The sequence below is a fragment of the Macaca thibetana genome, chromosome 10 (assembly GCF_024542745.1).
Source record: "Macaca thibetana thibetana isolate TM-01 chromosome 10, ASM2454274v1, whole genome shotgun sequence".
NCBI lineage: Eukaryota > Metazoa > Chordata > Mammalia > Primates > Cercopithecidae > Macaca > Macaca thibetana.
In genome coordinates this window covers 51,623,028-52,110,614 of record NC_065587.1, presented here as the reverse complement: position 1 = coordinate 52,110,614, position 487,587 = coordinate 51,623,028, and the positions used below count along the sequence as shown (strand labels likewise).

The following is a 487,587-nucleotide window of genomic DNA, read 5'->3' as shown; positions in this document are numbered from 1 at the left end:
GACTCTTTCTCAAAAAAAAAAAAAAAAAAAAAGGTTTGTTTACACAAAACAACATTTTGTGTTCATATTTACATATTGATAACAACAGATCACTATCATTTTTGGTATGGGCATATGTAGATATAAGCATTAATGAATTTCCTACTTTTTATCCAGTTATGGTTGTAAAACCTATTAGTGATGAAACTTCAGCCAAGACCGAAGTTTATCTCGTAAAAACCAAGACCGGGCTGGGCGCAGTGGCTCACGTCTGTAAACCCAGCACTTTGGGTGGCTGAGGTGAGTGGATCACTTGAGGTCATGAGTTGGAGACCAGCCTGGTCAACATGATGAAACCCTGTCTCTACTAAAAATAAAAAAATTAGCTGAACATGGTGGCATACACCTGTAATCCCAACTACTCGAGAGGCTGAGGCATGAGAATCACTTGAACCTGGGAGGCGGAGTTTGTAGTGAGCTGAGATCACGCCATTGCACTCCACCCTGGGCAACACAGCAAGACTGTGTCTCAAAAAACAAAAAAAGTAAAAACAAAACTGGAGGTTGTCAGTCTAGGGTGGCATTAGGGACTTTCATTTCCTTCCAGAGGACATTCTGCTATTCACAGGGTAGAAGCCTAATCCTCAAGGTTAAGGTGACAAGAATAGCTCCAACCATCATATGCTTATTCCAGGAAACAGGTCAAAGGATGGAACAACTAAGAAATGACAGTAAAGATACGTGTCAGTCCATCTGTGTTGCTATAAAGGAATTCCTAAGGCTGGGTTCTTTATAGAAGAGAGGTTTAATTGGCTCAGAGTTCTGCAGGCTGTACAAGCAAGACACCAGCATCTGCTCCTGGGGAGGCCTCAGGAAGCTTCCAATCATGGCAGAAGGTGAAAGGGAAGCAGGTATGTCACATGGTGAGAGAAAGAACAAGAGAGGGAGGAGGACGTGCCAGGCCCTTTAAACAACCAGACCTCCCATAAACTCAGAGCAAGAACTCAGTCATTGCCATTGGGACGGCACCAAGCCATTGTGAGAGGGATCTGCCCACATCACCAAAACGCCTCCCACCAGGCCCCACCTCCAACATCAGGGATCACATTTCAACATGAGATTTGGAGGGGACCAACATCCAAACCATATCAAGACAGAAGTTATAGAAGGGGGTTTCCAAAAATACCACCCAACACTTTTATTACCTCCCATTGGCCAGAACCTGGTCACATGGCCACAACTCACTGCAAGGAAGCCTGGGAAAATGTAGCCTGTGCCCACCCACTAGGAGAGGGGAGCACCAGTGCCAGGGTCCGGGACCACCAGTGGGCATTCATGCTTCCTACTTCTTTCTTTTCATAAAAATCCTTAGAGATCCATCTTTGCATATTCTTCTGACTATTTTCTAGGGATAAATGCCTATAAATGAAATTTGAGCCCAAAAGTTACGCACTTTTTTTTTTTTTTTTTTTTGAGACTGAGTCTCGCTCTGTCGCCCAGGCTGGAGTGCAGTGGCGCTATCTCGGTTCACTGCAAGCTCCGCCTCCCGGGTTTATGCCATTCTCCTGCCTCAGCCTCCCGAGTAGCTGGGACTACAGGTGCCCGCCACCTCGCCCGGCTAATTTTTTTGTATTTTTAGTAGAGACGGGGTTTCATTGTGTTAGCCAGGATGGTCTCGATCTCCTGACCTCGTGATCCGCCCGTCTCGGCCTCCCAAAGTGCTGGGATTACAGGCTTGAGCCACCGCGCCCGGCCAAAGTTACGCACTTTCATTGGCCAGTTGCCAAATTGCCCTCTAGAAAGGTTGTACCAATGAACTCACCAAGAGGTGCGGTTCTGTTTCATGAAATGTTTCTCCACCCCACGTTTCCTTTTAATCCACATCCTTTGGCCTTTATTAGGCTTACACATCTCTTCAGAATCCCCGCTTCCTACATCATAATCTTGGTATTTAACACATGTTTTTCCTTCAGGTTATTACTGATATCAGATTTATCTGACTATGCATGAACCCAGCCACAGCTTTAGGGAAAGGGATGTACCTTTCAGCGGTGAAGAGAATACAAATTAATAATCCTCAGAGATTTTGAAACTGAAGTGGGCAGGGAAGGGTGGAAAGAACCGATCTCATTCTATGAAGAGCACGGAGGGATTTTCACAGCGCATGTGGTGCTGAGTACAGCAGACCAGGCTCCCAGGGGCACCCAGAGAGCAGCGTTTCCTCAACAGAAGAGGAGTGAGCACTGCACAGAGTTGCAGAAAGGGAATCCCGGACAGGGGTAACAGTACATGCAAAGGCCCCATGGCGGGCCCTGGCTTGGCCTGCTGGAGGAGCGGAAAGGAAGCCAGTGTGTCTGGAGTAGAGGGGACCGACTTGTCCAGGTTTGCCCAAAACTTTCCTGGTTTTAACACTAGAAATCCCATGTCCCAGGAAACTCTGAGTCTCAGCCAAGCTGGGATGCTTTGCCTGGAACTGCCCCTGTTATAAAACTGAACGGTCTGTGCCTCACAACCCCCCTCAGTCCTGAGAAAGCTAAGGCAGTGGGTCACCCTAGACTGGAGCAACGTGCATGACGGTGGGAAGAGTCAGTGACTCTCTTTCATGTCCTCTCTCCCCTCGACCTCAGGAGTCACCCAGGTGGGCACTGGCATCCAGGATGAAAACTTCCCAGCATCCCTTGCAGCAAGCAGTGGCCACGTGACCAGGCAGTGGCCAATGCACATGAGGCCAGTGCACTGCAACTGCCTTTACAGGAAGGGAGGTTTGTGTCCTCTTGTTCTCTTCTCCCCTCCCTGCTGGCTGGTGGTAGATAGGATGGACACTGTGGGGAAGCTACACCCTAAGGAAGCCAGAGCAGCAAGATGGAAGTAGCCTAAGACCCTGAAACATGCACAGAGAAGAATCACCCGACTGGCTTGGACTTTCATGTGAAAGGAATGAACCTCTGTTTCAGTAAAGCCACCGTGATTCAGGGTCCTTGTCACATTCACTGAGGCTGTAACATAATTGTTAGAAAGAACAGGAGGGGAGATGGAGTCGGAGAGGCAGGGAGAGGTCAGATCACATCAGGCGTGTAGGCCAAGGCGGAGGAAGAAACAGGAGACACAGGACTCAAGGACCACACCTGCTCCCAGGCGAAGGGAGTTTGCTGTGGGTGCCCCTCCCTGTCCGTGTGTCCAGTGTGTGGATATTCTTTATACCTTACCCGTATTGTACAAATACTTTTTTCTATTCAATATTTAGAAGACATTGCATTAAATAGCAAGATGGCAGATGAACATCAGGAAGGAACATTAGGAACATCCACGGTGTTCCATCCAGGAACCTTCACCATGGAAACCCTTGTGCTCATGGGCCTGGTCTCAAGACGCAGTCAGCTGTTGGGGATCAGAGGCCGCACTCATCGTAGCAGAGAGGCAGGACCAGCTGGGAGAGGGTCCTTCTGTGACACCGACGGCATCACCGGGCTGTGGGAAGTGACTCAGCTGCCAGAACTCACACAATATCATTCTGCACCAGAACCTCATGGGAAAAATGGTAAGTTCTCAGTTTCTCCATTAATAGCACCTCTCAGATGAATCTCTGTCCTCCATCGCTTCTCCATGAAACAACATTTTATAGCTTTGCTTGGGTCTATTTTTCAATGTATTTTTTATTTTACTAACTGTTTGAAAGATATATATTGTGTGTGTGTGATTTTGTCTCTGCCAGTCAAGATAGTCATGGTTTAATTATTGTTATTATTATTACCAACATCCTTTAGTTTCTTTAAGCTTTTCAATTCCTAAGGCTATCAATCAGGATCTTTCTGCCTCATGAGACAGAAAACAAATCCAAACTGTGTAAGAGGAAAAAGAACACTCATCACTAGCATTTAGAAGTTCCCAAGCTTAGCTTGCTTGGGGTACAGCTTCATCTACAGTTTCCAGGGTCATCCTGTAACTCTCTCTCTCTACTTCCCCAACTTTGGCTCCATGTTTAGCTCCATGACCCTCAGACTTAAACAGCAGCACTGGCTCCTCCCCAGATCTCCAGTTCCCTGACCCTCAAACTCCAACTCCAGCACCAGCTCCACCCGGGTCTCCAGCTCCACCATCCTCAAATTCCAAGAGCAGCACCAGCTCCCGCGTGGATCTCCAGCTCAATGACTCTCAGACTTGGGAGGCAGCACCGGTTCCCCACCAAGACTCCAGCTCCACAACACTCAAACTAGAACAGCAGCACCGGCTACTCCCTGGCTCTCCAGCTCCCTCAAACTTCAACGATAGCACTGGCTGTTCCCCGGGACCACCAGCTCCACAACCCTCAACTTACACGGCGGTAGCACCAGCTCCTCCCTAGGTCTCCAGCTCCACGACCATCAAACTTGAACTGCAACACCAGCTCCTCCTCGGCCTCCAGCTCCACAATCCTCAAGCAACAACAGCAACACCTGCGCCTCCCTGAATCTCCAGCTCAACAACTCTCAGACTTGAGAGGCAGCACCGGCACCTCAAAGGCTCCAGCTCCACGACCCTCAGATTTGAACAGCAGTAGCACCACCTCCTGTCTGGGTCTCCAGCTTCACGATCCTTAAACTTGAACAGCAGGACGGCCGCCTCCCTGGGTTTCCAGCTCCACGACCCTAAAACATGAATGACAGAACTGGGTCACCCCCAGGGCTCCAGCTCCAAGACCCACAGATTTAAACGGCAGCCCCGGCTCTTCCGGGGCTCTCCAACTCCACGGCCCTCAGACTAGATCAGCAGCACCGGCTGCTCCCTGGGTCTCCAGCTCCACAATCCTCAGACATGAACAATAGCACTGGCTCCTCCTTGGGTCTCCAGCTTCACTACCCTCAGACTAGACCAGCAACACTTGGGTCCTCCCTGGGTCTCCAGCTCTACAACCCTCAGACGTGAACAGCAGCAGCACCGGCTCCTCCCCCTGTCTCCAGTTCCACCAACCTCAAACTACAACAGCAGTACCAGCCTCTTCCCAGGTCTCCAGATCCACGACCCTCAAAATACAATGTCATGACGGGATGCTTCCTGGGCCTCCTGCTCCCAAACCCTCAAACTTCAAGTGAGACACCGAATCCTCCCCACAGTTAAACAGCAGCACAGGCTCTTCCCCAAAGCTCCTGATCCACGACCCTCTGACTGAAATGGTGGTAGCACCGACTCCTCCCTAGGTCTCCAGTTCCACGACCCACAAACTACATAGCAGCACTGGCTCTTCCCCAAATCTCAGGCTCCATGACCATCAGACTTAAAAAGCCGTAGTGCGGGCTTCTCCTTGGGTCTCCAGCTCTACAACCCTGAGACATGAACAGCAGCAGCACCACCTCCTCCCCCTATCTCCAGTTCCACGAACCTCAAACTACAATAGCAGTACCAGCCTCTCCCCAGGTCTCCAGATCCACGACCCTCAAAATACAATGGCATGACTGGCTCCTCCCTGGGTCTCCTGCTCCCAAACCCTCAAACTTCAACTGACACACCAGACCCTCCCGACAGTTAAACAGCAGCACCGGCTGTTCCCCAAAGCTTCAGATTCATGACCCTCTGACTTAAATGGCAGTAGCACCGACTCCTCCCAAGGTCTCCAGTTCCACGACAATCAAACTACGCAGCAGCGCCGGCTCCTCCCCAGGTCTACAGCTCCACCACCCTCACACTAGACACCGAGACTACCTCCTCCCCGCTCTCCAGGTGCACGACCCTCAGACTTGAACAGCAGCAGCGGCTCCTCCCTGTACCTCAAGCCCCATGACCCTCAGACTTTAACAAGAGGAACACCGGCTCCCCAGCAGGGCTCCAGCTTCAGGACCCACAGATTTAAACAGCAGTACCGGCTCTTCCTGAGACCTCCAGCTCCACTACCCTCAAACTAGAATACAGCATCAGCTCCTCCTTGGGTCTCCAGCTTCACGACCCTCAGACTAGAACAGTAACACCGGTTCCTCCCTGGATCTCCAGCTCAATGACTCTCAGACTTGAAAGGCAGCACCGGCTCCTCACAAAGGTTCTGGCTCCAAGACCCTCAAACTAGAATAGCAGCAGCTGCTGTCCTTGGGTCTCCAGCTCCACAACCCTGACTCTTCCCCGAGTCTCCAGCTCCTCAAGTCTGAGAGTTGTAGAGCTGGAGACCCAGGGAGGAGTCAGTGCTGCTGTTCTAGTGTGAGGGTCGTGGATCTGGAGACCCAGGGTGGAGCCAGTGCTGCTGTTCTAGTGTGAGGGTCGTGGAGCTGGAAGACCCTGGGAGGAGCTGCTGCTGCTGTTCTAGTGTGAGGGTCGTGGAGCTGGAAGACCCTGGGAGGAGTTGCTGCTGCTGTCCTAGTTTGAAGGTCATGGAGCTGGAGAACCAGGGAGGAGCCATTTGAATAGCAGCGCCGTCTCCTCCCCAGGTCTCAGGCTCCATGACCCTCAGACTTAAAGAGCCGTAGTACGGGCTTCTCCCTGGGTCTCCAGCTCTACAGCCCTCAGACATGAACAGCAGCAATACCAGCTCCTCCCCCTATCTCCAGTTCCATGAACCTCAAACTACAACAGCAGTACCGGCCTCTCCCCAGGTCTCCAGATACACGACCCTCAAAATAAAATGGCATCACCGGCTCCTCCCTGGTTCTCCAGCTCCCAAACCTTCAAACTTCAACTGACACACCGGATCCTCCCCAAAGTTAAACAGCAGCACAGGCTCTTCCCCAAAGCTCCAGATCCACGACCCCCTGACTTAAATGGTGGTAACACCAGCTGCTCCCTAAGTCTCCAGTTCCACGACCTTCAAACTACACAGCAGCACCGGCTCCTCCCCAGGTCTACAGCTCCACCACCCTCACACTAGACACCGAGACTACCTCCTCCCCGCGCTCCAGCTACACGACCCTTAGACTTGAACAGCAGCAGCGGCTCCTCCCTGTACCTCAAGCCCCATGACCCTCAGACCTGAACAACAGCAGTAACAGCTCCCTCCGGTGTCTCCAGCTCCACAACCCTCAGCCTTAAACAACAGCAGCACCAGCTTCCCCTCCCCCGGTGTCTCCAGCTCCACCACCCTCATACTAGAACAGCACCAGTCAGTCCTACCTGTGTCTCTGGCTCCATGATCCTCAAACTACAACAGCAACACCGGCTCCTCCCTGGATCTCCAGCTCAACAACTCTCAGACTTGAGGGGCGGCACCGGCAACTCCCCAAGGCTCCAGCTCCACGACCCTCAGATTTGAACAGCAGTAGCACCACCTCCTATCCACGTCTCCAGCTTCATGACCCTTAAACTAGAAAAGCAGCATCGCTGCCTCCCTGGGTTTTCAGCTCCAAGAACCTAAGACACGAATGGCAGAACCGGCTCCCCCCCAGAGCTCCAGCTCCAGGACCCACAGATTTCAATGCGAGCACCAGCTCCTCCCGGGATCTCTACCTCCACTACTCTCAAACTAGAACAGCAGCACCAGCTCCTCCCCCTGTCTCCACTTCCACGACCCTCAAACTACAACAGCAGTACCAGACTCTCCCCAGGTCTCCAGATACACGACCCTCACAATACAATGGCATGACCGGCTCCTCCCTGGTTCTCCAGCTCCCAAACCCTCAAACTTCAACTGACACACTGGATCCTCCCCACAGTTAAACAGCAGCACGGGCTGTTCCCCAAAACTCCAGATCCACGACCTTCTGACTTAAATGGCGGTAGCACTGGTTCCTCCCTAGGTCTCCAGTTCCATGACCCTCAAACTCCACAGCAGCACCAACTCCTCCCCAGGTCTACAGCTCCACCACCCTCACACTAGACACCGAGACTACCTCCTCCCCGCGCTCCAGCTACATGACCCTCAGACTTGAATAGCAGCAGCGGCTCCTCCCTGTACCTCAAGCCCCATGACCCTCAGACAACAGCAACACCATCTGCCCCCCAGGGCTCCAGCTCCAGAACCCACAGATTTAAACAGCAGCACCAGCTCCTCTCTGGTTCTCCAGCTCCACAAGCCTCAGGCATGAACAACAGCACCCGCTCCTCCCTGTGTCTCCATATTCACTGCCCTGACTAGAACAGCAACACAGGTTCCTCCCTGGATCTCCAACTCAATGACTCTCAGACTTGAAAGGAAGCACCAGCTCCTCCGTGGGTCTCCGGAACCACAACACTCAAAACAACATGGATCCTCCCTGGGTCTGCAGCTCCACCAACCTCAAACTAGAACAAGACCCTTCCTCCTGGGGTCGCCAGCTACCAGACCCTCTTACTACAACAACATTGCTCCTGCCTGGGTCTGCAGCTCCACGACCCTCAAACCAGAACATGACCTCTCCTCCCTGGGTCGCCAGCTCCCAGACCCTCTTACTACAACAACATTGCTCCTCCCTGGGTTTATAGCTCCACGACCCTCAAACTAGAAGAAGACCTCTCCTCCCTGGGTCGCCAGCTCCCAGAACCTCTTACTACAACAACATTGCTCCTCCTGGGGTCTGTAGCTCCACGACCCTTAAACTAGAACATGACCTCTCCTCCCTGAGTCGCCAGGTTCCAGACCCTCAAACTGCAACAACATTGCTCCTGCCTGGGTCTGCAGCTCCACGACCCTCAAACTAGAACATGACCTCTCCTCCATGGGTCGCCAGCTTCCAGACCCTCAAACTTCAACAACATTGCTCCTGCCTGGGTCTGGAGCTCCACGACCCTCAAACTAGAACATGACCTCTTCTTCCTGGGTCACCAGGTTCCCAAACCTCTTACGACAACAACATTGCTCCTCCCTGGGTCTGTAGCTCCACGAACCTCAAGCTAGAACATAACTTCTCCTCCCTGGGTCGCCAGGTTCCAGACCCTCAAACATCAACAACATTGCTCCTGCCTGCGTCTGGAGCTCCACGACCCTCAAACTAAAATAAGATTTCTCCTCCCTGGGTTGCCAGCTCCCAGACCCTCTTGCTACAACAACATTGCTCCTGCCTGGGTCTGGAGCTCCAGGACCCTCAAACTAGAAGAAGACCTCTCCTCCCTGGGTCGCCAGCTTCCAGACCCTCGAAGTTCAACAACATTACTCCTGCCTGGGTCTGCAGCTCCACGACCGTCAAACTAGAACACGACTTCTTCTTCCTGGGTCACCAGGTTCCCAACCTCTTACTACAACAACATTGCTCCTCCCTGGGTCTGTAGTTCCACGACCCTCAAACTACAATAAGACCTCTCCTCCCTGGGTCGACAGCTTCCAGACCCTCGAGCTTTAACAACATTGCTCCTGCCTGGGTCTGTATCTCCTCGACCCTCAAACTAGAACAAGATTTCTCCTCCCTGGGTCGCCAGCTCCCGGACCCTCTTACTACAACAACATTGCTCCTCCCTGGGTCTGCAGCTCCACGACCCTCAAACAAGAACAAGACCTCTCCTCCCTGGGTCACCAGGTTCCAGACCCTCAAACTTCAACAACATTGCTCCTGCCTGGGTCTGGAGCTCCACGACCCTCAAACTAGAAGAAGACCTCTCCTCCATGGGTCGCCAGCTTCCAGATCCTCGAAGTTCAACAACATTGCTCCTGCCTGGGTCTGCATCTCCACGACCCTCAAACTAGAACAAGATTTCTCCTCCCTGGGTCGCCAGCTCCCGGACCCTCTTACTACAACAACATTGAGCCTCCCTGGGTCTGCAGCTCCACGATCCTCAAACTAGAACATGACCTCTCCTCCTTGGGTCGCCAGGTTCCAGACCCTCGAATTTCAACAGCATTGCTCCTGCCTGGGTCTGTATCTCCACGACCCTCAAACTAGAATAAGATTTCTCCTCCCTGGGTCGCCAGCTCCCGGACCCTCTTACTACAGCAACATTGCTCCTCCCTGGGTCTGTAGCTCCATGACCCTCAAACAAGAACAAGACCTCTCCTCCCTCGGTCTCCAGCTTCCCAACCCTCGAACTTCAACAATATTGCTTCTCCCTGGGTCTGCAACTCCACGACCCTCAAACGACAGCAAGACCTCTCCTCCCTGGGTCGCCAGGTTCCAGATCCTCGACCTTCAACAACATTGCTCCTGCCTGGGTCTGCAGCTCCACGACCCTCAAACAAGAACAAGACCTCTCCTCCCTTGGTCTCCAGCTTCCCAACCCTCGAACTTCAACAATATTGCTTCTCCCTGGGTCTGCAACTCCATGACCCTCAAACGAGAACAAGACCTCTGCTCCCTCGGTTGCCAGGTTCCAGACCCTCAAACTTCAACAACATTGCTCCTCCCTGGGTCTGGAGCTCCACGACCCTCAAGCTAGAACATGACTTCTCCCTGGGTCGCCAGGTTCCAGACCCTTAAACTTCAACAACATTGCTCCTGCCTGGGTCTGGAGCTCCACGACCCTCAAACTAAAATAAGATTTCTCCTCCCTGGGTCGCCAGCTCCCAGACCCTCTTGCTACAACAACATTGCTCCTTCCTGGGTCTGGAGCTCCACGACTCTCAAAGTCGAACATGACCTCTCCTCCCTGGGTAGCCAGGTTCCAGACCCTAAAACTTCAACAACATTGTTCCTGCCTGGGTCTGTATCTCCCCGACCCTCAAACTAGAGCAAGATTTCTCCTCCCTGGGTCACCAGCTCCCAGACCCTCTTACTACAACAACATTGCTCCTCCCTGGGTCTGCAGCTCCATGACCCTCAAACAAGAACAAGACCTCTTCTCCCTGGGTCACCAGGTTCCAGACCTTCAAACTTCAACAACATTGCTCCTGCCTGGGTCTGGAGCTCCACGACCCTCAAACTAGAACATGACCTCTCCTCCCTGAGTCGCCAGGTTCCAGACCCTCAAACTTCAACAACATTGCTCCTGCCTGGGTCTGGAGCTCCACGACCCTCAAACTAGAACATGACCTCTCCTCCCTGGGTCGCCAGGTTCCAGACCCTCGAACTTCAACAGCATTGCTCCTTCCTGGGTCTACAGCTCCATGACCCTTACCCTAGAACAGCAGCACCAGCTCCTTCCCGGACCTCCAGCTCAATGACTCTCAGACTGCAAAGGTAGCACCGGTTCCACCCCCGGCTGCAGGTCCAACACAATCAGATTTGAGCAGTGGCAACACCAGCTCCTGTCTGTCTCTTCCGCGTCATGATCCTTAAATTAGAACAGCAGCACCAGCTCCTGTGGGATCTTCAGCTCCACGACCCTAAGGCATCAGTGGCAGCACCGGCTCCTCCCGTGGGCTCCAGCTCCAGGACCCTCAGACCGGAACAAAAATACCAGCTCCTCCCCATGCCTCCGGCTCCTTGACCCTCATAAACCATCCCTTCTCCTGAAATGTAGCAGTCAGGAAAACTGCAGAGGAAGTAAATAAATAAATGTTTTCCTTTCAAATTGATGTTTCTTTTCTGTTCACGCAAGTCAGGAAATTTTCTACTTTCCATCAACCTTGCAGTCTACTTATATTCAATTGTAAGATGGAAATCCAGCATTTGAAATGACCTTTAAAAACTTAGTTGTTCTTTTTTACCATGATCTTATCTCACCGCTCTAGAAACCATCTTTCACTTTGCCTGTGCAGAAGTCTTATGAACATTCGAACTATGAATTTACCTGGTTGAGATTCCTAGAATACACATTATCCCCAAATGTTCCTGCCCTCCTTAAAATCTTCTAACATGTTCCCCTCACCCAAGAATAAATGCCAGGTCCCACCACAGTCCACAGTGCCCAGCACGGCCCTGCCCTCTGCCCTGGCCTTATGGTCTCCCGTCTGCAGTTTCTTTCCTGCCGGACAGGCCTCTGTCACTTCCTCAAACCACATGGACTCAGGCCTGACTCCAGGCCTTTCCCCCTGCTGTGCCCTCTGCGTGGAGTGCCTTTCCCCGGCTCTCCATCCTCCCCTCAACCCGCTCCGCTCCAGCCTGCTGGCCGCCCCTCAGGTCAATGAACACACGATGTCCTCCCACCATAGGCCTTTGCACATGCTGTTCTCTGTGCCTGAAACACTTTCCCCCAACCATCTGGGTTCACTTTTCTAATTACCATTCATCCTTGGAGTCTCCACTGAAACTTCACCCCCCGCCTGCCCCCATCACTTGGACTTCACCTTGGTTAGGTTGAAAACCCCCATCTCCTGACTCCAGGAAGCTAGATGTTATCCCGGCACTTGGAAGTTTCCCATAGCAACGTTTTGCACACTCGTAATTTATTCTATTAGGTTGGTGCAGAAGTCATCGCAGTTTTTGCCATTAGTTTTAATGAACTGCGGTGCCGGCTCCTCCCCGCTTTTGATGGCCATTACCTTTAATGGCAAAAACCGGGATTACTGCTGCACCAACCCAATAGAATAATTTATATTTACTCATTCATCATCTGTCTTCCCCTCTAGAAAGTAAGCTCCATGAGAATAGGGATCAAATCTACTCTGATCACTCCACCTTCCTAGCACATCGTCAATAATTATTTACCGACCGACTGATAGAGAAATATCTTCATTGTTGCTGGGATGAACCACATAACATGATGCGCCCTTTGAAAGTCAATGTCATGGACACTTAGCATTTGCTTTTCACTCCTGCACACGTGGCTTGGTGGGGCTTAGGCTGATGTAGTCTGGGCTTGACTCCAGGCTGAGGGTTGAAACTCTGCGTCCTCCACATGCCTCTCATCCTGCAACTGGAGCTGAAGTTCCCTGGGGCACGCTCATCTCGTGGGAAAAATCAGGAGCATTAGAGGGCAGGCCTGGCAGTGCCGACACATTCTAGGCTTCTGCCTGTGCCGTGTCTATGAAAATCCTCTTGGCATAAGCACATCACCCAGCCACCAGCAATACATATGGGATGGATAAGTCTATCCACCCTCCCCCGGACCCCGGTAAGGATGTGGATGTGTCAGACTCTTACAGGTGGAGTGAAATATTGAGGCCCAACATTAAATCACCTACAGCAAGAAGTGTCGGCCTCTGTGTCCCCACGCTGGAATCATGCTTCGCCAGCGGGTTTACCTGAGATGACTCCCCTTTGCTGTGGTGTCTGCAGGTTTAGGCCAATGCTGTTCCCTGTGGAGGACAGAGAAGCCTCAGTTGGCCTCCGACTGTTGGCAGGAACAAGATATTAGGTTGGCACAAAACAACCACAAGCTCCAGGTAGCCCGTGCCCAGTGAGACAGGAGAGGGGCAGGAAGAACTGTGGGAGCTCAGGGAGGCTCCCATCCCCAGCCTCTCCTAGCTTGCCCCCATCTCTGCTTTCTTGTTTTTCTTTTTCTTTTTTTTTTTTCTTGAGACAGTGTCTGACTCTGTCACACAGGCCGGAGTGCAATGGCGTGATCTTGACTTACTGCAACCTCCGCATCCCAGGCTCAAGTAATCCTCCCACCTCAGCCTCCCCAATGGCTGAGATCACAGGCACATGCTATCATACCCAGCTACATTTTTTTAGACGCAGGATTTTGCCATGTTGCCTGGTCTCGAACGCCTGGGCTCAAGCAACCTGCCTACCTCGACCTCCCTGAGGACAGGGATTACAGACATGAGTCACTGAGTCCAGCCTGCTTTATTTTTTTTACAGTACTTGGAAAGTTCTAATGTGCTAAGTACACATGTATTTTCTTTCTTTTTTGTCTTCCCTAGAATAGGAGCTTAACCTGGGCAGGTTTTTTGTTTATCTCATTTATCACCCTACCCCAGTGGCTGGAACAGTGTCTGGTACATGAATGGTGTGTTCTAAATAAATATTTTTAACAAATAAATAAATGAAATATCCTACAAGAGAAAGCTAGTATTTGGAACTCACCCATCAATAGAACCAAAAAGCCAAAGACCTTTAGCCTGTCCCGACCTCTGAATGCACCCAACCCCACAGGAACCAGCAGAGGAAAAACAGGAACAAAGGTAGGGAAAAGAGCAGGTGGTTTCCCCCACAACTAAGGACCCCCAGGCTTAGGCTGAATTTGAACTGGAAAAGGAAATTCTAGGAACTGGGTGTGAGGTTAAAGTTTAGACTTGTCTGGCATGGATTTTGTAACACCTAAACATGAACTATTCCATTCATTTTTTGTTTTTGTTTTTTTGAGACAGAGTCTTGCTCTGTCTTCCAGACTGGAGTGCAGTTGTGTGATCTCAGCTCACTGCAACCTCCGCCTCCCAGGTTCAAGCGATTCTCCTGCCTCAGCCTCCTGAGTAGCTGGGATTATAGGCGTGTGTCAGCACGCCCAGGTAATTCTTGTGTTTTCAGTAGAGACGGGGTTTCTCCATGTTGACCAGGCTGGTCTCGAACTCCTGACCTCAAGTAATCTGCCCACCTCAGCTTCCAAAAGTGCTGGGATTACAGGCATGAGCCACCGGGCCCTGCCATATTCCATTCATTATTAACAAGTCTGTTATGATAAATCAAAGTGACCAAAATCCTAGGGAAACTTCCCCAGATGTCATCAAGAAGCAGAGACCAGAGGCCTATCAGCAGGATGGGGACTAGGATGAGGCAGGGGAGGGAGGCGCTCATCTCTGGATTATCAGGGTCCAGCAAGTGAGGCATAAAGTTTAAGGGGGCACCAAAAAATTCACTGATCAGGCCGGGCGCGGTGGCTCACGACTGTAATCCCAGCACTTTGGGAGGCTGAGGCCGGCAGATCATGAGGTCAGGAGATTGAGACCATCCTGGCTAACAGTTGAAACCCCATCTCTATGAAAAATACGAAAAATTAGCCGGGCATGGTGGTGTGCGCCTGTAGTCCCAGCTACTTGGGAGGCTGAGGCAAGAGAATCACTTGAACCCGGGAAGCAGAGGCTCCAGTGAGCCGAGATCGCACCACTGTACTCCAGCCTGGGCGACAGAGTTAGACTCCATCTCAAAAAAAAAAAAAAAAAAAAAAAAAAAAAAAGAGAAAACATCCTTAGTTATAGGACCTCAGGCCTCCTCACAGACACAATCAAGGAACTTATTTACTTAAAACACAGCCCTGTGTAGGTGTAGGATGAAGAATGATTCTTATTTTCAACTTTATTCTCTTTCTCTGTTGCTTGGCGTCTCTGGCCATGAGCCCGTCATTTCTGTAATCAGAGCACAGAATGTGGAGAGGGGAAGGACAGGCCGCCTGACAATGTGGTCCTGTTTTTCCTGGACCAGCCTTTGTGTGAGGACCTGTGCCCAGTGGGCAGATTCAGGCCCCTGAGGAAAGAGGAGGAGCCAGGTAGTGGAACATTTGAGGTGACGGCCCTTCCCCAGCTGCCCAGGGCCCGCTTGGCACCGATGGTCATTCCCAGCATGTTGGGTTGGCCCTCGGGGATCTGGTCAGGACTCTCGGGGCCATCAGGGTCTGGCAGACCCAGGTCTGGGTGTGAAGACACTTGGGGCATCTCAGACGCCCTCTCCGGCCACTCGCACACCCAGCACTGAGAGGCCACAGCACGTCTGCCCACGCCTCTGTCCTTGTTCACTTGGCAGCTGACCAGTCATCGTGGACACTGACCGTTGCTCGAGTGTAGGGTCCCCAAGTTCCTGCTGGGCCAGCAATTGTGCCCCTTGGGCTGCTGTATCTTGGGGTGCCAGCGCAGGGTCTCCACAGGGATAGAGAGAGTATCTCTGCACCAACCAGTGGGGACACAGCTGTGTTTTAGTACAAACACCTGGGCCAGCTGGACAACACAGCCCGGGCCCAGCAGCTCTGATTTGCCTGAATCCCAGAGTTGGCATGGTGGGGTCATTCATTCCAGCCAAACCAGAGAGCATGTCCTTGGGCAGGACGAGGAGTGCTCAGAGCAGGTGAATGGAGCTCTGCAGGGAATGGCATCTCCTCCGAGAAGTGAGGGCCCTGAAATCAATCCAGGGACACTCTCTGAGCACCCCCAGGGTGCACACCCGGCCTCAGGGAGCAGGGAAATGTCAGCCAGCAAGGACAGGTCTGTGCTCTGTGGATGGGCCAGAAAGAGGGGGTGCAGCAAGGGAATCACAATCACAGAGGAGAAAACGGCCAGAGTCACAGCCTGGTTTGTCCCCTTCTCACTGGGTGCTGCCAGGAGTCCAGTCCCAGCCAGCGACTCCCGAGCACAGGTATCAAAATGAACTGAGACCCTCTAATCACGTCCTGGTGTCTTGAGATCGCCTCCCACCCACCGCCCCCACCGCGGGGCCCTGCACTGGCTTCTCCAAGAAGAAACTGGGAGGCTGAGGGGCTGACCTGCGGGGAGACCTTTCACTCAGTCCCCGTGAACCTGCTGAAGGTTTCACTTATCCTTAAAAACATGCCTCTTTGCATGTCTGACTCTCTGTAAGGAGCATGTGTTACTTTGCTAAAGAAGGAAAACATCACTCCAGACCACCTGTGTGTTTAGCAAACACCAATTCCCAGCCCAGAGCAGTGGGTTTGCTGCTGCTGCAAAAAGCCAAGGCTCAAAACCCACGTGGAGCCTTCAGAGGCCGCCTGGCCCCCGCTCACCCTTCAGAATGCACTCACCGGTGTGTCTGGGGCTGTTTCTTCTTGGTGTCTGCTGTCAGGAAAGAGAAGACGCGGGGACACCAGTTGGGAGTTTAATCCCATCAGACCCAATCCTCGGTTCTCTGTGCCCCTCACGTCACCCCATCGAGACGCCACTGGGGCTGAATGAACCACGAGCTGCTGCCCTGAGCAGAGAGTCAGATCCCTCCTTGATCAGATGGTTGAAGCCGCGCATGCCCTCTAGGGCCCTGCATAGGGGTGGGGAGTCACGCCTCGGTTTCATCTCACAGCAGGGATGACCCCTCACTGGGCAGCCCAGCTCAGACCTCAAGGGAAACAGGCCCGGGGGAAGGTGGGTGGAAGGACGGGGCCCCTGGTGGGAGGACTCACAGGTGAGAGACCCCACCCACTCGGGCGATTCACACCCAGGGTCTTTGGGGCCCACAGAGGAAACAGTTCACAGTGAACACAGGTCCAGCTAGTCAGGGTCACAATTATCTGCAGCAGGGACAACCATCCACTCCCAAAAGATGGGTTCAGTAAGGCAGAAAGTTTAACTCAAGATGAATTTTTAGTGAAAATGATTTCTGTAATCATGTTTTATTTACCTGTATTTAAAGATTAAAGTTTCAATATGGCACCTTAATTCCTTAAGGAAGAGAAAGAATGCGTATCTTGGGGTAATGGGGACCGGCAGCTCCATGAGTCAAAGCTTTCTGTGGCTCGATCTAGTTCAGGGTCTGAGTGTACGTTTAACGTGCCTGCAAAAGCCTCTGGTAAGCAGGGAGCCATGTTACAGGCAGCAGAGCCCCAGGGCTTGCCGCAGCTGATGGAGATTTCAGGGAGCAGGTTCGAGCTCCTCGTGAGGCGGAATGAGAGGAAGGCTCTCCCCGTCTCCTGAGTCAGGCTGGACTCAAAGGGGAGAGAATATTGTTTAAATGAAATAAAACACTGTCATTGCAATAAAATGTGACCATTCTCTTCCCTTTCCTTTTCTTTTTTTCCATTTTTTTTTTTTTTTTTTTTGGACACAGTTTCTTGTTCTGTCACCCACCCAGGCTGAATTACAGGGGCATGATCTTGACTCACTGCAGCCTCAACCTTCCAGGCTCAAGTGATCCTCCTGCCTCCTCAGTAGCTGGGACCACAGCCATGTGCCACCACATCTGGCTTTTTTTTTTTTTTGTAGACATGAGGTCTCGCCACATTCCCCAGGCTGATCTCAAACTCCTGGGCTCAAACAGTCTGCCCACCTCTGCCTCCCAAAGTGCTGGGATTACAGGAGTCAGCCACCACGCCTGGCTCCCTTCTCTTTCTATCTCACCTGACAGTGTCTCTGCATCCCCATCTCTTAGCACTCTCCCGACTTCTTAGATACCCTGGCCTCATCTCTGGCCTCATCTCTGGCCTTTGCACTTGCTGTTCCCTCCACCTAGCATGCTGTTCCCTCAAATCACCCATGGCAGCCCCATCTTATTCTTCAGGACTCAGCCCACATGTCACCTCTTCAGAGAGGCCCTCCCAGACCACCCAAAACAAGACAGTAGCTCCACCCCCATGACTCTACCTCATCGCCCAATCTGTGTCCTGTATTCTATTTTTCACAATCTGAATGATGTTTATGTGCTGACCTGTATGCTGTCCATCCTCAGAGACTGGAACTTCCTGAGAGCGTCATGAGATCAGATGGCTCTTACTCACTGCTGTGTCCCAGACACCAGCACAGTGGCCTGTGTTTAAAGGCGGTCTGTCAATATTTGTTAAGTGACTGGACAGATACGGAAGTGAACGGTTACACTGACAGTTTTTACAGGGGGATGTGTTGCTTTGCCTTGGACTCGTTCCATTGTTCTCGTATATAACCTGGGCCTGACCAGAAAGAAGTGGTGCCTGGACATGACAAAAAACTTTCACATGATCTGTCGGACAATAAACCACATAAGTACCCCTTCTCTATCCGTTACTCTATACCTTCATGGATAAATCACTAGACCTCATGTGGGTGCAGGAATTTTGAAATATATTTTTAAAGAAATTGCTAATGTAGACAGGGATCCTAAAATATAGAGAGACATATAGATAGTTACCTGGGCCCTGCACACTCTACACATGACTTTGCAATCCATCCTTCGAGGAATTCTGCAGTGAAGACAGCCCTTCAGAACTGCGATGAATTGAGTCAAGGGGCTGGACCTTTACACCCCTGTGTTTACTACCAGTCTTTGGAGATGGATGGACCCCAGGGTGACTGGGCAAAGCAGCTCCTGTTGGCCAGGGGCATTTTCTGGGGCGGGTCTCAGCTGTGAGCTCACAGCAGGCAACCCCCTGGCAGTGGGGCATGCATGCCTGCTCCTGAAAGGGGATGTAGGGGACACATTCCAGCATCTCGTCCAAGCCACGAGTCTTTCTCACCGAGGCCATTGTGCAAAAGCTTCCTGACAGGCCTCCCGTCTTCCACTCTTGCCCCATTTCCCTATTTTCCACACAGCAGCCAGAGGAAGCCTGTGAAACCGAGGTCGGGTCCTGTGCTTCCTCTGCTCAGAACCCTCCGTGGCTCCCACGTACTCAGAGTAAAACCTCGAGCTTCATGACAACCATGAGACCCGCAACTTCTGCCCCCAAAGCTTCTCTGGCCTCACCTCCCGCTGCTCCTCTCCTCGCTCGGCCGCAGCTGTGGCTCCCTCCCCGGTTTTCCTGGAACACGCCAGCGCACCTGCGGCCGGCTTTGGACTCACTGCTCTTTTGCCTGGAAGGCCCTACCCTCAATGTCATCCTGGCCCACAGCCTCAGCTCCTCCGGTCTTGGCTCAAATGGTGGCTTTTCAGCGGGGTCTTCCCTGACCATCCTACTGAAAATCACCAACCACCCTCCATAGGGGGCTGAACAAGGGCCCCCCATATGTGTCCACATTCAAACCCCTGGGACCTGTGGGTATGTCCATTGCAAAGAGGCTTTGCTGATGTAGTTAAGTAAAGGATCTTGAGATAGAAAGATGACTCTAGATGACCTGGGTGGGCCCAGTGTAATCACAGCGTTCCTTATAGGAGTGGGGCAGGAGGGTCTGAGTCAGAGGAGCTGTGACAGGGCAGAGACTGGAATCATGTGCTTGAGGATGGAGGAAGGGGCCACGAGCCCAGAATACGAGGGGCTTAAAGGAAAATACAGGCCGGACCAGCACTTTGGGAGGCTGAGGCGGGTGGATCACTTGAGGTCAGGAGTTTGAGACCAGCTGGGCAAACATGGTGAAACCCCATCTCTACTAGTAATACAAAAAAAAAAAAAAAAAAAAAAAGCCAGACGTGGTGGTGCGCATCTGTAGTCCCAGCTACTTGGGAAGCTGAGGTAGGAGAATCACTTGAACCCAGGAGGCTGAGGCTGCAGTGAGCCAAGACTGTACCACTGCACCCCAGCCTGGGTGACAGAGCGAGACCCCATCTCTAAAAAAAAGGAAAGAAACAAAGACAGAGAGGAAAAAAAAAGGAAGGGAGGGAGGAAGGAAGGAAGGGGAAGTGAAGGGAAGGAAGGAGGAAGGGAGGGAGGGAGGAGAGGGGAGGGGAAGAGAGGGAAGGGGAGGGAGAAAGAAAGAAAGAGAGGGAGAGAAGAAAGAAGGAAAGAAAGAAAGAAAAAAGAAAGAAAGAAAGGAAGAAAAAAGAAAGAGGAGAGGAGGGGAAGGGAGGGAAGGCAAAGGAAGGGAAGGGAAGGAGGGAAGGGGAATGAAAGGGAGTGAGAAAGAGAAGGGAGAAAGAAAGAGGGGAAGAGAGGAAGGAAAGAAAGGAAAGGAAAGGAAGAGAAGGGAAGGGAAGGGAGAAAGAAAGAAAGAGAGAAAAAGAAAGAAAGAAGAAAGAAAGAAAGGCAGAGAGGAGGGGAGGAAATAGAAGTGAAGGGAAGGGAAGCGAAGAAGGGAAGGGGAAGGAAAGGGAGGAGAAAGAGAAGGGAGAAAGAAAGAGAGGAAGGGAGTAAGGAAGGAAAGAAAGGAAAGGAAGGGAAGGGAGGGAAGGAAGGAAGAAAGGAAGGAAAGAAGGAAGGAAGGAAGGAAGGAAGGAAGAAAGAAAGAAAGAAAGAAAGAAAGAAAGAAAGAAAGAAAGAAAGAAAGAGAAAAAAAGAGGGAGGGAGGAAATACAGACACTGAAAATGCAAAGAATCCTGCCCTCAGCGCTTCCAGCAGGAGCCAGCCCTGCTGACCCCTTGACTTAGCCCAGTGAAATTGAGGGCAGACTCCTGACCTCCAGAGCTAGGAGAGAGTCCATCTGTGTTGTTCGAAGTTATCAAGTTGGAGGTGATTTGTCACAGCAACCACAGGAAGCTAACGCACCCTCCCACATACCTGGAGCTTCCTATCCCCAAGCCTGCTGAATGTCTCCCCATAGCGTGGATTAGCAGCTGACATGCGTACCTTTCACTGATTTGTTTATCCCTCTCCACTTACTGAATGTCCGCTTCATAAAAGCAGGAATTTTGTTTGTTGCGAGATCCCCTGCACCTAGCACAGTGCCTGGCAGATAGCAGATGCTCAGCAAACACCCTCTGCAATGCTGCACCTGAGTCCTGAGGAGGGAGGAGGAGCAGATCCTGGGGTGAGCCAGGGGACAGAGCTCCCAGCGGAGGCAGCGGCAAGGGTAGAGTCTGAGTCACAGTCAATCCCATCCTTCCAGATGGCCGCTGTAGGACCCATGGATAAACTTCCATCTAGCCCGGCCTCCACAGAGAATTCCCTTCAACTGAAGCCATGGAAGCTGGGAACTCACTTAAGAGCCCTACAGTGAGACATTAAGAGCATAGACCCTGAAGCCAGGCTGCCTACGTTCAAATCTCAGCTCTGCCACTCACTAGCTGAGTGACTCTGGGCTAGTTAATTAACCTCTCTGTGCCAATTTCCTCATCTATAGAATAAGGATAATGAGAGTGCCCATCTCATAGGGCTATCGTGAGGATTGAAACAGCTAATGCATTTAGCACAGTGCCTGGCACACGGTACACATGGTCTACTGTTCCTATTTGGGTGGAAAAGTCCAGCAAGTTGCAAAGATTGCTAAAAAGCAACGAGAGTATACCAGGGTGTCTTAACTGACAAGCAAAGGGTGTGATTAAAAGACAAGCCAGGTTGGCAGCAGAACATCAGCTTTCTTCGTGCCTGAGCCATAGATGAGGAATTAAAACGTAGCCTGGCAACGCTTTGAGAAAAATTAATCACCCCTGCTATCTACCTGCCCCTGCTCATCCCATTTAACCTGCACTCTCCTGAACCCCACCCTACCCCAAAGGGATCCTGGAGCCTCCTGTTGCACAGGCCTGGCTGTGATATCGACAACACACCCCAGCTCGGCCCAGTGAGTTGTTTTCCAGCCTCATCTGTCCAGACACAGCCCCGTAAAGAGAGGGCCGAATGCAGAGCCAAGGCTGTGTTGACTGCAGAAGAGACGGAAGGAAATAGATGGGGTGGGGGTTGGTGCATCGTGTGGGTCTCACATGTGGCTTCCCTCCAGCAAGTCCCCTGCACTCCCCGCCAGATGTAAGGAGGGAGGGAGGGGTGAAAGTGGGGTTTCCCCCAGAGGCAGCAGAGCTGGGGAAGGGCCTGGGCTGCAGGGACCTGTGTACAGGGCATGAGATGTCACCGGGGGCTTCCTACACGAGACGTAGTGAGTCATCAGGGTGCAGGGTGGAGGCTCTGAAGGAAGAGCCCAGGGGAATACGGGAAAGAGGTGACATGAGAATCCATCGGCCACCACCCCAGTCCTCCCTCCTCTGTCCAGGAGCAGGGCCAGGGCCCAGAAGACAGGGGGAGCTTTCTGCAGGAGGGACACCCGCCCTGAGAGGAACCCGGGTTGTCATAGCCGCACAGACACTGCAAGCCAGGAGCAGTGGCCACACCCATGGGGCAGGGGCATCAGAAGGGGGCAGAAACAGAGGCTTGTCCCCCGAGGGCTGTGAGCATGTGTTTGAGGTGACCGAGGGGAGACAAAGCAAGTGACAGAGACGCCTTCTCGTCAGCAGTGGTTCCCTCCGCAGGTCTCCGGGGACAGTGGGTCCAGGGGACAGGAACACTGGGGGGCTGTCACGGGTGCCGCATCAGGATGTCCCCTTCTGCCCTGAGCAGCAGGCAGTCCCCTCGAGGACTCCACATCATCAGCCTCTGGCCCGAGGGCTTCCCAGCGCCTCCCTTTCTCTGTTTTGGGTGACTTGGGCAGGCACTGGCATCTACATCTGGCACTCCTGGCCCCTGGTGGGTGTGACCTGGGCCCTCTCATCAGACACGCTTCAATCCCGTCCCACACAGCCCAGGGCCAGGCCCTGGCACCTCATGCACAGCCTCGGACGACGCACCCGGGATCCAGGCACTGAGACTCTGCACGTGGCCCCATCCCAGTGTCTCAGAAGGAAATGAGGCTTGAATTTCTCCTGGGACAGCTTGGCGCTGCATCCTCCCTGCAGTAACCATCATTTAATAAGGCCAGAAGAAGTGGAGAAGGCGCAGCTGATGGGGCCGCCATGTGTTCAAAAGCAGCCCCCACCCATGCACAAGCAGCCCTCAGAGGTACCAAGGCAGCTCCAACCAGCAGGTAAAACGGCGGCTGGAATGTGCAGAGCCAGCCCAGATCACAGCCTGGATCTCAATCTGCAAGAAAGAACTTTCCGGGTTGAGCAGCTGTCACAAGTCCCAGCGACTTGGCATTTTCTCCTGGAGGCTGTTCTCAGAGCCAGACCGGGGGCGGGGGCTCCCCCTTGGCATCTATGGGCCCCGCAGTCTGCACCGAGCTTGGAGTCACCAGGCTGATTTCACGGACGTTTACGGAGCCTGCAGGAGACCATAGCTTAGTGCGTCCCCTGCTAATTAAAGGACAGCGGCCAGTTGTTCCCCGTCAGAGATTACAAAGGATGATTTGCTTTGGACCCAGGGAGCGGATGGGAGCGTATCAGATGCCAAAACCTGGTGCCTGCCACCTGGCATTCTTTGGAAGTGACCCTTTGAGGAGCAGTGGCCATTGTCGGGAGATGGGTATTGGGGAGCCTCCCTCTCAGCTCTGGGGACTCAACTCTGCCCACGTAGGGCAGGAGGACGATGTCCTGAAGCTATGCCTGTCCTTGTCCAAGGAGGGTTGGGGGCTTTGCATGGGGGTGTGTGAATGCCTGCAGGCCTGGGGGTCAGGGGACCTGTGCAGGGCTGGAAGAGGGTGTCTCGGCCACAGGACCAGCCCTGCTTCAGCCAGTGAAGCCATGTGTCGAAATACGGCCCAGCATTGCTCAACCTTCCAGCAGCCAGGACAACCTGGGTTTGAGTCCCTGCTACAGATAAAAGAACTGAATTCGACCATTTGTCTCCAGCCATTCTCAGCCTCTGCCTCTCTCCCCAGCCCCTCCACCCCTGTGTTCAAGGAAGGCAGAGCCCAGAACCTGTCGTGTGGGGCCTTGGGCTTTCCACGGCCTGATCGGTGCTAGTTTCTGGGGAGCCCTTTTTGGGGGAAACTTTCAGATTCTCTCGAACGCCTCATACCCGGACTGCAATCCCCCATTCCACCAGCAATTTCAGGACCATGTGAGAAATTTCATCAAATTTGCAAGTGTGTTGTTCCTCCTTTTACCCCCACTCTGTCCGTGAGATGCTCTAATTCACCAGATGTCATGTGTCTTTGGGATTCATATTCTATGTTAAGTCCTTTGAAAGCAATCAACAGCTGTAATGCAATTACTATTGGCTGCATCTTTCATGCTCTTTTGCCCCAAACCTCATCCTGTGTGCCAAACTCACCACACACACACACACACACACACACGCCCCACAACAGATGCCAGTTTTGTGCCTCGCTGCCTCACATAACATGGGCGCATTGAGTAGTGAACAGCTGATGTGCATGAACTAACGTGGGAGGTCGTGTGGGCCCTGAAGCTTTCACACTCACAAACCGGCGTCCGGCTGGGTTGTCATGGAGATCAGGGGGAGGGACACCGGGGCTCCCCCCAGGACTCTGGGCCTCCTCTGATAAGCAGGTCACATGGGGATCTGGGGGGAGGCACGGGCACGAACTGCATATTAAATACACCCGACTCACCGTGTCTGTGAGTGCGTGGGCGTGTGTGGGTGTGGGAGTGAGCATGTGTGTGAGTGCACATATAAGTGTGGCTATGTGTGTTAGTGTGTGCATATGAGTGTGTCTGTGTGAGTGTGTATGTATCAGTGTGCATATATGCGTGGGCATTGTATGTACACATACGCATGAGTGTATCTGTGTGTGAGCACATGGATGCGTGAGTGTGTGTGGGCATGTGTATCTGTGTGTGTGTATGTGTGTTAGTTTGTATGCACATGTGTTCAGGTCCCACACGGGATGAAAACTGAATGGCTCTAAAGATCTACTGGACACATTTTGGATCCTAACAGAGCTCTTAAGCTCCAATGGGTCACTGAATGGACAATGAATGTTTCTGAGTCCAGGCGGCGCTGACTCAGCAATGCAGGAAGGCAGCTCCTGGAGTTCCAGGAATGACCTGCACCCCTTTTCTCTCCCTCACAGTCACCTGCCCCTCCCCACGTCCCTTCCTCTCCCTCTCTCTGTTTGCCTTCCGAACCTCTGCCTTTCCCGGTCTCATTTCTCACACGTTCATCACTTCATCCTGCGGTTCAATTCCCCTCCACCCCTCATCGTGGACTGTGGGATGAGACAGCCACAGCCTTATCCTTGATGTAACCAAAACTCTTGGCACCAGCTTAGGCCTGTTTCTCAGTCTTATAAACTGGTCTCAAATCAGGGACATGTAAGGTTCTGAGGAAAATAATCACCACTACGTGATTATCCTCTGTGTTACCATGAGGCCGTAAGACAGAGATTCTGTAACGTTTTAATGCAACCCCCCGTAAGAAACACATTGCAAACTGCCACCCAGCACACACGCACATCCATTTATACAGAAACGCAACACGTTTCCCCAAACAACACTCACCCTCGCTGCACACAGCGCACTCTGATATCTCCTGACCTAGTCTATTCTGGTCTATTCCAGATTTTCAATGCCGGGCTCGACACTCTAAATTGATTTCAAGACCCACTAATGGATCACAGCCTGCGATTTGATAAACTCCATGCTAAAACACATCCTGTTGTGAGGTGTTCAACCCAGAGGCCATGTATCCTGCAACAAGTGGGGCTGGGGGGAGGAGGGGAGGCAGGATTAACGCCTGAGGCGTGCCTCCTCCTTCTCCTCCCCTGTATTTTTGGTAGAGACAGGGGGTTTTCTCCATATTGGTCAGGCTGGTCTTGAACTCCCAACCTCAGGTGATCCACCCACCTCGGCCTCCCAGAGTGCTGGGATTGCAGGTGTGAGCCACTGCGCCTGGCTCCCCAGTAGGTAGGTTTTCAGCACTTTCTCCCCTCCCTTCTCCCATTTAGCCATCCCCAGTGTCCACCATTGCCATGTTTATGTTTATGTGTAGCCAATGTTTAGCTCCCACTTATATGTGAGAGCATGTGGTATTTGGTTTTCTGCTCCTATGTTAAATCACTTAGGATAATGACCTCCAGCTGCATCCATGTTGCTGCAAAGGACATGGTTTCCTTCTGTTTCAAGGCTGCATACTATTCCATGGTATAGATGTACCATAACAAATGTCTATTTCTGTTCCCTGAGTCTTTTGGGCCCCATGTAGAAGGGTCTGCAGGAAAGTTAACCAGCAACAGTGTCAGGACTGGGGAAGGGCAAAACTCACAGGGATGTTGGTGGGGGGAAGCTCTGGAAGGCCCCACCTTCAGCTGGGCCCGGGGCTCAGGCTGAAAGAGAAAAATGGAGTGGATCCTGGAAGGCTTGGCAGTGGAGAGGACGAGACATTGCTACATCACTGTAAGAAGGTGATCAATGCTTGACCCGGCTCAAAGTGTTTTGTGCCAGGGTTATGTTCTGAGATATAGGAGGGTTAACTAAGCTGTGGCTGTGGATTAGTTATCTACTGCTTTGTAAATAATTACTTCCAAAACTTAGTGACTTAAAACAACAAACATTTATTATTTCATATGTTTCTGAGGGTCAGGATTCTGGGAGCAGCTGAGCTCCCAGAATCTGTCACGAGGTTGAGGGAAGTTGTTGGCTGGGGCTGCAGTCTTCTAAGACTTGTAAGAGCTCGAGGCAGATGGGCCTCCAGGATAATTTCCGTGGCTACTGGGAGGAAGCTTTGGTCCCTCACCACATGGGCCTCTCCACCACATGGCTTCCGAGAGAGAGAGAGAGAGAGAGAGAGAGAGAGAGAGAGGACCAAGATGGAAGTGGCTGCCTTTATAAGCTACTATTGGAAGTGGCACATCATCACTTCTCCCAAATGCTGTTGGTCACCCCCACCAAATATGGTACTACATGGTGGGGGACGGCCGAGTTCCTGAAAGAGGGGCTCACTGGAGGCCAGCTACCAGAGGCTGGATGTCTCTTGCTGATTCAGTCTTTTATTCAAATACTGGCCTGGTGCAGTGGCTCATGCTTATAATCCCAGTACTTTGGGAGGCTGAGGCACAGGGTGGCGGAGGTGGTGGGGTATAAACAATCCACATCCCCAGCTTAGTTAACCCTCCTATATCTCAGAACATAACCCTGGCCCCAAACACGCTGAGCCGGGTCAAGCATTTATCACCTCCTTACAGTGATCTGGCAATGTCTTGAGGTCAGCAGTTCGAGACCAGCCTGGCCAACATGGCGAAACCCCGTCTCTACTAAAAACATAAAAATGAGCCAGGCATGGTGGCGTGTACCTGTAATCCCAGCTACTTGGGAGGCTGAGGTAGGAGAATGGCTTGAACCCAGGAGGCAGAGATTGCAGTGAGCTGAGATTGTGCCACTGAACTCCAGCCTGGGTGACAGAGCAACTCAGTGTCAAAAACAAAAACAAAACAAAAACAAAAAAACCCCAAAAAAACCCAACAAAAACCCCCCAAAAAGTACGTAGTGAGCTCCTGCCACAAGCCAAGCATCGCTCTGGTCTCTGAGAAGTCAACAGGAAAGTAGGCAGTGTCCCTGCCTCGTGGAGTTCCCGCTGGAGGAGTGAAAGAGACAGACCAGATACGCATAAATGTCTAATATCTTTTGCTGGCTCTAAGATGTGCATTTTTCTGCATCTTTAACATCTCTAAAATTGGCATCTATCTTATGAGTCGATGCTGTCATGGCATATTTGACGGTGTTTTAAATCTTCTTCTCTTCAGGGTGGGACAGGAAAACCTCACGAAAAAGAAGAGCCAGGGAGAGTTAAGGAAGAGACTGTTCAGCGACCATGAGCGGTGGGGCTGGGTTGTAGGGACCAAGGTTGGCGTGCTGCCCCTGGGACTAGCTCCAGCCTCCCAAGGCCTGAAAGGGCAAGAGGAGAAGGTAGTGTATCAGAACCTGTTTGAATGTGAGCCAGGGGAAGGGGCTGCAGAAGCTGTGGGTGTTGAGAATTTTCTGATCAGTTGGAAGGGATGTGAGGGAGAAAGGAGTCGAGAGCAAATCCAAGGTCACTTCTCACTGTTCCTATGGAGATGCTCCAAACGTGGGACTGATGAGCTGTGATGAATTTATAATTATGAGTATGTTGGCGGATGCCGCAAGCTTCCAGGCCTTCTCTAGAATGTTCTCATGGTGAAAAACAAAGCTTGAGCGAGACCCACACTCATGATGTTCACCCCTCAACCCATGAAATGTGTGCTGCAATAGCCCACAGGTATCAGTGGAGTCATCCCGTGGCCGTGTATGTGCTGGGAGGTGATCAAGCTGCTTGCTACAAACCCAAAGATGTCGGTTTTGGGGGAAATCAGAGTTGAGACAGAAAGATGGAGTCTATAAGGATGAATGAGCCTGAGCAGGGTGTCTAGTACCCTGTCCACAGAGGGAGGAGGGCCTTGTGGTTCCTCCAGCCCCTGGCTGGTGATATAACATCACCCAGACCCCACTGTGGTCGGTCAGTTCAGGAGGAGGCAGGGCCACAGGTGAGCCTGTACAGAGGAGCAGGTTCCATGAGACTCAGAGAAAGGAGTTCAGGGAGGTCTACCAGGAGGAGCTAATATGTGAGCTGGGCTGAGAAGGGAAGGTGGGAGAGTGAGGAAGGAGGTCCCAGGAGGAGAGAACAGGACCAGGACATGCAAAGGTGCAGCCGGCAAGGCCAGAGGGACAGGATCTGAGACCCAATCCAGGATGATGGGACTGTCTAGAGCAGCAGTGCCCAACTTTTTGGCACCAGGGACCAGTTTCATGGAGGACAATTTTTCCATGGTCTGGGGTGGGGATGGGGATGGTTTCAGGATGATTCAAGCACATTACATTTATTGTGCACTTTATTTCTATGATTATTACATTGTAACATGTAATGAAATAATTATTCAACTCACCATAATGCAGAATCAAAGGGAACCCTACACTTGTTTTCCTGCAACTGGACGGTATCGTCTGGGGGTGATGGGAGACAGTGGCAGATCATCAGGCATTAGATTTTCATAAGGAGCTGGCAACCTAGATACCCCACATGCACAGTTCACAACAGGGTTTGCCCTCCTATGAGAATCTAGTGCTGCTGCTGCTGCTGTGACAGGAGGCAGAGCTCAGGCGTTCACCTCCTGCTGTGCAGCTTGGCTCCTAACAGTCCACAAATCAGTAGTGGTTTGTGACCTGGGGGTTGCAGACCCCTGGTCTAGAGCCATTTATATCCATTAGGGCCCTTTGGCTGCAAGTGGCAGACCCCTAACTCAATCCAAACAGGACCTTCGTGCCTGGCTCTGTGTGGAGTTCTCAGACACAGGAGGAGTTGGGGACCAGGAGTAGAAAGGACAAGTCTGGGGCCACACCAGGAAGTCTCAGCAGCAGGAACTGGGGGGCAGCCTGTGCAGACCTTGGCATCCACGACATGGTTGGTCTTTGCATTTGAGGGAGAAGAACCCACAGGACCATGGCAGCTTCATGATGCTACACATGAGGAGCTGAATTCCAAGGTCATGCAGTGTGTCCACTGTCACACGACCAGCAGGTGCAGAGGGAGGGTGCCTATCCCAGCCCACAGGCTCCCAGGCTCAGATTTTCCTACTGCAACAGAGCTCTCAAATCTCAGACATTCCCGAACTGCTGTCATAATTTTTATCATCTGCATTATACAATCTCTTCTAATATTAATTTTTAAAAATTTGTATGTTTCATATGCTAGTTTTATTTTTGTCTAATGTCCAAGTACTCTTATACTATTAAAATAAGCAGCACAGGCTGGGTATGGTGGCTCATGCCTGTAATTCCAGCACTTTGGGAGGCTAAGGCAGGAGGATCACTTGAGGCCAAGAGTTTGAGACCAGTCTGGGCAGTGAGGCCCCATCTCCATTAAACAAACAAACAAACAAACAAACAAACAAACAAAAACAGAAAAAAGCAGCATTCATTTGTGAAAGACCCAAATCATCTTTGGAGGTATGCGTACCTTGTTTTGGGAAACCTTGTATCATAACTAATGCTCCTTTCTATCTGGGGGAGGATGTAGACTGATTATTTGTAGTCACTTTTAGCAAAGAACCCTTGCTGTTCACTGGAATCATTTGCAGAAGAATAGGGGTGGCTCTGCCGGGAGAGAAGCATGGGGACCACCCGTCCTCATTGGCTCAGAACTGAGAGGTTTCCTGGGATATGGGACTATCGGTGCTACAACTGGAGAGTTCCAGGCGATCCTGGAGAGTCGGTGACCCCGGAGAGGAAGATGGAGGATCATAGTCCAGCCCACCTAGTTTCCCAGCCCTCACTATGTGGCACATATGAGGATGCTTCCTTGTACCCCGATACATGAATGAAGGGGGCCTGTGTCAGGAAAGCAGAAGCTGCAGCCCGAGGTCAGTGTGTGATGAGTGCTGTGGGTGGGCACCTCCACCCGGTCCGCTTGCGGAGCTGCAAAGGCCGGAAAGCTGAAACCTGCATTTCCCAGGCTCTTGGACGTGGAGGAGTTGAGACCCCCGCTTCAGTGAGTGCCTCTAGCAGGGGGCACAGTGGGAAGGGTTGAGTCTTCTGTATCAGGGTTCCAGGACACGGCCATTCAGTTTGTGGGTTTGCTCCCGGGATTTGGGAGCTGATTGGGGGAAAATCTGACCACAAGGTGGCAGTAGCACACACTCGCCTCACTGGGCAGTACTTTGACAGGTTTGCAAGCAGGAAAGGTCCCTCGCAGCAGAAGCCAGGGAGGGCAAGGGAACTCTGGGGGCAGGAGCTTGTGTGACGAAGTGATGTCGCTCAGCACCGTAGCCCAGGGAGTCTCTGGGTCAGGGTGCTCCCAAGGGCAGAGAACATTTGGGGGCCCTATAATGACAAAGCTTTCTATCTTTTATGCATGAGTAAGAGCTGTCACGTGAGGTTTTGCAGGATAGGCAAAGCAGCCAGGCTCTAAATGGCTAAAAATCACTTTGGGTTATTTTAAAAATAATCAGGTGTGTAAAAATTCGAGTTTGGCACCAGTGGGCTTTCGAGGTAATGGGGCTGAGTTTGCTGTGAAGAAAGAAATGGGCCGGGTACAGTGGCTCCAGCCAGTAATCCCAGCCCTTTGGGAGGCTGAGGTGGGCAGATCACCAGAGGTCAGGAGTTTGAGACCAGCCTGGCCACCATGGTGAAACCCTGTCTCTACTAAAAATGCAAAAACTGGCCGGGCATGGTGGCATGCACCTGTAGTCCCAGCTACTTGGGAGGCTGAGGCAGGAAAATTGCTTGAACCTGGGAGGCGGAGGTTGCAGTGAGCCAAGATTACACCACTGCACTCCAGCCTGGGCAACAGGGTGAGACTCTGTCAAAAAAAAAAAAAAAAGAAAAAGAAAGAAAGAAAAAAAAAAGAAAAGAAAGAAAGAAAGAAAGAAAGAAAGAAAGAAAGAAAGAAAGAAAGAAAGAAAGAGAAAGAAAGAAAGAAATGGACAGCCCAGGGGCCAATCCTCAGAGGCTATCATTGGCTCCTCTGTGTAGGTTGGGGGTGCATTTTGGAGGCAGTTGCTTCTTGATCCTTGATGTGTCCTTAACTCAGCAGTTCCTACCCCTGCTCCCTCAACCCCACAGCCCATTTCTCTGGAGTGCCTGGCTATGTGGTTTGTTTATGTCCCTGGCAGATCAGTTCTGGGGTCCTATTCTGGGTGTCACTTCTGAGGACCCAGACTGCAGCCTGTGCCCCTGCCCTTCTCATGATTTCAAGGGGATCCTAGTCCCCTGTATTCAATCCCTTTCTGCCTAACATGGCTAATGTGGTTCCTGGTATCTGGAACTCAACCCTCCTGAGACAAATAATGTCTGACATTCAGTCTTGGCGCCAAGGAGACAGCGACCAGCACCAGGGGCTCTGGAGGGCTTGAGGGGGGCTGGCCTCCACTCAGCTCCTGCCAAGTAGGGTTGGCCAGTGTCTAGAGTTTCAGTGAAAGAGATTCTTATGTAAAATAATTTGAGTCTTGAATGTTGGCTCATTTAACAAAAACAAACACAAAAGAGAGAGGGCCAAATGAAACATGTCTGTTGGTGAGGGCACTAATCTGCAAGGGCCGTTATAACCTGGTACCCTGGACTGGGCCCTTTGACAGCAGAAACATATCGTTCTGTAGTTCTGGAGGCCAGGAGTCTGAGATGAAGGTGGCAGTGGGGTTGGTTCCTTCTGAGGACTGTGAGGGAATGTTGTGTTCCACGCCTCTCTTCTTGGCTTGTAGGTGGGCCATCTTCTCCTTGCATCTTTCCTCTATGTGTGTTTCTGTGCCCAAGTTTGTTTTCTTTCTTTCTTTCTTTCTTTCTTTCTTTCTTTCTTTCTTTCTTTCTTTCTTTCTTTCTTTCTTTCTTTCTTTCTTTCTTTCTTTCTTTCTTTCTTTCTTTCTTTCTTTCTTTTCTTTTCTCTCTTTCTCTTTTCCTTCCTTCCTTCCTTCCTTCCTTCCTTCCTTCCTTCCTTCCTTCCTTCCTTCCTTCCTTCCTTCCTTCTCTCTCTCTCTTTCTTTCTTCTTTCTTTTCTTTCTTTCTTCTTTCTCTTTCTTTCTTCTTTTTTTTTAATGAGGTCACTGGTCATATTCTATAAAGGCCCACCCTAATCACCTCATTTTACTTTTTTTTGTTTGACTTTTATTTTTTTTTGACAATCTCACTCTGTTGTCCAGGCTGGAGTGCAATGGCATGATCTCGGCTCACTGCGACTTCTGCCTCCCAGGTTCAAGCGATTCTCCAGGCTCAACCTCCTGAGTAGCTGGGATTACAGGTGCGCACCACCACGTCCAGCTAATTTTTTGTATTTTTAGTAGAGACAGGGTTTAACCAAGTTGGCCAGGCAGGTCTCAAACACCTCAGGTGATCCGCCTGCCTCGGCCTCCTAAAGTTCGGGGATTACAGGCGTGAGCCACGGTGCCCGGCCTTCATTTTACTTTGATTACCTCTGCAAAGAAGGTTACATTCTGAGGTACTGGAGGTTAGGATTCCAAGAAAGGAATATTGAAAGGGACACAGTTCAACCCAGGACAGTGAGACATGTGGAAAGGGCCCCAGGTCACGGCTGCTGGAGGATCCGGGGCTAATGAGCAGCTAAAGGAAAGAAGGGCTGGAGAAGAGTAGATTCCCACAGGCCTGGGTGCCCTCCCATTTAGGAAGCCTGCCCCAGAAGTGCCTATGTGGGAGCCTTGAAATGCACCTTTCTGACCCAGGCCAACGGCTGTGCTATTGTGATGATGTGTGAACCGGAAAACACCCACTGGTGTGCCAGTGACACAGCTCACAGACCCGAGACCGTCCTCTCCTCCCATAAGTGAGTCAGCGAGTTTCAGGATCAGAGCAACGGGACAGGTGACAGGTCAGGGATGTCCCCTCTGCACAGTTCCCAGGGTGTCCAGGGCGGATTAGCTGGGCAGCGAGATCACAGAGCAACCAGGCCCTAAACTGCTCCAATGAGGAGGCAGGACTTTTCCTCCCTGCCCTTTTCAAACTTGCTGTGGTGGATTCCTTTTTTTAGTTTGGGGAAGATTGATGATTTCATTATTTGTGGCACTCAGCAATAAATCCCAGAGTCGCAGCTAAAGTGAGCTCTTTCCCCTCGCTGCATTTTCCGCTCTGTTATTCATCATGTTTAATCATTCACTTACCTCAGACCGCTGCCGGCCTTGGGGAGGGCAGGGTATTATGGACTTGGGACAGTTTTACACTTCAGAGGCTGAGGGGAGGGGACTGCGTTAGGAAGGAACAGGGCTGGGGTGGGTGGGTCATGGCTCAGGGTGGGCGGGAGCCAATGAGGCTTCAACAGAGGCGACAGAATGATCAAGAAAGGGAAGTGACAGCAAAACCCTCCTGGGACCTCAAAGGCTGGACCTGTTTGCCAAGAAAATCTCTCATAAAAGGGGTGAGACTTAATGCCAAAAAGAAAAGGAGAGAAACGGCCGAAGGGTTCTCTGCCAAGGGAATGTTGAAGAATTTAATTCAAGATGAAATGTGCTCTTGTTTGTGTACAATTAATTTTCTCCCCAAATGAAAGGTTTTGTCTGTCACTCAAGTGTTTCAATAGCAACCGCGTAATTAAGGTAGCATGTGCCTCTTCAGTTTGGGAAGCGGCTGTTTGTGTTAACATGTTGGGGAAGGACACATTGCTTGGACTGGTTCCTGGGTCTAAGAAGGTAAAAAACAAAACAAAACAAAACAAAACAAAACACACAAAGAATGGAAGAAAACACCTCCAAACACAGCCTTGGCTCCCGCGGGGTTGATGTCATCCGGAAAATGTGAGCAGGACTTTCCCTGAGAACCAAGAGGCCTGGGCTTCCTGGGATGGTAGGCTGTGAGGAGAAGAACTAAAGACAGTTTCCAGAAACTCTAAAAACGGAGTCATGAATTCAAATGCCTGCGGGGGCCAGGTAGGAGGTGTGTGTCCTGGAAGGGGTTGGCTGTAGTGTTTCAACACAAGTGTGTTTTGTTTGCATAGCACTACACGGGTGTGAATACTTTAGTTCCACCAAGGAGTATGCACTCTCATTTGTGCTGAAATTTATGGATCTCTTAACTTTCGTGGGTTTCTTTTTTTTTTTTTTTTTTTTTTTTTTGCTTTTAATAAAGAGATGGTGTATTACTTTTCTACTGCTGTGTAACAAATTGCCGCAAATTTAGGGGTTTAACACAGCAACCATGTCTTATCTCACAGGTTTTCCAACATGATGTGACTGGGTTCTCCTCTGAGGGTCTGACCAGGCTAACATCAGGGTATCCGCCAGGCTGTGGTTCTTATCTGGGACTCAGGTCCTCTTTCAAGTTCCTTGGTGGTTGGTAGAATTCATTTCCTTCCCATGTTTTCCATGTGGTCCTCCCTATGTTCAAGCTGGCTATGGGGGGTGGAGTCCTACTCATGCTTTGAATCTCTCTGCCTTCCCTGTTGGCTTTTGAGGGTTCACATGATTATCCTGAGCCCACCTGGATAATCCAGGATAATCTTCCTATTTTAAGGTCAGCTGACTATTTAATCTTAATCACATCTACAGAATCCCCTTTGTTCTGCAATATAACATCATAATGAAAGTCCCATCTGGTGGTGGAGGTTATGGAGACCAACTCAATGTCGAGAAGTGAAAAACCTGGTTAAAAAGAGACGAGAGATCTGAACAGACATTTTACCAAAGAAGATATCTGAGTGGCAGCCGAGTACATGAAAAGATGCTCAACGTCTTTGTTGATGCAAAGTAAAATCACCATGCGATGCCACGACACACCCAGTAGAACTGCTAAATCGAGAGAGACTGACAAGACCAAGTGTAGGCAAACATTTGGAGCAGACGGAACCCTCCTACGTGATGGGTGGCCGTTCCAATGGTATCACCGCTGTGTCAAAACAGCTCCCAGTTTCTTACAAAGTTAAACACATACTTACTGTTTGACCCAGTGATCTCACTCCTCGCTATTTATCCAAAACAAATGAAAACATATGTCCACACATAGCAGCTTTATTCATCACAAAACAACACAAAGGCGTATCACCCGGCGAGTGGGTAAACACACCAGTGTATGCGGTTACAATGGAGTATGATACTACTCAACAGCAATGCAAAAGAAATGATTTACCGCTAAAAGCAGCAGGAATGGAGTTCAAAAGTATGATGCAGCCGGTCCCAGTGTGCTGTGGCTCCACGTGGCCTGTAGTCCCAGGTCCGTGCCCCACATTGCCTGCCTGCCATGGAGCCTGACCCTAAGGGCTCTACTGCCCCCGGCCTCACTGCCATCCCCGAGGGCTGGTTCCACCAGACGTGCAGCCTGTGGTCCGGGCAGGCCTTGTCTCTGCTCCACGACCAGCACTCGCACTACCAGAACCTCCTTGTCTTCTGCAGTAAAACCTACAGCAATGCGCTGGTGTTGGATGGCATCATTCCGGGCACAGAGAGGGACGAGTTCTTCTGCCAGGAGATGGTAGCCATCCTGCCTCTCTGCAGCCACCCCAACCCACGAAAGCCACTCCAACCACGACCACTGCGGGCAGAGATGCGTGTCTTGCACAAAGTGGGGAAGCACCTCTGCCTGGAGTCTGTGGTCCAGTGTAACATTGACAAGGACGTCATCCAAGTCTCTCAGAAGTTCCTGCCAGGCACGGCCAGTTGCTACTCTAGTTCAAAGCTGACCCTTCATGTGGGTGACCGTTTTGAGTTCATGAAGCAGAACTAGGATGCCTTCGACGTTATCACTGACTTCTCAGACGTTATCACTGACTTCTCAGAGTTCATGAAGCAGAACTAGGATGCCTTCGACGTTATCACTGACTTCTCAGACCACATGGGCCCAGCCGAAACCCTCTTCAAGGAAGCCTATTGTCAGCGGATGAAGGTGGCCCTGGTGGAGGACGGCATTCTCTGCTGCCAGAGAGCGCGTCAGTGGCTGCACCTTCACCTCATAAGGAGATGCAGCAGTTCTGCCAGTTGCCGTGGTGGGCTACACCGACTGCATGGTCCCCATCTACCCCTGCGGCCAGACGGGCTTCATGCTGTGCAGCAGAACATGAGCACCCATGTCTGGGAGCCCGTGCAGCACCCGACACATCAGCAGGTGGGGCAGATGCAGCTGAAATGCCACAGCCAGACGCGCACCGCACAGCCTTTGTGCCGCCTGAATTTGCCTGCAAGGCCCTGAATGGTGTGAGCTGAGCCCCACTGCCACCACCAACACCACCTGGGACCTCGGACAAGGGAGTCTCCAGGGTGCATGGGTGCCTCCAGCCCTGGGCCAGACTTACCGCCGGCTCTCACCGATCAACCGAGTATTACAGGCCTCAGAATGCTGCCCGGCCTGCCCTGCTGGGTGGACTGTCTGTCTGTGTGTCTCTGTTGCTCTGTGTGGCATTCAGCCTCCAAGCCTATACCAGCTGTGCACAGCGCTGTCTCTCTCACTTCTGTTACCCTCTTCACTCACCAAACACATGTATTAACAACAACAACAACAACAAAATAGTATGTTTAGGAAGAAGCCAGGCACAATGTAGATTCCATTTGCATGCAATTCTAGAAAATTCAAAACAAAATTGACAAAGAGTACTGGTTGCCAGGGGCTGATAGTGGAGAGAAGAGATTGACTGCCAAGGGGCGAGAGAGAACATTTTTGGGATGAGGGAACATTCTGGATTACGATTGTTATGGTGGTTATTTATATGACTGCATACAATTGTCAAAACTCAACAAAATGTTCACTTAAAATTGGTGGCTTTTATTATATGCAAATTATACCCCCGTAGAACTGACATTATATCATTACTCTAATGGAAAAATCAGTGCTCCCTGCCAAAATTTCAGGCAGCTGTAAAAAGAAATGCATATATGTGGCTGGGTGCAGTGGCTCACTCCTGTAATCCCCACACTTTGGGAGGCCGGGGTGGGTGGATCACTTTGAGCTCAGGAGTTAGAAACTAGCCTGGGAAACATGTCAAAACCCCATCTCTACAAAAAATACAAAAATCAGTCAGGCATAGTGGCTTGTGCCTGTCGTTGCAGCTACTTGGGAGGCTAAGGCTGGAGGATTGCTTGAGCCTGGGAAGTGAAGGTTGAAGTGAGCTGAGATCTGAAGAGCCCCCTATTGCCCCCCATTGATGCCAAAGCTGTATAGATTGTGACTATGGAGGTATTTTTACGCATTGTAGAATCAGCTTAGTATGTGAAATGGTAGATGTTATTCGAGGGTGCGAGTCTAAACCCACAATTGGAGGTTTGTTCAGTGAGAAGTGATTGTACACATGGTCTGTCAAATGGGACCACACTTTGTGCCTCCAGGACTTCGCACATACTGTTCCCTCTGCTGGGATTGCTCTTCCTGCGGCTCTTTGACCAGTCAGTTTCTTCTCTTTCTTGGGATTTTGGCATCAAAGCAGTCTCAGAAAAGCCCTCCCTGACCACCAGCCATGCTAATGCAGCCCCCGCCACAATTACTCTCTGCCTCAAAGCTATGCTCATATTTTCTCGAAGTCTCTTCCTAACTAGCTTGTTTATTGATTTAACTTTTTTTTTTTTTTTTCCCCCAGAGACAGCATCTCACTCTATTTTCCAGTCTGGAGTACAGTGGTGTGATCACAGCTCATTGCAACCCTGAACTCCTGGCCTTAATAAAGGGATCCTCTCACCTCAGCCTTCTGAGTAGTTAGAACTACACACGTGGTTGTTTTTTTTAATCTAAAATTTTTTTTAATTTATTTTTTGTAGAGATGGGAGTCTTGCTATGTTGTCCAGACTGGCCTGGAACTCCTGGCCTCAAACAATCTTCCTGCCTTGATTTTTCAAAGCACTGGGATTACAGGTGTGAGCCATTGTGTCTAGCTGCTGATTTAAATTCTTGAGTGTAGATTTTCTTCCCAACCAGACCATGAGCCCCATAAGGTTAAAGCCAGGTCTGGACCATCCCGTGCAGTTTCTCCACAGCCTTGAGTGGGAGCAGTCACAAAGCAGACTGGATCAATTTTCTATTGCAACGTAATAAATTGCCATAAACTTGGCAGCTTAAAACAATGTGCTTTTATGATCTCACAGTTTCTGGGGATGAGAAGTCTGGGCATGGCTTAGTCAGGCCCTCTGATCAAGGTCTCAAAGGCGGCAATCAGAGTGTTGGCTGGGGCTGGGGTCTCATTTGAGGCTTGGCTCCTCTCCTGTGGTGTTGGAAGAATTCATTTCCTTATAGCTATAGAACTCACAGCAGCTTGCTTCTTCAAGGACCCTGGGAGAGCATGTCTCTGGCTTCAAATCTCTTCCTTCAAAAAGCCTGATACTCTCTTTTAAAGAGCTCACTTGATTAGGTCAGGCTCAAATGAGATAATCTCTCTTTGGATGAACTCAGGGTCAACTGATTAGGGACCTTAATTACATCTGCAAAGTTCATCTCTGCCACACAACATAATCTAATCACAGAAGTGAAATCTCATCCCCTCGACAAGTCCCACCTACATGCAAAGAGAGGGTGTTATACCGGATGTGTTCGCTCTGGGGATGGAAATCTTGCGGACCATCTAGAAAATTCTGCCTACAACATGGACTCTCAATACATTTGTTGAATGGATAAAACACCTGCCCTTCCAAATGCCTTCCTTTGTTTCAGATATTTCCTTTGCCAGGAGTTCTTTCCATCTTGCTGCCGACTTTGCTTGTCAAAATCTCCTTTATCCTCTGGCTCAGATTCCCTTCTCATTCATGACTTCCTCACTGTTTCAGGCAGACAAAGGTTAGGATTTACCTTCCTCACTACATATGTGAGGCCAGATGGTTTCTTAGTTGTAACATTCCTATGTAGAGACATACATGTACATTTACATAAAAGGGATCACATGACTCCTGCTGGAGTGTGGACACTTTCTTCTTCTCCGCCCTTCCCCTCACATCTGCCCCTCCATCTCCAAATATAACTTGTATTAAAAAAAAAAAAAACCCAGCATATCCTTCCATGTTTTCCTTTGTATTTCTATAACCCCATAACCCTGCAAAGCTCATTTCTTTCTCTAGAACTCCTTTCTCTTTTTCTCTGTTTCTCTCTCTCTCTCTCTCACACACACAAAGGTATAAAAGGAACTTTTTTTAAGGGAGAATGAGTCATTGTTTTGGAAAAATGGTATTGTATGACATACATTTTTCTGCATCTTGATTTTCTCACTCAATATCTTGTAGGAATATCTTCAAGTCATCTTGTATAGTTCCAAATTAAAGTTAGTTCCTTACAACAGATGTGCATTATGTCACGAAGTTTATATACTCACAAAGTACTTAGCCATTCCCCTAGTAATGGGAATTTGTTTGCTTCTGGTTCTGCACCACTATGAACGACGTTGCAGTAAAAGTATCTTCGTACATTTTGGTACAAATAGGATGGATTTTCAACGGTTCAAGAGCTGGGTGCATACACAGGGTATATGCACTTTTAACAATTTTACTAAATGCTGCCAGATTGCCTTCAGAAGAGATTGCATATTCCACATTTCTACTAGACTGTAGGAAAGTATATTTTCCCCACAGCCCAGCTGCAATAGGATTTATGGCACTTTTACATTTTTGCCAGTGTGCTAGGCATAACTTAGAGTTGAATATGAAATTTCTTGAATGCTGAGGAATTCAAACATCTTTTCTTTTCCTTTACTTTCTTCTTTTCCTTTTTCTTCCTTCCTCCCTCTTTCCCTCCCATCTTTCCTTAATTTTCTTTTTTTAATATTGAGATTTGCTCTTCTGGAAACGGTCTCTTTATAACCTTTGCCTCTTTCTGGTTAGTTTGTAAGAGCTCTCTGCATGTAATAGAAATTAACCCTTTATCTTCTCATTTGCTTTACAATAATTTTGCAGATTTATAGTGTATATGTATATTTTATTTACATAATCTTACAATGTACAAAATTTTAATATTCAAATATGCTTTTTTTTTCTTTTATTGCTTTAGGATTTCCATTCTTGGTTTGTAAGATATCCCTAACCTTTAGATTATATCTGTAGAATCCTAGATTTTCTTGCAAAATTTTAATTTTACTTCATACAATGAAGTCTTCAACTTGTTAGAATTTAGCTTCATAGAAGACATGAGATAGGGATGCATTTTAGTTTCAGCCTTAATTTTCTGGCAAATAGGAAACCAGTTGTTCTGGCATCATTTGCTAAACAAGTTATCCTTTTCCTATGCAAATGAATTCCTGTCTTAAGTTACCTGGTGGTTTCTCGAGAGCTCAGCGAGCATTGTGAATGTTGGGTATAAGTTTTGTTTTCTCTCTAACCAGCTTGAGTGAACAGAACATCCTGGGGTGCCTCTGTTTAGTTTGTTTACTCATTCATTTGACATTAGTTGTCATCTATTATGTAAAAAGTATATGAACAGTATATAAAAAGAAAACAGACATCCCGGGTGTTGTGTGTGCCTCCCTACACCCCCCAAATCCACACTATGGCTTACTAGGCACTGGATTCCAGCTGTGGGTTACATCTGGAGAGCCCCCTATTGCCCCCCACAGATGACCAAAGCTGTATAGATTGTGACTATGAAGATATTTGTTATGCATTGCAGAATCAGCTTAATATGTGAAATGGGCTAAAAAACATGCTCATTCTATGTCCTCAAGGTCTTTTTTGTTGAATACGAGATATAAGAAAAGTATAGGAGGTCTTTGTCAACCAAGAAAAATAGTCCCTTAAAGTCAATTTACTTAAGACAGGGACACCATATTTCAAAATAAAGAGTGGGAAAAGTGACTGAGACTTTATCTTGAATAGTCAAATGAAAAGTTTTAGAGAAAGTGTATTTCTTATCTCTAACAAAATTGATGCTATAATTGCAACGAAGGGAGGCGTTGATTTGGGGCTATCGTTTTCCTATAAATCCCCTGCACTTCATGTTTAATGTTCACAGTTCTATAAAAGAAATTCAGCTTTGCAAAATATTTCATAGCTCATTCATTTCCATGAAGGACTCAATTCTTTTGTACACAAATAATTCTCTTTTTAAGTACCCATCAGGTAGTGTGTCGTTAACTGGTGTAATTGCCATGTCTTCATGTGCCCATGGCTTCATGAGCTGTTCTCACTAATTTCACTTTCATGAAATTCACGAAATCCCATTGTCTTTGCAAGATGTGCATTTCCATTTGGCACTGGTTTTCATCTACTTGCGTTATGTGCACAGATGTTTTCATGTCACCCTCAGGAAGCCTGGCCTCTGAGGACCTGTTGGGGCTGGCACAGGGGAGACAAGTGCAGCTGAGACTGCAGAGGTGGATTTTGGAGATGAATGTGATAAGCAGCCAGTTCATTAGTGAACTCTTGGACTGTGATGGCGTCATCTCTCTATGCTACTTTGTAATAACTGTGGGGACTCCATTCATAAAGATTTGGACCATATGAACGCCTTTATACAAAATCTATAATCTGCAAAATAGGAGATAAATATTGCTGGAACACTCTGGGAGTTCTGAGAGGCGAGTGGTTACGGCTGGGTGGGAGGCTCATGGGGAACTGGTGACGGGGTTTGCAGGAGTGGCAGCAGCCAGCTAAGTGGTTCTTGAGGGATGAGTTGAGTTTGGCTGTGCAGAGGGCATTCTAGCCAAAGGGAACAGCATGAGCAGATGCAGAGAGGAAGACACGAAGAGCAACATACGGGTCTCCTTTCAAGGAAGGATTTGCTGCTGGGCTGCAGTGGCATATGGTCAGCAGACGGTCTCCAGCTGGCAGCTGGAACCGCCTGTACCGTAATCAGCGTCTCCCCCTGCCTGGCCTGACCCCCACTTCCTTTCACAAGTGTTGATCCCTAAAAACAACTCCCACTGAAAACTCCATCTCAGTCTCTGCTTCTGGAAGCCCCAGCCCGAGGCAAGAGCAATGGGTTGGTGTGGGGGCTACCGTGGGGGATCCACATGGTCCAGTTCCAACAGCAGGAGTCCCCACCTGGTTCCAGGTTTTCATCCTTAAGCCCATGCATTCCTCAGATCGAGGGGTTCCACGGTTGATGAAAAGTATCATGTGTCATGTTTTGGGGATTTTGATGTGATTTGCCTGTAACATCAGGAGTAGCCTTTTAATTTTTATTTTTAAATGCTTATTTCTGTGCCCAACCCAGACCTTTAACTGATGTCCAGGTTCATGCATTCAGCTATGGTTGGGCTCTCTCCAACTCAAATAGTCGTGGGTTTCCCTCGCCGCCTCCTCCCTGCATCCCCCACCTCCATGATGGCCCCTCTTCCCGCCCAGGTGCTCAGGCCGGCATGGCCAGCTCCTCTCCTCCCCGACACCCATCCTCTGACCGCTCAGCACCTCTGTCCATCTGCTGTCCACATGGACCGATTCCGGCACTCTGGCCTCCTGTCTTCTCCTGCAGCAGTCCCGGCCTGGCTGCTCTTGGAGGATGATCACACCGCGGCCCTCCCTGGTCTCCCTGCTTAACCTCCACTGTAGTCTATTCTATTCAACGGTTCAGATCAGCCACACCCTGCACCAAGCCCAGGTCTTCAGCCTTGCTCTGTGCAACCACAGCCTTTCCTCGGTCAACCAGTCAACAGGGCCCTGAGCCTCTGGTGCCTTCCACTTGTCGGTCTCTTTCCTGCTTCTCTCCCATGTCCCCTCGCTCTGTTCAAGCCAGAAGCTTCCCGCCTTGGGGTCTTACCCTCTGCCCCGTCTGCCCTGGGATGCTTCTCTCTGGGACATCTGCCAGCTGCACCCTCACTGCCTAGACACCTGCTGCAAGGCCCCCTTCTCCGGGGGCTCCTCTGATGTCCATGAGCAATCACAGCCCCCGACCGCCACCCCCTCCCTTCCCAGGTGCAGTGCACTTCCCTGAAGAGCTTCCTGAAGCCAGGGGTCTCTGTCTGTTTTGTTCTTTGCTGTGGCCAGAGACTACAACTGTGCCTGCAGCACAGTTGGCCCTGCTTAAATATGCGCTGAGTGAGTGACACCTCCTGGGTCTGCCTCTGCAGGCTTCTGAGATGGATATTTGGCATCTTTAAAGAACCCAGATCACCCCTGATTTGGCTGATGCAGACCCCAACTCCTGCTGCTTCTGGGCTGACTCCAAAGCCTGTTGCTGCTGTCTGTGGCCGAGTTGGTGCTCCCAATAGCAGCAGCTCCAGAGAGGGGTTCAGACCGCTGATAAAAGCTCCCATTACACCAGGTGTTTTTTCTGATGCTTCTGTACGGCTACCCTTTGATGTTGCAGTCATGAATCCTGATGGCAGAGCAACGATAATGGTCCCTATTACCCCCGGCGTCTCACTCAATAGAATGACCAAGAGCCCACAAATTGCTCCTGAGTGTACCTCTAGCAACATTTTTCTTTTTTTTGAAACGGTTCCACCTGGTTTGTTCAGGAGAAGAAACAACAGATATGTGTATTTTCATTTCTTCCTTTAGTGGAGGAGTCACAATTGTTTTGGAATTTGTCCAACTGCCCGAGACCCCGGCCACAGACTCTTGACCATCTGCCCCATCCTTGAAAGCAAAGTGTCCATCTCCACATCTCCAGCACCAGCACAGGGCCAGGCAGGAGATAGGGCTCAAAGCAAAGTGTGTCTGTGGGCCACCCGAGTGAGGTTAGATGGGAGCCTGGACCGCTGGCCTGCAGGAGGGCCCGAAGTCTGTGTGAGTCTGCTTCTTTCCCTGAGGGAGGTTCAGCCCCAATGCCGTGGCCAGGATTGCTGCAGAAGGAGCGTCCACCTGGCTCATCGCAGCCTGGAGTGAGGCTTGTAATGTCTCCTCCCCCTTCGTGCTGAGTTTGAGTTAGGTGCTCGGTTAAGGTGCTGGCCATCAGATTTCTCTGCTGTAAAGGATCCCTTTCCCTTTGAAATTGCCAAATAACATGTGTGGTGATATTTTGGGACCTTGTGGACACGCTGTTTGTCAAAATCTTTCCCTCAGTGTTTTGCATCCACTGATGGTCTACATACAATGATTACATTGGAGGTTGCAAATGGTCTTACACATTTACCAGCCGGCCTTCCTCCAGGAAGAACGGTCCCTTCTCTCAGTCACTCTTTTCAGTATGGTTATGGGCTCAGGGATTCTTTTTCACCCCGTGCATTCACAGCCACCGCTGAAACTGTTTTATGTTCTTACATTCCTACATCTGGCCAGTAGGAGCCCCATTCTTCCAGCTTCTATTTTGTGACTTGTTCTGATTGTCCCCCTTTGAGGACTTTCTGATTTTCTGGTACAAGATGAAATCTTAACAACATGTCAATATCATGAGAAACAAACGAGGAGGGTGCACTGTTCTAGGAGATGGGTCATGACAACCAAAGATAATGCATGATCATCCATCGGATCCCAGAATGAGGAAAAACAGTTCTAAATTTGGACTGTATAAGCCAGGGGGGTGTACAATCTTTTGGCTTCCTCGGGCCACACTGGAAGAAGAAGAATTGTCTGGGGCCACACATAAAATACACTAACACTAACAATAGCGGATGAGTTTTTTTAAATTGCCAAAAAAAACTCATAATATTTTAAGAAAGAAATTTGTGTTGGGCTGCATTCAAAGCCATCCTGGGCCACATGTGGCCTGCAGGCCGTGGGCTGGACAAGCTTGGTATAAGCTATATTTCTACATCAACATTACATTATTGGAGGTGAAAATGGTTTGGAGACTCTGTAGATCTTTTTTTTTTTTTTTGCTCTTGTTCACCAGGCTAGAGTGCAATGGTGTGATCTCGGCTCACTGCAACCTCCACCTCCTGGGTTCAAGTGATTCTCCTGCCTCAGCCTCCCAAGTAGCTGGGACTACAGGCATGAGCCACCATGCCCGTCTAATTTTGTATTTTTGGTAGAGGCAGCGTTTCTCCATGCTGGTCAGGCTGGTCTCGAACTCTCAACCTCAGGTGATCCGCCTGCCTTGGCCTCCCAAAGTGCTGGGATTACAGGTGTGAGCTACCGTGCCCAACCTTGTAATACTTTTTTAAAAATTATTTTTAAATTATTTATTTATATGTTTATTTTTTTGAGACAGAGTCTTGCTCTATCGCCCAGGCCAGAGTGCAGGGGCGTGATCTCGGCTCACTGTAAGCTCCACCTCCCGGGTTCACGCCATTCTCCTGCCTCAGCTTCCCAAGTAGCTGGGACTACAGGCGCCTGCCACCATGCCCAGCTAATTTTTTGTATTTTTAGTAGAGACGGGGTTTCACTGTGTTAACCAGGATGGTCTCAATCTCCTGACCTCGTGATCCGCCCGCCTCGGCCTCCCAAAGTGCTGGGATTACAGGCATGAGCCAACGCGCCCGGCCAGATCATTTTGTAAGAACACATACACTGAAGTGTTTAGGTAAGAAATATGTTATTTGTGCCATACTTCTGAGTGGTTTACCCAGAAAACGTGAGTAAAATACACATACATGTTATAAATAATACACACAGAGACGGAAGCCAGCATGCTGCAGTGTTGCCAGCTGCTGACTGAAAAGAAGAGAAGGTGGTATGCGGGCATTCACTGCACTACCATTCAAACTTTTGTTGTTTTTTTTTTTTTGAGATGCAATCTCGCTCTTTAGCCCAGCCAGGCTGCATTGAAGTGGCAGGATCTCGGCTCACTGCAACCTCCATCCCCCCGGGTTCAAGTGATTTTCCTACCTCAGCCTCCTGAGTAGCTGGGATTACAGGCATGAGCCACCACGCCCCAGCTAATTTTGTGTATTTTTAGTAAAGATGGGGTTTTGCCATGTTGGCCAGGCTGGTCTCGAATTCCTGACCTCAGGTGATCTACCCTCCTCGGCCTCCCAAAGTGCTAGTATTACAGGTGGGACCCACCACGCCCGGCCAAAAGTTTTCTATAGCTTTAACATTTCTCCAAATAGTAAGTTGGAGAAAATAAAAATAAAATCAAATAAATCAGACAAGAAACACGTATTGAGGTTGGAGACAAACCTTTGGCCCTTTGACTGCTCTGTAAATACATCTCCTATCACTGCTGCCTGTGTGAGCTATTGAAAGCAGATACTTTTTTTTTTTTTCCCCTGACTGAAGGATAAATGTGGACAGGCTGAAAAGCAATTGTCTCTCTGTCACTCAGGAGAAGGATAATAAGGCAAAGAGGAGGGAGGAAGGAAAGGAGGGAAAGAAAAAAATGAAGGAAAGGTGGGAGGCAGGATGGAAGGAAATGATTTATTGATTAGCATGTCTGAACCAGGCACTGTGTTAGGTACTTGCTTTTACATTATTCATCTCCTTCCAATGACAACCTTTAAGAGACAAGAAAATCAGGGCTAAGAGAAGCCAGAAACCTGTCCCTTGGCCACAAAATAAACACTGGGCATCTCAAATAATGATATTCAGCAAAGAAATATGATTAAGCTAATTAGCCCTAAGGTGATATTGGTGGAAAGCTTCCTGGATATAGAGATTTAAAAAATCCTTGGCTGGGCATGGCGGCTCATGCCTATAATCGCAGCACTTTGGGAGGCCTAGGCTTGAGCCCAGGAGTTTGAGACCAGCCTGGGCAACATAGTGAGACTCTGTCTCAAAATAAGAAAGTAGGCCGGGCGCGGTGGCTCAAGCCTGTAATCCCAGCACTCTGGGAGGCCGAGGCGGGCGGATCACGAGGTCAGGAGATCGAGACCATCCTGGCTAACACGGTGAAACCCCGTCTCTACTAAAAAAATACAAAAAACTAGCCGGACGAGGTGGCGGGTGCCTGTAGTCCCAGCTATTCGGGAGGCTGAGGCAGGAGAATGGCGTAAACCCGGGAGGCGGAGCTTGCAGTGAGCTGAGATCCGGCCACTGCACTCCAGCCCGGGCGACAGAGCGAGACTCCGTCTCAAAAAAAAAAAAAAAAAAGAAAGTTAGCTGGGTGTGGTGCTGTGCAACTGTAGTCCCAGCTACTTGGGAGGCTGAGGTGTTAGGATCACTTGAGCCCAGAAGGTGGAGGCTGCAATGAGCCATGATTGTGTCACAGCACTCCAGCCTGGGTGACTTAGTGAGACCCTGTCTCAAAGTAAAAATAAAAGCAAGAAATAAAAAAACCTGACCAAGGTTTATCTGTTTGTAAAAGGAAGCTTTGTAGCAGGAAGGGTTGTGTCCCTTGAGCTGAAACATGGGTAGGGACAGCCTGGCCCTCTCACCTAAGTTGAACCTTGGCCCAGTGGGAAGGCCTTGGAAAGCAGGTGCTGTCTCCTTTGCTTCTTACACAGTTGGTGGGACATGACCCTGGCAGGACCTTCCCTATCAGGGAGCTCCACCTCTTGCTTGACAGTGAGGAGCAGAAGCCCCTGGGGGACTTGGTGGCTGGGGAGAGCCCTGAGTGGAGGGTGGGGCCGGTCTGGGCACAGCTTCCCCACCCCTGACCAGCCCTTTACAAGGTTCAGAGCTCCACAGGCAAAAACTCAGGGGCTTCCTCTGCAATTTGAAGATGCCCCCGAGAAAGACTCTTAGGCACAGGAAGGCTTTGCCCAGTGCTCTGTTACAATGGAGTCCGCGGCTGGGTGTGGAAATTAGGGTGAGTGGTGGGAATACATTGCCCCTTCCCCAGCCCCAGCCACCCAGGACACCTGCAACTCTGGGAGGGAAGGACACTTTTGCAAACTTAAACAGCACTGACAAGGACTCTTTCTGATTGCTCTCCAGTGAGACATGAGTAAATTAGCTAATTAAGGCAGCTCCACTGAATACATTCTACATGCAGGCAATTTGCTGTTTACTTCCCACACAGACAAAGAAACGAAAATAGGAACTAAATCAACATCTCAGAAAGAAAAAATACCTTTGATGAATGAATTATAATTAAAGATTTCTTGATTATTGAAAGTGTGTGAAATGGTTCTCACCCCAAGGTCAAAAAGTTAATAGCCCCCGTCCGAACCAAAGTGTTCATCATTCATTCAGGAAAGTATTTGTTCAGCACCTGCGATGTGCCAGGCCTGTGGCTGGGCCTGATGATGAAATGGTGGGGAAGGCAGAGCAAAGGAGGATTTTTTTTTTTTTTTGAGACGGAGTCTCGCTCTGTCGCCCAGGCTGGAGTGCAGTGGCCAGATCTCAGCTCACTGCAAGCTCCGCCTCCCGGGTTTACGCCATTCTCCTGCCTCAGCCTCCCGAGTAGCTGGGACTACAGGCGCCCGCAACCTCGCCCGGCTGGTTTTTTGTATTTTTTAGTAGAGACGGGGTTTCACCGTGTTAGCCAGGATGGTCTCGATCTCCTGACCTCGTGATCCGCCCGTCTCGGCCTCCCAAAGTGCTGGGATTACAGGTGTGAGCCACTGCGCCCGGCCGCAAAGGAGGATATTAATCAAATAGTCAAACAGATGAGACAGATCAGAGCCCCTCTGTCCACGTTTCCTGGGGTCTGGCATCTCTTGAGATTCTGGTAACAACAGGCCAGGACACTGTTTGTACAAAGAACACAGACTTGGTAGATGGGACTGGCTGGCCGTTGAAACCTCACAAGGCGATGCCTCTGATGTGTTTTAGATGCTCCTTTCTGAGGCCAGGTCATCCTGGGGTCCTGTCCTCCCCCTGCTCTCACCCTCATGGACAGTTCTGGACCAGGCAGGAATGACTGACCGTCATGCCACAGTGGGGACAGAAGAGATAGGGCCTGGGGCAAAGCGGACAGTCCAGGGAGTTGAGGAGTGTCAGTGGAGGAAGGGAGAAAGTGAGCAGGGTGAATGGAGAAGAGGGTGGGGCCAGATTCCTACCGGCTGAGGTGGGTTTTGTGGTTCTCCCTGACAGCTTGGGACCGAGGTGCATTCCCATGAATGAGCTTTGGAGGCAAGTGGCCAGAGAACTCCCATCCCACCCCGTTCCTGTGTCACAGTGAGGATACCACATGGGTGGGATGTGTTGCCTGAATCGGGGTGTGAAGTACTGACCCTGTTCCTGTGTCACAGTGAGGATACCACATGGGTGGGATGTGTTGCTTGAATCGGGGTGAAGTACTGACCCTGTTCCTGTGTCACAGTGAGGATACCACATGGGTGGGATGTGTTGCCTGAATCCCAGTGAAGTATTGACTGTTCACTGTTTCTTCTTTGTGTGTGCCTGGATGGCAAAGGAGAGGCCTATTTTATTGCCAAGTGTTGCACTTCTCTCCTCTCTGATGAGGGCATTCAGCCAGAATGTGCATTCTCACATGTCTGAGATCCCTGAACTACTTGGTGACCAACTACTCCCAAGAAAATTGCTCCAGTTCTTAGGACAGTCCTTGGACACAGTGACAGTGAGCGTTCAGTAAACATCTGTGGACCCATTGAATGCGTGTCTTAGGACTCAGGCAGGGGCACTGTAGGGGACGGTGCTGTTGGCTTCCCGCTCAGAAGTTAACCAGGGTCAGGCCTGGCTGGTACTTGGATGGGAGACCGCCTGGGACGGTGCTGAGGAGCAGGAGTGGTGTCAGCATAGGGGCTTTGGGATTCAGGGTCCACTTGTAGGGAAGCAGGTGAAGAGGAGGCAGCTGGGGCCTGGATATTGGAGCCCCTGGTTAGGGTGCCCCAAATTTCATAAATTTGATAACAAGTGCCTCCTCTCAAAGTGAGGGCCATGGGTGGGTGTGACTGCAGTGGGTGCTGGTTATAAAAAGTGTAAAAAGCTCTTCTGAGAAAAAAGCGCCCAACAACCCTGATTTGTAGCAATTCCCAGTTTCCCTGGTGTAAATATTCCCACCATGGCTGATTTCAAGCTGCCAAAGATGTAACCACCCATTAGCAAAGCTCCTGAACATTTCACAGTTGGCTCTCAGAGCCGGCTGCCTGCACTCCACTGGGTGTGAGGGACTGTCTGGTGCCTACTGGGGGTCTCACAGTGGATGTGGGGTGGGTGCACCACGGGGCTGTGGGTGAGCCTGTATATCCCCCCGTGCGATGGGCAGCATTCCTTGAATCACCCACAAAGTCCAGCAGTGAGGACCTGGCAGATGTAGACCAATGAACACTGAAGAAGTGGAACCAGCAGGGATGAGGATGAAGCAGGATCTCCCACAGGGAATGGAGACCATGTCAGGAGGAAGAGACGACCCTGTGGAGGCTCTGGAGCCCGTAACGGTTTCTGAAAATGACTCCTTTGATCAGGCTGCAAAACTCAAATTGGGTGGGGGGGGAAGAGGTTGACTGTGGCTACAATTGTATCAGAAGAATTATGTGGAAAAATGAGAACTTGATTCATTCTTTGATTAAGAATTAGGGCACAGGCTGGGCACAGTGGCTCAGGCCTGTAATCTCAGCACTTTGGGAGGCCAAGGTGGGAGGAACATGAGGTCAAGAGATGGAGACCATCCTGGGCAATGTAGTGAAACCCCATCTCTACTGAAAATACAAAAATTAGCTGGGCGTGGTGGCGTGTGCCTGTAGTCCCAGCTACTTGGGAGACTGAGGCAGAAGAATCACTTGAACCCAGGAGGTGGATATTGCAGTGAGCCAAGATCCCACCACTGCATCCCAGCCTGGCGACAGAGTGAGACTGTCTCAAAATGAAACAAAACAAGAATTAGGGCACATTTGCCACTATAACCTAAATATTGTTGAATAGGAGAGAAAAACTTATTTTCACCAATTTAATTTCATATTTTTTGATAAAGCTCTAGTTAAGCTTTTTTCCTTTCTTTCTTTCTCTCTTTCTTTCTTTCTTTCTTTCTTTCTTTCTTTCTTTCTTTCTTTTGGAGCATCCAGTGGGAAGCAGCCCACGCTGGGAAGTGCAGATTTTACTGGAGCTGTAGGTTTTCATGAGGAACTTGGGGGGTCACTCAGGCATCTCCCTGCAAACAGCTGCCTGCCCATGGTGAACATCTAGGGACCAGGTCCCGGGGCTTCTCCTGGCTGCCCTGCCTCCGGTTCAGTCCCAAGAACAAGATGGTGTCACTGACCTTGCTCTCAGACCCCCGCTTCCCACGGCAGAGTTCCTGGCCTGCCTGCAAAGTGCTAACCAGACTGTTGGAATTCCTCAGGGGTGAGCATGAGCCTCTCCCTTTCATCTGTGCCTACCGTGGACGCATTAACTATTTCATGAAGTAACACAAGTAGCATTTGGAGTAAAAAAATTAACTAAAAATAGGTGAAACAATGAAATTCAGTGGCAAGGATGCTCATGAATAATTAAGAGGCTGACACAGGACCGCATTTCAAGGAGATTCTCACTCCTAAGCCTGTCGCTTTTCCCTGCACGGCACAGGCAAGACCGGATTTTCCAGCAGGAAGGTTGTCTTAATTAAATCTTATTTGTCAAGAAGGCAAGATGTATTTGTGTTTCCTCGGGCTCCCGTTGTTACAAACTTTGCAATGTTTTCTCTGAAAAACGCTCCTTTTCTGCTCAAAAGAACTGACTGTTGCTGTTTTTCTCTCTTCCATTGTGAGGAGGAAATGCTACAAGTTCTTTGTCAGGTAATCAATTATCCTCCTTAAAGGATCCCCGAAGTCGTCACTTGAAAATTATGGCTCCTGAAAAATAATAAAATGCCCACTTTAACATATTGTTGCATGTCAGAGTGAGTTTCTCTCCCCTGCAGAGTCATAGAGCCTGTAAATTGCCCGTGGTAATGACCTCTGGCTCCAAATGCAGTCACTGGTCTCTGCACAGTTAGACACTGTCTGTCACTTCCGGGGTTTCACTGTTGACACTGCGTCTCTTTTAGCTTCTAGGAAGCCCTGTAATGATGCTACAATTAGCGAAGCATCCTTCCCTCTCTCCCAACTCCAATTGCTCTAATTTACGTCCCTCGACAATACTCACACCAAGCACACCATCTGTACCACTGTGTGGGGAAGGAAGTTCTCAAGTTCAAGGTCTCAGGGAGATAAACACAATTTTAAGTTCACGGACATTCTCAGCAATCAACATCAACTACCCCACCAAGAAAGCAAGACCTTGGTATTGTTGGTGAGTAGCAGGTAATTGATGAGCTTGTCAGCATGATCTATGGTCCCTGATCTGTATCAATATGAAATGAGAAACCATTTAAGAGGAATCAGGAAAACATGTCAGGCCCCCCACCTCCTCCTCCTACCATTTGACATTGACTCATTCACGTATGAAATTGAGTCTTTGCCGTGGTGAAGTGTTAAAGAACCTGTGTAGTCAAATTACTATCATGAAACCAGTGAGTGGAAACAAGTTATCAAATGTCCCTGGTTCCTCCTCATTCAAACAGGTAGAAGAAAACAAACAGAAAGCTTAGATGCAAATGTGACTTCATGCCCAAGTGTTCATGAGAACCAATATACACCAAGAAAGGGAAAGCTGGGTGGTGCCCCAGATAATTTGGGTGAAAAAGACTTCTATCAGAAAATCAAAGACATCCAGGCACAGCTTGAAGATGCAGTCATAGTCCATCCATCATGTCTTCTTGTGAATGAGCCTCAAGTTTCTTAGCAATACAAGGACACGCTAAGTGTCCCTGTGACATTCAGTGGAAATGTTGAAGCATCACTGAAATTCCTCGAGCCAAGTTGCACCTGTTCAAGTCTGAAGACCTTTTCTGAAAGCTGGGCAGACCACCTTCCCTCACTGGGCTTCAGTTTCCTTATTTAAAACTACACATTCCTCTGGACATTCCTTGTTTCTGCCCAATGCAAGATAAAGGAGAGGTAGCAGAAAAGTTGAACTTGTTTCTGCTGATGTTCCCAGAAGAAAAATCTTCATCTCAGGGCATCCTGAGGTGTGTCCTTGGGAGAATGGATCCTTGATGTTACAAATGAATTGCGTAGGAATCACAGCCTCTAATGGAAAGTTGAACTTTCATCCTCGCCAAAAATCCAAAAAGAGGACTCTGAAGTGCATGTGGAATCTTCATGTGTCTTTTTGCAAGCACATTACTCATTCATTCCCAAGGCATTGGGCTGTTCCACTGTAATTTACAGTTAGCTGGTTAATTGCTTGTGTAGACCCCAACATTCAGATATCCTACTTCCTTGCAAGCAGAGCCCTGATTTTCCTCAGATGTTGGGACGCAATGTGCTGTCTGGCACCGGGGAATGGATTACCATTGGTCTGAGTCCATCATGGGAGTCTCACTTACTTTTAGTAATTGGCTTGGAGGGGACATGTGAGTCAAGGCTAGTCAATGAGATGTAATTTGGGAATCTATTGGTGGGGGCTTCTGGAGTCTCTAATTTAAGGGGATCTGTGAGGAGCAACTCTTTTCTCTCTTCTTTATTCTGGTCGTGGCTCTGAGTGGATGTCATGGCAGGTGAGATGGCAGCCGTCTTGTCTCTATGAGGGCACAAGGCAGAGGAGAAGGCTGGCGCACAGAGGAAGGGAGAGCGGAGCCAGGGGGCATCAGCAGTAAGTCGCCGAGGTGAGCAGCAGGGGACGTGCCTACGTGTGGCTCTCAGACCTTTCCTTATTGCTGCAAGCATTTGCCTCTGATAAGAACCAGCTCTACCCACACTCCACTACTCCATCTGCGAGTCCAGAGGTGCCTGGGAGTCCCTCGGCCTCCATATGAAGCCACCCCTTCCCTGGCCCACACCTCAGTTGACAGGCGCTGATGGGAAGCTCCACAATGCCGCGTGAGCCTGGAAAGATCCCCACCTTCCCGCTCCTAAAGACACACCTTCCCCAGCACATTCCACCCTGAGAGCATGGAATTAATCTCGGGATGCCTTCTATCCCTGCTGAAGTTCATCTCCTCGTGGAGCCTGGGGCTCCTGGGTCATCCTTTATCCCCTGGACTCTCAGCCCTACATGACCCAGTGGGAAATGAGGCCTGAGCCCTCTTTCTCTGGCCCTTCCTGCCCTGTTTCTGTGTCAGTTTCCTTTGTAGCATTGTCACTGTCTGACTCAGTCTTTCCCGGGGATCCCGGAGAAGATCATCTTAGCCCAGGTCTCCTCACCCAGAGCCAAGGCCAACAGAAAGAGTCAGTGCCTTCGTGGCACCATGTCGTTGGGGGAGATGCAGCCCCAGGGGTCCAGGGTGGGGAAATGGGAAGCGAGGTGGGGAGGTTGGGAAGTGATGACTGAGCTGGTGACAGCCTCCCAAAGACCCAGCTGGTCACCAGGTCACGTGGACCATTTCCAGACAAGCTGTGCAGAAATGCTCCCCACAGGATGGCCCATATGAGGATGGTTGGGAGGGGCCGTTTATAGCTAATCTGTCTTTTTTTCTCTCCCTCGAGGGTCCAGGTTTGCTCTTCAGGGAGTCATCTTCTTTTCCTTTCTTTTCTTTCTTTTCTTCTTTTTTTCTTTCTTTCTTTTTTTTTTTTTTTTTTTTTTTTTTTTTGTTGAGACTGAGTCTTGCTCTGTCATCCAGGCTGGAGTGCAATGGCATGATCTCGGCCCACTGTAACCTCTGCCTCCCGGGTTCAAATGATTCTCCTGCCTCAGCCTCCTGAGTAGCTGGGATTACAGGCACCCACCACCATGCCTGACTAATTTTTGTATTTTTAGTAGCGATGGGGTTTCACCATGTTGGGCCAGGCTGGTCTTGAACTCCTGACCTCAAGTGATCCGCTTGCCTCGGCCTCCCAAAGTGCTGGGATTACAGGTGTGAGCCACCACACCTGGCTGCGTCATCTCTTTCTTAACACCAGGGTGCATCACCCAGTCCCTTGGCGGCTGCTGGGGAAGCCAGATCCTGCGCTCATTTTTGTGGCACCTTAGCTGAATCCAGAATTGGTGGAGGATCCAGAATCTTGGGGCGTTGGTCTCAGGCCATGTGTGGTGTAAGGCCTGAAACTGAGGTGCAATATTAAGTATGGCCTTGACGTCTTTGAGCTTCACAGGGCTGCAGAGGCCGGACTACTAGTTCCCTTCCCTCACGGATATGCCCCCAGCTCAGAGGGAAAGGCTCCCTCCTGGCAGATTTCCTGTTAACTGGAGCAGCCACGCTCCACCTGGTCCTCAGCTTAACTGGCTTCACCTCTCTGCCCACAGGAACCAGAGGCACCTCACCCCCTCGTTACTTCAAGGTCTGCCTCCCATAGCCCTTCCTGTTCTCTCTGTTCCCAGGTGCACCCCCTGTGGCTCTGCAGGGCGCGTGTTGTCCTCCCCTGCAGGCTGTATTTGTGACTGACCTGCTGCCCATCTCATCTGTCCAGTGCTGGGTGTTTTGTGCTCGACCATCTCATACTACTTAGGGCGAGGATGCCTCCCTCACCGATGGGGTGAGCAGTAGGTGAGCAGGAGGTAGTCGGAACACAGTGGCGTCCTGTGGACCTGTGCTGAGTCAGTTCCTGCAGCGGAAGGTGGGGAAACCTGAGGTGACATGCTGCATGGGTCTGATACACAGCGGGGTGGTTTGCATCTCATTTGCTTGCCAGTTTTTCTCTAGTGGAAAATATACTTAGTTTTTGTGTTTTTTTTGAGATGGAATCTTGCTCTGTTGCCCAGGCTGGAGTGCAGTGGCATAATCTCAGCTCACTGCAACCTCCACCTCCCGGGTTCAAGCGATTCTCCTGTCTCAGCCTCCTGGGTAACTGGGCCTGTAGGCACCCATGACCACGCCTGGCTAATTTTTTGTATTTTTAGTAGAGACAGGGTTTTATCATGTTGGCCAGGATGGTTTCAATCTCTTGACCTTGTGATCCACTCGCCTCAGCCTCCCAAAGTGCTGGGATTATAGGCGTGAGCCACTGCGCCCAGCTAAAAGTATACTTCTTAAGGGCAGAAATTTGAGGCTGCATTTTCTACTGCCACATCTCAAGCATTTGTAAGATTTCTGGCACATAGTAGGCCTTCAGTAAATATCTATGGAATGAATAAATAAATGAACCAATGCATTCACTGAACAACCCTTGCTGGGAAAATGAAGATGTGATTATTGAGGCTAGGTGTATTATTCAGGGATCTCTGGAGAAACAGAACAGATACGCTGGATGTGGTGGCTCACGCCTGCAATCCCAGCACTTAGGGAGGACAAGGTGGGTGGATCACTTGAGGTCAGGAGTTTGAGACCAGCCTGGCTAACATGGTGAAACCCTGTCTCTACTAAAAATACAAAAATTAGCTGGGCATGGTGGCGCATGCCTGTAGTCCCAGCTACTCGGGAGGCTGAGGCAGGAGAATTGCTTAAACCTGGGAGGTGGAGGTTGCAGTAAGCCGAGATCGTGCCACTGTACTCCAGCCTGGCGACAGAGCGAGACTCCGTTTCAAAAAAAAAAAAAAAACAACAACAGAACAGGTAGAATATATATATTATGGGAATGAGCCTGCATGATTATGGAGGCTGAGAAGTCTTGTGATTTCCTATCTGCAAGATGGAGAACCAGGAAGGCTGGTGGTAGAATTTGGTCCAAGTCCCAGGGTCTGAGAACCAGGAGAACAAGAAGCAGTTATGTCTGCGGTCAGGAGGAGACGCATGTCCCAGCTCAAACAGACAGTGCAAATTGGCCTTTCCTCTATCATTTTGTTCTGTTATTTTATCCAGGTCCTCAATGAATGGCAGGATGTCCACCCACATTAATGAGGGTGGATCTTTCCTACTCAGTCTACTGATTCAAGTGCTCATCTCTTCCAAAAACACCTAGCATAATGTTTTACCAGCTATCTGGGCATCCTGTAGTCTCTTCATGTTGACCTATAAAATTAACCATTACACTAGGTTTTGCAGGATAAGTTGTCAATATTCATTTCTTTTTTGTGATCTTGAAGAAGGCAATGTGGAGGCAGAACCTTCAGTCTTCATTGAACTGCAGCTTCTCCCCCTTCTCTGTTTCTCCCCAAAGTGGACAGGTGGATGGTGAAAATCTTTCTCCTTCCTCCTTTCCCTGTCTCTGCACTAACCCCAGCCTCCTCCCTCTGTCTTGGGAACAGACTTTCATGGCTGCAGCCTTGGGTCAAACATTTTAGCCCATTCCATTTCTTCCACCACTTAAGGTCAATGTTTTAGGGTAGGAACGAGTATGCGGTGCACCTGGTTGCTCTTCTGGGAGCTTTGGGGTAGCCTTAAACAACAGGGAGCCTCTCTGCCGAGCACACTTCCCACGCTGGGCAGCAAATCCTTCTTTGAAGGGGGATCAGTGCAGCACATCTCCATGTCCACCATGGACTGGAGGGTCCCCAGGGAGCTGAGGACACACAGAGGCTTGACTGCCAACCACCTGTGTGCGAACACATCAGAACGCTTTGCAATCTGTTTCTGGTCTATAAAATGGAGAGAACACTGAGTTTCATTGATTCTAAGATGCACATTTTCCCCTGCTGATGAGGTTTTTCTGCTCATGCCTTTCAGGTGCATCTTGTTGCTCATGGGCGAGACCCTCGACTGCACCGCAGTCCGTCGGGCCCTCCAGGTGAGGACATCCCTGGATTCCCCACACTCCTGCTGCCAGAAGACGCGAGACCCCTCCCCTGCCAACTCTTAGAGGAGCCCTCTTCTGAATCTCTGGAATCTTCTCTCTGGGAGAAATCAAGGGGTCTCAGTGAGGTGACCTCGGGTCGTGCATGGAAGCACCCACTCAGCGTAGCTGCAGGGGAGGACGGGAACCTGGGACCAGGACACGGGCCATCTAGAGGAAGTCAGTGGTGGGAGGTGGGTCCAGGCTTAGAAGGGCAGGACCAGACCTGGGAAGCCATCAGGATACGTGGCGGTCACTCTGCCCCTCTCCCCGGAGCCTCACGTGCTCTCCGGCCCATTACTTCATTCTTTTCTTCTTTCTGTCTCCCTGATGACATGGCTGAAAATGGCAGCCCCCATGGTCCCCAAATGTGCATTTCCTTAGTTTAGTGCCTTAAAAAGATTCTGATTGACCCCCGGGTCAGGGGGCTCTGCCCGCTTTAGTCTGTTATGGACAGGAGTCAGGTCAGAGAGGGCAGTGGCAGGCCACGCCTGGGAGGGTGAGGAGGCTGCTGTTTGAGAAGGATGTCAGGGCTGGGCATGTGTTCCCAAGGCCGTCCTTCAAGAGCCCTGGAGATTGTGCCCCTTGCTGGGGAGGATGGTGGCCAGCAACATTCGGACCTTCCCCACCGAATGGCTGAACGGATTAACTCTGCCCCATATGGGGGAAATCTACAAACTACTCTTTTTTTTTCTTTTTTGAAACGGAGTCTCGCTCTTTTGCCCAGGTTGGAGTGCAGTGGCACGATCTCTGCTCACTGCAAGCTCTGCCTCCTGGGTTCATGCCATTCTCCTGCCTCAGCCTCCCAATTAACTGGGACTACAGGTGCCTGCCACCGTGCCTGGCTAATTTTTTATATTTTTAGTAGAGACGGGGTTTCACCATGTTAGCCAGGATGGTCTCAATCTCCTGACCTCGTGGTCCGCCTGCCTCAGCCTCCCAAAGTGCTGGGATTACAGGCGTGAGCCACCGCGCCCGGCCCAAACTACTTTTTAATGAATGGCCTCTTCGGAAACTGCTCTAGGGGGAAAGATGACTTTGGTTCTTGCAGCCAAAGTCTGTTTCCCTTTGCACTAAGATGGATTTGTAATATTCATCATAGCCATTCATTTTACTTTTGTGGAATGAATTCCAGAAGAATTTCTCTTTTACAAGCCCATCAAATATTAGGTGATTTTGAGCAAGAGCTGTCAGAAGCAGTGTGTCAGCCTAAGCCGCAATAATGTGAGAAATTTAAAAAATAATTTGATTATCTTCCTTACCTCTGCCTCCCCAGCGAATGGGATGGCTGTGACAAGTGTGATGGAGATGACTTCAGAGGCAGGGCTCTGTCTTCACAGAGAGAGAGGCCATGCAGCCTGGCTTCTCCCAGTCAGACCACAGCTGTGATTTTTTTGCTCTCCTTTTACACTGAGACACTTTGTTTCTTCATTTCATTTTGATTTTTGAGATATAAATCAAAATCCACACACAATTCACACTTTAACAGTATACAATTCAGTGTTTTTTAGTATTTGCAAGGTTGTGCAACCCTCACCAATATCCAATCCCAGAACATTGTCATTGCCAAAAAGAAACCTTGTACCTATTAGCAGTTATTCCCCAACCGTCCTAGGGAATTACTAATTTATTTTCTGTCTCTATGGACTTGGCTGTTCTGGACATTTCATAAATGGGACCATATATGATGTGATCTTTTGTGTCTGGCTTTTTTCACTTGTTATAATGTTCTCAAGGTTCATTCACATTGTAGCATGAATCAGCATTTCATTCCTTTTTATGGCTGAATAATATTCCATTGCATGAATAACTCTTTTGTTTTGTTTTGTTTTGTTTTATTATGTGTTTTTGAGACAGAGTCTTGCTCTGTCACCCAGGCTGGAGTACAGTGGCATAATCTCAGCTTGTTGCAACCTCCACCTCCTGGGTTCAAGCGATTCTCACGCCTCAGCCTCCTGAGTAGCTGGAATCACAGGCATATGCCACTACACCCTGCTAATTTTTGCACTTTTAGTAGAGACGGGTTTTCACCATGTTGCCCAGGTTGGTCTCAAACTCCTGGCATCAAGTGATCTGCCTACCTTGGCCTCCCAAAGTGCTGGGATTACAGGCGTGGACCACCACACCCAGCCTACTCTTTTGGTTTGAAGTGAGGAACAATTCAAATTACCTTAAACAAACAAACAAAAGAATGTTAGGCCTCACATCACTGAAGAGTTCAGAGGTGTGGTGGGCAGATTCCAAAATGATTCCCAATGACCCTCGTCCTGGTAAAGCCTCTTCCCCTTAAGTGTGGGTGGAGCTTGTGAATAGGCTCCTACTCCTGTGACATCATATGACAACGGGGATTGTGCAGATCTAATTAAGGTTATTAGTCAATTGACTTTGAGCTAATCAGAAGGCAGATTAGCAGGTGGACCTGACCTAATCGCACTAGCTGTTTGAATCTGGGCCTAGAGATCAGAGACAGAAGTTAGGAATTCAAATCACAAGAGTGATTCAAAATGCCATTGGCTTAAAAATGAAGGGGCCTGAACGCCAAAGACTCAGGAGGCCTCTAGGAGACGAGAGTGGTTCCTGGCCAGAAGATGGGAATCTTGGAACCTTAGTCTTTTCATGCTGGCCCAGCAGGAACTTGGGGACCCTACCCTCGAGCAACGGTCAGTGTCCAAGATGACTGGTTAGCCACCAAGTGAACAAGGACAGAGGCGTGGGCAGACGTGCTGTGGCCTCTCAGTGCTGGGTGTGTGAGTGGCCAGAGAGGGCGTCTGAGATGCCCCAGGTGTCTTCACACCCAGACCTGGGTCTGCCAGACCCTGTGGCCCCGAGAGTCCTGACCAGATCCCCGAGGGCCAACCCAACATGCTGGGAATGACCATCGGTGCCAAGCGGGCCCTGGGCAGCTGGGGAAGGGCCATCACCTCCAATGTTCCACTACCTGGCTCCTCCTCTTTCCTCAGGGGCCTGAATCTGCCCACTGGGCACAGGTCCTCACACAAAGGCTGGTCCAGGAAAAACAGGACCACATTGTCAGGCAGCCTGTCTTTCCCCTCTCCACATTCTGTGCTCTGATTACAGAAATGACGGGCTCATGGCCAGAGACGCCAAGCAACAGAGAAAGAGAATAAAGTCAAAAATAAGTATCATTCCCCATCCTACCCCCACACGTGGCTGCGTTTTAAATAACTAAGCTCTTTGATTGTGTCTGTGGGGAGGCCTGAGTTCCTATAACTGAGGCAGATCACTTGAGGTCAGGAGTTAAAGACCAGCCTGGTCAACGTGGTGAAACCCTGTCTCTACTGAAAATACAAAGATTAGCTGGGCCTGGTGATGGGCGCCCATAATCCCACCTATTGAGGAGACTGAGGCAGGAGAATTGCTTGAACCTGGGAGGCGGAGGTTGCAGTGAGCTGAGATCATGCCACTGCACTCCAGCCTGGGAGACAGAGCAAGACTCTGTCTCAAAAAAAACAAAAACAAACTCATGTTTCGGTGTTACAAAATAGCTCATGTTCGGTGTTAGACTTGTCAGGCCAGACAAGTCTAAACTTTAACCTCACACCCAGTTCCTAGATTAGTCCCTTTTCCAGCTCAAGTTCAGCCAAAGCCTCCGGGGTCCTTAGTTGGGGGTGGCACCACCTGCTCCCTGCCCCAGCTTTGTTCCTGTTTTTAATCTACTGGGGCTGGGTGCATTCAGAGGTAGGGACAGGCTAAAGGTCTTCGGGTTGTTGGTTCTGTTGATGGGTGAGTTCCAAATACTAGCTTTCTCTTGTAGGATATTTCATTTATTTGTTAAAAATATTTATTTAGGGCCGGGCGCGGTGGCTCAAGCCTGTAATCCCAGCACTTTGGGAGGCCGAGATGGGCGGATCACGAGGTCAGGAGATCGAGACCATCCTGGCTAACACGGTGAAACCCCCGTCTGTACTAAAAAATACAAAAAACTAGCCGGGCGCGGGGCGGGCGCCTGTAGTCCCAGCTACTCCGGAGGCTGAGGCAGGAGAATGGCGTGAACCCGGGAGGCGGAGCTTGCAGTGAGCTGAGATCTGGCCACTGCACTCCAGCCTGGGCAGCAGAGCAAGACTCCGTCTCAAAAAAAAAAAAAAAAAAATATATATATATATATATATTTATTTATTTAGAAAACACCATTCATGTGCCAGACACTGTTCCAGCCACTGGGGATAGGGTGATAAATGAGATAAACAAAAATACCTGCCCACGTTAAGCTCCTATTCTAGGCAAGAGAAAAAAGAAAGAAAATACATGTGTACTTAGCACATTAGAACGTTCCAAGTACTGTAAAGAGAAAGCAGGCTGGACTTAGTGACTCATGTCTGTAATCTCAGCATTTGGGAGACCGAGGTGGGCAGATAGCTTGAGCCCAGGAGTTTGAGACCAGCCCGGGCAACACAGCAAAACCCTGTCTCTACAAAACAAAAACAAAAAATGTAGCTGGGTGTGGTCGCATGCCCCTGTGGTCTCAACCACTGGGGAGGCTGAGGTGGGAGGATTACTTGAGCCTGGGATGCGGAGGTTGCAGTAAGCCAAGATCACGCCATTGCACTCCGGCCTCTGTGACAGAGTCAGACACTGTCTCAAGAAAAATAAAGAAAAAGAAAAGCAAGAAAGCAGAGATGGGGGCAAGCTAGAGAGGCTGGGGATGGGAGCCTCCCTGAGCTCCCACAGTTCTTCCTGCCCCTCTCCTGTCTCACTGGGCACGGGCCACCTGGAGCTTGTGGTTGTTTTGCACCAACCTAATATCTTGTTCCTGCCAACAGTCGGAGGCCAACTGAGGCTTCTCTGTCCTCCACAGGGAACAGCATTGGCCTAAACCTGCAGACACCACAGCAAAGGGGAGTCAGCTCAGGTAAACCCGCTGGCGAAGCATGATTCCAGCGTGGGGACACAGAGGCCGATACGTCTTGCTGTAGGTGATTTAATGTTGGGCCTCAATATTTCACTCCCCCTGTAAGAGTCTGACACATCCACATCCTTACCACGGTCCAGGGGAGGGTGGATAGGCTTATCCATCCCATATGTATTGCTTGTGGCTGGGTGACTTGCTTATTATGCCAAGAGGATTTTCATAGACACGGCACAGGCAGAAGCCTAGAATATGTCGGCACTGCCAGGCCTGCCCTCTAATGCTCCTGATTTTTCCCACGAGATGAGCGTGCCCCAGGGAACTTTGGCTCCGGCTGCAGGATGAGAGGCATGTGGAGCACACAGAGTTCCAACCCTCAGCCTGGAGTCAAGCCCAGACTACATCAGCCTAAGCCCCGCCAAGCCACGGGTGCAGGGGTGAAAAGCAAATGCTAAGTGTCCATGACATTGACTTTCAAAGGGCGCATCATGTTATGTGGTTCATCCCAGCAACAATGAAGATATTTCTCTATCAGTCGGTCGGTAAATAATTATTGACGATGTGCTAGGAAGGTGGAGTGATCAGAGTATATTTGATCCCTATTCTCATGGAGCTTACTTTCTAGAGGGGAAGACAGATGATGGATGAATAAATATAAATTATTCTATTGGGTTGGTGCAGCAGTAATCCCGGTTTTTGCCATTAAAGGTAATGGCCATCAAAAGCAGGGAGGAGCCGGCACCGCAGTTCATTAAAACTAATGGCAAAAACTGCAATGACTTCTGCACCAACCTAATAGAATAAATTACGAGTGTGCAAAACGTTGCTATGGGAAACTTCCAAGTACCAGGATAACATCTAGCTTCCTGGAGTCAGGAGATGGGGGTTTTCAACCTAACCAAGGTGAAGTCCAAGTGATGGGGGCAGGCGGGGGGTGAAATTTCAGTGGAGACTCCACGGATGAATGGTAGTTAGAAAAGTGAGCCCAGATGGTTGGGGAGAAGTGTTTCAGGCAGAGAGAACAGCATGTGCAAAGGCCTATGGGGGGAGGACATCATGTGTTCATTGACCTGAGGGGCGAGCAGCAGGCTGGAGCAGAGCGGGTTGAGAGGAGGATGGAGAGCCGGGGAAAGGCACTCTACGCAGAGGGCACAGCAGGGGGAAAGGCCAGAGTCAGGCCTGAGCCCGTGTGGTTTGAGGAAGTGAAAGAGACCTGTCTGGCAGGAAAGAAACCGTAGAGGGGAGACCATAAGGCCAGGGCAGAGGGCAGGGCCGTGCTGGGCACTGTGGGCTATGGATGGGACCTGGCATTTATTCTTGGGTGAGGGGAACGTGTTAGAAGATTTTAAGGAGGGCAGGAACATTTGGGGATAATGTGTATTTTAGGAATCTCAACCAAGTAAATTCATAGTTCGAATGTTCATAAGACTTCTGCACAGGCAAAGTGAAAGATGGTTTCTAGAGCTGTGAGATAAGATCATAGTAAAAAAGAACAACTAAGTTTTTAAAGGTCATTTCAAAGGGTGGATTTCCATCTTACAACTGAATATAAGTAGACTGCAAGGTTGATGGAAAGTAGAAAATTTCCTGACTTGCGTGAACAGAAAAGAAACATCAATTTGAAAGGAAAACATTTATTTATTTACTTCCTCTGCAGTTTTCCTGACTGCTACATTTCAGGAGAAGGGATGGTTTATGACGGTCAAGGAGCTGGGGGCATGGGGAGGAGCTGGTGTTTTTGTTCCGGTCTGAGGGTCCTGGAGCTGGAGCCCACGGGAGGAGCCGGTGCTGCCACTGATGCCTTAGGGTCAAGGAGTTGAAGATCCCAGAGGATCTGGTGCTGCTGTTCCAGTTTGAGGATCGTAGAGCTGGAGACCCAGGGAGAAGATGGTGCTGCTGTTCTAACTTAAGGATCATGATGCGGAAGAGCCAGACAGGAGCTGGTGCTGCCACTGCTCAAATCTGATTGTGTTGGAGCTGCAGCCGGGGGTGGAGCTGGTGCTACCTTTGAAGTCTGAGAGTCATTGAGCTGGAGGTCCAGGAAGGAGCTGGTGCTGCTGTACCAGGGTAAGGGTCATGGAGCTGTAGACCCAGGCAGGAGCAATGCTCTTGAAGTTTGAGGGTCTGGAACCTGGTGACCCAGGAAGAAGAGGTCATGTTCTAGTTTGAGGGTCGTGGAACTGCAGACCCAGGCAGGAGCAATGTTGTTGAAGTTTGAGGGTCTGGAACCTGGCGACCTAGGGCAGAGAGGTCTTGTTCTCGTTTGAGGGTCGTGGAGTTGCAGACCGAGGGAGAGGCAAAATTGTTGAAGTTCGAGGGTTAGGAAGCTGGAGACTGAGGGAGGAGAGGTCTTGTTCTTGTCTGAGGGTCATGGAGCTACAGACCCAGGGAGGAGCAATGTTGTTGTAGTAAGAGGGTCTGGAAGCTGTCGACCCAGGGAGGAGAGGTCTTATTGTAGTTTGAGGGTCGTGGAGCTGCAGACCCAGGGAGGAGCAATGTTGTTGTAGTAAGAGGTTGGGAACCTGGTGACCCAGGAAGAAGAGGTCATGTTCTAGTTTGAGGGTCGTGGAGCTGCAGACCCAGGCAGGAGCAATGTTGTTGAATTTCAAGGGTCTGGAACCTGGCGACCCAGGGAGGAGAGGTCTTCTTCTAGTTTGAGGGTCATGGAGCTCCAGACCGAGGCAGGAGCAATGTTGTTGAAGTTTGAGGGTCTGGAACCTGTCGACTCAGGGAGGAGAGGTCATGTTCTAGTTTCAGGGGTTGGAGCTCCAGACCCAGGCAGGAGCAATGTTGTTGAAGTTCGAGGGTCTGGAACCTGGCGACCCAGGGAGGAGAGGTCATGTTCTAGTTTCAGGGTCATGGAGCTCCAGACCCAGGCAGGAGCAATGTTGTTGAAGTTTGAGGGTCTGGAACCTGGCGACTCAGGGAGGAGAGGTCATGTTCTAGTTTCAGGGTCATGGAGCTCCAGACCCAGGCAGGAGCAATGTTGTTGAAGTTTGAGGGTCTGGAACCTGGCGACCCAGAGAGGAGAGGTCATGTTCTAGTTTGAGGGTCGTGGAGCTGCAGACCCAGGCAGGAGCAATGTTGTTGAAGTTTGAGGGTCTGGGAGCTGGCGACCCAGGGAGGAGAGGTATTCTTTTAGTTTGAGGGTCGTGGAGCTGCAGACCCAGGCAGGAGCAATGTTGTTGAAGTTCGAGGGTCTGGAACCTGGCGACCCAGGGAGGAGAGGTCTTGTTCTCGTTTGAGGGTCGTGGAGTTGCAGACCGAGGGAGAGGCAAAATTGTTGAAGTTCGAGGGTTGGGAAGCTGGAGACTGAGGGAGGAGAGGTCTTGTTCTTGTCTGAGGGTCATGGAGCTACAGACCCAGGGAGGAGCAATGTTGTTGTAGTAAGAGGGTCTGGAAGCTGTCGACCCAGGGAGGAGAGGTCTTATTGTAGTTTGAGGGTCGTGGAGCTGCAGACCCAGGGAGGAGCAATGTTGTTGTAGTAAGAGGTTGGGAACCTGGTGACCCAGGAAGAAGAGGTCATGTTCTAGTTTGAGGGTCGTGGAGCTGCAGACCCAGGCAGGAGCAATGTTGTTGAACTTCAAGGGTCTGGAAGCTGGCAACCCATGGAGGAGAAGTCATGTTCTAGTTTGAGGGTCATGGAGCTCCAGACCCAGGGAGGAGCAATGTTGTTGAAGTTTGAGGGTCTGGAACCTGGCGACTCAGGGAGGAGAGGTCATGTTCTAGTTTCAGGGTCATGGAGCTCCAGACCCAGGCAGGAGCAATGTTGTTGAAGTTTGAGGGTCTGGAACCTGGCGACCCAGAGAGGAGAGGTCATGTTCTAGTTTGAGGGTCGTGGAGCTGCAGACCCAGGCAGGAGCAATGTTGTTGAAGTTCGAGGGTCTGGAACCTGGCGACCCAGGGAGGAGAGGTCTTGTTCTCGTTTGAGGGTCGTGGAGTTGCAGACCGAGGGAGAGGCAAAATTGTTGAAGTTCGAGGGTTAGGAAGCTGGAGACTGAGGGAGGAGAGGTCTTGTTCTTGTCTGAGGGTCATGGAGCTACAGACCCAGGGAGGAGCAATGTTGTTGTAGTAAGAGGGTCTGGAAGCTGTCGACGCAGGGAGGAGCGGTCTTATTGTAGTTTGAGGGTCGTGGAGCTGCAGACCCAGCGAGGAGCAATGTTGTTGTAGTAAGAGGTTGGGAACCTGGTGACCCAGGAAGAAGAGGTCATGCTCTAGTTTGAGGGTCGTGGAGCTGCAGACCCAGGCAGGAGCAATGTTGTTGAATTTCAAGGGTCTGGAACCTGGCGACCCAGGGAGGAGAGGTCTTCTTCTAGTTTGAGGGTCATGGAGCTCCAGACCCAGGCAGGAGCAATGTTGTTGAAGTTTGAGGGTCTGGAACCTGTCGACTCAGGGAGGAGAGGTCATGTTCTAGTTTCAGGGGTTAGAGCTCCAGACCCAGGCAGGAGCAATGTTGTTGAAGTTTGAGGGTCTGGGAGCTGGCGACCCAGGGAGGAGAGGTATTCTTTTAGTTTGAGGGTCGTGGAGCTGCAGACCCAGGCAGGAGCAATGTTGTTGAAGTTTGAGGGTCTGGAACCTGGCGACCCAGGGAGGAGAGGTCTTGTTCTCGTTTGAGGGTCGTGGAGTTGCAGACCGAGGGAGAGGCAAAATTGTTGAAGTTCGAGGGTTGGGAAGCTGGAGACTGAGGGAGGAGAGGTCTTGTTCTTGTCTGAGGGTCATGGAGCTACAGACCCAGGGAGGAGCAATGTTGTTGTAGTAAGAGGGTCTGGAAGCTGTCGACCCAGGGAGGAGAGGTCTTATTGTAGTTTGAGGGTCGTGGAGCTGCAGACCCAGGGAGGAGCAATGTTGTTGTAGTAAGAGGTTGGGAACCTGGTGACCCAGGAAGAAGAGGTCATGTTCTAGTTTGAGGGTCGTGGAGCTGCAGACCCAGGCAGGAGCAATGTTGTTGAACTTCAAGGGTCTGGAAGCTGGCAACCCATGGAGGAGAAGTCGTGTTCTAGTTTGAGGGTCATGGAGCTCCAGACCCAGGCAGGAGCAATGTTGTTGAAGTTTGAGGGTCTGGAACCTGGCGACTCAGGGAGGAGAGGTCATGTTCTAGTTTCAGGGTCATGGAGCTCCAGACCCAGGCAGGAGCACTGTTGTTGAAGTTTGAGGGTCTGGAACCTGGCGACCCAGAGAGGAGAGGTCATGTTCTAGTTTGAGGGTCGTGGAGCTGCAGACCCAGGCAGGAGCAATGTTGTTGAAGTTCGAGGGTCTGGAACCTGGCGACCCAGGGAGGAGAGGTCTTGTTCTCGTTTGAGGGTCGTGGAGTTGCAGACCGAGGGAGAGGCAAAATTGTTGAAGTTCGAGGGTTAGGAAGCTGGAGACTGAGGGAGGAGAGGTCTTGTTCTTGTCTGAGGGTCATGGAGCTACAGACCCAGGGAGGAGCAATGTTGTTGTAGTAAGAGGGTCTGGAAGCTGTCGACCCAGGGAGGAGAGGTCTTATTGTAGTTTGAGGGTCGTGGAGCTGCAGACCCAGGGAGGAGCAATGTTGTTGTAGTAAGAGGTTGGGAACCTGGTGACCCAGGAAGAAGAGGTCATGTTCTAGTTTGAGGGTCGTGGAGCTGCAGACCCAGGCAGGAGCAATGTTGTTGAATTTCAAGGGTCTGGAACCTGGCGACCCAGGGAGGAGAGGTCTTCTTCTAGTTTGAGGGTCATGGAGCTCCAGACCCAGGCAGGAGCAATGTTGTTGAAGTTTGAGGGTCTGGAACCTGTCGACTCAGGGAGGAGAGGTCATGTTCTAGTTTCAGGGGTTGGAGCTCCAGACCCAGGCAGGAGCAATGTTGTTGAAGTTTGAGGGTCTGGGAGCTGGCGACCCAGGGAGGAGAGGTATTCTTTTAGTTTGAGGGTCGTGGAGCTGCAGACCCAGGCAGGAGCAATGTTGTTGAAGTTTGAGGGTCTGGAACCTGGCGACCCAGGGAGGAGAGGTCTTGTTCTCATTTGAGGGTCGTGGAGTTGCAGACTGAGGGAGAGGCAAAATTGTTGAAGTTCGAGGGTTGGGAAGCTGGAGACTGAGGGAGGAGAGGTCTTGTTCTTGTCTGAGGGTCATGGAGCTACAGACCCAGGGAGGAGCAATGTTGTTGTAGTAAGAGGGTCTGGAAGCTGTCGACCCAGGGAGGAGAGGTCTTATTGTAGTTTGAGGGTCGTGGAGCTGCAGACCCAGGGAGGAGCAATGTTGTTGTAGTAAGAGGTTGGGAACCTGGTGACCCAGGAAGAAGAGGTCATGTTCTAGTTTGAGGGTCGTGGAGCTGCAGACCCAGGCAGGAGCAATGTTGTTGAACTTCAAGGGTCTGGAAGCTGGCAACCCATGGAGGAGAAGTCATGTTCTAGTTTGAGGGTCATGGAGCTCCAGACCCAGGCAGGAGCAATGTTGTTGAAGTTTGAGGGTCTGGAACCTGGCGACTCAGGGAGGAGAGGTCATGTTCTAGTTTCAGGGTCATGGAGCTCCAGACCCAGGCAGGAGCACTGTTGTTGAAGTTTGAGGGTCTGGAACCTGGCGACCCAGAGAGGAGAGGTCATGTTCTAGTTTGAGGGTCGTGGAGCTGCAGACCCAGGCAGGAGCAATGTTGTTGAAGTTCGAGGGTCTGGAACCTGGCGACCCAGGGAGGAGAGGTCTTGTTCTCGTTTGAGGGTCGTGGAGTTGCAGACCCAGGGAGAGGCAAACAAAATTGTTGAAGTTCGAGGGTTAGGAAGCTGGAGACTGAGGGAGGAGAGGTCTTGTTCTTGTCTGAGGGTCATGGAGCTACAGACCCAGGGAGGAGCAATGTTGTTGTAGTAAGAGGGTCTGGAAGCTGTCGACCCAGGGAGGAGAGGTCTTATTGTAGTTTGAGGGTCGTGGAGCTGCAGACCCAGGGAGGAGCAATGTTGTTGTAGTAAGAGGTTGGGAACCTGGTGACCCAGGAAGAAGAGGTCATGTTCTAGTTTGAGGGTCGTGGAGCTGCAGACCCAGGCAGGAGCAATGTTGTTGAATTTCAAGGGTCTGGAACCTGGCGACCCAGGGAGGAGAGGTCTTCTTCTAGTTTGAGGGTCATGGAGCTCCAGACCCAGGCAGGAGCAATGTTGTTGAAGTTTGAGGGTCTGGAACCTGTCGACTCAGGGAGGAGAGGTCATGTTCTAGTTTCAGGGGTTGGAGCTCCAGACCCAGGCAGGAGCAATGTTGTTGAAGTTTGAGGGTCTGGGAGCTGGCGACCCAGGGAGGAGAGGTATTCTTTTAGTTTGAGGGTCGTGGAGCTGCAGACCCAGGCAGGAGCAATGTTGTTGAAGTTTGAGGGTCTGGAACCTGGCGACCCAGGGAGGAGAGGTCTTGTTCTCATTTGAGGGTCGTGGAGTTGCAGACTGAGGGAGAGGCAAAATTGTTGAAGTTCGAGGGTTGGGAAGCTGGAGACTGAGGGAGGAGAGGTCTTGTTCTTGTCTGAGGGTCATGGAGCTACAGAACCAGGGAGGAGCAATGTTGTTGTAGTAAGAGGGTCTGGAAGCTGTCGACCCAGGGAGGAGAGGTCTTATTGTAGTTTGAGGGTCGTGGAGCTGCAGACCCAGGGAGGAGCAATGTTGTTGTAGTAAGAGGTTGGGAACCTGGTGACCCAGGAAGAAGAGGTCATGTTCTAGTTTGAGGGTCGTGGAGCTGCAGACCCAGGCAGGAGCAATGTTGTTGAACTTCAAGGGTCTGGAAGCTGGCAACCCATGGAGGAGAAGTCGTGTTCTAGTTTGAGGGTCATGGAGCTCCAGACCCAGGCAGGAGCAATGTTGTTGAAGTTTGAGGGTCTGGAACCTGGCGACTCAGGGAGGAGAGGTCATGTTCTAGTTTCAGGGTCATGGAGCTCCAGACCCAGGCAGGAGCACTGTTGTTGAAGTTTGAGGGTCTGGAACCTGGCGACCCAGAGAGGAGAGGTCATGTTCTAGTTTGAGGGTCGTGGAGCTGCAGACCCAGGCAGGAGCAATGTTGTTGAAGTTTGAGGGTCTGGAACCTGGCGACCCAGGGAGGAGAGGTCTTGTTCTCGTTTGAGGGTCGTGGAGTTGCAGACCCAGGGAGAGGCAAAATTGTTGAAGTTCGAGGGTTAGGAAGCTGGAGACTGAGGGAGGAGAGGTCTTGTTCTTGTCTGAGGGTCATGGAGCTACAGACCCAGGGAGGAGCAATGTTGTTGTAGTAAGAGGGTCTGGAAGCTGTCGACCCAGGGAGGAGAGGTCTTATTGTAGTTTGAGGGTCGTGGAGCTGCAGACCCAGGGAGGAGCAATGTTGTTGTAGTAAGAGGGTTGGGAACCTGGTGACCCAGGAAGAAGAGGTCATGTTCTAGTTTGAGGGTCGTGGAGCTGCAGACCCAGGCAGGAGCAATGTTGTTGAACTTCAAGGGTCTGGAAGCTGGCAACCCATGGAGGAGAAGTCGTGTTCTAGTTTGAGGGTCATGGAGCTCCAGACCCAGGCAGGAGCAATGTTGTTGAAGTTTGAGGGTCTGGAACCTGGCGACTCAGGGAGGAGAGGTCATGTTCTAGTTTCAGGGTCATGGAGCTCCAGACCCAGGCAGGAGCACTGTTGTTGAAGTTTGAGGGTCTGGAACCTGGCGACCCAGAGAGGAGAGGTCATGTTCTAGTTTGAGGGTCGTGGAGCTGCAGACCCAGGCAGGAGCAATGTTGTTGAAGTTCGAGGGTCTGGAACCTGGCGACCCAGGGGAGAGGTCTTGTTCTCGTTTGAGGGTCGTGGAGTTGCAGACCCAGGGAGAGGTAAAATTGTTGAAGTTCGAGGGTTAGGAAGCTGGAGACTGAGGGAGGAGAGGTCTTGTTCTTGTCTGAGGGTCATGGAGCTACAGAACCAGGGAGGAGCAATGTTGTTGTAGTAAGAGGGTCTGGAAGCTGTCGACCCAGGGAGGAGAGGTCTTATTGTAGTTTGAGGGTCGTGGAGCTGCAGACCCAGGGAGGAGCAATGTTGTTGTAGTAAGAGGTTGGGAACCTGGTGACCCAGGAAGAAGAGGTCATGTTCTAGTTTGAGGGTCGTGGAGCTGCAGACCCAGGCAGGAGCAATGTTGTTGAATTTCAAGGGTCTGGAACCTGGCGACCCAGGGAGGAGAGGTCTTCTTCTAGTTTGAGGGTCATGGAGCTCCAGACCCAGGCAGGAGCAATGTTGTTGAAGTTTGAGGGTCTGGAACCTGTCGACTCAGGGAGGAGAGGTCATGTTCTAGTTTCAGGGGTTGGAGCTCCAGACCCAGGCAGGAGCAATGTTGTTGAAGTTTGAGGGTCTGGGAGCTGGCGACCCAGGGAGGAGAGGTATTCTTTTAGTTTGAGGGTCGTGGAGCTGCAGACCCAGGCAGGAGCAATGTTGTTGAAGTTTGAGGGTCTGGAACCTGGCGACCCAGGGAGGAGAGGTCTTGTTCTCATTTGAGGGTCGTGGAGTTGCAGACTGAGGGAGAGGCAAAATTGTTGAAGTTCGAGGGTTGGGAAGCTGGAGACTGAGGGAGGAGAGGTCTTGTTCTTGTCTGAGGGTCATGGAGCTACAGACCCAGGGAGGAGCAATGTTGTTGTAGTAAGAGGGTCTGGAAGCTGTCGACCCAGGGAGGAGAGGTCTTATTGTAGTTTGAGGGTCGTGGAGCTGCAGACCCAGGGAGGAGCAATGTTGTTGTAGTAAGAGGTTGGGAACCTGGTGACCCAGGAAGAAGAGGTCATGTTCTAGTTTGAGGGTCGTGGAGCTGCAGACCCAGGCAGGAGCAATGTTGTTGAACTTCAAGGGTCTGGAAGCTGGCAACCCATGGAGGAGAAGTCGTGTTCTAGTTTGAGGGTCATGGAGCTCCAGACCCAGGCAGGAGCAATGTTGTTGAAGTTTGAGGGTCTGGAACCTGGCGACTCAGGGAGGAGAGGTCATGTTCTAGTTTCAGGGTCATGGAGCTCCAGACCCAGGCAGGAGCACTGTTGTTGAAGTTTGAGGGTCTGGAACCTGGCGACCCAGAGAGGAGAGGTCATGTTCTAGTTTGAGGGTCGTGGAGCTGCAGACCCAGGCAGGAGCAATGTTGTTGAAGTTTGAGGGTCTGGAACCTGGCGACCCAGGGAGGAGAGGTCTTGTTCTCGTTTGAGGGTCGTGGAGTTGCAGACCCAGGGAGAGGCAAAATTGTTGAAGTTCGAGGGTTAGGAAGCTGGAGACTGAGGGAGGAGAGGTCTTGTTCTTGTCTGAGGGTCATGGAGCTACAGACCCAGGGAGGAGCAATGTTGTTGTAGTAAGAGGGTCTGGAAGCTGTCGACCCAGGGAGGAGAGGTCTTATTGTAGTTTGAGGGTCGTGGAGCTGCAGACCCAGGGAGGAGCAATGTTGTTGTAGTAAGAGGTTGGGAACCTGGTGACCCAGGAAGAAGAGGTCATGTTCTAGTTTGAGGGTCGTGGAGCTGCAGACCCAGGCAGGAGCAATGTTGTTGAATTTCAAGGGTCTGGAACCTGGCGACCCAGGGAGGAGAGGTCTTCTTCTAGTTTGAGGGTCATGGAGCTCCAGACCCAGGCAGGAGCAATGTTGTTGAAGTTTGAGGGTCTGGAACCTGTCGACTCAGGGAGGAGAGGTCATGTTCTAGTTTCAGGGGTTGGAGCTCCAGACCCAGGCAGGAGCAATGTTGTTGAAGTTTGAGGGTCTGGGACCTGGTGACCCAGGGAGGAGAAATCTTGTTTTAGTTTGAGGGTCGTGGAGCTCCAGACCCAGGCAGGAGCAATGTTGTTGAAGTTCGAGGGTCTGGAACCTGGCGACCCAGGGAGGAGAGGTCATGTTCTAGTTTCAGGGTCATGGAGCTCCAGACCCAGGCAGGAGCAATGTTGTTGAAGTTTGAGGGTCTGGAACCTGGCGACCCAGAGAGGAGAGGTCATGTTCTAGTTTGAGGGTCGTGGAGCTGCAGACCCAGGCAGGAGCAATGTTGTTGAAGTTCGAGGGTCTGGAACCTGGCGACCCAGGGAGGAGAGGTCTTGTTCTCGTTTGAGGGTCGTGGAGTTGCAGACCGAGGGAGAGGCAAAATTGTTGAAGTTCGAGGGTTGGGAAGCTGGAGACTGAGGGAGGAGAGGTCTTGTTCTTGTCTGAGGGTCATGGAGCTACAGACCCAGGGAGGAGCAATGTTGTTGTAGTAAGAGGGTCTGGAAGCTGTCGACCCAGGGAGGAGAGGTCTTATTGTAGTTTGAGGGTCGTGGAGCTGCAGACCCAGGGAGGAGCAATGTTGTTGTAGTAAGAGGTTGGGAACCTGGTGACCCAGGAAGAAGAGGTCATGTTCTAGTTTGAGGGTCGTGGAGCTGCAGACCCAGGCAGGAGCAATGTTGTTGAACTTCAAGGGTCTGGAAGCTGGCAACCCATGGAGGAGAAGTCATGTTCTAGTTTGAGGGTCATGGAGCTCCAGACCCAGGGAGGAGCAATGTTGTTGAAGTTTGAGGGTCTGGAACCTGTCGACTCAGGGAGGCGAGGTCATGTTCTAGTTTCAGGGTCATGGAGCTCCAGACCCAGGCAGGAGCACTGTTGTTGAAGTTTGAGGGTCTGGAACCTGGCGACCCAGAGAGGAGAGGTCATGTTCTAGTTTGAGGGTCGTGGAGCTGCAGACCCAGGCAGGAGCAATGTTGTTGAAGTTCGAGGGTCTGGAACCTGGCGACCCAGGGAGGAGAGGTCTTGTTCTCGTTTGAGGGTCGTGGAGTTGCAGACCGAGGGAGAGGCAAAATTGTTGAAGTTCGAGGGTTAGGAAGCTGGAGACTGAGGGAGGAGAGGTCTTGTTCTTGTCTGAGGGTCATGGAGCTACAGACCCAGGGAGGAGCAATGTTGTTGTAGTAAGAGGGTCTGGAAGCTGTCGACCCAGGGAGGAGAGGTCTTATTGTAGTTTGAGGGTTGTGGAGCTGCAGACCTAGGGAGGAGCAATGTTGTTGTAGTAAGAGGTTGGGAACCTGGTGACCCAGGAAGAAGAGGTCATGTTCTAGTTTGAGGGTCGTGGAGCTGCAGACCCAGGCAGGAGCAATGTTGTTGAACTTCAAGGGTCTGGAACCTGGCGACCCAGGGAGGAGAGGTCATGTTCTAGTTTCAGGGTCATGGAGCTCCAGACCCAGGCAGGAGCAATGTTGTTGAAGTTTGAGGGTCTGGAACCTGGCGACTCAGGGAGGAGAGGTCATGTTCTAGTTTCAGGGTCATGGAGCTCCAGACCCAGGCAGGAGCAATGTTGTTGAAGTTTGAGGGTCTGGAACCTGGCGACCCAGGGAGGAGAGGTCATGTTCTAGTTTGAGGGTCGTGGAGCTGCAGACCCAGGCAGGAGCAATGTTGTTGAAGTTTGAGGGTCTGGAACCTGGCGACCCAGGGAGGAGAGGTCATGTTGTAGTTTGAAGGTCGTGGAGCTGCAGACCCAAGCAGGAGCAATGTTGTTGCAGTTTCAGGGTCTGGAACCTGGTGACCCAGGGAGGAGTGGTCTTGTTCTCCTTTGAAGGTCGTGGAGTTTCAGACCCAGGGAGAAGCAATGTTGTTGAAGTTCGAGGGTTGGGAAGCTGGAGATCCAGGGAGGAGAAGTCTTGTTCTAGTTTCAGGGTCGTGGAGCTGTAGACCCAGGCAGGAGCAATGTTGTTGTAGTAAGAGAGTCTGGAAGCTGTCAACCCAGGGAGGAAAGGTCTTTTTCTCATTTGAGGGTCATGGAGCTGCAGACCCAGGGAGGAGCAATGTTGTAGTTTGAGGGTCTGGAAGCTGGCGACTCAGGGCACAGAGGTCTTGTTCTAGTTTGAGGGTCGTGGAACTGCAGACCCAGGGAGGAGCAATGTTGTTGAAGTTCGAGGTTCTGGAAGCTGACGACCCAGGGAGGAGAAGTCTTGTTCTGGTTTGAGGGTCGTGGAGCTGCAGACCCAGGGAGAAGCAGTGTTGTTGTAGTAAGAGAGTCTGGAAGGTGTCGATCCAGGGAGGAGAGGTCTTCTTCTAGTTTGAGGGTCGTGGAGCTGCAGACCCAGGCAGGAGCAATGTTGTTGAAGTTTGAGGGTCTGGAACCTGGCGACTCAGGGAGGAGAGGTCATGTTCTAGTTTGAGGGTCGTGGAGCTACAGACCCAGGGAGGAGCAATGTTGTTGTAGTAAGAGGGTCTGGGAGCTGGCAACCCAGGGAGGAGAGGTTATGTTGTAGTTTGAGGGTCGTGGAGCTGCACACCCAGGCAGGAGCAATGTTGTTGAAACTCGAGGGTCTGGAACCTGGCGACCCAGGGAGGAGAGGTCTTGTTCTGGTTTGAGGGTCATGGAGCTGCAGACCCAGGGAGGAGCAATGTTGTAGTTTGAGGGTCTGGAAGCTGGCGACCCCGTGAGGAAGGGTCTTGTTCTAGTTTGAGGTTGGTGGAGCTGCAGACCCAGGGAGGATCCGTGTTTTTTTGAGTGTCGTGGTTCCGGAGACCCACAGAGGAGCCGATGCTTCCTTTCAAGTCTGAGAGTCATTGAGCTGGAGATCCAGGGAGGACCCGGTGTTGCTGTTCTGGTGAGGGCAGTGAATATGGAGACTCAGGGAGGAGCGGGTCTGTTGTTCATGACTGAGGCTTGTGGAGCTGGAGAACCAGAGATGAGCTGGTGCTGGTGTTTAAATCTGTGGGTTCTGGAGCTGGAGCCCTGGGGGGCAGATGGTGTTGCTGTTGTTCAAATCTGAGGGTCATGGGGCTTGAGGTACAGAGAGGCGTCGCTGCCTCTGTTCAAGTCTGAGGGTCGTGTAGGGGAGGAGGTAGTCTTGGTGTCTAGTGTGAGGGTGGTGGAGCTGTAGACCTGGGGAGGAGCCGGTGCTGCTGTGGAGTTTGAGGGTCATGGAACTGGAGACCTAGGGAGGAACCAATGCTACCGCCATTTAAGTCAGAAGGTCGTGGATCTGGAGTTTTGGGGAACAGCCCGTGCTGCTGTTTAACTGTGGGGAGGATCCAGTGTGTCAATTGAAGTTTGAGGAGCTGGAGACCCAGGGAGCAGCCGGTGATGCCATTGTATTTTGAGGGTCGTGTATCTGGAGACCTGGGGAGAGTCTGGTACTGCTGTTGTAGTTTGAGGGTCATGGAAGTGGAGACAGGGGGAGGAGCTGGTGCTGCTGTTCTAGTTTGAGAGTAGTGGAGGTAGAGATCCCTGGAGGAGCTGGTGCTCGCATTGAAATCTGTGGGTCCTGGAGCTGGAGCTCTGCGGGGGAGCCAGTTCTGCCATTCGTGTCTTAGGTTCTTGGAGCTGAAAACCCAGGGAGGCAGCGGTGCTGCTTTTCTAGTTTAAGGTTCATGAAGCTGGAGACGTGGATAGGAGGTGGTGCTACTGCTGTTCAAATCTGAGGGTCGTGGAGCTGGAGCCTTGGGGAGTTGCCGGTGCCGCCTCTCAAGTCTGAGAGTTGTTGAGCTGGAGATCCAGGGAGGAGCCGGTGTTGCTGTTGTAGGTTGAGGATCATGGAGCCGGAGACACAGGGAGGACTGGTGCTGTTCTAGTATGAGGGTGGTGGAGCTGGAGATACTGGGGGAGGGGAAGCTGGTGCTGCTGTTGTTTATGGCTGAGGGTTGTGGAGCTGGAGACACCGGAGGGAGCTGTTGTTGCTGTTGTTCAGGTCTGAGGGTCACGGGGCTTGAGGTACAGGGAGGAGCCGCTGCTGCTGTTCAAGTCTAAGGATCGTGTAGCAGAAGAGTAGGGAGGGGGTAGTCTCGGTGTCTAGTGTGAGGGTGGTGGAGCTGTAGACCTGGGGAGGAGCCGGTGCTGCTGTGTAGTTTGAGGGTCGTGGAACTGGAGACTTAGGGAGGAGCTGGTGTTAACGCCATTTAAGTCAGGGGGTCGTGGATCTGGAGCTTTGGGGAATAGCCCGTGTTGCTGTTTAACTGTGGGGAGGATCCGGTGTGTCAGTTGAAGTTTGAGGGTTTGGGAGCTGGAGAACCAGGGAGGAGCCGGTGATGCCATTTTATTTTGAGGGTTGTGTATCTGGAGACCTGGGGAGAGGCCGGTACTGCTGTTGTAGTTTGAGGTTCATGGAACTGGAGAAAGGGGGAGGAGGCGGTGTTGCTGCTCCTCATGTCTGAGGGCTGTAGAGCTGAAGACCCAGGGTGAAGCCCGTACTATGGCTTTTTAAGTCTGAGGGTCATGGAGCCTGAGACCTGGGGAGGAGCCGGCGCTGCTGTTCAAATGGCTCCTCCCCGGTTCTCCAGCTCCATGATCTTCAAACTAGGACAGCAGCAGCAGCTCCTCTCGGGGTCTTCCAGCTCCACGACCCTCATGCTAGAACAGCAGCACCGGCTCCACCCTGAGTCTCCAGATCCACGACCCTCAAACTAGAACAGCAGCGCTGACTCCTCCCTGGGTCTCCAGATCCACGACCCTCAAACTAGAACAGCAGCACTGACTCCTCCCTGGGTCTCCAGCTCTACAACCCTCAGACTTGAGGAGCTGGAGACTCGGGCAACAGTCAGGGCTGCTCTTCTACTTTGAGGGTTGTAGAGCTGGAGACCCAAGGACAGCAGCTGCTGCTTTTCTAGTTTGAGGATCTTGGAGCCAGAACCTTTGTGAGGAGCCGGTGCTGCCTTTCAAGTCTGAGAGTCATTGAGCTGGAGATCCAGGGAGGAACCGGTGTTACTGTTCTAGTGTGAGGGTCGTGGAGCTGGAGACCCAAGGAGGAGCTGGTGCTGTGTTCCAGTTTGAGGGTAGTGGAGCTGGAGGTCTCAGGAAGAGCCGGTGCTGCTGTTTATATCTGTGGGTCCTGAAGCTGGGGCCCTGGGGGGGAGCTGGTGTTGCTCTTGTTCAAGTCTGAGGGTCATGGGGCTTGAGGTACACGGAGGAGCTGCTGCTGCTCTTCAAGTCTGAGGGTCATGTAGCTGGAGCGCGGGGAGGACGTAGTCTCGGTGTCTAGTGTGCGGGTGGTGGAGCTGTAGGCCTGGGGAGGAGCTAGTGCTGCTGTATAGTTTGATTGTCGTGGAACTGGAGACCTTGGGAGGAGCCGGTGCTTTAAGCACTTAAGTCAGAGGGTCGTGGATCTGGAGATTTGGGGAAGAGCCTGTGCTGCTGTTTAACTGTGGGGAGGGTCCGGTGTGTCACTTGAAGTTTGAGGGTTTGGGAGCTGGAGACCCAGGGAGGAGCCGGTCATGCCATTGTATTTTGAGGGTCTTGGAACTGGAGACCTGGGGAGAGGCTGGTACTGCTGTTGTAGTTTGAGGTTCGTGGAACTGGAGACAGGGGGAGGAGCTGGTGCTGCTGCTGTTTGTGTCTGAGGGGAGTGAAGCTGGAGACCCAGGGAGGAGCCGGTGCTATTGTTCATGTCCACGGATTGTGGAGCTGAAGGGAGACCCAGAGGGGAGCCGGTGGTGCTGATCTAGTCTGAGGGCTGTGGAGCTGGAGATCCCGGGAAGAGCCGGCGCTGCCGTTCAAATCTGTGGGTCTCGGAGCTGGTGCCCTAGGGGTGACCTGGTTCTGTCATTCAAGTCTTAGGGTCGTGGAGCTGGAAACCCAGGGAGGCGATGGTGCTGCTGTTCTAGTTTAAGGTTCGTGAAACTGGAGACCTGCACGGGAGGTGGTGCTACCGCTGTTCAAATCTGAGGGTCGTGGAACTGCAGCCTTGGGGAGGTGCTGGTGCTGCCTCTCACGTCTGAGAGTTGTTGAGCTGGAGATTCAGGGAGGCGCAGGTGTTGCTGTTGTTGTTTGCGGATTGTGGAGCTGGAGGCCGAAGAGGAGCTGGTGTTGCGGTTCAAGTTTGATGGTTGTGGAGCTGGAGACCTATGGAGGAGCTGGTGCTACCGCCATGTAAGTTGAGGGTTGTGGAGCTGGTGGTCCTGGGGAACAGCCAGTGCTATCGTTGAAGTTTGAGGGAGCTGGAGAGCCAGGGAGTAGCCGGTGCTGCTGTTCTAGTTTGAGTGTTGTAGAGCTGGAGTCTTGGTGGGGAGCCGGTGCTGCCTCCCAAGTCTGAGAGTCATTGAGCTGGAGATCCACGCGGGAGCTGGTGCTGCTGTTGTAGTTTGAGGATGGTGGAGCTGGAGACCCGGGTGGAGCTGGTGCTGGAGTTGGAGTTTGAGGGTCAGGGAGCTGGAGATCTGGGGAGGAGCCAGTGCTGCTGTTTAAATCTGAGGGTCATGGAGCTAAACATGGAGCCAAAGTTGAGGAAGTAGAGAGAGAGAGTTACAGGATGACCCTGGAAACTAGATTTAGCTGTACCCCAAGCAAGCTAAGCTTGGGAACTTCTAAATGCTAGTGATGAGTGTTCTTTTTCCTCTTACACAGTTTGGATTTATTTTCTGTCTCACGAGGCAGAAAGATCCTGATTAATACCCTTAGGAATTGAAAAGCTTAAAAAAACTAAAAGATGTTGGTAATAATAATACTAGGAATTAAACCATGATTATCCTGACTGGCAGAGGCAAAATCACACACACTATATATATATATACACATACATATCTATATCTATATCTATATCTAATCTTTCAATCAGTTAGTAAAAGAAAAAATACATTGAAAAATAGACCCAAGCAAAGCTATAAAATGTTGTTTCATGGAGAAGCGATGGAGGACAGAGATTCATCTGAGAGGTGCTGTTAATGGAGAAACTGAGAATTTACCATTTTTCCAGTGAGGTTTTGGTGCAGAATGATATTGTGTGAGTTCTGGCAGCTGAGTCACTTCCCACAGCCCGGTGATGCCATTGGTGTCACAGAAGGACCCTCTCCCAGCTGGTCCTGCCTCTCTGCTACGATGAGTGCGGCCTCTGATCCCCAACAGCTGACTGCGTCTTGAGACCAGGCCCATGAGCACAAGGGTTTCCATGGTGAAGGTTCCTGGATGGAACACCGTGGATGTTCCTAATGTTCCTTCCTGATGTTCATCTGCCATCTTGCTATTTAATGCAATGTCTTCTAAATATTGAATAGAAAAAAGTATTTGTACAATACGGGTAAGGTATAAAGAATATCCACACACTGGACACACGGACAGGGAGGGGCACCCACAGCAAACTCCCTTCGCCTGGGAGCAGGTGTGGTCCTTGAGTCCTGTGTCGCCTGTTTCTTCCTCCGCCTTGGCCTACACGCCTGATGTGATCTGACCTCTCCTTGCCTCTCCGACTCCATCTCCCCTCCTGTTCTTTCTAACAATTACCTTACGGCCTCAGTGAATATGACAAGGACCCTGAATCATGGTGGCTTTACTGAGACAGAGGTTCATTCCTTTCACATGAAAGTCCAAGCCAGTTGGGTGATTCTTCTCTGTGCATGTTTCAGGGTCTTGGCTACTTCCATCTTGCTGCTCTGACTTCCTTTGGGTGTAGCTTCCCCACAGTGTCCATCCTATCTATTGCCAGCCAGCAGGGAGGGGAGAAGAGAACAAGAGGACACAAACCTCCCTTCCTGTAAAGGCAGTTGCTGTGCACTGGCCTCATGTGCATTGGCCACTGCCTGGTCACGTGGCCACTGCTTGCTGCAAGGGATGCTGGGAAGTTTTCATCCTGGATGCCAGTGCCCACCTGGGTGACTCCTGAGGTCGAGGGGAGAGAGGACATGAAAGAGAATCACTGACTCTTCCCACCGTCATGCATGTTGCTCCAGTCTAGGGTGACCCACTGCCTCAGCTTTTTCTGGACTGAGGGGGGTTGTGGGGCACAGACCGTTCAGTTTTATAACATGGGCAGTTCCAGGCAAAGCATCCCAGCTTGGCTGAGACTCAGAAGTTTCCTGGGACATGGGGTTTCTAGTGTTAAAACCAGGAAAGTTTTGGGCAAACCTGGACAAGTCGGTCCCCTCTACTCCAGACACACTGGCTTCCTTTCTGCTCCTCCAGCAGGCCAAGCCAGTGCCTGCCGTGGGGCCTTTGCATGTACTGTTACCCCTGTCTGGGATTCCGTTTCCGCAACTCTGTGCAGTGCTCACTCCTCTTCTGTTGAGGAAACGCTGCTCTCTGGGTGCCCCTGGGAGCCTGGTCTGCTGTACTCAGCACCACATGCGCCGTGAAAATCCCTCCGTGCTCTTCATAGAATGAGATCGGTTCTTTCCACCTTCCCTGCCCACTTCAGTTTCAAAGTCTCTGAGGATTATTAGTTTTTATTCTCTTCACCGCTGAAAGAGACATCCCTTTCCCTAAAGCTGTGGCTGGGTTCACGCATAGCCAGGTAAATCTGATATCAGTAATAACCTGAACGAAAATCACGTATTAAATCCCAAGGTTATGATGTAGGAAGCAGGGATTCTGAAGAGATGTGCAAAGGATGTGGATTAAAAGGAAACGTGGGGTGGAGAAACATTTCATGCAATAGAACCCCACCTCTTGTTGAGTTCATTGGTACAACCTTTCCAGAGGGCAATTTGGCAACTGACCAATGAAAGTACATAACTTTTGGTCCCAAATTTCATTTATAGGCATTTATCCCTAGGAAATAGTCAGAAAAATATGGAAAGATGGATCTCTAAGGATTTTCATAAAAAGAAAGAAGTTGGAAGCATGAATGCCCACTGGTGGTCCCGCACCCTGGCACCAGTGCTCCCCTCTCCTAGTGGGTGGGCAGGCTACATTTTCCCAGGCTTCCTTGCAGTGAGTTGTGGTCATGTGACCAGGTTCTGGCCAATGGGAGGTAATAAAATTGTTGGGTGGCATTTTTGGAAACTCCCTTCTATAACCTCTGTCTTGATATGGTTTGGATGTTGGTCCTCTCCAAATCTCATGTTGAAATGTGATCCCTGATGTTGGAGGTGGGGCCTGGTGGGAGGCGTTTTGGTGATGTGGGCAGATCCCTCTCACAATGGCTTGGTGCCGTCCCAATGGCAATGACTGAGTTCTTGCTCTAAGTTTATGGGAGATCTGGTTGTTTAAAGGGCCTGGCACGTCCTCCTCCCTCTCTTGCTCTTTCTCTCACCATGTGATGTACCTGTTTCCCTTTTGCCTTCTGCCATGATTGGAAGCTTCCTGAGGCCTCCCCAGGAGCAGATGCTGGTGTCATACTTGTACAGCCTGCAGAACTGTGAGCCAATTAAACCTCTCTTCTATAAAGAACCCAGCCTCAGGAATTCCTTTATAGCACGCAGATTTTTTAGTAGAGACAGGGTTTCACCATATTGACCAGGCTGGCCTCCAACTCATGACTTCAAGTGAAACACTCGCCTCAGCCTCCCAAAGTGTGGGGATTACTGGCATGAGTCACTGTGTCCAGCCCAGTCTTGGTTTTTATGAGATAAACTTCTATCTTGGCTGAAGTTACATCACTGATAGGTGATACAACCGTAACTGGATAATAAGTAGGAAATTTGTTTAATAATTATATCTACATATGCCCACACCAAAAACTATAGTGATCTGTTGTTATCAATGTGTAAATATGGACACAAAATATTGTTTAGTGTAAACAAAGCTCTTTTTTTTTTTTTTTTTTTTAAGAGAGTCTCACTCTGTTGCCCAGACTGGAGTGCAATGGTGCGATCTCGACTCACTGCAAACTCCACCTCCTAGGTTCAAACAATTCTCCTGCCTCAGCCTTCCGAGTAGCTGAGATTACAGGCACATGCCACCACACCCAGCTAATTTTTGTATTTTAGAGCTGGGGTTTCACCATGTTGTCCAAGCTGGTCTCAAACTCCCGACCTTCAGTGATCCTCCTGTCTTGGACTCCCAAAGTGCTGGGATTACAGTCATGAGCCCCTGCGCCAGGCCCATAAAGCTTTATTATATTTTAATGAAGCAAATATGTGTAAGTGCATAAGTGTGATAATATGCGTGTATTGTCTAACAGGAGCACTACAGAGCAAAATGCGAATGCTGCTTATCTTTGGTGTTGGAGTCACTTGTGATTTAAAAGCTTGTTTTCTTCTATTTTTAAAAACTTTCAAAATGAGCTGTGACTTTGACTATTAGAAAAAATACTATAATAATTGAGAGGAAAGAAAATCCCGCCTCTTGTTGAAACTGACTGGAGCTGGGAGGAATGAGAGATTCCTTTGCAGGTGTCACCTCCCTGCCAGAAAAGTGGCCATGCAGGACCGTCCTACGAGCCAGATGTGCCTCTTTCCCCCATCCCTGTACCTGGTGTGAGGTCACTCAGACAGTGAGTGTCCTTCACAGTCTGACCTGCCAAGGTCAGAGGGAAGCCAAGATCTAGTGACATTCGGAACCCAGGGGAGCTGAACAGCTGTGACTGTGCCTTGGGTGGGTGACCTCTCCCCTTGAAGAGCAAGACATAACTCTAGTGCAATTTCTAAACATTTACAAGAGAGGATTTTTTAACTTTTCACTCCTTTATTCCAACTAGCACATTTGGAAGCATAAAGTGCACAAAGAAGACCTGCTATTTACAATCCTTTCCCCAAGCCAGCGTTAGATTCAAAAGCAGCAGATAAAGCTCACGGCTTTGATGAAAGGGGCAGTCTTTTCATTGGAAACAATTAATATTGCTCCCCGTTCTGGGGAGAATTTAAAGAAAATAATGTGGAGGAGATTTAGCTTGGCATGACACAAACAAATGATTTCAGATCACAAATGTAATCATTTGATCTTGCTTTAAAACCAAACAATTCAGAACAATCTGGCATCACATTCTCTTCTGGGTCTGTGAAACTCTGAATTCTGGGTGAGTCTGAATTCCCAAGGCAGGACTGAGGATAGAAAAGATTTGATGGCAGAACCCTGGTACTGTGGTTATCACATGGTTAAAGATGTAGGCTTGGTTAACCCACCGCACCTGCTTATGTATGAGGCTCACCTGAGAAGGTGATATTGACAAGCCCCTCCTATGGGTCTGAGGGCTCTTCACCAGGAGTGGAGCCCGGGGCCTGCTCCCAGGTGGGGTCAGGTTTGCACCAGAAAGCCCTCTATGCAAACAAAACAAAACAAAACAAAACAAAACAAAAAAAAAAAAAACAAAACAAAACAACAAAAAAATGATTGAACATAAATTAGTTGCCAACATTTACATTTTAGTTATAAAAATCTGTATTTTCGACTGCATTGGAAAGTCAGCCTATCTGGCCAGGCCGGGCTGGGATCTGGTGGATTTCGGTTTCTGGTTAGGGAGGGTATTTGGGGTTTGCCCCTCTAGCATCTGTCCCAGTGTGGAGTGGGGGTGGCCAGGTTCAGTGTGGAGAACTGCAGTGGTGGAGGTCCTTGGCTGTCTCCAGATGGCTGGAGGGACCCTGCCGCCTCCTGCTTGAGGTGGGCTGGGTTCTCTTCTGCCCCCCTTCCCAGCCCACAGCCTCTTGAACTCCACTGAGACCACCCCTATGTGAGGCTGGGAAGGGAAACCTGCCTTCGTAAGTGAAATCAGGTGAAATCGGGCTATGAATGTGTCGGAAACTAAAAGGCCCTGTCACACTTGCGGCTAGGAAGACCATCATCACGGTGGCGTGCAAATGACAGAGATGTGTGGGACAGCGTCTGCCAAGAGACAAGTCAGGTGAGGGCAGGTCATTGTGAAGGAGGGAGGAGGGGTCGTCCCCACAGCAGCAGCGCCATCCCGCAGAGAAATGGCCCTTGGGGAGGGACGCGTTCTGAGGAAGCCCCGTGCTGTGTGGAGTGGGTGGTTTGAGGCCTGAATGCCGGGTACACGGAGCCGTCAGTGTCCCCATGGGAGCAGGGGTGCTCTCAGCCAGGTGATTGGGGTCCTTGGATGCTCAGCCCCTGTGTGTGTGCGAGGGGGTGGTCCTCTGCTCTGTCCCTTCTGAAGGCAGCCGTAAGGGAGGGAGGCCAAAGAGCTCAGCGTCAGACAAGACTGGGTGCAGGTCCCACTTCCTGCCAGCCCAGTGACTCTGAGCCTCAGTTTTCTCATCTGTATAGTGGGGCTAATCCCAGCCATCTATACTGCCTGCCTGCCATGTGCCAGGCCCTTCTTACACATCTTTGATTCCTTGAGGGCAGGGACTTTATTATCCTCTTTTAGAGTTGAGAAAGAAGAGGCACAGAAAGGTTAAACCACTTACCTGGGGTCACACAGCTGCTATTGCAGAGTAAAGTCTCCAGACTCAAATGGAGCACTAAGCCCCGCCATGGGCACCAACAGGTGCTCCAGGAATGTCCAGTGCCATTTATCACCCTCATCACCTGCGGCGAGGGCTCGTCCCATCTTGCAAACCCCATGAGCATGAAGTGAGGGGACATGTGCAGGATTGAGTGTACTGGTGGGTGACGTAAGTAAAGTAATAACCACAGGATGATATTAACAACCCATATTAGTGCTACCAGCAGCCTCATCTGCCTGCTTCTCTGGGCCCAGGATTGTCTGCAAGCTCCCAGGAGCTGGTCCTGAGTGGTTCAGAAGAAAGGTCTGAGGTTATGGGAAGGAGCAGCTTGCCCAGCTCATGGCCCGTTCTGTGCATTGGGAGTCCCTGTCCCCACAGCTGTCCCCCAGGGCCTGCTCCCAGGTAGACTCAAGAGGCCACAGGGCTAAGTGGCTTCAGGCCAGGGTTCTGCTGTGTGCTGTGTGCCTGTGGGAGTGACACCCCCACCCCCAAACTTCCCGCCCTGCCAGCTGCTGGACATACAGCAGCTACAGGGCACAAACCCTGAGACCACGACCTCTGCGGGTCCCATGGTACAGAGCCCCCTCCTCCCTGCCCGACTGAGAAGGAGGGGACGCGCCTCAGGGTGAATCCTGCTCTGAGGTCACTGCAGGATAAATGGCCTCTGGGTCGAACACCTCACAGTGGGATGTGTCTTAGCGTGGAGTTTATCAAATCGCAGGCTGTGATGCATTAGTGGGTCTTGAAATCAATTTAGAGGGTCGGGGCCGGCATTGAAAATCTGCAATAGACCAGAAGAGACTAGGTCAGGAGACATCAAAGCGCACTGTGTGCAGCGAGGGTGAGTGTCGTTTGGGGAAACGTGTTGCGTTTCTGTATAAATGGATGTGCGTGTGTGCTGGGTGGCAGTTTGCAATGGGTTTCTTACGAGGGGGTTGCACTAAAAACGTTAAGAGAATCTCTGTCTTACGGCCTTATGGTAACACAAAGGGGAATCACCTAGTCGTGATTATTTTCCTCAGAACCTTACATGTCCCTGATTTGAGACCGGTTTATAAGACTGAGAAACAGGCCTAAGCTGGTGCCAAGAGTTTTGGTTACGTCAGGGATGAGGCTGTGGCTCTCTCATCCCACAGTCCACGATGAGGGGTGGAGGGGAATTGAACCGCAGGACGAAGTGATGAACGTGTGAGAAATGAGACCGGGAAAGGGAGAGGCTCGGAAAGCAAACAGAGAGGGGGAGAGGAAGGGACGTGGGGAGGGGCGGGTGACTGTGAGGGAGAGAAAAGGGGTGCAGGTCATTCCTGGAACTCCAGGAGCTGCCTTCCTGCATTGCTGAATCAGCGCCGCCTGGACTCAGAAACATTCATTGTCCATTCAGTGACCCCTTGGAGCCTAAGAGCTCTGTTAGGATGTGAAATGTGTCCAGTAGATCTTCAGAGCCATCGAATTTTCATCCCATGTGGTACCTGGACACCTGTGCATGCAAACCAGCACGCTTACACACACACACACACAGATGCACATGCCCACACACACTCACGCATCCATGTGCTCACACACAGATACACTCATGCATATACACTCATGCCCACGCATATATGCACACTGATACATACACACTCACACAGACACACTCATATGCACACACTAACACACATAGCCACACTTATATGTGCACTCACACACATGCTCACTCCACACCCACACACGCCCACGCACACACAGACACGGTGAGTTGGGTGTATTTAATATGCAGTTCGTGCCTGTGACTCCCCTCAGATTCCCATGTGACCTGCTCATCAGAGGAGACCCAGAGTCCTGGGGGGAGCCCTGGTGTCCCTCCACCTGATCTCCATGACAACCCAGCCGGACGCCGGTTTGTGAGTGTGAAAGCTTCAGGGCCCACACGACCTCCCACATGAATTCATGCACATCAGCTGTTCACTACTCAACGCTCCCATGTTATGTGAGGCAGCGAGGCACAAAACTGGCATCTGTTGTGGGGCGTGTGTGTGTGTGTGTGGTGAGCTTGGCACACAGGATGAGGTTTGGGGCAAAAGAGCATGAAAGATGCAGCCAATAGTAATTGGATTACAGCTGTTGATTGCTTTCAAAGGACTTAACATAGAATATGAATCCCAAAGACACATGACATCTGGTGAATTAGAGCATCTCACGGACAGAGTGGGGGTAAAAGGAGAAACAACACACTTGCAAATTTGATGAAATTTCCCACATGGTCCTGAAATTGCTGGTGGAATGGGAGATTGCAGTCCGGGTATGAAGCATTCGAGAGAATCTGAAAGTGTCCCCCAAAGTGCTCCCCAGAAACTAGCACCGATCAGGCTGTGGAAAGCCCAAGGCCCCACATGACAGGTTCTGGGCTCTGCCTTCCTTGAACACAGGGGTGGAGGGGCTGGGGAGAGAGGCAGAGGCTGAGAATGGCTGGAGACAAATGGTCGAATTCGGTTCTTTTATCTGTAGCAGGGACTCAAACCCAGGTTGTCCTGGCTGCTGGAAGATTGAGCAATGCTGGGCCGTATTTCGACACATGGCTTCACTGGCTGAAGCAGGGCTGGTCCTGTGGCCGAGACACCCTCTTCCAACCCTGCACGGGTCCCCTGACCCCCAGGCCTGCAGGCATTCATACACCCCCATGCAAAGCCCCCAACCCTCCTTGGACAAGGACAGGCATAGCTTCAGGACATCGTCCTCCTGCTGTACGTGGGCAGAGTTGAGTCCCCAGAGCTGAGAGGGAGGCTCCCCAATACCCATCTCCAGACAATGGCCACTGCTCCTCAAAGGGTCACTTCCAAAGAATGCCAGGTGGCAGGCACCAGGTTTTGGCGTCTGATACACTCCTATCCGCTCCCTGGGTTCAAAGCAATCATCCTTTGTAATCTCTGACAGGGAACAACTGGCCACTGTCCTTTAATTAGCAGGGGACGCACTAAGCTATGGTCTCCTGCAGGCTCTGTAAACGTCCGTGAAATCAGCCTGGTGACTCCAAGCTCGGTGCAGACTGCGGGGGCCCAGAGAGGCCAAGGGGAGCCCCCGCCCCCCGTCTGGCTCTGAGAACAGCCTCCAGGAGAAAATGCCAAGCCACCAGGACTCATGGCAGCTGCTCAACCCGGAAAGTTCTTTCTTGCAAATTGAGATCCAGGCTGTGATCTGGGCTGGCTCTGCACATTCCAGCCGCCGTTTTACCTGCTGGTTGGAGCTGCCTTGGTACCTCTGAGGGCTGCTTGTGCATGGGTGGGGGCTGCTTTTGAACACATGGCGGCCCCATCAGCTGCGCCTTCTCCACTTCTTCTGGCCTTATTAAATGGTGGTTACTGCAGGGAGGATGCAGCACCAAGCATCCTCTTAGGCAACACCTTGAGATGCGGGGTTTCCAGTGTCCCAGGAGAAATTCAAGCCTCATGTCCCTCTGAGACACTGGGATGGGGCCACGTGCAGAGTCTCAGTGCCTGGATCCCGGGTGCAGCGTCTGAGGCTGTGCATGAGGTGCCAGGGCCTGGCCCTGGGCTGTGTGGGATGGGATTGAAGCGTGTCTGATGAGAGGGCCCAGGTCACACCCACCAGGGGCCAGGAGTGCCAGATGTAGATGCCAGTGCCTGCCCAAGTCACCCAAAACAGAGAAAGGGAGGCGCTGGGAAGCCCTCGGGCCAGAGGCTGATGATGTGGAGTCCTCGAGGGGACTGCCTGCTGCTCAGGGCAGAAGGGGACATCCTGATGCGGCACCCGTGACAGCCCCCCAGTGTTCCTGTCCCCTGGGACCCACTGTCCCCGGAGACCTGCGGAGGGAACCACTGCTGACGAGAAGGCGTCTCTGTCACTTGCTTTGTCTCCCCTCGGTCACCTCAAACACATGCTCACAGCCCTCGGGGGACAAGCCTCTGTTTCTGCCCCGTTCTGATGCCCCTGCCCCATGGGTGTGGCCACGGCTCCTGGCTTGCAGTGTCTGTGCGGCTATGACAACCCGGGTTCCTCTCAGGGCGGATGTCCCTCCTGCAGAAAGCTCCCCCTGTCTCTTGGGCCCTGGCCCTGCTCCTGGACAGAGGAGGGAGGACTGGGGTGGTGGCCGATGGATTCTCATGTCACCTCTTTCCCGTATTCCCCTGGGCTCTTCCTTCAGAGCCTCCACCCTGCACCCTGATGACTCACTGCGTCTCGTGTAGGAAGCCCCCGGTGACATCTCATGCCCTGTACACAGGTCCCTGCAGCCCAGGCCCTTCTCCAGCTCTGCTGCCTCTGGGGGAAACCCCACTTTCACCCCTCCCTCCCTCCTTACATCTGGCGGGGAGTGCAGGGGGCTTGCTGGAGGGAAGCCACATGTGAGACCCACACGATGCACCAACCCCCACCCCATCTATTTCCTTCCGTCTCTTCTGCAGTCAACACAGCCTTGGCTCTGCATTCGGCCCTCTCTTTACGGGGCTGTGTCTGGACAGATGAGGCTGGAAAACAACTCACTGGGCCGAGCTGGGGTGTGTTGTGGATGTCACAGCCAGGCCTGTGCAACAGGAGGCTCCAGGATCCCTTTGGGGTAGGGTGGGGGGCAGGAGAGTGCAGGTTAAATGGGATGGGCAGGGGCAGGCAGGTAGCAGGGGTGATTAATTTTTCTCAAAGCGTTGCCAGGCTACATTTTAATTCCTCATCTATGGCTCAGGCACGAAGAAAGCTGATGTTCTGCTGCCAACCTGGCTTGTCTTTTAATCACACCCTTTGCTTGTCAGTTAAGACACCCTGGTATACTCTCGTTGCTTTTTAACAATCTTTGCAACTTGCTGGACTTTTCCACCCAAATAGGAACAGGAGACCATGTGTACCGTGTGCCAGGCACTGTGCTAAATGCATTAGCTGTTTCAATCCTCACGATAGCCCTATGAGATGGGCACTCTCATTATCCTTATTCTATAGATGAGGGAATTGGCACAGAGAGGTTAATTAACTAGCCCAGAGTCACTCAGCTAGTGAGTGACAGAGCTGAGATTTGAACCTAGGCAGCCTGGCTTCAGGGTCTATGCTCTTAATGTCTCACTGTAGGGCTCTTAAGTGAGTTCCCAGCTTCCATGGCTTCAGTTGAAGGGAGTTCTCTGTGGAGGCCGGGCTAGATGGAAGTTTATCCATGGGTCCTACAGCGGCCATCTGGAAGGATGGGATTGACTGTGACTCAGACTCTGCCCTTGCCGCTGCCTCTGCTGGGAGCTCTGTCTCCTGGCTCACCCCAGGATCTGCTCCTCCTCCCTCCTCAGGACTCAGGTGCAGCATTGCAGAGGGTGTTTGCTGAGCATCTGCTATCTGCCAGGCACTGTGCTAGGTGCAGGGGATCTCGCAACAAACAAAATTCCTGCTTTTATGGAGCAGACATTCAGTAAGTGGAGAGGGATAAACAAATCAGTGAAAGATCCGCATGTCAGCTGCTAATCCACGCTACGGGGAGACATTCAGCAGACTTGGGGATAGGAAGCTCCAGGTATGTGGGAGGGTGCGTTAGCTTCCTGTGGTTGCTGTGACAAATCACCTCCAATTTGATAACTTCGAACAACACAGATGGACTCTCTCCTAGCTCTGGAGGTCAGGAGTCTGCCCTCAATTTCACTGGGCTAAGTCAAGGGGTCAGCAGGGCTGCCTCCTGCTGGAAGTGCTTAGGGCAGGATTGTTTGTGTTTTCAAATGTCTCTTTTTCTTTCTTTCTTTTTCTTTCTTTCTTTCTTTCTTTCTTTCTTTCTTTCTTTCTTTCTTTCTTTCTTTCTTTCTTTCTGTCTGTCTGTCTTTGTTTCTCTCTTTCTTTCTCTCTTTCTTTTTCCTTCCTTCCTTTTTTCCTTCCTTCCTTCTTTCTCTCTCTTTCTCACTTTATTTCTCACTTTCTCTTCCTTCCTTCCTTCCTTTCTGTTCCTTTCCTTTCCTTTCCTTCTTTCTTTCTTGCCTCTCTTTCTTTCCTCTCTCTGTCTCTCATTTTCTTTTCTCTCTCTCTCTCTCTCTCTTTCTCTCTTTCTTTTAAGGCAGACTCTTGCTCTGTCACCCAGGTTGGAGTGCAGTGGTGTGATCTCGGCTCACTGCAACCTCTGCCTTCTGGGTTCAAGTGATTCTCCTGCCTCAGCTTCTCAAGTAGCTGGGACTATGGGCATGCACTAGTACACCCAGCTAATTTTTGTATTTTTTAGTAGAGACGGGGTTTCAGTATATGTTGGCCAGGCTGGTCTCAAACTCCTGACTTAGGGTGATCCGCCTGCCTCGGCCTCCCTAAGTGCTGGGATTAGAGGCATGAGACACCGCACTAGCCTCTATTTTCTTTTAAGCCCCTCATATTCCTGGGCTCGTGGCCCCTTCCTCTATCCTCAAGCACATGATTCCAGTCTCTGCCCTGTCACTATAGCTCCTCTGACTCAGACCCTCCTGCCCCCCTCTTATAAGGACCCCTGAGATTACAAAAAGTCATCTAGAGTCATCTTTCTATCTCAAGATCCTTCACTTAACTACATCTGCAAAGCCCTTTTGCAATGGACATACCCGCAGGTCCCAGGGGTTTGAATGTGGACACATACGGGGGGCCCTTGTTCAGCCCCCTATGGAGGGTGGTTGGTGATTTTCAGTAGGATGGTCAGGGAAGACCCCACTGAAAAGCCACCATTTGAGCCAAGACCGGAGGAGCTGAGGCTGTGGGCCAGGATGACATCGAGGGTGGGACTTTCCAGACAAAAGAATAGTGAGTCCAAAGCCGGCCACAGGTGCGCTGGTGTGTTCCAGGAAAACCAGGGAGGGAGCCACAGCTGCGGCCGAGCGAGGAGAGGAGCAGCGGGAGGTGAGGCCAGAGAAGCTTTGGGGGCAGAAGTTGCGGGTCTCATGGTTGTCATGAAGCTCGGGGTTTTACTCTGAGTACGTGGGAGCCATGGAGGGTTCTGAGCAGAGGAAGCACAGGACCCGACCTCGGTTTCACAGGCTTCCTCTGGCTGCTGTGTGGAAAATAGGGAAATGGGGCAAGAGTGGAAGACGGGAGGCCTGTCGGGAAGCTTTTGCACAATGGCCTCGGTGAGAAAGACTCGTGGCTTGGATGAGATGCTGGGATGTGTCCCCCACATCCCCTTTCAGGAGCAGGCATGCATGCCCCACTGCCAGGGGGTTGCCTGCTGTGAGCTCACAGCTGAGACCCGCCCCAGAAAATGCCCCTGGCCAACAGGCTGCTTTGCCCAGTCACCCTGGGGTTCATCCATCTCCAAAGACTGGTAATAAACACAGGGGTCTAAAGGTCCAGCCCCTTGACTCAATTCATTGCAGTTCTGAAGGGCTGTCTTCACTGCAGACTTCCTCGAAGGATGGATTGCAAAGTCATGTGTAGAGCGTGCAGGGCCCAGGCGACTATCTATATGTCTCTCTATATTTTAGGATCCCTGTCTACATTAGCAATTTCTTTAAAAATATATTTCAAAATTCCTGCACCCACATGAGGTCTAGTGATTTATCCATGAAGGTATAGAGTAACGGATAGAGAAGGGGTACTTATGTGGTTTATTGTCCGACAGATCATGTGAAAGTTTTTTGTCATGTCCAGGCACCACCTCTTCCTGGTCAGGCTCACGTTATACACGAGATCAATGGAAGAAATCAAAGCTAAACACATCCCCCTGTAAAAACTGCCAGTGTAACCGTCCACTTCCGTATCTGTCCAGTCACTTAACAAATATTGACAGACCGCCTTTAAACACAGGCCGCTGTGCTGGTGTCTGGGACACAGCGGTGAGTAAGAGCCATCTGATCTCATGACGCTCTTAGGAAGTTCCAGTCTCTGAGGATGGACAGCATACACGTCAGCACATAAACATCATTCAGATTGGGAAAAATAGAATACAGGACACAGATTGGGAGATGGGGTAAAGTCGTGGGGGTGGAGCTGCTGTCTCATTTTGGGTGGTCTGGGAGGGCCTCTCTGAAGAGGGGACATGTGGGCTGAGTTCTGAAGAATAAGATGGGGCTACCATGGCTGATTTGAGGGAACAGCATTCTAGGTGGAGGGAACAGCAAGTGCAAAGGTCAGAGATCAGGAGGATTAGAAATGAGGCCAGGGTATCTAAGAAGTCGGAAGAGTGCTAAGAGATGGGGATGCAGAGACACTGTCAGGTGAGATAGAAAGTGAAGGGAGCCAGGCATGGTGGCTGACGCCTGTAATCCCAGCACTTTGGGAGTCATAGGTGGGCAGGTTGCTTGAGCCAAGGAGTTTGAGATCAGCCTGGGCAACGTGGCGAGACCTCATATATACAGAAAAAAAAAAAAAGGAGAAAAAAGAAAAGGGAAGAGAATGGTCACATTTTATTGAGATGACTGTGTTTTGTTTCACTTAAACAATTTTCTCTCCCCTTTGAGTCCAGCCTGACTCAGGAGACAGGGAGAGCCTTCCTCTCATTCCGCCTCATGAGGAGCTCGAACCTGCTCCCTGAAATCCCCATCAGCTCCGGCAAGCCCTTGGGCTCTGCTGCCTGTAACACAGAGGCTTTTGCAGGCACGTTAAACGTTCACTCAGACCCTGAACTAGATCGAGCCACAGAAAGCTTTGACTCACGGAGCTGCCGGTCCCCATTACCCCAAGATACGCATTCTTTCTCTTCCTTAAGGAATTAAGGTGCCATATTGAAACTTTAATCTTTAAATACAGGTAAATAAAACATGATTACTCTACAGAAACAGGACCCCGAGGGAAATATGTGTTTAATAGCTCTAGCATTTGGGGCAATAATTTCCACATTCCATTCTGTTTGTATAATGTATTATACTTTCCAAAAATATTTTCTCATGCACCAGTTCATTTGTGCTCATTTAATATGTGGAAGGTATTTACATGTTGCACATATTTATAGCTGTTTTCCCAACCAAGTAAAGAAAAAGAAAAAAGAAAAAGAAAACGCCTGCAGGTCCTCAGTTGCACATACTTTCCGGTCAGTACAATGAACTCACATTTGCATTCTTTCCTTTTCTCTCATTTCATCCTTTTCTTTCTCCATAGCGTGTGTTTTTTAACATTAGCCACAAACCAGTTCTTCTCCTCTCTCTTTCACTCATAAACATGTAGGGGTGGGCCGCTTTTGCTCTTGTCCATCTGACATTCATTCCTCCTTCTAATTGCACTGCCCTAATTTTATTCTCAGCAATGACCCCTCTCCTCTTCAATTCATGTGTGTGAGTTGACTCTACTAAGCCCCCAGCCCTAGATTCGGTCTCATGCCCCAGGCCTGGACAATTAGTGTGTTCTCTCTCTCCACCTCCACCTGCATTCTCTTAGGTCCGAGTGATTCCTGGGTGGCCAATGAAACTTTGGTTTGATTTACTAGAAAGAACACCTGTCTTTTTACAGAACTGGCTTCTGTGAGAGTGTAAGCAGGGCCACAGAGCAGAAACTTCTTGTTTGTGAAGCCACTGCAGAGGAAAATAGAGCCTTGTAGACATCAATCATTTGAGCGACTGGATGCAGCCATGCCTGAAGCCATCACCCTTAGGGCAGGTTTTCTCAACCTTGAGACTACTGACAGTTTGAGCTGGGCATTTCTCTGTTGTAGAGACTGTCCTGAGCATTGCCAGATGTTTAACAACATCCCTGACCTCTACTCACTAGATGCCTGTAGCATGCCACCCTCCCACCTGCCACTCCCATTATGACAACCAAAGATATCTTCAGGTGTTGGTAAATGTCCCTGGGGGGAAATTTCCTCCACTAAGAACCATCGTCCTAGACTGCCCATAAGTTATGCAGGTCAATAATGATCCATTTTGCTTATTTCTTCTTGAGTTTCTGTTCTTGTCTTCAAGGGGCTTTCTGCCCAAAGGAGAGCTGTACCTTTAGGATGGACCTTCCAAAGGAACTTTCTCTGAATTGCCCAGTGTGGACGGTGAGAGGGACACTCTGCATTTGGTCAGGTCCATGAGGGAGAAATGTACCAGAGAGAAAGTTGAGTGTTGAGTGAGCACTTGTTTATGAGGTACTGAAGGATCAGGAGAAGAATTGATCCCCATGGGCTCTCATGCTTAGGGAAGGCATCCTGGAGGAGGTGGTGCATGAACCTTACAGGGTTCATAGGGGTAGTAAAGAGGGAGGAGAGGTTTGTGTATGTGTATGTGTTGGGGGGAACTTGTGAGCATGAAACAGGGTGGAATGGGGTGGGTGGGTTGGCAGGAGGTGCTGAGGAGATCATCTGGCCAAAGCCAAAGAGGGGTGTGTCAGGCAGTCATTTGTGCTGGACTGACAGATGGGTCCAGAGTTGATGCCAAGCTAAGTAAGTTAGAATTTAAACGTCCAAAACATATTTACCACCATCACCATGTGTGGTAGAGGGAATAATGGTCCCTTAAAGATGTTCATGTCCTCATGCCCAGAATCTGTGACTATGTCACACGGTGTGATAAAGGGGACTTTGCAGAGGTGACTAAGTGAGGGGCCTTGGGATGGGGAGATGGTCCTGGATTATCTGGCGGGGACCAGTGTAATCACAGGGCTCCTTATAAGAAGGAGGCAGGAGAACCTGGGTCAGAGGCAATGAGATGATGTGAGCAGGGGAAAAGAGGAGGAGGTATGAGGACGAAAGTGGAAGGGGGAGTGATGTCATTGCTTCCTTTGGAGTGGGAGGAAGGACCATGAGCAGCCTGCCGAAGCCAAAGCAGGCAAGTCAACAGCTTCTCCCCCAGAGCCTCTGGAGGGATGCAGCTCTGTGGACCCCCAGATAATAAATTTGTGTGTGATTTTTCAAGCTACGAACTTTGTGGAAATTTGTTACAGTGGCAATAGATAACTCATATACTGTGCTTGCCCAATTAGCATGCAATTTGTATATTATTACTTGATTTTTTTGTTTGTTTGAATTGACTCTATTTACTTTACTCCAAATGAAGACTTCACCCTCGGTGTTCATATCTGTGAAAACATGGGGTTGATGACTGAGTATACATTTTTCCCCAAAATGAATGGAAATAAATACATGACTTAAACATGACTTTAAAAAACTCATTTGTCCATGTTATGTGTGAAATTATCGAGTGTCTTCCTGTGGTCTGACACATATACTTTGGACTCATTAGTGGGATAAGGAGAGTTGTGGAAGTCTTCTGAACAGGGGAGGGAGGTGATGGAAAGTGCCACAGTCTTAGTAGACTCCATGAAAATGGAGTGCTTTGGGTGTGTTGGCAAAGGGAACTATAGCCGGGGTCGGTGGGAGGGGGGGTTCTAATAGTTAGCAAGAAGACATGAGGTCCAAACTGTGGTGGAGGATGGGAATGAAAAAAGAGCCAATGGGAAACAAAGGAAGAATGATCAGGATCGTTACTGATCATGAACTGACCCAATAGTCCCACAGACAGTTTTTTTTTTTTTTTTTTAAATAAACATGGAAATTGGCGTTTCTGGTCTTAAAGCTTGAAACTTACATGTTTTTTCTGAGTTCCTTCCTCAAGAAAGAATTCCTAGGCCTCTCAAAAGTATCAACGAACTGAAACTCACCAGATCATCACATCCAGACAATGAAATGCATTCAAGATGATTGCTTTTTCGCCCCTCAGTAACTCCCGTTTACTTACACATTGTTACATTTATTCTCTGCTATATAAAAACCCCTAGTTTTAGTTGGTCAGGGAGACAAATTTGAGACTGAGCTCCCATCTCCTTGGCTGTAGCACCTGATTAAAGCCTTCTTCCTTGGCAATACTCATCGTCTCAGTCATTGGCTTTCTGTGTGGCGAGCAGAAGGACCTAGACCAAACCCCTGGTGTTTTGGTAACAGTCAGGTTGCTGAAAGGTCCAAACTAAGCCAGAAGGAATTGCCAAGGAACAACGGGGCTGAAAGTGTCAGGAAGGATTGTCTGATGGCAAGCAACAGAACTCAACTTGGGCTGTACTCACAGAGAGGAGAATTGATCAGTAGGCTATTGGGCAGCTCAGAGAATCAAAAGAAAGGCAAGCAACCAGGTTTAGAAAAAGCATGGGAACCAAAACCATGTTGGGGCATGGAGAGCAGGAAGTCATGGGCAAGCCCCGAAGGGCATCACTGGTGCTCTTTGTTGTTTCTGTAGCCCACGCTGCTTCTCTTAAGATCCGAGGTCCAGAGAGGGTTGGGTCCTCCCAGCTGAGGTCTCATGCTTACTGTTGTTTGGTGAGGGGAGGGGCAGGGCATTTCAATTTACCATCTGCCTCAGACTTCACAACAGGGAAAGTTAATTCTCCAAAACAAAGTCCGAATGTCAAGTACAAGGTGAGGTAAGGCTGAGTCCTGAATGATTTGGTCGATGAAGGAACAACGAGCCCTATTTAGATTCGGCTGGCTTTTGACTTACCTAGAGTAGCCAAGGGTGGTAGTTCTGATATGGTTTGGATATTTGTCCCTGCCCAAATCTCATGTTGAAAATGTAATCCTCAATGCTGGAGGTAGGGCCTGGTGGGAGGTGTTTTGATCATAGGGTTGGACCCCTCATGGTTTGGTGCTATCTTCATGATAGTGAGTTCTCATGGTATCTGGCATTTAAAAGTATGCATCACCTACTCCCCCTGCTCTCTCTCCCTCTTGTTCCTGCTTTTGCCATGTGGCATACAAGCTCCTGCCTGGCCTTCCGCCATGACTGTAAGCTTCCAGAGGCCTCCCAAGAAGCAGATGCTGGTGCTATTGCTTCAGCCTGTAGAACCATGCACCAATTAAATCTTTTTGCTTTATAAATTACCCAGTCTCAAGTATTTGTTTATAACAATGCAATAGCAGCCTAATACAAGCTCCTAGGGCCCTTAGGCAGGTGACACCTAGATACAAGGGCCTGAATGACTGCCATGATTGACGGGACACTCTATGCAGAGGAGCCAGTCCTAGAGTGCAGCGAGCAGTTTTATGGTCTGCAATGATGCTCTGAGGGGCAAGATGGAAAACCTACTGGAACCTGCTTGGTAGTGAGAAACTGTCCCGTGAGCCTCTCAGGGAGAGAGGGAGGTGAGTGGAAGATGCCCAGGGTACCTCATATTCCTGGAGGATCCTGAGACATTCTGCCAAGAGTCCAGTGAGCTGCGGTTCAAGCCTTGCCTGCGTGGCCTATGTTGATATGTGCAAGACCATCAGGGTGCCATGGCAGATTTGTTTCCCTGCATTATTGTGAAAAGAAGGGTAATATGTTTTGGGAGGTTAAAAGAACATTTTTGCCACTATAATAACCAATCCAAAACAACTCCAGGGCTTCAATCATCTGGGAAAATGGTCGGTGGGATTCCTTACTCAAGTATACATTTCTAGACATTCCCACATGTCTGAAGGGTTGGCATTTTGGAGGGCAAATGTCCAAAACTTGTGGCTGGTATTTTGTGTAGATGTAGCAGACGCTTAAGGGCGCTGAGAGTGACAAAGCTGACTTTTACATCAATCTCGGAGCAGCGGAAGGTGGGGCTGAGCAGGATCACAGCTGAATCTGAAATTCTTGCCTGGGAAACCCCCACCCTCTCCTCAGGTGTGTGCCTTGTGTCCACAAGGATGATACTGGGATCCTGGTATTTGGGGGTTTCATCTGAGAGACCCTCACACAAAGAACTTTCTGGCACTCTGCTGCTCTGATGTGGAATAATCCTGAAAGTGCGATGCCAGCCATGCCACAAGTCACAATGAGAACACACAGAGAGAGGGGAAAAGAGAGGGTAAGACAGGTGGTGGGAAGCCAATGGCATGTATCAGTGGCTCACTTGGGATTTAATTCCTGACGTTAGTAAGCTTCAGGAGAGCTGAGACCTGGGCCCAGCTACAAACTCTTAAATCTTCCTTCTTTCCAAGACAGAGCTGTATTAGTTCGTTTTCACACTGCTATAAAGAACTGCGCCTGAGACTGGGTAATTTATAAGGAAAAGAGATTTAATTGATTCACGGTTGTTCCTGGCTGGGGAGGCCTCAGGAGACTTACAGTCATCGTGGAAGGGGAAGGGGAAGTAAGGCACGTCTTACATGGAGGCAGGTGTGTGTCTCTGTGTGTGTGTGTGTGTGTGAGAGAGAGAGAGAGAGAGAGAGAACTTTAAAAACCGTCAGATCTCATGAGAACTCATTCACTATCAGGAAAACAGCATGGGGTAAACTGCCCCCATGATCACATCACCTCCCACCAGGTCTCTCCCTTGACGCATGAGGATTACAATTCAAGATGAGATGTGGATGGGGACACAGAGCCAAACCATATCAAGATCCAAACTCACCATCTTGATGAGGGAAAGGTTGGGGGCCCCTGAATTCCTGTCCTCCGAAGGGGACCCCTAAACTCACCTCACCCTTGGGCTTGAAGTAAATTCTGGAATCGGGCTAAGATTAATCAGTTAAGGTTCTTTCCCTGGGCTTTCTTGAGGGGGGATGCCAAAACTCTGAAAAATCGAGATAAATGTTATTGTAATGGAATAGTTTAAATGTCAAAACCAAAGCAAGAAAATCCACAAAGAACAAAATGTTAAATCTTTCTCTACTAAAAATACAAAAAAATTAGCCGAGCATAGTGGCGGGCGCCTGTAATTCCAGCTACTCGGGAGGCTAAGGCAGAGAATTGCTTGAACCTGGGAGGCAGAAGTTGCAGTGAGCCGAGATCATGTCACTGCACTCCAGCCTGGGTGACAGGTGAGACTCCGTCTCAACAACAACAACAATAACAACCACAAAAAACAACCCCAACAAGCTAATTTGTATCAGAAACAAACCTGTGATGTATTTTCTAAAGCAACTGAACCAGATTTTCACAATATTCAATCATCTGAATAGATACTATGTCTGAGTCATTGAGGGGAATGCCCTACTGAGTTAACAGGAATGATCAAACCTGAATTCCCAAGGCAAACCCTTTTGGGGTTCATAAATCCAGCCACCAGAAATCTTGCAAATTGCCCTCTTTGGGTCGATGCCTGCCCATCTGTCAACTCAGGATCCTCACTCTTTCCTCTGTCCCAAAGGACCCTCCCCTGTGTCTTGCAACACGTTCCAGAAGAGGATGGTATTTCTCAGGTCTGCAGAAACCCAGAGAAGAAAATTCATTTTATGATCTGAAGGGAGATGAAAAGCATATTTTAGCAAGGCATTGCAAATGCATTCCATGCTCATGACAGAAGCATCCAAAATACCTACATTATTTAGAAAGCTGCAGGAGAGGGAAAAAATGAATGCAGAATATGCGAACGATTCATTTTGTTTTTTTAAAAATGCAGCCGAGCCAGAAACAGCTTCACAAATGATCCGAAGACAAAATAAAATCTCTTCTGTTTGCGGAGTCAACACAGTAAAGAGATGATTAAACGAAAGCAAACCTGAGACTTAACTTTAAAGGAATTGAGCATTTTAATTTTTTAAAAGGTGGAAGAAATGCCATAAAAGGATGTCTGAAGGTTAAGGAAACTGTTATTAAAATGAGAATTATGTGCTCTGAGCTGTTCGCAGCTCTGTCCCTGGAGTGTGAAATTAGTGACTGAAGGCAGATTTCACAGGCACTTCGTCGGAGCGTGTTGGTGCGGCAGTGGATTTGTGACGGGGCCTCTCTGCCAAGTCCTGCCCACTTGCAAGCTGCTGTCGTTATTCATGCACAGCACAGATAATCATGAATGTCTGGAGCATTTTGCATTTTTATTGAACGCAGCCTCTCTCCTTCCCAGCCGGAGTGATTCTAGGGCTGTAGATTGCAGGGGAGGAAGCAGCTGTAAGACCAGCATTCCCACCAAGGCCATATTTTCTCTTTTAAGAAAAAAATCCATCCATATGGATTACATTCAGTGGAAATGTTGGAAAATATACAGAAAATAGGAATATGGTTTAAATCTTAAACCTTAAAATAGCTCCAAGGGCAACAAAGAATTCTCTGGGTCTGCGTTTCAGGTCTGAAACAATTGATGCTAATACTGTCCACATTCCCCATCACACCAGTGATTTCGGAGAGTTGGTTTGGGGAAGTTTAACAGAAGAGAGAAAACTCAGGACAGTGAATTTGGAGAAGTTGTTGCATTGCCTCATTATCTCTCTGTCTGTCTCGGTCTCATCCACTTAGTCACACACCGCAACCAAGCAAAAGTGTAAATATTACTTTTCATGCATTTATCTAGGCATCGTTAGGTAAGCAGAACTGAGCAAGGCCCCAAGTAAAGGGACCCTTTGAAGAAACAGCACTTTTGGTTGTTTTGTTGATCAATTTTTTTTGTTTGTTTGTTTTTGTTTTTTTGTTTTTTTTTTGAGACGGAGTCTTGCTCTGTCGCCCAGGCTGGAGTGCAGTGGTGCAATCTCGGCTCACTGCAAGCTCCGCCTCCTGGGTTCACGCCATTCTCTTGCCTCAGCCTCCCGAGTAGCTGGGACTACAGGCACCTGCCACCATGCCGGGCTAATTTTTTGTATTGTTTTAGTAGAGACGGGGTTTCACCGTGTTAGCCAAGATGGTCTGGAACCCCTGACCTCGTGATCTGCCCACCTCGGCCTCCCAAAATGCTGGGATTACAGGCATGAGCCACCACGCCTGGCCTTGTTGATCAATTTTTGGGTGCATTATGCTTTTAAGATAGAACCCCATACCAACCATTAAAAAACGACCTCCTTTTCAAAATGAATATTCTTCCTTGTATGGCTTCTTTGGTTTTGGTAAGGTATTTGGCACCTCCCAAATGTGGTTTGAACTTTGAACACTCTTGTTGAAAATGCGAGAGAAAATAAAAATCAGCTCATAGCTCTCCAAAGCATACTGCAAATGAACTGTGTATCGGGATGTTTTTCGGTACAAATAACAGAAACTCACACGGCAGCCGGCTTAAACAATTACAAAATATGTTGGTTCGTACGATCTATAGGTGATCCAGCAATCCCAAGATGTCTTCACGGATCAGACCCTTTCCATCTCTGCTGCCCTGCTGCTCTGTGTCGACTTCATCCCAAGGATGGACTTCCTTCTGGGTGAAGGAGTAATCGGGCACCCTTTGCAAGCATTTTCAGAAGAGCGAGCAGGGAGTTTCCTAGAAACCACAAACAAACCCATTTTCAAATCTTCCTGACCTCAATCGCATGATACGTGTACTCTTGACCAAATCCCTGTCAATGAAATGAGTGGAATCACCCTTAGAACAGTGTTGTAGCTAGGATGGGAGCAGGATGAACTTTCTTGAGTCCCCGGGATGCAGGGAAAACAGGATTCCTGAAAAGTTAAGGACTTTGTGTGTGTGTGTGTGAGGATGGCATTGAAATGTTGGGTAGGCAGTCAACAGTATTCACCATACCTCATCAGATTCCAAAGGTATCTTGGTCGCCTTGATTAGCACTCTAAATGCGTTCAACGTGTGTATACATGCATGTTCACGTTGTGCTGAATTGGTTAGAATTTCAAATGGATTTGGCATTGTTCTGTATGGACATGGCATCCTCTTAAAGTTCCTCAATTGATCCACAGGGATTAAAACCATTCAACCTATGGGTATATTTGGGCTGGAGAGAATCAAATCTCTGTTCTTCTTGGTTGCTTCTTGGAGCTTCTCTGTAGACTGGCTTCCCTTGCTTTCTGGAAGCCTCTGCCCTCTCTTCACTCTGTCTTGCCTATGATTTGGGCTGAGAATGGCACAGGGAAGCTTCCTCTTCACATGAATTTAAGCCCCAGAATCTACCACTTACTGGACATGGAAGTATTGCCCTATGGCTGGACTACTCACCTACATGTAGTTGGGGGTAAGGGGTCACCTTAATGCACAGATCTTGATTCTACCCCCTCAACTGGGCATGTGACGTAAGTATTATACACACCTCTAAATTGCTCTACTCTAGCTGGGAGCATGTCTTTTTTACTTTTGCCAACCCTAGAGCTGATAGTTGCATACTGGTCATTTAGTAATAACTCACTTAGTGAATAAATGAATGAATATATTGACCCACGTTGTCTAGGACTAGAATGTAAACTTAATGAGAGCAGCAGTCATACTTATTTTTCCTCATTACAGCCCCAGTGCCTAGCACAGTGTGTGGCACCCAGTAGACGTTAACGAAAGTTTTTGGAATAAATAATCTGCAGGGCAGTCAGAGGGTGGAGGTTGAGCACGTGGAATCAAGTCAGAGGGCAGGGTTGAATCCAGACCTCACCACTTTCTGGCTTTGTGACCCCGGGCAAGTTTCCTAAGGTCTCTATGCTACTTTTTTCCCACCTGTAAACTGGGGTAATAAGAACACCAGATTAGAGAATAATTCTGGAAGATTTCACCAGAGAACACTTGTAAGGCACATAACCTATTGCATGGCACATGGTAAGTGCCATAGAATTATTCACTATTATCACTTTCTTCTCCATAGCCCAGCTTCCATGGCTGTAAACTTTTCTCTGTCTTGTTCACTGCTGCATCTTCAGCATGCAGCACAGCACCTGGCATATAGTACATGCTCAGAAAATATTTGTTCAATGAATGAATGGAATTCTGGAGACATGCAAAATGAGGATGTTAAGGATTAGACCAAATAAAATCCACAATTCTAGAATTCTGTGGATTGAAATTCTAGGAGCTACTCAATGAATGTGTTGAGTTGAAAGTATTTCTTTGGTTAAATGGTACCTGTCCCCTCCCCCATTTGTCTGAATGCCCAGGTATTGACCCACTGGGAGCGTTTTTGGAAGGGCACAAAACCTGTACAGGAGCCATTTCTTTCACTTTCTGGCAACTCTCCTGAGAGACCAAGATCTACCCTGTAATATGCTATATCAACCCTTTGCTTTGTCATTCCAGTTGCCATAGGCAGGAAAGAAATGTTCCGTTTTAATTCTGTGGAAGATAAAGCAAAGCAATACCCTGGGATACTTGTAACAGTCCAAAACATTCCTTAAATAAAACATTGGCTCTCAAGAGTACAGGAAATCTTCTACTTTCTTAACATGTGGGAAATCATTTAAAGGCAGCCATCTTGCTGCTTTAATTTTGATTTTCCATTAGCCTTTAATAAGAAGATAATCAGTCACTGCAGACCTTGTCTTCCCTACCCCCATAGGAAATAGTCCTCCTTCCATTCAGAGAGAACAAATATTTATTAGGTTGCAACTATGTACGTGTCAGACACCTTGCTATGCACTGGGGATGGGAATGTGAAAGTAAAGCTAATTCTTTTTTTCAAAGACCCTCAGAATCACACAAAAGCCAAGGTCATGTGTAATGTGTAGCAGATGCTGTTGGTACCCTGCCTGCCTCTCCTGGGAACTCACTGTTCCTATAAATAAATGTCAGTGACATCTACTATGAGTACCTGCGGCTCTCTGCCGAAGAACTTTCTCTGGCTGTTGGAGTGTGCTCAGCCTGTGTGTCGGGCAGGCTGGAGGTGCCAGAGAGTTAATGTCCCAGGGACAGCCCCTAATCAGGGATGGAAGTGAGCTGGTGGCTCAAAATCCCAGTTTCTTTGCCCTTTGAGTGGGATAATTCACCATGTTCCTTACAGCCTTCAGCCTGAATTGCCTATTCTAGAACCTGCCAATTAAGTCACCTTGGATGGCTTCCTTTCTTTTTCACATCTCAATTTCCTATTCCCCTACTGTAGCTTTTATGGCTCCCAAATAAATGACTTTCACTCAAATTTGTCTTCATGCCTGCCTCTGAGAGAACCCTGCATAAGACAATCAGTATGGCTCTTCCTACTCAAGGGACAAAAATCTCAATTCAAAGTTGCTTGAATAAAAGGATTGCTTGAATCATGCTATGATTCACAGGAAAGCCCAGGGGACATATTGGCTTCAGGTATGGCTAGACTGAAGCACTTAATCCTATAAACACTGGGTTTCTCTCCAATTCTGAGGTTTTCTTTCTGCTGTATTTGTTTCTTTCTCAAGTTCTATTCTGTGGTCCCAGGAAGTTTTAGTCTCTTCCTTTGGTTCAAAAGAACTGCCTGAGAATTAGCTTCACATTTTGTCAAAGTATTTTCCAATAGCTCACATAGCAATTCTGAGTTTTGCTCTAAATGTGATTTCCTATCTATTCATTTCTTGTGCATGAATTTTCCTTTATGTCCTTTAGCATATGTATAACAGCTACTATAAAATCTTTGTTTGCCAATTTGAACATATGAGTCATCTTCAGATAAGTCTCTATTCTTATTTTTTTTATGTTGAGGCTTTGTCATATTTTCCTGCAATTTTGCATTATATCCAGAATATTGTGACCAATACAGTAATTCTGGATTCTGTTGTTTTCCTGTGAAAACTGTTGATTTTTTAAGCAAGTGGCTAAAAAGGCTGAACTCAAATTGAAAAGGTCTTGCCTTCCATTACTAAAGGTAAAAGAAAAAAAAAAAGAAAAAGTTTGTGTTTCCTGGAGTGGGAAATAGCTCAAATTTCAGTTCAATTCTGTGGCAGCCTTAGCTGGGCTACTTGTAGTCTGCCTACACATATGTGGTTTAGGGACCAGCTAGACATTTGAAAAGTTTATACATAAAATTTGGGGCTCCCTGTCTCTGATGTCTCCCTGCATTTGTAATCTCCCTCCTCCATTCCAGTGGCTATGGTTTCCCAGAGCCTGGTCCTCTGGATCTTCAAGTGGGTGAGATGACTGATTTTTAGTTGGAGTTTTAGTTGTCCCCCTTTTGCAGACTAAAATCTCCTCTCAGGTGAAACTCTGTCCAAGCATCAACTGCCCTCTCACATCTGTCTGCCTTTCTTCATCCTGCTGCACTTTCAGGTCATTGTTTTTAAAAATTTGTCCAGAGTTTATAGCTGTTGTATGTGAGAGGACTGGCCTGCTAGAGGCTTACTTGGCCGTAAAAGAAGCATAAGTCCTAGTCTCAAGATTCATTCTGATTGGACCAGCTTAGGTCACATGACTACTACTGGACCAATCACTGTAATCAGAGTAATGGTATATACTGACTGGCATGGGCTTCAGGATGTTTTCCATTCTTGAGGCTAAGGGAGGGGCCCCACCAGGTCATGTGAACTGGAAATTGGGAAGGAAAACATCCACAAAAGCTAATAATATTGAAAGAAGAGAATGGATACTGGGCAAGAGACTACAAAGTGCTCAGGATGTGTTTGCAGATGTTTAGAATGTAGTAGTGTGTGTCCAATGCTGGACGTCTGACCACTGCTCTCTTAGGGTCTGAGAGAAGGCACATCTCAGAAGGGGTATCATTCAAATAGGGCCTGGAAGCTCAGATCAGGAGCTGTCAGCCAAGGATCGAGGACAAAGCATGCAGTCTAGGAAAAAGCATGATATTTTCTACCTCAACCTGTCAGGTTCCTTTTAAACATGGCTTCACAGCTCACACTCATGAATCTTCTTTTCATGTTTTTGCTTCACCTAAGACCATGACATTTGATAAAAATAGAAAAGAGAGGAATAAATAAATCTCTGAGGCAGGATGACTCAGAATGACTTCATTGCCTCTCCTCTCAGCTCCATATATTGAAAGGAGGCTGAACAACGCCCTTTGCATTTCCAGATGTGTAGTATTTTGCTGTATCAATTTGTGTTCTCTCCTCTGCGATGACAATTCTTATGATTTATGATAAACAAATTACAACTTAATGTACCAGGTAGGATTACCTGATCCAGATTACTGCCGTGAGTAATGGTGCTCCCAGTCACAGACATCTGAACAGACGTGCATGTACTTTTCTCCCACGTGGTAGTCTGGGGCGATAGCTCAAGGTTGGCATGTTGGCACTAGTTGACCAAGCACCCAGGGACCTGATTTCTTCATTCGGGTTTCCCTGCCAGGTGTGGCTTCTATTCCCAGGAACAGTACATGGTCCAAGACGGCAGCTCCAGTTCCAACCCCAGCCAGCCCCAGACGTGTTGCCCCCAAAGCAACCAGAATGAAGAAGCTATGAAGTCAAAAGGGCTCAAAGCATCAGGTTTCTTTTCAAGGAACATTCCAAGAAGCTGTCACACCTCACTTCCACTTACATCCTATTAACTTTGTTAAATTAAATAAGTAGGAGACCATTAGCCTGAGGCTGTCTCTGTACTTTGAGTTCTTCCATAAAGCTCTGCAAGCTACCTTAGTATATAAACAAACTGAAACCTAATTTAGGAGTATAGATTTTTTGTAACAGATACCCAGATCTCAGCCAATCACCAGTGGCTGAGCTTCAGCCAATCACAAACTGCTGAGCTTCAGCCAATCAGAAGCAGCCAACAGGTCAGCCCATGTCCAAATAAGGCAAATGCCTAGCTGTAATCAATCAAGTTAATTTTGTACTTTATTTACATCTTCTGTCTATAAACACTTGCTCTCCACCTTGCTGAGTTGAGCCCTCAAAACCTCTTGTGGTTCTGAGTGCTGCCTGATTTTTGAATTGTTCTTTGTCCAAATAACCTCTGTTAAATTAACTTTGTCTAAAGTTTTCTTTTTTAATGCCTTCAAAGCCATGTAGAGCTGCAGCATGTTTTTTGGATGGCTTCAATATTAAAAAAGATTTCTGAATACTGCATACTACTGTTGCTGCTGTTGTTGCCACCACTATGACTACTACTGGGATAGTGATTGTTGTGTGCTAGATACACCTCTAAGCACTTAACACGTTGAATCCTCTTAACAACTCCAGCATGTAGATACTATTATTATTCCAAGTTACAGAGGAGGAAATGGGAGCAGGGAGAGGATAGGTAACTTGCCCACAGCCATGCAGCTGGTAAGTGTCAAAGAAAGGATTTAAACCCAAATAGTCTTGTTTTAGACAGTACACTCTAAAACACTACCTGCTATAATTATTGCAAACACTATCTGATTGGAAATTCTTTTGATTTATTTAGGAGTTTTGATCCAGTAGTTTTTTCCCCACAGGTCTTTAATTTAATTAATATAAAACATATTTTGCATATTTTCAGATACACAAAAGTATAGGAGAAAGTGTAAGAAACTTACATTTATTTACCCATTACCCAACTTTAACATGCATGGTAAATCTCATTTCATCTCTATATCACCTTACACTAGTTTATTTTCTTTTGGATTATTTTGAGGCCTAGACCTTGTATCATTTTTATCATAATACTTTAGTATGTGTCTCTAAAAGCGAAAGTCTCCTTATTAAAACACAAATACAATGCCAGTATTTTGCCTACAAGTAATAAGCAATAATTCTTTTAATATTATCAAATATCTAGTCAACGTTCAAATTTTCCTGATTATCTCATAAACTTTTCTTCAGCTGCTTTTTAAAATAAAGATTCAGTGAAGGCCTATGCTTTGTTTCTTCCATCTGTTGTTAGACTGTAACTTTCCTAACATCCTTTGTGTGTGTGTGTGTGTGTGTGTGTGTGTGCATGTGTGTACACTTATTTCATGTTCTGATGAAAACTGTGTGTCTTATAATGCATCCTTCTTCAAAAATTTGGGGGAAAAAACCTGCTCTAGAGAATTTGAACACTGCTTTTTTTTTTTTTTTTTTTTTTTTTCCTATAGCCAATTGGATCACTTCCCCCTTGCAAACTTTTCTGTCTGACTCAGATGTCATGAAAAACCCTGGCCCAGGAGTCCTGTCTGACTCACAGGGACCAGGAAATTCTGCCCCTCTCTAGGGGACAAGGAGGGATTTGTGTGATTTTAGGGAGCAGATGGCACTGTGGAAAATACTACAGGCCTCAACTCTTCCCCTAGTTATAAAGTATGCTGACTCCAAAGTGTGCCCCATCTGCTCTTCCCTTGATTCTAGGGGCAGAAATAATTACATAAAGTAGGGCATTGATCTTTTTGCATTTTTAAAGCCAGAGTCATGTCTGGGAAAGCCAAGGTCTGCCCTATCTGTAATAACCACCTTAAAAATGCAGGAGGGAGGAGGGACGTGCATGGAGTTGAAAAGTGTCGAATGCAGAGCAAGTCAGTAATTATGGCACAGAGTGAGGGCAGTAAATGTGCCTGATTATGCAAATCCAGGTGGAACGTGGATGCCAGTGGTGTTCTCATCTCCAGCTAAGAGGGAGGCTGTCAGGATGAGAGTCCTGGACTGAGGGAGTAGGAGGGAGGGGGCAGGCCAGCAGGGGTAGGAGCCCCGGAAGCTGGATGTGGTCCTGGGTAGGCATAGCCTCAAGCAGTGAGGGCCCTGCATCCAGGGACAGCTAGGTATGGAGGGTGTGCAGGGGCCCCAGATGGAAATAAAGCTCCACCAGCATCTGGTAGGCCATCCAGGTGAGTAGACTGGTGCCCCAGGTAAGAGGCACCTGAGGCTGGGAAGATGCTTCCCAAATTGTGATCTACTTGTCCATGGTGGCTCATGAAATGAGTTAGACAGCAAGAAAAATCTTGCTGTCTGATGGTTATGGGTGTATTTGAATGTTATTTCACTGATACACAGGGGACTGGTGATGGGTGTGAGCTCTGCAGCTTGAATGCCTGGGCTTGAATCCTGACTCTGCCGTGGACTTTTCAGCTGCGTGACTCAGCCCTGCTGTGCCTCAGTTTCCTCACCTGTAACATGCATACAATAATAGACCTACCTCCAAGATCTGTGGGGAGAAATCAATAATGAGCTAGAAAAGTGTCTGACATGTAGCAAGAAGTCGATAGATACCAGTGGCTATTGTTATTGTTCAGAGGGGTAGTTGAGAATTTAGACTCTGGAGTTGGACAATAGGGAGTCAAGTCTCACCTCCCTGGCTTTCTAGCTGTGAGGCCTTGGGTAACCTCTTTGTGCCTCATTGTCATCATCTGTAAAATGGTGACAATAATAGTATCTTCCTCATAGGGCTGTGGTAAAGATTAGACAAGCGACCATATGGAAAGCCCTTAGAGCTATGGGTGGCCCATGGTAAGTGCTCAGTCAATATGCACAGCCATCATTAGTATTACTAGTTCTTAGTAGTAGGCTACATTGTACAAATGATCCAACTTTTATAGTCCATTTGAAAAAAAAACATATTAAGTAATTGTAGAGGTATTATCCAGGAGTGGCAGGGAAACTGTTCTTGTGGTAGGCTGGCTCTGAAGTTTGGGACATAGAAAAGCAGGCATATTTGAAGACCTAGCTGGTAGTTTATATCAAGGATGTAGCTAAAATATTTGTGTGTGAAAGCACCATGTCTCAGTTATCTAGAGCCACACAATAAACAACCACAAACCAGTGGTTCAAAACAACAAAGATTTCATTATCTTTCATGGTTCTGTTGGGTAAATGGGCTCAGCTGGGCAGTTCTTCTGGCTGCATATTTTCAGCTGGTGCTGCAAGCAAGAGAAAGGAAGGAGCTAAGAAGACTGTCAGGGTTGCAGCCACAGTAACTGAAATAGTGACATTTCCATTTGCTGAAATGGGATAGACTGTGAGAAGAATAAGTTTGGGGCCTGAGGTTGAGCAATAGTTCAGCTTTGTTAAGAACATGTTTGAGGAATTCAGTGGGCAGTTGAATATACAAAGAGAGATTTCAGGAAGAAGTAGAGGTAGGACTGAAATATTTTAGAACGCTCAGCATAGAATGAGTACGTATAGGCTTCAGTCAGGATGTGATCGCCTGGGGAGTAGGAGGACTAGGGAAGACACAGATGCGAAAACTGAAGCAAAGGGTGCAAGGACTTGCCTTGTCCACAGACTGGTGTGGAGGAAGCTGCACTTTGAGTTCAGGACGTCTGGGCTCTCCCCCAAATGATGACCGAAAGGCAGTCAGGCCAGGATACCTAAGGATGTCAGAAACTCACGCGCTTCTGAAGAGTCTTCTCAATTAGCAGCAAACCCACAGATGACCTGGTGTCTCTGTGGTCCAGGCCAGGGAGAATGTCTTCAAATACCTCTTATTCCTTCTGGGTGGATGTCTAATCTGATATGAAAATAGAGGCTGGCATGGTGGCTCACACCTATAATCCCAGCACTTTGGGAGGCTGAGGTTGGCAGATCACCTGAGGTCAGGAGTTCGAGACCACCCTGGCCAACATGGTGAAACCCCGTCTCTACTAAAAATACGAAAATTAGCTGGGCATAGTGGCGGGGGCCTGTAATCCCAGCTATTCATGAGGCTGAGGCAGGAGAGTTGCTTGAACCCAGGAGGCGGAGGTGCAGTGAGCCGAGATTGTGCTACTACACTCTAGCCTGGAAGACAGAGTGACACTCTGTCTCAAAAAAAAAAAAAAAAAAAAAAAAGAGAGAGAGAAATAGAATTCCACTTTTTCTTAAACTTTTATGATGTACACCTTATTTATAGAGACAAATATGCCTGGTGGAGGTGGAGATGTGGGTAAGGGTAAGGAGGGCCTGGACAAAGAGGAGATCCAGTAGCAGTGGGGAAGCATGTGGGCCCTGGCTTCCACCTGCCTGGGTCCCAGTCCTGGTACTGCCACCTCTGGGCTATGGACTTTGGGTGGGCCATCTCCCCTCTCTGCTCCTACATTTCCCTATCTCCATCCTGAGCATAATTAATAATACCTGAATCAGATATTTGATGTGAAGACTATATTAGTTTATAAATGATGTTTCCCAAACAGTGGCACATAGAAGGCATCTCTATGCGTATTTTAGGAGCATTATCTTACAAAGCGGGGAGCAAGAGACACTGTCCACAGTTGGACAAAGAAATAAAGATGTTCAAATCCTTAAAATGACCAGGATAACCCAAAATAGAATAATAGTAACTAGACTAACAGAATAGTAGTAACTAACATTTATTGTTTACTACATATCATGCAATCTTCAAATTGGTACTTTCGACATTACGGAGTAGGAATAATTATTGTCCCATTTAATGGTTGTGGAAATAGAGACACAAAGAAATGCAACAGCTCCTCCAAGTTTCTACAGTAGTAAGTGACAGTAGTAAATCTGTGCTGTTTACCTTCACAGAGCCATCTTTCCTACTTCTAAAGTAGGAGGTAAAAATTATGCTGCTGGGAAGAGCCCTCTGCTAAATCCTTCATATGTTACAGCAGCAAGCCAGCATCCGATGTCTACAGCTGGCCAAATGAGAGTGTGGAGCAACTGGAAGTCCCATACATTGATGGTGGGAATGTGAAATGGGATAGCCACTTTGAAAAGTGTTTTGGCAATTAAAAAAAATTAAACATGCATCTCTCCTATCACCCAGCAATTCCACTCCAAGGTATATCTACAAGAGAAACAAAAACATGTCAGTAAGAATATTCATAAGCAGCTTCATCCATCATAGCCCCACACTGGAAATTACCCAAATGTCTACTAACAGGGGAATGAGTGACTAAGCTGTAGTCTGTTCACGCTGTGAAATACTACTCGGCAACAAGAAGGAACACACTAGTGATCCATACAACAGCATGGACAAGGGCTGTTACTTTTGAGATGTCTTGCTTTCAGAAATATAGACATGATTCAGAAACTATCAAAAGTGGTTGGCCCTGGATGTGACGGAAGGTGAGGGGGCAGAGGCCAGAAACAGTTGTTTCTGTTTCTGAGTTTCTGAAACAGAAACTTCCAGCCTTTCTGCACTTCTGGCAATTTGAAAAGCTGCAAGATATTTAATTTCATCATGCTTCCAGGGTCTGTTTCTGCTTTTTAGCCAATTGACTCCCAGCAGAAGTCTAGTTAAATAACTGGCAGCCCCACTTGCTTAAGTTCAGTTTGGACACTTAGGGTCCAACTTGGAGGAGATGAATATCAAATGCATGCAATTACATAACTTGGCCCAAAGTGAAGGAAATGAATTACCTAGGTGACCAGGACTGGGTGGCTGTGGTCCAAGAGTGGTGGGCCAGAGGATCTCATTCCCGAGGAGGGACGAGTCGGGGACATCTCACATGAAAGTGACCTTGAGAATGAAGCCCACATCCGCAGGTCACCTGTGCCCTCTGAGAATGCAGCCATTAGTTTTGACAGTGCCTCAGCCAGGGGCCTATAAATGAACGAAAAAGACTACTAGAGAAAGGTGCTGTTTTACATAAATTGAGGATTGTATGAGAAAATAGTTTCTCATGCTGATTGGCACTGCAGTCTCTGGTGTATTCAAAATGCAAATGAAAACCTTTCCGGAACCAGGACTCGCCACTTCTGGAACACTTCAGACAGTAAATCCTGAACTTCAGAGACAAGAGAAATTAGGGGTTGGTTGCCCGTATTACATAAGAGTTATCACTTTTACAAAGTAGCAGACCTTGGCATGTGATTTGTTTTACAAAAATTCTATTTAGACACCTCCTTCCATCCTCTTATAAGGCCCGCGTGCAGTAGTCAACCTGGCCATTTCCTGTGTCCTGTCCCCCCACTGCCACCCCATACACTCCATGGGGACAGGGATCTTCTCTGGGCCTGTCGTCATTTTGTTCCCACTGCCCAGCACAGGGCTTGCCCCACATTAGGAGCCCAGGATATGTTTCTTGTGTGAACGGTGTTAAAGAAAAAATTATTCCCATGCTTGTTAAAATGATAAGGAAGACTTTATTCGAGACAACTGCAATAGCTGTCAAAATGATTGTAACAGAGAAAAGAGATCGAGCTCAATTCTGAATACGAGAACACGTCAAGGTTTATAACCAAGAAGCAGATTGCAAGGTTGCGGATGGAAATTTACCAAGGAGACATCAAGAGTGGAGGGATTCTTGCTGGACTTGACCAAGTGAGGTTCCGGCTGATGGCAGGCCAGGGTGACCAGATGTCTAGGGTGAGCGTTGAGGGGATGCTTTCTGAACTGCCTTATCAGGATTCTTGCTGAAATAGGGCTAGGCAAGTCTGGCAAGGATGGGGCCAAGGTGAAGGTCTAGTTGAGAAGAAGGCTTAGAGGACCTGGTTAACATTTGGTTAAGGAGAGAGTCTTTGTCAAAGGCTGAATGCAAGGTTTCTTTGCCTCGAACTAGTTCTTTAGGTTTTCAAGATCATCGTTATTAATATTTTAGGTAGAAATTCCACATTCCAGTAAGGCTCAGGCTGCCAGAGTAAAGCAGTTTCAACTGCATTTGATGTCTTGGTCACCCTACCTAAGATGCAGCTTCTAAGAGGAGAGCACAGATTGGCCAGTGCGGGACTTGTCACCTTGATTGGCAGGTCCTCCAGACTGTATCCACAGGGGCAAGCTTTGTTCCCCCAAAGAGAATTGGGATGCTGTTACTGGAGAAACAGAAACACCTGAGGAAACAGTGGTTTCAACCCTACCAGACTAACTCAACAGCCAGCTTTATGACAAATATTATATGAAGCCTGCTTACACTCCTGAAATGAAATTCATAAATAATATGACCTACCTACATACAAAATTGAAGAAATCAGACTATTGTCTTAGCTAAAATATCAAGGAGAAATAAAAAGGAAACTAACTTGTAGAATATTGCTAATAATAACAATAACAAAACAATAGAATTGCACAAAATTAATGCATAATAAATATGTGCTTGGGGACAGATGTGCTACAAGGCGTAAAATATGAGTGAAATATTTGCTTCTACCATTGATGAATACATCTGGACTTAAAAATGCAAGATAATCAAAAGTCATCCTGTCTAAGAAGTACAGAAAATTAAAAGGCAGAGGAGGAGTGAAGAAAACACATTTAATGTGTATTAAAAGATACGTCGAATGCTTTGTGTTCCTATGGAGTTAGATTTGAGGCTCATTTATTATAAATAGAGTTTTTATCTGCGGGAATATCCAGAAAGACATTTAAAAGTCATGGAGGATACAAGATAATTGTTTGTTGTGTGGAATTGTTTTGCGTGGGGTGGTAGTTATAACATCCTGCGCTCCTGTCTACTAAATGCCAGGAGCCCTCGTAAGGAAACCATAGGGAAAATTTTGAAGTTTAATGTGTGTCTTGACTAGCTCATCAACCCTGGTGATCTTTGTCTTTCATTATCTCTAACTAGACTGTTTTCCAGTTCTTTATAGATACATCTATTTGTAGCAAATTCAGAGCAATGCAATTCCTGTCCATAGAGATACACTTTATGTCTAGTCGAGTACAATGCACTCCCTTCCTCCATTATGAAAGAAGCCAGTTTTGCATCTATTAATCAAATGCATTTCAGCATTCCTAATAGCCTATAAATGTGTCTGCTCTTTGAATTTCCTTTTCAATTGGTTTTAAAACCTTTCTACTTCCCTCATCCATTACTGAGTTAAATAAATCTGTTGACACATATTCTTTTGATATTTGTTTGAGTCATGATTTTATCTTTAAAAATTAGCCTTTGATCATTTCAATCATTGTGGAACCAAAAATTCACCCCTCATAATTTCAATACTCCCTAGAAAACAATACTACACCCATGTGAATCAGTGCGTCACACACACACACGGACACACACACACACAGAGAAATGATAAACCTACAGATACCGAATTTATTTTCTCTTCTCTGTATCCTGTGACCTGGTAGTTGACTGAATGCTCTATCACTGCTGTTTTACAAATGTTCTGCTTTGGAATTTTAGGGCTTGAAACTGGAAGCTCAGGAAGGTCACCTGCAGATCATACTTTATTCATAGCCATTTTTCTTTAACCCAAATCCTCAGCTTTTTGACTTTTGTACGAGGAGAGGAAAATCACAATTCCAGAGATGACCAGACACCCTTCAACACTTATATGAAAGGGAATTACATTTTGTGTAATTCTAATCTTCTCAGCCACGGTTGTTTCTTTAGTGTTGTGGGATATTTTTAAGCATCAAAAGGAAGAAGAAGGAAAACATCCAGAGACCACCCCCAAGCCTGAAATCCTGTTAAACCTCACACAAAACCAAAGTCAACAGACCTTGACAGAATCAGCTCATAAACGAACAGACCACAGTGTTAGTGGTGAGATCCTGTGCGGTCCTTCGTAAGCTCAATTCCTGCCATCTGAACAATGGGGGACACGGCAGGTTTCCTATTTTCCAGGTATTCTGGTTGGCTACTTGCAATGGAAGTAACCATTCTTTGATCTTTGGGGTTAGTGCTCATTTTCATAGCTCTGGTCCTTTTACAAGGAAGGAACAGAAATCATCACTCAAGGTAGGCAGCAGAACAGGAAAGAGGCGTGGATGTTTTTTGTGCCCTGTTGGATGAAATTAGCATCCTGACAAAGAAAGGTTTTGCTAATAGATCAGGGGGTCAGGCTAGGGAGGATGAGATCTCCTTCCTAAAATACCTATACCCTGATCAATGTGGGACATATTTCCAATACTGAGAACAGCTTCTAAAGCATTTTTTTCTGAAGGGTTCTATGATATTAGAATACTAATAATTGCTGGCAAATACTCAAAAATACTAAAAATTCCCCCAAAGTGTGGTGCGAATGCACGATGGTGTGTCAGCCACGTGTCAGCTCCCATGTGTTGTGGGTGTGCACCTCTCATGCTCCCTGTTATGCCTCTTGAACCACCTGCTTCCCCTCCTGGCCTCCTTCCCTCCAGCCAACTACCCTGGCCCCTTATTCTTCCTCTAAGTGGCCAAATTCATGCCCATCTTGGGTTGTTTCTGCTCTCTGTTTACCCTTCTGCATTCTCTTTCCCTGGGAGCCAAATTACATGCTTTTCCCTCCCCGTAATGAATTCAGGTTTATTCTCCAATGTCCTCTCTCTCAGGAGGCCTTCCTGACCACCCATCTAAAGTAACTCCTTGGCCAGGTGCAGTGGCTCATGCCTGTAATCCCAGCACTTTTGGAGGCCGGGGTGGGTAGATCACTTGAGGTCAGGAGTTTGAGACCAGCCTAGCCAACATAGTGAAACCCCGTCTCTACTAAAAATACAAGAATTAGCCGAGCGTGGTGGCAGGCACCTGTAATCCCAGCTACTTGGGAGGCTGAGGTAGGAGAATCACCAGAGCCCGGGAGGTGGAGGTTACAGAGAGCTGAGATCACACCACTGCACTCCAGCCTGGGCAACATAGTGTGAACCTATCTCAAAAAAAATAAACAAGTAAGTAAATAAATAAATAAATCCCTCCTCCATCCCTCTTGATCCCATTATCCCACCTTACTTTTTTTTCATAGCACTTTTCATTTGACGTTACAGGTGCTTCTCAAGATACGATGAGGCCACATCCTGACAAAATCATTGTAAGCTGAAAATATATTAAATCAAACAGTTGTTAACTCCAGCCGCTCCTTGAGTTATGATGGAGTTATGTCCTGATAACCCCATCATAAGTAGAAAATATTGTTAATTTGAAAATGCATTTAATACACCTAGTCTACCAAACATCGTAGCTTACTTATCCTAGCCTACCTTAAACATGCTCAGAACACTTTCACACCATTGTAAAGTTGAAAAATCATTAAGTCAAACCATCCTAAGTTGGGGATCGTCCGTATTGCATATCTGTTTTTTGAAGTTGGTTATTGTCTTTCCTCCCATTAGAAGGTCAAGTCCAGGCCAGGCGTGGTGGCTCAAGCCTGTAATCCCAACACTTTGGGAGGCCGAGACGGTTGGATCACGAGGTCAGGAGATCGAGACCATCCTGGCTAACACGGTGAAAGCCCGTCTCTACTAAAAAATACGAAAAACTAGCTGGGCGAGGTGGCGGGCGCCTGTAGTCCCAGCTACTCAGGAGGCTGAGGCAGGAGAATGGCAGAAATCCGGGAGGCAGAGCTTGCAGTGAGCCAAGATTGTGCCACTGCACTCCATCCTGGGTGACAGAGCGAGACTCCGTCTCAAAAAAAAAAAAAAAAAAAAGAAGGTCAAGTCCAAGAGGGTAGGGATTGTGTTTTGTTCACAACCTTGTTTTGCTCCAGTGCTTGGGACAGAAGATGGTGCATAGTAGGACCTCAACCCATATTTACTGACTGAACATGAGTCTGCTTTTCTTTGAAGCACCAGCCTAGACCCGCCTCCTTCTTGATCCTCTTAGGATGCCCATCAGACTCAGTTCCTCTTCCCTCAATGGCCTCATCGTGTGTTTGTGGCCAACACATGCTTTTTGAGGCCTCTGGATGGGAGGTTTTACACTAAGCGGAGACTAGATCTAGGAAGACAACAGAATTCCTGCCTCCCAGAGCTGACATTCTCACAGGGGAAAATGGGTATTAAACATGTGGCTTGTATCTCCATCTAGTTCTTAGATTTCCTTCTACCTCATTTTGTAGTTACTTTGATCATTTGTTCAACAAGCAATTCCTTTGTGTGTGTTTCTCTTACCATTTGAAAAACCTGGGTGAGGCACTAGGGAAACTGAACTATAATAGAGACAAGAGGGATCAATGTTTGGGCTGAGGATGGGAGTGGGACAACAAGGGAGAAATCAGAGAAGGCTTCACAGAAGAAGTGACAGAAATAGAAGGATGAGTAGGAGTTCACCAGAAGTGGGACTGAGAGGGAAAGGCACCTGGGCAGAGGGAGTGGTCTATGTAAAGGTCCACTATGTGGAGGCCAAAGAGCTGCTACTAATGGAAGAGTGCGTCATTTGAAATACCCTAAAAGTGAGCAAACTTTCTAGATGATAACTCAGCTTTTCATGTCCCAGTGCAATGCAACCTGACCTGATCCAACCCACACTGACCCAATCTGATTCAATCCAATCTGCTTCGATCCTTCCAATCCAATCCTGGGGTATCTTTTGAGAGCTGGCCAAGTGCAAAGCATTGTGGAGGATGCAGAGAGGCACAGAGCACACCCCTTGCCCTCAAGGCATTCTGGGTCTTTCCAGGAAGGCTGGTATTTACAGGCAAATAAGAGGAAAGAATCTGATTTGTGTTTAAGGCATCACAGGACGATGGGCAAACACACATGGCTTGGGGATTTGTGCCCAATTCACTTGGTAAGGGAAAAGTAGCAAATCTTATTAGATAGTGGCCAAGTCATCCATTCATTCATTCACTCACTCACCTGACAAGCATGTATTAAGCACCTACACCACATACCTGGCCACATTCTAGGTGTCTGGGAAAGGGAGGTAAACAGGAACGATGAGACCCTTGCTCTCATGGGGCTTACCCTGAAAATTCACCAAAATATAGGTGAACAGCTGAGTAAATAAGACCTTTTCAGAGAGTGCTGTGAAGAAAGTACAGCAGGGCAGTGGACTAGTGGGGTGTGGAGGCAGCAGGATGGGCCCCCCTTCGCTGCAGTATCTGGGGAGAAGCCCCTCTGACCTGTTAGGGCTGAGACTTGGATGTGGAGGACAGGGTGGGCGTGTAAAGTCTGCCAGAGGGCACAGTGAGTTCAAGGCTGGGAGGTGGGGACAGCCACGTGGTTGTATTTTGGGGAACAGAAGGGCCAGAGAAACTGTGGAGCAAGGGACATGGCTTTATTCTAACTGGAGATGCAATGAACTAAATTCCTCATTTTCAACTCACTGCTTGCAGGGCCGTTCTTCCCCTAACTGGAAGACTGTGATATGTAGAAAGCAGTGACAAGGTTTAATTTAATTTAGATTGTTGAAGCCCATCAAATTATTCCATTCCCACCCCCTGGGCCCTTCTCTTTCCTGCCCTTGAATCTCATCTTCCACTTGGTCCTTTGACAGCGACGACTCGCCTTGTGACGTGGAGTCCCTAAGCCATCCAATTTCCTGTGCATTATTAAAATTGTTAAAACACGGAATCCAGGTACAGTTGTTATCTCTTTTATTGATTCATACAGAAAAGAAACAGCCAAAGAAAAGGAAAAAATAATCACGTGACCTTAGATCCATATCAGCTCAGCACAGCTGAACAAAGGCTGGGGAAATTTTCTGGTTGATGTGTGAGATTTCATTCTTGGAACAGTGATGCTTCGAAACAACGATACCACCCATGGCTTTTGTTTATGGAGGGCTCCTAGAGGCTGTCTGGTGCTGAGGGGTCAGGGAGGGAACTGCTTCTGCATAGGACATTATTTGTTTCAGCAGGCATTTAGTGAGCACTTGGTGTGTACCCAGCATGGCTCTAAGCACTTCACAGGTGTGATCTCATTGAATCCGCCTGACGGCCCTTGGAGAAGTGATGTTATTAGCCCCATTTCACAGGTAGGAAAACTGAGGCCTGGAATGGTGAAGTGTTTCCTGTTCCTCACAGAGTGAGTAAGAGATGGAACCTGGATTAGCAGCAGTCTGTTTCACAGCCTGTGCTAGTTGGCTCCCCTGGTTGACTGATGCAGCTGGGTGACCTCGGCCCAGGTGTTTCACCTCCCTGTGTCTCGGGTTTCTTCTCTGGAAAGTGAGGACAATAGTTACACTTTCCCGATGAGGCTGTTGAGAGGATCAGATGGGCGCCAGGAGCCTGGCAAGCGCTGCATAGCTATGAGCTGTATTGCATCTGAAAATCCGCCATTGGAAAAATAAGGCAGACGATCTTCTGTGGGAGCCACAAAAATCAGGATTCCCAGATGCCCCTGCCTCTGCCTATACCTGGGGCTGTAGCTCCAACAGTCACAGTGCACCGTGATCAGCCTCCCAGATATCACGCTGGCCGTTCTCCGTGGGGGGTTCACACTCTCCTAATAAGTGCTTCACTTGCGGCTTCTCTGGAGCGGCTGGTGTGTGCGTGTATTTGTGTGCTTGTATCTGTCCGTGTGTGTATGTGTGTATGTATGGGTGTGTACGTGTGTGTGATTGTGTTTGTGCATGTGCACGTGTGTACCTGGGTTATAGAAGGGGCTCTGGGTTCAGATGGCCTGAGATTTAACCCTACTCATCAGCTACTCATTAGCGCACAACCTCAGGCAAATGACTTAACTCTGTGGTGCTTCTGTGTCCTCCTCCATGCCGTGGTGACGATCATAGCCCCCCCACCTATAGGGTTGATGTGAAGATTAGATGAACTAGTCTGTATGAAGCTCTTAGATGGGGCCTGGCACAGGACTGGTGCTGGACACACGTCATTACCAGCCATGATCCCCGGGTGTCTGCTGCACACCAGCTCCACACAGGACCCTGGGGTGAACGCCATGTAGACCCCTTCCCTTCAGGCAGTGCCAGCCTGGGTGGGGGGGAGTGTTCCAGCCCACTGCTAACTAGCTGGGTGGCCTGGGCCAGCTTCTTCACCTCTCTGTGCCTTCACTCTCCTCTGGAAAGTGGGGACAATAGTCACACTTACCTGAGGATGACATTGAGAGGATTCAACAGGCGCCATGAGCCCAGCAAGGGCTGCATAGCTATTACTGCCATTCCTATCATTGTCATGTCTCTGTTTGTTCTCTGCCCTTGGCCACTTCCCTGTTCCTCTAGTAATCTAGATGCTTTCCTGCCTGGTGGTCCTGCTGCTCCCTCTGCGTGACCCTCACCTCCTCTGGATCTTCATTTAGTGACTTCTGGTCACACATTGCTCCCTTGGGAGGCCTCCCAGCCAGGCCATCTGATGGAGCCATCCAATGGAGCTCTTCGTCCACCACTGGCCACTCTCCAGCCAAAAGTCAGCAAACTACAGCTGGGGGACAAATCCAGTCTGCTGCCTGTTTTTGTCAATAAAGTTTTATTGGGACACAACCATATGGACCTGCCCACGTATCATCTATGGCTGCCTTCAAGGGCTTGGTTGAGTATTTGCGACAGAGACTGTGTAGACCAGAAATCCCAAAGCATTTTCTATCTGATCCCTCTGGCTGCATGGAGGAGATGGGGTGGGTGTTGGATGTTGGATGAGGTTGTAGGGAGACCTTCTGTCCTTGCACAGCATAGAGAATGCTGAGGGTTCCCAGATACTGGGCCTGCAGGCAGAGCGATTATGTCAAGCAAAGCTGAGTCTTAGGGGCCAGGTGGGCCCTGACCATTCCAAGGGTGGTCACATTTCTGGCCCCTAACATTGTTGCCTGAGAAACGGAAGATTTGAGACTCTGGGATTCAGATAAGGGCCCTTCTGCCTCTAAAGTTTTGCGTGTCTGTGCTGCCCATGACTTCACAGAAAGTTTGTTGGCTCCTGTTCTATTCTGCTATCCCATTTGATTTCCATCAACCCTGAGTTGGGTTCCCAGAAACAGACTCTGGGATGAGGATTTGAGAGTAAGGAGTTTATTTGGGAGGTGATTCCAGAAAACCCCACGGGGAGTGGGGCAGTGAGACGGGGGTGTGTGTGTGCTATCATGCCAGTCCCCTGCTTCCCATCGATCGTTGGCAGAAGGCTGCATCTGGGTCTTCAGCTCCCAGCACTTCCCAGGGGCCAAGAGAACCCTCAGCTGGAGCCTGGAGCTCGTGGTCAGATACCTGCCCAGCAAGGACTGGCCGTGTGTGGAGGGCATGTGGGCTGCACCAGCAGCTCTCACACCATCACAGCAACGATTACTTTCCAAAGGCATTTAGTTAAGTGAATTGCGTGTCTATGCCTGTTTCCCTGTCTGATTGGGGCCTCATTACCTGGGCCTTCATGGAGGGTGGGCATCGACGAACACTGGCTGAGGGCAGCAGGGGTGTTTCTCTCCTTCGGTCTCTCTGCCATCACAGGATTCCATGCTGCCCCTGCCCCTGTTTATATCTGATCTTATAAGCAGGACCGATGTCATGATTCCACCTCTCCTTCTGTTCATTTCTGGTTCTTTTTGGTTGAGTAGTTGCAACAGAGTCAACCCTTTCTTCACGGATTTCACCTTTTATACGTGCAAATTGGGAGCGACCCCATGTTCTCCAAGGCTGTGTCTGACCCAGATTTGTAGCACACAAAACTCTTCCAGGCACAGCCACATTCAGCCCAGAAAGCTGAATGCATTGAATGATTCTTCTGGAATAATTCTTCCTCCTCCTCCTCCTTCTTCTTCTTCTTTCGTTTGAGATGGAGTCTTGCTCTGTCACCCAGGCTGGAGTACGGTGGTACAATCTCAGCTCACTGCAATCTCCGCTTCCTGGGCTCAAGCAATTCTCCTACCTCAGCCTCTTGACTACCTGGGACTACAGGTACATGCCACCATACCCAGCTAATTTTTTGTATTTTTTGTAGAGACAGGGTTTTGCCATGTTACCCAGGCTGATCTTGAACTCCTGAACTCAAGCAATTCATCTGCCTCAGCCTTCTGAAGTGTTGGGATTACAGGTGTGGGCCATCCTGCCCAACCTCCTCCTGCTCATTTCTTACCAGGCATGGTGACCTTGCCTGGGATAGTGAATAAGCCAAGACACTGAGCAAGAAACTCAGATGGCAACATCTGGTTTAAGATTTGCCCCTCATGGGTTGTGGGAACTTGGGCAGACACATAAGACTTTAGAGGCAGAAGGGCCCTTATCTGAGTCCCAGAGTCTCAAATCTTCAAATTTTCAGACAGGGACATTGGAGTTTGGAAATGTGACCCACCCATGGAACAGTCAGGGTCTACCTGGCCTCTAAGACTCAGCTTCATTCAACATAATCTCTCTGCCTGCAGGCTCAGTGTCTGGGAAGCTTCAGCATCCTCTATGCTGTGTGAGGACAGAGGATCTCCCTTCAACCCCACCCAACATCCGACACCCACCCCACATCCAACACCCACCCCATCTCCTCCATGCAGCCAGAGCGATCATCCAATGCATCAAACCCTGCTGTCTAAACGCTTCTATGGCATCACCTGGCCCCAAAAATAAAGACGGAAGCTCCTGAATGTGCTGTGTCGGTAGAATTGGGTTTGATTGTGAGCAGCAGAGACCTAGAATGATAGAGGCCAAAATAAGGTAGAAGAAACAGAGAAAAGGCCCCGTGTCTGGGCCCAGTCATCAGGGCAGAGTGTCAAGAGGACAGGCAGAGAGGTAGGCAGGAGCTGCATCTCAGGGGGCTGGTAGGAGGCTGGATTGCACTCTGTGTGTGTGGGATGAAGTCACAGGAGGATTTTGAGCAGGGGAGCCACATGATTTTATTGGCTTTAAAAAGGCGTACTTGTCTTAGTCTCCGTATTAGATTTGTTTCAATGACTACTAGGTTAATATCTCTCCTCCCCCACCTCTACGCCAAATGAACTGTCCATGGCCGTAGGAACCACATCTATGTTTTTCTCAGCTTCTGTATGTATCTATGTATGTCCTGCTTCTAGCACATTGCTTGGCCTATGGCTGATACTCAGTGAATATTTATAAAAGAGAGAAGGGAGGAGAGGAAAGGTGAGTCTCGAGCCAGGGCAACCCTTTCTTCACTGATTTCCCCTTTTATACATGCAAATTGGGAGCAATCCCATGGTCTCCAAGGCTATGTCTGTCCCAGATTTGTAGCACACAAAACTCTTCCAGGCACAGCCACATCAATGCTGAGGTTGACTGTATGTTGAGCAAGAATAAGTAATGACAGGAGTCACGTCGACTGTGATTCAATCATCTAAAAAGACAGGGGCCTTCAGGCATGTGGGTTTGGCACCGTCTGTCACCGCTGAGGAGAGAGGTAACTAGAGGATGATTTATTGCAACCTTTTCTGGTGTGATAAGAGCCAGTTGCTTAAAGGGGAAAACAGATCATCCATGGCTGCTTGCTTAAAGAGTTCAGTGAGTATTTATTCTTCTTTTCAGCCATATAGAAACTTGGAACAACTTTCCTGCGTTCAGCAAACTTTACATCTTCTGCAGACTTCAATTACTCAGTTATCCAATGCTAGCTTACTCAGTGGCTCTCGTTGTACTAATCCTATGTACCCATAGACATACATTTTGAACTGGAATCTTGTAACTTTAAGAAACAGCAGCGTCATTCAATCTTTTCTCAGGATGGCCCATTAGTGGGAGGAGCTACATCCAGGTCCACAGGATATACTGACAGGGGGTATGTATCAGACGTGAGAGTCCCATATTAGTATTTTGGGTAGTAGAGGCTATAGTGTTGGTACCCAGAGGTATTTTCATGTGAACAGCTCTGTGGTAAGATTTGGACCAAGTTCCTGGCTGTGTAACTTTAAGTCTAATTATCTAGCCCTTCTGGGTAGATCTCCTAGTTACCTGCTATGTTTTAGCAAGTTTCTGCCTAAATTTACTGGACAGAGTTCTGTTGTTTGCAACTAAAGCCCTGACTCATACATGGTACAGTTATGTGAAGTTGCCTATGGAGTACCAGAGAGGAAGATGGGAATAAAAGGGGGCACATGCACTAGGACTTAACTAGGACCCTGGAACCGGGAAGCCGGCACAGGAGGTGGGCTATCTGCAATTGATCGTACACGTTTCCTTTTATTTAGTCATTGAGAAAATATTTATTGTGCACAAACTATCCCAGGCACTGTGCTAGGTGCTGGGGGTAAAGTACTGAGCAAGACGAAGGTCCTGGTCTCACTGAGCTTCCATTCTGGTTGGAGAGAGAGCAAGAGATGGAAAATGAATAAATAAGACATTTTCAGATTGTGATAAGTGCTGTGAAGAATGGTTTGATAAAAAGTGATGACTGTGGAAGGCTGCTTTAGCCAGGGTGGTCAGGGAAGGCTTCTGAGGAAGCCAACCTTGGGGATGTGGAGGATCCAGCCATGTTAGGTGCTGGGGAGCACATGTCCTGGTGGGAGAAGCAATGAGTGCAACAGTCTGGAGCAAGAAAGGTCTCCATGTTAAAGGAACGCTAAGGGCCAGATCGTGCAGAGCCTCCTTGGGCACATTAAGGAGTTTGGATTTTATTTCACTACAGTAGGAGGTCATTGCGGAGATTTAAGCAAGGGAGTGACATCAGGATGTGTATTTGTGAAAGCAGAGCTTGAGCCTGTGGGGGTGGCAGGGAGCAGGGGCACCTAACACGAGTGGAGAGCTGCTGTGGAGTGGATGTTTGTCCCCTCCAAACCTCGTGTTGCAATTTGATCCCCAATGTTGGAAGTGGGGCCTATTGGGGGGTGTTTGAGTCATGGTGGCAGATCCATCATGCATAGATTAAGTGCTCCCTCATGGGTGAGGGAGTTCTCACTCTGTTAGTTCCCATGAGAGCTGGTTGCTGAAAAGAGCCTGGAACCTCCCCATCTTGCTCTTGGCTCCTCTCTCGCTATGTGATCTCTGCACACGCCAGCTCCCCTTTACCTTCCACCGTGAGTGGAAGCAGCCTGAGGCCCTCATCAGATGCAGACGTCCAATCTTGAAACTTCCAGCCATCAGAATCATGAGCCAAATATTTTTTCTTTATAAATTACGCAGACTCGGGTATTCCTTTATAGCAACACAAAGCAGACTAAAACAGGAGCTGTTTAGAGACCTAGCATCCAGGGTTTTTACTGGGGCGGCACCCGCTGCTTAGCACGCACCAGGATTCCAGACACATGGAAGGAAAGTAGATGCCCAGCCTAAATCACATTGTTTGCAGCAAGGAGGTTATTGTAATTTTCCGACCAAGAGATAATGAGGGCTTGGGTAAAGGTGGGGGTGATAGGGAAGAGAAAAGTGAGTGGATGAAGAATCTACTTGGGAGGTAGCGCTGTCAGAAAATGCTGATGGATTGGGTGTGGAGTGTGAGAGAAAGTGAGTGCCAGTCTTAGTCAAATAGACACAGATTATCATGGGAGAATCCATTACCATCATTAAGCACTTTAGAGTTCAAGAAATGCTGCTTCATACATCTCTCTCACTTAACCACAGGCAATTCACAGTAGAAAGGATCTTAGGGGACATCCAGTGTAGCTGTCTAGTGTAGCTGTGTACTTTGACAGGTGAGGAAACTGAGACTCAGGGAGGGGAAGTATTTTTTTCAAGATTAGACAGAGAGTTCATTGCAGACACCGGCTTGGAATCTGTGTTCTTTGATTTCCAAGTAAGTGATCTTTCAATATGCCATTTTTATGGGAGGATTGGAAAGATTATAAACAATAGGATGTTAAAGCTGGAAAGGATCTTGTGCTGGTTCTTAAGTTACTGTTTCTCATCCCCAAACTCAGCCTTTTAAATTGCATTCTATAATGCTGAAGCGGAGACTTTACATTTATTCTTTATCAAGTTTGTTTCTTGCTGGGCTCCACCCACTTGGGATAGCAGCCTGGGCCCCATCAGGGGACAGAAACCACACAGCGATTTAAACAGAGAAAACGTTACATAAATAATTATTAAACTATGATAAAAGAATAACTGTAGAATATTTTAAAAAGCATATATGGCTCCCTAGGGCTAAGAGAATGAACCCAAGGAAGGACAAACTTGGAAAAGGGCCCCTTCCTATGAATAGGGTTTAGAGCTCCTTGTAGAAGGTAGTTTGCTGACCCCTGACTTAGCTCATTGGTATACAGGAAGAGCACCTCATGCAGTCACTAATATTCTAAAGTCGGCAATCCCTTCTCTCCATCTGCACTGTTGCCATTTTGGTCCAAGCCATCATCATCTCTCAACTGACTATTGCAGTAGTCTCCTGACTAGGCTCTTGGTTTCTGTCTTGACCCTGTATTAGGTCAGGTTTCCTAGAAGCAGGGCCTTTGACAGAGGGCTTATCCATGTGACTTATTGAGAAGCTGCTCCTGGGAGAAGGGAGTGAGGGTGCAGAATAGGTCAGGAAAAAAAAAGAGCTAAGCAAGGAAGGAGAGTAACTTCAGCCTGGTCCCATAGAAAGCCTGGGAGCATGAATTGTACCCCAGAGTTGGTCCCAGTCTGAGGCAGGGGGCTGGCATTTGCATCTCCATGCTAGTCACTGGCTATGGGCTGCCCTAGGGTGAGCATGGGGGTTGCAGCTTATTGGACAAGGAAGTTCTCATGGCCTAGGGCGGTACTCTGGGGAGGGGGACGCCCGTGAGCCATTTTCAGACACCACTCAAAATGGCTGGGGCAGGCTGGGCGTGGTAGCTCATTTCTATAATCCCAACACTTTGGGAGGCCGAGGTGGGTGGATCACCTGAAGTCAGGAGATTAAGACCAGCCTGGCCAACATGGTCTCTACTAAAAATACAACAAGTTAGCTGGGCGTGGTGGCGGGCACTTATAATCCCAGCTACTTGGGAGGCTGAGGCAGGAGAATCACTTGAACCCAGGGAGTGGAGGTTGCAGTGAGCTGAGATGGCACCATTGCACTCCATATCGGGCAACAAGAGCCAGACTCTGTCAAAACAAAACAAAAAAACAAACATAGTTGCACATGCTCAGTAAAGGGGATCCAAGCAAGGGTCTGATAGCATCCACTCCCACTCCAACAGTCTATTAATAGACAGTAGTCAAGGTGGTCTTCCTCTTCAAGTTCAGGTTCAGGTTCAAAGACAGAATGGGTCAGTCTTGTGATGGGGACTGTTGGATTTGCTGGGCTGCTGTAGGATCTGCCAAGGGACATTAGAAGAAAGGCAGGAAACCACACTGGGGTTAGAATCCCACAGAATTTTATTTCAGCTCTGGCCCTTTCTGGCTGTGAGGTCTCGGGTGATTGTCTTCTCTCTCTGCATGCATTTCATCGCCTACAAATGGGACATCCACATCTGCCAGAGGGACTAGCTCTGGGATCATCCTCCGAAGCCCACCACTGCTGCTGCTGCTGCTTCATGCATTGGCAGTGATTTTGAATGCCTTGCTGGATGTTCACATAGGTTAAAAAGCTACTTGAAATGATTTGAGCCCAGAACTGAATTCCATTTTACTTAGAAATACATTTTTATTTTTACTGTTTTAAACTGAGTTTTACCACACTGTTCCCATGGTGTAAACCACGGGAAGATTGTCCTCAGTTTTTTTCAGGATTTATTGAATGTTGCTCACCAGTTTGAAGAAAATCACCTTATCAACGGCAGAGCCTCTTGTGGTGTCTGAGTTGCCCAGAACAGTACAGCTGTAGTCAGTCTTCATCTGTGGCTTCGTTCACTGCGATTTTGAATCCAAGTTCAAGCCTCTGATGACATTATTACGTTTTCTAGCTTAGTCATATCAGGTGTATTACTCTGTTCTCATGCTGCTATGAAGAAACACCCGAGACTGGGTAATTTATAAAGGAAAGAGGCTTAACTGACTCACAGTTCTGCAGGGCTGGGGATGCCTCAGGAAACTTACAATTATGGCAGAAGGGGAAGCAGGCTTGTCTTCCTTCACATGGTGGCAGCAAGAAGCGCAGAGTGAAGTAGGGGGAAGCACCTTATAAAACCATCAGATTATCCTGAGAACTCACTCACTGTCACGAGAAAAGTATGGAGGTGACCACCCCCATGATTCAGTGACCTCCCCACAGGTCCCTTCCATGACATGTGGATATTATGGGAGCTACAGTTCCACATGAGATTTAGGTGGGGACACAGCCAGACCGTATCACCAGGGCACTTACATGTTGAACGGTGTTTTATTTTATTATAAATTCCTTTCTTTTTCTCTTTATATCCCTCTGGGGAAATTATGTTGATTAAGAAATATGCATGTAGCTAGGTTATATTTTCTATGAATTTCATTTCAGTTGAGTAAAGGGGAAGTGATAAAATATTTGTGTTAAAAGCCTGGCATTGACTGTGATAGAGTTGAGAATCACACATCTGCAAAGAATTAGCTACATCTTCTCTTTCCATAGGGAACCCACAGCCTCACTGAGAGATACCTTGGAGCTCTTTGTTAGTTTGAGTCACATTTTACAAGGAAGGACTTTCTGTCCTCTCCCAACCGCTGTCCTTTGCTAGGACTCCTTAAGAGGGAAAACGCTCCCTCTTAAAGTGTCTGCAGGAGACCTGTGTAATCATTTAGCCCACATCCTGGGCCACATCAGCTCTCCTGAAATAGTCCTACTAGCTGAGTGTGGCTGTCTCACTCCCCTTTGCTGGAGGAACAGACCTGGACTTCTGCCAAATTGAGGTCCCTGCCTGGTGAGTAAGTAATTTGTTTCCTCCATAGGAGACGGAGCGACAATCAAGAAACAAACAAACACATTTTTTTTTTTTTTAAAGGCATAGAAGCTTAGTCATGCAAATCAAGACAGAGGAGAGAGGGTAAAGAAAAGGGCCTTATTCATATTCTGCAACTTCAGCAGGCCCTGGCCCATGGGCTGATTTCTATTAAAACACTCAGCCCAGGGCAGCCAACACTCCGGCTCATTAATAAAGGTTTGTCCCAACCGGAGTAAACACCACCCGTTCCCAGGACACCCAGAAGCAGAAAATTAACAAGAGGTGAACTGGGTCATTAGCTGCGGCACAATATGGGTCATCCTAGATTAATTTAGTCCCCTTCAACTGGAGGCTCAAAGAGAGTGACCGGTTCTCATAGTGGGGGACAGTGACTTAGCAGCGTGTTGAGGTCTCTTGGATACCAGGCCAGGAGCTGTCATTATGATTCATGGCACCTCTGACATCACTCGGTGGTTTTGTGATGCAAAGTTCACATGTCTGAGCACACATAAGGGACTCTGTGAATACGTGTGTATTTGTTGTGTGCATGCCTGCAGAATGGGACACAGAGACTCACTCTATTCATCAGGGATTTGCTTTAATCAGGTAGGTAAGATCCCCAGACACAGAAAGGACTGTCATGTGGGAAGACATTCATTACACTCTAGGTCCCAAGAAGCGGGAGACACGGCATGCTCTGCAGGGCCACACAGGGGACCGGGGAACCCAGGGAACCGTGCTCTGCAGGGCCACACAGGGGACCGGGGAACCCAGGGAACCGTGCTCTGCAGGGCCACACGGGGGACCGGGGAACCCAGGGAACCGTGCTCTGCAGGGCCACACGGGGGACTGGGGAACCCAGGGAACCGTGCTCTGCAGGGCCACGCGGGGGACCTGGGAACCCAGGGAACCGTGCTCTGCAGGGCCATACGGGGAACCGGGGAACCCAGGGAACCGTGCTCTGCAGGGCCACATGGAGGACCGGGGAACCCCGGGAATCGTGCTCTGCAGGGCCACACGGGAAACCTGGGAACCCGGGGAATCGTGCTCTGCAGGGCCACACGGGGGACCGGGGAACCCGGGGAACCGTGCTCTGCAGGGCCACACGGGGGACCGGGGAACCGGGGGAATCGTGCTCTGCAGGGCCACACGGGGAACACTTTCTTTCAAGAGGAAGAGGGAGGAAGTGAGACATAAGTAAGAGACTTTATTGAGGAATGAATGGGCGGGCAGAGTCACCAGGCTTAGGGTGGTTAGTTGAGTCATTCCACCAGACTCTGGGACACAGGGGCTGTCCTAGTTGTCTGGTACCTGGCCCTGGAGAGGGAGAGCCCAATGAAAGAAGTGGTTGGGGTGTGGGCTCTTGATCTGGTTTTTCATTTGCAAGACATGCTCCAGGTGAGTTGCTTCCTGTCTCTTAGGAATTGGCAAGCATGGGAAGAGCATGCTGTCCAGGGTCGGCAAGGCCTGGAAATGTCAGAGCATCAGAATACTGAAAATAAAAGACACGGTCAGTACTCATACATAGACATGACACTCACCTATACACGCATACGCAGACTCACACTGTGAACAGCTGAGTTAAAAATGCCTTCCACTCCTGGAAGCGGGAGTCACATCACTTTCTCCAAAGCATGTCTTATCCTATACAATGGGTGCTTTAAGTGCAAGAATACTCGAGAAACGGCAGGGATAAAGTTAAACAAATCCAAGTGTTATAATTCTGCATTATGCATATGTTTTGACTTTTCATCTTTTATTCAGAGAGTAAGAAAACCAAATAGAGTCAAGGAAGCCCAGCCAACCAGCTCAGTTTCACATGGGCAGAACCAGCAGGCAATTGAAAGGGGAGGGAACCCCCTTGCCAAAGCCGCCTCCCCTTGCACTGGGAAGCCCACTGCAGGCCACCACCTGGGCTGGGAGATTTGTCAGCAGACATTGGCCTGTGACAGTCACACTTCCTGCTCCTCAGTCTGAGATACCCCAACCAGATTGCAGAGACCGGATGGGGAGGGAGCAGCCTCTGCAGAGGCCCACCTGGTTTTCCAGCCCTGGACTTGCAGCCGGGACATCAGGGCTCCCTCCTGCTCCCCCACCCCTCCTGCTCGTGAAGCAAGCCCCTCCTGCCCAGAGGGGAGGCTTCTCTGCCCTGGAAAGATGCTTGGAAACTTGGCGATGCTTCCAGACGTGCAGGCGCCGGGGGCCTGCCCACTCCTCCTCCTCTTCTCCTAGACTCGCTGACCTTCCTTCTGTGTCACAAACAACCAGGTTCATTCCCGACCCAGGGACCCTGTGTGACCGACTGTGCTCCTGCTGGATGCTGTCCCCAGCCCTGTGCATGGCTGCCCCTTCTCACCTTTCAGGGCTCTGCCAGGTGTCACCTCCTGGGTGAGCACCTCCCTGACCACCCTGTCCCCAGGAGTCCCCTCCACCAAGGCACTTTCTAGCATGTCACCCCGTTTCCTCTTCTCAGGATCACTCACCACCATCTGAAATGAACTTGAGCATGTGTTGACTTGGGGAACATCTCTCCCCCTCCTTACCTGTTGTGAGCTCAAGGAAAATCAGGGACCGACCTGACTTATGAACCTGTGTCCCCAGCACCTATAGTGGGTACCCAGCCCACAGGTGCTGGCTGTACATGATGCTGAGGACTCCGAGGGTGAGCCTGGCATCCGAGTCCTGGGCTCAAGTCCTGATACAGCTATTCCCAGGCACCTGACTTTGGGAGAGATGCCTCCTCTCTGGGTCAAGGTTTTTTCCTTTGTGGCATGAACCAATACTCCAGTATCCATCACTCACGACTGCTGGGGCTCAAAGACAAGGTGACATGTGTCAAGGTGCTTGGCCAACTCAGAGAATTGTACAAAGAGAAGTGACCATGTTAAGTTGCTGGCCCACTCCTAGGTAGAAGTCAGGGAGTGGCCTAAGGAAGAGCATGGTGATGGCCCGCCTGGCGGAAGTCTGCAGTGTGTGGGTGTGTGTGTGCAGATGTGTTTGTACATGCATGTTATTAATGTTGTTTAATTGCCATTCAGGCTCCATAAATAGTAGCTAATTCTTCCTATGTGCCGAGCATATACACTCACTTAATTCTTGCAACAACCCTGTGTGGTAGGCACTGCTGTTACCACATCATCCCCCTTCTACAGATAAGGGAACTGAGGCAAGGGAGAAGAAATGACACAATCTCCTGGACCCTCTTGATGCCACTGTGGACAACAGGCCACCTGAACTCACGTTTCCAGGCTCCACTTGGCCATTTCTGTGACTCTAAGTTCCCCAATCAAAGCTTAAATTCATCACGCTGGCGTCCTTTGAGGTTAAAAAAATGATGAATTTTCTGCAACTCACTTCTCTTTCTAGGTTAAATCTATTTTGGTGGGAAGGCTGGGGGTACTGGGAATGTGATATTGATCAATCTAGAATGCGTAGAGGAGCGGACAGCAGCTTTTAATCAAACAAGACTTTCAACCCTGCCACAGACCATCCATTTGCAGGTTCTCCTGGGACATGGACGTGGTGCATGGGGCTGTGTTCACCTGTGGTGGGGACATGTCAGCTCCTTCGGGGCTCCACTCGACCAGACCCAGTTGTCGTGACACTGCAGGCAGGAGAGAGCAGCATGCATCACATGGGGCTGGGGTCTTCTGAACACCCTGAAGGGGCATCTCTGGGTTTCACCTACCTGGACGGTTTCTCTCTGTTTTGCTAGTTCTTAGCGGGCTTCCCTTTGTGAGAAACAAACTTCCTCCACTCTGTTTGTTTGTTTTTTTTGAGACAAGGTCTCACTCTGTCACCCAGGCTGAAGTGCAGTAGCTTGATCAGGGCTCACTGTAACCTCCACCTCCCAGGGCCAAGCAATCCTCTCACCCCCGCCTCTCTAGTAACTGGGATTTCAAGTGTGCACCACCATGCCTGGCTAATTTGGGTTTCGCCATGTTACTCAGGCTGGTCTCAAACTCCTGGGCTCAAGCAATTTGCCCACCTCGGCCTCCCAAAGTGCTGGGATTACAGGCATGAGCCACTGTGCCTGGCCTCCTTCCCCAACTCTTAATCCCCCAGCTCCCCAGCTCCAAGACTGGCAAATGACCCAGACCCAGCCAATCAAACATACTCAGTGATGGCATCAGGAGGTGGGTTCGTGAGTCCAGCTTGTCTGATCTGAGTCAGTCCCTGGACTTCTGCTGGGGAACTGGGGAAGAGGCTTCTCTTTTCTACTGTCCTTGCTGGGCTGATGGGATGATCAGGATCTGCTGGGGCATCTTTGCCACCTCATGAGAACTGTGTGACCCAGAAGGAAGACCACCCAGGAGGATACCAGCCTGAGAAATGGAAAAGATCCCTTCCTGATGACGTCATTTTGCACCAAGATCCAGCTGTGCCTGTAGTCAGATACTGTTGGGCCATTAAGTTTCTGGAGTGAAGATATTCATGTTTTGGCTCATTTGAGTTTGAGTGGGTGTTCTGTCCTTTGTGATCAAGAGCGCTGCCCGATAGAGCTTGCAGTGAGCCGAGATTGTGCCACTGTACTCCAGTCTGGTGACAGAGACTCCATCTCAAAAAAAAAAAAAAAAAAAAAAAAAAAGAGTGCTGCCCGATAGATGACAGTTCCCCCCTTTTGTCTCAGTGACTTTTAGGGCTTTTGGAGGTCTGCTATGGGGGAGCCTAGGCTGTAGGAGGAGATTCATATTTGTCCTGTATTGTTGGGAAACCTTTGACCTAAGACTAGACTGAAATGGCCTCAGGTGCTCTAATCAAATTAAGACCCGGTCCAATCCTTGTGGGCCCCTGAACTAGCAGGAGGTTGTGACCCTCTGGTTGATGGTGGGGTGAGAGCCAGGAGTCTGGATGGGCCAGATGTAGGCAGACTGCAGGATGAGGTTCAAAGGTTACAGCTCGAAATGACATTGAAGATCAAGACCTGCGCTGTCCTCCATGGTAGCCACTGGGCACCTGGGGTTATTTCAGTTTATATCAATTAAAACTAAATAGCTTTAAAAATTCACTTCCTCCATCACACTAGCCACATTTTGAGCACTCCATAGTCACATGTGGCTATTGGCTGCCATACTGGACAGTGCAGACACAGAACATTTTCACCATGTGCAGAAAGTTGTACTCAACAACACGAGACAGACCTATAAAGTTCTGAGTCCAGAAGACGTCAAGTTGGAGACAGGCACTAGCAAGAAAAAGAGAGCAACAATAAGGGGAACTGTGACCAAGAGGCCTCCACTCATTCTTTCCATCCTTCCTTCATTCACCTCTTCACCTCACATTGATTGAGCTCCTATCAGGCACCCTCTATGGCTGCGGGCTCCAGGGAAACACAAGAGAATTAGACAGATGTAGCCTCAGACCACACAGAGCTCACGTTTAGTCTGGGGAGTCAGACACTAAAGGAGGTAAATAAGTCACTAAACGAGACAATTCCAGAAAATAGTAAATGCCAACATGAAAAGAGAGCAGGTAATAGGATAGAGCGTCTTTGGTGGGAGGATCAGGCCTCAAGTTTGGGGAGACATGTCATCTTTGGGCAGCTAAAAACTACAGGGCTCAGAAAACCTCAGACATACAGAAAAGAGAGGAATGTGCTGCTTTATAGCCCACTCCCAGGAAGGCTGGGAAGCCCTGGTCCGGCGGAAGCATGGAATTGGGAAGGGTATCCGACCACAAGGACAGGAAGTGGACAGGGGCCTCCAGGAAGCAGAGAAGAAAGGAAGCGCAGAAGTAGCCACGGGGCCGTCGTGGAGTCTTTTCATGGACAGAAACACAAAGAGGCTGTTAGGAACAGCCACCCCCGGCCAGCCCCGCCTGTGGTCGTGACCTGACACTCATGGTTTGTGAAGGTTGTTTGGTGGGTTCGTGTTTCAGAGGCATTTGGCCTCTCTGCTTTTGGAACCTCCGTGAGTGGACTTTCTCTCGGGGCTCACAGTATTTTACCCCCTTCAAGGAAGTGGCTGGTTGTAGTTTAGCAAACAGCCACTGACATCGCTGCTCCTTCAGCCTCTGCAGACAGAGCTGCAAGATCCTCGAGGCCTTTTTGATCCCCAGAAACAAAGTTCGCAGGAGGCCAGAGCCTTTGGTGGTGGGGAGCGGAGTCAGCAGGGGGAGGGGAGAGGCCCTTAGGAGAGACTGAGCCGTCAGGCCACCGAGGGAACCTGGGCCTGGGATGAGGGACGTCAGCCCTTGGAGCAGCTGCAACAGTAGAGTCTGACCTCCCAGCAAGGAGCTCTGGCTGCACGTTTGTTTTCTTTGAGCAAAACCTCGGAAACAAAGATGCCTACGATGATCTCCGCACATAGGAACTTTCCATTTCTGCCTTACGCAGGGCATACGTGTGTCACTTAGGTGTTAAAACAGACCAAAATGTGTTCTCCCACCCGGAAGTGAGCAAAGCCAACCCCAGCTGCGGTTCCCCGACAGCCCAGTGAATTCATCCAAAGGAAATGGCCCCACGAGGAGGTGGGCGAGGCCCACAGAGGACGGTCGTGGTGGGAAACTCAGCAGGCGGAAATGTTCTCTTGGTTTCTGGGCAGGCTGGAGGTTTCCCAAGGGGCCGGTGAAGTTTCAGCCCTAATAGCTGCAGGATTCTCTCGGGGATAAATGACAAAAGACCTGATGGCTCCGGTGGCTTAGCTGAGAGTGCATTAATAGGCTTCAGCACTCATGCTCGATCTTCAGGCAAGCTGGGTCTGACCCCTGGACACTGTCCCCCCAAGTCTCTGGCCTCCACGTGTCCACCCGCTGCCAGGAGGAGGCCCAGCAGCTCCAGGTGCCCCTGCCTGGTGCCAGCTGCCCACCGAAGCTCTCGCCTCACACTCTCAGGTTCAAATCCAGGGACAAGAGTGGATCCCACAAAGGCCCATGAGAGTCACCCCGAACGGTCAGCTTAGGTCCCTCCTTCGCTGAGCCCATCGTTGTCCAGGGCAAGTGGTGCTGGCTAGGCTAGGTCCAGCTCCCGTGTCCACCCTGGGACCTGAGGTTCAGGGTCAGCTCACCCCAGACACATGGATTGGGCGGGGAGGGTGAGTCCTCACATGCTCACCAGGTTCTGTCATGCGGAAGGGGAAGCGGGGGCAGGAGGAGGCAACAAGACCTGTTCCCTCCTCTAACGGCACTCGTAGGACAGCCCAGCCACACATGCAAAGAATCTTGAAGGCATAGGATGATGTGGTTGGTGTGGAAGAAGGTTCATAAATTCTGGATTTAGCTTTGAGGGCTTCAGCTGACCTGGAATTTATACCTGTGCAGGTGGTTGCTGGGTAGGGTGACCACTACCGTCTCTCTCCATCACCCAGGGCTGTGCTCAGCTCAAAGCCACAGAAGCCCAGGCACGGTGGCATCTCCGGGGGGAAGTTGCCTTATTCCAGATTCATAGGTCCAGGGGCAGAGGGGCCAGGGCAGGTGTGGGGCCGCAGGATACCACCCAGGGCCTGGCTCCTTCTGCCTTTCTGCCGCCATCTTCAGCTGGTGCCTTTACCTCAAGGCCTCCTGTGGTTGCTGGTGCTGCCACGCTCGGCCTCCTGTCTGCCTCCAGATGGGAGAGGAGGAAGCAGGAGGTGAGAGCAGGAAGGGGCTTACATAAGAGACCATACTTTCCCAGAATCCCTAGCAGCTGCCTGTTCTCCCCCTCCACTGGGCTAGAGCTGTGTCACACAGGCTGAGTGGCCAGGGAGCTGGGCACCATCCAGGGAGCGTGTGATCGTCAGGGTCCTGCTGGTAAGAAAAGGGCATGTGGGTAGACATCTGGAGTGCCTGTCATGGTCCAATTAACTGGCTAAAGGGATTTGTGGGTGTGCAGCTGTTTTCAATCAAAAGTACATAATTCACATCTTCCCAAACACAGATTCCTGCTTTTGAGTAATGAAGGCGACCAAACCACATGACCCTGCCTGCAAAGATCCCACCTGGACTCCCAGTTCCTCCAAGGAACCGTCATGTGGTTCAAATTCATTAGAAATTCTCCAAATCTCCACCCTCCTCAGGGTGCAGAGTTGGCTGCTTTTCTGTGTCCCCTGCTGATCACCGCAACTCCTGGGTGCCTCGCCCTGAGAAGCCCCCGCTGTCCTCCGTCTGCAGACAAGCCGAGGTATGAAAGCCTCCTCGCTGGCCCAGGAGCCTGTCATTGTCCTCCAGCAGCTCTAGCCTGGATGCGGTCCCAGAGATAAATCATATCTCTTTAAAAAGTCACGGTGGCCCATTATTTCTGCTTGAAAATACCCCTGGCTCTTCACTGGCGAGCTGGTTGACAGGCCCCGGCTGTTGTGCTCAGCGCTGCATAGAGTCACGTCAGTCTGTCGACTTGTGTAGTGAGCAAGCTGGTAGCTTCAGATGGCGTGCAAATAAAATCCCATCCTGGCATCCAGGACTTGGCGGGGGGTTGCAGAGAGAACCACATCTGCAGAAGAGTTGGTAATATTTTACAGTCCCAGCCTCATGTCCACGTGAAATGCCCTGTTCATGCCGGGCTACAGGGGCAGGAGCAAAAATGATACAATGACAATTCCTGGGCGGTGTTCTGCAATATTCTGCAACACTTTCTCAAGAAAACTCCAATCTTTAAAAATAGACTGAGCACAATTAAACAATCACTATAGATATTTCAACTGCAGGCATACAGTGAATCATCATCTACCCATCACCCAGGTTCAACAGCTCTCAGGGTTTGCCCCCTTCCTTCCAGCTCTTTCTCCTCTTTCTGCCAAGTTATTTTAAAGCAAATCCCAGACCTCAAGTGGACATTTTCTTTTTTCCTTTTTCTTTCTTTTTTTTTTTGAGATAGAGTCTCGTTCTGTCGCCTGTTGCCCATGCTGGAATGCACTGACTTGATCTCGGCTCACTGCAAGCTCCGCCTCTTGGGTTCACGCCATTCTCCGGCCTCAGCCTCCCACGTAGCTGGGACTACAGGTGCCTGCCACCATGCCCAGCTAATTTTTTTTGTATTTTTAGTAGAGACGGGGTTTCACCATGTTAGCCAGGATGGTCTTGATCTCCTGACCTCGTGATCCACCTGCCTCGGCCTCCCAAAGTGCTGGGGTTGCAGGCGTGAGCCACCGTGCCCAGCCGACTTTTTTTGTTTGTTTAAGGTGGAGTCTTACTCTGTTGCCCAGGCTGGAGTGCAGTGGCGCGATCTCGGCTCACTGTAGCCTCTGCCTCCCAGGTTCAAGCAATTCTCCTGCCTCAGCCTCCCGAGTAGCTGGGATTACAGGCACCACCACGCCCGGCTAATTTTTGTATTTTTAGTGGAGACGGAGTTACCATGTTGGCCAGGCTGGTCTCAAACTCCTGACCTCAGGTGATCCACCCGCCTCAGCTTCCCAAAGTGCTGGGATTACAGGCGTGAGCCACTGTGCCTGGCCTTCAATTGGACATTTTCTAACAAAGTTGCAATATCCTAATCAAGTCTAATGTTCAAATTCCCCCAGGTGTTGCACAGATTTTTTTTTCTGGTTGCTTTTCCAGAAATTCAACAAGGACCACATGGCATTTGGTTGTTAATCTCTAACTTCTCTTCGGTTGACAGTGATCCCCTCTCCTTCATTTTACTTTTAATGCCACTGCTTGTTGAATTCCTGGGAGCAGTTGCTCTGTGGGATGCCCCACATCCAGGATTTGTGCGTCTGCTGCCTCATGGTGTCATTTCAATTCCTTCCACAGGCGGATGCCACTGGACATCCTTGCCAAGGTGTGTCAGTTTCAGTTAAACCCAGAATGGGGTGTTGGAGCTCAAAGGAGCCATCGTCAAGCCATTGCTTGAGCAAAGGAAGGTATGGGTTTTTTTTTTCTTCCTGTCGCCCAGGCTGGAGTGCAGTGGCATGATCTCAGCTCACTGCAACCTCGGCCTCCTGGGTTCAAGCGATTCTCCTGCATCAGCCTTTTGAGTAGCTGGGATTACAGGCATGCACCACCACGCTCAGCTAATTTTTGTATTTTCTTAGCAGAGATGGGGATTCACCATGTTGGCCAGGCTGGTCTCAAACTCCTGACCTCGTGATTTGCCCGCCTATGGCCTCTCAAAGTGCTGGGATTTCAGGCGTGAGCCACTGTGCCTGGCCTGTGTTTTAAGATGATTTCCTGGATTCTTGTTGAACTAGCAAGGCAGGTGTTTGCTCCCAGGCCTCACCATCAAATTCCCTAACAGCTCTGCTCTGGGTTGAGTCACTTTAATGAGCTGCCCTGCCTTTCCCAGGTGAGACGTCAATTAGAGTTTGCAGTCCTAATACCAGGGTCACGTTCTCAGCACCTGAAGAAACCCTAATAGTCGAGACAGAATGAATGAAGGACGGATCAATGGGCCAGGTCTACACAAGCACACCCATAAGGCAACCCGAGGGCACGTTATTTTGGTCTGAGTTATCTCCTGGGTCACGGGCATGAGACTAGGAAGGTCAAGGTTCGCTTGTTATCGTTGTGTGCTGGGCTCTGCTGTGGGCGCCTTCTTATTACATCCTCAGAACAGCCTCAGGATGGCTCATGATTTCCTCACTCACAGACAGGGACCTGAGGCTCAGGAAAGATACATTTGCACGAGGTCTCGCATCTTGTAGGTCTGGGTTCAGCCTGGACCCACGGTTTCCATTCTTGCCCTAATCCTCCATTCCCTCCATTCCTTCCCAGCAGCCAATCAGTGGCTGTCCAGACATGCACGCCAGCTGTGTTGTGCCCCCACCATATAAACTCCTCCAATCACTTCCCACTGCTCCCCATGTGAACCCCGGGGGGCTCACCCTGTCCCACAAGGCTTTGCCTGATCCATACCCCGCACCCCTTCCTGCATCCCTGCAACGTGCTTTCTCCACCTCCCCAGTCCTGGAGTCCTCTCTGTTCCCCGGACTTGTCCAGGCCAGGCCTGCCAGGCCTTGGCACCTGCTGTGCGCTTGACCTGGCGTGCTCCTGGTGGCCTTTACTGGGCTAGAGTCTTCTCAGTGCTCAGCCTGAGCTCAAAGTTCACCTCTTCAGAGAGGCCGTCCTTACCTCCCCATCCAATGTGGCCTTTCTTCCCTTCGCTCTTTCAATTCCCACTTCATTTCCTGTAGAGCATTTTCACCCTCTTCACCAATCTTGTTTTTTTATTTCCTTGTTTATTGTGCCTCCTTTACCAGAATGCCCACCCTCTGAGGGCCCAGGCCAGGTCTGTCTGCTCACAGCTCCAGTGCTCAGATAAGTCACTCCATAAATAAATAAATATTTTGCTCAGAAAATTGTGGATACATAAGTGAAACGGGTCTGAATAAATGAATTAAAACCAAAGTAAATGTGAGTCATCTTTCCCAAGTAGTCATATCATAATGTTAACAACCAAAAAAAAAAAAAAAAAAAGAATGAGGGAAGAATAGAACGCCTGCCTGGGGGAAGCTGGGCTGTGTCCCTGGACTTCCATTCCAGCAGGAAGAAGTGAAAACAGACTCCAAGGATTTCCACCGGACAGTGGCATGGCCGGACACTGTTTCTATGTCTGGTCAATGGAGCAGTGCTCCATGTTATGGCTGGCACGGTGCTGCCTGCCCTTCTGGGGGCATGACGACCACTTACTGGCCCTCTTGGGGCACGGGAACCCTTGGCTGTTTATTTTATTTTATTTATTTATTTGTTTGTTTTTGAGATAGAGTTTCACTCACTCTGTTGCCCAGGCTGGAGTGCAGTGGTGTGATCTCAGCTCACTGCAACCTCCAGTTCCTGGGTTCAAGTGATTCTCATGGCTCAGACTTCCAAGTAGCTGGGATTACAGGCCTGCGTCACCACACCTGGCTGATTTGTGTGTTTTTAGTAGAGATGGGGTTTCACCATGTTGCCCAGACTGGTCTCAAACTCCTGGCCTCAAGTGATCCTCCTGCCTCGGCCTCCCAAAGTGCTGGGATTACAGGCATGAGCCACCGCGCCTGGCCCCCTTGCCTGTTTATTATCTCCTTTATTATTAAATTCCAAAGAGCTTTGGATGAATCTCTGTTTTTTTCTCCTCTCTCTATCCCAGAGGATGTTCTCAGGCCTGATGGAGTCACTGAGGGACCCTGAAGAGGGCTCTGAGTAGCCCTGGATGGGAAGGAGACCTCTCCATCCCCAGGCACAGGGAGACCAGCCTGTGCAGTATTTTCCTCTCCTGCATTTCAAGCCAGCTAAAGGCAGCCTTCACTTCCAGCTTCACTTCAGGAGTCCCCATCTCTGAAGCCAGATTCACCTGTGGCGGCTTCTTCCTGGTGACCTGACATCGCTTTCATGATGTTTTTATTCCAGAACCACCTGAGAGAGAAAAGAGAACTGGTTATAAAAAGGAACTGCTTCTCTTAATGACTCTTAAACTCCAGAGTGACCTGCCCAAGGGCAGGGAGCAGTGGGGCCTGGGGCGTTTCTGACAGCAGGGGCCATCCATCACCTGGCCCTGCCTCTGGCTTTGCACTGCCTTCCGCAGACCTCATCACTGCTGTCCTCTGTGGCATTTAATCAATGGCCTTTCTAGGAGTTCTGAGTGATGCTGTCTCTTGTCAGATGAGAATCCACCTGCAGCTGCCTCTGGAAGGAGTGTTCCAAAAGAGGAGGGTCCCAGGTGCTCCCTCTGCTGGGTAGGGGGAGGTCATAGGAGACGCTTTGGCCCCTGGGCAGCCCTTGTGGTTCCTGAAATTCCACAGCAACAACATGGAACCTCCAGGCTCCTCCAGGCTCAGCCCCAGAGGTGGGATGGAAGAGATGCCCAGAGCTCTGGGCTCCTGCAAAACCGAGCTCCCTTGTCTGCTCACAGCCGTGGCTCTGCCATCGCCTACCTGGAACCTGGCAGACTGTTCTTATCTCCCCTCTATCCCTGGTCATGTCAGCAGCCAGGAAGCCCAGGACCCAAGTCCTCCCTCATCCCCACTCTAATCTCCCCCAGCTCTGAGGCATGAAGACCCCCCCAACTCTTCCTGATCCCCTTGACCCCTCTTACTCCCTGAGCCTGGGATCCCCTTACTATCCTCCCTCCACCTTCTTTTCCCCACAGCATGGCTACCTTTGCACACGCTCAGTTTCTTGCTCATTTATTTATTTGAGTTCTAGAACGCATGCTCTGGGCAGCAAGAGCTTTTGTCTGCAGATTTTTATCTCATGTAAAACAGGCCGTGGCTCTGGAGAGGGAGAAGTGCTATGACGGGCCACTGGAGAAGTGGCTCAGGGTCAGAGGCACCTGTGGTGGGGGGACAGTGAAGGCTGCGGGGACGGAAGACCAGAGCTCAAGTGCTGCCTGCCTTTAACTTTCTGGACAGGCCATGGGAAAGGCTAGGCGGGGCTCCGGTTCCAAGTGTGGCGAGGAAGTCACTTGTCACCAGGTTTCCCTGCAATGGAGCCACCCATTAATGCATAATGTCTGCTCCTGCAAGCCTGTGAAATACGTCCCAGGCCAGGGCTTTGAATCCTGAGCGGCAAGGTGATTTCTACGTGCAGAGACCGCTCACGAGGAGGCCCTTCAATGCAAGTGTCCTCCCATAATCTGGGTTTCTCTCCAGTTTCAGTTCCTGAGCAGGTAAGCCAATTTCAAAATAATTTTTTCATAAGGTGATTATGAGGCATGGGTGCCATGGAGGTGTGGCTGATACCTCTGCCCTGGTCGCATCCTGCATCCCTGAAGCTCTGTGCTGTGACTCAGTGAGGTCGCGGTCTCTGTGCCCCCTTCACTGCCCAGTGGATGCAGCCAGGGACATGGTTTTCTCCCTTAGTTTACAATGGGATCAAAGAGGACGTTCAACACTCCTGACTTTAAAGAGACAGATAGAAGCTTTCCTTTTCTTTTTTTTCTTTTTTCTCTTTTCCTGTCCCTTCTCCTTCCCTGTCTCTGGAAAGCTCTACATAAAAGGATGCTCACTAAGGTACTATTTTCTTTTTCTTTCTTTCTTTCTTTCTTTTTTTTTTTTTTGAGATGGAGTTTCACTCTTGTTGCCCAGGCTAGAGTGCAATGGCGCAATCTTGGTTCACTGCAACCTCTGCCTCCCGGGTTCAAGAGAGTCTCCTGCCTCAGTAAAGTGCCATTTTCTAACAGCAAAATGCTGGGAACCATCAAGACGGGGAAATAGGAGAAGAAAGCGTGAGATAATGGTTCAGTAGACTATTACGCAGACATTCAAAATAACTCCATGTAGACCAGGAAGTAGTATGAACTGAAGTGAAAACTGTAAAACAGCATGAAATGCATTTTGTTAAGTAAGAAATAGTATAATGTGATAAGATGTACACCAATCAGGCAGCTAAGTTGAGGCCCTGCTGTGCACCTAACGGCATCCACGTGCTTGAAGACAGTGCTTCTCACACATTAATGTGCTCACAGACCACCTGAGGGGCTTGTTAAAATTGAGACTCCTATTCAGTAGGACCTGGGTGGGCCCTGAAATTCTGTATTTTTTAACAAGCTTCTACGTGATGACTAGGCTGCTGGTTTGCAGACCACACTGAAAGAAGCAAGACCTTAATAATATATTTTGACTTTGAACCTTCATAATAATCCTTAAAACTGAGTAAAACTGGTTCAGAGAAGGTCAGTGACTTCCCTAGATAGTGGCCTCTCAGGTAAGTGACACTGTCATATGAGTGATGTCCTCAGGTGAGTGCTGTCCCCGGAGTCACATGGCAGGGACATGGTGGAGTCAGGATTTGAACACAGATACCCAATTCCAAAGCTCCCAGTCTCAAACACATTGGCTGTAGCTGCAACTACATGAGTGATTTTTCTTTTTCCATAAAGTGTATTTCATCATTGTCTCATTAATTAAAAATTGATTATAAGATTGTAAAAAATTAATAAGATGTTGTCCCCTCCAATAATCTCTGAGGGGGACGATGAAAATCATTTTTTTTTTTTTTTGAGGCGGAGTCTTGCTCTGTCACCCAGCCTGGAGTGCAGTGTAGCAGTGGTGTGATCTCAGCTCACTGCAACCCCCACCTCCTGGGTTGAAGCGATTCTCCCACCTCAGCCTCCCAAGTAACTGGGATTACAGGTGCCCACTAACACACCGGGCTAATTTGTGTATTTTTGTAGAGATGGGGTTTCACAATGTTGGGCAAGCTGGTCTTGAACTCCTGACCTCAAGTGATCCACCTGATTCGGCCTCCCAAAGTGCTGGGATTACAGGTGTGAATCACCATGCCCAACCTGAAAATCACTTTTGTATGACACTGTTCTAAATGGATTGAGGGAAGTAAGTGAATGTGAAAGAGGCTTTGGGGGGCCGGGAGCGGTGGCTCACGCCTGTAATCCCAGCACTTTGGGAGGCCGAGGCAGGTGGATCACGAGGTCAGGAGAACGAGACCATCCTGGCTAACACGGTGAAACCCCATCTCTACTGAAAATACAAAAAATTAGCCAGGTGTGGTGGCGGGCGCCTGTAGTCCCAGCTACTCGGGAGGCTGAGGCAGGAGAATGGCGTGAACCCAGGAGGCGGAGGTTGCAGTGAGCTGAGATCACGCCACTTCACTCCAGCCTGGGCGACAGAGCGAGACTCCGTCTCAAAAAAAAAAAAAAAAAAAAAAGCAAGAGGCTTTGGAAGGACGGCAGATGCTGAGCGTTTATTGCGTAAGTTGTCACTCTCCATGGCTCAGCACAAAACAAAAGATGTTTTACAGCGACCTAAAATTGCAGTTGTTTTTGCCATGAAAATTCAACACAGCATCTTATCTTTGCTGTAAGAGTGACACAGACTTGAAGGGTCTGCTGTTACTGTGATGAACATTTTCAACCAGGTGAGACTCAGAGAGAGAAATCTCACTTGGACAGTGACACAAAGCCCTCCCAAGCTATGCTGTCTGAGTGGCTCCTGCCTTTTGCACCCTTGAACGTGGCCATGCACAGAGAAATCCCAGTTTGGGATGCATCTCTCACAGCCATGCTTCAGGTAATCTGGAGATTGCATGTCAGTCCATGTGTCCTTATCATAATAGAAATTAGAAGAGAAGAAAAACAAAACCTCCAACCTCATGAGAGAGTCTATAGAGAGTAAGGATAGAATAAAAGTAAGTTAATCCATTCTCCATTTCTGCTCCTTTTTAAGATTTTTTGTTGGTATGGAAATATGTGCTTAGAAAAACACTGCAGATCTGTACCCAAGTGATATGATCGAATAAAAACAATTTTTAAAAAGTCATCAAATTTAGCAGAGAAAAGCAAAAATACCAGATAGTCAAAATAGTAAAGTCACTCTCCAATTTACAGTGGGGACTGCATCCAGATATTTGGAACAGAGGAGGTTTTCTCACTGAGTGGTCTGCAATGGCTGATATTTGCCACTTCATTTTGGCTGTGCAGACACAGACTTTGCTTCATTTTGGCTGTGCAGACACAGACTTTGCATTGACAGACGAAGCTCAGGTTGTCTTGTCACAGGTGGTCTCTTAGATCTTGTTAACCTAAAAACAGGAGCAACCAGGGGTAGAGAGTCCATCCCTGTGATCTGGGCTCACGACTTCTTCCCAGGCCTCGCTTTACTCAGGGGTTACACTAAGGGGCTTCACTAGGTGACCTCTAGGGTCTCTCGTCTGACTCTGAAGTTTACATGTAAAGAACCAGGTTGGCTGTGAGAAGGTGTGTATTGCACACAAACAGCCAGCCAGGGCAGGCCTCGGTTTAATAATCTACCCCTTACTATCATGTGACACGAGAGTCAGAATCAAATAGAGAGCTATGGCTGCAGGGAATGGAAAACTCAGTGCAAACAGAGGTGAGCAGGAGGGAGATTCGTGGGCTCAAGCCTTCAAAAATCCCAGAGGTAAACAGCATCAGGAATGATTGGATCAGGTTGTGGTTCAGTTTCCCTGACGTTCTCTTGGTTCTTTCCTCTCTCATGGGTCATGATTTCGGACTGCCTTTTCTTGTGGTAGCAGAGAAGTCTGCAGTGGTTCTAAAAGCTGCATCCCATCCACTTTGTCCAGAGGAAACCATGGGAAAGCCAGGAGCCCAGGCAACATCTTACCTTTCACTGGCCCACCTGGGCCAGGTGCCCATTCTTGAATCAGTCAAGGTCAGAGAGTGGGAAGAGCTGGCTGCATCAGGCCAATCACAGCCCACTGCTGGGGCTGGGGGCAGGGTCGGGGCTACGGGCTACTGGGCTGCGAGATTTGGGGTCGGGTGAAGAAGGGCCTGGTGAATTGTTGCTGTAATCTTCCAACAGGGGCCCAGTGCAGGGAGAAAGTCACTCCATCTTCTTTGGCAAAAGAGAAACAATCATAATCCTCTTCTTCCAACCTTGCCACATTGTCACAAGGATGGAAACAGGTCACCAGAGGCAAAGCTTTGGTAGGAGCAAAGCCCTGCATAACTGTTAGCAGGAGGGGCAGGCACTGCAGCTATTTCTGATCTTGTTATGAAGGTGCCAAAATTTGTTTACTGTAAAGTTGGTTCTTTCAGGATGATGCAGTGCCTACTGTCAAATATCTCAATCAAAAAATTAAAAATTCTGTTACTTTATGGCGAAATCTATATTGCATGAAATTGATTTTTAAATTAAAATTAATTTTCACGACACAAGTAATATATAAATGTATTTCCCTGTAAGAAAACCAAAGACATTAAAGATAAGCTCAAGTCCCCAGTTACCATCCCCAGTCTACCCCCCCCTAAATTCTCAGAAAGGGACATTTGGCCTGAGATTGCCTCCTCTGGAGTGCTCATCAGTGAAGACCCAGCAGATCCCCAGTCAGTGCTCGAATTCCTTTAGGTATGAATGGAGTTGAGTTCATTCTGAGAATGAACCCTGAAGGCCGGGCTGACCTCAGGTGTATGGAGGTCCCTGGGGAATAGCAGATTCTTTCTACCCACGTCCATGCAGGAGCTGTTGGGTGTGACTTGGCTTCGGGGAGGCAGGACGTGTCCTCTTTGCAGAGTGGTGGGAGCTGGCACACACTGGGCACTATTCCCCGTGCCCTGTATCTATGATCCCACTTAGTCCTCACACCAACCCCATGAGATGAGGCACTATTACTAAGCTCCCCATGCTAAAATGGGGAAGCTGAGGCAGAGTGGTCAAGGCACTTGCTCAGGGGGCAGAGCTGGGACTTGAGCCTGGGCAGTTTAGCTCCAGAGACTATGTTCTTAACCACTAGGCCATGTGGGCTCAACCTCTGTTAAATCAGGTTGGGAGGCAAGAGTCCCACGTCAGCGAACTATATATCATCAACACCAGTACCAACACACACATCCACTCATACCCCCGCCCCCCCCACACACAACCACACACACGTGTGCTTGGCTGGAATACTGGGGCAAATCCATGAATGTTTCACAATTCCATCTTCAGATTCCCGGGGCGTCCAGAATTAACCAGCTTAACAAGCCCTTTCTCACTCCGCTTAACCCCACCTGTGAATCTCAATGCCCCTTCACGGCTGACAATGGAAACCCGCAGACAGGACTGGCCAGGCTGAGTGGAAGGGGCAGGGACGTCCCTCCAGGCTCAGGGTTCCACTTGGTGGCGGCTGGACCATCTCTTCTCGGCGTGTGCACACGGCCGAACCTGCTGTCTCTTTCTGAGGGGACACAGCCCCTGTCTAACGTTCCCCGGGCCGCGGTGGCGGGGTCAGGACTGAGCATCTCCCGCGCCCACCTCCACGCTCAGCCCGAGTCGAAGCCTTCGAGGCTCCCCAGTGCCATCTGCACAGGACCCAGGTGCCATCGCCTCCGGGACTCTCAGAAACTCAGGGCGGTCCCCGAGCAGCTCGCATCTCCTGGGGCTGAGCGTCTGCAGATGCTGCAGGAAGGAGGCGACCGGGTGAGGAAAAGGATCAGGAAACAGAGTTTGGCCAAGGCTTTGTCGGAGCCACTGGTCCCATGTGCACGGATCTCTAAGCAGTTCCTGCCTCCCTGAGACAGGGACGGGCCAGGCTTCCCATCGACCTCTCGCTCTCTGGACTTGGGTTGTAAATCGCCCCACAGGGGCAGAAACCACCCAGAAAGCTGGGAGCTGCCCCAGGAGCTTACAACTGGGGTGGGATAATCCGCAGAGTGGTCACCCACTTGCTTGTGGCCCTGGAGTCCCTGTGACCAGCCCTGGACACGTCACCTCAGAGGGAGGGGGCTTTGCCCGCTTCCTTCACCGCTGGGGCCAAGACCTGGAGCTTGGGTACAGAGCAGATCTCAGTAGGTATCTGTTGAGTGATTCGGAGCCCATCTGTCCCAAATACACTATGAGGAGGCCTCCAGGGTGTTAAGAAAGGAGGCGGCTGGGCTGGGGCAGAAATGCAAGAATTCCTGCCTGGGCAGGTTTCATCTGCACGGAAAGAGGAGATTCACTCCCGAAAGCTGTCAGGGTCTACCCTAGCCACAGTGATGCCTGACAGCCTGGAGGTGTGACCAGATTTCGGGGAGCGGGGAGAGGGACACAGTTTTGTTAGGGGCAGGGCCAAAGCAAGGCAGGGGGCAGGGTCATGCAGGGGTGTGGCCAGGATGGGGGTGTGGCCAGAATGAAGGTGGGGCCACCATGGAGAGGGGCCATGGTGGGGGTGGGGCCATGGTGGGGGCTGAGCCTTGCTGCAGGTTGTAGAAAGGCTGAGCCCATATAAAGGATCTGCTAACCCTTGATCTTCCCCAGGTGTCTCATGTTCCCAACACCGATGGTTCATTCCCCCATCTCCCACTGCATCGGCTGCTTTTCATTGAAGTTGTGACAACTGTCATCCTAACTCATTCCTTCGGAAAAGGCTACTGAGAAGGTGCCACCCTGGAGATGCTGCTCAGGAGAATAACCCTGCTGGCGACTGCTTTCACCTTCTGCCCCTGAAAGGGCCTGACTGTGGGGGTCTGAGCTACTCTACGAACATCCTCATATCCGAGGGAATGCAACGTTGAGTAGCAAATAACAAACACCACGACAGGTCAAGAGGGAGACTGCAGAAACAAAGCAAAAGCTTTCTTATTTTAGCACCTATAATGACATTTTGTTCCTGCTTTTGAGCATGTGGCCTATATTTTCATTTTGCACAGGCTCTGAAAATTATGTACTTGGATCTTCAGGGAGAATGTAATAAATCTACTAAGAGTCACCCTCATCCGCTCTGTCCTGCTCTCCTGTGTCTCTCAGAGTCAGCAGAGGGCCTTGTCAGAACAGAGTCCTCCCGCAGTCTTCCCCATCTCTGTAAATGGTGGCTCCACCCTCCCAGCTCTCAGGCCAACACCTGGGAGTCATTCTCCACTCTTCCCTGCCTTCCACACTCCGCTTCTCATCCACCAGCAAGTCCTGGCAGCTCTACCGGCAAGAGATCTGCAGTATTGGACTCCCTCACCTCCTCCACTTTGACGGCATGGCTCCGGTCACCATCACCTCCACCTGGCCTCCCTGTTGGTCTTGCTGCTCCAGCTGTTGCCCCACATCCCCAACCTGTCCTCAGAGAATCCCATTACAAAGGAAGCCAGACCACGTCCTGTCTCCCCTCGAGCCCTCCAATGGCTCCCACTTCCCTTAGGGTAAAAGCTGAAGTCTTCACAGGGTCACCTAAGGCCTGAGATGACCCGTCTCTCTCTCTGCCCCACTGTGACCCATCACCCCTCTGGCCTCATCTTCTAACACCCCCTGGCCCCAGCCACACAGGGCTCCTGGCTGCTTCTCAGCCTCATCCCTCCCCTCGCGTCTCTGGACTCGGTCCTCGCTGTCCCCTCTCCTGCATCGCTCTGCCCCCAGGCCCCAGGCAGCTCCCACACCTCCTTCCAGGGCCCAGAGTTTGCACCAGATGCACACGTTTTCTGCACATTTGAACAAATGAACAAAAGAAGGAATGAGAACATGCATCCTCCGCGGGGAATACTGCTCCCAAGGGGGCCAGCGCTGGTTCCCGGAGGTGAAAAGATTTTTCTCTCATTATGTAAAAATACAGATGTACGCACAGTGCATAAACCATTTTGCAGTATTTCTGTAGTATTAAATTCATGGCGGGGATGAGTAAGGAAAAAAACCTCTATAAAGGTTCCTTAGGGGGTGATCAGGAATTAAAGGTGAGAAACGCCGAACTAGAGGACAGTCCACTGAAATCACAGGCTTCTCTCCCGCACGTTGCCAGGGCACTGGGGAGACTGTGGAAGACAAATCGAGACCCGTGCAAGTGCCTGAAAGAGTCACAGCCATTCTTCCTGGCGCTTAATAGAAGGAATGCCTTGGTGCTTTGGGGAAACCTTTTTTTATTTCCTGCCAAGGGACAGACTTACAAAGGATGATATTTACATTTTCCCGAAGCCTCTAATTTTCCCATTTATCACTTGTCAGAACCTGAGGCCCTTCCTCAGCTGCATGGAATGTTTGCAAACATGTAATGATCCCTTTTACCAAAGAACGTCACAGCCTCCACAAGGAAATGTGTTTGTGTTGCAGAGGCTGCTAATTTAATGCATTAATGTCACTCCGCACCATGGCGGGGTCTCAGGGCATCTCATGTCACCGTGAGAGAGCTGGTCTAAGACACAGGAACCATGGAAACCATCGCGTGCCTGGTTAGTGAGTAGATGCACAGTGGGGCGCCGTTCAGTGCCTTGAGGGTGAATGTGGACTCTAGGAGTGAGGGCCAGGCCTTCTAGAGCTCCACCCACCTTGAGGTCACGGGCCTGGCCCAGGCTTGCTGGACTTGCCCAATGGGGAACTTTCAGGGGGGAATTTAACCAGCTTGAGGGGCAGGCAGAGCAGCCAGAGGCCAAAGGCACCCATGGGGCTCCCCCAGGACCGCTGTGAATCCCTTTCCCCTCCCTCTCTCCCTCAGCGCCTCTGTCCTTCCCACCTGCCCAGCCCAGGTGCTGGCCAAACACCAGCCTCATCCGAAAAGTCCACCTGGGCCCAGGGCAGTGATTCCCAGACCCAGCTGATCCCGCACGGAGCTTTGGGTCCTGCTGGTCCCCGGGTTCTGGTGACAAAGGGACATGCAGGAGGGCAGAGTCCCCTCTGGAGTTTTCATCGTGAGCCGCCCTAGGTGCTGCACACTGCCAGGCTGCCGATTCCACCAGGAGAGTCTCAGGAAATGAAAACTAAGATTTAGGTTGTTAAATTTCAGGAGTCGGGGCTCTTTGAGATTGAAAACACCTGGAGGTTGGGTGCACCATGGAGAAGGGGCTGTGGGGACGTTTCCTCTTGCCAGTGGAATCCGTGATTATTTACCGAGCAGCCTGGAGAAGCCCAGTCTTCACGGAGTGGAAAAGCTGAGCCGGGTTTTCATGCACAAACCGGAAGCCGGTGGTGCCCTCACAGCAGAGCTCCTGACGTCCCTGCCTCGCACGTCCTGCTGGGGCACGGGCCGGGGGAGGGCGGCTGCCTTGGAGACAGTTTATTGTGTGATGAGGAGGAAGACAGGAGAGTACAAGGCCAAAAAGCCCCAACGAATGGCTGTGCCTTAAAAACTAACTTTAAAATGCCCAATTCAGGCAGTTTTCAGGCATTTTACCAAATGAGGCAGTTTTGTTTTGGCTTTTCCCACCATGTGACTGGGTCTGCCTTGCCCTGCCCCACCCCTGCTTGGGCAATCGTGCCCCACCCCCCGCCCCCAGCTGAGCTCAGCAGCCTGGCATGAGGCGAGGTGTCTGTGTGGCTGCTGGTAGCAAACCCACCATTCCGGGGATCAGCGCCTGGGAGTGGCTGTTACCTAACTGGCTTCTGGCCCAGTGACCTGTGGTGCCGCAGGAGCTGCTGTGGGGTCCGGGCAGCAGCAGTGAAGGGCTTTGCTGCTCTCTGCAGTTTCGATGTCGCCCTCATTGTCCATTTCCTCAGCTGATGAAGACCCAGTGGCCTGGTGGACCTGGCTTCCCTCTTTCAGCTCAGGGGGACGTGCATTTTTCCTCCTTTGAGTCGAATTAGCAATGAACTTCCCCTCCCCAGATGGATAGCGTGGCATCGTCAGGGCCCAGCTGCGGCTTTCCGGGCCGATGGGTCTTCGTGCCTTGTCTGATTTGGTTCTGATAAGCACGCGAGGCCGTGCGGTCATTATTCCCACTTTACAGATGAGGAAACACAAGGTAGGGAACCTGCCTGGGGTCACGGGGACGGCTGGATGTAAAACAGACTCCTGTGTGTACAGATTTAAAGGTCGATAAGAAGAGAATTTCAAATCTCAGCCAAAGCGAAGGTCAAGTCACCGCGTCTTAGGGATGTTCCCTTCACTCCCCAGAACGTTCCAACATGGTCAGTGAAGACACTGTGTCCCCCTAACCCTGGGGGAGAAGAGGACGGGCTTAATGCAAAGTAGGTTTCCTCTTTTCCACTGTTGGAGATGCTGGCCCCCCACATCACCATCCCCGCTGCATCTGGTCCACTTCTGGGCCCCATTTGGGTCCCTGGGCCGGGGCTTCCTGTGGCTGAGCCAGGATCACGCAGCGATGTGGGATTGCTCAGGGCGCCCCGTTCACTCCAGAGTGACCCCTGACCCAAAGCCAGTGCTGGGCGATTGCGGAAACCGAAACCAGGGCAGGTCTGAATCAGACCCTGCAGAACAATGAGACCTTTTGTGAGAATGAGGCGGGGGAGGGGCAGAGGGGAGACCAGGAGCTTCCTGACGGGGTCTGCAGCGCAGGCCACAGCGAGCAAATTCAGGGGGTGACCCTCGGAGGTCAGGTCACAGCCGAGCAGCACAGGCGCTGAGCTAAGTGTCCACAAAGGAGACAAACAAAGCGGCCGCTGTGGGAACAGAGTCAGTGTCAGTCAAGGCTGAGTCCAGGAGCTCGGGCCAGCCAGGCGGCCATGGGGGCTTCATGCTGGCTCCCCCAACAGTCAAGAGGGCCATGCACTGAGGAGGATCCTCAGCGTCCCCAGTATTGCTGGTGGGTTCACCTAGTAGTATCGCAGAGGTGATTCCACTAGCTGAGATTTTTCTGATTTTTAGACAGAATCTCGCTCTGTCGCCCAGGCTGGAGTGCAGTGGCGCGATCAGCTCACTGCAACCTCCACCTCCGGGGTTCACGCCATTCTCCTGCCTCAGCCTCCCTAGTAGCTGGGACTACAGGCACCTGCCACCATGCACGGCTAATTTTTTGTATTTTTAGTAGAGATGGGGTTTCACTGTGTTAGTCAGGATGGTCTCAATCTCCTGACCTCGTGATCCACCCGCCTCAGCCTCCCAAAGTGCTGGGATTACAGGCGTGAGCCACCATCCCCGGCCTAGTTGAGATATTTTTATCTAATGGATATTAAAGTGCATAAATAACTATTGATATAAAAATATACTTCCCATATTTATTTGTAAGTAAATTCATCAGACCCCCAAATACCCATGACTTCATGAGCCAGAGGTTTGCTTCTCTCCCATGTGACAGCCTCCGCGTCGGGGGTCCGGGGCTGGTTGGGCGGCTCCCGGGGCTGAGCCTCGACCCGCCCATCTTGGGCTCTGTCATTGACGGAGGCTTTTCTTGTCCAGTTGGTCCAAGGAGGTGCAAGTCACATCAGGCAGGAGGGAAGAGGAGAAGGGAAAGTGGGGCATACCCATGCATTTAAGGGTGCACTGGGAAGGTACACACCAGCTGCAAGGCAGGATGGGAAATTCAGTTTTGGTCTGGGCAGCTAAACTTTGGGATTTCTAATGTTAAATGAAGGGGATGAGGGGTATCAAGAGTCAGCTGGCAGCTTCTGCCCCCTCTATGTGCTCCTGGAAATCATCTACTCTCCTACCACGGGATCCCACCAGGGCATCCCACATTTTGTGAAAATTAGCTGATTAGGAGAGCATCCTTTCTGCACTACTGTGGAGGGGATGGGGGCTTAGGCACGAGCAGTTCCCTAAGTCATGGTTCAGGACCTCCCCCATCTTGGGAGAGCGAAGGCTGTCTATGGTGTCTGCCCACCCCGATGCACACCCACACAGCTTTCCTGCTGCCTGTGCTGAGCCAGGCACTGTGCTTGAGGCGTGCACGGTATTAGACGTGGAGTCAGCGTGGGTGGTGTCCAGACTCCCAAGTCACTCCACGGTGAGAGACTCGCAGGGTTCCAAGGATAAGTCAAAATAATTTGTTTTAGAGGTTGGTCAACTGGTGTCAAAAGCTGGAGAGAGACTCATTCAAGGGCATGGGGCTGTAGGTGATGGAGCCAAGAGCCACCTGGGTCCCTGGGCTCTTTCCAGCGAACACCACCATGACCTCACTGGTCCTGAATGATCCCTTTTTACATTAAAGAGATACATGGTGACCAAATCAAACACCATTGAATCTTTCTGTTCCCTGCACACCTCAGAGACATCCACAAGTTTCCGCACATTATGTCCAAATCCTGAAAGAGGAGGCTTGGCCGGGTGCTGTGGCTCATGCCTGTAATCCTAGCACTCTGGGAGGCTGAGGCGGGTGGATTGAGACTCCGAGTGTTCAAGACCAGCCTGGGCAACACAGCAAAACCCTGTCTCTCCTAAAAAGACAAAAAGTTAGTCGGACGTGGTGGTGAGTGCCTGTAGTCCCTGCTACTTGGGAGGCTGAGGTGGGAGAATCACCTGAGCCCAGGAGGTCAAGGCTACAGTGAACCAAGATCGTACCACTGCACTCCGGCCTGGGAAACCAGAGTGAGACCTGTCTCAAAGAAAAAAAGAAAAGAAAAGAAAGAAAGAGGAAGCCAGGGAAGCTATTCATAGAGCTTTCAAGGTCTAGTGTTATCTAATGTCTGCTAAGCTAGATGAGAAGTTAGCTGTTATACCACCCACCAGCTCCTTTCCTGCTACGCTGTATGGTACATCACTATTTTTAATTGCATCATAATCAACATTTATGTCCTGTGACCAGGGAAATGCTATTCTCTGCAGAGCTAAGTACTGTAATATAGTTGTATTTTTTTCTTATACACTTTTCATTTTTCCTAGAGTTTGTCATTTTCTTGTTCTTTGTTTTTTTTTTTTTTTTTGAGATGGAGTCTCACTGTCGCCAGGTTGGAGTGCAGTGGCACGACCTCCGCTTCCCGGGTTCAAGCAATTCTCCTGCCTCAGCCTCCCGAGTAGCTGGGATTACAGGCGTGACGCCGGCTAATTTTTGTATTTTTAGTAGAGACGGGGTTTCACCATGTTGGCCAGGATGGTCTCGATTTCCTGACCTTGTGATCCGCCCGCCTCAGCCTCCCAAAGCGTTGGGATTACAGGCATGAGCCACTGCGCCCAGCCTTCTTGTTCTTTTTACTTGCAAAATTTACTTAAAGATACTTAATTATTTCTCAATTCTCCGTCGTTGAATCCACTCGTGTTTTTCAAGCTGTTTTGATCACAACCATCATAAGAAATTATTTTACAATGGAACCTGGCGCGCACATGCTCACACACACACACACACACACACACACACACACACACATATATATATGAATATAAAGTTTCACAAAGTAGTACTGACACCTTTTGATATTTTCTACTCAACCCTGTGATGAGTGTTTTAAAGTGCTGGTTGCACCACTGAACTGACGTTAGTTTGAGGAGCTCTGGGCCAGTCCTGCGAGGTCCTGCTCTGTGCACTCTCCTGTAACTGACCAGCTCCCGTCTGGACTCTTCTATCTGCTGCTCTCCTGAGCAGATCAGTTTTTTTGTTTGTTTTGTTTTTTGAGACGGAGTCTCGCTCTGTCACCTAAGCTGGAGTGCACTGGCGCGATCTCAGCTCACTGCAAGCTCCGCCTCCCAGGTTCAAGCAATTCTCCTGTCTCAGCCTCCGGAGTAGCTGGGACTACAGGCAACCGCCACCATGCCCGGCTAATTTCTTTTTCATCTTTTCAGTAGAGATGGGGTTTCACCTTGTTGGTCAGGCTGGTCTCGAACTCCTGACCTCAGATGATCTACCTGCCTTGGTCTCCCAAAGTGCTGGGATTACAGGCGTGAGCCACCCTGATCAGCTTTTTGATAGATCTCGTGTCTTCTTTCATTAATTTTCTGCTTTTTGTGAGTCACTTGCGAATTACTTCTTTATTGACAAAAACAAAATCGTTAGTGACTCTCTAGTATTTTATGTTTTCTTACCATTCCTCCAGTAACAGAAAATACTAGTGAGAAGGAGAAAATTACAATGAAAGGAAGTGGCAGAGCAAATAAGAGATTCGATCTACACACAGTTTTGGTTCTGCGTGAGGCCAGTGATACCCAGATGAAAAGCTAGACGTCCAGCTACGTACATCCCTGGAGATACCCAGATGATGGAGTGGAATGTTCATTGTGGCACTAAGTCAGAGCATCTCATCTAGGCTTTATGGACAGTCTGCACAGGATGTGTCTGTGGGGACTTCTGTGCATCATGGGAGGTTTAGCAGCATCCTTGGCCTCGCCCACCAGATGCCAATAGCATCCCCCTCTCCCAGCTGTGACAATTGCAAACGTATCCAGATGTTGCCAAATGTCCTCTGGGGGGCAAAGTTGCCCCAGCTGGGAGCCACTGCTCTACAGGTTTGGACACTGTGCCTGCAATTCTATGTAGCATCACGGCCTATTGATCATGTGTCAGACGGAGCTTAAATTGGTCGATCACATCCTCAAGCAGCCACTCCAGAGCGTGATTATCTGACACCTGTAATTTACCATCCTGGTTACGTGGGGGGCAAACGTGGAATTATGCACATCAGCAGGCCCAGGGCCTGTTTTCCATGGACTCGGTGTTCCTGCTGAGCACGGCCTTGGTCTCCCCGAGTTATTAAAGACATTGATGCCTCAGAACTGACTCTGCCTCCACTTAATCGGCTCACCAGAAAATTACAATAAAAATCATCTGCCACTTATGAAATTGCCGTTCAAATGGACTATTTCCTGCCACCTGGGGACAGGCTGCTGTTTCTCTTTCAGCATCGGTGTCTGAGATGCTGTCTCTGGGAAAGAACGATCATAGATGTTGTTGAGACGGTCCGTTGGCCAAGCTGTGTCCCTGGATTGAAACCAAAGTCACAACAATGGGTCTGAAACGTACTGAGGAATCTGTTCCAAAGATGGCAAGAGCAATTTCAAACAGTACTGCGAAGGCCCTTTGGGATCAGGACAGGCACTGATCAGCTGAGAGCACAGGCCCTGTGCAGCCACGGCTCCTCCAAGCCAGCACTGCTCACTCCACCTGTGGAATCCCAGCCAGGAAGGCCAGTGTATCTGCGCCAGTGCCTGAAATGTCAGTATCACAAAGCCAGCAGGAGGAGTGACTCACTGGATCTCAGCAAAGATGACATAAAACAGGCCACAAAGCTGGTTCACCACGATGCAGGAGGATTTGTCTGTTTTCTCCTGAGAATGGCTGCTCAGCTCACTCCACACAGCATTTCCATGCTTCATCTGTTAGCCCTGGAACGGGTCCCCTGGGACCCACGGACCTTGGCAAGCTCCACTGTAGGGGACCCTCATGCTGACAGTCAGCTCACCCTTGTGGATGAATCCTGACTCTTCCCTGCATCTGGAGTCATCCCCAAGAACCCGATCACACAGCACACAGGAGGGCTGTGAGCTGAGATGAAATCTGGGCATTGTCTTCATTGTTATTAATTTAATTATCATTCTGTCTGAGCAGTTTCATTTTCAGAGAGTAATTCGATCGCCCTTTTAAGACCTTGATCATCTCGGTGTCATGTTCTTAGAGGGAGGCATCTCTGGAAGAGGTGCTCACTGTGGTGTTCTTTTAGTTAAATTCATCTGTTCCTGCAATAATGTGGATGAAACACCTGCCCTGCAAGCTAAATACACATTTGCTCCTATTCCTGGGACCCAGAGTGGAGTGGAGTTGACCACAGCGTGTGCGTTAGATGCTACTCTTCAGGCAGGTTCACTCCTGAGTCTGCACTCAGGGGACTCCCGCTGTTTCCCATCGTCCTGCTCACACCCACCCGGCTAGCAAGTGTGCATCGGGAGACAGATTTCACAGGTGCTGAGCTGCTGGGTGGGTGAGCCGGGAGATGGTGGAGAGAACACAAAGGCCGGATTTCGTTCGGTTCTTACCTGGAAGATTTGAGGTTGCAGGGAGAGAACTTTCCTTCTCTGCAGTCAGGCAGAGCTCAAGGCCGGTCCTCAGCCTTGTGAGGTCAGCTTTCCAGCTCTGTCTGGCCGCTTCTGCTCATGGAAGTCATGTCAGGACGCCTGTTTGTGTCCGCGGATGAGGGCCTTCCCCTGCCCCCAGCCTCATGAGCATCACCAGCAGCTGATGCTTTCCCGTCCCCCGGGTGAACCTGCTTCCATTTCTCACGGTGCTGAACCAGGAGCAGGGGGAGGCTGTGATCCATGATCTCCCACAAATCCCAGCAGACATGTTTTATAGTTTAAAGTGGTTATACGAGTTCTTCTTTTTGGATATTATTTGTGTGTGATCAGTTTACACGGTGTTTATTGGGTGTTTGTGTTTTTTATAACGTCGGTTTGTGGGATCTGGGAGAAGAAGGGTTTTTAAGAGGAAGATCCTTGGGGAGACAGAACCTTGATGTGGGGAGCTGTGAGCGCTCCACTCAGGGCGGGGAGCACATTCAGGGCGAGCTGGGCAGAGCCTCGGAGGCTTCTGGCTGCCCCTCTCTGGGTGTGGGGCCTGTGGGGAGACTCCATTCAGGGAGGATCTGGCCACTTGAGGCAGGAACAAGTCCAGTAAAGCCTGCGCTGCAGCTGAAGGAATGATCCCTGTTTGTTCTCTAAGAGGCCCCCGCAGGCGGGAGATGTCTTAAATAACCACCCACAGGCAGAGAGTAAAGGGCTCAGTGAAGAAAGAAACTGGAGCTCAGTCCCTTGAGGGCAGAAACGCATCCCCCACACCCGCCCTGAGCTGAGCACGGCCACGCCTGGGCTTTGTGGGAGCCTGACCAGGCCCAGCGCCTGCCCTTTGCTGAGCAGTGAGTAAGGGGAAGTTAGACAGCCGCAGGGACATCCTTGGCCTGACTGGTCCAGCCACCTCACTAGCACGTGGGGTGGACGAAGCTCAGGGAAGCCAAAGGACTTCTCCTGGATCCCTGGGGAATAGGACCGGAGGTCCCAGCTCTTGACTCCCAAGTCAGTGCTCCTGCTATGGCCCAAGGTTGCTCAGCACCTGCCAGGCCTGCGCGGGGCACTTTAGAGTCGTTAGCCCATTTAACCCTGACTGCCACAGACACATGAGGTTGGGAATGTACCCATTCTACAGATGAGGAACCGAGGCTGAGAGAGGCAGGTAGGAGGAGGGGTGAGACCCAAACCCAGCACTGTGACTCCAAGGAGCCCTTAACTTCTATATGCTCATCAGATAAATATTCTATCCTGGGACAATTAGTATTTTCTTAGATTCAAACAGACAAACAAACAGAAACAAAAGAAATGTTAATTGTTGAGGACATGATTCTCTAATCAGACTTTCAAGGAAATTCCCAGAACTTTGCAGGTTAACAATGATGCTACTTGTTACCATTGGCTTCTGCCCCTCCTACCCGGCCCTGACCTAAGTACTTTTTTGGCATTTAGTTGTTTAAACGTCATCACAAAGTTCTAAGATACGATTTGATGCCACATCATTGCCCCTGTGTTAAGGGTGTGGAAACTAAGCTGGGCGAGCAGAAATTGCTTGCTCTAAAACCCTGAACCCATGATTCCGTTTCCTTGGAAATATGCCTGGGATGGGGATTTGGAAACCTGTGGGAGGTTGTGTTATTGAGGGTCATTATTGTCATTCTCCATCTTCCTTCCCTGAATCCATGCCCTGTGTCATGTGACTTTGTAGTTTGTGCCTCTAGAGGTGGAGTCTGTTTCCTTGTCCTGTTGATGTCGGGTTTGCTTGTGTGACTTGCTTTAGCCAATGGGACATTAGCAGGTGTGATGTGGGCAGAGGGGCAGCATATGCTAGCACAGCTGGTCTTGCCTGCTTGTTCTCCTGCCTTCCATTATGAGAGAAATAGGCCTCTGGTTGTCACTGGTCCAAGGAAGATGGGAGACCCTCAGTATAGCAGACCGGGACCCAGCTTTCAGCTTGCAGCCAAGAAAAGCCAGTCCTGGCTCAGATGTGATGAACCCCATCAGACCTGTGGACATGAGAATGAGAAATAAATACTACTGTTTGTAACTGAGTTTGGGGGTGTTTTGTTACACAGCATGATTGTGAGAGTAGCTGACTGATACAAAACTAGAGACCCAACATGCTGCAGCGCTCACTAGCACCCGAATGCACCTGCCCTCAGGGCCATCTTCTCCTGACTCACTGTGCTTTCCAATGCCCTCAGGGCATCTTCATGTCAGATAATGGGTCCTTGCCCACCATGTCATGTTGGCCCCTGTTCCCAAGGGGCAGGCCCAAGTTCTTCTGGTCTAGTTCAATGGAGCAGCACCTCTGTGCATTGGAGGAGCTCTTCCTTGTTTGTTTTGTTTTTCTCTAATCAGACATGCAAGGGTCCACTGAGCTCTTCTAATGCAGAGAAAGCCTGTTTGGCTATCATTATGTCAGTTTCTTTTTGACTTTTGCAAACTAACTGTCACTAAACATTCGTCAGACCTAGAGCTGGTCTTTCCCTGGTGACAATAAAATAGCAGGAGTGTTTGTGTCCTCTTTGGATCACGGTGATATTTCTGTCCACCCTGACATCTTCGCTGGAGAGAATGCAACTGTGTCCCCTCCTGACGACTGTTGGGAAGTTTCTTACTAAATAACCATCAGCATCATTATCATTGTATGTCTTTTGGACAGGAAGAAGGGAGGGCAAAGTTCTGTCTCAGACTCTTAGGAGTCAAGAGGGAAGGGGACGGGAGCTGCTGACCTCCAATGGCTTCCCCAGGGCGCTCTGGCTGGGCTGCTCAGCTGTGTTCTCTCACAGCATATGGTTCACAGCTCCCTAGGACCTCAGTATTATTCTTACCACAGGACAGAAGACGACAGCAAAGCTCAGAGAGACTGTGTAACTAGCTTTAGGATTTAGTTTCAGCCTTAGAGTTAGGCTTTCCCTCTTCCTGATTATAAACTGAAATGATAATAACGATGAGTCAAGGCTTTCTAAACTAAGTATATTCAAGCAATATTATAATAACCAAAAGAAAAACAAGAAAAAAAATTTATTGCCCAGAAATAGAAGATTGTTGAAGGCAGTTATCGTATATCTGTATGAAACACATTGTAACTAATGAAATTTATGCTTTTGAAGACTGATTGATGGCCTAAAGAAATGCACATGGTATAATGTGAATAAAACTCAAGGCAGAATCTGATGAGTAAATTAACAAAACTTCTAAACTAACTAAATTAAACATTTAGAATAAATCCTATTTTATAAACCAAATAGATTTTATATGTGCATTAAAAACATTGGAGTTAGATTTTATTTTTTCTCTATTTTCTAGGAATATTTTATAAACTTTTCAATTAATTTTTTAAATCAGAAAATAAATGAACATCCTTAAAAGTAAAAACATAATAAAAGCATAGAGCAGCCTTGCGGTGTGACGTGTAAATGTCTTATCATATGGGACATTTTTTCATTTCACAAACTCTCCCTTCTTCTTTGGGATGCCCCAGGGCAGGGACCCTGTCTCCTCTCCGTCTTGGTGGCGCCGGGAACATATCAGAGCCCAATAAATAGTTAATAACAACAAATGAGAACTCCTTGAAAGGAGTCCATTCACTTCAGGTGGCCCGCTAACTCCTCAAGGCTTTCTCTTAAGTGCGTTTCATTTGTTTTGATTTTTTTTCAACTTAAATGGATGAAAATTAAAGCCAGGGAGCTGTTGGCATGTGGAGAGCTGGAAAAGAGAAAAATAAATGAGTGCAGTCCCTGCAGGACCAAAGGGTGGGGCCTGGACCTGGGCACCTGCCGTGTCTGAAAGTCCATTTTTTGCCCAGTTGTTCTGTAAGGCACTATGATCTAAAAGTCAGAAAAGAAAATGGATGATGTATGGAACAACATTCAATATTGTTACTACCACATAAGAAAGGTGGATTTAGAGATCAGAGAGAACGGTCCCTGCATTGGAGTCACTTGTTTACAGGAGTGTACTGAACACCCACCCCTGCCAGGCACTGCTCTGGGTGCCAGGACAGGGCAGGGAACAAAACAATGCCCCCTGCCCACCGCCCACTGCGAGGTTACTTTCGAGTCTGGAGGACAAGCAGTAGCAGTTTAACTGGCAACTGCATGATGTGCGGGAGGTGGGGGCTGTTCTAAAGGACGATAGAGGTGAAGGGCAAGGCCGAGTCAGGGGTCAGGAGGCCTCTCTGAGGAGGCGAGCGAGCCCTGGGAAGAGCACCCCAAGCAGAGGCACAGCAGGTGCACAGGCCCCGGGGCAGGAGAGACCTTGGTGATCCTGGCTGAGGAACGGCAGGGAGGCGGGTGTGGCTAGAGCCGCGTGGCCGAGAGGGAGGTGGGAGGCGATGAGGTCACAGGAGAGGGCGTGGAGTGAAGCAGTGAGGGGTGACCCGTGGCCTGTGGTCACTGTATTCAGGTGGGCAGGCTCCGGTGGAGAGCCAGGGCTCTCGGGGTGGTCCTAGGGGCAGCAGCATCAGCACCCCGGGACCCTGCTGGGAAAGCCAGCTCTCAGGCTCTGCTGAGACCTCCCGAATCAGAACCTCAGGGTGGGCCCGGCCATCGGAGTTTTAACAAGGCCTCCAGAGGATTCTGACACTCACTAGAGTCTGAGAGACACAGCAGAGCTCCAACCTGGGCTCCAGTTTTCACCCATGAGACAGGAGGATTCTGGGTGGAAGGGCAGGAGGGGCTGGGGTCTCCCCCAGAAGGAGCGCCCCAGGAGGACGCCACACAGGGTGGACATTCGCTCCTCCTGGGAATGTTCTCTAAGGGTTCCTTGGACAGGAGAGTGGCTCTCTGGGCTGCCTGGCATTGGAGATGCTGGGGGGCGAGTGCCCCAGGAACAGGCCTGCACCCATGACTGAGGGGCAGGGAATAAAAACCCCAGCTTCCCCTGTGTCTGGGTGACTCTGAGGGGCGTCCCGTACACAGATCCCAGGCTGCTCAGCAGGATCGAGTTAGGAAGGGGGTTCCAGGACAGGAACCAGCATGACTAGAGGTGGAAGAACCTTGGCATATGCAAGGCACTGTGTGTAATTCCATGGGGCTGCAATGTAAGCTTGCAGAGAGGAGGGAGAGTGGCGTGAGATGGAAAGTGACTGATGAAATGTATGTCTCCCCAGGAACGTCGGCCACAGATAAGCCCCCAGTGAAGGGACTTAGGAAGCCTCTCCCCCTTGGTGCTCTTTCCCCAGAGAGTCTTCAGAGACTGGAAATGCTTGCCAGAAAGGAAGAGCCACTTTCTGTCCTCCATCATCAGGAGCACAGAAGAGTGAAGCTGGGCCCACGTAGAGAAGCATCTCATGCTGTCTGCGGCAGCTGTAGCGCTCCCCTGGGGCAGGAGACGCTCCAAGGTCAACATGACTTTGAAAAGGGGGTGGGAGAAAAGCCCCCAGGGCTGGCCCTGGACTCACTACCCCGGGGCTCCTAAAGGGCTAAACATGGCTAGATTGTAGTGAGCCTTTCCCAACATGCAAAGAAGCATCCAGGGATAATGTCTAAATACAGATGTGCTATTTCTCTCCTCTTCCTTTTTGAACTTTCCCATCACCCTCAGTGTCCTCACAGCAGCTTCCCCTTGTCCTGTGACAAACCTGGAGCAAGGTGCTTTGGGTGGGAGGCAGAGTGACGTGGGAGACCCTGAGTTCTGCATATCTCTGCCTGTATTTCCCTCCTTCCTTCCTAGTTCAAGGAGGTAAACAGGTGTGGCCACTCCTCCTGGCAGGGACTTTCACAGGACAGGGGCAGGAGCTACTTGAGAAAGATTTAGCTCATTGGAGAGAGGGATGGGGCAGAGAAGGAAAGAGATGGAGGAGAAGATTGTTGAAGAATGGAAAGGTGCAATGTTCCCCAGGTCCTTGGCAGAGGGTGGCTGTGAGGTCCCACACCTGCAATTGGGATTCACTGGATTCCACCTGAGGCTGACCTGCTGACCAGAGATGGGAGCCCAGTTTCCTCTTCTGTAAAATCAGGTGTAGCCCAGTGGCTTTCAACCCTGGCTGTATGTTAGGGACACCTGGGAAGTTTTAAAGATTCCTGACGCCCACATTGGACCCCAGATCTATCAGATCAGAACATCTGGGTTTGGAATCTTTAGTGTCCCTCAGGTGACTCAAATATGCAGCCAAGATGGAGAGCACAGACCTGAGCTAAGTCCTGTTGATGAGAATTTGGAGACCACGAAACACTTAGAGCAGGCAGGATCCTAAGAAATCACCTGCTGCAACTCCCACCTTTCGCAGGGGAAGAAACTGGTGTTCAGAGGCCAGATCATTCACTCAAGGACACACAGCATGTGAGGGGCAGAGCCATTTCCAATATTCCCGCCACCTCTTGACCTCCCTAGAAGACCGGCTGGAAGCTCTCAACTTCACAGGAGAGCTGGGTCTGAGAGGCCCACATGGGATCCCTGATTTCCAGGAAGGAAGCCCAGGCCTCCTGGCGGCTCAGTGAGTCACCCTGCAGCAGTGGCCCTGAAGCCCCTTCTTGAAGAAAAATTCCAGGAGGCTTGAAATGTTCTCCAAGATATAGAAAAGGAAGACGTGCCTGGAAACTGGAGAAGACTGCACAACGGATATAAATATTTGGGTTTTGTGGCTTCTTCCCCCGCAGAAAATAAACATGGCAGAATTGCTTCTCACTGAAAGGGCGTCTGGGTTTCATAAACAGACCATAAAGAGGCAACCAAAGACCCAGACATCCCCAAAGCAGCATCTGTCCCTGCCATCTGCTCTACCTCCATCCTCCTCGGTCTCTCTCTCACCCAGGCTCACAACACAAGGAAGCGCTCTTGCCTTTTGGAAAAAGGACCGTCTTCTCCCCACATACTTGTCTCTTGGCTCCTCCCACAGGTGGAGGGTGAATCTGATTGGTGGGAAGATAAGACTCTGGGCTCCATCCGGTGGGTGGGGCTAATATGCAAACGGTCAAAAGAGGATGCTTTTGGCAGCAACTAACGGAATATGCAACTAAAAGTGGCTTATTTTATTGCTACCTAAAATGGGGTCCATGAACCAGCAATATCAGTTCATTAGAAATACAGAATACTCAAGGTAATACTCAAGGCTTACTGAATCAGAATCTGCTTTTCTTTTTTAAACAAGATTACCCAGGTGATTCATATGCACATTAAAATTTTTAATTACTTAGAGTCAAGTTTATTTTGTTTCAGCTTTCTACCTGGCTAAAAATCTAATTATATATTAATTCCAAAGCCTCCCCAACCCCCACCCCCGCTACGTTTTCCTGTTTGAAAAAAATCACAGTACCAAAAGGAACTGATTTCTAATGTGTAATATATTTTGTTTAATTGCCTTTGTGTAGTTCAGGAAATGGGTTTCCCACATTAATTCATGGATCCACAAAAAATTTAGTGCAATTTGGTTAATTTTAGATTCACACGTGATGGTAAGAAATACGGAAAATCTCACCTGCACTTCACTCATTTCCTCCCAGTAATACCATCTTCCTAATTATAGTAAAGTTTCACAAGCAGAATATTGACTCTGATACAATCCATCTATCTGCCCCAGGTTGCACCAGTTTCATATGCACTAATTAGTGTGTGTTTAGTTATTTGAAAGTTTATTATATGTTTAGATTTGTGTGACCACCACCATTAAGATTCAAAACAGTTCTGGCGGGCGTGGTGGCTCACGCCTATAATCCCAGCACTTTGGGAGGCCGAGGCGGGTAGATCATGAGGTCAGGAGATTGAGACCATCCTGGTTAACATGGTGAAACCCCGTCTCTACTAAAAATACAAAAAAATTAGCCAGGCATGGTGGTGGGCACCTGCAATTCCAGCTACTTGGGAGGCTGAGGCAGGAGAATTGCTTGAACCTGGGAGGTGGAGGTTGCAGTGAGCCGAGATTGCGCCACTGAACTCCAGCCTGGGCTATAGAAGAAGATTCAGCCTCAAATAAATAAATAAATAAATAAATAAATAAATAATAAAATAAATAAAGATATCTAAGTGAGATCATATGGTGCATAACCTTTTGAGATCGGTTTTTTTCACTGAGCTTAATTCTCTGGAGAGCCATCTTGCCGTCACAGGTATTAATAGTTTGCCCCTTTTCATTGCAGAATAGTATTTCATAGTAGAGACGCACCAGTTTATTTAACTCATTCATTAAAGTACATTTGGGTTGTTTTCCAAGTTTTCGCTATTATCAGCAAAGTTGCTAGGATTATTCGTATATAAATTTTTGTCTGAATACAAGTTTTCATTTCTCTGGGACAAATGCCCAAGAGGGCAAATGCTGGGTTATATGGTAAGCACATGTCTAATTTTTGGAAGAAACTGCTGAACTGTTTTCCAGAGCATCTGTGTATCAGCAGTGTTTTGTATGAGCAATACAAGTTTTCTATACCCTTGCCGTCATTTACTGTTATCACTATTTTTTATTTTAGCCACTTTCATGTGGGTATTTAGTGATTTTAATTTGCATTTTCCTTATGGATAATGATGTTGAACATGTTTTTGTGTACTTGCTTGCCATTCATATATCACCACTGGTGAAATAGCTGTTCATGTCTTTTGCCCATTTCCTAAATGGATTTTTTTTTTTTTACTGTTGAGTTTTAATACTTCCTTATATTATTCTAGGTATTAAATCCTTTGTGGGATAAGTGGTTTGAAAATATTTTCTCCCAGTATGTAGCTTGTCTTTTCATCCTCTTCATAAGGCCTTTTGCAGTGCAAAAGTTTTAAATTTCATTGAGGTCCAATTGATCAATTTTTCCTTTTGTGCATTGTGTTTTCTGTGTCAAGTCTAAGAACTCTTTTTCTAGCCCAGAGTCCTGAAGATTTTCTCCTAAGTATTATTTTTTTAAAGTTTTATAGTTTTACGTGTTACATTATGAGTCCAAAATCCATTTTTGAGTTAATTTTTGTATAATGTATGACAGTTAGGGTGTGATCGATTTTTTTGTCTATGGACAAATTTTTTTCTGACACTATTTGTTGAAAAGGCAATTGAACATTAAAGTTCTAGAAGCACTGGCTTAAATTACAGAGGCATTTTGTTTTTTAAACTCACTTAACAAGAAGTCCAGAAAAGGCAACTCCAACTTGGCTTACTCTCCAGTTCTAAGAGGTCTCCGTCTGCGTCTTTGGGATTCTCCGGCCTTCGCCTTGGGGTTTCCGGTGGCTGCCATTGCTCCAGCATCACCAGCCTGTGTCCAAAACGGATGAAAGGAAGGAGAGCTGGGAGATTTTTCTCCTGTGTGGCTTGGGAAATCTTCCCAGAAGGCTCTTGTAAATGTCCCTTAGGTCCCATTAGCTATTAATAGAACTGGATGACAGGCTTATTGTCAAACCAATCACAAGCAAAGGGGAGAGGATTACTGTGCTTGGCCTTGAACCACTGACCAATCATGTTGCTCTGCTTAGGGCTGAAGCAGGGCCACCTTCCTTCAGCACATTGTTTTCTTTTTTTTTCTTTTCTTTTCTTTCTTTCTTTTTTTTTTTTTGAGATGGAGTCTTGCTCTGTCACCCAGGCTGAAGTGCAGTGGTGCGATCTCAGCTCACTGCGAGCTCTGCCTTCCCGGTTCACGCCATTCTCCTGCCTCAGCCTCCCGAGTAGCTGGGACTACAGGCGCCTGCCATCACACCCAGCTAATTTTTGTATTTTTAGTAGAGACGGGGTTTCACCTTGTTGGCCAGGATGGTCTCCATCTCTTGACCTCGTGTTCCGCCCGCCTTGGCCTCCCAAAGTGGTGAGATTACAGGCCTGAGTCACTGAGCCCAGCCGTGTTACCCAGGATGGTCTCGATCTCCTGAGCTCATGATCCGGCCGCCTCCGCCCCTCAAAGTGCTGGGATTAAGAGGCGTGAGCCACCACACCTGGCCCAGCACATTGTTTTCTACTGGAGGGGTGAACAGAAGTGTGGCTCTGTTACCAAGGAAGAAAGGAGAGTGGCTGCTAGTGTCTGCCGTGAACCTGGCTGTCCCTGTGTCCTCTCTCCTGTATGTGTGTGTGTGTGTGCGTGTGTGTGTGTGTGTGTCTTGCAGACATCAGTGCACAACACACCACAGTCCTATAATTCAGTGGACTGTTTATCTGCTCGGCAGACTCCACCGTCCCCACAGTCAGGGTTCAGGCACTAGAAGATATGTGGCAGGAAGGCAGAGGAAGACCCAAGCCACAGACCCCCATCCAACTTTGAGTGCAAGCAACGGAAACCAACTCTGGTTTCCTTGATTTAATTTTTTGAAGACATTTATGGGAAGAAATGGGGTAAGTATGTAGGAAAATTAAACATGAGGAGCCAGATTCAGGGAGCTTGGGGGCATCAGGGCAGCTCCTGGGTCCTCTGTGTGGCCATGATGTTGAATTCACTCATGTGTCACTGTTCACGATTCAGGTCCCCACAGGAGGACAGGACGGTCCTGTCTTGGCTACATGTTACCCCCTGGACTCGGGGAGGGTATTGTCATTTGACTGAAAGTCCCTCCTCACCGCATGGAGAGGGATGGGGAGCTTCTCAGAGGAAGCCCAAGGATTTGCTTAGGATGGGAGAGCAAACCCCGCATGCCCTCCACATATCACCTGCACAAACGCCCCTCCAGCCGAGCCAGCCTGCTCACTGCCCCTCAAACATCCTTCCCTCCCATCCTTGCTTGTGCTGGGACCCCTCCTGGAAGGTTTCCCTCTCCTGCCTGTTCTTCTGACTTTCATGGTCCTTCAAGACTTTAGTTAAGCCACCCTCCTCCTCCAACAAGCACCAGCCATTGCTGCTGCGCTGCTGTGTCGAGGTTTCTGAACCTCAGCATTATTGACCTTTTGGGCTGGGCAATCTCTCCTGTGGGACTCTCCTGCATATTGTAGGATGCCTAGCAGCATCTCTGGCCTCTATTCAGTAAATGCCAGTTACGCCCTTACCTAGTCGTGACAACCAAAACTGTGTCCAGACATTAGCAAGTGTACCTGGAGGGAAAAATTGCCTCTGGTTGAGAGCCACTACTTTTCTGAACCTGAGTCATTAAGATTTACTGCCATAGCAACTTAATTACGTCGTGATGTTTATTTAACTTCCCACTGCTGCTTATTGCTTTGGCAGACTGTAACCAGCCAGAGAGCAGCCAGGTTAACCCCTACCGTGGCCCCATACTAAGTTGTCTCCCGCACTGTGTAGGGATGGCTCAGTGCACAAGGAGCATGGCGGGGTACACATTTGGGCTTGATGGCTTGGAAGCCTCTGCTAGATTGGCAGGCACACAGCTTGGTACCACGTCTGGATGCAACGTCATGTTCCTGAGACAGGATGGTGCTTGTACTGAAGACAGTCTTGCCGGCTGTAGTGAAGAACAGAGTTCTCAGTGGGTCCAGTGGGAACCAAAACCTGCTGTGACCCTCCAATAGTGACAGCCATCCACTCGACCTCTGGGCCCAGGCACGCCTCACAGGAGCTCTCTATAGGCACCGTCTCTCCACAATGAATTAGGTATCAGTGTCTTGTTTTTAGAGATTCGGAAACTGAGGCCAGAGCGTTCTAATGTTCTAAGCACATTCACGGTGAGTAGGAGCAGAGCTGGCTTCTGCCTGAGAAGTCTGAGTCTAGGGTCAGTGCTCATCGCCACGATTCTTATAGGCGACCCAAGCCCACTGTCTCCTTGAGCACCCCTGTGCCCCATGCAGCAAGTAACTTTTAGGAAATGAAGGCGTTTGCCAGTCTTTGCCTGTGTCCAATGTGAACTTATCTCCTATTTAGCACAAAGCCTTTATTAAATTAGAGTTACTGATTTAGTGGATACATTACTCTGTCATCTCGACAGCGATAAGATCTGCATTTTGCTCGCTTCCGGATCACACAGTCTAGCAGAATTCTTGATGCATGGCAGGAACTCATCATTATTTGCTTCATTTAATTGAATTGTATTCTGTTTCTGTGGACACTTCATCACACCTAACAGTGTTTTGCACAAAGTAATTGTTAAAAAAATACTTTTCAAAGGGCTAAATGTTTGATCAATCAATAGGTTTTTAATTGAGTATCCTTACAAGTGACTATCATAAAGCGACTATAAAACTGTTTTTATGACTGTGTGTTGATTACCTGGATTAAATGTTTCTTTAAGCCTCAGAGTGCATGATGATTCAGTTCTTCTGATTTTAAGCTCAGATCTATTCAGTGATGAGATATGCAGGTCTGGAAGCCTCTGAAATTCGTAATGTGGATGCTGGGAATCCATGAGGCTGGTGGCCAATTTTGAAAATTGTTATAGAAATTTATATTCATTAGAAATGATGGCAAGTTCTGGAATGGGATTCTGCAGAGTCAATTTAAAATTTGTTTCAAGGAGATAACTGAGGAAGTAGCAAGCAGAGACACTAACGTGAATGTGACACCCCCGAGAGACAAAACTCAGCTTGATGAATGGAGCCTAGACAGGAAAGGGCTGTGGGCCTGTCCCAGAGGGGCCACCTATTTTCTGACAATTGGCAATGTTATATGTTAACTAGAAATCTGTTATGGGACAAGCAGAAGATTGCCTGCAGCCCTCGGAGAATAAGACAGTTGTCCTCTTGGCTTCTATATAATATGCCTCTAAACAAAGTTTCAGGATTTATCAGTGGTGAGATCCTCGAATATTTAACCAAGCCCCGCTGAGGGCTATGACATGGTAGTGATGGGAAATAGAGCTGGGAGCAGGGGAAGAAAAGCTGAGATGTAGCTTTTACCCTAAGCACATTCTCCTAAAGTGATACCTTTGCGATAATCTGTTTCAATAATATGTTAACATGGGCAGTGTTAAGACAGTAATCAGAAGAATTTAGAGGAAGCATTCTGAAGTATGAAAGTGCAGCTTAAGTGGCCAGAATGTGAGACTCCCAATTGAAGAGTCCAGGGTGAAGAGTCTACGTGGAAGTGTGTTCTCTCACCCGCCCCACCCCGCAAATGGCACAGACTCCATCCAGACCCTCCCCCAGTCCATCGCCCAGGTGTAAGACCAGCCTCTGATTCTGCGACTTACAAGACGGGAGTGTGGGAGTGCAGGAACTATCCTTCTCTCTGGAGGAGGAGGAAGCCTCAGGGCTGCAAAAGCTGCAGGCACATTCTCCTCTGGTGCTCGGCCATGGGATTCATGCTACAGCCTGCATGACTTTCAGAGCCAGAGCTTGGAACAGCTTATCCTATGCTGAGGGTTTCTTTTGCCAAGGGTTGTGTCTCCTGCTGGGAGTGCAAATACATCTACATCACCTTCCAGACAGGGAGGGAGAGGACTAAAAGAATGGCACCAGCAAATCACTTTACGCAGGCAACAAAACCACGAAAATAAACCCTTGAAAATGGACTGAATGACACACCCTCATTGCTGATAAATGCCGTTTTCAGCAGTCTCATCTCTTTGCCAGAGAGGTCAGTCAACTTGGACTCTTGTTATCATCACATTCAACACCAGGTATCTGCTACACTCTGCAACCATTCTCAAGTTCATGTGCCGCTGGCCCAGTAAGGGGGAGCTGAGTTGGTTTGAAAAGCCCTAATTACAAGGCTTAGTGTTTTTCTTTGTAAAGGGGATTTTTGAGTTTAGAAACAAAGTGACTGCAGGTACAAACAGATGCAAAGCTTCAAAAAGTAGTTTATTTTTCATTCTGTGCCTCTATTCACCCAAAGAACGACCCTCCACCTCACTCCACCCCGGCCAAAAACTGTGGCAGGGGAGGTTGGAGAAGTAGCACAATATTTTCTTTAGGCTTGGAGAGTAAAGACCTCCCTAGGTAGCACGTCAATTCCAAATGTTACAGTCTTTCCAGTTGATCTCACCCAGAGTTCTTTGTCTCAGGACCAAGAGAATTAAGGAGCATGGACACAAAGGGTGAGGTTGGAGCAAAAGTTCAATAAGTAAGAGACGAAAGCTCTTTGCCACAGAGACGGGGCATGAAAGAGGGTTGCTGTTTTTACAGTTGAATGCAAAGGCTTTTATAAGAAACTGATGAGGACTGGGCATCTCATTTTTATAAGACTCAAATTTCTGGTAGCTCCACCCCATCCTCCTAATGCACCTGTGGTGCGTTAGCTTGAGTTACTCCATATTGTTTGTTCTTCTTACTGCACATGTGTTAGCGGATGGAATTTTCCATTGTGGGCACGTCTGGGCAAGTCACCTGTGTAGTCTTTCTTATCTGTGCAGGTGTGAGCATGTCTCAGGCAGGTTCCCATGTGCAAGTTCCCTTATCTGTGCCTGTAGCTTATCAGGCTGTTCTTTTGTTTGAAAGAATTCAACTGAGGACCCACCCTAACTACCTGCCTGACTGGTTTCTTCTTTTCTCCTTTCTCACTAATTGCCCTTGGAAACTCATCATAGGAGACCCTCATGGAATATTGAGGTGCAAGGGGCCCTTGGAGTTGCCCTGTTGTTGGGGTGGGTACCTCAGTGAGTGAGGTCCTGCAGGGAGGCTGGGCTATGAGCCCCTGCACTTGGCATCAGGACTCGACTCCTCTGGTCTGTCTGGGGTCCTTCCTGGGCATTACCATGACTTCTGGGCCCTGCTTGTGGCAGAGATCTTTTTATACAGATGACTTTCTTGCTGGACATCATCTCAGCCTTCATTTTTTGTGCAACAGCTTAGAAGCCCCATTAAGAAAAAAACAAAAAAAAAACTTTACTTTTTAGAAGTGGACTAATCCATACCTCAAATTCTCAACCCACATTATGATGGTGGAACTATGGGGGTCTTCAGGAAGTGGATTATTCCCTAGACCTCTCTCTTCCAGAGAAGTGCATGTTGTATGTGTGTGCATATGTCTATGTGCACTGGGGTGTGTGCCTGTGAACATATGTGCTGGGTGTGTGTACATGTGTACATATGTGGAGGCCAGAGCAGCTCCATTTTGGAAGGAAATCCACCATGTTGGCTTCTGATTACTCCCAGTTTCAGGAAGACTTCTAAGATTTCCAGTTTATCTATTGTTCCTTGTGGAAGAGCAGGTACTTATTGTAAATCATGCCCTTAGTTCAAACAACGTTGATGTTATCTTACTTCAATAGTTCTACACATCCCTTCTGAATCACCCCTTCCCTATGGGTTTGCAGGGTAACGGTGTGGCGATCCACCACCTTGTCTCTCCTCCAACCAGGAGACAGACATGGCTTTTGTTTGCACATCCCTATTACACGTTTCTTCCTAAGAAACTGGATTTGTCAGCCTCTCTGTTCGACCTTTCAGCTTCCTTGGTATTTTGAGGGTGGGCTTGGATAGGCCTAGCTGCCATGGAACAGTGTGCTTGTGTGAGCATGTGTGTTTTGCCTCTTCTGTTAGCATGATGGCCCTGGAGGCCAGCTCTCTGCATCCACTTTCTCTGTGAGTCCTGCAGCCCCTATCCTTAGGAGTTAACAGTGTCTGGTTTAACTCAGGAGTATGTGAAGAGAGCTGGAAGCAGAGTCAACGACTTTTTCAAGTCTAGACTGTCCAGACTGACTAAGAAAGGTCAAATATTTCATCATGAAAACATTTGGTGGTCTGAAGATGGGTCCACAGCAGCATCACATTCGCCTCACCACTGTGATTGGTTCACAGGTGATCACATAACCCAGGGTTAAGCCAATGAATGCACAGTTTTCCCCTTAGCCACTGGAATTGGTTCCGAATTGATCTAATCAGAGTGAAGACAGAACTTTCTCAATTGTAATAGACTTATTTTTTAGAGCAGTTTTAGATTAACAGCAAAATGAGCAGAAAGTTTCAGAGGTTTTTCACATATCCCTGGCCCCCTCACCTGTACATCTTCCCCATCAACATCTCACAATAGAGTGACACATTTGTTAAAATTGATGAACCTACATTGACATATCATTATCATCCAAGGACTATAGTTCACATTAGGCTCCATTCTTGGTTTTGTACATTTTATGGGTATGGCTAAATGTACACTGACATATGTTCATCCTTATAATATTATACAGAGTATTTTCACTGCCCTAAAAATCCTTTGTGCTACACCTGTTCATTGCTCCCTTTCCCCAGTCTCTGGCAACCACTAATCTTCTGATCTTCTGTCATAGTTTTGCCTTTTCTAGAATGTTGTATGGTTGGAAACATATAGTACGTGGCCTTTCAGGCTGGTTTCTTTCATTTAGCCATAGGCATTGAGGGTTCCTTCTTGTTTTTTCATGTCTTGATTGCTCATTTCTTTTTAGTGCTGAATAATCTTCCATTATCTGGATTTATCACAGTTTATTTATCCATTTGCCTACTGTAGGGCATCTTGGTTGCTTTTAAGTTTTGACAACTATGAATAAAGTTGCTGTAAATATCCATATGCAGGGTTTTTTTTTGTGGACATGAGTTTTTAACTCATTTGGGTAAATACCAAGTGGCATGACTGCTGCTGGATTGTATGGTAAGAGTAGGTTTAGTTATGCAAGAAATTGACAAATTGTCTTCCACAATAGCTGTACCGTTTTGCATTCCTGCCAGCAGTAAATTAGAGCTCTTATCGCTCCACATCCTCATCAGCATTTGTTGTCAGAGTTTTGGATTTTCTCTATTTTAATAGGTGGTTACTGGTATCTTTTTTTTTTTTTTTTTTTTTTTTAAATAGAGACGAGGCCTCCCTACATTGCCCAGGCTGGTCTCAAACTCCTGGGCTCAAGGGATCTTCCTATCTCGGCCTCCCAAAGTGTTGGAATTACAGGTATGAGCCACCGGGGCCAGTCTCATTGGGGCCAGTCTCGTTGTTTTAATTTGCATTTCCCTAATTACATACTACAGCGGGCATCTTTTTATATGCTTATTTGCCATCTGTACATCTTCTTTGGTGAGGTCTGGGTTAAGATCTTTGACCCATTTTTAGTTGGGCTGTTTTCTTTTCTTTTTTTTTTTTTTTTGAGACAGAGTCTCGCTCTGTTGCCCAGGCTGGAGTGCAGTGGTGTGATCTCGGCTCACTGCAAGCTTCGCCTCCTGGGTTCACGCCATTCTCCTGCCTCAGCCTCCCGAGTAGCTGGGACTACAGGTGCCTGCCACCTCACCCGGCTAGTTTTTTTTTTTTTTTGTATTTCTTAGTAGAGACAGGGTTTCACCGTGTTAGCCAGCATGGTCTCGATCTCCCGACCTCGTGATCCGCCCGTCTCGGCCTCCCAAAGTGCTGGGGTTACAGGCTTGAGCCACTGCGCCCGGCCTGGGTTGTTTTCTTATTGTTTAGTTTTAAGAGTTCTTTTTATATTTGGGATAACAGTCCTTTATCAGATGTGTCTTTTGCAAATATTTTCTCCCAGTCTGGGGCTTGCCTTTTCATTCTTTTGACAGTATCTTTTGCAGAGCATTACATTTCAATTGTAATGGAGTTCAGCTCATCAATTCTTTCTTTCATGGATTATGCCTTCGGTGCATCTATAAAGTCATCACCAAATCCAGGGTCATCTTGATTTTCTCCTATGTTATCTTCTAGGAATTTTATAGTCTGCATTTTATGTTTAGGTCTGTGTTCCATTTTGAGTTACTTTTGTAAAGATGTAAGCTGTGTGACTAGGTTCATTGTTTCATTTTTTAAAAATTTTATTTTATTTTGTTTTTTTTTTTGCACGTAAATGTCCAGTTGTTGGAGTACCATTTGTTGAGGGGTCTTTGCCTCATTTGTATTGGTTTTACTCCTTTGTCAAAGATTAGTTGACTCTATTTATGTGGGTCTATTTCTGGGCTCTCTATTCTGTTTCATTGATCTATCAGTGTGACCAGTACCATACTGTCTTGATTATTGTAGCTTTACAGTAAGTCTTGAGGTCAGGTAGTATCAGTCTTCCAATTTTGTTCTCCTTTACTATGTATACTATGTGTTGGCTATTCCGGGTCTTTCTTTTCTTTTTGAGACGGAGTCTCACTTTTTTGCCCAGGCTAGAGTGTAGTGGTGTGATCTCAGCTCACTGCAACCTCCAACTCCCAGGTTCAAGAGATTCTCCTGCCTCAGCCTCCAGAGTAGCTGGTACTACAGGCGCACACCACCACGCCCAGCTATTTTTTTGTGTGTTTTTAGTAAAGACGAGGTTTCACCATGTTGGTCAGGATGGTCTCGATCTCCTGACGTTGTGATACGCCCACCTTGGTCTCCCAAAATGCTGGGATTACAGGCGTGAGCCACTGCGCCTGGCTATTCGGGGTCTTTTACTTCTCCATAAAAACTTTAGAATCAGTTTGTCAATCACCTCAATATAACTGGCAGGAATTTTGATTGGGATTGCATCGAATCTACTGATCAATTTGGGAAGAGCTGACATCTTGACAATATTGAGTCTTCCTATTCATGAACATGGACTATCTCTCCATTTATTTAATTTAAAAAAATTCTTTTCATCAGAGTTTTGAAGTTTTCCTCATGTGAAACTTGTACATATTTTGTGAGTTTTATAACTGTTTCATTTTGAAGAGTGCTAATGTGAATGGTATTGCATTTTTAATTACAAATTCCACTTTTTCATTGCTGCTATATAGGAAAGTGATTGACTTTTGTATATCAACCTTGTATCTTGCAACCTCACTATAATAATTTATTGGTTCTAGGAGTTATTTTGTTGATTATTTCAGTTTGTCTGTATAGACAATCTATACCATCTATAGGCAAAGATAGTTTTATTTCTTCTTTCCCAATCTATATGCCTTTTATTTCCTTTTCTTATCTTAGCTAGGACTTGCATTATCCAGGACATCCAGTGCAATGTTGAAAAGCAGTGGGGAGAAGGAACATCCTTTTCTTGTTCTTGATCTTAGCGGGAAAGCTAAGTGGAGTTTCTTGGTATTACGTGTGATGTTAACTATGGAATTTTTGTAGATATTTATTAAATTGGGGAAGTTCCTCTCTATTCCTAGTTCACTGAGTTTTTATCATGAATGAGTGTTGAATTTGGTCAAGTGCTTTTTCGGTAGCTACTGATACAATCATGTGATTTTTCTTCTTTAGCCTGTTTATGTGATGGATTACGTTAATTGATTTTGAAGATAAGATTTTGATTCACAGCTGGGAAACAGAAGCTTTTTCCCTTCTGGAAAGTGAGGATGCAAACAGTAGTCTGTGACCACAGTGAAATTCAGAGGGAATGAAGTCACTGGCATTGCAGTCAGAGCAAGAGATGCACAAAGACACAGAGCCAAGACTGGTCAAACCCATCTGAGGCTCTCTACCTCAACTGGAGAAACGCAAATGCTCCCTTTAATGTTTAGTTCAGTTTGATTTTTGCTGTTGTTGTTTGCCACACCAAACGTGCTAACTGATAAATGCCTTACCCCTCAGGTATTTAAGAAGGCGGAGGGGTCGGCGGTGGGGGGGAGCTGAGAAGGTGTCAGGGATGTTCAGAAAGGAATTTTTTCTGTGAGTTGAAGACAGTTCTGTGAAAAGCTGTGTGAACTTCCTTCTAGCTGAATGACGTAACAGATAATACTTGTTCTCTGGAAAATAGATGTGCGCACATGCATGCATGCGTGTGTGTGTGTGTGTGTGTGTGTGTGTGTAGGGTGGGAAAATAATACTTCTTAGAGGAATAAAGAAAGAGCACTAATATGGCTCTTTCAAACCTCGGTGAAGCTAGTGGGAAGAACAGCTCAGGTGCATTTTGAGATCTGAAGGTTCTGTGCACCCGAGTGGGGCCTGAGCACTTGCGGAGAGGATGCTTGGCTTCTCTCTGCAGAACAGGGTGTGCATGGTCTATAGGGAAGCTCCTGGCCTCCTGTTGACCCGAGAAACAACTTGACCAAGGGACAGAGCAGGGAGAGCAAACCCTTCAATACCTCTGCCTGTGTTTAGGCTTGACTTTGAAGAAGCCAGGGTGGAATTCATTACCACAAGCACATCCCCAAGACCAGAAATGCTGCCACAGTCTCCCTGATGAATTCATTGTATTGTCACCATGGCAACCACGACGGGTGGGGTCTGGCCTGGCTGGTGCATGTTTGCAACAGTTCCCTGTTAGGATCCAGGAGCATCCTAAGTCTATGCAATCTTTCCCGCAGCTATCACAAAGTCTTACTCCTCTCAGCAGCAGGTCCAAATTATCCATGCTGTAGGCCTCAATGTTGGCATGAATTCGCAGCATGAAATTCACCAGGAAGCATTCTTTATTTAAAAAAAAAAACACCCAACATTACTATTTAGTTCAGTTCCTCTGTTCTGGCTTCATGAAAGTAAAAATACCCCTTGTTGGAAAAAAGAGAGATGATTTGGTCAGCTCTTGCTGAAGGCCAAATAAAGAGGGATGGATTTCCCCACCTTGGGTCACATGATCTTTGCTAATTTTCTCTCACCCCCATCTAAGGGCACCCTGTAGCTGGACTTCAGCCATCGAATGTGAATAAGATGTACAGTCAGCTGTCTCTATCCATGGGTTTTGTATCTGTGGATTCAACTGACCATGAATAAAAAACATTTGAAAAAAAAATTTAAAAATGCAGATTAAAAAACCAATATGTTGTGCAGAATCTGGATTTAAAAAAACTAAAACAAACAAAAAAGAAAAATTAAAAAGGAAAACAAATTTAAAAAGTCAGTATAGTATAAAAACTATTTACATAGTATTTACATTGTGTTGGGTATCACAACCTAGAAATGACTTAAAGTATAGGGGAAGATACGCATAGGTTATATGCAAACACTATGTCTTTTTATACAAAGGACTTTAGCATCTGTGGATATCTGTGGGTGGGGGCGTGGGTCCTAGAATCAAATCCCCCAAGGATACTGAGGGACATCTATAATTGTCTTTTTATGAGGAACTCATCAATATGCTGCCCTAAGGCCAATTCTACTGACACTATACATGGTAATAGTCACAGGAGTCATGTACCTGTAACTGTGAACAAATATAGATCCACCGAATGGCTAAACTTGAAAGACCACAGATTCAGTAGGAGAATCCCAGTGGGAGCGTCTAAGGGTAAGTTCTATCACTTCTTAAGTGTAAACACAGTACACTTCCATGGACACACATGTGACAACCCTCAAGGGAAGATACAGATCATTTCAGCTAGAAGGCTTCCCCATACCCCTTTTAATTCAAAACATACTGATATGGTTTGGACCTCTGTCCCCATCAAATCTCATGTAGAATTGTAATCCCCAGTGTTGGACATGGGGCCTGGTGGGAGATGAGTGGATCAGGGGGTGGAGTTTTTATGAATGGTTCAGCACCATCCCCCCTTGGTCCTGAGCGAGTTCTCACAAGATCTGGTTGTTTAAAAGTGTGTGGCATCTCGCTCCCTCTCTCTTGCTGCTCCGGCCGTTTGATATGCCAGCTCTCCCTTTGCCTTCTGCCATAATTATGAGATTTCTGAGGCCTCTCCAAAAGCAGAAGCTATTATGCTTCTGGGATAGCCTGTAGAACCATGAGCCAATTAAGCCTCATTTCTTTATAAATTACCCAGCCTCAGGTTCCCTTCCCCTTCCCCTTCCCTTTCCTTCCTTCTTTCTTTTGAACGGAGTCTCGCTCTGTCACCCAGGCTGGAGTGCAGTGGCGCAATCTCGGCTCACTGCAAGCTCCACCTCCCGGGTTCACGCCATTCTCCTGCCTCAGCCTCCCAAGTAGCTGGGACTACAGGCGCCCAGCTAATTTTTTGTATTTTTAGTAGAGACGGGGTTTCACTGTGTTAGCCAGGATGGTCTTGATCTCCTGAGTTTGTGATCCGCCTGCCTCGGCCTCCCAAAGTGCTGTGATTACAGGCATGAGCCACCGTGCCCGGCCTAATATTTTTTTCTATTAGGCATTCAACTGCCAGGGACATGCATACACATGTCTTCTGGTGAATGTACACACTCACTACTCTCAGATAGGTTCCCAGGGTGGAAGGACTGGGTAGTAGGGAAGGTGGATATTTATTTAGCTTTAGTAGAAGTTTCCAGATATTTTTCACACAAGTGAAAAATCACACAAGTGGCTGTAGCAACTTGCATTCCCATCAGCAGCATGGGAGTTACAGTTGTCCTACATCTTTGCTAACACTTGGTATTGTCTGTCTTTTGACATTGTAGCTATTTGGTGGATGTGTGGAAGTATCTCATTATGACTTTAATTTGCATTTTTCTTATGAGTCATGATATGAAAAATATTTTTACATGTTTATTAGATGTTCAGATCTCCTCTTTTGTTAAGGTTTGTTGAAATCCTTTGTTCATTACCTAACTAGGTTGCCGTGTTCTCACTGATTTTTAGCAATTCTTTGTATCTTCTAGATACAAGTCACTGTCAAGTATATAATATTACAAATGTCTTCTTCCTATCTGCGATTTGCCTTTTTACTCCCTTCCACTTTCTTAATGATGCTTTTGATGAATAGAACTTCTGAATTTTAGTGAGTTTGATTTATCATTCTTTTCTTTCATGGTTAGATGAAGAAATTGTTTGCCTACCTCTGCATGCAGTTTGATGGTTTCTGTGAATTAAGTGGTTAAAATGTTGCTGAAACACCAGGGGTTCAGTCTAGGTCCTGCTGCTTGCTACACAGAAAGCCAATCATTGATACAACAAGTATTGTCAGGGAAGAAGGCTTTAATCAGATGCTACAGGAGTATTGTCAGGGAAGAAGTCTTTAATCAGTTGCTGCAACCAAGGAGATGAGAGATCAGTCTCCAATCCATCTCCTTGACTGACTAAAATTACGGATTTATATAGCAGGGACAAAATGTAACCATGTGTGGGAAGACAGGAAATAGGGCAGGGTAAGGAAGAGGAATTGCTCAATAGGAAGCAAGTGATGGCTTAGGCAGACATGATGGGTGACGGGTCTGGCATTTCATTGTCTAAATGCAGTCATCTGGTGAGTTTCAGTTCCTTGTTACTATCTGGCAGGCCTGGTGGTTGGTTTCCTGAGAAAGGAACTCAGATAAGACAAATGTAACTTTCTCGAGCTTTGAGACCAAACTGGGAGGATCAGTTTTTATTTTTATTTAGAAAAACCATAAGCATCAGCTCTACGGGACATTTGGGCTAATTTCAAAAGATAGGCAAGTGGTGCAAACCAGGCCATTAAGAACCTGTTTCCAAAGCTAAATGGCTTCAACAGGAAGCACCAGGATTCAAACCTGGGCTTTCTGGTTCCAAAGAGCACACTCTTACCTGTTGCATTGTGCTGCCTCTTTACTAATCAGGACTCCTTTGGTTGTGAATGATTGAAATATAGCTCTTAGGGTAAAAAGAGAAATTATTGGTTCATGTACAAGATCCAGGATGTTTGGCTTCAGGCATGGATGGATCCAGGCACTCACATGACATTATTAGCATTTGGTCCCTCCCTTCTTCTCATGCCTCTACTTTCCTCCATGTTGGCTTCATCAGTATAAAGGCTCTTTCCTTTTGCAAGCACCAGCTATGGCAATAGTTTCTATTTTTCAAAGATGGCTACAACAATATCCCCTGTCTCATACACTCATTTACAATGCGACCTTGACATTCCTCCTACTGAGAAGTCAGTCTATTTCCTCTCTCTTTCATGCTGGACAGGCTTGTGACTCATTGGAAACCAGTATATAGAGGTGAGAATGATGGTGCACAACTTGCGAGACGAGGTCAGAAAAAGCAGTGCAGCTTTTGCTTTGTTTTTGGGGACACTTGTTTTTGGAAGCCTGAGCTGGCATGTAAGTCCTACTCTCCTGAGGCTGCCATGCTGGGAGGAAGCCCAGACTGTATGAAGAGGCCACATGGAGGTTCTGAGGTTGATAGCCTCAACTGAGGGCCCAGCTGACTGCCAGCAGCAACTACCAGATTGAGTGAAGAGGCTTCTAGATGGTTCCCAGTGTTTGATTTTTTCCTAGCTGAGGCATTGGACATTGTGGTGTAGAGACAAACCACTCTGCTCTGCTCTGTCTGAATTCCTGACCCACGGGACCCATGGAATAATGAAATAGTTATTTTGAGCTCTTTGACTTTGGAACAATTTGTTATGCAGTAAATGGAATATCAGGCGCATCTTCCTTCTGCCCTTTAAGCCCTACCAGAAAGAGGGTCCTCCTGCTAACTGTTCTGAGGCAGGGTAATCCTCGGGCCAGGCTGGGTCACATTCCATCCTAAGGCAATTGCTTAGGATGGCTAGGGAGATGTGGTACACGGATGGACCAGACCTGGGTCATGGGCCCACCAGGAGTGGACCAGCCCTGGGAACTGCCACATGGATTTGGGGAAAGGGAGAGAGGCTTTCCCAAGGAAAAATGGAATTACAAGGAAAAAAGTTGTGGATGGAAGGTGGGAACATGGGCAGGGAGAAACAACAGCTACTCCTTCAGTAGTTTACTATGAGGTCACCGTCTTTTGCTTGTGGAAATGAGAATTGCCTAGCAGTGACTTGTCTGTGTTTTTGGGCAGCTCAGGTGTTATGGGAGCAGGTAGGAGCAGCAAACCCAGGACAGACTTCCAGGAGGGCATGTGGCTGCACTGGCTTCCTGATGATGAGGACTCAGGCATGCAAAACGAGCAGGGAGATGAGTTCCAGGCAGGGGAACGGCATGTGCAAAGGCCTGGAGGCAAAGATGGTGCAGCAAGTTGAAGAACCTGAACGAAGTTCAATGGGGTTTAAGCAGAGTGTTGGGGTAAGGATGATAAGGGAAGAAGGCAGGGGTTGGGGTGGGAGGGGCAGACAGTGCAGGGCCTTCCCAGCCACATGTGGCACTGGGGGTGTCTTTAAATGCAGTGGGAGACCTCAGTGAGATTAGCAGGGATGTGATGTGACAACGGAAGGTCCCTCTGTCCATGGTATGGGGGATGAGGAGGAGGGGCTGCCCAGAGCCAGGGTGGTCTGAGGTGGGTGAGGCCATCATATAGATGAGAAAGGATGGTCACCTGAACTAGCAGGGTGATGGCAGAGGAGGAAGGAATGGAACAGAGCCAAGAGCCATTTAGCAGCCAACTCAGTAGGACTTGGGTTCGAGACAAGAGGGAGAGGGAGAAGACAGGGGATATAAGAGGTGCCCAGGGTTCTGCATGGGCCTGGATGGATGGGGTCACCAGTCACTGAGACAGCAACCCCCAAAAAGCCTACATTTGGGGGTGAACTTATTGGGCTGAGTTGAAGGTACCATGGGACACCCATGTGGACCTGCAGGTCTGAAGCCAGGAGAGTGGTTGGCTGGTGTGGCTAATGAGTCCCCTGTGTGTCTGTGACCCCATGTGTCTGTGGTCTAAGTGGGGGCTGAGACCCTCAGGAGGGGCAGCAGAGCGAGTGAGACGCAGACTCAATGGCAGGACCCCTGCATTTAAGGGCAGAAGAGGAGAACAAGAGTGGCACAGAAAGCCTGGCTGAGCATGGGAACAAAAAGGGTGCCTTCATCCATTTCTGCTACTATGACAACATGCCTGAGACTGGGTGGCTTATAAATAATAGAACTTTATTCATCACAGTTCTGGAGGCTGCGAAGTCCAAGACGAAGACGCTGACAGGTTCAGTGTCCTCTGAGGGCTGCTCTCTGCGTCCACACGGGTAGGAGGGCACCAGTCACATCCAGGAGCTCTGGCCTCATGCTGGAATCACCTCCTGAAGGCCCTGCCTCTCAACACTATCACATTGGTAACTGGGTTTTAACATGAGAATTTTGGGGGACACCTTCAGACAGCAGCAGAGGGGAAGACCAGCAGGAATGACGACCCAGGATCACCCTCTGTGGACACAAAGGAGGGAATGGGTGGGTCCTTAGGGGAAGCACAGGGAGCTCCCCAGGAAAGGCCGCCAGGAGCAGGGCTGGGTAGTCCAGTGTGAGTGCTGGAGTGAGTGTTGGTGAGGTAGGGGTGTGGATATTACGACAGGACATGCAATTTCCTTAAAGGGAGGGACGTGAGCTGGAGCACGGGTTAAGAACTATGTATGCATGGAGGAAACTTGTGCCGTGTCCACAGTCTACAGAGAGACCCGGGCTGCAGGAAGCAAGCTGGGCAGGTCCTCCCAGGCACAGGGAAATCCCCAAAGCTCAGGTTTACTTAGCCCATCCTGTTAAGGCCTGCATCTGAGCACTGTGCCTGCATCATCCCACTGAAACCCTCTCCCACCCCACAATGCAGGTCCATCCTGCAGCCATTTGTGTCCGGAATTGGTGGGTTCTTGATCTCACTGACTTCTAGAATAAAGCCTTGGACCCTCGCAGTGAGTGTTAGTTTTTAAAGATGGTGTCTCCAGAGTTTGTTCCTTCAGACGTCTCTGCAGTTTTTTCCTTCTGGTGGGTTTGTTGTTTCGCTGTCAGGAGTGAAGCTGCAGACCTGCATGTTAAGTGTTACCGCTCTTAAAGATAACGTTTGGAGCTGTTTGTTCTTCCCAATGGGTTCATGGTCTCACTGGCTTCAAAAGTGAGGCTGCAGACTTTCTCATGTAGTGCTACAGCTCTTAAAAACGGTATGGACCCAAACACTCAGCTGCAACAAGATTTATTAACAACAGTTAAAACATAAACCACCCACAGCACAGACCTAGAACTCAAGAGGTTACCACTGCTGACTCCTGTAGCCTGCTTTTATTCCCTCATCTGACCCCACCCACATCCTGCTGATTGGTCAGTTTTACAGAGAGCTGATTGGTGTTTTTTACAGAGAGCTGATTGGTCCATTTTACAGAGAGCTGATTGGACCATTTTGACAGAGTGCTGATTGGTGCGTTTACAATCCCTGAGCCAGACTCAGAGTGCTGATTGGTGCATTTACAATCCTCTCGCTAGACATAAAAGTTCTCCAAGTCCCCACTAGGTTAGCTAGATACAGAGTACTGATTGGTGTATTCACAAACCCTGAACTAGACACAGAGTGCTGATTGGTGTATTTATAAACCCTGAGCTAGACACAGAGTGCTGATTGGTGCGTTCACAATCCTTTAACTAAACACAGAGTGCTGGGTGTAAAAGTTATCGGAGTCCCCACCAGGTTAGGCAGATACAGAGTACTGACTGGTGTATCCACAAACCCCTGAGCTAGAAACTGTGATTGGTGTATTTACAATCCCTTAGCTAGACATAAAGGTTATCCAAGTCCCCACTAGATTCAGGGGCCTAGCTGCCTTCACCTAGTGGATCCCGCTCTGGGGCCGGGGGCGGAACTGCCTGCTAGTCCTGCACCCTGCACCGGTACTCCACAGCCCCTAGGCAGGTGATGGGACCGAGCGCCACAGAGCTGGGGGCCGCGCTCGTCTGGGAGGCTTGGGCCGCACGGGAGCCCACTGCGGTGGGGGGTTGGGGGGTGGTTCTGGCATGGCAGGCTGCAGGTCCTGAGCCCTGCCCCGCCAGGAGGCAGCTGAGGCCCCACGAGAACTCGAGCGCAGCACCGGTGGGTGGCACTGCTGGGGGACCTGGAGCACCCTCCGCAGCTGCTGGCCCAGGTGCTAAGCCCCTCACTGCCCTGGGCCAGCGGTGCGGCCGCTCCAAGTGTGGGGCCTGCCGAGCTGGTGCCCACTCCCCTGGGGAACTCACGCTGGCCTGTGAGTGCCGCAGTGCAGCCCCGGTTCCCGCCCTTGCCTTTCCCTCCACACCTCTGGGCAAGCAGAGGGAGCCGCCTCCGGCCTCTGCCAGCCCAGAGAGGGGCTCCCACAGTGCAGTGGCGGGCTGAAGGGCTCCTCAAGCACCGCCAGAGTGGATGCCAAGGCTGAGGAGGCGCTGAGAGTGAGGGCTGCTAGCACATTGTCACCTCTCAGGGGAGGAGACTGAGGCCAGAGAGGGCAAATAACAACCCCACCGTCACACAGCTTGGAAAGGGCTGAGCCAGGGTTCCAAGGACAGCCTGCATCCCTCCCTGCTGCTCTGTAGCCTGGCTCAGCTGCAGGAGCAGAGCCCCAGGGCAGGTTGTGGTTTGGGGCACCCTGTAGCCTTGTGTGCACAGGGCCAATGAGGCGCAGGACTGGGGATGGGGATGGCCATGTGTGGCATTGTTGGTTTCTGTGGCAGGAACCAGAGTTGTGGCACCCAGGGCTGCCAACTCGGGTTCCTCTCTGCTGATCCCACTTTGGGTCAGGGACTCGGTTCCTGATTGTTTCCTGGGCTCTGGTTTATGCAGTGGCATGATCTCAGCTTGGTGCAAACTCTGCCTCTCAGGTTCAAGTAATTCCGTGCCTCAGCCTCCCAAGTAGCTGGGATTACAGGTGTGCACCACCATGCCCGGCTAATTTTTGTATTTTTAGTAGAGACAGGGTTTCATCATGTTGGCCAGGCTGTTCTTGAACTCCTGACCTCAAGTGATTCAGCCTCCCAAAGTGCTGGGATTATAGGCATGAGCCACCATGCCTGGCCTTGGTGTAGCAGTTTCTTTCAGACCCAGCCCCAGTGGGAAACAGTGACATGCAAGTCAGGGGTTGGGGGCAGAATTAAGGGAACTGGTAAATGATGAAAGCACCTAGGGACCAGCAAGAGAGGGAGCTGCCCAGAGCCCAGAGTTGGAGGGGTGGGTGGAGGAGAGTGCATGGGTAGCCCAGGGAAAGCCCTGCAGGGAAGGTCACACTGCAGGGACAGTAGGGAAGAGGCACCCTGACCTTTCCCCTCCTGCCCTTGACCTCCAGGGAGCCTCTCCTTGGCTGAACCTAACTGGACACCAGAGGGCAGGGAGCTCTGGAAATGTGATTCTCAGGGGCCAGTTCTGCAACAGGGAACCCCAGGCAGAGAAGGGATCCAAGTACTGGGGAAGGAGTTGGGGAACAAGCAGCTGAGGCATCTGTACCTTCTCCAGACACTTGTGCCCCAGGCTGCAGGGGGAAAGTGGAGGAGAACAGAGGAGAAAGTCCCTTCCAGGCCCAGTCCAGGCTTTGGGAGCACAGGGAGAGCGGGTGCCAGCCAGGAGAGGAGAGGGAGCTTTGGAGATCTGGAAAAGCCAGTAGAGAGGAAGAGCTTTAAGGAAGAGCTGAAGGTTTGTGACCATTGAAGTGCAGGGAGGGAAGCAATGGCTGAGGAGCATTGAGTGGGCTCCATGCTCAGCATGAGCTCAACATGGGTATTCTATGTTTTCTCATTTTAATGCATTGTTTTTTTTCCAAGTTCCATACTCTTATTATAAGGTTTAGGTAACATGAGAGAAGCAGGTGGCAAGCACTGGTCTCTCCAGATCTGCTTTCTAATAGAGAGGCTGGCTGGTTCAGGGCTTGACATTTCTGCTCAGATTAGTTTTTGAGATATGATCTAACTGCCTGTTACTTTTCTGGTGGGAGTTGGAAGGTATTTCAAATACTAATATAAGAAGGCCACTTCCTTTCTTCACTGTTGGGATTATAAATCATTTGGAACTCTTTGGGGACAACGCATTTTACAGACACTCTGTCTGGCCAGGTTCAAATTGAATGTTTAAGCTCAAGTTCAAATGTCTCTCATCCTTGACTTTGATGTAAAAACATGTCATATTTCACTCGTGGATTGCATGTGAATAAGCAACATCAGCTCTCAGAGAATGGAACCACAGCGAAAAGGAAGATAGTGGTTGTGTTCATTTTCAAGGGCTGCCGTAACAAATTACCACAGACTGGGTAGCTTAAACAACAGAAATTAATTTCCTTGGCATTCTGGAGGATAGAAGAAGGGTTGATTTCTTCTGAAGTCTTTCTCCTTCATCCTCTGCACGTGTCTGTGTCCTCCTGTCTTCTTTGAGACATTAGTTGTAGTAGTCTGTTCTCACATTGCTGTAAAGAAATACCCGAGACTGGGTAATTTATAAAGAAGAGAGGTTTAATTAGCTCACGGTTCTGCAGGCTGTACAGGAAGCATGATGCTGGCATCTGCTGGGCTTCTGGGGAGTCCTCAGGAAGCTTCCAACCATGGTGGGAGGCAGAGGGGGAGCAGGCATCTCATGTGGGGGCAGGTATAAGAGAGAAGGGGCAGGTGCTACACACTTTTAAATGACAAAATCTCACAAGAACTTGCTCACTATCACAAGAACAGCACCACAGGGATGGTGCTAAACCATCCACGAGAAACACCTCATAATCCAATCACCTCCCACCAAGTCCCACCTCCAACACTGGGGAATACAATTAAACATGAAATTTGGGCAAGATCCAAACCGTGTCACTAGTCTTATTGGATTTGGGCTGGCACAAATGACCTCACTTAAACTTAATTACCTCTTTGAAGACCCTGTCTCTAAATACATCATTCCTAGGTCCTGGGGGTCAGGACTTCACATATGAATTTGGAGGGGAATCCAATCTGGTCCATAAGAGCTACTTTGTTATTAATGAAAGCAAGGCTTTTCCTTCATTTTCAATGATCCCAGCTCATACCCAAATCTGTCATCTCCTGATTCTCAGAGCCATTAATCAAGCTGTCAGTAAGAATTTACCAAGGACTTGTTCTCAGATTCAAAGGATAGTGAATGGCACTAGGACAATTAAAATCAGATACTAAATTCATAGCACATATGGTCTAGCTGGGAAGATAAAAATACTTAATTTTTGTATTAAGTATTTAATTTTTAAAAAACCCTCCCTTTTTATTGCCAGGAAAAACCTACAAGAGAAAAACCATGCTTGGAGAACATCAGAGATTCTTTTGGCTAGCAGAGTTTGTAGTTTTCAGTCTCTTAAGGGATATTTCATGCTGCCCATATACTAGCTCCAGACTCCCATTTTGCTCACATGTAATAGAAAATTAGGCCATTTCTGTTCCAGTGACTCAGCACCATAGAAGTCATCCATCTCAGATTTAAAATTAACTGTAAAATGCAAAAGAGACAACTCAGTATAGGGGGAGTGAAAGAAGTAAGATATTTTGCAAGCTTAAAAACATTTTGGAATGAAAATCATCCTTGTAAAGCTGGAAACTAGAAAAAAATTCTGCCAAGTTTTTTTTTTTTTTTTTTTTTTTTTAAAAAAAAAAATATATGTATCTTGAAACTTTTAAGGAGTATTTTATCAAAGGATCCATTCCCAGCAATGTTATTTTGAGGATCTATTTGATACCAGCTGACATGATTCTATTTAGCATTTCACTGACTTTGAAAATCACAGCACCCAAATTACAGGCTCTAGTTGAAGAAGGGAGTAGGTCTGTGAGCTGAGTTTGATTAATATATTCACTTCTATCCCCATCTCTTTCTTGCCTTTGATAATGGGTGAAACTGCTGCATGAGTTATTCATTTATTTTGGAAGAAAAGAAAAGCAAAATGGGGTGTGGTGGCTCCCAGGTGAGCTGACTCTTCACAATACATCTTCCTTGTGGTCATCCACATTGAAGCAGGTCACTGTACACTGGCCTGGCTTGTGCAGATGACTTGTGAACCTGGCTGGTCTGCTTTAGATGAAAGCATGATGGCGAAGGAGGTCCTGTGGTCCCTCTCACAAATGGTGAGAAAAATTCATCACCAGATGAGTGCAGCCTGAGATGCTTTTGTGAAGGTTGACATCTGCTTGTGATGTGATGTGATGGAATGGGATGTGTTCCTTAATCAGTTTCCACTGAGGGCAGATAAAGAAGGGTTGCATTAGTCTGCTCTTGCATTGCTATAAAAAATACCTGAGACTGGGTAATTTATAAAGAAAAGACGTTTAATTTGCTCACTGTTCTGCAGGCTGTACAGGAAGCATGATGCTGGCATCTACTTGGCTGCTGGGGAGGCCTCAGGAAACTTTCAATCATGGTAGAAGGCAAAGGGGAAGCAGGCACGTCTTACATGGCCAGAGAAGGAGGAAGACGGGGAGGAGCTGCTACACACTTTTAAACAATCAGCTCCCACCAGGCCCCACCTCCAACACTGGGGATTACAATTTGACTTGAAATTTGGGTGGGGACATAAACCCAAACCATATCAAAGGCTCAGTTTTTCAAGAGAGGGATTCGTTTATATGGGGTGTCTTCAAACGGGGACTTCTTTTCCTAAGTAATTCCACATTTGACCCAACTCAGGAATCCCTAATGCTTCCTCTTGAGCTGAAGCAGTGCATTCTCCTAGAGATCTGCATGGTAACCACCTCTTCAACCCCATCCAAGGAAACCCTGACCCAGTGACATGACCTGCACTGTTGGTCTGGAAGGACTCATCTGGGTTCAGGTGTTTCTGTGGTTAAAGTTCTCAAATTAGGATCGTTGGTGATTACCCGTGAATACCTCAATGAGGTTAAAAGCGTAACCAGATGCACCAGGAATGTGAAAGGAATATTTTGTATTTTTTGATGAACTATCCACAGTTAATACTTTTTATCTTCAACCAGTGTTTCCCATGTGAGAAACCAGCACCACCACCTTCATCGATATCACCATGACTTTCGTCGTCATCACCATTGCAACCACCATCATTAATATCACCATCACCTTCACGTAACTACCTCCACAACCACTATTATCAATATCACCATCACCTTCATTATCACCACCACCACAACCACCATCGTAAATATCACCATCACCTTCATCACTACCACCATCATCAATATCACTATCACTTTCATTATCACCACCAGCACCACAACCACCATCAGTATCACCATCACCTTCATCACCATCATCACAACCACCATCATCAATATCACCATCACTTTCATAATCACCACCACAACCACCATCAATATCACCATCACGTTAATCATCACCACAAGTACCATCAATATCACCATCACCACAACCACCATCAATATCGACCATCACTTTCGTCATCACCACCACCACAACCACCATCAATATCACCATCACCTTCATCATTACTGCAACCACCATCATCAATATCGCCATCACTTTCATCATCAATACCACCTTCATCATCACCACCACCATAAATCACCATCATATCAGCCTCACTTTCATCATCACCACCACCACAACCAGCATCAATACCACCTTCCATCATCACCGCCACCATAAATCACCATCATATCACCCTCACTTTCATCATCACCACCACAACCATCATCAATACCACCTTCATCATCACCACCACCATAAATCACCATCATACCACCCTCACTTTCATCATCACCACAACCACAACCACCATCAATATCACCATCCCATTCACCATCACTACCACTGCCGCCACCATCATCAATATCACCCTCAACTTTATTATCACCTCCACCATCAGCAGCAGCTGATTACCTTCATCATCATGGTTTCAGCCACAATCTGAATCAACAGCCATCACCCACAGTTGGAGGAGGTAGGAAAATGCTTTTGTAAAGCACACCTCAAATGAGAAAAAAAAAAAGCTTATTGCTTATAAACTGACCCATGGATTTCTTGGAAATAATTTCTAATTCATTCCAAGATTCTAAGCATGCTAACTTCTTTTTATTATGAAAATGTTGCAGGCTACTTTTAGGGAAGGGCAAGAACACAGGGTCTAAAAATAATCCTAGTTAATGGTGAATTTTGAAATAAATCGATGCTATGCTTGACATATTCTGAATTTTGTATGTTCAAAGTGGATGGGAGAAAAATGAATCACCTGTAGAAGAAACATATGTGAATTCCCAGAGGACTTTTAAAAAGTGAGACCACTTAGATTTGATACAATTTGAGTTGATCCAAATCCTTCCATGTCACAGGGTTTATGAAGCCAAATCAAAAGAGAGGGGAAACATTCATCTGTGTTAATATTCATGCATTCATTATTATTCTCTCTCTTCATAAAGTAGAGAATTTAAAGGTCATTATAAAGCTCTCCCATGAATTATTCTGTCTGGTAAAAGTAGGCAGCTGCTAAGGGGGAAAAAAATAAAACTGGAAAACCCAAGTAGTCCTATGAAAGAAAGAGTGTGTGACTATGTCAGACTGTTTCTTGGGGTGTTTCCTTTGCTCCAATGACCATTAGAAATTCCAATTGAAATGGACTCAATTTAGAACTCATTCATGCCTAACCAAACCACATCTTGCAAACCTGGAAGGTCCCTAAATTGTTTGAGATTGAAGCTATGGGGAGTGTCTTTGCTTGGGTTCTCCCACCAGCAGAGCCTGAGTCAAGGGCTTGTGTTCAGATAGATGATGGAAGCAATCCCAGGAACTGAAGTGGAAGGACTGGGAAAAGTGAAATAGAGAAAGAGAAGAAGCTAATATAAGGATGCATTTTGAGTTAGTTACTGTGTGGCAGTTTTAAAATATGGCTGCAGATGTTTGATGCTCCTCCAATCTAGAGGTGGGTTCTATACCCCCTCTCCTTTCCTGTGACTCTTCCAGCTAGCAAAAGTTACATTATGTGATTTTCCAAGGCTTGGTCATAAAAGATCATTTAGCTTCCACCTTATTTTCTAAAACGCTTGCTGTTGGAATCCTGAGCTACCATGCCTAAAGTCTAACTACCCTGAGTCTGCCATGCTGGGAGGAAGCCCAAGCCACATGAGGAGGCTACATTTAGGCCCTCTGCTGGAGAGTCCTAGCCAAGGCTAATCTGTGAGCCATTGCAGGCAGACATTACACAAGTGAGTGAAGAATTCTGTCATGATTCAAGTCTCTAGTGATTTGAGTCGCTGGCAGAACTTCAACTCTTTCCAGCAGAGGCCTCACACACATTAGGGCTATGTCTTATCTGATTTTCTGATTCATAGAGTCAATGAGCAGAATAAACTGGTTGTAGTTTTATGTCACAAAGTTTTGAGGTGGTTTGCTATGCACCAATAGACAACTGGGAACACGGGTGGACAACTAGGCTCAATCCCCTGGAGACCCTCTCAGGAACCACGTAGAATGTGTCTCCTCGTTGTCTGCTGAGACACCAAGAGGGGAATATTTGAATATTTGCCGCTGACTCCAGACTCCCTCCCTTTCCGACCTGGCAACCTGGCATTGTTTTTATTTATTTTATACTTTGCATGGACTTTTTCTCCAGATATTTGCATGACTGTATCATTTACTCCCTCAGATTGATGTGCAAAGTTTGCCTCCTCAGGGAGCCCTTTTCTGCCTATTCCTGTTAAATTGCATCCTCTCAGCCTTCTCCTTGCTATATTGATCTCCATGGCACTCATCACCCTCTCATAAACTATAACATTTCTTTATTTATTTGAGTTACTTCTTTCTTCTCTTTATGAGAATATAAACTCTATGAGGGCAGTAATGTTTGTCTGCTTGCTCAGTGATGTAGCCATGGCCTTAGAAAGTGCCTGGCATAGAGTAGGTACTCCATATACACACATGGAATGAAACAAACATGAAGTGAGGTGGAGAATACTGGGGTGAGGGAGAGGAAAGCCTGGTGGACAGGGTTGTCAGGGAAGATTTGCTGGAGGAGGTAACAGTTAAGTTTGGCCCAGAAGGATAAGAATAGGCTCATTGGCTGAAGGTGTGGCAGAAAGGGTATCCCAGATGGAGGGAACATCTGTGCACAGAACTTGTCACTCACAAGGAACTTAAAGGAGACCAATGTGGGGTGGTAGGAATGGGGGTGGGGTAGTGACACAACATGAGACTGGAGAGATGGCAGGAGTGACATTGTACAAAGAAAGATGTGGCTCTTTGTAAGAGCTGTGTCATAGGGAGGAGGAAAGCATTTGCCAGTTTCCTAATAGAAGAAAACATCAAGCTTTTTTCTATGCCCAAGTGTACCCAAGACCCCTCCAAGGTTTGCCTGGAGAAGAGGAACAGTGACTCTAGGTCATCCAGGATCCCCTAGGAATGCATACTCAACTTGATCACTTAAATATTCAAATAACATTTTCCAATTATCTTCTTTTTTGAGACACAGTCTTGCTCTGTCACCTAGGCGGGAGTGTAGTGGCGCGATCTCAGCTCATTGTAACTGCTGCCTCCTGGGTTCAAGCGATTCTTCTGCCTCAGCCTCCCGAGTAGCTAGGATTACAGGCACTCACCATCATGCCCAGCTAATTTTTGTATTTTTAGTAGAGATGTGGTTTCACCATGTTGGCCAGGCTGGTCTTGAACTCCTAACCTCAAGTGATCCACCCACCTTGACCTCCCAAAGCGCTGGGATTACAGGCGTGAACCACTGCGCCCAGCCAAATCAACAGAATTTCAAGTCACGTACTTTACAAGTTAAAAATCCCAACTAGCAAAGAAACTTTCAGTTCTTTTTATCCCCTAGCCAAATACCGTGACCTCTTTACAGATCCTAAATGTTTTACTGGAAAAATACAGTGACCTCTTCCAAATGCATGTGGTCAGGGTCCTCTCAAAAGCCTCTACGAAGATGTGGATCCACGATGAGGAGGTCTGCTTGCCCCTCCCGCTCAGCCTTGTTCCTTACCCAAGAGTCTTTCCTCTCCAGGCAAACATTGGAGGGGCCTTGGGTATAGAAGAAAGCTTGAAAGGATGTTTTCTATGAGGTCTTAGAGCTGAAGTCCTCAAACAGTAGACTCCAGCATCCAGACCTTTCCTAGGTTTGGTCTCTGCATTAATCAGGACCGTAGATTACAAGTGATGTTTTACTCTATTAGGAAACTGACGAGTGCTTTCCCCCTTCCTATGACACAGCTCTTACAAAGAGCCACATCGTTCTTTGAAATCTGAGACTGGGGGCTTTTCTACAGCAGCATAAGTTAACTCAGGACTGAACTGTCAGTGTTCCAACCCTTTTGGCCACAGAGACTGGCTCAATGATAGCCAAGGGGTCCAGTCAGAGCCAACGAGACTTAGCTCTCCTATGGAAACTGAGGGATATGAAACTCACACTTCTATGGGGGTTGCTGGGTCTGCCAGAAGCCATGCCACACCACAAAGAGAGGCTGCTCAAGAATGGAGCCCACAGAGGGGAAGGCAGACCCAAGGATGGGGAAGAAGGCTACCTGGACAGAGAACCTGAAGTTAACCATGCCTGAAAGCCTACATTTGGAGTTTTAAAAAGATATGATGAACTAGTAACTGTCCATTTTATTTGAGCCATTTGATTTGATTTCTGCCACCTGTAATCTAGAGTCCTGATGAATGCAGAGACCAAACCTAGAAAAGGTCTAAGATGCGCTGATGGGTGCCAGAGTCGACTGTGTGAGGACTTCAGCTCTAAGGCCTCATAGAGAACATCCTTGTTGATTTAAATGAAATATTGTCTTTTAACTGGGGCTGATTTAGGCTTTCATCTTAATGCTGTTCCCACTTCTGCAGGCCTCAGTTTAGATCACAGTGTGATCCTCTGATGCTGTGTAAGTCCAGGACTGGCTTCCTGTGAATTAGGAGGCTTCCCAGGCTGAACCACACCCAAAACTCATCAGCCTCTTTTTATCATTTCCTGAAAGAAAAAAAAAAAAAAAGGAAACGCAAAAGACACAATAGTTAATATTTGGCAGAAACAGATACACTAAATTAAAATTTAAAACCTTGATTTTTTGGAAACTTCCTATGAATACTGTTTGATTTGGACTTTCCTTTTGTGTCTACACTTCTTCTCATTACAAGTTCAAAACGTTAGCTCTGGTTCATTTTTTATTTCTTCTCAAATATTGGCTTTAATTCCTGGAGGGTCTCATTGTCTACTAAAGACATTTAAACATGATATGTTCAAGGTTACCAAGACACTTTGAATATTTTCTTAAAAATTCTTTTGGTTTTGGCAAGATTTAGAATCCATAAACACACTCTGTTCTGCATTCTTTTACTCACTGTTTACCTATTTCTTTATAAAGTGGTGATTTTCTTTCTGTTTGAGTTATGTTCACGCTCCTCATTCATCTCATAGTTTGCTGTCATAGGGACAAAAAATTTATTTCCAAGGAAAGAATAATTTATATATGTTTCCCCAATGGCCCCTAAATAAGTAAATTCCATCAATGTATATATCTGCTATTAGTGTATGAAATCTTTTATTCAGAGGCATACAAATGAATCTTGGCAATAGAACGTGTATAATACAATCTTGGCATTACCATGTGTATATCATAAGGGAAAGGAAGACGTCAAACATTCGTATCTTTCCCACCAGTGGTTTCCATAAGCTGAAGCCACAAGGACCAGGATCATCATGAGAGAAAGATGAGGCAGGATTTTGGCACAAAATTTCCTGTGGTGGGAATGTTGCTTAGCATGAGTAACAACTTGCTGCTTTGTGTAACTGTGTATGTGGAATACTAAAGGCAACCTTCTGGTATCACTAGTAGAGATATTTGTTTAAATTCTTTTTAGCCTGGGAAAACATGCAATGATCCCACATGAGCCTGAGACTCTTCGCGGAGGCCGACTTTCTAGATTTTGATGGGACGCATCTTGAGGACCTCTTGCCTTGTGGTCGCAACACAGGAGGCAGCATTGATTCTCTGCCTCTGCCTTTGGTTCCTGCAGGGCAGGCAGCTGCCAGTGGCTGGTGGGCGCAGCCCCAGCAGGGTGAGTGCATCGTCTCTAGGCCTCCCCTAAGAGGCAACCTCAACCTGAGCTTCGCTTTGCCAGGTTTCCACTGCTCTGGCTCCATCCAGAACTGACCAGAAACTCGCCAAGGACACCCAGTTCCTCCCACTTGGCAAACCCACTATTTACATCCAGGGCAAGTCCTCCAAAGGCCAGGGTTAAACAGGGATCATCTATCTGGCCAGAAAATAAATCCACCGGCTTCTTCAGTCCACCTCTTTGGAGAAGGGGCCATGGGCGGGAGTCCTAGGAGCACAACTTGCCCTGCGGGCTCATGTGTGACCCAGGAAAGTTCTCTACCTCCTGTGCCTTTTTCCCCCAGCAGGAAGTGGGTTGAGAGAAGCTCTGCCTTCATAGTTCCTGGGAGGCATGAGCTGGTTTCTGCATGCTGAGCATTTCAAACTGGCACACGGTAGGGATACCCATGTCTGAGTTATTGTTACATCGGGGATTATTATAGCCAAAGGGGAGTTTCTAGTGCTGACTTGAGAAAGTTACCAGTGCCCCGATATGGTTTGGACATTTGTCCCCTCCAAATTGCATGTTGAAATGTGATCCCCATTGTTGGAGGTGAGACCTGGTGGAAGGTGTCTGGGTTATGGTGGCAGATCCCTCATGAAAGGCTTGATGCTCTCTCCCTGGTAATCAGTGAGTTCTTGGTCTGTTAGGTCACTGAAGATATGATTATTTAATAGAGCCTGGCACCTCCTCCCCTCCCTCTTGCTCTCTCTCGACATGTGACACGCCTACTTTCTCCCATGATTGGAAGCTTCCTGAGGTCTCACCAGAAGCTGAACAGATGCTCGCGTCATGTTTCCTGTGCAGCCTGCAGAAACGTGGGCCAGTTAAATCTCTCTTCTTTATCAATTACCCAGTCTCAGGTATTCCTTAATAGCAACACAACATGGACTAACACGCCCCCAAAAGGGGGAATGCAGACAAAGTCTTGGTTCTTAGGAGGCTGTTTTTATCCAGCATCAAATAATGTCTCAAAAATTTAAATAAACAAAACTGGCTAAATATTTAAAGTCATCCTGTCCAGAGAACATTTGAAGAAATCAATGAAAATTTGGAGTCTCATCTGGATGTTGAAAGCCCTCTTTCTCCTTTCTCATTTTTTTCTGTCATCATCTCACTCATTCATTCTTCCTTTCTCCAGCTTTCAATCTCTCTCTTTCTTCCTTTCTCTTTCTTTCTAATTGCACTTACAAGATGACTCAGTCTCTAATGAGGGCCCTGGAGTCTCCTGAGAAGTTAGTACAACAGCCCGAGTAGAGTAATGAAGAATGTGTCCTGATTAAGCTGGGTATCTGAAATCTTGACATTTGTATGCAGTTAAATTTATTTCCAGTTTACAGCCTGGGCTTATGGAGGGGGCTGGGGCTAAGAAAGCACAGCCTTGTTCAAATGCAAATGGCAATCTTGAAGGACCCTGTAAGAACACCATTCTCTAACCGTTCTCCCTCCTGTGGTTGAGGTTGCCACCAAGGGTGGTGATGAGCAAGGCGCTCTTTGAAGGAATTGCTCCATTCCTGCCAGTTTCCTTCATAAATCCTGGGCTCAGCTGTACCCAGGCAGCACCAGATCTGGGTCTTATGCTATTCTGCGGTCTGTCTGGGGCTCAGTCCCTGGGTTGGGCCTGGTGTATGGGAACCAGGGTGCTGGTCCCTCCGTACCCACAGTCTCCTGTCCAGAAGGCCCTTGGGAGGGCAGCCTGGAGGCTCAGTCATTGGTGCCTCTCAGGCTTTCAGATCTGGCAACTTTTCAACAAAGCCACCGAAGACACAGTGTCCACTTCCCAGTTGGTGGCGCCACCAAACGCCCGGTTCCTCAAGCCAGTGAGCAGGCGGCATCCTCAGGCCCTCCCTCGTCTTCCAGCTGCCATGGAATCCATTCAATTGAAAATGCACCCCTGTCTGTCCACTCCTCTCCACACCCTGCTGCTATCCCCAAGTCTGCACTTCTGTCCTCACCTGGGTCATTACAACAGCCCTCATGGGCCCTCCTGCTCCCACTCCTCTTCCCACGCCTGAAATCTACTCTCTGCACACACCCAGAGTGAGCTCCTGAAAATGACCACATGACCCTGAGCGGATGTTTCAGCGACTCCCACTGCACTGGAAACAGCAGACTCCACCTCCTCATCACCTCCTACAAGGCCCAGCAGAATCTTGCTGGTTCCCCAGATCACTTCCTGCTACCTCCCATCATTCTCCCATCCCAGCCACACTGGCCTCCAGCTCCTCCTCCTACTCCCCAGTCCTCCTGCCCTGGGGCCTGTGCATCTGCTGCTCCTGTGTCCTGGAATGCTTTTCCCACAGTCGTCCTGTGACCTGCGCCCTCTTGACCTTTGTTCTTCACCCAGGTGTCATGCACTCAGAGAACGCCCCTGACCTTCCCAAGGAAGTCCTCTGCACTCCAACACCATGTCCCTGTGACCTGCACAAAACTGTCACCATCTGGAATTGATTCCCTCTCTTCCTGTGGTGCTATTGTCATTTGCACCCACAGGAATGTCACACGCATGAAGAGTGGAATTTCATCTGTCTGTTCGCTGCTGGATCCCTGCTGTAAGAAAGGGCCTGTGGCAGAGTGAGCTCTGGATGAGGATTTGCTGAGGAATTGAATGCGGGAAAGACTCAGAGAATGGAATGCTGAGAATTCTACAATAAATATTTGAATCCTAGAGTGTTGGAGTCAGGAGAAGCCCTTGGAAGCCATTTAGACAAACCCATTCATTTGCAAAGGGGTAAACTTAGGCTGAGGAGGAAAAAGTGACTTGCTCCACATCCCAAGGCCCGAGGGTCTTCTCCCTGCTCTGATGGGAGATGGACCCGCTTTGTGCTGTTGTGTGTATGAGGGTGATGTGTGGCTAGGGGTGAAAGGGCTGCTTCTGCCCTTTGACTCATTGCCTAGGAAAATAGGGACAAAAGTCACAAATGTTTCAAAATGCGAACAACTAAAGACAACGTCGTTCAGTAGAGACAGAGTGGGTGTTTGGGTTGACAGAGGAACAGAAAAGCTGCCCTGAGGATGAGGAGGGAAGAGGGGGCTTGAGAGTGGGTGAGCCTCAAATGTGACCTTCAACTCCTGGGAGGCGGTAGGCAAGGACACAGCCAAGGCAAAACCCTCAAGAGTGTAATTCACCAACAGAAGCATTCAGTGAGCACCCTCGGGGCCTGAAGGTCTTTCCAAAGGTGAGTCAGAGTGTGTGCTTGGATGCCGATCTGGGGAAAAGAGGAAGCTGGGAAGCTGTCCTGGGCTGAAGCGTGTCCCCGCCAAATTCATGTCCACTGAACTTCAGCCTGTGACTTAGCTGAAAACAGGGTCCTGTCATCTCATACTGTCCTCCGTGGTCACACTGGCGGGAGGCAACCACTCCTCCCTGTTTCCAGAAATCTCCGAGCCCTTCATCAGTCTTCACTTGGGTGAATTGTTCTGTTCTCTAGAGCTCAACTCCAACCGCCCGTTTGCCAAAGGGTGTGCCTGAGAGCTGCTCTGGCAGCTGAGGCTCCTCCCCCTCCTGCTGCAGGTCCAGGGTCTGTGGGTGCACAGAGCGCCAGCCCAACGAGGGCAGGGACTCTGGCTCTTTTGTCCTCTGGTGCGTCCCCAGGACCTAGACCCGGCCTGACATGGAATAGGTGCCGCACTATTCCTGGTGAATTTATTGTTAGAAATTGGCAGGTCCTTGTTATTTGTGTCTGTTTCCTCCAGTCTTGCTGCTGAGCACCTGGTTAACTTCAAACAATAGCAATGTCAGGAGCCTGGCGCTGATGACCCCCAGGAGGAAGGTTGCAGAGGATGATGGGACCAAGGGGGATGGGCAGGAGTCTAAGCAGGCGCTCAGGGAGGCCCCTTTCATCAAGGATGCTGAAGGAATGGGGATCTCATGGATTCTGGGAGAGATGGTCCAAGGCAGAGGGACAGCCAGTGTGGGCCTGGACAGGTGTATGCTGTGTGTCTGAGGGGCAGGGGCCAATGTGGCTGGAGGAAGATGGGCGAGGAGGACCCCGGGGGCTGAGGTCAGAGGGGACGGGACTGGATCTGTGCGTGACCTTGCATGCCACTGAAAGGGCGCCGGCTGTCACTGTCATGACCAGAGCCTCTGGGCAGGTCTTCAAGGTCTTCACAGAGGTCAGGCTGACTGCACTTGCGGATGGATTGAACAGCAGTAGTAAGAGGACAGCATGCATGGATCAGGGAGGACTCCCATTTGAGCTGTGCAGCTGGAAGAAGGGAGGAGCTCCTGACTGAGGAGTGGGAGGTCCGGGAAGAGCAGCCTTGGTGGGGAGAGGTGCCGGCACCTGCAGAGAAACCCCCTGAAAAGAACGGGGCTGAGCCAGCTTTACCCCAGGCTCAGGGCCTTCCTTCACTGTAATTGCCAGGACGGTCCACTGTGCTGTCACTCAGTGAGCGAAACCAGCCTGACTCTGCACCTGTGTCTCGAGGGATAAAGGTCAATGTCACAGCAGACTCCACTCTGACGCTGTCTTCAAGCCAAAACCTTAATATTCAATGAGAAATCTGCATTGATGAAATTTTCATTAAAGAAACATTATCCCTTTCACTCCTCTTGTTATTCGTGGCTTTGAGTATCAGGCTAATTTGGGTTTGATTGCCCCAATGATCTGCAGATTGGAGCATTATTAAACATTTAGATGAGCAACGATGAGCCTGAGCCTCCCCCTCCTCTCCCAGCCGGAGCACAAGGAGCTCTGCTAATGATCACAATGGATTTGGGGCAGATGCAGCAGTTAGAATTATCTATAGTTTGAGCAAGATTTGACCCCTCTGTCTTCAAGGGAAATTAGCTGCTTGACTTACGGAGCACACAATTTAATTGATAAAATGTATGAAAAGAAAATTCCAGCCCTAGAGCCGGTTTTACAACTAACAAGCTGTGCGAATGCCTGAGCAGGCCCCTCTTTCTTTCTGTACCTCCTCTTGCCCCATCCGTAAAGTAAGGAGGGCTGGACCAGGGCAGAGGCTTTAACATGTGGGCTGTGGGCTGAAATCAGCCTGGAGAGGGGCTCTGTCTGGCAAACTGTTTCATTCGTTTGTTTAGTGAGTGTTTTCCTAGCACTCATGATTTTGGGTTCTGTGTGCTTCATGTGTGTTAACTTGTCTGATTTTCCCAGCACCCCTTGAGATAGGCACTCTTATTATTCCCATTTTAGAGATTGGAAAACTCTGACCAAGGGGGGTTAAATACCTTACTATGGGTCACCTGCTAGGCAAGAGTAAGGCAGGGTTTGAACCCAGATGGTCTGGCTCCAGAGCCTATGCTGTAAACTTCTGTGCCAAGCTGTTTTATTATTATTATTACTATTATTATTATTGGAGGCACAATGTTGAAAATGAAATTGTCAGAAATTTTAGTGTGTGTTTTTAATATTAAACATAGCTTATATGTTACAATAATGGAGCTCTCTCAATACTCAGTCCGCCTTCCTACCTTGCCACAGGCAGCTATTACCAACATGCCCTTAGGGTGGAACATGCTCCTCCTGGTCTACCTCAGTCCCTCCAGTCCCAGGGTCTCCCCATCACCATGGCCAAATATAGCTCATCTTGGGTAACTGAATTTACCCTCTTGATCATGCTTGGATTGCTTCACTGTTTGACTTACCTGCCTGGTGCTGCTAGGCATTTGGGAGTTGTTTGAAGGCATCAGAAAGCAACCCAGGCTGCCAGGCTTTGAGGGTCCACAATCCCATGGAAAAGTGAACTGCAAAGAGGTGGTCACTACATTCTCCTTGAAGCTAGTAGCCTTGAATCTCCTTGAGCTAGTAGCCAATTTGCAAGTGCAGAGGGGTTGAGAAAGCAGAAAGTGAATTGCTTAAGCCTAGGAGTTTGAGGCCAGCCCGGGCAACAAGGTGAAACCCCATCTCTATGAAAAATACAAAAAATAGCATAGCATGGTGGCAGGCGTCTGTAATCCCAGCTACTCGGGAGGCTGAGGCAAAAGAATCACTTGAAACTGGGAGGCATGGGGTGCAGTGAGCCGAGATCGCGTCACTGCACTCCAGCCTGGGTGACAGAGTGAGATCTTGTCTCAAAAACCAACACAAAAAACAAATTCTACAGAAGCACTATATGAAAAGATATTAGCTGAGGATTTTCCAAAGCTAGTGAAATATGTGAAGTCAAAGATTCAAGAACTCCTGCATAATAAAAACAAGGAAAGATACACTTCACCACATCGTAGTAAAACTGCCATGAGTGAAAGACAAAGGGAACATCTTAAACGCAGCCAGAGAAAAGCTCTACATTTCTTTCAAAGAAGAAATAATAAGTAAACAGCGAATTTCTCAATAAGATCGATGGAACGGGAAGATAACAGAATGGCATGGATTCAAGTGCTGAAAAAACATAATTGCCTCTCTACAATCTTATACCCATCAAAAATATGCTTCGAAAGTGAAGATGAAATAAAAGCATTTTTAGAGAAGCAAAAATCGAGAGACTTTATTGCCAGCAGATCTGCACTAAAATCAACACCAGAGTTCTTCAGGCAGAAGAAAAATGATTCTAAATGGAAGTGTAGATGTGCAAGAAAGAACGGAGAGCCACAGAAATTTAATACATTGGTAAATTTAGTGAGTACACAAAACAATAGCAAGAATGTCCTGTGGGGCTTACCGTATCTGTAGAATTAGATGATGTGACAGGGATGATGCGTCTATCCAGGAAAAATGTTTAATGGGGTTACCGTGCCCTATGGTTCCCCATTGTCCAGGAAGTGGCAAGATTCTAATTTAGGACAGACCATAATGACTGGAGGAGATATGTTATAATCCCTAGTATTGCAGTGAAAGAACAATGAAGATATTAAGATGAATGAGCTAATTGGAATTGACCAAAGGGAATAATACAAATATTTGTTAAGAAAAAATAAGGCAGAAAAAGAGAGAGAAAGGTGATGCAAATAAAAAACAAATAGTAAGAAACCAGACCTAAATTGTATGAATAACTGCATTAAATAGAAGCAGAAAGACCAGTCTTACTTTTAATCCGTAGAGATAAATGGGTCTGTTTCTCGTCTACTCCAAAATTTTTCAAAGGTAGATGTGTGTATGAATCCCCTGAGGAGCTTTTAAAAATGTTTAATTCTCTGAGCCCGACTTCAGTAGTTCAGGGTTGGGATTTGAGAATCTGCATTTTTCATAAGACTCAGACCATTCCTGGAGAAACAGTGACCTTGCCTATGAAATGGGAGGGATAGGGACGAGGGATAAATTGTTCACAGACTGCTTCAGCTGTTGTGGAGCTTGGAGCTTAGCAAGGGGCTGATACAAAAACACAAGTCAATGCAATACAATAAATTGTGAAAGAACTGTCTTCTAGGAGGGACCTTTGCCCTCCTGCAAATGGCAGATGAGAGGAGTCGGAGGTTTTCTCTCATCTTAATTATTCAGATCTTGGCAACTGAGGAGCAGACCAGCTGGGATTAGGAATCCAAAGCGGGCAGGATCCGTCCACACACTCGTGTGTTTATTTATTTATGCAGCTCCAGCAAAGAAAGTTAAAAACAGGGCTGGCCCGTGGCTGGGAGATGGAGCCTGACACTGCATATGCCTCTGTGAGACTCAGTCTGGTCCTGGATGCCCGACTCCCCGAGGTCTGTCTGTGCACTGGGCCAAGGCCCTACTGGCTACAGAACACAGGCGGTGAGGGTTGCACAGGGAGGGGCTGTGGGTTCAGACGCTGACGCAGCTGGCTGGCCTCCTGCTCCTGGTCTCCCGGAGGCTCCCTGCCCTCAGCAATAGAAGGTAAGACAGGGATCACATCCCAAGGTGAAAGGGGGCTCGTGCCAGCCCTGAAAGTGGTTGGAAGGTCTTTTTGTGGCAGCCAGGAAGGGCTGGCTCTGCTTTTAGATACACAAAGCTGCTTGGATAGGGGCCGTCTCAGGCAGAGGGCCACGAGGGCTGGGGAGGGCAGGTCTGCTCTGCCTTGGGTTGCCCAGGCGACATGCCCAGGCATCTGTGTTTCTCCGGGAGCCTGTCAGGTTTGGGAGCACCCAGTATGGTGGCCCAAGGTCCGAGGTCCAATCTAGGGAGACAATGGTATTGGTGAACCTGGCCATGCTAACTTTGCTTAACTCTCCAAAAAAAAAAAAAAAAAAAGTGTGGTAGGATACGGGTGACTTCTCCCTTTTGTCTTTTTCTGTTTTTACATTGATAGAATGTTTTTGTGTTTTGAACAGTTTAAATTGCACGAAAAGTACAGAATGTTCCTATAAATCCCTCCAATGCCCTGGCCCCTGCCACTTTCCCCTATATTACCATCTTACTAAACATTTGTTACAATTGGTGAGTCAGGGCAGGGAATTTAGGGGTGGATTAGCAGGGAATTTAGGGGTGGATTAGTAACTGCTATAGAGAAAACTAGGGAAGTGGGAAAAGTGCAAAGTCATTACTCATTTTCGAGAAAACAAAAATGAAACAGAACAAAAAATGTGTAAAAGAAAGATGATTAAATTTTAGACCTCATGGCTCAGTTGTGGTTGCTTTTACCCATGGTGGTGTAAACACTGAGCTTTTCTCTTTCTCCAGCTTTCTGGAGGTATAATTGACAAATAAAAATTATATATATTTAAAGTGTGCAAAGTAATGTTTTGATGTATGCTGTGAGATGCATGATATTCATCATGTTGTGAGATGAATACCACAATCAAGCTAATGAACATATCTGTCACCTGACATAGTTGCCTTTTTTTGTGTGGTAAGAATACTTAAGATCTATTCTCTTAGCAATTTCACATGCACAGTATTGAGTGTAAGTATACAATATATTATTCTTAATGAGAGTCACCATGCTGTACATTAGGTCTCTGAAAATTTGTACCCTTTTGATTGTCTCCCCATTTTTAATGTACTTCTATCTTCCTTCCTTCCTTCCTTTCTTTTTTTTTTGAGACTGGGTCTTGCTCTGTTGCCTAGGCTGGAGTGCAGTGGTGTGATCTCAGCTTACTGCAGCCTCAATCTCCCAGGCATGAGCAGTCCTCCCAATTCAGCCTTCTGAGTAGCTGGGACTACAGGCACGTGCCACCACACCCAGCGAATTTTTATTTTTATTTTTTGTAGAGACAGGGCCTGGCCATGCTGCCCAGGATCCTCTATATTTCTTATGTATGTAAAGGCTCGATATGGCTCTTCCAGGAAGATGGGCAAAGGGGAATGTGTGAGGGGCTCTGGTCTGAGAACAAAATCCTCATGATTTTTGCTTCATAGTCTGTAGACAGTAGGTAATGAACTAGAAAAATGAGCAAATAGCAACCTAAACATATTACTCACAAATGTAGAGGTTAATACTCGTAGACCTGCTAAAATTGTTGAAAATGGTTGTTTCTGGAGAGCAGTAGTGGGGGTTGGGGTGGGAAACTGTAGCTTTTCATTATCAGCCATATAATCCTATTTCCCTGTATGACTTTGATAAAAATTATAATTACATTTGAAAGAATAAGTATTTTTGCTGTTGATTTCATATGTAAATAGATGCCTCTGAGCCAGAGTCAGCCCTCACACCTCTCTCTGTCCTTCCCACCCCCAACCTGGTAGCAAATCCTGTCGGTTTCACTTTCAAAACACACGCAGGATGAGTTCACCTCTCAGCGTGCCACCTCTCCCGCTCTGGCCCAACTGCCATCATCTCCCGTTGGATTCTTGCGGGTGCCTCTTCCTGGGTCTCCTTGCTTCTCCCTGGCTGCAGACTGCCTTGCAGATGGTTTACTCCCCATGGAGCCCGGAGGGTCTGCCAGTAGTGGAGTCGTCTCTGCCACTCCTCAGCTCACAGCAGCCTATGGCTTGTCGCCTCTCATGGAGTAAAAGCCAATGATGTTACAAGAATCCACGAGACCCTGGAGGGCCTCACCGTTCCCCTCACGTCTATCGCGGAGCACGATGCTGGTCCATGCCCAAGAGAGACTCTGTTGCCTGGAACACAACAGGAGCTCAGCACAGCCAAGGCTCAGGGCAGAACACTCTTCTCTTCCGACAGAGCAGGTGTTAGGGAAGTGCCTGCTATTATGGTCACTGTGAACATTATTATTCTAGAATATGAGCTCATCGTGAGACTCTTGCTGACTTGTTTGGTGTTTTGTATTGTTTTTTTCTTTTTCTTTTATTTATTTTATTAATTTTTTTTTTTTTTTGGTAGAGATAGGTGTGTGTAGTGGCACGTGTGTGGTGGTTAGCTGGCTGTGGTGGCACGTGCCTGTAGTCCCAGCTACTCTGGAGGCTGAGTTGGGAGGATAACTTGTGCCCAGGAGGTTGAGGCTGAGGTGAGCTAAGATCATGCCACTGCACTACAGCCTGGGCAACAGAGCAAGACCCTGTCTCAAAAAAAAAAAAAGGCCGGGTGTGGTGGCTCACGCCTGTAATCCCAGCACTTTGGGAGGCCGAGGTGGGCAGATCACCTGAGGTCAGGAGTTCGAGACCAGCCTGAGCAACATGAGAAACCCTGTCTCTACTAAAAATACAAAATTAGCCGGGCGTGGTGGTGCATGCCTGTAATCCCAGTTACTCAGGAGGCTGAGACAGGAGAATTGCTTGAACCTGGGAGGCAGAGGTTGTGGTGAGTCAAGATTGCACCATTGTACTCCAGCCTGGGCAACAAGAACGAAACTCTGTTATCAAAAATAAAAAATAAAAAATAAAATAAAAGTACATTAAAAATGGGGAGACAGTCAAAGGGTACACATTTCCAGAGACCTAATATACAGCATGGCGACTCTCATTAAGAATAATAGATCTCCCTATGTTGCCCAGGCTGGTCTCAAACTTCTGGGCTTGGATGATCCTCCCCACTCAGCCTCCCAAAATGCTGGGATTAAAGGTGTGAGCCCCTGTGCCCGGCCTATACTGTTTCGAGTGGCAGCTTTATACACACGAAGCAGGCTACCCCAACTTCTGGTTTCTCATGTATGAGAGAAACACGAAATGATGGAGATTCACTCCTCTTTGTCACCCTAGAGGGTGGAACTGGTGCCTTCAAAGGCTGTCTCCAAGGAACTGGGCTGGGTGGAACTGCCACGAGGGCCAGAGGGGCTCAACAGAAAAGCCCTCCTGCAGCCATGTTCAGCTTGGGGGCCTGGAGAGCCGCTCTGAGGTGCCAGAGCTTGGCTGGCAGGGGGCAGAGACTGGGTCCCACTTGTGTCAGAGGGCTGGCCCCCTGGGGACAAAGAGGTGCTCCCAACATGCTGGCTGGGAGCGCATTCTTATCTGGTGGAGACTGAAGGACCAAGGTGGAAAGCCAAGGAAAATGTTCCAGCTTTCCAGGCTGCATGTCCACCTGCCCATGCTGCTTATCGTCTTTCTTCTTCTTTCCTTATTAGGAAATGTTTTGTTTTAAGTAGAGCCCACTTAGAGCATCACAACTATTTTATATATTTTTCAAATCTCAATTTTATTTTTAATCTCACAATGAATACAAAAAATAGACTTTTATCAAAATTGAAACAATTTGGAAGTATATGGGATAAAAGCATTATCCTTTCCCACAATTTCACTTCCCTACTCAGTATTCATTAATATAAATAGCCTATGTTCTTCTAGATTATTTTCCATGCATGTACCTCTATAAATGTGGGCATGCAAAATATATATGTTAGTTATTCATACAGATAAATATATTTTTTTTCTTTTTTTTTTTTTTTTTTGAGATGGAGTCTCACTTTGTCACTCAGGCTGGAGTGCAATTGCATGATCTTGGCTCACTGCAACCTCTGCCTTCTGGGCTCAAGCAATTCTTCTGCCTCAGCCTCCAGAGTAGCTGGGATTACAGGCACACGCTACCACACCCAGCTAATTTTTGTATTTTTAGTAGAGATGAGGTTTCACTATGTTGGCCAGGTTGCTCTCGAACTCCTGACCTCAAGTGATTGCCTGCCTCGGCCTCTGAAAGTGCTGGGATTACAGTCATGAGCCACCTTGCTTGGCCTGTAAATACCATTCTTCACCTCCCTTTTTCATGTAATAGATGTCTGGGATATAGCCCTCTGCCAGTGCACACTGACCCACCTTATTCCTTTAAATGCCTGCATAGTCTCAGACGGTATGGGTGCACCATATATTATTTAACCATTGTGTTATAGACGAGTAGGTATTTTTCATTTGCTTATGTATTCATTCATTCATTCATTCATTTGCTTTTGCTGTTATAAATATTACTGTAGAGAACATCTTTAAATTTTTAACGACATCCTTTATTATGCAAAAGTTTTAAAGTTTAATGTAGTCAACTGCAAGAGAAAGACACCCCTAACTGATTCAAACAAAAGTAAAATGTATTGATTTATACAACTGAAAAACTCAGAAGTGAGACTTAGGTGGATTCAGGGGATTAAACAAGCCACCAGGATTGTTTATTTCAGCTCCATTCTCCTCCATGACGGAGTCATTCTTGGGCTCTCCAGGAGGTAAGACGACTTCCAGTAGCTCCAGAACCATTTATGTTTTAAGTCCACTTAAAATGATTTGAGCAGAATAATAGAACCTCAGTCTAAAAAGTGGCTTAGTTCCCCCTTTCCCCACCGCCCCCCCCCCCCACATAACAAGAAGCCTGAAGGTAGTTAGCTCAGACAATGACTCAGTAACTCAGAACCTAAGACTCCAGGGAGATTTCTTTGTAATTCCATGATTCATTTTGGTATAGCCCAAAAATGGCTGCCACTTGCTGTGTTCACACAACAGTGTCCAGTGAAGGTAGGAAAGCAAGCCTCTTGTCAGGCACATCTCTCTTTTATCAGACAGGGCAAATGCCCCCCAGAACCCTCAGCCTCCCAACCCCACACCCCAACAGACACTCCATCAGAGTCCACTGGCTGGATTGAATCATGTGACTCTGACTTCCCTGCAAAGGAGGATGGGAAAGCAAGGATCGGGCACTCTCAACCTCTGGATTGGGGAACTAAGGGTGGGGAGCTGTTGGGTGGACATCCAGTAGAGCCTGACCCAGGAAGCATCTCTCCCAGTCACTCCTGCTCCAGAGCCAGGGCTCACTCTGCTTGGATTAATTCCTGTCACATGCTCATCCTGAACTACTTCCAGGTCAGAGGGACTTACCTGCTAATTGGCCAGACCCGGTCACATTTTCTACCCTTAGATCCAAACCTGGAGCTCATCCTGAACCCGGTGATGGGCAACAGGAGAGTGACTGCTTAGTTACCAGGGTCTGGTTACCAGAAGATGGGGCAATGAATGCCAGAAACTTAAATTATGAAATTTGCACTAGAGAAGCCACATGCACATGGAATAATCATTATTGGTGGCCTTGTCAATTTCAGAGCACGAGTTTCTGGCTAATGCTGACTTTTAGTACTTCTTCTCCGTCTTCTCAGCAGTGAATGGTGAGAAGGACTTTTTAATGAGCTCTTTTCCTTTTCCTCCGCACTTCCCTTGTTCTCACCTTCTCCCACCCATGCCATTTGCCTCTCTGGAAATCAGTGTCTTTTAGGTAAGAATTCAGGGAGCTTCAGTTTAGACTAGTGTCACTGTGGGCCAAATTCAGTGCCCGGTAAAGCCACAGGTATCTTTCAAAGTCTCACTTCCAGCCTTTACCTCTTTAGATCCTCCGTAGAGGTAGATGTCCTTGGGAAGCATGAAGACATCTCCCCATCTTCTACTGGTCATTCTACTTCCACCATCCTAAATGCAAGCCTTCCAATCTGATTTCTCTCCCCACGTACCCATTAGCAGCCTCTAAAGAATCAGAGCCACGCGAAGCCTTGAAATCAGTGTGTTCCAGCATGGGCTCAGCTATAAAAACAATTTGAGTGCTCATAGCTTTCAAATGACTTGGCAGTCTGTCTATAAAATGTCCTGTAGCCTGAAAGCGGTGAGAACATGCCTGCATACATTAGTGATCCATTGATTGTTTCTGGAGCTAGGTAACCTTTGTATACGAAAATGAGAGAACAGCTGAGACCTGATCAATCAAACCAGCCATTAAGAATCTTGCCTAGTCCATAGGCCTGCTCCATCTCAGGGGTCCCAGGGAGAAAAATAAAAAGGAAACAGGTTTTAGCCATAAATGTGGGGACTAGGCAGACAGGTCTGGACAAAGGTTGGGAAGGCTGAAGATTTCATTCCACTGGCAGTTAGTGACTTTCCCTAAGCTGCTCCTGGCCTGAATACAGGGGAGCAAAATGCAAAATGACATTGGGGATCTGAGACCAGGGCATTTAGTAGAGATGGAGTTTTGCCATATTGGCCAGGTTGGTCTTGAACTCCTGGCCTGAAGTGATTTGCCTGCCTTGGCTCCCCAAAGTGCTGATGTTACAGCAGTGAGGCACTGTGCTCAGTCTTCCTCTTTAAAACAAAACAAAATGAAACTTTTATTTCAGGTTCAGGGGTACATGTGCAGGTTTTTTAATATAGGTAAACCTGCGTCATGGGGGTTGGTTGTACAGATTATTTCATCACTCAGGTATTAAGCCTGCTACCCATTAGTTATTTTTTCCTGATCCTCTACCTCCTCCAGCCCTCCACACCCAGTGTCTATTGTCTTTATGTGTCCATGTGTTCTCATCATTTAGCTTCCACTTATAAGTGAAAACATGGTATTTGGTTTTCTGTTCCTGCATTAGTTTGCTAGGGATAATGGCATGCAACTCCATCCATGTTCCTGCAAAGGACATGATCTTGTTCTTTTTAATGGCTGCATAGTATTTCATGGTGTATATGTACCACATTTTCATTATCCAATCTGCCATTTATGGGTCCCTGTCTTTGCTGTCATGAATAGTGCTGCAATGAACATACAAGTGCATGTGTCTTTATGACAGAATGATGTGTATTCCTCTGGGTACATACCCAGAACAGACACAAGCTGCCGTAGAATACATGTGGCTGGCTGGGAGCGGTGGCTCATGCCTGTAATCCCAGCACTTTGGGAGGCTGAGGTGGGTAGATTACAAAGTTAGGAGATCGAGACCATCCTGGCTAACATGGTGAAACCCCGTCTTTACTAAAACTACAAAAAAAAAAAAAATTAGCAGGATGTAGTGGCGGGCGCCTGTAGTCCCAGCTGCTCAGGAGGCTGAGGCAGGAGAATGGTGTGAACCGGGGAGGCAGAGGTTGCAGTGAGCTGAGATTGCACCAGTGCACTCCAGCCTGAGGGACAAAGCGAGACTCCATCTCAAAAAAAAAAAAAAAAAAAAAGAATACATGCGGCCAAAAAGCATACGAGAAGACATATGAGAAAGACATACATGCGGCCAAGAAGCATATGAGAAAAAGCTCAATATCATTGATCATTTGAGACATGCAAATCAAAACCACAATGAGATATCATCTCATACCAGTCAGACTGGCTGCTATTAAAAAGTCAGAAACAACAAGTGGTTGGTGGGGTTTCAGAGAAAAAGGAACCCTTATACACTGTTGGTGAGAGTGTAAATTAGTTCAACCATTGTGAAAACCAGTGTAGTGATTCCACAGAGACCTTCCCAGATCTTATAAGGATCCTTGAGATTACATTAGGCCCTTGTGGATAATCCAGGTTAATCTTTCCATTTTAGTATTCTTAATTGTATCTGCAAAGTCCCTTTTGTCATGTAAGATAACACATTCACAGATTCTGTGGATTAGAATGTGGACAGCTTTGGGGGCGCAATTATTCAGTCCACCCCAAAATAATTTACAGCAATCAGAACAGACTAGCTTATGCCACTATAATAAGCATCATGACCGGGCACAGTGGCTCACGCCTGTAATCCCAGCACTTTGGGAGGCTGAGGGGGGAGGATCATGAGGTCAAGAGATCGAGACCATCCTGGCCAACATGGTGAAACCTTGTGTCTACTAAAAATACAAAAATTAGCTGGGCATGGTGGTGCGCGCCTGTAGTCCCAGCTACTCGGGAGGCTGAGACAAGAGAATCACTTGAACCCGAGAGATGGAGGTTGCAGTCAGCTGAGATCACACCACTGCACTCTGGCATGGTGACAGAGTGAGACTCCATCTCAAACAAACAAACAAACAAACAAAAAACAAGCACCTCTCGGCTCACTGCAAGCTCTGCCTCCCAGGTTCATGCCATTCTACTGCCTCAGCCTCCTAAGTACCTGGGACTACAGGTGCCCGCCACTACACCCAGCTAATTTTTTGTATTTTTAGTAGAGACGGGGTTTCACCATGTTAGCCAGGATGGTCTCCATCTCCTGACCTTGTGATCTGCCCGCCTCCGCCTCCCAAAGTGCTGGGATTACAGGCGTGAGCCACCACACCTGGCCCTAAGGTTGTTTTTCACTCATGCTGCATGTGCCTCAGGTAGGTGGGGCTTCTACTCTACGTCAGGCCCACTCAGGGATCCCGTAGAGGGTGACTTTCTCTTCGTGCTCCTGTGACAGCCAAGGCAGGACAAAGGGCAACTGGAAAATCAGGGACTGCCTCTTAAGCTTCTGCCTGGAGGTGACACACAATTTCATTGCTCAATATTAAGTCCCACGATCACGACTACCTTCAGTGCAGGGCAGAGAAGGGCAGTTGCACTGCCACCTGCCCAGAGGGCAGAGAATTGGAACTAGTTCACAAGCATGCTCATGACCACTCACAGCCTAAGTGTCCATCCTTAGAGGAAAGGGGATATGAACTAAGGTGATATGATTTGGCTCTGTGTTCCCATCCAAATCTCACGTCAAATTGTAATCCTCAATGTTGGAAGAGGGGCCTGGTGGGAGGTGACTGAATCATGGGGGCAGACTTCCCTCTTGCTGTTCTTGTGATAGAGCTCTCCTGAGATCTGCTTGTTTAAAAGTGTGTAGCACCTCCTTACTCTCTCTCTCCTGCTGGCCATGTGAAGATATGCCTGCTTCCCCTCTGCCTTCTGCCATGATTGTGAGTTTCCTGAGGCTTCCCCAGAAGCAGAAGCCTGTATAGCCCACAGAACCTTGAGCTGATTAAACCTGTTTTCTTTATAAATTACCCTGTATCAGGTATGCCTTTATAACAGTGTGAGAATGAACTAATACATGGGAGTTAGCTCCAGACATAGACACATACAGACCACAGCAGGTATAAGGGAGAAGGTATCTGTATGCAGCAAGGCAGACAGGTCTCTAGTGCATATGGTTGAGGGGGAAAAAGCAAGATGCTAGACCATATGTGATGTGAGAAGCCGTCTATAGAAACATGTGCATACAAAAATACGGTGTTGTCTTTATAGGCACACAAATAGGTAGAACTGGGGAATCAGGTCTGGACACCACACACTGATATCAACACCATGGGCAGTTATGGAGTGGGGTCAGGCCCAGGAAGGAAATGATAAGGGGAGACTTTGCTCCTGTTTATAGCATTTTGATCTTTTAAAATATTTAAATAATTAAAAAGTTCCTCTGTCTATTATATGGGGAGAATGCATTAGTTATTGTCTGCAATTGTCTTACCAAAGGTAGAATAAAATTACTGTTAAAGATTCCTTAGGTGTGGGAGTGGGGAGAATGGAGGGTGAGCTGGGGAAATCACCCAAGGGAGCTGGAGGCTGAGCTGTTGGAGTCTCAGAATAACAGAACTAAAAACATCCTGGGGCATTACGTTGCTCCATGATTCGTTTGCTTGCATGTCAAGAATGGTACAACTCAGGCCTGAGAAGGAGTGACCTACCCAAGGCCCCAGGGCTAGTTGGGGAGGAGGCTGGGGAGAATGTAGAGCTCCTGACTCCCATTCCAGTGCTCCTCCTCCCACCAGTAGCCAGCCTGGGCTTAGGAGAGGAGCCCAATTCAGTCCCTTCAATTCAGTCCCTTACTCGCTGTGTGTCCTCAGACAGTCACTTCCCCTCTCTGTGCCCAGTTTTATTTTTTCATCTACAATAAGGTAGAGTTGTAAGAATTCCCCGACATCCTCCCATGCCCTGTCCACTGTTAGGGACCAAACTAAATGTAGTTTGTGAGAGCTATTTTGCACAATTTTGTAAAGAATTAAAGTAATTATGTTATTATTAATTAATGTATTAGTATCTAGGTATTAATTATAATAATGAAATGATTATCATCCTTAAAAATTCTATTTTATTATTAATATTAGTGATAGTTTTTAATAACCTACATAAAAGGATAGCATAAGCTTTAAATTAGGATAAAAGTTCTAGGACAAGGCTGGGAGTGGTGGCTCATGCCTGCAATTCCAGCACTTTGGGAGGCCAAGGTGAATGCATCACCTGAGGTCAGGAGTTCGAGACCAGGAGTTTGAGCCAGCCTGGCCAACATGGCAAAATGCTGTCTCTACTAAAATTACAAAAATTAGCCGGGCATGGGGGCAGGTACCTGTAACCTCAGCTACTTGGGAGGCTGAGGCAGGAGAATCACTTGGACATGGGAGGTGGAGGCTGCAGTGAGCTGAGATTGTGCCACTGCACTCCAGCCTGGGCAACAGAGTAAGACTCTGTCTCAAAAAAAAAAAAAAAAAGTCCTAGAACAAGAACACTGACTTCTCTGGTATAAACCATCTTGTTCATAAACCTACCTGTGGCATGACCAGACTCTGAAAGTGAGGGCATTTCCTGAAGAAGCCAACTCCTCATGCCAGGGATCTTCTGAGGTGCCTATGTCTGCAGCATTGGAAACAGCTGAGACTGAGGGGTTCAACAGAGGGCTAAGGTGAATTCTCCTGGACCCTGCAGGTCTCATTGTGGACAGGCTGGTGCCGGATCCTATAGCTGGGAGAGCCTTCTGCCAGCCTCTGACCATGGAGTTAAACCTGGGAGGGGCTCTGTTGTCCAAGATCCATTTTGGGGACTTAAAAATTTCTGTAATTTCATGAACTCTTCCAGGAATAAGTAACATACATGTTTTTCTCTTTCTTCCTCTCTTTTAAAAAGTGCTGCTTGTCCTTTGTCTCCACCTTCCTCCTCTCTTTGCATTTGGGTTTTCAGGAAAAGCTGACCTCTCATGACCTGCAGAACATTTCTTTTCCATTGTCCCGTGAATTTTGCATCATGTGACATTGTCACTGAGCAATGACCCCTAGGATGGCCTCCACGGTGCCTCTGCTTTGGCTGACACTGGGTCCTTAGAGGGCAGTTCACCCCGCCTGGGTCTGGGGTGGGCTGTCAGGGAAACTAGGTCTTCCTGGCACCCCCAAGCTGCCTGGGCATCAACCTTTCAGACTCCTCAGCATTTAGGGCTCAAGGAATGGCCCAGACATCAGTGACTGATGATCACACAAGCCAACAGCAGGAGGGAAAATGATCCTTTCACAGAAGCAAGCCTGTCAGCGGGACAGGGCCGGCCCCTGAGCTCAGGACGCTGGGGCTTTTGCTGTGTGCCACGGGCAAGAGGCGCCCTCTGCGTGCCTGGTTCCCTCCTCTGGAAAGTAGGAGGGTGACAGTACCCACCCCGTGGGGTGGATGAGTGACTTCCCTGGAGCACATGAGTATCCAGCCAGCAGAGCCCTGCGTGAGAAAGTGCCCTGTGCGTGTGTGGCCTGGAAATACCCAAACTGTCTAGTTTCCTGTGGGTTATGGACCCTCCAGAGGCCCCTAAGGCAGTCATGCTTCTTAGGAATGTTGTTCCACTTTACAGACTGGGGAGAGGTCAGGGGCGGGCCTTGTCAAGGTCACACAGCTGGAGAGCGGGCAGCTGGATTTCAACCCAAGTCCCTGACCCAGTTCTGCAGCCCTTGATTTTAACCAAACACACATCCTCTCTGTGGCACCATCACTATCCAAGAAATAGCAGAGTCAGGCGGGGCTAGTTGGACGCCCTCTGATCTATTTATTTTTCAGCGTCTGCTTCATAAACCCTTGGATGTCCACCTGAATTTTCCTTATTGCTGTTAACCTCATCTTCCAATTACGCAAAATGTTTCAAGCAGTTAGCCCCTTGTTGCAGGAGTCTCATCACTGGCTGACGTTTGGCGCTGTGTATCTTGGTCCTGACTGACAGAGGCAGCAAGTGCTCATGTCAGCCTCATTTTCTCCAAAGGGAAAAGGGATCCATGACCAGTCGGGCATTTGGGGGACCCAGGAGCTCCAGTAGCTGCTGAGCAGGCAAAGAAAGGCTGATTAAAAACCCCCACCCCAAGGCTGGGTGCAGTGGCTCACGCCTGTAATTCTAGCACTTTGGGAGGCTGAAGTGTGGATTTCCTGAGCTCAGGAGTTCGAGAACAACCTGGGCAACATGGTGAAACCCCATCTCTACTAAATACAAAAAATTAGCCGGGCCTGGTGGGACGCACCTGTAGTGCCAGCTACTCGGGAGGCTGAGGCACGAGAATTGCTTAAACCCAGGAGGTGGAGGTTGCAGTCAGCTGAGATTGCGCCACTGCACTCCAGTCTGGGCAACAGAGTGAAACTCTGTCTCAAAACACAACAACAAAAGGCACATGCCAAGGTGGAAACTGTGTTTAATTGGTTTGTTTAAAAAGCACAAAGATTGTGAGGTGCTAAAAAAACAGTGTCATGGAACTCTGTGGTTTTGGTGTTTGCTGTACATAGACACCCTGACGTTCACGTGTCACATTTCCCTTGGCATTTCAGCTTCCAGGGAACCCTCTGTTTTGCTTGTTTCCCAGCTAACCCCTCATTCATTCATGCATTAATTCATTCAAGAGGTTACTGAGTGTCTGCGATGTGCCAGGCACTGCTCTTCACTCAAAGTCTAAAGCAGAGGATCCAAAACCAAGGTTCTGATGTTATGGAGCTCATGCTTCGGTCAAGGACAACCAATAAGAAGACAAAGTGTGTCTTGTGTGTATGAGGAGGAGGCTGAAACTGAATGGGAAAGTGAAGCCAGAAATGGGGGTTGGGTGGAAGTGGGGATCCTCAGAGAACGCTGTCATGGAGCAGAGACCCGAAGGCCACAAAGGTGGGAGACAGGCTAATATCTTGGGGAAAGGCAGAGGGAACAGCAATTGCAAAGGCCCTGAGGCAAGAGCATGTTCCAGCAGCAGTGAGGAACCAGTGTGGCCACCGCAGAGTGGAGGGAGATGCATGGACAGAGAAGCCAGAGAGGCAGGGAGGCCAGGCACCCAGAGAGCCTCATGGGCCGCTGTGAGGATCTGGGTTTTATCTTAGTGACTCAGGAGGACTTTGAGGGGCTTTGAACAGAGGGAAGAAATCTTATTTTCTCTAATATTCATTTTCTATTGCTGTGTAATACATGACCACAATCTTAGTAGCTGAACATGACACAGGTTTATTACTGTGTGGTTTCTGTGGGTAAAGGAGTCAAGCATGTTAGAGCTGGCTCTCTGCTCAGGTCCCCACAAGCCTGAAATCCACATGTTAGTTGGCTGCATCCTCATCTAGGGGCTCCTCTTGGGAAAGATCCACTTCCAAACTCCCCCGGGTTGTTGGACAGAATCAGCTTCCTTGGCGCCGAAGGGCCAAAGACCCTGCGTCTTTCTAGCTGTCAGCTCATCACCACACCCAGCCTCTGGCTGTTGCTCCCAGGCCCTCGCCACATGGTCCCCTCCATGGTTCCTTCCCAAAGATCTCAGCTTCTTTCCATAATTTGCCTGATTAGGCAAGGCCCATCCAGACTCTTTCTCCTTTGATTAACTCAAAGTCAGTCGGTTAACAATCTAATCCATGGCATGATATTCCATCATATTTCCAGTTTCTGCCCAGACTGTAAAGGAGGGGAGGAGGAATCCTGGAGCCATCTTGGAATCTTGCCTGTGACTTGTAGTTAGAAAGATTTCTCTGACCATTGTGCTTAGAATAGGATAGGGGAGCAGTGGGGGCAAGTGCAGACTCTGGGAAATCAGAGAGGAGACGGTTTCCTTTTCAGCAGTGATGGGCCACGGCAGTAGCAGTTGTGGCGACAGAAGTGTTTGAAGCGTGGTTGAAGTGGTTGTAAAATGGACTGGATGTTTTTGTAAAATGGGTTGAAGGAGAACAATAAAACCCGATATAGGCTGACTCCAAGCTTTCTGGTCTGAGCACCCTGAATGCTGAGCTGTGGGAGTGTATTGTGTTTATCGAGAAGTGTGCAGATTGCCAAAGGATTCGCTTTGTGTTTACGGAGTTAAAGGTAGACAGGTGCTCCAGGTTTGTGATTTCTAAAAAATAAAAATAACAATACACTATCTATACAGATGAGACTTGTTGTCCCATTAGGATCCCAATTTGTGACTTTCCTCTTTTAGGAGGAGAATACAGAAAAGAAAATGAGATCTGCAACTTGATCAGCATTTGTTTTTTCAGCTGCTGGTTCCTGAAAAAAAATTGTAGCACGCGACAATCAGCGACAATAATTTGTGGAAGAATTACAAATAGGCTAGGAGTTGGCTCGCTTTACTGGTTTTGACTTGAATTAGATGTAAGACAGATGAGTCGAATGAGGTCTGTTTTGCAGCAGAAAGCATTGCAATGTCACATGGGGCCATAAAGGTGCCTAAATTGAGCAGAAACATATGTTCTTCAGAAATTAGCTGTTAGGTACGAGCCTTTCTCTTGTTGATGCTATCGGTATGAAATTCAATATTATCCCAGGGAAAGGAAACAAGGCCACTTAGCTGTTGGATGACAAGCTGTCTTACACTTCATCAAACCCACCCGTTTACTTGTCACGGCTTGTACCGCTCAGGAAGATAAGAGACGTTGTATCTCTGATTTTCCTCATGGTGTGTTTTGGAATAGATGCCGGCTTGATGTGTTGACCACGGTATGCGGGGGCCATTCAATAAAGACAGATCCTTGGCCAAATGTTCTGTATTTTTCCAAATACAAAAGACGAACTAATGAAACCAACACAGTCGTGCTGAACGCCAGCGCCAGGGCTCCCTCCTGCGCTGCCACGTGCTTCCTTCCAGGGAAATGGATCATACGCAGCCATGTGGCCTGTGCTACCTGACGTCTTTGGAAAATTATGCTTTTGTTTTAATTTTATAATAAAAGTTGTTGAGAAGTCACCCTGGCAATCCCCTGCACACCAAGAACAGGTGCTGTCAAGAGTGGATATTGCAGAAACCCTTCCTCTCCCTACAAACCTTCCAGGGCAAGCATGGAGGGAGAGGCTAAGCCTTCTCTTCGTTCCCTCACCACTGTCTTCTTGACTCAAAGATGAGGGGCTTCCATCTCTAAATCTCCCAGGCAAAAATTCTAATAGCTGAGAGACAGAAAGCAGCTCAAATATTAAACCACAGATGGCCTGCCATTTTTGCTTGAGGGGCTGGAATTTTCAGTTAATGCTGGGGGAAGTAAGAAAGTCAAGTCAGTTGCTCTGTCCAGCAATTCATCATTGCTGGGTTTTACTGAACAAAGGCAAACTCTGAAAACATGATCATGATTGAAAGAGGCAGCTGAGCAGGTGGGCTCCACCTGTGGCTCCCTCTCAGCATCTTGTGCTGCCATTGTGTGTTTAGGTATTCATGTCTCTGACTAAGACAGTGAGTTCCTCGAGGAAGGTACTTGTGCCTCCATCACCCTAGAACCCTCCACGCCCAGTACGTGCAGTGCCAGCACCTAGCAGACATTCAGTGTGCATGAGAACCTCTGTCCTGGTCTGAACAGGGGAGTTCCTGTGTGTGCCTGTTTGTTGCCTTAATTATTAATAGCATTTCCTTATGACCTCAACCTATCACTAAACCTCAGTGCTGCTCCCTACCTAAGCAGAGGAACTTCATTGCAAGAATATTGAGTGGCTGAATGAAGAGGTAATTTCTTGCCTCATATGATGAAATAAAAAAAATCAACCAGGAACTGGCTGAGCACACCTGGTTTGCACAGAATGGTCCTCGTCAATGCTGGTTGTTTTGCTATAATTGTGAATGGTGCTGCCTTTCACACTTACACATGGCCTGAGTTGGTGAGTAAGTTATCTGGTCATCTTTGGCATCGTCATCAGGCATAGCAAATCCAGTGGTCATCAGGGCATCTTAGAGTTGGCATACCTCTTGGGGACCAGAGGGATGTAAAAATTGCCCAGGATCTATTTTACTGAGGTAGTCAAACAATGAGTTAGGGTCGGCTGGTTTTCCAGTAGCTTTCAAAAAGCCTGAGATTAACTCAGAAAGAATCAGCTTAGGTCACGTGCCCACCTGCTATAAATTCTTGTTGCTGGGGCAACGCTGATGCTGGTAGGTTTAACCTGGATCATGGGTCCCAGCCCCTGACTCTGGGATGTTTTTCTCCCCACACTACATTGGCTGGGTAGAGGAGGGGACAGTTTTCTAAATGAAAATCAAGTTGCTGCCATAAACTCCCCTCACTAAAAGGCATGTGCTTTTGACATGGGGATTTTTGTCCATTTTGTTCAATGCTGTATTTTGAGCATCTAGAATGATAATACTCAACAATGGAAGCTCCTTAAATATCTGTTGAATGAATAAATACCGAGAAGACAAATAGCAAGTTTTCTTGAGCCAGCCTTCTGTATAAAATAGGATACACTTTATTGCTCCAGATGCTCCCTGAAGCAGTAACAAACTGCAGGTAGGCATGACAACCTCCCTCAAGAGAATCATCCTTTGGTGTCGAAAAACATATTGGAAATCACTGACCGTGACCAATATGGGTCTCTCGTATGCTGATGATACAAACTCTCCGCACATTTCAAGCACTGGGCTCGGTCTGCCATGTTGACAGAATCATGATGCCTGCCTCACAGCAAGGGGAGCTCCTTCCCCCAGTGAAACAGCTCCAGAGGAAGCAAGGGCTTCCACAAGTCAGTTCAGTTCTCTCCTTTTGATGCTGTATTCATCTGTTTTGTGTTTCTGTAAAGGAATACGTGAGACTGGGCAATTTATGCAGAAAAGAGGTTTATTTGGCTCGCATTTTTGCAGACTGTACAAGAAGTACAAGAAGTGCGGCACCAGCGTCTGCTTCTGGTGAGGCCTTAGGAAGCTTTTACTGCTGGTGGAAGGTGAAGGGGAGTCTGGATGTCACATTGTGAGAGAGGGAGCAAGAGAGCAATGGTTGGGGAGGTCCCAGACTCGTTTTAACAACCTGATCGCGGCCGGGCACGGTGGCTCAAGCCTGTAATCCCAGCACTTTGGGAGGCTGAGATGGGTGGATCACGAGGTCAGGAGATCGAGACCATCCTGGCTAACACAGTGAAACCCTGTCTCTATTAAAAAATACAAAAGACTACCTGGGCGAAGTGGCGGGCGCCTGTAGTCCCAGCTACTCGGGAGGCTGAGGCAGGAGAATGGCATGAACCTGGGAGGCGGAGCTTGCAGTGAGCTGAGATCCGGCCGCTGCACTCCAGCCTGGGCGACAGAGCGAGACTCCGTCTCAAAAACAAACAAACAAACAAAAAAACCTGATCGCAAGAGAACTCATTACTGCAGGAGGACACCAAGCCATGTGGTGAGCGATTCGCCTCTGTGATCCAAACAGCTCCCATCAGGCCCCACCTCCAACACTGGGGATCAGATTTTACCATGAGATTTGGAGGGAACAAACATCCAAACTCTATCCGGTATGAAATGCACGGGGTAGGAGCATGTTCTCATCGAGCTCATGTGGATAAACTTGGGTCCCTCCTGTGAGTGTCTCTTAATTGTTTACAGAAGCCTCTCAAGGGCAGGAATTACATCCTCTGTTCTTGGCATGATGCCTGGTAGCCAAAAGGGGCTGAAAACTGTGACTCTGGAGCTGAGAAGGTGAATTCCCCTACCTGGGATCTGACAGTCTCTCAAGAGAGTCACGCCGTGGTCCCATCCCACGGTAAAGACTGTGAGCATATTGGATGAGGGCGAGGGGTGGACAGGGCGGGGGTTGCTGGTATTGGATATTCTGCAAGGCCACCCACCTCCCTTCCTTGGCACATTCCTCCAGCTGCTGCATTCACCAGCCAGGATCCTTTGGTTGTAAGCAGTGGAAGCTAGCTTTGGCCAGCCTTACCAAAACAGGGATCTATGGATAGATGTGGGGTAGCTCTGAGAACACAGAAGGGCTAAGGGACCAGGTGACAGAAGGACTAGACCTGGGTCAAGTCTGAGAAATCTCTTTGAGGCATACATTTTGAGGTGGGGGCTTACTCACTCTTGTTTCTTATGTCAGCCCCCTCAAGGTAAAATTTCCCAGGAGGGAAGTGTGGACTTGGGCCCCACGTTCACTCTCTGGCAGAGCACCTTGGTCATCCATTCCACTGAGATGGTGACCAAGTGGGCATGGGATCCTCGAGGGGAGCCTGAAGTCCAGGGCAGAAGAGTGGGGAATGGGCACTGGCCTGTCCACAGCACCAGAGGCCTGCCCCAGCCTATATGTGCAAGCAATGCATCCTGGAATTCTTATAGCCTGGGATGTGTCTGGCACTTAGTAGGCTTTTTTATTATTAATATTATTATTATTATTATTTGAGATGAAGTATCACTCTGTCGTTCAGGCTATAGTGCTGTGGCTCAGTCTCGGCTCACTGCAACCTCTGCCTCCTGGGTTGAAGCAATTCTCATGCTTCAGCCTCCTAAGTAGCTGGGATTACAGGCATGTGCCACCATGTCTGGCTGATTTTTGTACTTTTATTGGAGAATAGGTTTCATCATGTTGCCCAGGCTGGTCTCAAACTCCTGGCCTCAAGTGACCCACCCACCTCAGTGTCCCAAAGTGTGGGGATTACAGGCGTGAGCCACCACGCCCGGCCCACTTAGTAGGTTTTTTTTTTTTTTTTTTTTTTTTTTGAGACGGGGTCTCATTCTGTCACCCAGGCTGAAGTGCAGTGGCGTGATCTGGGCTCACTGCAAGCTCCACCTCCCGGGTTCATGCCATTCTCCTGCCTCAGCCTCCTGAGTAGTTGGGACTACAGGTGCCCACCACCATGCCCAACTAATTTTTTTTTTTTTTTGTATTTTTAGTAGAGACGGATTTCACCGTGTTAGCCAGAACAGTCTCAATCTCCTGACCTTGTGATCCACCCGCCTAGGCCTCCCAAAGTGCTGGAATAACAGGCATGAACCACCGCGCCTGGCCCACTTAGTGGGTTTTTAAGAAACGTTGAGGCTGCCTAACTTACTTGCACCTCTGACCTCCAAACTTAAGGCAGAGCTGCTTCCTCCTCCCCTCCATCCCACAGCACTTTGTTATTATTTTTAACAACTCCATTATTGAACTTTGTAAGAATTAACTTCAGGGTTTTGTTTCTTTGGGTTAGAATTATGTCTAATTTAATTTTGTCTACATGAGTTCTTGACATAGAATGGAAGCCCAATCAGTGTTTGCTGGGTAAGTGAGTGATTGAACAGGTGTTAAGCCCCAGTCAAACCAATATATTTATCTTTGAGGTATGGGGGAAAAGCTCATATATGTTTAAAAAATACTCAAAGCTTGAAAACAAGCTATAAAGATGATTGAGACACATAGTATGAGGGTGTAGGGCAGTCTAACAAGTCCACGTGGGGGGACCTGAGCCCTTCATGAGATGTGACTTTGTTTGACTTCCTATTTACCATTGATTAGGGCCCAGACATTTTATAACTCTGGAAAGCTAGAGGTTAAGATATAGGAAACTTACAAAGTAGAATGTTTTTCTTTTCTGATGGCACTAAAGATAATCCCCAGGTTATAACGTTATTGACCATTAAGATATTGAAGTGATTGTAGCTAACTCAGCAATTGAATGGCAGCATTTCTTCTTTTGGATTGACTGCATGGAATCCTTGTTCTTATACCTTATTTTGAATCAACTTCGCCATCTTATTAGTTCCATTATTAATGAAATAGATTTGACAAATGCTTACCATCCAGCTTATGAGAGTTATGCTTTTAACATTTGAGAATCATACTTTGATACACACGCACACATTTGGAAAACTAGACACAGTTTCTTCTAAAACAGAATGGTTTTTATTAGGTTAGAATTACAAGTTCATGCCAAAAACACCTTTTTCTGGAATAACATCTGGAATTTATATCGTGACTTTTCTCTACCGATCATTAGCTCCCTTCTTTGTGTTTCTCAACCAGGCAGTTGGAAATTTGAATCTGCTTCTTTTCTTCTTCTTCTTCTTCTTATGCTCCTTTGCCAATTTTTAGCCTGGAAATGGGAAGTGATGTTACTGTGGTCAAGAGCTGAGCTACAATACCTGTGCTGGGAGAATGACTGATAATGGCATTGGTCATGATTTGTGGGCTTCCAGAACCTTTTGAAAACTCTTACATGTCAGAAATTTTTCCCTGATGTGTCTGCACATCCCCAAAAGAAAAGCCAGAAACCTACATTCCCATCTGCCTTACAGCTAGAGAGCAGACATGCGACACGGAGTGCACTGATCAGAGGGGCATGAACTAGACTCTTGTTAAGAAGAGAAGGCTGTGTAAAAGATGGCAACATGCAGAGACCATTCTGCAGAGGGTACTGAAGAGACACACGTGGCTTGCAGAAGCTACAGAGCAGTGGGCGGGGGTGGGGTGAGGAGGCTGTCACACTGTCCCCTTTTGTCTGTGTCAGTGATGTGCCCAGCACCACCAGTAGCTGTGGGTCTGCCTTTTTTCTGTTATATAGCCTCCAAGCCGGATCTCTGACCTTGCAGAGATTCTGGGAGTTGCTGAATAAATTCCTTTTTGGCTTAAACTAGTTAGAGTAGATTCTGCTATTTGCAACTCATAGCCAAGTCTGATCCACAGCATTAATAATGGGGGCACGGGGACCTCAGAGATGCTTGAATCAGAGACAGCTGGGTAGAGGCACAGGAAGTTCACTCTCCTCATTATGTCCTAGAATATCTACAGTTTTTCATAAAACTGAGAAGAGCTTTAGGTTGCCACCAGATTACTTTGCGGACAACTCTTGCAAATGTTCACCCTATTACATAAGCAATATCTCAGCTAGAATTATTCTTGAAGTTCTATCTAGCTCTTTGATTTCCTGATTCTGTGATGTCTCTTAATAATGTATACAATTGAAAGTTATCTAAAGATTGACTAGCATCCCTTTGGAAAAATAACAGTGAAATCTCCAGGGTATAGCATACCCACCAACTGCCTTGTGAGCAGGGATAACAAATTAAACTATATATTCAAAAACTTGATGATCAGGAAATTACTCCTGGGATGAGCTTTATTATTACTGACTTCAAAGAAGTATTTGATGGTACAGTGAAATGAAAATGATGTATTATAATTTGATGTTTTCCATGCAAATGGAAAAGTAGCAGAAATGTCTATCATTCCAGTTCAAGGAAGGGCCTCTCTGGAAAGAGGAGAGATATAGGCACTGTCACATCAGGAGGTGGTTTGTTATGGGTGGTTAAAAAATAGGCATGAAATTTCTTGAGACTTGTTTGCGTTACAAATTCTACAAGTTACAGAGACCCCTAGCCCCCCTCCAAGAAACTTAGGGGTTTATTTTTCCTCATATTAAATAAGTCTAGAGGCAGGTAGTCCAGGGATGGAATGGTAGTTCCATGATAACATCCGGGACCCATGCCCCTTCTGGATTTTCATGACCCTATCTTTATTGTGAGCCCTGTCTTCATGCCCTCAAAATGGCTGCCACAGTTCCAGCCAACATGACAGGCAACGGCAACAGACACCTGTCTGCTGAGTCAACTCCTTTTAAAGCATTTTCCTGGAAGTCCTGCCCAGTAGCTTATGTTGAGTAACCATTTGCTAGGTCTGTGTCACGTGAACATTTGATGCAAGAGAGCCTGAGAAATTTTTTTAGCTGGGAATACAATCTCTCCAAATAACATCAGGGTTCAGTCAATAAGGAAGGAGGAAGGGAAGTCTGGAGCCTCTGACGCACCCAAGTGTCTCTTTGCATAGAGTTTGCTCTAAGACCTGGCAGTGCTTTTGACTTCTCCCTTTCCTCTTTGCCAGTGCTTCCTCTGTCTTCTTTGTTAAAAAAAAAGAAAAATTATCGCTCAACCTCCATCAAAGACAAAAAGCAACATGACATTATTTGGCTCTCTGTCCCCACCCATATCTCAGCTCCATTTGTAATCTCCATGTGTCAATGGAGGGAGGTGATTGGATCATGGGGATGGTTCTCCATGCCTTTCTCTTGATAGTGAGGGGAGTTCTCTTACGATCTGATGGGTTTTTTATAAGACAGTTTTCCCTGCTCTTGCTTGCTGTCTGTCACCTGCTGCCTTGTGAAGAAGGTGCCTGCTTCCTCTTCTGCCATGATTGTAAGTTTCCTGAGGCCTCCCCAGCTATGCAGCACTGTGAGTCAGTTAAATCTCCTTTGAGTATAAATTACCCAGTCTTGGGTAGTATCTTTATAGCAGTGTGAAAACAGACTAATACATGGCACAATCTATTTCTTTCTTACTGCACTTCTTTTTCCTCCTATTCCTTAAATGATTAGATCTAATAGGATCTGTGGCTGGGCACACTAGGTCATGACTATAATCCCAGTGCTTTGGGAGGCTGAGGTGAGATCACTGGAGCCCAGGAGTTTGAGACCAGACTGGATAACATAGCAAGACCCCATCTTGAAAAAAGTAAAATGAAATAAAAATTACAAAAAACAATTAGCCAGGCTTGGTGGTGCATGCCTATAGTCCCAGCTATTCAGGAGGCTAATGCAGGAGGATCCCTTGAACCCAGGAGGTCAAGGTTGCAGTGAACCATAATCATATCACTACACTTCAGTCTGGGTGACAGAGCAAGATGTATCTAATAATAATTATCATAATAATAATTATATTTAAATAAAAAATAAGTAAATAGGATGTGGCTTACAGAGACCCCATAGTCTTCTAAGAGACAGCTGAACAATAATAAATATTGCAAAAGGATTTGAAACTTCAGAGCTCCCAAAGAAAGATGAGCCTCAAAAATCAAGCACCTTCCTTTCTTAAAAATTGCATTTACATATTTTCTGAAATGTGACTTTTTTACATAGGTATTTAATTATATAAATAAACATTTTTGGTCACCTGGATTGAACCAAACATTCTAATGAACTATGCTAAATGGCTGGAATGCCAACAAAATCAAAACTTAATGTTAAATTTTACTTTTAAAAAAACCTCAGGGAATCAGCTTGCTCAAGAATGGAATACGTGTATTTTCTTTAAAGCTTCAACTTTAATGAAGTAGGATCATCCAAAGAGCTTCTGATCCAGGAGATCAATTTTAGAGCCCAAAGCCCAATTTAATCTACATAAGATTTTTAAAAATAATTTTATTTATAAAATGATCCTATGGTAAAATGGACCTCTAGTGGGCATAGAGGCCTATAGATTATAACACATATGTGGATTGGCCTATCCGTCACCAAAATCACGATACAGAACAGCTGCATTACCCTTACAATTTCTTCATGTGGCCCCTTGGTAGTCAATCTTCTCTCCCCAACTGTTGGCAACCACTAATCTGATCCCTAATCCCTATAGTTTTCATTTCGAAAATGTCATTATAAATGGAGTCATAAGTCTGTGACTTGTTAAACTTGATTTTCTTTCTTTTTTTACAAACATTATTTATTATTTATTAATTTTATTGTCTAGCTTTTCTTGCTTAGCATAATGTCTGTGAGATTCATTCAGGTCATGGTGTGTATCATAGTTTGTTTATTTTTGTTGTTGAATAATAGCTGATAATATAGATACACCACAGTTCTGTTTGTTTTTTTATTCATTCACTAATTGATGGAGGTTTGGGCTGCTTCCATTTCTTGGCTATTATGAATAATGCTGCTGTGAACATTCATAGACACATATTTATTTGGACATATGTTTTTATTTCTCTTGGCTTGAAACGGCAGGGTAGGGGGTGGTCTCCTGGAAAATATATGGAGAATATTTTGTTACTAAAAATAATGTTTGTGTGTATGTGTATGTGGGCCAAAATCAACACTTGTCTACTATGCTGAGCCAAGTTTTTTTTTTAATAAAATGAAATTGATTTTGGTGTGTTATACTTGCAGTTTGCCAACCTTTTTACGTATCTTCACAGCTCATTACTTTTTTTGAGACAGGGTCTTGCTCTGTCGCCCAGGCTGGAGTGCAGTGGTGCAATCAGGGCTCACTGCAGATTCAACCTCTTGGGCTCAGGTAATTCTCCTGCCTCAGCTTCCTGAGTAGTTGGAACTACAGGCAGGCACCCCCATGCCCAGCTAATTTTTGTATTATTTTGTAGAGATGAGGTTTTGCCATGTTATCCAGGCTGGACTTGAATTCCTGGGCTCAAGTGATCAGTCTACTTTGACCTCTCCAAAATGCTGGGATTACAAGTGTTAGCCACCGCACCCAGCCCACAGCTCATCCTTTATAGGAATAAAAGCAACTGGAGACTTTTGATTTCGGTAGCTGTGGGTGAGACATGTTGTCCAGCCTCTTGTTACAACATATTTTTCTCCTCTCACTTCTTAATAGATTTAAGACACTCACAATGGGGATGACAATAATTATTGAGCTCAGATAATCCCAAATAGCATCACCACCCAGTCCCACAGGTTCATTCCCACCTGTCACCAGACTACAGTTGACCCTTGAACAATGTGGCCATTAGGGGCATCAATGCCCCCCGCCCCCACAGTCAATCTGTGTATAACTCTGACTTCCCCCAGACTTAACTATTAATAGCCTCCTGCTGACCAGAAGCTTGACTGATGACATATACAGTTGATTAACACATAGTTTGTATGTTATATGTGTTATATACTATATTCTTACAATAAACTAGAGAAAAAATGTTATGAAGAAAATCATAAGAAAGAGAAAATATATTTACTATTCATTAAATGGAGGTGGATCATTATGAAGGTCTCCATCCTCGTCATCTTCATGTTGAGTAGGCTGAGGAAGAAGAGGAAGAGGTGGGGCTGTCTCAGGGGTGGCAGAGGTGGAAGAACTGTGTATAAGTGGAGCCATGCAGTTAAAATCTGTATTGTTCAAGGATCAACTGTATTTCTATTTTTGAGTTGAAATCTCCTTTGACATAACCATTAAAGTATTTTTTGCCAATGTCTGCACTTTTAAATTCTCCTTTCTTTTTCATCAGATTCAGTATTGGAGCAGCAATTCCTGATGTGCTGAAGTCAATAGCCATCTCATTTAACAATTCTGATTCTTTTGCCTGGAGGAAGCTGTGAACTGATCATCTTTGGGATGTAGGTTTAGAGGAAGTCATGAGCCTGTAATGTGTCCATCTGTGGGATATTCTGGTGGAAGATGTTGAGCATATCAATCAGGATGGACAAGGTTAGGTTGCAGTACCAAATAAGACCCAAATCTCTAGGGCTAAACATAACAAATGTTTTTAAAACCACTTACACTTTATGTCCAATGTGGGTTCTTTATGGAGGGCTCCCTTCATCATAGTCACTCTGTGATCCAGTCTGATGGAGATTGCACCATCTCAATGCATGCTCCCAAGACAACCACAGGATAAAAACAGCATAGCCAATCACACTGCAGTTCTTAAATGGTTCTCCTTAGAACTAACACCTGTTAGAAGCTCAGTGGAACTTCCTGACTGGATGTGCCAGGCAAGGTGAGGTGCCCTGGTTCCATGGAGAGGGCACAGAAGCTTCATGTTGAAGACTCTCTGAGACTTTGCACTACGTGTCTCTTCATTTGGCTGGTCCTGATCTGTATGCTGAATAATAAAATTGCAATCATAAGGAAAATAGCACCTGTTGCTTTCTCTCAGATTTCAATGACTGAGAGAGGTCACATGCCTATTCATGACTTGAAGGGGTAGAGGAGTGTATGCATCCTGTGGGCCTGGAAGAAGTAGGAGGCTACGGGTATTTGTGAGCTCTAGCAATGTCTACCAAGAAGGAGAATAGGATGTGGACAGGAAAGAATTGACTTCACAAACAACTTAACTCATGTGATGGTTCTCTCTCTGACTCTTTGAATCTCAGCACATTATTAATCTCCATGTTAATGGATTGAGGTTGGGCTTTTTTTTTTTTTTCAATGTCTCTTTATAATCTTATTTTTGCCTGTACAAAGGCATTAGCATGCATTTTCTGGGCTCTCAGCCAGATGAATCATTTTCTTTTCTGTTTCCCCATCTCCATAGTGCCCTGGTCTTTGCCAGAACTAAACAGTGGTCACAGCCAGGACCTGCACCAGGGGTCTTGAATCACCTTGTCCGGTTCCCAGATGCCCCTCCCACTCTCTGAATGGAGCCCACCCTCAACAAGCACTCCGGCAGGACCAGGTGCCATGAAGACACTGCCACTTGGAATCTGATAAGCAACATTTGGTACCAAGCCCAGATCAGCTTTTCATCACCCTAGACAAGAGATGTGCTTGGGACTCTTCAGTCTCCCCTGAAGCCCTCAGGCAGGTCTCTGTCATTGCTGGGTGGGATTATGGTAACACTCTACCAGCAGCTCCCCACCTGCACCTCAGGCCACATTGGAGAGGGTGAAAAAGCAACATAAAAATGTCAGGTTCCTACTGGGGATTAGGAGACAGTAAACTCTAGCCAAGTTTTATTTTTCCATTCTAAAGGAAGAAGAAGAAAAAAACACAACCTAAAGTATCCCATTTTCCTTAACACACCATAGATGCATGAATTAGAAGAAAAAATGTGTTAAACACCCAAACAAAAAGAAACAATCTGGCCACCAGCCAGGATTACTTTGCCTGAAATGTTTTCCATGACTCTAAGGCCAGCACACACAAGGGTTTCTAAGATCCATTTCTGGTGAGAATAAAAGCTAAATCTGAAAAACAGATGCCCCCTGAAAGTAAGAAACAGGAGAAAATGCAATCTGTCAACTAGCCACAATTTATTCTATCAACTAGCACGAATTTACTCTGACATATTTGCTGAGTAAAATAACCATGTTGACTGATTGTTCTCCTGAAAAAGACAGTTTGAATTCACCCAGCTCCAGCTGAGACTCAAATAGTCATTCTCAACTATTTCCAAATGTAAATATTTTCTGCAAAGAGAATCTCTTACAAAATCTCAATTTGTAAAACTGGCCAGAAACCCAGTTGCTCTGGTTGAAACTGGGGGTGGGTGCTCCATGTGATACCTTAAACATGTTACACCCCCTGAAACCCTCCCCTCAACCCAGGAGCCTCTTTCTCTCTCTCTCTGTCACTCAGGCTGGAGTGCAGTGGAGCGATCACAGCTCACTGCACCCTCAACCTCCAGGGCTCAGGTGATCCTCCCACCCCAGTCTCCTGAGTAGCTGGGAGCATAGGATATACGCTACCATGTCTGGCTAATATTTTGATTTCTTGTAAAGACAGGGTCTCACTATTTGGCCCAGGCTGGTCTCCAACTCCTGGAGTTAAGCAATCCTCCCACCTCAGCTTCCCAAAGTGCTAAGATGGCAGGTGTGAGCCACCACACTGGCCTGAACAAAATTCACATTTGTTAAGAATCTTTGGGGTAGATGGGGACAGTTCTGCTCATTTAAAAACATCTAGAGGAGTTTTGCATTGCCACAATAACTCATGGTGGGTGTCATTTCTAGAATTTAGGGTAAGGGTTCAGGGATGGTAATGTATGACACACAATCCTGTCCAAATGGCCATGTAGCCCCCAGGAGAAAAACAAAACAAAACAAAACAAAACAAACAACAAAACTGGACAGAAGGCTTTACCTGTCTTTCCGAGGCGGGAGCTAAGGGTCACCCCCACTGTGGCCCGCTGCTGCCCCAGCCCCCTATCTCTGTCTTGCATGGTGCTTGCTTCTCCTCCTCTAGAGCCCAAATATACCAAATGCTTCTTGCTCAGCCTCCTTTGCATCCAGAAGCAGCCATGGGACCCAAACCTGACCGACGCAAGGGGAGAGTCAATGTTCCAAGGTGGGAAGAGTCTTCAAGGAAAAATTTTCTTCTGTCATGCTATGGAGGCACAAGGAGAAACTCTCCTTCCTGCCTTTGAAAAGAATTGGTTGAGAACAGCATGCTGGAACCGAAGCAGCCTTTCTGTGAGCATGAGGAGCCATACTTAAGAACAAGCCAACCTGCTAAGGAAGGCAGAGTAGAGAGACAGATATGGTTGAGCTGCATTCATCATCCCCTCTGTTATAGGGGACAATCTACATGATTCTTCAAGTCTGTTAATAAGGTCTTTGGTTGCTGACAGCCAACGCATTTTAATAGATATACTTTTCTCACTTCTATTTATCTGGAAGCGGAGAGAAGAGCTCTGAGGGAATCTTCTTCACAGACGCTGACACTTTGAGTCTCACTGTGGTTTTTCTTGTTGACTTAGGGCGGCATAAATCTTTCCCTCCTTCATGATGCTTGATCTTTTGCCTCTGCCGCAGGCTTGTTATCTGTTTTCTGTAAGTAATGCAGGAGCTTCTGGTTATAAATGACTTGCTAAACTTGAATTCTTAAGAATCATTTATCTGTTAGACCCACCCTAACTCAATCAATACTCAGTGATAGGAGGTGTCATCAATGATTAACTTTAAGATAAAGCAGTTCTTCCCCTGCCCCCCGCCACCAGCAGAGACTTGGGTTTCCCCAGGGAAAAGCAGGCAGGATGGAAAGCTTGTGGGGCATTTCCTGTAGGGCCTTTCTCCTGCCTCCCAGCTCTCCCTGTTCTGCCCCCACCCTGAGCTCTGCTGTACCCCAGAGACATGCCTCCATCGGCCAGCCAGAAGCCCCTGCTGCAGGTGGACAGGTATAGCTCAATCAGCCATCCTGCCTGGGAGATGCTCAGTTATAAAAAGGAAAGAAGGAAAACCAAAAAGGAAGGACTCTCCGATGCTGAAAATTCATACTCGGGACAGGCTGGCGGGGAGATGGGCAGCCTCAGGTCACACTGGCCACTGTGAGAGAGGCCTGGAGTGTTCTGCTGCCCTGAGGTGCAGAGATGCAGACGGGGCAGAGGCACCGGGTGCCCAGCCATGCCTCCCTCTGTAGTCATGAGCTTCTTGACTACAAGAAGCTGCACAGACCTGTGGTTCCACTTGGATCCCAGCACAAAATCGCACCTGACATTGGGTCTCCTGGTTCCGGGCAGCTGGACCTGGTTCCATCCCTGTGGGGAGGCGGCCGCACCCTCAGGTCCTCCCGGGATCCTGACTGATGCTCAATAGACAAATCACCATGTGAGGAAGCGCTGCAGGGAGGAGGGCGTCTCCACTCCCCAAAACCCAGCAAGACAAATCCAAAGGGATCCAGGAGGATGGAGAGGGCAGGAGCCTGCTGCTGAGGAGAACGAGTTGAGCATCCTCATACTTTTGAGGTTATCTAAGAAGATTCATACTCATGTGGGACAGACATCACATCATTTCAGGGCAGAGATGATGCATTGGTCATGGGCCATGCACTTGCTACTTGATTTTTGTTTTCTATTTTTTTGAGAAGCCTTTTAGACATACAGACTAACAAAATGTTAGTTAATAAGCACCTGGGCAGTCATCCCTCCACCATAAGAAATCAGACTTCAGAAGTACATTTGAGGCTTCCTGGGTACCCCTCTACCATTAGATCTCCTGCTGTCTCCCCAGGGCGTAGTCATCTCCTAACTTTGTTTTCTTGCCTTGCTCATGTATATTTTTTCTGAAATTTCTTATAGTCCCAAATATTATATTTACTGGTTGGCATATTTCAAATCTTTATAGTAACATTTTTACTGAAATTTTTAATAGTCCCAAATATTATATTTATTTGTTGGCATATTTCAAATCTTTATAGTAACAGTATTATACTAAAAGCATCCTTTCTATAACTGGCTTAGTTTTATTTAACATAATATCTTTGAGTTTGATTCTTTTATTTTTCTTTCCTTTTTTTTTTTTTTTTTTTTTTGAGATGGAGTCTGGCTCTGTCACCCAGGTTGGAGTGCAGTGGCACGATCTCGGCTCACTGAAACCTCCGCCTCCCGGGTTCAAGCAGTTCTCCTGCCTCAGCCTCCTGAGTAGCTGGGATTACAGGTGCCCACCACCGCGCCCGGCCAATTTTTGTATTTTTTTAGTAGAGATGGGGTTTCGCCATGTTGGCCAGGCTGATCTCAAATTCCTGAGCTCAGGTGATCCCCCCGCCTCTGTCTCCCAAAGTCCTGGGATTACAGGCGTGAGCCACCGCGAATCCATTTTCCCAACACACAAAGGTGAGTATGGAAATAGATGAAAGGATATGGGTCACTTTACAAGATAACAGCCTGGAAGAGGTCACTGTGGGTCACATGCATTCGAATTTGCTGCAATATAAGCTAAGAAAAAAAATAAACTTTTCTTACATAGGAGACTGGGTATTACAAACATCTGTTCTTTAGTCCCTGCACCTCTATCACTTTATTTTAGAAACAGAAAACTCCCGTCTTCACCATTTTCATTTGAAAAATCTCCCCTCTGTATTTCAATTTATATGACTTGCAGTCAGAACTCAAGCCCAAGATCCAGAGCTAAACCAATCAGCATGTAGTTTTTCCAGAGCTAAGCCAATCAGCATGTAGCTTTTCCAGAGCTAAGCTAATCAGCATGCAGCTTTTCCAGAGCTAAGCCAATCAGCATGTAGCTTTTCCAGAGCTAAGCTAATCACCACGTGGTGTGCCCTGGCAACAGCAATTTATCAGGGGTAAGTGAGCACGTGACCTAACGTGACCCAATCAGAATGAGTCTCCGGACTACCCTGGAAGCTTGTGGCCCTTTTCTGAAGGGTTGAAACTTGGATGAGGCTGGAGGTGCCATTCTGCTACTTAGAGCCGCAGAATGAAACTAACACAGCTGACGTTAGCGTCAAGGCATCAGGGAAACTGAGTCAAGTTGAATTGAGTCCAGAATCGACTGTCCCTGAAACCAGCACAATACTTAGATATTTTGTTATTTTGTTTTGGGAGAAAACAAATTCCCTTCTTATTGAAACAAGTCTGGTCTACATTTTCTGTTGCTGGCTACAGAAGGAAGGGGTCCTAACTAATATCCTGGGGTAGAACAGTGCCCAGTTATAGAGCCCCAGTTTCCCCATCACTCATGAGGAGACAGTTGCTCTAAGGAGCTTCAAGGGTGCCAGCAGCACCATTCTAGTGCTCTGGTTCCTGGCGATTCTTCAATATCTTGTCTGAGCATGTAAACTTTGGAACAGACTATCTTGGTTCAAGTCTCAGCATCACCACCACTAGCTCTATCAAGCCCTCCGTGTCTCAGTTGTCTTACTGTAAAATGGAAATAAGTTTAATAAACATTAAAATTGCTGTGAGATGTGAATGTGTTAATATACAGAGAGTGATTCGCATAGTGCCTGGCACATAGCAAGCACTTCATCCATGGCTGCCCTCATTGTTATGTTGTTCTTTATATCGAGGATCCATCCAGCACCTCCTTCCGTTCTGCTGGTTGCCTCCATTCCCTCGTGCCTCACTTGGCCAGTTCTCCACCTTAGGACCTTTGAATTCCTTTCCTCAGTTCAAACTTTCCTGGTTTGTGTCCCAACACTAGTAGGACTTCCCTTTCCAAGGTCACAGGTACCTAATCTGAAGTGTCAACCCAGGTAATAAGTTAGTTTCACCTTCAGACAGGGATAGTGAAACTTTGCTTCTGTGCATCTCACTCTTGTTTATAAATCTCTTTAAAGAATATGAACTTTGTAGTGTATTTATTTTTGGCTACCCAGAATCTATTGTACCATCTTTGGGTAACTGAATCCCAGTTTCCCCTGGGCAACCACCCTCCAATGGCTGGACCAACCCTCTGTGTCACGTGGAGTAAGACCATCAGGCTCTTTTCTTCCACAACTCTGACTGGTCCAGGGATGGGTATGTGACACGTAGGTCCAATGAGATGCAATGAGACTTTTGTTGTGGCTTCTGGGAGTGCCAGAGGCTCTTTTCTACGAGGCTTAGTCTGTCTTGCAGCCACAGCAGGAGATGCTCTCTAAGAATGGCCCTGGGAGGGAAAAAGAGTAGCAGAGGGATCAAGAGACACTCATCAGGAACGGCTGACCTTTGAGCCTCTGGATCCAGCTGTGCCTGAAACTAACAAGCTACTCCTTGCACATTCTACTTATCTGATATTATAAATTTATTTCATTTAAAGCTATTTAACTTAGGTTTTGTTGTTGTTGCATGCAACCAAGAGTGCTGACTGATTCAATCTTCCAATTATATGCTGTTTTTACTTTAAAAGGAGTGTTTGGTGTCTCAGCCTGAAAGGAGCAGTAATGGTAGGATTGAAGGCACACAGCAATCCAGGAAGAAGGCAATGGTACGTAGAGCCCTGAAATCACACCAGATGGCCCGTTACTCCTTAGTCTCTAGATTCAGCTGGTTCTGCAAGAAGAGTTATCAGGCTATCAGTTTTCTCCTTTATTTCTCTTGCAAGCATCCTTCTGTACCTTTAAGACACAGCATCTAAGTAGCTTTGATGCTACTTAGGCCTACAATGGAGAAATTAAGAAAACATTAAAACCAGAACCACTGGAACATGATGATGTGCGGCTTAAAGGTTACCCAGGAGGGGCTGACCTCAATTAGGACGTTGATGCTGGATTTGGTGCTCTGGTTTTCCTCTACTTTAAAAACGGTTGGATCCCTGATCTGCCAAGATGCCAGGGAGATGGAGAAACATTTACGTGCATGGAGGAAAAAATATCTTTTTGGTTACAAAGTGAGAATCACAGTTATTCTACCACCATTAAGCCAGAAAACCATTGTCTAAAATGGAGATTTTTTTTTTCTTTTTTAATGTGTAAATGAACTTCTTGGTTGGTTTAAAGGGACAAAGGTTCCCATCAGCCTTCAGAGCTGGTCATTCATCAGTGGACTGGTAAATGCAGAACGGGGTTCGAGTCTGTGTCTTCTTTAGTGGAACAGTGGGTAATGTCCTTTTGACTCACGAATCAGTTTCCTTCATTCTTCTGGGCTAGTGACCCACTTCCTCCGGCTTCCCTTAGCTGCACCTGGTGTTTCTGTGGGAAAGGCCTTCACACTGACATTCTGGATTGATAGTGAATGTTGATGAACACCAGGCCTGCTTATGCACAAGAGCTTCTGACCTGAGATCAGAGCAGGAAACAGAATTTTAAAGAAATGTCTCAAGAGTCATAGAAGGCAGGAGCCAAGAAGTGATCACTATTGACCTCAAGCTCAAAGATCCATGGGAAGTAGCAAAACTCTACAGGATGAGTGGTGAATCCCTGGGTCCTTGGTCAAAGGTCCTGAAGTCAAATCAGAAGAGAAAAAGCAAATTTGTCCATGTGAGAAATTTATTTCAAAAAGGCAGATCCAAAAATTTGACTTGACAAAGCGTGGTGGGTTTTGTAAATAAAAATAAATGGTTATAAAGAGGAGCTGAATGTGGAATAACTGCATTTCACAGAGTTAACATTTGAAGTTTCAACTGTTTGCAAATGACTCATGGTGCTATTCAGGGTGGGTGAGGTTGTGCTGCAGTAACAAATAAGACCAAAAATATCAGTGGTTTAAATAAGAAGGCTGCATTGCTACCACAGGGTCAGCTGAGACTTCTGTACATTGGGACCCAGGCTTGCAGCACCTCCCTCTTGGCACATCCTTCTATAATCACTGTGGCAGGAGGAAGGTATGGCTTCATAAAGATTGGCTTTTAAAATATTTGCCCAAGAGCGACACTACCATTTCCTCCCACAAGTCGTAGGCAAAGTCAGTTATATGGCTGCGCCTACCATCCAAGATTGTGGGAAAGTGCTTGGAGGGACAGGGGGAAAATTTGGTGAGCAGCAATCACGACCACCATACTCCATGGTATGCAGAAATGTGGAGCAGGGCTGGTGGGTGGACCCAGTCTGCTTGGCGCTGAGCAGGGCTGGCCCACTACTCAGAATGTGGGTGCCAGGAGAGCCTGGGCTTCTCTCTCATCTGCCTTGTATATTTCTCATGACTTGATTCAAATGCAGATTCTTTGTGAAAAATTAGTCCTGATGAGAAAGCCAGTTTCTGGTCATGGAAGTAAAGAGCAAGGGAAAAAGAATTAGAGAGTAAAATACAAAGGACAAAAATGACAAGGTTGTGTAAATGACAGAGTAGTGTAAATATTGACACTTTGCAATAAAACTGTTACATCATCCTTTGAAATGCATCCAATGGAAGCTAAATATCATACCTGATTAATATGCATGATCCTTTAAGATATATTAACAAGCTTTTCTTAATAGTTAGAAATGTGTATCATTTCCTTTCCTCCTTCTACTTCCTCCTGATAATTTTATCTTACTTCGATTTGTTTTTATGCCATCAATTGTTTTACTTTTAAATATACTATGTTTACAATTTCATCTGAACTGAGTTATCATCAGTGTTATTTGTAACACTCAAGTGATCAAAACAACACAAACACACAGTAAATTTTGATAAATAATTATTAAGCATCAAAGCAATATTTTATTAAAAGTAAAGTCTTTAGGAGATGGATGGAGGGGGTTGTAGAGTGTTAATTAAAGGACACTTGTCCCAGACCCCACTCTTACAGGCTGTCCCCTTGTAGAATGTGGGGTGGGGGGATTTGCATGCCTAAAGCAAAGCACTCCGGGAAGTGAAGATGGTACTTTTTTTTCTAAAAAGGAAAAGGGTGATTATGAAAGGGGAGATGGGAAGGAACAGTAAGAGCGTTCTCAGAATGAGCACTGCAGGGCATGAGAACACACTGAGTTTGAGGTCCATACGCAGGTACCCTTGCACGGTGTTTGTAGGCCCTTCGGGAATGAGTTGATCTGAATTCAAAAACCTTTTCTCTGCTCTCTTACTGGCTGCGATTCTGTCCCCTGCTGGCACTGGAATCACTAATATTGTGTAAGGAGCACTGGGTCCTCTCCATAGCATTGCTCACACCCCATCGTGTCTGTTCCTGACAATGCTCCAAGCTACACAGGGCAACTGGTCTCGACCACCACCCCACCATGTTGTAGAGGCAGAGGTGTGTTTTCACTTGCTCATGGACACCCATGCGCTTCCCCAGGCCTCCCTTCTCTCCATGACTCCACGTGCTCACCACCGCCCCTTTCTTTCCCTCCTTCTCTTTTTCCTTCTACTCCCCTCCTGCCATTCCCCTCCTCCCCATCCAGTCTTCTTTCTCCTTGAAATCATTATGTTATTTGCATAAAACTCTTACAAAGAGACCAAAAGTGACATTTCTTTATGGGCCTGGCTTCCAGCCTGTGACAAACAGAGCCGATATCAGGGAAAACAAATTGTTAATGTTATATTGGAATTTCACTGTGGGCACTAGATAAGAGGTAACCAAATACACAAGAGGTCAAAGCGGATGAATTCCATTCCAAAACCACTAAGACTAAAAAGCAGCTGCAAATGAAGTTTGAAATGGACATCCCTGTCCTTAGAGACTTCACAGTGACAAATGGATTAGCCCCAAAGTGGAATACAAACCTGCTTTGCTTTCACAGAAGCGAAGAAGACTAATAAAGGCCGTGTCTCTATCCAGCCCTGAATCAACCAGGGCTCCGTCAACCTCCATTTAATAGCCCGATGCTTCTCAGCTGAGCTTCTTAATTAAGTCACTGTGAGAGCTGGCCCGTAAGAAACACTTAAACACGCCAGGCACAGTGGTTCATGCCTGTAATCCTAGCACTTTAGAAGGCGGAGGCGGGTGGATCACTTGAGGTCAGGAGTTGGAAACCAGCCTGACCAACATGCTGAAGCCCCGTCTCTGCTAAAAATACAAAAAAATTAGCCAGGTGTGGTGGTGGGCACCTGTAATCCCAGCTACTAAGGAGGCTGAGGCGTGAGAATTGCTTGAACTCGGGAGGTGGAGGTTGCAGTGAGCTGAGATCGTGCCACTGCACTCCATCCTGGGTGACAGAGTGAGACTCTGTCTCAAGAAAAAAAAAAAAAAAAAAAAAGATGTAATCCCAGAAGTTTGGGAGGCCGAGGTAGGTGGATCGCAAGGTCAGAAGTTCAAGACCTGTCTGGGCAAGATGGTGAAACCCCATCTCTACTAAAAATACAAAAAAATTAGCCAGGCATGGTGGTGGGCGCCTGCAATCCCAGCTACTTGGGAGGCTGAGGCAAAGAATTGCTTGAACCTGGGAGGTGGAGGTTGCGGTGAGCCGAGATTGTGCCACCACACTCCAGCCTGGGCGACACAGCAAGACTTCATCTCAAAAAAATAAAATAAATAAATAAATAAATAAATAAAAATAAAAATAAAAATAAGAAAAAAGAAACCCTTAAACATCAAGTCCTATTGATTAATTAATGTTTAACCTTCCTTAGTGTAAAAATGTATTTACTGAGTCTATTGTTATTTATTATTTTAATTAATAGTGTTTCCAAGGAATGACTTGGAAAGAAAAGCTTTAGTCCACTCATAACCCCAGGCAGTGTTCTCTCTATATCCTGCCACACAGGGTACTAAGAAAAATATACAAGCAAAGTTATGTAAGAAAATCTCTAGGAAACTGTTTTGCTGCTCCTTATAGGGGACCTGCACTCCAGATAGAAAGTGTGACACTGCAAATTCAGCTTCAAGACCAGTATCCTAACCTTTCTCCCGATACCACATCAGTCAGGAAAGACTGGGCAATGCTCTAATAACAACCCCCAAATTGCAGCCAAATTGCAGAAATCACAGCAACATTTCTTTCTCTTTTTCACCACAAAGCAACTGGGGGTCTAGATGACCCTTGTGGGCAACATCTTCCATGTGAACTCAGCCATCCAGGTGGCCTCTATCCTGCAGTGTCCACCTGGCAGCTCTGGCACCATCACGGTGCAGGTTAGAGAGCCCCAGAAACGCTTCACTCTGAAGTGAAACCTCCATCTTCTTCCATCCACAACAGTTGCCTAGAACATGCCCCATGACCCCACCTAACTTCAAGGGGAGGGAAGGTGATATGGTTTGGATGTGTCCCCACCCAAATCTCACCTTGAATTGTAATAATCCCCATGTGTCAAGGGTGGGCCATGTGGAGAGAATTAAGTCATCAGGGCAGTTTCCCTCATACTGTTCTCATGGTAGTGAATACATCTCTCGAGATCTGATGGTTTTATAAAGGGCAGTTCCCCTGCACAAGCTCTCTTGCCTGCTGTCGTGTAAGATGTGACTTTGCTCCTCATTCACCTTCCGCCATGATTGTGAGGCCTCCCCAGTCATGTGGAACTGTGAGTCCATTAAACCTCTTTCCTTTATAAATTACCCAGTCTCAGGTATGTCTTTATTAGCAGGGTGAGAACAGACTGACACAGGGGGTGTTCTCCTTCTGTTTCCAGAAGGAGGGGAGGAGCAGATATGCGTGAGTACTCAATGTTTCCATCATTCCTCCTTCCAGAACATTGCCACATCTGAGACCCTCCTGCAAAAACTTCTGGAGCCACTAATGCTTTCACAGTATGGAACAAATGTATTACCAAGAAGAAATCAGCCAATTTTTTTCCCTTTCCTTTTACGTAATACAGTGCCAATGTCCTTTTACCTGGAACAGTGCCTGGCACACAGCAGGCATCGTAACTATTTGAATAATTAGTGAATCCATGACTGGCCGAATGAGTGAGGGCCATGCAGTGCCTTTCCCATTATGTCAGTACTCTTCTTGGAATGCTGACTGTGTTTTGTAGAATGCAGCCCTAGGAAGATGGGAGACCCAGGTTCTGGCCCTGTCTCTGCTGCCAGCTCTGTCAGCTTGAACAAGCTCTGAGACCCACCGACACTGTGCATAAAGAAGCATGCGTGTTGTGTAGGTGAGGGGGTTGGAGCTGTTGTGCTCATTGCTTCATGAGGGAAACTAGACAGGGGTAGCACCAGGATGGCGGGCTGGAGCCTGGGGAGGGCAGGTCACAGAGAAGCTCTGTGACATCATCTGGGGTTAGGAACCCAGGAAAAGATTGAACTTCCTATTAGGCAAGGAGAAAATGGGGAGGGTCTGGCTTGATGTCTCTTGGGGAAATCTGGATTACAGAAAATGAAGGAGTATACAAATATGTGAGGCCAGGAAACCAACCAGGAAAACATGACCTGTCTTTGCTGATAATGATTGTCCTATCTGCATAAACTCACATGGATGGAATAAGAATAAAACCAACAACACAATTCCACCAAGACGTGACAGTTTGCAAAGCATTTTAAAATATGAAGCTAACTCTGTTAATGGTACCTTGGATAGATGTTCCAGCTTCAGTCCAAATATCTTACAGATATTTACTTTAGTTCTCATAGCATGATTATCTTCATTTCACAATGGGGAAACCGAGCTAAGTATTTTACCCAAGGTTATACAATTAGTGGCCAAGACAGGATTTGAACCCAGGTATCTGGCTCTAGAAGCCACAAACTGAACTCTGCATCCTATAGCCTCTGCAGAAAACACAATAAAACTCTTCTGGTGATGCCAGTGGCTGGAATTCCACCACTTATACAGAACTACAGGGCTGGAGTTGCTCAGAGGGAATCATGTCTATTTCGAGGAAGTTGAGGGAAAAAATATCTAAATTTTGTTTTGGTCTAGTCTAATCCTACAGTATAAAGACATTTTGTACTGCATTTTAATTATTTTATTTATTCTTTCATGAGCAAAAACTTATTGCACACTTACTGTGTCCCAGGTTCTGTCCTGAGCTTGTGCAGCGCATGCTACCTCATGCAACCTTTGCAGCAACTCTCCCTGCTAGGGGGCACTCTTTCCTGAAGCAGGCAGGGGCCCAGAACAGGCTGTTCCAGGCCTCCTCCATGCCTTATTAAGACAGAGAGAGCATAGAATATTCCTCAAGCAATAAGAAAGAGCAAGGAAATACATGTTCAGTGCAGACATCCACGTGTGTGTCATCTCAGAGGAAGGAACAGGATTATCCGTTCCCTCCAAGGGAAGAAAATATGCCCTTTTCTTTGCTTTTATTGGTTTTAAGGCCTGGGACAGCAGCTCTCCACCTTCTTGGGTCACATTGCCTTTCACTTTGCCAGAGTCAGTTTCCTTTCTGTGACACGAGGATAGAAATAACAAGCATGGCAATGGATTGGCGTGGTATTCCAATGAAATAATCTAACGATGGCCCTTTGTGAAGTGGAATTCATGCATTCATTCATTCATACATTCAACACATTTACTGAAGGCCTATTATGTGCCAAGCTCCTCTTAAAGTCTCTGAGGCCTGAAGAGTGAAGATAGAATAGATGCTAAGGGCAGATTTCTGGAACGAACTGCCTGGGGTCAAATCCTAGCCTCATTACTCACTAACTATGGGAAAGTTAAGTATAACACCTGACCCAAAGGGTTAGTGTCAAGTTTAAAGGAGTTAATATCTGTAAAACATTTAAAATAGTTCCTGGCACAGAGTAAGTTCCAGAAATCCTTTGATAATAAAAAAATTATTTTTGAAATGAACAACTAAGAAAAATTACATTCAGTATTTCTACGTAAGGAGATATGGCTGTATATTTTACCTTAAAAATATCAGAGATGTTAAAATAATAGAATAAGAAATAGAATAATAAACATCTGTATAACTTTTTAAAAAGATTTAAAGCCTGCGTTTTCTAAATGTGAAATAAAATTTTAATTCTTAACAATTAGCCATCAAAAACACACAGATATCTAGAATGCCCTAACTTATTAATGTCTTAATGTATTAGTTCAAATCTCAAAAGCATAAAGCAATAAAATGTATTACCTGCTTAAGTAAACCCTCATATACCTGTGATAGCAGTTCCTCCACCATCAAAATCTGGAAAAAGGAGGAAAGCCTGGAAAACAACAACAACAACTACAACGAAACGCTGCTTCTTAAAGATATCAACCCCAAAGTGACACCTATCACTTCCTTTTTCATGTCACTGGTCACCCCCGTCTTCACTGAGAAGAAAAAGGTTAATTCGACTACACACCTGACTTCACTATTTGATCATCTGATCGTGGACAAGTCACTTAATTTCACTATATTTCAGTTTCCTTGTTTGTTAAATGAAAACAGAAACAGTGCTTTGCTCATGACATTGTCATGAGAGTTAAATGTGATCATACACAAAAATGTTAGCTATAATGACGATGTGATCTACTCGCAGAAAATATAAAGTATTATTTGTGTGTGCATGTCTGTTTCACATGAGTAGTATCATACTACATTTCCAATGCTGATAAAAATGTGTGATCTGACTGAAACAATAACCTCGCGTTTTATTTCAAAGTTACACACTTACACAATACATCCATACATGCGAGTCGCCACTGCGTTTCATTCCCATAAAAAGTTGGATTGCGTCAGAGTTTTATTGCTTTTGGCCCAAGGCCACTTAATGATTGAAAAAAACGGTGGGTTCATGTTTGGTATTTCCTGATGTGGGCAAGGGAGGGGCTGCTCTCGGCAGGGGGGTCTCACCCACGTGCTCACTGGCCCTCGGCAAGCTGATGTCGGAGGCAACAGACACATGGTTTCGGGAGTTCAGATGCTTGAAAGGTGACGCAGCTGGAAACCCAGTCAGGACATCGGAGAGGAAAGCGGAGTGAGTTGGGGTCAGAAGGGGGCATGTGGGACATTTCCAGGAGTTGGAACCGAAGGGGCTGAAAGGGAGGGATGTGGGCAAAGTCAAGCTCTGGAAGCAGAGGCTCAGGGGGTACCCTGTGTTTGTGATTGGGGACAGAGATGGGGCAATGAGGCCCAGCATCCAAAGGCCAACAGGGCTAAGGTGCACAGTGACTTCAGGTTGACTCTGGAGGCCAATGAGGTGTTTGTCTGGATGGACGTTTGGTGGTCAGATTCCTTGTGCCTGCCCAGCCTTCACTCCCACACTTCTGGGGCCATGCTCTGAGCTTGCTCTGGGAACCATGGCTTTGCTGGTCTCAGTCCAGCTCCAGAAATGATCATGTGGCTCCGGCTTGACCAATGAGGCTCCACATCCCGCTGGTCACAATGATTGGCTCAGGAATGGCATGTGACCCAGTCAGACCCAATCAAAGCTCACCCTGGGCCTTGCTAGGGGCCAAGGATGGAAGGTGTAAGACTCCGCCTGGGGAGCCACCTGGGTGGGGGTCACATGCGCCTCAGGGTGATGTCAAAAAGGTTGTGCTGAGATGGAGAGAAAAAGAGTCATAGTCCCTGGATGTGGATATGCTCAAAGCCAACTTGTCATTGGCCTTTTCTTGGCTTGAGGCAATACATTCCTTTCCTTTGTTTAAACTAGTCAGACATGGGTTTTCTGTCACTTACAATCTAATGTCTTCTAAAACAGCTGTCCCCAACCTTTTTTGCACCAGGGACCAGTTTCATGGAAGACAATTTTTCAACGCATGGGGGTTGGAGGGGAGGGATCGTTTCAGGATGAAACTGTTCCACCTCCTGTCATCAGGCATTAGTTAGATTCTCGTAAGGAACCCACAACCTAGACCCCACGAACACGCAGTTCACAACAGGGTGAAGGCTCCTGTGGAAACCTAATGCAGGGATGGCCAGCCTTTGGCTTCCCTGGGCCATATTGAAAGAATTGTCTTGGGCCACACATAGAATACAGTAACATGAATGATAGCTGATGAGCTAAAATTTAAAAAAAAAAAAAAAAATGCAAACAAAAATCTCATAATGTTTTAAGAAGAGTTTACAAATTTGTGTTGGGCGCATTCAGAGCCGTCCTGGGCTGCATGCTGGCTCTGGGCAGTGGGCTGGGCGAGCCTGAATGCCTCTGCTGATCTGGCAGGAGGCGGAGCTCAGGTGGTAATGCTCACTCACCCGCCGCTCACCTCCTGCTGTGTGGCCTGGCTTCTAACAGACCATGGACTGGTATCTGTCTGTGCCCAGGGATTGGGGACCCCGTCCTCAAAGACAGAGTGTGCCTCTTTAAAGATTGCTGTTCTTTCCCTCACAGCGAACCGGTAACACGCTCACTCTGCAAATACATTCAAAAGATGCTTTTGGCCTAAGTAGAACCAATTCTGTTGAATTCCCCAAAATCACATTCCAATTCACTTTTTTTTCCTAAGAAATCCAATGTTAATTTACCCTCGAAGAGCACACACCTCTGGATGAGTCTCCCTGGCGTCTCATACCAAGTGTTCCTTTTGGCAAATGTTCTCACGTAAACTCGTTAATGTCAAAAATAACTAATTGAAACCCTAGGCCGGGCGCGGTGGCTCAAGCCTGTAATCCCAGCACTTTGGAGGGCCGGGCGGATCACGAGGTCAAACAGCCTGGCTAACACGGTGAAACCCCGTCTCTACACAAAAAACAACCTCTGCAGTGCCTGTGGGGAGGCTGAGGCATGATGTGGGGAGGCGATTTTGATGGCAAAAAGACCCAACTAATTGAAACCCTACAATTTGTTTACTTTGAATACATTAAGGTGCTAGTTATCAAATGGAGCTGAACTACCCCTTAAATTCCACGAAAACAAAATCAATAGTTTATTTACCACACACAACCAAAGAAAAAAGAAGGGAGAAAAATGATCTGAGGAATCTTTATTCGAAGTTTTCCTCAGAAAAAAACAATGTAGATAAACTCAGAGTAAATAAGGTATATGGTAACTTGGAGGAATAAACTGACCTCTAGTTCATAATTGTTCATTTCTTGGTTCCTAGCTTATAAATAGTTCAATGGGGCCTTTCTAAAGTCTAAATTTCTTCCTAACCAAGTGATTAGAATAAATGCCCCATGGTCCAACAATTGGGTGCAGTGTGGGTGTTTATATTATTACTTCAACTAATTTTTTTTTTTTTTTTTTTTTTTTAGATGGAGTCTCACTCTGATGCCCAGGCTGGAGTGCAGTGGCATGATCTCGGCTCACTGCAACCTCTACCTGCCGGATTCAAGCAATTCTCCTGACTCAGCCTCCCAAGTAGCTGGGATTATAGGTACCTGCCACCACACTTGGCTAATTTTGTATTTTTAGTAAAGTTGGGGTTTCGCCATGTTGGCCAGGCTGGTCTTGAACTCCCCACCTCAGATGATCCACCCACCTTGGCCTCCCAAAGTGCTGGGATTACAGGTGTGAGCCACCATGTCTGGCTGGTACTTCAACTAGATGTTTAAGATTATTAGTACATTGAGTTCATCAATGCTTGCACTTTGGGGTCCAAGATCAAAATTGGAGCTAATTCAGATTATCACCACCTAAGCTGCTTACTTTTAAAAATTATTATTATTTTTAAATTTGGAATTTCTCACGGTTTCTGCTCCAATTCATAGTTCCTGTGTCTTTAGTGGAAATGTCAGTACCTTACAGGATGACACACACAGTATTATTCCCGGCTGTTGAGACACCAAAAATCTTGATTTACTGTTCCTTCCAGAGGATCCCCAACATGATGTTGACTAAATTCCTTTTCTGCAAGCATCCTGGCAGATGTTCTGGTTAAGACCTTGCACAGTCATGAGCTCATCCTTTTCATGCTCCAACAGCTGTTGAGTGCTGTGTAGCTGCCACCCAAGCATCTGACATGTAAGGGTTGTTCCTGCCCACCTCCTGGTGACAGCTGACAGACTAACTGAGCAGAAACCCTTTATTTTTGCTTCAAAAGATGAGAATTGGATTATAAATTAATGGAAAGGCCCATCTGTGAACATGTTCTTACAATTTCTGAATGTTACAAGTCAGAGAAAAACAAGGACCTGGGAAATACCCAGTATTGGTATTAGTAACTCCTAAGACAGAATTTTCCTGGGGGATGGGGCAGGGAGACTCTATGCACTGATCTCCAAGTCTCAGGGGGAAATAGAACCAGAGGATGGGGCTGGGCTGGAGAGATGGGTCAAGTCAAGGTGGAGAGGATGTGTTGAGATGCTATGGCAGACTGTGGTGGCTCCTCCTCGCCATCTGTTTTCCTTCTTTTTTTATTAGATATTTTACTTGGCATATGGCCATATAGAATAAAAACTCCATTTTCCATTCAGGCTTGCTGGTAGATGTGGCTATGAAGTTCTAGTTGTGGGAATATAAACCTGTTTGTTGTGTCCAGATTCTGAGAGGTATCTTAAGGAGTGAGAACATTCCCTCTGTCCATCTGCCAGCTGGAATGCAGACGCAGGCATCTGATCTGGAGCTGGCACCTTGAGCTATGGGTGAGACACCGGAGCCTGGCTCCTCGATGGCACGGGGGCCGCTGTAGACTGTCCTTCTTTACCTAAGACAGAAGGACACTTTATCTTGTTTAAGGTACTGTCCATTTCAGGGGGAACTCATAACTGAGCAAAATCTCAAATCTCATCTCAGAGGGCATTTCTGAGCTAGAAATCTTGGGGAGATTCAGAAGTGTAATAGGTAGTTCCTGTGTCCAATATGATTAGAAGTCCTGTGTGAAACTTTATAAACTTTGAGCAGGAGGGTGTGGTGCAGACTGGAAGAGGTTTCAGGGTTTTGAGAAAGGTGGTGAAGGGTGAGAGAGTGTGCCACCCCAAATAGGCTACTTCAACTTGAGGATTACTCTGAGCAAAAGGTGCTTGAAAAACAGCAGATGCAAGAAGGGCATTCTGATCTCACATTTTCTTCCTGAAGACAGGAGATAAAAATTCCCATGTGAAAGATGCTCTCTTTGTGCCAGGAGAAAAGAAACATTCTTCGATGGGGAGTCCTAGCCGAGATAATTCTCTACAGACCTTGTTAAAACAACTCTTATCTTTTCAGCCTCCCCACATGAGTGAGCTGCTTTTTCACAACTTACTATTCTCTGTCCAATTCAGTAACTGAGGGACTGACTCTCTCTGCTTCTTTGGCTCTTCATTTCCTTGAGACGGCTCCCATGCCACATAAAACTTGTACTAAATAAATTTGTCTGCTTTTCTCTTCTTAATCTATTTCATGTCGATTTCATTCTAGAGCCCAGCTGGAACCCTAAGAGGTTGAAAGTGGAATTTTGTCCCCTCTACAGTGGACACTCAAAGAACTAGCCAGGACAGGTTGGACGAGGGAGCAGAGAGACCATGGCTCCCTTCCAAAGCTGGGAGAAGGGAGTCGCCACTCTTTCCCAAGCAAGAAGGGAGAATCAAACCATGCCAAGAATGAGGTTTTTGCAAGGAAATCAATGCAGATGAGAACTTGCCAACAGTTAAGATGAATAAATATATCCAACTGCCTGGCCCATGTCAACATGCAACAATTATTTGCTAAAAGAAATAAAAAAGGGGCTGGGCAGGGTGGCTCATGCCTGGAATCCCAGCACTTTGGGAGGCCGAGGCAGGCAGATCACTTGAGGCCAGGAGTTTGAGACCAGCCTGGCCAACATGGTAAAACCCTGTCTCTACTAAAAATACAAAATTTTTATTTTGTGGCACCTATAATCCCAGCTACTCTGGAGGCTGAGACAGGAGAACTGCTTGAACCCGGGAGGCAGAGGTTGCAGTGAGCCAAGATACACCAGTGCACTCCAGCCTGGGTGATAGAGTGGGACTCTGTCAAAAGAAAGAAAGAAAGAAAGAGAGAGGGAGAGGGAGAGAGAGAGAGAGAAAAGAATAAAGAAAGAAAGAGAGAGAGAGAAAGAAAGAAAGAGAGAAAGGAAGGAAGGAAGGAAGGAAGGAAGGAAGGAAGGAAGGAAGAAAGAAAGAAAGAAAGAAAGAAAGAAAGAAAGAAAGAAAAAGAAAGAAAGAAAGAAAGAAAGAAAGAAAAGAAAGAAAGAAAGAAAGAAAGAAAGGAAGAAAAGACAGACTTCATCAACAACAGCCCAGGAAACACAAGAGAATTAGCATGGAATAGTGGCCAAGGACAGGTGCTAGAATCCCAGAGCCTATATCTGTATATCCAGATGTCTCAGGCCAATGCCTAAAAACAGTGTTCAATAAATATCGACTAGTAATATTACTACTGTTATGACAGTTGAGAGTAACTGAGTGTCAACCAGCTGATCTGCTTGCCAATGAGAGGACTCCAGGATCCTTAAGTCACTTCTATTTTTCTCCAATTCCCTGGCAACTTCTTCTCCAAGACTAGATTGATTCAATGCTTCTCCAGGTCCTGGGTTAACCTCAGTGCCCCTTCACCTCCCATTGTGATCACCTTGGTCCACAGCAATCTTTTCCTTCTCCGACAGCACATTAGTACCTTGTCATTGGGCACTTGAAGTAGACATCCTTTGACATCCTCTGTGACTTTTATCTTATTTCATTCCTTGTTTTCCCAGCATGAAATGGGCAAACAAGGCCCTTCAAAAAACAGATCTGACCCTGTTGACTTCTGCAGACACATCTCCTAGCATCTCTTTCAACTTGAAAAATCATGTCTATACTCCAGCATTTCTAAGCTACCAACTAAAATTTTATTTTTATTATTTTTTGAGACAGAGTCTCACTCTGTTGCCCAGGCTGGAGTGCAGTGGCGTGATCTTGGCTCACTGCAAGCTCCGCCTCCCAGGTTCACACCATTCTCCTGCCTCAGCCTCCCGAGTAGCTGAGACTACAGGTGCCTACCACCATGCCCGGCTAATTTTTTTGTATTTTTAGTAGAGACGGGGTTTCACCTTGTTAGCCAGGGTGGTCTCGATCTCCTGACCTTGTGATCTGCCCGCCTCGGCCTCCTAAAGTGCTGGGATTACAGGCGTGAGCCACCGCGCCCGGCCATTACTAACTAAATTTTTTATAAGTTTAAATTTATATTTGGATGTAATTATATATTTATAAATTACATATGTATTATATATTTTTAAGATATTTACTTACGTAAAATAAATAAATAAATGGGTGAAATTTCTAGCATGTTGTAAATACTGGATATTTTAAGAGAAAACTGTAATATAACTTAAAGTATGTCCAACTGAGGCTCAATACCGATGTGATTTGATACCTATCATAAATGATTTTTTAAAAAGTGCACACAGGAGCTTCACATGGTTAGGAACTTTGCATTGTTCTTTTTTCCCCTTGAACTTGTACTCCCCTAGAAGAATTTGATCATAATGTATCATAGTTTTATTCTTGGAAGTTTTTTTTATTGATTACTCTATCACATATCACTGACTGCAACAAAAATATGCTCATACATTTAAATTTAAATTTAAAAAATGTCTCTAAGTCTTTACATTTTAAAATAAGTTTTTTTTTTTAAACTTATCATTATGGATGATCATTCCAGTTGTTTGGAGAGCACAATTGATCAAAGCAGCATAAATACGGCAGAGCACTGGATAAAGAATTATTAATCTGAAAAAAGTAAAATTCTTTGGCTATCCTTCTCTTAGTATGAGAGGTGGGATTTTTTTGCCATTAATGTATATTCATGAATATTACTTGTTATTTTAAGGAGGCGGTTTCATCATCAATTTTATTCACACCCTTTTGGTTTTATTGGCGTAAGCACTGAGCATTTGTTCACATAAACAGGCAGATGGGAAAGGGGGGCCTTCGGTTGGAAGCCATGCACTTGTTTGGACTCCTTCCAGGTTATGTGCCAAAAATCACACAATGATTTATCATAAAAATATTTTCGATAATCTATGAGCTGACATCCCTATTAGGTTCCTCTTCAGTTTCAGTGAAAGTGAAGAGTTGAAAACAATCTGACTGTAAAGGGATGTGGTTCCAGTTATATACCCAGATGGGGTACCCAGTTGTCAGAGGGGTTTGTGTTCTCAATGCCCAGGCTAATATGTCTTTTTTTCTTTTTTGAGACAGAGTCTCGCTCTGTCTCCCAGGCTGGAGTGCAGTGGCTGGATCTCAGCTCACTGCAAGCTCCGCCTCCCGGGTTTATGCCATTCTCATGCCTCAGCCTCCAGAGTAGCTGGAACTACAGGCGCCCGCCACCTCGCCCGGCTAGCTTTTTTTTGTATTTTTTAGTAGAGATGGGGTTTCACCGTGTTAGCCAGGATGGTCTCGATCTCCTGACCTCGTGATCCGCCCATCTCGGCCTCCCAAAGTGCTGGGATTACAGGCTTGAGCCACCGCGCCCGGCCTGCTAATATTTCAAAATGTGTCTTTGCCTGGTGCCCTGAAGGACTTTTCCCAGTGGGGGAAGGCGCCTTTGTAAGATGCAGGCTGGGTGATGGCTTCTGTTTGAGGACGTCTTCCACCATCCACCCTTCCCCATCCTCCTTCTCTCCTGGGAGGCTGGCTGCACGGACCACAGCCATGGGCTCCCTTCCCTGCTGCCTCCAGGTTATGGTCCCTGACAGTGGCTGGAGGTCAGGGCAGGGAAGAATAAAGTTGGGCTCCAACTGTGGGGTGACCCAGGGTGGCTGCATCTCTCTCAGGAAGGTCACAGCTCCTTCACATTATACACAGCCTCTCCTGTCTCCAGATTCTAGAAATCTCTTTCTTCTCTAACTCTGCACAGGGCCCCACTATCCCCAGAGAGCTGCACTATCCTTTGTGGCTTTCTGTACTTCACCCACACCTTTATAAACATTTCCTGTATTAAACTTTCCTCAAATTACCCAATTTGAGTGTGCTTTCTGTTTTGTGTTAGTATCCTGACTGATAAATCCATTTTTTAAAATCATACTTTAAGTTCTGGGGTACATGTGCAGAACGTGCAGGTTTGTTACATAGGTATACACATGCCATGGTTGTTTGCTGCACCCATCAACCCATCATCTACATGTGGTATTTCTCCTAATGCTATCCCTTCCCTACCCCCAACCCCCCGACAGGCTCCATTTGTGATGTTCCCCTCCCCGTGTCCATGTGTTCTCATTGTTCAACTCCCACTTTTAATATAATGAAAGAGGGTATTTGTGAAGGAGGAAGTGAAAAATAGGATACATCTGGGTAGAGGGTCTGGAAATTGATGATCTTAAAACTGTCTATGCCTGTGAACCCTTAAAAATTTGTCATGTAGGCTGGGCGCGGTGGCTCACGCCTGTAATCCCAGCACTTTGGGAGGCCGAGGCGGGCGGATCATGAGGTCAGGAGATAGAGACCATCCTGGTTAACACGGTGAAACTCCGTCTCTACTAAAAATACAAAAATTAGCCAGGCATGGTGGCGGGCGCCTGTAGTCCCAGCTACTCAGGAGACTGAGGCAGGAGAATGGCATAAACCAGGGGGCAGAGCTTGCCGTGAGCTGAGATCGCACCACTGCACTCCAGCCTGGGCAACAGAGCAAGACTCCATCGCAAAAAACAAACAAACAAACAAACAAGCAAAAAAAAAAAAAAAAAAAAAAACCAATTGTCATGTATGGCCAGAGGTGTGAGTACTCCAATGTGATGATGGCTGATCTATGAGTAAGTTCTTTGGTGGTGATTTGTGAGATTTTGGTGCACCCATCTCCCTGGCAGCATACACTGAACCCAATATATAGTCCTTGATCCCTCATTCCCTTCCCACTCTTTTTCCCTGAGTCCCCAAAGTCCACTGTGTCATTCTTATGCCTTTGCATTCTTGTAGCTTACCTCCCACTTATGAGTGAGAACATACAATGTTTGGTTTTCCATTCCTGAGTTACTTCACTTAGAACAATAGTCTGCAGTCCCATCCAGGTTGCTGCAAATGCCATTAATTCATTCCTTTTTATGGCTGAGTGGTATATATACACATAAATATATGTATACACACACTATATATATATCTCTCTCACAGTATATCACAGTTTCTTTATCCACTTATTGACTGACGGGCATTTGGGTTGGTTCCACAGTTTTGCAATTGTGAACTGTGCTGCTGTAAACATGTGTGAGCAAGTATCTTTTTTGTATAATGACATCTTTCCCTCTGGATAGATACCGGGTAGTGGGATTGCTGGATCAAATGGTAGTTCTACTTTTAGTTCTTTAGGGAATCTCCCCCGCTGTTTTCCATAGTGGTTGCACTAGTTTACATTCCACTAGCAGTGTAGAATTGTTCCCTTTTCACCACATCCATGCCATCTATTATTTTTTGATTTTTTGATTTTTTGATTATGAGATGATGGCTGATCTAATGCCTGACCAACCACCCTTTTCCCTTTTCTGTACCGTGGTAAGGACATGGTTGGGAACCAAACAAGCATGAAAGAAAGCTGGCAAATGCCTTTTCACAAATGCCAGATGATACAGGTGAATGCGATACAGCATGGTGTTTGTCCAGCACCTTCCATCCCTACTACTGCCTGGCCACACCAACACTGCCCCCATCTGCAGGGGAAGCAAATGTGCTCCCTTGAGCTCATGGGTGCCGTGGGGGCTGCCTCCAGGAAGCCAAGACCCCATGATTGTCTGCTTGATCTAGCACCAACCACCCTTGAACAAAAGCCCATCTGGTTTAGCCACCAGGTTTTTTTGAGCACTGAGTTAGAAATTCCAGGCAACCTGTTGAGAATTCTTTGTTGCAGCAGCGGGCAACTGATCTACGATAACATGTTAAAAGATAAGGGTCCCCAGGCGATGACAGCAGCTGCAGTTTAAAGTTGAATTTGGAATTACTAAAGCATGTGCTGGATCCACCTGCAGAAGGCAAGTGACGATCTCAAATCTCCCATCCCTGAGTTGGCCAGAACCCCCAAGGTCAATTGCCCAACATGCTCGGTGCCTCTGAGACTTGAAGTTCCTGGCAGATGGCTGTGGGGTGCGCCTGCACTAGCTGTTACTGTGACTCATCCCTCAGGGTATGTCGGATTCTGGCATTTATTTTCATTTATTAATGTTAAAGCAATAGCAATCTCAGAGCCTCTTAGATCATGACCCACCACAACATTAAAGCTGGTCAAGCCACTCTCTAGGGCCAGGGTTTGTGTGACAGTTTAGATTATCATTAAGCAAATATTCACTCCCTCCCCTTCATACTGCAGGTGGAGAACACTTCCCACCCTGCTGATGTTTGGCCATGTGACTTGCTTTAGCCATTTGGAAGTCAGCAGAACTGATGAGAGCAAAGGGATTAAACGTGCAGCTTGGCTCGCTCTTGCTCATGGGAATCTGCTGTGATGAGTGTGTGCTCTCTTTACAACAAGAGCTACTGTCCCTTTATACTGGGTCCAGTGAGCACACGTGTGGAGCAGATCTGAGTCCAATCCACAGCCTGCACCTTACCCAGCACAGCTCCGCCTGGATCGCAGAGCCATGAGCCACCCGTGAATCGGTGCGTGTGAAAATTAGTCCTTATTGTGAACCACGGAGATGGGTTGGCAACAACTGACAAATCACTGAGTTTTCAAATTCTGCTCTCTGGAACTCAATGGAAGTCATTTTCAAAAAATGGTTTCATTCATTCACACATTTATTTATTAATTCACTTGCTTATTCTACAAACACTTTATTGATCACCTTAGGTATTGTGCACTGTTCTAGTGAGACTCATCCATCTCAGCTTATCTGGGCTGTTTTTTGATCTTCCTGAGAGAATGGAGAGGCTGTGTGTGCACATTGGTAAAGTGCTTTGAAAGGAATGAATCCAGCTGATTTCACAGGTTTTCTGCAAGACTGTGTAGCCTTCTCCCAGGCTAGCTGGGGTTGGTGTGGGTGGGAAGAAGTCTTGCTGCTACCTGAACAGACTCAGATACTCCCCTGTCTCTATCTCTGTATTAAATCAGGGGCTGTTGAGGAAGAGGCAGGGGCAAGGCAATGATCATCAGCTCCCGGAGGCGCAGGTCTGTCACATTTTGCCTGGGTTCATTGGCTCAGCCACTTGCTGGTCGACCTTGTTTCTGTTTTCAGATAAACAAAATGAGGCTCTTTTTCTTTCATCACTTTATCCAGTGAACTTAGGAGCAACCAACCAACTTCATTATATTCCTTGGTTCTCCACGGAGGGTCAAAGATATTAGGTATAGAATCATTAAACTCCTTGCCTCTCACGAGCAGTGAATCAGGAGTATCAAATGCATTTATTTGGCAAGGACTATCAGTGCTCTCCATACTATTAGAAGTAGAATCCTTAGCATTTTTGGGTCTAATCATATTAAGCAGCCAACTCCAGAAACCCCCAAATCAACAAAAGAAATCCATCCTTAATATTCTGTTCCTCTAGAATCACTCCTAGTACCAAAATCTGTATGAGTCAGGGTTCTCTAGAGGGATGGAACCAAAAGGATAGATGTATATATAAAGGGAGTTTATTAAGGAGTATTGACTCACACGATCACAAGGTGAAGTCCCACAATAGGCCATCTGCAAGCTGAGGAGCAAGGAAGCCAGTCCCAGTCCCAAAACCTCAGAAGTAGGGAAGCCAACAGTGCAGCCTTCGGTCTGTGGTAGAAGATCCAAGAGTCCCAAAGCTGAAGAACTTGGAGTCCGATGTTCGAGGGCAGGAAGCATCCAGCACAGGAGAAAAATGGGGCCAGAAGACTCGGCCAGTCTAGTCCTTCCACATTCCTCTGCCTGGTTTTATTCTAGCCGAGCTGGCAGCTGATTCGATGGTGCCCACCGAGACTGAGGGTGGGTCTACCTCTCCTAGTTTACTGACTCAAATGTTAATCTCCTTTGGCAACACTTTCATGGACGCACTCAGGAACAATACTTTGCATCCTTCAATCCAAACAAGTTGATACTCAGCCATCACAGAGGGTAACAACAATTTACCCAATTCTTGGCCCAAGGCAGGTGCAGGAGCCGCATTCAGATCTCTCGAATCTCAGTCCCATGTCCTTCTCTTTGCTCCAAGCGCCACTTCCCTGGAGGATTGCTTTTAAGCCCCCATTCCTATCTCTGAAAACAGGGGGCTCTGGCTCAGACATCGTGACCTCATCCTTTCTTCAGCCTATGTTTGCTGAGCTTCCGTGATGTGGCGAGTGCCGGGAATACAGCAGTGAAGAAATGAATTTCCCGTTCTTCAGGATTCGTGGAAGAACACAGATCAGGAATGACACACACTCTATCCGGTGACCATGAGCTCTGTGGGGGAAAGCTAAGTAGAGTAGCTGGGGGGTTCCTTTGTTAAAGGTGTTTGGGGAAGGCCACTCTGAGGACATGACAGCCAAGCACAGACCTGAAGGAAGGGAGGGAGCAAGCCAAGCTTATAAGAGAGTGAAAGGTGCTCCAGGCAAAAGGCACAGCTGCACAAAGACCCCGAGGCAAGACCATGCCTGGCCTGATGAGGAACAGAGTGTTTACTTTCTGGAGTCACCCAGGAGAGCAACATGCTCTGTGTTCATCCTGCACCTTGTTGCAGCCCCAGGACTAAACTCCTTGCATGAAACCCAGTGTGTTTTGAATAAAAATTTAACAAGAGACACCCCATTGTCTTCAGAGTAAATCTTTAGAACCAAGAGTTTGTAGCTGAAGGCAACTAAAGCGGTTCAAAGCAAAGGGCAATTTGACAATGACATGGCTAGATTCACCGTCAGGGCTGAGCAGGACCACCTGCTGGGGCTCCAGGACCACAGACATGACATTACCGGGGTAGGACAAGAGACAGCAGGGGAGGCTGTCGGCCCATCATAGTGCCTCCCTCCCCCCAATAGTCAAACATAAAAAATAGACTTTTTATGACTCCTCCCACCACTCTGTGCTGTGGGCACAAAAGAACTTTGATCACCACGACCCTCAACCCCTGGCCTTTGTCCTGAAATAAAGATACGAGTCCTCCCATCTATTACCCACCCCATGTGATGAAGTGGGCTCCTAGGAACACCCTGCATCCAAGTGGCAACCACAGTGCTTGTTTTAATTACCTCTTATGTATCCCACTGGTTAGTGAGGGATGTCCCATCCCAAAGCATATGAGATGACTGAACACACGGTGCCCAACACTGGGCAGATGACCTTGGCGGCAGCTCATCGGTCACGCCTACTAACACCCTGGGGGAGGAGGACATCGCACGCTGTGCAGGACCACACAGCGTTGTGCTGGGGAGCAAATAAAACCAGCCAGGGCTGTAGGTGGCAGGCTTTGTAGCAACAAGAGGTTGAGGTGCTGTGGTCCCTGCAGGAGGATGCAATTGGCTTGTTTCAATAATTCTGTGGATTGACAGGGAGGTGTACCCATGAGGTTGAGGACCAGATGGGGTACAGCTGGTGTGGCTGGTAGGGGAACTGGCCAGGTAGAGACTCTTTCCTTTTGGGTGGGTGACATATCTGGTGAGGGCAGGAGAACTCATGGTCAGGCTTTTGGGTTTCTGTGGGGCTCAAAGATGTCAAGGCAGCATGTGACATTTGAGACATCTCGCTGTGCCTAAACTGTTTACACAAAACAGCATGGTTCCTGGTGAACACATTTTTCTTCTGGGAGTCTGGAATTTTGGTACATCCCTGGCCAAGGCTGCCCCATAACCAGCCCCCAGTAAAAATCCCAGGCACCAAGTCCCTAATCATCTTCCCTGGTGGACAGCACTTCCCAGGCGTTGCCACACCTCATTGCTGGGGGAATTTAGCACATCTTGTGTGACTTCAGTGGGAGAGACCCTTGGAAGCTTGGGCCTGACTTCTCCCAGACTTCACCCATGCACCATTTTTCTTTGCTGATTTTGCTTTTTTCTGCAATACATCATAGTCAAGAGGATGACAGCACGCCGAGGGTTGTGAATCCTCAGTCAGTCATCAGTCCTGTGAGTGGTCTTGGGTACCACATGCCTTGCCTTTTCTGGATTCTAAGCCTTTGCTTTGGACCAACACCTCATCTCATCTAACACCTGTCACCAGCCCTGGCTTTAAGGATGATCTTACTGATCCTCAGTACTCTGTTCAAATCTCACCTTGACCAAGAATTCTGAAGAGTTTCTACCCTCCTTGGAATTCTATGGCCTTTGATATCAGAATCACCTATTGGGCATGGTGTTATAAATGACCATCATCTTCCTTCCTAAGAACCGTCCATGTTTTGAGTTTTGTGACAAGTGTCAATTTATGATAGCCCCTAGCCTGGAAGCCAAGATAAGATGACATAAAATAAATGTTTTTACATTGGTTTGGTTTGTCCTCAGTGCTCTGTATTCACTAAAAAAAGACTTTTGAAGATAGAATCTTAATAGATATCAAATTATTACTTAATTTCAAAATATTTTGACAATTCTTCATAGACACAGCTATAGCAAAGTATGTCTCTCAGTGATAGTGCCTACAACTGGAATTAGTCCTAGAACTGTGAATCCTATTTTTAACTGTGATTAGAATTTTATTCCTTAGAGCCTGGTTGTTTTAAGTCATTAATTCAGTCATCAAAAATTAATGGAGTGCCTACTAAGTGCCATACACAGAACATTCTGGAATTTCAAAATGAACAAGATTTATTATCTGCTTTGGAAAGATGTGGTAGCTACATTTGGTAGTTTTGGCAGTTTTTCTGTGTGTGTAATGTGCCTACCCTGTATCTAATCACCCATGCCCCTTCCTTGTAATACTCTCTGTGGATATTCATCTGTCTTCCAGGTAGCCGATGTCTCAGAGGGGAACTGACCCGACCCCCAACTACAGCAGTACACCCTGATTGGTCTAAGATAACTAGAGTAATCCTACTTTAATGCACCAATGATTCATTCAGTGAAACCAGGTTTAATCCAATCAACATGTAAGACTCTCCCACAAGGTGGCCCAATCAGTGAAAAACTCATATTTTCTTTGGAAATCTCCTTCTGAATGTGAAAGACACAGTTATCTGGATCCCAGAACTGCTGGATCATTTTGGAAAGCCAGGCTGAGGATGAGAAGAAGGGCCCAATACAGAGGATAAAAGATAAATTGGAGAGGGAACTTGATCAAGCTGCTCCTGATGTCCAAATTTCTGGACTTATTGTTTACCTGAACCAATAGATTATTTAAAATAATTAAGCCAGGACAAGTTAATATTTTCGATGTTGACATTCAAAATTAATCTACATGATTTACTCCATAGCATCCATCTATTCTTTCTCCCATTGCTTAATGTCTGATTTTCTTTTGGGAAATGTAAACTTCCTGTATTCTTAGGCACGTTTTTTGAGTGGGACTTCTACCACACTAAGCTCTATATGACAGTTTAGCTTAAATCACTCAGCATATTCTATTATTTTGGCTTTGATAATTGGTTTAGGGATAAACACAAAACTCAATTAAGGCTATCGAAATGGTAAAAATTTCAAGACTTATGCAGTAGATACAATAAGAGACCCTTCTCCTTCCCCTAGTTTTTGTGGTGTGAAGATCTGTATTCTAGACATCCAGGAGCCATTTTATTGCCACAGATGAGAACTCAGAATTGTGCGAAGTTAAAGTCCACAGATTAAGCCAATGTTGCGGAAAACAGATGAAGGAGAGAAATTAAAACATGTACAATGCTGGATTCGACGTGTCATGAAGCCTGCTACCTCTGGACTTCTCTGTTATGAGTGCAAAGAAAAAAATGTTTAAACAAGTTTGAGTTAGATTTTCTGACTTTTGCTACATATTAATGTTAAGTACTATTATAAGGGTTTATTCTAAGTCTCATCCTAAGCTTAGTCCTGGGATAGACTCAGGAGGAATGAAACCAGGGAGGTGAACTGGAGAAGCTCACATCCTAGAGGTAGAGGTGGCAAACATACATGGGGTTGTGACGCAAGGATAATTGTAACAAACGTATTAAATAAATGAATGAATCATTATTCTATAAAACTGACTGGGTGCATTGGCTCATGCTTGTAATTTCAGCACTTTGGAAGGCCAAGGTGGGAAGATCACTTGAGGCCAGGAGTTTGAGACTAGCCTGGCCAATATAGTGAGATTCTGTCTCTACAAAAAATAGAAAAACTTACCTGAGCTTTGTGGTGCACACCGGTAGTCCCAACTACTTAGGAGGTTGAGGCAAGAGGATTGCATGAGCCCAGAAGTTTGAGACTGTAGTGAGCCATGATTGTGCCACTGCATTCCAACCTGTGCAACAGATTAGACCCCAACTCAAAAAAAAAATTTCTATATCAAAAACTGATATTTACAGATTCTGGTCGAGGTAAGATGTTATATATACACTCTACCATGTTTCTCCCACTGAATGAAGATATAGAACCTCCCACTGAATGAAGATATAGAACCTGGAAAGACAGCACAGAGAAGTAATCCGAGTGCTCTGAAAAGTAAATAGTTGTAGGTGGATCACGGAATAAGATCAGAATGTGAAATGTCACTAAACTGGTTGTACTGGTCCATTGTCACACTTTTATAAAGAAATACCTGAGACTGAGTAATTTATCAAGAAAAGAATTGACTCATGCTTCTGCAGGCTGTACAGGAAGCATGGTAGCATCTGCTTCTGGGGAGGCCTCAGGGAGCTTTTGCTCATGGAGGAAGGTGAGGGGGAAGCAGGCACGTTTTACACGGCAGGAGCAGGAGGAAGAGAAAGAGGGGGAAGGTGCTACACGCTTTTAAACAACCAGATCTCATGAGAACTCACGAACTTATTATCACAAGAACAGCATCGAGATGATGGTGCTACACCATTCATGAAGGACCACCGGCATGATCCAATTACCCACCATCGGGCCCCCACCTCCAACACTGGGGATTACAATTCAACATGAGACGGTGGGGACACAGAACCAAACCATATGCACTGGTGGTGAATTTGCCATGTTTTGCCCTTTGATATCACTGGACCTGATCCTGAAACTCAGAAGTGAGCACTGGGGCAAAGACAGAGCTCCAGGGGCACTTCGGGGATGTCCTCTAGTTCTGGTTCAGGGAACTTTTAACACTCAGGGCGTGGACATCTCCATTGTTTTTTTCTTTTCTCCATTTCCTCATGCCCAAGTGAGAGGTGAAGCCAGTTGGACTTCCTCTGTGGAGCCGGGACTTGGAGAACTTTTCTGTCTAGCTAGAGGATTGTAAATGCACCAATCAGCACTCTGTAAAATGGACCAATTAGCAGGACATGGGCAGGGACAAATAAGGGAATAAAAGCTGGCCACCCCAGCCAGCAGCAGCAACCTGCTGGGTTCGGTGGAAGCTTTGTTGTTCTGCTCTTCACAATAAATCTTGCTGCTACTCACTCCTGGGGTCCAGGCCACCTTTAAGAGCTGTAACACCCACTGAGAAGGTCCGTGGCTTCATTCTTGAATCAGTGAGACCACAAACCCACTGGAAGGAACCAACTCCGGACACACAAGCTCTTAAGCAACCTTATGATATTGATGGGCAATATTTGAACAAGACTCAGAGCCTCATAACATAATATATAAAATGTCCAGGATAAAATCTAAAATTCCTTGCTTATTAAGAACCAGGAAAATCTCAGTATTCATGGGAAAAGGTCATGAATAGACCCCAATAATGAAATAACACACATATAGAGATTTTCTGACAAGGATTTTAAAGCAGCTATTATAAAAATCCTCCAATAAGCAATTATGAACACTCACGGAATAAATGGAAACATAGATTCTAAGCAAACAGGAAGAATCCTTGGGATCTGCTTTTAGGAAAATGACTTTTAGACATGATACCAAAAGCACAATCCATTAAAAAATTGATAGAATTAATATATTTGTTATAAAAATTAAGAACTTTTGTTCTGTGCAAGACTCTGTTAATAGAATAAAAGATCAAGTTTGTTACTGGGAGAAAATCTTCGCAAATCATGTATCTGACAAAGAATTGAATGTAGAATGTGTAAAGAATTCCCAAAATCCAGCAATAGGAAAACAAACAGCCCAATTAAAGAAGAGGCAAAGATGTGAATAGACTCTTCATCAAAGAGGATATATGGATGGCAGACACACACATGATAAAATGTTCTGTCTCATTAATCACTAGGGAAATGCAAATTAGAGTCACGATGAGCTACCACTCCGTACCTATTAGAATTAGAATGGGTGCAATAAAAATCCCGATACCACCAGGTGTTAGACAGGTTACAGAGCGACTGGAACCCATGCGTTGCTTTGGAAAATGCAAAATGGTACAGTCACTGTGAAAAATCAGCTTTGTGTCTCCTTATGAAGTTAAGCATACATTTACCAGTTGATCCAGTAACCCCACTCCTGGCTATTTACCCCGGAGAAAAGAAAACTTGTATCCACATGAAAACTTGTGCATTCTCTCTGCATAATTGCTCAAACATGGAAGGAACCCAAATGGCCTTTATCAGGCGCTGGGGTAAAAACAGCAGGTGTGAGAGCACTGTGAAAGGAAAATCAATCTAGGGACCCCGAAATCACTAAGCCAAAGTGCAAAGTCAAGCTGGGGGACCTGCATCAGGCAAACTTGCCTCCCATTTTGTTCCTAAATACGATCGCTACAAAGGTTTAAAAAAAAAAAAAAAAAAGGCTGCCCACCTTCCTCACGGAATTTGCCCACAAGGAAATTCCTTGTGGACAAAGATCAGACAGAACTCAGTCATCCCTCTGCTCACTGAGATAAACGCATATCTGATGGCTTCCTCTGCCCTATTATTTCACTAAGCCAGACTAAGGCATAAGTGACTATTCCGCTACCCTCCTCTCACACGTGAATTGCGCTTTCAGTAAAAGGTTAATCAGAGACTCAAGAGAATGCAACCAATTGTCTCTTATCTACCTATGATCTGGAAGTCCCCTCCCCGCTTCGAGTTGTCCCACCTTTCTGGACAGAACCAATGTATATCTTATACATATTAATTGATGTCTCATGTCTCCCTACAATGTATAAAACCAAGCTATACCCTGACGACCTTGGGCATGTGTCATCAGGACCTCCTGAGGCTGTGTCACGGGCACGTCCTTAACCTTGACAAAATAAACTTTCTAAATTGATTGAGATCTGTTTCAGATACTTTTGGGGTCATGGCACTCAGCAATACAAAGCAATGAACTATTGATACACACAGCAACTTCTTTGATTCTCAAAGGCATTACGTTGAATGAAAGAAAACAGTCTCAAGATTACATACTGTGCATTTCCATTTATATGACTTTCTTAAGGAGAAAGAAACCATACAATACAAGAAGGGTGTGAGATTATATGGGAAAGGGGATGGGGTGACTTTGAGAAGCTAGCCGTGTTTTTTTTTTTTTTTGGTGGGGGGGAAGATAGAGCTGTTCTGTATCCTAATCATGGTGGTGGTTACACAAACCTATACACACATTAAAATTCATAGAACTGCACACCACACAAAGGTCAGTTTTATTGTATAATAATTTTTTAAATAACATTTAAGGTCACACTCACACAAAACTGATGTCTCTGAAAGACATCACAGTGACTTGGATTTCCCTTTATTTATTTATTTTTTTAAAGGACAACCCCACTGGCCCCAGTCTCACCTAGGCATGGCCTGGACCTCTGCAGGACAGGCCAGCAGCCCTCACTTCAAAGGTGGTATTGAACACTGTTCCTGCCTATAAAAGTACAGTACAAGCAAAGTCCTGATTTTAAAGCCTCGTTTTTCTTCCTCTTTCTCCTCCTAGTTCTGACCGGGCATATGGAAATAATGTTAGAATGTAAACTTTGAGCATGAATGAGAATTCTATTTCCAGAGATGTTTATACTTTTTTTCTCTTGGGTTGAAATCCTCAATCATATCCAAATAAATTATTTGGGGATATTGATAAGAGGATACATCTTAGGGGGTTTTCACAAAGGTCTGAATTCAGAGAACCTCTTTTTCTTGGGGCTGTGCATTTTCTAGAGAGTGGGAGGTGCTGGCGGGTTACGTGACATTTTGAATTTGCTGTATTTTCTTTTCCCTTTATGTATTCACAAAGCACTCTAGATATCGGGCAACTGCAAGTCCAAGGTGAGAAGGAAGATAGGCTCTTGAGAAGACAATCACTGTTCAAAGCATACACAAAGATTCAGTGTATTCATCGAGTCCTCCCAAAGGAAACAGCAACAGACCAGAGTCTTTTTTTTTTTTTTTTTTTTTTGAGACGGAGTCTCCCTCTGTCACCCAGGCTGGAGTGCTGTGGCCGGATCTCAGCTCACTGCAAGCTCCGCCTCCCGGGTTCACGCCATTCTCCTGCCTCAGCCTCCTGAGTAGCCGGGACTACAGGCGCCCGCCACCTCGCTCGGCTAGTTTTTTTTTGTATTTTTTAGTAGAGACGGGGTTTCACCGTGTTAGCCAGGATGGTCTCGATCTCCTGACCTCGTGATCCGCCCGTCTCGGCCTCCCAAAGTGCTGGGATTACAGGCTTGAGCCACCGCGCCCGGCAACAGACCAGAGTCTTTATTCGCATTTTCTCAACCAGCAATCCGGAAAGAAATATAGGTAGTAAGATACGAAATACCCGTTGCCTATATTTAGCTTTGTTTTTAGGTAGCTAGGAACTCTGTTTGAATGGCTGGTGAGTGAGGGTGGAAATATTAAATAATGGAGAGAAGGGTGTTTAAGGAACTGCAGTTTAAAGTTTTATGCAAGAATAATGCCATGTTGTTTTATTTTGAGATGGAGTCTGGCTCTATTGCCCAAGCTGGAGCGTAGTGGTATGATCTCAGCTCACTGCAACTTCCACTTCCTGGGTTCAAGCGATTCTCCTGCCTCAGCCTCCCAAGTAGCTGGGACTACAGGTGCACACCCCTACACGCAGCTAATTTTTGTATTTTTAGTAGAGACAGGATTTCACCACGTTGGCCAGTCTGGTCTCGAACTCCTGACCTCAAGTCATCTGCCTGCCTCGGCTTCCCAAAGTGCAGGGATTACAGGCTTGAGCCACCATGCCTGGCCACAAGAATGATGTTTTTTCTTTTTCTATTCCAAGCATCTTCCCTGCCTGCCCAATTTTGAGAGCATGTATGTGTATTCATTAGTAAGCTTCGGCTGTAAGTAGCAGGAATCTAAATTAAACTGCATCAGAAGATAAGAGAAGATGGAAGTGGAGGACTGGTTTATTCAAATAGAAAGTCCAGAAGACGATTGTAGGCATGTTTGCATCTAGGGGGTTTTATCCATTATGAGTCTTAGTTACAAGCAGGAGAAATCAATCTAGCTCATTAAGTACAAAATGCCTTATTGGACGCTAAGTTTTCATTTAGAAAGGCATGAAATTATAAGATGGAAAATTCTGTAAACATGAGAGGAGATATAAGTGGGGGCAAACAATAATAAAGACAATATTAACAACAATGGGGAACACACTTCAATCATTTATTAAATGCCTGGCAGTCTTCTAAGATCTTGTGTCCATTAATTTAATCCTTACCACATCCCTTTGGAGATCAGTCTTCTTTGGATGAAGAATATGTGATAAAGGGACCTAAAGTAACCTGCCCAGGTCTAGGCTGACCATCCCTTCTGGCTTCCCTGGGACAATCTCAACATAATGCTGTCCAAAGTAATCATAAGGAGCACCCCCATTTATTCTCAAAAGAGGTCTGATTTAGTCAATGGATTTGATCATCATTCTACTAGGGTCATATAGCCAGGAAGAGAAGTTTGGATGACGAGGACATACTTATGAGATTCGATGACATTACTAGACTGTCTCCCTCCTTCTCCATCTCTCAACTCTGCCTTCCTGTTTGGGATCATCTTCAGGTGGTCCTACTCCATAGGGGGAACTTGTGGCCCCAGGCTGCCCAGGCTGAGCTCCTTTCACTTCCAAAGTCAATTAAAAGAGACATCCCCTAGCTAAGAGTTTCAATAGAAATCAGAATTTCAGCTCACTGGCCCAGTGTGGGTCTAGGACTCCCTTTTGGAACCTCGGCTGATGCCCCAGGAAACTCAAATGCTGAGAGAAGTGGGTATTGCTCAACTGAAACGGGGTTGCAGTGTGTTGTGATCCAGAGAAGTAGAATGAATGCTGGGGTTGGGGGTGCTGTGATCCAGAGAAATAGAAGGGATGTTGTGCAGAGACAAATGGCAGATGTCCAACCTAACTTTCAAGGTCAGCTATTTATTATGGCTCCTTTGTACAAAAGACTTGTCGGCAAAACAGGATTCTTTCTGCACTCTCTAAAACACTGTGTAATTACTGATGATCACGGAAGGCTGATCGTATCATGATAAAATCAGATGTTGCCATTGGAACCAGTTCTGTTAGTGACACAGAGATGGGGAAGAAAAAAGGGTCCTCCCCAGATAGTTTATAATCTAGGGCAGGGATTGGCAAGCTTTTTCTACAAAGGGCCAGATAGTGAATATTTTAGTTTTTTTTTTTTTTTTTTTTTTTTGAGGCAGAATCTCGCTCTGTCACCCAGGCTGGAGTGCAGTGGCGCGATCCTGATTCACTGCAAGCTCCGCCTCCCAGGTTCATGCCATTCTCCTGCCTCAGCCTCCGGAGTAGCTGGGACTACAGGTGCCTGCCACCTCGCCCGGCTGATTTTTTTGTATTTTTATTAGAGATGGGGTTTCATCGTGTTAGCCAGGATGGTCTCCATCTGCTGACCTCATGATCCGCCCACCTTGGCCTCCCAAAGTGCTGGGATTACAGGCGTGAGCCACCACACCCGGCCAATATTTTAGGTTTTGAGGACCACGTGTTGTCTCTGCCATGTATTCTTGTGTGTGTGTGTATGTGTTTGTGTGTGTTGTGAAAACCATTGTTAGTTCAGGGGCAGGACAAAAACGGGCTGAGTGGGCTGGATTTAGCCTGAGGAGATGGTTGGTCAATTCCTGATCTAGCAGAGATGACAGGAAGACACGGCTATGTGAACAGAGGCCATGGCTGCCTTATGTCGCCTGTGGTGGCCCCATCTGTGTGAGCCTGCCGGGTCCACATGAAGGAAGAGGGGAGCCTCATGAAGGGCCATGGAGGTGAGACCCCAGAGTGGGCACCAGGGCTGCTGGAGCAGAGCCCTGCGATTTGCTGGCGGTAATGGATGTTTCTCTTGAGAATCCCTTCTGCCCACTATTCAGCTCAGACCCACCAGGTCTCACGTCCCGAGTGGAGCCAGAAATGACCGCGTAGCCGGTAAGAGCCAGGGTACTCGCTGCTGCTAGAGGGCCCTTTCGGTGTAGAGGAGACTTTCTCACTTGCTCTTGTCCTCCATTGGTTACTCACTCAACACCTAGAATAAACACCAGACTCCTTCAGAGTCTGCCATGTAGATCGACCTCCTGCCCAACTCTCCACCCTCCCGGCACCCTCCCCTGTGCCCTTCTACCCCAGCCACACCCACCTCCAGGCTTACAAGCCAAGCATGGTCTCTCCTCTGTGGCTTCGCAGGTGCTGGCCCCCTGCCTGAAATGTTCTTTACGTCAGCATCCACAGGGCTCATCTCAGGTAGGTCTCTTCTGAAAATTAACCTTGTCAAGAGGCCTTTCCAGATCACTCTAAAATAGCCACCCCGCCTTCTTTTCTTTGCCTTGCATTAATTTTCTTTGCTACACTTCACATATGATATGGTTTGGCTCTGTGTCACCACTGAAATCTCATTTCAAATTATAATCCCCATAATCCCCATGTGTCGTGGAAAGAATCTGGCCAGAGGCGATTGGATCATGGGGGTGGTTTCCTTCATGCTGTTCTTGTGACAGTAAGTTCCCATGAGCCTGATGGTTTCATAAGGGGCACGTCCCCCTTCACTCCTCATGCTCACACTGCCGCCTTGTGAAGAAGGTGCCTGCTTCCCCTTCTGCCATGATTGTGAGTTTCCTGAGACTTCCTCAGCCAGGCTGAACTGTGAGCCAATTAAACCTCTTTTCTTTATAAATTACCCAGCCTCGGGCAGTTCTTTATAGCAGTGTGAAAACGGACAAATATTAGGTTGGTATAAAAGTAACTGTGGTTTTTGCCATTAAAAGCAATGGCAAAAACAGCAATTACTTTTCACCAACCAAATGCAACATCTTTGATATATTTATTTGTCAATTCATTTATTGTTACTTCCCCCAACTGGACCAAAAGTTCCAGGAGGGCAGGGATTTTCGGCTGTTTTACCTCCTGTATACCCAGCACCTAGAAAAATTCTGGAACAAAGTAATACTCCCTAGATATTTGTTGAATGAATGAATCAATAAATGAATTCTGGTACAAAAATAATCACTCTTTTCCAGAAACCTTGAATCTAAGAAGAGATGAAAAATGCTACAGCCACAAAAGGAAAGTCTGTCTGGGCTAAGACATAGAGATGCCAGATTCTGATGACATCAATTGAACAACTTGATCAAGCTGCACCTGAAGCCAGCCCTACTGCTGCAGCTTTCAATGACAAAAGCCAGCAATTCTCTTCACAGATTTCTAAATCATTTTGGGTTGGAGATTTTGCTTCTTGTAATAAAGGATCTTTTTATTTGGGTAGTCAGGAGAGAAGAGGACAAGGCGGAAAGGCAAGGAGGGATGAAGATGGAGCATGCTGAGTGATCAAATGATACATCAGGAGATACAGCAATTCTGGCCTCTAAGAAAATATAGTTCTCTGTAAGCCTTAGAGAAAATCCCTTTACAAACACGGCAAAGCCTCGAGCTGGGCTTATTTGGAACACATATTCTCACCACACGGAGAGTCCAGCACAAAAAAGGAAGGAGCGTGGGCCACAGAGAGAACACAGACCCTGGGGTCGTGTGAGTCCAGTGAGACTCCAACCTGCCCAGGCCCCTTTCCTGCAGTGCAGCCTTTGGCAAGCCCTTGAACTTCAAGTTTCCCATCTGAAAAATGGGCTGATAAATCTGAGTCTCAGCAGTGTCATAATGAGGGTCGGTGGGATACGTATGTTAGAGCGCCTGGTGCCTGACATAAGACCTGGCCCATGGCACGTGCTCAATACACAGCAGCTGCAATTATTCTGGTGGGGTCTGGATTGCCCAGCTTCAAGTGGGTACCTGAATTTGGAGATTTGCTAAAACTCTGCCTCCTACCTTCAGAATTTAGGGTCAGAAACACAATTGGGCCAGGTGTGGTGGCTCATGCCTGTAATCCAGGCACTTTGGGAAGCTGAGGCAAGAGGACTGCTTGAGTCCAGGAGTTGAAGACCAGCCTGAGTAACATGGAGAAACCGCGTCTCTACAAAAAAAATACAAAAAAAGTAGCTGGGTATGGTGGTGCAAGCCTGTGGTCCCAGCTAGTTGGTCGGGAGGTGGGGGGATGGCTTGAACCTGGGAGGTTGAGGCTGCAATGAGCCGAGATCATGCCTCTGTACTCCAGCCTGGCTGACAGAGCAAGACCCTGTCTTAAAAAGAAAATAAACGAAACAGAATTGCCCCACTGACAAATTAGAGAACGTCGCTTCCCCAGAGATTGTGTCCTACCAATTCACAAAATGCTTTTGCATCCACCAGCACAGAACATCCCAGAGAAAGAAAAGAGCATTAAATGACAGTGGGCTGGCCAGGTGTGGTGATGCATGCCTGTAATCCCAGCACTTTGGGAGGCAGAGGCGGAAGGATCACAAGGTCAGGAGTTTGAGACCAGCCTGGCCAGTATGATGAAACCCTGTCTCTATTAAAAATACAAAAATTAGCCAGGCATGGTGGCATGCGCCTGTAGTCCCAGCTACTCAGGAGGCTGAGGTAGGAGAATCGCTTGAACCCGGGAGGCGGAGGTTGCAGTGAGCCGAGATCGCGCCATTTTACTCCAGCCTGGGAGAAAGAGTGAAACTCCATCTCAAAAAAAAAAAAAAAAAAAAAGACTGTGGACCACATACTGATGAAGCTCCCACCTTTCTTGTTTTCTTCTCTGCTTCCTTTCCGTCCTTTTGGTTAAGCCAATGAGAGATGCTCAGTAGGGTGCAAACAATGTCTTATCATCATAGGAAACAATCGCTTCCTAATCTTTCATGCTAATTAGGGATGATGTCTGAACAGGAATTCCAGTTACTCAACTGCACAGCCATGCATCTTTCAATACTTGGTGAACCTTCGCTTACCAGTTTAGTTAAGTTCTAACAATAGCATCTGTCTTTTTCACGAGATGTAAGAAAACAGAAGTTTCAATGGGGCAGAAGGCAGGAAACTTTCATACCAAGGATGGGCAGCCCAGGAGGAGGGACAAAGACCGAGACCCCAGGAAATTGGGAATTGGAGGTGGGGGGACAGGTGGGGAGCAAGGTTGTTAGAAGGAGGCTGGGAGGTGGCCATGAAGAGAAGTATGATGGGGACATGCTGCAGCCACAGTCCCTCCCCGACATCCTCACAGAGGGATGCATTTTTCTGCTGTGCTCAGGCTGTCTGGGATGCTTCTGTTCCAGTAGAAAGGTGCACTGTGGGGCTCATGCCCGTCCCGTCCCAGGCCCAGAGTCGTCTGTCATCTGAACACCTCCAAGTCATCTGTGGCTGGCAGAGTCCCAGCTCCCATCACCATCCATCAAAGCTGGTGATGAATCCAATATCCGGGGCCTGTGTGCCCGGAGAGAAGCGAACAGAACCCATCTGTGTGGGCTGCTTGGCGCCGGGACACAGGGGCCTGAGGAGCTCCTGATGGACGACGAGGCCAGGGCTGGCAGCCTCACATGTTTTCCCTCCCGTCTCGAATTTCTCTGTCCAGGAGTAGCAGACAGTGTGGAATGCACCCCTCCAGAGAAAGGGGAAACCTGGCAGCTTCTGAGGCCCGTCCACTCACTAGACACATGGAAATGAGCTCCAAGGAGAAGTTTGGAGAAGAAGGGGCCATTTATCAGGGCCCTGTTCACCTCTTCCTAAGGACACAAGAAGACTTGTTTGGCCACTGCTGAGAGACCCACTCCACTGGAAGAAGTTTCCAGAAGTTGATGGATGGTCGCCTGCATTTTAGCCAGTTGTTCATGACTCAGGGTCAATGCTCCATTGCTCCCATTCACACGTCGCATCCATCTTCCTTGCAGATATTTGAGTTCTCTTCTGTTTCCAGCCTCAACATATCTCTTGCTTCATCAAAGATTCCTAATACGTGTATCAGGAATCAAGAAAAAGGCTGTTGTCGTGAAATGGCGGCTTTCTTCATAGAGGTTCCATCTGGGCTTAGACATACAGTGGTTCCATGGAAGGGTTAACAATGAACATTTGGTATTTTGAAAATGTGTTCTGATATTTCAGAAGAAAAGCTGAAGCAGGGGCAGAAATCCCCCACCAGGACCCTGGAGGCACGGTGGCCCTGGCACTGAGATGCACCAGCTACTGAAATTCACACAATAAAGGAAAAATGCAGGACAAGGTGGGGAGAGAAGACGGCAGAGAGAATGGAGGAAGAGCAGAGGGAGAGTGTGGACATCCTGGAAGTGAGGGGAAGAGATGCAGGGAGGAGCTGACTGAGCCTCCATCCTCTGTTGGGGGTTTATAGACATCACTTTATTTCGTTCTCGTGACAAGCCCTCCAACGTAAGAATTATAAACAGATTAAGATTGGCAGCTCTTTTTTGTTTGGTTGTTTTCTGTCTGTTTGTTTTGTCTTGTCATCGTTGTAGCTTAGCACATAGAGCGATACCTGACACATCATAGGCGCTCGAGAAATACTGATGGATGAATAAACTAAAGAATGAATAAAATGAGTAAAGAACGCTCTAAGATATAAATAGACATTTCTCCAAAGAAGATGTGCCAATGGCCATAAAATACAAGAAACGATGCTCAACATCACTAATCATTAGGGAAAAGCAAATCAAAACTACAGTGAGATACTACCTCACAACCATTAGGATAGCTGTAATAAATAAAAAAAAAAAAAAAAGGAAGAAACAAGAAAACAGAAAATAATAAGTGTTGGTGACAATGAGGAGAAGTTGGAACCCGGTGCCCTGTTGATGAGGGTGTAAAATGGTGCAGCTGCAATGAAAAACACTATGGAAGATCCTCTAAACATTAAAAATGGAATTACTATATGATCCAGGAATTCCACTTCTGAGTATGTACCCAAAAGAACTGAAAGCAGAGACCTGAAGAGAGATTTGTGCACCTGTGTTCAAAACAGTATTATTTACAATATGCAAAAGGTATAAGTAACACAAGAGTCTATTGAGAGATGAACCAGGTAGATAGCACCCTTGATATAAATGACTCCATGTTAGGAAAAGACTCCATCTTATACTTCAAATAGTGTCGTGTCAACAGGGACCAGATATTTGCCTAATAAATAGAGACCGTCCCCAATCAGATAAGAACATAACCGGGCATGACCTTTTACTATCATCACCAGGGGACCCTGGAGCTATAAAAAGAGCAGGGCTTCGCCAGCTCAAGATAGCCATCTTAATAGGCACTGTCTTCCTGTCCCTTGTGATCAGGACCCAGGATCTGCCCCGAAGGACTGCCCAAATCAAAGATTCTTCTTTGCAAGATGTTGATACCCGTCCAGATCAGGCCAGGACACTCTTCTTGTCCATGCCACTCTCCTTGGACTGGTTTGTTAACCATTTTCCCTGTCCCCTTTTCCCTTGATGTCAAATGTTATTTTGTTTGATGTGGAATATTTAACCTATAGCATTTATATATTTAAGTATACTGCTACGTATGGCTTGTAATATTCACTGATGTGCGGATCGTCTTGAATGTGTGTGTCCACGGCTTTGATGACCAAGTGAACGGAGGGTGGGGGCACTAAGGAGAACTGCCTCCTTGGGAACTCCATGTAGCGTCTGGCTTTTGTGGTTGACATAGGATCAATAAAAGTCTGACCTTGTGGAAAGACACAAGCATGCATTGACCTGGTTATGTCTGACCTGTGCCACTCATGACAAACGAATACAGAAAATGTGGTATATACATACAATGAACCATTATTCAGTCTCAAAAAAAGAGGCAATTCTGACCCATGCTATGACATGGATGAGCCTTGATGACATAATGCTAAATAAAAGAAATCAGTTATGAAGGAACAAATGTAGATGCTCCTCAACTTACAATGGAGTTACGTCCTGGTAAACCCATCATACATTGAGAATATCATAGGCCAAAAATGCATTTAATACACCTAAGTGGCAGAACATCATAGCTTAGCCCAATCTACCTTATTTGGAACACTTACATTAGCCTAATTTTGGGTAAAATCATCTAACACAAAGCCTATTTTATAATACAAGGTTGACTATCTTATGTGATTTACTGAATACTGTACTGAAAGTGAAAAACAGAATGGTTGTATGGGAACTCGAAGTGGGGTTCTACTGCATAGGTGTCACTTTCACACCATTGTAAAGCTGAGAAATCCTGTGAGTCGAGACCATCTGTGCTGATGATTCCACGCATATGCAGTACCTGGACAGGAAAATTCATAGAGATGGGAAGGAGAGGGTGGTTGCCAGGGGCCAGGAGAAGGGGCAATGGGGAGTTAGCGTTTAATGAGTACAGAGTTGCAGTTTTGCAAATGAAAGGGATTCTCTGCGTGAATAGTGGTGATGGTTGCACAACAATGGGAATGTGCTTAATATCACCAAACTGTCCACTTAAAAATTGTTGAAATGAGCCAGGCACCGTGGCTCACGCCTATAATCCCAGCACTTTGGGAGACTGAGGAAGGTGTATCACGAGGTCAGGAGTTCTATACCAGCCTGACCAACATGGTGAAACCCCATCTCTACTAAAAATACAAAAATTAGCCGGGCATGGTGGTGGGTGCCTGTAGTCCCAGCTACTCGGGAGGCTGAGGCAGGAGAATCGCTTGAACCTGGGAGGCGGTGGTTGCAGTGAGCCGAGATCATGCCACTGCACTCCAGCCTGGGTGACAGAGGGAGACTGTCTCAAAAAACAAACAAACAAACAAAATTGTTAAAATGGTGAATTTTTTTTTTTTTTTTTTTGAGATGGAGTCTCGCTCTGTGAGATGACCGCATGCCCACACCCTCACGGACAAGCAGCCCACTTGCTGCCCTAAGGAGACTGAGTGGTGGCACTGTCCTCTCTCTCTGGCCACGAGGCTGGCATTTGGCAGAGCTGCCAGTACTAGCAGCTGAGAGCTTCTCAAGGTCCATGCCAAGTGGCGTGACCCAGTGGGATTGAGTGTGAAACACCTGGCCCAGTGTCCTTCTGGGCCAGACAAAGCCAGCCTCTCGTGCACGGGGTGTGAAAAGCAAGACCAGGCAGCCACGGCTGAGGCACGCCAGGGCATCAGCAGCTTGGTGGGGAGACCAACTGTACTTTGACTCCATCAGCAGGAGAAACTCAGATACAATCCTTAAGCATGACTGGAGTGGGTGAGAGCAAGAGGGGGCAGAGGAAAGACACAAGGAGGCAGCTCAAACCCTCCCACAACTTCAAAGTGGGAATAGATTCCTCGGGACCCTCTCCTGGGCTCATTCCCTCTCTCCTCTTTCCGCTAACAAGCACATCGATTTTACAGGGCCCAAGGAAGAAGGTGGGGGTAGGTGGGTTGGAAACCAGGAATGTCTTCCATTCTTCACTATTCTCATAATAATAGCACTCCTGAATTCTAGCTGGGTGTACAGCTGCACAGAGTGAAGACTACATTTCCCAGCCTTCTTGGGGCTGGGTGTGGCCATGTGTCCAGGCTCTGGCCAATGAGACTGAGCAGAAGTGGTGAATGTGACTCCCTTCTGGAGCCCTCACAGGGTAAGGATGGCAGCTCTCCCTTTCATGTGGTTGGAACCCAGACATGTCAGGGAGCTGTCATGGGCCATGTGGAAGAGGGGCACACCCTAGGGACAGAAACCACAAGACAGAGGGAGCCTGGTGCCTGCCTGACTCCATTGCAGAGTGGAGCTGCCCTACCACCTATGTTGAGATCACTGTTGCTTTGGGTCTTTGCAGCAGCAGCCTAACTTACAGATCAGCTCTTCCAGGTTGAAGGAAGAATCCAGAGAATTCCCCTCAAACACACCAGTGCCCTTCAGAAGAATGAAGTCAAGACACAGAGGCAGACTCCTGGGACCTAGGCTGGGAAGGAATGGAGTCTAAGCTCTGCCTACCCATTCAGCAGGTAGGCAAGGTGAGCCTGCTCCTGGCTGGGCACTGTTCCTGCTCTGAGCATAAGGCGATGCAACAACCTGGTCAGCAGCATTACCTCCTGGTGCTGGCAGTTCCCGTGTGGGAAAACAGACAATAAGTTAAAAACAAACAAACAAAAAAGATGATACTTTTCTGAGAGTGGTGAGTTCTCTGAAGAAAGCAAGCAGGCCCACTGGTAGGAAAGGCTAGTTTATGCTGAGTGGTCAGGGGAGCTGGCATCAGAGCTAAAATCTGCAAGTGGAGAAGAAGCTGCATGGAAAGGCTTTCACAGTGAGGGAACAGCAGGGGCAAAATCCCAGAGGCAGGAAAGCTTGGCACAATCTCCTAGGAAAAATCTTATGATCCTAAGAGCTACACAGCGTGCTTTCTGTGCATTAGGCATGGTTCTTGGCATTCTTATGTGTCAAATCCTTTAACCCTCACCCCTGAGGCGGGCATGATATTTTCTTCTTCATTTTACAAAGGATGAAACTGAGACCAAAGGATGTTTAATCAACTTGCCTAGGTCCCACTCCTGGTAAACAATTGAGCCAGGCTTGCAACTCCTGCCCTTCCTCCCAGGCTAGGAACTCTCTCCCCTTCTGCACTTCCATTTTACCACCAAGCTTAAATCCTGTAGTGGTTTGAAAAAATATAAATCTCGTAGTTGTCAGAGCTAATGAGGACAGGCCTGTCCTGTGGCCTCTACCCCACCCAGATCCCTGGCTGGCTTATTGAGGAGGTATCATAAAACCTCATTGAGTGAATATATGGAGAACATCCTTGCCTAAAAGGATGGTCAGGGACATAGAACAACATTTCTTTCCTTCTTATTTCTCTAATATAACTGACCTTCTTGAAGCTCTAACTCAAGCCAATGTGGCAATCCACAATCAGCCATTGCTGAGTGCCAGTGGTGGGTCAGTTCTCATGCCAAGATCCTGGGATTAAAAGGTGAACAAAACATGGATCTCAGCCCCCTCAAAGATTTTGGTGCCCATCCCAACCAAGCTCCTATGGCTTTTATTTCCTTGAAAAGCAGCATCTGAGCAGAACAGCTAAAGAAGGCTAACTAAGAAGCAGTCTTGGCTGGGCGTGATGACTCACGCGTGTAATCCCAGCACTTTGGGAGGCTGAGGCGGGCCGATCACTTGAGCCTAGGAGTTCATGACCAACCTGGGAAACATGGCAAAATCCAGACTCTACAAAAAATACAAAAAATTAGCTGGCCTTAGTGGTGCATGCTGGTGGTCCCAGCTACCCAGGAGGCTGGGGCTGGAGGATTGCTTGAGCCCGGGGAGGTGGAGGCTGCAGTGAGCTGAGATTGCACCACTGCACTCGACCACTGCCTTCATTCAGGTCCCTGTTTTCTTTTGCTGTCATCTGCTACTGATCTCCTTGTTTCCAGTCTTGTCCTAAAAATCCCATTTCCAGAGATCCTGTCTAAAAAAAAAAAGCAGCAGCACACAGTCTTGTTGCAAAGGAATCAAAGAAGCTCAATAAGATTAATGTCCTGTGAATAAAACCATGAATGAAAGCCCCTCTTTGCCCCAGTTTCCCCTTCACTTCCACTCTCCTCCCTGAAAGCCAGCCTTGCCGATGGTTTGTATCCTTCCCTAGAGTTTGGTTTTGCGTAAATAGGGGTACAATGCTTTAGATATTGCTGATTCTTTCGATTCCACTTGTGCCCCCGATACTTTTGCCTCCCAAATGTTTCCTATGTCCACCCCCTTCTCTGCAGCCATTGCCCTCATTCAGGTTCCTGTTTCTCTTGCTGCCATCTGCTGCAGATCTCCCTGTCTCCAGCCTTCTCCTAAAATCCCAATTCCAGGATCCTGCTGGAGAAGTCTAACTAAAATGCAAATAGAACCATGTAAGGGACATTTGAGACATTCTGAAGCTGCCCAGCATCTTCTGAATGTCGACCTGGCGTTGAGATAGTCTCCCATGGTGCAGTTTCTACCTCTCCAGGAGAGAAACCAGAAGACATTCATCCAGACTCCCTTGCTACTAGAGGCAGTCATGTGACTTTGGCTTCTCCAATCATATCCTCTCGTTTGAGGCTATGATTTGGGAGGGAACATGGAGCCAGCTTAGACAGACAGAACTCAGGTTTTCTTAAAGCAAGGAAGTGGAGGCATCTGGTTGTTCTGGGGTAATGGGTGCACTTTCTGGCGTCTAGTGCCCCGTGGTTGGATGCAGCTCCTAGCTGTGTGTTTCCTGATCTATGCTGTGGCCCTTTGGAAGTCTCTGTGCCACCTACTACCCTTTAATGAATTTCTGTTTTGCATAAGCCAGAGTGGATTCTGTTGTTTGCAGTGAAGCAGACTGATTGGTACAGATACATCACTCTCCTATACAAACTCTTCCTATGTACAAGTTTTCATTGGTTCCCCTGCCTGCCTGTTCGCCCCCTAGCCTCTCCTTCTGGTGCCCTCATTTCACATTTGTACTCCAAGTATATGCCAACTGTATGCTTTTCACTGCTCCTCCTTTTGTGCTATTCTGTGTACTGAAATTTTTATGTTACTACTGGCTGTGATGTGCCCACTTCTCAGAAGAGACAGCTGAGTCTCATGGACATGGTCACATGGTGCTGCAGAGCCAGGATCAGGACTCAGTCTCCTGCCCTTCCATCAAACACACCATCTTGCTTTGGAGAAAGCATCAACATCACTCAACCACTTTCAGGCTGAGGCCCCTTCTCCTTCGTGCTGAATGAAAGATCCTCTTAAACCCCCTTTCCCCGATGCCCCTTTGCCCACAGCACATTTCTGCACCACACCATGCCTATGCTATGCTCCGTCTCCAGGCTCAGGCACCACCCCACGCACCCTCCTTTGCCCAGGGAGCTTCCTCGGCCCAAACCGTCTTCCCCATCTCTGTAGTCTGGCTCTGAAGCCAGACTCCATGGGTTCAAATCCTGACTCTGTCTCTTCTGAGATTAGGCAAGTCACTAAATCTCTCTGTGGCTCAGTTGCCTTGTCTATAAAATTAAGATGATGATAGTAGCCCCCTTAAGTGTGTTGAGTGGAATAACAGAAAAACACGGATGAGTCACTTAGAAGAGTGGCTGGCACTTAGTGCACGCATGATCAATGTTAGCTACTATTATTTTTATCATTATCATCATCATCTGGCAAAGTCCACGTCTGTCCACCTCTCATGGCTCCTGTTCCCTCCGGGCATCCTCTCTCCAGTGGGAGGAGGAATCATTGCTTTCCACTTGGGGCTCCCAGGGCACCGGCACCCAGTCCTTACTTAAAGCACATGCCATGCCTCTTCTGAGTGCTACAGGCAGGAAGCAGAGTGGGTGCTTAAGAGGCTGGACTCTGGAACCAGAAGGACTGGGTTCATTCCCTGGCTATAGCTGCTTATGAGCTGTGTGACCTTGGGCTAGTGACTTAACCTCTCTGTGTGTGCCTCAGTTTCCTGGGGAAAATGGAGATGATAATAGGAGCCACTTTACGGAGTAGGTGTGGAGACCCAACCAATCTGTTCATCCTTTAAACAGTGTCTGGCACACAGGAAGCGATCAATACACATTGGCTCATCTTAGTTGTTTACGGCCTGTCTTGAGCTCAACACTTTGAGTGTCTTCAGGGCACAAACCAGGCTTTATTTGCCTTTGTGCTCCTGGCACCCCGTGCAAGTGCCTGGCCCTGTGAGTTGCCACATAGGTGCCCTGCGCCTGTGGTCTGCTCTCATGTCAGTTGTTTCTTTCCTGCCTCCCACCTGAAGGGCTCTGTTTCAGGCTGAAGAAGTAGAAGATTGCCGCCCACCACACTTGATTCTCTTTTGGGCTGCTGGACCAGGAGCTGAAGAAGGCCTAGGGCCTGGGGGACTGTTAGCTGTGGGGAGCTGGCACTTCTCGACAGGGGCCTTGCGGACCACCCGCTTTGATCCTTGATCGGGAGCATTTAGGACCTCATTTGGACTCATTGCGAAGGATGCCTCACGCAGAAGGCCAGGGCATATGCGATCTCTCAGGCTGTGCCAGATGGTGGGGCTTTGGCGGAGCTCCCTCTGTATCTGCAAGCCCGCTGACCCATTCAGAGGTTCCAAAGTGCAAGAGAGAAATGATAATGGCACTCTGAAATGACTGGAGCTGGGAGATGGCAAGCAGCCTGGCAAAGAAGGAGCACACCATTGCCGCTGGTACTTAGCTGTATTCACGGACCAGCAAAGCAAGATGGACTCTAGCCAGCTTAATGAGCCCCCTTGGTGAGCTGCTTGGTTCATTCAATTTGACCACCATGAAAAAGATCTAGAATAGAACAGTGGTTGAGAAATCGGGACCTGGGGCCCCACTGCCTGGGCTTGAATCCAAGCTTCTCCGCTTACCAGTTGTGTGAACTTTTGACAAAGAACTTTAATGCTCTATGCCTCATTTCCTTATCTGCAAGATGGGAATATTTTTGCTGTAACAGTGGGAGGACATACTGGATCGACAATGCTGTTTGCCTGTGTGTCAGTGTGACAGAAGCTAACTCTTACACAGTACTTACCACATGCCAGGAACCGTTCATCGTGTAGGCTCACTCATTTCATCCTTACAACCACCCTACCCACAATAGAGGTGCTATTATTATCTCTATTTTTTAAAATAAGCAAAGTAAAGAGAGTTGAAATAATACATTCAAGGTCACAGAGCTTGAAATTCAAACTTAAGCAGTCTGGCTTACAATTGATGTTCTTACCGTCATGCTGTACTGCCTGCCAATGTGATATAGATCTAATCAAAGACAGATAGATTCTTGCCCTGAAGCAAGTGCTTGTGATTTACTCTGGGAGATTAAAAAGAAGCCATGTATGCACGAACTTAAGACAAACACATGCTATCTGCCTAGTTAACTGATGATGATCAATCAAGCTTTTCTCCCTCAAATAAATGGAATTAGGATGATCTTGACTGTAAATAACAGTTAACCCAACTCAAAGTGTTTTCAACAACCATGACTTTGATGATTAGTATTACTCACCTAGGAGTTCAGGTAGCTGCTGGTTGGTTAATCCAGGGGCTCAAAGACGTAAGTAAAGAACTTAGTTCTTTCTCATTTTCTCTTCTGTGATCTTTGGGGCATCAGTTCCATCCACAGGCCAACCCTTCTGTTGACAAGATGGCTGATCACAGTTCCAGGCAGATCCAGATATGAGAAATGTATGAGAGAGAGGAAAGAGGAGGATTTGGTCTTTCTTGGTTATCCTCTTAGAAGCCTGAAAATATTCTCTGGAATCTTCCAGAAGACCCTGCATTGGGTCTCCTTGGCCACTATGGGGTCACATACACCTTCCTAGTCACTGGTAGGAAGGGTGGTGAGGGTGCCATGATTGGTCTCATCTGGCACCGACTGGATACTGGGGAGCCAACAGCCCTGGTCACTGCACATGCTTTGTGCTTTTCTACTTTCCTCCACTTGCTTCAGTCATTCCTCCTGCAGAATGCCTGACCTATTCCTAAATATCATAATGGTTCACCATTTAGAATCCTTTTAGTTGCAAGTAACAGGAAATCCAACTAAAGGTGGCTTAAATAAAGAAACCCAGAGACAAGCAGTCCTGAACCAGTGCTGTGTCAATCATTGATGTTTCAGGGGCCTGGGACTTTCTGTCTTACTGCTCTTTATCCTCAGTGCACTGGTTTTCACCCACAGGTGCATTGCTGTCTGGTTCTAAAATGGCTGCTTCACCTCTAGGCAGGAAGGAGAAAGAAGGGAGTCGGGGTAGGAAGGCATTCTCAGGAACCTTCCTGCAGCTCTCTGTTTACATCTTATTGGCTGGAACTGGGCCATGTGACCACTGTTCGCTGCAAGGGAGGCTGGGAAAGTGAGTGCCTTAGCTGGGCACTTTGCCACTTTGAACAAAGCCTGGGTCCTTTGGTTGAAAGAAAGAAGTGGATACTGGGCAACTAGCAGTGTCTGCCACACCTTTCTTTAAGGCTCAACTCACTGCACACCACTGCATCCTTCCCTTTTTATCCCTGGGGCATAGGCAGCCTGTCCCCTTCTGAGAAACTAAAGTGAAAAAGGAAGAGAAGAAAAGAATCTAATGAAATGATTTACCTGTGTCAGCTCAAGACCCTGCCATGGTGCTGCAGACAGAATATCCTGGTAGGTCAGGGAAACTGAGGCTCAGAGGGCAGTAATGACTTGCCAAGGTCATGGTTAACTATGAGACTCAGCAGGAATGTAAACCTGGGTTTGTTCCACTTGTCTGCCCTCTCCGCTACACTGTGCTCCCATGGAAGACCCAGGTAGCCTGAGTAAGTGATCACTGAACGCTCATGGAAAGTTCTCCTGTTAACTGGGAGAGAGATAACACATCTCTCCCAGTTATACCATACAGTCCCCAAGGTCAGAACTGATGCCTGTGCTCCCACTACAAGGTCGAGAAACCTGTCAAGGGCCCATCACAATTGCCTCCTAGCAGAGGACAGGCCAGGCCACTGTGGGCTGTAGTTGACATGAGCACAGTTTGCAGATTCTTTTTGACTCTAAAAACCCAAGAACATTGCTTCTGACTGTGGCGAGAACATTAAGCTTTCAAGTAGGCACTGCGCTACGACAGAAGCTAATGCAAGCCTTGATGATTTTTCTCTTTCCTTTCCCTCCTCTGAGTTCTGCTGGGGGCTGGTTCGCGGGAAGTTGGCTAATTGGAACTGTCCCTGCTGCCCCCATGAGAAATGGGATGTTGTACACCATGTCCCCTGGAGAAAATCTCCCATCTGTTCACTGCAAGAGGATAATTACATGTATAAATTACCGCCTTCTCATCCCTCCCCGGCTTGGGTTGGAGAGGGGGTGTGCTTATGATGGAGGCTCCTGAGTGACCTTTCTGATGAAGGAATATGACGAAGTCAGCTCCTAAATCAGCCATCTGCCTGAGCACGACTGTGGTATTGATTTTCTATTCTAGGGATGGAAAAAGGACATTTATTTTGAAATATGTTTAGTAATGAATCTGTGATTTGTGAAGGGTGCTTCTGCAATGATTCCTGCTGAACTTGATGTGACTTCCAGCAACAGAGAAAGTCACTGGGTTTACTTGTACCCTTTATTACTAAAAGGAAAGACTCCAGGCTGAGCAGCTTGAGAAAACGCAGCAGGTACTTCCCGCAGCAGTCATGACACTGCCGCTCATGGAGAACTGCCTTCTAAATACCTCAACTGCAAAATATATTACATAAAATTTTCTGGACCTGAAAAGCCCTAGCCTGGGACGCAGGGTTTGTTGGGGGGCAGGGGTCTAATCACCATCAATGACCAGTGATAGCACCGTGGGCAGTTCTCTGTCTCTTCCAGGGCCTCCACATTCATGCTGCAGGATGGAAGAGGCTATTGAGTTTCAGTGACCTCCATAGTAAGCAGAATAATAACTGCCCCACAAGACGGTCTCATCTGTATCCCTGGAACCTGTGGATATTCCAGGTTACATGGCAAACAGGAGGTAACATTGTAGATGGAATTCAGATTGTGTATCAGCTAGCTTTAAAATAGGGAGATGATCGTGGATTATCTGGGTGAGCCCAAGGTAATCATGACAGTCCTTATAAGTAGACGAGGGAGGTAGCACCAGAGAGCTGGCACCAGGAGAAGCACTTGGCCTGATATGACTGACATATGGAGGGAGGGGGCCATGAGCCAAGGGATGTGGGTGGCTCCTAGAAGCTGAGCTAGGCAAGGAAACACACTCTTCCTTAGAGCCTCTGGAAGGAGCATGGCCTTGCTAACCCTTCCATTTTAGCCCAGTGAGGCCCATTTCAGACTTCTGAACCCCAGAATTGTAAGGTAATACATCGATGTTGTTTAAACCACAAAGTTAGTGATGATTTGTGACAGCAGCAATAGAACCTTTATGCAACCCACATCCTGCCAGCCCTGGAATTTGTTGATTGCTCTCCACTCACCTGCAGCCAACCCTTCTCACTCCCCTGCTCAATTCTCCCTGATTGAGAATTCCTGTCTTTTGTCACTCCAGCCAGACTCAAAGTTCCAGGAGGACATAGACGCTCCTCTTTGGTATCCATGCAATGCATCCTACAAAGTGCTTGCTCAGGGCAAGGTCCAGAATTGCTGGAAGTGGCACCATGCTGTCCCTGGGAGTGACGATGAAAGCCAGTCCTTGTAGGGCGCTCATAAACTGCCAGGTGCAGATAGAGGAGCTCCCCAGCCATCACCTCATTGCATCTTTAGAGAAACCCGAAAGTAGAATTATTAGTGTCACCACCATTTGACAAATGAGGCCACCAAAGCACAGAGGAAGTGAATAAGCTGTCTGGGTCACAGAGCTGGGCAATGTGGTGGCCACATTTCTACTTTCTTGGGTCATCAGCCCATTGGTCCCGTTCTCTGTCTCAGACAATGGACATTTTCTCTGTCTTATGTAAGGTCCTGGGCAAATGTGACATTCAGTTAAGGGGACCACAAGTTCCAGTTTACCTGGGACAGTCCCTGTGTTCTAGAATCATTATTAATAGTACCTCACCATTGATACTCAAAGGGGGTCTAGTTTGGGAACTATTAATCGTATAGTCAGCCTATGTCCAGCCCTCCTTCCAGTGGCAACAGGAGCCTCACAGAAGAGTGCACAGGGGCAGAGTAGAGTTGCACCCCCTTGCCTCAACAGGCACGAAAGAGAGCCCTGGAATTAGGCAACTCACATTCAAGTCCTGACTCTATTACCAATTTGTTCTGTGACGTTGGGGCAAATGTGATGCATTTCATAGCCCCTGGCAAGGTACCCAGCCCATACTCAGAACCAAGTCATGGGAATGTCTGAGAAATTCAATTGTTTTCCTCTGATCTCCCCCAACCTGAATTTCTTCATCTACAACACAGAGAGAAAATTACACAGCCTATTACAAGAGAATGGTGAGTTGGGCACGGTGGCACATGCTTGTAATTCCAGGCTTTGGGAGGCTAAGGAGAGAGGATCACTTGAGGCTGGGAGTTTGAGGCTAGTCTGAGCAACACAGTGAGACCCCTCCTCAACAAAAATATGAAAAAAACAGCCAGACATGATGGTGTATACCTCTAGTCCCAGCTACTCAAGAGGCTGAGGTGGGAGGATCACTTGAGTCCAGGAGTTCGAGGCTACAGTGAGCCATGATCACGCTACTGCATTCCAGCCTGGGTGACAGAGCAAGACTGTTAAAAAAAAAAAAAAAAAAAAAAAAAGAGAGAGAGAATGGCGATTGCGGACATGAAAAATGCTTTGAATGTCAAGCAGGAAAGCACTCTGCAAATATGAGCTGGGTGTTTTGGGGAGACGACATATCTGTGGCCAGGTATGTAGATGACCTTTGTTCCTTACACTTCATGGACTCTTATTTCCTAAATGAAAGTCAGGAAGAAACCTCATTTCCTCATCAAATTCACCCAGGTCCTTGTATATGAACAGGCCACAAAGTCTATACACTCAAGTGTTTTCATGCCAGGGGTAGACCTGCCCCACCTTGTCCCAGATGTGCTTAGCCAACTAGCTGCAGAGCATGCGCATGGGGCTTAACAGTGACCTTGACTGGGAACAGGACCCCAAGGCTGATGGTTGGACCCATGCTCTCCATGCAGGTCCTTTGTATCGACTAGGCTTTGATCCTGGAAGGTGGCCAGTTATCTTGTACCTTATACTGTCATCTTATACCTTAGTAGTCGCAGCCTCTCCTGATGGACGGTCCTGTTTCCTTTCCTTATAAAATCCATTGTCCACGCAGTAGAGAGAGTGACATCAGATCACGTCACATTCTAGAGTGGCCATTTCCCTCTTCCCTCCTTAATAATCCTCCTGCATGCTAACGAGTGCCCTCGGAGTCTGTTTTCTGGGACTCTTACTTGTGACAACACCACATTCTCTATGTCATTACTCACTCCATCTCTTTCATAACGTGGACCACCTCCTGATACTGTGTTGTTCATTGACTGCCTTATACGTTTGTCGTCTAACTTCCTCCATCTGCTCTGTGAGGGAGGGCCCCTCTTGATCTTATTTGTTGGGTGCCTAGCACTGTGCCTGGCACACGGCAGGTGTTCAATAAATGTCAGTTGGAAAGAAAGAAGGAAGAGAGGGAGGGAGGAAGAGAAGAAGGGAGGAAGAGAGGGAGGGAGGGAGGGAGGGAAGGACTCTGATATGGTGACTTTCTTCAGAAATGCTGATATCCAGTGAGTAGGACTAGAATTCACCACTATCATCTCCAGTCTGCAGTTTCAAAGGAAGCTACATGGGGCTGGGTGAGATAGGAGGGCCACAGCTGGATGGATCAATCACTGTCTAGATGTAGATACTGTCCTCGGTATCTTTATCTGGGCATTTTTTTTTTCATTAAAACTTTTTTAAAGTAATGTATTTATTCTAGGAAATTCAGGTGTAGTTTTCTGTCCTTTCTCTATGCATGCATTAAAAAAATCTACCTATTTGACATTGAAGCACAGTGTAGTTTTTAAGTTTTTCACATCCATGCACACATTTCTGCAGCATCATGTTTAAGGGCTGCACAGCCCCTCTGCTGTGTGGCTGTGTCGTATTTTTTCACTGGTCCTATCATTTCATCATCATGATTAAGAGAAGAGCATAAATGCCTGAGTTCAAGCCCTGGCCCTTCCGCTTACTCACTGTGGGACCTTGAGCAAGTCATTTAATTCCTTCGTGTTACAGTTATACCATCTCTAAAAATATGATAGCAATAGTATCTACCTCAGGGTTTTTAAAAAATTTTTTTTGAGAATGGGAAGACTTAAAATACATAAAGAGTTATAAGAGGGGCCGGCAGATGATCCCCTAAGCTCTGGCCCCAGATGCTCCTCTCCTCCCTCTCTGTCTTCCTTCTCTAGGTGCTGGTCTATGCCTGAGACCCCAGTGACCACTGCTGCCTCCCTGACTCCCAAAGAGGCACTTCCAGTTGTTCTCCCTTATCTGAGTTTCAGACCCATGTATTCAACTGCATAGTTTGGTTTTCCCTCTGGTTGCCTCTAGTTTATTAACTCTTCCTTTCACCCATCTACCCATCCACCCACCCATCCACCACCCACCATCCACCCACCCCTTCACCCTTCTACTCACTCACCCCCCATCCACTCATTCATGCACCTGCCTATCGCCCCATTCTGCCCTTCCGTCTGCCCATTCATCCATCCATTCACCAGATTAACCACCATGCTCTACAGCCTCTTGTTGGAAGAAGTTGTATGCCAGCATTCTTTGAATAGATTACAAGAGCCCACATGATCAGCTCCCAATATTTCCTGACTTCATCTCTTGCTACTCTTCTCCCTCACTTGCTTAGTTTCAGCCACGCCAGCTTCCTTGAGGATCCTCAACCACTGTCAGGCACCCAACTGCTGCAGGGACTTTGTTCTTGCCTTTTCCTTGTTTCCTTGCCTGGAATATTTTGCCTAAATTATCTACATAATCATCTGCTCTCTTCCTATAATGCTTTGCTCAAATGTCAAGTTCTCACAGAAGCTTTCCTGACACCCTTCCCCACTTTTTTAAGAAGCAGGGTCTCTCTATGTTGCCCAGGCTGGAGTGCAGTGGCATCATCACAGCTCACTGTAGCCTTGACCTCCTGGGCTCAGGCGATCCTCCCACCTCAGCCTCCAGAGTAGAGGTGTGCACCATCATGCCCAGCTAACGTTCCTATGTTTTGTGGAGATGATGTCTTGTTATGTTGCCCAGGGTGGTGTCGAACTCCTGGCCTCAAGCAATCATCTCTCCTTGGCCTCCTGAGTAGCCGGGACTATAGGTGTGTGCTGCCATGCCTGGCTAATTTTACAAAAATATTTGTAGAGATGGGATCTCACTATGTTGCCCAGGCTGATCTCAATCTCCTGGGCTCAAAAAATCCTCCTTCTTTGACCTCCCAAAATGCCAGGAGTACAGGTATGAGCCACCATGCCCAGCCTGACCTCTCTTTTCAAAATTGCAAAGTACTCCCCGCAAACCATATCTCCATTTCTTCCCTTATTGTTCTTCATAAATCCAAACACAATCTGACATGTTGTGTATGTTACTTATGTATCCTGTTCCTACTCTGTCTGCCCTGCTAGAAGGCAAGCCTCATAAGGACCAGGAATTTTGCCCTTTTTAAAAACTGTTGTTTTTCTGGCACCAGGAACAATATCTGTCATATAGTAGTCACTCAATGAACGAAGGAATGAAAGAATTCAGGCAAGAAATGATACCTTAGAGTAAGTTTATGAAACTGAAAAATGAATAAATTTCAGAGATATCAAAAGAAAAGTTTCCCATTGTTGTTTCTTATATTCAATAAACTTTGTCTTTGTGCTTTCCATATTTATGTTTACAAATCCCCCAATATTATGTAAAATTCATTTTTTCCTTCCAGGACTCATATGTTTTCTACACTTAATTTACCAACACATTCGGAGTATATTTTGATGTACAAATGAGATACACATCAGATTTAATATTTTTATCTAGATCATTAAGCACCTTCAAAATAATCTGAATAGCATTTATTGAATAATTCATCTTCCTCCAAATAATGGAATTGCAACCTTTATCACATTGCAGCGTTTTATATCTGCAGGTCTTTTTCTGAACTTTCTATTGAGTTTTCTTGCTTTGCTTCCAATCAGCCTGACTCTTCAGTTATTACAATTCTATGTGTGAGAATACCTGGTACAGCTAAATCCATAATTTCTTTTCTTTTCTGAAAAGCATTTTTTTATGACTTAAGTTTTCAAATTCACTATAGACCATTTCCCTCATGATAATTTCCTGGAATTTCACATTTTATAGATTGAGAAGAAGGAAATAGGTATCAAGTCAATATTAACTACCTATCAAAGAATGTGCTATGCATGTTATTTGATTTTTTGTTTTATGATTTTATTCATATGGATCCCAAAGAGCTGCTATAATGATATCAAAATGTTGTATGTTGTAATTTAAAATTGGATTTGTTTCTCTTAGAGGTTTAACTATCATTCTTTTTGTTTTGTTTTTGTTTTTGCTTTTGTTTTGAGACAGGGTCTGGCTCTGTCACCCAGGCTGGAGTGCAGTGGCACGATCTCAGTTCACTGCAACCTCTGCTTCCTGTGCTCAGGCAGGCTTCCCGTCTCAGCTTTCCGAGTATCTGGGACTACAGGCACGTGCCACCATGTCTGGATAATTTTTGTGTTTTTTGTAGAGATAAGGTTTCACCATGTAGCCCAGGCTGGTCTTGAACTCCAGGACTCAAGCAATCTGCCTGCCTCTGACTCCTAAATTGCTAGGATTACAGGCATGAGCCATGACACCTGGCCACATGCTAATTTTATAGCCCATTGGAATTCTGGACACAATTACAAGCTCCAAAACTTCTTGTAGATTTTCTTGGGTTTTCCTAGTAGATCATCTGCTAATACTCTGCTCAAATTCCCACACCTCTCACTCTCTGCCTGAGCATCCGGGTACTAACCATGTACTGACCTGTGACACTTTTCCCATCACTATCCTGAACGTCACTTGGTGCCACTCTTTCTGTTCAGCAAGTTACAAGTTTGTGTCTTGGATCTACATCTTGATTTTAAGGTTCTGTACATCCAGCCCAGAGCTGCCCACACTGCAGCCATCTATTCAATAACTACTGGTTTATCTGATTAAAGAGTAAGACTAGAGGTAAGAAATTCATGAGCTGAGTTCTTCCTCTCATGTAATGAGAGCACTCTGAGTCCAGATGTGTCACAGGCGATTTTTCAAATAGTAGGCAAAATTTGGAATCTGGCTAAGGGTTCAGTCCTTAGGAACAGCAAGCCTTGTGTAATACTCATGGTGTTCCAGGTATTGGTCCATGGACTTTACATATATTAACTCATTTAATCATCAGAACAACCTGATGGAATAGGTACCATTATCGTACCCATTTTTCATGTGAAGCTTTTAAACACAGAGAAGTTAAATCACTTGTCCTAGGTGACACAGGTAGAAAAAGACAGCCAGGATTCCAACCGAGGCAGTGTGCCTCCCGAATTCACGTTCCTAACTGTGAATTCTCCCGAATTCACACCTACTGTCTCTCGGAGGGACACATGTACAAGTTTTCATGTTAGTCTCGTCAGTACAACCTGTTAGGCAACCTCCTGACTCTGAAAACTGCCAGGCAGTTTTCAGTCCCACCCAACATACCTCTTCAATCTATTCTAGTCCCCATTTTATTCTCTCTCTCCACAAACAGCCTAGCCTACCTGGGATGGAAACAAAGACTTTCTCCTGTTTTTACAGGGCCCCATTTCTAAGGCACCAATTGGAGCTGTTGTGTAATTAGAGCAGAAGTTTACCCCGCCCCCACAGAGCTTGGGTCATCCTGTAAAATCATTACTAAATGGCTGCCTTTATAGGGCCCTGGGCAGGAAGCAAGAATTACAGGGTCCTTGTTTATAGGGAAGGGGATGCCAAGCAGCATGGCCTGCCTGCATGTGCAGCACTTGCTTTCATCACCAGCTGATCAACAGGTTGCCAGTGACATTTCTGGTGATGTGATTGATCACAGAGGTGGTGAGTCTCGTGGGGAAAGACAGCTGAAATTCCCAGCTGGACTGGTTTGGCTAATGGTTCTGATTTCCTGTTGTAGAAAACAGGAGCTAATCAAAGGCTTGGCTGTTGATGCTTCCAGTTAAGCAGCTTGAAGCACTGGGGAGCATCCCATGTCTCACTCCACCTGCATCAGGGTCTGTCAACCTGGTGATAATCCATGTATATCCAGGTCTTCACCCTGATGCAGATAAACACTGATCTGTGGGTAGCACCCACTTCATCAGCCTGGCTCAGTCAATCCTGAGGACCCTCTTCTATTTTAGAACAATGGAGTAGGACAGGATATTGGAGATCAAGTTCTTCAATCCATATTTTTACCGACAAGCAAAAAGTTGGACCAAATAAGCAGGGATGACGGTAGAGGGAGGGGTATAGAGCCAAACCAGGTTTCTACAATAAGAAATTGGAATATGTAATGCCCAGAGCTGCCCTTCCCAGTCTTTTCCTAAACACATTGGTATTTTCTTTTCTTTCTTTCTTTCTTTTTTTTTTTTTGAGATGGAGTTTTGCTCTTGTTGCCCAGGCTTCTTCAAGCAAAAGGTTCAAGAGGTGGAGGGATAGTCCCAAGATCACACAGTAAACCCATCTGAGAAGATCAGATCCTCTCTCCCTGGGGGATCTTCTCCAAGATAAAGACTTTAAACATCTCCTTTATGCTGACAGCTCCCACATTTGTATCTCTGGCCTGAAATTCCCCTGGATTCAGAACTCATGCACTCAGCTGTCCAGACATATCATGACTTAATCTGTTCAAAATGAAACTCTTTATTTCTGTGCCACAATCTGAATGATTATGTCCACTCCCCCCCCACCCAAATTTATATGTTCCAATTTGAACTCCCAAGGTGATGGTATAGAAGGTGGGCCTTTGGGAGGTGAGTAGGACTTGTGAATAGCACTAATGCCCTTATAAAAGAAACTTCAAGGGAGTTCATTCACCCCCTTCCACCAGGTGAGGATACAGAGATAAGGTGCCAACTGTGAACCAGGAGGCCCTGGGGCCCTGTCATACACTGAATCTGATGACACTTTGATCTTGGACTTCCCAGCCTCCAGGATTGTGTGGAAGAAAGTTCTGCTGTTGACAAGCTACCCAGCCCATGGAATTTTGTTATAGAAGCCTGAGCAGACTGAGACTAAATTCTCTGTCTAAATCTACTTCTTCTGCAGCCTTTCCCATCTCGGCCCAAGCAAGTCCATCCTTCCAGGTGCTCAGAACCAAAACCTGGGCTCCATCTTTCTCTTCTTCCTTTCTTTCATATGCCACATCCAGTCCATCTGGAAATTGTGTAGGCTCTATCTTCAGAATATATCGTGAGTCCAGTCACTTCTCACCACCTCCACTGCTCCCACTCTGGTCCAAGCTATTATGAGCTCTCATCCAGTTTTTGCAGCAACCGCCTCACTGGACTCTCACCTCCTGTCCTCCACCTGCCACGCCCATCCTGACCTCTTCACCTTGTCAGAGCATTCTGTGTGATACATTTATACACAGAGCAGACTCATGATTCCTCTGCTTATAATGTTCTGCTGATTTCACATCCCATTCTGAAGGAAAGGTGACGGGGGAGAGGAAGAGAGCAATGGGCAAGAGTTCAGAGAACTGGCTCCCATGCCAACTTCATCCTTGACTCTGGAAAAGTGGGCATCTGTCTCCATGACCCAGTTTCCTCTTGATATGGTTTGGCTCTGTGTCCCCATCCAAATCTCATCTTGAGTTGTAATCCCCACATGTCAAGGGAGGGCCCTGGTGGGAGGTGATTGGATCATGGGGACCATTTCCCCCATGCTGTTCTCGTGATAGTGAGTGAATGCTTATGAGATCTGATGGTTTAAAAGTGTGGCACCTCCTCTCTTGCTCTCTCTCTCCTGCCACCATGTAACCTGTGACTTGCTTTTCCATCGTCTTCTGCCATGATTGTAAGTTTCCTGAGGCCTTTCCAGCCATGTGGAATTGTGAGTCAATTAAACCTCTTTTGTTTATAAATTACCCAGTCTCAGGTAGTATCTTTACAGCAGTGTGAAAACAGAGTAATACACTTCTCATCTAAGATCCCCTCCTGTTTTAAGTTGTTAAATGTGGATATTTTAAGAGGTGGAGGAGTCAGCAGTCTGTGTACCCCCAAAACTCTCCTGCACCCCTCCCTGACTCTGCTTTTACAGGCATGAGCCACTGTGCTCAGCCTGTGAATTTATTTATTTATTTATTTATTTATTTATTTATATATATTTGTTTATTTTTTTGAGACGGAATCTCGCTCTGTTACCCAGGCTGGAGTTCAGTGGTGTGATCTCAGCTCACTGCAACCTCCACCTCCCAGGTTCACGCCATTCTCCTGCCTCAACCTCCCGAGTAGCTGGGACCACAGGTGCCCGCCACCACGCCCGGGTAATTTTTTGTATTTTTAGTAGAGATGGGGTTTCGCCGTGTCAGCCAGGATGGTCTCGATCTCCTGACCTCGTAATCTGTCCGCCTTGGCCTCCCAAAGTGCCAGATTACAGGCATGAGCCGTCGCGCCCGGCCGTGAATTTATTTTCTAACCAGGCTATGCAAGTGCAAAAACCAAGCCAGGCAATGAGTTCACAACATCCTAAAAGTAATATCTGACTATGTGGAAAAGGATTAAAGTCTATATTTACCCAGGATTCCCCAAAACAGATCTGAGGCAGATCTCTGAACCATTACCTCTGGATCCCTCCCACCTGCTATCTACTTAAGTTCTAGCCTCTCTCGCAAGCTCCAGACTTTATTTGCTGTCCATTTAAACCTAGAAGATTCAAACAAAATTACTTTTTCTTTCCCGTCCCGGATACAGCTTCTCCCCAGACTTTCCTATTTCCATGCAGGCCCCACTATCCTGTGAGTTGTCCAGGTTCAAAGACATTCCTGTCATCTGTGGCTCCCCCTGGGGGTTGATTAGCATGCTTTGGGCAGCTGGGAACAGCACCTCCAACCATCAGAGGTCAAAAAATACCAATGCTGGCTGGGCACGGTGGCTCAAGCCTGTAATCCCAGCACTTTGGGAGGCCGCGGTGGGTGTATCATCTGAGGTCACGAGTTAGAGACCAACCTGACCAACATGGTGAAACCCTGTCTCTACTAAAAAGGCAAAAAATTAGCTGGATGCAATGGCGTGCGCCTGTAATCCCAGCTACTCCAGAGACTGAGACAGGAGAATCGCTTGAACCTGGGAGGTGGAGGTTGCAATGAGCCGACATCGCACCATTGCATTCAAGCCTGGGCAACAGAGTAAGACTCTGAATCAAAAAAGAAAACAAAACAGTTTTGTTTACACTAAACAATATTTTGTGTCCGTTATACATTGATAACAACAGTTCACTATCATTCTTGGTATGGCCATATGTAGATGTAAATATTAAATCAATTTCCTACTTTTTATCCAGTTACGGTTATATCACCTATCAGTGATGTTACTTCAAGGTAGAAGTTTATCTCACAAAAACCAAGACTGGGCAGGGCACAGTGGCTTATGTCTGTAATCCCAGCACTTTGGGAGGCTGAGGCGAGTGGATTACTTGAAGTCATGATTTTGAAACTAGCTTGGTCAACATGGTGAAGCCCTGTCTCTACTAAAAATTTAAAAATTAGCTGAACATGGTGGCATGCACCTGTAATCCCAGCTACTCGGGAGCCTGAGGCATGAGAATCACTTGAACCCAGGAAGCAGAGGTTGCAATGAGCTGAGATCACGCCACTATACTCCAGCCTGGGCAACACAGCAAGATTCTATCTCAAAAAACAAAAAAGTAAAAAGAAAACGAGGTTGTCAGTCTAGGGTGGCGTTAGGGACTTTCATTTCCTTCCAGAGGACATTCTGCTATCCACAGGGTAGAAGCCTAATCCTCAAGGTTCGAGGTGACAAGAATAGCTCCAATTATCATATGCTTATCCCAGGAAGCAGGTCAAAGGATGGAACAACTAAGAAATGACAGTAAAGATATATGTCAGCCCATCTGTGTTGCCTAAAGGAATTCCTGAGGCTGGGTTCTTTATAGAAAAGAGGTTTAATTGGCTCAGAGTTCTGCAGGCTGTACAAGCAAGACACCAGCATCTGCTCCTGGGGAGGCCTCAGGAAGCTTCCAATCATGGCAGAAGGTGAAAAGGAAGCAGGTATGTCACATGGCGAGAGAAAGCAAGAGAGGGAGGAGGACGTGCCAGGCCCTTTAAACAACCAGATCTCCCATAAACTCAGAGCAAGAACTCAGTCATTGCCATTGGGACGGCACCAAGTCATTGTGAGAGGGATCTGCCCACATCACCAAAACGCCTCCCACCATGCCCCACCTCCAACATCAGGGATCACATTTCAACATGAGATTTGGAGGGGACCAACATCCAAACCATATCAAGACAGAGGTTATAGAAGAGAGTTTCCAAAAATGCTACCCAACAATTTTATTACCTCCCATTGGCCAGAACCTGGTCACATGGCCACAACTCACTGCAAGGAAGCCTGGGAAAATGTAGCCTGTGTGAGAGGGGAGCACTGGTGCCAGGGTGCAAGACCACCAGTGGGCATTCATGCTTCCAACTTCTTTCTTCTTAGAAAAATCCTTAGAGTTTCATCTTTGCATATTTTTCTGACTATTTCCTAGGGATAAATGCCTATGAATGAAATCTGGGACCAAAAGTTATGCACTTTCATTGGTCAGTTGCCAAATTGCCCTCTAGACAGGTTGTACCAATGAACTCACCAAGAGGTGCGGTTCTATTTCATGAAATGTTTCTCCACCCCACATTTCCTTTTAATTCACACCCTTTGGCCTTTATTAGGTTTACACATCTCTTCAGAATCCCTGCTTCCTACATCATAACCTTGGGATTTAATACATGATTTTCATTCAGGTTATTATTGATATCAGATTTACCTGACTATGCATGAACCCAGCCACAGCTTTAGGGAAAGGGATGTACCTTTCAGCGGTGAAGAGAATAAAAACTAATAATCCTCAGAGACTTTGAAACTGAAGTGGGCAGGGAAGGGTGGAAAGAACCGATCTCATTCTATGAAGAGCACGGAGGGATTTTCACGGCGCATGTAGTGCTGACTGAGTACAGCAGACCAGGCTCCCAGGGGCACCCAGAGAGCAGCGTTTCCTCAACAGAAGAGGAGTGAGCACTGCACAGAGTTGCGGAAACGGAATCCCAGACAGGGGTAACAGCAGATGCAAAGGCCCCACGGCGGGCCCTGGCTTGGCCTGCTGGAGGAGCAGAAAGGAAGCCAGTGTCTGGAGTAGAGGGGACCAACTTGTCCAGGATTACACAGAACTTTCCTAGTTTTAACACTAGAAATCCCAAGTCCCAGGAAACTCTGAGTCTCAACCAAGCTGGGATGCTTTGCCTGGAACTGCCCTTGTTATAAAACTGAAAGGTCTGTGTCCCATGGCCCCCCTCAGTCCTGAGCAAGCTGAGGCAGTGGGTCACCCTAGACTGGAGCAACGTGCATGACAGTGCGAAAAGTCAGTGACTCTCTTTCATTTCCTGTCTCCCCTCGATCTCAGGAGTCACCCAGGTGGGCACTGGCATCCAGGATGAAAACTTCCCAGCATCCCTTGCAGCAAGCAGTGGCCACGTGACCAGACAGTGGTCAATGCACATGAGGCCAGTGCACAGCAACTGCCTTTACAGGAAGGGAGGTTTGTGTCCTCTTGTTCTCTTCTCCCCTCCCTGCTGGCTGGTGGTAGATAGGATGGACACTGTGGGGAAGCTACACCCTAAGGAAGCCAGAGCAGCAAGATGGAAGTAGCCTAAGACCCTGAAACATGCACAGAGAAGAATCACCCGACTGGCTTGGACTTTCATGTGAAAGGAATGAACCTCTGTCTTAGTAAAGCCACCGTGATTCAGGGTCCTTGTCACATTCACTGAGGCTGTAACATAATTGTTAGAAAGAACAGGAGCGGGAGGGGAGATGGAGTCGGAGAGGCAGGCAGAGGTCGATCATATCGGAACTGTAGACCAAGGCGGAGGAAGAAACAGGCGACACAGGACTCAAGGACCACACCTGCTCCCAGGCGAAGGGAGTTTGCTGTGGGTGCCCCTCCCTGTCCATGTGTCCAGTGTGTGGATATTCTTTATACCTTACCCATATTGTACAAATACTTTTTTCTATTCAATATTTAGAAGACATTGCATTAAATAGCAAGATGGCAGATGAACATCAGGAAGGAACATTAGGAACATCCACGGTGTTCCATCCAGGAACCTTCACCATGGAAACCCTTGTGCTCATGGGCCTGGTCTCAAGACGCAGTCAGCTGTTGGGGATCAGAGGCCGCACTCATCGTAGCAGAGAGGCAGGACCAGCTGGGAGAGGGTCCTTCTGTGACACCGACGACATCACCGGGCTGTGGGAAGTGACTCAGCTGCCAGAACTCACACAATATCATTCTGCACCAAAACCTCACGGGAAAAATGGTAAGTTCTCAGTTTCTCCATTAATAGCACCTCTCAGATGAATCTCTGTCCTCCATCGCTTCTCTATGAAACAAATTTTTATAGCTTTGCTTGGGTCTATTTTCCAATGTATTTTTTATTTTACTAACTGTTTGAAAGATATATATTGTGTGTGTGTAATTTCGTCTCTGCCAGTCAGGATAGTCATAGTTTAATTATTGTTATTATTATCACCAACATCCTTTAGTTTTTTTAAGCTTTTCAATTCCTAAGGGTATCAGTCAGGATCTTTCTGCCTCATGAGACAGAAAACAAATCCAAACTGTGTAAGAGGAAAAAGAACACTCATCACTAGCATTAGAAGTTCCCAAGCTTAGCTTGCTTGGGGTACAGCTTCATCTACAGTTTTCAGGGTCATCCTGTAACTCTCTCTCTCTACTTCCCCAACTTTGGCTCCATGTTTAGCTCCACGACCCTCAGACTTAAACAGCAGCACTGGCTCCTCCCCAGATCTCCAGCTCCCTGACCCTCAAACTCCAACTCCAGCACCAGCTCCGCCCAGGTCTCCAGCTCCACCATCCTCAAACTCCAACAGCAGCACCAGCTCCCGCGTGGATCTCCAGCTCAATGACTCTCAGACTTAGGAGGCAGCACCGGCTCCCCACCAAGACTCCAGCTCCACAACACTCAAACTAGAACAGCAGCACTGGCTACTCCCTGGCTCTCCAGCTCCCTCAAACTTCAACGATAGCACTGGCTCTTCCCCGGGACCACCAGCTCCACAACCCCCAACTTACACGGTGGTAGCACCAGCTCCTCCCTAGGTCTCCAGCTCCACGACCATCAAACTTGAACTGCAATACCAGCTCCTCTTCGGCCTCCAGCTCCACAATCCGCAAACAACAACAGCAACACCTGCGCCTCCCTGAATCTCCAGCTCAACAACTCTCAGACTTGAGAGGCAGCACCGGCACCTCCCCAAGGCTCCAGCTCCACAACCCTCAGATTTGAACAGCAGTAGCACCACCTCCTGTCTGGGTCTCCAGCTTCACGATCCTTAAACTGGAACAGCAGCACCGCCGCCTCCCTGGGTTTCCAGCTCCACGACCCTAAAACATGAATGACAGAACCAGGTCACCCCCAGGGCTCCAGCTCCAAGAACCACAGATTTAAACGGCAGCCCCGGCTCTTCCCAGGATCTCCAACTCCATGGCCCTCAGACTAGATCAGCAGCACCGGTTCCTCCCTGGGTCTCCCTCCAGCTCCACAATCCTCAGACATGAACAATAGCACCGGCTCCTCCCTGGGTCTCCAGCTCCACAATCCTCAGACATGAATAATAGCACCGGCTCCTCCTTGGGTCTCCAGCTTCACGACCCTCAGACTAGACCAGCAACACCGGTTCCTCCCTGGGTCTCCAGCTCTACAACCCTCAGACATGAACAGCAGCAGCACCGGCTCCTCTCCCTGTCTCCAGTTCCACCAACCTCAAACTACAACAGCAGTACCAGCCTCTCCCCAGGTCTCCAGATCCACGACCCTCAAAATACAATGGCAAGACCGGCTCCTCCCTGGGTCTCCTGCTCCCAAACCCTCAAACTTCAAGTGACACACCGGATCCTCCCCACAGTTAAACAGCAGCACAGGCTCTTCCCCAAAGCTCCAGATCCACGACACTCTGACTTAAATGCTGGTAGCACCGGCTCCTCCCTAGGTCTCCAGTTCCACGACAATCAAACTACACAGCAGCACCGGCTCCTCCCCAGGTCTACGGCTCCACCACCCTCACACTAGACACCAAGACTACCTCCTCCCCGCGCTCCAGCTACACGACCCTTAGACTTGAACAGCAGCAGCGGCTCCTCCCTGTACCTCAAGCCCCATGACCCTCAGACTTCAACAACAGCAACACCAGCAACCACACAGGGCTCCAGCTCCACAACCCTCAGCTTTAAACAACAGCAGCACCAGCTCCCCCCGGTGTCTCCAGCTCCACCACCCTCATACTAGAACAGCACCAGTCCTCCCTGAGTCTCCAGCTCCATTACCCTCAGACTACAACGGCAACACCAGCTCCTCCCTGGATCTCCAGCTCAACAACTCTCAGACTTGAGAGGTGGCACCGGCAACTCCCCAAGGCTCCAGCTCCACGACTCTCAGATTTGAACAGCGGTAGCACCACCTCCTATCCAGGTCTCCAGCTTCACGATCCTTAAACTAGAACAGCAGCATCGCCGCCTCCCTGGGTTTTCAGCTCCAAGAACCTAAGACACGAATGGCAGAACTGGCTCCCCACCAGGGCTCCAGCTCCAGGACCTACAGATTTGAACGATAGCACCAGCTCCTCCCAGGATCTTCAGCTCCACGACCCTCAAACCAGAAGAGTAGCACCGGCTCCTCCCCCTGTCTCCACTTCCATGACCCTCAAACTACAACAACAGTACCGGCCTCTCCCCAGGTCTCCAGATCCATAACCTTCAAAATACAATAGCATGACCGGCTCCTCCCTGGTTCTCCAGCTCCCAAACCCTCAAATTTCAATTGACACACCGGATCCTCCCCACAGTTAAACAGCAGCACGAGCTGTTCCCCAGAACTCCAGATCCACGACCTTCTGACTTAAATGGCGGTAGCATTGGTTCCTCCCTAGGTCTCCAGTTCCATGACCCTCAAACTCCACAGCAGCACCGGCTCCTCCCCAGGTCTGCAGCTCCACCACCCTCACACTAGACACCGAGACTACCTCCTCCCCGCGCTCCAGCTACACGACCCTCAGACTTGAACAGCAGCAGCGGCTCCTCCCTGTACCTCAAGCCCCGTGACCCTCAGACAACAGCAACACTATCTGCCCCCCAGGACTCCAGCTCCAGAACCCACAGATTTAAACACCAGCACCAGCTCCTCTCTGGTTCTCCAGCTCCACAAGCCTCAGGCATGAACAACAGCACCCGCTCCTCCCTGTGTCTCCATATTCACTGCCCTCACTAGAACAGCAACACCGGGTCCTCCGTGGATCTCCAGCTCAATGACTCTCAGACTTGAAAGGAAGCACCGGCTCCTCTGTGGGTCTCCGGAACCACGACACTCAAAACAACACGGATCCTCCCTGGGTCTGCAGCTCCAACAACCTCAAACTAGAACAAGACCCTTCCTCCCGGGGTCGCCAGCTTCCAGACCCTCGAATTACAACAACGTAACTCCTCCCTGGGTCAGCAGCTCCATGACACTCAAACTAGAACAAGACCTCTCCTCCCGGGGACGCCAGCTTCCAGACCCTCTTACTACAACAACATTGCCCCTCCCTGGGTCTGCAGCTCCACGACCATCAAACTAGAACGAGACCTCTCCTCCCTGGGTCGCCAGGTTCCCAACCCTTGAACTTCAACGACATTGCTCCTGCCTGGGTCTGTAGCTCCATGACCCCCAAATTACAACAAAACTTCTCCTCCCTGGGTCGCCAGCTTCTAGACCCTTGAACTTCAACAATATTGCTACTGCCTGGGCCTGAAGCTCCACGACCCTCAAACTAGAACTTGACCTCTCCTTCCTGGGTCGCCACGTTCCCAAATCTCTTACTACAACAACATTGCTCCTCCCTGGGTCTGCAGCTCCACCATCCTCAAACTACAAGACCTCTCCTCCCTGGGTCGCCAGCTTACAGGCCCTCGAACTACAACGACGTAGCTCCCCGCTGGGTCTGCAGCTCCACGACCCTGAAACTAGAACATGACTTCTCCTCCCTGGGTCGACAGCTTCCAGAACCTCCTACTACAACAACATTGCTCCTCCCTGGGTCTGCAGCTCCATGACCCTGAAAGTAGAACAAGACTCCTCCTTCCTGGGTCGCCAGGTTCCAGACCCTCGAACTTCAACAACATTGCTCCTGCCTGGGTCTGTAGCTCCACGACCCTCAAACTAGAACATGACCTCTCCTCCCTGGGTCGCCAGCTTCCAGACCCTCGAACGTCAACAACATTGCTCCTCCCTGGGTCTGCAGCTCCGTGACCCTCAAACTACAACGTAACCTCTCCTCCCTGGGTCGCCAGCTTCCCAACTCTCAAACTAAAACAACGTTGCTCCTCCTTGGGTCTGTAGCTCCACAACCCTCATCCTAGAACAGCAGTACCAGCTCCTTCCTGGACCTCCAGCTCAATGACTCTCAGACTACAAAGGTAGCACCGGCTCCACCCCCGGCTGCAGCTCCAACACAATCAGATTTGAGCAGTGGCAGCACCAGCTCCTGTCTGGCTCTTCCGCTTCATTATCCTTAAATTAGAACAGCAGCACCATCTTCTCCCTGGATCTCCAGCTCCACGATCCTCAAACTGGAACAGCAGCACCAGCTCCTGTGGGATCTTCAGCTCCACGACCCTAAGGCATCAGTGGCAGCACCGGCTCCTCCCGTGGGCTCCAGCTCCAGGACCCTCAGACCGGAACAAAAACACCAGCTCCTCCCCATGCCTCCGGCTCCTTGACCCTCATAAACCATCCCTTCTCCTGAAATGTAGCAGTCAGGAAAACTGCAGAGGAAGTAAATAAATAAATGTTTTCCTTTCAAATTGATGTTTCTTTTCTGTTCACACAAGTCAGGAAATTTTCTACTTTCCATCAACCTTGCAGTCTACTTATATTCAATTGTAAGATGGAAATCCACCCTTTGAAATGACCTTTAGAAACTTAGTCATTCTTTTTTTACTATGATCTTATCTCACAGCTCTAGAAACCATCTTTCACTTTGCCTGTGCATAAGTCTTATGAACATTCAAACTATGAATTTACCTGGTTGAGATTCCTAAAATACACATTATCCCCAAATGTTCCTGCCCTCCTTAAAATCTTCTAACATGTTCCCCTCACCCAAGAATAAATGCCAGGTCCCATCCATAGCCCACAGTGCCCAGCACGGCCCTGCCCTCTGCCCTGGCCTTATGGTCTCCCCTCTGCAGTTACTTTCCTGCCAGACATGCCTCTGCCACTTCCTCAAACCACACGGACTCAGGCCTGACTCCGGGCCTTTTCCCCTGCTGTGCCCTCTGCGTGGAGTGCCTTTCCCTGGCTCCCCAGCCTCCCCTCAACCCGCTCCGCTCCAGCCTGCTGGCCGCCCCTCAGGTCAATGAACACACCATGTCCTCCCACCACAGGCCTTTGCACATGCTGTTCTCTGTGCCTGAAACACTTTCCCCAACCATCTGGGCTCACTTTTCTAATTACCATTCATCCTTGGAGTCTCCACTGAAATATTGCTCCCTGCCTGTCCCCACCAGTTGGACTTCACCTTGGTTAGGTTGAAAACCCCCATCTCTTGACTCCAGGAAGCTGGTTGATATCCTGGCACTTGGAACTTTCCCATTACAGCGTTTTGCACACTTGTAATTGTTCTATTAGGTTGGCGTAAAAGTCATCTCAGTTTTTGCCATTACTTTTACCGAACTGCAGAGCCAGCTCCTCCCTGCTTTTGATTTCCATTACTTTGAATGGCAAAAACCGGGATTGCTGCTGCTCCAACCTAATAGTATAATTTATATTTATTCATCCATCATCTGTCTTCCCCTCTAGAAAGTAAGCTCCATGAGAATAGGGACCAAATCTTCTCCGATCACTCCACCTTCCTGGCTTGTTGTCAATAATTATTTACCGACTGACTGATAGAGAAATATCTTCATTGTTGCTGGGATGAGCCACATAACATGACGCATCCCTTTGAAAGTCAATGTCATGGACAGTTAGCATTTGCTTTTCATTCTTGCACCCGTGGCTTGGCTGGGCTTAGGCTGATCTAGTCTAGGCTTGACTCCAGGCTGAGGGTTGGAACTCTGAGTGCTCCACACACCTCTCATCCTGCAGCCAGAGCTGAAGTTCCCTGCGGCACGCTCATCTCGTGGGAAAAATCAAGAGCATTAGAGGGCAGGCCTGGCAGTGCCAACACATTCCAGGCTTCTGCCTGTGCCATGTCTATGAAAATCTCGTTGGCATAAGCAAGTCACTCAGACACGAGCAATACCTCCATCTTAAAAGAAAGAAGAAGGAAATAGCAATGTTTTTAGGAAAAGACTCGGAGGGGGCGGTGCAGATCTAGGCATTACACATTCCAGTTGCCTATAGTAGAAAATGGGAGCTAATCCAAAGCTTGACTTCGATGCTTCCAGTTTAGGATCAAAGCCAAAACAAGGAAATAGGGGCATTTCAAGGGAACGCCCTCTTTACATTTGTTCTTTGTATAAGAAAAGAAAACTTTTCTCAGGAGCCCTGTCATAATCCTCTTAGGTCTTGTGGGCCAGAATGAGTCATAGGGAAGTCCTCACTGCAAAGGGAGCTGGGAAGTATCTGGCAAAGGTGACTGGCATAGCCAAGACTGGTTTTGACCAATTATGATCCATTTCCATTTTGCCTAGAAAAAAATCCTGTTAGCAAGTAGGGTGAAGATGGCTGTTGGGTGAGCAAACATCAGCACCTCCTACTTTATCTTCTTCCACTGCCAGCATCCAATCCAGGGGACAGCCTGTTGTTCCCTCCCTCAGATGCCTCCTCCATTGGTCAGCCTGTTTCCTTCCTACGCCTGGTATCTTTATTGATATTGCACCTTCTCTAGCCTGGACCATAATTGCCCCTAATATCCTATCTCCTGTCCTTTCTCTTCCAAAAGACTGACAGATACCTGATCTCTCAAGTACTATTCTAATTTGATTACTCCAGCACCCAAGTATCTTTGATAACTCTGTCTCATCTACCAAGTTAGATACAAACCTCCTTAGGATGAAAACCAAGGCCTTCCATAATATGATCATTGGTAAGGAAAACAAAACAAAGCAAAACAAAACAAAAACAGGCCTGTTTGCCTCTAGCCTGTGGAGGGAACTGAGAAACACAACCCTCCAGGCCATGATGTTCCTGAGTCGACATGAACCATGCTCAAAGAATATGAACCCGTTCAGACAAGGCCACAAGTTGACTGTGTTTAGAGGTAGGCAGAGACAAGACCACTCTGCAGTCACAGAAATGACTGAACATGCCCCTTTTCTAACATGAGTGACAGCTGCCTCTTTACCAATGACAACTCTAGCCTGCTTCAAGCTGGAGATAAAGTATTTAAGATACGCAATCACCAAGTTGCCCTCACTTCTTGACCTTGCCTCCTTAATCCCTTTTTGAATTGTTCAGTAGAAGCCTAAGTCCTCTTAGAAGCACTGCCCTTCCCTCTTACTGAGATGCCCCCAGGTGGCCATGGGTGTGGAATCTCCATGACTGCAGCAAGCTAAATAAACTGACTGTGACTGCAGGGAAGGTCCTGGGAGTCTTAGGTGGGTGGGCTTTAACATCATGGTCTAACTTTACAACTTTACAACTGTTCCCCAATAGCTTCTTTATAGTTCAGACTTTTTTTTTTTTTTCCACAATCACACTTAATTCTGAACAAGTTGCTGGATCCAGCTGCTATTTTGCAAGAAATACACAGGACAGAGAGAGGAATGTGCTGACTGCACCATAAATTCGGAATCGCCAAAATCCCGACTGTGAAAATCTCTATAGGTCACAGGGCTCAGGCACTGTGACAAAGAAGTTCTAAGAAAAAGACAGGCATGGAAGGGAAATCTGGAAATTTAAGAGACTTACCAAGATTTACCAAATGGGTAACATGAACTGTGCTGTTTAGGGAGGCACATGGGGGTGATTAAGCCATGCAGATTGTAGGGAGGTAGTTGACTATGAGAATCAGCATGAGGGTTACTTTTGGAGGGAAGGAGGGAGAGACTGTGATTGGGATGCAGCCGTGGAGTGGACTCCAGCTAGGTGCTTTTTTTTAACTTAGTCTTGGTGATAAGAACTTTGTTTATGATATCTCACTAAGCTATACATTTTTTTGTGTTTTTTTTTTTTGTACCTGTGTCTGATTTTAAAATTAAAAGACTAAAAAGAATATCCTTGAAGTTTCATTTCTGTACATAGGAGTCTATAGATGAGGGAAGCAAGAAGTCCAGTGAGAGGGCTGTCGGCAAACCAGGAGAAGGATGAGGGAGCTTGACCCAAGATGGCGGAGGCAGAGACCAGGAGTTGCGTTCAGATTCCAGATGTTTTGGAGTGAAGAACCAGCGGGAGCCTCTGACACATTGAATTGAGCATGGCAGAAGAAGGAGAGGCAATGTCATGCTGTCACCTCTTTTTGACATTATTGTGCACCTGGTGAACATGATGGCCAATCAAAGACATTGGAGTGGATGAGATGAAGGTTTCACAAAAGTGCTAAAGAAACAGCTGTTGTCTGTGGGCAGATGACGCCAGTCCAGGGAGGAAAAAAACGGTATCGAGTAGATGTCCTTTTCCACCAAAATGTATCATTCCTGTTGCGGAAGCTCCTGGTAGATATTAGATGGAAACAACACAGCCCAGAGACATTGGAATACATTTTAGTTGTCTTGAAACTATAATACCCAAATCTGACTATCTGTTTAGTGCTGCAATCTGACTATCTGTCATATTTGGGTATTATAGTGTCATAAGTGAGTGTCATAAAATGAATTAGGAAGTGTTTCTTCTGCCTGTATTTTCTGAAGGCATTTATGGTCGATGTTATTTCTTAACGACGGCTGAGGTTGTCAACCCAACACTTCAGATATGCATTGCCCCGGGAACTGGGGCATCAAGACCCCGCATCTATTTCACTTCCGAAATTCAATATAAACAAAGCAACCTTTTGTTGGAGCTCAGGGCCCATTTGTTGAATGGAGTAATCCATCTCGCCTCCTTAAAAATGTCAGGTTTGGGCACGGTGTCTCACGCCTGTAATCCCAGCCCTCTGGGAGGCCGAGGCGAGCGGATCACGAGATCAGGAGATCGAGACCATCCTGGCTAACATGGTGAAACCCCATCTCTACTAAAAAATACAAAAAATTAGCCGGGAGTGGTGGCGGGCGCCTGTAGTCCCAGCTACTCTGGAGGCTGAGGCAGGAGAATGGCGTGAACCTGGGAGGCGGAGCTTGAAGTGAGCCGAGATCGCACCACTGCACTCCAGCCTGGGGGACAGAGCAAGACACTGTCTCAAAAAAAAAAAAAAAAAAAAAAAAAAAAAGTCAAGTTCATAAAATAAGGAACCAAGACTTTTAAATATTTTATGGGAAAAGATTGTCAATAGCCAACTCTTTTACATTATTTTTATAGGTCACACTTAAATTGGCAAAATAGCAATGTGCAGATATGTGTCTTATGAATGTCTGCTTTTTAGCAATGAGAATCCTATTTTCCTACTGGCTTTTGTTACTATTTCTGACACGTCTTAACTTATTTTTTGCTCTCTCACTAGCTATAGGGTTTTCCAGGTCTGCCCCCCAATATGTAATACAATTTGTATTTATTTATTTATTTTTATTATAGACAAAGCCTCACGCTGTTGCTCAGGCTGGAGTTCAGTGCCACAATCACAGCTGCCTGTCACTTTGAACTCCTGGGCTTAAGCAGTCCTCACACCTCAACCTACCAAGTGCCTGTAGTAGCTACAGGCATGCACCACCACTCCTGGTTAATTTTTTTGTTTTTTTTTTTTTATAGAGTTGGGGGTTTCGCCATGTTGCTCAGGCTGGTTTTGAACTCCTGGCCTCAAGTGATCCTCCTGCCTTGGCCTCCCAAAGTGCTGGGATAACAAATATGAGTTACCACACCCAGTCTGTGGTAATGCAATTTTTAAGCCAACATTTTCCTAGACTAAAGGAGCTGTTGAAGTCTAGACTCCTAGGAAAATCCTGATGTCCTGCTTATAAATAGACATCCTATCTGAGCTGAGTTTTTTTGCGGAAGAGCTGCCTGCAGCTTTAAATGGGCTCCCAACCTCGGATTCTGGGAAGTTGGCAGCCAGCTGCACTAGGAGTGAGTTATGATGTCAGCTTTCCAGAATTCCTAATGAACTCCAGAGCAAAAAATGCTGTTGCTCTGCCTCCCCTAAGTCACATTTCTAGTTGATTAATGAGCAAAGGAATAGAAAAATCTATGGCTTTGGAGAAGGAGGAAGAGTGAAATGATTTCTGCTTTAAGAAAGTACAGTGCCCTGATTATTTTATTTGTTAAGAAAAAGGAATTTCATTTTCTATTTATTTCCTCCTTTAAATCTCGATTCAGACCCCCTCTTCCCTATTCCCAGCCATAAAAAGCAGATTCGGCTCTATACCCCTCCCTCTACCTTCATCCCTGTTTATTTGGTCCAAGATAGAAAATCCAGCCCTGCCCTTTTTGGGGCCGTTGTCTTAGCTCCTTGAGGTCTGGTTAAAATCTCATCTAGTATACATAAAATAAATCTGCAACCCTCCATTAAAAGTCATGGCCTTCTGGCTGCAAAGAGATACATCCAGGTGAAAGTTGTGGTTGGTTATGTCCAGCTCAGCCCTTCTGTGGCCCTGCCCCAGCATGGGCCGCACATCCTCCCACCGGCTGGGACATCCAGGGCAGCTGATCCTTCAGGGGAAAATCGCTCTGTACAATTGCCATGTTCCATATCAACACCTTCTGCGAGGCTGCTTAGGCTAATTAAAAGTCATGCTTCTTTGGAGAAATGTCTATTGAAATCCTTAGCCATTTTTTAATTGGGTTATTAGGGATTTATTTTTTTTGCTATAAAGTTGTAGGAGTTCCTTATATATTTTAGAAATTAACCCTTATCAGATACATAGTTTGCAAATATTTTCTCCCATTCTGTAGGCTGCCTTTTTACTCTACTGATTGTTTCCTTTGCTGTGCAGAAGCTGTTTAGTTTGATGTAGTCCTACTTGTCTATTTTTGCTTTAGTTGCCCTTGCTTTTGGTGTTGTATCCATGAAACCATTGCCAAGACCAATGTCGTGAAGCTTTTCCCCTATGCTTTCCTCTAGGAGCTTTATAGTTTTAGGTCTTACATTTAAGCCTTGAATCCATTTTTAGGTGATGTTTGTAAATGATGTAAGACAAAGACAAGGGTCTAATTTCATTCTTTTGCATATATATATCTAATTTTCCCACCACTATTTGTTGAAGAGGCTATCCTTTCCCTATCATGTATTCTTGGCACCCATGTTCAAAATCATCCTACCACATATTTGGGTATTTATTTCTGGGCCCTCTATTTATTATAATTCCATTCATCTACAGGTCTGTCTTTATGCCAGTACCATATTCTTTTAATGACTATAACTTTGTAATATATTTTGTGATCAGGAAATGTTATGCCTCTAGTTTTATTCTTCTTTTTCAAGATTATTTTGGCTATTCGGGGTCTTTTGTGATTCCACAAAAATTTCTGAATTTTTTTTCGTTTCTGTGAAAATAAAATTCCATGGGATTTTGATAGGGGTTACTTTGAATCTGTAGATTGCTTAGGGTAGTATGGACATTTTAACAGAATTAAGTCTTCCAATCCATGAACATGAGACATCTCTGCCTTTGTTTGTGTCTTCTTTAATTTCTCTCATCAATATTTTGTAGTTTTCAGGGTACAGATCTTTCACTTCCTTAGTTAAGTTTGTTTCTAAGTATTTTTTGATGCTATTGCAAACTGGATTGATTTTCTAATTTCCTTTTCAGATAGGTTGTTGTTAGTATATAGAAACACAACTGATATTGACTTTGTGTCCTGCAACTTTACTGAATTTGTTTATTAATTCTAACAGGTTTTTTTTTTAAAGAGTTTTTAGGGTTTTCCATATATAAGATCATGTCATCTGCAAAAGGGAAAGCTTAACTTCTTCTTTTCCAATTTAGATTCCTTTTCCTTGACTTGTTGTGTTGCTTAGGACGTCCAGTACTATGTTGAATAGAAGCGGTGAGAGTAAGCATCCTTGTCTTTTTCCTGTTCTTGGCGGAAAAGCTTCCAGTTTTTTATCATTGAGTGTAAGCTGTGAGCTTTTCATATATGGCCTTTATTATGTTGAGTTAGTAATTTTTCTCTATGCCTAGTTTTTGAGTGTTTTTATAACAAGAGTGTTGAGTTTCATGAAATGCTCTTTTTGTATCACTTGACGTGATCATGAGATTTTTCTCCTTCATTCTGTTAATGAGGTGTATCACATACAACAGCTATATGAAAAGATGCTCAGCATCCCTAATCATCAGGTGAATGCATATTAAAACCAAAATGAGATATCACCTCACATCATTTTTTAGGATGTCTATTATTAAAAAAACAAAAGACAACAAGTGTTGGTGAGAATGTGGAGAAATTGGAACCCTGCTACACTGTTGGTAGGAATGCAAAATGGTGCAGCTACTATGGAAAAAAGCGTAAAGATTCCTCAAAAAACTAAAAATAGAACTATCATATGAACTAGCAATCTCTGGGTATTTATTCAAAAGAACTGAAATTAGGACCTTGAAGAGATCTCAGCACTCCCATCTTCATTGTTTGTAGTAGCCAAGATGTGAAACCAATCTTGATTGATGGATGAATGGATTTTTAAAATGTGATGTAATATATACATATAATAAAATATTATTCAGCTTAAACAAAAAAAGAAATCTTGCAATCTATGACAACATGGATGACCCTTGAAAGCATGATGGCAAAGCTCTGAGAGGGAGGAGAAACCAAGAGCTGGGCATTACTAAGGTGGGGGTGGCAGGGAGGGTGGGGGGCAGTTATTGATAACCTCCCTGCTGTACACACACTGTGGAGGGCAACAGACACATGTCCGCATTCTGAAAAATAGAGGAGCTGGGAAGTTGGAAGTCCCATTTGGCTGGTTGGCTCAAGTATCCATTAGCTGGGGATTCTGGAATTTTCCCTCATTGCAGCTTTGATGACAGGAGTCTGCACACCCCACCCATTAAAGACAAGAAAGACTCAGAGACTCAGGCTCCCATCCACCCCCAGACTGAGAAGTCACACCCTTGGAATTTTGCTTTTAGGCTTATACTGGGCCCAGGGTTGGTTATGAACAGAAGCAGAATGGCTACTGCCCAGCAAGGCATGTGCTATTCCACTCAGCTTTGACCACCCAGAATCAAGTGAGTTAGCACAGTGCTTGACACATCCTGAGGATAGCTATTATGAATAGGACAATTTTGTGTTTCCTGTCCTATGTTTTCAGTTTTTGTGAGATCAGAAACGAGGTTTATCTTTGTATTCTAAGGGCCTAGAAAATTTTTGTCCTATAATTGTGGCTCAGTGAACATGTTTGTTGATTTCCTCATGAATGAGATATTCAACAGAGCCCTCTGTAAGCAGGAAAATATTTACATCATTTGGAATGTACTGGGCTGCAGTTTCAGAACACCTGACTAGCTCCATCTTGTGCTCTTTTTGGATAGCATCTTGTCTCATATGAACAAGACATCTGAAGCCTGGAGATCCCAGGGCTGAAGTGGCAACAGTGCAATGCTGCCCATGGATACAGGGTCGTTCCATGTTTCTTCCCTGCCTTCCTCAGCATGTTAACTTTTCATCTGCACGTCTGCATCCTCATGGTCACAAGATGACTGCCAAGCTCCAGCTCTCCCATCCCTGGAAAGGAAAAAGAATCAGGGTTTAAAAGCTCTGTCATGAGATTTTGTCAATTTTTATTTCAAAGTGGGCAACTCCCCAACATACTTCTCTTTACACCTCATTAGCCAGAACAGATTCACATGGCAACTCCTGCACCAGTCACTGGCAAAAGTAAAGGTGAACCACGGTGGTTTTAAGCCAGATTAATCCTCTGTGACTGAAGATGGGCTAGCTTCTCTGAGATCCTGAGATCCCCATCTCTTTTCTTGACACAAAGTTGGGGATCTGTGTGCAGAGAAGAAGCGGGAGGTGATGGCTGTTGTGTAGACAACCAAGAGTGTCAATGACTACTATGACTGCTGTAATTGTTCCTAGAAGATCTTGCTAACCCTATGGAAATTTGACCCTTATGATCAGCTCTACTGTAATAAAGTGGATGATGGTAGGACCAGGAGCAATAGAAGACCTGGGGTATAGTCCTGGCTCTCCCCAGGCTGCAACACAGACGATGGCATTTCTAGAATGTGCTCTTGATACAGAAAGGCTGGACTCCCAGCTAAACCCTACCCTTAAGCCTGGAATCATGGCCCTAAGTGAAAACAGCTGACCTCCTTTTTCCACCCAAATGTTGCCTTTTTGACCTGCCCTACCCCATCCTGTGCCCATTAAAGACTTCAGCTGGCAAAGCAATATAAATGGCCGAGGTCGAGGATAGAAGCAGCTGAGCATCGGAGGTTACGGACAGATGCCACTAACTTCAGACAGTGTGGTTTCAGAGAGGGGCCTGGCCAGAGATGTCGGGGCTTCAGGGACAGATCACTTTCCCTTCCCCTTTCCAGCCTCCCTTTCCGCTGAGAGCCACTCACTGCTCAATAGTCTTCCACATTCATCACTCTTCCAACAGTTCATGTGACCTGGTTCTTCCTGGTTCGCCGGACAAGAACCCGGGTGCCAAGAGGGCAGGGGCTGCTACCCTGACCCTCCACTGAGTCGGTTGGTACTTGGCCATCCCTGGACAGCAGAGCTGAAAGAGCATCGGTTGTAACACGCTTGGACTCTGCTGTGGGGTCTGCACAGAGTCTGCTGCCGCCAGAGAGGAGCGAACAGCCGGTTCCAGCACAGAGAGTGGCCAGTAGTGAGCTGAATAAAACGAGCTGCTCCAGTTCCTGCCTGCGAAGGGAAGAGGTAGGGGCTATCCCAACTCGCTATCCCAACTCACTCTCCCATCTTGCCCTCACTTATAAAATCGATGGACGGTGTGTAGGCCAGAAGAGACCCACCTTCTCAGGGGCTTGTGGAAACATAAGGTGATGTTTTTGTTGTCACAATAACTGAAGGGCACTGCTGGCATTCCAGGGGATGGGGTCAAGGACACTAAGTCTCTTGCAATGCTTTCAAATGCCAATAGCACCTGCTGATGCTCTCTGACGTTTGTTTCAGTTCAGAAAGGCTCCTCCATTCCTCCTTCCTCCCCATTCCTCCTTCCTCTCCATTCCTCCTTCCTCTGTGGTCCCAGCTTACACCAGTCATCGCCAGCCACTTGCCCAGCTAGGCTCCTGTGGCAGTCAAAACACCATCTTCATGCCTAGAACCTGCTGAGACTTACCAGAGGCCACCAGGACCGAGAGGAGCTGTGGATATTCTCAGGAAGATGAGGACAATGTCATACCATGTCCCAGCCTGTGACCACCCTCTCTGCTGCTGGACTCAGCTCCTGGCACAGCGGTCACTGGGGTGTTCCCAGCATCTGCCTGTACTATTCAAGGGTTGCAGCAACCAGTTCCAAGCTAGGGCTCATAATTCAGGTCTACGGAGGTGGAAATTCAGTCCTCTGCCTCTCCCTGCTTCTTTCCGCTTCCAGGACGCTGAGCACATTCTTACTTATGAACTTTACTCCAAGGTGTGATCATGTAGAAGTTGATCATTTATTCATGAGAGCATATTATTTTTTTCCTTTTTGTTTAGAGACGGAGTCTCGCTCTGTTTCCCAGGCTGGAGTGCAGTGGCGTGATCTCGGCTCACTGCAAGCTCCGCCTCCCGGGTTCACACCATTTTCCTGTCTCAGCCTCCCAAGTAGCTGGGACTACAGGCGCCCACCACCATGCCTGGCTAATTTTTGTGTTTGTAGTAGAGACGGGATTTCACCGTGTTAAGCCAGGACAGTCTCAGTCTCCTGACCTCGTGATCCACCTGCCTCGGCCTCCCAAAGTGTTGAGATTACAGGCGTGAGCCACCGCGCCTAGTGAGAGCAGATTTTTTTAAACATGAAATTTCAAAATCACATTTGAAATATGTTACAAATAAGGTTTACCATTTCTTGGTGTTTGCAGAGGCAGCAGGATGATCTTCAAGTACATAGCTAGGGTGTGGAGGGAGGGGGATGCCCCAGTGCAGAACCAAACTAGGGGATTCAGCATCCACCAGCACAGGAGCACCATGCGCCCCAGTTCCTGACCAGTGTTCTGGCTGGTCATGACTGTGTTGTGTGGATATTTGAACACTGTCCCTGCAGACATCTCCGTGTATTCCAGGGTGTACAGGTGACACTGTGTACCCGTCACTACCCCCAATCTCCGTGCTTTTGCCTGGCATTACTAAACCCTGCCTGAGATGGTGAGTGTGATCTGGGGGAGGGGGTTGCTGGGCATTGTCACCTTGTCCCACCAGGCCCACTCACCCATCCTCCATCCTGCTGCCTGCCCTGGGAGGCTGATACATATGTCCCACAGCATGGCCCTTCTGGCCTCTGGCTTCTGGGTGTGGCTGGTGGGGGCTTTGCAGGTGGTTGCAGGAGGGGCACGGAGTTCACTTCCCAGACTCTGTGCCTGTGGAGTAAATATGGCCTGGCTATGTCCCTTGATTAGAGACCCCAGCTGCCTCCCAGGCCAGCTTCTCCACTTGACTCTCCTCTCCCAGCCTACATCACCTACCCATTCCTGGGATCCTTTGCACCCAAGTGAGCAACAGCCCCTACCTCTCCTATTCCTGGTCCCAGGCGCTTGTGCTCCCCCTCCTGCTGAACCCCTTACCACTCGCTAAGCAATCCCCATGGGCCTGTGCCCTCCGCTTCCAGCTGGAGTCCTGGCACGAAGGGGAGTTCGATACTGACTGAGACTGAGAGTCCACCAGAGACAAATGGGGACCTAAAGTGAAAATTCAGTTGAGTCACAGAAAAGCTGAGGAGTGGGGTTTCCAACCGGCCCGGGGTTGGGGTTGGATTCACACCCACTGCAGCGGTGTCGCTGTAGAGGCTCTGAAGACCAGCATCCATTCCTTTATTTGGAGCACATCTAGTGGGCAACTTGACTGCACCTTGTCATCTCTGGGAAGCTTTAAAAATGCTGATGCCTGCGCCCCACCGCAGAGAGTGTGGGCTGCAGCCTGGGTGTGGGATCAGGGGCCCCCAAGTGGTGCTAAGGAGTATCCAGGGCTGAGTCTACCAAGCCAGACGCTGGGGCTCTAGAGGCAAACACAGCCTGGCCTGTGCTTAAGGACCCCACAGTCTGAGGAGGGAGGCCAAGAAGTCACTCACCGAAACATAACGTTACCAGAAAGGGGTCCCAATGCCCCAAGAAAGGGTCTGTGGACCTCATGCAAGAAAGAATTTGGGGCCTGTCCATAGAATAAAGTAAAAGCAAGTGTATTAAGAAAGTAAAGATATAAAAGAAGGGCTACTCCATAGGCAGAGCTGTGACGTGGCTGCTGGGCTGAGTATACTCATAGTTATTTCTTGATCATATGCTAAACAAGGGGGTGGGTTATTCATGAGTTTTCTGAGAAAGGGGTGGAGATTTCCTGGAACTGAGGGTTCCTCCCATTTTTAGACTGTATAGGGTAACTTCTGGATGTTGCCATGGCATTTGTAAACTGTCATGGTGCTGGTGGGAGTGTCTTTTAGCATGCTAATGCATTATAATTAGCGTATAATGAGCAATGAGGATGACCAGAGGTCACTTTTTGTCCCCATCTTGGATTTGGTGGGTTTTGGCCAGCTCCTTTACCACATCCAGTTTTATCAGTGGGGTCTCTGTGACCTGTATCTTGTGCCAACCTTCTATCTTATCCTGTAACTAAGAACGTGTAAACTCCTGGGAATGCAGCCCAGTAGGTCTCAGCTTTATTTTACCCAGCCTCTATTCAAGATGGAGTTGCTCTGGTTCAAAGCCTCTGACAATCATGGGGCAGGTGTCCAAGTGGAAGGAGGCTCTGGGGCCTCTGAGAGCCCTGAGAGGTGCTGGCCCTGTGACATGGAGAATGGGGTAGGCAAAGCTTCTTGGAAGGAATGGCATCAAGCCCCGTAAGCCAGGTGAAAGGGGGAATGGGGAAAGGCACTTCAGGCAGAGGAGACAGGAAAGGCAGAGGCCCCCAGGGCTGGGTGAGAACTTTCTGGAATATCCGTAGACTCTGCTTAAAATCCTGCTGGGCCTTCCCAGAGTTCTTAGAAAAAAAAAATCCCAGCCACAGACAGCCACGGCGTGGCCATTGCCCACCTCTGGACCTCCTCCCCAGCCACAGAGCTCCACCATGCACACCTTGTGTGTGTTAAACACATCCCAGCCTCAGGGCCTTTGCACCTGCTGTTCCCTCTGCCTGGAGTGCGGTCCCCTCCTGTACCCCCACCTCACTCCAGCTAATTTTCAACATTCAGACTGGTCTCAGTGTCTTCCCTCACTGAAGGACACCACCCCACCGCCTCACCACTAAACTCCTCCCCAATATTTTTTTTTTAGTTTTGAGACAAAATCTCAGTCTGTCACCCAGGCTGGAGTGCGGTGGCACAATCTTGGCTCACTGTAACCTACGCCTCCTGGGTTTAAGTGATTCTCATGCCTCAGCCTCCCGAGTAGCTGGGACTATAGGTGTGCCCCATCACACCTGGCTACTTTTCCTGCCCAGTCTGAAAGTGCCTCCCCACCACCCCCACCCTGTTACCGTTGGCCACATCTCCTTGATTATGTCCTTCAGAGCATGAATGTCTCATAATGCAAAGTCACGCTCTCCAAAACAAAAGAGCATCCAGGGAGTATCTCCCTAATCCAAAGGGATGCTTTGTGAAGGTAAGTTTTGAATGGTGTGGCTTTGTCAGGGGCATTCTGAGAGCCTGAGAGCTCTTCTGCAGCACCGCCTGAGGGTCTCTGGTCATTGTGAGGCTGTTCTTTACTGGACAGCAGATCGTATGATATGACAAAGAAGGATTTAGTTTTTTAACAATGTGCAGTGACAGGTTTGTCTAGTGGGTAAAATAAAGGCCAAGTTTTGCACTTGACTTTGTCATTGTTCCAATTCATGGTTGTTTGGCTGCCAGTGAGAGAAATCTAAACAATGGCCAAGACAATGAGGGTTTCACTTTGTCTTCCAAAAAGAGAAATCTGCAGTCAGCATCCAGGGGTGGTATGTAGACTCCATGTTGCCAAAAGGAAGATGGGCACCTGCTCTTGTTCCACTCAGCCTTGCTATGGGCGTGTTCCTCATGAGTGTAGGTGGCTGCTGGTGCGCATGCAGCTGAGTCTGCCCACTTCACTTGGTAACACTCACTTAAGTCTCCTCGGTCACCTGCTTTGACTTCAAAGACAGGAAGGCTCTTTACAAGCATGCCACTAAAACCACCTTTGCAAAAATTGAGACAGTGAGAAAATGTTGACAGTGAAAGAGATCTGACCTAACCAACCTCATTGTTAACCTCCAAACTGCTCTTGGTCATTCCTGGGTGTGGGACAAGCTAACTTTGGGAGAAATTTAGTTTGTAGTTTAACCTTAAAGCCAGGATGATAATAGCCCTTCCCAAAACTCAATCATCAGGTTAGGATTACGAGAGGAGCCTGAATCCTGCTAAGATGTAGGCATGGTTAAAGGATACCCACCTTTGTTCCAGAGGTCACAAGATTCGTAACTTCCCCAGTTACTCCTACAGATAACATGACTATTGTAGAATCTAAGATTGGCCTTTTGAGACATCTTTTCAGACTTGTGCATTTCTGAAGACCTGATGACTCTGCCTGGACCCAAGACTTGTGACCCACTGGGTCCTGTGGCCCCACCCACAAGCACTCAGCGCACCAGGACCGTTTCCTACGCCCCTATGATTGCATCCCCAACCAATCAGCAGCACCCATTCCCTAACCCTCTCCCCACAAACTATCCTTGAAAATCCCTAACCTCGGAATTTTCAGGGAGGCTGATGTGGGTCATAATACAACTCCAGTCTCAGCTGGCTCTGCATGAATTAAACATTCTCTGTTGCCATTCTCCTGTCTTGATAAATCAGCTCTATCTGGGCAGCCAGCAAGATGAAGCTGTTGGGTGGTTACACTACTTAGATTTAAATATCAACATATTCAGCTAAAAGAGTTGAAAGCAACTGCCTGAGTGTGGGAAAAAAGGCGGGGAGGGCAAAGAGAGTGTGAAAATGCTTTTTTAGTAACAAACCTTATAGAAGTATTTGCTAATTTAATCTGTTTGTTCATCCCTTGGATTAAATAAACAGAAAAAAAAAAAGATTGAAGTCATCTGTGAAGTGGCTCTGCAGCCAGCCTTGTCCCTTCCTCCTAGGGGATGGCAGCAGCTCAGATCCAGGGCCCTCTTCCCCACCTTCCTCCCCCTCCTCCCTCCTCATACACAGTCTGACTGCAGCTTCCCAGCTGGAGCAGAAAGCAAAAGAGAAGTGATTGTACCTAATCACCTGGGTCATTTTCTCAGAAATTGCTTTCTTTTTCACCTTTTTTCATGAGGAACAAAAAGGAACAGGAGAGGCAGCCCAATTGCTGTTCCTGTGAGCTCTGGCTCTCCGCAGGGGGCTGGCCTGAAAGGGCAAATGCCTTTGGAGCAGGCTTCAATCTTCTCTCCCTCTGGAGAGAAGCCCGCCTCAATGTCACTCTACAAAATGAAATGGCCACTTGGGGGGAGGCAGATAAGTCCAGGCAAAATGCTTTTCACATAAGCATGAGAGAGAAAGAGAGCGCGAGCAAGAAAGCGCACATCAACTTCCATTAACTCCTGTGGCTCAAAGTCTTTGAAAGTGTATCCAAGCTGGACTCACATGGTGAAGCCAAAAGATGACTCTGAGGACTGGAGTTTGAGCCCAACTGGGGTCTGACTTGCTGTGCGGTCAGGGAAAAGTCACTTAACCTCTCTGGACTTCATTTCTGCATCTGTCGAAGGAGGTGGAAGGATTTCTACCCTGAATGCTGAAAGGGGCAATAGGAAAAACAGATGAGACCATTGTAATCCACCCCCATTTGTAAATTTTGTTAGGGGATATTTCTTGGGCTTTCTGTCTCAGACAACTGTTCTTTATGTCAGCTTTTAAATGAGGCTGATCTGCTATAATCATTCCCTTCTTGTCGGTGGTGTACATGGGGTGATAACCGTGTAACTGGGCATGGTGGCTACTCCTTGGGGAAGGAGGGACATGCACTTGGGCGCAGGCACTCCGAGGGTTCGGCAGCACACACACGGAGGGCTTCAACCCTCTCCTCATGTCTGGAAGCTAGAAACATGGATATTCATGATAATATTTTTCATGCCTTTTGTATGTCTACACTGGAGTCGTCTACACTGCAGTCTACCAACCTCAGCACTGTTGACATTTTGGGCTGGTCGATTCTCTGTGGTGGGGTTGTCCTGGGCATTGTAGGATGTTTATCGGCATCCCCGGCCTCTACCCACTAGATGCCAGTAGCACCCTCCCCTTCTCAATTGTGACAAGCCAAAAAGATGTCTCCAGACATTGCCAAGTGTCCTCTAAGGGTAAAATTACCCCCAGTTGAGAACCACTAGTCTAGAGAAAAGATGACCTATGGCTCAGAAATATTAGATGACTTCTCCAAAGTCACAGAGTCAGTAAATGAAAGAGACGGCTCCAGCAGGCAGGCTTTTCAGTCTCAGCTAGCGCTCTTTCAGATCTCTCCGAGTGCCCTCAAGAGCAGATCGTTTTATTGTTGGGATTACAGTGGAGTTGCCTCAGACGTAAATACAACGGAATACACTTGACAGAAAATAAAACATGGGAAGATTATCTTTAGTTTTATAACAAAGAGGATAGTAAATATATGCTAATAATGAAACATAGAATATGTAAATGTATGTAAATAATCCAGCCGAGGAGTGGCCCTCTTTGGGCACCTGCTGGTGGGAGGGGGTGGTGGCAGATGGAGCTGCAATTCTGTCATTGTGTCTCCGTTGCCAAGGGCCACTCGAATGTGCTCATTTACCCGTATTGAGGATGATCCTGGGGTTTGAATATCTTCAGCTGTTTCTACATCTGATGTTGGCCTTGATTAGTAATTTGAGATCCCGAGCCAACATCAGGTGCTACCCTACCGTTTTTCAAAGAGGTGGAGGCTGCTGGCACCATGTCCTCACAGCAGAGCAGGGTGGCAACTGGTTGGTTGGAACCCACAGGCCCATTGTGGGTAAGAGGAAATGAAAATCCTGGAAAGGTGAATAAATTGTAAGCAAGTACCTCATGGCTTACATAACGTAATTGAAATTTCAAGAAGCAGATGGGTGATGCCCTAGATCCAAAGGCGCAGTAACTAGATGGTTTTATGACAAGGGCGGCTCATCAAGTGTCAGGGACGTTCTGATGCAGAGGTGCAGATGTCAGGGCTCGGGGGGGCAGCTGGGTGATGGGGACTCTAATACCTCTTCCAACTCATTGCTTTTCATTAAGTTATTAGATATGAAAAAAAATACTTTTAGTCCAGACTGTCGTTTGGCCTTTTAGTGGGCCTCTGACTACGTCTCCGACTGCATTTTGAAACTGATGGTCAGCAAATGCATCCCAGGTATGCGCCCTGGGAGGAAACAGTGGGTAATCGTGCCACACTGCATTTAACTCACCAACAAATTCCACTGCACATTGAGGAGGTGGTGAGATGCAGAGATGGGCTTGACACAGGGCAGGAATTCAGCTAGTCTTTGGGCTCAGTAGAGGGATGCCCTGGGCACTGAATGCTGTGATGTCTGAAAGTCCAGAAAGCTTGGAAAACCTATAGAAAGAATGTGAGAATGATTCGAAGGGGCTTCCCAGGCATAAAACAGGGGGGAAATACTGCTCATTGAAGTGGCCCCTGCAAGCTTCCTCAGTATCCTTGAGGAATCATTGGCTAAAGAGCCTTGGCTACCCAGTGGTTAGGAGGACATACGGTTATGGGCTAGAGCCAGGCTGCCTGGGAGTGAGGTGTAGCAACCTCACATGGTGCTGTGCAACACTGAACAGGTTAATTAATCTCTCTGTTGTTTTGTAATTTGTGTGTGTGTGCGTACAAAATGGAATTACCATGAAGATAAATATTAAGTTCAGCTATGTGAAATTGCTATTCCCCACAGGAAATTGTCAACTATAGGCAATTTCATATGATTCAACCTAATATTCCATAGGGAATGAAGTTAAGAGTTGAAAAGTTCTGACCACAGTGCCTGGCACCGAGTAAGCCCCAGGTAAATGCTGGTATCTTACTTACAAAGGTTTAGGGAAATGTACAGCATCTTCTCTATGTGTTTGTGTGGCGTGCTTCACACTAGTGATCTTCAAACTCTATCACGACCCACCTCTATTAGTCAGGGCTCCCCAAAGAGACAGAACTAACAGGATATATGTATACATGAAGGGGAGTTTATCAGGAGAATTGATTCACATAATCGTAAGGTGAAGTCCCACAACAGGCCATCTGCAAGCTGAGGAACAACAGAGCCAGTCTGAGTCCCAAAACTCAAAAGTAGGGAAGCCGACAGTGCAGCCTCCAGTCTGTGGCCCGAGAGTCCCTGGCAAACCGCTGGTTCAAGAGTCCAAAAGCTGAAGAACTTGGAGTCCGATGTTCGAGGGCAGGAAGCATTTAGCACGGGAGAAAGGTGGAGGCCAGGAGACTCCGTCAGTCTACTCCTTCCACGCTCCTCTTCCTGCTTTTATCCTAGCCATGCTGGCAGCTGATTCGATGGTGCCCACCCAGACTGAGGGTGGGTCTGCTTCTCCCAGTCCACTGACTCAAATGTTAATCTCCTTTGGCAACACGCTCGCAGACACATCCAGAGACAATACTTTACATCCTTCAATCCAATCAAATTGACACTTAATATAACGATCTCACCATCAGAGGGTTGTGAGCTGTTAATAGATTAAGAAATAAAATCAGTGGGTCAGAATTTTTCCCAAGAGGATGGAATAGGGGAGAAGACAGTAGGATATTTTACACATCATAAAATTAATATTGCTTTAAGAGGCTTGTCAATTCCATCACGTGTGTCTGTCCACGTGTGTGTGCCTATGCACGAGTGTGTACCAGATCACAGGGAAAGATACATTTCATGCTACGCGTTAGAGTTAAAGTTTTAAAGTCAGTGCACTCGACCATATATACTGGACCTTATGAGTACTTGAGGGAATTTTTAAGACTAATTTTGACGGTGCTACTCACTGATCTGTGGTCTTGAGCGAGTTACTGGGCCTCTCTGTGTCTCAGTTTCTTAATCTAGAAAATGGTGAAGACTCTTGCACCGGCCTCCCAGTACTGAGGTGAAAAAAGCGAGTAAGAGGCTTGGCGTATTTCCTGGCATGTAATGAAGAGTCCAATAGATGCTAGCCGCTGCTGTTTTGTTTGTTCTTTAATTTCCATGGCACGAATGGCATTGCAGAAGGTGAGGCTCTACTGCTACAGGAAGAAATTGATTTATCCCTGATTTTGGGGAAAGTTCACAAGGCAGAACATTCTTGGATAAAATAACCTAAGAACATCAAACAGCAAACAATTACCCTCATGTAAACAATTACACTGCACTAAGTAACTCTGATATAGAAAGATGGCATCACTGTAGTGAGAGATCAATCCAGGAGGACTTCCTGGAGGAAGAAGTTCTCAGCTGATCTCAAAAAAGATTCAGGGGTGGGATTGGAGGAAGGTTGGGTCAAGGACATCTGGGGAGAAAAAAAGATTATGGAAAGCTCAAGATGTGATCGATAAATCATGCACTAATGCCGGGATCAAGAGCTGGGCCCACCTCCTGGAGAGGGACCATGGTCAGACAAAGCTCTCTGGGGTCCACAGGAAAGGGACAAATCAGATATCACGGGAGCTCACTGTTGCTGACATATTATGATCATGTCAGGGCCGGGCATCTGCCTAAGTGCTACAAATGTTTATGAATATTAATAAGCATTTTGTTCCCAAAGGACCACAAATCAGTTAATTAGGGCCCTGTCAACCTGTTTATATTATCTATAAATGAAAACCCGTCAGCAGCCAAACATGAAATTAAGTGAGCCGTGTGTGGGCTGCCACCATCTCTGGATAAACGACACTGCCAGTTCCCGTGTGAGCCCCACCCTCGGCACAAAGGAGGATATTCTCACCACCCTCATTTTAATCAAGGCAGTGGTTACAGGAGGCCCATGATAGACGGTGCCTCGGGTTTCACCACTGCCTGTTGGGGGATGATTTAAGACTGTCGGTAAATTAGCTGCAATCTGGAGTCTTGGAGGAGAAGAAGAATTACCTATAAATCAATGTTCCATGGACAGGTAATCAGGCCCCCATTCCAAGCCCTGATTACGCTGGGCCCAGTGGTCCATCTGTCTCGTCTTCCTGGTGTGATGGGGCTGGGATGGGGGCACTGAGTCATTGGCCCACCTGGATCGTGTTCACGTCTGGACAGGTCAGTGTCCTTGAGCCCAGGTGTCTTAAGTGTGTTTCCTGGAACAATCCTCAAGAAGTCGCAGGGCCCTAGAGGCAGAAGCAGAGAGAGAGGGATGGAGGGATGGAGAGAGCGGCATGGACTGAGGAAGACAGAGATTCATTCAACAACAGTGTGTGCCGAGCACTAGGCTCGCAGCCCGAGATAGACACATCAGTGAGCAACGAAACAGACAAGAGAGGTGGCAGGCGACAGAGGAGACCAGAGTATGCCCTGAACTAACCAAGGCGTGATGCCCTGTCCTCCACCTCATGACATGGGTAACTCCTTCCCGAAAACCTCCTCCCCAAAAACTCCTTCTAGGGCAAATCTTTGTTAATATTTTTTCCTCTGGGCAAAATACTATGGTTTCTTAACCATATTTATGCTGAAACAACAGTAAATTCCAACAAGTTGCATGAAAATGGGCACAATGGCTTGAAGAATTAGGATTAACGATCAAAATTCAACCTAACAAGACACGGTCCCTGCGGTAGAGAACTGGGGTAGAAAGTACAGATCCTGGAGCCATCTCCCTGGTTCGAATCCAGGCTCTGCCACTTGCCGGCTGTGTGACCTAGGGTAAGTTACTTACACTCTTTGTGCCTCAGTTTCCTCATCTGTAATATGAAGATAATAACAGGATTGACCATGTGGCAGGATTGAAGGAGTTAATATATGTGAAGTGGAACATATCAGCTCTCTAGTAATTGCCTGCTTGAGGGGAAATAGGTAAAAACATTTAGGGCCCGCAGCCTAGTTGTAGCACAAACCAGCTGTGCAACCTTGAGAGGTTACTTAACCTCTCTGTTCTCTCATACTCTCTGTTTCCCCTTCTTGTGAGAGTAAAGTGGATCTACTTAGCCGGGTTTGCTCATGAGGATGAGAACCGTGCATCTGTGTTGTAGGTTTGGTTACTTGGTTCTTGCCGCTCTCCCACCAAAAGGTAAGCTCTGGGGTAGAGATGTGGTATGACCTGTTCCCTGCTCCCTGCTGGGTCTCCAGGCCCGGCGTCACGGGCGTGTGACCTGTGCAGTCTCCCATGCTCAGAAGAGCCTCCCACTTGGCTTAGTGCTCTATTGTCACCATCTTAAAATTCTTAAATGTCTTTGAACAAGGGTCCTCATATTTCCGTTTTGCACTGGGCCTGCATAGCAGGGATCTGGTCCAGCCCACACACATGTACTAGGTGCGATTCTGGTGGATGAATTGGGTCGAAGCAGGAAGGCTCTTGCATCTCTTCCTAAACATGTGAACATCATTTTCTCCCTTGAACCCGCTGCTGCTCTGTGCCTTTCTGTGGGGATAGGGGAACCCCCTCCCCCAGCCCTGGAACTCCAGGTCCCGGCACTGCTTGCCCTAAAAAGGGCCCCTCTATCTCTCACAGGTGTGCTGGGAGGTGTAAATACAGTTTCCCAATTGAGAAGTGTTCCAGAGTCACCCCGACATCATGCCCAGCACTGAGCTGGGTCAGGCTGGAGAGAAATGGTATTGGCCACAGAATCTGCCATCCCATTGCTATTAGTGTCCTGTGGCTGCTGTGACAAATCACTGCAAACTGCAGGGCTTGCAACAACAGGAATTTATTCTCTCGAAGTTCTGAAGGCCAGGAGTCTGGAATCAAGGTGTCTGCAGGGCCTCGCTTTATCCAGTGTCTCTCAGGGAGACGCCTTCCCAGCCTCCGTCAGCTTTGGGTGGCCCCAGGTGTTCTTGGCTTGTGGTGGCCTCACTCTAGTCCCATCCTTCATTTTCACAGGTCTTCCCCTCTGTGTCATTGGCTCCCTCTTCTGTCTCATAAAAACACTTGTCAAGGTTGTAGGACCTACCCGACTAATCCAGGATAGTCTCCCCTCAAGAGTCTTCACTTCATTATATCTGCAAAGACTCATTTTCTAAATAAGGTCCCATTCACAGGCACCAGAGGTGGAGGCCTTGGACATATCTTCTTGGGGGCCACAGTTCAATGCACGCCATATCCAAGATAGGGCAGAGAATGCCATGAGGGCAAAGGAGGGCAGGAGCATGGCAGTAGCAGCTTATCCGCGCATAGCTCTTCTGTGTGCCGGGAGAGGTTCCAGTTGCCTTGCATGTTCATTAACTCATTTGCTCTGCATATCAACCGGTGCTATGACTGTACCCATTTTACAAATGAGGAAAGTGATGCACACGCAAAACCAAGTCATTGCTTCAAGACATCCAGCAAGGACAGGTCAGAGCTGGCAGTGGAAGCTGGCAAGTCATCTGTCTATAGAGTCTGAGCGCCAACCCACCTGCTCCACTGTGGGCTGGGCTCTCACATGTGGGCTGGGCTCTCAGATGTAGGTGGTCTGGGGCCAGGCAGGTGACATAAAGAGTGAAGGGGCCTCCAGAAAGTGGCGAGGGCTGGGGCGAACTGGCGAGGTAGGTGGGACGTCGTTCCTCAGCACCAGCCAAATGCAGTGCTTTCAACTCTCCCTCTTTTTTAAAAAGGGAGTAAAAATCCAGACTTTTATGTGGAAATTCCCAACGATCAGATTTGGTGATTGATTTATTTTTTAAAAGCAAAATGAAACTCAACAGTAGTCTGTAAATGAGCAGTCAGCTACCACCTCCAGGGTAAAGGAGAGAGTCATTAATTCTGACTTTGGGAGTCAAGAATACAAGAATGGCCAGCGCTGATTTAGGGGACACAGGGTCCTTCCGTGGGCACAGCCACGCTTGGCAGAGCCGCGGGCCCTTGTGGCTCCCTGCGATTGCTGACTCTTAAGTCCTGCTCTCATCTGGCCCTAAAGAAGCCATCAGCAGGAGGTGACAGTGACCGTAATTCTGTTTTTATGATTACTGAGCGACGGTCTTTTCAGGCTGAGTGGTGCTGAGTGATGGGTGGTGATTTAGGCGCCTTACAGAGGGATTAGGGAGGTGAAGCTAAATGCATTTTCCTCCGAGGCCCAGACTGGCTGCAAACAAGTTTCCATGGAGGATGCTGATAAAAAGCAAATTATTTTATTCTGTTCACAATCAATTCCAACTCCAGACTGCAGACTCCCCCAAGAAATAAAGTATTAACACTTATCGTATGGAGCTGAATTCTTTGAGGAATAGTAATCCTTAAACAGACAGAGGCAACATAGTTTTAAACCATTAAAATCCAGTGTGTGCACTCGCTCATCCTTCTTCTTAATGAGCCTTGCACTGTCTCCATGTATTTGGTGTAAGAAATGAATTCAAGTCACATTTCATTGACAGGGAAAGGGGTGCCCTCAGGGGCATTTACTAGAAATAGACATTTTTGCAATGGGATCGTTGTCTTGTGTGGTGGGCGCTGGGTCTTTCTGACTGTTCAGCAGCCATTCCCCCATTCTCTGGCCCTAGGTGTTCTTGGCTCACAAGCTCAATCCTTGTGCTTTGGGTGGATCCACGGCCAGCCACGTGACCCAGGCCTGGCCCTTCCATTGTCCAACCTCAATCACTGGTAGGGGTGGGGATGGGGCTGAAGATGTAACCCTGGTTGGTCCAATCAGAGCCGATCCTGGATCGTTGCTGGCACAACAGGGACTGAGGCCTCTCCTGATGTCACAGTTGCCGTGAGGGCAGGATAGCGGCCTGAGTTTGCTGCTCATCATGACTTTTATTCCTGCCAGCTGAGAGTGGAGCCAACTTAGAGAACAGAGGAACTGAGAGAGAGAAATGGATGAGTGTTTCCAGAGTCCAGAATCCAAGTCACTTAAACCCTGGATCCAGCTGCATCTCAGGCCATAAACCCTTCAAGCTTTCATTTACAGAAGTGATCATACTCCTCTTTACTTTAATCCATCCAATTTGGATTTCTGTCACTTGCAACCAAAAAAGTCCTGGCACACACCTCCTTGTGAGACACCATCTTCTCCAGAGCACTGGTCTCGCCCATGGTTTTCCCCAAAGGTGACAGCACAGAGACAATACAATGCTGCTCTCTCTGCTCGGTCAGACACGCACTGGCCTGGGGTCCTCTGATCATTTTCATTCCTTCTCTTAAGGCCCTGTTCCAAACACGCAAATCACGGATCCTTCCTTGGTTAATCTCTCCTGGGCAGAGGTTGAGGGAAGGTAGAGGTCACTGGCACATTGTTCATTTGCAACTATGTGCCCATGATATCTACATTCCCTCAACCAATGCACGCTCAGGTTGGGCCCTGGCTATCTAACACTGCAAAGAGCCTTCGCCTGCCTAGAGTGATTCCGGAAACACCAAGAAGCATGCCCTCCCCCTTTCCCCAAATCCTTCCCACACCATCGCTGCTGCCTGGAATGCCAGCATTAGAGAGTCTCGTTTTGAATTTCCAGATGAAGAAAATCACCCTGGAGAAAAGTAACACTTTAAACCTCACATTAAAGCTTCTCTGATGAGAACATGAGAATCCGTTTTCCACGAGCAATTGTTGATAAGAAAGAGGTAGAATTTGTGGCACGGTCCAATCTTAGTCCCAGCATTTACAATATTTTGGGAGCATGAAAATCTCTGGAGATGCGACCTAGTGGAGTAGAAAGATAACAGGAGGCCCGGTTTCTAATCCTGCTGGAGATTCATTTACCCAGCAAATACTTACTGAACATTATTACATGACAAGCTCTGTGTAAAGCACCAGAACATTGTGAGTTGTGAGTTGTGTGACTTTGGGCAGTTTTCTGAGTTGCAGGGGTGAGGCCAGAAACTGTGAAGATGCGGACATTTGGACACTTTCCCTTCCTGCACCATGGCAGGCGTTACTAAATGATCAGGACACTCCATCCCACTGGGGGTTTGGGTGGGTTCTTAACGGGTGCCAGGTGGCTGCATCAGTCAGAATGGGCTAGATTATGCTGTGTAAGAAACACACAAGCTGTTTCATGGCTCACAAGAGCAAAACTGACTTTTTCACAGGGCTGCAGGTCCTCCACAGCTGGACTGCCACTCAACTCCAAGCCACCCGCCATCCAGAACCCCAAGCTCTGTCACAGGGCTTCCCAACCTCAGCACTCCTGGCACTCTCTATCGTGGGGGCTGTTCTGTGCATGGAAGGATGTTTAGCAGCATCTGTGGCCTCCGCCTACGTCAGGGGTTGAACTGTGCCCCCCAACCCATTTCATATGTTAAAGGCCTAACCCCGGATACTTCAGAATGTGGCCTTATTTGGAAATGGGGTTGCTGCAGGTGTAATTAGCTAAGATGAAGTCACACTGGAGTAGGGTGGGGCCGTAATCCAAAATGACTAGCGTCCCTAGGAAAAGGGGAAAACTGGATGCAGACATGCGCCCGGGGAGAACGGCATGTGAAGATGAAGGCAGAGGTCAGGGTGATGCTTCCACGAGCTAAGAAACACCAAAGATGGACAGTGACACACCGGAAACTACAGGAGAGGCACGGAACAGATTCTCCTCACAGCCCTCAGATCTTGATGTGGGACTCCAGAACGGTGAGCCTGCCTGTGTCTGTTGCTGAAGCTGCCCGGTCTGTAGACCGTGTTACCGCAGCCCTAGCAAACAAATTCAACCCACAAGGTGCCCGTAGCACCCTCCCCCCAAGTCATGGCACCCACAAATGTCTCCAGACATTGTGAACAGTCCCCGGGGTGTCAGATTCCTCCTGGGCTGAGGACCATGCTCTACCAGGAGCATTTCCGGGGACTGGTGGGGCAGGCACAGGTGGAGCTTCAGCTCAGAAGTAGCCCGTGTCACTTCCACTCACTCCATTGGCTGAAGCCAGTCACCAAGGCACGCCTGAGTCCACAGGGTAGGGGTTATGGCCTTCCCACGGAGCGGGGCATTGTACGGTGAACAGTCACCCATTCTCCCCAAAATCACCACCTAAGGGGAAGAAGTGGTAGGTGAGCCCATGGCCTCTCCCTCCCCTCCACTGGGCCTTTGCTCACTTGCCTCCTTCTCCAGGGGGCTTGCCGGGGCTGCGCCCTCTACCACCCTCTCGTCCACTTTCCTGCTGTACATTCCTCTGGTTCTTGCCCCTGTGCAGCACATGGATTCCCTCTGGACACATTCTGAGTGTCCTCTGGTCCCCTCCCAAATGCCAGCCCACAAGGACAGGCCATTTTTGGTGTTACTCACAGCTCAGCCCCTAGCAGGTCTCCTGCCCAGCGCAGATGCTCCATGGATGTTGGTTGAGAGAGTGAGTGAATCCAAGAGCGGATAAAACTGTTTCAGGACTAGGTGATCTCCAAGGACATGCTGCAATTCTGCCATTCCAGCAAGAATTGGAGGCTGTTCTTTCCTGTCCCTAAGCCTACCCACCCCATGGTATGACTTCCTGCCAGAATAACAGATCCTGTCACTTATGCCAAGGGAGTAAATGTCTGTCCCTTCCTCATAGTTGGCTAGTTTTGCGCCTAGTCAGTAGCCCGCAGGAGCAGGGTGTTTGGTAACCAGGAGCTCCCAGCTGTAATGAGGACACCTGCCGAAGCCAGGGCCTCTGCTGGTTGCTATGGAAACTCTGCAAAGGGAAAGTCAGCCTTTCTTCATTAGAGCTATGTGGAGACAGATGCACGTTGGTGATCTCATTAGCCCTTCCAACCAGTGGCCCCTGGAAGTTTCCTGCTTGCACCCTCTCTGGCCCATCCACTCTCTCCCTGAGCTCTGGAGATGAGAGCAAAGGTTGTCTTGGGGTCCTTGGCCTTGTGGGATTTTACAGTCTATGCAATATAATCTACAAGCATTTATTGAGCATCTGTTATGTGCTTGGGCCCAAGTGCAGCCTTTTCCCCCCAAAGAGAAGACATTGAAAAACCCACAGCAGAATGGCCAAGGCACACGTTCTGGAGCCTGACTCTCTGGTTCAAGTCCCAGCCCTGCCATTCTCTTGCTATGGGTGGTGCCTTTAAAATACATCTACATTTCTTTGACAGTCCTTCCGCTAGATTTATTTGTGTTTCTCTGCTGTTGACAAGGAATGAGTCGTCCTCACGGACAGCATGTGGGGGAAGTGGAAACTGCAAATTCCCAAGGCTTGGTCATAAAAGGCAGTTCAGATCTTGCCCCTTTCTCTCTCTCTCTTTCTCTCTCTCTCTCTCTCTCTCCCTTGACTTGTTTCTTATGAGCTCTGGCCCAAGGTGTCAGAACTTTGACCACCCTGAAGCAAGGCTGGAATGTCACGATGAGAGATTGCACAGAGACAGACAGAGATGGTGGGGGAGCCTTAGCTCCTGGCCTCAGCATCGCTGTGGGTATGAGGCTTAGGGGGGTAGACATGCCCCAAGGCTACCAGGCAACGCCTTATCTGCAGGGGTCCCAGAATGTGAACTTGAGCCTCCTCCAGCTAACACAGGCTCCCTGCTCCCACGGGGTGGGAGGGAGGAGGCAGAGCCCAGAGGGGAGACAATCTGGTTGTGCAGAGAGGAACACTGAGGGCCGTGCTCTGAGTGGCAAGGCTAGGGGCAAGGCCAGCCATGGGCAGAAGTTGGGGCTGAGCACCATTTGCACAGCTCTAGCAAGTTCTAACTTCTTCTATAGTTTTTTCTATAGCTCCCGAGACACTGCTCTTTGTGAGTGGTGGTACCAAGAAAGAGACAGAAGACACAGGCAGAGAAAGGTAGAGACACAGAGAGACAGGGAAGTGCCCAGAGGAAGATGGACTGAAACAAAAAGAAAAAGAGAGAGCGAGAGAAACTGAGAGAGAGAGCAAGGGAAAGACAGAAAGAGAAACAGAGGCTGGATGGATTCCAAGAGCTACAGAAAGCGGGGAGGCATTAAGCTCCAGGTATTGAGAACCCCGAGTCTGACCTCATGGAAATCACTGCTTCTGCCTCCAGGGAACAGGCTGGCAACTGTTCTTGCTGGACCCCTACTCCTCCATTCCTGGTCCCTCCACCCCCAGACGCACAGGACAGGAGCTCCGTGTGCTGCCGCAGGCCTTTGTTTCCCCGAGGGTCCACTCTGCGCCCAGCCCCGTCTCTGCCCTGACTCCCAAGCTGCCCACCTCCTGGCGTGAACAGATGCTCCCTTCTTCTTGTTTTCCCTGTGGACAGAGGGGACCCAGCCTGGGCTTCTCCAGGCCTGGGCATTGTGGATTCAGGGCAGACGCCCTCCCTGGGAAGTCAGAGGGAACAGATGTGCTTCTGCGGTCTCCATGGAGACCTGCCAGCCGGGCAACATCGATGGGCAGCCAGGCCTCCAAGCTTTTGTCTTTGCAAAGCCTTTGCTGAATGCGAACATTAAAAGCAAATCTGCCAGGCATCCAGAGAGACTGGAGCTTCCCTCCTGGCCTCTCAGGGCCTGGCTGACTAGGACACCCCAAAGCAGGAACAGACGCATGGGAGCCCTTGGTGAACTCTCAGAGGACCCCAGGCACAGGCTCTGGTTAAATAATGCTCGGCTCCACCTGCTGTTGTTGAGACATGCCAATGCCCACTCCGGTTGCAGTACAATGGCCCCACAGATCTGCCCTGGAAGAAAGAAAAGAACAACCCTGGCCTGTCTTGAATGGATATAAAAAAGCGTGTTTAAGAGGTGGAGGCAGATGACTAGAATATTTCGTCCTCTCATGGAGCTGATATGAAGTAGAGGAGGTGGACACTCAACACAGTGACAAATAAAGAAGAAGATTCCAGCCAAGGAAACAAGAGCAGATCGAGGGCTAGAGAGTGAAGAGAGTGGGTGAGGCCTATATCATGGGGCACACAGGGAACGTGGTTCCAAGCAGGTGACATGAGAGCACAGACCTGAATGAGATGAGAAAAAGTGGCCCAGAAGGAGGGCTCAGAGTCCAGTGCAAAGGCTCCGAGTCCACCTTATTCAGAGGCTAAGGCACTCGCTAATCAGAATTATTCCCACCCACTCAGGATGCTTCCTGGCTTCATGAAGATGGAGGTGCAGCCTCTGCCCCAGCAAGACCTTGTACGATCTTCTTCCTCTCCCAGAGGGCAGGTCAGGTAGGGGGTGCAGGGAGCTCCAGGGGGCTCCCCTTTTCAGGTTACCCTGTACGTGAGGCTGATGATTAAGTGCTGTGGGACCTTGAAACCACAGAGCTGGAAGGTTCCTTTGGGGTCACATAACCACCCACTGGGTTCTCCTTGCTTGCTGCCCAGACGGAGCCAATTTATCAAGAGAGGAAAATTACAATAGAGAAAGAGTTTAATTCACACAGTACTGGCTGAACGAGACAGCAGAGTTTTATTACTCAAATCAATCTCTTTGAAAATTCAGAGGCCAGGGTTTTTCAAGGATAGTTTGACATGCAGGAGGCTAGGGAATGGGCACTGCTGATTGGTTGGGGATGCAAACATAGGGGTGTGGAAAACAGTCCTTGCACTCTGAATTCACTTCTGGGTGGGGCCACAAGGACCAGTTGAGTCAAAAGTCACAGGTCCAGGTAGAGTCATCCAGGGGGTTTTCAGGAATGCAAAAGTCTGAGGAGAGATCTCTAAAGGACACTCCTAGGTTCTACAACAGTCATGGTATCTGCAGGAGTAATTGGGGAAGTTGCAAATCTTGTGACCTCCAGAATAATGACTGGCAATCCTTTTTGCCTACATCTTAGTAGAATTTGGCCTCTCATCCTTCTAACCCGGTGTCTTTCATTAGGAGGTTTAGTTCGTGGGAAGGGATATTATCATTTAAACTATACACTAAATTTCTCCCAAGGTTAGCTTGCCAAGCCCTGGAATGACCAAGGGAAGTTTGGGGGCTGAAGGCAAGACAGGGGCTGGTTAGTTCAGATGTCTTTCACTGCCATAATTTTCTCACTGTTATAATTTTTGCAAAGGTGGTACTGTCAGAGGGGAACCAGGTGATTCCATTTTGAATAGGGGCTAGATAAAATGAGGCTGAGACCTGCTGGGCTGCATTCCCAGGAGGTTAGGCATTCTTAGTCACAGGATGAGATAGGAGGTCAGCACAAGATACAGGTCACAAAGACCCCACTGATAAAACAGGATGTGATAAAGAAGCCGGCCAAAACCCACCAAAACCAAGATGGTGACCAAAGTGATCTCTGGTCATCCTCAATGCTCACTATACACCAATTATAGTGCATTAGCATGCTAAAAGACACTTCCACTAGTGCCATGGCAGTTTACAAATGCCATGACAACATCAAGAAGTTACCCTCTATGCTCTAAAATGGTGAGGTAACCTCAGCTCCAGGAATTGCCTGTCCCTTTCCTAGAAAACTCATGAATAATCTACCCAGTGTTTAGCATATGATCAAGAAATAACTCTAAGTATACTCAGTCAAGCAGCCCATGCTGCTCCTCTGCCTGTGGAGTAGCCATTCTTTTATTCCTTTACTTTCTTAATAAACTTGCTTTCACTTTACTGTATGGACTCGCCCCAAATTCTTTCTTGCATGAGGTCCAAGAACCTTCTCTTGGGGTCTGGATCAGGACCCCTTTCTGGTAATGTTTCCAGTCACTTAGGCCAGCATTTCCCAAACATCAGCTTCACGTCCACCAGCACCATCTTGTACCTGCATCTCACCTGGGCAAAATTACATATGTCCCTTCAAACCTGCTTTCCATCCACTCTCTTGTAAGAATCAACCTCATCCTTGGGAATAGCAATTATCACAATATTTCTTGTTCTTTCTATTTCTTGACAAACAGTTATTAAAATAGAAACATGCATGTCTGGGTACCAGCTGAAATCTGCCCACTGATGCCACTTTGGGCAGCACTGTTCTAGTCCAGTCTCTGAGTTTATGCACAGCTGAGGCCCAGAGACATGAGAGGATTTGTACAAAACCGCAGGATTAGCAAGCTCTTCATTTCCAACTCCCTGTCTGTCCTCTGGGCTGGCTCATTCCCAGCTGACATTCAGAAAACAAGCCCAGTGACCCAGGTCACCCAGTTCTCAGAGGATGCCAGGTCTCAGCGCTCTTTGGTTTCTTTCTGAATAAGCTGTCTCTTTCCTCCTTAATCTCTCCCTTCCATCCTTCCTTCCCTCCGTCCTTTCCTCCTTCTTTCTCCCTCCCTCTCCACTCTTCATAGTTCTGAAGTCACCAAGAAGATTGTGGAACCTTAACTCTTCCTAACTCACTGATTCCAAGCTACTCTTTCCAGAGAAAGCACCACTCATTTCACCCTCTTCTCCATAAAGGGGCAAAAAGATCCTTATTCCTCATAAACATTTTGAAACAACCTATCACATGAAATAGGGGTCCAATCACCCCCAACAGAATCCTTCAGGGAGGATTAATGGATACATTCACTGATTCAACAATTTTTATTCTTATTTATTTATTTTGCTACTTTTAAAATATGACATTTATTGGTTAGATGGTTTGATACAGAACAGCTTTCCTTTCACTCTGATTTTGAAAGTTCTATACAACTGAATACAAAGGGGAACAAGAAGCACCAAAATCAAACTTGTGATTCCCTGTCCATGTGGCATTGACCCGTTCTGTGTGTAACAGATAGCGGCAGTTTTTAAGTTTCCTTTAGAAAAACACGAATTCCACACATATGCTATTGTTTCCTGTCTAATGCATGGGCTGAAATCACTGGGATCAGCTTCCTTCTTGAAGAAAAAAAGGAGAGGAAAGAGACCACCATAGGGTCAGAACGCGTGGCAAATCTTTCTGAAGCTGGCATCTGACTGTCGTGTAGCTTCCCCAGAGCTGCTGGAAAACAGCCCTCTGTTGTTTTGAAAAACAGGTATTTCGTGTAGCAATTGAATCTCAGCGTTTCAACAAATATTTATTAAGAGTTCAAATGTGAGTCAGACCCTGTTCAAATCACTGGAAGCAAAGCAATGGGCAACAGAAAAATCCTGCCCTGGTGGAGCTTCTATTCTGCTTGCGGAAAACAGGTAATTAACCCACAAATAAATAAAGGTATCCCTGAAACAAAAATGAGTGAATGAATGAATCGTTAGTCTTCATGCGAATTCCTTTCCATCCGTCAAGACCTGGCTTAACTCTGGTTTCTCCTGGCAGCCCTCCCAGCTCCAGAGCATCTGGACGCTCTGTCCTCTGCCCCCCACGGCACACAACACGTGGCCCTGCAGCGAGCCACCTGCAGCTCAGGGGATGTTCAATGAATGAAAACAGATGAATGAGCACGTGCTTATGTGCAGAAAGCATAACTGCCGATGTGCTTGTGTTTACATGCATTGGATGACAGGTGGGTGTGTGTGTGCATGTGTGCTAATGGAGGAGGCTAGGTATGTGGGCGTGTGTTTGGGTGCAGTGAATTGTATTTTGTGGATTGGAATGAGGTTGTATTCAGCACGAACAAAGATATATTATATAATATCTGAGCAGGAGGTTTTGTGGTTCACAAGAGTGTGTGTATTTATCATATATGTACAAGAATGTGTGAGTGTGTGTTTTATAAGTGCATGTGTATGTGTGTAACAGAGTGTGTGGGAATGTGTGTGTGTTTGCAAGTGCATGTATATGAGTGTGGGTAAGAGAGTGAGTATATTTGTGTGTGTGTTTGTAAGTGTGTGTATGTGTGTAAGAGTGAGTATATTTGTGTGTGTTTGCAAGTTTGTGTGTGTTAGTGTGCGTGTTTGCATGCGTGTGGTAGGCACAGACACATGCCTAACAGTTCCTGCCTGACTGGCAAGTGTGGATCACAGACCACACTGACTTCCTGGCAATCCAGAAATGCAGAGCAGGGATGGATTTCTGTCCAGGACTCAGGAAGAGAGAAGAGGAGAATGACAGCGGGGTCAGGCACAGTGGCTCACGCCTGTAATCCCAGCACTTTGGGAGGCTGAGGTGGGTGGATCACCTGAGGTCAGGAGTTTGAGACCAGCCTGGCCAACATGGTGAAACCCCATCTCTACTAAAAATACAAAAATTAGCCGGGTGTGGTGATGTGCGCCTGTAATCCCAGCTACTCAGGAGGCTGAGGCAGGAGAATCACTTGAACCTGGGAGGCAGAGACTGCAGTGAGCTGAGATTATACCATTGCACTCCAGCCTGGGCAACAAGAGTGAAACTCCATCTCAAAAAAAAAAAAAAAAAAGGAAGCTGGTAGAGATGCCCAGGAGCTTGCATCCCGTCTTCCAGGTCTTCTGTACCATCAAGAAGGGAAGCAAAGGGCCAGGCCTATGTGCGATCACCTGTGTATGCCAAGGGTGCACCCAAGGCTGCCCAGGCTTGGTTACTTCCATGTTCCCTCTAAATCCCCTTCTCTGTGACGACAGAGACCATGGAGCCTCTGCCTTTGAAGAGGCCATGCCTGTCTGAGCTGAGCTCCTCTGTAACAGGTGGCCTGAGTGTGGGAAGAGCCATCAGACCACTGGGCCCACACCAACTCCATTGCTATGAGCTCCATGGTGCTGGATAAATGGCTCCACTCCTCTGCTGCCTCATCCACATCGCAGGCATAAAAAACCCACCGGGCTCAGGGGACGGAGGAATAAAGAAGGATGGTTCCCACACAGTACATAACCAATGCCATTCTCGGTGGCATTGCCTGTTCCTCTCATGGGGCAAAGCTTCCGCACAGGACCCAGGCCAGCAAACACCAGAACTGCCCCTCCACAGTCACCCACCCTCATGGCTCCTGCCTGGCTGCTTGGGAGCTGCCCCTGGGGTTCCCCAGGGCTGTCCCTTCTCCTCCCAGGCCTCCTGACCATTTCCTTGGTCAGGTCTCTGTTCCCCCACCCCTGCCCCCACTGAGGACTGACTTTGGCCTCTTCTTGGAGATCCCAGAGACTCCCCAGGGACCACCTGTTTCCCCCAACCCAACCTGGACAGCCTGCCTGGCTGTGATCCTGTGCCCTTCTCCTCTCCCTTTACCCTCCTACTTATCCAGCAGGAGCAAAGCTCTACCTGCTGTCTTCTGACTCCCCGGCCCGCATCACTGCACGCAGGAGCCCTGGCCACACGAAAGTGGCCCCACGTTCCTGCCCCCCCACTCACTCCCAAACAAACTCCCACTCCCTCCAGAGAGAAGGCAGGTGGAGGAAGCAAGGGTCTAGAACTGGGTCTGCACAGCTGAGTTCCCCTCAGGACCCTCCCAAGCACCTCAGAGGGTCCTGGCTTGCTCGGCTCCACGTGCCACCCATGAGCCACGCTGGGCAGCTTACCTTTCCAGCCACCCAAAGCCCAGGACTCCAAATCTCCCAGATGGCTTGTCAGCCAGAAAAGCCCTCCTGTTGACTTCTTCGCTCCCCTCGCTGTTCCAGGGAACGGTAGGCCATGTGGATTTATTCTCCATTAAATGATACATGCTGATCTACGCACCCTCGCTGTAGCCAGAGCCGCTGCCGCAGTGCAGAGCTGTCAGTGTGGCTGGGTGGTCGGAGCCAGGGCCTCAGGCTGGGAGGACTCAACCCCTGTCTCAAGGTCCACCTGGGTCCCAGCCACAGCTCAATGGAGCTTCTGACTCCTGTGCCCTTGGAGGAATGGGATGGGGCTTAACCAGAGAGGCCTGATGCTGCCGACCCCCCATAGCAAGGACACCAGATGCCTTCCAGGAAGCCAAAGGCCCTGCCACCTCCAACTTCATCCTCAGGTCTCCTGCAGATTATCTGTCACAGAATTCAGCCCACGGAGACCAAGAGCTTCAAGGGTGGTCGATCAGGCCTGACTGTGCCAGGGAGCCCAACCCCATCCACCGCTTGATGACAAAATCTTCAACTGCTCAAGATGCCTGCACAGAAGATGCAACATGCGGTCAGCATCCACTGGGAAACCATCACTCATGCTGGGGTGGCCTTAGAGCAGAGCGCTTAGAGCAGAGCCCGGCCCGTAGTAAATTCTCAGCAAATGCTGCTTATTTTTAATATCCTCCCAAAAATGCAACCACCAACTGATGGTTTGCCAAACTTCAGTCATTTACACCTTAGCTTCGTGTTTTTTTGTTTTTGTTTTTGTTTGTTTGTTTGTTTATTTTTGAGACAGGGTCTCTCTGTCACCCAGGCTGGAGTGCAGTGGCTCGATCTTGGCTCACCGCAGCCTCAATCTCCCCAGGCTCAGACTCCTGAGTAGCTGGGACTACAGGCGTGAGCCACCATAGCTGGCTAATTTTGTATTTTTTGTAGAGACAGGGTTTCATCATATTACCCAGGCTGGTCTCAAACTCTTGGGCTCAAACGATCCACCTGCCTCGGACTCCCAAAGTCCTGGGATTACAGACATGAGCCACTGCACCCAGCCAGTTTCCTGGTTTTCATGATAGCAACACCTGTCTCTAGTTTTTCCTAGATTTTTCAAAGGGAGACATATTCTACTTAGGCACAGCTATTTATTACAGACATCACACACTCTCTCTCTTTGTATTTTGACATTTAAAACCAGTGCCATAAATAGAAGATGCTAATAAAAGGAAATACAGTGTGAGTAGTATCACAGTGGCTTCCAGGCTCTGAGCCTGAGGCCTGCTCCACCGCAGAAGGATGAGCAAGTGATGGTGAAGCATTCAAGGCAGGTTTTCGAAGGGCGGAGATCTGGCCGGGGGAAAACAGAGGGATAGAAGGAGATTTGCACCTGCGAGTCCATGTTGTTGCATGTGATATATCAACCTGCCACTGAAACACCTTGCATTTGTCTGAACCCCCCACCCCCGCCGCTTTCTGTGTGGCTCACACGTCCTGCACTGTGGGAAACACGGAGCCCCCCAAGCAGCCGGGCACCATGGCTGGAAGATCAGGCCTGAGCCCGGTCAGCCCATGCGCTCCCATCTGGCTCAAGTCAGTTTGTTTACCTGCGAATGGGAGGAGATATTAGACTGATTTCCCTAAGGTCCCTGCAGCTCTGATCTGCTGAGAATTCTAACACAACACATCCCTGTGATTTTCCAGAATGTTTAAGAACATCAGGAGACCATCAGTTAAGACAATCTGGGGTCGTCACCCAGTCACCCCTGGTTGCTTTATTGAGCACTACCCGTGTCCAGAGCATGGCATAGCATAAATGAGGTGGGTTAGATGATGTGGTCACAGCCTCTCTTAATGGAGAGCAAACTTGCTAAATAGATGGAGAGAACGCACCGCCCAATTGTGAGCAAGCTACCTCCTGGGCCAATCATTCCAGCCCAGCCCGGCATTGCACAGCCTGCTCTCAGCCCTTATGTGTCTCCCCAGTCCTCATCACTACCTGGTATTCCCTGTACATTTCTTTCTTGTCAGTCTCCCTGAGTGTAATTCCATAAATTCCATAAGGGAAGGGATAATGCTCACCGTGTATCCTTGGAGCCTAGAACGGTGCCCGACATGTAGTAGGATCTCCATGCATGTTTGTTGAATGAATGATAGCCCTTATCACATTGCCTTGTGATTATTTACATTGCAATATGATTAATACATTCGTTTGTGACTCATCTCTTTTTTTTTCTTTCGATAGCCCCTGTGGACCTCTCAGCCAAAAAAGAATGGCAAGGTGACTTTCTATCCTTTGGGAAGCAAACCAGGCCTGGGGGCTCTGAGTTCTGAGCCCCTTTCTGTCTGAGTTTCAAAGCTGACACCTTGTGACCACCAAGTAATGATGGTAGCCAGGTGACATGGGAGGGAATGAAGGTTGACTGGGGGTTACAGAGAGGAAGGAGTTACAGAGAGGAAGGAGTGGGTCCTGCCCGTTGGTTCCTAAAGATGGGCAGAAAGGGTGGGGTTTGGGGACTCGAGTCACATGGAAGGAAGGACCTTTGGGGGGATGGCTCTGGGTGGGTTTGTGGGAAGCCAGGCTGAGCGCACAGAGGGAGGAATGTTTCTGCCACCCAGCGCCGCAGCAGAACTCGGCCTTGACAATTGCCTGGAGGGCGGGAGGAAGGGCTGGAAGGGTTCTAATAGCAACAGCTATTATTGTTTCCATCGTTATTAGGCTAGCTGGTGCGTATCGAGTGCTTACTATGCCAGCAATGTCCTCAGTGTGTCCCACATATTGAGAGATTTAGTGACCACAACAGCTCTGTGAACAGGGACTGTTATTCCCCTTTTACAGATGAAGAAACTGAGGCAAAGAGTGAGGCAGTGACTTTCCGAAAGCCACACAGCTGCTAAGTGACAGAGCCAGGGTTCAACTCAGGTGGTCTGGCTCCAGAGACACAGTTCAACCAGTCTCACCTGAGGAGAGGGGGCCCTTTTTCTCGGGCTGGGTCACCCCCTCCCCATCCACCCTAAATCATGGATGGGCAAGAAACCCCCAAAATAATGAAGATTCAATTTAAAAATGAGGAGTTGACACATCTTGGGGGAACAAGTCCCATTTGAGCGTTTCTACCTCCCTTCCCACAAAGGTGCAGACATTGTACCTGCTCCCCCCGGAACGATGACAATACGTAAGCAAACCTCTAACCATGAAACGCAAGTCCTGGGCATCCTGGTGGGCAAGGTCTTTGGTCCTCCACAGGGACAGGTCCTGTGAGAGGGTGGCATTCTCCTGGGTAGGAACATCCTCTGTAAATGCAACTCCCAGAGTATCCCCCCAGCCACTGACTGTGCCTTGACTCTGGGATGGGAAGACCCATCCATGGGAAGAAGCAATAGTTCAGGGTAAAGCCCTGGAGGCAGTCAGGGTTCCAGTCCCAGCTCTGCCAGTAAGTAGCTGTGTGACCTTGGGCAAGTTGCTTGGCCTCTCTGTGCCTCAGTGTCCTCCTATGTAAAATGGGCATGAAGGTAATGGCCCCTCCCACAGAGAGGACTTGGGGATGAGCTTGGTCAGCAGGCATAATGGAGCAGTGCTGGACACAAGGTAGGCATCCTGCAAAGTCAGATGTTGTTTCTACTTGTTTGTTTCAGGCTTCTAATCCTATCCCAGCCAGAGCCTGGGAAGAAGGAGATGAAACCAAACCAAAAAGAATGTGGCTGCTAACCAGAAACAGAAATGCTCCTCCAAAGCAGCATTGACCATCTGTGGTCCTCTCTGCAAGTTGAGGGAGCCGAGTTCTCTTCCAACAGGACAACCACCCAGGCCATAAACAAGCCGCGAAGATCAAAACCTGGTCTTAACCTCAGACCAGAACGAGGATGAGCAAATCTCACTAAGCAAACGAAATTAAACCCCCAACCACTGCAAGTACAAACACATGGCACTTCCCTCTGTGGAGTGGGGTCAGGGCTCATCATTGGACGCTGAGAAGAAAACGATTCTCTTTTCTCATTTTAAGGGTGATGGAGAGAGGCTGGGGGCTTGAGAAACATCTTTGGGAGCAGATTTCAGTGGGCAGCTGCAGGAACACAGCTTTCCCTGGGATTCAGAGTAAGTTTTCCTTGCTTTGAACTTTCATTTACAAAGTGCAAAAAAAAATCACGTTCAAGAACTGAGGCTAGACAGCTGGCTCTGGGGCGTGGACCCCTGGGAAAATGGGAGAATCGACCTCCCTTCCTTCGCCTTCCCTCAGCAGCCACTCTGCTGGGGTTGCTTGGCACAGGCCAGGGACAATCTTGCAGTTATGGAGAAAGTTTTAGTCTCAAGCGTGAGCATGTGGTCACACAGTCATTGGAGGGAAATCAGGGATCAAGGTTGAAGAGCGAGGCCACCACTCTGTCGGTGGAACCGTTGTTTTGTGAAATGGAACGCATATTCAGAAAAGTGTGTAATACGTATTTGTTATTATTAGCAGATTGTTGTAAATTGAACATTCAGGTACCCCTTCCACTGCATCATGATACAGAAAGACACTCTGGAAACTTTCTATGTCTCCCTGTCCAATCACAGCCTCCTTTGCTTCTTAAAAGTCATCGTTCTTCTGACTTAGGGCACTAGCCTCCTTCTTCTCCTCTGTTTTTACACTGCCTAAGCCTGATCCCCTGAACACACAGAAGTTTAGTTCTCCCTGATTTTGGACTTTTGTGTCTGGTTTCTTTTGCTCAGTGGCATGTTGGATGCAGCCTCATTCTTCCTTGCGCTGCTGATGTTCTGCCTTGGGGTGAGCCCACCGTGAGGTGCTTATCCTTCTGCTGCTGATGGCCACGGGGGTCATCACCAGGGCACAGGGGCTGTTCCCCATGCTGCTTCGGTGGACGACTTGGACATGTGTCCCACTGCACACGTAAAATGCATTTCTGCTGGGGATCTACCAAGTGTGCAATTGCCAGGGCCAGAGAGCCTTCACATCTTCGTCTCCATTAGACAATGCCAAACTTTCCAAAGGGCTGGTGTCAGTGTCTACGGCCCCCAGCAGCGTGCGTGAGTTCTGGTTGCTCCGTGTCCTTGCTGGCACTTGGCACTGTGGGAACATCACACTCTTGCTTGGGTGCCTGCCCCCGGCCAGAGGCTGGACCTTTATCGGAGGAGGCCAGTGCACAGTAAGAGCCTCCAAAGCAGAGTGGGGACCGTTCACACCTGGACATGACTCCTTTCTGTCCTGTGGGCAACGACTCAAGACGGCAAAGGGACACAGACCCTGGAGCTCATGGCCCAGCTGCCCTTCTTGGCAGCTCTGTTATCTCAGGTAATGTCAGTAGCCTCCTGAGCCTCACGTTATTGGATATTGAATGTGGGCAATCACATGAACCTCATTGGGCTATTGTGAGCATTAATGAGTCAATGCCTGCAAAGCATTTAGATGTGGCAGGCCCACAGTGAGTGCTCAACAGCTGCCAGCCAGAACTGAAGCCGTCCCACGGTTCCCTGCCTCAGGCCCCCAGCACACAGTGAGGATTATGTTGGATTCTGAGGATGGAGTATAAGACACAAACGGCACAAGAGCACCATTGCTGGTTGAGTTTGGTATATCTGGACACATCATTTCTTGGTGAGTCTGACATAGCGTTTCCCTCCAGCGCTGAGACACGGCATCCATTTTTTTCTAGTTCAGTCCCAGATGAACGAGTTGGCTGACTTTAGGGGCCAGTCATACGGTAGGAAAAATTAAAGAGCACAGTTGCATTTGCCTGGGTGAGATGTTCAGGCAGGAGCAGAGCAGGGAAGAGCACGGAGACCAGGAGGCTGGGCGTGGGCTCCCATTCCATGCTTGTGTGGGGCCCAGCGCTTGGAGAGGGCTGAGATGGCCGGTGCTGTGTCCACACAGATGAGATTGTCCAGGGTTAAAGTGCAGCGGAGGACTTCATTGTCTTCAAGACAAGGTCGGGGGGTCCAGGAAACAGCACTGGATATATTGTAGCCCACCCAGAAATGGGCCTTTTAAAATTCATTTTCAACCTTCTGATTGCATCGAGGAGAAAGTTTCAAGTTCCTCATAGGGAGGTCCTTAAGCACTAACGAGTGCTAATCTCTCTCTATTCTATTTTATTTTATGTTATGTTATTTTATTTTATTTTATTTTATGTTATGTTATGTTATTTTATTTTATTTTATTTTATTTTATTTTGAGACAAGGTCTGGCTCTGTCACACAGGTTGAAGTGTGATGGCATGATCTCAGCTCACTGCAGTCTGGAACTTCCAGGCTCAAGCAAACCTCTTACCTCAGCCTCCCAAGTAGCTGGGACTATAGGACAGTGCCAACACACTCCACTCATTTATTTTTTGTAGAGATGGGGTCTTGTTATGTTGCCCAGGCTGGTCTCAAACTCCTGGTGTCAAGCAATCCTCCTGCTTTGTACTCCCAAGGTACTGGGATTATAGGCAGGAGGCTCTGTGCACAGTCAAAAATCTTTTCTTTTTTTTTTTTTTTTTGAGATACAGTCTTGCTCTGTCACCCAGGCTGGAGTGCAGTGGCACAGTCTCAGCTCACTGCAACTTCTACCTCCTGGGTTTAAGCAATTCTCCTGCCTCAGCCTCCTAAGTAGCTTGGATTACAGGTGTCTGCCACCATGCCTGGCTAATTTTTATATTTTTAGTAGAGACGGAGTTTCACCATGTTGGCCAGGCTGGTCTTGAACCCCTGACCTCAAGTGATCCACCGGCCTCAGCCTCCCAAAATGCTGGGATTACAGGTGTGAGCCACCGTGCCAGGCCAAAAATCTCTCTTCTGAGAAAAAGGAAAGCCAGCCTCACGGACAGCCTCCAGGGCTCTGTATCTTCCCGGAAGGTACACATCGTGTTTGTTTTTTATGTTTAGGATTCTTGGCTCTTTCATCTGGCCAGCACTGGTGAGCTGGTGGCCAAGTATCCTACCTGGGGCATGAGCCTCTGCTGCTACTCTGAAGGTGAAATCTTATGGAGTCAAAATCCACCTTGAAAACCCTGTAAACGTCCCGTAGGACAGTGCCCGTGACCTTGTGTATTTACCCTGTGCATCCATCGCATGTGCACCTGCACAGCAGACGCAGGAGTGCTCAGCGTCTAACAGAGTATATGTGCCAAGCCACGTGATGGTGCTTCTTAATAACGTCTTTATTGCCATATAACCCACACACCATAAAATCTATCCTTTTAGAAACAATTCCTTCTTCTACCTCAGGATGCATGCCTTGTGCATGGGCCTTAGAGGTTTCAGAAGAAGCACAAAGTTATGAAACCATCGCCGCGATCTAATTCCACAGCATTTTCATCATTCCCCAAATAAGCCCCACACCTGTTAGCTGTCAGGGCTCTTCACTCTTCACAATCACTAATCTACTTCTGTCTCTAGGGATGTGCTTATTCTGGACATTTCATATAAATGGAATCATACAAACATACAAAATGTGGCCTTTTTTTTTTTTTTTTTTTTTTTTTTTTTTTACAGAAATGGGTCTCATTCTGTTGTTTAGGCTGGAGTACAGTGGTGCAATCATAGTTCACTGCAACCTCGAGCTCCTGGGCTCAAGCCATCCTCTCAGCTTCCCCAGTAGCTAAGACTACCAGTGTGAACCACCACATCTGGCTAATTTGAAAAAACATTGTAGAGACAGATTCTTACTATGTCGGCCAGGCTGGTCTCAAACTTCTGGGGTCAAGCAGTCCTCCCACCTTGGCCTCCCAAAGCGCTGAGATTACAGGTGCGAGCTACTCTTCCCTGCCTGGCTTTTTTGACTTAGTATATTTTTAAGGTTTTTCCATGCTGTAGCATGTATCAATATTTCATTGATTTTTATGTCCAAATACTATTACATTGTACAAGTATCCCACATTTTGTTCATCTGTTCATTATGTGATGATATACTTGAAGGAGAGAGAGAAGCAAAAAGAGATGGAGACAGAAAGAGTCAGAGGCAGAGCGACAGAGATAGGCAGAGAGAGAGAGAGAGAGAACCCAGGGGATCCTGATACTGGAATTGGTAGGGTCAAGAGCATGTCTGGGGTAACACAGTAGCCAAATGGGAACCTGGGTCAGAGCGCCAGGCTTCTTGCCCTCACTTGCTGTGTGACTCCAGGCCAACCCCTTACCCTCTCTGAGTATCAATTTGCTGATAGAGAAGAATGCTGTGGATCCCCCAAAACTCTAAGCTCCCTTTCTTGGACTTTCTACCTTATTGGCAATGCTGCACTGAGGGGTGACACAGGAAGGCTTATCAGCTGTTGCCACCTGGCTGGAAGAAGTTTACAGCATCATTTCCTGAAATCCGATTTTGACGTGGTGGGGGTAGGGTGCTGCCTAAAGAGTCCATAGGAGCCTTTTAGTTTGACAATGCAGTAGCACAATTCAAAATGGCTTAAGGGAAAAAGAAATAAAGAATTGATGGCTCAGTCACTGAAAAGATACAGGGAATGTCTAGCTGCCAGCCTGGGATGGGGACAGCCACTACCACTCTCATCTCTGAGGTGCACGGAGTGAGTGCATGTGCCTCACTGCAGCTGCCCCTGCATCTGCCGCCATGTTGCCATCTGATGGCAGTGATTGGAATCAGGGAGACGGAGATCACATGGGGCCCGGGGGTCCGGAGGACTTGTCCAGGGAGGGGAGGGGCAGGACCAAGCATGTGCCATTGTCTCACTGGAGTTCGCCAACAAATCACAAGCTCAAAGATAAAACTATTAAGAATTTCAAGACAGCGATGGCAGGGTATGAAACGCCTTCTGAACTTGTGCCCGTCCTGACTGTTCTTCACAGGCAATGACAGGTTGTCAAGGGTAATTTTAAGCAGGCACCCTGTTTACCTTCATGTACCATCTTTAGAACATAATCCTCTTTGAGCCCTCAGAGATCCAGAAGAAGGTGGGGTCCGTGTCCGGGTGCCAGCAGAGCTGGCATTCACATTTTCAATTATGATTTCCTTTTTCTCTGTATATCGTTCTTTCTTTTCATCTCTGTGTGTCTTCAGTTTTGCTGAGCACAGGCAGATGGGGTCTTGGAGGTTAACCCTGCCTATTGTGTGAGTCCACAGAGTGGGCCCCGAAGCCCTCCTGCTGGACCCAATCCCAACTGTGGCTCAACAAATGCATGGCCTTGAACCATCCAGCCACCAGCTGTTTCTTCATCTGTGAAACAAGAGGGCAGGGCTGAAGTGGGGCTGGCTCCTCTACTTTTCAGAGTCTGAGAATTGCAGGATATCCTCTGATTAATTTCCCCTACCTCCTACCCCACCCCTGCACAGTCCTGACCCCCATATCCATCCCATTCTCTTCTCCTTCTCCCTCTACATCCTGCTGCCCAGAATCTTCTCTCTTGTCCTAGCCCTGAGTTCTAACAGAACCCTGTGGCGGGATCTCTGGAAAGGGCCACCCAAAGGCCCCATTCCAAACTCTGCAGATCCTCTGGGCAGGGAGTGGGGAGCAGATCCTCTGGGCAGGGAGTGGGGAGCAGTGGGGAGCTGACCACCCCAGAGACAGCAGAGAGGGACACATGCTGGGAGACACATGCTCCATCCGTGTGACTTTCGCTTCTCGGACCACGTGATGCTGAAATGTGATTCATCAATATTTTGTGCCCAGAAGCCATCTGCAGAGTCTAACAGCGAGGAGCTTGGTGCAACGTGTGACTTCGGTGTCTGCTGAATGTGTGCTAACTCCCTTTGTACCCAACACCTCTCCAAAAAGAAGGTGTCAGGTGGGGGTGAGAGCTAAGGGCTGGGAGGCAGCTTCCTGGGAGACTGCAGCAGAGGCTGGCCACACCACGGGCATGGAATGAGTGAAATTGCAGTCTGGATGAGTGAACTTGCCAGGACTCCCGGGGATCCCTGGAAATGGAAATTGGATAGGACCTCCAGAGAGGGAGGGAGGAGCTGGGATCAAGGGGATCAGCGGAGACTGCAGACTGAAAAACACCAAACAGAATGAGCCAGGCAGAGAAGGAGAGGCTTTGGTGTGAAAGGCCCAGCCCCAGTCTTCAGATGCCTTCAATATATATGTACCAAGAACCTACTGTATGCCAGGCACAGTGCCCAGGCCTGGGCATACAAGATTCCCAAGGCCCCTGCTCTACTGGGGCTGATGCTCTAGCTGGGGAGGGGTGATGGATAGTAAGCAAGAAAACAATAGTAAACAAGAAATCCATATTATGATTGTGTGTTGTCAAGATGATTAAACAAGGGCATTAAGTAGAGAGTGTGCTGGGAGTGGAGGGGCTGCTTTTGCTTGGGTGGTCAGGGAAGGCCTCATCATAAGAATGCATCACATCAAAACAAAACATGCTGGTCACTGTCCTCAGCTCGTTTACTGTTGTAGCAGACACCAGTATGTCCTTATTAAAGCAGCTTCCTCTCCCTCCTGGTCAAACAAAACGACCACATTTCCCAGTCTCCTTTGCATTTAGGTGCTTCCATGTGACTTAGATTCAACCAAGCATGTGTGGCTGGAGGTAATGCAAGCTTCTTATAGGCCTGGCCCAAAGAACTGCCATATCAACATCCTCTTGTTCCACGTGCCAGCCAGAATTACAGAAGCCAATGGAGAAGGTGGTGGAGCCAAAAGAAAATAGGAGCCTGGATCCCTGAGTCACTGCATGGAAGGCAGCTGCTCAACAACCATGTGAGCCGGAAATCAACTTCTATTATGTTAGCCATGGAGATTTAGCAGGGTAACTGTCAGTTCCAGTTTGCCTGTAATTGCCCTGTTTTTAACACTGAAAGTCCTGCATCCTGAGGAACTCCTCAGTCTTAGGCAAACCTAAATCTAATCACCCTAGATTTGGAGCTCATTGGTATAGCAATGAGCTGCCCTGACTGGTAGATTTATCACACACCAATCTTATAAGATGGGTATTATTATTATCCTCATTGTGTAGATGAATAAACTGAGGCTGGGAAGAAGTTATTTTTCAAGGTCCTCTTCCAGAAGGCTACTTAGCTTGTAGGGAAGCCAGGAATTACCAAGAAAGTCTGTTCCTGAGTTTGCACTTCAAACCATAAGGCTGCACTTTCTTTTCAGGGTCCTAGTGAAAAATGAGAATGGAAAAATCTGGTGGAAATGCTTCTCAAAGGCAACCTGAAAACTCCTACTCATACTTCAGAATCCACCCATCACATCTGTGTCTATTCATGGTTCCCTGATTATCCAAGGTTGAGAGAAGCATATCCCTCTCTGGGGAATTCTCAGAACATCCTCTCCCTATAATATCTGCAAGCTGTATCTTAAATTAACTTTTCCACAGTGGAGGGTGGATTCCACAAAGATGGAGATGCTGTTGTTTCAGATTTAGATTCCCTGGAATCCAACATTACCTCCAGCCTATAGTAGATGTTTAAGAAATGTTTATTGTGAGACCCAAACGTTTAACAAGAGCTGAAGGACAGTGCAAAGGAGAGTAACAGAGAGACGTACAAACCAGAACAAAGCAGAAGAGATGAGTGGAGAGGCAGAGACAGACGTGGCAGAGAGCCATGGTCATCCCAACCCCTCCGCGTCCTTATCTGTAAAGCGAGGATCATGATCTGGCTCTCTGCGGTCTAACAGACCAGCCTGTGAGTTCTTCCCTGTCGGGTCTACAGTGGTCAGAGACAGCTCTGAGCCAAGTGCTGCTGTTCTTGGTGGGAGAGTGACGACAGATATCTCTAACGAGACTTGGTGAGCTCAGTGTTCTAATTTGGATTCTTCAGGAAACATCTGATTACTTGGCACAGGGAGAGGCACCGCCCAGCCCAAACCGATGTTTTTCCTTTTGAACAAAAGTATAAGTCACTGTGATCCCCTGTTAACTGCCTGGCAGGATTCCTTGGGTGTCCCAGGGAGTTCTCCATGCAACTTGGGTATCACTGGGAACTCCCCACCTTCCTGGTTGGAATGAGTCCCTTTATTTCCCCTGGGAAAGGATCCCAGAAAAGGAGAACCTGAGCTGACTGGACATGAGGAGGAGAAGGGACGGGCTTCATCATCAGACGCAGAGACCCCTTTCATTTCTGGACGTGCAATTCAATGTGGCAGACTGTGGTATGGGATAGGGGTCTGGCTTAGCCCTCTCTTCCATTTCTCCCAGTCCACTGACTGGTTCATGGGTGAGCACTGGACCCAGGCTGATCCAATCTGCGAATCCTGAGACTTTTGTAGATTCTTGCTGTCAATACTGATCTGGTAGGATTTCACCCTCGAGGTGTTGGGTACATCTTTATCAGCACAAAGGCAGAGCCTGCCGGACAATGAAGCCAATACAGAGGGAAGCCAAGAGCTGGAGGGCTCCCTGAGCACATTAAGCCCTTGGATCTAGCTGTACCTGAAGCTGGAATTCCTTGGGCTTTTTTGTTACGTGAGTCCCCATTTGTAGTTCAAGTCAGTTTGAGTTGGAATTCTTTTATTTCTCACATAATGAACTGGACTGTATATTTTTTCTGTTAATCAACACTACCAAGAAGCTAGCATAACTGGGGAAAAAATAGCTTATTCTAAGGTGGGTTACTGGGAGAATTATATCAGACAGTAGAATTCAGAAATGCACCTGAGAAACCTTCTGCTTAGTCAAAGTCCAGCTTCTAGGAAGGCCCATTATTTAAACTGTCTCGAGCTCTCTCTGTGCTGGTCACTGGTTAATGGTGCATTTGTCCTCAGGCCCACTGCCTGCCCTTTTGCTGGGCTCTGTCCCAAGGAGCCTGGCCTCAGCTTCCCCAGACTCCCTTGTCTTTGGGCCAGGTTTGGCCAATCCAAGCCACTGCTGGGGCCATGGAGCATGGAAGAAGGGAGAAGTCAGGGTTTTTCTCACCCTTTTTTCTGCCAGGGGCCAAGGCCGTGCCTTTTCTGTGGCTCTGGCACCCTCTGTGGTCTCTTAGGCCAACCTCAGGCTTGCTGGCTCGCTCCACACCAGTCTTCAGCCTGGCTCGCCAGCCGGCCGCTACAGGGTGATGAATTGCTTTCTTCCCTGGGAAAATGAATGTTAAGGTTACCTGTTCATCCTTTGCTGCCAGCTTCAGTGTGGTTAGGAGAAAACAGTTAACCCATTTAAGAGTAAATATTTTGAAGTTGAACTTACCAGAGACAGAGCCAAGCAGGTTTCCACCCCAAGAAAGCAAACATGGTTCAGTAGCGTCCCCACAGACCTGCCATTTCGCTGCTAAATGGGAAAGTATCTGCTAATGATATTGGCATTCTAGTTACTGGAAGAAGTCCTATTCAGGAGAACACCAGGACAAAGTTCCCAGTATTTTGGTTAATATGCACGTAATAGATCAGCCCAGGACAAAGTTTCTAGTATTTCTGTTCATATGCATGTTATAGATCAGTTACAATGATCTATTTACTGGCTGGGATACAAGAAAATGTGTAAAATATGTTGATTTCTTATGCCTGTGTAAGGTTAATGGCCTAAGCCAGAATAACTCAAGGGCTTTTCAGGGAATCTGTGTCCTCATATGCTCTGCTCGCTATGCTTAGATTCCAAAAAGATTAAGTACAAGGAAAGGTGAGGTGAGATGCACAGTTTTTATTCCAGAACAATCCTCTGGTCGTGAATCCCAGTACTTTTTACTGCACTGATCAACTAGATGGGCATTTACTGCCTCCTCTTTGCAGTGTGGGAACACAGGCCTAAGAAGAAAACAAGAAAGGAGAGAGGAGGGATGAAGAGGTAAGCGGTAAATGTCAAAGTCGGCCTGGCCCCGACCCGGTGACATGAGACCAGCTTGTGAGCAGCTCCAGGTTTCAGGAGGAATCTGTCATTCATTTCTAGGCATCCCATGTACTTGCAATGTCATTGTCTCTCACCTGTCTGGGGGAGCTGAGCAAGACTGAGGCTCATGTAGGCTCCTCCCTTTCCCCATTCCCTGTCAGCCATTGTCTACCTCTGTCCCCAGCGGAGGAAGGTGACTGAGGGGTGCAGCACCCACTTGACCCTCTCACCCTGCATCAGCCAAGTGGGACGAGAAACAGCTGGATGCCAATGGCCAAAGGGAGCTCTTGTATGGTCCACGTGCCATTGAGGTTTGGCTCTGCCGGGAGAGTGGACAAACCTGGGCTTGGTCCTAGCTGTACCTGCTGCTAGCATGTTCTTTTCTGTGGCAATAAGATTAAGAACGGACTTGGGCAATCTGCTAAGACGGGGACTCATTTCCAAGTCCTCACCTGAAGTGCACTCAGAAAGAAGTGAGGAAGGCATGCTGCAATACTTCAAGGCGATTTCCAGACATGCCACCTGGGTTGGTGCAGACTCCACAAGCCCAGGACATGGTCCCCAGCAAGACTGCCTTCCCTTCACACACCAGCTCCAAGTCTGGCCACCCACACTTTTGACCACCTGGCTACAAATCAGGGATTCCTACAAGTCACTCAGGTTTCATAATTCACTAGAACAATGCACAGAACACAGGGAAGCGCTACATGGATGGTTACAATCTTATTATAAAAGTTACAAATCAGGACCAGGCAAATGAAGAGGCACAAAGGGTGAGGTCTGAGATGGTCTCAAACAGAGAGTTCCCATATTCTTCCCTCGTGGAATCAGGAGGCGTCACCCTCCATACACATGGAGGTGTTCACCAGTCAGCAAGCTCCCCCTAGGAACCCAGAACAAAAGCCAGACATATTCCTTAACAGGAAAACAGGTGGTGGACACAATCCTATTCCAGCCACACACCAACCCATCCTCCCCTCTCCTACCACCCAGGGGTCTCCTCCCAGGTTAGGGACCAAAATGCATCAGAAGAAAAGCCCAAGTTAATAATTTGAGTGCGCAGAAGTCGTTTTGCCTATGCTTTATCCATTTCTCCTCTCTTTGAGGTCGGAATGTGTGTTTTTCTTGGGAAACCACCCGTCTCTCACTCTCACCCTACTGGGGTGTCCTGGGCTGACCCTAGGTGTGAGCAGGTGACCCAGGCCTGGTCAATCAGAGCATCAGATTCACCAGCTGCCTAGCTTAGCCCCCAGTCGGTCCACCGAAATGCAAGTCTTAAATTGTCACTGAGATTGTGAAACAGAGAGACATTCTTCGTATACTGGATTTTATGTTGAGATGGTTAAACAGAGAGATATTCTTTTTTATGCTGGATTTTACGTTGTGATAACAGAAGCTGAGAAATGCTTGGAGACACCATATAGAGGTAATTTGCCTACATAGGAAGCCACACAATGCAAACAGAGATAAGTGATTACAAAGCCAGGGAGGGCGAGTCCTGATAAAAAGATTTAAGCCCATGGATCTAGCCAGGACTGAAATCCATCTAATCCCCTCTGGACATTTCAATCATGGATCCAAAGAATTTGTGGGGGTTTTTTTTTTCTTTTCATTTTCTTTAAAGTCCAGCAATTTTACTTGAACTTGGTGTTGGTCATGATGGGTTACTATTCACGGGATGCAGCCTGCTCTGTCAACAAATAATTTCCAAGGTTTTTGTTTTAAGAAGTTATTTTGAATTATTATTTTCAGTATTTGTATTGCTCCCTTGCTACGTTGTCTTTTTTTTTCTTTTAGGGATTCCTTTTATCCGTAAGTTGGTTCTTTTCTCTATCAACACAATTTTTTACCCTCTCTCCTAATTTTTGCTTCATCTGACCCTTCCGTCCACTATTATCTTCTCTGCCTCCTAAAATCTTTTGAGGCAATTACGTTATCAACAGTCCCCCCCTTCTCCCTAACATCTCCAGATGACTCTCCCAGTGCCTCCACCGACCAGCTTGCCTGTAATCTGACTCTCTCTGAGGACAAGCCGCCCCTCTCCAAGGAAGCTCTCTGTTTCCCTCACAATTCAGGCGCTCCAGGTCTAGAGGCAGGGTCAGTGCCCTCTCTGTTTTTCATGACAATCAATACATCGCTTTCCTCTTCCTTTTTCAAAAGCACATCTTGCTTGAACCTCTTGCCATGTGTCTTTAACACCCATCCAACATTCTCTGCCCTTATCTGGAAGCATCCCACTCACTCCCCTTTATTCAGTAAACACTAAAACTCTTGGCTCACTCTTTTTTTTTTTTTTTCTCAATCTCATCTAAGGCCCTAACATCCACTCGGGTTCCAATCCTGGCTCCATCCTTTATTAGATGCATTACTGTGGGCCAGGTGCTGAATTTGCTTGTGCCTCAGTTTCCTCACTGGCAAAATAGGACTAAGTGGTCCTTACATAGTTGTCGTAATGATTGAATTAAAGTACAGAAATGCTTAGAACAGTGCATGGCACTAAATGTAGGCTGCTGTTATTATTATCATCATTTAAATTTTTATCTGGCTTGGCTGGAGGAGCATAAGTAGGCCCTTAGCTGAAATGTGAAGACTTTTTTAAAAACTCTGTGATTTGATTTTGGTGTCCCAGAAGGTAGCATCCTAGAGGTATTAACTTATAAACCATTCAAAGGAAATAATGATAAAATGCAACTCCTTGCAAGAGGGCTTATTTATTTATTTTATAAGTAGACTTTACTGCCTCCAACTACTGACCAAACCAGCTCGCCATCAACTCATGATAAAAAGTTCTCACTGCTAACAATAGGGGAGGAAACAGGAGCATTTCCTGCGTCCACCTTGTTGATTAGCAATGTGTGAAACCTTTGCAGCCCCATGGATGTACCAATATCCTCCAAGGGTGTGTTGGCGTGGCCACCTCCTCCCAAGACCTCCCCACGCCACACATCCCCCACCACCGGCATCTCATGACCACACCATCTGATACGGTTTGGCTGTTTCCCCACCCAAATCTCATCTTGAATTGTAGTTCTCATAATTCCCATGCGTCATGGGAGGCACCCAGTGGGAGATAATTAAATCATGGGAGCGGGTCTTTCCCGTGTTGTTCTCATGACGGTGAATAAGTCTCACAAGATTTGACGGTTTTATAAAGGAGAGTTCCCCTACATAAGCTCTCTTGCCTGCCACCATGTAATACGTGACTTCACTACTCATTTGCCTTCCGCCATGATTGTGAGGCCTCCCCAACCATGTGGAACTGTGGGTCCATTAAACCTCTTTCCTTTATAAATTATGCAGTATTGGGTATATCTTTATTAGCAGCATGAGAACAGACTACTACACACCCTCTCATCCTCTCTGAACTTTCCACCAGCATATTCTATCTCTGGATTTCACATAATCACACAAGCCATTTTCTGAAAACTCCTGTCACCTCCTCCTAAAGTGATTTGTCACCAGCAAATAGAGTGATGGGAGGAGCCTCTTTATTAACCAAGAGATGATTCATGGGGCTGCACACAAAGCCTGTGAAAAGCAATGTTTATTTTCTTGAAATGACATAAAACCATCATTAATCATCCTGCCCAAACTGTCCTGAGTGACCTCCTCGCTTGTTTTACTTTCTACAGATTAATGTAAATCACTAGATTCAGGGTACATATCTGGAGTGGAGGGTCAGAAGAGCTGCCCAGAAGACCTTTGCTTCTGTTTCTATAAAACATCATACGCTAAGAAGAAAACACAATTCCATTTCTTTCTTTCCTACAATTGGGCAGGGGTCTTCCAAACTCGAGTCTGCTCTTTGTGAACCAACATAGTGGAATTTAACTTTGTACCCCTTCTCCCTCCATAGCTAAGCCTTGAACTTACTGACTGGAGTGACTAATGAGGCCACCATATGGAGGACAACATCCTGGTCTAGGAAAACAATCTCCATAACGCACTGGCCCATCCCAAAACAGACTGAAATTATATGTTGAAGCACAGTGGAAATTTCCTCCTGCATGTTTTATGTAAACAAGTTCATTTGTTCATTCAATGAATCCACAGTTCTTCAAAGGCTGTGTTTATATTAAAAGAAAGAAGCAGAAAAATTTGGATTGGCGGGCAGCCAGCTCTACACCTACAGAGTTGTCAAGCTGTTAGAGCAACATTCGGGAGCTCCGATGTTTATGTTGAGATGGGCTTTTAAGCCAAAAGTAAAATATTTTTTTTGGATGAAACAGCCAGATATGTGAGCAATGGACTCACATCATCAGAGACAAAAAGACCAGTGTTTTGCAAAAGGGCAGAAGCTGAGCTGGTGACGGGCCTCAGACCTCGCGTGGGGCCCGAGCTCTCTCTCTTCTTGTGTCTATGGAGCAGCATCTCAGGGGCTTTTACATTAGACAGCTTTAAAGTAACAAAGAAGAGCAAGCATCTGAGGCTAAGACCTTAATACACGAAGGTCTCTAGACTACTTACTTAGACCCTCAGGAAAAAATCTACTCACCAAAGGCCTAAAAGTTGGGTTCTTTCCAAGTTTGATATTTTATATTTACTATTTAGAAGACCATGTAGTAATCAAATAGTAGCTTCAAGAGAGGATCTATGAGAAAGAGTATCTTGTATCCATCAGGATTCTGTGGTTGCAAGTGACAGAAAATTCAACCCCAGTGGGGTTAATCCAACCAAGGGTTTTATTGAATCACAGACTTGAAGCTGGATGGGGATTTTTGCTTTGGCTGTGGCTGGATCCAAGAACTCAAAGGATGTCACCAAAGGATGTGGCTCTTTTTCTCCATTTTTAAACTCTGCATTCCCCTGAGTTGGCTATATTTTAGGGTGATGGTCACCCATATGAAGGTGGCTGCTGGCTGCTCCAGCTCAACATTATAACTTCTCAGCAACTGCAGGGGAAAGAGAGCACCACTCTGGCAGTTACTGAGTCTGGTACCTGAGAACTGGCCTTTAGTAACTTTAAATGGGTCACATGTGCATAACTTAACCAATCACTGTGGTCATGGGATAGAGACTTCTCATTGGCCAGACCCAGGTCACATCATAGCCCTGGACCCAACCAAATTACCTGCACAGGGAGTGGAGGAGGGGTGGCTCACCTAGGGAAATAGGATTCGTTACAAGAAAAAAGGGAAGTGTATTTGGAGCAAGGAATAGTTGGTGTGAAAAACATTTAGTAACAGAAAAAAAACAGAAGCAAATGGGGTATGTTTAGTTTGAGAATGAGAATAATCATGATTATGATGAATCCTGGAATCTTAAAGTTAGCAGCGTCTTCCCAGATTTAGACCAATAGTTTCCGAACACTTTTTTTTTTAGAGCAACAGACCTATTTTGTCAAATAAAATCTAAAGTCTTTGGGGACATCCATGATGAAAACAGATCAACACTAAGCTATTTGGTTAAAAGAGGAAAAGGGAAAAAGGAGGAAAAACGACCCATGTCCCACCCTCTTAGTTCTTCCAATTCTTCCAACATCAGCTCTTCCTTGGAAATTGAGGGAAGACAATAAAAAAACTGCTGGGGGTTCAAAGATGACTTTAGGGAGTTAGACCCTGGCCTAGAATAACATTGACTCATACCAAGAAAAACTTCTTCCCTTATCAATTCGCTTTCAATCTTGTTGATTTTATCAAGGAGAAAGTCAAAGGTTCATGCTAATATATTTTAATAAATTTCCTATCCCTTTCTAACACTCATTTGAAAAATCAGAGGTCAGTTTTTCAGGATCACAGGGCTCTGTGGGTATTCGGCTAGAATTTACTATCAATATTTTCTTCTTACTGCTTTTGTTCTTACTATTTCCTCCTATTTAGGGAAATGATTCTGGTTTTCCATTTTATAATGATGACATTTATATGTGTGTATTTTCTTATTTTTTTCTTTTGAGTCAAAATTTTTTTGTGTTGTGGCAAAATATACGTATCACAGAATTTATCATTTTCACCATTTTTAGGTGGATAGATCAGTGGCATTAGATGCTTTCACACTGTTGTGCAAATATCACTACCATCCATTTCCAGAACTTTTTTATCTTCAAAACGGAAACTGTATACCATCTGCAACTCCTCACTCCCTCCCTGCCCTGAGCCCCTGGCAAGTATATATTTCTTTTAAATCCATGTATATAAGTAAAGCACACAGATGTAGGCAAATAAAAATAATTCATATATTACAGTACAGATGGTGCAAAGGGAAATGGGTAAAATTGTGAGAGATGTTTGGAAAACACTAGAGGAGCTTAGCCCTCCAAAATGATAAAACCCTGTCTACAATATCCCTGCAAACTCACACCCATGGTTGGAACCTTGGAAATAACAGAGCTCCCTCCTTTGCAAGATGGCCTGTTTCATTTTGCACAGGGTTCTAGAAAGTTCTTCCCCCCATTGAGCCTTGGCCTGAGGACTGGCACTGGATTAACGGGTGGTGATCTTTTTCCTTTCCCACTCTAGTGACTTGGATATTCGGGTTTTGTGGCCATGTTAAAGGTCTCCCTTCTCAGCTAAGTATCCCATGTTTGCTTGCAGATTAGCATCAATGGTGCCGTGACATTGAGGGACCTTTTCAGCCTGCCCAGCACTGACATTCCCACCTTCTGGCCACACCTGCCTGGTTTTCTCTTGGGAACTGCCCCAGCTCTGCTGTCATTCATGTTGATTAGCAAGGCGGACACCACCCCATGACCCAGGGCTGACCAATCAGAGCAGTCCATTGCCCAAGCCACAGTGATTGGCTCAAAGGTGAGCATGTGATCATGCAGGGCCATTAAAGCCATGTGAGTGCTCTACCCCTAGCCTTACCAGCCTCCTAGCCGTAGGGGCTGCCATAGATGGCACCTTACCCTCCCTTTAATCAGCGCCTTTAGGCTTTTTAAATTCTGAAAACATGGCTGTGTCCAAAGATAAGGGACACAAGATTTTTACACGTAATTTCTTTACTCAATATTTCTAGCAGCACCTGCCACCAGGCCTGAGCCCCATCCTAAACGAGTTAACTCATTCTAACGAGCTAACACGTGTCACCTTAGAAAGAAGATGACAAATGTTAGCTCATTTAATCTTCAGCACCCTGTGAGGTACCTCCTAGGACTACTTTTATTTTCAGGGGAGGAAACTGAGTCACAAAGGGCTGTAATAACCCACCCAGGGTTCCACCTGGGCAGGAATTTGAACCTGGGCAGCCCAGCCCTGAATCAATCCTCACACCACCCATGATGCAGCCCTGAGAGCTGCTGTCAATGCCACTAGCACAGCAATGTCACGAAGTGCCACTGTGGCTTTTACTGTCTAGGTTTTCTCTCTTTCAAAGGTGACTCCGTGCCAGTACTGGTTGCTCTGCAAGGCCTCTCAAATAGAGTGCCTTTGATCCTGAACCTTTTCTCGGAAGCCTCTGAAGGGCTTCACTAGTCTAGGGGCCACTGCAGGTGACCATCTTTCTAGCATCTCAGCTGTCTGCTCTTATATTTCATTATCTGGTCCACAAGGCTGGTGACAAACACTCAAGATAAATTCTGTCCTCCCTCTCTGGAAAATAGAAAAGACATTAAACATCTCAGCCTTGTGAAATTGAAAATTCCAGCCAAGGGGCCCGTGAGGCCCCAGACTGGGAAGGCCCAGTTCCCAGGAGAGAGCAGAGTCCTTCTCCGAGATAACATCACCCTTCTGCCCGCACATGCAGAGGCTGTAATTATACACCTTAACCTGGGGCCTTACTCTACTTAATGAGTAATTTGCCAAAACCGCGCTACTGTTTGAAGCATGAACCTGGTGTGTGAAGGGTTCATGTGCTTTTATCCTACCTGGCAGCTTCTTCTCCAACATCTGGGATCCTGGGATAAAATGTCTCTCAACCACACAGCCGCCTCCTCACCCTCCTGCCCCCAGGTGCTTTCCTGGTTTCCCCAGCATCAGAGCTAGCTAATGAAAGAGGCCTTCAAAACGTTTCTCAAAAAGCATGGGCATTGTGGAAAGGGGAGAGAGAAGCTGGGTTTAGCAGTGAGCATTAGTAGGGGCCACAGCTGGTCGCAGGAGGCCAGGGCGTTCCACCCCAAGGTGCCATGCAGGACAGTTTGAGGACAGTCAGAAAGTCCTGTCTCTTCATAAAGAGGAGACTACAGTCTTTGGGCCCACTTTCCTCAAGGAGGTTGCAGGAGTCAAGCGTTTTATTAGGGCCAAAAATGGACCTCGATGAATTGCTGAATAGAAGGCCTTTGAATTGGCCAAAGCAGTGTTGTTTGAGAAATAGATAAGCGTTTGTGTTCATTTTCTTAAAGATCTTAGAAGAGACAAAACCCAGGGTCTAGCAGAAACTGCTTGCTGCCCACCTCTTATCTGGTCTTCTCTTCTTTGGAAACAGAACCCCCAGTTTAAGTGGACGCAGGGCTCCCTAGAAGGAAGACGACTTTGCCCACCCTCTCTTGTACTAGGTGAGGTCATGTGATAAAGTAAAGATCAATGTCATATCATAAGAAGTCTTTGGTGAGACTTTGGGGTAGAGAACAGGTTCAGGAGGGATATTCACCTTTTGTGCTCTGATTCCATTCCTCATTCTAGCCACCTGGAATGTGGATGTTACAGTGGTGGTCGGCAGCCATCCTGGATTATGAAGTGGCCGTGAGGACTAGGAAGTGAACTCACATGGATACCAAAATCCATGAACACTCAAGTTCCTTATACAAAATGGAGTAGTATTTGCATATAAGCTATGCATATCCATGGAGTAGCAGAAATAGGAAAGCTCTGTGGACCCTATTGACTTCATGGAACTCCCACATCAGCCACGGACTGTTTATCTCCCAAACTTCCTTTAAGTAAGAGAAGAGGTGCGCATCCCTGTGTTGAAGGCTCTCTTGTATTGAACTTTGTGTTCTATGCGATTGTATCTACCCTTACTGATATAGGGGACTCATGAGGCTCCTCAGGGAGTGGCAGAGCTCTGAGGATCAAGCCAAAACTCCACAGCTTGCACTTCAGGTCTCTTGTGGTTAGGAACCAACACTTCTACTGAACGCCATGTCCTCCTGCCCCAGGACCTACCAGGCTCTCCACCCAGCCCCTACCTTCGCACCCTTCCTGTGCTTGCCATGCTCTCCCCACTTTTTGACCTTTGCCTTTGCAGAAAGTCTTGCCGGGGCCAACCTCACTCCCTGCTCTCCACAAATCTCACCATACTTAATGGTTCAACTTTTGACTTTTACCTCTGTCATCTTTCCCAAATATTCTGGGAGACGCCTCGCTGGCGTCAATGAGCATTGAATCCTGTCGTTCTTTCCTTGTTCCACACGGGCAAGAGTTCCTCACCCCAGGACTGTGGGATCTTTCAGGGAAGTGTTGGCCCACGTTACTTCCCTCTTTGCAGCACAGGCCTTGGTTGGGGAAGTTTCCTACACATATTTGCAGAACTGAACTGCTCAGGAGGGCTCTGTCTTAGGTGGTCCTGGCTGGGTCTGTCCACCAGATTGAGTCAAGAGAATATCTTTTCCAGTCACTTGCAGAAGAGAACTCAAGTTCACCTTGATGAATGCAGATTTGGGACTCTCTGGGAAAGTTGAATGTGATACAAAACACACATTTTGCACACTCTGATTGGCAGCCCAGCATGCTTGTCCACTTCACCAGCCAGACCCTTATTCTCATCACTTCCGACAAAGTTCTGTGAGACCAACCCTGCTGGCCTCTCTTCTCACTGAATCTAGGCCCCCAGTTTACTCTACCCCAGCCAAACTGGCCTCCTCACTGCCCTCTGAACAGCTACTACACGCGTGCCTCTGCACTGGCTGTTCCCTCTACCTGGAATATTCTCTCCAAATCTCAGGCATACATCACCTCTTCAGTGAGGCTTTCATTAACCCGCCCAGCTAAAACAGCTGCACCTCCTCCACCTCCACACATCCCCCACTCCCACCACTCACTCGCTCTGTATCATACTTTTCTTTCTCAGCACATACCAAACTCTGTAGTCATTACCTTTTTCTCTACAATGTCAGTTCCATGGAATCAGGCCCACTTTTGTCTTTTCTCCACTGTATCCCCAGGACCCAGGACACCTTTTACATGGAAAATAAATATTGACTTACTGAGTGAACAAGTGAATGAATGAATGGGTGAGTTAATAAACAAGGGGAACGTTTCCACCTCTTTCAAACTGTGACTCCAAGCAAGTCAGTGCACCTTGCCAGCCTCACTTTCATCTGCAAAGTGGTGCTAATTAAGGAGAGATTAGATTCTTTTTCTCCAAAGCTTGTACAAAGAGAAGCTGTTGCTAAACCACGCATTGTCATGCAGAGGTTATTTAAGCCAATTAAATGAAGCTGTCACACCAGCCCTGCCAGCACTCTCCAGCTCATTCACACATGAGTGGGTGGTGTCTTGCTCAACGTCCCAGAGCAGGTCTCTGCAGAGCTGGCTTCTGGGCTCCTTCCTGGGCTGCACTGCAGCCCGGGACATCATCTACTCAGAGGTGTTGACTGAGCCCCTATCGTGTGCCAGACATTGACATATGCACTGAGGCTGCAGCCGTGGAGAAGCCAGACTCTCCTCTGCAAGAGCTTGATCTAGTGAAAAAACAGATGCTGGACCAGCGGGAGAGACAACAGTGCACAGGAAACATTCGTGAGCTGGGGAGAGTTGGCTGGGGCAGCAACCCAGGCAGAGGGCTTCTGGAAGACCTCCCGGAGCAGGGGGCTGGATCCTGAAGGGTGGACAGGAATTAGCGGGGGAGACAGGAAGGGAAGGCTCATCCCGTGAGGGAACATCACAGGCCAAAGCCTGAATCATGAGAGAAGGATGAACACAAGGAAATGAAGGATGGCGGACCATAGACAGGGGAGAAACGCCATCATGCTTCTGACTTCAACAAATCAGAACGGTCCAGGGATTCAAAGGGGCAGAGTAGACCGAGAGACCCATGAGGCGGCCCCAGAATGGTCCAAGCATGAGATGGCAGTGCTTTGGACTGGGTGTTTGAATCTTTTTTTAATAACAGCTTTATTGAGAGATAATTTGCATATCATAATGTTCACTCTTTTAATGTATACAATTCTGTGCTTTTGATTAAACTCGGGAAGTTGTGTGGTCATCATCCCTATCTATTCCGGAGCATTGCATTATCCCCAAAGAAACCCTGTACCCATGAGCTGTCACTCCCCATCCACTACCCTCCCACTGTAGGCAGCCACTGCTACTGTCTGCCTCTGTGGATTTGTCTGTTTTGGTCATTTCATGGAAGTGGAATCAGACAATATGTGATCTTTTGTGACTGGCTTCCTCTGCTTAGCATAATGTTTTCAGGATTCATTCACATTGTAGCATGTGTCAGCATTTCATTCCTTTTTGTGGTAGAATAATATAAATAGAATAATACTCTGAATGTATATACAGTAGTCCCTTGGTATTCATGGAGGACTGGTTCCACAAATCCTGCCAGCCTCCCTTCTCACTGAATCTGCCCCCTGGCTTACTCCACCCCAACCAAGCTGGCCTCCTTGCTGCCCTCTGAACAGTTATCACATGTGTGCCTCTGCACTGGCTGTCCCATTTTGGTATCCTCATGGATAGCCTCATGGATACCAAAATCCTTGGATGTTCAAGTACCTGATATAAAATGGAGTAGTATTCACATTTAACCTACACAATACTCCTGTATACTTTAAATCATCTCTAGATTATTTATGATTCCTAATACAAGGTAAATGCTACGTAAGTAGTTGTTATACTACATTATTTAGAAAATAATGACAAGGAAAATAGTCTATACATGTTCACTACAGACATGATCATCATAGGACTGACTACATTTTTGATCTACAATTGGTTGAGTCCTGGGATGTGGAACCACGGATATGGCAGGCCGATTGCACAACTTTTCATTCTTTTTTGTTTGTTTTGTTTTGTGATGGAGTCTTGCTCTGTTGCCCAGGGTGGAGTGCAGTGGTGCGATCTTGGCTCACTGCAGCCTCCACTTCCCAGGTTCAAGCAATTCTCCTGCTTTGGCCTCCCAAGTAGCTGGGATTACAGGTGTGTGCCACCATGCCCACTAATTTTTTTCTTTTTTCTTTTTTTTGTATTTTTAGTAGAGACAGGGTTTCACCATGTTGGCCAGGCTGGTCTCGAACTCATGACCTCAAGTGATCCACCTGCCTCAGCCTCCCAAAGGGAGTTTTTCATTATTGATCCATTCATCAGTTCATAGACATTTGGGTTGCTTCCACCCTGGGCTATTACAAATAATGCTGCCATGAACATTTGCATGCAAATGTTCGTGAGTACATGTGTTTTTGTTTCTGTTGGGTATATACCTAGGCATGGAACTGCTGCATGGTGTGCGAACTCTGTTTAACTTTTTGAAGAAGCGTCAGACTCTGCCTGAGTGGCTGTACACTTTGCATTCCCACTGGCAATGAGTAAGTCTTCTGGTTTCTCACAACCTCACCAACACTTGTTATTGTCTGTCTTTTTGATTCAAGCCGCCCTAGTGGGTGTGAAGCAGCACCTCATTGTGGTCATGATTTGCAGTTCCCTAAAGATTCCTGATGCTGTGCAACTGCATGTGTTTTCTGGGCATCCTCATATCTTCTTTGGGGAAATTCCTGTCCCTCTGCTCCCCCCAGTGGCTACTAGGTGGTTGCTTTCTATAGCCGCTTAGTTGAGGTAGTTGGTTTTCAAGGCTACCACGGAGTTGGGGAAATGGGGATGGGTTAGGGCAAGTTGAAACAAAGCTTGTTCTTTCTGAGATTCAGCATTTTCCTGAATAAACATCCTTGTACAGTTTAAGCCTTGGGTTAATATTCAGAGTTCTGAAAAGTTGATTTTGACAGTTACTTTTTGGCCAGTGCTCTCATGGTTTTATGGAAGAGTAGATTTGGGAAGGTCTTTACTCTGCTATTCTGAAAGTGCCTTTAATTGAAGTACCCATAGGAGTTAATATCTATTAAGGGCCTACTCTGTGTCAGACACTTATTTAAGCATTTTGCCTATTTAATGCCCCCACAGCCCAAGAAGAAATGTATTATTACGTCCATTTTAGAGATGGGGAAACTAAGACATTCAGTAACTAAAGGTTAAGTGACTTGCTAAATATTTCCTGGCTGGTAAGCAGGTGGGGCGGGAAGTGGGTGAGAAGAAGAGGAGACACCAGGCCTCTCTTTGGCTCCAGGGCCTCTGCTTTGACCACCTCCTGTCCTGTCCTCTGGCTGCTCATAGGATCAGGAGGGGCCCAGGAACCTAGGCCAGCTTTTCCCCAAGGTGGGGAAGGAAGGATTTTGCAGCTGGGGAGGAACAAGAGGCTTTCCTTGGTGCATGCCTCACTCTGCCCAGCTCAGCCATACATGCTGTAAAGCCAGCCATGACCTTTCCGGGCCAGGGGTTGGAGTGGGAAAGGAAGTATGCACTGGGTCAAATGGGCAGCGAGGAAGGCAGGTGCCCTGCAGCTAGCAGATGGGCCTGTGAGTTGGCAGTCAAGGGAGACTTCATGCAGAGGCTCCATTCCCACCCCACCCCTGCCCTCAGCCAGCTGCCACAAGTCAGCCCACTTCTGTGCCTGCTGCAGCCCAGCCCAAGAGCTCTAAAGGCTGGGGTTGTGGAGAGGGTCTGGGAGTGTCTTGGTCCAAGCTGAACGGGGTTGGTATAGGAGTCTAATCAAACTTTGTTTTAGTTTTTAAGAGATAGGTTCTTGCTATGCTTCCTGGACTGGAGTTCAGTGGTATAATCATAGCTCACTGCAACCTCCAACTCCTGGGATCAAACAATCCTCCTGCTTCAGCCCCCTGAGTAGCTGGGACTACATGTGCACACCACTGCACCTGGCTAAATCTTATTTTTTAAAGAGTTTTTTTTACTGGGGCCACCAATCTACCTGGGGCCTCCATCTTCCTCTCCAGCTTCATCTCTCACCACTATTTCACTGGCTCATGCTAGCTGCCTGGTTGTTCCAAGAGCACTCCAAGCACCTGATGAATGAATAGATAGATGGAGGAGTGGATGAATGGAGAGGCAGATGGATGGGCGATGGCTGGCTGGCTGGATGGATAGATGGATGAACAGATGAATGGATAGATGCATGAGTGGATGATGACTGGATGACTAGATGGGTAGATGGGTGAATGGATGGATGGATGAATGGATGAGCAATGGTTGGCTGGCTGGATGGATAGATGGATAAACAGATGAATGGATAGATGCATGGATGGATGATGGCTGGATGACTAGATGGGTACATGGGTGAATGGATGGATGAATGAATGGATGGATGCATGGGTGGATGATGACTGGATGACTAGATGGGTAGATGGGTGAATGGATGGATGGATGAATGGATGGGCGATGGCTGGCTGGATGGATGGATAGATGGATGAACAGATGAATGGATAGATGCATGGATAGATGATGGCTGGATGACTAGATGGGTACATGGGTGAATGGATAGACAGATGAATGGATGGATGATGGCTGAATGGCTGGATGGGTAGATAGATGAATGAGTGGATGGATGAAGGGATGGATGATGGCTGGATAGATGGATAAATGGATGAATGGATGGATGAATGGATGGATGGATGAATGGATGGATGATGGCTGGATAGATGGATAAGTGGATGGATGCATGGATGAATGGATGGATGATAGCTGGATAGATGGATAAATGGATGGATGGATGGATGGATGAGTGGAAGGATGCATGGATGGATAAATGGATGGATAGATGGATAAATGGATGGATGGATGGATGAATGGATGATGGTTGAATGGCTGGATGGGTAGATAGATGAATGGATGGATGAATGGATGGACGATGTCTGGATAGATGGATAAATGGATGGATGGATGGATGGATGGATGGATGGATGATGGGTGGGCAGATGGACTGTGGTACCATAGTATGCAGTTATTAGTCATGTGAATGAGTGTATCCGACTCTTTCCTGAGGGTAGCTTTTGTAAGCAGAATTGGAAGACATTTTGCAGACATTTAGCACCAGAGCCAAGAAGGAGGATCAGGTGACCACCACACTGTCACCAGCTGGGATTCCCTCAGGAGCAGTGACAGGTGAGCCCACAGAAAATCCTGCCCCAGTAATATGTCCCTTGGGGTGGCTTCAGATACCTCAAGGTTCCCATGGAGTGAAAAAGCCAAGGGATCATTCACTGTGCAGCATTGTGCAAGCTACTGACTTTCTGGGCCTCAGTTTCCCTGTCCATGAAATTGGGCAAATAACAGCTGCTCACCTTGCATCTGGCTTAGACTTAAGGGAGCAGCCAAGTGTGAGGATGGGTGGTGTGGACTTTGGGGCCAGGCTGCCAGGGTTCGAATCCCAGCTCTGCCCCTAATTAGCTACATGGCCTTGGACAGGTGACTTTACCACTCTGAGCCTCAGAAAGCATAGCACCCACTTCCTGGGCTGTGGGGAGACTCTCAGACCGAGTGATGAAAGCACTAAGAAAGCTCTAATTTCAGGGTGTGGCAGGAGGTCAGCTGTCAGTGAATATTAGCTGTCATGATCAGTGCTCAGAAAAGGGACTGTCATGCAGTAGGCACTCAATAAATGTTTCTGGAATGAATGAATTGAAAGAACAGTCACAGGCCTATGAGTGAAGTACTATCATTATTATTCTCATTTTCCAGATGGGAAACTGAGGCCCAAGACACCAAGGAATCTTTCCAGTGGGACACAGAGACTCAGCATCCCACAAACTGCCCACTCAGGGAGACAGTCTCATGTTCCACATCTAATTCAGACTGGGTCAGAGACCAGGATTTCCAAATTCAGGGCCTGGGGGCATTGTACACCAGCATCCCTCAAAACCTCCTAAAAATATCCTTTATTTTAAAACCCCAAGGCCTCTCTGGAGGTGGAGAACTGCTTTCTTGCAGATGGCCCCAGGCTGGAAGGGTTCTCAGAATAGCTGCCCGCCTGCCCTGCAGTTTCTCACTATCTGGTCCCAACCAGGCCGTCCCCAGCAGTGCCTCTTCCCTCTGGCCTTGGAGGGATTTCTGGCTCCCAAGCCTCCACCACAGGGCCTCCTGGACATGGTTTTACTGCTGCCCCAGCCCCATCCTTCCCTTCTGCCTTGAGGCTCCCAGAAGGCATTTAGCCTGTATTAATAGCTTCGCAGCTTCAGTGGCCAGTGCTTTGATTTACCATAAAATGGTCTTGAATTTAGCTCCAAGGGCAGTGTTGGGGAAGGGGTTGTCATGGGAAAGTATGTGAGGACCGGCACCCACATTTGCTTCTCCATTTTCCCAAGACCACAGTCCTCTAGCCCTCTTCATCCCTCCCCAATCCCAATCTGCTACAGGGCCACCGCACGCTGGTGTCATGACTAAGCTCGTTCCCACCTTGGGGCCTTGAACCAGTCGTCCCATGCCTGGTTCCTCCTGCTTGTTCAGGGCTCAGCTGCAATGCCACCTCCCCTGGGAGGCCTCCTGAGCACCCAATTGAGCGCAGCCCCTGTGGTCACCCTCTTTCCGTCATCTTCAGAGCACTCACACTGCTTGGCATTTTCTGATTGGTTTGATTCGTTGTTGGGGTCTGAGTGTCAGATCAGGGAGGGCAGGTCTTGTATGTTTTGCTTAGTTTTTTTTTTTCCATTGCACCTTGAACCATGCCTGGTGCATAGCATGAGCTTGGTGACCATTTAGGGGTAACTGGATTGATTCATTCACTAAGAATTAATTTGCTAAGAATGGGCTGTCAACCTGATATATAATCAACAGGGTCAGAATCTAGTTTAAAGAGAATTTATTTAAGTGCATAGTGTGAGGACAGGCTGCCTAGGAAGCAGAGATTCCAAAGAATAGAAGTCAATGTTCCAAACTGTACAAGTTTGGGATTTTTATATAGACAAAGCTTGGAGAGGCTTAGCAGAATTCCAACCTCTTTCTATGTAAGGCTTAATGCATAGTTATAATGATCTGATTAGTTGAGGTGGCTTTTGTTTTCCAGAAAGGTAAATTTAACATTCTCCATGGAAGATGTAACTGTCATGGGGTCTTGGGCGCCATTTGGTCTGAGTTAGGTACAGGACAATAAAGGAGACAGCCTATAACACAGATCTGTGATTGGAAGGGGGAGAAGGTCTGTTCTTTGGTCTTCCCTAGTCATTTATAGCAACGAGAACAATTAGGAAGACGGTTAAGCTCTGATCTAAGAAGCAGAACTGCAAATATGCGGCCGCAGCTCAGCCACCAGGGCTTAACTTCTCCCATGGCATAATACATTTACAGGATTCTAAAATTTTATTTTCTTTTACAGGGCTCACCTGAAACAATTATATTTTAACAAGGCAATAGTAATAACAACAACACCAATTCCCACTGAGGGCTAGCTCTGCCAGGCACTGTTCCAAGTGCATTTTGCATATTATCTCATTTAATCCTCTGCTGATGTGATCGTATTATGCCTTACTATGTCTATTTCACACCTAAGCTCTGTGTTTGTGCTCCGAATTTCCACGGAAGGAGCCACTCAGTGCTTTAATACTTGGTGCATGAGTCACCCCAGAAGTCCCCTCCCATGTCCCTGGTGGAGTAAGAGGTGTCATGAGGCAGTCTCTCCTGCAGGGTCTTAGGCCCAGCAAAGTCCACTAGGACATTGTTTCCCAGGCTGTCTTGTCCCTGCATAAAGACTGAAGCCACTTTGGGGAGCTTTCTGCTGCTAAAAGTTAATGATTGTTTAAAAACACATATCACATACTGTGGACCTGGCGTCGTGCTAAGTGCTTTAGATATGTTAATACTCCATCCCTAAAACCCTAGAGTGAACTAGGTGCTGTAATTATCCCTGTTTTTTTAAATGTGGAAACAGAGGTACAGAGAGCTAAATATCTTGTCCAAGGTCACACAGCAAAGTGGCAGAGCCAGCCTGGCCTCTAGGTCTGTCCTCTTTACCACCGCTCCAGACTGTCTCTTGATGAAACTGCCCCTCACTGGATATGAAGGGAGACAGAGACGGTGACATGGCTGGAGAGGGTGACGGTTTCCCCATAACAGCATCAATGTGTCAGTTAGGACTTGTTTGGTTGCAAGCGGCAGGAAGCCATCCCCAACAGGCTGAGCTGAAAGCTCTTTTACTTCAGGCATGGCTGGATGCAGAACCCCACATAATGGAATTAGGACCGAGTCTCTTTCAGGGTGCAGCTCGGATTACCTCTGTGGGGGCTGCTTTCTCAGCCTCCATGGGTTGGCAAGGTGAGTGTCAGCAATTCCGCACCCACGATTAATCTCACCTATAAACCCCGTGGGAAGACAGAGTCTTTCTCTAATCCCTCCAGTGAAAAGCTCGGAATTACCTCTCTTCGAATCTGATTGGATAGCCTTGAGTCAGGAGCCCCCGTGTTAACCTATCATCATGGCTAAGGGAATGAGGCAATTCTCTGATTGGCCAGTCCTAGGCATTATGTCAAGGCCCAGAGCCAGGTGTGGGGCCAGCTCCACCTGGGGCAACTTGTGGATGGTGGTTCCCGGGACAACGCCCATGCAGCGATCAGGAGTGGGGGCAGCAGGAGTCAGGTGGGGAAGCGCCAGGTGTCCACTGTCACGACCAATATGTTACACTCATGGCACAAGAATGACCTCTGTACCCTGTGTGTAGGTAGGTCAGAAGCTTTTTTGTTTGTATTTTGTGACATTTATAGAGTTATGACGACATATTTTTTTTTCAAATTTTCATAGCTGTCTCTCTAATGAACTACAATAGGGCGCTCATGATCCTTCTGGGAGGTGTGTGACTAATGGGGGAATTTCAGGCACCGTGACAGGGCAAAGGCAGCAGAAATTCTGCAGGAATGCGGGTTGTGGGAGGACAGTGATGTGACATCATTAGGCTGAGAAAGAGGGAGATTTGGGTCCTCGTAGCAAACAGGAACGACACTGGTTAACAACTGGTACTCTGAACTGTGCCAGGCTCTGTCCTAAGCTTGACCTGCATCCTTCCATTGGAACTTTCAGACAGCTCTCCGAGGTGGTGTCCCATTTCTCTGTACAGGCAGATCCAGGCACAGTCCCTTGTATGCCCGGGACCTCAAGCTGGAGAGTGCTGATGGCCAACATGCGGGTCACCTCTCCACAGCCCTTCCTCCTCCTGGACAACACCCCTGCTCTCTCTGGATGGTCCTGAGCTAAGCCCAGAAGGTGAATCACAAGGGTCGAAGTCAATCGCTGTGTCCCACCTCTCTGCCTGTGACTGGTGGACATTGACCCACTTCTGACCAATGAGATGCAAGGGATGTGCTTGGGGGATTCTGTGAAAATCTTTTCTCTGTAAAGAGAAGGGGCTCATGAGGAGCATGTTTTCTCCCCGAGCCTCATCCCCTCCTGCCCTGGGCATTGTCACCTGACCCTCCTCCCCACCTCCACTGCCAGCACCCCAATCCAAACACAGCATCCTGTGCTCGTTTGCTTGGAATATTCTGGTCTTCTCCTCCCTGGTCTCATGCAGTCCCAGGGTCCTGCTCTAATCCAAGTCAGGCCATGTCCCTCCTCTGCTCGGAGCCCTCCAGGGACTTTCCATCTCACACTGAGTCAAAGCCGAAGACCCCATCATGCCCCACAGGATCCCACTGACCCTTGCCCCTCCCCATCCCCTCCCCTGCGTCTCTCCCCTCCACTCACTGTCCCAGCCACTCTGGCCTCCTTGAAGGTCCTCGATCTCCCTGGCATTTCTGTCTCAGGCCTCTGCACGAACTGTTCCCTGTGCAGTGAATGCTCTTCCCCAGAAACCCCCATGGATCCCTCCATCCCCCAGGTCTCTGTTCACAAATCTCCATCTCCACAAGCCCTTCCTGACACCGGTGTCTAAAATGCAACCCTCCTCATGCCCTGGGCCCCCACCTCGTCCTGGTTTAGTTTCTCTGATACACTGCCTGGTGCACTGAGCTATTTGGTTTGCTGTTCCTCTTGCCCAACCAGAAAAGCAACCCTATGGCAGCTTTGTCTCCCTCATGGGCCTCCCCCTCAGGGCCTGGGGCAGTGCTGGGCACATGGCTGTCCCCAAATAAATAATGACTGAATAAGTGAATGAATGGACATGGGGGCCATGACAATGTGCGACTGTGAGGGATGCCTTGGGGGTCACATGAGGCCAGGGGAGGCTGGGCAGTGGCTTGGTGACTCTGTGGATCCCCTGCCTGGCCATGGCCCTCCCACCTCCAGAGTTCTCCTAAGGGGTAAGGAACTGCCTCCATTGCTGGCACCTTCGCCCACCGCATCTCCCGTTGTTGCAGCCACACTTTTCTCACGAGTACAGTGGCTGGATTTGAGCCCAGGCCGTGTGGCTTCAGACTCTGAGCCCAGGGCTCTGTCTGGGGTGTGGCCCAGGGTCAGGTCCTTGGGTGTGTGAAGGTAGCTTGGCTCGTCTCCTCTCCCCAGGTCACTGCAGCGGCCCTGTGCTGTTCTGTTTCCCATCTAGAAGTCCTGAGGGTCTCAGCAGAGGGGCCCAGGATCCAAGTCCATCCACTCCCAGGGTGGGTCCCTAGCCAGCCTCTGCCCAGAATGTGGGGTGGGCTTTGCCATGTCCTTCTGCTTCCTGAAATGTTTCCCTTCCAGCACTTTCCAGGCCCAGGTTCCCCATGCAGGGCTGCCTGAGCACCCCCAACCTATGGCCGGCCCTGCTGCCCTGGCTTCCGCCTCTAGATCCTTCCTGCCATGTCCCTCCAATCAGAGCCGACTCACCCTGTGTCCCTCCCAGTGGCTCTGCTGCCCGCTGGACACGTGCGTCATCACTGCCGAGGGGCCCACAGGTAACGGGAGACGCCCCCAGGTCCTGATTTGTGCTTCTCCAGAGCCCTCCTAGAGCTGCAGGCGATGGTAGGCGCTTTTCAAACACCAGCAGGGCCTAGATGAGCTGCTCCAGGGACAGGAGTGTTGCAGGCGAATGAGCTGGAGGAGGGCCAGTCTTGCAGGGCGCAGAGATGTGTGGCTCTCTTCGCTGGCTTTTGGCCCAAACAGTTCTTTGGAAAAGAGCATAGGAATAGCCCCGGTGGGTGGGACCTGTTTCCATGGTGTGTGGCCGACATTGAAGGACGATGGGACTGGGGCTGCTGGGGAGTAGTGTGAGTCAGGGGAGGGGAGGGGTCCTGGGTGTGAGACGCAGGGCTGCCCTCCGTCCCTCACACCCACTGCTGTCAGGAAGCTGTCAGGGGGCCCTGTGGCGCTGAGGTTGGGGATGGGGGCGTGAGGGGCTGCCACGTCTGTGTCCTCGCAGCGCTGAGCCAGCCCCCTGTCCTGTTTGCAGAGTCGAGGCTATAAAGAAGGACTGAGAACACTGTGCTGCCCTGGCCCACGCACCTCCTCTGTTCCATCTGGGTCTGTCTGGATGGCGAGGCTCAGAGGCTCTGACCCTACCAGATGGTGGAGGCTCAGAATGTCTGAGCCAGAAAAAGCATGAAAGAAAGCCTAGCCTTCCTCCTCCCAGTTAACAGGTGGGTCAGATCCCAGGGCCCTGTAGGGACTGCAGAAACAGCTTCCTTCTTCTCTGTGCCCTTCCTGCCTAGCTGCACACATGGCACCATGCAGTTCCCCTCCTCCTCCTCCTCACTTCTGCTCACATGGGGAAGCCTGCGCTTTGTGCATCCTGCACCCCAGAGCTCTTGGACCCTGGACCCCAGCCCGTGGACAGCAGGCCCTCCAAGCTCCACCCACTGCTCAGCACCATGTCCATTACTCCCTGTCCAAGCCACCGTCCTCTCTCGTCCTGATGATTAAGACAGGCTCCTGTGGAGTTTCCCTGCTCTGCGCCTGCCCCCATGATCCATTCTCCTCTCAGTCACCAGAGTGAGCATGATAAAGTTCAATTAAGATGATGCCACTCTCTCATCTACAATCTTCAATGACTTCTCATTGCTCTTGGAATCAAATCCAAACCCCACTGTGGCTTGCATGATGCTCTGTGATCTGGTCCCTGCCCTCACTACACACTTCTCCCTGTTCACTTTGCACTAAGCACATTCCCGCCTCAGGGCCTTTGCACTTGCTGGCCGTGCAGCCTGAATTGCTTTCTTCCCAGACCTTATATCTGACCCCTTTTCATCCTTCTGGTATTAGCTCACCTGTCACCTCCACATGAAGGCCGTGTCAGTCAGCATTTTCCAGAGAAACAGAATCCATATGGAGAGAGAGAGAGACTTCAGGAATTCGCTCATAGGATTGTGGGGGCTGGCAAGTCTGACATCTGCAAGCAGACAGGCAGGCTGGGAATTCCAGCAAGAGTTCATGTTGCAGCCTGGAGTCGGAAGGGTGGAAACTCAGGCAGAATCTCTACGTTACAGTCTGGAATCAGAATTCCGTCCTCTTTGAGGGACCGCACTCTCTCTTAAGGCAGCGGTCCCCAGAACTTTTGACACCAGGGACCAGTTTTGTGGATGACAATTTTTCCACAGACTGTGGGGAGGTCAGGTGGATGGTTTCAGGGTGAAACTGTTCCATCTCAGATCATCAGGCGTTACCGTCTCATAAGGAGCGTGCAACCTAGATCCCTCGCATGCGCAGTTCACGGTAGGGTTCGTGCTCCTGTGAGAATCTATTGCTGCCGCTGATGTGACAGGAGGTGGAGATCAGGTGGTAATGTTTGCTCACCCACCACTCACCTCCTGCTGCGCGGCCTGGTTCTTATCAGGCCACAGACTAGTACCCTGGTCCACAGGCCTGGGGGTTGGGGACCTGTGTCTTAAGGCTTCAAATGATTGCATGACACCCACCTCCGCTGTGGAGGGCACTCTGCGTGTCTCAAAGGTTACTGATTTAAATGTCAATCACATCTACAAATGAACTTCACGGCAACATCTAGTTGGAGTGTGACCAAACAACTGGGCAGCTTCACCCGGCTGATGGGACACCTACAGTGAAGCATCACGGACACCCCCACCCACCCACGTGATCTAACGGGGGTCCCTGTGGCAGTTGCTGTTAGTTCCTTCCCATAACGCCGGGAACTTGCAGTGTGCTCTGCAGATTTCCACCTTCCTCTCTGCGCCTGAGGCTGTTTCTCCAGAGTGCCGGAAGGCTGTTCTGCCTTTTGGGTGGGCTAGAAATGCCAAAGACGCATCACCCTGCGGGAGTGGCCCTCAGTCAGTGACTCTCGGTAGCTGGTGGGAAAATATCCCAGGTCCCTCGCTCCTCAGCGGGATGACTCTGAGCTGTGTGCTCTACACTGAAGCGCCCCAGGAGGATTCAGCCCGCTGCACCCTATGCTGCTTGCTCTTGCTTGCTCGGTAACACCCTGTGCTGACTGCTTTCCCTCTCCTGTCTCATTTCCCCACCCCTTACCAGTAGTGCCTGGATCCCCTTCCAGACAAATGACTTGCCCCTTGGCTCCATGCTCGAAGTCATCGTCTGGGGGAACTCAAGCTTGGATGCTGCCTCGTTTTTGCTAATCACTCTCTGTGTGTCCCCTGGTCTTCTCACCATGGTAGCCTTTGTCAAAACTCGAATCGTCTTGCTTTTGTGTCTGCTGTTTTCTTTCTGCTCACTGGAAGGCTGGGTCCTGAGGGCACAGTGTCCAGCATGGAGGACACACAGTAAATATTCCTGGAAGGAGTGATGGGTGAACGAATAAATAGAATCTCACCCTGCCACCATGATTAAATTCAACCCCAAACTTGCCTGTCCCATTTTTCCATATCCTGCCACCTCTGAGGCCTAATCTGAAGAACTGATTTGTGCCAGTGGACGAGCACTTTTCTCTAGGTGAGACATGCATGTGTCAACAGGAACTGTCCTTAGATGTAATTCTTCAACCCAGGAAGCCACTCCAATCAAGAGAACATGAAGCAATGGTGATGGGATGAGGGGGTTCCATGGGGCTTGGATGCCCTGAGAAGAGCCTCAAATCACAGAATGATGAAGGTCTCCTGGATGCAGTGGCAGGGCAGGAGAGGTATTGCCCTGGGACTCGACACAAGACCACAGCCAATTGCTCACTCAGCCACAGCCTGTGGGTCTGACCCTGGTACTTCACTAACCCTCTTTTAACACTCCTATCTGTAAAAGGGGATCATAACCCACATATTGCAGGGGTTCAGATGCTAAAAAATTCTGGTGCTTTCTACATGATAAAGTCTTTACTCACCAAATGGAAGAGACTGCACCCAGGTAACATGGGCCTGCCTACTGCAGGTGGGGTGCTTTGGGCTGCAAGTAACAGAAAATCCAACTCAAAGTGGATTGTATGATAAAGACAATGCACCACCTCACTTATGATGATCTGAGCTCCTCCATGAGGGTTGCCTCCTGGTCCGTCCTCTGTAAGCTCCCTGAAGCAGGGGCCTGGGCTGACCTTTTTTTTCCACTGCCCCCCAGTGCATAGGCCAGGGCCTGGCACAGAGAAGGGGTCCAATGAGGATTCCATCCAGGACCCCATCAAACCCTCATCACTATATGGTCTATTAAGTTGTGTTCCCCCAACAGCAGTTAAAGAAACTAAAGCTTGGCTGGGTGCAGTGTTGTAATCCCAGCACTTTGGGAGGCCAAGGTGGATGAATTACTTGAGGTCAGGAGTTCGAGACCAGCCTGACCAATATGGTGAAACCCCGTCTCTACTAAAAATAAGAATACAAAAATTAGCTGAGCGTGGTGGCGTGTACCTGTAGTCCCAGCTACTCAGGAGGCTGACAGGAGAATCACTTGAACCTGGGAGGCGGAGGTTGCAGTGAGCCAAGATTGCACCATTGCACTCCAGCCTGGGCGATGAGAGTGAAACTCCATCTTAAAAAGAAAAAAAAAAAAAGGAAGAAGAAACAAAGAAACTAAAGCTCAGAGAAGATAAATTACCTGCATGACGTCTTGAAGCACACAGAGAACAGTCCTGGCATTCCTTACGCTGGGCTCTGGCCACAACCCTCACAACCCTGCTACTCTGCTCTCCTCCCTGGCCTCTTTCAAGCCAGTTTGTCCCCAGATTGGGCAGTGTGGGAGTTGACCCGCCCAGTCAACCCAGACTCAGATGACGCAGAACTCTGCCCAACACAGAACTCCACCAACCTCCACATTGTGATCACTGCACCAAGGACATAAATTCAGCAACATGTGCTGGGTCAGCTGCCTCGTTTTTCTCCAAAGTAGCAAATTTATGGGGCACACGTGCACATGGGTGATTATTTCCCAATAGTTTATAGTATCAAGCCTCCTTTCTTTCCTCCCAATAAATCTAATTTATACGGATTGGCAGATCAAACAGTGCATTTCCTGGCATCGAGAGGCTGTGAATCACTCACGGTGTTTTAGGAAACTTGGGGAGATTAAGGTTTTGCATAATGCAAATGCGGCTGAAAACATATTTGGACGGCCTCGCTGTGGATGCAATTAGAGCAATGAACACCAGGAGAAATACTTTTTCCCAGGACACAGAAAGGTCTGCTTGGTATGCAAAGAGCACTGTTATTTGCGACACCAGAGCCTGGAACGTGGTGAGCAAAGCACCCAGCGACGGTTTGATTTGCAGCTTTAAGGAATTCAAAGATGAATAAAACATTGAATTAATTGCCGAAGAACTGTTGCCAAGCCTGCATGAGATCTAATCACCTTGGAAAGCACACAAGCAAAAAACCAACACACACAGAACAACAGGCCAAAACTGGGCCTGCGGGACGCTACCTGCCCCAGGCCCCGGAAACCACATTTGGTTTTGAGTATTTTGTCCTACTTGGAATTTTCTCTCATCAATACTCATCTCAAATCCTCTCAGCCACGAAAGCCTTCTGTGCTTCCCCCAGCCCACAGGATGCTCCTTCAACTGGTTCCTTGTTCACTGGGGAAGTGTTTACTAAGCACCTGCTATGTGTCAGGCACTGCTTTCCCAGGCGCTGGGGAAATAGCACAGAACGAACCAGACCACCTTCCCTGCCCTGGTGGCTGCCTTCCTAAGGGAAGTACGATAACAAGCAAAATAGTGAAATTAATATATTAGAAGGTGCTCAGTGCTGCGGAGAAAACAAAGATGAAGTGGGGATAGGAAATGCCGGGAGGTAGGGTCAATCACAGATTGAGGCAAAGAGGTCAGGGAGGTCCCGAGACGGGGACATTTGCACAGATCCCTGAAGGAGGTGAGGGTGGTGACTATGAGGGATGTCAGGCAGAGGGAACAGCAAGGGGAGAGGCCCGGAGTAGAGGTTCCTGAGCATTTGAGAAACTGGAGGCTGGTGTGGCCAAGTAAGTTAGGGGGAGAATGACGGTGATACATCCAGACAAGGAGCAGGGCCAAGGTCACATAAAGTCAATGCATGAATTCACCTTTCAGTTCATTCGTTCACTCACTCAGCAAATCTTTTGAGGCTCTATGTGAGCCAGGACATGCTATTTTAGACCCTGAAAATCCAACATTAGACATGACAGGCAAGGTCCCAGTTCTCTCCGCTGTATCACCAGGTGAGATAACAGTGGCTGATGTGGGAGCAGGAGGGAAATTAATTCGCTGAGGTGAGTGGGGAAGTCCAATCACCACTTGCCTCTAGGCCCACGATCCCAGCAGAATTCCCTCTTTTGTTTGCTCTTAGGTGATTGTTGTCTTCCCCATAAGCCCATTTAGCAGATGAGAAAACTAAGGCTCCTTTGGAATGGAAATCCTGGCTTCTCCCCGTAAAGTCTGGAAATTAGAGGGAGTAGAATTAACTCCCTTCTCCTTTGCACAGGGCCAGCATGAGGCTTTGGGGAGGTTCTGAGACAGGAAACATCCTATGTCATCTCCCACCGGTCATGAACCCTACAGCATCTCCCACTGGGAGGGTCACCAACCCCATAGCATCTCCCACCAGGAGGACCATGACCAGTCCCTGGGACTGTGCTGCTGCACGCCAAGAGTAGCTGGATCCTAGGAGTGAAGAATCCCCAGCCTGGAAGGGGACCCCCGCCCCACCGACTGGCCATCACTCGGGGGTCCTCTGGCTTGAGGGCTCTCTGGGGCCACGAGGCCAGGCCTCCTCTCCACATCCAAACAGGCTGACTAGGTGCAAAAGGTCATGGTGCTTGCTCTGGGTGGGCTGGAGTTTTCCCGATTCAGGGGCCAGGGCAGTGGGTGGAGGGCCTGGGCAGAGAGGCAGAGCAGGGTCGTGTTCAGGCTTTGACACCCTGGTCCTGAACTCAAGCCCACAGGAGGCTCCAGGCAGCAGCTGCTCTCTCCTCTGCTGGGGCCTCCTGCCTGGAAGGACTGCTCCCACCCATAATGCCTAGATTCCTCCCTCCAGGCAGCCTCAGGGACCCCTTTGGGATCCAGATCTGCTCTGCTCCTCACCACAGCGGTCTAGGTGTCACTTTAAAATCAAGGGACTGCTCATGCTCACCAGGCCACAGGACATTCAGAGGCTGGGTTGGCTGTTCCCATCCTGTGGTCGCAGAGCGCTGGGGGAGGGGAGATAATCAGTGTGATTTCTGTGCAGAGGATGGTCAGGGCTCCAGGGACAGAGGCTGCAGGAGTGACAGGCATCATCAGAGACCATTTGTCCAGCAGCTGCTCCAGCCACCTGGTGTGGACACGGCCTTGTGTCCATACTGTCCAGCGCACCCAGCTTGATGGACATCTGCCTGGCTGTCTCTCCCATTTTCATGTGAAAGGCAGGCCGGACCGGACATGGGGACTGGGGGCTGCCATCTGCTCCTGGGGGCTGCACTGTGCTCACAGCCGTGTGTCCCCCTGACAGGGGCTGCAGGGACAGGCCAGGCAGAGGTCAAGGAGAAGGAGGAAGCAACAGAAGGCGGCTCTCAGGGCTGGTCACGCAGAGGGTGGATTCTGATGGACAGGGCTGCTGTGGGTGGCCGGCACCATCTGTGTTCATCCCGGCCCAGGAAGCTCTGGGCTCCCCCAACTCAGGCGGGCCCCCTTGTCACCCAGGACCTAGCTGTGGCTGGCAGCAGGCACTCACCCCTTCTCAGCTGCTCAGCCATGGAGCCAAGAGCTAACTAGAGATCCTCTGTACCCAAAGTCTGTGGCCACCAGGCCACCCCGCCTCAAACACTTGGTGGCCAAGGCCTGGGGATGGTCCCCAGGCTGCACCTAATCAGTGGCCAAGAGGCTGTACCTCTAGGAGCCTCCTCTGTCACTCACCCGCCCGGGCCTGGACAGCCTGGACGCTTCAGCCAGAGGCAGCCCAGAGGATGCGGGAGGGGCTCTTCAGGGAGAGAGCAGGAGGGGACACTGCTGTGACCCTGTAGCTGCAGACATGTGTCTCCACAAAGGGAAGAGGCTGCTGTCCACTGTTGCTTTCTGCAGTGACACTGTTCCCTGGCCTGGGCTCTCTGCTGGATTCCAGAAGTACCTGGGTCGGGACAGCTTGCTTCCGCCTTTACCGCAGACCCCTCTCTGTGGCCTATCTGGGGCGATGTGGCCTCTGCTGTCCAAGACTCACTTTGAGGGGATCCTTTTCCTTGTTTTAGTGGAAACTTGGGGTCCTCCCTTTGAGCGCTTTTAGGGGCTGGGGAGGAGGTGGCTATCGGGGGACAGTGCGGGGGCTTCATGTGCAGCAAAGACCACGGCTTCATCGGTGGGATTTGTCTGGTGACTGGGCAGGGGGGTCGCCTGGACACGTGCTCCCGGCCTTCAGATGTGACAAGGGGGGGGGACCACTTGCGGGGGTCCTGTGTGCTGGGGACGGAGCAGGAAATGCCAGGCGACACCATTTTTCTCCCTCCCCACCCACCCGTGCTCACTCAGAGCGAGTGTACAGATACTCTGTTTGTAATTAAAAAGTAATTTAATTATCTGCTGAAATGAGGTTTCGGAATTAATATTGAAATGAATTCTAGCTGTGCTGTACGATGTCTTTTCTCCCTGCTCATTAGAACATAGGGAGGGGTGAGGAGAGAAGGCCCCGGGAGGAGGGGCCGTTCTTCCTAGGCGGCTGTCACAGGTCCCCCGGTGAGCTCTCACGGCAGACATAGCCCAGGACACCCAGACCCAGAGTGACCAAGAGCCCCGGCAAGATGCGGAGGAGCAGAGTTATAACCCGGCAAGAGCCTGATTTCAGGTTGAAACCAGGCTCTGCCATGCAGCAGCTGTGTGACCTCAGGGAAGTTACTGAACTCCTCTGAGCCTCCCGTGGAAAATAAGGATGATGGTGCCCCTCACAGGGTTGTCGGGAGGATTCAGTGTCCTCCTTCAGGTCTTGACTCGGATGCTGCCTGTGAGTGAGGGCGTCCTTGGCTACCCCATTTAAAGTCCCAACCCGGCCCCTGCACTTCCTCCCTCCTTTCCCCTCTGTCGTCTTCCTGGCTCTTATCAACATCAGACAAACCAAGGTTTCACTTCTTGATCGTTGTCCAGCCTCGTTGTGAAATGTGAAGTCCTAGGACGCACGTTTTCTTGTCTGTTACGTTCATTGCTTTAGAAGGAATTAAGGACAAGCTACCCCAAATGATGTCACTTTGGTATATAGATTATTTTGAGCCGCAGGCACTGGAGAAACAGCAGGGGCAGGCAGGGCCCTCTGACCTCCCCTTTTCTAACCAAGAACAGGCCATGACATTTGCCACGAGATACACGCTCCCTTTGCTCTCCCAGGAAGAGAGCATCCTTATCACCAAACACTGGGAGTGGACGCCGAGGTGCATCTGCACAAACACACTTACTAAAATAACCCTTTGCTTCCACCAGTTCTACTCATTTCTCCCCTACGTATCTTCCAGTTCCTTCCCCATGGTTTACTGCCCCCAGTCCAAACCTTTTTGTCTCGTCATTTCTTCACAAATGTATCATTTCTTCGAGAGAGATAAATGCTTTCTGCACTGGGCACCTCTTCAGGGCTTCCTTCTCTTGTGAAGGCCCCGCGTATACGTCAAAATGTAGTCAAGCTTGTCCACTTTCTCCTATTTATCTGCCCTGTGTCAGCTGAATTCAGAACTCAGCCAGACTCTAAGACGTGAAGGAGAATTTTTTTTCCTTCCCAACGCTTTATTCCTAGAACCCATAGTAGCTGCTGCCACGTAGCAGGTGTTCAGCAAAGGCCTGTGTGGGTGAAATAATGAATGAATGAACGGGTGGCGAATGAATGAAGGCACAAGACTCAGAGCCCTGGGAGCGGTGACTTTGCCATCGGTTCCCTGAGTGTCCCAAGGCTAGCACTATCCGTCAGCCCGTGCCTCCCTCTCCCGGCTGTTTCCTTCCATCCGTTTCCCCAACACTCATCCATGAGCGCCTGTAAGTACCCGGTGCCATGTCCAGGCACCCTGAGAACCTAGCAGTGCAAAAGTGGCACATATTCCTGTCCTCCTGGAGCTGATATTTCGAGACAGGAGACAGAATTGAAGAAGTGAATGATTAAGTATAAACTATAATGTGAGATTGGGATAAGTCTTAGGAAGAAAAAACGTGCTGGAGGAAGGAACCAGACAGTCACGGGCGCTGGGTGAGCAAAGGAGGTCTGAGGGACTGCTGCGGAAGGAGGCCTGAGATCTGGAGGAGGGAGGGGAGCCTGGCAGAATTGGGAGTGGGATGGCGGGGGGAACAGGGGGCTTCAGCACAGGGAAGAGCAAGGCCAAGCCTGGGTGGGTGCAGCCTGGAGAGTTTGCGGGCTGCGAGGGACTCCTGTGGGGTGGGAGGTGGACTGAGGAAGAGACGGTGCCCCAAGCCCAGGCAAGGGTTTGGCTTTTGTGCTGAGCAGGCTGGGGGCTGGGATGTCCCAGCACAGGAGGGACAGGACCTGAGCAAGGTTTTAAGTCCCCCGGGGCCACGCGTGGCGACCCACCGTGGGGGTGAAGGGGAAGGAAGTGAACCCCGGGAGAAGGCCACTCAGTGGGCTGGGTATGGTGGGGCTGGGCCAGGGTGGAGGCCAGGGAGATGGGACACGGGGCCAGAGCAGGAAGAAAGGGTGGCAGCAGGAAAAAAGCATGAGCACACAAGGTCTGTGCTTTGGTTGATTTTTTTTTCCTTAGAAGACTCAACCGCAACATACCACTTATTTGTCAGATGTGGGTCACCGCCTGCCAATCACAGTCTAGGGACAGGTCCCATGAGCCCCCTGGAGCTGCTGCCCTGGGCTGGGCATGTGGCCTCAGACCTGAGGTCTGGCAGCAGGAGGGGGCACAGGCAGTGGAGACTCACCCCGCCCCATGTGGCCACAGCCTCAGCAGGTTACTGCATCTGGGTCTGTGGTCCTTAAAGTGGGGACGGTGCCCTGGGGAATCATTGGGAAGATGAAGTGGGTGCCATGAGCAGACAACTGGGTGCAGGGTGGGCACAGAGTCACCATCAGCAGGAGGCTGCTGGGGAACCAAGGTAGTGTTCTGCCCCACCCTGGGAGGATGGGCTCCTGGAGCCGAGGATCACTGAGTCTTACAGGAAGCCCAGACAGCTCAAGGCCCCTATCGACCAATGGGCTGATCAATACTTTGTCAGCTGAAGCTTCCTGGCAAGGGAGTGGTTCCCAGCACTGGGCTTTTAGGACTAGGACTGTGATTGGCAGGGACGCTGGGGACCTGGCTTCCTGGATGTCCTGGCTGGTGTGGTGGGTGGACACAGGCCTCCTCAAGTGGCTCTGACAAGAGCCTCATCAATCCAATCACAGCAGGTGGGTGCCAAAATCTGCAGGCAAATGAGGGCAGGACCACAGGGCACAGCCACAGAGCACATGCCCAGGGCAGGTATTTATACAGTGAGCAGCCACCGGGCATTGCTGGTGTCTGTCCTGAGTTACTGAGTGTTGGGTGTGTGGAACATGCCCGGCCCTTGCACACGCCCGTGGGCTGCATTTGAGTCTGGGATGTCCAGTTGTGACTCCTGCGGTGGGCCCTCCATAAATAGCTGTGGATTTGGTGGTGGAAGCCGAGCCTGGGGAGGCCAGTCTGGGTGCACCATGAGCGCTCACAGCTGCTACAGGGGCGGATCTCCCAGGGACGCCAAGTATTTCCTTTTTCCTTGTCTCCTCCTCTGTCTCACTCCACCCCTCCTCCTCCCTCCTCCTCTGATCCAGCACAACTGACACTCGAGCCCCTGGAGGCCTGGGGATTATGGATTCTGGGCAGACACATGCTGGGGGCTGAGGATTACCAGCAGCTACTGATCCCCAGGCTGCGGGGCGGGGGCGGTTTACTCCAGCTCCCAGCCCCAGGGAAGGATAAAGTCTCCTGACCCCCAACCTGGCAGAGGCTATGCAGAGACAGTACGTCCACCCCTGGGTGCAGGGGACGCAGGGAGGAAACGGACCCTGTCCCGACCCTCAGGGACATCCCAGGCCCACAACTATGAGCATTAGTCAGACTGTGCACTGAATCTGGTCCTCATACTCGGGTGAGCAGGAAACTCATCATCCCCGTCCTCGTCTCCCAATTTAATGTCTCATTCCCAGTCCCCATTAGGGGGAGTGAGGAGGCGGCAACTTCAACACACACCAGGCCGATACCAGGGACACACCCTCATTCCAGGGGAGTGAAGAGGCGGCAACTTCAACCCACAACAGGGTACCTCCTCGAGGCCATGTGATAGTTCTGGGATTTGGCAGGCGACTAAGTGTGAAGGGAGCCAGGACCTCCGTGACCTCTCTCAGCAGGCCCTGCGCCTCACAGCACACCAGCGACTCCCCTCTTCCTCACACATGCCCGTTCCCTCTAGCAGTAAACCATGCCAGCCTGCTGCCATGGTCTGTTTAGGCTGCTATCACAAAATACCATAAATGGGTGCCTTTTAAACAACAGGACTGTCTTTCTCACAGTTCTGGAGAACATGGAGTCCGTAATCAAGGTGGCTGCAGATTCAGTGCTGGAGAGGGCTTACTCTCTGGTTCATAAAATGCTGCCTGCTAGCCATGTCCTTGGATGGTGGAAGCGCTGAGCCAGCTCTCTGGGGGCTATTTGATATGGGTACTCATTCCATTCATGAATCCTAATCACCTCCAAAGCTCCCACTTCCTAATACCTTTGGGGTTAGGATTTCAACATTTGAATTTGGAAGAGACACAAAAGTTCAGACCATAGCATCTGAATTCTAGTAGAACCAGAATTCACATACTTCTCGCCTCCTTCATTGCTACCACACATCCAAGCCTCCTTACCTCCCTCCTGGATACTGCATTGGACCCATCTCTGGTCTTCTGCAGTTCCTCCTCCATATTCAGCCAGAAGGGCCCTGTGAAAACCTGAGACAGCTCCTGTTCCTCCTCCGCACAGCACTCCTTCCCTCCAAAGCCAGTCCTTGCAGTTGTCTACAAGGCCCTGCCTGATGTGACCCCGGTTATGTTTTGCCCTCACCTCCCCTGCTTCCCTCTTTCTCGCCTTCTTCCAGCCACAGCAGCCTCATTGCTATTCCTCAAACACACCTGGCACCATCTAACCTCAGGGCCTTTGCACGTGCTACTTTCTCTACCTGGAATGCCCTTTCTCCAGATGTCTAGCCCACGTGGCTCTCTCCCTCAACAAATCCAGGTCTTTTCTCAAATGTCACCTTATCAGTGAGTCCTTCCCGATTATGCAATATATAATTTAGACCCACACGATCACACACATGCATGCGCAGTCACAGACACACACACACATGCACACGCGCACACACACACACACACACATCTCATCCCTCTAGCCTACATTCTTTTTCTCCTTTGTAGTTACCACCACTCAACATGTTATTTATTTACTTATTTACTCTGTTTACTGCTGGCTCCACTGATAGAATATCAGCTGCATAAGGACAACAGTTGTTTGTTCACAGCTGTGTCTCTTGCACCTGGCATTCAATACTTTTCTGTTGACTGGATGGTGAGTGGATGGATGGATGGGTGGGTGGATGGATGGATGGATGGATGGATGGATGGATGGATGGATGGGAAGATGGATGGATGGATAGATGGATGGATGGATGGATGGATGGATGGATGGATGGATGATGGATGGATGGATGATGGATGGATGGGTGGATGGATGGATGGATGATGGATGGATGGATGATGGATAGATGGATGGATGGATGAGTGCATGGATGGATGGGTGGATGGATGGATGGATGAGTGGGATGGATGGGTGGATGGATGGATGGATGGATGGATGGATGGATGGATGGATGGATGGATGGGTGGATGGATGGATGGATGGATGGGTGGATGGATGGATGGATGGATGGATGGATAGATAGATGGATGGATGAGTGCATGCATGGATGGACGGGTGGATGGATGGATGGATGAGTGGATGGATGGATGGATGGATGGATGGATGGATGGATGGATGGATGGATGGATGGATGGATGATGAGTGGATGGATGGGTGAATGGGTGGATGGGGAAGGTGGATGGATGAATGGATGGATGGATGGGTGAATGGGTGGGAAGGTGGGTGGATGGGTGGGTGTTGGATGGATAGATCAATGGTTGTGCATTGCTCCTGTCAAGCTGATCTGGAGGCCCCTGCTCCTTCTGGGGCCAGTATCAGACACAGACACCTTAGGGAGACTGACCTGGGTCCCCTGTGTCCAATGCTCCAGCAAGGTGGCCAGAGTCCCTGATGGGTGTGATGTGTGGGCTCTGAGTACAGCAAGGGCCGGGGTAGAGTTCAAGGAGGCAGCAAGGCCCAGGCAGAGAATAACTGCACCTCGAGTCTAGGTCAAGCTCAGTCCTGCAGGCATTTTATGTCTGGCCCACATGGTGCTTTTAAAATGGACTTTTAGTAATACTTAAAAATCAGGAGACTTCATAGAATAACCCCTGGTTTCTTGCGAAAGCAAAGAATTAAGTTTCAAAGGGCCTTGCTTCCTTCACATAAAAATTAGCCAGACCTGGGGAGTGGCCAGCCCTTTACATGGCACCTGCCTCCAGTTCACTGCCACCCCCAACAGGCCCGTTCACCCATTATGTCCTTCCCTGGCCCCTTCAGGCATGTGTGTTCACAGCCCCTGCCTGATTGGCTGTTGGATCCAAGAGGATGGCAGAGAGTGCCCACCCCACACGGTACAGTAGCTGTGGGGTATTTTCATGTGCCCCCAAGTAGCCTAGAAGTAGCAGAGAGACCAGCTGGGCTAGCAGGGCTGTGGGACCAGCACAAGGAGCGTGTCCAGGATGCCCACGATCCAGGCTGCAGGACGAGTGTCTCAGCACATGCTGACTCAGAGGGATGTTACCCAATGACCATGTTAGTTCTCACTGTCACCTGGTACCAGGTAAACCTTCCAAAAAGGTAAAGGGACACCCTAAGTTGTCTGAGGTCAAACTTCCACTACACATGCAACATGGGGACTCAAATAGAAATAATAGTTAACATGGCAGGCATTGCGATATCTAAGTACTTTTAGGAGAAAATGTTTTTAAATGTCCCAGCCACACGAAGAAAACATTCTATTACTGTCCCATTTCATAGATGAGGAAACATATGTTCAAGCCCAGCGTGTTCAAGTATACTTGGCTAAGGTCACAGGGCTGGGAGGAAGCGAGTACAAACCAGGCATTCCGGTTCCAGAATCTGTGCTTCAACCAGTTTGCACTAATGCCACCAAGATATTGTGAAGTTTTGCAACAAAAGGTGCATTTCTGCCACTTGAGTGGTGGACTGAGGTGTGGCTTCACCTCCTCTCTAAACAGGACCCGTACAACACCAACTGCTTTCTAGACCTCTTCAGGCCGGGGCTGCCCTGTTGCACACGACAGTGAACTGGAGGGCACGTACCCACGTAAACAGCTGGGCTGTTTGGTGTGGGGGTGGGCAGGGGCACTGCAGCCTGACCTCTGCTTCAGCCTCTTCCTTCCTTGGGGAAGTGGTTAATTGGTTGGCCAGGCCAGAGGGTCACTCCTAGAAGCCCTTGGGACACGATCGATTTCTACTCAGAAAGCCTCAGTTTGGGCCAGCTGTCACTCGTCACTTGTCAGCATCACTGGGGAGTCACTTGGGCTGGAGAAGAAAGTGCCCTGACTCAATCCTCAGCCACATGGGCTCAAACTCCCAGTACAGAGACTCCCAGCCCAGCCTGCCTTCAAATAGAAATGCTTGTTAACAGGTCCTGCACTATTCAGAAAAGAAAGTCATAAAATACCATAACCTAGCTAGACACGTTATTTTATAAAGGTCAGTAAATGCCCAAACATGCTAAACAGTGAAATAACAGCGATTCTAATAAGCCGTTATTTAGTATATGATAAATGTTTTCTATATGTACATCTGCGAGCATGACCACACTGAAATGAAGCCGTGAGGTGTTCACACCTAAGCACAAGAGGACAGTGAACATGGGAGTGCAAAGGCAGACTGTGGTGCAGTGACCTCACACCACAAGAACACGACGGCGGGTGTGCCACAAGGTGGACAATCTTTCCTCGATGTCAAAGGTTGATGCCGTCCTTAAAAATTCAGCACATCTTGGCCGGGTGTGGTGGCTCACACCTGTAATCCCAGCACTTTGGGAGGCTGAGACAGTTGGATCACCTGAGGTCAGGAGTTCGAGACTAGCTTGACCAACATGGCAAAACCCTGTCTCTACTAAAAGTACAAAAATTAGCCAGGCGTGGTGGCGCATGCTTGTAATCCCAGTACTTGGGAGGCAGAGGTAGGAGAATCGACCCCGGGAGGTGGAGGTTGCAGTGAGCAGAGATCGCGCCATTGCACTCCAGCCTGGGTGACAAGAGCAAAACTCCATCTCAAAAAATAAGAAAAAAAAATCAGCACATCTTAAAATCACAGGGAAAGATAAAAAGAAAAGCCTTTGTGGTGACACAACAATGTCCACCATGTCCTGTGTCCTTTCCAGGACACTGGTTGATTCTGGGCGTGTCCTCTCTCCCCTGCAGCTGTGGCTGGAAGTCCAGGACACTGACACCCCCCAGAGTACGGCCCTCACTGCACGTGGAGGGATGCGGGTGTGCAATGCGCCAGCAGCCTTGTGGCTCACGGGGACACTGCTGGGCGCAGGTCCTGGACTATTTCCCCAGTCCCCAGCAGTCTAAGCTTCCGATGCCTGCAGAGGTGACATGTTGACACATTCAATATCTATGGGGATGCCTTCCCTTCCCACACCCACTCCAGGGTTCCTGGGTCATGTCCCAAATAGACGAGTTGCCCTTGAATGTGACTCAGGGTCTGCCTCTGGGGAGGCCAAACTGAGACCCCAACTGAGTGAGAATTTAGGGTTAGAGCCTCAGGAACGGGTTTCACCTCCTCGAATGTCTGGCAGGACATGAAAGTCTGGCTGGACCGGACACTGGCCCGGGTTGCGAAGGACCTTCCCATACACCAAGGGCACGATGTCAGCACCCCGGCCCCGCCCACTGCTGTCAGTGATGACCAAGTATGTTCCCACAATTCTCAGAACTCGCCCGGGGTCAGGACCACCCACCCCAAGAATTCCCACAACTGATCCCTCCAGACAGGGACTGTGAGACCCACAACCTGGACAGCCACCTGGGAGCTCCGGTCTGTGTGGAACAGAGGCTGACTGCCCCGTCCCTTCGTTTCCCATCTGTGCAGCCACCTGTCCTCCCTGTTTCAGGCAGGAGGGGAAACTCCTTTGTCCCCCACCTTTGTCCTCACTGTGATGCCTCGGGTGCCTTCCTTGAAGGGTGCAGTGCACAGTTCAGAGGTCATGAGTGCTGGCATGGGCGGAACCACTCCCGTATGTGTTTTATTTCATTCACAGAAGTGGCCCTCAAGTGTACTGAAAAGTGGAATCTGTAGTCAAAATTTTTAAATAAGGAGACTTTACATTTAAAGAGCTGCATTTCCAATTTCTCTTGCGTAATCACAAGCCGTGGGAACACGGGTGACATTTGCCCTCGGTAGGGATCCCTGAAGCTGAGCTGCGGCTGCCTCTCCACACGGGGTCTGTGCTCACCATTTTGCCACAGTCCCCACTCCTCCCTGTTGTCCCCACTTCTGGCCTGTTTCACTCACTCACATCCCCTGCCTTGCCCCTGTGAGTTTGTGTCCCTGCCAGACTGGGACTCCACAGTGAGGCTGAGGTCACCCCACTCTCTCCCAACGTTGCAGAGCTGTTACAAGGACAAAGGATTTAGTGAATGTGAAGTGCCTAGAACATAGGTGAGCAATACAGGTCAAACAATCTTAGAATTATGGTTACTGTTTATAAAGTTATAGAGATGACACAGTGTGGGGTCAGGAGGGTGGGCTCTGCAGTGTGGCTGCCTGGACTCAAATCCCCACGTGGTCATTTCATCTCTGAGTGACCTTGGGCAACTTACTAACCTCTCTGTCACTCGGTTACCTCGTCAGTAACCTGGATGATCAAAATTGCACCAACTTCCTGGGGCTGTGGGGGTTGAATGAGCTCAGGCACCTCGAGTGCCCAGGCCCCAGCTGCCCACAGTGAACGCGTCGATAAGCAGCAGCTGCACATGTGTTAGCGCTATTGTTCCTCAGCACTCCCTACCTCACCCAAGCCCCCACGAACTTCAGATGCCACTTCAGGTCTATCCTCTTCCAGGAGGCCCTCCCTGACCATCACAGGCTATGAGCACCTTATGTAAACATGCTTCTGATCAGCGCCCAGACCTCCCCAAGTCAGCATGTCAGGCGTGCGTCTCCACAACCATAACAATCACAATGGTGACGATAGTGATGATGATGATGATGACAATGAATGGTTATCGACTCCTGAAGAGGCCAGGAGTTGCATTTCACTCTCTGAGTCACCTCATTTAATGGACCAAGGGTGATGAGGACTCGGGTGTCATTCCTGCACCCACCTGACCTCCTAACAGGAGGGAAAGAACAGGACACACATTCCAGGCACCTGCTGTGTACCAGGCACATTCATACAGATTGACTCCCTTAATTCTGTGGGATCTGCATTACCATTACCCCCATTCCACAGACCAGGAAACTGAGGCTGGGAGGATGAGGTGACCAGCCTGGGGTCACACAGCCAGTGAGTGACAGAGGGTATCATGCACTCAGGTGTGTTTGGTGCCAAATACCAGGCTCTGCGCCGATGTCCATGAGGCGTTTCCTCCAGGTGTGAGTGGGAAGAAGATTCTGCAAGGCTGCTGCTCTGGGTGGGCTGTTGGCACAGAGAACAGGACAACAGTTGGAGGCAGACATCTGGGTCCTCTCCCTGCCCTCTCATAAGCTCCCCTGGACACACTCCACATCAGGACCCTGGCTCCCCTGGGAGAACGTCTGCTCACCTCTGGGAGGGGAGGGGAGGGGAGCTGATGAGAATGGAGGGCCCTCCCTGCAGTGCCCGGATCCCCGTCCCAGCTCCTCACATCACAGATGGTGGCACCTCAGCACCTCGAGGATGTGAGAAGGAAGGGCATGGGGCTCTCGTTTCTCTCCTCTCCTTTCATCTCTCTCTCCTCTCCAGTGCTCTCCTCACCTCCACTGCTCACCTCTAGGCCCCTGAGTGTTGGAATTAATGCCGACCTATGCCATGCCAGGTGTTTCCTTGAATCATTCCTTGGCCTTTTGGTTGCAAGAACCCAAATCAAGGACTAGAACAAAACCAAGAACAAAGACACAGCAATGCCTGGTTTGCTGTTCCCTATTCACAAGGTGGCTTCAGGCACAGCTGCATCCAGGAGATCTTACAGTGTCACTAGGGTGCCTCCTCTCCGTCTCTCAGCCCTGCTTCCCTCTGTGTTGGTGGAGTTCTCAGACTGGCCCTTCAGGTAGTGGCAAGGTGGGTCCCCAGCGGCCAGGCTTCCATCCTCCAAGTTAGCACCCTGAGCAGAAACTGGACTCTCCCCCAGTGAGTCTGGTACAGCCCTGGGGTGACACTCATTGGCTCAGACAGAGTCTATGGATGTCACTGGCCAGACCCAGGTCACATGACACCCCTGTGCAGAGAAGGGGCTTGAACCATCTGGACTGAGAGTGGGGAGGAGTTTGCACTGTGACCCCTGGGTGGGTGTCAGGGTGCAGGCTGCGGTATCTGTGGCCACAGTATCAGTGTTGGGTCCGCAGGGATCAGTCCTGCCAGAGATGCTTTCTTGCTGCCTGCGTAGCCTCCACACCTGTCTCTTTGTCCTCCCAGAGATTCCAGAGCCCCCGGCGACCCTTTAATCCATTCCTTTCTCTGCTCAAACCAGCTGGAGTGGAGCCTCTGGTTGCAAGAGGAGCACTGATGCTCTCATGGTAAAGCCTCATTTTACAGATGGGGAGGCTGCGCCCCAGGGAGGGGAAGTGACTCCCAGCGTCACAGGTCCCATGAGTGGTGGAGATGGGATTTGAACTGGGGACTCAGGACAGCTGTGCCTGCTCCAGTCCAGGCTGATGTGGTCTCCTTTCTGCAGGGCCAGGGCCAGACCCTCAGCAAGGCTGCCGGGGGGTCTTGGGGACAGAGCCGCTGCCCTGGCTGGGGTGGCCTTGCAGGAGGAACGGGCCAGCCTGCTGTCCTTCCTGGGTAGGCTGAGTCTTGCTCTGTCCTGGCCAGTTTTAATAGCCTGAGGGCAGAGGGGAGGCAAAGGTGAACTCTAATGAGCCATTGATTTCTCAGCGGGAAGCCGGCTCTGGCCCCAGCACGTTTCCTCCTAATGGATGGGAAGAAAACGTGAGGACAGCAGTGCCCTGGCACCGCTAGGTTTTTGTCTGGCTGTTTGTCTGGTTCCAGCTCTCACCCGCACCGTCCAGCAGGACCTGGATCCCCCCATTTGCTCAGACGTTCAGGCTGCTTCTGTCCAGGGACGGGGCCGTCACTCTGCTGTGCTGTTCAAGGCAGACCTGAGAGCCACCTGGAGTCCCTCAGTGTGGCTCTTCCACTCTGACCCAAGGCAGGCCGCCTCTGCACACCTGCCCTGTCCACACTTAGGCAGAGCCCCCGTCACTTCTCCCTGGGTCACCGCAGATGCCTCCACCCGGGGCCTCTGCAGTTTACTGTCCCCATGGCAATGACAGGACTCTTTAAACCTGCAAATCGGGCCTTGTCATCCCTCTGCCCGATATCCCCCATGGCTCCCCACCTGACTCAGAATGAATGCCAGTGCCCCAGCCTGTGCCACATGACTGCCCTTTGTCCTCCGGGTCCTCTCCCCACCTCCCCCTGCTCTGTGACCTGCAAGCTGACTGGGTGGCGCACACCACAAGGCTCCCTTGCCTCTCGCTCTGGATGTGTCCCCTCAGTGGGGAGTCCCAGTGGGAGGTCAGCAGGGTAGTGTTGGGGTTCACCTGGCTCCTTCCTTTCAGGGTCACCTGGGGCTGGCTGCGCCCTGGCCTCCTTTCTATCCTCCACTACACGATGGTCTTTTCTGCCCCAGGGCCTTTGCACTGCTGCTCCCTCTGCCTGGACTGCTCCTTACCCCGCCCCTCTAGCATTCAGTACACAGTGCAGCCGTGGGCTGCGTGAGGCAGCCTGGGGGAGGGAGGGGCAGGTGGTGCAAGAAAAACAGGAGCTTCCCTCGGGCCATGTGGACCTGGGGCAGAATAAATCTCAATGGAGATGTCAAGCTAGTGGCTGTCACTCAGAACCCAGAGCTTCAAGGAGGGGACTGAGCTGGAGGCAGACGTCGGGGGTGTCTTGGTTGATGTGTGTCCTGCAGTGTCACCTTTCCAGGGACACCTCCTCACCCCTCCCATCTACAGTGTGTGCTCCTGCTTCCCCCATGGATCCCTAAAGCAGCACATTTTATGTTCATCACACAAACCTCATCATACAATGATCATTCTTGGTGATTAGTGTACAGTACTGCCTTTCGTCTTCCGTTTTAACTACTGAATCTCAAGGGTCGAACACAATGCCAGCCACGTAGTAAATGTTCAGTGGTGTTTGGCTAAATAAAATAATCAATGAATGCACAGTGTGCATTTAACACACACGTACATTCGGAGCCCTGTCCCACCTGTACACACTCATGCACCTGTGTGCATGAACACGCCCACCCTAGGATCCTTTCCTGATGGTGGGATTCTTGTGTCCAATGACACAACACAGCTCCCTGGGAGGAGTTTCAAATGGTGCCCACCACAGAGCCAGTGCCCACCTTCACTGCCCCGCAGACACCTGTGAATTCGAACCAGGCATTTACCTAGACTCTCTCTCCCAGCACGAGCATCGTCAGACCTCCATGGATTTGTGCTTTGTCCCCGTTTCTCTGCTCCGAGTGTCTGGGGAGGATTTATGGAGGAAACAATATCATGAGACCTGAGTGACTTAGAGCTTGAGGACATCGACCACAGCATCTTCAGAGGGAACGCAATTCAGATGGCAACCTTCCCAGTGGATGAGGTCACGTGGTTTCCCTGGGGAAGCCCCGCCCCCAGCTGCTCCTTCCTGAGGCCCCACCTGCCCTTCCAGGCCCAGCCCAGTCCTGCCTCTTCCCAGGAGTTTCCTCTGAGGTCCTGGGTCACAGGGAAGGGTCTCCTCACAGCTCTTGAGGCAGCTCTGCCCGCCCACCCACTGGGGTTCATTTCTGGCCAGAGCTCCTCCCTCCTCCCCAGGGCCTCAAGAGAGCTGCTTATCCCCCAAAGACTGTCCTTGGTGTCTTCTTAGCTGAGGACAGAGTGTTAAACACATTACAGACAGGACCACAGTATCCCACACTACGCCATAAAAGGAAAGTTACGACTTTCAACCTCTGTAAATATTTAAAAGTAACGAAATTATACTCCAAGTCTTATAAAACATTGTGTCAAGGGTCCCTTGTATAAAAATATACATGTATACATTAACACTATAACTCTCTAGAACCACAAATATGACACAAAATTAATGTAGGTGCTAGAACAAATATTACAAGGTTTATTCTCACTGGCTTAGCTTCTCTTTCTAGAGCTTAGGAGCCTGTTTGGGGATAATTTATCAATTGTGACTGTGCCAAAAGCTGGTACAAAGTCTGGGCTTTGGAGCTGTCGATGTGCATGCAGCTGGGGTCAAGGGCGAGTTTGATCTTAAGAGCTGTGCAACCTTGGGAGGAACGTCAGCCCATCTGCTGTCCAGTTTCCTCATCTGTAAAATGGAATCAGCACAGGATCCTCCCTCAAGGGTTATCTGGGGCTGCAGTGAAATCACACGTGATCATGTGAACAGTGGACACAGGACCGGGTGACTTCTCATCAAATCAGAAGCTTTCATTGTCACTCGGCTACACAAATACCCCCTTCCCCCAAAAGCATCCCCAAAGCCCCAGGCTCTGCCAAACTCCCAGGCAAGGGTGCCTTGGTAGATCGTCATAAACAGCTAACATAATAAAAATATGCTCCTAGACACGTTTTTTTTAAAGTGCGTATTGATTACACAACTGGCTCCAATATACTACAAAGTTACACGGAGCAGATTAAAAATACAACTCTCCCTGGGCCATAAATTTGACTTAAAACTTGCACACAAGCTGGAAAATACACTAAACATTTCATTAATGCTTATCTGCTGGACCTCAGAATTTCGTACGAGCTCTGTGTTGCTTTCTGCTGTGTGATCCGGTTCCCTGCAGACACGTCTGTGGCACCCCCGCCCCACTTTGATCTATGTTTGGAAGTTTATAATTTACCTCCCGCCTCCTGACGTGGGGCTTTCCGTCTGCTCAGGACTCCAGTGAGGTCATCCATTCGGTACATATTCATTGAGCTCTCACTCTTTGCCAAGCAAGATTCCACGCATGGGGGCATGAAACACTAGAGAAAAGACACAGAGGAAATACAGTCTAATCAGGTGAGATAAAGACAGGAGGCAGTAGGAAAGGATGGGAGGAGGGAGGAAGGAAGGGAGGACAAGCAAACGCCAGTGAATTGCTGGTTTGCTAACGCACTGACATTGAACTTCACAGCAACCCTACTGCAGGTGCAGGTGCCGTTATGTGCGCTATTTTACAGATATGAAGACTGAGGCCCAGAGAGGTTGAAGTAACTGCCCAGAGACACCCAAGTAGGAAGTGGTGGAGGCCTGAATTGAACCCAGGTCTGCCTGAATTCAAAGCCTCTCACAGGTCTGGAATGAATGAATGGATGAATGAGTGAATGAATGAATGAATTCCGGAGTGAACACAGGAGCACATACATACCACTGTCAGGTCCCTGCACATCAGGATTCCACGATGACTCTTCAAAACCCAGGGAGAGCCCAGGCCTCTCTCTACCTCTCCCTCTCCCCTGCTTTCTCATTCCCAAGAATGATTTAGGATCCAGATCAAGAAACCTGGCCCTCCTTTGCCCCTCTCGCTGCTGCAGATGGCATTTTGCCTGGCCTGCTGGGGTGGCCCCCAAACCACTCTGCCTGATTCCACCTTCACTTTCTCCAGGCCATTCTCCACTTACTAACAGAGCACGCCTTGAAGACCCGAGGCCCACCATGCCCTCCCCTGCTCAGAGCCCTCCAGGACTTCCAGCTCACTCAGAACAAAAGCCAAAGTCCTTACAGAGGGCCCCAAGGCCCAGTGAGATCTGCCCGCCACTTTCTGCGACCCCAGCTCCTTCCCCTCGCCCTCTCTCGCCCTCTGCTCAGTCCCTGTGGCCTCCTTGTCCTTCTTCTGCCACACCAGATGCCGGCTCACCCACTGTGCAGTCCTGGCCTTGTTCTTTCCTCTGCCTGGAAGGTTCTTCCCCAGGCGTCCCACTGTCAGCTCCCCCAGGTCTTGGCTTAAGTGTTTCCTCCTCTGTGAAGCCCATTCTGACTACCCCATTTCTAACAGCAGCCTTGCCCCCACTTTTTGTACTTTATTTTTCTCTTAGCACTTGTGACAATCTGATATCTGCTTATGTATCTCAATAGCTGTCTGTCTCTTCCTCAAATACATTGTCAACTCAAGAAGGCAGGGATTTTTATTTTCCAGTCCTCCCTGTATTCTGCCTTCCTAGAATCCCCTTCATATCAGTTAAAACAGAAATCAAATACCCTCCAGGCGCGATGGCTCACACCTATAATTCCAGCACTTCGAGAGGCTGAGGTGGGCAGATCAGGAGGTCAGGAGTTCGAGACTAGCCTTGCTGACACGGTGAAACCCCGTCTCTACCAAAAATACAAAAATTAGCTGGGAGTGGTGGCACATGCCTGAATCCCAGCTACTTGGGAAGCTGAGGCAGGAAAATTGCTTGAACCCAGGAGGCAGAGGTTGCAGTGAGCCGAGATCACACGCCATTGCACTCTAGCCTGGGTGACAAGAGTGAAACTCCGTCTCAAAAAAAACAATCAAACACCAACAGCAAAAACCTTTCCTCAGCATGTTCTTGGTGCCCAGCCAAGTGTCTGCTTCTGTCCGATATAGACTCATGGACATGGTGTGTCAACAAGGCTCAGGCTTGCTAAGGACCCAATGCTAATGGCATTTGCTAATGGCTTCAGGCCTCACATCTCTCTGTTTCACCTAATTTCTGTGAGCATCATTTCTCTGCATGCTTTACACACACCTCATTCTGTAAGCGCCTCATTGGGATAAACTGGGTCCTCAGAACCTGGAAGTTCATTCAGGCAATGGAGGTCTCCTGCATCTCATCTGTCCGCAGAGTTCCAAGGACCGGGCTGGGAAGGCAGGGGCTACTGTGTGTCCTTCTCACTCTGGAGGCCGAGCACACGGAGCTGGGGCTGGCCTACCATGGGCGCTGGTTACATATTTAAGTTTGAAAGGGTATAAAAGAGATAAACAGCATCTGAGGACAGGTACCAGGGTTGGGGGCAGGGGTGCTGTTTGAGCTGAGACATGAAGGATGAGACACAGCCACGAGGAAAAGATGTGGGAAATAGCAAGGGCCTAGGTCTCGGAGCAGGAGTGAGCAAGGGGAGCTGGAGGAACGGCAAGGAGGCCCCTGTGGTTGAGGGAGCCAGGGGAGAGCCTGAGAGGCCGCCAGGGACCAGGTTATGCAAGATATTGGAAGCCATGAAAGGGAGCTTGGGTCTTCTTCCAAGAGCAATAGGGAGCCATTGAGAATTTCGGAGCAGGAGGATCGCATGATTTGATTTATATTTTTAAATGCTCATTCCAACTGCTGGGATGGGCATGGATGGGTGGAAGCCTGATTGAACAGCGGAGTAAAGGGATGAAGCTGCTGTGATTATCCAGGAGGCCAAGATGGATGAGAGGCTCAGCCCAGCGAGGCATATGGGGAGCTCAGGCACACTTTGGAGATAGGCTCAGCATTCCTGCTTGGCTGGATGGACTCTACGTTAAGGCTTAGGAACAGAGCCCCTACTGACAGTGAGGTATGGCCATGTCTGGTAATTCTCGTGTTGCTGGGTCACATTGACTGAGCGACCTTGCAGGAAGGAGAGGTGGCTGGACCCGTACCCTCTCCAAAATGCCACCACAACACAGTCCTAATGGTCCCAAACCCCGTACTTCCCAAATGCGTCCCACGGGGTATTTGTCCCTGGACCTTCCTGCGGGGTCTCCCTTCTCCTCTGAGGAAGCTTCTACCTGGAGTTTGCACAGGGCCATAAAGCTCATGTTTATTCTGCTAATTGATATAAATGGCTTTCCTTTCACAAGCACGCCCATCAGCACTGAGCATGTCCACATTAATTGGGTTGGAGGAGGAAAATTAAGTGCTTCAATTTGCCATTTTTCAAGATGAAAAATGGGAAAGGAGAAAATCACTCAAGTGAGAGGGAAGGAGCTGTGGGTGCTGAAACCCCCTTCGAGGAGGAGGCAGAGGCTGCGCCGAGGCGGGAAACAGAATCCTGTAGGGAGCGGCCCTGGGCGAAGGAAGGAGGTGATGAGGTCAGAGCCCACAGCACCCCCAGCAGCCCTTCATGGGCCTCAAGTGTTTAAACAGAGTAATGCACATTTCAAAAGCAGGATTCATCCAGTGCTCCTGGCTGTCCTGTGGGATAGCATTTCCTGAACCCTGGGTCAGATGGGGTCCTAAAGTTGCAAGGCCAGGATATCCAACCCCAACAGACTTAAGCAAAAGGTGAATAGATGGCTTTGGGAGGCCAAGGCGGGTGGATCTCTTGAGGTCAGGAGTTCAAGACCAGCTTGGCCAATGTGGCAAAACCCTGTCTCTACTAAAAATACAAAAGTTAGCTGGGAATGGTGGTGTGCAGCTGTAATCCCAGCTACTTGGGAGGCCGAGGCAGGAGAATCACTGGAACCCAGGGAGTGGGGGCTGCAGTGAGCCAAGATCATGCCATTGCACTCCAGCCTGGGTTACAGAGTAAGACTTCATCTCAAAAACAAAAACAAACAAAAAAAAAAAGGAATGGACGGGCTCAAAGAACTGAAAAGTTTTGAGAGTGAGTCCAGTGTCAGGTAGAGCTTGACCTAGGGACCCAGTCACTTCCTCCCAGCCCTCCAGGACTGCTCTCTCCTCTTCCTTTGCTTGTGGAGAGATTCCACCTACGAGCACAGCAGCCCCAGAGGAAAGACCTTCTCTTCCCGGCGGCCCCTGAGGACGTCACAGGATTTACCTGATTGGACGTAACTGGCCATGAGTCCATCCCTCATCCAAACACTGGGGTCAAGGTGACAGGATTTGCTCACAGCCAGGGCCACTCCTCCAGGTGACTTGGGATGAGTAAGAGAGAGATGCCTCTTCCTTTCAGGAGAAGCAGCCTGTGCCAGGACACAAGGCTGTACTCGGTGGTTCTGAATATGCCAATTCACAGGCCTGGATCTTGTGCCTTGCATGGAGCTGGGTGTGGGGTCCATCCTCCCACAGCACATGAACCAAGAGTGGAGGATGGAGGTTTCCCAAAGGACAATCAAGGTGCTGTGCCCAGGAGGCAGAGCTCATTCATTCATTGCCTGTTTAGAAAATGCTCACTACGTGCAGTAAAGAAAGAACTTAGAGCCTCGTTTGGGGATTGTCTTGGTCTGTTTTCTGCTGCTGTAACAGAATGCTACAGATTGGGTGATTTAACAGAAAAGAGGCTAGGCACAGTGGCTCATACCTGTAGTTCCAGAACGTTGTGGAGCTGACGCAGGTGATCACTTGAGTTCAGAAGTTTGAGACCAACCTGGGCAACATAGAAAAACCCTTTATCTACAAAAAACAAACAAACAAACAAACAAAACGCTCGGTGTGGTGGCATGTGCCTTTAGTCCGAGCTACTCGGAAGGCTGGGATCGGAGGATTGCCTGAGCCTGGGAGGCTGAGGCTGCAGTGAGCTGAGATCATGCCACTGCACTCCAGCCTCGGCGACAGAGCAAGGCCCTGTCTCAAGAAGAAAAAAAGAAAAAGGAAAAGAAATGTATTTGGCTCGCATATCACCGCTCTGGAGGCTGGGAAGTCCAAGACTGAGGGGCTGCCTCTGGTGAGGGCCTTCTTGCTGCATCATGACATGGTGGAAGGCAAGATACAGTGAGGAAGCACACGCATGAGACAGAGAGAAAAAGGGGCTGGACTCTGGCAATAACTAAGCCCTTCTGTGATATCAGCATCACTCCACTAGTGAGGGCGATCCCTCATGACCTAGTCACTTCTTAAAGGTCTTAATACCATCAGAATAGCAATTAAATTTCTTTTTTGTTTGTTTGTTTGTTTGTTTGAGACAAGGTCTCACTCTGTTGCCCAGGCTGGAGTGCAGTGGCACAATCTCTACTCACTGCAACTTTGACCTCCTAGGCTCAAGTAATCCTCCCACCTCAGGGTCCCAAGTATCAGGGACACACAGGTGTATGCCACCATGTGTGGCTTTTTAACTTTTTTTTAAAGAGACAGGGTCTCATTACATTGCCCAGGTGGGTCTGGAACTCCTGGGCTCCCACCTGGAGCTCCTCCCACCTTTGCCTCCCAAAGGGCTGGAATCATAGGCATGAGCCACCGCACCCAGCTGGCAATTAAATTTCAACATGAGTTTTGACAGGGATGTTCAAAACACAGCAGGGTATAGACAAAAATAATCAATGAACTTATTAGTTAGATGATATTCACGACGGCAGTGCCCTGGAGAAAATTAAAGCAGGACAGGAGGACAGGGCATGCAGTGTCAGATGGGGTGGCCTGGGACACCTCACAGACGAGGTGATATTTGAGTAAAAATTGAAGGAGATAAGTCCTGTGGATGTTTCAGAAAATAGAAATCCCAGAATAAGAAAAGCAGGTGCAAAGGTCCTGAGGCCAAGCATGAGTTGGCCTGAGCCAGTGTGACGGGGCAGATCTTACAGGCCCTTGTGGGCTGTTAGAAGGAATTTGACTTCTGCTTCATCTGTCATGAAAAGCCCCTGGGGGTTCTGAGCAGAAAAGAGACGTGATCTGGGTTCTGATCGAATTGCTCAGATTGCTGTATGAGATTAGTTTGTCATGGGGAGGGTGGAAGCAGGAGGTCAGTGAGGACGGGACTGCAACTGTCCAGGAAACAGGGGACGTGGCTCTGGACTTGGGTGGTGGCAATGGTAATGGGAAGCGGTTAGATCCTGGATTTAATCAGGAAGCAGACCATAAAGCGTTTGTATCCTGGGTAGGCAACAGTAGCAAATGGCCCCTACAAGTGGTGAACTAACTAGATACTGATCAAAAGCAGGCAATCTGTCTGTTTAAAGGTGACCGTTTCCTGTATACTTGTCTCCTCCCTCATGTCCCTCAGGTGTCATCAGGAAGTTCCGTGTTCCTTGTCTAGAGCCACCTGACTGTGGCTAGCTCAGCCAACTGGGCAGGACCAGTGTGATCCATGGAAAGAGAAGGATGCTGTGAGCTGGGTGCAGAGGCTCCCCATGGTACCCTGAACCCAGAGCCATCCTGGAGGCAGGGAAGGGGCACAGCTCCGCTCCTAGTGGACAAGATGCTTAGCAGTCCCTGGTCCCCAGATGCAGAGGACACAACCTTCATAAAGCAGCCTTCTCATCTGTGGATCTGCCTGTTCCCACCTTTTAGGTGACCCAACGGAAAACTCTGAGCTCTGTTAGGATTCTTACAAAAACTCAATTCAAACAGACTTAAGTGCAACAAGAAAACCTCTAAGCCCATGTAATGAAGTCAGGCATATTGGGCTTCTGACCCAGCTGGTTCCAGGGCTCCAACAATCTGGCCATGACGTAGTCCGTCTCATCTCTGGGCTCTGCTGTCCTCTGTGTTGTCTTCACTCCCAAGCAGGTAGTCTCCGTGGGGGACCATGACAATCGCAGGCAGCTCCCGACTTCCATCCCCCAGCTCAGCAGCCCTGGGGCGCAGAGAACATCTCTTTCCCAGAGTCAGCAAAAGCCCCAGGGCAGGCTCCCACGGGCTCACTTTGGTCACGTGTCTGTGACAGGCCACAGAACGGCCGCCATGAACGATGTCCACGTCAAATACTTGGAACCTGCGGTGCCCACTTACTTGGAAAAGAGGTCTTTGCAGATGTAGCTAAGCTAAGGATCTTGAGATGAGGAATCGATTCCGGATTATTTCGAGTGGACCCTAAATACTGTCACGGGTCCTTATTAGAGGAAAGAGAAGACAGAGGAGGAGGCAATGAGGCCACGGTGGCAGAGACTGGAGCGATGTGGCCACAAACCAAGGAATGCCCACAGCCACCTGAAGCTGGAAAAGGCAAAGAACAGAGGCAAAGTGGGGCAAAGACCCCACCTCCTGAGCCTCCAAAGGGAGCTGTGGCCACCCTGACTTCAGGTTTCCCACCTTAGGGCTGTGAGATGTGAATTTCTTTGTTGTGCGCTGCACCGTTAGTGGTGATTTGTCTCAGTGGACACAGGAAACAATGTCCCTCCCACTTCCAATTAGAGTCCAGGAGGATGGAGCATTCTGCATGGTCGCCCTGGGGTCACACATCCCCCCAGCCCAGTGCTGGGTCAGCCCCACCCGGTCCACACCATGGCTCAGCCTGAGGGTGACCAAGTCCACAAGGGAAGGTCAAAGGCGGGCGGGACAGACACATCCAGACAGAAATCAAGGATGCTGCTGTGGCTCCTTCTCCCAGAGCAAGAAACCGAGTCTGAGAGGTGGGAGGCACCTCACCAGGATCATAGAGCTCAAACTGGCCAGGAAAAGCTTTTAGCCTAGGGCTTCACGCCCAGCTCCAGGGCAGGGCATCTCCAATCTTCCACCTGTAACACCTGAGAAGTTCTGGGAGTCACTGGGTCATGGATGAGGCCTCTCTCAGGGCCATACCCCTTGTCTCAATGAGACCAGCCTCATATGTATCCCCCAAAAGCAATTTGTGCAATAAGGAGCAGCCCAGGAGGCCCTTCTCTCCACACCCCTCATTCTCCAAGGGCTGCTGACACCCATTAGTGCTCCATCCCCAGGTTTGGAAAACACAAACGTGCAGCATGAAATGCAACTCACAGAGCAGGCTGCTCTCCTCCTCCCCGACAGAACTGAGAGGACTACAGTGGCATGGGGGGTGGCGCTGGGGGAAAAGGAGGTGAGCGAGAGTGGGAGGGACTCTGCCAGGAGGGCTCGGCTTCCCTCTGTTCTCTGCCAGGGCCCCGAAGTTCCCCTCTATCATGCTGGGGTGCAAATTCACACGTCCCCCCACCAATGTGCCTGTACGCATGCCCAAGCACACAGCTGCTGGGACACTGGTAGATGCACACGTGTGAGCACAAACCCACATGTGTGTGCAAAGCCTGTCTACAACACATGCCTGTACCTGCACACACATACACTCCACCACGTATGCACACACGCAGAGCCTTTCCTGCCATCTCGCACACAGGTGCACACCCCCTGAAACAGTTGAATGCAAATGCCCCACTGTCTACACATATCCCACAGACACGGGTCACATCACTGATCCTGAGACCAGACAGCCTGGGTCCAACCCCCAGCTTCAGCATGTCTGAACCTGTGATTTTGGTCACATGGTTTAACCCTTGTGAGCCTCAGTTTCCTCAAACCTAAGAAACAATCTCAGATAAAGCCGTCATGGGGCTTGCATGGAAACTGCTTTGAAGAATGGCTGGCAAGCAACAGACATGACATAAATGTGAGCCGCAACGACACAGCCCCAGTGCATGTCCACATGCTCCCACACATGCACACGTGTGCACCCATATGTATGCACCTGCATGGATACCTGGCCCAGGTACCACACACATGGAGACGTACATTCATGTCTACAAACAGGTTAGGCCCCAAAGAGTATGCTGTGCCTGCGCATAGTACTTGTGCATCAGCATCTCCACCCACTCACCCACAGATCGGTGCCCATACGTATATGTCCCCACACACACACACAACCCTCCTCTTCTCAGCATGGCCAACTCCTTCATCCCCTCCCTCTTGGCCCAATCACGGTGTCTTTCAGATCTGGGCCTTACCAGGAGCCCCAGGCAGAGGGAGGTGGCTACTCCTGGCTGAGCTCGTGAAGGACAGGGTTCCCGCACGCAGTCCCGACACCATCACTCTGTGGATCCTTCTTGGATGCTCTTTGTAGACTCAGAGACTCATGGAACATTTGTGCTGGAAGGGCCCTTACCTGATCGGGTCTCAAGTTGTAAAGATGGGGAGACTGAGGCCCAGGAAGGGGCACCCCCTTATCCATGGCCACCCATGGAGCAAGTGCCCAGGACAAGAGCCAGTGCCCAGAACCCACCTGGCAGCCACTGGGCTGGGTCTCCAGCAGGTGTCAAGTGAAACTTAACAGGTTGATTGGAGTGATTGGGAGGTGGTGCCGTCCCATCAATGCCCCCATAATGCAGGGAGGAAACTGAGGCTTCGAGAGGCTCTCACTCACACACCCAGGACTCAAACCCAGCTGCACTACCTTCCATTTAGAGAAAGCATGGCGGGGCCTCCCCTGTCCCTGCAGGCTGGCTGGACATCGGCAAGAGATAGGTGGTTGAGGCAGTGTGGGTGGTGGGGTGAGAAGCCAGGGCCATCTCCAGGTCTGGGCATTATTCTGGGGACATCACCACACCTGTAGGGCCAGGAGTGAGAGCAGCAGTCAGCCTCAAATCCAGGTCCGAGAGCTGGAATGAGACCAAACTACCCCTGAGCAGGGCTTCCCCAGGGCAGGAAGGTGGCAGTACTGGGGTCAATGGCAGGCCCTGGGGGCTCAGATATTTTAGCTGAGAGTATATGTGTACTGGTGTGCAAATGCATGTGTGTGGAGGGTATAACGGGCTGGTGGGGTCCTGGGCTGTGTTTGTCATGTCTATATGTGAGTGGGGTACAGATATTGTATGACCGACCACAGTGTGTGCACAGGGATTGAATGAGGCTTCTAATGTTGACATGCTTTATTTTCCTGTTGCGTACCATTCCCTGTGACATTTACTTTTCCAGACCTGCACAATCTCCAAGGCTGGTGAAATGCCACCAACCAGATATTCACCAAGGCCTGCCTGATGCCAGGCTCTCGGGGAAAGAGAATTAATTCTCCTTCACTGTTCACTGTCTGGGTCAACTCCTCATGGCCAACCGCACAAGGACGAGCAAGGATCTACAGTCTCCAGCCCTGTTTCCTGCCTCTACCTCCTCCTTAACCACCTTCTCACCCCAAGAATAGATCGCCACAAGGGATGGAACTCAACAGCTTCAAAGAAATTTGAGCAAACAGGACTGGAGACTTCCTATTTCACAAAAATTTCAACAATAATCATAATTAAATAGCTACCATTTATTGATGCCAGGCATGGTGGCTCATTTCTGTAATCCCAGCACTTTGGGAGGCTGAGGTGGGTGGATCACTTGAGGTCAGGAGTTCCAGATCAGCCTGGCTAACATGGTGAAACCCTGTCTCTATTAAAAATACAAAAATTAGCCTGGCATGGTGGCATGTGCCTGTAGTCCCAGCTACTTGGGAGACTGAGTTAGGAGAATTGCTTGAACCCTGGAGGTGGAGGCTGCAGTGAGCTGAAATCGTGCCACTGCACTCCAGCCTGGGCAACAGAGTGAGATTCCATCTCAAAAAATAAAATAAAATAAAATAAAATAAAATAAAATAAAATAAAATAAAAGCTACCATTGATTGAGTGATTGCCACACCCTGGGCACTGTTGTAACTGCCTTAGCACACATGACCTCACTCAACTTCTTTGAAGTTCCATTCACCTGTCATTGTTCCCACCCACCACTTACAGATGAGGAAACTGAGGCACAAGGGGGTGAGTGACTGGCCCACGGGCCCACGTTGTGAGAGGTAGAGGCAGGGTTTAAATTTACACAGACCGACTCCAGTTTAAAATTATCTTCAAATTCTTATGCACGAGCACATGTTTAAGAACAGCCAAGTAGGCCGGGCACAGTGGCTCACGCCTGTAATCCCAGCATTTTGGGAGGCGGAAGTGGGCAGATCACCTGAGGTCAGGAGTTCAAGACCAGCTTGGCCAACATGTCGAAACCCGTCTCTACTAAAAATACAAAAATTAGTGGGGCATGGTGGCATGCGCCTGTAATCCCAGCTACTCGGGAGGCTGAGGCGGGAGAATCGCTTGAACCCAGGAGGCAGAGGTCACAGTGAGGCAAGATGGCACCACTGCACTCCAGCATGGGCAACAAGAGCAGAAACTCCATCTCAAAAAAAAAGGAACAGCCAAAAAAAACCAACATGGAATCAACTAGGGGCAGGACCACTGGTCTTAACAGATTTCCAAGCCACTGTAAGCAAATCGACATGGTCCTGATTTTGGAACAATCAAACAGAACCAAGCACAACAAATCAGTAACTCCAGAATAAAATCCCAGGAAAGATGAAACACTAATATTCCTGCCAGGCAGTGGGCTATACGGGGGTGATGAACCAGGGTCGTCTCCCTTGAGGAGTGCCCGGTCCAAGGAGACAAGCATGTCAACGGATCATCTCAGGAAGGGCGGTATGTGCTAATCGAGCGGTCTGTGGAGTGTTAAAGCCTGGATGTTAAAAACTGTGGCCTCCCTGAGGTCAGGGACCGTGGCTGTATCCTTCAAGTCTAGCCATGGGCCACACCCACCTGGCACTGAGGACACATCAGTGGAAGCACAGCCTGCTGCAGAAGCGGTCAGTGTAGAAGACAGACTCCTGGATTAGTCTCTAACTGGAGGACTTGGGGAAAGTTATTCCACTTCTCTGTGTCTGTTACTTCATTTTTAAGATAAAAAGTGCTAGTAAATAGAATCTGCCTCAAATAGCTATTAGGAAGTTTAATGACATAATAAATTGATTATTCCTGCTAGAGTAGTAAGAAAGACTCCATAAAAACTAGTCATTATTATAATTGTTGTTGTTTCTAACATTATCATAAATTAATGATCAGGATATGACTGCCCCAGAATAGTAACATTGACTTCTTCTGGAGCACTGGGAATAGGGGGCCCATCCTGAGACACCACGATGCTTTTCCCAGCCTGCTTGTCAGACTTCAACCTATTTTGCAGACAGGAGAATGGAAGTGAAGAGGCTCGCAACCCACTGAGGGAGAAGTGGAAATGCAGGAGGTGAGAAATGACTTCAACATAATATCCTGGGAGAGACAGGAAGAAAAACACAGAAAAAGCTCACAGCGTGGCCTCCTGCAGGGGCCTCCAGCCCAGCCATGTTGGTGGCACATAAGATTTCCAGGGGGAACCTGAATTTGCACTCTTCACCCTCATTTTTGTAGAGAAGCAGGGAATGTTGTCTTGGGGATGGGGACCAGTCCTTTGAGCAGCTTAAATCTTCATCTCTGACCTGATGGACCCACAGGGACACCACAGTGTCTACTATGATCTGTTACCTGTACAAGGTTGTAGTCTTCTCAGGAAGACAAATCAAGTGACACGATTTGCAGTGAGCAACTCTGTGTCCACCAGTGGCCACCGCTTCTGCACCCCAAGGCCAGCTCAGGTCTCTTCTTCCCAGACCTCTCTGGAAAAGGGGCTGCCTGGTCTAGAGTGATGCTCCCCATCCCCAAGCCACCATGTCTCAGATGCCCAGCTGTATCGGTTCTCACACTGCTAATAAAGACACACCTGAGACTGGGTAATTTATAAAGGAAAGAGGTTTAATGGACTCACAGTTCCACATGGCTGGGGAGGCCTCACAATCGTGGCGGAAGGTGAATGAGGAGCAAAGTCATGTCTTACATGGCGGCAGGCAAGAGGGCTTGTGCAGGGGAACTCGCCTTTATAAAACCATCAGATCTCGTGAGACGTATTCACTGTCACTAGAACAGCATGGAAAAGACCCATCTCCACGATTCAATGACCTCCCACTGGGCCCCTCCCACGACATGTGAGATTTGGGTGGGGACACAGAGCCTAACGTATCACCAGCCCCTCCCCCACACTGGACTTCAAGCCTCCTCACCCATCTTGTTCTGGTTCTCTGAGTGGCTGCTTTGCCAGATTGTTTTAATCAGATATTGTAGATAATGTTTTCCACTCAGCACCATCTTAGCTCTCAACTTATCTTTAGAGTCTTGGTTAAGACCCTTTTTGTCCAACACCTTGGACTCTTGCCATCAACTCAGATGGAGATGCTTGCAGGGGAGCAGGTTCAGAGTGGGGAATACTGGGGCTTAGTTGGGGACATGCTGTTTGCTGTGCCCATAAATCTCCCCAGTTGGAGGCTTAATTCTGGAGAAACAGAGAGAGAATGCCTGGCCTTCTGGGGAGGCAGGCGAGCACCAGCACCTCCCAAACTCCCTGTGTCCCAGGCCACAGTGGAGTAGGACAGGAGAGGCTTACTGTATAACCCTCACTCTTTACTGAAGCTTCCCTAGAGCTGAGCGGCAGTGCTTCCCTCCCCTGGCCCACCTCCTTCTCGTCTTTACTCTTCCACTGTGTGTCTGCAAACTGCACAGCTTGTTAGTGAGATACGCTAATAAACCACCATGTCATCACATTAGCAGTTTCCAGCTGAGAATCTCCCTTCCTGCTCGGGGTGGCAGACACCCAAACACAGCCCCATCATCAGGCTGTTTGCACAGCTAATTACTTTTTTCCAACATGGAGGCGAGAGACTTCCTGAGGCTTCCACTCACTCAGAATTCTGATGTGGATTTCAGAATGGTCCCCCTGCCAGGCTGGTACGGATGTCCCAAAGACTTTAGGGAATAGCCAGATTCTGCCCTCTCATTGTGTAGAAGGGGTGGCCGAGGTCCAGAGAGGGGCTGACTGCTCGCATTTTGCAGATGAGAAAACTCAGGTATAGAGAGGTAGAGTGATGATGCATCCAAAGCAGTTCATGGCTGGGGACAAGAGGCCAGGCCTCCCATTTCCCACAACAGGGCTCTTCCTGGGGTTCATCTTACCTCTTCCCAGCTAGGTGGAGAGGCCTTTCTCCCCATTATGGGGGATCAAAGAGGAACAGGACTTTGGGAGTGGCCACTGGCACTTAGAGAGGAAGGGCTCACTTCTTGCCTCATCTACCAAGTCCTGCCCTCCCTTGCACCCTCCCCAGGTCTTCCTTTAGGAGGTCCTCTGCTTCCAGGGCTCTCCCAGGATGCCCGTGGGCTGCACCTCCCAGGTCACCTCTTGCTTCCCCATAGCCAAGTCTTCTTGGCTAACACCCTCCCCATGTGCTTCTGTAGAGCTGACCACACACACCTGGGGTTGACAGGTGTCCAGGCCTGGCCACCTCCAGGCATGGTGACTGTTCAGACACAGGCATGTGCCCAGATTGGTCCATTGCAAACATGTTGGGTGCCTCCACTGGAACGAGGGGGAAAGAGAGGCACCCTTTCCCTAGATCCGCTGGCTCTGTGAGAGTGAAGCAAGCCTGCAGCTTGCAAGGGGAGAGTGGCATCACTCGGGGAGCCTGCTTGGGAAGCCACCCCAGGTAAGAGCACCTCCTGCCATGACACTTGGGTAGAAATGACAGAAAACTCACCGAAATGGCTTAACAGAAAAAGAGAACTCACATAAAGCTCCACTCAATTCGGGTACTCTGAGAGTTTTGGCAGGACTCTCCCTCTCCAACTCTGAGCTCGCCTTGCCTCTCTGTGAGCTTTGCTCCAACCTGATGTTTTCCTGGAGGTGGCAGGGAAGGCCTCCCATCGCAGTCACCCAAGCAGAAGGCGGACACCTTTCCCAACACTCATGCCAATGTCCTGGGGCTGACTCCATCTGCACCAACTCGGGTGCCCTGTGCAACCCTGAGCCAATCACTGTAGTCAAGGGAAGAGGATGCCCTGATTGGTCAGATCTTGATCATGTGATGACTGGGGCCACCAATGACTTTGCACTGCCTTCTGCCCCCATGATTCCCGGAGAGCAAGTAAGTTGCTAAGCAACTCTTTTGTAGCATTTGGGACTGGGACAGCCACCCCAGGGTCCTGCATGTTGAATTACAGGGAAAGTCACGCTAGGGTCCTGCATGTTGAATTACAGGGAGAGTCACGCTAGGGTCCTGCATGTTGAATTACAGGGAGAGTCACGCCAGGGTCCTGCATGTTGAATTACAGGGAAAGTCGCGCCAAGGTCCTGCATGTTGAATTACAGGGAAAGTCACGCCAAGGTCCTGCATGTTGAATTACTCAGTACTTGGATGTCAGCTGGCTGTGGTTCCTTGGAGAAGACAGCAGGGTGATCTTGGTTAATCTTCCCAGTGACACTTACTCACTAAGAGACCTTGGGCAAATTACCCGTTCTCTCTTATGTAAAATGAAGATAATAATAGGACCTGCTTCAGGGGGTTGATTGAGGATCAAACGATGTAATTTCTGGTGGTGACTTGGAAGAATGCCTCTCCCACAGCAGGGCTCAGTTAAGAGAGCTAACTGTAGCTGCTATTGGGAGCTCCGTGCCCACTTCTGGTCAAAACCACCCCCATCCACCTCTCCCTCTCCCAGTTAAAAAGAGGGGGCGGATTTCTAATTTGAACATCAGCCTATGTCACCTCCTCACTAAAAGCTCTTTAATGACACCTCATGGACTTCAAGGTCAAGTTCAGGGTCCTCACCCTGGTCTACAAGGTCCTGCAGGATCCAGCCCTCCCAAGCTCAGTCCGGCCACATGGCCCCTTTCTCATTTTCAAACACACCAAGCTCAATCCAGGAAACGGACTTTGACTCTTGCCATTGCCCCCACCTGAAGCAGTCTTCTCCCAACTACCACAGTGATATGGTTTGGTTGTGTCCCCACCCAAATCTCATCTTGAATTGTGGCTCCCATAATTCCCATGTGTCGTGGGAGGGACCTGGCAGGAGGTAACTCAATCATGGGGGTGGGTCTTTCCCATGCTGTTCTTATGATGGTGAATAAGTCTCACGAGATCTGATGGTTTTATAAAAGGGAGTTCCCCTGTACACACTTTCTTGCCTGCTGCTATGTAAGATGTGACTTTCCTCCTCTTTTGCCTTCTGCAGTGATTGTGGGGCCTCCCCGCCATGTGGAACTGTGAGTCCATTAAACCTCCTTCCTTTATAAATGACCCAGTCTCAGGTATGTCTTTATTAGCTACAAGAGAACAGACTAATACACACTATCAGTAACACCCTCAATTCATACGGATCTCATCTCAAATGTCATCTCCTCAGATACGCCTTCCCTGAGCATTTACTCCAAGATAAACCACCTCCTGCCACTTCCTTTCTGTCCCCATCAGCCAGGTACACATTTCGTTGTATCACTTATGATTATCTGAAAAGATGTTAGCCTCCTGTTTGTGTTTTTATCACGTGTAAAGGATATTTGGGGCTTGGAGGGTATAGTCCAGACAAGGTAAGTCACAAAGGAAGAAAGCCAAGTCCTAGGGCACAGGCTGATGTTCAAATTAGAAATCCACCCCCTCTCTTTAACTGAGAGAGGGAGAGGGGGTTGGGGGTGGTTTTGACCAGATATGGGCATGGAGCTCCCAAGACTGAGACTGCTCTTACTGGATGATCAAAGGCTTCTGTTGAAAGAGAAGCTTTGCTGGATCCCAGTGAGTCAGTTAATGGTGTCCCTGGACACCAGAATCAGCTGTTTATTACTGCTTGCTAGAGTTTGCCAGGTAGTCCCGGCTGCTGCATCCTCTCTCCTGCATCTTCTGGACAGTTCTAGGCATTGGGGAGTGATTGGTGCCAGGTGAGAAGCAACCTCTGAATAAACATTCAGGAGTCAGTGGGGGTCAGTGGTAGTTGAGCACGTGGGCTTTGGGGTCAGACCTGGGTTTGAATCCTGTATTAGTCCATTCTTATACTGCTATAAAGACATACCTGAAACTGGATAATTTGTAAAGAAAAGAGGTTTAATCAACTCACATTTCCATAGGCTGTACATGAAGCATGGATGGGAGGCCTCAGGAAACTTACAGTCATGGTCGGAGATGAGGAGGAAGGGGGCACGTCCTGCATGGCTGTACATGCCCCCTTCCTCCTCAAAAGAGAGAGATGGGAGAGGGAAGTGCTACATGCTTTCAAGCAACCAGATCTCATGAGAACTCTATCACCACTCAGCACTAGGGGGGTGGTGCTAAACCATTAGAAATCACCCCTATTATTCAATCACTTCCTACCAGGCCTCTCCTCCAACACTGGGATTTACAAATTGACATGAGATTTGGGTAGGACACAGAACAAAACTGTATCAAATCCCAAATTCCATTTCCATAGCCAAGAACTTGGTGGTTATGGATTGAGGGCCTCCTAGGGGCCAGTCCCTTGCTATGTACTTTGCATGAACTCTCTTGTCTTGTGTAGCACAGGCTAATGTCTGCACCTGTGCACCCTCTATAATGATATCTCTCATTTTCATGATCGAGCAGACTGTAATGGTTGTTGTGAGCAGAATGGCAGACTCTGAGTGAAGAACCTTGGCATTCATGCCTCTAACTGCAGGGAAATCCTTCCACTGCCTAAAGCTGGCCCTCAGGTCTCCTGTGAATTCGCTTAAGCTACCCTTGAGTCCCTCCAGGTCCCATCCATCCACTTAACAACATTTACATAGGCCAGGCAAGGCACCCTGGGGGACAGAGAAAAGCCAGTCATAGCTCTGTCCTTGGGAAGCTCAGGTCAAGGGTGCTGTCCTCCCACTGTTAACAAGGTTCTTCCCTCTCCAGGCCTCCAAGTCTCCAATTCTCAAAAGATGCAGTTGTTTATTGCCACTGCTCACACTTACGACCTGAGACAAATATACCATTTTACCCAAAGGACCTCAGAACTGGATGATTTTCTTTATTTGCCTAAGAAAAGTTTTACTTGACTTGTAATCTAGAGATGGTGAAATGTACAGCTTTTGAAAATGCATTTAGATCTGTTTTGACAAATGCACAAACCCCTATCATGCAAACTCTTTTTTATTTATTTATTTTTTTTGAGACGGAGTCTCGCTCTGTCGCCCAGGCCGGAGTGCAGTGGCTGGATTTCAGCTCACTGCAAGCTCCGCCTCCCAGGTTCACGCCATTCTCCTGCCTCAGCCTCCGGAGTAGCTGGGACTACAGGCGCCCGCCACCTCACCCGGCTAGTTTTTTGTATTTTTTAGTAGAGACGGGGTTTCACCGTGTTAGCCAGGATGGTCTCGATCTCCTGACCTTGTGATCCGCCCGTCTCGGCCTCCCAAAGTGCTGGGATTATAGGCTTGAGCCACCGCGCCCGGCCTATCATGCAAACTCTTATCACAATATAGGACATTGCCCTCATTTCAAAACTTCCCTTGCATACCATCTTGTCAACCCCACATGCCAGTCCCCAGCAGCTGCCTGTTTTCTGATTGCCTTTACCATAAGTTAACATTGCTAGTTCTAGATGTCGTATCAAAAGAATCTATAGCATGTACTATTGTGTCTAGCTTCCTTTGTCCAGCATACTGTTTTAAAATTAATCATACAATTGTATGTCAATAGTGCATTCCTTTTCATAACTACATACTAAGAGTCATATATAAAAATGAACCTCGGCTGGACATGGTGGCTCATGCCTGTAGTCCCAAAACTTTCGGGGCTGAGGTGGGAGGATTGCTTGAGGCCAGGAAATCAAGACCAGCCTGGGCAACACAGTAAGGTCTTATCTATACAAAAATCTTGTTAAAAGATTACCTACGCATGGTGGCATGTGCCTGTCGTCTCAGCCACTTGGGAGGCTGAGGTGGGAGGATCGCTTGAACCAAGAGCTTGTTGTAAGCTGGGCAACAGAGTGAGGCCTTGCCTCAAAACCTAAAAGAAAAAAGTACCTCGATTTGTTCATCCATGATCTCCCCAATACCTAGAGCTGTGTCTAGCTGCTTTTTTTGAGACAGGATCTCAATCTGTCACCCAGGCTGGAGTGCAGTAGTGCAATCATGGCTCACTGCAACCTCAAACCTCTAGAGCTCAAGTAATCCTCCTCTAGAGCTCAAGTAATCCTCCCCCCTCAGCCTCCCAAGTAGCTTGGACTACAGGTGTGAGCCACCACATCTGACTAGTTTTTAAATGCTTTGTAGAGACAGGGTCTCACCATCTAGCCCAGGTGCTATGCTTTGAACGGTGGTGTTCCCTCAAAAATTCACATTGAGACTTAGTCCCCAGTGCAGCAGTATAAGCAGTGTGGCTTTTGGGAGGTGATTAAGTCGTGAAGGCTCCCTCCTCATGAATGGGATAAGTGCCCTTATAAAAGGGCTCACGGTTGATGGGGGCATTCTCGTGTCTTTCATTGAGGACACAGTGTTCCTATCCGCTGAGCCAACCAGACGGCAACAAGACACCATCTTGGAAGCGAGAGATGCCTTGAGCAGACACCAGTGCTGCCAGTGCCTTGACCTTGGACTTCTCAGCCTCCAGAGCTGTGAGAAATAATTTCTATTGTTCATAAATTACGCAGTCTGTGGTATGCTGTCCTAGCAGCACAAGCGGACTAAGATACCAGCCTACGGTGAATGCTCAGAAGTACTTGTTGCAGGCGTGAATCCGGGACATAGCAAGGCCACGGTTTACAATGAGGAAGAAAGACAAAGGAGAGGAAATGAGAACCCGGCCTCACTCTTTCTTCAAAAATGGTCTCAGTAGTAAAAAGGACGAATGCTGGCTTTCCACTCAACCTGTCAGACCTTCCTTCAGAAATGCAGGGGGAGCCACCACCTGGTGAATAATTCACCTGCAGTCAGCAGCCCCGAATGCCGCATTGGCAAAAAGCAAACAGCCTGCAGCACTGTTTCTTATTTTCAATCTGCTCAGAACCAGGGTCTTAAAGCGTTTGCTTTTCCATCCTACTAATTTTGGAGGCAATTAGCTGTTGGGTGTTCTTGCCGTCGGCTCCCCTCTGTGTGTGTGTCCTTGTTAGGTGTGCTCACCCTGCCCAAACACACCAGCTGTGAAGCGCTTTGTTAATCTGCTCTTAAACTACCATTTTAACAAGCTTCTTAAGTGATAGAGGCATTTGTGCATAAATAGCAAGTGGTAAGCCTCCCCCTGGAACATTAACCTGATTTATTAAAATCGCTGCGACTACCAAGCTTTATACATCAACATCTTTAACACAAAAAATATATGATCTCATCTCCTCCCACAGCCCCAGCCCTAATGTAGACAGAGAGCTCTGATGGGAGGTAAGAACCTGGAAGATGTCACTGCGAAAGGCAAAAGAAGCTGTTTTTTAATATTTCAAATGCAGCCGGGCCAGCCAACCAAAACTTGTTTTCTCCAACATTAGCCTGGGGACAAGTGGAAAAAAACAGACACAATTTCTTTCCATGACCAAACCTTCCCACCTAGCTGGGCCAAGGATGAGGTCACCCTAACACCTCTCTCGGTGACTCTGATGGGCTGGGGGATGGGCTGAGAGTGGGGGAACACCCCAATGAACTTAAATTTCCATGCCCAAACCGCCCCCCACTGCCTGCCAGAAACTCAACACTTCCCAGGCACCTTCCATGCACACACATGGTTTTGGGTTATCTCAGTGCACCACCTGTACAATTATTTAACTAATATTATTTTTAAATGGATCACTTTTAAAATTTTAGCCTCAAACCAAACAATATTGTCTGTGAAACTGTAGATTTCATGCATTAGTTATATATGGTGTTTCTTTAAAACTTTAAAGATTAAATAGTGAAATAGATAACGCACTCTGGCGTACCATGTGCTATTGATGTGACATATAACACACCAGGGAAATGCTTAACTGATTCCATAGTCCAAAGTTCAGAACAAATAGTGTTTCCTGGGACTTAGACAGTGTCTAATACCGTGAAGATTCAAAGGTAAAGCTTAGTTTTCCAGTCCAGAGACTCCCGTGCAAGGGACTACATCCGTCAGCACGGAGCAGATGCACACTGCATCTGACCGAATGCCTGCATCCCTTCTCCTGAGAAGAACAGGAGCACCGCTTGGGGTGGATAATGAAGGAGATGATGTCCTGGGGGTGTGTGTGTGTGTGTGTGTGTGTGTGTGTGTGTGTGTGTATGTGGTTTAGTTATAGGTGAATAACTAGATCATGTGATTTCAGGAACTCTTTGGGAAATAGAGACAGGAAGGGTGGGACAGTGAGAAGAATGAAGCTGGGGTCAGTAAACACAGGGTCTTGACTTCAGGCTGTGTCTAACCATTGCCATCTCTTGCCGGGACTATTGTAGTCTCCTAACTGGTCTCCCAGCTTCACCCTCGGCCACCACCCTGTGTTCTCCATTCAGAGCCAGAGTGGGCCTTTCAGCCCACATCAGCTCATCAGATTCCATCACTCAGAGTCCTCTAGGGACCCACCCTCTCACGCAGAATAAAAGCCAAGGTCTTCCCCATGGTCTGCAAGGTCCTCCACGGCCTGACCCCTCATCCTCTCTTCAACCTCTGCGCCTGCCACTCCCCACGTCACTCCTCTGCTGCAGTCACATGGGCCCCTGTGCTGCTCCCCCAGCCCCTTGAGAACCCTCCTGTCTCAGGGCCTTCACACTTGCGGGTCCCTCTGCCAAGGCTGCTCTTCCCCAGATATCTGCCTGGCTCGTTCTCACTCCAGGCTCCGAGAGGCCCTCTCTGGTGCCACCCTCTAGAGAGCACCCTGTTGTGGTGTAATGACTCAGTTTACTTTATGCTTTTTCTCAATATGCATATATGTCTAATACCTGTGTGTCTATGAGTAAATGAGGGGAAAATGTTCTCAGAGGATGCACAAGAACCTGAATGTGATACTAGCCTCTGTTAGTGGTGGATGGGGAATAAAGCACTTTGTGTTACTTAAATCTTTAAAGAACAACTATATTGTTCATGTAATGAAGAATATTGGGGGAGGAGTCAGACAGGGGAAAGAAAACAGCCTAGAAATAAGCGAATCTGGGTAAGAACCAAGATGAGCAAAGACTTCCTCCCTCCTCCGTGCCTCACCCCCGAGGAGCAGCACGTTCCACATGGCAGAGTCTGAGATGCTCACATGGAGGCTCTGGGCAAGGACTCCCCTCTCTCTGCAGCAACCACAAGTGACTCTGAATATAAAACAAGGTGACAGGTGACTCACAGATCCAAAGAAGTGTTTTGTTGGGTCTCTATGGTGCTTTAAACATTAGGAGATGTCACCTAAACATCTAGATTTCTGCCTTCTCTTAGACAAATGAGAAGCCACAGCCACTGAGAAGTAGCAATGCTCTTCAAATGGGGCCTGGGCTGTCCCCTTCACCAGAGCCCCCATGTCTTCCTACTGCCTTCTCAGCCCTGAGACTGAGTCAAAGTCACCTTTATTATTACACTCGACTTGCTGCATTCCTTCTTGTAGCGCTCAGAGGGAGTCGGAGTATGTATTGTACTCATGTCTTTATCAAAAATGGGAAACCAAAAGGACCAGGTGCTTCTAGATGTTTTAGAATGGGGAGACCAGGAGTTTTCTGGTTGGGCTGCCCGGGTGGCTCCGAGCCAAGCCTCTCCAGGCCTGTGAGTCTGCCACTGTTAGGTCAACCAGCCAGGATGCTAATGGGGATGAAGGCAGCACAAGCTAGTTTTCTACTGGTGGCCCAGAAACCCAGGAGACACTCTCAGCTTTGGCCCAGAATTCATCTGCCACATTTTTCCTTGATGTGTTCAAACTTTGCAGGGGGTTCCTTGGGCCTAGGATTCCTCCACTGTGTTTTCTCCTCTCTCGGATTAAGGAGCAGGATCTCAGGGGCAGCCTGGCGTGGGGCAGGCCGAGAAAGAAGAAAGCACAGCTCTAGGCCTGCTGGTTTCCAAGCATTTCCTTTCTTACCCGTGTTCTTTAGTTTCCTCTAAGGGTTGAACTGTTTGCTTACTCTTTCTCTTTCTTGCTTGTTTGCTATTGCTCCATCTTTATCTCTATCTCAGTCTCTCAGAGAGAGAGAGAAACAGGCTCACAACTGAACCACCAGCCCCACCCTCATCTTTGTACTTGCAGCGTGCCAGAGCCCTGGATTAAGAGTCCGAAAAATAAGGCCGGACACACACACCCCAGCCCCCAACCACTAGCCATTTCCACAGTCTTCAATAAGCCACGTACTTCTCCTCATCTACAAATGCATATGGCATAGGTTACTTTAGGTCTAAGATTTAACTATACATTTCTAGGATAATTCCTGAATATTCTAAGTCACCAAACTCAGGTCAGTGGAGAGGTCAGGGCATGGGCTCTCAAATTAGAAGTCCGGGCTTAAATCCTGACTTGCTACTCTCTGTGGGACCTGTGCAAAGGACTCAACCACCCTGTGCCTCAGTTTCCTCATCTGTAATATGGGGAGAATAACAACATCACTCCTTCTGAGGTTGTTCTGAATATTGTGAAAGAGGCAAAATTTTACCTCCACCCAGTTTTTAGCTGGGCCTGAGAATGAAATTGACATAAGACTGATCAACAGAAGAAACGTACACACATTTATTATATTTAATTCAAGTTTTACATGGTACAGAAGACCCAAAGATACAATTAGTTAAATACTTATATTTCAAATTGGACAAAGAGCAGTAATTCATAGAAGAACAACTAAATTATGCGGGAGACTTTAAAAAAATTTTTATAACAAGGTCTGTGCAGAATTCTCTCATCTCAACTTTCAGCCCTTGATGATAAGAATGTTACTTTCCTTCTAGGGATAAAGGGAGGGCATCTCTCACATAGGAATTTCACCTCCTGCTTTTACAAAACAGAATGAAGGTCAGGACGATCTTCTTGTACCCGCTGCGTTGCAAGCGCCTGTAATTCAAAATAGCCAACATGCCACAGTAGCATATTTCAAGGCAGCATATTCTTAACTCCTTCAATACCAATTCAGAAAATACACGTAAAGCTTGTAGTTCACACAAGTAGTGCAACAGTATCACACAGTCTGCCATCGGAATCCTTTCCACAGATGAGTTGGTTTTTGGTCCCTCCCCCAAGATGTTAATGATGTTTTTCTTTAATTAGCTACCAACTTCTTTTTTATTTTATTTATTTATTTATTTTTGAGACAGAGTCTCACTCAGATGCCCAGGCTGGCGTGCAGTGGTGTAATCTCAGCTCGCTGCAACCTCCGCCTCCCATGTTCAGGCAATTCTCCTACCTCAGCCTCCTGAGTATCTGGAATTAAAGACACGTGCCACCACGCCAGGCTAATTTTTGTATTTTTAGTACAGATGGGGTTTCGCCATCCAGACTGGTCTCGAACTCCTGCCTTCAGGTGATCCACCAGCTTCAGCCTCCAAAAATGCTGCTGTGAGTCACCATGCCTGACCCCAACTTCTTTTCCAATTGAGAGGTTTTACTTTTGACTATGCTCGAAGAGTTGGAAGACCTGCTCATACTGTTTCCCTTTCCACATGGGGAGTGTGTAGTGAGGGCTGCTTTCTAGACTGGGCACCTTTCTAGACACCTGCCCACCATAATCCCCTCCATGCCCAATTCTCTAATTGACATTAACCCCCTCCCAGTCCCTGTAGATGCTGAGTTTGCAACCTCTGGCTCTAGCTCAAGAGATCAGATAAACCTGCAAATAGAACTTTCGAGTGTGGCACAGAGACAAGTTCCAAAATAAGCCTGTAGGTGTTCATAGAAGAGGGGCTGCAGGTTTGGTGTGGTGAGAGGTGGTTTCAGGTAGAGGCTGGGGATAGACTATGAAGTGGAAAGGCAGGGGTGAGGGGCAGCGAGCACCTGTGGGAAAGCAGGAAAGCACCTGTGTCCTGCACCATCCTCCTGCCCTGGTATCCGCCTGCCAGGCTAGAATTCACCCAGCAGCCCTTGCCCAGCCTCAGGTGTCCCTGGAACATCCACAGTCCATGGGATCAGCTTCTGAGCTGTCCGCAGTGCCCATGGCCACACCTGCTTACCAGCCACAGCAAACTGGGCCCCATCAGGCCTGACCACCCACCCCAGAACAGCACTGTCCTCAGCAGGGGTTTTGAGAAAGGGCTGGGGGACAAAAAACAGCAATCGGAAACCACATCTGGGCAGAACAAATCCGTTGTTTTCCACACGGTAACATGCTCACCGATGTGGTGGCAACTCTTGCCGTGCCTGTAACTCAATCCAGAATGAGGACACTGGATTCCCATGACCCACTTCTCAGATGAGGTTTCCTCCCGACGGTGCCAAGGCGAACAATTCCTGACTCTCAGTTATTACCAAATCAAGTCAAATGTCATTGCTGGTTTTAGCTACAAAAAGTCAAGGCTCAAAATTGGTTCGTAAATTCAAAATCAATTAAGCAGAGGTCGAAGAGGCGGAATTGAATTTCATTAATGAACACTGGACTGAAAAATCATACGGTGAATTTTTTCTCCTCCACCTTCTGCTGGCTCTAGTTGTAGAAGCTTCTGGGAGAAAATTCTGATATGGTCATCGTCACTGGAAGGGAGATGGCAGCGGGCCCCAGGGAAAGGGCAGGACACAAAGGACACAGGTATAATCAATGGGACTCTGCAGTCATTGGTCATCTCTTGTCTGAGAAGCTCCACCCAGAAATTGTCCTTTCCCGACAATTTTATTTGTGATTCAATAACGCTTTGTCCTTGGCAGCAGGTTTTCTGTTCAACGAGGTGTATAAGGTGTGTTTCCAAATGTGGGGAGTTGGCCACATAGAGCCAGTAAACCAGCCACTGGCCTAGGGGGGCAACGTCTGCAAAGCAGCTTAATGTCCACCCTTCTCCACCTCTCCCAATCTGTTCCTCCTGCCCCTGCCTTCTCATCTCTGTAAATGGCACCACCATCTGCCCAACAGCTCAGCCAAAATCTAGGAGTCATCCCCGATTCCTCTTCCCTCACCCGCCCACCTGAGATCTGTCAGCAAACCCTGCCGACCTTCCAAGCAGCACCGGCATCCACTCACCTCTCTCCGTCTGCAGCGCCCCGTCCTGCTCCGTGCCACCAGCATCTCCCACCTGGACCGCTGCAACCACCACCTGTTCTCCCTGCTTCTGCTCTTGTCCCTGGGCCGCCCTCTTCACCCACAGCTGGGATAGGCCTTTAAGAACATGAAGGAGATTTCCTTCACTTGCTTAGAATGCATCAATGGTCTTCCATTGTTCTTAGAATTAAATCCAAGCCCTCTTGCAAGGCCTCCTGGGCCTTCGTGATCAGCCTTTGTTGCTCCTCTGTTCTCATCTCCCACCCCTTGCTACACACACTCAGAAGCTCAGAGGCATGTGTGTATGGGGAGCAGTGATTGATCAGGCCCGGATCACGAAGTCAGTGTGTGGCCTTCAATATAATAGATGGAGATGTTCTCATTCAACAAAATTCTGAATGGCAAATATTCTTTTTTTGCTTTTAATCTAGTTTGGTGGCAGCACACTTGAAATGCCACATTCTGGGATATTCTCTAAAAAGCACCTGATTTCTACCTGGTGTGGACCCTCAGGACAGTGAGCAGTGGCGACTCCACCCCTGACGTTCTGGGGTTTGGGGATTGACTGTATCCTTAAGCCTCAGACACAAGAGCCACTGACTGCCACATAGCACTCCTTAAATGTCATGAGCATGGCCCCAGTATTAAATGCCTGGGACTCACACTTAGCAATGTTTTTCCCTTTTCCAGCCTCCATCCTTAACAGTCAGGGAGAAAGTCTCAGGGGCTCATTGCCTTGAATGCCTCTCTCCTAATCACACTCAGAAATAGACACTTACAAACCACCGTGAAGGCAGCAATGTGCTGAAGCTTAATAACTGCACTGTGCTTGGGTTTACAATGGCCTCTTACTTACATCAGTGGATATTGCTTTCCTATTCACAGTCCAAAATTACTCAACCATAAAAATACGAAGTCCAGTTCAGAGAAACCTCAGGCAATTCTACAGATGGCATTGCGTTGTTGCAAAAATGGTGCAACTGTATGTGCACAGCTGATGTTGGGAACCCCTGAGCTACAGCGGTTGCTTCTCAAGGCAAGGACCATGAATTGCCATCTGGGTGCCCCAGAGCCTGGCCGAATCCTGGCCTCCAAAGAGACTCACCAAAGGTTTGTTTGGGTTGAATTAAGCCAGTCACACCTGTTCATAGTGTATTTCTAAAAAATCCATTCCTGCCATAGACTTTCTGGCCAAAGGACACAGTTCAAACAAGGTCCGGATGTCACTGCGTTTCTCTCCCCATAGAGAAAGGGAGAATCTATACAAGGTACCACTCTCCACCTGTACCTCATGATTTGGAAACAGAATGAGCTTCTCACCTTGCTGTGTCCAGCCCCAGTCCTCCCAACCAGATGCAAGTTAGGACTATGAAAGTTGTCAGAATCAAAATGGAGTCACTGGTGTTTAAAAAACAAATTAAAAACCTGGACAAGTAGAGTTGGGGAAGGTAACGTAGAGCTGGGGAAGGCCGTAAAGAGCTGGGAAAGGCCATGTAGAGCTGGGGAAGGCCAGGCAGAGCTGGGGAAGGCCATGGAGAGCTGGGAAGGCCATGAAGAGCTGGGGAAGGCCATGTAGAGCTGGGGAAGGCCGTGTAGAGCTGGGGAAGGCCGTGTAGAGCTGGGGAAGGCCGTGTAGAGCTGGGGAAGGCCAGGCAGAGCTGGGAAGGCCATGAAGAGCTGGGGAAGGCCGTGTAGAGCTGGGGAAGGCCGTGTAGAGCTGGGGAAGGCCGTGTAGAGCTGGGGAAGGCCGTGTAGAGCTGGGGAAGGCCGTGTAGAGCTGGGGAAGGCCATGAAGAGAGGGTTCTCAGGCTTGTATGCCTGATAACAAAACCATTATAAAAGACTGTGAAAGCCACAACCTTGCAAAAAGGTCACCACAGCCTTACACAAAAAATACTTCTGCAAGGACATCTGCCCAGCAACTGCCTGTCCAGCCTTGGACTGACACCACCCTTGTTACTGGTCTTTGCAGTCAAGGATAATTATTTCAAAACAATTCTTTAATCTTTCTCATTTTTCCCTCTAAAAACCTCTGTCTGCCTTTACCTCCGTGAGTTCACACATCATTTACAATGGCATCCATATTCTCATTGCAAGGCTTGATTCCTGAATACGTATCTTTTCCTTTTAGAGAACATCTCGCTGTAATTTAGATTGACAGGGTGGACACCTGTTCACTCTCTCTAAGACAGGGAGGAACCCTGAGATTATCTTGGACAAGAAATCTCCAGCACGGAGAACTGTCAGAACTGTTGCATGGATGAGCAGAAAATAGCAGATGCTAAGTTTTTCCCTGACCCCCACTGCTGCATGTCGGCTGTAATTGGCTGCAAGAAAATGAGTTAACTTTTTTGTGGACAAGCATCATTGACCTGGGTTGAACCACAGACATGCAGAAGGCCCATCCCCCTTCTCGTCCACCATCTCTTGGAAGGAGCTTGGTCACCTTCAAAGGCCAGTTTCTTAGCTGGAGAGGAAGGTCTAGTTCTTTGCAGAAAGAACACACGCACTGTGTGTGTGCGTGCATGTGCATGTGCGCGTGTGTGTGCGTGTGTGTGCACGTGCGTGTGTGTGCATGCATGTGTGTCCGTGCGTGTGTGTGCGTGTGTGTGTGTGTGTGTGCACGCGTGTGCAGGCTCCCGAGTGCTGATCTAGTAGGGAGAGTCACCAGGGTTGGAAGCTGACAGAGGCCACAGATGCCAGGGGCTCTCAGACCACTGCATCCACTCCCTGGCGTCCATCGGCAGAAACACTCACTCAGGGTGCACAGTTGCACGTAGAAAGACATCTAGCAACATTATTTATAACAGTGAAAAAACAGCTTTCAAACTGGAACAATTCAGTGTCTTCTCCCAGAGCCTGGCTAGATAGCACAGTGGTTAGACCTGGGCACTGAGTTCAAATCTTGTTTCTTCCAACAGTAGGTGCATACAATATACACACATAAATTCACCTACACATCTACCTGTTGTACATCATAAACACACCTTCACAGAGTCTCCACTTTCTATGACCTTCCTAGCTCTGCTCTCCCCTGTGTCTGCAGGTCACCTGTAGCTTCCTTTCTGATGCCAGCGTATTCTATTGGTTTTCATCAAGATTCATCAATACAAAATTATAATCCAAGCCTAATATTTAGCTGACTTCAACCAAGGATTCTACAGTAAGCATTTATTGATCCCAAGTGAGAAGTTCTGGGGTTCAATCACCAACCTGGTGGTTCAGGTGAAAAGCCTAGAAGCCTTCCCCTTCCTTTTCCCCTTGACCTCAGTCCCCATTCTCCCTGGAAGGTGCAGTGGCCCCAGATCAACCCAAGCCCCTTAATCATCTCTCACCTGATTATCCCAGTGGCTTTCTCTGCGGTCTCAGCTTCTGCCCTTGCCGCTGACTGCCTGTCACATGAAACCAGAGGGTCTTACTGGGACCTAAGTCAGACCATGCTTCTCCTCTGCTTAAAGCCACCTGACCCACATCCCTAGAATAAAACCCAAATCCTCACCACAGCCTATGAGGCCCCATATAACATAGCCCTTCCCGACTTCTCGAAGCTCAAGTCCACCTTGCAAAGTTCTGCCTGGAAATAAGACTCCCTGAACAGTATCCACAATCTGGAAATGCCCATCAGTGGCCCATGCGACCCATTCTAAATGCCACCATATTCCCATGTGTCAAATTGTCAGCACGAGCCCTGGGCTCTGATTGCTTCCTGGCTGCAAATTCTTTTTGAAAACTGCCTGAAAAACATCTACAGGCATAATCCCTAATGCACACTGTTACACGAGGAGCAACTTGCTTTCATTCAAATTATCTATTCTTGGCAACTAAAAGAATGTTTCGCGTTTCTAATAATGAATTCCAAAAGGCTACAGATTCGCAATTGGATCATCACCAATTTAAAAGTCGACTGCAAAGTCTTGCCTAGAGTATCTTTATATTTGCTGCTAGCAACCATGTTCCAAACTCTGTTGTCCTTTGACAGTGGACAGAGGCTTAGGCCCAGCCCTCACCTGATCAATGGCTGGCATTTCTTACCAGAGCTCTCGAGAGCCTCCAGGATCCGTATCCCACCTTGTTCTCTAGTCTCAGGTCCTGCTGCTCTTCCCCAGGCTCACTGTGCTCCAGCCACGCCTGCCACAGGGCCTTTGCACATGCAAAGTCGGTCCCTCTAGAATCTGCCTTTTAGGCAGTGGTGTAACAGGAGCATCTAAATTCCATTTAGCAGACAGAAAACAGTTGTGGAGGAGACAAAGCAAAGAAGCAAAGCCAAGCAAAGAAGACGGCTGGGAGAGAGGGAGTGTGTTTGGTGATCTGTTGCTTCTTTCAGGATGCAGGATTTCTGCTTCATGCTTTTATTTTTTTTTCCTCTTGCCTCTGAATTCACAGATCTGAAGGAAAAGAATCAAGTAGATATTTACACAAAGGCAGACCCGACGCCAGCTCGCAGATACTGATTTGTATAATGTCTCCTGGCAGGAACAATGAGAGTTTCTTTGAACAGCAGAAGCTATAGCAGAGTAAAAACTTACCTGTGTTAAAGTCAAAAGAAAAATATTTGCAATTTGCTTGGTCAATAGACCGGCAGGAAAGTCCTTTGAGACCACTTCTCCAGATAGGATTTCTCCCCTGGGCCCAGCTGTGTGTTTTGGTGGCAGCCCAGGACCCGAGTCAGATAACAGCCTGCCTGTGAACAATCCTCCCAATTCAACAAACTGTCCCCAGGGAAAGGGCCAGCAGCAGCCCAGTCTGAGAGAGTGAACGTTTCCGGTCTTCTCCTGTCTGCCAGCACACCGGGCTGCAGAGGTGGGTGACATGAAGTTCCAGCTCTCAAGCAGTGTGGGACTCAATGAGGAGTTTGTTTGTTTATTTATTTATTTATTTATTTATTTATAGACAGAGTCTGGCTCTGTTGCCCAGGCTGGAGTGCAGTGGCACAATCTCGGCTCACTGCAACCTCCATCTCCCAGGTTCAAGCCACCCTCCCACCTCAGCCTCCCAAGTAGCTAGGATTACAAGTGTGTACCACCATGCCAGGCTAATTTTTGTATTTTTTGTAGAAACAGGATTTTACCGTGTTTTCCAGGCTGGTCTCAAACTCTTGGCCTCAAGTGATCTGTCCTCCTCAGCTTCTCAAAGCACTGGGGTTACAGGCATGAGCCACCACATCCAGCCTCAGTGAGGGGTTTAAACCAGCACTGGGGGCTGCTGCTTTGAGCTGTTTCAGTCCAAGATCCTCCACTCACTAGCTCAGTTTCCCCATGAACCAGCCAGTGAGGAATCTCTGTTTCTTCTACTGTAAAATGGGGAAATGGGGCTGTTATAAGAACTCAGTCCAATAGGGGAGTGTGAGAAAACCTCTTGTCAATGGATCATTGAACACATGAACAACAAAAATTATTCATGTTAGTTTTAAACGGCAAAATAAACAAAATGATAAAAAAGAGAGAACATTCCACTGTGACGCCTGATCCATAAGAAAGGGTGGGTGAGGGAGGCGGAAATAACGAACCTCCCTCTGCTCTTTGCTCGCTATGGTAATTTTTCTATTTTTGGGGGGAAGTGAGCCTTCAGGTCCTGCCCAGATAGAGACTTTTGGTCCCATTTATTTTAAACAAGAGAGAGAGGCGTTGTGAGCAAGCAGTGCCTTGGCTGCATCACTGTCGCTGTGGCCTTGAAAGGATCTGTTTGTTGCTGCCATCTGTGGGGGAACCCGGACACCACCCCAAAGTCATGCTTCAGGGACTCAGAGAGGACTCCAGGTTCCTCAGGGGGGATGGACTGACTGTGGCATCTCTCCTGGGAACTGTAACAGCAGCCTGAGGGGTGTCCCCATCTCCCCTTGCCCCCACCCTCCATTCTCCCCCAACAGCTGGAGGCCTCTTCCTAAAGTGGCAAATCACATCACAGCACTCAGCAGGGCTGGCACTGGGGGAGATCAGTGAAGAGTGGGGGGCCCAAAGTGAAGGGGACCGCGCTCCCAGATTGTGTAAGTGCCAGGCACTCACTTTGCCTTAGGTCCAGTTCGGTACTCACCTGGTCACACCTCCCCCGGCTTCTCATGGCTCTCAGAATAAAATGCAAACTCCCCACCAGAGCCACCCGGGGAAGTGATACCTGGTCCCTGCCCACCCTTCCCCTACCTCTCAAGTCTCCTCCAGTACCACCAGCTTCTTTCTGTTGCTGGGACGACTCAAACTTTATCCTGCCCAGAAGGATGAAAGTGTTTTCCTGTATTTTTCCTGTATACTCACAATACTTCTGATACAATATGTATGGGTTTTCCCCGGGCATTCAGCAATTCTTCAGCTCCCTGGTCACCAACTGGGCATCCTACAATTTAATTCTGACACTAACTACCTAGAGTGAGTGCAGACCCACAGGGTAAGGGCTCAGTCCCACCAGACTTTCCCCTACTTCAGACACCAGCCACAAGTCCTGGATTGTGATCCACGCTTCTGACCAACGGGCTCTAAGTCAGGGGTTTCCATGACTCCCTCCTTTCAATAATTTGCTAGGACAGCTCACAACACCGGTTTACTATGAAGGGAATCACGAAGGATACAGACGAAGAAACAGATGGAGAGACCCCAGGGCAAGTGTGGAGAGAGGCTCAGAGCTTCCTTGTCCTCTCCCAGGTGCCATCCTTCTAGCACCCCGATGTCGTCACCAACCAGGAAGCTCTTGGAACCCCATTGATTAGGGTTTTTATGGAGGCTTCATTACGTAGCCATAATTGATGAAGTCATTGGCCTTCAGTGATTAGTCAATTTCCAGTCCCTTTCTTGGACCCTAGAGGTTGGGGGGGATGGAAATCACCTGGTTGGATCCTCTGGTAACCAATTCCTATTCTCCAAGGGTAACCTCATTAGCATAAAAGCCAGGTATGGTTGAAAGGAGCTTATAATGAAAAACAAAAGATGCTCCTCTCACCTCTATCACTTAGGAAATTCTACGGGTTTAAGACCTCTGTGCCAGGAACCTAGAGGAAGACTAAATACATTTCTTAATATAATGTATGTCAATATCACTGCACCAGGGTCTGTGCACTTTTTCTTCCTTATCCTAGGAAGAGTTTTTCCCCGGATGTTGTATGATGAGCTCCTTCTCCTCTACCTAGTCTTAGCACAAATGTCACCTTCTCAGAGAAGCCTGCCCTGACTGCTCTACCTAAGATGACGCCCCTAACCCAGGCGCTCTCTGTATTTTATAGCCTGTTTCATTTCTATCGCAGTCCTTACTGCAGCCTACAATTATTTAGTACCTGTCACCCCCACTGGAGGGTCAACTCCACCAGGGCAGAGACTGGGTCTGGGTTGTGCACAGCTCTGTCCCCAGCACCTTGTACAGCACTTGGCACAGTGTAGGCACCAACTAAATATTTAGATAATTAAAGGAATGGAGATTCTGTTAAGGTCCTTTGAGTTCTGCAGTGAGGGAGGCTCGGCTTGGCAGGGCTGTGCCATAACCCAGGTTTACACAGCTCAGAGGCCTCTATCACTGACACCCTTCCCCAGCCACCTCCATGGGTCACCAAGGAGTAGTTGACCACTCTGGGTTTTCTGTGCCAGAAGCTGTAGCAGCAGGGGTGCTATTTGGAAGACCGTGACAATGGCCCTGGGGTATGATGTTCTGTTTCTCCCACCTCCATCTCTTTTCCTTCTTCTTGGCTCTGCTCTAGTGTTAAGAGACACCTATGTCCACAGCCAGTCACCCAGTCTCCCCAGGCCTCTGCCTTCTGCTGTGTTTGGCCAATAAAAACAGAGAGGGGCGGTAGACTCCCACCCTCCTTGCTGGGTCCTGATGCAGCTGTGGCTGTTGCTATGGTTTGAATATTTGCCCCACCAAAAACTCACATTGAAATTTAATCTCCAGTGTGGCAGTATTGACAGGTGGGGTCTCTAAGAGGTGATTGGGTCATGGAGGCTCTGCCCTTGTGAATGGATTAATCCATTCATTGATCATGTGGGTGTGATGGATGGTTTTATAAGAAGAGGTAAAGAGATCAGAGGTAGCACATTAGTTTGCTCAGTTCCCCAACCCCCATGTGATGCCCTGCACACCTCGGGACTATGCAGAGTCCCCACCAGCAAGAAGGCCCTCACCAGACACAGCACCTTGACCTTGGACTCTCTGTTGCCATAGTTATAAGAAGGAAATTCTTTTTCTTTATAAATTACACAGTTTCAGGTATTCTGTTGTAAGTGTAAAGCAAAAATAAAATCCAAAGCTTCTCCAACCAACTGAACAGACCCACTCTGGGCCAAGGGGACCCTGGAGAAACCTGAAAACCTGAATTTCTGCCCATGATGGAAAAAGAAGTTGAACATACCCCCATTATACCGTCTGCCTTTTGGAGTTTAGGCACAACTGACCAGCATTAACATTAAAATAGAAATCATAAAACTGACAAAAAAGACTCTTAGTGAAAAAAGGACCAAATTCAAAGCCTGACTCTAGTATAGCATCACATGACAGATAGCAGACTCTGAAGGAAATAAAAATATTTTACCCCAAAATATATTTCATTGACATATTTTGAGATGGCCTTGCAGGGCTGTCTTTTGTGGGGGAGATTTGTATGTGCAGAGAACCTCCAGTAATACAGCCAGGCTTTTCAAGGATCTAGGGGAGATTAACTAAGAGTCTGACACATTTTAAGGTCCAAAAAGAGATACTTACCATCTATTCTCTCTGAAGCCCATTACCTGTAGGCTTCATCTACATAACAAGAACCTTGGCTTCCGCAACCCCCTCTTATCTTCTTTTTCTTTTTTTTCTTTTTTTGAGATGTCTCACTCTGTCGCCTGGACTGGAGTGCAGTGGCCTGATCTTGGCTCAGTGCAACCTCCACTTTCCAGTTCAAGCACTTTTCCTGCCTCAGCCACTCAAGTATCTGGGATTACAGGTGCCCATCACCATGCCCAGCTAATTTTTGTAATATTAGTAGATACAGGGTTTCACCATGTTGGTCAGGCTGGTCTCGAACTCCTGACCTCAAGCAATCTTCCTACCTCGGCCTCCCAAAGTGCTGGGATTACATACACAAGCCACCGCACCCGGCCCCTCCTCTTATCTTAACTCAAGCATTACTTTCTACTGACTTTAAGTGTTTAGACAAAACCTAACTTTTTAACTAATTGCCAATCAGAAAATCTTTGAATCCACCTGTGACCTGTACGTTCCCCCTCCCCTTCAAGATATCCCCACCTTTCCAGGCCAAAGTATACCTTACATGTATTGATTTATGTCTTTGTCTGTAACTTCTGTCTCCCTAAAGTGTATAAAATCAAACTGTCACCTGACTGCCTTGGACACACTTTCTCAGGACCTGTTGAGACTGTTCTCCAGGCCATGGTCACTTATATGGACTCAGAATAAACCTTTTTAAATATCGTACTGAGTTTGTTTTCTTCTTTTAACATAAGCAACAGAAAACGGATGAAGACAGCAATGTTCCTCTTCCTGTGTCCTCAGCTCCTCATGGGCAATCCTCTCTTACAGCTGCAGTTCTCACAAGTTCTAGTAATTCCCTTGCTCCCAGCCCCTCCAGTCCTAGGGCTGGTAAGTGTTCCCATCAGTTTCTAGTACCTGGGGTTCTGGGAAAACTACTTAACCCCTCTATGCCTCACAATCCTCATCTACATAACAAGGACAATAGTGGCACCTACCTCACTGAGCCATTGTAACAATTAAATGAGATAATATGAGGTAGTGCCTAAAATAGTACCTGGTATATAATAAGCATGATTATTATTGTTGTTATTATTTTATTACCATTACTGGCTATTGCTGTCATTATCTTATTACGCCATTTCTTGTATTAAGCACTAATCTCATAGTATCTCATTGGATCCTCTTATTATTTCAATTTTACACTTGCGGCAACTGCAGCTTAGGCAAACCCAGCCAGTTTTCCAGCATGATCCAGTTAGAACATAGCAGAATCAGGCCCCAAGTTTTCGTCTGACTGCTCAGCCCAGGATCTTGACCACCAAGCCAGGTTTCCCCCTGCCCCTTTATCTGTTCAAAGTCCATAGTTGTGTAGGGGGCTGGCCTGTGTATTGCAGGATGTTTACCTACATCCATGACCTCTATCCACTAGATGCGAGCCATCCACAACAAAGAAAGATCTGACCCAAAATGGCAGTAGGTACAAGTTTGAGAGACCCTGGTATGAGGATTATGCAGATACAAGAAGAACCATAATTATGGAGATAAGTGCTCTACATTTGACTCAAACTGATGAAATGATGACATCAGCAGACTAATTTACATGTATACCTAGAATAACCACTAAAAAAGCTACCCGGGAGATACACTTAAAAATACCGTAGATATATCAAACCAGAACTCTAAAAAATATTCAGATAACTCACAGGAAGACCACAAAGAAAGGAAAAGAAAACAGAAAAAGTAAAACCAGAAGGAGCAAACAAAAAATAAAATGGCAGACTTAAGCCCTAGCATAGTCACGGCATTAAATGTTGATAGTTGTATTAGTCTGTTCTCACATTGATATGAAGAAATACCCGAGACAGGGTAATGTATTTAAAAAAGAGGTTTAATTGGCCTACAATTCTGCAGGCTGTACAGGAAGCACGGGTGGGGAGGCCTCAGGGAGCTTTCACTCATGGCAGAATGCAAAGCCAGAGAAAGCATCTTCACATGGCTGGAGCAGGAGGAAGGAGGGCAGAGAGATGCTACATGCTTTTAAACAACCAGATCTCATGAGAACTCACTCACTCTACAGTACCAAGGTGGCCGGTGCTGAACCATTCATGAGAACTCCATCCCCATGATCCAATCACCTCCCACCAGGCCCCACCTCCAACACTGGGGATTACAATACAAGGTGAGATTTGGATGGGGACACAGATCCAAACCATATCAATGATCTAATTAAAACAAAAGATTGGCAGAGTGAATTTAAAACATGACCCAATTATATGTTGTCTACAAGAAACTCACCTCAAATGTAACTAGATAGGCAAAAACAAACCCAGAGCAGAATACTTGAAATTCCATAAAGAAAACAAGAATATTGGGAATGGATTAAAATAGGGTAAATATAAACAATTTTACTAGTTTTCACCTCATGAGTTTCTTATTATATGTGATATAATGATAATTTCTTATTATATGTGATAGTTGAAACAAAAATAATAACATCATGTGATGTGATTCTCGATGTGTGAAAGCAACACTTAAGACAATTATATTGTAAAAATGGGAAGGGGAAAGGGTCCTAAGTAGCAGTAAGGCCTGGATGCTTCAAGCTAAGTATTGAAACAGTGATAGCAGTATTTACAATAAACTGTGTAGGTACATAGGCAACCACTGAGCAAAATATACAAAGCAATATACTCTAATACATAAATAAATCAAAATGGAATTCTAAATATCATTCAGAAACCAACAGGAAGGCAAGAAAAGAGAAACAGAGGAATAAGAAACAGAGGGTAAAAAGAGAAAATAAATAATAAAATCTCAGTTCTTAGCTCTAATATATCCATAATTACTTCAAATGTCAATGGTCTAATTGTACTGATTAAGAGAGAGAGTGCAATACAAGCCAGGTACTGTGCATACAAGAAACTTACTTTAAATATAATGACACATAAGCTGAAAGCTAAAGAATGGATAAAGTTGTATCATAGGCCAGGTCCAGTGGGTCACGCCTGTAATCCCAGCACTTTTGGGAGGCCAAGGCGGGTGGATCACCTGAGGTCAGGAGTTCGAAACCAGCCTGGCCAACATGGCAAACCCCGTCTCTACTAAAAACAGAAGAAATTAGCTGAGCGTGGTGGCACATGCCTATAATCCCAGCTACTTGGGAGGCTGAGGCAGGAGAATTGCTTGAACCTGGGAAGCAGAAGTTGCAGTGAGCTCAGTTCGCACCATTGCACACTAGCCTGGGCAACAAGAGTGAAACTCCATCTCAAAAAAAAAAAAAAAAATTGTATCTTGCAGATATTGATTTAATAAAAGCAGGAGTGTTTATATTAATATTAGATTAAATAGACTTTAGAGCAAAGACATTAGTAGGGTCAATAAGAGACATTACATAAGTATAAAAGGATCAATCTACAGAGAAGAATAGTGATCCTAAATGTGTATGCATCAACCAATACAGCTTTGAAATACGGGAAACAAAAACTAATAGAGCTGAAAGGAGAAATAGATAAATCCACAATTATAATTGGAGATGTCAGGACCTAAGATATCAGCATTTGACATTTTCTGTCAGTAACTGACACATCTAGTAAACAGATCTAACAGGCAGGAAATCGGTAAGGATACAGTTAAACTGAACAATACCATAAATCAACTGGATCTAATTGATATGCATAGTTTACTTCATCCAACAACAACAGAAATGTACATTCTTCCTAAGCTTACATGGGCCGTTCACCTAGGTAGATTGTCTCCTGGTTTATAAAGAAGACTTTAACAAATTTAAAAAAATTGAAACCACAAAGAGAATGTTCTCTTACCATAAGGAAACAAACTAGAAATCAATAATAGAAGGACAACAGGAAAATCTTCAACTGTATGACTATTAAACAGCTCAATTCTACAAAACCCACGAGTAAAAGAAGAAGTCTCCAAGAAAATAAAAGAATACATAGAACTGAATGACAATGAAAATATGACATATCAAAATGTGTGAGATGTAGCTAAAGTCAGGCTGAGAAATAACTTTAGAGTACTAAGTGCCTACACTAGAAAAACAGGAAAAAGCTCAAATCAATAATCCAAGTCCTACCTCAAGAAACTAGGTAAAAAGAGTAAAGTAAACCCAAAGTGAGCAGAAAGAAGGAAATAATAAAGATAAGAGCAGAAACAAATGAAGTTGAAAACAGAAAAGCAATAGATAAAAACAATGAAACAAAGAATAGGTTCTTTGAAAAACTCAATATAATTGACATGTGTTTAGCAAGATTGACAAAGATAAAAAGAGAAACAAATCATTAATCCCAGGAACAAAACAGAGGATATCACTACAGATTCTATGGTCATTAAAGGGATAAAAAGAAAATGCTATGAATAACTTTATACTCATAAATTCTATAATTTGTAAGAAATGGACTAGTTTTTAAAAACCATAAGCTACCAAATCCAATCAAGATGAAACTAATTACCATAGTAACACTATAAGATCCTGAAAAAGAATATCCAGGCCAAGATGGTTCACTGGAGAATTTTAGCTAACATTTAAAAAGAACATTTATATCAATGTTACAGTGTCTTCCAGAAAACAGAAGAGAGAACACTTCCGAGCTCATTTTATGAGGCCAATACTACTTTGATATCCAATTCAGACAAAAATAGAAATAGAAAACTATATAAAAAGTACAAAATTGAAAACTATAAAAATAGAAAACTATAGACAAATATCTCTCACGAACTTAGATACACAAATCTTCAAATACATCATAAAATTGAATTCAACAAAGTATAGAAAATACTACATGACATGACCAAGGGGGATTAATGCCAAGAATGCAAGGCTAGTTTAATATTCAAAACATCAATCAATATAATCCACCATATCCACAGGCTGAAGAAGAAAAATCTCTTTAATTGATGCAGAAAAAAACACTTATTCACAATAAAAAATGCTCAGCAAACTAGAATTGGAGGGTAATGCTCTCAATCTTATAAAAATCATCAGTGAAAGTCTACACTTAATATCATACTTAATGGTGAAATACTGAATGTTTTGCCTCTACAACCAGGAATGAGGCATCAAGATAGATAATATCCTGCTTGGATAAAAAGAAAAATGTCCTTTTTCACCCCTTTTATTCAACATGGTTCTAGAAGTTCTAGACAATACAATAAGGCAAGATAAAGAAATAGAAAGTAAACAGAAGAAATGCAACAGTCTCTATTTGAAGATGACATGATTGCCTACAAGGAAAATCCCAAAGGCTACCAAAACAAGGAATCCTCCTAGAATTAATTACTGAGTTCAGCAAGGTTGTGTGATACAAGATGAAAACGCAAAATCAATTGCATTTATATATACTAATAATAAACAAATAGAACCTGAAATTTAAAGTGCAATACCACATACAATTACTCCAAAGAAAACGAAATACAGCCTGGTGCGGTGGCTCATGCCTGTAATCCCAGCACTTTGGGAGGCCGAGGAGGGCAGATCATGAGGTCAGGAGATCGAGACCATCCTGGCTAACACGGTGAAACCCTGTCTCTACCAAAAATACAAAAAAAAATTAGCTGTGCATGGTGGTTGGCACCTGCAGTCCCAGCTACTCGGGAGGCTGAGGCAGGAGAATGGCATGAACCCTGGAGATGGAGCTTGCAGTGAGCAGAGATCGTGCCACTGCACTCCAGCCTGGGCGACAGAGTGAGACTCCATCTCAAAAAAAAAAAAGAAAGAAAAAGACAAGAAAATGAAATACTTAGGTGTAAAATCAGCAAAACATGGAGAAGATTTATATGCTGAAAATTATAAACTATTGATGAAAGAAATTAAAGGAGTAAACAACTAGAAAAGCTTTGTTTATGGACTGGGAGACAACATAGTGAAAATGTCAATTCTCTCCCTAATTCATTGATGTTTAATTCAATTTCTGTTAAAATCCCAAGAGGCTTTTTGGAGACATAGACAAGCCAATGGGCTTCTCACTCTATCTCTGCTGGTGCCACAGGGGAAGGAAGCTCCTACCTGGCCTTCTTTTGCTGCTGGGTAGAGGAACAGATGTTGAGAGGTCCCGGTGGGTGACTGCCATGAGTGGAGGGTGGGGACACTCTGAGCCTGGTTCACCGTCTTCTGCTGGGTGGAAGCCTCAGGGACACCAGGTCTAAGTTACCCTCTGCCATTAGATGAAGGGGCTGGAGACTCCAGGTTTTCTGGCACCACAAAGAAGGGATGCATGCGTACAGTGGGCGTGGGGTGTGGGACAGGCCAACCAAGCCCTGGAAGCTCTGCTGGAGCCACTGCTGCTGCTGTGTGTGGGCTCCATGACGCTGCCCCCTTCTAGCTGTTGCATTTGGTTTTGAGCTCATGTATCCCTATTGGTGGTTCTGGGTTGCTGGCCTCTCTAGTGCCTAGTGCCTAATGCAGGGTATGTGGGAAGTTAAAACAACAACAACAACATCAACAACAACAAGACAAGTAACTCTACTTAGGTGTTGTTATCAAAGTCCTAAGGTTCTTAGCCAGTGCATCTTCTTCATTCCATCTTTCAGAGTGCTTTATGCTTCTTTGTTAGATTATTGCTAGGGCATTTAGTTGTATTATGAGGGGAAGAGTAGGGAAAAGTGAACCTGTACTATCTTGTTCCATAACTATAGGACGGTTTCCTTTAAAGCTAAAAATAGACTTACCATAGATCCAGAAATTGCACTTATAGGCCTTTATTCCACAGAAATAAAACATATGTTCATGTAGAAGATTCTACAGAAAATTTCACAGCAACTTTATTCATAATGGCCCCATACTGGAAACTATACCAATGTCCTTCAATGGGTGAATGATTAAACAAGCCCTGGAACATCCATAACATGGAATATGTCAGCAATAAAAAGGATACAATAAAAAGAAACTATTGATGCACACAGCAACCAAAATGAACGTCAAGGGGATGATGCTTACTAGAAGAATAAGCCAACGTCAAAATGTTAACATGCTGTATGATTCCCTTTATAGAACATTCTTGAAATTTAAAAAATTCTAGAGATGGAGATCAGTTAGAGGTTGCAGGGAATTAGGGACTGGCGAGTGTAGTCCTAGAGGGTGGCACAGGGACCCTTGAAGTGACAGGACAGTTCTGTAGCTTGATTGTGGTCATGGTTACTCAAAACTGCATATGTGATAAAATTGTGTAACTGGCGAAATCTACATAAGCTCTGTGGATTGTACCTATGTCAATTTCCGGCTTGTCATATTGTACTTTAGTGCTGCAAGATGTGATCATTGGGGGAGGCTGGGTGAAGGGTACACAGGACTTCCTTAAACAGTTCCTTGCCACTACCTGTGAATCTAAGTTATTTCATAGTAAAAAAAAATTTTTAAAGCCAAAACAAAACAATATTGCTAATTTCCAACCATAAAACATTCCTTTTAAACTACCCCTGCCCCCATCTTCTCTCTCTGTCTCTGTTTCTTCATCTCTCTTTTTCAGGCCACTGTACAGACCTATTTGCACCAACCTGGAACTTCCATTTTTTTCCTTTTTTTTTTTTTTTTTTTTCTGAGATGGAGTCTTGCTTTGCTGCCCAGGCTGGAGTGCAGTGGTGACATCTTGGCTCACTGCAACCTCTGCCTCCCGGTTCAAGCGATTCTCCTGCCTCAGCCTCCCGAATAGCTGCGATTACAGGCACACAGTGCTACTCCTGGCTAATTTTTGTATTTTAGTGGAGATGCGGTTTTCCCATGTTGGCCAGGCTGGTCTCGAACTCCTGACCTCAGGTGATCGGCCTCCCAAAGTGCTGGGATTACAGGTGTGAGCCACTGAGGCTGGCCCAATCTGGAACTTTCTATCTGAGGTTCTGGGAGGGCTGGCAGATAGTGGAAAGGGGGATAACTTTTTAGTGCCGGATTCAGTGGTATTTCATGTGAACTACCTTAATCAGGGAGCTGAGTCTCTAATCCTTCTGTTTATCAGTGGCCCCTGCCCCATCCTTTGGGAAACATTCTGGGATGTTTGGCACTTAATACTAGGTACAAACCCCAGCAGCAGCCATTCCTGGTGCCTTCAAACAAAAGGACATTGAATGGGGTAATATTATTTGGATAATTTTCAAAAATGCCCTACAAATGACAAGTGAATCAGCAGATAGATTTCAGGCATCATGGGTGTCCCTTTGGGTTGGCAATTGCAGCTGCTCATTATCCAGGTCCTTGGGATGATGGTTGAATGTGAGTTGTATCCTGGGCAGATAGACTCACGGACGTGCACACAAATGCACACACACAGGACACACATGTGGATGCTTTGTGCTCCTCCAAGCTGGGCATTTTACAGTCAATTCATGGACCAGCCAATACATTTGGAAGCTTAGTAGGCTGTTAGAGTTTCAGAAAAAGTCTCAAGTTCAAATAAAATGTGTGTATGCGTTTGTGTGTGCATCTACTCACAGTCTTATTCACCCCCCTCTCAGCTGCAGCAGTGGTGCCAACATTACGACTTTATGTACATAAACTTGGCCGGGGAAGGAAGGGACCTTCATGTGCAAATGTCCTTTGTGCCATTGGACAAACCCACCACCTTCACCTTTCAAGCTACTTATTAGAACTCTAGACTATGTGCCTGACGGGCTGTCAGGTTGAGTTTTCTCTATGGCATGGGAGAAGCAAAGTGGGGAAAACATCTGTACAGGGTGAAGTGCCTTCATCCTGTCTTCCTCACCCTCTTTGCCACGTAATGATTGGCTTTAATCTAACTAGAACCTTTCAGGGTTTCTGTAATGGGAGGCAGAAGCACACCAAGAAATCCCCTTCACTACCCAGTGAAAGACAGGGGTGTCTCCAAGGAAAGCCCCTCTCACCTGCCCCCTGTCTCCCCCTGAGAACCTGCTCCAGCGCAGCCTCCCCGTCTCTGCTCCAAAGGTGGGGGTGGGCCCTGTGGGAAAGAGGCAGGGGACAGATGGAGGGGCAAGAGGGCAGGGGTCCCAACATGCACAGATGAGCAAATGCCCAGATTGAAACGTAAGCTGAATGTAATTACTTGGTTAATTCAATACTGACTTTTAACTCAAAAAGTGATTGAAACGAGCTGCAGGAAGACGGCACAGAAGCAGGGCAGGGAATGAACCAAAGCTTTCGAGACGTGGGGGGAGGAAGAGAGGGCTGTCACAGGCAGGTCTGGCCTGCTCTTCCTACTGTGTACTGGGCCTTCTGCATGCAGGGGGTGTGTGTGGTCTTTGGTCTCTGAGAAGGTGAGGAATTTCGGGCCGAGGCCAACATGCAAACTAGGATTGCAGACTTCTCCTTATATTTTTCCACTGGAGACCCCATCTCTTTTCCCAGTTGTCTGAGAGTACCAGGAGCTGCTGGCGCCCAGGAACCAGGTCCTCTTCATCCAGGTTTCTTTGGAACAGAATACAGTACCCAGCACAAAGAGGTGCTCCAGAAATGCTTGTAGAACAAACGAACACATTACTACACAGTGGTATTATGCACATGTGCGTTCCAGTGTGCACGTGTGCGCATGTGTGTTCATTGTAGGCAGGTGCTGTGGGTCATGTGTTGTAGGCTGGTCTTAACTCACCAGCTCAGACACCCATGATGTCAGAGGGTCTGCAAAACTCCCCGAGCCATGTTTCCGAGCAGACTCACTGGTCCTCTGTATTCAAGGCCTCAGCCTGTTTTCCAGGTCCTCCTAGGCAGTTGGGGATGGCTGGCCCCATTTCAGAGCTCAGTGGCTGCCCGGGAGACTTAGGGCTTTAGAGCCTCAGATGTCCCCAGTCTGGGAAGTCACTCAGCCGTGACTCAGCCGGGCCTGGATGGGGCTCAGCAGAATCCTCAGGACCCCCACGGCTTCCCGATGCTCCAGCCCCTGCCACCTCCACCCATGGCCTTTCTCCTCCTGTGTCCTTCGTCCCCCATGACATCATTCTGTGTGATCATCCTGACTGCACAATCGAGCCTTTCAAGCTCCTCACGCCACCCCAACTCTCTCCTTATTGTTGATTTAACCTCAAGGGGGCCATTCTCTTGATGCCTCCAGACCTTGCTTCTTCTGCCTGCCAATTCCTTGGCAGCCCTTTTGTGCAGAACAGCCCCTGGTTCCATCTACCTTGCAAAGCTGGAGTTGCTGTTTTATTTCCTTGACTTATAGGCAACAACAAAAAAAAAAAAGAAGGAAAAAAATCACTCAGTATGTATTTTTTAATCTCCATCAAGAGACTAAAATACAACCTGTACCATTTTTGTCTGAGCACTTTCTGGCTGAGTTTGGGTTGCAGCAGATGGGATTTTATGAAGGTTGTAAAAGTCAAGCTCTCAGCATGTCAAACAAATCAGTGTGTGAAGGAGAAACATTAAAAGTAGGAAAAATGGCTGTGGCCTGGGATGCATTCAGAGGCTTTGGAAAACAAGGCCACAGACCTGAAGCACAGGTGGCCCTGAAATTTGGCTGAAACTTACTTTTCAAGAGCAAAAGTTGCTGCAGTCACCCTCAAAGGATCATGATCTAAATTCTCTACTCCTGAGTGGGGACCATGGTGTCCCAGGTTTAAAAATACGAATTCCAGCATCATCCATGACTATATAGTCTTGTGGTTAATTGTGCTTGAGCGTCCATCTAGGCATAAGCTGTCTTGTATGAAGAACTGCAATCGCATTAGGAAAAAAGGATCTGTGTGTGTGTCTTGAGAAATTATGGTATTAAAAAATGGCAGCATAAACCACCATTAAGTCAGAATAAAGATAATTACTTGTTATGCTGCCTCCCTGGGTGAACACACTGACGCAGGGATGAATTCGCTTCCTCAAAACAGGGCTAATCTCTGCAGCACGGTACCTATTCCATTATCCCCTGCTTAATTACATGTGATTGTAGAGTCTAATTCATACTGATACCCAAGCCCAATAGAGCACCTTCATGAAGAGCAGGTTAGTTGGCAGGTGGGAAATTTATAAACTGGTTTAATTGTAGTCATCCTTGAGCTGTGTTATGTGTGACCTCAGGGAGTGATGAGGTTACTCTAAATTCTCACTAGTGAAAGACAAGAGGGTCATGACCAGTTAATACGTGGTTCTGAGAACACAGATAAAGGTGACAATTTGTCTGTTTGCTTTATAATTCACTAATAGTTCTTTTCGGGATAAGTGGGCAGGGAAGAAGATTGAACATGTGGATTTCACTGTGTGATGAAACAGAAGCATACAAGCAGCATTAATACAACATAAGTGAATATTAAAATGACTGAGGTGTCTCCAGGAAGCACAGCTGTATATCTCTGTGGACAAGATAAAGTACATGGATCTTTGGTGGACAAGAGTTTTCTTATTTATTATTATTATATATATGTATTTTGAGACAGAGTCTTGTTGTGTAGCCGAGGCTGGTATGCAGCAGCGTGATCATGGCTCACTGCAGGCTTAACCTCCTGGGTTCAAGTGATCCTCTCACTTTAGCCTCCCGAGTAGTTGGGACTACAGACATACACCACCACACCCAACTAAGTTTGTATGTTTTGTAGAGACAGGGTCCACTATGTTGTCCAGGTTGCTCTCAAACTCCTGGGCTCAAGTGGTCTGCCTGCCTCAGTCCCCCAAAGTGCTAAGATTACAGGTGTGAGCCAAACACCTAGCCAAGAGTTTCCTAAAGGGGAAAGGCAGGATCCATTCTCCCATACGTGCAAGTCCATTTAGGGCTCTTTTTGGGACAGCACACCTGGTTTTACAACTCCTTTCTAGAAAGTTCACTTATGAGCTGCTTAATGGCAGTAATGATTTAGCATAAGCAGAGCACAGCAGCCCTAGGGCTGAGGTTCTAACCTGGGCTCTGTTCCCACTGGCTGGTAATTCCTTGGCTGACCTCCCCAGGCTTCCGTTTCCACATCTTGAGAGTAGTGATGATATCAGCGGCACTGCAGGGACGTTGTGTTGGATTGAGTGAGATGAAGGAGAGTACAAATGCACAGCACAGACCGGTTCTGAGTTCCCATTCCATTTCAGAGCAGGAAGCTGGGCCTCCCCTTTGAGGATGCACTGAGAGAGGCCACTGTGAGATCTGGCAGAGGGTGTTTTGATGTCAGCTGATCAGAACACATGGCAGTCTTGGACATCTCTGATATGACTCCTGCTCATGGAGCCATTCATTTGACAGATGTTATTAAGTTAAGTACCAGATCATAGCAACTACAGGAGTTATAAAGAGGACATGTCACCTGCTTCAGGGGAGCTTAGAGCCTAGCAAGTGAAACAGATATAACAAGTGAGCATGACAAAGTTTGCAGCAGGAGCTGCTGGTTACTTACCTCCTCTTTGCTAATAAAAATGGGATTCTGTTTGGGCGGCAACAGGTCCAGTTCAAGGGGACAGAACAACCCTGTCAATCATGACAATCCCACAGGTGGGCACTTGACCACTGCTGGCCAAGGAACTGGAAGGGCCAGACAGCAGGAGGCTTCTGGGAATATTTTTCTCCTTGCTAAAATGGGAGAAAAATATTCTAATTCCTGTTCAGAGTTACTGAAAGCTGGAAAGAGTATAGCTCCCAACCTTCCAAAGGAAAAAACTAGACAAGCAACAAGTGCATGCCTTTTCTTGAACCCAACAAAATCCTGAGGTTGCAGAGCAATCAACATTCCCCAAATTTACAGAGAGACAGAGGCAATTGTGGGGAGAGAAGAGCCTGGCTTACGTGGGCAAGATGTAGCTGGAAACAGCAAGAAGAGTTCAGCAAAGGTGGTGGTTCCCAACAGGGGCTGATTTTGTCCCCTAGGGGGCAGCTGGGAGTATCTGAAGAAAGTTTTGATTGTTACAACCGGGTTAAGAGTGTTACTGGCATCTAGTGGGCCAGGGACACTGCTAAACACTCTGTAATACACAGGACAGCCCCTATGATAAAGAATTTTCTGGCCCAAAATGTCCATGATGTCAAGGCTGAGAAAACTTGAGCTAAGTCAACATTGTCTCTAGCCTGGACAACTACAGTACACCAACAGGTCCCCCAGGTCTGCCCTCGTTCCCTACCATCCATTTCCCGCATGGCAGCCAGTTGGCTTCCATGTAAAAGAAACCGGATCGTGCCACTCGTCTACATAATATCCTCCAGTGGCTCACATCTGGAGGCTTCACCATGGCTTCACGGCGTGCGGCATCTGTTCCCTCCGTGGCCTTCTGATTTGATGTCATGCTACCCCCTTCTGTCACTTCGATCCAGCCATATAGTCTCTCTGCATCCCTGGAAGACACCAAGAACATTCCCATCTCAGAGCCTTTGTATTTGCTCTCCCTGCCTGGGATGCTCTTTGCCCATCCAACGCTCATGGCCACATCTCACTCCCATCTCTCCTCCAACATCTCATCTTCAAAGAGGAGAGAAAGAGTCCACCCTCATTCCCACAGTAGGATAGTGCTTGGCACAAAGTAGGTGCTCAAATAAATATTTGTTGAAGGAATCAGTAAATGAAATGAAGACCTGCCCTCTTGAACTTTCAGTTAACTCACCCCAGCCTCAAATTGAAATCAAAGAAGTTATTAGAAACCTGGATGAGAGCAGAAAAGAGAACTGAGGGAGTGAGTCTGGGACTGGGTGTCGGAGCTCTGGGTTCATGTCTGGTTGGGTCAGCAGGTTTCAGATGTGTCCTTGGATAAGGTATTTTCCTATAATAAGTCTCAGATTATTTGTAAAATGGGCAAAGAAGCCATTCATTCAGTCATGTCTTCATTCATAAAAATTTATTGAGCAACTACTGAGCCACACACTGATGCAGGTGATGGGGATCCACTAGGAAACAAGACAGTTCTTCTGGAATGAATGACTACATGTTTATCTGCTTTAAACAACACACGTACATGTGACAAACTACATAGCTCTGTAGGTCAGAAGTTCAACACAGCATGACTAGATGTTCTGCTCAGAATCTCACTGGCCTAAAATCAAGGTGTCAGCTAGAGACATGGTTCTCACCTGGGGCTCGGGGATCTTCTTCCAAGCTCGCTGGTGTTAGCGGAATTCGTTTCCTTCTCACTTTCCATGTGGCCCAAGCACAGGCACATTGAATCCTTCCAGAGCTTCAAATCTCTCTGACTTTTTTGCCATTCTTTTCTGTTATTCAAGGCTAATGAGATTCCATTGTATCCTCTGAAATAATTCAGGTTAATCTTACTATATTCCCAGGTTCCAGAAATTAGGGCCAGGATATCTTTTGGGGGCCATTCTACTAATTTGCACATGGATGCACGTGGAGCCAGCATTCCAGGCAAAGGAAACAGCAGAGGCAAAGGCCATAAAGTACTAATGGGCTTTATTTGTTCAAGGAGCCTCAAGCAACCAACATGGCTGGGCCAGCAGAGCATGGAAGAGGGACACAGGTGCGGAGGCCTGCGGGAGGTGGTGGCTTCAAGGTCCTGTGGTGCCTGGTAGACAACGGGAACCAGAATGGGTTTTGTTCTAAGTACTTATGGAACTCATGGGAGCATTTTAAGCAGGATTGTAAAAATACCAAACCAATGTTTTTTAAGAAGATAACTGATTCTGTATGGCAAAAAGTAAATGTGGAAGCAGGAAAACCCGTTTGGAGGACACGGCCATGGGGACAATGGCTTGGACTAGGATGTGGGGGTGGAAGTCATGAGAAGTGGTTGGGTTCTGGAGCTCTTTATATGATTTTTTAAAGTTGAATTTTCTGATGGAGTAAAAGATTTGTCAATTTCCTTCTAGTTGACAGCAGAAGGGGCGGCTTTGGTGGGCCTTCATCTCCCTCTCCAGGCCTCCCCATAACGCTCCACCTGGAATAAAAATAAAAGCTAAGAAAAACCCATCTATCGGCACAAACATAGCATCCAGAATAGTCACCTTGGCTTGTCACAGCCCTCGCCACACTGAGACATAGACATAGATATCAGTAGATAAAAACTTGATTTTATAAAACTCAAAAGCCAGTGAAAATGAGGACACTCAGAAATGGAGAACCATTTAGCTGGGATCTGAAATAGTATAATATAGCAGCAGCAGTTACCATCCTTTGAGTACAAAGTGTGAGAATGCTGCTTGAAGTTGGAGATTGGAGGCTTTGGGGAGCAGTTTCTTTACTTCGCTGACATCCTGGACATCACACATGGGCCTCGGGCCTTAACAAAGTTCACACACGAGCCTCTGCAGCCTCCGTCTGCTTGTTCTGAGATCAAACTGGGCGGCCTTCGGCTCTGGCTTTGATTAGCTATGCACAGCCTGACTGCCTGAAACTCATGCAATAGAGATGAATGGAAAATGAGGCTTGTAATTATTTTCAAAAGACGTGCAGCCTGACTTCAGCTCATGAAGAGTTCCAAGCCCCTGGAAAATGCTGGCTCTGTGGGCGTGTGAGCTGTGCGGTCTCACCGTGCCTCCGTTTAGACCCCGTGTTAGGTTTAATGCTTGGCTCTCTTGAAATTCCCAATAAGTTTTGAATGAGGGGCCCCATGTTTTCATTTTGTGCTTGCTTCTGCTTGGAAACTGCCTAGAAACCATCTTTCCCACTTTCATTCCAGTTGCTCAAACCCCTTTCTCAAACCTTTCAGAGAGGAAGATAGCACAGGGGACATTCCTGGGACTGTGGGGTGGAGGGGTGTGGGTTGGTTACAGCAGCTCCTGGATGGCTGATGATGAGGATGCTGCAGGTATGAGCAGGGCATTAGCTGAGTGAGACTTCAGGATAAACCAACCTGGAGGTCCATCTTCCAAGGAGGGAGGTATCGTTTTACCCGAGTATGGATAATCTGGGTCAAAGAACAGAAATGTCCCTAGCCCCAAACCTACCAACAGAGCAGCAACGGCCCAGTGATAACCTGATCAAACCCATCTTGAAGTGGGATGGGCAGGGTCGAGAAATAAACTAACCAGGAGCCTTGGCCACACTCCAGGCTTGTTCTGTGTCCAGCCAGGCTCACTACAACTTGGTTTTCAGGGTGTGAGCTGAGCAGCAGTACAACCTGTGTTGTTTAGCAAACAGTGGTGCTTGTGAATCCCAATCAGCATGGTCCTCTCTGAGGGGGTCCCTCCAGCAATACACCTACTGACCAGACACTTGGGGATTTCCCTTGGGGAGAGAGTCACCTTTGTTCTAGAGCCTGCATTTCTCAATACCTGAGGAGGGGAAAGCCTCATTCCTTGGAGGGTGCCAGGACCAGTTACATGTTTTTGGAGCCCAGTGCAAAATGAAAGTGTGGAGTCCTTTGTGTAGAAATGTTTGAGAATTTCAAGTCAGTGACAACAGAATGAGAATTCCACCAAGCACAGGCCCTTCTGAGCATGGGGCCCTGTGCAACTGTGCAGGTCACTCATCCATCCATCTGGCCCTGAAGGTGAACTTGGCATCTGGAAATATCTGGAGGTGATTCAAACTCAATGGAAATGTGCTGCAGCTCAGAGCACCATTAGAGGCCCCAGCAAGATGGGACCGTGCAGTAAAGGGACAGACCTCTGAGCATCCCGGAGGAGGCCATGGTTGCCTTGACAATGATGCCATTGTTGAATTAAGACTTTTCCTAGAGACCACTCTGTGGGGACCAGGATTGACTGGATGTATGGTACATTCTAGTGAGTTTGTTAAAAAAAAAAATCAGCCTTGAAGGTTACAGCTCCTGGGGTCTGGTAAAATGTTAAGGAATATCACTGAGGCTAGAGAGAGAGAGCTGGAAAACTGGGATTGGTGAAAGAAGAAGTTTGTGAAGAAGTTTCAGAAGTGTGCCTCAGTTTCCCCACCTGTGAAATGTGCATGATAGCAGTGCCTTCCTCCTTTACTGCTGTAAGGTGTTACTGAGGAGGCAAATGAATTACAACAGACAGTTTACAAAGCAAAGAGGTCCAGGCATGGCGGCTCACACTTCTAATCCCAGCACTTTGGGAAGCCAAGGTGGGAGGATGACTTGAGCCCAGGCATTTGAGACCTACCTGGACAACAGAGTGAGGCCCCATTTCTACAGAAAACAACAACAACAACAACAACAACAACAAAAATTAGCCAGAAGTGGTGGTGCATTACTATGGTCCCAGCTACTCGGAAGGCTGAGGTGGGAGGATTGCTTGAGCCCAGGAGTTTGAGGTTACAGTGATCCATGATCGCACCACTGCACTCCCACCTGGGTGATAGCGAGAGACCCTGTCTCTAAAATGAAAGAGAACATACAAAGCAAAGAGATGCCATTGCTCTTGCTGCTTCGTCCCCACTCCTCTGAGATGGAGAAAGAGTAGCCGCTGTTTAATAGACAGTCACCAAGAGTTAGCTGCTCCTCGGTGTCTATCTTTGTGCACATGTGAGTTCTTTAAGGCTCTGAATTTCCTATAGTGCTTTGCACAGAGCAGTCTTTAGGAGAAGAAACATCTGGATATCTGTGAAATTAGTGTGAAAAATATCTTCTAGGTCACCCAGTTCCCAGCTGTAGTTCCCAGGTAAGGTGTCAAGGGTGGAAACATCCTGGTTGATGTCATACTGTCTGCAGTGAATGGAGCTAGGACTTGGACCCGGTCTTTGGGCACAAAGGCCACTGCTCTTTCTCCATCCCTCTTGACTGCTCAGGTGAGTGGCTGCTCTTACTGAACAGAGGGTGGGAGGAGTCATGGTTTTCCCTAGGACAGAAACCAGGGCTGGGGCTTCTCTGCTCAGAGGCCTTCTTGTTAGTAGGCAAAAGGGGTTTGCTGGCTGATGGAAACCAATACTATAACACCAGAGTTTTGAGAAAAGAAAAGCTTTTTATTGCAACTTAACCAACAAGGACTCAGGAGTCCAGCTCAAATTTGTCTCTGTGGGCTGGATTTGAGGTAGTCATTTTCTATCAAAATAGAATTACTGCCTTAGAAAGGACGCCCTAGCAAGGACCCACTTTACTGTGTTTTACTTTTCCTTACAACCCTGATCACCACTGATGGAGCGTGCATTGTTCCTTACCTGTCTTCTTCAACACAGCCCACTGAGGCAGGTTTAGGGGGTGGATTCTGGGATTAGCAGGTGATTGGTGGAAGGAAAGGAGAGGTCTGGAAAGTCCGTGGGCATGCGCAGTTACCTCTTCATGCTACCTCATGGGTTCCATATACAAAATCGAGGAGAGTTAGCATGAAACGTGCGGTGGAAATTCAGCCTGTGACATCAGCAAGCTCATTCTGTGCAAACTCCAGGTGGCCATATCAGTTCCAACCGATTTCAGCCAATTTAATCTCGTAAGCAGAGGGAGTTTCTGCCATCCTGTAAACTCAAGAATTTTTGTTAGTTATTGGTTTCTTTAACTCTTTGGGGCACAGTTTCATTCTGTGACTTCGGCACAGAGGAGTGGGGAGGCAATCCCATCAATGCCCTCTGGAAAGCCTGTTGTGGGTGAGCCACGGCACGGGGCTGGCTGGTCCAGGACCTTGGTCGCATGACACATCATGTCTGTCCTACGCAGCCCCAGCATGTGGCCCTGTCCAGGCCCTGCCAGTGTGTGTGGCATTTTATTGTCAAGCTGTCCTTCTCAATCAAGATCTTCATTTGCATTTGGCCAGGCACTGGCAGCTCCCAGAAGACACTGGGATTTTTCCAATTTGTTTGTTTATTCCTTCAACAAAAGCTGGGTTCCAGACTGAGCTGTTAAGTCCTGGGGATGCTGCAAGGGTTAGGACAAACACAGGCTCAGCCCTCCAGAGCTTTCTGGTGTAACGTGGGCAATACTCTTCCCAGGGGCCGTGGGAGTAGGGGCCATCCATTCTGGTGGGGAGGAGTGTTTTATCACTGAATTGTAGCCAGTTTTATTATGAATTTTAAACCTTCTACAGATAATGCACCCCCTTACTGCTTGCAACTGGTCAGACTGCTCGTCCCACCCCTTTGCTCTCTTACTGTACCCCTGAATGAAGGACTCCAGGAAGTACGTATGTGGTTACTTGCTATTTCCCCCAACATGTGAGACATAGTCTTGCCTCAGGGCCTTTGCACTGGCTGTGCCTGGAGCTCTTTCCTCATCTCGATGCTCGACTCACTCCTTGATTTTCTTCAGGTCTATACTTGAGCATCACTTCCCAGACAACCTTACAAAAAGGATCCCCTCCCAAGGATCCACTTCACTGTGTTTTTCTTTTCCTTACAGCCCTGATCACCACTGATGGAGTGTGTGTTGCTCCTTGCCGGTCTTTGTCAACACAGCCCACTGAGGCAGGGACTTTGCAGTTTTGTTCTTTACTGTGTCTCCAGTGTCTGTCCCTTGAAAGAAACTCAACACACTTTGAATGGATAAATGAACAGAAGAGAATACCTGTGTGTGAATCTTGTTCCTGCTTTGTGCCAGCTGTGTGACCTTAGGTGAATTATTGCCCCCTCTGAGCTTCAGTTTCTTTATTTGAAAACAGAAGACCAACCACCCAGTGGCTGAGAAAATAAACCCAGACAAGAGATGAAAACACCTGCCCTGCCAGGAGAGCTGATGAATATCTCCTTCCTCCTTCTTTCTTTCTCCCATTAAATCTGCCAGCCTCTGCATTACTGCAGGGAGAGAGGCAGGGGCCTGTCTAGGCAGTAGCAGGACTCCTTTCCATTCACTGCACTCCCAGCCTGATCTCAGAGGCTTATGTAGCCAGCAGAGCAGGAGAAATGGGCTGGGAAACAGGCTGGATTTATTTCCTGCCTTTCCAGCAAAGCACTCTAAGGGATGTGCCCATCCATAACCTCATTGCTCACATGAAGACTGAGTGACAACCCAGATGGATGGAGATGTATGAGCCTCTCTGCCCCAAGCCGTGCAGGGGAAATGGGCACCAAACTCAAGAGCAGGCACATTGCAGAGCATGGGGTCTGCAGGGGACGGCCTCCCCCGACCCAGGCACGGCTCACACACCATTTATTTCTTTACTGAGCTGGAAATTCAAATCCAAAGTCTTCCCTTACCTCACCGATGGCCCTGGAGGAATAAAAGAATTGGGGAGATGGAAAAGGTGGAGAAGAAGGTGAAAGAAATGAAGGAAAAGAAGGTGAAAGAAATGAAGAGTGAAGAAGAAAAAGAAGGAAAGAGGGAAAAAATGAGAAAGAAAGATACATTTTAAACTAGAATAAGGCCTATACCCTTTCTTAATTGACTGACCATGAACCAAATCGGAGCTTTCAAAGAGAATCTGACCAAACTGTTATTTCAATTTACTTTAGAGTGTGATTTGCTGTAAAGAAGTCAGTCTGTCTTGCCCCACTAAGCCTTGTTTAAATGAACTGCAGTGTTCTGTAAGTTTCTTCTGGAACCTTAGCCCACCCATATGCTGCAGATGTGTGTTACTAGGGTGACCAGCCATCCCAGTTTTCCTGACACTGAAAGGAGTCCCTGGATGCAGGACTTTGGTGCTAAAACTGAGAAAGTCATGGGTAAACGAGGACAAACTGGTCATCCTAATGACAGTGTCATGGGTTGAACTGTGGCCCCCAAAAAGATGCATCTCAGACCACATCCCTGGAAGGTGTGACGGTCACCTTATTTGAAAGAGGATCTTCGCAGATGTGTTTAAGTTAAGGATTTTGAGATTAGATTATCCTGGGTTACTCAGGTAGGTCCTAAATTCAATGACAAGTGACTTTAGGACTTGTCATTGAAAGAAGAGAAGAAAGAAGAGAAGACATACACAGACAGAAAGGAAGGCCACATGAAGAGGGATGCAGAGGTTGGAGTGATTTAGCCACAGCCAAGAGATGCCTGGAGCAACCAGAAGCTGAAAAAATAGAAGAATCTCCTCTAGAACCTTCAGAGAGACCATAACCCGACTAACATCTTGATTTGGGACTTCTGGCCTCCAGAACTGTGAGTACATAAGTGTATGTTGTTTTAAGCCACCAACTTTGTAGTGGTTTGTTAGAACAGCCTTAGGAAACTGATAGCCCAGAGCCTGCAACATTATCCACATCAGCCAGTCTCAAGCTGTTTCCCCTGCCCTGCCCTGCTTTCCCCATGAGAAACACAATAAAGGCTCCTGCCCAGACTTTTCTGCGGCTCCTGCCACTGCCTCCTGACCAAATTTGGTGTTTCCTCTTGTGGTCCTAGGTGGCCTGGTGTGCCCCCTTCTCTTGGGAAATGTAAGTAAAGTATTCTTTTGATGGCACCTGCTTCTCCCTGGTCACTCAGTCCATAAATTGAAATCCACTGGATGCAACTGGGACAGTTGGCATCACGAGCAAGGTGACTCGACGTTTGATGGAGCTGCATGCCCCTGGGCTGCTCTTGGCTTACTAGCTGGCTTCACCAACAGTGCGTGCCACCTGGGGAAGCACTCCTGGCTGTGGACACACCTGCACTTTAGCGCCTCCACTCCGTGCCACGTCTGCCATGTGCTGCCATGATGTTCCACCCTAAATTGTAAGAGGACCTCAAAGGCACACACCTCCATGGTACACCTCGCTTTGTATAGTTTAGTTTTTAGGAAGGATAAAACCATAATTTGGATATGTAACCAGATCCACTGGTTTGATATCCAGGCACCCAGGAAGGGAGGACTGCATCGATTGACCAGCATACAAGGCTCCGCTCAAGGGAACGGGGAGAGGATTCTTCCAGAAGGACTGTACTGAGAAATGCCAAAGTCAGCGTAAGGCTCATTCAGCCTGATTGAGTTCTTTTCTCTGGGCAAATGAATTATTGCACTACTCTGCCCTTTGAGAGGGCATTCCTGGCAAAAAATCCAGGTACAGTGTCCTCTGGTAAGCCATAGGGATGCAACGAAGAGTACTCCTCTCATGGAAGCCGTGGCGTCCAAAAATTTTCAAGGACAAATCTCTGTTGTTGCTTGCCTTGCTGCTGTTGCAATTCATCTCCTAACTTAGCAGGATATAAAAGATCCCATCCATGGAGACCAGTGGCTAAATATTTAATGGAAAAAGGAAAGAAAGAGCATTTTGTTCCACTCCCCTTAAGACACCTGAGGACGTTCCTCAGCTCATACAAGACTGTAAATCTCCTGACCAATGTGTCTGGGCGCTCCTGAGTGCTGCTACCTATCGACGTGCTAACAGCCTCCTTCTTAAGAGTAAATTGTCACAAAATCAGGATGTGACATCATTGCTGAATGTGGACCCCAGACCCTCTGAGGTTGATTGGGACACCCTAGAGAGGGAGGCTGCAGATCACAGCAGAGGTCACCCAGGACTACCAGGAACTTATCAGGCAAACACCCAAAGGAAAAAAATGTCTGGGGAAAGACAGGAGACATAAAAGCAGGGGAAAGTGGGAGAGAGAAGGATTTTAACCACTTGGAGATATAAGCCATTCTAAGAAGATCTAAGAGGAAAATTTAAAAAAGCCTGGGATAGAAAAGAGACTGATTATGGCAGGTATGTAATCAATTGCAGGGGAGGGGCTGCTGCTAGAGGTCCTGTGCCACTTCCCTCACCCCCTTTCCTCTTATCAGCCTGAGACAAAAAAACAAACAAACAAACAAATAAATAAAAATAAAAAAATTTTAAAAAGCAGCTTCAGGTGGTCAAAAGCCTAAAACAAAACAAAAATAACAAATAAACAAGAATAACCCTTAGATACAGAAGGAGGAAAAAAAAATGTCAGATTTCTTTTTTCTTTTCTTTCTTTCTTTCTTTTCTTTTTTTTTTTTTTTTTTTTTTTTTTTTGAGATGGATCCGTGCTGTTGCCCATGCTGGAGTGCAGTGGTGCAATCTTGGCTCACTGCAACCTCTGCCTCCCAGATTCAAGAATTGTCCTGCCATGGCTTCCAAAGTAGCTGGGATTACAGGTATGCATCACCACACCTGGCTAATTTTTGTATTTTTTGTAGAGACAGGGTTTTACCATGTTGGCCAGGCTGGTCTTGAGCGCCCAACCTCAGGTGATCCACCTGCCTCAGCCTCCCAAAGTGCTGGGCTTACAGGCACGAGACACTGCATCCCACAAAATGTCAGATTTCTATCCCTGTCTGATCCTCTCCCTCCTCTGCTTACTGCTTCTCTAGTGTGGATAAATAGAAGACGCAGTGCTGCATCTACATACCATAGTTTCCAGCTCTGCAAGGAGATACTGTTCATTCAGGGACAGTGTTTTAATGACCCCACCAAGGCACTGACTGTGAAGTCACTCTGTAAACAGCACTACTTTGAGATACTGTTCAGGGACAGTGTATTAACAACCCCATCAGGACACTGACTGTGAAGTCACTCTGTAAATGGCACTACTGTGAGATACTGTTCAGGGACAGTGTATTAACAACCCCACCAGGACACTGACTGTGAAGTCACTCTGTAAATGGCACTACCACGAGATACTGTTCAGAGACAGTGTATTAACAACCCCACCAGGACACTGACTGTGAAGTCACTCTGTAAATGGTTACTATTGTGTAAATGTGAGAAGAAGCCGGGCATTAATGTGTTGGGTGACTCTGAACCAGGCCCCCACCTTTCTGAACCTGGTTCCCACATCTGAGTCTTGGCTTGGTCTAGATACAAATTCACATTTTGTTGTTGTTATTTCTATTTTCTAGTATTTTATCATATTCATTTATTTAACACAGCACTCTCTCTTCAAATAAAACTTTAGCAAAGGCCCAGGTATAAAGCAACTGAAGCAGAACCTCTCTGGGTGGGCCCTCATTCTTCTGTTCCTGTTGCTGGACACTGCTTAGGACCCCTAAGACAGAGATTTATAACAGAAAACCACCCTCAAGAGCGTGTGTCTCCTTGCTTTGCAGTGCAGAATCGTGTCATATTGGGTCACTATTTCTAAGTGTATATTTTTAAAGATCAGATCACAGCTGAGTGATCTGAAGGGTAATCACTCCCTGGCTTAAACCTTTCGCATACGTTCCTTTGCTTATTTTGTTAAATGCAGACCCTTCCTCCCATGAGGCCCTGTACCTCTATAGGAGGATCCGGGCACAAAAGAAGACCCCCTCCGCCTCCTCTGTGTCCTAGCCTGGTTGGCCTCCTTTCTGTTCCTTGCCTGAACCAGATACTTCCCTGTTTCAAGGTCTTTTCCCTGGTTATACCCACTTCTTGAAATGCTCTCTTGGAGCAAATTCTTTGGCTCTCTTTCTACAGTGTCAGCTTAAATGTCCCCTCCTCAGAGAAGCCCTCCTTGACCCCCAGTTTGAAGTGGCCACTCCTATGCCCACTTCAACTCACCTTTTGTCTCATTTCAATCACAGCATATATTGAACCTATGCATTTGTTTGTGTATTTATTTACTGGTCTGCTTATTGTCTCCACTACCAAAATGGTCATACCATGATGGTAGGGACTATGAATGGATGTCTCATTAAATACCATATCCCAGCACCTACAACAATGCCTAACATCTAAGGGCTCAAAAACTATGTGTTGAATAAGTAAGAGAATAAATAAATAAATAAATGCACTCTGAGTTTGAGAAGAGGATTTTTTTTTTTTAACTACTGCCCTCGGTTTCTGCGAAGCACAATTTGAAAGCTCAGTAAATTGTCAGTTGTTACAAGCCCAACTCAGTGGTTTACAATAAGTACTAATTCCTACATTCAGGTCCATAGGTCAAGCACGACTTGGCTGATCCAGGCTGGGCTCTGCTGGGCATGGCTGCAGGCTGTGGGTTGGGATCAGGTCTGCTCCGTGTGTGTTTATCTTGGGTACAGTCTAAAAGGAGAGCAGCTCCTCTCTGGACACACTCCTGATGGTGGATCCCTGGGGACAAGAGCAAACAAGCTTCATGAGCACATTTAATGACTTTAGTCTTGTCACTTCCTCTGACACTCTGACCATCCTTGGTCAAAGCAAGTCACACAGCCAAACCCACATCAATGGACCAGGAAGGCCCATTATTTGCTGAACAATAACTCAAACTATCACTAAACTCATGACCAAGAACAGTGATTCAAGAAACCAAAGTTTAATGCAGGATTGTTTATGATCTAAGAGGCTGTCTGAACAGGGATGGCTGAGATTATTAGAGAGAGAGAGAGAGAGAGAGAGAGAGAGAGAGAGAGAGAGAGAGACTCTTGCATCTGAATTACTCTGAAGGAAAGGCCCTGCTGGCAGTTAATGCAAACGCACCCACAGCCATTGCCAGAAGGCTCCAGTCTCAATGTGATGACATAGTGAGCAAATGAGCCTGGGGGATTCTAGCCCAATTCAGCGATGGGAAGCAAGAGATCACTACTCCCATCCCCTTTTCCCATTACCCACCCCTCCTCTCCTGCCAGCAAATGGATGCCGCACACATTTTCACTCCAATTTCACTTTAAACTGCAGCTGCTGTCGTCGCCTGGGGACCCCTATCTTTTTACATGTTATTGTGGATCAGTTGCCCGCTGCTGCAATAAAGAACTCGCAATGGGTTGCCTGGAATTGCTAACTCAGTGCCGCAGAAAACCTGGTGTATAAGGAAACAAGACAGGCTGCGCTTCAGTGGTGATAAGTGCTAGACTTAAGCAGGCAACCCTGGGTCCTAGCCTCTTCTGGTCAGTCCTCTCCCACACATCAGTTCCAGGAGAGGATCTGCTTCCTCCGCCATGAGGGCAATGAGGATCCTCACCATAGCTCTCCATACGGGATCCCCCAGCATCCTTTAGCCTCGATGGTAAAACACTCACTGGCTGTTTTCAGTAAGTTGTAGGTTCCCGATATTGTTCTTGCAATTGTGGGGTGGAGGAGAGTAGGGTGGATGGTCAGGTATTAGATCGATCAAATCAAATTGCAGTACTCAGACCCTGGGGGTACATGATTATAGCAGGACGAGCTGCGGACAAAACCCTTCAGACACCAAGATAGTGAAAGGAATGGCTTTAATCAGCTGGGAGCATCGGCAGGCTAGTGTCTTAAAATCCAAGCTCATCAGGTGCTCAACTTCTGTCCCTTTTAAGGGCTCACAACTCTAAGGGGGTCTGCGTGAGAGGGTTGTGATCGATTGAGCAAGCCAGGAGGTACGTGACAGGGGCTGCGAGCACCGGTGGTCAGAGTGAAACCGAACAGAATGGAAGGTTTCACAGTGTCCTTCCATACAATGTCTGGAATCCATAGATAACATCAGGTGCTAGGTCAGGGGTCGAATTTTAATGACCAGGCTTAGGTCAGGCAGGCCCAGGCCTGGTTTCCGGTCTGGTTCCTAGGTGCCGGGCTACCTGACTTTAGTTTCACTTCTCTTTCCTTTTCTGAGTATAAAACAATATAAAACAATATGAGAGGGTCTCTCTCTTCCCTCACGATAACTTTCTAAGGGTTCTGGGCAAAAGGCCCTTTTAAGAGAATCAGTTTTCAGATTCTCAGCTGACGTGGGTACTCTGTGGGCCCTTCATTTCCACATCCTCTTTTGGTAACACTCTTCTCCCACTTCATAAAACAAAGATTGATCAGTCAATGTTCTGGCAGAGCCGGGCACGGTGGCTCACGCTTGTAATCCCAGCACTTTGGGAGGCCGAGGCAGGTGGATCACCTGAGGTCGGGAGTTCAAGACCAGCCTGACCAACATGGAGAAACCCCGTCTCTACTAAAAATACAAAATTAGCCGGGGTGGTGGCACATGCCTGTAATCCCAGCTACTCGGGAGGCTAAGGCAGGAGAATCGCTTGAACCCGGGAGGCGGAGGTTGCGGTGAGCCGAGATAGCGCCATTGCACTCCAGCCTGGGCAAAAAGAGCGAAACTCTGTCTCAAAAAAAAAAAAAAATGTTCTGGCAGAAGACAGATAGCATACTTACACTGGCTAATTGGAGGAAAGTTTCATAAAGGTATTATTTAAAATTTGAGATCCGGATGAAGGGAAATAGCAAAGAATAGTGCCAGGCCCTGGCTAGTAATGGTGGGTCCCTGGCAGGGCAAGGGGAAAGAGCCTTCTGGAATCTGCAGACAAAAGGAGACTCTAGGAAGGGGCTGCCAGACAGGAGCTGTGAGCTTCTGCAGTGGAGGCAGGCAGCCTGGGCTCCCCCACAGTAGGGATAAAGAACCCCTACCTCACTCATCTCTCAGTCTGCCATCTCTGCTGGTTCTCGCTATCCCATGGCAAAACCCAACTGTTACAGGAAAGGGGTCCCGATCCAGATCCCAAGAGAGGGTTTTTGGATCTCGTGCAAGAAAGAATTCAGGGTGAGTCCATACAGTGAAGTGAAAGCAAGTTTATTCAGAAAGTAAAGGAATAAAAGAATAGCTACTTCATAGAGCAACCCTGAGGGTGGCTGGTTGCCCATTTTTAGGGTTATTTCTTGCTGATATGCTAAACAAAGGGTGGATTATTCATGCCTCCCCTTTTTAGACCATATAGGGTAACTTCCTGACATTGCCATGGCATTTGTAAACTGTCCTTGCGCTGCTGGGAGTGTAGCAGTGAGGATGACTAGAGGTCACTCTTGTGGGCATCTTGGCTTTGGTGGATTTTGGCAAGCTTCCTTACTGCAACCTGTTTTATCAGCAAGGTCTTTATGACCTGTGTCTTCTGCCAACTTCCTCTCTCATTCTGTGACTTAGAATGCCTAACTGTCTGGGAATGCAGCCCAGGAGGTCTTAGCCTTATTTTACCCATCCCCTATTCAAGATGGAGTTGCTCTGGTTCACACGCCTCTGACACAACCACAGGCCAGAAAGCAAGGGAGCTCATTTTGATGGAAGGCATTCAAACAATTGCATAACATACAACAGAAGCTCTTTAATTTCCATCTGTTTATTTATGTGAACAAGATTCACCCTGCTTAGAGCAACAAAATCAAAATTTTTTCTAAAGGGGGATAACGTTGAGGCCGAAACCTGTCTCTTTATAACAGTAAGCAATAGTCATCCATGAATACATGAATTAATTGAGAAAACAGCCCCGCAGCTGTTATGTTTCTCTGGTCAATTGTGCACTACTCACTGTCGTTAATGATAACTAAATTCAGAATCACATGTTTCACATTTAAAGCTTTACATGAACAAAACTCTGTAAATTATCAATTTTTAATTTATACATGTTCTTGTTGCAGTGGTGATCAATACAAGACTTCCAAGCATAAAAGTAAGATACACTCCCATCAAAGTTGGCTAGAGGAGTAGAAGTTCAAGGAGAAAAAGGTAAAATTTCCAACAATTAGGGCTGAGCTTTTCATGGGTTTTTAAAATCAATGGTGGTAGGTATCGATCACTATGGTATTGAGTTTTCACCAGACACACGTTAAAAGTGATGTAATAGTCTTCTTTTAGAATATAAATTTTCAATATTTCTGATACAATGATTTAAACTTATGATTAAAAATTAAGGTGTTAAAAATGTGAGGAGGTACATGGATTTTTAAGTGTTGGAGAAAATGGAAGGGATGAGTGTGGAAAACCTAGTAGGGGTAGATATTTACATGGGCTTCACTTGCTGTTCATGTGGCTGGGAAGTCAGGGGATGAAATAAGAGTCTAGAAGATGTCCTCGACAGCCCCCATCGAGTGCCTGATGACAAGGTAGTAATGTGCTGTTCGAAGAGAAGATTGATGGGTGGTCAGAATAGCCCTCCTAGAGCCAACTGGAGATCCAGGGCTGGGCGGGGACAGAAGTGGATTTGAATATGTGGGGAGGAAGCTGCCAGGACCTTTAGAAAGAGGAAATTCACAAAGCCCTAAGAGGCTCTCATTTGCAAACAAAACAACAACACTAACATTGTTATGATTCAACACTTACTAAATACTATTACTTTCCAGGGACTGGGATAAGCAGTATATATTGATGTCTACAATGGTATCTCATTCAACCTAATCCTTAAAGGGAGAGCCTCTGTCATGATCGTTATCATCACCAACTTATAGATGAGGAAACTGGTTGCCTTGCCTAGATCACTCACCAGCTGCTGAATGGTAGAGCTAGAACTTCAACATTTAATCCTCAGTCCTCCAATTCCAGCACCATCCTTTAGTCACTGCACCATATTACTTGCCTCTCTTTTGTTTGGTTGGTTGATCACTTACATAGTCATCCAATCTTTATTTTGTGGTCACAGGTGTATGAACCAGAGCAACTCCATCTTGAATAGCGACTCCACATGTTGAATGGGGGCTGGGTAAAATGAGGCTGAGACCCGCTGGGCTGTATTCCTAGGAGGCCAGGCATTCTTAGTCACAGGATGTTTACTGTTAAGGGAACAGAAACAGACCGAGAACTTAACAGATGCAGGAAATGTTTTGATGTCCTGGTATCTTAAGTACAAAAGCATTCCTACTTTAAGAATAAGTCTTGCTTTAAAAACAGTAATATAGACTCTTGGGAAGGACAGTAGTTTTACAAGGATTAGCAGTCCTTTATCACAAACCCTTGTAGTGGAGCACATCTTCCCCATGATGTTTGTTATCTTGTATATAAATAAGCCTTGTACCTAAGTTGGGGGCATTCCACCTCTTACTTTCAGGAATGTCCTGCTCTGTCTCTGGTACAGCCACTCTTTCATTCCTTTACTTCATTAATAAACTTGCTTTCACTCTGTGGACTTGCCCCAAATTCTTTCTTGTGCGAGATCCAAGAACCTTCTCTTGGGGTCTGGATTGGAACCCCTTTTCAATAACAAGAAGGCAAATAATTGTTGAGCGCAGACTGTGTGCTGGGCACTTTGCGAGATAGCTTTATCGATACATCTTAATGTTGGAGAGTCCTCATCTGTACTTATTTCCTTGTGGAAGCCCTCTTTAATGTGGTTAAATTCTTTCCTTCTGTCTTGGGAAGGAGGGCAACTTGCCTTTCTGAGCCTTGGAAGATAAGCCTTTTTGTCTTTGCTTTTCTTTCCCTCATTCTCCAATTTCAGGGCCCAGCTCCCAAGCTCAGTCTGCCCCAGCCAGTCCCTGAGTGTCTGCCCCCACTCAGAACCCTTTTCCACATCACTCAGTCCCCAGCCCATAGAGCTTTGGCCAATTAGCACCCACGTGGAGATGTCTTTCTAATCAGACTTTTCAGTGCAACTGCACATTAACCTCAATTCTCTCTTCCTCTGCTCAAAGATTCTAGCTCAGTGCTGAGCAGAATGGTCTCTGTGTTCATTGAGATTACATTCTGCTGTGAGTTTCCAAATAGGAAAAAAAATGACAGTATTATATTAATATCTTAAACAGGATAAAAATATATTTCTATGTCCTATAAATGTAGACAGTCCAGGGCTGGTACAGTGGCTCCTGTGATGTCGAGGATCAGGCCCCTCCTAGCTTGCTCTGCAATGCTCTACATGAGGCTTCTCACTCATAGTTCAAGGTGCCTGCTCCAGATCACGTCACCCAAGTCCATGGGCCAGCCAGAGGTGGAGGGAGGGGATGCTCTGTCTCTTTAAAATACTTAGAATTTAAACACAGCACCTAGGCTTATATTCCACTAACTAGAAGTTGGTAATCTGGTCACAAATACCTACAAGGGCAGCTAAAATGTGTTCTTGGTGGCTAGATAAAGGTCTAGGATTCTATGACTATAGAAAAAAGAGATGAAGAGATAATTTTGTTGTTGTTGTTGTTATTTGTTTGTTTGTTTGTTTGTTTTGAGACAGGGTCTTGCTCTGTCACCCAGGCTGGAGTGCAGTGGTATGAATACAACTCACTGCAGCCTCAACCTTCCAGGCTCAAGCAATCCCCCGCCTCAGCCTCCTGAGTAGCTGGGACTGCAGGTGTGTGCTACCATGTCTGGCTAATTTAATTTTTGGAGAGACAGCATCTCACCATGTTGCCCAGGCTGGTCTCGAACTCATGGGCTCAAGCCATCTTTCCGCCTTGGCCTCCCAAAGTACAGGGATTATAGGTGTGAGCCATAGTGACCAGAGAAGAGATTTTCAGGGACAATCAATAGGGTCTACCAGAGCAGTCAATGCATTCTATTCACTTTACCCTGACATTACCCCCTACCCCCAGCCCTCTGGTCTCACTTCCCATGGGTTTCAGGGTCCAGGGCACAGAGTCTCTCTGTGAACAGCCCTCCTCCCCATCCCTCAGGAAAATCCTGTCTTGGTAGTTACTAATATCAATATCAAGTATTATACAGGGACTTGTTTTCTTCCAACTTGTAACATTTAGAATTGGTGAGAACATGTTCGCAGATGGGTTCTTCATTGATTTATAATCCAATTCTCATATTGTCAAGCAAAAATGACTGTTTTCTGCTCCATCTGTTAGTTGCTACGGGGAGGTGATAAGGAAAGGCTCTTCTGCATCAGACACCTAAGTGGTGGCCAAGCAGTGCCCACCACCTGTTTAGACGAGGAAGGGATGAGCACCTGTCTCAGGGTCCTCTTTCGTGAGGGTCCTCTCTAGCTATTTAAGCAGAAAAAGGAATTTAGGAAATGGCACTGGGGAGGTCACAGACTCTCCAGAAGAGACAGCAAATCAGGATTCTTGAAGTCTGTGCAACTGGGAATAATGTCGGAATGACACCATTGAACCCACCCTCGAGACACCACAGCCTGCTGTGTAGACCTTGAGCACTGGATTACAGCAATTACAGCTGCCTCTGGAAACAAGAAGTCATCATGCCCTTGTTCCTTACAAAGGCTTCTTTACTTCAATAGCTACTTGATGGCTATCTTATGTGGGTGCTGATTGGCCAAGTTCAGTCACATGACTTCACTCTCCCTGCCCGGGAAGTTGAGAAAGCAAGTTTCTGGCTTCTATATTGGAAGCCATATTGGAAATGAATTCATAAGATGGGAAATTGCCCCAAATACAGGAAGTGTGTTTAGATATGCAGGATTGTCAAAGCCATCCCAAGGGGCTCCTATAAAAAAGAAAGACTTTATCCTATCTCACTCAATGTTCTGATTTAAATTTTATTTCCAGTTCTTCTGAGCACAATCTTACTATAATACAAAGATCTGCCAGTTATTTCTCAAGCACTCTCCATTATCGTGTCTATCAAAGACTCTGCTTACAAACAGGTGAAACTGACTCTAGTTAACTTAAGCCAAAAAAAAAGAGCCAGATTGCAAAGATATGTGTAAGGTCTAAGCGAGGCCAATCTGGTGAACTGGGTTTTAGGAGCCATGAGAGCCACAGAAGCTTCAGAACCTGGGCAACAGGGAGTAACAGGAACTGCCTACTTTCTCTGTGGCACACATCGCCACCTGAAATTATCTTGTTTGTGTGTTTGCTGGTCATTTTTATTTGTTTATTTTTCTGTCTCTTCAACTAGGTTGGGTAGAGACTATATCTACTCTATTTGCTACTATGTGCCTACAGCCCAGGTCAGGGCCAGGCATGGGGAAAGCACTCAGGAGATGCTTGATGGAATACATACATGAATGATTCAATAAATGAGGAGCTGAGCTTCAGAATCTCTCATTCCCTCTCTCTCTCTCTCTCTCTCTCTCTCAAGACAAGGTCTTGCTCTGTTGCCCGGCTGGAATGCAGTGGTGCAATCATGGCTCACTGCAGCCTCAAACACCCAGGCTCAAGTGATCCTCCCACCTCAGCCTCCTGAACAGCTGAGACCACAGATGTGTGCTGCCACACTCAGCTAATTTTTAAATTATTTAAAATTTTTTGTAAAGATGAGGTCTCACCATGTTGCCCAGGCTGGTCTCAAACTCCTGGGATCAAGAGATCCCGCCTTGGCCTTCCAAAGTGCCAGAATCTCTCAGTCTCTTCTAACTCTAGAATTCCGTGACCTCTAGGACCAGCATGTGGAGACCTGGAAAAGATAGATTTGGAAGCTGGCAAAAGAGCCAACCCTCTGATTTCCTCTTGCGTTCAGATTTCATCCAACCATCCATCTCCCAGGAGACGCTCATCAGTCCTTGAAGAATGCACCTCCTGATTACAATCAGATATTTTCACAGTGCCAGCAGGAGATTAACTGATGGGAAGTCTCAGGTCATAGAGGATATTGGGCCACATCTGTCACGCCATGGGGAATTGTCATTTCTGCTCAGTACTGAGAAGCTATGACCTGGGGGCAGAAAAACCGGAGGAATTGCAAATTTAAAACACACACAGGGAGCCTAACTGGTGGTATCTGAATTAGAGCAAATTTTGTCCCTATAGTCCAAGTTGGAGGCACTGATGAGCAGTCGAATTTTGTAAGGGTCTCAAATATTTACTTAAAGAATAGTATAAATACCTGCATTAAATCCAATTGCTGTCACTATTAAAAATGTCATACGATTGTTTATTTCTACTGCTTGCTCAGAAAGCAACCCATGCTTGACAAAGGCCTGCTGAGCTATTTATAAGAAGGTGCACAGAAATGAACAATATTAAATTTGGTGCCTGTTTATTCCTCCAAGCTACCCATACACCCTGCTTTATACTGAAATGCTTTCTTCATGTTTATCCGCGTTGTTTCTTTCCAAGTAAAACTTATTACACAGATTCCTCGGGGTATTTTTTTTCTTTTCTTGATTCTGGTTAAATAAACTATTGATTTTGTTTTCAAGGTAACTTAAGGGGGGTAATACAGTTCTAATTTGATAAGTACAATTGTAATGCATTCAGAGTAAACACACTTTAGGGGTTCAACTAGGACTTATTTTAAAAAGAAAGCAAATTGATCAAACAATGATTGGCTACTATGGCGATTTCAGGGTGGGCTGGATGGGGATGAAACTGCATTGGACATTAATACTGCAGGGACAAATCATTAAAAGGAAAATTGACATTAGAGGCCATGGAAAGCTCTTCCAAAGACATGTACCCTTCAAGGATGAATTAACACTGGGTTTCTTAGGGAGCATGGAAGTAAACTGCAATTTTTGAGAAGCTAACAGAATTTTTTCTGGATGAACCAAGAAAGTCTGCAAGTGTATTTGCAGGCCAGCCAGTCCACTTTTCCACTCTAAGACAATGGACATCAGTCTTCAAATAGGCACATTCTAGCTACCGAGATACACTTGGTTGTAGGTGACCAGAAACCCAAGTCCAACCGGAACCAATCATTGTGGGCAGAGTTAAGTGAAACCTCATTGGCCAAGCCTGAGTCACATGATCACCCTGGCAGAGAACGTAGAGCAGCAAAGCTGTGTTTCCTAGAGCAAGCTCAGAGCATGGCTCCAGAAGCATGGGGTGAATGCTGGGTGTATTGGTCCGTTTTTGCAATGCTATAAATAAATACCTGAGGCTGGGTAATTTTTAAGGAAAAGAAGTTTAATTCACTCATGGCGCTGCAGGCCGTACAGAAAGTGTGGTGCCAGCATCTGCTTCTGGTGAGGCCTCAGGAAGCTTCCAGTCGTAGGGGGAGGTGAAAGGGAGCTGGGGCATTACATGGTGAGAGAGGGAGCAAGGTGCGGGGGACGTGCCACATTCCTTTAAACAATCAATTCTCAGAGCAAGAACTCGCTCATTACCAAGAGGATGGCGCTCAGCCCTTTGCAAGGTGTCCACCCCCATGATCCAGTCACCTCCCACCTGGCCCCACCTCCAACATTGGAGGTCACATTTCAACATGAGATTTGAAGGGGACAAACATCCAAACCATGTCACTCCAGGCAGGTACAAGGCACCTGTCCACCCACATCCATCCGGGCATGTCATCATCCAGAGTCAACCTGAAGTCCTTGTGCCCTTTGACCCTATTGACCTTTGGGTGCCTGGGTCTCAGTAGTCCCGACCTCTGCCCCCACCACCACAAATGCAGGCTCCTCCCAGAGCCTCTACTACCAGAACTTGGCTTCTGTCCACATTCCTCCCTTTCTCCACTCTTCAGCTCTGACACCTGTCCCACGTGCCCTCTACTGACTTCAACTCACTCTGCTTTCCTCTCTCATGTACTAACTGGGGTTCCAGCTGTGTCACCATTCAAGCATCTGAGCTCCCTGACCCATGTGTTTTCTCTGTCATCAGCCAGCGGAGGGCCAGTGAGCACATGGGCGAGAACTGCCTGCCAAGAACCACCCTGCTCCCTTGCCCACATCAGGAAATACCAAACGTCAACCCATTGTTTGCTCTGTGAATTGTGCCTCTGGACTCAGGCTAAATGCAGTAAAACTCTATGTCAGTCAGTTTTTGTGGAAACAGAAGGAAAGAGGTACTTTGCATGTATATTTATTGTATTATATTATAGATGCTCTTCAATTTACAATGAGGTTACATCCTGATAAACCTATCGTAAGTTGAAAATATCATTAAGTTAAAAATGTATTTAATACATCTAACCTCCCAAACATCATTCCTCAGCCTAGCCTACCTTAGATGTGCTGAGAACACTTACATTCGCCTGTAGTTGGGCAAAATCAGCTAACTCAAAGCCTATTTTATTAAAAAGTGTTGAATATTTCATGTAATTTATTTAATTTATTGAAGTGAAAAACAGAATGGTTGTACGGCTACTCAAAATGCAGTTTTTGCTCAATGCATATCACTTTCATACTATCATAGAGTTGAAAAATTGTAAGTCAAACTATCATAAGTTGGGGACCATCTGTACATTGAATATGTGCATATGTATGAATATGTATGTGTGTATATATACACATGCGCCCTAAAATTATAGAATACAGTGAAGAATATTCTTTCTGCTCGTATTGGAGATTCAGCCATGTAATAGATTACAGAACAGAGCCACAGTATGAGATCACTCTTAAACATACACAAAGATTGATTTATGGTTGTAAAGTATCATCTTCCTCCTCATCATCATAGCTAATATTATTGAACATCTTTCTAAGCTCTTTACATTTTTAATGTCATTTACTTCTTTAATCAGTCCTCTGAAATAAGTGCTACATTTCTCTTCTTGATTTACACATGAGGAAACTGAGGTACAAAGAAATTCAGTGACTTTCCCAAAATCACACGGCTGGTAAGTGATGGAGTCAGGTGCATGGTAAGATTGACGATTTTTCACCTTGTGAAGTTGGGGGGGTCATGAAGTCTGTTCTAGCCAATGGAATGTGATGGGAAGTGTCTGTGTTGCCTGGGGAAGACGCCATTACCATCCAGTACTGTAAATGTTTTGCATTCTTGCCTTAGTGACACATTCTAGATAGCGGAGGAGCTGCCATCACAGGCACATAAGTGAAAGGTTGTGGAGTAGAGATCCCCACTGCCCTGAGATGGATATGGATTTGAACAATATGTTTCTTGAAGCTACTGAAACTGGGGCTTTTCCCTTTTATGTTACTGCAGAATAACACCAGATGTCAAACAGGACTTGAGCCTCATGCAAATGTTTTCATTATTTTTAATAAGGGAAATGTATTCATGTGTCATTTGTGTAATTAAAATGGCACTTCATAAAAAGGAACCTAAGGTGTTATAATGGCAGTCGAATTAATCCTTAGCCTGTGTCCCTATTGTCTTAGTCCATTTTATGTTGCTGTAAAGGAATACCTGAGGCTGGGCAATTCATTAACAACGACAACAACAAATAAAACATTTATGTGGCTCCCAATTCTGCTGTTTGGAAAAGCTCAAGACTGGGTATCTAACGAGGGCCTCAGGCAGCTTCCACTCACGGGGGGAAGTGAAGGAGAACTGGCATGTGCGGACATCCGCCGTGGGAGAGGAAGTAAGGGGGACGGGAATGTCAGACTCTTTTTAGCAACCAACTATATGGGGAACTAATAGAGGGAGAACTTACTCTCCTCCCCAGGGAGGGGATTAATCTATTCATGAGGGACCCACCCCCATGACCTAAGCACCTCCCATTAGGCCCCACATTCAACACTGGGGATCAAATTTCAACATCAGGTTTGGAGGGGACAAATATCTAAACCATAGCACCTAATAAATTAAGACATTCCACGTATCTGTGTGTTCTCGATGGTTAATGATTAATAATTAAAACTTCACTTTGTATTTAAAGAATTTTGGCTGTAAAACTTTCTAAAAGGTTATACCAGTGTTCGTTGCTCTATTCCTTTAAGCCTTCTAGTATTTTCTTAAGGTAAGATATTCAGCTATGTCTTCTTAAAGTGTAATTTAACTTCTCCATTGTTCATGTTAAAGAAAATGATCTTTTATGATCAAAGGCTTCTATAACAACTGTTCTGTGCCAGGCGTGTTGTGAATGCTTTAAGTATATTAATTCTTTTAAACCTGACAATAATCCTTTCAGCCAGGTATTATTATTGCCTATCCCAAAGTGAGTGAGTGAAAGAGCCTGAATGTGGTCCTAGGCAGTCCAGTTCAGAGTCCCCACCTTTAATGACCGTATTACGCTGTCTTTCTATACCCCAGGAATCAAGAACAGTGTTTGCTCCAAAATAGCTCACTAATGATTATTTATTGAGTTAATGAGCAAGTGAATGAATGGATTGCACTTCTCAAAGTCTTTTCATTTACATTATTTCATTTAAATGTTGCAGCAACCCATTGTTCATTGACTGTGTGGCTAGTATCCCCAAGTTACAAATGGGAAAACTGAGTCCTGGCAAAGTGGAAGGTCAAGTTACCCCACTGGGAGGTAGCAGAGCTGGGCCTCAATTACAAAGCATTTTAACTCCTAGTTCATTGCTCTTTCCACTTCTACATAGTTAAGGAGACTGACTGAGTGCAGACCGTAAGACATTGAAATTATTTTTAATCAGTTGGGAGACTCCAGATAAACCATTCAGATTTCTGATTTGTCTTTAAAGAAGAAGGAGGTGGCTGCATGGGGCCTCATTCCCACAGGCAGGCATCTGTCCCCTGGAGCTGCCACCTCATGGCCTGCGAGGGTTCATCCACCCCCACAGCAGTCTTGAGAGAGGAGAAATTATCAGACTCTCTTTACTGAAGAGAAAATCGAGGCCTGGTCATAATGCTAGAGGCAGTGGGGTCGGCTCCAGGGCCATCCCTTAAATGTCACCTCTGCTGAGGCTGAGACTGGGGCCTGCCGCACGGACAGGGGAAGACACAAAACAGGCCTCAGAGTGCTGAGGGTTTCCTTTCGACTGAGGTTCCCGAGAATGGAGAGAAATATTTTCCCTTTTAAAGCAGATCTGTGCCCTCCCTAATTCTCCAGCTTGCCAGGAAAAAAAGTACAGCTGCTGTTCCAGGCCTCAGAACAAATGAAAGCAAAGAAAAGGGGTTTCTTTCTTCCCTTGCAGGGGACAGATGACCTTGCTCCTTCCTCTGAGATGACACCCACGTGGAGGCCTGCATTGGTTCTGTATTTCCCTGCTCTCTCTTGTTGCTTGAGGCATGTTCGGAGCCCTCTCTGCCATAATAAAGCATAGAGGAGGCCTCAAATAGCCTGTCCCAGGCCCCTGGCTGCTTCAGGAAAGACGCATTCCTTCTAGAAGAGCATCCTGTTGGCCAGAGCTGCTGAGAGCTGGCGTTCAGACCTTGACCCTTACGGCACAGAGACTGCACAGAGGCCACAGCTTTCCTGCCGGCTTCCTGAGCAGAATTTCTATTTGCCTCTGCACACAGCATTCTGCAGTGGGGTTTAGCAAGGAGAGCAGCTGGGAGCTTCCTTCTTTCTTTCATTCTTCCCTCCCTCTCTCTTTCCTTCTTTTATCCACCACAATATCCAATACAAACATTCACTGAGTAACTCCTGCGTGCTAGCCACAGGGACTAAAGCAGAACCTAAACAGAGCGTGCCCAGCCCTCATGCCTGTTGCCACACTCCATGGGGTGGACAAAATAAACGAGTGAACAAAGAGCACGCTGCCACCTGGGGCTCATGGTTTTGAAAGAAACACAGTAACAGCAATTGTGGTGGAATTACAGTGAGTTATTTCTGACAGGCACTGGGGAAGGTTTCTCTGAGCTCACCCCCCGAATATACACACAGATGGTGAGAAAGAGAGAGCCAGGTCAAGACCTAGGGGAAGACTATTTCAGGCAGAAGAAACCGCTTGTGCAAAGGCCCTGGGGTAGGAGTTCGCTTTGCCTGTGCAATGAATGGCATGAGGCCCAGTGCCTGGAGGGAGGTGGGAGGGGTGGAGAGGTGCCTTGCTCTTGACACCCCCACCTTCGGGGCTTAAACTGCAATGGAGGCTCCTTCTCCTCCATCCTCCTTCTTTTCCCCGTCCTCTTTTGGGGCTTATTTGGGCCTCCCGGCCTCTCTTCATGTCTGTGATTCTCTCCCACTCTCCCAGTGTCTGTGTGTATCACCCTCTCTCTGTCAGCTGCACACAGAAACATACCCAAGGGTCAAGGGAGTGCCTAAGGCACCAATAGGAATTACTGAAGGCCGGGCACAGCGGCTCACAACACTGTAATCCTAACACTTTGGGAGGCTGAGGTGGGCAGATTACTTGAGGTCAGGAGTTCAAGACCAGCCTGGCCAACATGGTGAAACCCCCTCTCTCCTAAAAATACAAAAATTAGCCGGGCGTGGTGGTGCACGCCTGTAATTCCAGCTACTTGGGAAGCTGAGGCAGGAGAATTACTTGAACCCGGGAGGCGAGGTTGCAGTGAGTCAAGGTCATACCACTGCACTCCAGCCTGGGTGACAGAGCGAGATTCTGTCTAAAACAAACAAACAAATAACAAACAAGGAATTGCTGAAGTCCCACAATCTATCCATTCAATCACCCATTCATTCACAAACATTGCTGAAGTCCCTAACCTGTGCCAGTCCCTGGGAATATAATGCCAGTCTGTCTTCTCAGGAAGCTGGCAGGCTACAGGGGAGGCACATGTGCAGATAAAAATTTTAGCACCATTTGACCAGAGCCCGAAGAGAAAAGTGAGAGAGCCCGAGGGAGTCCCCGGAGGGAGTCCTGAACTCTGCCAGGAAGGTCAGGGGTGTCTGCACAACGGTGGTGACATTTGACCTGGGGTGGAGTGCGGTGGTGACAGCGTGGGCTCTAGAGCAAGGTGGCATCCATCCAAAGGGGAGCCAGGTGAGTAACCAGTCAGTGCGTCACTCTGTGACTCAGTTTCCACATCTGTAAAATGGGAGAGACCAAGCTCAGAGCACCCATGCCCTGGAATTGCTGTGAAAGTTATGAGTTAGGTCACACGGTGCCCACATCAGTACTCGGCACATAGTAAGTGCTCCACAAATATTTGTCGCATGAGAAAACACACAAATGGATGAGTTGAAAGCACCTTTCCATGTTTGTACTATGGATGAGACCAGAACAAAACAAAATTGGTGTTTTCCTTCCTTAACAATCTCCAAATATGGATCATTCCCTGATCTACTCCACTTCCTTTGTGTTGGATAGTCATGGACAGTCAGTGGAATTCCAGCGGCTGGCATGATGGGAGCCCAGTTTGATTTTGTTTTAGTCAAAGGCAACACAGGGCAGAATTGAGCATGCAGCTTCTGGGGCAGGCTCTGCCACCTACCAACTATGTGACTTGGGAGAAAATACACACCTGCCTGCCTCATCTGTCCCAAATGGAAATAGTCACAGGGTGAAGATCAAATGGGAATAGTCACAGGGTGAAGATCAAATGGGAATAGTCACAGGGTGAAGATTTAAGTAAGCGTAAGGAAGGTGTTGTGGATTCACAGGGTAAGTGTGCTGTAGTGTGGCTGATGGAATAATGGCCCCCAAAAGATGTCACGTCCTAATTTCCAGAACCTGTAACTGTGTTACCTTATGTGACAAGGAGGAATTAAAGTTGCTAATCCACTGACCTTGGGAATGGGGAGATGTCCCTGGATTATCCAGGTGGGCCCAGTGTCATCATGGGGTCCTTAAAGGTGAATGAGGGAGGCAGGGGAGTCTGAGTCAGAGACGTGAAGATGGAAGCAAGGTGACAATGATGCAACAGGGGGGGCCCAACCTTCCACTGCTGTCCTTGAAGACAGAGGAGGGGCCAGGAGTCGGGAAATGTTGGTGTTCTCTAGAAGCCAGAAGAGGCAAAGAAACGAATTCTCCCCTGCAGCCTTTGCAGAGGAGGACACTCCTGGCAACACCTTGATTTTAGCCCTTTTGAGCCTCTGACCTGCAGAACTGCAAGAGACAAATGAAAGTTATTCTAGCTGCTGTTTGAGTAATTTGTTACAGCAGCTATAGGAAATGTACAACCAACTATCGCATCCACTTCACAACCCACAGGGATTTCTGTCTTTTCCGCCACTGATTTGCCATCGCCTAGAACAAACACTGCCTGCAGCTTGGTACTTGCTGGGTACACATTTATTCAAATAGTGCCTAAATGAAGTCTAGGTCAGTCTATGCATTTCATCCCCAGGCCATCTTGTTTGGTTTGGAGGGTGCGTGTGATCTATTCCTCCCTGTTTAAGAGGATATTTGGGGATTATTGCTGGAAAAGTTAGGGCAAAGGAGCTTTCCCTGTGGATGGGGTGCCTGGTGGCTCTGGGGACTGGGAGAGTGGCAGTCACTGTTGCCACCCTGATGGGGACAAGCAGGGAGAGAAGCATGAATAGTGGGGGTGAGTGACTTGTTGGGCAGAGCAGAGAGAAAAGAGAAATGCTGAACATGCCCAGGATTTGAAACCCAGGAAAAAATGGAACTGTCTGCTGATCGACTAGCAAGGAGGAAGAGCTGGGTTTAGCGTAAATGAAAGATTGACTCTGAAAGCTGAAGAGTTTAGAAACCCTGTGTTTCCCAAGCGAGATTCTGGACCATCAACATACCAGCTGGGAAAACACAGGTTGGCTTTCTGGCCACAGTCAATCTGTCTGCACAAGCCCTCGGTATGGAATGAGAGGAACACCAACTCACCCCGTGCATGGGACTTTACATTTTGCAAAGCATTTAAAGATATTTTTTAAATGTACTTCTCAAGACAACTCTTATTAACAGCATCTACCTGGGACAGATGAGGAAACTGGGGCTCAAGGAGTTCGTTTATTTAGCAGACATTTATTGAGCCCCTACTTTGGGCATGTTCTTGGCTCCAGGGATATAGCAGAGAACAGAGCAAGTGAAGAGAAGGCCTGCCTTGGTCAAATGGGTATGCTAATAGGGGAGACAGACAATCTGTGTGAATGAAAGGTGCGGTTGCTCAATCATTTGACTGGAAAGTTGGGACGGAGATTCCCAGGTCAGCTGGTTCAGCAGCTTTGGTCTCACTCCAGATGGTAGCAGAGATGCTTGGGCGAAAGACAGCCTCCTCCAAGGTACCCCAGACCTGCCTCTGTGGTCACAGATTGGCCCAGAGATTCATTCCCATCCTGGCACTGCCCTACTTAGGAGAAAAAAGAATAAACCAAATACTGTTGATTTCTTTTGAAAAAAAGTTGTGATCCTCTATTGGTGGCTCTCGAATTTTTATACAGAAGATGGCAATTTGGTTGGAAGAGGATTTCAAAGAAGCTTTTATTGTTTATAAGTGTTCTGTCCCTTCCAGAAACAAAGGGATATCACTTCCCGTTTGTTTTGTGAAACTGGGGAGGGTGGCATGTGGGACTCATTCTAGACTAATTGGATGGAGGAGGCATCGTGTGTTACTCCAGACCTACGTGTTTCTTGGCAGGTGCGCAAACTCCAGACCATCTACCCGGCACTGTGATGGTGGAGGTTGCCGCTTCAAGGTTGACAGAGCCAGATGAAAACCTCCAGGACGGCTGAGTCCACACGGATATGCTGCCTGCAAGGGTGAGCTGGAAAAAACAAACCAACCATAAATAAGCACGTAAGTTCATACACAAACAAATTCTTGGTGTGATTACCACTGAGATTTGGAGACAATTGCTGTTAGAGCATAAGCCCAGCTTTCTATGTTCAATAAGGGGCCATGATGAGAGCCATAGGACGCTTATCTCAAAGCTGCCTCAGCAGAGCATTCACAGTTTCTACTTGGCATGTATATTTCAGATAAATAAAAATGGAACAGTTTCATAATGCTTATTTTTTACTTTATGTATGTGTTTTCTTAGTGGGACACTAATGGAGATTCAGAGAGGGGTGGATGAACTTCCCTTTCCAAGCCATTTCTTGGCACCAACACTAGTGAAGAATATTAAACCAAGAACTCAGGTGTTCAGGGATTTCTTAAGGGCCAGCTCTTATTGTGACTTAATTAAGAAGCTCAGCTGAGAAGCATGAGGCTATTAAACAGAGGTTGACGGAGCCCTGGTTGATTCAGGGCTGCATAGAGACACCACCTTTATTAGTCTTCTTTGCTTCTATGAAAGCAAAGTAGGTTTGTGTTCCACTTGGGGACTAATCCATTAGTCGCTGCAAAATCTCAGAGGACAGGCAGGTCCATTTCAAACCTCATTTGCAGTTAGCTTTTCATTTTAGTGGTTTTGGAAAGGAATTCATCTGCCTAAACCCTAGAGTATTTGGTTACCTCATGCAAATATTTAATACCCACAGCAAAATTTCAGTATAACACTAACAATTTGTTTTCCTTGATATCAGCCTCATTTGTCAAAGCTATTGACCCAGGCCCATAAAGAAATGTCACTCTTGGACCCTTTGAAATGGTTTTATGCAAATTGCTTTCAAGATTTAATTCTGTGGAAATGTTTAGGGAGAAAAAAGGAAGAGAAGCTAGACCAAAACTGAAGATGAATAGAAAGATGGAGTGGAAGGAAGACAGGAGAGGAGCAGAGGTGGGGTCCTGGAGAGAAGGGAGACAGAAGAGGAGGGACAGGTAAGAGTGTCCTGACATGCTAAACTGGACTTTCTCTGCAACATGGAGAGGGGTGGGAGCTTAAGGAAGAGGGAGATCAACTCCTATTCCATGCACTTGACAAATAAGACACTGACTTTGAAAGGACCAAATGCAACTCACATTATTTTGGCTCTCTCTATATCTTTACTCTATTCCTATTTGAGCAAAGACAAAGAGAAGCCAGAACAATAGTTTCACGAGTGGAGCAAAGTTGGCCCGACAGAGGAAGGCCACCTGGGGACCCACAACACTTTCCAAGCGGCAGAGGGGCAAGGATGGCTCATATACTTCCAACTACTGTCATCTCCTAAACTGACCTGCAGAGAGCATGCTTGCTGGGTGGTCAACATGCCTATTGTCTCCTCCCATCACCTTTTTCCAATTCTTCTCCCGTTTTGCCAAAGAGAGCGTAGTTTCCCACCCATCCCAAACCTTTCCATGGTGCTCTGCCTCGAGGGTATCAAACAAAGGGATGACTCAGAACCTTGGGATCTGGGGCCAGGGCCCCTTTAAGCAAAATTCCATGACACTCACCATTCAGCTGTTGGAGAGATGCATTTTCAATATCAATATTCTTTTCATTTTGAAAGATCATCACACATCACTTTTTATTTATATTGTTTTCATCAGTTGGGTACTATTGATAATTCCAATAATTTAATTCAAAATAAATTTTTAAACCCTTAAAGATTTATATTCACAGTACACTTTAAAATTACGTGTGTGTGTGTGTGTGTGTGTGTGTGTGTGTGTGTAGCCATCTCTCCATATCTGCAGATTCAACCGAGGATCAAAAATATTCAAAAATGAATTGTGTCCGCATTGAACATGCACAGACATTTTTCTTGACATTATTCCTTAAACAGCACTGCATAACAACTATTTACATAGCATTTACATTGTATTATGTATTATAAATCATCTAGAGATGATTTAAAATATACGGGAGAATGTGTTTAGTTTATATGTAAAACCTACACTATTTTGTATCAGAGATTTGAGCACTCATGGATTTTGGTATCCAAGCAAGGTTCTGGTACCAATCCCCCATGGATACTGAGGGACAACTGTATACACTCTCTCTCTCTCTCTCTCTCTCTCTCTCATATATATATTCAGAGACCACAGGAGCAGGAGAAGAGCATTCAACAGCTATGTTTGACTTTAGCATCCAGGCCGTCCAACCGTGCGGGCACTCTTTCCACGTGTGGCTGGACTCCAGCTCCAGGGACCACCAAGAACTCTCATCTTTGTGAATGGTTCTGTGGTCTACATTACATCCCACATAAAATGCAGCTATTTCACAGGCTGCAGCCCCACCAAAACAGTCTCATAAATAGTTTTTTAAGCTTCCATTCAGCATATAATGCAGTCTCATCCATTTCACTAATCTTGGTTACACTCGCATTTCACAGTTTTGTTTGTTCCAAAAGAGCCATTTTCTGGCTAAAACCATTGGCTTTTTTTTTTTTTTTTTTTTTTTTTTTTTTTTTTTGGATTTCTGCTCAGAGACCGTTGTTCACCAAGAATCTGAATTTTTAATCAATTTCTTGTCTATTTGAACACAACATGGATGAGAGACATGTCCAAACCTTTCTGGGTTGCAAATGCTGAGTGGGGGGCCAGCCTTCATCACCAGGTTGGAGGTCTTGTCACACCCCCGAGCTTGGCTGCACAGGAATCAAATTCATGACTTAGCCAAGCTCCGCATGGCTGCACGTGATGGGGTATGGGGCCATCGGTGCTATTTGTTAAATATGTAAGGGCTTCCTTCCTGCCTTTTGGTAGAATTACACTTCCCGGCCACCTTGCCGTTTGGTGCAGTCATGTGACTGGTGTTGTCTAAGACATGTGAGTGGAAGCAACGTGTATCATTTTTGAGCCAGTGTTCATTAAACCACTTTAGCTTCCACCTGTCACGGTGACTTTCCAGAAATGTGTCAGGATGAAGGCTGGGGCCTTGAGCAAATACAGTGTGCAGACACCACTGCATTCACAGAAGGGAAACATTGCATTTGAGAGAATTAGCTGTTTCTTATTTTAAGCTGCTGAGATTTGGGGATCTTTTGTTAACTGCCCATAAGCCATCCCAATTAACACACAGAGTCATTTACAAATCATTAAAGCCTGTGATGTTAAATCTGTGAACTGAAATGTTCTACAACGTGCAAATCACTTTGGTAACTGTGTGTGGTTTTTTTTTTCACCTAGAAAAACTCAGTCCTTCATCAGGTCTGAATTGTGGCGGTAAACTCCAGGGTTCTATCTGAAGTCAAATACCAAGGAGAAGGCGCAAGCTTCGCCTTCTGGAATAAATTCGGTGAACTGCCAAGCTTGCATTCTCTCCTTGGTACTTGACTTCAGACAGGATCCCGGGAGTTTACCACCATGATGCTTCCTGCTGCCTGCCATAGCCCTGTGAGCCCTGGGTCTGTGCTCACTGTGCCGATCCTGGCAACCATGACTTCTGTGACCTTTCTCAAAAATCCCATTTTCTGCTTTGACCTAGGGTCAGAGACATTACTCAATAAGCAAGCCTGGTGTCCATCAAACACTGCTTTAAATAAGAACATAAACTGAAAGGTCTTTACAAGAGAAATGCCATGTGCAGCTAATGGAGCCCAGAGAAAGACTTATTAGTCCAGGAAATCAGGAAAACTGATTAGCAAGATGAAAGGACATGGCCTGAAATCCAACTAAGCCATGACAGATGCAGATATTATTCTGCAGGTGTCAGTTCATCCTGCTTAGACAGTAAGGCCTGAAGGCTAGTGGGATCCTTCACTGCTTTAAGTTGACAACAACAACAACAAAACACCAAAACTCAAATTTAGATAATCATCAACTGCAGAGCAATTAAAAATTATCCTTGTAACCAGAAAACTATTTTTCTCTCCATGCATGTCATTGTCTGCCCTTTGTCTGAGGCCTTAGCAGATCAGAGGTCAAGCATTCTTAAGCTGTGAGTGGAACCAGAGCACTCAATCCAGCATCAAAGTCCTGAATGAGGTCGGCTCCTCCTGGAAAATTCTTGAAAGTACACATCATCGGATTCCGATGGTTCTGGCCTTAAATTTTCTTTCTGTTTCTTAGCTGAAGGCCTAATTGAAACCACCCAAAGCTACTCGGGTGCTCTGTCTTAAAGGTAAAGAAGGACACCTTCAGGAGAAAGGAAGGAAGGGAGCTAATGGCTTGATGACTCTTCTTGCAGAACCAGCTGAATCTGGGGACTGAGTGATAACCGGCCACGCAGTATAATTTTAGGGACCCGCTAAGTACCATTGGACTGCTGTGTGCCTTCAGTCCTACCATTAGTGGTCCTTTCAGGTGGAGGCACCGAACACTCCTTTTAAAGTAAAAACATCATATAATTGGAAGATTTCATCAGACAGCACTCTTGGTTGCATGCAACAGAAAACTTGAGTTAAGTAGCTTTAAATGAAAGTATTTTATAACATTGGGTAACTAAAATGTGCCAGGTATGCCTTGTTTGTTGCAGGCACAGCTGGATCTAGAGGCTGCAACGATGTCATCAGGTCTGGAGGAGTGTCTCCTGGACTCTTGGCTCTTCTTTTTCCCTCTCAGGACCATTCTTAAAGAGTATCTCCTATCATGACAGGACAGATTAAGCCCAGCAGAAAAGAGCCTCTGCTGTCCCAGAAGCCACAATTAAAGGCCTGTTGCATCCTCATTGGCCGCAAGTGTGTCACATGCACCCAGGCACTGGAACATTCATGGCAGCTTTGTTCGTCTGTGATCATGAAAAACACAGAGCCAGCCTGGATGTCCACCAGCTGGAGCTCATGGTGTGGAGTACTCTACAGAGGTTAAAATAAACTGGAAAAGTGGTCATGCATGAAAATGCAGTGAAAGTGAAATACACGAGCATAGTAAACCTAAAGTTCAGGTGTGATTCTCGGAGGGAGGGAGGCAAACGTGATGGTGGAGAGTTACACTAGAAGCTTCCACTGTACTTGTAAAGTTTGATATCCTTTGTGGAATGGTTTGTTGCAGAATAGTTTTCTATGCACCTAAAATGCTTTTAAAAAATCAAGACACAAATACCCATCCCACACTCAGTGCATCATCTTTGCCCTGAAATGATGTCCGTCCCACGTGAGTCTGTGCATCTTGTTAGATAACCTCAGAAGCATGAGAACACTTGACTCGTTCTCCTTAGCAGCAGGCTCCTGCCCGCTCCGTGCTCCTGGATCCCTTTGGATTTGTCTTGCTGGGTTTTGGGGAGTGGAGACGCCCTCCTCCCTGCAGCGCTTCCTCACATGGTGATTTGTCTATTGAGCATCAGTCAGGATCCCAGGAGGACCTGCAGGTGTGGCCGCCTCCCCACAGGGATGGAACCAGGTCCAGCTGCTCGGAACCAGGAGACCCAATGTCAGGTGTGATTCTGTGCTGGGATCCGAGTGGAACCACAGGTCTGTGCAGCAGGAGGTGAGAAGCTCATGACTACAGAGAGAGGCATGGCTGGGCACCCGGTGCCTCTGCCCCATCTCCATCTCTGCACTTCAGGGCAGCAGAACACTCCAGGCCTCTCTCACAGTGACCAGCATGGAGCGAGGCTGCCCATCTCCCCGCCAGCCTGTCCCAAGTATGAAATTCCAGCATTGAAGATTCCTTCCTTTTTGGTTTTCCTTCTTTCCTTTTTATAACTGAGTATCTCCCAGGCAGGATGGCTGAATGAGCCATACCTGTCCACCTGCAGCAGGGGTTTCTGGCTGGCTGATGGAAGCATGTCTCTGTGGAACAGCAGAGCTCAGGGTGGGGACAGAACAGGGAGAGCTGGGAGGAAGGAGAAAAGCCCTACAGGAGATGCCGCAGAAGCTTTCCATCCTCCCTGCCTTAGCCTGGGACTCACCCAAGTCTATGCTGGTGGTGAGGGCAGGGGAAAAATTGCGTTATCTTGAAGTCAGTCATTGATGACACCTCCTGTCACTGAGTATTCTTGGGACAGGCCTGCCCCGACCAGCTAGACCAATGGTTCCTATGGAATTTTCAAGGTAGACAGAAGGTTCCTCTGAGCACATTAGTCAGAGCTGGGTGTCTAATGGAGCCTTTACCCCCAGTTCAGCCACAGCAGCTTGATTTTGGTCCGTTTGACAAATTGAACTTTTCCATAAGGTTCCATTGGAATGAAGTCTTCACACCTAGACAACTGAGAATGGCTGCTTCAGTCTAAGCTGGGATCATCTGGTTCCAAAGCTGTCCAAGAAATTTCAGCAGGAGAATGTGGTCAAATAGTATTGCCCTGGGCAGGCTCGTATGCCCACCCACTTTAGTCATGGGCATTAGTTATCCACTGCTGGATAGCAAGCAACCCCACGTTTTAATGGCTCAAAGAAACACATATTTGTCATCTAGCAGTTTCGTGGGTCAGGAACCTGGATGTGGCTTGGCTGAGTCCTCTAGCTCTCAAGGCTGCAAACAGTATCAGCTGGGGCTGTGGTTTCATCCTAAGACTCGCCTGGGGCTGGAGGATCTGCTTTTGAACTTATTCAAGTGGTCTTTGGCAGGATTTAGTTCCTCAAGATGGTGGACCTGAGACCCTTGGTTCTTTGTGGCTGTTGGCTGGAGGCCTCCCTTGATTCTCACCCCATGGGGAACTCAGCACATGGCATCTGGCTTCCCTAGAGCAAGCAGGTGATGGGGAGAATAAGACATTAAATCCGTCTTTTTTCTACCCTAATTTCAAAAGTAGCACCCCATCATTTTTCCCATATTCTGTTTGTTTGAAGCAAGTCCCTAGGTCCAGCCCACATTCAACGAGAGGGGATCACACAAGGGCACAGATAATGGGAAGTGGGGACCACTGGGAGCCCTTTTTAAAATCTGCTCCCCACACTGTCTCTGGCTACACTTTAGATAGTTGTTAGACTAAACTGTGAATAATTGACAGACTGCAATTTCTTCTATTTCCCTATTTTGGAGGTATCTCTCTCCTGGAAACAGCCCTTGTTCACGCCAGAGGTGTGAACAGAAATTCTTTTGCTTTCCTGGCCTCAAACTGATAGAAAAATGTATCAGTTCAGGCAAAGCATTCCTCACTTATTTGCTGAATTGTGTCTCTTCTTTTTATCCCTTAACTTGTGATTTTATGGACTGTTGAGAAGGATGGAAGAATTGGGGTTGGGTTTTCTGTTTTCTTTTTTCCCCTTCTTCAAGGAGAAAAACACTTGGCTAGAGTTGAGTGCCTCCTAATCCCCAGTAGGAATCTGACATTTTTATTTTGCTTTCTCGCCCTCTCCAATCTGGCCTGAGGTGCAGGTGGGGACCTCCCAGCACTGTTATCATAATCCCACCCAGCCATGACGGAAGCCTGCCTGAGGGCTTCAGGGGAGACTGAAGAGTCCCAAATGCATCTCTTGTCTAGGTGAGGAAAAGTTGATTTGGGCTTGGTACCAAACATTACTTATCAGATGCCAAGTGGCATTGTCTATGCATGGTGCTGGTCCTGCTGAGGAGCTGATTGAGGGTGAGCTCCATCCACAGAGCAGGAGGGATATCTGGGCACTAGGCTGGGTGGATTTAGGACCCCCAGCACAGTTGTTGGCTAGGACCATTGTTTGGTTCTGACAAAGAACAGGGCACCATGGAGACAGGGAAATAGGCAAAGAAAATGACTCATCTGGCTGGAAGCCCAGAAAATGTATGCTAATGCCTTCATGAAGACAAAAATAAGATTATAAAGAGACTGGCTGGAAAAAAAAAAAAAGCCAACCTCAAATGATGCTTCTCTTTAATCCATCCACTTAGAAGCCCAACAAGTTGCCGAGATCCACCATGCCAAAGACAGAACCATCACATTAGTGAAGTTGTTTTTCATGTCAATTCTTCCCTTTCTGTAACTAAAACTCACTACGGCAGACATTCCCAGTTGTCACTAACACTCTAAATTCCTGTCCTCTTCCCATCCCACAAGAGGGTTACAATTCCTCATCCTTGAAGTTATGTATGGACATAAGATCTTGCTTGGCCAAGGAAATCTGAGGAAGTGACATGAGTTGTTTCAGTATAATTATTTAAAAGCTGGTATATGATTCTCTATGGTCTCTTGCCATGCCATGGTGATCATGGGAGCATGTGTTGAGATGGAGATACCGAAAGATGGTGGAGCCTCTGTTCCCTTAGATCTCTGAGAGGTTAAAATAAACCGGGCCTCCCTAACAACTCATGTGAGATATATAGAGTGCATTTTGTTGTTTTAAGCCAAGGGGATTTGGGTACTGTTCTTTGTTGCAACATTGCCTTGCTTATCCTCATTAGTAAGTCTGCCATCCTGCACCCCAGTATACTTTCTGTAGACACACTAAAAGCTTACCACTTCCTGGATGGGCACAGTGGCTCACACCTGTAGTCTCAGCACTTTGGGAGGCCGAGGCGGGCAGATCACCTGAGGTCAGGTGTTCTAGACCAACCTGGCCAACATGGTGAAACCTGTCTCTACTAAAAATACAAAAATTAGCCAGGCGTGGTGGTGCACACCTGTAATCCCAGGTACTCGGGAGGCTTAGGCAGAAGAATGCCTCAAACCCCGGAGGTGGAGGTTGCAGTGGGCCGAGATCACGCCACTGCACTCCAGCCTGGGTGACAGAGTGTGACTCCATCTCAAAAAAAAAAAAAAAAAAAAAAAAAAAAGCTTACCACGTCCCCTAAACTTACCCTCAATTAAAAACTTATTCTCTGATGCTCCTAACAAAAATACAAACTTTTTACTGACAAGGCAGCACCTGGGTCCAGCAAACAGGGATTCCTGTGCCAAAACGTGCATTATCATGAAAGGGAAAGGAGCATTTAAAAGCTCTGACATTGGGGACAGACATTTTAATGGTTCTGTCAATGGAGATTAAAACTTGAAAATAGCCAAGGGTACACTTTTCGAGGTCTATATTTCAATGAAATGACAAGAGGAATGAACCTGCAGGACTAAGGTGCTTGGCACCATTTGGGAATTATTTGAGCTAAATAATTGCTGTCATACCCAATGTGATGTATATTTTATTTCAATCTTTTGAGAAATAAGAAGGAGAAGGTGAGAGAAAATACGTTCCACACAAGAGACTGGACAATTGATCATTAACCTCAGCCTCAGAAATCATAGGAGCTCAGATTGCTTTTGTTCCCATAATAAGGGAGTTGTAAAAAGATAGGAGATGGTTACACAATTATATTTATAAAGCGTTAAAACTATCCTTCTACTAGAAAATACAAGAATAAGCTCAGCATCGTAGGCAAATGTTGTTTTTGTGTTCCAGCATCCCTTCACATGACTTTTAATGAAGTTATATCCTCCTTTTATTTTCTTGGATCAACCCCCAGTTTACACTAGAGAGCATTGATTCTACCCTCAGTTCCAGCATGAGTCTTATAGGCTTAGGTGAGAAACCTACTTTATCCTGTCCATTCTCAGTGATTGGTTTAGTGAGGGATGTGTAGTTCAACAAAGTTTTATAACAAACAGCCCCAAAATCCTGGTGGTGTATTTTTTAAAAAGTACTTCTTTTTCTCACTCACGAGTCTGCAAGTCAACCGGTGCATCTCTGCTTCAAAGTTCAGACCAGACTCAGCTCCACATGTCTCCATCCTGGGCTCATAGGATGCTTGGAGCCTGCCCTTCTTGTGCCCATACCGTAAGGGTAAGATCCTAAGCATCCCACACAAGCACATCTAAAGCCTTCTCCCACGTCACGTCCACTAATATCCCACTGGCCAAAGAAAGTCACATGGCCAAGACCAAAGTCCTTGTAATGAGGATGTCAGGGAAGAGAGGAAAGGGATTGGGTACAATAGTCCAATCTGCTGCATCCATATGGCTCAGAAATGGTCAATTACATGAGTCAACATCTTCCTTTTATTATTGAATTGGGTTTTTATGATATTTGCAATAAAGGGGGTGCTGAGACTCTTAGTGAGCCCTGTAGTGCCTGGACACAGTTGCATATTTGTCCATTTCTCCTTGAGAAGAACCTCAGAAACCCTCTAAGTGAAGCAGAAAGTTGGTGAAAGATCTATGACAGATGACAACAGAGGTGAGGATAAATTTCTAGGATTCAGCCCCTTCTGATTTCTGAAGTGGATTAGGGCACCGGCTTCCAGCTATGAGCAATAACATCAGAAAAATTCAGTCTGGGGTAAAGGTCACCCTGAATTAAGGGAGTGACCGAACCAAACATTTACAAAATGAGATGATCTGCTATTCATTTCAGACATCCATGGTCACTAAAATACACAGTCCTCTTGTCCCCTTGCTGACACTATTAATTACTGTATGAACTTAAATTAGATAGTTGAGCTATGCCTCCAGATGGGAAGGGCTTGTTAGCTGTTATTGATCCTCTCTTCTCATCCTCAACGCATCTTCAATTTAAATGGAGTTGATCCCATTGACAACTGTTAGCCAAGATCTCTCAGGGCCAGGCCCTCTGCAATTAGGGAAGTACCTGGTAGAGCTATACAACCAGAGTCTGATCCCAGATCCTTCCCTTCCAGGCTGTGAGATCCTGGCCAAGTGGCTTCACCTCTCTGAGCCTCAGCCTCCTCATCTTTAAGATGGACCTATCACCTCCACATCATGAAATGTGGCTAAGAAGATAAACTCTGGGACCAAAGTGCCAGGGTTTAAATCCTGGCTTCTGCACTTTCCAGCCATGTGACTTGAACAAGTGATTTCACCTATTCACTCCTCAGTTTCCCTCTTCTGTAAAATGGGAATAATGACAGTCCCTACCTCACAAGGCGAGTGTGAAAATTAAATAGCCCACAAGTAGAAGTGCCTAGAAGAGTTCCTGACACATTGATCACTCAATGTGTATTACTATTATTAAAATTGGTAGTAGTAGCATTTTCCTTCCTCTTAAAGAACTTAGAAATAATCATATTGTCATAAGTGTATAGACAATTTCATGTGGTTCAGACTCCAACCTGTATAAAGTGAATGTATTCTATGTGCCTGGCACCCTGCTAAGCAGCTTATATACATTACCACATTATCATACTTATTCTTACATCATGGTGATGACAATGATGATGATGCATCCTCCATCACACCGATGAGAACTGTGAGGCTCAGAGATATCCAGTGACTTCAGTGATTAAGGTCACACAGTAAATTATACTTAAAACCAGTATTTAAATGCAGGCCATCTGACTCCAGAACCTGAGTCTCCCCATCTGACTATCCAGCTTTCATAGGAAAAGAAACATAAAACACAATCTCATTCATCTGTTTGTTCATTCATTCAATAGTATTTATTGAGTCCTTCCCATGTGCCAGACATAGAAGAAGGCAGAGAAGGTGCATTCACCTATTCATCCATCCATCTATCCATCCATCCTTTCATCCATCCATCCATCCATCTATCCATCCATTCTCCATCCATCCATCCATCCATCCATCTATCCATCCATTCTCCATCCATCCATCCATCCATCCATCTATCCATCCATTCTCCATCCATCCATCCATCCATCCATCCATCTATCCATCCACTCTTCATTCATCCATTCTTCATCCATCCAATCATTCATCCATCCATTCTTCATCGATCCATCCATTCATCCATCCATACATCTCCTTTCTTCATCCATCCATCATTCCATCATCCTTCCATATGCACATAACACCTAATAGTTCTAGGATGTAATGTCTCCATCACCAGCAGAGTTTCTGTCATTCATGGGATGAATTCTGGGTTTTCACTAGAGGCTTCCCCATATTCTCTGTAAACTTGTATGCCCAGAATCTATTCTTAGGCCATTAAGCCAATCTGCTTCCCCAGATGCTAAGATTCACATCTACTCTCCAAAACACAAGCATCCCTTGGATGCCCAGCTGGTCCAACAACAGATTCATCTGGCTCAGTCTCCAGACTGGGCAAGTTGTCTGCACACCCCAGGATGTGGATGGATGCAGGCTGGATAGCGGGGGTGTTCACATCTTGGTATTTACAAGATGATATTTACATCTTGGCCTCAGGCATGTTAGCATAAGAGTCTTCATTTGAAATACCATAAATTAATAGCGACTAAAATGTTAACATTTATTTGGTTTAAATTGCACTCTTGATTCAGAAATATATTTGGACTAGGAACTCTTCCAGGAATATTTAAATGATCATATTTTGCTAAAGTTGAATCTTTAAAGAAAATATACATATTCAACTCTTTAGTGAGCTGAATCCTGAGCTGTTTTTATTTCCTTTTTTAAGTAAATAACGTGTAACATTTAGTTTTGATTCTGTGATTGGCATTCCAGTCAATTAACGTAACTCATTTGGGTGTTTGGTTTAATTCAGATGACTAAAAATGCTTATTTATATAAGTAAACATATACGTAAAGTAGTCACATTTCAAAAATTTTGGAAAATAAAATTTTGGAAAAAAATGGACATGTTTGATGTATGATGCAGCGTTTTCCATTGCAAAGTTCTGAATCTTCAAGTTCTGCAGCCTTTATGACTATTCTGTTGTGTTTATTGGGGATGAGACCACAGGTCTCTATAACCCAGAACCCATTTGATACATATGGGGGACAAAGAAAGGAAGAGAAGTATGACATGGATATATTCTATCTCTTGTTTTCTTCTAATGGAAGATAGGAGATTAAAAAGAATAAAAAAGAAGAGAGATGGAGCATCAGTGATGAAGAAAGAAGTCAAAAACACTACCCAATTTTAGAGGAAACTCTGTGTACAGAGACACAATTAGGTTGTGTCAGAGAAGCCTAGCTGCCTACTCTTTTGTGGGAACTCCTGGAAAACAAGCCCTCTCCTGCTTTGAGAATCTCAGTAGATGTGAGGATGTGGGCATTGGGGCCACTTTCCCCCAGTAGGTCTCTGAGTGTAAAACCAATACAAAGATATCCTTCTTTCCTTCTTTATTTGTAACTGAACACTTATTTTGTATTTCAAGAACCTAAATACCCAGCTAAAAACATTTCCAAGGCGCTCTTTCATCCTGGAGTGGTATGCAGATCTAACCAATGGCTATTAAACATAAGCTACTAAATAGAACTTCCAGGAAAACCCTTTAAAAGGAGCTGATGAAGTGCTCTTTGTCACTGTCTGTCTTCTGAAACTTGGTCATGTTGGCTGGAGCTATGGCAGCTATATTAAGATCATGAGGACAGAGCTCACAATAACGATAGAGGAGTAAAAAGCCAGAAGAGACTGCCTCTAGACTTGTTTAATGTGAGAAGAAAATAAACCTCCAAGGTTTTTTAAGGGGGAGGGAGAAGGGAAGGGTCTCTGTAATTTTCAGCCAAAGCCAGCCTCAGAAACCTTGACCATTATTTTCAACTACACGTAACATACCACCTCCTGATGCGGCAGTGTGCCAATTTCTTCTTTCTAGGTGGGTTCTTTTTTGAACTGAGATGACAGATATTTCTGCAACTTTTCCATTTGCATGGAAAATGTCAAATTATAATGTATCATTTTCATTTCACCATACTAACAAATACTCCCTTGAAGTCAATAACTAGAGAGCTCATCCCAGAAGTAATTTCCTGTCATCAAATTTTGAATATATATAATTTTTATTTGCTACTCCTGCTGGGAAACCTATTGGCATCTATGCTAAGCCCTGAAGATTTTATTGCTATTTTTCTAAAATTGATACAAGTCAGCCCTCAGATAACCTTTGCATGTATGTGTCAAGAGGCATCATAGAATCATGAAATCAAGAGTCGGAAGGAACATGAAGAATCATTAGAGTTGAGATTTGCTTACGTAGTAGGGTGAAAATTTATAGACATTGTTAGGTGTCAAGACACATCAGAGTCTTGTTCACTCCTAGAAAAAACTGTAGATATTCTAGACTATACCCAAGGGAATAGGTATAGTCTGGAATATCTGCTCCTCCACCCAAATCTTTCTGATCTAAGCAGATCAGAACGTTCCATTCTTCCCAATTATTTAGTTTGGGTCAGCCATGGGTATCACTGAAGGTGATCTAATCAGAATCAATCCCAGATCTTTTGTGGGAGCTAGCCCCCTTCCCCTTTGAGGCTTTCAGTGGATTTGAGGATGTGGACACTGGAGTCACTTTAATCTAATAGGTCTTTAAGAGTGACAGCCGGCAGGGCGCAATGGCTCACACCTGTAATCCCAGCACTTTGGGAGGCTGAGGTGGGTGGATCACAAGGTCAGGAGATTGAGACCATCCTGGCTAACATGGTGAAACCCCATCTCTACTAAAAAAAATACAAAAAACATTAGCCGGGCATGGTGGCGGGCACCTGTAGTCCCAGCTACTCGGGAGGCCGAGGGAGGAGAATGGTGTGAACCTGGGAGGTGGAGCTTGCAGTGAGCCAAGATCGTGCCACTGCACTCCAGCCTTGGCGACAGAGGAAGACTCCATCTCAAAAAAAAAAAAAAAAAAAAAAAAAAAAAGAGTGACAGCCATACCAAGAGGTCCTAATGACCTCATTTGAGCACTGAATCTATCTGGACTTGATGTCTGACCACAATAACCATACAACTTGCTGTCCAACCCAAGGCACTTGTTAAAATGAGTAGGAGTGCTATTAGTAATCATTACAATTATTAATTAACAAGCATAAATCAGATTGCCATAGGCAAATTCTTGAGACAAGAAATCACATGAGACAAAAAATCTCCTTCTTGATAAAGTCATTCAGATTCTTGGAATACATTTCATCTCCTTGCATTAGCTAGAGAGCAGTTCTGTGACTTATTGATAAGGTGACAAAATAATTTGTTATTCAAATAGGGTCACTTTGGAGAGTGAAAGAGACAGCTATTAAGTAAAGAAGCAAACAGGCACACACTGGGACTCCCCTATTCAGAAAGGGGCTCATCCTACACACTGAGTGACTGCCAGGTAGAAAGCACTGCTCTTATCAAGAGGTGAGCGATGAACATTGTGGGGTGCGGATAGGATGGGATGATGTCTTGTCTTTTGCATCCTGATTTACAAAAGCACAAGGACTCCTTGGTTCTGTCCTCTACTGATTCCTGATACATTTGTGTCCCTACCGCTACTCTTGCTTACAAAATAGGGTCTGTTTATAAACCATCTGCTTAAGTTTTTACCAGGCAATACATTCAGATGGCTTAACAATCAAAGTAATAGAAGAGGATTCATTTAATGGCTTCACTCCCATGCTGAGCACTCCACTCCCTCGCAAGTAACCACTTTAATAGTTTCTAATGTGTCCTTCATTGCTTTTTCATGCAAATATAAGCAATATAAACATATAGAACCTTACATTTTCTCCTTTCATACACGAAAGCAACATCCTATAAATACTGCCATGCCCCTTGCTTTTTCTCACATGCTAGATCTTGCATATATTCAAGAATAACTATCCCACGGGCCAGGCATGGTGGCTTACACCTGGAATCCCAGTGCTCTGCAGGTTGAAGGCAGGATTGTTTGAGCCCAGAAGTTTGAGGCTGCAATGGGCTATGACCATGCCACTTTGCCCCAGTCTGAGAGACAGAGCAAGACTCTGTCTCTAAAAAATAATAGTGATAATCATAATGGGTCTCCTCTCTATTTTATCCATTTCAGTATATAGACATTCAATAGATTTTGCTAGTTTGCTTTTGTTTTTAACTAGTGTCCTACAGAGGAATGCTCTCTTTGGTTCTCACCAACAATGTTGTGATACACACCCTTGATCTTAAGTACCTGCAGCATAAATTCCCGGGAGTGAGATTGCTGGTTCAAACACTAAATGCATTTGTCATTTTTATGGAGTTCTCCAAAATGACCTCCACAGAACCAGTGCTGCATCACCCCCAACCAGTGGTGCTGGAGAATGACTGCTTCTCCACAGCCTTACTGACTAGGATATCATCACACTTTGGAAATTTTGCTGATAAGGTAAGCAAGAAATGGTTTATCAGTCTAATTTGTTACAATCAAAACCATCTATGTTAAAAAGACCCCCAGGAATCTATAAAGCAAGTAGCCCCACCTGGCATCACTGGTCACGCTTGGGGAGCAGCAGAGAACGGTGCCAACTTCCCCAGGCTCTGCCACGCCCAGCTACCTAATGCAGCAGGAACAAAATGTTCAACATTTGACCTAGTCCTCTGCCAGGACTGTCTCCTGGAGTGGGAGGGGGGCCCCAATTCATGGTTTTATTGGTTTTATCAGCTGTTGTGTGGGAGGTTTTTGGATTTTGTTTAGACAGGGTCTTGCTCTGTCATCCAGGTTGGAGTGCAGTGGTGTGATCTTGGCTTACTGCAGCCTCCGCCACCCAGGCTTAAGTGATCCTCCCACCTCAGCCTCCCTAGTAGCTGGGACTACAGGCGTGTGCCACCATGCCAAGCTAAGGTTTGTGGGTTTTTTGTAGAGACAGAGTTTCATCATGTTTCCCAGGATGGTCTCGAACTCCTGAGCTCACGCAATCTGCCCACCTCTGCCTCCCAAAGTGCTGGGATTACAGGCTTGAGCCACCATGCCCAGCTGTTGTTTTTTTGTTTGTTTGTTTGTTTGTTTGAGACAGTCTTGCTCTGTCACCCAGGCTGGAGTGCCGTGGCAAAATCTCGGCTCACTGAAACCTCCACCTCCTGGGTTCAAGCAATTTTCCTGCCTCAGCCTCCCAAGTAGCTTGGATTACAGGCACGTGCCACCATACCCGGCTAATTTTTTGTATTTTTAGTAAAGACAGGGTTTCATCACGTTGGCTAGGCTGGTCTCGAACTTCTGACCTCAGGTGATCCACCTGCCTTGGCCTCCCAAAGTGCTAGGATTACAGGTGTGAGCCACTGCACTCAGCCTGTGGGTTTTTTGTGTTTTTAATAATACAGAACATTGTGCCGATGACGTGCCCCCTATCAAATGACCACACATGCCGTGGCCAGCACAGCAATGCTGGCATCTCCTTTTAAACTCGCTGCATGAGGAAAAGTGGAGATACAATTTATCTTGCCTTCCTGAGTGGTACAAGCATGTGTCAAGTTACCAGGGAGATTTGATGAAGTGTAATATACCTTGCCATCTGACAGTTAGTGGCCTTGTTTCCTTTCCCTGGGATAATATTGGATTTCATACTGAGAGCATCAACAAGAGAAAGGCTCATACCTAGCAGCTAATATCTGCAGAACATGTGTTTCTGCTCAATTTCTGCACCTTTATTGCTCCATCTGACACTGCAATTCTTCCTGCTGCATAACAGCCTGATTCGACTCATCTGTCTTACATCTAATTCAAGTTGAAGTCTATTAGGCAAGCCAATTCCTGGCCTATTTGTGTCCCTTCTCCCAAATTGTTCTAGCTGATTCTCTGGCACCAGTTTTGTTTTGTTTTTGTTTCTTTTTTTCCAGGAATGAATAGCTGAAAAAAAATCTGATGATGTTAAAGGAGATCTCATATTCTTTTTTGTGTTGTTTTAAATGACAGATGACAATTTGGCATCCTCACAGGACAACGTGTCCATCTGACAAAAATAATGTGCTCTGAATTTTTTTTTTTTAAAGAAACACAAAGCAGGAGAAGATGTCTACCTTTACATTTTCCAGCACAAAACCAATTCTTTGTAAACCTGTACGTTTCTTGATCAACTCGTGCCTGGTTCTCACAGCTCAGTGTTCAAGTTGCTCACGGCAACAACCTTGACACCATCCTGAGACGCGTGTTGTCTTGTTTTTCACGTGTACCATGCCCAATACACGTGACAAAGACTGTTGGCTCGACCTTAAAAATATCCCCAGCTTCCCCTAGTTCTCCCAGCCCACTTCTACCACTGTGGTCCCAGCTGCTGGGGAGACTCTGTCCTCACTGGCTTCTGGGTCGGCATTTACCCTCACCATGGCCCCTTGCCCCTTGCCCTAGCAAAATGGTCACAGTGGTCCTTTTAACCACAAGTCTGATCATGGCATTCCTCTGCTCCTGCCTTGCACGGATAAAACCCGGATCCTCACAGCAGCCCATGAGGCTTTGTCGGGGATCTGGCCTCCTTGCCTCTCTGGCTTCTCTGTCTACGAATCTTCCTCCACTCTGCTGTGGCCACACTGGTCCCTCTCTTCTGCTTGAACATGCTCCTGCCTCAGGGCCTTGGCACTTGCTGTTCTCTCTGCCTTTCTCCCAGATATTAGCCAGTCAGTCTCTCCCTCTCAAGGCCTTCAGGTTTCTACTCCATGCCAGTGTCCTCAGGGAACCTCCCTGGCACCCCGACCCCTCTTCCTGGATTCACTTTCTCTCTTGGCATCAGCCTCCTCTTGGCACACACAAGATACATTTTGTCTTTATTGATTGTCCTTGACCAGAGCATGAGCTCCTTAGCATCAGCACCTTGGTTTTGGATCCCCTGCTTTAGACTGAGCTGAGAACAGTGCCTGGCACATTACAGACACTCAGTAACCTCTTGAACAAATGAATGAATCC

At 47.7% G+C, this 487,587-nt stretch overlaps 5 long non-coding RNA genes across 9 annotated transcripts; 3 read left to right on the top strand and 2 right to left on the bottom strand.

Annotated features, from left to right (window-relative positions):
• Nucleotides 1–3,190: 3,190 nt before the first annotated feature.
• On the top strand, nucleotides 3,191–301,259 carry LOC126964403 (uncharacterized). Of its 3 annotated transcripts, XR_007729360.1 has the most exons (3): nucleotides 3,239–3,517; nucleotides 3,963–4,059; nucleotides 297,263–301,259. It is a non-coding gene; the product is annotated as an uncharacterized LOC126964403 (long non-coding RNA). The 3 variants fall into 3 exon arrangements; XR_007729359.1 differs by lacking the exon at nucleotides 3,963–4,059 and having other exon boundaries at nucleotides 3,191–3,517; nucleotides 297,166–301,259; XR_007729358.1 differs by lacking the exons at nucleotides 3,239–3,517; nucleotides 3,963–4,059 and adding an exon at nucleotides 296,439–296,721 and having other exon boundaries at nucleotides 297,166–301,259.
• On the bottom strand, nucleotides 64,999–76,205 carry LOC126964402 (uncharacterized). 2 transcript variants are annotated; one of them, XR_007729357.1, is made up of 4 exons: nucleotides 75,287–76,205; nucleotides 74,310–74,505; nucleotides 73,038–73,135; nucleotides 64,999–66,091 (listed from the first exon to the last, which is right to left on the bottom strand). It is a non-coding gene; the product is annotated as an uncharacterized LOC126964402 (long non-coding RNA). The 2 variants fall into 2 exon arrangements; XR_007729356.1 differs by having other exon boundaries at nucleotides 74,310–76,205.
• Nucleotides 130,102–137,793, top strand: LOC126964405 (uncharacterized). Of its 2 annotated transcripts, none has more exons than XR_007729363.1 (3): nucleotides 130,102–130,207; nucleotides 131,023–131,111; nucleotides 137,454–137,793. It is a non-coding gene; the product is annotated as an uncharacterized LOC126964405 (long non-coding RNA). The 2 variants fall into 2 exon arrangements; XR_007729362.1 differs by lacking the exon at nucleotides 137,454–137,793 and adding an exon at nucleotides 132,754–132,945.
• On the bottom strand, nucleotides 159,774–169,437 carry LOC126964411 (uncharacterized). Its single transcript, XR_007729369.1, has 3 exons — nucleotides 169,338–169,437; nucleotides 167,493–167,628; nucleotides 159,774–160,461 (listed from the first exon to the last, which is right to left on the bottom strand). It is a non-coding gene; the product is annotated as an uncharacterized LOC126964411 (long non-coding RNA).
• LOC126964412 (uncharacterized) lies at nucleotides 162,890–163,975 on the top strand. Its single transcript, XR_007729370.1, has 2 exons — nucleotides 162,890–163,184; nucleotides 163,644–163,975. It is a non-coding gene; the product is annotated as an uncharacterized LOC126964412 (long non-coding RNA).
• Nucleotides 301,260–487,587: the final 186,328 nt, after the last annotated feature.